This window comes from Geotrypetes seraphini, chromosome 2 (assembly GCF_902459505.1).
Source record: "Geotrypetes seraphini chromosome 2, aGeoSer1.1, whole genome shotgun sequence".
In the NCBI taxonomy this organism is placed as follows: Eukaryota; Metazoa; Chordata; class Amphibia; order Gymnophiona; family Dermophiidae; genus Geotrypetes; species Geotrypetes seraphini.
This window is the reverse complement of record NC_047085.1, coordinates 270,382,957-270,882,707: the sequence shown is the minus strand read 5'-3', so window position 1 is coordinate 270,882,707 and position 499,751 is coordinate 270,382,957. Positions and strand designations below refer to the sequence as shown.

The window sequence follows — 499,751 nt, the reverse complement described above, 5'->3', positions numbered from 1 at the left end:
AATGTGGATTCTTGTACGGGTTGTGAGGAACAGGAGACCTATATTCATCTGTGGTGGGAATGTAGGATGGTACAGGGATTTTGGAAACACATACCGTATTTTTTGCTCCATAAGATGCACTTTTTCCACCCCCGAAAAGGGGGTGCGTCTTATGGAGCGAATACACCTCTGCGCTGCCCCCCCCGGCATTCTGCTGCTGCTGCTGCTGCTGTTAGTGGTCCTATCCTCCCCTCGGCATTCTGCTGCTGCTGCTGCTATTGGTCCCCGTCCCCCCCGCATTCTGCTGCTGCTCTTTGCCCCCCCCGTCAACCTCGTACTTGATCGCTGCCGCAGGAAAGAAAGAGAAGGGTTGGCGATGTGCAATCGAGCCCACAAGTCTTGCCCTGATGTCAACTTCGGCATCGGAGAGAAGATCCGGGCCAGCCAATTGTTGCAGCAGCAGGAGGTTGCGACAGCAGGAGTTGCGTCAGCAGGAATCAGCAGCAGGAGTCAACAACTGCCATGTCAACAGCGGGAGTCGGCAACAGGAGTCAGCCTTTCCCTATCGGTAGCAGGAGTTGGCAGCAGGAGTCAGCCGCTGCCGTGTCATTTTGGTCAGAGAAGCAGGCTTTTTGGTCTTCCGTGGAGGGATTGTCGGGCTCCTGAGATGGCAGTGCTGCAGTTCCTGTGGTGGGGCCTTGAGGATCGTTCCTGTGGCAATTTCAGGTGTGTGTGTTGGGGGGGGGGGAGAGGGTGTAGCTTGGTAGCGGGTGTGCTAGTGGCACTGATGGGGCATGGCTTGAGAGGTGAGCCTCTGGTTATTTGGGGTAGTGGGGTGTTGGTAGGTTGGGGTTTACCAGGGTTTGGTGAAGGGGCTTTTTGTGCTCCTTATGGCGCCTGCTAAAAAGTCTAGTTCCAGGGGAAGGAGGGGTGGTGGAGCTCGGAGGGGTCGTTCTGCAGTGTTGGCAGTGCCTGTTGGCGGACCAGGGAGGAAGAATCAGCATAGCAGGAAGGAAGGCAGGTTTTGTGGAGTTGTAGCAGAAGTGGGCGAGTGGTGGACCAGGGAGGAGGAATCGGCATGGCAAGGAGGAAGGTAGGCAGGCTTCGATGTGGGAGGGAGGAAGGACAAAGGCTGGAAGGCAGTGAGGGAGAAGGGGCAAGAACTCAGGACATAGGAAGGAGGGAAGAAGGGAGGGAGGGAATAGAAAGAGACAATTGTTGGGCTTGAGGAAGTAAGGAAGGAAAGAAAGAACTATCTAGTGCAACCAGAAATCACCAGACTACAAAGGTAAGATTTCAATTTAGTGATCAAAATCTGTCTGCTGCAGTATATTTGTCTTTTTCTAGAGGGCTGGGTTCAGAGGCACAATTTGGTTCAGAATATTTTTTTCTTGGTTTTTCCTCCTCTAAATCTAGGGTGCCTCTTATGGAGCAAAAAATACGGTATTTAATGTTATGTTAGTCATTATGGGGAAACAAGTGGAACCCACAATAGGCATTACATTATTGAACAGGTCAATTATGGGCTTGGAGAAGGAGGGAACTGATGGTGTAGGTTAAGTTTTACTGGTGCTAGGTTAGTCTTAGCATCCACCTGAAGCAACAACGTGTGCTTGACTGGAACTTGGTAATTGATAAATTGGATGCTTGGTATGAGATGTATAGGATAACTGCCATGCAGCGCCATTGTATAGGATACTTTATTAGCACCTGGCAGCGCTTTCAGGAGTGGAGACATTCCTACAATTGATAAGAGGGATACGCAGTTATGATCTCATTCTCTTGATGTTAAGTGAGGAAAGGAGGGGTGGAGGTAGGGGGGTTGTAGTCCTTTACTGTAGTGTCTCGCAAACTTTGCAAAGCCGCAGCACACTAAACTGGTGGCCACGGCTCAAAGGCACCCAGAAGTGCACAGACATCAACGTCAACTTTCACGCATACATGAAGGGCCTCCAGACAGGAGCCTGAGCTGCCAGTGGGGGGTGCTGGAAGAGAAGAGGTGCGGAGAGAAGGAGATTGTAAGCTCTTTTGAGCAGGGACTGTCTATAAATGTCAAAATGTACAGCACTGCGTACGTCTTTCAGTGCTATATAAGTGATAAGTAGTAGTAGTATTAGGTGCTGGTGCCGGCTGACTGCCTACAGGATGTGCCTCTTGCTGTGAGAGGCACATTCTGTTGGCAGCCAGCCGACACTGCCTTATTTTGTTCATGTTCACTGTGTGTTGAAGAAACCCTTGCACTTACTGAGTTGAATATTTTGTATTGTTTATTGTTGCTCTTTTTGATAATAAAAATAAGTTTAAAAATGCAATTGTATTTCTGTGTGTACTTACTCCAGAGATTATATCAAATCTGAACATTATGATCACTATCATCAAGTAACCCCAACACCATTACCTCCTCTACCAGTTCATGCGAACTAGGTCTAGAATTGCTTTACCTCTTGGGTCCTGAACCAGCTGCTCCATAAAGCAGTCTTTGATTTCATTATGACATTTTACCCCCCTAGCATGCCCTAATGTTACATTTACCCAGTTTAAGGGAAGGGTTCTGGGTCAACTATGGGCAGTGTGTAGAAACTGTTGCCCATGGTTTTGTGAAGAAGCAAGTGTGGCTGGAAGGAAGGAAGAAGGAGGCCTACTTGGACATCTTAAAGGCAGGTAACTCACCCTTGGGAGCCCTGCAAGAGATGTCTCTATCCTTGCAAGATCTCTGTGACCCTCAGGCGGGATCTCTGCAGGATCTAAGCAGACCTAGGGGAAACTCCATAGATTCTGTGGGATTCCCATCAGCCCCGTTCTCATGTTCAAGTTTCAACTTTATTAAAAGTTTGTTGTACACGCAATATCAAATACTTCAATGCGTATGACAATTTAAAATTGGGAGACAAAATAAAACAATTTGTACAATTAAACATACAATGTATGTACACAAGTACGTAATTAGCGATGTTGCTCTCCACTCAGGATAAGGGTTCCACCAGTTTCCAGAAGCTTAAAAAAACATTGAGAAGCCAAGCCAGTTTTGGTCTTCCTGGAAGGTGGTCTCAGTTTTGTGACCTCACTCCAGAGAAGATTTAAGGACTGGTAGATTTGTCCTTTGGTCGGACCATACCAACTGACCAGTGAGAAATCTGATCAGGAAGTTTGGCTTCTGTTATTAAGAGCTTTCCATCTTGGAGTGAAGGAGAGAGTGAATCTGTACACAGATGGACTATGTTCTGGAAGCAACTGTTCAAGAGTTTGCCTCTTCCTGGTTTCAACAAAAAGTAAAGTTGGATTTGGTATTGGACTTTACATCCTGTTGTGGTCTGCATTATTCAAGCAGAGAGGAGTGGCTGGTGACTGTTTGCTGTGGGACTTCAGCTGATAAATTGGTCCCAGCTCTGGTCCTAACAAATAAAATTAACTTTGTGTGCCCCTTCCCAGCATCTGGGTAAGCAAGGGGTTACAACAGTATTATTTTTTAATGTTGTATTTGGTAGGGTATCTTCCAAAGATTTCTTAGATTACTTCTTAAGAGCTAATTACTTGCTCTTAGAGATTAGCTAATTATTTTTTTAGCCTATAAATCAGAGATCAGAGGTGAGAGGGAGGGATTTAGTCTAAACTGAAGCTGTGCTTTTTACTATTTTAAAACAATCCCTACAAAATAGCCCCTTGAAATGCTAGCCTGCCTATGCACTCTAACCGAGACTTCCTATGCTAAGAAAAAACCTATGACTTAAGCTCCTTTGCTAAGTGAGCAAAGTACTTTAAATTAAAATAAAGTTCCTGAGCTTACCTATTTAATAATAATAATAAATTTATTTTTGAATACCACAAGCAGTTCAGAGCGGTTTGCAGAGGAAGAGACTGTATACAGACAGCGATGTTACAAAAAAGACTTTCAAATTACATTAGCATGTCAAGATTAGTCAAGATTTATCCGGAAGCATTTCAAAGATACAACAAGACAGGTTTGTAAACAATTTCCCAGCAAAGTCTTACCAGTGAAGATTTCTCTCTCTGGAAGTCCTCTAACAGCACCTCTTATGTGTTTTTTAAAGATAATACAGATAACATAGATCATATGACTCATTCCTCCATCAACTTGATATCTGAAAGCAAAAATTACTCGTATAGGTTAGAAATGTTGTTTCATAAATTATTCTGCTTGCAAGAACTATTTTATTTATCAATGTAGGGGTTGTCTCATAATTAGCTTCTATCTGTTGATATATAAACTATTTGTTTTTATTTTTCCTAGACCATATCAATGTGTTGGCCAACTAATTCTAGATAATCAGGAACTGTTATCAAGATGCCTGAGTCCTGAAAAGCAAGAAGGTTTAACGGTATGGTGCTATGTAAATAGATTTGGGTAAAGATTAGAGAAGCCTTAAGTTTGAAAATAACATAGCATTAATATACGACCTGAGAATGTTTTACCTTGTCATCCTAGTAAACCTTATGGGGGTAATTATATATCAGTATGCCAAAAAAAATGTGCTTATTTTATGAAGATAAAATACGAGGGCTGTTCAAAAAATATCAGACCTTAATTTTTCTTGTGTAAACAAATAAAGCTAGGTAGGTGTGGTTTGGTGCACGTATGTAGGTGACCCTAATGTGCATGCTTGAATTTTTTCCTGCCTACAGAAGCTGTTAGTTGCCGGCAGACCGCCGATGAGTGAGGAAGTGTAATTGAGCGCCATCGGATTTTCTTTTTTGACAAAATGACAGAAAAAGTTGAACAACACTACTGCATTAAATTTTGTGTTAAGCTTGGCAATTTCCAAGTAGAAACAATCCGTAAGATTCAACAGGCCTTCGGGGACGAAACAATGGGCACCACAGATAAAGGAGTGGTACAACCGCTTCGGAGATGGCCGCACATCAGTGGAGAGTGAAGCACATTCTGGTAGGCCCTCAACTTCCAGAAATGAGATCGTCATTGACCAAGTGAGGACCCTGGTGATGCAGGATCGTTGATTCATGATCAGAGAACTTGCAGACGAGGTGAGCATCAGTGTTGGATCCGTTCATTCCATTTTGACTGAGGATTTGGGCTTCAGGAGAATTTCAGCAAAGTTCATTCCAAAGCTGCTAACGATCGAGCAGAAGCAACTCTGTTTGGAGATCGCACAGGACATGCTGGAGACTGTGAACAAAGATCCCAACTTCCTCAACACAGTGATCACTGGCGATGAGTCCTGGGTTTATGGGTACGACCCAGAAACAAAGTTGATAGCATCACAATTGAAGCATTCAACATCCCTGAGGCCAAAAAAAGCAAGGCTGGTCTGCAGCAATGTCATAGTCATGCTGACCGTCTTCTTTGACTCATCACGAGTACGCACCACACGGCACAACCATCACCAGGGGTACTACCAAGAGGTTCTGTATCGCCTTCGTAACGCAGTGAGATGCAAACAGCCAGACCAGAATGCGAAGGACCAGTTGCAAGCAATCTCAAAAGAGGCGTTCCAACGCTGCTTCCAACAGTGGCAGAAACGTTGGAAGAAATGTGTGGCAGCCCAAGGGGACTACTTTGAAGGAGATTAGTATAAGATTGTTGTATCTGAATGCGAGTATTTTTTATAAATAAAGGTCTGATACTTTTTGAACAGCCCTCGTATATTCTATTATAAAATAGCTCCTCAAACTGTCCAGAAAAGTACACAAAAGTGCCACTATATCTTTATAAACTGTTAGGAGACTGTAAATATTGTGTATTTTCTTCTTTTTTTTCACTTTTAGATATATTTAGATTATATATGCAGTTAATAAAAACTGCTTTTTTCAGAAATTACTTGCGAAGAAGTATCACACAGCGAGCTCAGGTCAAATGAGAATAAATATTGGCAAAAAAAAGGTGAGTAGCATTTTGACTATGAAATGGTAATTTTATAATTGTTTGCCTCATCCGGGAGGCCAATTAGGGGCCTATTTTGAAGCAATTTCATAAAGACACATACCTGCTTTATGTGTCTTTATAAAATAGCATATCAAAGCAGCTACTGTAGCATGATAGTCGATATGGATGTACACGTCTGAAGTATGCTTGTAAGTGAATATTTTTTAATCCTTATACACACTTCATGACTCTATCTGTGCTCAAATTATTTTCCTTGTCTGTTACCCCTCCAAAATCAACTGCCAACTGGAACTTTCTTTGTCTTACTTAAAAAGGTATTTCCCTTTTCCTTTCTTCTCATTGTGGGCATCTCCAAGGACCAATTGTTGCCCGACTTGCAGGGGCATCAAGGGCAGGATTAATTCTTCGAGGGCCCCTAGGCACACAAGTACACTGGGCCCCCTAGCTCTGCCCCGCCCACACCCCACACCCGTGCCCCGCCCACATCCTGCCCCCATTTATTTACCTGTTTTATTATTTACTACTTTATTTCCACTCGTATTTCTTTTTTTCTTTTATTATAAAATTCAAAACAAAGAACAAAGATTACCATACCAGTGCCAGTGTACAGTTTTAGTTCTATGCAAGCCCCAAACGTCTCTGAACAAATTCCTTCTTCCTTCCCTTTCCACCAACTTGCCCAGGACTTTAACTCTGAACCCTTTCCATACGTATATAAAAATGTTCAAATGCATTGTAAAGCAGTAATACTATCCAAAACATAAGTTTATATTAATAACCAAGTTTGCAACTCCTCTCAATTGCCTCACTCTGTCATCCAACTTTAACCCATATGTATGTTTAAATGATTTTTATTATTCCAGCAGTAAGAAGCAAATACAAACAGTAGTACCATTCAGGAAATAACATTTTCAACAATATAAGCAGTTCCCCTCCCATCCCCCCCCCTTAACCCATATGTATAAACAACCAAATCTGTAACTCCTCTGGTATGTTCCACTCCATGTATGCTAATTTGTAACAAAACAACAAGGCAAGCAGTCCACCAAAGAATCCAACGTGGAACAAAAGAAGATCAGCAGACAATAAGGAGATTCAAATCACTTTACAAATTAACAAATTAAAAAAAAATGGAAAATAAGATATCATTTTATTGGACTAATACATTTTTAAATTAGGTTTCAGAGGTCAAACCCTCTTTCCTTAGGTCAGTAAAGTATACTGCTGTTACAGTATCCTGTCCTGACCTGAGAAAGGAGAATTTGGCCTCTAAAAGTTAGTCAAAAATGTATTAAAATTAGTCCAATAAAACGATCACCGTATTAACATTTTCTATTTATAAACATTTATCAACACAACTACAATACTACTTTATCCTATAACAAAAAAATTTAAAAATAGAATTTTTTTTTTTTCTACCTTTGTCGTCTTGATTTTCATACAGGCTCTCTATCAGCTGAATTTGGGTATTCCCATTTGCACTAGAGTTCTCCATAGTTTATTGAAATCCACACAGTCAATAGCTTTGCTGTAGTTGATGAAGCAAAGATATAGAGGGTTCTGGTGTTCTTTGCTCTTCTCCAATATTCATCTAATAATGGACTAGGACTCGAGCACAAGTTGATGGGACCTAACAACCTTTGTCTCCCAGTTTCTGCTTTCCTCATCTTGTCATTTTCTTCCTTCCATCCACTGTCTGCCCCTTCCAGAAACTGACTGCCAACCCCCTTCCATCTTTCCATTTCTCCTCCTGCCCTCCCCCTGCCCCGTTGGTCTGGCATCCATCTTCTTCCCTCTGGTCCTCTCATGGTCTGCCATCTCTCTCCTTCCATCTGATATTTCTGTCTCCTTCCCCCCTTTCCCCCCATGCTCTGGCATCTCTCTCTTCTCTATTTTTTTCTTCTGTCTAAATTAAATTCTCTCTTACTATTCAGTCCTCAGTTTCCCTATTTTCACTGTGCCTACCCACAGATTGCCACCCCTTTCCTTCACCCCTCCACTATCTCACTAACTCTCTTCTTCCCCCATCCAGCATATGCCTTTTTCTTTCTCCCCTCCTATCCAGTATGTGTTCTCTTTCTCCACTTCAATTCAGTATCAGCTCTCCCCTCTCAACTGACATCCATCTGTCCTCTTCTCTCTCTCCCTTCTCCCCACTTCCATCATCTGCCCAACTGCCCCTTTCTCTCTCTCTCTCCCACTCCGAGCCTCCACCCCAGGCCCATCTCCCTCCCTTCCCCTCACCTTCACACCACATACATTATTCATTATTCTTTGGAGGGTTGCGGCCTGTAACCCTCTCCACCATCACCTTCTCCTGTTCCTCCGAGGGTTTCCGACCTCTGCTCCTCCACTTCTCCTCCTCAGCTCCTCGGGGTGCTTGCAGCCCACACTCCTCTCCAGCTCCTTCTTCCCCACTGCATCCAGGCCCTGCACCCTCTCTACAGACTTCTCAGAGGAGCTGCAGTTTGTAGTACCCTTCGTACCTCCAGCTACTCATCTTCCTCCTTCCCCACTGTGCCCAATACCTGCAGCAAACACCCCTCCCCGGAACTCCCTCTTCAAGCATCTTGAAGCTGCCCCTCCCACGGCGCTCATCTGCTGCAGAGGCTCCCACTTCCATTCCATAGACAAAGAACGCTCGTACAGCTAGCGGGTAGCAAAATCAGCCACAGCACCTGCAAGCGGTGCTCAGCCCAACGCTTCCCACTGACATGAACTGCCCAGGCGGAAACAGGAAGCTGCGTCAGAGGGGAACTTTGGGCTGAGCATCGCTTGCAGGTGCTGGGGCTGATCTGGCTGTCGATGCTTTGGTGGGGTCCAATCTTGCTGTCATTGGGAGGAGAGCCCGATCTTGCTGTCATCAGGGTGGGGAAGGCCCAATCTTGCTGTCATCAGGGGGGGGAGGCCCGATCTTGCTGTCATCGAGGGGGGCCCAATCTTGCTGTCATCGGGGGGGGGGGAGGCTTGATCTTGCTGTCATCGAGGGGGGCCCGATCTTGCTGTCATCAGGAGGAGGGGGGCCCGATCGTGCTGTCATCAGAGCGGGGGTGGGGAGGCCCGATCTTGCTGTCATGGCCATTAAAAAAAAAATTGGAAAGATGACAGTTAGTGGGCCCCCCTCACAATTTCGGGCCCTAGCCACGTGCCTCCTGGGCCTATCCATTGATCTGGCCCTGGGAGCATTTTATGGTCACATAGCATAGCAAAGAACTTGCTGCCCACATCGGCTTTGGAGCTCTCTCTGATGTCACTTCCTCTCGGATGTCAGAGAAAGTGCCGAAACCAATGTGGCCAGCAAGTTCTTCACTGCTTGCACCGAAGTTAAAAAGGTACAGGGAAGGGGCATGTGCAGGGGAAAGAGTGGGAAGGAGGGGTGGAGAGGAGGAGGGATGTTGGCGCCACGAGGAGGACCACGCCAGGGACAAACCGCACCCTCGCACCCCCCCTTACTATGCCACTGAATGGAAGCAACTACTGCTGGCCTAGGAGTGACACTGAGGATGCTTATCAGAGGAAGAGTTCCTCAGGATAATGTGGGACACTTGCTACCTGGCATGCCATTTGGGTAAAGGAAACCAAAGACAGAGAGAAAATACAGGAAAAGGCAAAAACAAAACTTTTTCCAGAACAAAATCATAGCACTTAATCTTTTCTGCTTTGATTATAATAGGTAGGATATATCCCAGGCCTGTTTTCAAAGCATTGCCACCCTACTTATCGTGATGGATACCAGCATATAAAAAATTATCGAAATGAGCTCCAAAAGATTCATAATGCAGTTGCTTCAAATCAAGGTCTTTCTTCGTGCCTTACTGTTCAGGTAAGGGAAAATATCTATCTACTGTAAAACTCTGAAATGATTGCTTTCCCATTGCATTTTTATTTTAACTGAAAATTGTTATGGCACTTTGTTTAAAGCAGATGGGTTTTTGTTTTTGTGTTGTAGAGACAACTAATCCAGAGTGTTTTAAATTTTGAATGACAATCTTGCATGACCATCCACAAAAATCACACTTTCCACATGGTCTGTGAGCCCAGTGTTAAAGCTCATATACAAGAACCTAGGCAGAGCCATCAAGGGACTCAGAAATCATGTGGAAAGTGTGATTTTTGTGGATGATCATGTCAGAGTGGATGCACTTTTACACTAAGAAGAGGGACCAGTTTCAATTCAATACAATTTATGATCCTAATTTTGTGGTTTATGTTGTCATTTGTACTTGTCAAAAAAATATGTAGGGCATACTGTCAGGAAATAAAGACACATCTAATTGAACATTGCAGCAGGTTTCATACTCAAACAGTGTTAGATCCTATAGTTCAAAATTCTTATAGCCTACCTTGATGTCCCTGAAGGTCTAAGGTGATTGGGGTTTGCTGCTATTTACTGCTGCCCATATTGGCTCTAGTTGCAAAATAATGGCCTCAAACTCTAGCAGTAGTTTCATGGTACTACCTCTAGGAGTTTGCTTTCCATATAAGGGAAATTCAGATAATTTCCAGGACTGCCCATGCTGTGCTCTGGCACTAATCATATATTAAGGATTCTACTCATACTTGAAGATTTCTCTGATAAACAAATAGCTACACATTCTGTCATGGTCACAGCAGATGTAGTGTCTCTTTACACTAATGTGCCCCAAGCAACAGCCATTTCCTTGGTCTGCGAACAGTCTAAACATTTACAGATTTCAGTTGCTAAACAAGTTATGCTATCGGAGTTAGCAGAAATAGTAATATTAAATAACTATTTTAGTTTTGATAATAGACTGTATCTGCAGACCAAGGGAGTGGCTATGGGTGCCACGGTGGCTCCCACGTTGGCCTGTCTTTATATGTCAAACTTTGAAGAACAGTTTGTTTACACTTCCGCTTATTTTAAATATGTCAGCAGTTGGAAGAGTTATATAGATGACGTCTTTTATGTGTGGGCTGGGGGTGAGGACAAGTTGAAGCAGTTTATGAGTGAGCTTAACCACTTTGATACCAATATTCAATTTACCAGCAAAATCGATTACCAACAGATTTCATTTTTGGACATTGAAGTCTATAAACATGGGAATGTCTTCACCACCTTTTACTAAGGTGCGCTAGCATTTTTAGCGCGCGCTGAAAATTAATGCGTGCAAACACGCTAAACAAAAAATACTAACACAAGCTCTATGGAGGTGTTAGCATCTAGCGCGCAGCATTGAAGCGTGCACTAAGCACGCTAGCACACCTTAGTACAAGGAGCCCTAGGACACTTCTTAGATAATAAATAGCTCGCTTCTTATACACAGATGATATTACAATATGCATTCCTTTCTACAAGAAAGAAAACAAGATCAACAAATCAGTAGAGGAAGTCACTTGTCTAATTGCTGCCTGAACTGACAACATGAAACCGAAAATAAATAAAGAAATAAACTAATTATTACTGATAAGCCCACCCAGAATCACCGACGACACTCAAATAACATTGCACAACGTCCCAATGAAATTGGAATCAGAACTGAGAATCCTAGAGGCTATATTTGACTAGAACCTATCCTGAGAGACACAAACATGAACATTAACCATGAAAATATTCACAGCACTATGAAAATGAGATGAATTTGGCATTTAACCAAAGAGAACTTTCAGATCTTGGTTCAGTCACTGGTACTATCTCAACTAGATTATTGCAATGTCTTTTATGTAGGATGCAAAGAAAATATATGGAAAAAACTACTAACCATTCAAAATGTAACAGCCAGACAAACCAGGGGATACACTAAATTTACTGATCATCTACCAATTGTCACTAAACCAGTTTGACCGCTTTTGCAATCGATCGGATTTTCCAACCCGATGCACAAAACTTCTGGCCGTGTGTTTCTCCGAGCAATCACTCATTCTCCAATCTGTGCATGAAAATGAGGGGATTGGTATCGAAATGCCATGCAAATAGGCGAGCGATTGATGGACAAAATGGCTTCTGCCAGCAGAAGAAATAGTGATTGGGTTTATTTACCGATCCAAAAAAGAGCGATTGGTGAAGACCAGTCACTCATGATCCTTGCTGACTCTTCAGTCCTGAAAGTAATAGAATCTGTATCGAAGTTATACTATAAAAACAAATTTAGATATGCAGTGGAACTTATGCATGTGTGTTATATGCTTGTATTATATGCGCATTTGAGTGCATGTGTTTAAAGCGCATATTAAAGGCATGTTTTATGCAGGCCTGTTAGCAGTATACACAATAAAAAATGTAAGAGATGGTGGTGGAATAAGGGGCGCCAACAATTATTTTTTTTCCAAAAGATATCAACAAGTAGGGCCAGCACTGTAACACCCTAATTTATGCTACCCATATTGAACTACAACCTCCCCGCCCCCTTCCCTATGGCTTTGATGGTCATGTGTATATGATGTCGCCAATAAGAAAAAAGTGGTAAACAGAAAACAGGACAGAAAAGTATAAACGCTGCCTCACTGCTCGCTTTTACATCAGCGCTGTCCAACAGTTTTCAATAGCTCCTTCCAACATAAGAAGATAAGAATTGCCACTGCTGGGTCAGACCATCGTACCCAGCAGTCCGCTCATGCGGCGGTCCCTAGGTCAAAGATCAGTGTTCAAAATGAGCCCAGCCTCACCTGTGTACTTTCTAGTTGAGCAGGAACTTGTCCAACTTTGTTTTGAATCCCTGGAGGGTGTTTTCCCCTACGATAGACTCCGGAAGAACGTTACAGTTTTCTACCACTCTCTGGGTTAAGAAGAACTTCCTTACGTTCATACGGAATCTATCACCTTTCAACTTTAGAGTGCCCTCTCGTTCTCCCTACCTTGGAGAGGATGAACAACCTGTCTTTATCTACTAAGTCTATTCCCTTCAGTATCTTGAATGTTTCAATCATGTCCCCTCTCAATCTCCTCTTTTTGAGGGGGAAGAGGACCAGTTTCTCTAATCTCTCGCTGTACGGCATCTCCTCCACCCCTTAACCATTTTAGTCACTCTTCTCTGGACTCTTTCGAGTTGTACTGTGTCCTTCTTCATGTACGGCAACCAGTACTGGACGCAATACTCCAGGTTAGAGAATGACATGGTGACAAAATTCATCACCGTTCCCATCCCCGCGGGAAACCATCTTCATGTCATTCTTTAAGGAGAGAGGGAAGAATAAGAGTATGAATGGCCACAACCACTGACCCACAAGCTTTGCTTTGAAGAATGCTGGTGTAGAAGGACTGAGGTTGAAATAGACACTAGAAAATGACCTGGGATTATTTTCCGCGGTTATCCACGGGGACGGGGACGGTGATGAATTTTGTCACCGTGTCATTCTCTACTCCAGGTGAGGGCGCACCATGGCCCGGTTCAGTGACATGATAACCTTCTCTGATCTGTTCGTGATTCCCTTCTTTATCATTCCTAGCATTCTGTTCATCCTTTTGCTGCCGCCGCACATTGCATAGACAGCTTCATCAATTTGTCAATCAGAACTCCCAAGTCTCTTTCCTGGGAGGTGTCTCCAAGTATCGTCCCGGACATCCTGTATTCGTGCATGAGATTTTTGTTACCGACATGCATCACTTTACACTTATCCACGTTGAACCTCATCTGCCATGTTGATGCCCATTTCTCAAGCCTGATTATGTCACGTTGCAGATCTTCGCAATCACCCTGTGTCTTCACTACTCTGAATAACTTCGTATTGTCCGCAAATTTAATCACCCCACTCGTCATACCAATGCCTAGATCATTTATAAAGATGTTGAAGAGCACGGGTCAAAAAACGAGCCCTGCGGCACCCCACTGGTGACGCTCTTCCAGTCCGAGTATTATCCATTTACCCCCACTCTCTGTTTCCTGTGCTCCAGCCAGTTTTTAATCCACGTGAGTATTTCACCCTCAATTCCATTGTTTGCAATTTTCCGAAGTAGTCGTTCATGTGGAACCTTGTTGAACGCCTTCTGAAAATCCAGATATATGTCGACCGGGTTGCCCTTGGCTATCTGCCTGTTTACTCCCTCAAAGAAGTACAACAAGTTCGTTAAACAAGATCTGCCTTTGCTGAAGCCCGTGTCCATCAAGGTGATCAATAATGCGGTCCTTTATCAATGCATCTACCATCATTCCTAGTACAGAGGTCAGACTCATCGGTCTGTAGTTTCTCAGGTCCCCCTTCGAACCTTTTTTGAAGATCGGCATAACATTTGCCATCTTCCAGTCCTCCGGAATCTTTCCCAATTCGATCGACAGGTTGGCTACTAGTTGAAGCAGTTCTATAGTTCAGTTCCTTGAAGACCCTCAGATGGATGCCATCCGGTCCCGGGGATTTATCACTCTTAAGCCTATCTATCTGCCTGCATACCTCTTCTAGACTGACTGTCAACCCTGTCAGTTTCCCGTCTTTGTTTCCAGCATATAGCCTGATGGATTCCGGTATGCTGTGTATATTCTCTTCGGTAAATACAGACGCTAAAATGTGTTCAGTTTGTCGGCAATTGCTTTGTCCTCCTTTAGCGCTCCCTTTATTCCATGGTCATCCAAGATCCCATCGCTTCCTTTGCGGGTCGTTTCCCCTTAATATATCGAAAGAACGGCTTGAAGTTTTTCGCCTCCTTGGCTATTTTTTCCTTGTCTCTTTTGGCCCCTTTTACCGCCTTATGGCACCTGCATTGATGTTGTTTATGCTTGTTCCAATTTTCATCTATTTTTGACCTTTTCCATTCCTTAAATTAAGTTTTCTTGTCTCTGATCACTTCCTTCACCTCTACAGTGAGCCATGCCGGTTCTTTTTTCTTTTTCCTCTTGGATCCCTTGTTGATACGCGGTATATATAGATTTTGCACCTCATTGACTGTGTCCTTAAAAAGGGACCAAGCTTGTTCTAGCATTTTTACAGTGCTTATCCTCTTCTTAATCTTCTTCCCCATCATGCGTCTCATCTCTTCGTAATTCCCTTTTCGGAAGTTCAGTGCTGTGGCCGTCGTTCTGGACTGATGTTTCGCCTCTGCATTTAGGTCGAATCGGATCATATTGTGATGGCAGTTTCCCAGCGTCCCTTCTACTTCTACACATTGTGCCGGTCCTCGCAATCCATTTAGAATTAAGTCCAGAACTGAATTTCCTCTTGTATTTTCCTTGACAAGTTGTTCCAGGAAGCAATTGCCTACAGCATTCAGGAACTTGGTCTCCCTAGCGCAGCCGGAGGTGCCTAGGTTCCAGTTTATCCCTGGATAGTTGAAGTCACCCATGAAAACTGCGTTGCCTCCCTTGTAGTTGCATTTAATCTCATCCGTCATTTCTCCATGAATTTCTTTGTACTGCCCTGGGGGTCGGTAGTAGATGCCAATCTTCCTTTCCAGTCCATTTGTTGTTGGAATTTTGACCCATAGAGACTCTAACTTATCCATCGTTTGTGGCCAGTGTTCCCTCTAAGGTGAGCGCATAAGCGATCGCTCACTCTTTTCAGTGGCATCGCTCATGCTTTTTCTCATGTCGCTCAAGCGGTGGTGGAGGTGAGAGGAAGCGGTGACGGCGGCCTGCCCTGCTCGCCTTAGTGTTGGTGGCGGTGGAGGTGAGAGGAAGATGCGGTGGCGGCCTGCCCTGCTTGCCTTAGTGTCGGCGGCGGCGGAGGTGAGAGGAAGCAGCGGCGGCGGCAGCCTGTCCTGCTCGCCTTAGTGTCGGCGGTGGCAGAGGTGAGAGGAAGTGGTGGCGGTGGCCTGCCCTGCTCACCTTAGTGTAGGCGGTGGCGGAGGTGAGAGGAAGCGGCGGTGGCGGTCTGCCCTGCTCGCCTTAGTGTATTTTAAGTTGAAAGATGCAGCGGCCACATCTTTCACCTTAAAAATACACTAAGGCAAGGCAAGGAGCAGGGCAGACCGAAGAACAGCACCAGTAAGGCTGTGGACTCGCGCATGTGCACTCCTCACTCCTCCCAATGTTCTCTCTTAAGATTGGGCAGGAGAAATAGTGGCCTCATTGAACAGGGAACCAGTGTGTGGAATGCCCTGTTTCCAAGTTGGCCTGGGAGAGCTGCTGAGTTTGTACAGCATGGCACCACCCCTTGGTGGATTTTAGAAACCAGAGGTAGTTGATTGTGACCCCATAGGAAGCCATTATAGGGACTTGTCACTATAATAACTGAAGATATTTCTGGAGAGGTCTGGTGATATCCAGGCCCAGATGGAATTACAGGGTGTTTACATCTAAGTACCTGATTTTTCTTTGATTAGGGGGTGTGTGGTGATGGAGCCATCTTGCTTTATTGATATATCAAATCTGTGAGTGACACTCTTAGAATAGCATTTGCTCATGTGCTCAGCTTAGAGGGAACATAGGGATTAAGTTACTTTAAATATCAAAGAATTCACTATTTTTAAAGAATTCATGGCCATGTCTAAGCGGTGAGCTGAGGAAAGTTTATGTAACACAGGCAAGAAGAGGTGCTTGGGTTTTAAAACAGAGTGGTTGACTGAATGCTATGTTGAAACGGATTTACCGCATGGCACCGCACAGCACGTGCTACTTGGGGAAATTTTTTATTACTCAGAAACTGATGGTGTTAAGTGCAAAATTTGCATGAAAGCGGAATACAATAGCAACTGGACATCAGGAAAAACGTGGACCAATTGGAAAGTTGATCATTTAAAACGGCATTTGAGCCAAAAATCGCACATTGAAGCAGTCACGAAACTGAAAAACAAAAGCAGAAGTCTGTTGAAAAACATGCTGACAGAATTGAAAGAAGATCGTGAAAACAGAAAAGAATTAATTAATCGGCAACAAGCAACTCCTAATGAGGTAAAGATACTCATCGATAACGTTTTACTTGCTGTTAATATAAATTCTTCAATGCTATCGGTGCAGGCAATTCATGACCATGTTGCGAAATATGTAAAGATACCAGAAAGCTGGTTAAGCAAAAACTATGCTTTTGAATTTGTTGAGTGTATAAATTCAACCATTAGGTCGGAAATATTATTGGAGATTAAAAATGCAGCTTACCATACCTTGATAGTGGACGAATCAACTGATATTTCAGTTTCCAAAATGTTAGTTCTGTACATGAAATTTAGAAATGGCAATAATTCAGTCCATAAAACTGTATTCGCTGGAATTTTTAAATTAACAGCTTGTGATAACTTGTCAATCCTTGGAGCCATTCAGAAATTTTATGCAGACAACGAATTAGATTAGAACAAGATGGTTATGTTTACCTCTGATGGAGCCTCAGTTATGCTAGGCAAGCAGAGAGGGGTAGCAGCATTTCTTCGCCAGTTAATTCCACATTTGTCTGAACAACACTGTGTGGCACACAGAGAGGATTTGGGAATAGATGATGCATGGAAAGACATACCATTGATGAAGGAGATAGAAACTCTGCTGAGAACTGTTTACACAGTTTTCTGCAGATCATCTGTCAAGAAGGATAAATTTGAGGCCTTGGCCAAAGCTGCTGAAGCAGAAGTGATTGTATTCAGACCACTCAACAAAGTTCGGTGGTTATCCAGGCATTTTGCTGTCAATGCTTTGATTTTGAACTGTGATATTTTAGTGGAATAGTGTAGAAAACAGGTTGATGAGAATAATGACCCGGTCCATAAATACTGCCTAGAGAAACTACAGAATCCAGAACACCATGTTGCAATTACAATATTGAATGATGTATTATCAGAATTAAGCGACTTGTGTAAACTTTTTCAAAGAAGTTTGCTGTCTACTGTGGAAGCCTTTCAGTTTACAAAGGCAAAAATAAAGAAACTCAGATCACAGTATCTTGGAGAGAAACCTCACTACACCAAAAATGCCAGCCATTTGCTTTCGTCATTTCAGCACCCAGTGAACACAAAGTCAATAATTAAGTTCATTCAGCAGACATGTGAACATTTGGATAATAGATTTCCAGATGAGGAATTACAAGATTGGATAGTATTTGACAAAGAATGTTTTTCAGCAGCTGTGAACTTAGAGGATTATACATTTGGTCTTGAGCAGATGAAGAGGCTTGGAAACCGATACCATGTTCTTCTGGAAAAAGACAACGAAGCATTCCAGAAAGAACTTTGTAAGCAGTTTCCAGAATTTAAATTAATTGTTAATGAGAAATTACAAACTGGAGCAGTTAAGACATTTGCAGATCTAGTTGCATTCACAAAACAGCAGGATCAACATTAAGACTTATTTTTGCTTCTGGATATCTACGGTACATTCCAGGCTTCAAGTGCTGACTGTGAAAGAGGATTCAGTTTGATGAACAACATAAAGACAAAACACAGAAATAGACTAGATGTTGAGCATCTGGACAATTTATTGAGAATAAAGCTCTTTTTAAATTCTGGACAAACTGTAAATGCTGAAAAGGTCTACAATCTTTGGAAAACTGAAAAGAATCGAAGAGAATATTTGTGAAGATTGAAGAACTGATGATATTACGTAATTAAAAGAACTTTAAGTAAATTGTTATTCTTCTAAGTTTTGAGTATTTAACCCTCCCACAATCTCACGGGCAGTCGGACATTTGTTTCAAGTTTCCAAGTTTCAAGTTTATTGAGATTTTGATTTAAACACAATATCAAATATTTTCAATGTGTATAACAAAAATAAATTTGAGGAAATAAATAAAACCATTTGAACAATAAACATACAAACATATATCCATAGATGATTAAAAATACATAAGGAGTACAAGGATAAACTACATTTGTTTAAAAATGCGTCCTCCGCGCCTACTCATAAATTTGTGGAGTATATAACTTGTCGCTCATTCATATTTTTTTTTGCACACACCTCATCAATCCTTAGAGGGAACATTGGTTGTGGCGTGTTCTCTCTTATCCATCGGTTGTGGCAGGAACTCCGAGAATGCTATCCTCTGTGTTCTGGTCTTCAGCTTCCTTCCTAGCATCCGGAACTGGTCCTTCAGTACTTCTCTGTTGTAGTTCCTGTTGCTCACATTCTTCGTCCCCACATGGATCACCACCGTTGTATCTTCTTCTTCCACACTGTCGATAATCCTGTCAATGCGGCTCACTATGTCTTCTATCTTGGCTCCCGGTAGGCAGGTCACCAGCCGATCCATTTCTTCCTCCCGCTATGTGGCTGTCGACTTGTCTGATGATGGAGTTCTCTACGATGATTGCTGTCATCTCTATCTTCTCTTGATTCTTCAGCTGCAGGTCCGTGTCCCTGGTGTACGTCCATCTCTCCAGCCGTACATCCGTGTACTTTGTTCTCGCTGCTGTGTCACCCATTCCTTCGTGGTGGTTGTCCGTCGGGTAATCCACACTCTCTGCAGGTGTATCTCGGCAGTTCCACTGTTGCTGGTGATTTTCTACGGCCTCCCTGTACGCCTCCTCTATGAACTTCTGCAGCTCTTGGACTTCTTCCTTGATGGTGTTCTCTGTCTCAATGTTCTCTGTATCTCTATCTTCCTCCTCCACTGCTTGGAGTTCTTTGCATCTCTACGTCTCCGCATCTCTGTCTTCCTCCTCCATTGCTTGAAGTGCCTGCAGTTCCAGTATTCTGCCCTCCAGGAGTCTGCCTCATTTCTTGAGGTTCTCCGCATCGAGCGCATACGTAAGACCGCCTCCCAGAGGGGAGGTAGTCATACATATGGCAGACCGAGTAGAAAACTGGGTAGCTCAACATCCTGCTTCTGTCTGTTGCTTCCATTGCTGCCTGCTTGCCAGTCTGCTGTGGATGTCTTCTGTGTCTGCTGGCTGTGTCCTCTGAGTCTGCCTGGCTGTGTGCCCTCTGCGCCTGCTGTGTCCTCTGTGCCTGCCTGGTGGTGTGTCCTCTGTCCCTGCTTGGTTGTGTGTCCTCTGTGCCTGCTTTCCTGTTTGGTTGTGTGTTCTCTATACCTGCCGAGGCTGCTTGGTTGTGTGTCCTCTGTGCCTGCTGTGGTCTCCTTCTGATTCTCCTTTAGCGGTGGCTCGTCCCTTCTGAAGGCCCTTCACAAAGGTGCTCTCGCTAAGGCGAGCGCCTTTAACGCTCACCTTCGACTTGCGCCGAACGGCTGATCACCGTTGGCTCCTCCCCTTTTGAGTCGGAGTCCGGAGATGATGTTGGGGGGTGGGTGGAGCTAACTCTCGCCGCCTCCCCTAGCTCTCTCCATTTTCTCCGCTTCTCTCTGTGCTTACTCCCCCTCTTCTGCCTCTCTACTTTGCCTGCTTTCTTCCTCTGCTTGTCGCCTCTCTCCTTCCTCTGCTCTCTGCTTCTCCTGCTCATCTGCCCGAGCCTGTAGATTGCCATTGGCGCTTTCTCTGGTGGATGACATCGGGGGTGGGCAGAGCTAACTCTCACCGCCTCCCCTAGCTCTCTCTCTGTCCGCTTCTCTCTGTGCTTACTCCCCCTCTTCTGCCTCTCTCCTTCGCCTGCTTCCTTCCTCTGCTAGCTGCCTCTCTCCTTCCTCTACTCTCTGCTTCTGTTGCTCGTCTTCCCGAGCCTGTAGATTGCCATTGGGTCCTCCCCTTTTGAGTCGGACCCCTTCAAACTCCTTTCGACAGCTCCTTAGAACAGCTCTGTCCAGCAACTTTGAACAGCTACTTCGAACTACTCCCAACAGAAGGGAAATCTTTACCAGCATTCATTATATTTCTGGCATTCCTTATATTGCATTTTACAACAACAATGCTTTGCAGCCAACGATTTTGACGTACGCCAATGATGTGCGCATATGATGCGTACAAATAAAGCATGCCTATGACTGACATAAAATAGGTTCATGCGAACATTGCAGTATGAACCAACAGGAATATTCTGCGCATGTGTTTAAATTGTTCTCACAGTGATCAATCGGATACGATTAAGACAAGCTTCCGCTCAAATCATTTGCATGACAACTTGGTTGTGCATTGATTGCTTGTCCACAATCAGCCAGATAATTGGCCAACAGCGATCCTGTAGGTATTAGTGATTAATTTTAGTGCATCCAGGCCAAAGTGACACCTCTGTACTTCGAACTACAATGGCTCTCCTTTGAAGCAAGGTGTATTTTTAAACTATGTACACTGATCTTTTTAATCTTTCATGCTGAAACACCAGATTACATGTTGAATGTAATCAAAATATCACCCAAAAACAAATACAACCTGATCAGCAACCATATGAGAATAAGATTTCCAAATCCTAGAGGAATCAAATGCAAAACTATTCACTCTACAACCTTCCCATACCTGGCAAGGAAATAGTGGAATTCCTTATCAGCACAATTAAGGAATACCCCTCCTACCAAAACTTTTGTAAAGGCCTCAAATTTTATTTGGAAAATATCTTACTCCCCCCCCCAAAAAAAAAAACCAAAAACATGCTATGGGAATCCAAACAAGACACAAATTACCTCTCTTATCTCGATAGATGGCCAAGTTCCCTACAAACCAGGAAAGTGACACCCATACCAGAACCCATTATATCAAGACTACAACACCAGATATAATCACTTTCCAAACCATATGCCATAATCATACTCCCACATGAACACAAATAAAGATATCTGTGTCATGAACCCTAATGAAATAATGTAATCCCCTGGATATGGCCAGGCTTTTCGAAACTGTAAATTGCATTGGACTCCTGGGGCATATTAGCAATCCATTAATACTAATGTAATTAAGATATAGAAAAGATTAGATTTACAGATACTGAAGGTATGCAGAACTCTGGTAGCATTTCAGTACATTTTGTATTTGAATCTGCTGAGAATTGTTGAGATCATGTGGAATATAAGTATTTTAAATTAAGTAAATAAAATGTTTTGTGGGATCTGCTTGGACTACTTCACTACTGTAAGTTTTGTTCTATATTTCCAAATTATTGTGCTTAGGTATGGATGATAATGAAAACTGTTTTTACTTGAAATTTTAATATTGGAATGTTTGTTAATAAAGATTAAAAACCCTCATCCCTGTTGCAGATGTGAAATGCTGTATGATAAACAGGAATCATTGGCTGCTATACTTATGTTCCTTTTCTAGAAAGTGGATGTACCCCTTTCACAAAGGAAATCTCCAAGAGGGTTGTCTCAGGAAGAAACAAAATCACTATCAGGTTAGTAGCATACACTTCAGTTGTGTCATAAGTGCCAGTGTCTGAAAACTCCTGAAGGTCTTTTTGAAGGGATCTTTAAGTGGTGATTGATTATATGGAACAGCTCCACTGGGGGACATTAAGCTGCTACTGTCCTAATAGATAAATACAGTAATTTTTAATAGCTCTTTTAATTGCTAAATTGTAGGATGCTAATAGGCCGGGAAGGGGGGGGGGGTGGAGTGGATTGCCTGTTGTGAATTGGGAGGAGGGACAGAAGGGAGCATTGGACTTTGTCAGGAGGTGGGAAGGAGAGGGATAGACTTTGCCAGGGCATGAAAGGGGGGAAATATGACTTCTTTTATGCAGATCCTAGCCAATATTCAGCCAGGACCTGTACTTCTCCAGTTGGAAAAACATGGCTTTTTGGGCACCTTTCAATTTGGCTTTAGGGCCAAACACAGTGCATTTGTATTGCATTTAAGATCCTATTTGGCAGTTTTGCCACTTTGATTCCTTTAGACCGGAATGTTCATAGATCTCATCTTGCCAGAAGTTCTCAAAAATGAAAACTTACATTTCCCTCTCTCAGTGGTAAAAACAGAACCTTTAAGAGATTTAGTTATTCTTTTGCTTTTAAATTAATCAAATTCTGGAATGCTTTACTGCTTACATTAAGAAGTTTAGGCTCTTTTGCTTTATTCTGGAAAGTTCTGAAAACTTTTTTGTTTGCTAAACATTTTGGAAATTAACTATTTCAATCTACTTTTCCTTGTCAAACTTATGTATTATGTTTTACATTATTGTTAACTGAGGCGAGCTCCTCTAGGTTGATGACTTGGTCTATAAAACTAAGTTTTAATTTAGTTTAGTTTCATTATAACTATAAGTTAGGTTGTGAGACTGCTGGGACAGAGGGAAAATACTTAAGAGTAACTGATTACTATTCAATGTATTGTAAGCCCTTTTGGGCAAATCTGTTCATGAAAAGGCAGTTAATAAATCTAAATAAATAATAAATAATTTTTTGAAATATTACAAGGCTTTAGTCTTCCGAGCTTTATTCAAATAAAGAAAAAGATGGGTTGGAATTTTTAAAGTTAATTCAAGGGCCAAAAATTCCCGAGCATATAAAAAGTGATCTTGATGTACCTATATCGCTTAAGGAACTCCAGATAGCAATGAAATCCCTCCGAGTTGGATCTGCTCTGGGTAGTGATGGATTCACTGTGGAGTTTTACAAATCATTTCAAATTACACTTTTACCTCATCTTCTAAATTTATATCAATCACAACTGACTAAGGGTTGTATTTTAGGTACTATGGCAGAATCTTTAACCATTGTTTTGCCGAAGCCAAATAAAGATCCCATGTTGGTTTCAAACTACAGGCCTATTTCTTTAATCAATGTAGATAGAAAATTTCTGGCTAAGCTATTGGCTTTAAGATTAGCCGAGGCTCTCCCTTATATGATTGGTATGCACCAAAAGTGGTTCGTTGCTCAGAGACATTCCTCAAATAATACCAGATTATCTTTACATATGTTAAATTTAGCGAAAACAATGGACAATCCGGCCTTCTCTGTTTCATTAGACGCAAAAAAGGCCTTTGATCATGTGGAATGGACTTTCATGTATCAAGTAATGGATTGGTTTGGTATAGGATCCAGATTTATTCAAATGATTCAAACCTTGTACTGTTCCCCCTTCTGCCAGGCTATATATTATGATACATTTTCTAAATGTCTTTGTCTGGGAAGGGGAGTTAGACAAGGATGTTCCTTGTCTCCTTTGCTTTTTGATATTGCTCTGGAACCCTTGTTATTGGCTATATGGCAGGCAAAAGAGATACAGGGGATTCCTTATGCAGGTCGGGAATATAAGATCTCTGCTTATGCAGATGATATCTTGCTTCATTTGAAAAATCCTGAATCCACCATTCTGCATTTACTGGAATTGATAGACTGATTTGGTAAATTCTCTGGATACAAAATAAATTGGAGCAAATCGGAGGTTCTTCCACGAAATGTGCATTGTACGTAAGGACTATTTGATTCATTCCCTTTCCTTTGGAAGGAAGAAGGTATAAAATATTTAGGTACCATGGTTCAGAAAACATTGGAAGACACAGTAAATGAAAAATCTATATTGCTGAAAGTCAAAGAAATGTGTGAGCATTGGAACCCATTACATCTTTCTTGGTGGGGTTAGAGTCCAAACTAAAAATGATGATTTTGCCTGTAGTTTGTTACCAAATGAGCATGTTGCCAATTTATTTTCAGGGGTCCTTCTATAAAAAATTGAATGGTATTCTCAGGAAATTTATTTGGCTGGGTAAAACTGCTCGAATTGCTTTAGTATCCTTACAAAAAACAATTGCGAAGGGTGGGGTAAATCTTCCCAATTTTTATAGATATCATCAAGCTTTTATAATGCATCAGGGTATGTATTGGATCCTTCCTGAGCTCATGGAACATCTCCCTGATTGGCCTTACTTAGAATGGCAACTCCTGTCCCCACTGCGATTGTGTCACATTTTAAGTATCAAGTTACCAAGGATTTATAAGGACAATAGAATTTTATTATCTACTTAGCAGACATTAAAATTTATTAATAACATAATACCTATTCCAATTCATCAATCCACATGTCAGTCCTTATGGTTAAACTCTAAGATTCAAATTGGCAAGTCTAAGATCCTCTGGAAGCACTGGCTGCAGGCGGGCAATCGCACATTGAATGATGTGTTATCAGACGGGAAGATGTTTGACTTTTCATGACTGCAACAATCATTTGGTATTTCAAAGTCTCAAGCATTTAAGTGGTTGCAGTTGAAGCAGGCCATTCAGAAGGGGTTCCCTGATTGGCACAATTTAAAAACTCAGTATAGCTTGCCGTGCTTGTGTTTCCAGACAGATTTGCTATGGCATCAGGCAACCAAGTGGTATAAATTAATATCTGAACATCTGAATATAAAATCAAAATCTAGTCTAAGAGACATTTGGAGCATTGAGACAAAGCAGCAAATTTCTGCTACTCAATGGCCACGGATTTGGACTTGGAGGATGAGATGTACAGCATCAGCATCTATGAGACAAACCTGGTTAGTTTTGTTATATAGAATTTTTTGGACCCCTGTTCAGTTGCAAAGGGTAGATAGTTCTAAGTCTAATAGATGCTGGCATTGTCATCTGGATATAGGGACACTGGATCATCTGCTCTTCTTTTGTCCCCTGATTCTTAAATTTTGGCAATCCATTTGAGGTCAAATCAATAGGATATTGGAAGTTCCATTGGCATTGACATATGATGCAGTGCTGTTTGGTACGTTATTAATGCCCAAGAGTCCAATAACGTCACATAACAATAAATTATTTCTCATCATGACCAGACTTGCCATATAGCTTATTATGAAAAACTGGAAAAATTGGGACAGGTTAAACTATAGTTTTTGGTGGGAAACATTGTGCCAAACTTACAAGTTTGAATGTATGAGTTCAATGCATTTGGGACATTATAAGAAGTTCAAGGAAATTTGGGACCCATTAACAAAATTTTGTAAGAATTGATTATTAGTTTTGCCCTTTGATTTAGAGAATGACACAGTGGCGGTTACCTGCGGGTAACCCGCCGAAACGGGGAATAAAAAATAGTGGCCTCTGTGGGGACGGGGACAAGGCCATTCACCGCCCTGTGGAGCGGTGAATGGACTTGTCTCCACAGTGAGGCAATCAAGGATTGCGCGGTCCCCACCCGACCATCTCCCTCCCTCCACCTCACCTTTGAATTGAAGAGCACTGTTCCTCAACCTCCGGTCTGCGTGAAAAAAAAAAAAAAAAAGCCTCTCCTTTTCCTCTGCTCTCAGTTGCTAAAGCCGACAGGAAGTCTTTCCGACGTCAATTCTGACGTCGGAGAGGATGTTCTGGGCCAGCCAATCGCTGCCTGGCTGGCCCAGAACGTCCTCTCCGACTTCAGAATTGAGTCGGAAAGAAGACTTCCGGCTTTTTAGCATCTGCAGCATGGCGGTAAGAGAAGGGGAGGGAGGCTTTTTTTTTTTTTGAGCGGCAGGAAAGCAGCAGGCTGGCTTTGGCTAGGGAGGGAGAAAGGTAGGCAGGCAGGCAGGCTTCGGGGGTGGGACAAAGTGTGGAAGGCAGTGAGAGGGACATGGGAAGGAGGCACTAGGGGCACTAAAGACAGAAAGGGGTAATAAGGACATGGGAAGAAGGTACTGGGGCACTAAAGACATGAGAAGGAGGCACTGGGGACACTAAAGACAGGAAGGGGCACTAAGGACATGGGAAGGAGGCACTGGGGCACTAAAGACATGGGAAGGAGGCACTGGGGGCACTAAAGACAGGAAGGGGCACTAAGGACATGGGAAGGAGGCACTGGGGGCACTAAAGACATGAGAAAGGCACTCGTGGGCACTAAGGACATAGGAAGGAAAGAGGGAGGGAATAGAAAGGGACAATTCTTGGGCCTGAGTGCAGAAAGAAAGAAATGAAAGAAAAGATACACAGATAGAAGGAAACGCAACCAGAGACTCATGAAATCAATCACCAGACAGCAAAGGTAGGAAAAATGATTTTATTTTCAATTTAGTGATCAAAATGTGTCAGTTTTGAGAATTTATAACTGCTGTCTATATTTTGCACTATATTTGTCTATTTTTCTATAGTTACTGGTGACTGAGCTTGCGGAGATGGGCCGGAAACAGGGTTTTAAAATTTTAGTCCTAGTAGTTTGCCGGTCCACAAAATAATTCTTTTATTTCTGCCGGTCCACGGGTGTGAAAAGGTTGAAAAACACTGATGTAGAGTATGCCGGCTTTCTTTTTCGCCCAGCCGCATACGCAGCTTGTCGAGTTGATCAATCTTCTCCTCTCTTGCAACTTCGTGTTTCCGGTTGCGTCAGAGGAGAATATTGAACAAATGAGCAGCCGCATGTGCGGCTGGGCGAAAAAGAAAGCCAGTATACTCTACAATACATCTAAGGTGAGGTGGAGGGAGGGAGATGGCGGAACGCTGCAATCGGTCGGGTGTCTGCTGTTTTTGTATCACTGCCTGCCTGCGCTCACGTTCCAGATCCTCCTGCATTTTTAGTGTGCACAATTGACCTGATTTGAGCTATATGGGGACACGCCATTGCAAGGGAGGACAAGTCAATTGATTTATTTTATGTTCTGTTTTTACTACAGGGCAGAGGCACTGAAACAGATTCTCAGTGCAGTAGTAGTAGTAGTGGCAGGACTCTCTTCTGTCTTCATGGTGTTTCGCAGTACTGAGGCTTATATGGATGCTGCGGGGACGGTGACGGGGCGGTGAATGGGATGGCGGTGATGGGGCGATGCAGAGGATGGTGGACCGGTGACGGGGAAAGATTTTTTCCCCTTGTCATTCTCTACTTTGATTCTGCACATCCAGGATGGGTGAATGGGGGGGGGGGGGTATGTAATTAATTTATAATTTGATTGCAAGGTTGTTTATCATGATCATTTGCATTATATTAAGGGGTCCTTTTATCAAGCTGTGGTAGGGGTCTAACATGCGGAATACCGCATGTTAAACCGCCTGCCACACTAGACGCTAATGCCTGCATTGAGCAGGTGTTAGTTTTTTAGCTGGCCGCGGGGGTTAACGCGTGATGAAATGTCCGACGCGCTAACCCAACTAACGTGGCTTGATAAAAGGAGCCCTAAGTGGTGGGGATGGGGAGGGGGTTATGTATTTATTTTATCATTTGAAGGAATTGAGTGCTGTCTATTGTGTTAATTGATTGATAATATGATGCACTTTGTGCTGGTTTTAAAATGAAGAAAGATTTTAAAAAATAAATAAATAAAATCTGTGTGTGATGAAATGCGTGCAGGTTTTGATAGTGGGAAAAAGGTTTTGTTGTCTCTTGATGTTGCTGCAGCTTTTGATAAAATTAACCCTACTGTATTGCTTGACTGGTTGAGATCACTTGGTATTTCTGGTAAAGGTGCATGCGCAGTTCAAATCCTTCTTAAGTGAACATTGTTTTCAGGTTTTTGGTAGGAACTCAAATCTGACTGGTTGGGATTGGATTCTTCTTTATCAACTTTATTGTTCAATCTCTTTATCTCCCCAGTATAGAAGTTGTCAGGTTTAGGAGTCAGCTATTGATTATATATTGACAACTTTCAGATTTTCTTTCCTGTTCCTGATAAAATTGAAAAGGGATTTTAATGATGGAATCATACATCATAAGAACATAAGAATTGCCGCTGCTGGGTCAGACCAGTGGTCCATCGTGCCCAGCAGTCCGCTCATGTGGTGCCCTAACTTAGACTAGCCCTACCTGCGTATGTTCTGGTTCAGCAGGAACTTGTCTAATTTTGTCTTGAATCCCTGGAGGGTGTTCTCCCCTATGACAGACTCCGGAAAAACATTCCAGTTTTCTACCACTCTCTGGGTGATGAAGAACTTCCCTATGTTCGTACGGAATCTATCCCCTTTCAATTTTAGAGAGTGTCCTCTCGTTCTCCCTACCTTGGAGAGGGTGAACAACCTGTCCTTATCTATTAAGTCTATTCTCTTCAGTATCTTGAATGTTTCGATTATGTCCCCTCTCAATCTCCTCTGTTGGAGGAAGAAGAGGCCCAGTTTCTCTAATCCTTCGCTGTACAGCAACACCTCCAGCCCCTTAACCATCTTAGTTGCTCTTCTCTGGACCTTTTCAAGTAGTACCGTGTCCTTCTTCATGTATGCCGACCAGTTCTGGACGCAGTACTGCAGGTGAGGGTGCACCATAGGCCGGTACAGTGGCATGATAACCTTGTCCGATCTGTTCGTGATCCCCTTCTTTTATCATTCCTAGCATTCTGTTCGCCCTTTTCGCCGCCACACATTGCGCATACGGCTTCATCGACTTGTCAATCAGAACTCCCAAGTCTCTTTCCTGGGAGGTGTCTCCAAGTACCGCCCCGCATGAGATTTTTGTTACCTACATGCATCACTTTACACTTATCCACGTTGAACCTCATCTGCCATGTTGATGCCCATTCCTCGAGCCTGATTATGTCACGTTGCAGATCTTCGCAATCCCCCTGTATCTTCACTACTCTGAATAACTTCGTATCATCCACAAATTTAATCACCTCACTTGTCGTACCAATATCCAGATCATTTATAAAGATGTTGAAGAGCACGGGTGCAAGCACCGAGCCCTGCGGCACCCCACTGGTGAATTTAATCGAATCGAAAAATTTTTCCCTGAATCAGGCAGCACTAGTGTATAGTACTTGCCAATGAACAAAAAGAGCAGCCCTCTATTGATTATTTTTTTAAAGACATTGTCTTCATCATATGTTTATGATCATGTGTTTATTACAGGAAAACAAGAGAAAAGCAGTAGCCTGAAGGAGACACTTTCAAATTTCCTGGAGACAGAACCAGATGATCCTGAAGAAAGAGAGCAATTGAGGTACTGATATCAGTTTATTAATATTGTTTTATAGGATTATTGTTTTGCAGATTTTTGCCACAATCACTTTGCCTATGGTGCTCATTTTCAGAGCATATGGACATAAAAAAAGGGCCAGATAGGTGATTTTCTGCCAAATCTGCCCATATTGCAATAATCAAACACGCTGAAAAAATATCCAAGTGGACAAGCAATATAGAAAAAGATGTATTAAGCAAAGGCACTTCAGAGTCATGTCATGGACAGCATTATGGAATAGATATTTTCTAACTATAACAGATAACAGAGTGACGTCCTGGGGTGGAAAGGAAAATGTCCTAATTTAGACCTGCTAAGTGAAGCCACAGTCTTTCTTTGGACCCATTTGTGCTTTTGCTGAGTTGGAGAGTGGAGAGGTGGAGTTGGTTGCAACGTAAAAGAGAGTGGAGATTGTTGAGAGATCTGTTTACTGTTTTTATCTAGCCCAGTTTGAAACCTTTGTCCCTCTACATTTTCTGCCTTGTCTCTCCTCTATTTCACTTCCTAAACCTCTTCATTATATCTGTTAGCATCCACCCACCCCCACCCCATGCTGTCTCTCAGGCCCTTTCCCCCTTTTAGGGTTACTATATTTTGAGCGGTAAAGCCCCGGACACATAGCCCTGCCCCACCAAACCCCATTCCGCACTTAGCCCCACCCCCACAAAGCCTCCTCTCATCTTCCCTGACAAGCTCCGGCCGTGTCTGGAGAGCCTGGAGCATGCACGGATGTATGTGACATCAACTATACATGCTTAGAGACCTCATTTAAAATATTGTGTACAATTCTGGAGGCCGCACCTTCAAAAAGATATAAAAAGTGGAGTCAGTCCAGAGGAAGGCTACTAAAATGGTATGTGGTCTTCATCATAAGGCGTATAGGGACAGACTTAAAGATCTCAATCTGTATACTTTGGAGGAAAGACGGGAGAGGAGATATGATAGAGACATTTAAATAACTGTGTAATGTAAATGCGTATGAGTCGAGTTTCTTTCATTTGAAAGGAAACTCTGCAATGAGAGGGCATAGGATGAAGTTAAGATGTGATAGGCTCCGGAGTAATCTATGGAAATACTTTTTTACAGAAAGGGTGGTAGATGCATGGAACAGTCTCCCAGAAGAGGTGGTGGAGACAGAGACTGTGTCAGAATTCAAAAGGGCCTGAGACAGGCACGTGGGATCTATTGGCAAGAGAAAGAGATAATGGTTACTGCGGATGGGCAGACTAGATGGGCTATTTGGCCTTTATCTGCCATCATGTTTCTATGTTTCCAGATGCATCTGGAGCTTGTTGGGGCTTTCTAAATCCTGGACAAACTACCAGGTTTTGGAAAGTCTATTCGGGCACCTGGACAGTCCTCTAAAAAGAGGACATGTCTGGGTTTTCTCGGACATCTTGTAACCTATGCCCCTTGCTCTGTCCCTTGCCCAAACTCCTAATTCCTCCTTTGTATCCCCTTACCTACTTCCACTGTTTCTCTCCTTGTGCCTCTGTCCTATGCATTTATATTTGTCCAGTTCCAGTTTGTTTCTTGTGTGTAGGTGCTGTGCGACTGAATGCTGTGTGCTGTTGCAGGTGGGGGTAGGGGTACCAGATTTTACTTTAGTAAAATCCAGACCCCCCTAGACCTGCCCACCTAGGCCCACCCAGTTCCACCTATCCCCGTCACATTATGTCCAAGTCCCGCCCCCAATCCCACCCTAGCCCTGTCCCTGCTGTCTGCTCTCATCAGGCAGGAGGGCATCCTGCCTGACGTGATTTAGAGGGAAGCTTTTCAAAACCTGGACAAATTTCTGGGTTTTGAAAAGCCATCCGGAGGAAGACATGTCCAGGGAAATCCGGATGTATGGTAACCCCAGGTGGCCAGGGGGGAGGGAGGGTGTCAGTGTCTCACTAGGTTGTGCTGAGCTCTGCAGTAGATGGAGGTATGCACTGTGGTGTTAATGGGGTTAGTATGTTACATCTGTGATAGTGGGACACATGTTCAAAAAGCATGGATCTGCTGAATACTCTTGTGCTTAGGGCTTTGCTGATGTGTCATACCAGATACCGCTTTGATAGGGCTGCCATACAGCACCTCTGTCAGCAGCTAGAGTCCTACCTCCAAGCTAGGACACACAGTCATAATCCAGTGCCAGTGCACCTTAAGATTACAGCTTCCTTCACCAATCTTGCCAGTGATACTTCTCATTGCTGACAGTCTCTAAAGATCTCAAGCAGCTCACCCTTTCTGTTTGTCCAAGTTCCTTGATGCCTTCCTCACCTACACCTCACAGTTCATCTCTTTTCCCAGCACTGTCCAGGCCCACCAGAACAACATGACCTAGTTTACTCCATAGACTGCTTCCCCTTGCACACATATGGCCATCAGACCACACTTCCCCTCCTCTCTCCCCCACCCCCGGGCACAGGAGGACATTTATAGGAATAGAAACCCTATCACTCCATGAAAATGCAGGTGGTGTGTGATGCCTGTGTGTGTGCTTGGTATCCAGGGTTCTGCCACATTGCATATACACTATATCACTCAAGAATTTGTCATCACTTGACTGAATTTAAATTACTGGTGGCTGGCTCCTAGGTGAGCTTGGTGTCTCCTTCTCCTCACCCTCCAAAGGTGCAAGCCAAATACAGACACACTTCCAATGACAGTGAGTGCTACTTGTATTTCCCAGCAAAATGTGACAAACTCACCAGCACTCCACCTTCTCCTCCCCCCCAACACTTTCCTACCTGGCCAACATCATTACCTCCCCCTGACACACCCACCCCCCAAACCAACCTATATCCGTACTACCCCACCACCCACCCCCTCCATCACTACCACCATGCCACCACAGTAATATGCCTCACAGCACACTCTCTGGCCTTCATGCTTCAACCATCTTTCCCCCTCTCCAACCCTGCTTCTGACCAGCCCTCTTGTCCCAACTTGTGGCCCCAGTAGAAGGTCTAGCCCTCTCTAACAGCCTTGGGGAACACTCACAGGCATCAAAGACATCAAGGCAGCCAGCTGCTTCTGCTGCCTTGGCAATATTTGACCATCTGCTTCTGCCCCTTCTGCTGCCAGTTACCACACCTAGGATTGAACTGTACATTGCTCATGTGGGCCCAGTCTTAATCTGGACACACTTGGCCTGCCACCCATGTGACCAGGGCGACCACATTTGGCTCATGGACCCATATTGCTTGTTGTAGGGGCCACTTCCAAGCTTCCTGGCTGGTAAGAACATAAGAATAGCCATACTGGGTTAGACCAGTGGTCTATCTAGCCCAGTTTCCTGTTCCACAGTGGCCAATCCAGGTCACAAGTACCTGGCAAAACCCCAAATAGTAGCAGCTTTTTGGCATCTGTTGGTTGTGTGGCGGGTGGTGCTTGATGACTGCTGTCCCCCTGATGGCAGGTAGGGTTGAGGGGGCCCACTAGATAGACCATGTGGGGCCATTGCAGTTAGCCTGGAAGTTCTTCCAGAGACCAACAAACTTCATCAAAAGTGCATGATATCCATCTTCTCCTGGGAGTTTTGCTGCATTTCCCATAGTCTGCACTGTTGTGCCTCCATGATGCACTCCTGCAGCTGCACATCCTAGAAGAGTATCTCTAACGTCTCATGGAAATAGTTCAGGATTTTGGAGATCAGATTGAAAACCTGCCATCTGTGGTAGGATGCTCCCCTCCATGACTCCCATTGCTCTTCTTCGGGCTTCTTACCCTTGCCATTATTATCCTCAAACTATTGGGGTTGGGGGAGAGAGAGGTTCTTAGGGTAACTCCTGCTGCTCTTCCTTCCCTGCAGAGGTCTCCTGGCCTGTCGGCTCTTATATCTCTGGGGATGTAGTAGTGCTCTTAGCTGCCACCTCTGCTGCTCTTCCACCTGCAGGTTGGACTGGCTCCTGGGACCTGCATCTGCCTCAGAGTCTGAGTTTGGACCTGCAAGGAAAGTAAGAACACATGTCCCAGTTGCTAGAGTCACCATGTTAGGCTGTCACACCCTTCCAGGACACTTCTAAGTGCCCTCTGCTCTTACAGATGATGAAGACTGCTGCAGTCTGCCAGTACCCTTTCTGTATCCTCACTGTCTACCTCAAAACCATGCACTGTCTACCTCAAAACCACATATCGGAATAGAAATCCCGAATGTAATGTAATGTAATGTAATATCCAGGTGGGTAAAGAATACAGAACAGTGAAAATGCTCAGCAATGTCAGGGTGCAGTGCAGGCCAAAAATGCCAAAAAGAGTTCTGGTGCACATGGCATACAAGAATTGATGAATGGGTTAACTTCCCTTGCCACAAGCTGTACAGAAGGAATCATACACTTTTTCTTCAGTTCTGCCTCTTTCCTCAGTGGGCTCTTCAATTTTTCCCTCTGCACAAGAGCTGGAAGGTGTCTTTTTGATCTGCTCTGAGAAGTTTTATTATTTTCGGGTTTTGTATCTGAAATCTGAGGCTTACAGTACAGAATGACACGGGGACAAATTTGTCCTTGTCCCCAAAGGGACTCAATTTCCCTGTCCCATCCCCACGAGTTTTGTTCCTGTCCCTGTCCCTGTTCCATTCCTGTAAGCTCTGCCTTAACCGCACAAGCCTTGAACACTTATGATTTTAAAGTGTTTGAGGCTTACAGGAATGGGGCAGGGACAGGAAAAGAACTCGCCGGAACGAGATGGGATGGGAAAATGAGTTTCCACGGGGATGGTGAAAAATTTGTCCCCGTGTCATTCTCTAGCTTACAGTGCTCAAGAGGTCCCCCAGTAGACACAGACCCCCTGAGTAGCAGTCTGCAGTTAATAAGGCAACCTGTGAAGGAATCTGTCTAGCCAACCTACACTAAAAACTTAAGGAGCTCAGGGACTGTTTCCTGGAAGCAAGGCTCACACCCTGATTTAGCAGGCATTTGAGCCAGGCTATTTGGCCCTGCAGCGGTCCAGGAGGACTTTGAGGGTGCTGACTGTGTTTTCCTTCCCCCATTGCTGCGCGCGGGTCTGTGGGGGTCTGAGGTCTCAGTCAGGCTTTGGCCTGACTGGCAACCCAAAGATTGCAGCATCCTAGACTGGGGATATCCTTGTTTGGAGCAGTGGTCTTCTTCATTATTCAGCTGCATTATTCAGTGCATTATTCAGCTGCATTATTCAGTGTGAACTAAAGCAGGCAACAACACCATGTAGTACAGCACAGTGAATACCGGCTATCGTAGCCTATGGGGAAATCAGGAAGGGGGGAATGATCTCAGGATTGGAGTTTTAGTGGTTTATGGGGCTGAATTATATTGGTCTGTGCTGCCATTTTTCCAGGCCATTTTTTGGGGCCAAAACGCTGCTGTGGCAGCCATCTTGGATTTCCCAATTTTGATTAAAAAGCCTCTATCTGCCTTTAAACCCTCGATTATGCTTAAAATCAATTATTATGGACTCCTCAGACCCTTCTGCCCCTATATCATGCCATATTTGCGCTGGATGATTGGCTGAGGAGCATCCATGACACTGTGCCATGTGTTGTGGGGCACATGAGAGGATGGGGACCTTGGGCTTAGCCTCCTCTGGTACCTCTAGGGCTGGAGACATGAATGGGCTTGTTTTTCAGAAAGAAAATCCCTTCCAGAGACCTTGGAGAGTGATTTGGCAAAATGCAGATGAGTGGATGGACTCTATTGGAATTTTGGTCAGCAAATTGAGACTTGCTCTCTATTCTCCAAGCACTTATAGGGTTTTGGGCTAACTGAACTCCTTATAAGAGATATTGTTAGGATAGTATATACAGGGTATTGAATCAGTGGGTAGGAACTCGTGAGAAAGATTTATCCGAGTTCACCAGAGTTCAAATTCGCTAAATGCACAAGCGTACCCAGCAGACGTTACCCATTCACACTTTCAATTAAACCCTTAATAAAGTTGCTAGAAAACAGAAACTTATCTCAATTCTGGAAACCGCTGTTTTTTGCATTCATACTTGGTGCCAGCTAATTGCCCTACAGAGCCCCGTTTCGTAGCCTTTGTCAGCCTTTGTCAGCCTTTGTCAGGGGCAACCTCAGGGGCATCTCCCGATGTCGTGTAACTTCCAAAGCTGGTGCAGTTACACTACAAATAAAAGCGAGAGTATTTAAATCTTATGGAGCACTCCCCAGCCCCTCACTTCAGCTGTTGCTGATTCTCCTAATCCTAGTGGACTGCCCTTTTGATGCGATAGGTTTTTTATCCAATCATCGTCCAAGCCTTACAACAGAGGGAAGCCCCATGGGCTGACGTAAATCAAAGATCCATGGGGAGGAGACAAGGCAACGTTCTAATTTCAAAAAGTAGCATTGAAATTAGAATGTTGCCTTGTCTCCTCCCCGTGGATCTTTGATTTACGTCAGCCCATGGAGCTTCCCTCTGTTGTAAGGCTTGGACGATGTCATTTAGAAGCATTATTGAACCATTTTTAATTTCTCTAAATACGTTATATAGACACCAGGGTTTTGGGCTATGGCTAGTTTTTAAACAAACACAGTTAAAAAGAAAATAGATAAAAAGTTTTTTGTATTATAAATTATAGATTTTTAGATTAGCCCACAGGGTGTTTAAAGTGATGTGAGTGGGTAACGTCTGCTGGGCACACTTGTGCATTTAGCGGTATTGAACCCTGGTGAACTTGGATAAATCTTTCTCAAGAGTTCCTACCCACTGATTCAAAACCCTATATATAATATCCTAACACTATCTCTTATAAGTGCTTGGAGAATAGAGAGCAGGTCTCAATTTGTTGTTCTAAGTCTTTTTGACTCCTCTCATCTGGAGTAAGCTTACATTGGAATTTTGGTCAGCACCATCTGCTCCACTGCAGTCATCTGGGTGAAGTTGACCTCTCAACATTGGCTTTGACATCCTGCTTCAGCTTCTGCCACTTGTGAGCACAAGTCTTCCAATCTCTATCGACATGGAAGACCCACTTGTATCCCATGACATGAAAGCAGCCACTCAAGTGGAGAAGGCTTCATCTAAAGCACGGCAGATGATAGGTTGTATCAAGAGAAGCTTCGTCAACAGGAAACCTGAAGTCATGATGCCATTGTACAGAGCCATGGTGAGACCTCATCTGGAGTACTGTGTGCAATTCTGGAGGCCACATTACCGTAAGGATGTGCTCAGAATGGAGTCTGTTCAGCGGATGGCCACCAGGATGATCTCGGGGCTAAAGGGTCTCCCGTACGAGGAAAGACTGAGCAAATTGCAGCTCTACACTCTTGAAGAGCGTAGGGAGAGGGGAGACATGATTGAGACATTTAAGTACATCACGGGACGGGTCGAGGTGGAAGAGGATATCTTTCTTCTCAGGGGACTCTCGACCACAAGAGGACATCCGCTCAAACTCAGGGGAGGGAAGTTTCGTGGAGACGCAAGGAAGTACTTCTTCACGGAGAGAGTGATCGAGCATTGGAACAAGCTTCCAGTGCAGGTGGTCGAGGCACGCAGCATCCCAGACTTCAAGAACAAATGGGATACCCATGTGGGATCCCTACGGGGTCATGCCAAGGGATAGAGTCACTAGGACTTAAATGAGCGGGTCAGTAGAGTGACAGTATAATTACAATTATAGTTAAGGGGTCAGAAGACTTAAGAGGGTGGGTAAATAGTGTGGGCAGACTTGATGGGCTATATGGCCCTTATCTGCCGTCATCTTTCTATGTTTCTATGTTTCTATGTTTCATGTACTGACAAAATATATCTTTACTGTAACCCACTTGCATCCCATGTACTGACTAAATGTATCTTTATTGTAAACCGTTTCTATCCCATGTACTGTCAAATGTATCTTTATTGTAAACCGCTTCGAACTTCACGGTATAGCGGTATATAAGAAATAAATTATTATTATTATTGCCAGCCACTCTTTTGCCTGGTACAGGCTCCAAATCACTGGCATGTAGGAACAAAAAGTTTCTCATGATGTGCCACTACCTCCTTCACAAGGTGTTCCACTTCTCCTGGACTAACGTTTCCCTTCCTAATGAGACCATCCTTGCTGGCTGCTATAATGACAGTGGGATGTAGACTTTGAAAATAGGGAAAGGGATTTTTATACCACCTTTTTGTAGTTTTACAACCACATTCAAAGCGGTTTATATACAGGTACTTCAAGCATTTTCCCTATCTGTCCAAGTGGGCTCACAGTATGTCTAAATTACCTGGGTGGAGGATTAAATGATTTGCCCAGGGTCACAAGGAGCAGCGTGAGGTTTGAACCCACAGCCACAGTCATAGTCACTACACCACACTCTCCTCTTTATAGGGCATTTTGGGCATGTCAACTGTGGATATTTAGATGTTATGAATATGAACGTTTTTAATTTGAAAACTGACCAAGCATATGGGCATGTGGGGGAGAATGATGTCTATATTAAGCAATTTGAGCACTGTGTTCGAGCCTCTTAATGTTGCAAATGGGAAAATGGCTTGTCCTGATACTGGAGCTTCAGTATCTGTGAAGCCAACTCATTTGCTCTCCATCCTGTGCCCTGGTCTGTATCTCATATTTCTCCTTCTTCACCTTTACCCTACAACCCATGCAGTCAATGTATAGAGAAACAATACCACACAGAAGTATTTGTAGCTGGGCATAAAAAAGGTAGCAGAGCAAACAGTGGGAACGGACAATAAACAATCCACAAGAACCAGCGGGATAAATTCAAGACTGGTTTATTTAATTCCAGTAAGTACAGTAATGCAAGTCCATATTACTATATGTCCTGAAATGAAATAAACCAGTCTTGAATTTATCCTGCTGGCTCTTGTGGATCTTTCATTGTCTGTTCCCACTGTTTTTTCTACTGCTTAGCACCCGTGGGTTCCTGTCCTGTTCCTGTTGGACTTTTGGTGATGTTCAGAAAAAGGTAGGCCACAGAATCTGAGGAGGAGAATCAGACCAACACATAGGAGGAAATTTCACAGTCATGCCAGAGCAATATCTAGAGTGACAGGGAGGTTACTGTAGCTCCGTAAATTAATTTAGAGCACCAGTAACAGTTGTGCTGCAGAACTCAATGAAAGATAGTGCCATTAAAAGGATAGTGGAGAAAGTTGGCCTTATGCCTTTTAACATAAATGAATGGTGCAAATGGAGTTTATGGAGTGGGAGGATAATTTTCCTGAGAGGAAAGGACATGAACTGGGAGCCGGTGGAATGAGAAAGAAGTGCCTGGAAAAGGATTTTGTGAGTAGTGTATTAGTTTAAGGTTATAGTTATTTACTACTCTCCAGTAGTGCTGCCCGATTCACCGATTCACTTTGGTGAATCGATTTGTTTCCTTAAAAAATCGGACTCCTCCGGGTCTCCATAAGCAACAGCAGCGATGAACAGGCTGCTCCTGGCTCGCCCACCAGGGCATTCACTCTGTGGTGTCACTGATGACATAACTGACAGGCTGGCCATATGCAGCCTGTTTACCACTGCTGATTTAGGTGGCCTAAATATTGCAGTCTCACGGAGGAGGAGGGGGTTGGGGTCGATCAGGAAGTGCTGAATAGGAATGGGAGGGAGAGATGAAAAATTTCTGCACAGGGGGATGGAGGGAGGAATGGAATTCTCTTTTCACCTGCCAAATCAGCATCAAATGTTGTTGCGGCAATTCCCACTTGCTTCCTGCCACTGACCCAGAAATCTCTCTGCGGCAGAGGGAAGACTTCTGGGTTAGCGGCAGGCAGCATGTGAGAGTCACTGCTGATACTGTGACCTGAAGAAGCAAACCTTGGAGTACAGGGAAGGAAATCTGACGGCACAGGGGGAAGGAAGAGATACGAGGAAGAAAATCTGATAGCACAGGGGGAAAGGAGGGGAGTGTGAGAAGAAGGAAAGATGGGGGAGTAGAGGGAGACATGCTTGGTGAGGGGAGAAGATGAAATTGCAAATAATGGAGGGGGAGGAAGGAAGAGATGGTGCATGGAGGGGTATAAAGAGATTTGGATAGAGATTTGATACAGGGCACAAGGAAGGGAGAGAGAGAGGTGTTGGACATTGGGGTGGATGAAAGGGAGAGAGAGATACACAGGAGGTGGAAGGGGAGAAGGAGAGAGATGTTGGATCCAGGAGCAGAATGAAGTGATGGAGCGATGCCTGGAAATGGGAGTAAGGGAAGAGAGTGGGAGAAATGCTGGACCATGGGGGAGAGTGCAGCAGGGAAGAGATAGGGATATGTCAGGCTAGGAGGGTGGGGTGGAGATGCTGGGCTATAAGGGTGGAGGAAGGAAGATGTTGAGAATGGTAGAACCCCGAGGAGGAGGAGAGGGTGGTAAGGAAACAGATAAGAGGATAGATATAACAGAGGGTAGAAATATGGTAAACATTGAAGATGAAAGGGAATGGAGGGCTGAGGAAGAAATGAGATGGGGAATGGGAGAGAAGATGGAAATTTGATAGGTAGCTGAAAAGTGAAAAAAAGGAGAAGAGTAAGAAAGAGACAGCAAAGAGCTAAACAGAAATGATTAATATGTCTGAGGCAGGTGTAGTGAGGGAATAGACAGGAGAGAGTAGAAGAGAGAAATGGATAGCAGCCACTTGAAGGAGAATTAGCAGACGACAGGAAAGCAGAAAAAAGAAACTGGAACCAACATGATGGAAAAATAAAACATCCAAACAACACAGGTGGAAGAAAAACATTTTATTTTAACTGTTTTAAATGAAATATGGATAATAATTAGCAAAATATTGTTTAAATTTTGACAAATAAACTTGCATTTTTAGTGTTGAAACATTTTATTAATTTTCCAAGAAATAAAACAGCAAATACTAAACATGATATAACCAAGTACAACATTCCCCCCCAACCTGTCCTTCCCCAATCACTTCTTACCCCAAGGTTGCATCCTAGCTCCAGCAAGCCTAAAACAACATGAGGCTCGGAGATCTGTGTTCTGATAATCCCTGAACCCACACTCCACAACAAGACATAAGCATCCCGGTAGTCACCCCACCTTCCACCACAAAACCCCCTTATGGTCAGAAGCAATCCCCCCCACCCCCTCCCCCGTCTCCAAACTAACACCCCCAAATCAAGAGAAGCCCAACCCAAGAGAGAACATGGTTCCCAAAACTAACTACAGTATGCTCACTCCTACACTTACCACTCCCCCTGACAAAAACCCACCCCAAGCTCAACCCCCCATACCTAAAACTCACCAGTCGCAGACTACAGCACTCTCAGGGTATTCAAAATAAGACTATGGCCTTTAGGATGTAACTGATGCAAATATGGACCCCAAATTTGCAAATATCGCTGACCCCCCTTTATGGGATCCCCGTGCAACCCTCGCTTCCCAGCAGGCCAATTGATGTACATCAGCCCGCCAATGCCAATACCCTGGGGGCTCACTCAGAGTCCAATATTTCATAATACATTTCCGAGCCACCAACCCCAGCTTGCGACACAACGATCGACGTACCCCCTCCCCATAGTCCCAAATCCAGCACCAATTGCTCCGGTGTGCTGGCCAAGGCCAGATGAAGCCCTTGCTGCATAAACTGGAGAATCTCCCGCCAAAACGATTGAATAAGACTACATCACCAAAACATATGTCCAAAGGTCCCCACCTCCTTCCCACATTTCAGACACAAAGGCGTAGCACCACCCCCGCAATAAAAATACTGTGTAGGTGTGAAATACGCCCTATACAGCACCCTATAATAGCATTCCTGTAGGGTAGCCCAACGGGTCAAGGAGAGAACTCCCTGTAGTTGGGTCAAAAGATCCCAATGGTGTCAGGTCAAAACCGCGGAAGACAAAGGCGCGCACCAACAACTGAGCACAGCGCGGAGGTGCACGCTGAAGAAAATAACTTTTTAGGGGCTCCGACGGGGGAGTGTTGGGGGGGAACCCCCCACTTTACTTTATACAGATCGCGCCGCGTTGTGGGGGCATTGTGGGGGGTTTGGGGGGTTGTAACCCCCCACATTTTACTGAAAACTTTACTTTTTCCCTAAAAACAGGGAAAAAGTTAAGTTTACAGTATAATGAGGGGGGTTACAACCCCCAAACCACCCACAACGCCGCCGCGATCTGTTTTAAGTAAAGTGGGGGGGGCTCCCCAACAAAACCCCCCGTCGGAGCCCCTAAAAACTGTCATTTTCTTCGGCGTGCGCCTCCATCTTGTGCTCAGTTGTCGGTGCGCACTTTTGTCTTCCGCGGTTTTGTCTATGAACTGATCCCAATACTGCAAAGGCACAGATAATTCCCTCTCCCAGCCCTGCCGGTAAAGGCCCACCTCCTTACTGGGTTCTACCCGTCCCAACCCCTTGTAAATCATGGACACCGAGATCTCCTCCTCCGTGTCCTCCCCCCAAAAAACATGCAAATGAGACCCCATATGACTAGCCAACTGCCCAGAGTCTAAGGTGGCCCAAAAATGCTTAAGCTGACAATACGCAAAAGTATTACCCCATTTACGTTCCACCCGAGTTTGCAAATCCTCAAACGCTACAAGCTCCCCCTCCAAAGTCATCACATGCTCCAACTGCTAGACCCCCCTCTCTCTCCCAGTTGGCAAAAGCTGCGTTATCAGTCCCCGGGGGAAAGGGGGAATACCCGTGCAATGGAATCTGATCAGTAATCGCTGGGTCCCCATCTAAATTACGTACCAACCATGTCCACACCTCCTTCAGAGAGCTCACCAACAGACTACAACGGAGCCCGTCAGGGAGCGCTCTACACGGCAAATGCAATAGCAACAATATATGGGCAGGTGAATAATATGTCCATCTGCACCGGTGTAAATTTAGTCGACCCCAGCAACCAATCTCGTAAATGCCTCAACAGGCACGCATAATTATACCATTGTAGATTGGGCAACCCCAGACTCCCTTCTCCACAACACCCGTGTAAACGGGCTACAGGCATTTTAGGCTTTTTATTCGCCCATATAAACCTAGAGAACATACCCTGCACACGACCCAGATCCCTACGAGAGAGGCGTAGTGGAAGAGTCTGAAGCATATAAAGCCACTTGGGCAAAATCATCATTTGAAGCAACTGAATCCGTCCCATCAACAACAAGGGTAATAAATGCCAGCTCTGCAATGCCCGTCTCGTATCATGCATCATACGCAGCACATTCAATTTATACAATGCCGCCACATCCATAGATATCTGTACCCCAAGATATTGGAAAGAACCTGTAGCCCATCTCAAGGGAAAATGAGGCCCCCATCCATCTCGCACCTCCTCCGAGGACACCAGCACCTCCAACTTATTCAAATTAAGCCGCAACCCCGCATACTCCCCGTATTCCTTCAGTAATTCCAACAAAGCTGGCAGCGAATGTTCAGGTTCCACAATATGAACTAACAGATCATCTGCATAAGCTGCTATTGATGCTGCCCCACCTGAAACCCCGCTATTGTCCAAATAACGTACACATCTTGAATAAGCGGATCTAAGGTCAACGCACAAAGGAGCGGCGACAGTGGACAACCCTGCTGGGTCCCACAAAAGATAGGGAAGAGGCCCGACTCCATGCCATTCACTAAAATACGCGCCTGAGGAAAGGAATACAGTGCTCACAAAACTGAAACAAAAAAACCCCCAAACCCATAGGCCTGCAAAGTCTCAAACATGAAATCCCACCGAACCCGGTCAAAGGCCTTTTCTGCATCAAAGCTGATTAAAAGGGACCTCTGTTGCCGGAAAGCCTTCAACTCCAATGATAGCAATAATTTACGCATATTCCAGGCAATCGACCTACCTTTTACAAAACCTACTTGAGCTTCATGCAAAAGCCCAGGCAATACCCCGGCCAATCGATTCGCCAAAATTTTAGCTAACAGTTTAACTTCTGCATTTAACAACGAGATAGGTTGATAAGCCTCCAGTTCCGTATGATCTCGCCAAGTGAGTACCAAAATACACGCTATATTGAGAGTCTCTGGCATTGCTTCTGCCTGAATCATCACATTAAACGCTTGGGCAAGGGGATCCACAATCCCCGCCCCAAGAATCTTATAAAACTCATTCCGAAAGCCATCTTCTCCTGGGGCCTTCAACAGTGGACTCCGCACAATAGCCGCATACACCTCTTCCGGGGTAACCAAAGCCTCCAATTTTGCCCTCTCCTGCGAATTAACACAAGGATGATGGACAGTTTGAAGATATAAAGCTCCACTCAGCCCCCATTCCCCTGGGCTCGCATACAACCGTCGATAATACTGTTGAAAAATGTCACAAATGCCCTAGTCCGAATGGACCCACTGCCCATGTGAATTCCACAAAACAACAATCGTCCGCGATCCCCAAGCCGGGGCCACCAAGCGAGCCAGCAATTTCCCACCTTTCTGGCCATGATGATAAAGGTGATATTTATAATATGCCATAGATTTGTGTGCCTGTTGATGTAACAACTCATTCAAGGCGATCTGAATCTCCAAATACCGGGCCCTTTCCACCGCCACATGGGTACTGCCAAAAAGACGGCGCGCTTGCCTCAGATCCCTATCCAAGCGCAAAATCTCACGGTCTCGTGTCCTGTGCACGTGGCTAGCATAATTAATGATAGCCCCTCGCAGCACCGCTTTGGCAGCCTCCAAAAAAAGCACCGGATGGTCCCTATGCATCTCATTATAAAGGACATAGTTTTTCCATTGTTCATGCAACATCTCTTGAAATTTAACGTCCTTATACAGGTAAACTGGAAACACCCAGCACCTTCTAGACTAGGCAGGTCCCCCCGGCTAACTGCATCCAAACCCAAGCATGATCAGATATAACTGCCGTACCAATCTCCGTCCTAGGAACCGAGCCAAACAAGGAATTAGACACTAAAAGGTAATCGATGCACGACTGTGTATTATGAGCCCGAGATTGGTGTGTATAATCTCTCTCCACCAGATGTAATACTCGCCACTCATCAACCAGATCAAGCAATTGTCCCATATTCTGCAACCCGCGAGCCCCCGGAGTCCGTCCCAAACTTACCCTCCGGAGCAATCAAGTGAGGGGTCCCAAACTGCATTAAAATCCCCACCCACTATCATTGGGGTCCCTTGATAGGTCAGTAATGCAGCCACCATCTGTTTCTGAAAGAGGGTGTCATAAACAACCAAGAATTATCGTTCATTTAGCCAACATCCCCGACAAATAACAAAACGCCCTCCATCATCTCTATCCAATACTTCTAAATTAGTCACCACCCCCTTCCGAAACAAAATGACCACCCCCTTCTTATTCACCCCATCTGCAGCTACATAATCCCCGACCCACCATTTCTTAAGTTTACTATGTTCCATAGCATTTAAATGAGTTTCTTGCAACAGAGCCACATCTACTTTATGCCGCTGCAAGTGCTGTAATATTTTTGATCGTTTGACTGGTGAGTTTATATCCCCCACTTTCCACTACACTATCTTAAGCATAGCCGTCCACAACCTGCCATGCATAAATCATCACTACCCCAAACCCGAACGCAGCAGCCCAGCCTCTAGCCACATTCCCCTCCAAAGCAACCATGCCCCCCTAGATCAAACCACTCAAACCCTCCAAAAACTGCAACCCCCCTCTCCCCTACCCCAATTCCCTGTCCCACCCTCCCAATCCCCCTTACTTCCCCTCCCATCTACCCTATCCAACCCCATAGCCGGCCAAGATCGACTAAACAAGGAAGGCCCACCAATGGCAAGGCCGCAATAGAACACGCACCCAAAAATACCCATGCATACTATCCCAGTCTCCCCCACACCCACACACTCTAGCGCACTCCCAACAACTCACCACCCCCCCACACAAGCAAACTCCCCTACCCCCACTCCTCCCCACAACCATCCATCTACCCCAGCATACTTCCCCGAGAGCTCTAAACCACTCTCCTTAACAAACAATAAAAGCATAAAACCAGCAACAAGTCTGAACTGCAGCATCATGGCGGACGTCCAATCTCCGACTCAGGAGGCATCCTCTTTGGCTTGCCCTGCGACTGCACTCTCTGCCATCTCGAACTCCGCTCACTAGCAGGGCACTCACCAGGTTCACTGCTCACATCACCCAACAATTCTTTCAAAGCACTCCACGCCTCCGCAATGGTTTTAACTCTCTTGTGCACCGACCCAATGTTCATCAACATTGCAAAAGGAAATTGCCAGCGATATTTACAACCAGCCTGCCGCAGATAACGAGTGACTCCCTGAAAGTCTCTCCGCTTTTTCAGAGTCAAAGCTGCCAAATCTTGATAGACCGCAATAGGCAGCCCATTCCAAGTATAGTCACTGTGGCGACGCACTGTCTGCAAAATAGCTTCCTTCACTCCATACGAAGTCAGACAGAAGACTATGTCTCTGGGAAGAGTCCCCTGCACCCGGCCCAAGGCTCGATGGCTCGTTAGATAGTCACTCCAAAATCTCCAGTCGTCCCACCCTGAGCCAAGCGCACCAAATCCTCACAAATATCTTACGTCACTTTCCAAATGTCTTTATAAGGTTCTTCCTCAGGGACTCCCCGCAACCGCAAATTACATCTGTGTGTGTGATTCTCAATGTCCTCCAATTTTTCCCAAATGGCTGCCCCGTCCTTCTGCAAGGCCGCCACATCACCCTGCGTATTAACGAGGTACTCAGCCACCGAATTCACTTGAGTCTCCAGTGCCTCCTTCTTGTGCACAACCTCCTGCAATTCTTGTTTGATGTCCAGGACTGCCTGCTTAATATCCGTGCGGATCAAGAGAATATCCACCCTTAGGGTCTCTATCAGTTCAGCCAGCCCTCCCACTTCCAAAGGGTCGTGCTCCCCCTCGATCTCTCTGGCCCCCGGCCCGATGCTTCCACGCCTCGCTCTGCACCCAGAGCCGCCGCCATCTTGGATGCGCCAGGAGGAAGCGAGGCCTTATCAAGTCCTGGACCTGCTTTGCCACCCGCGCACTTAACCTTGTCCAACTTGCAATGGGTGGACGCTGCCATTGTTCACCACTGCAACCGTGATGCTGGGGGAAAAAACTGCCGCCGATTATACCACCAATCCGCTAATATGCACTGCGGCCCCGACGGAGCTTCAGCCGATTGCGCCCTTCCACATCGGTGATGTCATTTCCTCACAAACTTGCATTTTTTCTAATTATGTGTATAGAATTTTGAATTTTTTGCACAGAATTCTGCCAGGAGTACAGAAAGAGGTAGAAAGGGATGAGAAGGAGAAATCTTGCATATTGTGGAGGGGAGGGAGACATGCATAGTTAAGAGAGAGAGAAAAATGTTGGACATAGAGTGGAGGGCAGGCAGATATGGTGTATGGGGAGAGAGAAAGAAATGTTGCACATGATAATGGAGTGGAGGAAGGGAGAGATGCTATGTGAAGGAGAATAGAGAGGTTTGACCCAGGGCACAAGGCAGGGAGAGTGAGAGAGATGGTAGACAGTGGAAAAGAAAAAGAAATGTTGGATATGGCAGTGGAAGGGAAGGTGCAGAGTGTGACCAGTCAGGCTCCGTGCCTGCCTTGGTCCCTGTGTTTTTCCTAGTGTCCACCGGGGAGCCAGAGAGAGAGAAGCCCAGGTGAGAGCAGGCTCAGTTAGAGCAGGGTATGGCTCCCCTCTTGAAAAGCCAGTGGATGTTAGCAAGCTGCTAGGCAGGTTAGGGAGAAAGCTCAGGGTTCTCCCTAAAGAAGAGCTTTCTGCCTCAAGCACGGGTAATACCTGTGATCCAATGGAAGTGGAAGAAGCTGAACCCACTTCAGAGTTGCTGGAAGTAGACCAAGAGATGCCAATGGAGTTGCAAGGAGAGCTGGTCCCTGAGGATTTATGTGCAACCCCTGAGCCAATGGAAGTAGGCTTGGCTTCTATTTGCAAAGACTGAGCAAAGAACTGTGGGTTTTTTTCTTCTGTTTGCTGTTCTGCTGAGATTGGGGTTTTTTGGTTTTTTTTTATCCTCAGTCAGTTGCATGGACTTCCTGAACTGTGGGTGTGTTTTTCTATTTTGATTATCTACACAGTTTGTTAAGCTGGGAGTGCTTTTGTGAGGAGAAGTTTGCCAACAACCGGGAAGGATTTTGTAAGCTGTTTTTTAAGCTTTCTGTCAGGCAAACTTGAGGCACTCCCCTAGACCCAGCAGTGCTATAAGATAAGCTGGAGGCTTTGCTAGTTAAGACTGATTGAATATTAGAGTATCATAGCTAGGAACTGAACTTTCTTGAAACCTGCTAGGAGCAGGCTTTGAAATCCTTATTGCAAGAAGCTCTGTAGAGTATGGAATCACAGAGAAGATTATTGGCATTTGTGAGGAGAAATCCTGAACTCATCCAGAGTTTTCCCTTTTGGGGATTTTCTTTGTGTTTTGAAGTTACATTGATTTTGGGGTTTTGCCATTCTGTTTTCATTCTGACATTAAATTTTCTTTGGGAACCGAACCTGGAATTGTGTGCATTGGTTCTGTTTTTGTTTTACTCATATTAATGCAGTTCCTGCAGGGTGAATCCATACTGGATCACACGCCGGTGCAATTTGAGCTGTAGCCACAAGGGGCACAGAGGAGGCCCATTGGAAGGCTCTGGTGCCAGCTACAAGAGATGAAAGATAAATGGTGAGCGCAGAGAAAGAAGAAAATGTCAAATGGGCAGGAGACTCTGCTGAGCAAGTTAACAGAAGACAAACAGAAACCAGAATTGTTTGATTTTCTAGGCATAGAACAGCAATTGCACATCCCATACCACCAACAGACAGCAGGGCAAGTAGAAAGAATTAACCAATCTATTAAGGCCCATCTCAGCCCTATGCTATATCTGACTGGAAAAAACTGGGATCAGATATTCCCTTTGGTCAGAGCTAATGTTTGTAAGTCCACAGGTTTTGTACCTTTTGAAGCCTTGTTGAGAAGACCAATGCCACGGTGGGAAAATCTGCTGTATCCTTTTCTTCCAGAGGACCAGACAGTAATTCTTGCCAATGATTGGATGAAATCCCTGCTAGGACATCAAAAGAAATACAGGCCACTGTGATGGCTGACACAGAAAAGTCTAGGGATTATTTCAGGAAGTACATGCAAAAGGTTCTGATTTAAGGCCCCTCAAGGGCTGTTGAACCCCAGACCTAACCTGCCTTCTGGAATAGTAAAGTGGGAGGGCCCGTACTTAGTAACTGACTCCCTAGACCCAAGCCTGTACAAATTTTAATGCCAGACAACCAGCAGTGTTGGAAACACATTGCTCAGTTGAATCTGTTTATCAGTTTCTGTTTTCAGAAATCACTTGAAGACAGACAGCATGGACAACTGTTTTCTGAAGAAAAGTGAAGAGATACCATTCTTGATCAGGGTAAAGTCAGCACATTGACTTTTCCATGCCCCTGTGACAGAATGCAGAACCCTTTCCTCCCCCCTCTTGTCAGCCGTTCTGAAGCAGGGATAATATCAGCACACTGATATTATTAGGCCCCTGTGAAAGAATGCAGAATCTTTCTCTCTCCCCCTTCCTTGGTACAAATTAACCTTTATCTTATTTAAGTAGTCCTTATATGGAAAAGGACTTCAGCAAACAGACATGGACTACGTGCAGAAACACAGACATTGAATATGTGTAGAAACACAGGCATTGCCTACGTGCAGAGTTGAGGGTGACATGATGTAAATGCATGTGACTTTGTATCCACCAATCATTAGAGATGTACACAGGGGAGTTACTATGATGTCATTAGCATAGAAGCATAAGGGGGCTCGAAGCTTGCCGTGGCAACGCCTCCGCCTGACTCGTATCCTGTGTGTGCTGTTTGTGTGTTTCATCCCTACAAGTGCTACAAGTGGCACCTCGAACAGGGGACCTTCGCCCTGCTTGCTCCGTCTGACAATAAGACTTGGTGCACCTCATCCTCCGGGATTCTATCGAGTAAGTATGGGAAATTCCCTGTCAGATTTACAGCGTGCTCATGTGAAAGAATTGAAGTATATTCTGAGACATACAGATTGAGAGATGTATCTGATTCGCAGTTAAAATGTTTAGTACAGGAGATAGGAGAGCACTGCCCCTGGTATCCAGAAGAGGGACCCCTAAAATTAGAAGATTGGATAGTTTTGTATGCTGAGCCTAGAGCATCAGCAGCCATCTTAATGGTATAGCAGAAGTGTAAATGTGCCTTGGAGAAGGTAGGGACAGAGGCATCCTCCAAGGTGTCAACTGTCTCATTAACCATTCCCCCCTGACTATTCCAGTCAGAACATATATCCCAAAATCATACCTCCCGCACAGTTACCTCCAGCTCCTTTAAGTGCAAAAAAGAAAGAAACATTAGCGTCCCCTTTAAGTGCGTTTCAAGCAATGATAAAAAAGGTCAGAGAGGAAGGGCAATTGGAAGCAGAGGATATGAAAGATTTAATTCAAGCCTACCCAGTCACATATGCCCAAGATCCTAATGGGCCAGGACAGATAGCTAATTATCAACCATTATCCTTTGCAATGTTGTGAGAAATGCGTAAATCTATTTCTGAGACAGGTTTACGAAGTAATTTCACAGCTGGGTTATTTGAAACCTTGACTGGGGCACATACCTTAATACCACAAGATTGGAAAGACATTAGCCACTCGAGCAGCAAGACTGGACAACCAAATCTCCAACCTTCTGATGACCACCCCAGACTATAGGACTTTCAGAAAAGAAATAAAAACCATACTTTTCAAGAAATTCCTGAAGCAGCAATAACATCACGACCTCTTAGTAACTCTAAAACTGACATTAGATCTACCCATTACCGCACTAATAATAACAAAAAAACCTCCACTATGACCACCTTTTAATTCTTTTACAAACCACCTCACCCACAACAACACGTTAAATGTTTATAAGATCTACAACTTACCTCTCTAGCTAATCATTGTAACTCTGCTTTTTTAAATTAACCTTTTGTAATCCGCCTTGAACCGCAAGGTAATGGCGGAATAGAAATCCCTAATGTAATGTAATGTAATGTAATGTAATTATGCACATGGTATTGACTACATGTTAATATGTTATGTGGCATAGTGAATATCAAAGGGAAGCTCAATGGAGAGCTTTACAGTCTGGAGGGCTTTATATCCCAGATCAGTTATATGGAACAGGAAATTTCTCCACTATTTCCCAACAATGTGTACTTCCAACAGAAACACTGACGAAAGGAAGTCAGTGTGCATTCCGAGCATATCATAAAGTATCAGCCTTAGGAACACCAGTTAAAAGTTATGCTAGCACCAAACAGGGAGCTATTGAGCCTTATATTGATTTTATAAACAGGTTGCAGGAAGCAATACAGAGATAATATTGAGGCTCAAAATGATTTAATGATGAAATTAGCCAAAGACAATGCTAATTTAGATTGTTGTAAAGCATTACAAGGTTAAGGAAACAGGGCATATATTACCTTAGCAGATATGCTGCAAGCCTGTGCTGATATTGGCACTCAAATGTATCAAATGAGCCTTTTGGCTGCTGCAGTACAAAAAAGTTCAACTCCAAAAGGCAATTGTTATGGCTGTGGGAAACCAGGACATTTCAAATGAAATTGCAAGGCAAATATTAATAAACCGCCCGTATTGAACAGAGGGCGACCCCCTAGTATTTGTCCAAAATGTAAGAAGGGATATCATTGGGCTAACCAATGTCGTTCAGAAACAGCAGGACACAACCCTTCGGGAAACTTCCCATTGGGCAGGTCTCTTGCCCTGGTACAAAAAGAGACTACAGTAACATACCCCTTGAAATTTCAAGTGCAAAGCCAACTATGTTAAATTCAAAATCTGAAACATCTCAAAGTGCGGACATAGATTTATATATTTAAGCAGAACAGGAATTGAAAATAGCAGGAGAAATCTATCGATTGGAATCTCAGCTTTCGGGACCTTTACCTCCTAACTCTGTAGGGTTGGTATTACCCAGATCTTCTGCTGCTCTAAAGGGTATATTTATAATTCCTGGAGTGATAGATGCTGATTACAAAGAAAATATAAAGATACAAATTTGGACTAACATGCCACAAACTGTGTGTTTAGGAGAATCTTTTGCACAATTAATTTTGTTGTCATTCATCTTACCTGCAGGAGGAAAAGAGGTGATTTGTGAGAATCAAGGATTTGGTTCTACTACAAAGCAAGTATATTCTCTTACACAAATAATAGGTAATAGTCATCCTTTGGTGAATGTAAACATTTTATTTCAAGGGTTATTAGATATGGGAGCTGATGTCACTGTGATAGCTCTGAATCAATGGCCATCAGAATGGCCCATTGATCAGGTAAAGCAAGTGTGGGGAATTGGGAGAAAGCAGGAAGCGAAGCAAAGTAAATATTGGCTGACAATCACGGTAGAAGGAACAAAGCAGACAGCCACTGTCAGACCCTATATCTTACTAGTTCATCTAAATCTCTGGGGGAGGGATTTGTTATCACAATTCAACAATTTGCTGCACCTACAATAATGAATCATACAGCCTTGCCCTTAATGTGGCTCACTGAAACTCCACAATGGGTGGAGCAATGGCCATTAACATAGCCAAAGTTAGAAGCTTTACATCAATTAGTTCAAGAACAATTGAATGCTAAACATATAGAGACTACGACAAGCCCTTGGAATTCTCCAGTGTTTGTAATAAAGAAAAAAAATCAAGTAAATGGCGATTATTACATGATCTTAGGAAAATAAATGAATGCATTCATCCAATGGGCCCTTTACAATGTGGAACCCCCAATCCTAACATAATCCCGATAAATTGGGAGGTTTTGGTAATAGACCTTAAAGATTGTTTTTTTTACCATTCCTCTACATCTAGATGTTAAAGAAAAATTTGTGTTCACTGTGTCTGTTCTTAATCATAGTCGGCCAACTCAGAGGAATCAATTGACGGTCTTGCCACAAGGGATGTTAAACAGTCCCACTCTGTGTCAGATATATGTTTCTTAAGCATTGCAAATTTTCAGAGCAAATACTTCCGAAGCCTTAATATATCATTAAATGGATGACATTTTAATAGCAGCACCAAAAATAAAAACAGAATGGATTTCTGAGTTGACCACACATTTAAAGCATTATGGATTGTGCATTGCACCTGAAAAAATTCAGAAACAGTATCCTTATATCTATTTGGGTCACAAATTACTACAATCGTATGCAGCTCCAACCATCATTACTTTAAAACTTAATTCTACAATCACGTATGTTGAACTGCAACAAATCCTGGGCATTTTTAATTGGGTACACCCCTATTTTAATATACCTACTGATTTTCTCAGCTCATTATTTTATCTTTTGACTAGAGGCAAACAACCTGCAAATTTGATCTATATAACACCAAACATTCAAAAAGTGATAGCGATTATTAACCAGCATTTATTTATCCACTTTCTTTATTAATCCTCCCACAGAAACGCCAACCTATTGCGGTTCTAGGCCAGCTAACCCCAAATAATCGTTTACATATAGTGGAATGGATCTATTTACCACATACATCCCCTAAGAATATCAGCTCTCCTCAATACATGTATAGTTCACTAATATGTAAGGCAAGAAATAGAGCCTTAAACATTTTGGGATTAGACTTGGTATCTATCACCGTTCCCATTTCACAAGATCAATGGGAATTTCTTTTTAAATATAATGATGAATTGCAAATCGCATTAACAAATTACATCGGTCATATTTGTCATCATTATCCTAAAGATAAACGATTAATTCTAGTTGCAGAAAGCATTTTGGATTTTCATTCTGCACTAAGCTTAAAACCTATAATTGATGCTCTTACTGTCTATACAGATGGCAGCAAGACACGCAGAGTCATGCACTAGACTAAAATTAATCTTGGGTCTTATTCACTCCCCCGCAACAATCCGCTCAAAGATCAGAAGTAGCCGCTGTTATTCTTCCACTGCAAACCTTTTCCCATTGTCCATTGAACCTGATCACAGACAGTCTGTACGTTCGTAATTTAATTTACCATCTTCCTGGTGCCTACATCACCCGTCAATTGATGACAACTTGCTATCATTGTTTCTTGAATTATGCTTTTTATTGTTGACACGTAAACACTCTCAGCGTGTTTCATATTCGTAGCCATCAAAATCTTCCTGGAGTCATTTCTACAGGAAATAATATCGCAGACGCTGCAACCAAGAAAGTCTATGCACAATTTGCTACCCCCTTAGATAGTCATGCATTCTTCCACCAAAATGCTAAAGCCCTGGTAAAAATGTTTAAAATTCCCTTAAATAAAGCTACAACTATAGTTCAATCTTGCCCACAATGCTCACAGCTTCATTCGGCTGCTGAGTACGGTGTAAACCCCAGGGGACTTGCAGTAAATCAAGCGTGGCAAATGGATGTCACACAATATCCCCCTTTTGGGAAATGGAAATATCTACACGTTACTATTGACACCTATTCTGGCTATCTTTGGGTGACGTCACAAACTGGAGAAACAACTAATCAAGTAATTAATCATATGTTCCAATGTATTGCTGTTATGGGAAAACCAAAAACTTTAAAAACAGATAATGGTTCTGCATATTCTTCCAATGCTTTTTCTGAGTTTTGCTTACAATGGGATATCCAGCTGATTCACGGTTTGCCTTACAATTCTACAGGACAAGCCCTTGTAGAACGTGCAAATCGTACATTAAAATCTTATTTATTAAATAGAAACCAGTGAAATATGCTGTTCCTAACTTGAGACAGGTTCAAATGTCTTTATCCATTGTTTTATTCACTATTAACCATTTGAACTATTTTTCATAGTACTCTGCACATGATAAACACCATCAAAAGGCAGTTCTATCACCACAACCTCTGGTTAAATATAAACTGTCTCCTAATTCTGTCTGGCATGGACCTGCTCCCTTAATAACCTGGGGGAGGGGCTATGCCACTGTTTTAATTCCTACAGGTCCTGTTTGGGTGCCGAGCAGACACATCTGACCTGCACGAGCCATTGCTGACACGCCTCCTGTTCCTATCTCAGAAACTACAGAAGCAGAAAGAAATGTCATGGCACAAGCATCTGCAGAACCCCATTCCTGAGTTTGATTTCATCTTACGACGACCACAGCAAGTTCCCATACCACAGCAAGACGACCAGAAAAGAAAGCATTATTCCAAGACTGATCCTGTGACTTGGGGACACATTAAAAGCTTAAGTGACCAAGCCATTCTCACAGTGAAACAAAATGAAAAAGAAATGACACCTGAAAACTTTACTGCTGCTATTTTTGCACAATTGGCTTATAACTCTTTAATGATTGTTATTTGCTTGTTAACTTTTCTTAGTCTTTCTTTACCTTCTGCTGGGGAATCATGGGAGCAAAGAATGCAATATAACATTTGGGAAAAAGCAGATATTTCAGGAAATGACTATTTCTGCTTACAGCAGAGCATTGATGCACACACTTTGTTAGATTCTTGTCTAATTCCAGTGTGTAAAGCACCAGGAGGAATAGGAGATATTTTCCAATTAACCAATTTTATGACTGAAGATTAAATACCATATACCATGTTTACCTCATGGGGAAAAGTAGCCAGAAAATTACCCTGGGATGCCATAACCTTTTATACCCCCATTGTAGCTAATCATAAGAATCTGTCATGTGCTAGGGTAAAAAATTGCACTAGAAATTGCATTAACAGTGGACTAGCTTTGTGGAACTGTTCGTATTTTGTAAAATTTCATATATTAATGCTCACCTTGTCCTTCCTTCAGGATGGTTTTGGACATGTGGAAAGCGATACTGGAATTACATTCCAGCTAACTTAACACACAACACACAATGCTGCCTTAATAGATTAGTAGCAGCCTTGGTAAATAAAAAGCAACTGATTAATCCCAGGATTACCAAAGAAAAACGCTCTGTCTCTATAACTTCTGATAGTTATATCTTAAATGACCGGTGTGACAGTAATATCGACTTGCTATCAAAAGCGATTAACTTGTCCTATTGATCAGTTTCTCCTCAACAATGGATTTCCTGTCCTATTAATTTTCTTTCTTCCACCCCTCTTAAAGTCAATCAATTTGTACCTTTGCTTAATCTTTTGTAAACCGCATAGAACTTCACGGTACTGCGGTATATAAACTGTTATTATTATTACAAGCAGAATATGTCTCTTTGGCAATTTCTTTAGTTGGTGTACCTGGGTTAGTTTTATATAATCATAAAACTTTAGCTCGATTGGCTTGTGCATTAGCGAAAAACTTCAATCATACCTCACACGTACTTAGCTTGTTAGATCAAGTACAAGATGAAATACGGACAGCTGTGTTAGACAACAGAGCAGCCATAGATTATCTCTTATTATTACATCATCATGGTTGCAAAACCATTAAAAATATATGCTGTTTTAATCTAACCGATAACAGCAACAGTATAAAAGCACAAATTCAGCAACTACATGAATTGGCCTCTAATATGCATCAAGATATCTTACCACAGTGGTGGAATGCTTTATGGTCCTGGTTACCATCTGGCCAATGGATCTGGGTCCTTTTACAGTATCTACTCATTGGAATAGGTCTTTTGATCGCTTTCTGTTGTTTTGTTCAATGCCTGCCTTCTTTGTTTACCTTATGCATAAGTCCATGTCATGGTCGATACCGCAATTTATCCCGATCAAATTTGCCTTACATCTATAAGGCTCTTAAAAATAACAAGGAAAGAGGGAATGAAGAGACGCCATTCTAAATCAGGGTAAAGTCAGCACACTGACTTTTCCAAGCACCTGTGACAGAATGCGGAATCCTTTCCTCCCCCCTCTTGTCAGCCGTTCTGAAGCAGGGATAATATCAGCACACTGATATTACTAGGCCCCTGTGAAAGAATGCAGAATCTTTCCCTCTCCCTCTTCCTTGGTACAAATTAACCCTTATCTTATTTAAGTAGTCCTTATATGGAAAATGACTTCAGCAAACAGACATGGACTACATGCAGAAACACAGGCATTGAAAACGTGTAGAAACACAGGCATTGCCTACGTGCAGAGTTGAGGGTGACACGATGTAAATGCATGTGATTTTGTATCCACCAATCATTAGAGATGTACACAGGGGAGTTACTATGATGTCATTAGCATAGAAACATAATAAAAGGGGCTCGAAGCTTGCCACGGCAATGCCTCCACCTGACTCGTATCCTGTGTGTGCTGAGTGTGTTTCATCCCTACAAGTGCTACAGAAAAGTCACTAGGGAATGGTAACTACAGTATATTATTTACTCCTATTGTATATCTGGGTCCTATCTACAGGACAGGTGTGTAATAGTTATGTAAATAAATATTACCGTATTTTCTCGCATATAACGCGCGCGTTATACGTGGTTTTTACAAACCGCGCATACCCTTGCGTGTTATACGCGTGAGCGCGTTGTACAAAAATTTTTTTACATAGTTTCCCCCCCCGACGCCCGATTCATCACCCGGAAGGAGCGCTCGCACTCCCACCCCGAAGGACCGCTCGCACCCCCACCCGAAGAACCGCTCGCAACCCCACAGCCTCCCCCCCTCCCCCATGGAGAAGCTGTCTACCTTGTTTCCGGATGCCAGCCCAGCTGCTTCCTCTGCCGGCGTCCTGCCCCTTCTCAGAGCCCTGTGCTGCGCTGCTTCCTCTTCAGGCGGTCCCACCCTTTCTCTGACCCTAACCCTAACCCTAAGGCGCGCTAGCTGATTTAGTGCATGCTAAATATTAGTGCGCACTAAACGCTAATGCGCCTATTCTATGAACGCATTAGTGTTTAGCACGTGCTAAATTGGCTAGCGCACCTTAATAAAAGAGGGGGTATATTGGGGGGGGGAGATTACTTCTCACTCAGCTGGATCCTAGCATTTCTTGCTTGATTTATCATGGGAATATATCTGTTTGTTTACAGAGTTTGCTGCCTTTCCTGCCCTTGCTTTTTTGTGTTGTGTATGTGCTGGTTACCTCAATAAAGATATTATTAAAAAAAAAAAAAGAATTATCCCCTTAGTGCAAAGGGCAGATTTTACATATGCTAATGATTATTCAAGATGCCTTTAATAAAAATAAATAAAAACAGAAATACAACAAAAGAAAGGATAGTAAAGTGTTATATTTTTTGTTGGACTACATAAATTATTCACACATTTTTGAAGCTAAAACCTGCTTCTTCAGGTCAAGATATGAGGAAAAGATGACAATATCAAAATATATGTGGTATAAATGAGACATGAAAAACATTCAAATGACAGTTTCAAAGGAAAGGTAGAGGTTGGGATGGGAAGGAGGAGGAGTGAGAAACAAGGAAAAATGGATGAGTAAATCAGAAAGTGACAAAAGCACCTATTACTACTACTGTTTTATTTCTATAGCACTAGTAGATGCACATAGCACTGTACATTAAACATGCTTGAAAGAGCTTACAATCGAAACTATGACAGACACACAGGACACAGGGTGGCTCAATATATGATGCTCATGAAGGAACATACAAAGGGATGAGGAGGTAGGGAGGGTAGGGACTACAGAAGGAATGAGAAACAGATTTATAGTGTATTACAAGTTGGAAGTGTTAGGACCTAGATGCAGTTTGGAAAAAGTTGGGTTTTGAGCCTGGATTTGAATACCATCAGAGATGAAGCCTGGCGTACTGATTCTACCACTCCTGTTTCTCACCCCTCCCCATCCAACCCCTTTCCTAACATAGTAATATAGTAAATGACGGCAGAAATAAACCCTCACAGTCCATCCAGTTTGCCCAACAAGGTGGTCAGAGCTGTGCCCGCCACTCTGTGCAGGTCCCAGTCACCCATGTTCAAGTTCCAGTTATGAAGTCACCACCATGCCAACTATTTAGGCAGCCAAACATGATGGGGATGATTTGTGCTTATAACCATGACTCCAAGTACTGCTGACAATATTCAACTTACCAGTCAAGATGCTTTCCCTTCCGCCTAAGCTGCATAGCACCCCCCCATGTGAAGTATGTGACATTAATTTAAGAGCCTCTTCTATCAAACATATATATATATATGTATGATTTACGTGAATCATGCAATTTTTTTTTTCATTAGCCACTGTCAAAACACATGCCACAAGATGCACTTTTAGCAGTGCTGATTTTTGTGGCCAAAAGCTGACGCCGTTCTTGAAGAATGGCTTGGTGATTTTTAAGAATCCACAGGAGTACTCATTTCAATGTTGAAGAGCCCATTTACATGGCAGTGTCGGAGACTGCTAGAAAGTGCACTAAAGACTGTGATAAGCTGTTTTGATAATCCACCGCTAAAATGTGTGCAGGCTAAACCATCGGAAACCAGTTTAGCGACCGTGTTAATGTTTTGAGAATCTGACCCTCAGTCTCTTGCCATTTACAAGACACAAACTGTAGAAATCTTCCTGGCATCAGCCTTAGTTCTCCTATGCTGGATTTAGCTAATTTTCTTTCAGTCTCTTGCTATTTGCTGGAAGCAGACCATAGAAGTATGTCCGGTGTAGCCACTGTTCCCCCATGCTGGATTTGGCTAATCTACTTTCAGTTTCATGCTATTTGTGGGGCACAGGCTGTAGAAGTCTGTTCAGCATCAGCCTTAGTACTCCGTGCTGGATTTATGTAATCTTCTTTCAGTCTCTTGCCATTTGTGAGACACAGATCGTAGAAGTCTGTCAGGCATCAGCCTCTGTTCCCAGTACTCCTGCCCATGATAACACCTCAACAGCCATATTGTATTTCCATCCTCTTTCTATTAAGGCATCCCCTGTGCCAAGCGTTTTTTAAATTCTCTCACCGTTTTTCAATTCTAACTCCGCTCTTAGAACTGTCATTGGAAAGCTTTTCATATCTCAATTATACATATTTTGACATTGTCATCTTTTGCCCATATCCAATCTGAAGAAGATTCTACCTTTGAATTCTTGTAAAAATATATTTAGTTCAATAAAAATTGTATTACCATATTTTTTCTTTTGTTTTATATCTGATTTATTTGTATTTCGTATTACTTTGAAATCCATTAAAATCCAGCAATGGAACCCTCTTCTGTATTGCTGACCTAAATTAAATTAAATTGAGTTCTCAGAATAAGCAATGTAGCTAAATAGATTTATGAAATAATGACTCATTCCATTACAGTGGTTTAAAATGGCCACAGTTGATCAGTTTTCCTTATTGCATAGTTCATAAGGTATGTATAAGCCCTATAAAGACTACTGCAATAAATATATGTATATATTTTTTTATTTTTTTGCTTTTTCTCTTTTAGAATCTATCACAGAAATCATGAATATATCTTAGAGAAACTTCAAGTCATTTTTATGCTACTTTGTGGGATAACGAGTATGAAAGCCGTGGACCTGAAAACTTTGGTGAGTTTCAATCTCTCCGGCTGTCAACCAACAACACCCCCCTCCAGCAACAGGAGAGATGCCAACTTTCTCCCGCTGCCAAGAAACCTATGTCGCCGATGAACAACCTCCACCCCCCCAGAGACGGCTGCAACACCCCCCATAGCGGAGAGATTCCCACACTCTCCCACTACAAAAAAATCCCGGCCACATACCTTCCCCACAGCGGGAGAGATGCCCACTCTCCCCCACTTGCAAGTGATCCCCCGCCATAGAACATGTTCCCCCCACCTCCAATGCCCCCTGCCCCTTACCTCCAAATAGATGCACGGAGTCCAGATTTCCTCCTCCCAGTTGGCCTGGTTAACGAAAATGGGCCTTCCCCTCCCCGGTGCATCAAGAGATGCACTGGGAAGGGTCCTAAGGCTCTGATTGGCTCGGACACCCCATAGGGGGGACCTTAGGCATCCAGGCCAATCAGAGCCTTTAGGCCTCTTCCCGGTGCATCTGGAGAGGGGCCTGAGGCTCTGATTGGCCCAAGTTTTTTAAGGCCCCTTAGGAGGGGCCTTATACAACCTGGGCCAATCTGACCCTTAGGCACCTCCTTGGTGCATCCCAAGATGCACCGGGGAGGGGAAGGCCCATATTCGATGATGCAGGCCAGCTGGGAGGAGGGAGTGCATAGTTTTTATAGTCTATAGTTGTATTAAAATTTGATATAATTGCCTATTCATAGGTTTCTAGTCAAATTTCAAAAATAAAAATTGGGATTAGCGCCCAAGAAAAGGATCTGGGTATCATCGTAGACAATACGATGATACCTTCCGCCCAATGTGCAGTGGCGGCGACCAAAAAAGTAAACAGGATGCTAAGAATTATTAAAAAGGAGATGGTTAAAAAGACTAAGAATGTTATAATGCTCCTGTATCGCTCCATGGTGCGACCTCATCTGGAGTATTGCGTTCAATTCTGGTCTCCTTATCTCAAGAAAGATATAGTGGCACTAGAAAAGGTTCAAAGAAGAGTAACCAAGATGGTAAAGGGGATGGAACTCCTTTTGTATGAGCAAAGACTAAAACAATTAGGGTTCTTCAGCTTGGAAAAGAGACGGCTTAGGGGAGATATGATTGAAGTCTAAAAAATCATGGGTGGAGTAGAATGGGTACAAGTAGATTGATTTTTCACTCTGTCAAAAATTACAAAGACTAGGGTGCACGCAAAGTTACAGGGAAATACTTTTTTTTTAAAAAAAAATAAAGCAGTTTATTAAATGACAAAGTACAACCAACAAAACAGCTGATACAACATTTTCAGAATACAAAACACAGTACCAGCAAACCACCAGAACATGTGGAGAAAGGCAGAGTCCAGGTTGGGTTCTTATACCCAGACTCGGCCAGATCCCACCCCTCCATCCCCATCCCACCCTTAACCCACTGGCAGTGTAGGTACCACTGGCTTCCTCAGCCGGTTGAGTACTCGGCTTTTAATCAAAGGGGGGTAAAGTATCCAAATAAGGTGTCCAAACGGACAAGAAGAGCTTACTACGAGAATGAGAAAACCGAGCTGACAAGGATTCCCATACCATCAAAAGATGGAATTTGTTGCACCAAAACCAAATGGTGGGTGGGGAGTCCTGGAGCCAATGATTTAAAATACATTTCTTACCTATGATATAGCCCTTGCAGAGAAGTAAAGAATCACCAGCAGAGAGTCCACTCAGAAAACCCTTAGCTAAAAAGAGAATCCCCTCAACCTGAGATGGAAGGGTCTGTAAATAACAGCGGACCTCCGACCAGAAGGCAGCAATAACTGTACAAGACCAGCGACCATGTGCTAGAGAATTATCAACACGGTGGCATTTTAAACATGTAGAGGTAGAAGCACATCCAAAATGATAAGCCTGCTTCTGAGAAATATAACCCCGATGAAGGACCCGAAATTGACATTCCTGAAGCTCAGCACTTTGCACCACCCAAGGAATTTGCTGCACCAAAGGAGAGAAGGATGCTACCCTAGTGCAGCAGCCCAAGTCCACAGAGACGAAAGCTGAGAATAGTCCCTCCTTGGCTGCAGAGCCACCAGCCGGCAATGATATTGAGACACCAAGAACCAATCCCAGACATCATCAAAAATGAAATCCTGCAAAGTAATCAAAAAAACATGCTCTAAGGACTCCCTTGGCAGAGTAGCAATGTAATAATAATAATAATAAATAATAACTTTATTTTTGTATACCGCCATACCCCGAAGAGTTCTAGGCAGTTCACATTAGTTAGACAAAGATTACAAGTGGTTACATATCAAATTTAACAAATGGTTACAAGTGGTAACATATCAAATTGAACATAGCGTTGCAAACAGTAAGGAGGGAGTAGTTACAAGAGGTTACATATCAAAATGATCGTAGGGTTGCGAACAGCAAGGAGAGAAGTAGAGGGGAGAGGAAGGGGAGGGGGAGGGGCATTAAGGGACTTGGTTTCGAAATAGGTGAGTTTTGAGCAGTTTTCTAAAGTCGAGGTAGTTGTAGGCCTTGAGGGCCATTTGGGCTAGCCAAGGGTTTATTTTGGCGGCTTGGAAGACGTAGGTTTAGTCGAGGAATTTTTTTGAGTGGCATAGTTTTAGGGAGGGGAAGGTGAAGAGAGAGCTGCTGGTACACAAAGTGATCCAAAGCACTCGGGGACCAGGACACCTGGAGAGCTGGGAAATGAGAAGGACTCCCATCCGCCTGAAAGAAATGCCCCAGATTGCGGAGCCCCTTCTTCGCCCATCGTTTAAAAACAACATTATCCTGACCTGAGCAAAAGGCCACATTATCTACTGGCAGTAAAACTGAGCTAGAAGGCGAATGGCCCCAAAACCGCAGCACACACCGCCAAGCCCTGCGCAGCAGGTGAACCAAACAGCTATGTACCCCAGGACCCAACCGCTGATTCCCATCCCAGTGTAAGAGATAAAGTAAGGCCCAGGGGAAAAAATAATTGGCCTCCAAGGCAACATCTGTGTATTGAGAGCTAGCAAAAAGCCAGTCTCTCAGATGATGGAATAAACAGGCCAAATTATAAAGATGAACCAAGGGAAGCCCCAAGCCACCTGTAGACCAGGATCCATAAAGAAAAGTACTGTTCATCTTCCCCCTTCTTGCCCCCCAACAGAAGGAGAGAATCAATCTCTTAAGACGAGCCAGGTCTTTTTTCAAAAGAAACAAGGGAAATGTTTGTAACAGATATAACCACTTAGGAAAGACAACCATCCGGAATAGATGAAAACGACCCATCAACGAAAGAGGAAGATTCACCCAGCGACGCAGAAGTCTCCCAGTTTCAGTCAACAAACGAACTACATTCTAGCGATATAAGGCCCTAACATCTACAGACAGCTGAATACCTAGGTAACTAAAAGAGCGTTCTGCCCATCGTAAGGGGAATCCAGGTCCCCAGCCCTCTACAGGGAAATACTTTTAAAACCAATAGAAGTAAATTTTTTTTCACTCAGAGAATAGTTAAGCTCTGGAACGCGTTGCCAGAGAATGTGGTAAGAGCGGATAGCGTAGCTGGTTTTAAGAAAGGTTTGGACAAGTTCCTGGAGGAAAAGTCCATAGTCTGTTATTGAGAAAGACATGGGGCAAGTCACTGCTTGCCCTGTATTGGTAGCATGGAATGTTGCTACTCCTTGGGTTTTGGCCAGGTACTGGTGACCTGGATTGGCCACCTTGAGAAAGGGCTACTGGGCTTGATGGACCATTGGTCTGACTGAGTAAGGCTATTCTTATGTTCACATTGTTTTGGGGTTTATTTGACATACTGGAACCCTGGGGTAGGCGGGGAGGAACTACATATGCTAAAAGAAAAGAGAACAATCAAGGTAAAAGACAAAAGGGAGGGTTTGTTTAAGAAGAACTGAGACTGACTTTATGACTCTTGTGGAGATTAATGATCAGGTACAAAGTTACATCGAGAAGGCATCTTTGAAGAGATGGCTTTTAAGTTTTCCTTTGAAACGATCTGGTATTTTTTCTTTTCTTTGGAGGTAAGAAGGAGGGGACGTCAGAGGCGGGGGAGTGGGGGTGCACGGTCGGGATTTCTTGGCAGCAGGAGTATATGGACATCTTTCCTGCTGCAGAAGGGACTGTTGGTTGGTGGGGTGTCGCTGCTGTTCTATGGGGGGGAGGGAGTTGCTTGCGCCGCTGCAGTGGAGGGGTGTTGTGATGCAGCAGGAGAGAATGGATATCTCTCCCGATGCATCACAATACAGGCTTTCTAGCAGCCTCTGACACTGCCTGGTACCACTGGACCAGTCGCTTATTTTTGTCATCAAAAGCCAACTCCACTTTTAGAAAATGGTTCGACATTTTTAAAGAATCCACCAGAGGGCTCATTTCAATGTTGAAGAGCCCATTTGCATGTCATTGTTGGAGACTGCTAGAAAGCTCGCTATTGACAGAGATAATCCATTTTGATAATGCATACAGGCGTAGGTAAACAGTTAAGTGACGGCATTAAAGTTTTGAGAATCTGGCCCTTAGATGCCTATCCAAGGCCCATGTGATATATCAGATGGAACAAATAAAATATCTGACTGGCATAAATGGTGGTGCCATAAATGCAGCAGTTGAGAACTGTTCTATAAAGTTGCTGCTCCCTTTGCATCTGTGCACGAGAAGTTAGGTGTGCTATTTATAGAATAGGGGCTTAAGTCTGTTAAGCATGTGACAGCAAATTAGTGCTTATTAATACTAATTATTGTTATTTATCACCAATTTAGTGTTAATTAGTTAATTATGCTACACGCTCAACTGGCCCTACCCTATAATCACATGCCTAACTCTGGGCGCCATTTATAGAATGTGGGAGAATGTTTTATTTCTTACATTTTCACATTAGACGCCCCTAGCACTTCCTCTTAGGCATTACTAGGTGTCCTAAGAGTTCGGTGCCAAACTCTTAAATTACTTAAATTTTAATTTTTGATTGACTAAAAACCAGTGTTGTCAATTACCACGCTGATTAAGCCAATTAAAAAATTAAGTTCTGTGTGGATCCTGAACTTAGGTGTCACTAAGCAGCTGCAATTAAGGTATCCAGTGGTTGCCTAATGTAGGTGTTATTTAGAGAATTTGGGGGCAAGGGCCTACACGCTAACCCTGTAATAATCATTTAGCACACAGTAATGCATCACACACTAACTAATTAGTGCTCTTATGCCCACTCACCACTTCCTAAACACCCCCTTGGAGAAAATTGAGAAAAATGTTTTTAGTGTGTGGTGTACGCATGCAACAGACATATTTACCATGGGATAGCAGTATATGTGCCACGGTAAGCGCACACGAGCACTTACCACAGTTTAGTAAAAGGACCCCTTGGAGATGCAACGGAGAGTACAAAGTCTTAATATTTCCAAATTAGAGATAAGGCTTTATTATATTAGAAGATGGAATATTCGAAAACCAGGCTAGAAATATAGAAACATGATGGCAGATAAAGGCCAAATGGCCCATCCAGTCTGCCCATCTACAGCATCCACTATCTCCTCCGCTCCCTAAGAGATCCCACGTGCCTGTCTCACGATTTCTTGAATTCAGACACAGTCTCTGTCTCCACTACCTCTGCCGGGACATTGTTCCACGCATCTACCACCCTTTCTGTAAAAAAATATTTCCTTAGATTGCTCCTGAGCCTATCACCTCTTGACCTCATTTTATGCCCTCTAACTCATATTTCCATTCAAATGAAAGATTTGCCTCGTGTATTTATACCATATAGGTATTTAAATATTTCTATTATATCTCCCCTCTCTCGCTATTCCTTCAAAGTATACATATTGAGATCTTTACGTATGTCTCCGTACACCTTGTGACGTAGACCACCAACCATTTTAGTAGCCTTCCTCTGGACTGATTCCATCCTGTTTATATCTTTTTGAAAGTATGATCTCAAGTGTGGACTCAAATAATGACTCTGCTAATCCCTTTTTGTTTCATTGCAGAAGCCACTATCACAAGAACAAGTGAAAATTTTTACTAAGGATATTCTCATTGGGAAAAAGAGTATGTACGTACCACATGTGCTATGTGAAAGATGTTTTTTGGAGTCATTACTTTTTTTTAACTGTGCATTGCTTTGTCAGGTTCAAAGGAGACAATTCTATAAAATGAAACCTAAATGTACACTTTCAAAGGGGTATGCGTAGCACCAGTTCTATAAGGGCAGTAAAGCGTGCCTAACCCATTATAGAATAGCAGTGCAAAACCACTTTAGAATGCCAAAACGTGGGTGTGACAGCTTACACAAGGCGAATGACAGGCATAAGCTGGTGCTTCTAAGTGTGCTCTGCAATGAGCACATCTGTTTCTATTCTATAAGATACACTCATAACTAGGAAGAATACCATGCTCAGCCCAACAATACAGCTCATTTGCTGATAGATGTCATGCAACTATCACACCAAGGTTCTATGAATAGCACCTAGCATAAATTATGCGCATAAATGTCAATTTGTGACATTTAGGTGCATAAGCATGACTATTCTATAAATTAATGTGTGCAATTGGTGCCTAAATTTATATGCCCTGTAAAGAATTGCTCTTTCAATCTGTAGCAGTGCTGTTGTTCAACTGCCTAAGCATTTTCATCAACATTGTCTTGTGTCCTTCAATAATATGTAATACTTGCCCATTCTCACATTAGAAATTTAAACAAAACAGGGTGTAGCTGAGTTGGCCCTCCTCAGAATCCCAGAGGTTTCGTTTTGATGATGTGCATATACAATATGAATTTGACACAAATAGCTGAAATATAAACTCAGAGTAAGAGAATTATGTAATCAGGAAACAATGACCTAATGCAAGGAGCAAAATGCGAACTTGTAAGAAATAAAATATTTTCCCTAATTCTATAAATGGCGCCCAGAGTTAGGCGTGCAATTGGACATGCAATTATAGAGTAGGGCCAGTTGAGCGTGTAGCATAATTAACTAATTAACATTACACTGCCAACAAATAACAATAATTGGTATTAATAATCACTAATCTACTGTCACATGCTTAACAGACTTAGGGCTAGATTCACTAAGCAAATCGATCGTGTACTGATCAGTTTGCAAGTCCTTTGCGACCCGATTTCCCTCTGACCCGATTCACTAACCTGTCTACCGATCTGATCCCGATCCGTGCATGCAAATGAGGGGAATCGGCATGCAAAGCAGGAAGGACGTGATTCACTAAACTTTCTTCTGGCACACCGACTGGCTGGACAATCAAAAAACCAGTGACTGGTGAGGACCAGTCGCTTGTACTAAAACCCTGCTCTCTGCCCCGATTCTCCTGCTCTGGCCACCCTGCTGCCTGCTCTCTGCCCTGACTCGCCTGCCCTTCCGCGCAGTGCAAGCCTAAGGTTTTAACCTTCTTTAAGCCCGCAGATAAAAACCATGGGCTGCAGGGAAGGGTGACAAAGAGCAGGTGAGTCAGGGCCAGTGAAAAAAAGTAAAAAAAACAAACAGATAGCAAAGTAGATGGCTTGTGCATGCATTGGGATCACTACCTAGTGATCCGTGTCGGCGGATGGGGGCATGCCTCCGATCGCCCCATTAGAATATTCTTGTTTGTAGAATTGATAGGCCCTGCCCAGATCAGACACGAATCGGTCATGATTGGGCAAGTTAGTGAATCTAGCCCAACCCCTGTTCTATACTGTAAATAGCACACCTAACTTCTCATGCACAGATGCAAAGGGGGCAACAGCTTTATAGAACAGTGCTCAACTGCAGCATTTAGGCATTACCATTTATGCCAGTCAGATATTTTATTTATTCCATTTGATATATCACATGGGCCTTGGATAGGCATCTAAGTGGTTTAAAGGTTGATTATAATCATAACATAAAGGGAAGGGCAGGAAGTGAAAAAAAAACAGGAAAGGAAACGGATTATGAGGTTGGTGTGAAATATTACATTACATTTGAGATTTCTATTCTGCCATTACCTTGCGGTTCAAGGTGGAAATATTCTGAAAAAAGGTGTGTTTTTAGAAGATGCTTGAAAGAGGCATTTGCAGATTGATTCCTAATATAAAGTGGCACATCATTCTAAAGTTTTGGACCCAGGTAACAGAAGGGAGTGTCACAGAAGATAATGAGGTAGAGAGAGAAGAGTGAAGGGAGTTTGAGCAGGTTTTGGTCAGCAGAACGGCAGCAACGGAGAGGTGTATATGGAATGAGTATTTTACTTAAATAGGAGGGTGCAAAGAGTAAGTGTGACTTATAAACCAGCAAAATGATTTTGTATTTGATACAGGCGATAATTGGAAGCCAGTGTACATACTGAAATAAAGGGGTGGTGACATGATCGAAGCAGTGACAGTTATGAAGGAGCTTAACAGCTGTGCACTGAATTCATTGAAGACATTTGAGCGTGTTGCTCTAGATTGTACCATGTGAATTCTTTTATATTTTTGAATGACAAATGTGCATAGAGAACAAATGCACATATTTACCCCAGAAATAGGATATGATAGATAACTTTAATATGATGCCAGCAAAATCAGCTTACACATGTCCAGGGGTCCAAACAGCTTTTCAAAACCTGGCACTTTGTCTGGGTTTTGAAAAGCTTCTTTGAAATCACATCGGGCTGGAGGGCATCTGCACATGCGCAGATGCCCTCTTGACCACTGAGAGCAGGGAGCGGGACGGGGATGGGTGGAACTGGGGGGGGGGGAGCAGGTCTATGGGGTCCGGATTTTAATAAAGAAAAATCTGATAACCCTACTCACACAGCTTCTGGATGGTATTCATGGCAGTCTCTAACCTCCCTTGCATGGGGAGGGGATAACAAAGGGTCTGGCCTGCAGAGATTTTTGACTATATCTCCACCGTGTACAGAGATGAAATATCAGGAAAAAAAGGCAAAGAAAAAAGAGAAAAAAACTCAAAAGAAGTTCCTACTTTGCCCAGCTGAGGTAAGACACGACCTGACTAGGATGACCAATCAAATATGTACACGAGCAGAGCCCGGCCAAGGTAACATCTCTACAGAAAAATGTTTCGCTCCCTCAGTTATTAACTAATAGGGGAGGGTGAAGGTCTCTGGTTGTGTCAGGGGGATTCAGAGACAGAGCAGTGTAAACATAGGCATGTCAGATAGGAAAAACAGATGTAAATATGAAAACAGGAAGTAGGCAGGACCCGGCAGAGAGGAAGGCCTGAAGCCGGCAACAGCAGCGAATTGTAAAAGCTGCTACTGCCTGAAGAAGGTAATGGCGCCAGGCCTTGGAGCATCAAGGCAGACCGCTTCTCCCCCCTCCCAGCTGAACCCCCGCGGACCCTCCTATCTCTCCCCCCCAAGTGAACCTTTCCGACCCTCCCAGTGAGAGCAGCAAACCTCCCTCCAGTAGCGTTAGCTGCTTCACAGCTTTCTCCTGCCAGTGAAGCGTCACTGATGACGTCATCAGTGACGCGGCAGAGAGATGAGAAAGCCATGAAGCAGCCAACGCTACTGGAGGGAGGTTTGCTGCTTTCACTGGGAGGGTGGGAGCACGATAGGGACCGGGCCGGCTGTGCACCCCCTCTAAGGCTGCACCCGGGGCGGAACACCCCCCTCCTCCCGCCCACCCCTTGGTACGCCACTGTTAGGATGGGCTTAGGACTTGGATGCTTGTCAGGCGTAATCAAACCTTTAACAAAAGATCCTGGGCTTTTTTTAGATGTTTGGAGCTAGACCTGTTTTAAAAGCGTCTAAATGCTAAAAAGGTGCCCAAACGAACCAGATGACCACTGGAGGGATTATGGCATGATTCCCTCACCCCCTTTTTCTCCATGTGGTTACTGACCCCCATCCCACTACCCAAAGATGTTAAAAAAGCAATACATTCTAGCCTGTATTACAAGGAGGGGGGGTTGCTGAAAAGTTCTCAGCCCAAGCAGCTTCAGATGTTAACATAGATATTTGAGCCCAGAGAGCAGAGGTTACAGCAGTGAATTTCACATTAAAAGTTCCAGGTACAGATGTTACCATATCTTGCTTATATTGTATGGTGAGCCCTCAAAAACCTACTGTACCTACATTAAGATGACACCTATAGGCATAACTATTCCAAATATTAAAAGATCTAACTAACACCATACCCTATTTGACCACTAACAATAACTCCTCCCCTTCAGCCTCCCTCCTAGCTGAACACTTCAAGAATAAAATTACAAACACCAGAGCTACTCTCATTAGTAACCCAACCCACCTATTCGAAGTCACAATACTCCCCACAGAAAATGAATCTTGTGCTGCAGACAATCTTGGTCCCAATTCCCTAAGATACATTGGACCGAATTCAACAAACTCTACAATAAGTACAGCCACGCATCATGTGAACTCAACCACTGCCCGCCATATCTCCTGTCATCAGCGAGCACTAAGTTCCGTACCTTATTCCTACACTGGATACAAACCATGCTCACAGATGGCATTTTCCCGAATGACCTCAGCGAAATTATCATCACCCCAATCTTAAAAAACCCAAAAGGACCAACAGACCTCTCATCCAACTACAGACCAATAGCCTCAATACCTCTATATATCAAACTAACAGAAGGATTAGTAGCCAAATTCCTCACCAACTATCTCGAGGACCATAACTTACTCCATCTCACGCAATCCGGCTTCAGAACTAACTTCAGCACAGAGACACTACTAGGCTCCCTTATCGACACAGCAAGGCAACACCTCAGCATTGGGAAAAAAATGCTGCTCATACAGTTGGACCTGACGGCGGCATTTGACCTGGTAGACCATAACATCCTACTGCAAATCTTGGACTCAATAGGCATCTCAGATAAAGTATACTCATGGTTTGAAGGTTTCTTAAAATCCAGAACATACAAAGTAAAATCAGACAAAGAAAAATCCAAACCTTGGTCCAACCCCTGCGGCGTTCCACAAGGGTCCCCACTGTCCCCTACTCTCTTCAACCTATATACAGCCTCTCTTGGTGTTTACCTGAACAAACAAGGCCTATCCTCTTATAGCTATGCTGATGACATCACCATCCTCATTCCTTTCGACCAACCAATGCTCTTAATGTCAGACACACTACACAGAACTCTAGCTACAGTTACGACTTCGTTGGAAGACCACAAACTGAAACTCAACCCAGACAAAACTAAATTCATCCTCCTAGAAAATAACAAAATCCCAATCAACTCTTTCAACTACCCTTTGCAAACCACCCTAAAACTTCTAGGTATGACTATTGACAGAGGCTGCACCATGCAACCACAAATTAACAAAATAATACAGAAATCTTTCGCAGTTATGAGAAACCTTAGACAAGTCCGCAAATTCTTCGAAAAAACACAATTTCAGCTCCTAGTACAATCTCTAATCCTAAGTATCCTAGACTATTGCAACATCCTCTACCTCCCCTGCAATAATGATTAAACAACTACAGACAATTCAGAATACAGCTCTGAGACTCGTCTATTCATTGAAAAAATATGATCACATTACTGAGGCATTCATCAATTCTCATTGGCTTCCAATCCAGGAAATAATACAATTTAAATTCTACTGTATACTATTTAAAACTATAAATGGAGACAGCCCAACCTACCTAAACGACCGCCTCATCCAAACCACCTCTACCAGGCATAGAAAAACACATACCCCATTCACTTACCCCCCAATCAAAGAAGTAAAACGGAAAAAATTATACAACGGACTTCTGGCCACTCAGGCAGCGAAGATAGACAACCAAGTCTCCAACCTATTGACAACAACCCCAGACTACAAGATGTTCAGAAAGGAAATAAAAACTATACTCTTCAAGAAATCCCTTAATAAAGCTTAATACCATGATAAAGCTTAACCCCCCTCTTACCATCCCCTCCCTAACCCCAGATCCTACTTTTCCCTCTCTTGGAAACCTTCTCTGATCTAACGTTGTAACCCTTCTTCCGTAACTCTTTTTGTAATCCGCTTTGAACCGAAAGGTAATGACGGAATAGAAATCTGTAATGTAATGTAATAAGGGCTATTGTGGTGTACAAGTGGGTGTAATAAGTTTTGGGTGGGTTTTGGAGGGCTCATCATACAATATAAGCAAGACATAGTGACATCTGTACCTGGGTCTTTTAGTGTGAAATTCACTACAGTACCTCTTAGAAGAGCTCCTCAGCTGTCTGAACAGTTTACTAAGAATGCAGGCTGCCTAAAGGAAATCTTTTGTGCATTTTTCATGTGGACTTATTTATATTCAAGAATGGCCAAAAAAAATAGACGTACTAAGGACCAAAATGTCTACATAGGTAATTAAAACAAAACAAAAAACATTTTGTTGTTTTGAGAATGGACATTATCTCTACTGGATTTCTGGACATCTTTCCCAAAACGTCCAAGCTCAGACTAAAATGTCCTATCAAAAATGCCCATCCAAGTGTATAGAGAGATACCAGCATACAGCGAAATGCAATAATCGACATGTTGCAAAACAAGTGACAGGAGCAAGAGGCACAAAAGGGAGGGTGAAAGAAAAGGGCATGCAGAACGGATACAGTAGAGAGTGAAAAAAGAGGAGTGAACCATAGCATCTACCTAGGGCTTGAAGGAAAATTACAAGTCAAAGATGACTCCTAGGAGCTTGATGTTGCCCCTCTAGGGCAGCAAGAGGTCATCAATAGAGATAGAAGAAGGAGGTAAGGCATGAGAAAGCATAAAGAGATTAGATTCATGCTTTGCAGGGCTGAGAAAGAGAAGGTTGACCAGAGACTGAAGAAAGACAGGAACTGAGATGAACTATGGAAGACTGAATTAAAGACAGGGCAGAAATTTTGGATATCATCTGCATAGCCAAAAGGGATGCATACATAATCTTGTATGACAGTGAATAGGGGGAACAAAAATATTGAAAAGGGTGGGGGCAGGAATAGAACTCTAGGGAATGCTGGTGAAGAAGGAGAATTGAGTGACTGACAAGGTAAAAGACTGAGGAGAGATCCAAAGAGACTATAACAGTGGAGTGATATTGGCTGAGTATGAATGGAATCGTAGAGGGCTAGTAATAGGCTTTTGGTGCTATGAAGAGGATGGAAACCAGCCTGACAGGGGTGAAGAGTATTAGTGTTTTCAATATGCTGGACTAGCTGAGATAGGATGAGTTTCTTAAGAATCTTAGAGAAAAAAAGGGAGGTTAGAGATGGGATGGAAACTAGAGGGAAGAGAAGGGTCAAGGATCATGGCATAAGTGGCTGTACCTAAGTTTTGGCATGTAACTGTATACTTATGCTAGTATTCTATAACAGATTTGGCGCAAAACTCTGCCATTATAGAATACTAGCTAGTGTCCAGTTTTTTGGCACCTATACTGTATATATTGAATTTACCTTATAACCAAAGCAAGGAAACTTATAAATAAGATCAAAAGAAGACATAATGGAACCCAAATTATCCCCCCCTTTTACTAAACTGCGATAGCAGTTATTAGTGCAGGGAGCAGCACTGAATGCTCTGCGCTGCTCCTGACGCTCATAGAGTTCCTATGAGCTTCAGGCTCCCTGTGCTAATAACCACTATCATGGTTTAGTAAAAAAAAGGGGTTGGGGGTTATATAAACAACTAAATATTTTGAACAATTAGAAATTTTCATACTTTTTCCTCCGAGCATGTACAGAAATGTCTTTACATTTAGAAACAGATTCCCTAATGTGTGTTCTTAAGTCAGACATGGGCAACTCCAGTCCTCGAGGGCTTTCAGGATTTTCAGGATTTCCCCAATGAATATGCATTGAAAACAGTGCATGCAAATAGATCTCATGCATATTCATTGGGGAAATCCTGAAAACCTGATTGGATTCCAGCCCTCGAGGACCGGAGTTGCCCATGTTTGTGTTAAGTCCTCATTAATGTGAGCTATCAAACGTTATTAAATGAAGGTCCCATAATTAGCACTGGAGTCTACATCAGGGGTGTCAAAGTCCCTCCTCGAGGGCCGCAATCCAGTCAGGTTGTCAGGATTTCTCCAATGAGTATGCATGAGATCTATTTGCATGCACTGCTTTCATTATATGCTAATAGATCGCATACATATTCATTGGAGAAATCCTGAAAACTCAACTGGATTGTGGCCCTCGAGGAGGGACTTTGACACCCCTGGTCTACATGCATAAATTGCATTTTAACATGCCTTAATATAGAATCATGCAGATTAATACATAAAAACAGATTAGTAAATCAAGCCCCTAGTTTGGAATTTAAAGCTTTTAAAGCTCATTTTGGTCAGTTGTTTATACTTCTTCTTTTTTCCCCATTCTTTTTTAAGTTGTTATTTTGTTCCGCCACCTTCATATATCAAGAAGACATCTCACTATTCAGAAGGACCAGCCCTTGAAGACCTGCAATTTATTACCCCAGAAAATACATGGGAATCTCTGCTTAATGAAAAAGCTCTATGTTTTCGAAAATCAGGTAGAGTATATGCATCTTAAGAATTCCTGCAAAGCAAACATTCAGCAGCACTATTCATATGTGTCTTATAAGTCTCTACTTAGTGCTGTATAATTTCTTTGAAATCACAGTATTACCCTTTCAACAGATCAATTCTCAAAGTAAGTGGTCATTTGATATCTGCAGTTGACTCCGCAGTCACTTCATCAACATCTAAATTTGGATTCTCCATTGAGGAAAGGCTTCATTTTCAAGGTCTAAGGCACTTTCTGTTATTTCTGCTATTTTGATGTTAGTTAAAAAGTCAGTGCTCTAGGTGGTCCTCCAACATAAAACTTTGCTGAAGTACTTTTTGAACATGAATTGTTTAACAGGATGAGGGTGAAGAATTATGGTTGTTATGTTAATCAACTTGGCTATGTGGAAAGCCTGTCACAATGCACCGGGAAGGGGCAGGTCTGTCATTCAGATGAAGGCGGGCCTGCTGGCCAGACGGAGGAAGCATCCGGCCGGCCAACTACTAAAGGTAGGAGGGGGTTCTGGTGGACTGGGGTGTGTGGTCCGGCTGGGCTAGGTTGTGGTGGTGGTGGGGCTCCGACTGGGCTGGGGGGGTTGGTTTGGCTAGACTGGGGGGTTGGCGGCCTACCTTCGTGGGGGTGGGGGGTGTCCAGCAGAAGGGACGGGCATCCCTCACTTATACAGTAAATGAATAGAGGATAACTCTTCAAAGCTTGCCATAGATATATTGGGCCCAATATTCAGCACTATTTAGCCAGCCAGCTAAATAGCACATAGTCGGCTATCTGGTCATATTCAGCAGGCGAGAGGTGGCTATCTCCTGCTGAATAGCCAACTCGGCGGATTGTCTGGTGACTGGCTATAGTTGGTCACTGCCAATATTCAGCGGCTTGCCGGCTAAGTTCATTAGCCAGATAGAACTGCCTAAAAGGGTGGTCTGTCTTTGGTCATTGAGATTTAGCCATCAAGCCTCTGAATATTGGCTAGCTGGCAATGTCTTGGCTAGCCAAAAATAGACTGCAAATTCAATGCTAGTCGCCTGATATGGCGCCTGCATTGAATTTCCAGTTTATCCCAGGACCAGCAGGTAGCATATTCTCACAGATGGGTGATATCATCCAAGAAGCCCGGTACAGACATTGCAAAAGTGTACTGTCACTTTAACTTCCTATAAGTTTCAAGCCTGCCGGTATTTCACATGTGTGAACATAAGAACATAAGAATTGCCATTACTGGATCAGACCAGTGGTCCATCCTGCCCAGCAGTCCGCTCATGCGGTGGCCCCCAGTGCCTTCCCGCCTAACGCTGGCTTGAGGGACCATCAGTTCTTAGTTTTCCACAGAGTGAAGATGTGTGTCATTGGAGTTTCTCCAGTGGTGCTACTTTTTTCCCTTTTTGTGCCTTCCCATATTGATTTTCTTCATTATTTTCTTTTTCTTTGATATTACTTTATTTTCTCATTCAAAAAATTTTTACTTTTCTGTTTTTGGGACTTTAGCCCTCCTTCAGCCGGGTTTCCGGTCAATGGCATCGACTCTTTTTTGGTCCCAAATCTACTCGACCTTCAGAGGAAAAATTGATTCCTTCGATCTCACATCGGTGGTTTTTCCCTCTATGTTGAAGCCTTGGCCCGACTTTAAGAGTTTTCCAGGCCTCTCTCCCACTTACTACTCCAAAGTCTCAAAAAGGTCCTAAATAGATCCAAAGAAGCCTTTTTTTAACAGCTCTCTTTTCAAGCAAATATATGCAAATTAAATATGCAGTTCACAGGTTGCTGATAAAACTACTGTATCTTTAAAGCTAAGCCTCTGCAACAGGGGTGCCCACACGTTTTGGGCTTGTGAGCTACTTTTAAAATGACCAAGTCAAAATGATCTACCAACAATAAAATTAAAAAAAACACAAAGCAGAGAAAATGTTAATTATCATTTTTTTCAAAGAGGTCAAGGCAGATGACTTTATACAATGTCACCTCAGTAACAACTATACAAAAATAGACAAATATACCCCCTCCTTTTTTACTAAACCACGATAGTGTTTTTTAGCAGGGAGCTGCGCTGAATGCCCTGCTCATAGGCTCTCTGCGCTAAAAGCTGCTATTGCGGGTGATATGGTTCAGTTGCAACGCCGGTTCCCTTTTAAATGGGCGGCCAAATGTATCAAATATCTAGGGATTAATATTACTTCTAGTCCTCAGTCTTTCTATAATTTGAATTTCCCGACTTTGCTTAAATCCCTGTGGACAGATCTTGATAAATGGGAGGCCTCTATCTCTTGGTTTGAACGCATCCAGAGTGTGAAGATGATGGTATTACCAAAACTTTTATATCTTTTTCAAGCCTTGCCAATTCCACTCTTGGATGTCTTTTTTCGCAGGCTCTCTAGGAAATTGTTTCAGTATATTTGGAAAAGTAAGCCTCCGTGGGTTCAAAGGAGTGTGTTATATCAATTCCGGGACCATGGTGGGATGGGTGTTTCTTGTTTGAAGCGCTACTATGTAGCAGCCCAATTGAAGGCATTTCTGACTTGGTGTAAAGTTCGCTCTAAAAGTTGGGTCTAGATCGAACACCCGATATTGCTGATGACCTTTGTGTTGGGCTTCCCTGGCTATCTTTTCTGGAGGTCCTGGCTTTGCTGAGAGGTTCTAACCCCTTTCCTTCTCTTACCTTCAACATTTTGAGCCTGTACTCGGCCTCTGAGAAAACTCTTTCAATTCTCAGCAGACCTCCATTCTTCAGCAAGAACTCTCGGACCTTCTGTATCTGATTTCTATTGACCAGACCTCAACAGCAGGGGGGCCAGGGGGTCCTACTCCAAATGTTTCCTCACCAAAGAACATAAGAACATAAGCAATGCCTCTGCTGGGTCAGACCTGAGGTCCATCATGCCCAGAAGTCCGCTCACGCGGCGGCCCAACAGGTCCAGGACCTGTGCAGTAATCCTCTATTTATACCCTTCTATCCCCTTTTCCAGCAGGAAATTGTCCAATCCTTTCTTAAACCCCAGTACTGTACTCTGCCCTATTACGCCCTCTGGAAGCGCATTCCAGTTGTCCACCACTCGTTGGGTAAAGAAGAACTTCCTAGCATTCGTTTTGAATCTGTCCCCTTTCAACTTTTCTTGTTCTTTTATTTTTAGAAAGTTTGAAGAATCTGTCCCTCTCTATTCTCTCTATGCCCTTCATGATCTTATAAGTCTCTATCATATCCCCTCTAAGTCTCCTCTTCTCCAGGGAAAAGAGACCCAGTTTCTCCAATCTCTCAGCGTATGAAAGGTTTTCCATCCCTTTTATCAGACGTGTCGCTCTCCTCTGAACCCTCTCGAGTAACGCCATATCCTTCTTAAGGTACGGTGACCAATATTGGACGCAGTATTCCAGATGCGGGCGCACCATCGCCCGATACAACAGCAGGATAACTTCTTTTGTCCTGGTTGTAATATCCTTCTTGATTATATCTAGCATTCTATTTGCTTTCTTAGCAGCCGCTGCGCACTGTGCTGTCGGCTTCATTGTCATGTCCACCATTACCCCCAAGTCCCTTTCTTGGGTACTCTCATTCAATAACATCCCTCCCATCGTATAGTTGTACCTTGGGTTTCTGCTTCCCACATGCAATACTTTACATTTCTCAACATTGAACTTCATCTGCCATCTCGCCGCACATTCCCCCAGTTTGTTCAAGTCCCTTTGCAATTCTTCGCATTCCTCTTTAGTTCCAGCTCCACTAAATATTTTTGTATCGTCCGCAAATTTTATTATCTCACACTTAGTCCCTGTTTCTAGATCATTTATGAATGTATTAAATAGCAGTGGCCCGAGCACCGAGCCCTGCGGAACACCACTCGTGACCTTCATCCAGTCCGAGTAGCGGCCCTTCACCCCTACCCTCTGTTTCCTACCTGCCAACCAGTTTCTGATCCATCTATGTACATCTCCATCCACCCCATGATTCTTCAGTTTCCGGAGTAGACGTTCGTGAGGCACCTTGTCAAAGGCTTTTTGGAAATCAAGGTATATGATGTCTATGGGGTCTCCCCTGTCCATCCTTTTGTTAATTCCTTCGAAGAAGTGCAATAAGTTAGTTAGGCACGATCTCCCCCTGCAGAAACCATGTTGGCTTGTTTTCAGAAGTTCGTTTCTTTCCAAATGTTCATCGATGTTTTCTTTTATCAGTGCTTCCGCCATTTTCCCTGGAACCGAGGTCAGACTCACCGGTCTGTAGTTTCCCGGGTCACCTCTTGATCCCTTTTTAAAGATGGGCGTGACGTTGGCTATCTTCCAATCCTCCGGGATCATGCCTGTTTTCAAGGATAGGTTGCAAATTTGCTGCAGTAGTTCCGCTATCTCCTCCTTTAATTCCTTCAAAACCCTTGGATGGATTCCATCCGGACCAGGGGATTTGTCAGTTTTAAGTTTTTCTATCTGCTTGTGTACATCATCAAGGCTCACTTCCATGGATGTTAATTTTTCTGCTTGATTTCCATTGAAGATTTGCTCAGGTTCCGATATGTTGGTTGTGTCTTCGTTTGTAAATACAGACGAAAAGAACATGTTAAGTCTTTCCGCGACTTCTTTCTCCTCCTTCACCGCTCCCTTCCTGTCTCCTTTGTCCAGCGGTCCCACCTCCTCCCTAGCTGGCTGTTTCCCTTTAACATATCTGAAGAACGGTTTGAAATTTTGTGCTAGCCTCTCTTCGTACTCTCTTTTGGATTTTCGAACCACACTGTGACATTCTTTTTGATACTTCCTGTGCTCTTTCCAGTTCTCCTCAGTTTTGTCCTTCTTCCATTTCCTGAATGAATTTTTCTTATTGGCTATCGCTTCCTTCACTATTTTAGTCATCCATACCGGGTCTTTTGTTCGACTCTTTTTGCACCCCTTTCTGAATCTGGGGATGTACAGATTTTGCGCCTCGCTCACCGTGTCCTTGAAAAAAGACCAGGCATGTTCTACCGTTTGCCATTTCCTAATTTTCTTCCTTACCATTTCCCTCATTGCTTTATAGTTTCCTTTCCTGAAGTTGAAAGTTGTCGCTATGGTTCTCTTTCCGTTCGGTATTCCTACTTCAACCTTGAACTTGATCATATTATGATCGCTGTTTCCCAATGGTCCCACTACTTCCACTTCCTTTGCAGGTCCCATTAGCCCATTTAGGATTAGATCCAAAGTGGCATTTCCTCTCGTCGGTTCTCTAACAAGCTGCTCCATGAAGCAATCTTTATAGCCTCCAGGAATTCTGTCTCCCTAGCGCATCTTGAGCTTCCAAGACTCCAGTCTATCCCAGGGTAGTTGAAGTCTCCCATAACAACTGTGTAACCTCTTTTGCATTCTTGCATCATCTCAGCTTCCATTTCTTTATCAATATCTCTGGTTTGCCCAGGTGGACGATAGTATAGGCCCATCTTTATTTCATGCCCTTTCCTACCCGGTATTTTAACCCATAGCGATTCCAGTTTGTTGGTCGTCTCCGCTGTGTCCATTCTTGTCGATTGTATGCTTTCTTTTACGTATAGGGCTATTCCTCCTTCTTTCTGTCCTGACCTGTCCTGGCGATAGAGCTTGTATCCCGGCAGTGCTGAATCCCATTTGTTTTCCTCATTCCACCACGTTTCAGAGATTCCAATGATGTCTATGTCCTCTGCATTGGCCACGGCTTCTAGTTCCTCCATTTTGTTTCTTAGGCTCCTTGCATTAGCATATATGCAATTTAGATCCTGGCATTTTGTCGTCCTCATTTCCTTTCCCTGTGCTTCGGTCTTTGGTCTTTTCTCTTTTGCTACAATCTTTCTAACCTCCACTTCTGGGTTAGTTGACTCCTGTAATTTGTCCCTTGTTTCTTCCCAGCCTTTTTTCCCCTTAGTATCTTCATGGGATACCGTCTTCCGAATTGTTGACGCTAGGTCGACTGTTGGCTTTCCCCTTCCTCTTAGTTTAAAGCCTGTTCTATTCCTCTCTTGACGTTGTTTGCTAGAAGTCTTGTTCCCGCCGCGCTCAGGTGCAGTCCATCTCTCCTGTAGAGCTTGCTCTTGCCCCAGAATGTTGTCCAGTTCCTCACGAAGTGGAACCCTTCTTCCTTACACCATCTCCTCATCCACGCATTTATTGATTGTAGTTCCTCCTGCCTTTTCACATCTGCCCTTGGTACCGGTAGGATCTCTGAGAACGCTATCTTCTGGGTCCTCATCTTCAGCTTCCTTCCTAGAATCTTGAACTGTTCTATCAGCGTGCCTCTTCTGTAGTCTCTCCTGCTGACATCATTCGACCCGATGTGGATCATTACTGCGGTCTCTTCCGTCTCCGCTGAAAGACTGAAAGACTGTGCCCATTCCTTGATCTTCAAGCCCTTATCAAATTCTTCATCCAATGAAAGTTTCACATACTACTCCTTGGCACTTTCTATCTCAGATTAGAAGACAACAGTTGATTTTTCTCTCTGAATCTCAAGAAAGACTACACACATATACCCAATCTTCTGGTTCACAGGTAGTACCTCAGATCCCAGATATGAACATATTATATTCAGTATGAGGTGCTACCCTCAAAAACACCCAAAGTATTCCCACTCCTACCACTTCTACTAGTCATCAATCAGCCAAGGGCGTGCAGACCCTTCTCCTCTGGTCAAGAGGTGATGTCAGTTTCTTCTTTGAAGCTAACAGATCAATGGAATACTCTAAGAGTTATCGTCATCACATTTCTTCAGTCACGCAAGTAATGTCTTCCTTCATCTCCATTCTGTTAAATCTACTCAAGCTGTGGATCTCCATCTCTTTTTTTTTTTTTTTAATTTCTTCTTAGCTATTTCTGGGCAAGAATCCAAAGCTTTACCCGGTACTGTGCTTGGGTTCCAACTGCCAAAATCTCTGTTAAGACTTACTCCAGCCCATCTACACCCTCCCAGTCATCAATTGCAACCTTATGCAATTATGTTCCAGTCTGCACTCTCCTCATCGTTTGGATTCCACTGAATTTCTTCCAGCCTGGACAACCCAGTTCCTACATTTGTTCCCTTATATCCCTGTAATATGGAACACCTTATTCACATTTCAGCAGGATTAAATCACCATGATTCTCATGGCTTCACAGTAACCGAGGCAACCCTCATTACATTTACTTTATCAATTCAATGTCAGAGAGCCCATTCCTCTTCAAACATTTCAATTGCTTGAACTCAGAGTGTAAGATCCCTTCTGCCTACCAATCTACAGTATAGGCACTTTACAGCCTCGTTCTTTTGCGTGATACCTCCCATCTCTCTATTCCAGTGTTGACCACCACAACTTCTTGATCAACTCTCCTCATGATAATTCTACCGCATCATGTGGACACAGTGTACCTACTTGTATCGCCTAAAGGACTGGACTTTAAATTTATATTCAATATAGTCGGTGCATTACCTTTTTTTTCTCTCTCTCATACTAAAAAAGAAAAAACCTCAGAATTCGAAGAGTCAACAATCAACAACACTTCAATCCGTGCTTATCTTACCTCTATCAGTGCCCTACAAGTACCTTTCAACACCATATTTCAAGTCTTAAGTGACATATAAGTACATTTGGGCACCAACCATCTGGAAACATGTACATTGCTTTCTCATTTCATGAAGGGCCTCATGATGTCAAAGCCTCTAATCCAACCTCCTACAGTTGTTTCACATCCACAGGTAATCTTCGAATGTTGAAGTCTCTAAGGCACATTATGTAGCCAGTAGTCTTTGCCTATTGAATCCCTTCTATGCACAGATACAGTAGATTCTGATCTCTAATACATAATCCACTATACTCAGCATTTCCTTGAGATACAGTTGTTCTTACTCATCTCATCTTCTTCCTAGAGATAATCTCCAATTTTAATTTCTACCACTCTATGGAAGTACTGAACTTCTCCAGACCACATTGTTTCCCTAGGACAACTGTACTTCACTTAGACTGTAATCCTGACTTGGCTTGCCACCTATATTCAACTATGCTTTTCCAAACTACAACTCATCTGTTATTGTCCTACAATACCAACAGATCACCTTCAGTGATCAAGAATTTTATATCTCCATTCTCGACGAACTGCATAACATACTGCTCAGGTTGGGTTGCCACTGATTAGTAGTCCTCCAAAGTCTGAAATAACAGCAGTAGCAGCCTTACTTCCAGGAAAGAGACTTGGGAGTTCTGATCGACAAGTCGATAAAGCCGACTACACAATGTGCGGCGGTGGCGAAAAGGGCAAACAGAATGATAGGAACGATAAAGAAGGGGATCACGAACAGATAGGAGAAGGTTATCATGCCGCTGTACCAGACTATGGTGCGCCCTCACCTGGAGTACTGCATCCAGCACTGGTCGCCGTACATGAAGAAGGACACGGTACTACTCAAAAGGATCCAGAGAAGAGTGACTAAAATGGTTAAGGGGCTGGAGGAGTTGCCGTATAGTGAGAGATTAGAGAAACTGGGCCTCTTCTCCCTTGAAAAGAGGAGACTGAGAGGGGACATGATGAAAACATTCAAGATACTGAAGAGAATAAACTTAGTAAATAAAGAGAGGTTGTTCACCTTCTCCAAGGTAGGGAGAACGAGAGGGTACTCTCTAAAGTTGAAAGGGGATAGATTCCGTACAAACGTAAGGAAATTCTTCTTCACCCAGAGAGTGGTAGAAAACTAGAATGCTCTTTCGGAGTCTGTTATAGGGGAAAACACCCTCCAGGGATTCAAGACAAAGTTGGACAAGTTCCTGCTAAACTGGAATGTACGCTGGTGAGGCTGGACTCATTTACAGCACTGGTCTTTGACCTAAGGCCGCCGCGTGAGTGGATTTCTGGGCACGATGGACCACTGGTCTGACCCAGCAGTGGCAATTCTTATGTTCTGAAGGTAATTTGCCAATAATCTTCCCTCTTTATTCGAGTTTCCAAAGTACAGAGCCTGCTGAGAAAACAAATCTTTCCTAGCCAATTGTGAGGAAATCTCATATTTATATTTAGCTTTCAATAGGGCATTTAAAGTTTCCTGATTCCACTTTGAGGCCAATTGTGACTCTAAAGTCAAAATATTTTGTTCCATATTTGAGAATTCTAATTTTAGCAATTTCATAATAAGCGCCGAATACGAAATTATTTGCCCTCTCATTGTGGTTTTGAAAGCATCCCAAATTGTGCCCAAAGAAATTTCCTCCAAGGTGCTGAACTGAATATACTCATTCATTTTCATTTGAATTTCCTCTAGAAAGTTTGAATCTGCAAGCAATGTATTATTAAATCTCCAAACAGGTCTAGTAGAATCTGCTTCATTAAACTGATATTCAATTAAAATGCCAGCATGATCCGTCAAAAGGATTGGATCTATGTTAGCCTTTGTAACCTGTTGAGTTAAATTATCTGAAACAAAAATGTAATCAATTCTTGAAAACGATTGATGAACATGAGAACAAAAAGAAAATTCACGAGCATTAAAATGAAAAAGCCTCCATATATCTTTCAACCCACATGACTGAACAAAATTGTCAAGACCTAATGATTTCAGATGTTTTCTAATAATGGATCCATGACAGCATTGAAATCTCAGGCTACAATCAAATTAGATGTAGCCAGTGATAGAATTAACTGTTGGAGGTTTTTTTTTTAAAGAACTCCGCCTGATATCCAACTATCAATCGATGACATTTCATTCTCTTCTAGATGTTCTTTCTTCAATATCCCTAGTCTAACGGAAATTGAATCCATCATTAAAACTATTAATATAAAAGGCTCTAAAACCGAGTCTATTCCTCCTTTTCTTCTAAAACGCTATTTTCGCATTTTTGGCCCTACAATACATACTTTAGTTAGTGAAAGTTTAATGCAAGGCATCATGCCAAATGACTGGAAACACTCGATTATTCACCCCATTTTAAAAAATCAAAAAATTAGTGCTGGAGATTGTTCAAATTATAGACCTATAGCCAATATTCCATTCCTAGCAAAATTAACTGAGAAAGTGGTGTTTAATCAGATTTCCGACTTCATAGAAAAAACTAACATTCTTCACCCTAATCAGACTGGCTTTAGACAATATCATTCCACTGAGCATTCCTTAATCGGCATGACCACATCTATCCATTACTTCTTGGATCATCATCAGTCAGTTCTTCTAGTTTCTCTAGACCTCTCGGCGGCTTTTGACACGATCGATCATGATTTATTAATAGATAGACTTCAATCAATAGGCATCACAGACCAAGTCTTATCTTGGTTTCAATCTTATTTCTCGAATCGTTCCTCAGCTGTCTTCTTCAATAATACAATTTCTGATATCTTCTCTACTACGCATGGTGTACCTCAAGGTTCTATATTATCTCCACTCTTATTTAATATATTTCTAGCACCTCTGTTGACTTTATGTCAATCAATCGGCTTCAATACATTCGCTATGCCGACGACATACAACTTCTGCATCCTATAGACTCTAATAACTCCTCTGACATAACTCTAATCAATACAAAACTCGAAAAAATACACCACTGGTTAAACAATAACTGACTTGCATTAAACATCAATAAATCTAATGTATTGCTCTTCCCCTGGAAAGATAATCCTAAACTTATCTCACCAATCTCTATTAATGGTCTCCCTTTACAAGTTGTACAAAAAACCAAAATACTCGGAGTAATTCTCGATCACAAACTTTCCTTCCATGACCACATTAGTAGCGTCATTAAGTCTTCATTCTTTAGACTTAGACAAATACGCTCTATCTCTCAATTATTTAACACTGACTCTTTGAAAATACTCATCCATTCTCTCGTTATATCGAAATTAGATTATTGCAACACATTGTTTAAGGGTATAGCACAAAAGGAAATCAAACGTTTACAGATCATACAAAATACAGCTATCAGACTTATCTCTAAAGCTAATAAATTTGATCATATAACGCCTCTTCTTAAGGAAGCCCATTGGCTCCCAGTGGCCCACAGAATAATTTACAAACTTTGCTTACTCACATTTAAATCCCTTCTATTTAAAACTCCGGCTTTTATTCATAAATTATTAATCCCTTATTCCTCTAATAGAACTTTAAGATCAGATGAACAGCACTTATTAACAATTCCCTCGCTAAAAATAATCAATACACGTTAGCAGTATATCTTCTCAGTCACAGCTCCCCAAACCTGGAATTCTCTCCCCAATTATCTACGTGAAGAACTCAATTTAGAAAAATTTAAAAGTAAAACTTTCTTATTTAACGACGCCTTTGTTATTTAATACTATTTGGTCTCATTTAATATATTTTTACAAGTCTTCGAACCAATCTATTCTCTTCTCTATAACATTTTTTCAATTATCCCTACTCTTATCCCATCCATATGTGTTTTCCTTTATTTGTTTCCCACTCTGCTTAAATATATTGTAATTTCTCCCCCTACTTATCCCAATGTTTCCAGTTCATCTCGTAACTGTCTATGTCTCGTTTGTCTTTAATTATTTTTAAAACTTCTTATATATTGTAATTTTAATCATGTGTAAATCGCTTTGAAACCGATAAAGCGATCAATCAAATATATATTAAACTTGAAACTTGAACTTGATTAGAATTAGGAGCATAAATATTAAGAAGCTTCAGGGCATTTTTTCCTGAACTCATATCAATTTGAAGCCATCTGCCCATAGGGTCAGCTTAAGGATTACCAAATACAGCAGAGCATGTCTTATTAACTAGGATAGCCACCCCAGCTTTCTTTCCCACTGCAGGTATAGGATAGTCACCCCAGCCTTCTTTCCCACTGCAGGTGTAAAAAAAATCAATGTTTTACCTACCCACCTTCTAATTTCACAGATTCGCTTGATGATAAGTGCGTTTCTTGTAAAAAATAAACATCAGCCTGTTGCTGCTTCAAAAATTAAGTATTTTTTTCCACTTTACAGGATGGTTGAGACCATTAACTTTGAGAGAATAAATTTTTAAAGGCATCTTATTTGTTTTACAAGTAGAACTAAGCAAGCACCCTTCAACTCATAAATAATTCCATTAAATAACCCCCTATACACATCCAGGACCCCAAACCATCTATATCCCACCCAATTCCACCCTAATGAATAATTCAAGTGAATTTGGATGCGCATCCAATAGACTCGCAAACCTCCCTCCACCTTGCAACTTATAAAATCCCATCCATCACTTTTTTCTAATAGATTTATTCAAATTATAAGATCACCACAAATTACCCTGTATTCAATTACAATAAATAGGAATACCTAAGGAAAACTAATATAGCAAATTAAATAATTAAATGTCATTAAACATTAAAATATTACATATTACAGCTCTATGTCAGTAGGCCCCTATCATTAACATAAGGATTACCCATAAGAACTTGCAAATGTTTATATTTCCCAATCCATCCTATTAATAAACAAATCAATTATTACCAGTGAACCCAATTTCAAATTGTTTAAGAATTTGAAGAAGTACAAAACCAGACTTGGATCTCAAGTTTTAGAAGACTTATATTCCAAACACAGGCACCTCTGTTCTTCCCGTCATCTGCCAGTAATCCTTCATCTAAAACATGTTCTTTAAACTTCATACTTCTCTGGTAGTCAATGTATCCACAAGAGATAGAGAGAAAGTAAATTAAAGTAACTCCAGTATGTTGAAATAAATAGAAGAAAGCTGTTGCAGCACTTGTAAACTCTTGAGATTATCATAAAATTTACCCAGAAGAACTTGCAACTCGAAGACAATAAAACTAACAGTAAGTACTGATGAAATCCAATATAATATGTCAGAAAATATGTAAATAGGTTAAATCATGTTGTTTGAATGTTAAATAGTTTATTTTGTCTTAGCCTGGAACTATTCAGTAAAAATATCTGCAACTTTTCAAATGTGTCACATTCTGCCATTAATTACCATGGTGTTATCCCAGAACTATATATTTGAATAAAAACTGATTGCCTTAGCTCTCAAGATGCCTCTTTTGCTGTACTGATTGTAGTTTGAGGAGAGGTATTTGTCCTTTTTCTTTGGTGCTATCCCAGAACTGTCATACCTTATCTGTAGTCTCTAGCCAGGTTCTTTGGTATGTGCACCCTCTTAAATTTTCTCCAAGGCTATTTTTTTTTTAATGGTGCAAAGGAGTCCTCATGGAATTCTCTCATATACGTCTTTATGAGTACCTTGTTTCTCCTTGGATCCTCTAGGCCAGGGGTGGGCAACAAGTGTCGCAATCCAGTCGGGTTTTCAGGATTTCCCCAATGAATATTGTGACCAGGCAGACACGATGCCTGCCAGGGTCCCTGGTAGTTCAGGAAAAAAAGTAAAAATGAAAACCCGAGGTGGAATCAGGAAGGTCCATGTAAATCCTGAGACTGATAATTTAGCCTGTGACCACCAGAGGGAGCCTGATTTATGTGATGAAGAATTGGGTGATTCATCCCCAAGCTACCACCGGAGGAGCTCAAGAGGCCCCTGGAACAATGCTGAGTCACCTAGAGTAGGGTGTTGCCCCAGAGTACTTAAGCCAGCAGTGGAGAACAGACAAGCAGGCAGGGTAGGGAGAAGGTTGAAACCTTTCCTCCCTAGGGAGTCCCCTGGGCCAAGCAGGAGCAACCATCCTATTCCTATGGAGCTGGTAGAGGCTGGACAAGCTGAGGAGCTGCTATTTCCAGAAGAACAGCCCATGGAATGTGAGGAAAGTCTGTCTGAGTATGCTCCTGATCTTTCTGAGGCCATGCAGGTTGACTGGGCCTCAAGCTGCAAACAGTGAGTGTTTTCAGCTGTTTGCTTGAAGAAACTGTTTGCTGGAGTTGAATCTTTTTTTTTGATGCTTTTCTTTTGTTTTTGTGAAGCTGATAGTGTCTAGTTTTGGAGAGGTTTGCTGATACCTGGGTGGGAATTTTGTAGGCTATTTAATAGCTAATCTAAAGCAAACCTGAGACACTCTCCATTGCCTGGCAGAGTATTGTATGGCTGCCAGAGGCTTCACTTCGAAGCAATAAGAATAGGGTATCCAGTGCCTTAAAACCCTATTGTGTTTTTTTTTTTTTTGTTGAACTGAATATCCTGCTTAGGAGCAGGCTGATTTGAATGCTGAGGTGAGCACAAACCTCAGAGGTGTGAAAAAGGAAAAACACTTTGGACTTTATATTTGAACTGTTTATTGCTCTTACTTTTTGAGATTGGACTGTTTGAAGTTTGATGGTCTACTTACCTGTTCTGTGGGCCTCATAATTATCCTGACTTTTATGTTTGGAAAGAATAAAGCTGAGGCATTTTGATTTATTACCTTTTTTTGAGACATTGTGATTTTTTGTTTTCTAATTGGTGTCAGTCCAAGCCTGCAGGGTGACTCCAGTCCGGGTCACACGCTAGTGCTGTTCTTTGAGGTAACCACTTGGAGCGCTGTTGAGCCCTAGTCTAGGCTACAGCAAGGTTACAATATGCATGAGATCCATTTGCATACAATGGAAGGCAGTGCATGCAAATAGATCTCATGCATAGTCATTGGGGAAATCCTGAAAACCCGACTAGACTGCGGCCCTCGTTGCCTACCCCAGCTCTAGGCCCATAGCAGTATAACAGATCCATAACACTATATTGCTATGGATGCCCTGGCTGAGTTTTTCAACAACAAAATCTCCAATCTGAGATCCACCCTATCGGTCGTTACAACCAACCATCTGAACTACCCAGTTGCTCAACTCAAAGACGAACCTAAGGCAGATTTGATCTGGAACAATTTTACCATCCCTACCTGGCAACAATTCTGCAAGCATTACTCAAAATACGCCGATTCCTACTGCAAATTAGACTGTTGCCTAAATGTAATGAAAGTAGCCCCGGTCACCTTCAAAGCCAAGTTACACACTTGGCTCTCTTCCCTTCTATGGTCAGGTACTTTTCCTGAGGCCCTAGGCCTGATCCTCATCACTCCAATTATAAAAAATCCCAAAGAATCTATCAAGCTAACTTCAAATTACAGACCCATTGCGAACAGTCCCTTCTTTGCAAAGCTGATGGAAGGATTGGTCAACCAGGATTTAGTAACCTATCTGGATAAATTCAGCATTCTAAATGAGAACTAGTCAGGTTTTTGTTCTGGGTACAGCACTGAAACTGTTATTGCCTCACTGCTAGATTCCCTCCATAGTCTATTTAGCCAGGGCACAAGCACTCTAGTCCTGCAATTTGATTTAAATAATGCCTTCGACTTAGTAGATCATGCTATTCTTATGGACTGTCTGGAGTTAATCGGTCTCTCTGGTAATGTGTTAAAATGGTTCCAGGGTTTTTTGAGTAAACGATCATACCAAGTTTACAGTGACAACACTCACTCCTTCAACTGGGTAAACTCATGTGGGGTCCCCTCACTGTTCAATATCTACCTGGCCGCACTGGGGAATCTACTACAAAGTTTAAAAATCAAATTCTACATCTATGCAGAAGACATCACCATAGTCTTTCCACTAACAATCCTAATCCCCGAGATGAAAAATCACCTGGCATCTATCTTAAAGCAAATCAAACTATGGATGACTGATTTCAAACTGAAACTCAATTCAGAGAAAACCAAATTCTTCCTGGCGAGTCCGAACGACAAAAGATTCATCAATTTCCTTGAATGGTCAAGTCTTTCCCATTACAGATTCCATAAAAATTCTGGGAGTGACTCTGGACCGCTACCTTACCCTTGAAGCTCACACAGATTCACTGGTCAGAAAAGGCTTCTCAACATTATGGAAACTAAGAACCATCAGGAAGTACTTCAATGCAACCTCATTACGATTACTGGTGCAATACTCCATTCTAAGCTTATTCGACTACTGTAACATCATTTATCTGGGGTCTTTCAAAAAAACCATCCAAAGACTCTGAATCAACCAAAAATTCAGCAATCCGATTGATCTTTGAGTTAAAAAAATGGGAACACATAACTCCCTACTACCAAAAACTCCACTGGCTGCCCCTGGAAGCAAGAATTCTGTTCAAATTTGCCTGTCTCTGTTTCAAATCTACTCTTGGTTCAGTCCCCACGTACTTGGTTCCCCATTTTAACTTAGATTGCCCATCCAAACCCACATGCAGAGTACATCTGTTCAACCATCCAACACTAAAGGCCTGTGGTTACAAAAGATACCTGAACAGAACACTTGCCTTCCAAGCAGGTCAACTGAATGACTGCCTATATAATATTATCATGCACTCCTCTTCCTACCTAAGTTTCAGAAAATTTGTAAAAACAAACTTGTTTAACCGATTTGTAATCTAAGACCTCTTAAGCCTTATCTCTTCAACTTTAACTGAATTGTTTCCCAAGATCTCTCATGCCTTACCTCTGTATCCTACTCACCTGTATTTTCATGACTTTACATTGTACCTATATTCGCTGATTGTCCAGCCCTTCTTTGTTTTATTCATATATACCGCCTCAAACTACCATGGCTTTGGCGGTATATATGAATAAAATTATTGTTATTATTATAACTTACACCCTTCTTGGCTAGCCCCAGATCTAGGGGATGAACACTCAGGAAATCATAGTACAAATTTAAAAATTGATAAATTCAGTAGCAAAGATCTTGGATGTTATGGAGCCATAGGTTCTTCTACATTGTTGGCTGTCCTGATTAATCATATGAACAAAAACTGTTCTGGTAATGGCTGTAGTAAACATCTACGTGGATGTGCATACTATCACATATTAGCCATAATCCATAGCTACCAGAGCGATTCAAGAAAACTATGTTTCCTGTGCCACTGTGTTCCATGGTCACTGTGTTAAGTATACTGTGACACACTTATACCCTGCTCTGACCGGCAGGGGTATAGTTGTGTTGAATATTGACCTGTCAGAGTGGCCTCCTCAGGTAGGAGGAAGGCTTTTCAGGTTAGAACAGACTAGGCTCCTGCTTAGTCTGCCAGGCCACACTGAGATAACCTTGGCCCAAAAAGGAGGAGACACAATCTTAAGTCAGTTCAAAAACTTGTTCATTAACTTTATTAATGTGTCAGAGTTGTCAGAATGGCTTACAGCTGGCATATGGCATATAATGGCAATTCCCTGGACTTGCCTTGGTTTGCATACAGTCCTTTTCACCAGGGTAACAGAAACACAAAAATGCCATCAAAGTAAATCCACAAAATCATGTGAAATAAACTTCCTAACAAAACCAGGATCCTAAAGTAGTAACAGTCACTTCAGGTTTCAACCTTCAGCTAACCTGGCTGAGGAAGGGTTAGAGTCCAGAGCTGCCTGCTAAACTCATTAGGAGCAGCTGCGTTTCTCAGTTCACGGAGCACAATAGGACAGTAGATAAGCTGCTGAGATATACTAAAGCTTGCATACAGTCAATTCACACCTATCCCAGATACAGTTCTCTTGAACAAACACTGACCTCCGTGCAGCCTTCACAGTGGAACGGAAAGGCTTTACTGATATCTTGCTAATCACCATCAGCTGAGGCTTGGGTTACGGGAGCCAGCACAAGCACAGCCTAGCTACACTCCCTTCAGTAACCAACCTCCATTTCAGCAGGGAAATTGTCAGTTTCCACAAATGGCTCAGAGATCTCCATGGCTTCTGTCCTGTCAGCAGCAGCTGGAGTTGAGCATAAGCAGTCCTCAGCCATTTCTATGTCCTCCCCAACATGGGATTGAGGAGAGAGACTTCTCTCCTGCTCTGTCTCCTTGCGCTGCTGTAGGTCCTGCCCTGCCCGAGGCTCCTCAGCTTCTGCCCGGTCTCTGCTCTCTCTCCTGTGATTCCACGCCCTGTTCTTATCCCAGTTAAAGCCCCACCCCTCTCTCCTAGGAGTCAGGGGGTTGGGCAGAAGATCCCTAGGGAAATCATACAGCTTCCTCCTAGGTGGGAAATGTGTGTACCTTGCAGGATTGGGACTCCATTTCTCAATAAGAGTCCCCACAGGCTTTCTGAAGTACCTATCCTGAGACAGCGCTCTCTGCTGGATATTCTTATGTTCTTCTCTCTCCTGCTCTACCTCACTGTCTGAGGGGTAGTCAGCCATTTCCAAACTTTTACCTTTAATCTGATCAGCCCTTCTGACCAGGGACCGTGTGCTGCTTTTATCCCTTATAGGGACAAAGCTGGCTACAGGTTTGTCACAATACCCACTCATAGCCAACCATGAACCATCACGTAATCATAAATATTGGCATTGCAATGTGATATTTCTCAAACTAAAATCTCCACATCTTTAAAAAAAAACATTCTGTCATTAATGTGGTATCACATGATACTAAAACTGACTCAGAGGAACTTAACCCCTTTGTAGTCTAGGTATTATTCTCAAATTTACTGTAATCCCACTTAGTATCAGAGGGTTACAAATTTAATAAGTTCCCCAAAATTTCTGAACTATTCCAAGGTACTATTATAATTGGTGCTACATTAGCAGCAAGTGGAATGGGAATACAAATATGAGCAGTAATGTTTTAATTGCATAGCTGTATAAAGAGTACCCTCAACCATTAGGTTATGATCCAAAATCTGAACAGATCTGGCAACCTTTAATGTGTGACTCTCATTTTTGTACACTCCTTTAATCTCTGAAGATAGTAGAATAACTACCAAACAAAAGTTTATTCACTATACATATTATTTACAAGTTTATTAAAAATTTGATTGTTTATCATGAATTCTAAACGATGTACAATTAAAATAAGGGGAATACCTGTAGTCATTTAAAAAACCCAGATAAAATGACAAGGACAATAACAGATATACTGGAATGCTGGGAAAAGGGTGAACTACAATGTTATGAGGAAAGAAACATAACAAGGAAGGGACGGGGGAGGGGGAAGAAAATGTAAGATATTTGGAAGTCAAAGTTCAAGGCAGGAGAAAGTTAAAAAGTGAGAGTTTGACAGTTAAATGGACTTAAGACTCAAACATGTCTTTGAATAGAAAATTTTAAGGGCTCCTTTGAACTTATTGCAAATACAGAAATGCTAAGCGGATATAGTGATGTTTTACAAAGATAATCATAGAAGATTTTGTAGTGAGTAATTTTTCAAGTTTTGTGGTTATATTGTAAGTCACTTTCATGAATAAGCCCCCAGATGTAGATTCCCATCATGCTTTCATTATAATGACCTTGGTAGCAGCATTCTAAGTCCAGCATATCTTGGTGGAAGCACTCACCTTACTTCTCTGAGTATGCTCCCTGTTCTTGAATGTCTGAAGATGAGCATCAAGGACATGGACTTTGAAAGACATCGTACAGCCCATTTTACTGTGATTCTTCACTAAATTCTCAACCAGCTCCATATAGTTTTCTGCCTTGTAATTGCCCAGGAAGCCCTGAACCACTATGACAATGCTGTTCCAAGCTGCTTTCTCCTTCCTAGTTAGCTTCTTGAGAAATTTCTTGCACTCCAGGATCTCTTTATCTGTGGTCTGATGAAGACATCAGCTTTGACCTTTGCCTCAGACAGATTAGGGAAGATGTTTTGAAGGTACTTGAAGGCTGCTGACTCCTTATCTAGAGTTGTGACAAATTGTTTCATTAGGCCCAATTTGATGTGCAGTGGTGGCATCAGTACCTTCCGAGAGTCCACCAGTGGTTCCCATTTGATGTTGTTTCTCCCCCACAGAGAATTCAATCTGCTGTGGCAAGTCCCACCTTTGGCAGTGCACCTTTGTGTTCCTGCTGTCCCAAAGGCAGGGATAGCAGGGAAACTTAGTAAAATCGCCTTGGAGATCCATTAGGCATGCCACCATTTTGAAGTCTCCAATGACTGTACTCTTCATACTTCAAGGTGCCTAGTAAGATCTTGATGCTATTGTAATCCTCTTTGAGGTGCACTGAATGAACCAGTGGAAGAGATGAGTACTTATTCCCATTATAGAGTAGCACAGCTTTTATGCTCCTGGATGAGCTGTCAATGAAGAGACGTTGCTCTTTCAGGATATAGGCATTCCAATTGCCACAAAGAGACTGGTCACATTGTGGCAGAAGCAGAGCCCATTTTGATGGGTGAAGAAGGTGGAAAACGCGTGGTGGCACTTCCTGTGATCTGTGATTTGCACACTTTCATCTAAGTTCCACTGCTTGAGCCTAGATGTCAAAAGTTCGATATTGGACTTGGTGAGACCAAGATCTCTGATCAAGTTGTTGATGTCTTTTTAGTTTGGATAATATGGGTTTCTCTCAACATTGGCTCCACCATTGATATTGTAAACTGGATCTACAATGTCTCCCTCACTCTCTGACTTGCTGCTCTTTTTTGAAGACAGCTACTCTCTATCTCTGTGGGAGTGGATATGGGGAGCTCAGGGCAATGGATGAAGAAATGTCTGGATAAGTGATTGCAAACGCATGCTTGCCAGTTCGACGTTTGGAAGGGTCCATGCAGAAGTAGCAGTTGCTTAAGTGGTCAGTGGGTTCCCACCAAATTCTTGGGAATAGTAAACTTCATGGCTCTTTTCACCTCTGTACCATCCTGTAGAAGAACAAAATGAAATTGTGGTAATGAAAACAATACATTTATTTCACCTATGACTAATGTATACGAGATTCTCACAACATATTTCATATATTTTCAAATAACATTGAAATGTTTACAATTTAAATATTTTTTTCAAAATTAAACATTCTAAAATTTTATAGCTGAAAATTTTACCATTTTATTATATAGTGTTATCTTGTTTTTGGGGTTTTAAAATTGTATGCTAGTAGTTTTATGATGTTTTAGTTTTGTTCTGCTAGAATATATTATGTAAGGGCCCCTTTTACAAAGCCACGTTAGGAAGTCCAGGTGCGATGCAGCTCATAGGAATTGAAAGGGCTGCATCTCATTTGCCATTTAGGACTTGCTTTGTAAAAAGTACCCTATTATATTATTGAATTTGATTTTATTATGATTTTTTTTGTTATCTTGATAATTGTGCTATAACTTTGGATATGCTATAACTTTGGATATGTGTACTAAACATCATGCATGATTATTTTTAGAAATGCAGAAACATGATATGTATTTAAATAATACTTGCTAAATTTTACTAACCCCCCCCCCTCCTTTTATGAAGCCGCGTTAGCACTTTTTATTGCTGGTCACGGCAGTAAAAGCTCCGACGCTCAAAGAATTCCTATGAGTGATGAAACTTTTACCCCTGCAGTTGGCGATAAAAAACATTAAAGCGGCTTCATAAAAGGGGGGGGGTAATCATTTGATATTATAGCAGACCCTCTACAACAAACTGTCTTCTCTTCCTAAAGAAATCCCTCCATTTTGCTATAGTAGCCAAAAACTAGCAATTAGTTATGAAGAGGAACCACTTAATATTCTTGACTGTTTTACAATTTTACTTTATCAGTTATGTAATATCTTGTAAATTGTATTTATGATCCTGCAATAATGATGTCATTTGTTTGTGTACAGATTCAAAGTCTAAACCTTCCCGATCATTGGGGTAAGTTACTGTATATATTGGTCATATTTTTCATATACAATTTAAAATTATAAATTGAGTGTAGTTGATGGTGAAGGCAGGCAAAGACAATGATCGGCCAAGGAACAAAGTACTCAAGTAGAAGTGTAGAGAACAGTATGAGTAAGGTTAACATATTTGTGAAGACAAAAAAGAGGATACATGACGCTGCCCCACCCCCCACCTTTCACTCATTTCCTTAGTTTCCCTTCCCATTCTTTATATCCTTTTACCTGCACCGACTTCCTGTTCCTGCATAGGCAGGACCTGTGGAGAGGTGGCTTCCTGGGCATGTCGATGGCAGCAGGCTCACCTTATTGCTGCTGCTATGCTGCCTGAAGATTCAATGCAGTGGCCAGGGAAGAGATAGGTGGGGGAGTTGGGAGAACTGACTAAACTCGGACAGACTCCCCCTGTCTAAAAAACCCATCCAGACACCCAGACAGTACTCTGTAAAGACATACTATGGTAACCCTAAATATGAGTAGAAATGTTAGAAATGCTCACAAGCATACACCTGTATTAATGCAAGACACCCCAATGAAGTAGCAAATGAGTTTATTATTGTGCTTCTTGCAGGAAGGGTGTCCAACAAAGGGAGGCACACCCTTCCCTTTTTCAGCATCAGCTTATATATTTTCTGAACATCATTTTCCTGTCCATCAAATCCTGTCCACTTGTCTGATTGGGGAAGACAAAAGTGGCTCATAACTATCCCCTCAATCCAAGTACCCCATGTGCTAAGGACCCCCTACTCCTGTTTATAGTTTTCCTTACATTCTACAAGACATGGGTCAGCATGCCCCCCCATTTCAACAGCCCTGGTGCCCAGAGGCTCAACTCCCCTATCTTTGTTCTGCAGGCTTCACCTCCTCCATTCTGTCCACTATCAGCAACTTGCTGACTTATAGTTCAACTGCCAGTGTTATCCTTGGTTCCCCCTTTTTCATGTTACAGTATATTAAAAAGTAAAGAAAACATATTTTATTCTATTCAAGCTCTTAAGACTACAGATGCATCCTACCTTTATAATCCACTAAGCATATACAAGTTTGTTACCTCTGATTACCTTAATCCCCTAACCAATGAATCACCATATAAATCGACACTTTTCAGCAAGTTAGCCCTAACATATTCTGGCAATATATATCCATATAATGCCGGTAACCATATAAAATCTACAAGTCCCTGTTCCTGACATTACCCTATGTGCACCCATTAAGGTATCAATGAGTTTGTGTATGTGTGTGTTATGTTATCTATTCCCTAAATTATGTGTTAATACCTTTTTCTAACTGTCTATATATTATTACATCCTGCAATAATTAACACCATGCAACTGTTTGATAAATAATATATGAGTATGTATACTCTTTTATATTATAAAGTTATTTCTTGTTATATTTCTCACAGAAAGATACAATGGGGAATTAGAGGTTAAAATTTTGTGTCTCTTAGTGAGTACTTTAAAATGTATCCTATACTCCAATGGGAGCCAATGATGCTGTTTCAGAAGTGGGGGAGACATGATCATGGCAGCTAACTTGGCAAAGGACCCTAATTGCAAGATTTTGCACACTTTGAAGTCTTCAGAGAAGAGATTATGGTAGACCAATATAAGTGACACTACAATAATCAAGTCTAGATGTGACATGTGCCAACAGAAAAGAGATTTATGATGATTTGTCCAAAACAGACTATATAGATAGGAATTACCTGAGAGCATGAAAACATAATTTTACTTTGACACTTACATGGGGCTCAAAAGACATAGATTTGCAATCCAAAATGACCCAAGGTATCTGAATTTAGTAACCATGGTTAGGGGAGATCTTTTCAAAAGAGGCCCCAAAATTAGAGCAATTATCTAGCAGCCTACAGATAGATGATGTGACATTGAATACAAGGAGGTTGTCTAAAAGCCAATCTGATTACAAGCAGTGGTGTACATAGGGTATGTGATACCCGGGGTCAATCATTTTTTAACACCCCCCCAAACAAAATATTTTTAGTAATTTTATTTATTTATTTTTATAGCCTATCCTCCCCAGAGAGCTCAGAACAGGTTACAGTTTAATATTCACAATGTAACGATATAACATTACATAGGATTACAACCTCTCCCATGCCTGTGCTATGGTGTAAACCAGGGGTGTCCAACCTTATGGCTTCCCTGGGCCGCATTGGCCGAAAAAAATGTTTCTGGGGCCGCAACAAACGCGCAAATGCTGCAGCAAGACAGAGGAAGGAGCTGGCAAGACAGTAAACACCCGGGAGCAGCAGAGAAAAACACTGCATCACCCTCGACCAGGGCCGCACAAAATATTTCATGGGGCCGCATGCGGCCCTCGGGTTGGACACCCCTGGTGTAAACAAAATAAGCAAACAAAAAAAAGACTTTACCTCTCTCTGTTAAGTTCTAGCTCACGCTTGCTGTCTAACACCAGCTCTGGCAATATACACATTTCAAATCTGACATATTGTAATCACAAAATAGAAAATAAAATTACTTTTTCTACCTTTTGTTGTCTGGCACTTTATTATTCAAATCATGTTGGTCCTAGGATCTGGTTTCTATTTGTCTTCTGTTAACTCGCTCGCCATGGTCTCCTGCCCATTTGACATTTTCTTCTTTCTCCGTGCTCACCATTCATCTTCCATCTCTGTATCTTCCCTTCAATTGCCATATCCAACACTTCTGTTTCTTTCCCAGTGTCTACCATCTTTCTCAGGTCTTATGCCCTGGGTCAAACCTCTCTATTCCTCTCCATGCAGTATCTCTCCCTTCCTCCCCTCCATTATCATGTGCAACATTTTGTTCTCTCTCCCCATGCACCATCTTTCCCTGCCCTCCACACTATATACATTTCTCCTTCTCTCTTCTACATGCATGTCTCCCTCCCCTCCACAATATGCAGAATTTCTCCCTCTCTCCCTTTTCTACCTCTTAGTTGCATATCTCTTTCTTTTCTCCAGTCTATGTCCAACAGTTCTTCCTCTATCCTCCCTCCCATCCCCCTGTGCAGTACCACTGGACCCGACTGAACCTCCCCACCCACCCATTAGATTTGACATTCCTTCAAGCCTCCAATGAAAGCAGTACCGGTGTCAGTGGCCGACAGCACCAAACAGGCTGTTTGCGGCCTACTATGCTAGAGCTTCTCTCTGCTGCATCATCAGCGAAGCAGCAGAGGGAAGGCCCTAGTGGCCGAGCCACAAGAAGCCTGGCCAGAGTTCTGCCTCCACCAGCTGGCCATCGCCACTGCTGCTGCTGCTGCTTTAGAAGGCAGGCCTGGAGGTAAGTGAGTTCTCACTTTGTCGGCATCCTTAACTCACTGCTCTGCTGGCGTCGAGCCTTCCTCTCTGCTGGTCCTGCCTACATCCTGCTTCCATGAAGGCAGGACCCAGCAGAGAGGAAAACCCGATGCCTGCAGAGCAGCGAAGTTTCTGGACCATGACTCCAACCCTGGGAATACCACCTCATGGTCTGCAGCTGAGGCGGACCATCCTCCTCCCCCCCTCCCCCCTTTGGTACACCATTGATTGCATGCCAGAGATATCAGGAACATCAGGATCCATATAGTGAACAATAAGGATATCATCAGCATAGAAATGGGCTGAGAGTCCTAGTTATTGAAGGAGAAGTGTTAATAGACTTAAAAAATGTTAAAGAATATTAGTACAAGAACAGAGTCCTGCAGTAGGAAAGAAGGAGAGCCTGAAATGAAGATTTAGCAGTCAAGACTGAATGTTCTGTCTGTCAATAAAGAAGTAAACCAGAATGGCTTACTTCTTTTTTGACAGAAGTAGCAGAATGATGTGTAAATCAATTGAAAATAGGAAAGGAACTCCATAAAATATAGGACAGAGATCAACAATCATACATCACAAGGGGGAGGGACATATACTTGGGCAAAGTATGGAAAGGATATGGATGGGGCTCCCACTTAATGTGCATAACGTACAGAACATTGTACAGTACACACATCCCTGCCCCATTTACATAACAAACATTTATGCCAGGTCTATGGGTGATGTAACTGTGGACTTATGGTGATGTAACTGTGGACACCGATACTGTGTTACGCTAGTATTTTATAATGGAATCTGGGCAAAAGCTGTTAACTTTGAGGCACCTAAATGAAGGCACACAGTTGTAGAATTACCTCCTTTGTGTCTAAAATGCAAGCTTTTGTGGTTTTTTTTTTTTTTTTTTAAGATCTGGAAGATCACTAACTGCAAATGCTAGAAGAATAAGGATGGCATTAAAGGACTCTGAATTTAAAGCTGATGATCTGCCCCCGTGGCTTGCATTTCTGTGGGATCAGTATGGTGAGTTGCGTGTTACTCAGTTTTAAGTTAACCCAAAACAGATAACCTGCTGTTGTAGCATCTTCTCGTAGCTCCTGAAAATGTAACAGAAGCAATTTAACCTATGAGTATCTCTCCCTTAATTTGGAACATCAGCGAAAAAACAAGCAGTCCTGAAAAATAATAATCACAAACAAAAGTATATGAGTATAAAGTGGGGGAGGGTCCTCAGACTTTACAACATGTAAATAGGGGTAGAACACACACCCTGTGCAACAGAGTTGTCACTCAATAAACCCACAAGGGTAGATATTGTGAAACATCCCTGGACCCTTCCCGTAGTATAAGTGAGTCAAAAAATGAGTGATTTTAAGCAAAATAAATGTGTTCCAAAATCAGGATTGCATTAAATCGCTGCTGATCAATCAGAGAAAGTAAGTATCCAAAGTAAGCGTCCAAAGTAAGTATCAACGCAAAAAACAGTGTATACAGATTTATAACACTGCTTGAAGAAGCCAAAAATATAAACACAGCACTTATCTTGGGAAATTAAAAATCAAAGCCTATCAACTGCTTCGCATGCTTTTTAAAGTCCAGAAGCAATTCAAACATTTGCTCTGCTGGTATTTGCATGAGCCAAATTTGCATGCTTCCCACCTCCATTATATGCAGATCTCTCTCATGCATATTCATTAGGGATATCTTGAAAACCTAACTGGCTGGGGGTCCCCCAAACCACTGCTCTAGTTAAACAAAAGTAAATTCATTTAGCAGGATCCATACTCACTCCCACTTTATCACAGCATTATGATGAATGGCTGTCAGTTTTTTCATGCAATAAACGTAACACAACTTAAATCTCCAGAGTGACAAGGAAGGGACTCCCATGTTCTTCCAACGGGTGGCCAATGTCAATTTAGCTGCATTCAGACACATTGCACTAACTCCCCCTTTTACAAAGCTGTGTTAGGCTTTTTTATTGCCAGCTACGGTGGTATTAGCTCCAACGGTCATAGAATTCCTATAAGCATCGGAGCTAATACTGTCGTGGCCAGCGATAAAAAAAAAGCCTAATGCAGCTTTGTAAAAGGGGGGGGGGAAGGTAATTTTGTTTGGGCTTTTTAAAACCTGGAATTTCTCTATTAAATAAAACAATCTCAGGATCTCATGAAACTGACTACCTTGTAAGCCTTTTTATTTGATTTTGCATACTCTTCCATAAAGCTCTGCACGCAGTTGAAAAGGTCTAATTAGGACTGAAATAATAAGAATTCACATACTTACTATGGGTCATTTTCAAGTTTGCTTGCCTTTGCTTCAAAACCATGACAGGTTCATCCCCAACCTAACTGTCTCACCAATTCGAATTCCTAGGCACAACTAATACATGCAGTACCTACTTATTTGCTTTTCTGTCCCTAAAGGGCTGCACCTACAAGAGATTCCTCGACAAAACACTATATTTCCAAGCAGGCAAATGGAACAAATGTCTAACCAACTTCATCTCAAACATACTCTTGTACCAAATGTTTAGAAAGTCAATAAAAACCTATCTATTTGACAAATTTCTCTGACCCCACCTCAACCTGATGCACTCCCAATATACATCCAGATAAACCTGTCTAAACTTAACAAAGTTCGTTGTAATGTTGCTGTCTGTATACAGTCTCTTCCCTTGTAAACCGCTTAGAACTGTTTGTGGTATGGCGGTATATACAAATAAAGTTATTATTATTAATATGGAGGAAAAAATATTTCAGAAACCTTCAAAATAGATTTCACTTCTTGTCTGCTTCTTATAAGTTTCACTTGTCTATCTTCGGTCTTCTAGTACCTATTTAGGCTTTAGAAGTCATTTGAAAACATATTTGTTCACCAAAAACATAGGAAACTATAAGTCATTCTATTCAATTGTTACAACTTTCTCTTTTGTAAACTGCATAGAGCTTCACGGTCCTGCGGTATATAAGTAGAATGTTATGTTATGTTTGCATGCTTGAGGAAGCCTAACGGAATGGTGAAATGGGCTGCATTGAATTTTAAAAAGTTTCAAGTTTCAAGTTTTATTAAGAATTTGTTATCCCGCCTTTTTAAATTACAAAGCGGCTTTACAGTTTATTAAAAACAGAAAACAGGGCATACAGACATACTAAAATTAGTAACTAATTTTTATCCAATAAAGACATCTACAAAGTCTCGCATATCAAACTCACATGAGAGGAAAAAGGTTAGAACTACAATAAACAGAAAGAAAAGAACAGTTAAAGGGGAAAAAAAACAGAAGGTAAGAGGTAAAAATTTAACCTGTATTGCTATAATTGCCACAAAAGCTGGGCTAAAAATCAATTTAAATGTCCTTAAAAGGACAATCATAATGCAAATGTATCGTTAAAAAGCATTGCTTTTAAGCTGGTTTTGAATTTATCTAATGTGCAGATCTGTTGTAAGTATGCCAGTACTGAATTCCAGAGCAGTAACAGAGAAAATATTATTGCACATAATATTGATAATTTTTAGCAATGGAGTTGTTAGCAAATTTTGATTTGATGACAAGAGAGTACATTGTGAGATTAGGGATACTAGAAATCTATTGATGAATTCCAGCTGTTCTGTTTGTCTAGTTTTGAAGGTTAGCAGCATTATTTTATAGGTGATGAGATGGGGAATAGGCAGCCAGAGTGCTTTTACCATCAGAGGCATAACATGGTCAATTTTTTTTGTGAATAATTTTGACGGCGGTGTTCTGGATAATCTGAAGATGTTGAATTTCCTTTTTTGTAATTCCCTTAAATAGGGCATTGCCATAATCTAGGCAAGAGATTACTAAAGAATGAGTGAGAATGTTAAGCAAGGATTGGTCTAGATATTTTGCAAGAGAACGAATCATGCGGAGACGGTGAAAGCATTTCCTTACGACTGAACTGATGTGATTATGGAATGTAAGTTTCTCATATAGAGTAATCCCCAAAAGCTTCATAGTTTTATATGACTGAACTGGGATAGACCTAAATTCAATGGGTGAGAGTAGCGATTGACCATACCTGAGTGGGAAGACCATGGATTTGGACTTGTTTACATTAAGAGAGAGCATATTAGTGTAGAGCCAGTCACTTATTTTTTCTAATTTTTTATTGATAGTAAGAATATCATCAATGTTAGTGAGATCAATTGGGTGTGTTAATTGTATGTTGTAGGCATATGCAAAGACGGTGAAGCCGACAGACTGCCCAAGGGACCAGGAAAATATTGAAAAAAAATTAAATTATGCAATAACCCGAAGAGAGCTAGCGAAATGCAACATTGCTTGTTGGATAGTTTGTCCATACACAGTGCACTGCTCGGCCTTTAGTCGAGTGGCAGCCACGAGATCAGATACATGGACGCTCCATTGCAAGATTGCACCATCGTAGAACAATGTGCAGTAGTGTGCTTTCTTTGGGCAGAGGGAGTGAAATGTGTAGAAATTCACCATTGGATATTGACTCAGTATGGAGCATCATGAATCAATGAAAGATTTATGAGTGGGTAAAAAAGTTTAAAGCAAGAACAGGTGTAACCACAAAAGGTCGTTCTGGTCGTCCATCAACATCGCACATTCACAAGGCAGATGCCTTGATTAGAGAAGACTGACGAATAACGGTGTCTCAATTGGCTGCAAATTTGGATATCAGCTATGTATCTGGTTTTGCCATAATACATGATGATTTGGGATACAGAAAAATTTGTGTACAATGGGCTCTCAAACAACTTACTGATCTGCATAACAGTGTGTGGCAGTTGTGACCCAATTCCTGAGACCATATGAAGATCCAAGTATTCTGGAAAGAATTGTCATCGGCGATGAGACATGGGTGCATCACTGCAAACCGGAGAGCAAAAGACAAAGCATGATGAAGTAAAGGAAGCAATGCTTACCTGGGTTCAGGAACAGCTAAAAATCTTCTTCTTTGCAGGAATTCAGAAGCTAGTTGAATGATACAACAAATGTGTCATCTTGCATGGGGATTATGTGGAAAATGATCTATTCAATTGTTCAATTACTTCTATTAAAGCCTTTAAATGTATTTTGCCTTTACTTGTGATTTACCTTCATATTTTGTACCTGAGGCAATAGAGAGTTAAAATAAGCCTATATTATAATACAATGTTCAGCCTTGATATATACTCTTCATACAGACATGCATATATAAACTTTTCTTATGTTATGAGAGAGTTAAAATGTTAAATATTTTAAAATATTAACACTATTTTCTTTTTTAAAAATGTGTTTGATTGTAGATGTGTCTGATATGTCTGGAGGCAGGTAAGACTATATGAATGATTTATAAAGTGAAATTTTTCCCAACAAATGGTTTAAGCAAATTTGTAGCAATGTAAACTGGAAAACATCAAACTAATATTTAATATTTTATGAAGTCAATAAAACATAAATATCTATTTACTGGTGATTATTTAACCTGCAGCAGTTTGTGCTTTTTCAAAACATTGACAAAACCCTGGATATTCAATGCCAGAACATATCTGGGCACCCTCCTGCTGGAGATCTTTGGGGGGGGGGGCGTTGGGGAGGGGTTGGGTACCCTCCTGCCGTGATCGTTAGGGGGGCGGGTTCTGTCAGTAGGAAGGGTTGAGCACCTTCCTGCCGGCGATTGTGGATTTTGTCGGCAGGAGGGGTTGGGCACCCTCCTGCCGCTTTTGTTGGGTGGGGGGGGTTGGGGAGGGGTGACTTGCAGCCATAGCTGCGGCCGCTATACTAATCGCGGCAGGGAGATCCTTGCCTTGTCTACTTACCATGTAGGCCAGCATTTTGCTAGCCTACATTGTAAGCGTCTCCAGCTCTGCTAGGGAGACGCGTAGGGCCGCCTAGGTTCACTTAAGGCTACTGCCTAGCCTTAGGTGAGCTTAGGCAGGCTTGTGGGCCTCTCTAGGCTCCCTAGAGGCGTCTTCAATATAGGCAGCCTGCCTGGGGAGCATTTTTTTTTTTTTTTTTTTTTAGAAAACATGCCTCCTGATTGGCTGATTGGACAGCTGTAGGATACCTACAGCTGCCTACAATCGAGAGCACTTTGTAGAATCAGGGCCTGAATGTCTGTATCTGACCGGATAAGTTTTAGCCACCTGAGCTTACTCAATATCAGTTAAGACCTGCATAAGGGGATCATTCTTTCACCCTCTGTCCCTAATTCTGATTCCCCCCTCTTGCCCTCTCCAACAAGCTCTGACTCAACAAGATCTTCTCCTTCCCCCCTATCAAGAGAGGTTTTCTCCCCAGTAAAGGCCCTGCCCCCAGTCCAACCTCCAAGAGTAGCCCCTTTCCCACATCCAAGCAGGCTCCCCCCTCCAGTCCTAGCTGGAAATCTGTAGTGGGCATGTAGGTTTTTGGGGCATGAGCAAACCCCAGTTGCTCTTACCCCTGATGACTGTGAATGCAATATAGGCACCATGACCTCTAACCTAGACTATGCAAAAGACAGAATGGAATTGTCCGAACCAGAATGATGTGCACTAATGAAAGTGTCCTCCAACTCATCTGATAATACAAAAGCCTTTATTCATCCAATAACACAAAAGTTCATCCAACAACTCAATGACTCGACATATACATGTTTCATCCAACGGGCCTGCCTCAGGATTCTTAATAGCCTCCAATGCCAATGGGAATTGACGTGGTGTCAACTCACAAAGGTGTTGCCAAACTTCAACAGAAACAATTAAGGAATGAACAAGCAGAAAATACTTGTGACGATTGCTTGGAAACAAAGCAAGGTTACCGGTGTTGGAGGCTCTTAAGACTCCTGAGGCAGGCCCGTTGGCCAAAATATGTACATGTCGAGTCAGTGAGTCATTGGATGAACTTTTATGTTATTGGATGAATAAGGGCTTTTATACTATCAGATGAGTTGGAGAACACTTTCATTAGTGCACATCAAAGGGCAGACAAATGCTGGGTTGCATCAGAAGGAGCTTCATCAGCCGAAAGCCGGAAGTCATACTACCGTTATACACATCCATGGTGAGACCTCACCTGGAGAACTGTGTTCAATTTTGGAGGCCACATTATCAAAAAGATGTGAAGAGGATGGAGTCGATACAGAGAATGGCCATTAGGATGATCTCAGGACTTAAAGACATCCCATATGAAGAACGCCTAACCAGACTGCGCTTATATTCTCTCGAGGAACGCAGAGAAAGGGGGGACATGATAGAAACATTTAAATACATCATGGGTCACATCAAAGTGGAGGAGGAAATCTTTTTTCTGAAGGGCCCCACGGCGACAAGAGGGTATCCACTAAAACATAAGGGAGGAAGATTTCATGGTGACACCAGGAAATACTTTTTCACCTAATGGGTGATTGATCAATGGAATGATCTTCCCCGCCAGGTGGTCGAGGCCAGTAGCGTGCTCGACTTCAAGAGTCGATGGGACAAACAGGTGGGAGTACTGCTCAAACAATAGATACTCCAGGGAAGAAGGGTTCTTGAGTAGGCAGACTATTTGGGAGGGAAGTTTCTTGAGTGGGCAGACTTGTTGGGCCGTGAGCCCTTTTCTGCCGTCATATTCTATGTTTTTATGTTTCTATCATTCTGGTTCGGACTATTCCATTCTGTATTTTGCATATTTATATTTGTGGTTTTGTTTTCCCCTGTTTTGGTCTTCTAACCTAGACTCACAGGATCAGCCCATTTAAATTGTTTTGAAGATTGACTCCTTAATTCCTCAAATTTCCAAAGCCAAGTAAGTTACATTAAGTTAAAATTGGTATGTCCCTTTCTGGTATGCCAGATTTAAGGGCCTTATTTGCTAGCCTGCTTTTAGTTATGAGTCCTTGTATTAATGTAGGTCTGTAAACAAGTAAGGCCCTAAATTGTATTTGAGGGAATGGAAAGTTAAATAGCCTGACTAATGTCACAAGAAGCATTGGTGAAATTTGAAGGCTAGTTTCCTTGGCTGACAGCCCACTGCTTGAACCAGTAGACTACTAATTCACATCTTTCCTGCTTTTCACCTTTCTCATTATGTCTTGCCATACCTTGGTGAGCCCATGCAAGGTCACCATACTTACAGTAGAAAAAAGGCATTATGTTTATTTATTTAGCATACAAAGGCAGCATCTACAGACATCAGGAGTGTTTCTGGCTGTTGCAAGATAGCAGTGCCTACTGACCAGTTAATAGAGATCTGACATATGCTCTAGACTAGAGAGTTGCGCGGGGACAGAAATCAAACCCGTCCCCACCCGTCCCTGGAAGAATCAAACCCGTCCCCACCTGTCCCCGCTGGAATCAAATCCGTCCCCACCATCCCTATAAACTTCAGAAGTAGTTATTTCATTTAATTATACTACTGAATTAAAGGCTCTGGTAGAGACCCATTTATATATAAGCAAAGACACTTTATTAATTTGGAAATGTTAATTGGGAAGAATACATACTTTGTAAATGGGTTCTACCAGAGCCTCCAATGTAAATATAAAATATAAATACTCAGCTGATGAGGACCCTCAAGCTGTCAGCTGAGGACTTCCTCTGCAGTTGTCCGGGTGTCCCTTTTGCCAAGATTGGCAGGCAGCAGTAGCGTCCGAGACACAGATGCTGGCACCTCAGTGGCTCATGGATGCTGCGCTTGGTGGAGGGGAGTTCTGTCTGTCTTTAGAGGAGGTCCTCTGCTGGCGGAGCTTGAGGATCCCCAGCCACAGCAAGGGCCAGCAATTACTTCAATACTGTAGAAATAAAACCAGAAATGCATTTCCTTTTCTTTTGAACACAATACAAAGACATCTGCTATATACATTTCCCAAAGCTAATATATTTTAGTCAATAAATTCCGTTTTTTACCTTTGGAAACTTATTTTTCCATCAAGTTGGTCCCAGGTTATTTTTCACGCTATCCCATATTCTGTAAATTCTTCTGTTACTGTCCATTGGTTCCTCCTACCATAGTCCAGCATTTATCTCTTTCTCATCTTTCGCCCCTGCCCACCAGCCCCATGCCTGACATTTCTCCTGTTCTATCACCACTCTCCAGCACTATGCCACATCTCTCCCTCCTTTCCCTTCACCACTATGTCCAAAATTCCTCTCTCTTGCTTCCCTTCCAATCTGTCCCACTGTTCCCTTTCCACTACATTTCTCCCTCTCATTTTTCTCTTCCCTTTCATCTGTAACTCATTCCCTCCCTATGACCAAAAATTATCTTCTTTCTTCCATTCCTTGTGTACACGACCATCTCTTTCCCTCTCACTGACAAACCCACGCCTAATTCTCCCTTTCTATTCCCTCCCCCACCTCAGCATCTCTTTCCCTCCCTTCCTTTCTCCCAAGTTCATGCCTTATGTGTCCCAAAACGCACTCCCTCTTCAACCCCTCCCTTCTGTGTCCTGTGCTGGCCTCCCACATTCGAGTCCAGATAACAGTAGGGGTTGGAGGCAGCTCGAGCCGAGAGGCTCGTCTTCTTTTCCTGCCAGCAGCATGCCACACGTAGCTGACCCTGAAGTCTTCCCCCGTTGTCTGAGGGAAGGCTTCGCATCAGTCACATGCAGCGAAACTTGGGATCACCAAAGTTGAAACTTCAAAAACTGTTTCTGGGTCAGACCATATTCTAAAACTGTGCAATCAATGCACAGCACAGCTATCAGTAACTTATTTCTTTGGTTCTTGATGTATAGAAATTCTACCCAACCCCATATGGAGCAGCATTGAGTGAGCGGAATTTCATACTGAAGGAGAGAGCAGAGAGGTAGATTTGAGGAGGTGGAGCGCTCCTTCTCTGTACTAGCACTTTGCTTTCTCCTCAATCATAATACTCTACCCACTCAATGCAATTTCTAAGTTAGGCAGCCCTGGGCAATTAGCCGTGTTTGCTGTGTTGTAACTAGGCCCCTATGTCCAAGCCTTGTGAAATCAGAAAATATTCATTTGAAGGCTCTCTCAATGTTTATGCCCCCTTTTCTAGTAGTAACAGCAGCCGACTCCGTGAAGGAAGTGACATTAAAAACCTGCACGGCAGAGGGCTTTTCAAGAGGTTTCTTTTCCATTGCATCACATGCTACTCTGATTGATGCATTCTATGGGGGGGGGGGGGTTCAGGGTTCTACTCCCGGTCCCTGCCCTTTTATCTGCTGCCGGAACTTTCAAACTGCTACGTTAAGACAAAATCTGTACAGGTCGGCAAGTCGCAGAGCTTAGCAGTGTCCACATTCGGCCCTGCAAGCGACTGATGCGAAGCCTTTCCTCTAACGTCGGAGGAAGACTTCCAGGTAAGTTAGCGTTGCTGCAGGAAGGAAAAAAAGAAGAAGAGCCTCTCGGCTCGAGCTGCCTCCAACCCCGCGGGATCCCTGAGACTACGAGGGGCATCCCCACGGGATCCCCGTGACCCAAGGAGGGAACCTGCGAGATTCCCGTCGTCCCTGTTCCTGTGCAACTCTCTACTCTAAACCAGTGTTCTTCAACCTTTTGACACCTATGGACCGGCGGAAATAAAATAATTATTTTATGGACCGGCAGTTGAAGAACACTGCTCTAAAGTTTAACTCGCTCTGAGTATTTCTGTTGGGTATTGTTGCTGTGACAGTTAGGTTGAGTGATTGTTGAGAGGAGATGATAGAAGATGAATCCTCAATTGTCCTGTAAATGAAGCTACATGACTCCCAAGTTTTACTACTATTCTTTGGATACTACCTACAGGAGTTTGCAGGGGAACTGATAAGTGGGATTTATAAAATATGTGCATAATATCCAGGACATCATCACTTTTCTCTATTGTATAAAAATGCATTGTATCTTATCCACTGTAACTAACTGATCAACAATTCTTTCAAACCTCATTGCTACCACCTTTTCAAACACTAGTGCCAAAAGATTAAACAGATATGGCAACCTCAGCCCATGAAGGGGGTTTGTTATTATTTTAGATTTAGCCTAGAAGATAAGACTGCGTGCATCAGAAAACAGAGAGCCATTTTCCATGATTTACAGAACTCTATGAACAAGAGCACATACCAAACTATGAGGGAGAAGAAACGGTAAGAAACAATATACATCATAAAAATTTTTTTAAAGTATGTGTATAAAATAGCCTTGTAGCACAGTATATGATGACAAATAAAGACCTGTGTAGACCATTTAGTCTGCCCAGCAGCAATTTGTCACACTTTCATTAGGCATGCATAGAAATTCTCCACATGAAACTTGCTACCCACTCCTCCTTCCCCCTTCCTCCATATCCCTCATCAGCTTTTCAAAATAGTGCCACTACTTGCATGTTACCTTCATCCCATATATTGAATGGAATCATAGCACTGCTGTTTTAGGTAGTAATTGCTATTCTGTGCATGATATTTCAGTCTTCATTTCTATCTTCTTGCTGCTAGCGAACTTATCCGTCCAATATGCAGCCCTATTTAGCCATCCGGGAACGTCTCCCAACTGGCTAAATAGTGCTAAACCGGCTAACCACTGATATTTATTTAATTAATTCATTTTCTATCCCATTCTCTCCCAAAGAGCTCAGTACAGGTTACCATACATAATATACAGTTAACAGGTTACAATTTGCCATAGTACAGTACAAATTTTTTGATACAAGTTTTATTCTAATTCGATACATACTAGGAATCTAATGCCAATATGCATAATATACAGTTTACAAGATAAATTTGACATAGGGCTCCTTTTACTAAGCTGCGCTAGCGGTTTTAGCGCATACTTAGCGAACGCTACAATGCCATGCACACTAGATGCTAACGCCTCCATAGAACTGGCATTAGTTTTTCCGCTTAGCGCGGGGGTTAGCGCGCGCTAATCTTCAGCGCGCACTAAAAACGCTACCGCAGCTTAGTAAAAGGAGTCCATAGTTTCAGTGCAAGATTTATCAATATAAGTTTTTATCCTATGTGCCACATACCGAGGATCTAGTACCAATATACATTAATATTTCTTTGTAATCCATTGGCCTTAGGCAGGGGAGTTAGATGAAGAGGTATGCTTTTATTGCTTTTCTAAAGTTGAGGGGTTCTTTAAGGAATCTGATCTGCAGGGGCAGTCGATTACAGTGGCTTGGTATGAAGTGGAAATAGGACATCGTTTGGCGGTTTGCAGTTGAAGGGCATGACCAGGAGGTGTTTTGAGGCATGTTTCATTCTGAGAGTGGAGAGAACTGTTCGGCACATATGGAGGAAGCTTAGCCATCATGTAGCTCAGCACCATGTCATGTAAGGGTTTGAACACTAGCATCAGGCTTTTGAAGACACAACATTTGGCTAGGGACAGCCAGTGAGACAGGGTCATGGGCATGGAGGTATTTTAGAAGTCTAATTGCTGCATTTTGTTACCGCTGGAGATGTACGTTCTTTGCCATGAGACCATTGAATAGGGTGTTGCAGTAGTCCATGCAGGAGAGGACTAAGGCATAGAGTAATTGGGTGAAGTCAGACTCGGACTCCTTATTTTATGGAGTTGTCGCAGGTAGTAAAATGAGGAAGATACCATCTGAGAGATATGGTTGGAAAGCGATAGGTTATAGTCAAGGAGTATTCCTAGGCTGCATACTTAGTATGATAGTCGAGTCTCAGCACAGCAAGGGATGGGCGCGGTTTCAGTTTTCTTTGTGGATCCAAAGGAGTTCTGTTTTGGAGGGAACATCCAGTTTTTGATTTCTGAGAGGCATTTTAGGATTTTTGTGTTCTGGGCATCATGGGTTTCTCCTAGTGGTATGTATGGTTGGATGCGCAAAACACAGGGGAAACAAATCCACAGAAGACAGAATAATAAAAACGAGTGGAATTGTCCAATAATAAAAGGTGCAATAAATAAAGATGTCTTTCAACTCATCTGGACAAACAGGTAATCCTTTATTCTTCCAAAAATACTCGACCCGACATGTACATGTTTCGGCCCTACGGCCTGCGTCAGGAGTCTTGAGAATCTTTGGGTATAAAGTAACCACGAGTATGGACCACTCTAAAGTGCTGTATATATCAAAACGTATATATCAAAACACCTGTGCAGTAAGCTTTCAGACGACGACGTTTTGATATATACAGCACTTTAGAGTGGTCCATACTCGTGGTTACTTTATACCCAAAGATTCTCAAGACTCCTGACGCAGGCCGTAGGGCCGAAACATGTACATGTCGGGTCGAGTATTTTTGGAAGAATAAAGGATTACCTGTTTGTCCAGATGAGTTGAAAGACATCTTTATTTATTGCACCTTTTATTATTGGACAATTTCACTCATTTTTATTATTATGTATGGTTGGATGTCATTCGCGAAGGAATGAATCTGTGTTTGGTATTTGTGGGCTATATCTAGGACTGATATAATGTAGAGATTGAATAATAGGGGAGATAGCAGAGTTCCCCCCGGAACACCATATTTGATTGGTTTTGATAGCGTATCATTGAACATTACGCTTTGGGATCTATTATTCATGAAGGAGGCGAATCATAGCAGCGTCTTAGATTCCAATTTCAGAGAGCCGCACAATGAGGAGATGATGATCAATAGTGTCGAAAGCTGCTCTGAGATCCAGCAGCACCAGAAGAACATCATTGCCCTTATCCATGAATTTCCAGCAGTTGTCGATGATGTTGAGAAGAACGGTTTCAGTACTGTGGAATTTCCTGAATCTCGACTGGAAGGTGAAGGGCTCTTTGTTTGTCAATGAAGTAGTGTAATTTGTTTAATACTGTTTTTTCCAGGATCTTGGAGATGAAGGTAGGTTGGAGACAGGTCTAAAGTTGCCAGGCACATTAGAGTTGAGCGTAGGTTTTTTCAAGATTGGTCTGATGGACTTCCAGTTTGCGAGCACTATTCCTGTTTGTAAAGAGGTGATGAGAGGAAGGATGAAGTCTACAAAGGCATCTTTCACAACCACTAAGAGGTGTGGCAGACAGGGGTCCTGGTTGGAGACAGAAGGGAGACAGTTTCAAAGTGAGTTAAGTTTCCAGTTGTAGTTTTAATTATCTTGTCTGTAGCGCACTGGAGTCAAGGTGAGACCGTATTTTGTCTATTTTGTCTGCAAAGTAGTCTGAGAGCATTTTGCTGTTGAGATTAGTGTTAAAGTATTGGTTGTCTCCTTGTGATGTTGTGAATATCTTTTTTTTTTTAGTTTACAAAGGATTTTTGATCTATTGGGGGTCTTTAATAGTTGTTGGGAATAGTATATCCTTTTAGCCTCTAGGATGGTATTTTTATATTCTTCATGCAGTTTCTTCCATTTGGACCTGTCACTGTTAAGCCTGGATTTGAACCATTTCCTTTCTGCTTTCATTAGTTCTCTTTTCTTGGTTCTTAAGTCTTTGGTAAACCAAGGGGAGGAGTATTTACGGGGATAGTATTTGATCTCTTGTTTGGGGCTAGCCCTTCGTATAGGGTTTTTACCTTAGTATGCCATTCCACGGCAGCCTTGCCAACAGATTCAGAATTGGGTTTTAATATTCCCACTAGGTTAGAAAGGCCTGTGGTATTTAGTGGGAAATAGCCAGCTATCTCCTGCTGAATATTCCGGTCACTGGCTATGTCACATGACTTAGCTGGTCAGTGCCAATATTCATTGGCTGATTGGCTAAGTCTAGCAGCTAGATAGTTTTGCCTAAAAAGCAGGTTTATCTTTGGCCACTATGACTTAGCCAGCTACACACCTCACCATATTCACAGCCACTGTAACTACATAGTTCCACATTCATATGAGTAACATCTTGCCCAGTTACTCAGCAAACAGCAAAACTCACCTTTATGGAATACTTAGAGCATGTACATTTGCTTTAGAGTTGTTGCCAGAAAATGTAGTAACAGCAGTTAGCATGTCTGGGTTTAAAAAAGGTTTGAACAAGTTCCTGGAGGAAAGTCCATAAACTGCTATTAAGGTAGACATGGAAAAAGCCACTACTTATCCCTGAGGTCAGTAGCATAGTATTTTGCTACTCTTTAGGATTCTGCCAGGTACTTGTGGCCTGGATTGGCTACTGTTGGAAGCAGAATACTAGAATAGATACACCATCATCCTGACCCAGTATGGCTATTCTTTTATTCTTATGAGCTGGTGAAACTTCAGATGCACTGACCTGCAACAATTCCTACTTTTATGACCTATCTAAATTTGAGCCATAGATACACTAATCTGGTTTAACACCACCTTCTCAATCACTTCAGTCCTCGTGAATTTTTGGGTTCTTTCTTCCTTGAATAATGACTGGACTGTGGTGATTTTCAGTGGAGTTGGAATTTTGCCAGAAGTAAGAGGCACATTGACTAGCACTGTAAGAGCTAGTTTGATTTCCTCACTCAACTGTCTTACAGTCAAAAATGTGCAGAAACTGTATAAAGATGTAGTGGAATTTAAATTGTTTAATAAGGAACATATATTTGCCTCTGCAGCTATCTCAAAAGGTGGGCCAGGAGTTATTGACATCTGACTGTATTAATAGCAGGAGGCAGACAACTTGTGAACTATCTGACAAATTTTCAATCCTAACATCAAAGAAATGGAGAAAGTATTCTTCCAAAGGCCTGACCATTGACTGCAGGCTTCTTTGAGCTGGCATAAAGCCTCATTGATCTTAGGATGAAAATAGGTGATTTGACATGCTTGCTTGAATTCGAGCAATCACAAATTGTAAGCTTCAAAATCATCATTAGAATTAGATTTTCTCCATAAAATCTCTGACTGCCTCAATTCATATACCCTTATTTCTCCACTATGAAATGACACACACAAATCAATTGATATATGTCCTTCCTATCTCTATATCTTAGCCCTATATTTCTTGTGATATTTTCAATTTATTTTCTGTCCAGTCTCTCACTCTTTTCTGCATCATAAAGCCTCACTTTTCTGTGGCACACAAACTGAGTCAGTGCCTAGCCCCTTTGTCCCTGAGTTCTGTGGATGTTCTTTGCTTCTTTCCGTCACTGAATCTGATATTTTCATCTCTTTCCCCTCTGAATCTTATTTCTTCCCAACACAAGTGCTTTTTCCTCTGAAATTTTAGAGAGATATGGCAAGAAAATGGTGCTGGGCTGATTCATGATGGTATCATCATCTTTGGGATTTTGAAAAAGTGAGGTTGAAATACTGTAGATTTGTTTGGCTGCTTATCAAAAAAATCTCAGCGTGGTAAGTGACTTCTTCTTCCTTGTCCCTTATCAAGGTGGCTCTACTCTGTCTGGCTATTGGGCTCACTGGAGATCAGACATATGACCTTCAAAGAGCAGAGGCTGAAGCCTTATAACTGAAATCACAGGAGCTGTACAGTAAAGGTAGAAACCAATAAATAGTTATCTTTGGGCAGCAGAAGGTGAGATATGCCCCATGGAGAAGTCAATTGTCCCAGCATTTGATGTGTCCTTAATTAGCAATACAATTGCTGGTCTTATGGGCTTCTTCAGAGATATTTTCTGCCTGATATTTAGTAGTACTTGGCTGACCGAGATTGACTCCCAGTTGGATAATTATATATTCAGTGGAAGATAGCTGGCTATCTCCCACTGAATATCCCATTCAGTGGATTGGCCAGCGCTGGCTAGATTGTGCAACATAGCCGGTCACCACCAATATTCATCGACTTGCTGGCTAAGGGGCTAATAATCAAAAAATATAAACATCCCCAAAAACGTCCTAAATCGACACTTGGATATCCTAATCGCCAAGATGTCCAAATTCTGATAATTGAAACCACCTTTCTGGACATCTAGCGAGGTGTCCCAGATGGACATGGTGGAGGCGTGTTATGGGTGGGCTTTGGGTGTGCCTACGGGTGGGTTAGACTTGGATGTCATGCAATGATAATTGAATGTTTTATAAGACGTCCTGGACGGAACTTAGACATTTGGAACTAGACTTGTTTTAGAAGCATCTAAGTGCCACAAAGGTGCCCGAACTGGCCAAATGACCACTGCATGCATCAAGGTAAGACAGGATCTTACACATTCCCTCACTGAACCCAATGCGCGTTTGCTCAACATTTTGCTGTATCTGGCCATCAAAAACATTTTGCATTGCTGGAAGGACTTATCCAAAGTGGAATTCATTGTATGGTTGAATACAGTATGTTTAACTACCAAATTTGAAAGTGTTATTGTGGAAAAACATCATTCTACTAGATCATTCCTTAGAATATGGAGCCTTGTTCAATCTTATTGTGCTTTGGACCGTTGACATTTAGTATTTCAGAGTGTATTGTGTAAGTTTCTTCTCCTTAGCTTAATTTAAGCTATTAGCTATTCTGTGATGCTCGTTGGGAATTCTCTTCCACGCTTAGCATGCATATATTTTGCTGTAAATGTATGTACTGGTCTTGCCATATATTTGACATGAGATAACTGGTTGTATTGTCTCATACTCATTATTCTTTTTTTGTATGCCATTCATGGTTTATACAGCTGGATTGTTTCATGTCCTAGTTAATATGTGTATACTTTGTTTATCTAATATAATAAAATGATAAGCCGTGCATGCGCACTAAAAAAATGTGTTCCCTGATCCCGTCTCGGAAACACGACTGCGCATGCGCGGGTTTTACGTCACCACTTGCTCGCGGCGGCTTTCAAATAAAAAAAAAATTACACAGCTGCGGCGGCCTTCCTCAACCCCGCCTCTCACTGTGAATGGTACCGGCTCCTCTCTCGTACTGCACCAGGATCGAGAGAGGAGCTGCAGCGCTGGCTTTCAACTTAAAACAAACAAACAAAAAAACCAACTGGAGATCGCCGCTCTCACAAGGCTCCCACTGTGCAAACCCCCCCCAACTGGAGATCGCCGCTCTCACCCGGCTCCCACTGTACAACCCCCCCCCAACTGGAGATCGCCGCTCTCACCCGGCTCCCACTGTGCAAACCCCCCCCCAACTGGAGATCACCGCTCTCACCTGGCTCCCACTGTGCAAACCCCCCCCCCCATGGGAGGATGCGCCGCAGCAAAGTGCTGCTCAAGTACTGGAGGGGGAGAGACATATCGCTTCTGCACCGGTACAAACATCCCTCCAGCATTGGCAGTCGCTGCACGTTAAACAGGCTGCTTCAGGCTTTCTTCTGCAGTTGAGTCCCTCTGCCGCGTCACCGATGACGTCATCAATGACGCAACAGATAGACTCAACGGCAGAAGAAAGCCAAAGCAGCCTGTTTAGCATGCTGCGGTTGCCAACGCTGGAGGGAGGTTTGATCTTAAAGTCATCTTGCTGGGAGGGTCGCAGAGTCAGCGGGGGTTGGACTGGGAGGGGAGAGAAGCGTCTGCCTCGGGTGCTTCAGGCAGCAGCAGCGTTTACAATTCACTGCTGTTGCCAGCTTCAGGCCTTCCTCTCTGGACGGTCCTGCCTACTTCCTGTTTTCATGAAGACAGGACCCGCCAAAGAGGAAGACCTGAAGCCAGCAACAGCAATAAATTGTGAATGCTGCTGCTGCCCAATGAAGTAGTTAAATGAGGAAAGGGAGCAGAGGGGGAGAGAATGGCTTGGAGGGAAGGAGGAAGGTATGCCAGACCAAGGCAAAAGGAAGGAGGAGATGGAGAGAGAGAGAGAGATGGAAAGAGAAAAGAGGGCAGTGAATGGAAGGGGCAACATAGAGGGTGAATAGTATTCTAGCACCCGTTAATGTAACGGGCTTAAAGACTAGTTTACATTATAAAACTAATAAAATATTTGAACAGGAAACACCCCCTCCCATGCTCCCCCAGTGCTCACTGATCCCTTTCCACCACATAAAAATGAGAACAAAAAGGTATATACCTGTCTTTAAAACAGCAGCATCTGGTAAGTGGAAGCCTAGTAGAGCTGCACACACAGGTGTCTTAAGTAGCCTGGTGGATGGGTTAGTGAACTGTAGAGAGGAAGACTCAGGCCCATAAGCCACTCTAACCACTACATTTATGATAGAAAGTGAGCCCACCCAAACCCTACTATACTGCCATATAGATGCCACCTGCAGCCATAAGTACTATTGGGGTGGTACAGGTATAGTAGGTTTTGGAGGGCTCACCATAAATTATAAGGGAGTTATGGTGAGATCTGGCACCCTTTATGTGAAGTTCACAGCAGTGCCCTCTAAAGTGTCCCATTGCTCTGTTGGGATGTCTGTGTGGCCAGTCCATTACTATACTGGCCTATCCCACATCTAAATGGTCTGCATTTGGACATTTTCAACATGGATGTTTTTCTGATCGAAAATGAGGTATAAAGATAGATGTTCTGGTAGCCTAGATGTCCTGGTAGTCAAGACATCTAAGTAAATGATTTTCAAATATATATATACTGTATATATATATTTGGATGTCCAGCAGTTTGCCATTCGAAAATGGCTGTTTCTGTTCCTCCAACTTTGGATGTCCAACTGGAAATGTCCAAGTTGGACCTAGATGTTTCTTTCTGATAATGTCCTTCTAAGTAGCAGCCAGATAGATCTGCCTAAAATGCAGGTCTATCTTTGGCTGTTAGGACTTAGCCAGCCAGAGAATGAATATCAGCTTGACCATCTAGATTTGTGGTCTTGAAACTTAATTCGGCATTTCAATGCCGGTGGCTGGATATGATCCAGGCATTGAATATCCACATTCACTGCTGACCATGGAAGATAGCTGAGCCCTTTATTCCTTCCTCTGCCCAGAAGATAACTACCGTATTTTTCACTCCATAAGACACACTTGACCATAAGATGAACCCTAGATTTAGAGGAGGAAAACAAGAAAAAAAAAAAATTCTGAATCAAATTCTCCCTGCCAGGCTCTGCACCCAACCCCACATTCCTTGCCAGGCTCTGTATCCTATCCTCCCCCCCTTCTAGTGGTCTAGTGGTAGGCCAGGACAGGGTACAGGGTGGGCAGGGACAGAGTACAGAGCAGCCAGACCTAGTGGCCTAGTGACAGGCAGGCAAGCAGGCCCCATACCCCCTTGTACCCCCCAGTACCTTAAATCATCCCCCATATACCCCCAGTACCTTTTTTAATCATCCCCCCTTTAATCATACTCCCCCCCTTGTACCTTTAATCATACCCCCCCCCGGACCTTTTTTTTTTTCAAACCCCATAACTTTTTTAATTCTTCCCTCCCTTGATGGCTCTGTACTATTTTCGGGCAGCAGGTGCACGAGTCAGGAGCGCGGAGGTCAGGACCAAGCTTTTCACGCTCCCACGCTCCTGACTCATGTACCTGCTGCCCGGAAATAGTACAGAGCCGTCGAGGGAGGGATTAACGCTGGACCACCAGGCTTGAAAAAGGTACGGCGGCAGCAACGACAGTAGTGGTGAAGGCGGCCGGGGGGGAAGGGTTGTTTTAAAAAGGTGGTCCGGTGGCAGTGTTTATAAAGGTGCTGTGGTGTGGGGAGTGTTTTGCAACTGTATGGGGGGGGGATGGCTGGTGTGGCTGGTGAGTTGGGGGGGGTTGAAGCTGTACAGGAGATACAAATTTTGCATCTTCGCTTCATAAGATGCACCGAGATTTTCACCCTCTTTTTGGGTGGAAAAAAAGTGTGTCTTATGGAGCGAAAAATATGGTATTTACTGGCTTCTCCTTTGACAGTTCAGTGCCTGAGACTTTGCCTGTAAGTCTTTAGCCTCTGTTTCCAAGAGTCATGGATTTGATCCCTGGTAAGCATTGCTGTGGCTAAACAAAGATAAGTAATATTTTTCTCTTCGCATACCAACTGACCAGGAACGGCTTCTGGCTAACCAGATAGCACATAGCTGGCTATCTGCTGATATTCAGTTCAATATTCAGTGTGAAATAGGTAGCTATCAGGAGCATAATCAAAATACTAAAATGTCCAAAAAACTACCTAAGTCAGCACTTGGATATCTTAATTGCAGGGACATCCAAGTGCTAAAAATCAAAACTTTTTTCCTGGATATCTAGCAAGACATTTCACCTGCTGTGTGGCCAGAGTTCAAGGGTCATGTTAAGAGATGTGTTATGGGTGTGCTAGACTTGGACAGCTTGCGAGAATAATCAAGCCTTATTCAAAACGTCCTGAACAGACCTTAGACATTCAGAGCTAGATTTATTTATTTTTAGTTTTTAAATACCACTTATAACCTAAATGGTTCACATTCAGATACTCATGCATTTTTCCCTATCTGTCCTGATGGGCTCACACTCTACCTAAGGTACCTTAGACTGTGGCACTTAGACGCTTCTATAATAAAGGTAACCAAACTAACCAGATGACCACTGGATACATGAAGGTTTGATGCCCCACACTCCCCCAATGCTCACTGACCCCTCCCACCCTCCAAAAATCTGAATGAAGGAGCACATACCTATCTCTAGAACAGCAACAATTGGTATGGAAAAGCCTAGTAGAGCATCACACAAGTGTTTTAAGTAACCTATATGTATGGTGTTAAGTATGAGCCCACCAAAACACTACTATACTGCCATATAGGTGCCACTTGCAGCCATAAGGGCTATTAGGGTGGCAGACAAGTGGGTATATTAGGGTTTGATAGAGTTTTGGCAGGCTCAGCATAAATTATAAGTGGTATATGGTGAGATGTATATCTGGCACCCTTTATGTGAAGTTCGTAGCAGTGCCCTCTAAGGTCCCCCACTGCTCTGCTGGCATGTCTATGTGGATGGTCTATTAGAATGCTGGCCTATCGCTTTTCTAAATGGTGCTTATTTGGATGTTTCTAACTTGGATCATCCTAGCGGTCTAAATGTTTTAGCAGCCAAGAAGTCCAAGTAGGCGATTTAAAAAAATAAAATAAAATCTAATAAAAACATTTATATTCTGCTTCTCCAATTAGGTATAGGCGGATTACAATAATAATACGCCTATAAATGTTAACTTTAATGGTGTTTTATACTGGATTCAAAACAGTTTCCAAAAGGATCACAAAAATTTACAAAAGAATAAGAACAAAGATTAGCTTATAGATATCATGGATTAAGAGAGGCTCATATTTCAAAGAAGTAAGTTTTCAGCAATTTGCAAAATACCCCCCCCCCACCCTTTTAAAAAACCCCACAATAATGGGTTTTAGTGCAGGCCGGTGCGCTAAATGCTCTGTGCTGCTCCCGATGCTCATAGGAACTCTATGAGTGTTGAGAACAGTGCAGAGCATTCAGCGTGCTAGCCTGCGATAAAAACCACTATTTCGGTTTTGTTAAAGGGGGGGGGGGAAGTAATAAATAGGTATAGTCTGTTAGAAGATCATTCCAGATTTTAGCTCCTCAGTATTGAAAGGCATGTTCATGATGTCTTTTATATTTGACATATCTGAATGTAGGATATAACAAAGACTTTGCTCCTATTAAGTCTCAAAAAACCTGTGTTGTAGTAAATAACAGCTTTCACTTACTGATGATGAACTTTGGTCAGCCAGTGCCTTGAAAATAATGCAAGCAAATTTGAATTTGGTCCTGTATTGTACCAGTAACCAGTGCTACTCACGCAATTTAGGGGTTATTCTGTTGAATCTTTTTAGCCCACTAATCATTCTGGCTGCCATATTTTGCAAAAGCTGTATTTTGTTCTGAAGCAGGGTCATGCACTTGGGCTGCGGAAATCCAGGAGAACAGTGTAGCATAGGAGGCAAAGAATTTCTGTGCACAGATGAGCAGAACTTGGGGTGATTGTGTCACGTAGAAAAGGCACCATTAAGCCAGGAAGATGCTTGGGTGCATAAGGAGAGGAATGGCCAGTAGGAAAAGGGAAGCGATAATTAGAAAACAAAGGATGTAAATTAAAGAACTAAGGCCAGTATTGGACAGACCTGCATGGTCTGTGTTCCTTATATGGTGATTCGGTGTAGGATGGGCTGGGGTCGGCATCAATGTGAACTCCACTAATATGGAACATGTTACTGGCCAGACTTTAGGGTAGATATCCTGCAAACAACGGGATGGTTGGATAGGCAGGAGTGAGCTTGGACTGCAACTTCATCATTTGGAACCTAGGACAATACCATTCTTTATGGCCTACGGACCAGAAATATCAAAGAGACAGGTTAATCTAATCATGTATTTTTTTTTTATTTATTTAGATTTTTATCCCATCCTCCCAGTAGCTCAGAACGGTTTACAAGTAAACATTCACAATGGAGTGAATTGGACATGGGTATAACTTATGGGCAGACTGGATGAACCGTTCAGGTCTTTAACTGCCGTAATGTACTATGCTACTATTCAATTATACAGAGAACTCAGATAACACTACAGATGCTGGTTAAAGCAAACTTAGTACAGAATACCATTAATAGAATGGAATAGAAATTGTTCTATATACTCAGCTTTGAGAGTCTAAAGCAATTGTTGCTGGATCTGTCCTGTTTGTTTATCATATAGAAATGTTTTTAGTTTCCTTCTGAATTTTAGGTAGCAGGTTTCCTTTCTATTGTCTTGTAGCATGTTGTTCCATTTTTTTTATGGCAACATAGGTAAACAACGAATTGAAGATGCATTTCTACTTGGTTCCTTTGGGTAAAGGGAGGATCATCTGCAATCTGTTGGTGATTCAGGGTGATGTGAAGTAGAGCTTTGAGAACAATTGGATTAACTCCTCTGATGAGTAATTGTGAATGTGAAATATAATGCATGATGCTTTGAAGGAGATCCAAGAGGTCATGGGTAACCAATGAAGCTTGTGGTAGTACTCCATTACAGAGTCAAATTTCTTAAACCTGAATATCAGTCTAATCACTGTATTGTGGTTGGGTTGTAGTCTGTATAGTTGTTTGGCACTTAGACCTGCTTATATTGCTAATGACTATTGTACAGTGCTGCATACACCCTGTAGTGCTTTAGAAATGCTTAATAGTAGTAGTAGTTGGGAGAGACTGAGCATTTGAACTAATATAGCAAAATGGCATTCATAGAAGGGTATGATCAGACACAGTCATTTCATGCTGAAGATGTTTTTTTTCCAAAGATTTGAGATTTGTGGAGCATATGAAAGAGTAGAGTCTAGGATAATAACCAGGATTTTGGATGAGTTTTACACAGTGAGAGTGATTCTAGACAGTGAGATGAAAGAGTTAGGGACCAATTGTTGGGCGATGTGGAACCAGAGTAAATTAATCTTGGCAGTGTTTAGCTTGAGTTTGTTATTGTTGGCCCAGATAGAAATTTTGCTTATTCCTTCTGAGATTTTTTTTTCTGAGATGTTCGGGGCAGTTGGATCAATTTGTATTAGTAGGAAGATGTCATCTGCATAGGTTAGGAGTTGTTCTCTGTTTATGAATTTGATTTCTGCATGACAGTTCATGAAAAAGTTGAATAAGACTGGGGATGGGGGGGGGAACCCTGAGGTACATACAGCACAGAAAGATTTCCAGCTTTTGGAGAAGGTGTTGTCTTTCTACACAATGTACGGTATTCTCTATTGGTTAGGATGGAGTTAAACCAATCAAGTACTGATCCTCCTATTCCGATTGCACTAAGTTTCAACAATAGGAGGTTATGGGCCATGGAATCAAAGGCTGCTGAGATGTCGAATTGTAGTAGGATTGCTTGTTTTCCTTTGCCTTGAGATTACCCGATATTGGTTGATAATGTGAGAAGTAGTAATTTGGTGCCATGTTGGGCCCTGAATCTGTATTGTGTTGGATGTAGGCAAGAGTGTTCAATATATTTATTCAGTTATTTGCAAACTACATTACTACAGTTTCAAATAAATTAGTCAATATAGAGATTCCTGCAAATGGTCTATAGTTGGAAGGAATAGATAAGTCTGCACTCTGGGTTTTGGGAATAGGAGTTACGGCTATGTGGCCCATTTTGTGTGGTAAGTTGCCATCATGGAGCAAGGTGTTGAGATATCTGGTTAGCTACTGATTAATGGAGTCTGGTGCAATTGCTAATAGTTTATTGGGGAACATGTCAAGGGTACTGCTACATGCGGATAGTTTAATGAGGTGTGTAGTGACTTCTGTTGCATTTAAAGGGGTGAATTTATTCCAAATTCGGCCTGCAGGACAATAGTCATCAATAGTGGGTTTGCATGGTAGGTCAATCTTGAAGATGCTAGCTGTCTGCTCTATCTCTTCTTGAATTTTCTTTATTTTATCTAAGAAAGAATCTAATTCTTGAGTGTTTGGTAAGGAGGTGGTGCTTGATAGGCCTGATGCAGGGGGTGTTGTTAGTGTTCGCATTATATGAAAGAGTTTCTTGGAATAAAGATTGCCATTTTCAATTTCTGTCACAGCACTTTTTTTTGTTTCTGCTACATGGTACTTATAGGTATTAATTGCTGTCTTCCATTATAGTCTGTGTTGTGGGGATTGACTTTTTTGCTATTGTTTTTCGAGTTGTCTGCAAGCCTGGTTTTCTGTTTTAAGTAATACCATGGTATGTGTTTAGTAGAATGTGTAGTGCGATATCTCAGGGGAACAATGGAGTCTAGAGCTTGTGTTATGGAAGTATTACAGTGGTCAATTATGTTTGTATTGCAATCAGTGTTTTGGGGCAGCTGTTCAGTGACCTTGCACCAGAATAGGCTAGGATCTATCTATCTGGTGAGAATTTGTTTTGGTTCATATACCTTTAAACAAACTGACCCCTCCTTTTACAAAGCCGCGCTGTGGAGGGTAGGCTAGATGGGCCATTTTCCCTTTATCTGCCATTATATTTCTATGGTGGTATTCTTGGAGGTGCTTTCCATGTAGAGATCAATGTTGAAGGTAAGCAGAAAGTGATCTGTCCAGGAAACTGTATGAGTTTTATGAACTCAGAAGCTGCTGAACATTCTTGAGACTCTAGTGGTAGATTTATGTCTCCTAGAATGATTATTCTGCTAAATTGGCAAGTAAGGCTTAAGACAATTTCTTGTAGTTTATTGCTAGCTTCCAGCCATGGGCCCAGTGGCCTGTATAGGAGTAATAAACCTACGTATAGTGCTGGAAAGATGATCTGTTTCATCTAGAAGCTTGCATGTCATGTATTCAAGATCAGGTTGAATGTCTGAATCTAGTAAGAAAATGTGGGAAAGGCTTTTGTACATAAATCAAGGCTAGTCCTCCACCTCTTTTGACTTGTCTTGGCTTATGTCATATACTTTACTATTACTACTTATCATTTCTTTTTTGAAATAATTTTTATTGGTAAAGCAGCCAGCACAATAATATACACAGAAGTCAAGCTACAGGAGGAGTCATCTACAAGGTAAGCAATCCGGTAAGAGTAATAATAAGAAGGGAAACAACAACAACAGAGTAACAGGATAACAGCAAATACCAGCCCTTAGAAGAGCGTAGATGCCCTCACACCCCCTCCCAGGGGCCAAAATTTCCGACAACATAGGGCATAGAAGCTACAAATGAAAATACCCTCCCGAAGACTAACCAAGGCTGCAATAACATTTTAAATTACTAACCCCAGGCCCCACATACACACCCTATCATCCAACAAACAACACCCTCAGAAACACAACACATTAGCCACACTGCACACCCACCAAGCACTCTCTAGACACCCACCATCCATACTGGCTTCAGAGCAGACTAACAGCACTAGCCCAGCTGCCCCATAGAGCAAGTCAAGATGGGGTAACAGGTATTGCTTTCTCAGCCTCTGTCTGAAATGCTCGCCACAAAGAAGCATATAGCTTTATGTAACTGGTCAGAGAGAATGGTAGATCTGTAGCTCAAACTGGGCAACCTCCTGCATTTTTGTTATCCACCGGGGGAAGGAAGCCGGGGTAGTGTCTACCCAATGTTGTAGCAAGAGCTTTTTCACCAACAATAGCGCTATATATATGAACTTCCTGTGCGGGAAAGCAAACCCTCCCCTCAAGGCGCTCCTTCTGATCCCCTAAAAGCAGTAATCCATAATCCCAAGGTACCTATATCTCAACCAGTATATCTAGAAAGGGGAGGATTTGAAGCCAAACAGCAGTATGAGGACATTCCAAAAACATATGTACCAAAGTACTCGGTGCCTGCTGACAATGGGAGCATATTTTATCCGCCCATAGACCCATAATTTTTCCCCGGGCTCTGGAAATGTAAGCACGATGCAAGATTTTAAATTGCATTTCCCAAAAATCAGTAGAGCCAACTAAAAGAGAAAGGATTAGGAAAAAGGTCCAAAAATTTAAGTCTGGTATATTCAACTGCTAGGTCCTGAGACCACAGAGCAACCACTCTAGCGAGGTAAGGAATGGGAAGAGCAGTCTTAAGGACCCGGTACCACGTAGCTAAAGTATTCACCTGGGAGGGTAGCGACTGTAGATGGACATCCAGCTTACCCAAAGACCCCTGTTCTCCTCACCTCCGTTCCAAGGAAGAATAGTAATGTCTGGCCTGCAAATATGCCCAGAAGTATGTAGCTGGGAGCTCCCAACAGGATTGCATCTGTGAAAAGGAAGGGAAAGCCCCCCCTCAGAGAGATGTCTCAGACTGACAAAGCCCCGCAACTCCCATAGCCGAAACCCGGAGGCGCCCATCCCCGGAGGAAAGTCCACATTTCCCACCAAAGGCAGGAATGGAGAAGCATGTGGAGAGTGATGCTGGTACCTCCTCCACCATTACCATGCTTGGTGAAAAGGAATCAGGAATTGGAACCGGGATCCCACCCCCGGAAGAGCCCTGGGCTGCACATTGTCACCACCTGAGCTTTCGCCAAGCGGTTTAGGCAGCCTGGTAGTGACATATGAGTTAAACTCTGGCGTGAGCCCCTTTGAAGTAGGGAAACCTTTCAAGTAGGACACCCCTAGGTTATTACCTAGCACAGCTGGTGTGTGTTCCTTTATAGAAAATCCATTAGTCAGAATGGCTTCAGTGAAAATTATAAGCTTTATTAGGCCACTGGCCTCAGCAACACAATGCAATCCCGGTTCCACCGGTGGCATGAACTTTATAAACTAGAAAAAGAATTCTTCAAACCAAAATATAATTCATTCTGCTCTGGGCTTTATCAAAATGAATCACAGTCTTAACATTCCTCTTCACCAGAGTCTTATAATTGGGTAGGCTAACTGCTATCAGAGTCAAAAGTTCCTTCCGCTTTAATAATGTCCAGCTGGTAATGGCTAACTGGAAAATACTCAATAAGCTGGAACTGTATTTACCAAGCAACAATGGAGCAGTCATCTAGTCAGCATTTGGTTTAAACTTTAAAGGCAGGCATGACTAATTGTCTTTCACATGTTGCTATAGTAATCAGCTAACAGCTGTAAGCATGCACGGAGGTTTGGTAACAAGAAATCAAAGCAATTCCAGGCTGTCTTTCTGCACAGCGTTTGTTTTAGCTAAGCTAAGGTTTGTACAGAGAAACATATAGGCTCTTGTGCTTTACCCAGCTATGTCATCAGGAAGCAAACTTGGCAGTTTCCAATATAACTCCTGCCATAACACTTTCCCCATTCATCAGCGAGACAGCACAGAAACAGTAAGGTAAAAGAATCTTTCCCTTTGGACTCACAGTTCTTATGCTATCTCCATTTGTTCAGGCTGGGTTTCAAATGGAGCACTACTCTCCTCAATCACCATAGGCTCAGGAATACAGGATACTGCAGGAGAGTTCACCATCTGCTCCTCCCTTATGTCCCAATTGGACTCAGCAAACTGTCCTGGCTGCTTCCAGGAAAGAACAGCCTCACGCTGGGCTCCCTGCTTCTGCACTGCTCCTGCCTCGAAAGCTCCCCTGGTTCCTTCCTCCTTCCTCTTTAGCTCTCTACAGAGCCTCACTTTAAGCTGAAGAAAGAAACCACTCCCCTGTAGCTGCAGAGGGGGGGGGGAGGGTTTCCTTCCCTCTGCTTGTAATGTTTCTCATAGGGAAAACCGCTTGCCTGCCTTCTGCCTCCCAGGCACTAGATAATGAGAGAGCAGAGATTTCTGCTTTTGCTTAAACACTACCTTAGGTAAAGCAAAGCTTTCTTGTTCTGTCTCCATGTCTTCCTCACTGCTTACAGGGTAGTCATCTGACTTACTTTCTTGGGCACTGACCTGGTCAACCCTTCTGCACTGGGGTTTGTATGTTTTACTATATTTCCCTGTGATAAACCTCAGGGATGCAGTAGGTTTGTCACAACATGCAATAAAGAGACGAATGAATGAGAGGCGCACCACACATCCATCCAACCCTATGGAGAAAATTTAGAGTAGCCCGTAATACCCTCATGCACAAAGCGCATCAGCAAAGCCACATTGTACATCCGAATATCCGGGAGGTTCAACCCACCCAGTCATGTATCCAAACTCAAGATAGCGAGACTAATTTGGGCTGCCTTGTGACGCCAAAGGAAGGATATAAGAATGGATTTAAAGGCTCATTCATCATTATTGGTAATCCATAAGGGGACCGTTTGCAATGGATAGAGAAGCTTTGATAATAAAACCATCTTGAATAAAGCTGCGCGGCCCCATAAGGATAGTGGCAGATTCCTCCATTTTGCACAAAGTGTACGAATAGCCTCTATATGATATAGAACAGAGGTGTCCAACCTGTGGCCCGAGGGCTGCATGCGGCCCCGTGAAGTATTTTGTGCGGCCCCAGTCAAGGGCGATGCAGTGATTTTCTCTGCTGCCTCCGGGTGTTTACCATCTTGCCGGGTCCCTCCTCTGTCTTGCTGCAGTGTTTGCGCAGCCCCAGAAACATTTTTTCGGCCAATGCGGCCCAGGTTGGACACCCCTGCTGTAGAACATTGTATTGATACAGGATAGTAGGGTTGCTACTCAGGTAGATCCCCAAATATCACATCGGCTTCCGGACTGGTGGTATGAGAAGATCATCATGCCATTGCTTGTGCCTACTCGAGGCTAAGGGTAATAATTCGGATTTGGCACAATTAACGCGGAGGCCAGAGATAGTCCCAAAGTCCCGTATGATAGTAAGCGCCACCGGTAAGCATTCTTGGGAGTTTTCTAGATATAATAGAATATCGTCAGCGAACAGGTTAATACGGCTTTCCCAAATTCCTACTTTTATATCCAAATAGGATCCGAACGGATCCGAACCACCAAAGGCAGAAGATAACGGGCAACCCTGTCTGGTGTCCCGCTCCAAGGGGAATGATGGGGTAAGGTGACCATTAACAAGACGTTTTACTTGAGAAAAATATAAACTCTGCACCCACTCCAAAAAGGTACCATCCAGCCCATATTGTCCCATTACCCAATAGAGATAAGACCAGGAAATGCTATTGAATGCCTTTTCCATGTCCAGGCCCACAATAGCAGCCTTGTTGGTTCCCCCTCTCCTAGAATAGATAGCCATCAGAGCTTTGGTCAAATTCATAGAGGCGTACCTCCCAGAAATGAAGCCCACCTGGTCTTCATGGATGAGGAAATGTAAAAAGGCATTCAGGCGTTTGGCAAGTATAGCCGCCAGTAGTTTTGCATCTTGATTAAGGAGCGATATAGGTCTGTATGATCCTACCTTGGCAGGGTCCTTACCCGGCTTGGGGAGAAGAACAACCTGAGCCATATTATAGCAGTCTAAGAGTGCAGAAGGAGAAATGAGATTGGAGAGAATCTTATAATAGTTGGGCCTGCAGCCATCGGTCCAGGGGATTTGGTTAACTTAAGTCCCTTGATACGCTGCTCCACTTCCTGGCAGGTGAGGGGAGCATTCATGACCTTACCTGTTCTGCCGGGAACTTAGGGAGTAATATGTCCTGAAAGAACGCATCCCAGTTGGTATCGGCTTAAGGCCTGTGGGCATACAGGTCATGGTAATAGTTCACAAATTGCTGATGGATCTGGTCGGTCTTCGTATAAGTATGGCCCTGGGGATCTGTGATAGATGTAATCACCTGGCGTTTATGACGGATCTGGCGTGCCAACAAATTACCCGCCTTCCCCCTATCTATGAAGTGTATAGCGATGAAAGTAAAGCTCCCGCTTTGCTCGTTTGGTTAAAATAGCATAAACCTGTTGCCTAAGAGCACGTACTCGCAGCCTATCAGCAGCCGTCAAAGTTCCCTGGTGGCGTCTCCGCATCAGCTGCAGTTCGCTGGACAATGCTATCAATTCCGTTTCCTGAGTCTTCTACTTGCCCGAGACATACGCAATAATAAAGCATAAAGATCGCCTTTTATGCCTTCCAAAAAAGACCTGGATCAAAATCAGGGGCATAATTAGAGCTACAATAATCCAACCACTGTTCAATCAAATATTTATGAAAAGCAAGATCTTTGTACAAATAACCCGGGAAGTGCCAAGTGCGCTCAGAAGGCTTGGCTGCTATCTGGAGGGAGAGCACCATAGGCGAGTGATCAGACAAGGGGACCTCCAAGATCTCCACTGCATCCACTATAAACAGCATAGAAGGAGACAGCAAGAAGTAATCCAAGCGAGTGTAGAGATTATGTGGGTTAGAGAAGAAAGCTTAAGTGCGTTCCGTGGGGTGAAATAATCTCCAAATGTCCATGAGCCCAAGTTGAGTAGTCAGAAAATTAACCCCTTTGCCATGATGGTCACCAGGGAACCTTTTCGTGGGGGGGGGGGGGGGGGGGGGGGAAACAGGAAACAGTCCTGTGACGGGTTCACCGTGATATTAAGATCCCCTCCCAGGACTATTTGGTAGCCCAGGTGCTGTGCCAGTCTTGACAACACTCCCGAGAAAAAACGATGACTATAGATATTAGGGACATACAGACTACACAGCAATAATTTATGGCTCCAGAGCTCCCCAAGTACCATAACATACCTTATCCTGAAAAAATTTGTGCAGCTGGAATGGAAGTTGTTTATGGACCAAAATTGCCACCCCCCTTTGGCAAGTGCTATAGGAGGAATAATACACCTTCCCGACTCAGTCCCGTTTCAATTTCTCATGTTCTACTGTCGAGAGGTGGGTCTCCTATAAAAAGGCAATATCAAAATGCTCCTTGCAGAACCAAGTCAATACCTTCTTTTGCTTAATTGGGGAATGTAGACCGCCCAAATTCAATGTAGACATTTTCAATTTAACCAAATTCTATCTGCCCATCCAGAAAGTAGATGTAAAGCATTACCCTAAAAAGAAAGGGACAGGAACCCTCCAGCCAAGTCCCTCCCCCCCAGACACACAAGGGAATGTCCTCTCCAAGAGTGCCAAAGAAAAGCTCGGCAGGTGCCCTCTACAAGAAGTTCCAGCAGGCTCACTATACCCCACTGCTCTCAAGCCACCAGTCATTCATCCCCATGCACACCGCACCTGACTCAGGCCCCCCCTCCCGCTCCCGGCCCAGTCACCCTCCCAATCTACCCCATCAAAATCTGAAAACAATAAGAACCCCGAGCCCCACCCCTCCACCCCCACCCTCCATGAATGAACCAAGTGCAAGCAAGATGTCACAAATGATGTGTCTGTCCCTTGGAGGAAGATCTCTCAGGAGAAACAATGAGAGAGGTAGGCCTCCCCGCTGAGCCAGGCATAACCCCCCAGGAAGAAAGTCTCCCCATCCAGAAAGATGAGTGCAGAAATACCACAGACCTCCTCAGATGCTGTGATGCAGAAAAGTCACATGAACAAAGGCTAGCTGAAGAGGGCCGGGGACTGCTAGCTGAAGTGGGGTCAAGAAGGGAGGTCTCCGCTTAGCACCCTCCGAGAACATCAGCTAAGGCAGCCGAGAGCACAAGAAGAACGTCCCACAGAGACATCCGGAGGCAGAGGCATCCATATAGGCTCCAGACTGAAAGCCGTCCAATCTCAAACATCCCAAAGCCCCCTGAAGAGGAATGCCTTTCACTGCACAGGCAGCTTATCCAGAAATGAGCGAAGATCCACTGGGGTGTCCAAGATAATGGTCCCATTGCTGTGGCTGATACGGACTTTGGCTGGATATTGGAGGGCAAACTTAATGCCCCTGGTATGCAACTGGGTACAATCTAGGGCTCTGTGACGCTCCAAAAGCTTGGCGGAGAAATCCTGAAAGATCAGGATAATTATACCCTGGTAGTCCAGTGTCCTGGTTTGCCGATAGGCCTCCAAAATTTTTGCCTTTGCCACGTAATTTAAAACATGGGCAATCACCAGCCGTGGTCGAGCACCGTCGGCATGCGGGGCCCCGATGCGATGGGCCAGCTCCACATGTACTGGACCCAGAACTGCTGCTAGACCCAGGGTTTGTGGCAGCCATGTAGCCATCAGGTTCCCTAACTCTGCGTCCTGAACAGACTCAGGCAGACCAATGAGCCTTAGATTATTGCGGCAGCTACGAGGTGATGCGCTGGTCCGCAGCCTCTGTCCGGTCCTCTTGCGCCGAGATCCGTTCCTCCGCCTATTGAATGCACGCAGTGTACCCGACAATACTGTCCTTTACCTCTTCCAACACAGTGTGGAGTTTAGAAAACTTTTCATCGAGCAGTGTGGAGAGATGATGGAGGGAGACCTGTGGGCTGCTGGCTGCCGCGCTGGAGGTCACCATATTGGAAATCTTTGCAGGCTTATCTTTCCCAGGCCGTGCTGATTTTATGGGCATAACTATCAAAAGAAGCCAGTGCGCTCAGCAGAGAAGTCCCTGGTCGGAAGCAAGAACTAACTGTGAACCGGAGGTACTATTTATTTAGTTATTATGGCTGACAAGCACGGTGTAGGGGGCTTAAGTTTGAAGGAAGAGCGGAGCTCGAGCAAGAGACGTCTGGGCAGAGCGCTGCCATCACGTGACCCGCTCTATTTATCATTTCTATAGCACTGCAAAACCAGCGCTGTACATTTAACAAAGATTGGGAAACTTTGGGCTGTTTGTTTCTTTTAGCTATGTTTCTTTATTTTTTTTCTTTGAGTACGGTAATTCTTTTATTATTTGTAGCTTGTTGGCTAATGATCTTGTGCAGGTTACTGGGGTATTTTTTCTTGGTTTGTTAGTTTGAATAGCAATGATAATTGGGAGTAAGTTTATGTTTATTGAAAGCTTCTATACCGCTACTAATGACTGGGTAGCCAATTCAGAGTGGTCCACATAAGCTTTCATAAGTTGTCTTGTTTTCCTGTATTCAGTGGTCTATGTTTCTTATTGGGGGGGGGGGGAGGTTTGAGTTGTGTAAAGTGGATATATGACTGGAAATTGGAATGGAGGGCAGTATATTTAACAAAAACTGTCTTGGGGATGGGCAAGTTAATCTTTGTTTTTATTTCCTTTGATTGGTCCAGTGAATTTAGATAGTGTGGAAGGTCATGTGTAGGGTTTTATCTAGGTTTGTTAGACCAAATAGAAAGATTATTATTAAATAATAATAATCTTAAATAATCTCGACTGGCCAACGAAAACTTAGAAATTCAATGCTGATCACCAGATATGGTGCAAAGCATTGAATTTCTGGTTTTGCTCCCAACTGCAGAAAATAGCCAGCTGTCTCCTGTATGAATATTGGGTGAACAGATTATGATGGTGCTGAAATCAAATAGATTTTTGGGTCATTCACACATTCCTTTTCAAAGCCATGTTGCCGAGCAGTGTAAGCTAAATGCTGAGCTAACCATTCTATTCCTTGGGCGGTTCATCATTTAGCTTGTGCTGCTCGGCAAAAGGGCTTTGTAAAAGGAGGGGTAAGATTGTTTAAAAGTATATGAACAAAAATGCACGCCCATATTGTGAAGTAAATAGGTGATCTCATGTGCTTATAATTAGAGAATGACACGGGGACAAATTTTTTCCCCATCTCCGTGGGACTCATTTTCCGGTCCCATCCCCGCAAGTTCTTTTCCTGTCCCTGCCCCATTCCTGCAATCTCTGTCCTCATATGATTTTAAAGTGTGTGGGGCTTGTGCATAAGTGTTCGAGGCTTGTGCGGTTAAGGCAGAGCTTGCGGGAATGGGGCAGGGACAGGGACAGTGACAAAACTCGCAGGGACAGGATGTGGAAATTGAATTCCTGTGGGGACAGGGACAAATTTGTCTCCATGTCATTCTCTACTTATAATATCTATCCAAGACAGTGGCGTACCAAGGGGGGGGGGGGGCGGGAGGGGCGGTCCGCCCCGGGTACCAAGCCCTGAGGGGGTGCTCCCGATCCGGTCCAGTTCCCCCCCCCCCTGCGCCGGGTGTCGCGTCTGGAAACAGCCTGCAGCAAGATCGCAATGCCAGAGATCTTTGCCTGCTTCGACTGTTTCCTCCGCCACGGTCCTGCCCCTCCTCTGATGTCAGAGGAGGGGCGGGACCGCGGCGGAGGAAACAGCCGAAGCAGGCAAAGATCTCTGGCATCGCGCGATCTTGTTGCAGGCTGTTTCCCCAGGGCAGTAGCGTACCAAGGGGGGCGAGGGGGGGGGTCCATCCCGTGTGCCGCCTTAGGGGGGGGGGTGCACAGCTGGCCCGGTCCCTATCGCGCTCCTACCCTCCCAGCGAAAGCAGCATCGGCGCCATTATCGAAAAAGGTAATGGCGCCAGGCCTTGGAGCACCAAGGCAGACCGCTTCTCCCCCCTCCCAGCCGAAACCCCGCTGACCATCCTATCTCTCCTCCCCCAAGTGAACCTTTCCGACCCTCCCAGCGAAAGCAGCAAACCTCCCTCCAGTAGCGTCGGCTTTCTCCTCCCTCTGCCGCATCACTGATGACGTCATCAGTAACGCGGCAGAGGGAGGAGAAAGCCGCGAAGGAGGTTTGCTGCTCTCGCTGGGAAGGTCGGAAAGGTTCACGGGGGGGGGGGAGATAGGAGGGTCAGCGGGGGTTCGGCTGGGAGGGGGGAGAAGCGGTCTGCGTCGGTGCTCCATTACCTTCTTCGGGCAGCAGCAGCGTTTACAATTCGCTGCTGTTGCCGGCTTCAGGCCTTGTTCTCTGCCTGGTCCTGCCTACTTCCAGTTTTCATGAAGACAGGACCCGACAGAGAGGAAGGCCTGAAGCGGGCAACAGCAGTGAATTGTGAATGCTGCTGCTGCCCGATGAAGTTCAGGACATCGGGGAAGGAGCAGGAAGAAATCGGCTGCTGGCTTGGGGGTGAGGGTAGGGAAAGAATCGTGGAAGTGGAGAAATCGGCACGATGGCTTTGTGCGGGCTAGGGGGAGAGAGAAAGAAAGGAAAAAATAAAGAGGGGGGCCAGGGGGAGAGAGAAAGAAAGGCAGAAAGAAAGAGGGGGACCAAGGGGAGAGAAAGAAAGGCAGAAATAAAGAGGGGGTCAAGGGGGAGAGAAAGAAAGGCAGAAAGAAAGAGGAGGGCCAGGGGGAGAGAGAAAGAAAGGCAGAAAGAAAGAGGGGGACCAAGGGGAGAGAAAGAAAGGCAGAAATAAAGAGGGGGGCCAGGAGGAGAGAGAAAGAAAGGCAGAAATAAAGAGGGGAGCCAGGGGGAGAGAGAAAGAAGAAGGACCAGAAGAAGGACCAGAGACTCATGAAATCACCAGACAAAAAAGTAGGAAAAATGATTTTATTTTCAACTTAGTGATCAAAATGTGTCCGTTTTGAAAATTTATATCTGCTGTCTATATTTTGCACTATGGCCCCCTTTTACTAAACCGCAATAGAGTTTTTTAGCGCAGGGAGCCTATGAGCGTCGAGAGCAGCGTGGGGCATTCAGCGCAGCTCCCTATGCTAAAAACCGCTATCGCAGTTTAGTAAAAAGGGAGGGGGAATATTTGTCTATTTTTGTATAGTTGTTACTGAGGTGACATTGCATAAAGTCATCTGCCTTGACCTCTTTGAAAACCCGCGGAATATAAATGATAATTAACATTTTCTCTGCGTACAGCGTGCTTTGTGTTTTTAAAATTTTATTGTTGGTAGATCATTTTGACTTGGCCACAAAGGTAAGGGGGAGGGAGGGAGGGGAACTGCTGAAAGACATCTAGTAATCCTTGCAGGCTTGACTGCAGGGAATTATTTTTGTAAAATCATGTTTTGTTATGTGACTGGCATTATCTAGACTTTAATTTCTATGAATGAATAGAATGAAAATGATATAAAATTACTTGCTTGTTTTTATGTGCGTGCGCTGAAGGAAAGTGGAGAGAGAGTGGGCTGAGGATGCTAAACTAAACTAAACTAAACTAAACCTTAAGTTTGTATACCGCATCATCTCCACAGAAGTAGAGCTCGACTCGGTTTACAGGAATTACAAAAGAAAGGAGTTACAATGGGAAGAAGAGGAGCTTGGCAATAAGGGGAGAGAGAAGGGATTAAGTGTAGAGGAGAGGGAGGGAGTGGTTACATTTTGGAGAAATGAAGCTAAAAAACCCATTTTTTCAAGGTTGCTTTTAACTCCTAACCCCCACTTGCTTGTAAAGCATCCATGCCTGAGAAACTCCCTAACTCTCTACTTGTCCTTTTTGTCTTAGATTATAAACTCTACTGAACAGACTGTCTCTTGAGTGTTGTAATGCACAGCAAGAGAGTGGGGAGAAGACGCTGATTTATAAATTGACAATTGTACAGAATATTGTTTCTTTTTATACTTTAATATAAACAATTCAAGGCTTGTGTGGATGGAATCAGGTGGTTTGCGGGGATGGGGACCGAGCTTACGGGGATTAGTCCAATAAAATGGTATTTTTTTATTTCTCATTATTTGTTTTATTTTTATTTGTTAATTTATAAAGTGGTGATTGTTATGTATCAGGTTTTTCAAATTTACATCTACTGTCTTTATATTTTGCACTGTATTAGAGGACATGTGTTACTGTTTTTTGTGGTGTTGCATTGTATCCAGGGTCTGGTTTCTTGGCGGATCAGTTTAACTTTTGTCTACATATTTCTATTTTTAGTTTGTGATTATTCCATTTTGGGCGAGGGTGTATCTCTGTTCTGTGTGTTCTGAAAAAGACATAGTTTTCAGTTGGCATTGACTACAGGACCAATTGACTGTGCGGGATCTGGCTTGTTTAGTTTTACAATGTATGTGTTGGTGTTCTAGTGCTCACTGCAATGTTTAAGATGCAGCCTTTTCCTAGGTACACTCTTGTGGTGCGATATGTAGATTGGTACTAAAAATCATATTTTTCATATAGATGGGGGGGGGGGTGTCAAAAAATGATGGGCCCCGGGTGCCACATACCCTAGGTACGCCACTGATCCAAGACACTAGAGTATAAAATTGGAAGTAAAAACTGTCCTGGGTTAACAATGCTGGCTTGCATTCAAAAGTAAGAATAGAAATAAAAAAAGAAATAAAACATAATATAGCAAGAAAATTAAGGTGATGTCTTTATTGGACAGATTCTGCCTTCCAAAGCTTGTCAAAATCTATTAAGTTGCTTACTTTCTTTTCTTTTGTTTTATTTCTATTTATTTACACTTGCAAATAGTCATGCAGTATTAGTAGTAGGAGATATATATCTACACAGTATAGACAGTCAAAAATGGACAGACTGAATGGGCTACCTGGTCTTTCTCTGCCATAATTTACTATATTATAAAGCAAAGTTCAGGATTTAATGGGAAGTTTTTAAAAATCTAAGCCATTTATAACTTAACTCAGATCCCTCATTTGCCTAGTTCAGATCATTCTGAACCAGTTCAGAAGCAAATTAGCTTTTTTTTTTTTAAAATATCTTTATTCATTTTAAAACCAAAAAAAAGTGCAACACATTATACATACATTTTATACTTTAACAGCACTTAAATTCTATCAAATTATATTTTATGACAAATACATATACCATCCCCCTCCAATTTGAATCTTGGAGTTCAGCCAAAGGCACTGACAGGTAGATTTATGAATCGGAATAGGGCAAATCTGCATTTTAATATAAGCTGTTCAATGATAGGTACTATCTTTCAATACGTTCCCTAGTGTGAATCTCCCACTACTCACATACATTCAAATCTGTTAGATTTTTCAAATAATTCAGTATCAAACAGATCAAAGGGACAGGTACCTTTATCCCTAAAATTTCAAGTCAAATATTTCTAAATCCAGACCTTGATTTGAACCAGCTAATACCCCTACTTCATATTATATGGTAAGTTTGTTTGTAAGACAATATTTGTGAACAGCCATATTGTAAAGCTAATGACATCAGTTTTTCAACTTTCATGAGAATCTAAAGATTTAAATTATTTCTCTTTTCTTTAGATATGAAACCGGCAGAATGAAAGTTCTACTAGAATCAATAAACCTGCGGCCTAACACACATAAAAATTCTTTTTTGTCTTCTCTGAAAAACATAACTAAATCACAGAAGCCATTGGAAAATCCCCCTCTATGGTAAATAATTTTTGCAGAGCTATCAAATTTCAGTCCATGAAAGCAGCAAACAGGTTTGGGTTTCAACATACTTCTAAGATACAAATTTTGGGCCCAAACACCTGGAGCAAATTCAATAAACAGCATCCCGATTGTAGGCGGTCTACTGCTGCTTAACCAGCTAATTGGGATGCACGTAAAAAAAAAATCCCAAGGCAGGCCGTCTACATTGTAGGTGCGTCTGGGAACTTAGAGAGACACATAGGCCTGCTTAAGCTCACCTAAGGCTAGGCATGTGTGTGGCTTCACCCAGAAGTGGCCTTAGGCGACCTTAGGCATGCCTAGGTGGCTCTATGCTCCTCCCTAGGTCTGCTGTAGGTGCCTAAAATGTAGGACAGCATTTTGTTGGCTTACATTTCAAGCAGACGTGGCTGCTGAGCTTATCGCAGCAAGAGATCTCCCTGCCGTGATAAGTTTAGCAGCTACAGCAACCCGTCCCCTCCCCCCGTGAAGACTACCGGCAGGAGGGATGCCCAATCCCTCCTGCTGGAAACACCCTCCCGAACATCGCCAGCAGGAGGGATGCCCAGTCCCTCCTGCCGGAACCCTGGAAACTATATCCTCCTGAACATCGCCGGCAGGAGGGATGCCAGACACCCCCTGCTGGACACCCCTCCTACCCCAGAATCTTAGGCCACTTCTAGTGCATCCCAGAATGCACTGTGAGAGGGGCCTAAGGGATCTTGACAAATGGAATCTTAGGCGATTCTCAGTGCATCCCAGAATGCAATGCGAGAGGGGCCTAAGATTCCGGTTCACCCAGGTGACCTAGGTGATAAGGTTTCTTATTGGGGTGGAGGTGGGGGGGGGTTGTGTTGTGTAAAATGAAAATATAACTAGGAAATTGGAATGGAGGGCAGTATATCTAACAAAAACTGTCGAATTAACCTTTGTTTTGATTTCCTACGGAACCTGCAGCGACCCCCCCCCCCCCCCCCAAATGATTGCGGCACGAGGGATGCCAAGTCTCTCCTGCCCAGCACCTGCTTGATAGTTCTCCAGCAGGAGAGATACCCAGTCTCTCCTGCCAGATCCCCCTGAACGATCGCGGCAGAAAGAACATATTTCTTTTTATCTTAGTTTTCATCATGCTCTGAAAACATTTTATTTTTCAAAGTACTATGTTACTGATAATAAAGTACTGTTTTATCATGTTGATTCCTTTTTTATTTTTTTTTTTAATATTGAAGCTTCTGCTTTAAGCATAAATCTCATTATTCATACATTGGTTAGAAACTAAAATTAGGGATTGGGCAACTAACAAATTTAGGCCCTCTTTTACTAAGCCACGGTAGAGGTTTCTACTGTGGCCCCGAGCACTATATGCTCCGTCACTGCTCTAACACTCATAGAATTCCCATGAGCGTTGGAGCATTTAGTGTTTTGGGCTGTGGTAGAAACCTCTACCACGGCTTAGTAAAAGCGAGGGTTAGAGAATAATGATCATATATGCAGTAAACAATGGGTTAGTATGCTGCAATATTCTTTCTTCTCAATATGTTTTATATAATTAGTTTGTAGCCATGCATTTGTACTTTTTTTTCTGGTTGATCTGACTTCAGTTTTAACAGCAACTAAAAGTATCATAAGTGGCTGTGTACAGTACTGGCCACAGTGTATAATGTTTCTATATAAATACTATGGGCCTGACATTCCAAGCAAGTTGCAAACACATTACTTGCTTGTGTGTGTATTTTGGGCACTTACCATCTACTATCTCTCTCTTTTAGAGGTCCTATGTACATGTCCCACACTTTCTTAAATTCAGATGCAGTCTCCACTGGGAGGCCATTCAATGCAATCCCTACCCTTTCCTTAAATAAGTATTCCTTACATTAGTCCTGGACCATAGTGAGGATGAAAGGCAACCCTCCCCCGCCCTTTTCTCTGCCTTCCCCACACCCATCTGCTCCTTCCCCACCCCCTCCTGCTGCATGCATACCCCTTCCCTTCCCCCGTACCTCTTTAACATTCCCACGCAAGCAGCATCCCCAACCGGCTGTTTGGGCCAGCATTGGCTCTTCCTCTGATGCGTGGGTCCAGCAATTGTTTTTTGTAAAGATACTAAAGCAATTCGAGCTGCTTTACCCAGCCAAATAAATTTGGTAAGTATACTATTTATTTTTTTTTAAAAGGACCCCTGAAAATACACTGGCAACATACCCATTTGGTAGCAAACCACAGGCAAAATCATCATATTAACCATTTGAACTCTCCCCCATCAAGACAGATGTAAAGGATTCCATTGCTCACATAATTCTGTAACCTTCAGCAATAAAGTTCTTTCATTTACTTTCATCATCTCTTCCAGCATTTTATGAATCCAAATACCTAAATATTTTATACCCTCTTCCTTCCAAAGAAAGGGGAATGAATCAAATAATCCTTTTGGACAATGTACATTTAGCAGAAGAACCTCTGATTTACTCCAATTTATTTTATACCCTGAAAATTTCCCAAATCTATCAATCAAATCTAGTAAATGTGGAATGGTAGTTTCAGGATTCCTCAAATGAAGCAAAATATCATCTGCATATGCAGAGACTTTATATTCCCACCCTGCATAAGGAATACCCTGAATCTCCTTTGCCTGCTGAATAGCCAATAACAAGGGTTCAAAAAAAAAAAAAAATACCAAACAGCAAAGGAGATAGTTGACACCCCTGTCTAACTTCCCTCTCCAGACAGAAATGTTCCAAAAAAGTATTATTGATGTATAATCTGGCAGAAGGGGAACTATACAAGGTTTGAATCATTTGTACAAATCCGGAACCAATACCAAACCAATCCATTGCTTGATACATAAAGGTCCACTTTACACGATCAAAGGCCTTCTCTGCATCCAAGGATACAGGGAAGGCCGGATCTTCCATGGCTTTTGTTAAATTTAACATATGTAAAGCCAGTCTAGTGTTTGAGGAATGTCTATGAGCAACGAACCCCGTTTGGTGCATACCAATAATATAAGGGAGAGCCTTGGCCAAGCGTAAAGCCAATAATTTAACCAGAAGTTTTCCATCTACATTTATCATAGAAATAGGCCTGTAATTTGAAACCAACGTAAGATCTTTATTTGGCTTCAGCAAAACTATCTGGAAGGAAGTGAAGTTTTTTGTCAATCCAAATCACTGATTTTTTTCTGCTTAGCAGCCTCAAAAATCTGCATTGCATGCTTAAAATGCAGTACTTTAATTAGCATTTGTCTTGGCCCCTTCTGATTGCTCTGGATCCTAAAAGGCACCCTGTGTGCTCTCTCAATTTCAAATGGCTCCATGAAATGAAGGGATAAAACTTCAGGTATGAGAGAGGTAAGGAATGCCACAGGATTTTTCCCTTCCATGCCCTCCGGGATTCCTAAAATCCGGACATTATCTCATCTACTTCTGTTTTCCATCTCCACCAGATCAGCAGACATCTGTACAACAAGTTTATAATCCAAACTGCTCTGACAAGCTACCTCCTCCACTGCCACAATACTCTGTTCCAATTGTTCAACCCGAGCATTGCTCACTGCCATTTGGTGGGACAGGTTAGCAACCTCAGTTTGAAGACCACTTAATTTTGAAGTAGTCTCCTTCAGCAGTTCTTTTATTATCTGGAGATCAGCTATTACTTGCTCCATAAGTTCATTGGATTCCTTAGGTAAAGGAGTCTTAGAAGGTGTAGGGGGGATCAGCTTTCAGTCTTTTGGTATTTCCCCCTGTAGTAAAAGCAGCATCCACCTTATTTTGCTTTCTTGAAGCCATACCTAAGATTTAATAAAGCAATACTTCAAAAAAATAAAAAATAAAAAAGAGAAAAAGGTTGTATTTTAATCCTCCAGAATGTTTGAGTGTGTTAGGCAGGGAAGAGCAGTGAGACTATGCAGCCATCTTCACTCGTGGCCAAGCTCCGCCCCCAAATTGTCAAATTTTAACCATAGAATAGGAGGTGGCACTAGAGAAGGGCAAAGGCAGAACCAGCACTTATATATTTAGCAGAGATATTCATTTGTAAATGGATATGTAATGAGGCTCATAATCAAAACTTTAAAATCTCCAAAAACCAGCCTAAGTCAGCACTTGGATATCCTAATAGCAGGGACGTCCAAGTGCCGATAATCAAAACCAACTTTCTAGATATGCAGCAGCACTTCTAAGCTGTTGTGTGTCCAGAGCTCAAAGGGGCATGTTGGGAGGTGTGTTAGGGGTAGGAATCGAGCGGGCTTAAACCTGGATATACTGCAGTGATAATCAAAGCTTTCCTAGTGGAAATTTAGACGCAACTAAAACAGGTCTAATTGCCAGCGTCTAAGTGTCCCAAAGCTGTTCAAACTGACCAGATGACCACTGGAGGGATTAAGGCATTATCCCCCCTACTCCCCCAGTGGTCACTGACCCCCATCCAACCACCCAGAGATGGAAAAAACAGCACATTGAGGGCTTGCCATCAGCTGTTCACGGCAGAGGAATCACCATCAACTGAGCTAGATTTGGAGATTGCTGCTGGCTCAGCTGCTGGTGATTCCTCTGCTGCGATCAGACAAGGTAGTTGGGTACATCTACAAAACTTGCTTTTGTGTGTTTTTCATGGGGATGTTTTTATTTTTGAAAATGGCCAAAAAAGATAGATGTTCTAAGGACCAAAACTTATACCTAGTTCATTTTCAAAAATAAAAGATAGATGTCTGGCAGCTTTGAAAATGGACATTTTTTTCTCCTGGGTTTGTGGACGTCCTGCCCAAAACATTCAACTTCAGACTTACATCCTATCGAAAATGCCCCTTTAAGTGTTTAAAATTAGGTCTTCTAAACAGCAGTCATGACTTTAAATATACCGTATAGGCACTGGCAAGGTTGTTGGTCAGATGTATATTCAGTGGTTCTTGTTAATTGAATAGGGCCACTGACTGTATGTATAAAGTGCTTGTGCTGGCACGTAACATTATAAACTGGTTTAGGCAGCTGAATATCAAACCCTACGTCTAAGACCTGAGATTGTGTGTGTAGCAAATATAAAAACATGAAAGTATTAGTAAAACAAAATCAGAGTTGCTTCTGTGTTGTGTGTGTGGTTTTTTTTTGTTTTTATTTTAGGTTTACAGAATTGGAGAACAAATGCTTGGATTTTCTAGGGGATGTAGACGATGAGATCAACAATCAATTGCAAAAAGTGAAATACTTTCACAGGATGACACCTTATTCTTTGCTATTTGCTAAGGTATTCTCATTTTGTAATCATTTCAATTTTCTATCAATAGTAAGTCTATTCTTATGTTCTTATTTAGCATAAAATAAATAGTAACTTCATTTATGATATATTAACTATTTGAAGTGAAATAATCTTATATTGACCCTAAGTTATACATTTAATTGAAAATGAACTATGAGAAACATGATAGATCTACATTTGGGATCTGCTATGTGTTTCTGCCCTGGACTTGCCAATATTAGAAAGAGGATGTTGGGCTCGATAGACTGTGGTCTGATTGAGAATGACTTTTTAAATGTTAAAATTATTGGTCTTGTCTGTGTGCTTTGAACACAACTTTTCTCGAAGCAAAAGGAAATATTAGTTCTGTAGGGTCATAGCACAGGCATAAGACAGATCTGTTTATTGCTGGCAGCTCCAGTTTCCAAGATTAACACACAGATCTAGGTCTACCTCACTCATATTCTGCAATTATGGAGCTTCCTTCCTTCCTTCCTTTCTTGACTTTTTATAGTGCAGGTCATTGGTTGACACTTTCCCAGTAGAAAGTGAGTCATCAGAAAAGAGTCCCCAGACTTCCTAGCAGCTGTCAAATAACCGTTCCTAATGAATTAGTGAAGGGAACTAGAGAACCAAACAAGTGCAAGGCTGTGAGGAGGTGCCAGCAACAACATGATATCCCTGCTGTGAATTTGGCTGCTGGCGACCCTGTTTCTTCTATTCGTTCTCCCATGGATTCTACATATGGTACCTAGATTTGTGTGCTCAATTATTTCAAGCACATATGAACACTAAACCATCTATGGATACAATTTAACTTTATTTAAGGATTCTTCAAGTGAAAGTGTCTCATAATTTAAACCTGATGAGACACAATTCTGCTATGAAGACAACCACGTCAATGTGCATCAGATCTGCAAAATGTTATAAAACCTTGTCTGATTTTAAGAAAAACTAAAATTATATTGTTTTGATGTTGCCTAAGGCCAACATACAATCTATTCACTGCAAAACACTATCCACAAACTTGTGGAGAAGCATACTCAGAATCTTACCATACCATAGCAGCACTAACTCCCAGAACTCAGAGCAGCAACCTTATCAGTAAAACTACAGCACTGTAAATATGTATTGCACTGGCCCCTGAATCACCAATACATCACCTAGTGAGAAAACAGAACAAACGGGACTTACTACAGATTACTACAGAAATTATACAGATTTTCAATAAAAATGAAACAAGGAATCACAGATAGAGATATGAAAGCAAAAACTTCTCAGTCCCTTTGGTTGAACCCCAAGATTCAGATTGGCAGGTTTAAGGTCATCTGGAAACACTGGATGAAGGCAGGCATGCGTACTTCAGATGGAAAGCTGCTTGAGTTTTCATGAATGCAACAAAAATTTGACATTCCTAAATCTCAAAGTTATAGGTCGTTGCAGTTGAAGCAGGCCATTCAGGAGGGGTTCCCTGACTGGAAAAATCTTAAAAATCAGTATAGTTTGCCATTCCTGTGCTTTCAGGTGGATTTCCTGGGTCACCAGGCCACTCTGTGGTATAAATTAATATCTGGATTTTTGAATAAGAAACCAAAAACCGGTCTTCGTGACATTTGGAGCATTGAGATAAAGCATCAGATTACTGCGTCTCAATGGCCACAAATCTGGACTTGGAGGATGAGATGTAAGGTATCTACATCTATGAGACAAACTTGGGGTTTTTTGTTACATAGAGTAGTTTGGACCCTGGTTCGGATACAGAAATTAGATAGTTCCAAGTCTAATAGGTGTTGCCAATGTCATCTCGAATCTGGCTGTGTGACTGAGGGCTCTCTCAAAAAATTCACATATATTCTTTAGCATTGACTTTAGTTGGAGCGGTATTAACTTTCTCCTCTCTACAGGTGGTCTCTCCCTCTTTTCTCAGTTATCATCTTGGGGCTTGGGAGATTTTCTTGTTTGTACTTTATTTCTTCTCCCATTTTTCGGGTTTGTTAGTTTTCAGTTGATAGTGTACCCATGAATTTACCGGAATGGCAACGTACACTCTGTTGCACTGCAGACCAGGTGTCTTCATACTCCAAACGTAGTTCCTTGTTAGATAATGGACAGTCTATTACATCTCTGGGAATGTCCCAGAATAAGCAGACCTGGGTTAACCTTCAACGTTGCCTCATTCGCTTGGAGTTACACAGTATGTCACTGGTGGAATATCTGAAACACCAATATATCCCCAGGGGCTTACGTATCCAGAAAGTTCCTGGGTTGTTTACTGACAGAGAACCTTTCTTATGTAAATGGGCATCTATATTAAACAAATGTTCGATTGACTTGATGATGCTCATTGTAGATACCATCCAAGAAGTTTCTCAAGAAGTATCCACACAAGCAGAGAAAATTCATGAGGATATACGTAAGGAGCCCGAGACGTTCCAATCTTTACAAGAGAGCTTACCTATTATCCAACAATCATTAGAACAATTCAGAACAAAAACTCGTGCATCTAAGATTAAGAAATTTCACCGCGATGACGATGACTATGCTAAAGGCAACATTTATTCGTGGTTAGCTTTTAAAGAAACAGGATAGAAAACACTACCTACACATACACTAACTGACTTAGACACAGCTTCCAGCAGTGGTACAGAAGACACTAGTGTCAGATCTAGATCTTCAGTTTTTTTACCCCGGGGGGGGCGGGGCGGTCGACGGAGATCCAGGGGAGGCAAGCAAAGGGGAACAAACAGAGGACAGTATGCCAACGTGGACCAACAAATGCGTCCACAAACCAGATCATCAGGTCTGGCCAATCCATAGTTACCAACTTGTCTGGGATTCCTTTATCTCCTGAACAATTGAGGGTATTAAACAGAGGCCTTTCTTTTGTTCCTTCCTCCCGCTATGACCCTTTTACCACTCGTTGCAATATTGAACGTTTCATCAGATCCCTTCAAATTAAATTATTTTTCCACAACCAATATGGTACTGGGGATTCTTCCATATTTCGAGCTCCCTCTACGTGGCAACCCCCGGGTCCCCTTGATCCTGCTCTCCATACGTTTCGAGAACTAGTGCTGAGGGATTTAAATACCCTTGAACAATCCCTCCAACAGAGATCTAGGAGTCCCCGGAGATATTCTAATATGTCTGCCTCCGAGTATAGAGCTCTCACGGAACTAGGCAATGACACTCAACGAGTCTTTAAACTGGCCGACAAGGGGGGCTCGATAGTGGTTTTGAACAACTACCAATATGTAGCGGAAATCAATAAACAGCTATTTGATTCCCGTTTCTATTCAGTCCTTACGGGGATCCCACCGATGCTTTGGTTAGTACCATAGCCACTATAGTAGATTCTGCCTTCACTGATGGCCAGCTTACTAAAGCTGAGACCAAATATTTGAAATTGCCTTTCCCCCACCGTCCGACCTTTTACATCATCCCCAAAATCCATAAAAACACTCTATCCCCTCCCGGGAGACCAATAGTATCGTTGAGAGGGAAGGTTTTGGAACCTCTCTCTAAGTTCATTGACTGGTTCTTAAAACCTTTGGTTATCAATGCTAGATCTTATCTTAAAGACACTACACATTTTTTGTCCATTATTGGTCAATTTACTGATATACAAGACTCCTACATTCTGGTTACCTTGGATCTGGAATCTTTATATTCTAACATCCCGCAATCAGCAGCTTTTGAATTGATCTCCAGGATCTTCATGCAGGAAGTTCAACATGAACACATTAGAGCTGATTTTCTCATTCAGCTTGCCCAGTTGGTTCTGTACCATAACTATTTCCAATTCGACCAACAATTTTTTCTCCAAACCCATGGAGTCGCCATGGGTACTGCTGCAGCCCCAAGCATTGCAAATTTGTACGTATCCTCCTTCGAGGAACGGTTTTTGTATTCATCCATTTGGTATCGGTACATTAAAACATGGCTCAGATTCATCGATGACGTGTTCTGTATCTGGACGGGCCCTCGTGAACTGTTATCTCACTTTTTGGATTGGCTTAATACCTTAGACCCAAATTTGAGATTTACAATGTCTCATGATTTCAACAAAATTCCTTTCTTGGACGTGTGGGTACAAAAAAATGACAACACATTGACCACTACCCTATATAGAAAATCAGTTGAAGTCAATAATTATCTGAATTACACCAGTTGTCACCCCACCAAACTCAAGCAGTCACTACCCATCAATTTTTACGAGCCCGCAGAATTTGCACGGATCTGGGCGAGTTTCGCAGGCAAGCCCGAATTTTGTACACCCGCTTCAGAGAGCACGGGTACCCCCACAGGGTCCTTTCTCAAGCTTATAACAGAGCCCTGTATGCCAACAGGGCCCTGTTACTTTCAAAGGCTCCCCCTTGTGAAGACACTAAAACTATTTGTGTGTTAACGTTTTCAGATCATGCTTCCGAGGTGGCCCGGAGCATTAGGACTCACTGGCACATTCTCCAGCTCCATTCTGGTTTTCAGGACTTGCCTTGTTTTGCTTATTCTCGCTCTAAGAACATTGCTGATCATGTGATTCATTCTAGATATACCTCTGATCGCATGACCAGTCACCGTGTAGGACAACACGGCAAATGCGGTGATTGTTGTGACATATGTGCTATTACGATCGAGGGCACTGTGTGGGAACATCCTGTGACTCATAAAGCGTATACCCACAAATCGATCACTTCGTGTACCTCCAAGTGGGTCATATATGTCATTGTTTGTCCGTGCCACATGTTATATGTGGGACGTACCCAAAGAGCCATCAGAACTCGTCTTATCGAACACCGCAGCCGGATCAACACTAAATCCATGAGTTCTCCTATTGTGCCACATTGTATACAATTAAACCACACTTTTCAGGACTTACGTTGGGTCGTCATTGAGCAGATTTACGAAGATTATCAGGGGGACAAATTATCTCTGCTCCAACGCAGAGAACAGTATTGGATTTATGAACTCCAAACTTTGACCCCCCCACAGGACACAATGAATATATTGAGTGGCAGCATACTTTTTGAACAGTTTTGTGCCAGCAGTTTAGCCTTTTTAGCATTTAGTTTTTGTTTTCATTTTTATATTCTGATTTGTTCTTTTTGGAATTTTGTTTTGGCAACGGGCAGGTTAATTCTTTTTCCTGCTCGCAGCTGTTCTAGTCACGTGATGCGTCAACTCAGTGACGTATCCTGGTCTGCAGTTTAAATCGGAGGCGTCCGCTCCGGTTCAAGCGCCATTTTCTTCTATTGCCAACTTGCCGTAGCCTGATGACTTTGAGGCTTCTGCTTAGCGTCAGCCGTTCCTGAAGAAGGGGGTGTCTACCCCCGAAATGGAGTCCCGTAGGACGTTTGGTGACTTGCTGGCTGCATTTTTTCAGAGAAGCTAAGTACCTTCTTTTGGCTGTATATGGTCGAAATTGGACACTTGAACTTGTTTGTGAGCCCCCCTGGAACAGGGGTAGAGACTACCTGTAGCGAGTGTTTTTCATTTTGTTTACACTCTCTAGCACTTTTGTGTTATTTATCACTAAAAATTTATAGAGAGCCCGGGGATGTTTCACAGTTGACACCTTTCTGGGTGTAAGCCAGTGGCAGTCGTTATCTCTGGGGATCCGGAGGAAGGCTGTGTGACTGAGGGCTCTCTCAAAAAATTCACATATATTCTTTAGCATTGACTTTAGTTGGAGTGGTCTCTCCCTCTTTTCTCAGTTATCATCTTGGGACTTGGGAGATTTTCTTGTTTGTACTTTATTTCTTCTCCCATTTTTCAGGTTTGTTAGTTTTCATCTCGAATCTGGGACATTAGATCATTTATTATTTTATTGTCCCTTGATACTTCAGTTTTGGAATCAGGTAAACAAAGTAATGGAAAATCCAGTGGCACTAACATATGACACTGTGCTATTTGGCACTATGATAAGAGCTAAAAGCCAAATATCATCTCACAATAATAAACTTCTCTTTATTATGACAGGGGTTGCCATACAGGAATTGGAAAAAATGGGATAGACTGAACTATACCTTTTGGTGGGAGTCTCTGTCACGTTTTTAAATGGAACGTAATATGGCTATACATCAGGGACATTATAAGAAGTTTCTGAAGATTTGGGAGCCATTGACAAAATTTAGCAAAGAGTGATTGGTGATTTTGCCATACACATCCAGGGTGGGTTGGAGGGTTTTTTTGGGATTTTTTTCAATTTCTCAATTTGAGTGTGCTTTTTGAATATAATTATGGGGGAGGGGGGTTGATATATCTATTTGTCATAAATTACAATTGTTTTTTTTTTTTTTGTAAACTCATTTTTATTGAGCAAAAAGGATACATCATATCATACAGTATGGCAAACAAGAAAAATACAGAACCAATAACAGTCAAAGCACGAACGGGAAATACGTTCCTCTGTACGCAGTACAAAGGGTACAAAAAGGTTCATTGTGTGATGACATAACTGTAAAGCATAATTGCAAGGTAATGTCCAAGTGCAGCCAACCAGGCATTATATAGTGAGCAGATATAAGACTTATCAACAACACGTGCTATTGTTGTAAAAAAGAGTGATAAGACTGTAATCCATAATGCTCAGTGATTATATGATATACAATTTGCAAGGGGCTTCAGAGAACCCCCAACCCCCCTAACAGCCTTTCACACTCACTCACACAAACACTCATACACCATGCACACTCGAGTCAATTCAGGCAGGCAATGAAGAAAAAAGGCTATAGATGAATTGGAATGACTTGAAATAGGATGCGATGTCAAAAGATCAAAGCAGTGAGTAAGTCAATGATAACGAACGATGAAGAGAGAAATATGAAAAAGAAGAGTAAAAGTAAGGAAAGAACGTGAAGGAGAGATAAAAGAAGAATAGAAAGATAGAAAGATAGTAGAAAAGGAAAAGCAGAGCCAAGGGTAATCTGCTCGAAGTGTAGATGACGAGTAGGGCCAGAAAGTCATCTCCATCAAGTCCAACTGTTCTAACAGTTTTCCAGGAATCTGTCCCACAGAGCACTGTATTCTTTCCAATGGTCCTGAGCACGCGCAGAGTAAGTTTGAATTTCATAAAGACCCAGGACCTTCATGCGAGTCGTCCAGAGCGAGTAAACCGGAGCCTCAGAGGATGCCCAATGCTGCAGAATGATCTGTTTTCCCAGCATAATCGCGTGAAGGACAAATTTCTGGGAGGAAGTGCTGAGCTGCTGATTTGACAGGTCCTGCACGTCCCCCAGCAGTAATGCAGCCGGGTTCCAAATCAGGGTGCAGCCAAGGGTGGAATCAAGATTGGCACGGACAGAGTCCCAGAAGGAGAGTGTAGGACAGAGAAAGAAAGAATGCAGATAGGTTCCAGGGGAGAGCTTGCATTTGACACATAGGTCATCTTTCCAGAGTTTCATAACAAAACCTTTGTGACAGGAGAGATATGCAAGGTGCAAAATTTTAAATTGTGTTTCCCTCAGCGAGACATTTTTAAGAAAAGCGTAGGTATTTTGGAAGAAACTCTGCAGATCCTGGAGGGAAACTTCCATTCCCACGTCCCGGCCCCACTCAACCGCTATAGATTGGAGGCATAATTCCCCCTGAAAATCTCGTCCCTCCTTATACCAGGTAGAAATCTTGTTTTTGTGAGGAGGAGTAAGTAAAGCTTTCTCGTCAAGGGTACCACAAACCCATGACGCAGAAGGGACAGTAGAGAAGGAGGAAAAGTAATGTTTGATTTGGATGTAAAGGTAAACCTGTGTGGCGGGGAGCCCCCAGTGGGTGCACATGAGGGAGAAAGAGGGGAAGTTACCACCCCCCAAATGCAACAAGTTAAGTATAGTGGTATCGCGTTCAGAGTGTTCCCTCAAGCCCGGCAGACCCCGAAGTCCGGGTACAAATCCCGGGTTGCCCAGTAAAGATAAGAAGGGGGACGGATTAGGCACCCTGTGTTGTAGACGACGCCACCACGACCACGCTTTGCGAAAGGCGCGTAGAAAATCTAAGGTAGGGGAGCACATCTGAGCTGTCGGACCCGAGCTCCCATGAATAAATGATACAAAGGATATAGGGGAGCAACAAGAAGTCAGGAGGCCCGGCGGTGAGTATTTACGATGGGAAGTCAACTGTTCATGAATCCACCGAAATAAAGCTGCCACATTGTAAAGGCGAATATCTGGCAGGCCAAGGCCTCCCTGCTCTTTGCTTCGTATTAATTTATGGAATCCGATGCGAGCCCTCCTATCCTGCCAGATGAATTTACGAATTATGAAGTTATAGTGGCGCTCATCCTCCCGACTGACCCAGAAAGGTACAGTTTGAAGTGCGTATAGAAGTTTGGGGAAGAGAACCATCTTGACCAAGGCTATTCGGCCCATCAGAGACAGGGGGAGGGAGCGCCACCGGTGACAAAGAGATTTAATCTTCCCAATAGTCGCTGAAATATTAGATTCATAAAGGGTTCTCGGGTCTTTATATAGGAGAATCCCCAAGTACTTCAGTTTCCCGGGCGCAATGCCAACCCCTAGGTGTTCAGACCAGGCAGTGTCCGGTGACTCGTCGAGGAGAAGGGCCTCAGTTTTATCATAGTTAATTTTCAATCCCGTGAAAGAACCAAAAGAGTTTATAATTTGCATTAGATGGGGGAGATGTATATCCGCATGATCTACATATAGCAGCATATCATCAGTGAACATACTGATACGGAATTCCGACCCCCCCACCCCCAGGCCCCGCAGAGTGGTGTCTTGACGGATGCGGATAGCAAGGGGCTCAAGAGAGAGAAGAAAAAGCAGAGGTGACAGTGGACAACCCTGCCGTGTACCGCGGCCAAGAGTAAAAGTGTCCGATATCCCTCCATTGATCAACAGTTGTGATTTGGGTGAAGAGTAGAGAGCGGATACCCAATTTACGAAATCCCCAGAGATGCCATACTTCGCTAGTACCCAGAAAAGGTGGCGCCATGAGACCATATCAAATGCTTTTTCTACATCTAAACTGGTGATCAATGCCCTGCTCTGAGCCCGAGAGGGCGTTTGGAGGACTGCCAAAACCTTAAGCAGGTTCATAGAGGCATGTCTTCCGGGAACAAAACCCACCTGGTCTTCGTGGATCAGTTCCGGTAGCAGCACATTCAACCGTGTCGCCAAAATTCCAGCCAGAATTTTGATGTCTTGATTCAGAAGCGAGATTGGTCGATATGAGCCTAGCTGGTCCGTGGGTCTCCCCGGTTTCGGTAAAATAATTATATGGGCAGTATTATGCGTGTTTCCCGGGGGAGTGTCTGAACGAAGTCCCATAAAGTAGTCCTGAAGGGCACACAGAGCGGGGGGCGGTAAGAGTTTATAAAACTCCGGTCCAAATCCGTCCGGGCCCGGAGTCTTAGCCAACTTCAACCGGCGAATAGCTGATTGCAATTCCTCTCCACTAATTGGCCGACAAAGAAGAAGATTTTGAGATTCAGAGATGGTAGGCATGCACAGGTTCGAAAAGAAGGTATCCCGGGTCTGATCGTCAGAAGGCTGCTCGGCATATAGCTGCTGATAAAATTGTACGAATTGGTCCGTAATCTCCTGCTGTTTGGTATACAGGGTACCCTTCTTATCCTTAATTTGTGTGATAACATGCCGGGTGCGAGGTGGCCGGATTAAGTTTGCAAGTAGTTTACCAGTTTTGTTGCCCCACGCATGCAATTTGTATTTGTAAAAGTATATGCTCTTGGTAGCCCTGTGAGAGAGAATGTAATTGATTTGACGCTTAACAGTGTGAAGTCGGTCCTTCAGTTCCTGTGTAAGGTGTTTTATATGGGAACGCCTCAGATCTTGTAACTCGGTAGTTAATTTCAATAGGTCCCCATCCCTCTTTTTCTTAGCAGCCGCAGAGTAAGCGAGCACGTGGCCTCTCATAACGGCTTTGGCGGCCTCCCAATACATTACCGAACTGACATCACCTACACTATTTGTGGCAAGGAAGTCCTCCCATTTTCTCTCTAAGTAGGGTTTAAAATTAGGATCAGAGTACAGATGAGGAGACATCCGCCAAATTCTGCCCGGTGAAGCAGAAGAGAACTGGAAGGTGGTTCCCAGAAGGGCATGGTCCGATACTAGTGGAGCGGCCATAGCGGCCTTAGACAACTTCGGGAATAGCCCCACAGACACAAGTATATAATCAATTCTAGTATATACGTTGTGAGGATGGGAAAAGAATGAGAAATCACTATTATCTGGGTTCAGGGTCCGCCATGCATCCAATAATCCCAGTTCTCTAAGGAGGAAGGGTATACCTCTATCATAATGGCCTTTGGTAGCAGCTTTAGCGGGTTTGCGATCCACCAGGGGCTCCGCCACCACATTAAAGTCACCCCCCAGAATCATCTGATGAGAAGAATAAGGCGCTAAAAGTCCCACTATTGTAGAGAAGAATGCATGAGAGTAAATATTTGGGGCATAAATAGAACCTAACACTAAAGGGACTCCCCACAGCTCTCCAATCAGAAATAGGTATCTGCCCTCCGGGTCAGTAATCTCCTTATGAGTAGTAAAGGGAATTTTTTTATGAATCAAAATCGCCACCCCTCTCTTCCGGGAGGAGTAGGCGGAGAATCCCACCTGTCCCACCCAGTCCCTGCGAAGTTTAAGATGCTCAGTAGGTGACAGGTGAGTCTCTTGAATGAGTGCTATATCACAATGCTCTTTTTTCAGGTAAGATAAGATTTTTGTACGTTTCACCGGGGAATGGAACCCATCCACATTCAAAGAATTGACAGAAAGATTAGCCATAGAAAAAGACATTAGAGTTAAATAGCAGAAAACAAGTACCATAATCGCCAGATACAGAGCAGGGGGCGTCCCAGCCAAATCCCCCCAACCCTGCATCCGCGAGATGCATGCATCCATCCCATATCCAAAGCTGCCATACCAAAATCAACTCCTCACGCCACTGCCTCACAAGAAAAGCACAATCATTCAATCCACAAACATTCCCCCACACACTCACATCCCCCCCAATCCCCCCAATTCCCTTTTCTTTCTCCATCCCCCCCTCCCCAGACTAATTAGTCTACCCCTGCACAACATTATAGCATAGAAAAAAGAACAACATCAGCTCCGGGCCGCCCCATAGCATTCAAATAGTATCGGTGTAAAGGAGGAAAAATCCCCAAGAGATGAAGGAGATGTTGCAGTCAGTGCAGCCAGAAATATATATCATAACATGCAGCAGATGAAAATATAGAGGAAACAACCAGAAATTCCACTATATTCAAGAATTATCTAGAATAGAATGCATGATGAAAAACAACAGCAGTAACCAAACTAAGGCTGAACAGTAACCAATAAGGGGTACCCCCTGAGGGTACACAGTAAACAGTAGGTGGTGGGAAGTACCAGGGTGTAAGATTGTCGTAAACGCAGATGAACAACAGATAAGATCCGTCAAGAAGTGAAGAAAAAAAAAAAACTGTTCTGTGGAAGGATAGTAAATCCCACACCAGCGAGTTTCAGGCCAGAACCCTGCGCCCCAGGATCCTTTCCATATGGACTTAGGGCAAGATCAGGCCATCCATATACCTCTCGGGTGTAGGAACAGCAAAGGAGTCAAGTTCAGCAGGTTCCTGCCCCAGCCAGTCAGCCACTCCTGGAAAGTCCCATTCTGAAGGCAGTTTTTAAATAAGATGGTCCAGTGTTTGTGGTGTGTCCAAAAAGATCAAACCCAGTTCACTAAGTATGGTCATATTTAACATCGGAAACTTATGCATAGTAACAGCTGCAAAGAAACACACAGCAAAAACCAGTATCAGAAAAAAGGCCCGTAAAGAGGTATGCTTCCCAAACAAGGACACCTGTGGAGGGTTCCCGGCCCCCACCAATCTGGCCGATAGGGCAGGCAGGGCTCCCCGGACACCCCCCCCCCCCCCCCCGACTCTTCTTATAACCATCAGGTAATGTAATACAGTTAGTACATGGTAACGAGTCGAGTCAAGGGTCAGCAGAGCCTAAGCAGCGCTCCCAGCAAACATCAAATCAGAAATAACAATCCCAGACAAAAGTCCAGTACCAAGAGCTGTGAGCAAGTAAGCATGCCATATGGTCAGTCACCCGCCCCGGGTACATCCAGGAGGGGGGGGAAGTGTCTGGATAAATTGCTCCATGGCTTGAGGAGTATCCAAATAGGTGACCTTATTATTGTAGAAAATCCTGGCACGCGCCGGATACAGGAGAGTGACCTTGACATGGCGCTTGTAAAGTTCGTTGCAAAAGGGAGCCATGGCCCGGCGTTGGTAAGACACGTGGGGAGAGAAATCCTGGAACAGTAGGATTTTTTGTCCCTCAAATTGTAACTCAGTGCCTTTGCGATATGCAAACAGGATCCTCTCTTTCACTGCAAAGTTCAGAAACCGGGCGATCACAGGCCTCGGGCGTAGCTCACCTTCTTTGCGAGTTCCCACACGGTGTGCTCGTTCAATCAGCACTGGGGTCATAGGCGCCTGAATATCAAAAACCGTTGGTAGCCATGTTTCAAGACGGGCTCGCAAATCCACATCTCTCACCGAGGACGGAATTCCAATGAAGCGCAGATTGTTTCTGCGGCCTCGATTCTCCTGGTCCTCAGCACGTTCTTTTAATGTAGAGGTGGATGTCTCCAGGGAGCGCAGCCGCTCCTTAAAATTGTCCGTGCGTGCCTCTTGCTGCGCTATGCGATCCTCCGCTCGCTGCATTCGATTGGACTGAGATTCCAATCGCTCCCTCATTTCTTCCATAAAAGATTGTATTTTTGCAAGCTTGTCATCCATTACAAGCGTGAGGGATCGCGTAAGCTCCTTTACTGCGGCCTCCTGCAGCGTAAACATAGGTGCCGCGTGTTGTTCCGCCATCTTTGGTATCGGCACGTGCGATTTGGCCTTAGCTCCCCTCTGGGATCTAGTCGGCATACCCTGGAACGGCGCCTCAGAAAGCAGCTCGGATACTCCTCCCAGGGTAGAGAAGGCTTTAAGGGCAGAAATCGGCAGGCTGCACGTGGTTTTTAGGGCTCAAAGCAGGTTTTTATGCCGGGGCAGCCCGGAGCTGAGGAGAGGCACGTCCTTTCAGGTCTCCAGCATCACATGACCCCCTACAATTGTAATTGTATTTAAGTGCTTTTATAGAGTTATATGACTATTATATTTTGCACTTACTGATGGCTTAAAAATGAATAAAGATATTTTTTTTAAAAAGAAATAGGGATGTTGTTTTATTGTCCTTTAATACTTAATTTTTGGAAATCGATATGGGGAAAGATTAATACCATATTGGAGTCATCGATTCTGTTGACTTATGTAGTCATATGTGGGACGTTATTAAATCTTAAACTGCTCCTTATTATGACTGGGACAGCCATGCAGATGATCACTCGCGATTGGAAAAATTATGATCGCCTTAATTTTCCTTTCTGGTGGGCAAATTTTTGCTTATGCTATAGGTATGAAAAGATGAATGCTGATATGTTAGGGCGTAGTAATGCATTTAAATTGGTGTGGGGCCCCTTGAAGTCTTTTATTACTTCATCATAATTGCCTCTTATTTTAACTTTTAGTGAATTTCTATACACATCCAGGGTAGGGTGGGAAGTTGGTTGGGGAGGGTTATTTCTTGGTTGTATTCTTTGTTTATATATACATGCATAAGTAATAGTAGGGGGGGTTATTCTTTATGTAATTTTATTGATTGAAAATAAGTGCTTACTGTTATGGCTACTGGATGTAATGTGTTCTGCACATTTTACTGATTTGAAAATTAATAAAGATTAATTAAAAAAAAAAAAAAGTTTAATGTACGTTAAATATTTAACATGTTAATCGCTTTATTAACACATTAACACTCCCCCCTTTTATGAAGCTGTTAGGCTTTTTTATCACTAGCCGTGGAAGTATTAGCTCTGATACTCATAGAATTCTTATGAGTATCAGAGCTAATACTGCTATGGCAGGCAATAAAACTACCTAATTCGGCTTCATAAAAGTGGGCCTAAATGTGCAACCCTAATACTTTCATATGAGGCAACTGTTTTTCTAATTTACTATGGGTAAGATCTGGGGGGGGGGGTTCTCTTATCCACATTTTGGGCAAAGAGAGACCACCTAAACTAACTACAAATCTACAATAGAAAACAATTTAAGAAAAGATTCAAAGCAGCTGCCTGAACCTCAATTCTTTAACCTATATCAGCAATAGTTTGGTGACTGTGCTTCATATTTCAGGACTCAAGGAGCATACGTCTTTAAGATCTTCTAACATCAGATCCTATTGTCTGACTGGAATTGTTGGGATGTTCATATCTTGTCTCTATCTCTGTTTTTTATCTTTTCTATCTTTACCATTTTAATTATTATTTTCTCTGGTACTTTAGTTAGATTGTGAGCCTTCGGGACAGTTAGAGAACTTCCAAGTACCTATCTTTATTTATTTTTATTTTATTGTATCTTTAATGCATCTTTATTGTAAACCGCTTTGAACCTCACAGAATAGCAGTATATAAGAAATAAAATAAAATAAAATTAAATTAAATTAACCCTCATTTTTTTTTCTCTTTACAACAGGAAAAGTTATGCCTCCTTACTATGTCACTTTCAGTGCTTAAACTCCTAAGACCTGTTGTGCAAGATGCTTTAATTTTTATTATGGAAGACATTCTTCAGCAACCCTCAGAGCAGCTGAAAAATTGGTACAAATATCGAAAGTTACCGTTTATAGCATTAATATGAAGATTAATCATGCTTTTACCTCATTTTGAACTTGATAATCATGTTAGTTTACCAGGACTGAGCTTCTCTTTGGTGAAGAAATAAAACTGCATGTCAAAAACAATCAGTGAATGAACTGTCTTCTTGCATTATAAAATACCATGTTTTGATAAAGCAGTGTTATTTTAATCCAGGACTTAGGAATGTGCATTCATTAGTGCATTAGTGCATTTGTTTTGTTAATATTCCTTTAAAAAATTCTAGCGCATGTTAAATTGATAGTCATTTCCAAAACTTTTTTTCAAACACATAAAGATGCCTATTCTTTCATTTATAGGGGCAAAATGAGAACTCTTCACTTAAGGACATGCATACAAAATATCTTTGCTATTTTGTTAGGTACATACACATGAAAAACGTACGCTTAAAGGTTCTGAGCTTATGGACTTTCAAAGCATAAGGCTATATACAGTAAACTCTCAGTTATCTGACACCCATGGGGATTAGAGGATGCCGGATAACTGTAGTTTCTGGTTGCTTGAGAGTTACTATAAACATAGATTTGTCTCCCTTCCCATCTCACTTTATCATCCCTCCACCCCCACTTGTAGGTTCAGCACCTGTTCTTCCCTTCTTTTTGGGTTACTTTCTTTCCCCCACTTTTTCCCCCCACTTATGGGTCCAGCATCCATCCATACATCCACCCTCCCCTGCACCCTGCTGGACCCTCCCCCCACTTCTGGTCCACCTCCCTCCATCTGTCCTTCCTCCCTCTGCATGGGTATGGACTCCTGGACCTCCCTCAATTACCGAAGCAGCAGCAGCAGAGGCAGCGCTAAAAACATGCTGGTCACAACCAGCCCTAGCAAGGCCTTTCCTCTGCTGCTTCAGAAATGATGCCGGAGCTGGTTATGACCAGCCTGTTTTTAGCGCTGCCTCTGCTGACTGGCTGCTGCTACTTCAGTAAGTGAGGGAGGGGGTATTCATGGCTCATGATCACTGTTGCTGCTTTGGGGCTGAAGGGAGGGAGGGGGGGTTCACAGCTCAGGACCGCTGTTGCTGCTTCAGGGCTGGTGGAAGGGGGGGAATCATGGCTCAGGACTGCTGCCTCTGCTGCTGCTTCGGGGCTGGAGAGAGGAGAGGGGGATTTGCAGCTCAGGACCGCTAACGCTGCTGCTTTGGGGATGATTTTTTGTTTGCCGGTTGGGTGAGAGTGCCGGTTGCTTGAATACCTGTTAATCAGGATTCTACTACACTTCTCCCTCCGTATTCATGAGGGATGCAGGCAGAACATAGCCGTGAATACCGAAAAACCGCAAATAACTTTTTGCATGTTATTTGCGGTTTTTTGAGTAAAATAGACCTGAAAAAATTAATAAACCGTGAATAACCCAACCTGCGATTTGCTCTATACAACACAGGGAGCAGCTATTTCCTTTAGGAACCACCGGGAGCAGCGAATTCCAATGTGCAACGCCGGGTTCAGTGATGAAAATTAGGGGGCGGAGTCAGCAGCTGAAAAATTGCGAATAAGTAAATCTGCAGATACAGAAACCGCGGATACGGAGGAAGAAGTATATACATGAAAGGCTACTTCTTATTTTGATTTTAGAAAACTGTTAAAGACCCATCTGTTTGATAGGTTGACACCTTAATACGTTCCGTGTTTTTACAAAAAATCTCATGTTATAACTGATCCATTACAATTCTATTTGCTTATTTTACCTCCTATGTTATTCCTAATTATATTGTATGTATTAACTTTCCTTGTTGTAAACTGCTTCAAACTTTTTGGTATAGTGGTATATAAAAAATAAACTATTATTATTATTATTAATTCTATAACCTGGTGCCAATATATATGAGTGGACGTGTAGCCTAATGGTTAGTGCAATGGTCTGAGACCTTAGGGAACTGCAGTTCCTTGTGTCTCTGGACAAGTTACTCAACCCTCCATCACCCTGTATATCAGCGGTCTCAAACACACGGCCTGCGGGCCGCATGTGGCTCTCCAGGTGCTATTTTGCGGCCCGCGGTCTGAACGCGATCAAAACAGAATTTCTCTTCCCCCTTCCCTTCCTTTTGGAGCAGCAGCATGTCTGGCCGGCTCAGTCGATCGTTCCGTTCAAACCCGTGGGTTGGCAGCTCCTCGCGCTATCCACTCCTACATCGGAAGCCTCTCTGACATCACAACATCAGAGAGGCTTCAGACGCAGGCACGGATCTCGCGAGGAGCCGCCACCCGCGGCTTTGAACGGAACGATCAACTGAGCCGGCCAGACACGTTGCTGCTCCACAAGGAAGAGAACAGAAGGGAAGGGGAAAGAGAAATGCTTCTGCTGCATAGGAAAGGGGGACCCTAGGGAAATGCTGCTGCTGCTGCTGCTGTTGCTGCTGCTGTACAGGGAAAGGGAGAGGGGGGAAAGGGGAAGAGAAATGCTTCTGCTGCACAGGATAGGGGGAAGGGAAATGCTGCTTCTGTTGCTGCTGCACCCAATTGGGGAAAGAGAGGGAAGGAAGGAGAAGGAAGACAAGGGAGAAGAGAACAAGAGAAGCCAAGTTCATGGGAGGGAGGGAAGAAAAGGAGATATCAGACCATGGAGGGGGAGGGAGAGATGCCAGGGCATGGGGGAAGGGAAGGAGACAGATGCCAGACCAGGGGAAAGGAAGGAAGGAGGGAGGGAGAGAAAGGAAGGAAAGAGATGCCAGACCATGGAAATAGGACAGAAGAATAGAGAGATAGGAAGGGAAGGGAAGACATGGAAACGTAGATTTTGAAAGAAAGCAGAAAAATTGAACATTAAGTTAATGCCAAAGATGGATGCAAGGCAGAAAGTGAAGACGGAGAGAAAAACAGTCAAAGGACAAGAAGGCCCTGGAAACATAGTTGAAAGCACAGAAAACTAAAGTCACCAACCAACAAAGGTAGGGAAAATGATTTTATTTTCAATATAGTGATTGAAATGTGTCAGTTTTGAGAAAGAAAAGATATTAAACTTTAAATGTGAGGGCTGCAGAAAAAATAGAGTACTTGGAGGGCCGCAGAAAAAATAGTTAATGTTTTATTAAAGAAATGACAATTTTGCATAAGGTAAAACTCTTTATAGTTTATATATCTTTCCTTTTAACTGTTAAAGGAATGTTTTATAAACTATAAAGAGTTTTACCTCATGCAAAATTGTCATTTCTTTAATAAGGCATTAACTATTTTTTCTGCGGCCCTCCAAGTACGTACAAATCCAAAATGTGGCCCCGCAAAGGGTTTGAGTTTGAGACCACTGCTGTATATAATATGTAAACCGCTTTGATTGTAATCACAGAAAGACAGTATCAAGTTGAATGCAAATCCCATCCCCTTTCTCTTTATAATTAGAATGCTAGCATTTACATGTACATACAGTACATGTGTTAAGCCAGGGGTAGGGAACTCTGGTCCTTGAGACCCGTATTCCAGTCAGGTTTTCAGGATTTCCCCAATGAATTTGCATGAGATCTATTTGCATTCACTGCTTTCAATGCATATTCATTGGGGAAATCCTGAAAACCCGACTGGAAAACAGCTCTCGAGGACCTGAGTTCCCTACCCCTGTGTTAAGCAGTAGCAAGGTGCTGAGATGCTAATCTGCAAATTCCTACTTAATGTACAAAGGCCTAAATTTTATATATAAACACTTATCACCTGATAGTATAACTTTCTATCAGCTTTGTTGCATCCCTTAGTCTATTGATATTATATGGGATCCTCAGCGCCACCACTCAGAGCTCAAATAGATTTCATAGCTCTAAGCTTTATGTGCCAGCTCCTCATTGGTTCCCTTTATTTAATATCAATCTCATACGCTTATATTTGCTTTTGTAATATTATGTTTTTATATAAATGTTTTTTAGTAATAATAAATTATTTAAGTACTTAGCTTTGACTTGTGGTCTCTGGCTAGGGGAAACATAACACCGACATGTTTCGCTCCTTGAGCTTTATCAAGGCTTTACCCCTATAGTTTTCACCGCCAAACCTGCGACCACTCTATCCTGCAGGATATCTATCACTCCTTTTGAGATCCACACATTAGAATTTATCACTTTATAGAATACACTTAAGAGAGTTGTGCATATACATTCTTGTTTTTTATAAATCTTTATTGATTTTCAAAACTTAGACAATGCAATACAATTATCTGAACATAAATATTTCATAAAATGCATTATTAAACATATAATTTATACATAAAACAATCATTTTCTCCCCCCCTTCTTCCCAGATTTAATACAAGAAGTCAAATTATGTAATTATAATATTACTAGTGTTTAAGCCAGTTACATTAACAGGTACTAGAGTAGATGTCTGTCTATCTTTTTTTTTTCTTTGTCTCTCTCTCTCTCCGTGTACGCTATCTGTCATTCTTTCTGTCTGTGTCTCTCCCTGGCCCCCCTGTCTGTCTTTCTTTCTGTCTCTGTCTCCCTGGCCCCCTGCCTGCCTATATTTCTCTGTTGTGCCATGCCTGCCTTGTCTCTCTGTGACCCCCTTCCTCTGTCCTTAGTGTTCCATCTTATGTCTTTAGTGCCCTCAGTGCCTCCTTCCTATGTCCTTAGTGTCCCATCCTATGTCCTTAGTGACCTCAGTGCCTCCTTCCTATGTCCTTAGTGCCCTCAGTGCCTCCTATGTGCTTAGTGCCCTCAGTGCTACCTTCCTATGTCCTTAGTGCCCCCAGTGCCTCCTTCCTGTCCTTAGTGTCCCATCCTATGTCCTTAATGCCCCTTCCTATGTCCTTAGTGCCTTCAGTGCCTCCTATGTCCTCAGTGCCCCCAGTGCCACCTTCCTTTATCCTTAGTGTCCCAAATTCTTTATCGCTTCACCGCACCCTCTTGACACCAAAACCCCACTAGACATCAACAAACATAACTACCCCATACAGCCCACCATTAAAATACTGGGTGTAACTCTGGACCAATGCCTCACCATGAAAGATCAGGTGGACTCCCTAATCAAAAAGAGTTTTTTCACCCTCTGGAAACTTAAATCCATTAAAGCATACTTTGATAACTCTGCCTTCAGAATCTTGGTACAATCCCTCATATTAAGTCAACTCGACTACTGTAACATCGTCTACTTAGCAATCCCCCAAAATAATATGCGACGATTACAACTAATGCAAAACACTGCAGTCAGACTAATCTTCGGTCTAAAGAAGTTCGATCACGTGATGCCATATTTCAAACAGCTACACTGGTTGCCGATGGAAGCTCGTGTAAAGTTTAAATTCGCCTGCCTCTGTTTTAAAGTTTTCTACGGTCTAACCCCTAAATACATCACTGACCTATTCTCCTTCTCAGCCAACAAACACAAGAGAAGTTCCCACTCGCACTTCGTTTCTCCCCCGGTTAGAGGATGCAAACTAAAAAAACACCATGAGCATCTTCTCTCACATCAGGCTGCTCTATGGGGTAAAGACCTAGAACAACTCCTATTGCCCACCACTTATGAGGTATTCAGGAAACGCCTCAAAACCCACCTATTCCTGAAATACCTAGACAGTTGACCCACTTCCCTCTTTCCCCTCCCTTGCCCTTTCTCCCCATTGTTCCCCACATCCCTTAAGTTAATTCAACTTGTACGTCAACTCAACTTGTACTCCACTAATCTTTTGTAAACCGCATAGAACTTAACGGTATTGCGGTATATAAACTGTTATTATTATTATTATTATCCTATGCCCCAGTGCCTCCTTCCTGTCCTTAGTGTCCCATCCTTAGTCCTTAGTTCCTTCAGTGCGTCCTTCCTATGTCCTTAGTGCCCTCAGTGCCTCCTATGTCCTTAATGCCCTCAGTGCCTCCTATGTCCTTAGTGCCCCCAGTGCCACCTTCCTATGTCCTTAGTGCCTCCTATGTCTTTAGTGACCTCAGTACCCCCCCACCCCCAAAGCCAGCCAGCCTGCCTTCCTCCCTCCCTCCCCCCCTGTACAGTAGAACCTATCATTTATCTATCCCTCCCTCCCATCCCCCTGTGCAGTAGAACCCTTGAAAGCAGCATGTTTCGATCTCCCACCCCCGCCACTACCGCCGAAGTGCAGCCGACCCTACTTACCCTCCCATCCGACCCTCCCACCGCGAGACGACCAGAAACCTCCCAGCTCAAGCAGCGGCCACAGCACTCTAAATACGCTGCTTCGCGGCCTTCTACTGCCCGCGATTCCCTCTGCTGCGTCACTGGCAGAGCAAATCAGGGCAGGAGAAGGCCGCGAAGCAGCATGTTTAGAGTGCTGCAGTCGCTGCTAGAGTCAAGAGGTTTGTCGGGACCGTGGGAAGGGAAGGGGGGCGGCGGCAAGGGACTAAGAAATGGCCGGATGGGCACTTTAGGCCACCCTTAGCCGAGGATCGGGCTACCCCTCAGCATGGCCACTGCGCCTTGAGGTCCCGCATAGGACCGGACACTCGGGAGAGCAGCATGCCGGAGGCAAGAGACTTACAGAGGTGATGGGGATGCTGACCGCTCGCGATCCCTCTCCTCCGAGACCCCCCCACCCCGCTGCCGCAGCATTCCAGAAGAACGGAGCAGGCTTGTGGAGGCGATCGGCGGCTGGCTGCGGTCCCGGCTGGAGTCCTGGTGACGTAGTAAACGTGCATGCGCACTCTCACCGGCACATCCCGACAGATCAGATCTCAGGGAACACGTGACGAGAGTGCACATGCGCGCTTAGCATATTATTATTAAAGATAATCAAGTAATTTTAATAATCTAAATACCTTTCCCACCCCACACCCTCCCCTGGATGTGTAAGGAAGTCCACCAACCACAAAAAAATAAATAGATAAATATATTACAATTATTATGATGTTACAAATATAGTCAATGGGCTCCACACTTTATTAAAAGTACTGCTAAACCCCAAACACTCTGCATTCATTTTCTCATATTTATACGTGGTACAAACATTTGTCCACCAAAATGTATAATTTAGTCTGTCATACCTTTTCCAATTGTGTGTAATCAATTGGATAGCTACTCCTGTCATTATCATAAAAAGATGACATTTATATTTATCCAAAGAAGGCTTGACATGTAAAAGCGTACCACAAATTATGGCTATATATGTGCATATACATTCTAATTAGTGCCAATTAGTCCAGATAATTGCTTGTTAGTAGCCAATTATTGGTGATGGCTGGCTTGATAAACAATTAAGTTGTGCACACATAAGATGGTCTCCCACTTATGCAGTAACTTCCTGAATACTGTAAGTTACATATGTCACTGTTGCATTTACACAACCACAGGTATTCCAGATCTATGGCTAGTGTTAACTATGGGCATCTAAATAATAGACATGCCTGGCCTGATATTCAGACAGTGGGATGCAGCCTGGTTACGTCCCTTGGTTGGCAGCAAACCTGGAACCTGGAAATTCAGTGCTGAGGCCATATCTGGCCACCAGCATTGAACTTCTGGGCTACATTCAGCTATGTTTGACATAGATGGTCAAGCCAATTTTCATCGGCTAGCCAGCTAAGTCATAGCAGCCAAAAATAAGCCTTTTTTTTAGGCTGGTCTATTTGGCTGCTAGACTTAGCCGGTCAGCCAATGAATATTAATACAGATTGGCTATGCTGTGCAACATATCCGGTGACTGGGATATTCAGCAGGAGAGAACCGGCTATCCTCCACTGAATATCAACAGACAGCCATCTTAGCGCTGTTACAGAATAGGCTCTTATTCCAAGACAAGCAGGCAGCCTATTCTCACATATGGGTGACATCATCCACGGAGCCTGGATGAGGACAGCCTCGCAAGCATATTTGCTTATAGAAAACTTCAGAAGTTTTGAGTCAGCCGCACCGCGCATGCACGAGTGCCTTCCCGCCCATCACAGGGCGAGTCTCCTTAGTTCTCAGTTTTCCATAGAGCCAAGAAGTCTGTCTTTGATGCTCTGCGCTGAACTTTGTTCACTTCGTGCCTTCTCTTCACCGCGGTTTGTGTTCTTTTTCATCGCAAATCGCTGTGTTCTTTTCTTTATTTTTTGTTTAAAAAAAAGCAAAAACCAGAGACTTTATTTTTATTTTTTCTTCATCGACTGACTTGCAGGGCAGGCCGCTTGGCTGCAGCCTGCGGGCTTTGACTTCGCAGCGGCTATCTTCCCTTCTATGTCCCAACCAGTAACAGGCTTCAAGAAGTGTAGCCAGTGCCAGTGTGTGATTTCCCTCATGGACCTACACTGCTGGTGTCTCAAGTGCCTCGGGCCTGACCATAGTCCAAAGTCGTGCGAGTGCTGTGCTACTCTTCAACCTCGAGCCCTTAAACATCGTCGGATTATAGTGGAAAAACTCTTCAGGATGGACTCTTCAGCTACACCCTCAACCTCGACTTCTGACTCGGTTCAACCTTCCACCAAGAGTCCTGCTTCCACAAATCTGACCTCGAGTCTCATTAGACCTTCCTAGTTTGGATCGTCTTTGGCCTCGAGTACACCTGCTTTATCTTCCCCTGAGCTTCCCTCGGGTCAGATACCTAAGCAGAAGGTTCCGGTGGTAGTCCTCAAGATCTCCAAAACCTCCAAGTCGAAGCATATCTCCACTGCCAACTTGGAGCCTTTAGCCTCAGCAAGTGGTCCAGTTTCAGACTCAGATCCACAATTGCAGGCTTCTCTCCAAACCATGTTGGAGCAGCAATTTGTTCAGTTACTGATCAAATATGGTTCTGCCTCGACTCTGCCTCCTGCAGTCCAGCCTGGACAATCAGCAGTCTCCCGTGAGGTCGAGTCCCTGCTTGTGCCTCAAGCTGAATCTACACACTCTATGCAAGGAGTCGAGTCTTTGCGAGTGTCTGGTCTGGAATCTACACACTCTATGTAAGGAATCGAGTCTTTGTGAGTGTCTCAATTGGAATCTTCAAACTCTAATCAAGGAGTCAAGTCTTTGCGAGTGTCTCGACAGGAATCCTCACACTCCAAACAAGGAGTTGAGTCTTTGGGAGTGCTTCAGGATTCATCAATCCAAACTACTGAGTTTCGATCTACAGCTTCTAGCCCTCTTCATTCACCAACAGCATTGCCTATTTCCATACATAAGGCGAAGTTTCCTCTATCCTACTCGAGACCTGCTTCCAGGCACCATTCTCGTCGTCGATTGAGGCCCTCATTGAGACATCCATCGAGACGCAGGTCTTCTTCTAAAGAACAGCCTTCCTCGTATAGGCCTCATTCCAGACCTTCCAGCTCTTCGAGGCCTCCAACTCCTCGATCGAATTCACTGCTTCCAGACTCCGAGGAATCAACTGCTTCCAATGCCTCCTCCAAGTCTCCATATTCTTTGGATTATCAGTACTCCAGAGAGGCTTCGCCTTCGTTCTCTACTCAAGGTGCCTTGAGGTCATTGAGCCCTTCTCAATGCCGGGCCCTGGAGGATCAGCAGTCTTTTTCTTCCTTTCTTCATCAGATGGCTGACGACCTGGACATTAAATTGGACGCTGGTTCCAAATACTCTAAGGAGTATTTAGAGGAAATGCATCTGACTCAATCTCCTACAGAGTCACTTAAACTCCCTCTTAACCGGCTTGTCTCAAACTTTCAAACGAAATCTGGAGACTTTCTTTGCTATACCTGCTGTTCCAGGCAAGTTGGACTCGAGGTATAGAACTCTACATTGCAAAGGGTTTGAGAATTCACAGTTATCTCACCAATCCCTCCTTGTGGAACCCTCCTTGAAGAGAACCCATCCTTCCAGGGTCTATGCCACAGTTCCTCCTGGAAGAGAGGGTAAGACCATGGACAAGTTTGGACGTCGTCTTTATCAGAATTGTATGATGTCCTCCAGAGTCCTCAACTATAATTTTGTCTTCACTACTTATCTTAAGTTCCTGTTTGATATTCTTTCAAGCTTCCTGAAAAACCTGGATCAACATAGACATTTTGAGTTTCAAGAAGTTACTGCTATTTTGTCACAACTCAGATTACATCTGCTACAGTCATCTTATGATGCCTTTGAACTTTCTTCTAGGGTCACTGCTTTCTCAGTTGCGATGTGCCACCTGGCCTGGCTTCGCACCATAGATATGGACCCTAATCTTCAGGACTGTCTGGCTAATATTCCTTGTGAGGGCAATGACCTCTTTGATGAATCCATAGAGGCTGCCACCAAGAAATTATCTGAGCATGAAAAATCTTTTGCTTCAGTTGTCAGACCAAAGCCAAAGCCAGCTCTCTTCCAATCTCTCCAGAGGTTTACTATTTTAGATGCCCCCTCATCAGAAGGTCCTCATAACAGATTCCTCGACCTACACTTGGGGGTGATCACCTCGATGGTCTCCGTACTCAGGGCCACTGGTCCAGCACGGATTGTCAATGTCACATCAATCTGTTGGAACTCAGAGCGATCATCAATGCTCTCAAAGCTTTTCAACATCTTCTTCACGACCAGGTAGCCCGCATCATGACGGACAACCAAGTCTCCGTGTACTGTGTCAACAAGCAGGGGGGAATGGGTTCTCTCTCCCTTTGTCAAGAAGCTCTGAAGGTTTGGGACTGGGCAGTCCTCCACAACATCTTCCTGAAAGCTGTTTACATCCAAGGGGTGAAAAACTGTTGGGCAGACAAATTGAGTCGTCTTCTGTAACCTCACGAATGGATGCTCAATTCCTCGCCTCTTCATTACATTTTTTCTCAGTGGGAAACTCCTCAGATAGATCTCTTTGTATCTCCCCACAACCACAAACTGCCTCAGTTCTGCTCCAGGATATATTCTCATTGAATCGAGGTAGATGCTTTTCTATTGGAATGGACAAATCTCTTCCTGTATGCATTTCCTTCATTCCCTCTCATTCTCAAGACTAGTCAAGTTGAAGAATGATCATACCACCATGATTCTGATAGCTCCTGGGTGGCCGAGACAACCTTGGTACTCCCTTCTACTTCAACTCAGCAGCAGGGAGCCATACCTTCTACCAGTTTTTCCGTCTCTGTGTACACAGAGTCAAGGGTCTCTAATTCATCCCAACCTGTACTCTCTGCAACTGACAGCTTAGTATCTCTCAACATAACTCCTCTTCAGTTTTCTCAACCTGTATGAGACATTTTAGAGGCTTCTAGAAAGCCTGCCACTAGACAATGCTACCACCAAAAATGGACTAGATTTTCTACATGGTGCATCTCTCATGATAAAGAGCCTCAAGATTCATCCTTATCTTCTGTTCTGGATTATCTTTTGCATTTATCCACCTCTGGCCTCAAGTCTACATCCATCCGAGTCCATCTCAGTGCAATTGCTGCTTTTTATCCATCTATTGAAGGAAAACCCCTTTCTGCTCATCCGGTGGTTTCCAGATTTATGAAAGGACTTTTCAATGTTAAACCTCCTCTCAAACCACCTCCAGTGGTTTGGGATCTCAGTTTTATTCAGTTAATGAAGCCTCCATTTGAACCAATGTCTACGGCTCATCTGAAATATCTCACTAGGAAAGTGGTGTTTCTCATTGCCCTCACATCTGCTCGAAGAATCAGTGAGCTACAAACTTTAGTTGCTGATCCACCTTTCACTGTTTTCCAGTATGACAAGGTGGTCCTACGTACTCATTCTAAATTCTTACCTAAAGTGGTTTCAGAATTTCATCTCAATCAATTTATTGTACTTCCAGTGTTTTTTACAAAGCCTCATTCTCATCCTGAGAATCAGCTCATTATACTCTGGACTGTAAATGTGCTTTGGCCTTCTACTTGGAACGCACCAAACCACACAGATCTGATCCTCAACTTTTTGTCTCCTTTGATCCAAACAAGTTGGGACATCCAATTTCTAAGTACACCATCTCCAACTGGATGGCTCCTTGTATCTCTTTCTGCTATGCCCAGGCTTGACTGCATCTAAGAGTTGAGTCACAGCCCACAAAGTCAGAGCCATGGCGGCTTCAGTAGCTTTTCTCAGATCCACTCCTATTGATTAAATCTTCAAAGCTGCCACCTGATCTTCGGTTCATACTTTCACCTCTCATTATTGTCTGGATGTTTTTTCCAGATGGGATGGCCATTTTGGCCAGAGAGTATTACAAAATTTATTCTCCTAAGTTGCCAATGCTCCCACCGCCCCATTCTGATTAGCTTGGAGGTTATCCATATGCAGGGCCGGATTACCCAAGAGGCCAACTAGGTATGTGCCTAGGGCCCAAAATAGTCAGGGGGGCCCGCTGAAGGATGACATACCAGACAGCAATGGGCCCCCCTCTTCCCTACCTGCATGGCAACAGGCCCCCAACCGACAACAACAACGCCGGGCCCCCCTAGCAATGGGCCCCCACCCGATGAAAACAATGTCGACCTCCCCCGGCATCGATGGACGGCAATGCAGCCAATGAAGCTCGAAGAAGGTCCCATGATGACTGAGTCTGCTGGAAGAAGTAAGTGACGTCGAAGGGGAATGGACTGGCATTGGTTTCTGTGGATGCTGGGTGGGGGCCTGTTACCGTTGCTGTGTGGAAAGGGTGATGGAGGGAAAGAAAGGGGGCTAATATTGATGGAATTGGTGTGCGGGAAAATAAGGCTTTTAAATATTTAAATGTGCTCATTAGCTCTTCAGCAAGGTGCCACAACAGCAGTACGTCGCTGGAAAGGTGCTTGAATTTTAATCATAACACATTGCATGGAGCAAGGAATCTTGCTTCTACTGGAGTGGCAAATGTTATGGCTCTACAAAAGCCGTTTAACAGTAGACCACTTATTTGAAAAGGTCAGTTCATGGCTCCAACATAGTCTGTGTTTCGCTAATCTACATCGGGAAGCCAGAAGGATAAGCTTTTTATGTTGATTTTTCTTTTGATCAGTATACCATCCTGACCAATCATAGTAAGAGTTTTCACTCCTGAGCAGCATACAACTTTGACCAATCGCAGTAAGAGAGGTGGGTCTTCATGCTCCCCGTGGTTATTGACATCAGCTAGGCTGCTTCTTTTTTGCAGCCTCTGTTTGGTGCCGTTCCCCAGGGCTTCTTTTTTCAACATCAAGTGTGTAGGTCAAAGGACTCAGGTAACCTGCCTGGCAGCCAGACTAAAACAATGTTTAAATACATGGTTGTTATATATTTATAATGAATTTTGTTTCTTAACTAGGAGCACAATTTTTATAGCATGTTTTTGTTCTTCTTAGGCACTGCACACTGCAAATAAAATCAACATAAAAAGCTTATTCTTCTGGCTTCCTGATGTAGCTTAGTGAAACACAGACTGTTTTGGAGCCATGGCATGAACTGACCTTTTCAGATAAGTGGTCTACAGTTAAATAGCTTTTGTAGAGCCATAACATTTGCCACTCCAGTAGAAGCAAGATTCCTTGCTCCATGCAATGTGTTATGATTAAAATTCAAGCACCTTTCCAGCGATGTTGTACCGCTTTTGTGGCACCTTGCTGAAGAGCTTATGAGCACATTTTAATATTTAAAAGCCTTTAAATGTTACATGATGATATTATTTGAGAAACTTACCCAGTATTGATGAGACGGGGGTCTTTTGTGTTTTGTTCTATTTTGAAAGATGAATGTAGGGCAGAAAGTAAAGGAGAGAACACCAGCAAATGGATAAGAAGGCCATGGAAACACAAGAACACAGACAGAAAGAAGTGCAACCAGAGACTGGGAAATGATGATTAGATTACCAGACAACATAGGTAGAGAATATGATTTTATTTTCAATTTACTGATTCAACTGTGTCAGTTTTGAGAATGTATATCTGCTGTCTATATTTTGTACTGTTCAGGAAGAAATTAATTTCTTTCTATTTCTCAGGTGTTATAATGTCCCATTTTCAGGGATAGCGTCCCGAAGCTGTCCGTGGGGACAACGGGACAGGCGATCGCTTCCCCTCCCTCTAGCACCGAACCCGAAGCCTGCCCCCCCCCCCCGGACCGGCCCCCACTGCTGCTGCTGCCTACTGCCGCTTCAAACACCCCCCCCCTGGTTTTGAATGCGACATTGGACCGGCAGGCTTAACTGCCCTGTTCTCACTTCCTCTAACGCCGGCCCTGCAGCTCCAGACTTCCCCACACCTGCTTCCCACTCCCAGATCGCTATTATTTTAAATGTTATGGTAGCTGCAGCGCTGTATCCATCAGAGGAGACTTCTAACCTCGGCCTGCCCCGGAACTCTTCCTGCAGCAGCCACCTGCCTAGGCGGGAACAAGAAGCTGCTGTGGCAAGCTACAGGTAGACGCAGTGAAAGAGGGAAATTGACTGAATAGTAAAAAAGAGTTTAGGCAGAGGCAGAAAATAAATTGAGAAGGAAGACCAGGGAAGGGGAGAAGACAGATACCAGACCTGGGAGGAGGAAAAGAGGAAGGAGGCAGATACTAGATCTGAGGGGAAAAAAGGAGGAGAGAGATATGCTAAAATCTGCTGGGAGGGAGAAAGGAAAGAAGGAGAGAAAGAGGCAGATAAGGGGGGTTGTAAGCAGATTAGAAAGACTACAGAGAGAAAGGTCTGTATGAAAGGGGAAAGACAGGAATCAGATGCAGGACTATGGGAGATTCAGACAGAGAGGGAGAGAGAGGGAGTCCTGGAACAAAGGTACAAAGGAGAACTGACACTGGATCTGGGGAGGGTAATAGAGGGAAAAGAGAGAGAGACCTGGACCCAAAGGGGATGGGGCTGGATTGTGAAAGAAATGTTAGATGCAAAAGAAAGAAAAATTGGATGCCCAGTCAGAAGGAAGTGCAACCAAGAGACTCATGAAATCACCAGACAGCAAAGGTAGGAAAAATGATTTTATTTTCAATTTAGTGATCAAAATGTGTCTGTTTTGAGAATTTATATCTGCTGTCTATATTTTGCACTATATTTGTCTATTTTTCTATAGATACTGAGGTGACATTGTATAATTTAAAGTAATCTGCCTAGACATCTTTGAAAAAACCCTGAAACTCGTAAATGATAATTAACATTTTCTCTGCATACAGTGTGCTTTGTGTTTTTTATATATTTTATGTTTATCACTATGAATTAATAAGATATTGTGCGTACATGAGAATGAATGGAAGAAATTGGGGGTGGGGCTGAGACGAGGCTAGGATGGGGCTGGGGGTGGGGCTAGGGTGGGATTGGGGGCGGGACTGAATAATAATAGATGTCCCGTTTTGATGAAAAAAATAAATGGTCACATTATTCATTCCGTCTGTTAGTGCAGTCATCCGTTTTAAGTATTCTTGATCATTGTAATGTTATTTATTTGGGTGCTTTTAAGAAAATTTTAAGAAAATTGAGAGTGGTTTAAAACACCGCAGTTCGATTGATCTTTGGATTGAAAAAATGGGAGCATATTACACCATATTATTTGAAACTCCACTGGCTGACGATTGAGGCCAGAGTTTTGTTTAAGTTTGCCTGCATTTGCTACAAATCAATTCTGGGTTTGTCACCTGGATACCTTGTTACTCATTTTTCTTTAAACCACCCAAATAAGGTCACATGCAGAGTTTGTCTGTTTACATTTCCTTCGGCTAAATTATGTTGTTATAAAAGATTTCTGAATGATTGGTTCGGTAAAATTATGCTAGGATCCTCTTCTTATCTTGATTTTAGAAAACTATTGAAGACCCAATTGTTTGAAAAATTAATATCCTAACTGGTTGTTTCATTTAATAAATCTATGCTTCCGTCATGCAATGTATCTTCTTTTAAATTGTATTTTTACTGTATGGTCAGTTCTTATTTGTTGTAATCTGCTTAGAATCATTCTTTTAAATTGCATTTTTCTTTTAAATCATATTTTATACTGTAGGACCAATTCTTATTTATTGTATTTTGTTTTGAATTGTTTTTTCCTTTTAAAATTACTCTCCACTGTATGACTTGTTCTTATTTGTTGTAAACCGCCTAGAACCATTTTTTGGTTAGGCGGTATATAAAAATAAAATTATTATTATTATTAATCCCTCAGTGGTTGCTGTTCCCCTCTTTCTTCCCTGAAAGTGAAACTGAGAGGATACTGAGAGCCGCTGCTGGGTCAGACCAGTGGTCCATCGTGTCCAGCAGTCCGCTCATGCGGCGGCCCTCTGGTCAAAGACCAGCACCCTAACTGAGACTAGCCCTACCTGCGTACGTTCAGCAGGAACTTGTCTTGAATCCCTGGAGGGTGTTTTCCCCTATCTGCAACGTGACATAATTAGGCTCGAGGAATGGACATCAACATGGCAGATGAGGTTCAACATGGATAAGTATAAAGTGATGCATGTCGGTAACAAAAATCTCATGCAGATCTTCACAATCCCCTGTGTCTTCACTACTCTGAATAACTTCGTATCATCCGCAAATTTAATCACCTCACTTGTCGGATCAATGTCCAGATCATTTATAAAGATGTTGAAGAGCACGGGTCCAAGCACTGAGCCCTGCGGGACCCCACTGAGGACGCTCTTCCAGTCCGAGTATTGTCTATTTACCCCCACTCTCTGTTTCCTATGTTCTAGCCAGTTTTTAATCCACGTGAGTATTTCGTCACCCTCGATTCCATGGCTTGCAATTTTCCAAAGTGGTCATTCATGCGGAACCTTGTCAAATGCCTTCTGAAAATCCAGATATACAATGTCGACCGGGTCACCCTTGTCTATCTGTCTGTTTACTCCCTCAAACAAGTGTAGCAAGTTCATCAAACACTATCTGCCTTTGCTAAAACCATGCTGACTGATCCTCATCAGCCCTTGTCCGTCAAGGTGATCAATGATGCGATCCTTTATCAGCGACTCTACCATCTTTCCCGATATCAAGGTCAGACTCACCAGTCTGTAGTTTCCCAGATCTCCCCTCGAACCTTTCTTGAAGATCGGCGTAACATTCGCCACCTTCCAGTCTTCTGGAATCTTTCCCGATTTGATTGACAGATTGGCTATTAGCTGAAGCAGTTCAGCTATAGTCCCTTTCAGTTCCTTGATGACCCTCAGATGGATGCCATCCGGTCCCGGGGATTTGTCACTCTTAAGCCTATCAATCTGCTTGCATACCTCTTCTAGACTGACAGTCAATCCTGTCAGCTTTCCGTCTTTGTTTCCAGCATATAGCCTGATGGGTTCCGGTATGCTGTGTACATCTTCTTTGGTAAATACAGATGCAAAAAAAATGTGTTCAGTTTGTTGGCGATTGCTTTGTCCTCCTTTAGCACTCCCTTTATTCCATGGTCATCCAATGGTCCAACCGCTTCCTTTGTGGGTCATTTCCCCTTAATATATCGAAAGAACGGCTTGATGTTCTTCGCCTCCTTAGCTATTTTTTCCTTGTAGTCTCTTTTGGCCCCTTTTACCGCCTTATGGCATCTGCGTTGATGTTGTTTGTGCTTGTTCCAGTTTTCATCCGTTTTTGACTTTTTCCATTCCTTAAATGAGGTTTTCTTGTCTCTGATTGCTTCCTTCACCTCTACAGTGAGCCACGCCGGTTCTTTGTTCTTTTCCTCTTTGATCCCTTGTTGATACGCGGTATATATAGATTTTGCACCTCGGTGACTGTGTTCTTAAAAAGGGACCAAGCTTGCTCTAGTGCAGCGATGGCGAACCTATGGCACGCGTGCCAGCTGTGGCACGCGAAGGCCTTGCAGCTGGCACGCGGGAAGGTCCTCAATAGAGAGCTGCACGGGTCGCGGGGATCCCGTGGGGACGCCTCCGAGGGTCGCGGGGTTCCTGCGGTGCTGGATGTACTAAGTCGCGCGGCTTTTCTCCCTACCTGCTCTGCTTGCAGCACAGAGCCGAACGGAAGTCTTCCCGATGTCAGCGCTGATGTCGGAGGGGAGGGAGGGCTTAAACAAAGCCCTCCCTCCCTCCCTCCGACATCAGCGCTGACGTCGGGAAGACTTCCGTTCAGCTCTGTGCTGCAGGCAGGGTAGGTAAGGAGGAGTAGCCTTGCGGCTCGAGTGGCTACCAAGGGACGGGGGCGGTCCGCCCCGCCCCGCCCCGCCCCGTGTGCAGCACAGCCGGCCAGGTCCCCTTACTTTTGTGGAGCTAACCCGACCAACCGACAACAGCCCTGGTCCGACAAACCTCCCTGCCCTTAACCGCGAATCTAAATTGCCTTCTTACAGCAGCTGTAAGAAGGAAATTTAGATTCGCGGTTAAGGGCAGGGAGGTTTGTCAGACCGGGGCTGTTGTCGGTCTGTCGGTCGCGGAAGCGCCACAAAAGTAAGGGGACCTGGCCGGCTGTGCTGCACATGGGGCGGGAGAGAAGGAGGGGGGAGAAGGACGCTGAAAGCACTGGGGAAGACAAAGGGGTGAAGAAGGACGCTGAAAGGCCATGGGGAAGACGGGGTGGGGGGGAAGGACACTGAAAGCATTTGTGGAAGACAGAAGGGGAGAAGGACGCTGACAGGACATGGGGAAGATGGGGGGAGAAGGATGCTGAAAGCACATGGGGAAGACAAAGGGGAGGAGAAGGACGCTGAAAGGACATGGGGAAGATGGGGGGTGGGGTGGGGAAGGACGCTGAAAGGCCATGGGGAAGACGGGGGGGTGGAGAAGGATGCTGAAAGGCCATGGGGAAGACAGAGGGGGGAGAAGGACGCTGACAGGACATGGGGAAGATGGGGGGGGGAGAAGGACGCTGAAAGGAAATGGGGAAGAGAGAGTGGGGAGAAGACGCTGGCAGGGAAGAAGACAGAGATGCCAGACTATGGGGGGAGTGGAGGGAAGAAGATGGGTGCCAGACCAATTTGGAAGGGGGGAGAAAGGGAGAGGCACAGTAACAGAGCAAATGGAAGACGCAAAAGGAAGAGAAACAGTGGATGGAAGGAACTGAATGAGAACATGAGGAAAGCAGAAACCAGGCAACAAAGGTAGGAAAAAAATTCTATTTCTTTTTTTCTTTTTTTTTTGCTTCAGGATAAAGTAGTATATTAGTTGTGTTGATAAAAATTTATAAACAAAAGAGGCTCTGGTAGAAACCCATTTACAAAGTGTGTATTCTTCCCAATTAATATTTCCAAATTAATAAAGTCTTTTTGCTTATTTGTAAATGGGTTTCTACCAGAGCCTTTAATTCAGTAGCATAATTAAATGAAATAACTATTTCTGAAGTTTATAGGGACGGGCGGGGACGGAGGGGATTCCTCACGGGGACGGGTGGGGACGGAGGACATTCCTCACGGGGACGGGTGGGGACGGAGGGATTCCTCACGGGGATGGATGGGATTCCTCACGGGGACGGGTGGGGACAGGTGAGACTTTGGCGGGGACGGGTGGGATTTCTTTCCCCGCGCAACTCTCTAGTCCGCAATTAAGATATGCGGCGCGGCGGGAGGCGAGTGTGCCGGTGTCTGCTTTGCAGCTCACCTGGCAACAGGGCCGGACTGGCCATTGGGAGGACCGGGCATTGTCCCGGTGGGCCGCGGCCCATCCTCCTGTGCTGGCTGTAGTCCTATGAGTGGATGTTTAGCCTGCCTGTCTTCCCCTTAGTATCCTATGAGCCAGGCAGTGTGTGAGGGGGAAGTGGGGGGAGGAAGAGAAGCTTCACACCGAGTCTGTCACAGGAACTCAGTGAGGCTGTAGTGTGACTCCACATGTGACATCTGTAATCAGGAACAGTTCCTAGTGCTCCCATGCTAGAGAGGTGAGGATATGGGGGGAAGTGTGTCTAATAATGTGCTCCTCTGTAAAAACCTCTGTATCTTCCATGGGGGACATGCTAAATTCGAGGAAATAAAAAAGCTGCTTATGATGATTGCATAGAGAAGTTCAGTAAGCTGAGAGGAGGGCTGGGCTCTCTGTGAACAACCAATCCTCTGTGAACTAATCCTCTGCGCTGTACCTTATGGAAAACTCAATATAGCAAAAAACAGTAAAGTGTATATGTGGCCCTTCACAGTGCTTTTGTAAACATCATAATAAAATAACAAAGGCTCCAATAATGAAAAATAAAAGTCCTTTTCCCATACACTCAGGTTGCACAAGTCCGGTTTTCACCCGGACAGTATATTTTTTGACCAAAACGGATGTCTACAATTAGTAAAATTCCCCAATCACATATTTTTTTATGGGGACGGATTTGTATATAGCAGTTCATTAGATTTTTTTTATTATACAAATTTTATCTTTTTGTAGACTTGAAGTCTTGAACAAAGAAAATGAGTACAGCAAAAAAAGCAAAAACAGATAGTGGAAGACCTTTCCAAGAGGCCTGGACAGAGTACATATGGAGTGATTGAACGCAGTGGGAAAGCATTGTGTATTATGTGTAATGAAAGTGTTGTGTCTCGCACATCAAGTGTCAATCGTCACTTTGAGACCAACCATAACAGTGTTGCTGAACTTGGTTTAGCTCAAAGAAAAGAGTTCTTTGTAGGAAACTTAAAGAAATATCACTCCCAGTCTCTTAGTTTTAGCAACTATCTTTCAAAAACTAATCATCTTACAGTTGCCAGCTTTCAAATTTCACTGTGCATGGCAAAACATGGTAAGCCCCTCTCTGATGGAGATTTTATCAAAAAAGCAATTTTGGCTGGGAGTAATTCACTCTTCCATGATTTCCAAAACAAGGATAAAATTGTGCAGCGTATCTCTGAGATGCCGCTAAGCAGAAATACTGCAAAAGATAGCGTTCTGCGAATGGCTGCTGTTGTTAGTCAACAGCTTACTTGTGACTTACAAAAAGCACCCTTCTACTCCATGTGCTTGGATGAAAGTACAGATATTACTAACCATGCAAGACTAGCGCTCATTTTGCGTTATGCTACTGGTGACATCATGAGAGAAGAGCTGGTAAAACTGCTGTCTTTGCCTGGAAGAACACAAGGGATAGATATCCACAATGCTGTGATGGAGGCTTTTTCATCACTAGACATAAGTCCAGAAAAAGTACTAGCGATGGAGCACCTAGCATGGTGGGGACAATATCAGGATTCATTCATTTCTTTGCTAAGGAAGCAAAACATCCACTGATTCAATTTCACTGCATAATACATCAAGAGGCTCTCTGCGCCAAAGAAAGCAGCAAAAAACTTGACGATGTCCTCAAAGTAACAAAAATGGTGAACTTCATCATGGCGTGTGCTCTTAATTTTTGACAATTTCAAGCCCTTCTTGATGAGGTTCAGGCACAATATAACACTTTACTGAAGTACAATAATGTCCGGTGGCTGAGCAGAGGACGAGTGTTAGAGAGATTTGTGGCCTGCTTGGAAGAAGTTAGGCTATTTATGAACGAAAAGGGGGAAGACTATCCTCAACTCACCAACTTGGCCTGGCTTACCAACCTCATGTTCTTTACAGATTTTACTAACCACTTTAATGTACTAAACAAAAAATTACAAGGCATGGGAAAAACAGCAGAAAGCATGTTTAGTGACATCAAAGCTTTTGAGAGAAAATTGCATGTTTTTGAAAAAGACCTTGAAAGTGGACAGCTAAAATATTTTCCCAACCTAAAAATACATTTGGATAATTCTACAACATTTGTGGACAGTCATAAAAAACACCAGGAAATCCACAAAGCATATTCCACCATTGTAGCCGAAGCAAAGGAGAATTTTAGTAAAAGATTTTCTCAGTTCCGTAAGATGGAGACAACCCTTTCATTTATAACTTCCCCAGAAAAGTCCACATTTGAAGATCTTGATCTTTCCTGCTTACAGTGGTTGGATATTCAAAATTTGGAAATGGAGCTACTGGAATTTCAAGAAAGCTATCTGGAAAAGTAAATTCAATGACCTGCGTGCGGCTCTTGAACGTATTGAGTGTGAAAGGGTGACAAATGAAATCACTGCTAGCAGTTCTGAAAATGAAATCCTAAAAGCGTGGAATTCTCTGCCAGACAATTTTAAGTCCATGAAAGCACTTAGGATTGCTCTTCTTACTTTGTTTGGGTCATCCTATGCTTGTGAGCAGCTGTTTTCGGCTTTGAATCATATAAAATCTGATGCTAGAAACAGATTAACGGATGACATGAGTGCTGCATGTGTTGCTCTGAAATTAACGCACTATGAGCCAAGGATTGACAAGTTATCAGCATGCATGCAACAACAAAAATCACATTAATTTTTTTCAGAGCATGCCCAATGCATATGTTTACATGAAGCAGTGTTTTCAGTTTGCAGTTAAGACACTTTCTAAGTTATTTAAATATTATTTAAAGATGTTATTTAAAAAAGGGACTTTACATGGCCCTGTTGTATTCCAATCTGGAATTTCCAATAAAAACGGTTGGTTTAATTGAAAGCTCTTTTGTTTTCTTTACATCATATTATTAGAAATGTAATGATTTAACTATTTTCTAATTTGATTGTAAATTTTACAAAAAAACATGTGTAGACTCTTTGGGAATGCACACCGAGTCTTGACACAGTTAACAGTTTTAAGAAGTTTATCTTTTTTTTTACTCAGGATACATTTGACATGTTATGTGAATAATACATTTAAAATATATTGTGTAACTGAATCAAATTCTTCCTAAATTCATTAAATTGAATGAAATCATTAAAACATTATAAATTGCCAATAAATTGAAATGAAAACCAAAGGATTGTGAATCAAATTGATTCTCTGACAATACAAAGATTCCAACCTTTAAAAATGATGTTACATAGTTCAGGCAACTTTATAAAGAGTTTTTAGATACTAAAATCTTGTTATTAAGGTTTAATTGACGTGCTGGCACTTTGAGGAAATTCTTTGGTTTTGTGCGGCAGTTTGGGCACTCGGGTTCAAAAAGGTTAGCCATCACTGCTCTAGTGTTTTTACAGTGCTTATCCTCTTCTTAATCTTCTTCCCTACCATGAGTCTCATCCCTTCGTAATTCCATTTTCGGAAGTTCAATGCCGTGGCTGTTGTTTTGGACTGATATTTCTTCCCTGCGTCCAGATCGAAGCGGATCATATTGTGACGCTGTTTCCCAGCGTCCCTTCTACTTCTACATTTTGTGCTGGTCCTCACAGGCCATTTAGAATGAAATCCAGAATTACATTTCCTCTTTGACAGATTCAGGTATTATAGGCATTCTTAGAGCAGGAAGGAAGTCTGATGTAGACTTTAGACCAGTGTCCAGCAAACTTTCTCAAACCGTGGCACACTAAAGTAGTGACCATGGCTCGAGGCACCTGGAAGTGCGTGGATATCGCCATGATGACATCACATGCTTGTGTGACATCATGTCGATGTCCGCGTGTGTGTGAAGGCCCTCCAGGCAGACCTTGAGATGCCAGTGGGGAATTCCAGAAGGGAAGAGGGCCAGAGAGAAGGATAGGTGCTGGTGCACACTGATTGCCTTCAGGATGTGCCTCTCGCCACGAGAGGCATGTCCTATAGGCAGTCAGCTGGTGCTGACGCTTCTCCTCCTCCCCAGTGTTCCACGGCACACCTGAAATCTCAGAAGGCACACCAGTGTGCCTTGGCACACAGTTTGAGATACACTGCTTTAGACTGAGGGATCCAGGTTCAAATCCCACTTTGGATCTGTACAAAATACCTATTGTACCTAAATATATAAGCCATTTGCTAGCCTGAAGGCTATTGAAGTAGTGTACATTCAGGTATTGTAGGCATTTTTCTGTTCCTGGAGGGTTCACAATTACAAAATAAATGAGTTAAAGTGGAATTTGAAACTATATCCCTTGGTTAACCACTAGGCTGTCCCTCTGCTCTGCAAAGATGTCCTCTAAGAATGTTGCCAGACAGATGTCGATATGTATGCTTTCTTTGCTGTACATATATTGGACATCTCAGATTGTAAAATGGCTGTTCATGTTGGATATCCTCAGCACACGGACATCCATCTCACGTACTCTGAACAGGAAATCCTGATGAATTTCCTGCTGGAAAATACATGTGAGATGGACATCTGTTTTGCACTTTTTGAACTGGATGTCTCTATTCAGACTTGGGCATCCTTTCAAAAATGCCCCTCTGTGTCTCATACAGCAATAAATATTAATTTCTATTTTTGTTTGAAATGAAAATTGTGTTTATGCCCCAAATACCTGGCATTAGAGTTGACCAAAAGTACGTCACAGTTTGTCATAGATATTCACTCCCTTTATAATTAAGACTGAAGATTTTTTTGATTGGTGCTAGCAAATATAATAATACAGTTTCAGCTCATTAAGTGTCAGTAGTAGTAGTAGTACAAATTACAATAATCCTATTTAAATCTTTTAATCCAGATAAGCAGATTTCTAGAGGCCTGTTCTGTAGCAAGGTCTGAAGACTACAACAAGCTGTTGAAAAAGAAATTATCACTGGAACAATTCTTTAAGAATGATAAAATTAAGTCTTTGACATTGATTCAAGTTCTGAAAATTTTATGGATTTGAGTCTCATTGACGAGAAACAAGCATTGTGCAGTATGTTAATATCCTAAACTTTACTCAATTTATTTTCTTGTCTTTCTGATTAGTTAAGAAAAGTAAATCCTAGAAAGAGGGGTGAGGGAGGGAAATGAGACTTTTAGGGAAGATTTTCAAAGACTCCCCAACTATAAGGGTAAAATCAGGGGTTATGCAGAAGGTAGAGTAGCTAAATTCACCTATGTGCACATAGTCATATTTTCACAAAAACAAAAACCAAACACCCTTTTAGCTGTAATAAGGAACACAATATCTTGAGGCATAACTTGGTTAGGAGAGAAATTCATATAAATAGCAATATTTTATGATTCCAAAAAGAGTTAGTTATTGCCTTCTTTAAATTGCTTTACAAGAAAAGCACAGTTATTTATCGTAACAGTTGTTATCCAGGGACAGCAGGCAGCTATTCACACATATGGGTGACATCATCAACTGAAGAAGGCCTGGTGGCGCAAATGGCGCAGAAGCGTTAGCAGAGCATGACAGAGACCTTCCTAGTCCTGATCAGAGGGTCTTATATGCATGCAAACACATTTAAAACTTTGAAAAAGTCAGGATGATAAACAAAAGACCAGGAAACCGATATATAGCATAGGAAAAGGGGAATTCACTATTTATGTGAGGTGTTAGGGGAAGCAAGACAATAGAGGGAATCAGATAATGTGTAACATACTTCTAGAGGGATTAGCGACTATCTTGTTTTAATGACTTCTTCTTGTTTTCTGTCTTTCTGTCTCTCTTTGTCCTCTCTGTGTCTTTGTGCAGTTTTCCCACCTTGAGCCAGGAATGAAATATTAGTGCTGCTTATGGATGTGTGATGGGATCCCATGAGTGATTATGTGTACGAATGTATATTAAACATGAGAATTGGTTTTGAAAAACATTTTATATATTTTAAACCTAAAGAAACTTTAAGGGAGCCTAAGAGGCAACATCTGGAAATAGTCAGAGCCAGAGACACTGTACCAGTCTTTGAGAGGTCCAAAGCAGGAAAGGTCAGCTAGTTTGACCTCCAGCATAGGAAGGAGGGAGAGTAGGTCTCTTCTGCTTCACAGACACAAACTTATCAGCAGATGCTGAAAACAGTTTGTCTGTTAAAGCCAGCCTGCATTTCTGTTTGATTTAAGTTTTGAGAATGACAAAAAGTGTGTTGGGTATGGTATAATGTTTTATGCATAAAAAAAATATGATTTGCGAAACTTTTTTCCTTTTTTTTTTTTTCAAATTTTTATTCATTTTCAAAATTACATAAAGTGTAAGTACATATTCAATCAGATAATCAATGCAAATTTCACTTTCATTCTATCTTTGGTTAATTACATAACTTCTTACCCCTCCCCCTCCCATCCCTCCCTACCACATAACTAATAATTATATAAATACACATCAATACCACAATCCCCACCCTACCCTTTTAAACTGATATATTTAAGGGAAACGTATCCAGTTACTCTGTACAATATCTTGTCAATGGTTTCCACACATCCTGAAACTTCTTAAAATATCCTCTGTGCAATGCAATGAATCTTTCCATTTTATAGATGTGACATAAAGAATTCCACCAAAAGGTGTAATTCAATCTCCTCCAATCCTTCCAATTGTATGTAATTTGCTGAATGGCAACACCAGTCATTATTAGCAGTAATTTATTATTATTTGCAGAAATTTGACTTTTTGCTCTCATTTAAATACCAAATATCACAGTATCATAGGATAATGCCACTGGGTTATCTAATAAATTATTAATTTGGTCCCAAATTGATTTCCAAAAATTCATAATATATGGGCAATGAAACAATAAATGATCTAAAGTTCCTGCTTCCAAATTACAATGCCAACATCTATTAGACAAAGAATTATCTAATTTTTGTTACCTAACGGGGGTCCATAACGCTCTATGTAACAGAAAGAACCAAGTTTGTCTCATAGATGCTGACACCGTACATTTCATCCTCCAAGACCAAATTCGTGGCCATTGAGATGCAGTAATTTCATGCTTAATCTCAATGCTCCAAATATCTCTTAAACCATTTTTTAATTTCTTTTTATTAAATCCGCCTAACACTTTATACCACTGGGCGGCCTGGTGACCCAAGAAGTCTGTCTGAAAACATAGAAATTCCAAACTGTGATGTTTATTAAGGTTTTTCCAATCAGGGAACCCCGCCTGAATGGCATGCTTCAGTTGCATCCATCTAAAATTTTCTGATTTATTAAGACCAAATTTGTTTTGCAACTGTGAAAATTCAAGCATGGTACCATTAGAAATAACGTCATCCAATATTCGTATTCCTGCTATCATCCAATGCTTCCAGACTAGTCTCTCCCCGCCAATTTGGATCTTGGAGTTAACCCATATAGACTGTTTTGTAGATTTATGAATTGGAATAGATGTTAAATTGCTTACATATCGCAATGTTTTCCATATATCAAACTTTTTTCCTATGTTAAAAGGAACTTCTTTGTTCAAACCTAAGGCCAGCCTCTGTTAGCTGATTGGTTAACAAGTGGATAGAAGATATATATTGGTGAACAACGAAGTATAGGTTGGGATTCTTTGCTAAAAATGCCAGATTTTGGCATCTGTAAAGACCCCCAATGACGCAAATAACCTTTTGATAGATATTTTTGATAATTAATAAACCCAATAATGTTTTGATAATTAATAAACCCAATAATGTTTTGGAAACATTTGCGTCATTTGCCATTATTTCTATACACTTTGCACACCTAGGAGCAAACCTGGCTGCTCACCACAGAGCCTGGATGCGGACAGCCTCGCAAGCAGACTTGCTTGTAGAAACTCAGAAGTTTCGAGTCTGCCATACCGCCCAGCAAAGGGCGAGTATCCTCAGTTCAGATAGCTAGCAGAGAAGCCAACCAGGGGAGGTGGGTGGGTTGTGAGAATAGCTGCCTGCTGTCCCTGGATAACACCTGTTACGGTAAGTAACTGTGCTTTATCCCAGGACAAGCAGGCAGCCTATTCTCACATATGGGTGACCTCCAAGCTAACCAGTGTTAGCAACTTAGGAGAATAAATTTTGTAATACTCTCTGGCCAAAATGGCCATCTCATCTGGATAAAACATCCAGACAATAATGAGAAGTGAAAGCATGAACCGAGGACAGCTTTGCAAATTTTCTCAATAGGAGTGGATCTGAGGAAATCTACTGAAGCCACCATGGCTCTGACTTTATGGGCTGTGACTCGACTCTGTAGATTCAGTCAAACCTGGGCATAGCATATACAAGCAGCTATCCAGTTGGAGATGGTACGCTTAGAAATTGGATGTCCAAACTTGTTTGGATCGAAGGAGACAAAAAGTTGAGGAACAGATCCTTCCCTGATTATTGACAGCACCCAGAGGTCAGATGGGGAGAAGGGAGGACAGAGGCAGAACGATGGAGGTTATACTTTGTTTGAGACAGTCAAAAAGGCTGTGCAGCCTTAGGAGCAGCAGAAGGCTGAGGTTTCTGTTGCTTCTGCTGCTGTTTTTTCTTGGGGGGTGCTCGATTGTAAGAAGCCGCCTTTGGGGGATAACGCCTCTGGAAGGATGGAAGAGGTCAAGAAGCTTTTGCAGGAGCCAGCTTGGGCTTTGGTCAGACAATTTAAGCAAAAGATTTTTCATGCTCAGACAACTTCTTGGTGGCAATCTCTATGGATTCATCAAAGAGGTCATTGCCCTCACAAGGAATGTTAGCCAGACGGTCCTGGAGATTGGGGGTCCATTTCAATGGTGTGAAGCCAGGCCAGGCGGCGCATTGCTACTGAGAAAGCAGTGACCCTGGAAGAAAGTTCAAAGGCATCATAAGATGACTGGAGAAGATGTAACCTGAGTTGCGCCAAGGTAGCAGTGACCTGTTGAAACTCTGAATGTCTATGTTGAAACTCAGGAACTTAAAATAAGTAGTGAAGATAAAATTATAGTTGAGGACTCTGGAAGCCATCATGGAATTCTGATGAGGGCAACGGCCAAACTTGTCCATGGTCTTACTCTCTCTTCTAGGAGGTACTGTGGCATAGACTCTGGAAGGATGGGTCCTCTTCAATGAGGATTCCACAAGGATGGATTGGTGAGATAGTTGTGAATTCTCAAAACCCTTGCAATGTAGAGTTCTATACCTCGATTCCAATTTGCCTGGAACAGCAGGTATAGCATAAGGAGTCTCTAGATTTCGTTTGAAAGTTTGAGACAGAAACCTGTCAAGAGGAACATGAGTGACTCTGCAGGAGGTTGAGGCAGATGCATTTCTTCTAAATACTCCTTAGAGTATTTAAAACCAGCGTCCAATTTAAGATCCAGGTCGTCAGCCATTTGATGAAGGGAGGAGGAAAAGGACAATTGATCTGCCAGAGCATGGCCTCAAGAAGGGCTCAATGACCTCAAGAAGGGCTCAATGACCTCAAGGCACCTCGAGTGGAGAACGAAAGCAAAGCCTCTCTGGAGTATTGGTAACCCAAGGAATTGATAGACTTGGAGGAGGCGTTGGAAGCAGTTGAGTCCTCGGGGTCTGCAATTGGTGACCTCGATCGAGGAGTTAGAGGCATTGAAGAGCTGGAAGACCTGGACTGAGGCCTGGACGAGGAAGGCTTTTCTCTGGAAGAAGACCTGCACCTCGATGGATGCCTCAATGAGGGCCTCGATTGATGACGAGAGTGCTGCCTGGAAGTAGGTCTTGGGTAAGATCGAGGAGACTTCGCCCTATGTCTGGAAATGAGCAGTGCCGCTAGTGAATGAATAGGGCTAGAAGTTGTAGATCGAAATCCCATAGACTCGGATCGAGGAATCTCGAAGGACTCCCAAAGACTCGGCTCCTTGTATGTAGTACGAGGATTCCAATTGAGACACTCGCAAAGACTCGACTCCTTGCATAGAGTGTATAGACTCAGCTCGAGGCACATGCAGGGATTCAACCTCATGTGAGACTGCTGATGATTGCCCAGGCTGGACTGCAGGAAGCAGAGTCGAGGCAGGACTGTATTTGCTCAGTAACTGAACAAATTGCTGCTCTAACATGGTCTGGAGAGAAGCCTGCAATTGTGGATCCGAGTCAAACTGGACCACTTGCTGAGGCTAAAGGCTCCGAGGTGGTAGTAGAAGCATGCTTCAACTTGGAGGATTAATGCTTGGATATTTTAAGAACCACTGCAGGAACCTTCTGCTTAGGTATCTGACCTGAGGGAAGCTCAGGGGAAGATAAGGGAGGTGTACTCGAGGCCAAAGACGATCCAAACGAGGAAGGTCTGATGAGACTCGAGGTCGAAGTTGTGGAAACAGGAGGATACCCCGTTGAAGTCTTGACCAAGTCAGAAGTCGAGGTTGAGTGTGTAGCTGAAGAGTCCATCCTGAACAGCTTTTCCACTTGAATTTGATGACGTTTAAGTGCTCGAGGTTGAAGAGTAGCACAGTGCACGCACGACCTCGGACTATGGTTCGGCCCGAGACAGTGAAGACACCAGCGGTGTGTGTCCATGAGGGAAATTGCACATTGGCACTGGCCACACTTCATGAAGCCCGTGACTGGCTGGGATATAGAAGGGAAGATAGCCGCTACGAGGTCGATTCCCGCCAGCTGCGGGCGTGCGACCTATCCCGCCAGTCAGTCGACAAAAATAAAACTTTAACTTTTTTTTTTTTTAAAGAAAAGAACAGAACACAGTGATAAGAAAATAAAACTCAAACCGCGGTGAAGACAAAGCGAATGAAGTTCAGCGCAGAGCATCAAAGACAGATTTCTCGGCTCTGCGGAAAACTGAGAAGACTCGCCCAGTGCTGGGCGGGAAGGCACTTGCGCATGCGCGGTGCGGCAGACTCAAAATTTCTGAGTTTCTACAAGCAAGTCTGCTTGCGAGGCTCTGTGGATGACGTCGCCCATGTGTGAGAATAGGCTGCCTGCTTATCCTGGGATAACAGAATATTATTCCTGCCATATTTATAATCTTAATGTATATTTTCTTCAAACCGCTTAGAACCTAACGGATATAGCGGTATATAAGAAATAAATTACATTACATTATTATAGTTTTACTATTGTTCTTTTATACGTCATTGATAAACTAACATAATATTGATCAAACAAATCTAAGGGACATAATGGCACCAATTTTCAAAGCATATGGCTATCTATGTACATGAAATATCTAAAGACGGATTTTTCAACACCTAGACAGGGAACATCCAAGTGAGCGAGCCATCCCCAAAAAAGACGTTCTAGAATGGGCATTCTGGGGGGTGTCATGGGCAGTATCATGATCTGGATGTCTGAATGCAATAATGTATAGTGGACCAATATCCAGGGCCAGAAATGAGAACGTCCATCCCTAGACCCAATGATATAGCTGGAGAAGTTGGCGCTCAGAGCGGTAGCACCTGGCATCGTGCCATGCACTCCCCTGCTCTTTCCCACCACTTGAGCATTCCTGCCTCTGCATAACTCTTGAAATGTTCGCTGATGTGAGCATCTTCCACCTGCTGATGAGGCCGTCCTCAGCTCCCTTCTGTCATCAAGTCCTGATCCCACAACCAGGAAGTGACGTCAGATGGGAGCCAAGAATGGCCCGATCAACAGGTGGAAGATTCTGCTTGTACTAGTAAACATTTCAAGTACATTGGGGGGGGGGGGGGGGGGGGGGACAGAGGAGGAGGAGAGGTGCCGGTGCCCTTGCAAAGATGGCACTTAGAGCAGTTCGCCCGCCACACCCTTACTAAGCCACTGCCTAGATCTAATATAAAACAAACAAGTGAAGCTGTGACCTGTCTTTTATGACCCATTTGAGTTGCTGATGAAAAAATGAGCGTGGATGGATGGATTGTAGTTTGCTTGCTGTCTCTCTGTGCCCCAGTATGAACTGCTTGGATCCCACATATTGAGTATTTATTTATTTGGATTTATTTACCACCTTTTTCATGAAAAGATGTACCCAAAGTGATTAAAGTTTATGTTTATTTAAGATTTGATATACCGTTCCTGCATTTTACTGACCTAAGTGGTTTACAATGTATCAAACTAAAATGAAATTAGGTACTTGAGAAAAACTACCCTATCTGAACTGAAGGCTCACAATCTAGCTACAATACCTGATTAAAATAAAAATATGTAATACATTTCCAAGATCAAAAATCAAAGAAATAGAAATAATGAAAGAAGATTAAAAAAAATAAAAAATAAAATAAAACAAATTTAAGAGATAGAAAAGTCTCTGAGGTAGCTTGATAGTAAGTTCAGTCTGCAGAACCAGGTCAACCGGCCGCCACTAAAGAAGCATAGAAACATAGAATATGACGGCAGAAAAGGGCCCATGGCCCAACAAGTCTGCCCACTCAGATAACCCTCCCCTCTAAGTTCTTCTTTGAAGTGAGCCCATGTGTTGATCCCATTTGATCTTAGTCAGTCACGTAACTGACCTCGACTACCTGAAGTGGAAGAAGTACTTCCTAGTGTCACTATGGAATTTCCCGCCCCTAATTTTTAACAGATGCCCTCTTGTAGGGCTTGTAAGGAAGAAGATATCTTCTTCCACCTCAATACGGCCAGTAACGTATTTGAACGTCTCTATCATGTCACCCCTCTGCGTTCCTCGAGAGAGTAAAGGTGCAACTTACCTAGTCGTTCTTCATAAGGGACATCCTTAAGCCCTGAGACCATCTTGGTGGCCAATCGTTGAACCGATTCCAATCTTAGCACATCCTTCCGGTAGTGTGGCCTCCAAAATTGTACACAGTATTCCAGATGTGGTCTCACCATAGACCTGTACAGCGGCATTACCACCTCGGGCTTTCGACTGACAAAGCTTCTCCGGATGCAACCCAGCAATCTACTTGATTGGCTGCCTTCATATCTTCACTAATGATTACTCCCAGGTCCCGTTCTGCCACAGTTCTGGTTAAGGTCTCACCCTTCAGAGTGTAGGTTCTGCATGGATTTCTGCTACCGAGGTGCATAATTTACACTTCTTGGCATTAAAATTCAGCTGCCAAGTAGTAGACCAGTGCTCTAGAAAAAGTATGTCCTGTGTCATAGCTTTGGGCATGGTATCTCTGCCCTCTATGTTGCATAATTTAGCATCATCGGCAAATAATGCAATTTTACCCCGAAGTCCCTGAGGCAGATCTTGTATGAAGATATTAAATAGGATTGGACCCAGGACCGAGCCATGGGGTACTCCACTGTGCACTTCTGACTTTTCAGAGGGAGTATCGTTTACCACCACCCTCTGATATCTGCCACTGAGCCAGCCTTAACCCATGCAGTTAATATTTCTCCTATTCCCAACGAACTCATCTTGTTCAAAAGTCTACGGTGTGGGACGCTATCAAAGGCCTTGCTGAAGTCCAGATACAACACATCTAGGGACTCTCCTTTATCTAGTTCTTTTGTTACCCCGTCAAAGAAGCTGATCAAGTTGGATTGGCAGGATCTCCCCTTTGTAAATCCATGCTGGTGTTGATCCCTCAGTCTCTCATCATCCAGAACCATGTCTAATTTATGTTTAATCAATGTTTCCATAAACTTGCACACTATTGACGTGAGACTTACCAGTCTGTAATTCGCAGTCTCTAACCTGCATCCCTTTTTGTGGAGCGGAATGAGGTTAGCTGTTTTCCAGTCTAATGGAACTTTTCCCATGCTCAGAGAAAGATTGAAGAGTGCAGCTAATGGCTCTGCCAGGACATCTTTCAATTCCCTAAGCACTCTGGGGTGCAAATTATCTGGTCCCATGGCTTTATACACTTTGAGCCTTGACAATTCTTGGTAGATGCTGCTGGTGGAAAATTCAAAATTCCTGAACGGGTCTTCTGAGCTCTCTCTTGTTTGCAGCTGTGGGCCAGATCCTGGTACCTCATAGGTAAATACCGAGCAGAAGTATTTGTTTAGTAGTTCGGCTTTAGCGGAGTCCGATTCTACAAAGTTACCATCGGATTTCCTTAGGCGCACTAACCCGTCTGTATTCCTCTTTCTATCACTAACATACCTGAAGAAGGATTTATCCCCTTTTTTAATATTCCTAGCTAAATCCTCTTCCATCCTGAGTATGGCGTATCTGACCGCTGTTTTGACAGTTCTAGATTTTTCTAGATAAGCTTCTTTGTCTTCTGGTCGTTGTGATCGTTGGTAGGATACAAATGCTCTTTTCTTCTGTTTTATGAGTTCTGAGATCTCCGCAGAGAACCATTGGGATTTGTTATTTCTTCGCCGTGTACTCACGGTCCTTATGAAGAGGTTGGTTGCTTCCTGTAGGATAGATTTCAGAGTTGACCACATGACCTCCACATCATCTGTTGTGTCATGAGTTTGCAGCGCCTCATAGACAAAACTTCCCATGTTCTCGAAGTCAGTTCCCTTAAAGTTAAGGACCTTCGTTGACGTGTTCGACCTCGTGGATCCCTTCCTGAGGTGAAACCACACCATTTTGTGGTCACTGGAGGCCAACACCTCACCTACCAAACTAAACTAAACCTTAAGTTTATATACCGCATCATCTCCACAGAAGTGGTGCTCGACACGGTTTACAGGAATTAATAAAGAAAGGAACTCCAATGGAAAGAAGAAGGGCTTGGTAAAAAGGAAGGAAAGAGGGGACTTAGTATAATGGAGAGGGAGGGAGTAGTTACATTTTGGAGAAAAGCCAAGTTTTCAAATGTTTTCTGAAGCATTGGAGGGAGGTCGAACTCCGAAGATGGGCAGTAAAGCTGTTCCACAGCTCGGTGATCCTGAAGAGGATTACAGAAACCTCTGTGACGCTATCTCCATTGGTGAGTATCAGGTCGAGAATCCCCTGATCCCTGGTGGGCTCCAGAACCATCTGTTTGAGTCGTGTCCCCCATATAGATGTTAGTAGCCTTCTGCTGCTGCTGGTCGTGGCTGAAACTTTGTTCCAGTTTATATCTGGCATGTTGAAATCCCCTAACAGAACAGTGTCTCCACGCAGAGTGAAGGTCTCAATGTCTTCAATTAATTCTTTGTCTATGTCATCCTGTTGTTTAGGAGGCCTGTATACAATGCCCAGATACAGGCATTTGCCACTTCCCCTGGCAAGGTTCACCCAGAGGGACTCCACTGTATACCTGACACCTGTGATTCTGGTAACTTTGATTTCTTCCTTGATATATAGTGCTACCCCTCCTCCGTTTTTGCCTTCTCTGTCTCGGCAGAGTAAGTTATAACCTGGTATAGCCGTATCCCATCCATGGGAATCCGTGAACCAAGTTTCAGATATTGCCACCACATCTAGGTCAGCACTCCTCATTTCCGTCTCTAATTCCAATATTTTATTGCCTATATCTGACACCTGTGATTCTGGTAACTTTGATTTCTTCCTTGATTCCATACTTCGTGTATGCCTGGTCTGCGCGGAGATTTTCCCACTTGACTCAGTATGCCCTTTATTTCCCTGTTTGAGTTAGTTTGTCCCTTTCGAATTGGTCTGTCCCCTGCGGTACTGACTGCGGCGTAAGTACTTACCTCAGACTCAGTAATGGAATATTTACTTACCATATACTTACCATACCAGGATGGTTACTTACCTTACTAGAATGAGAAAGGGTTCCCTCCCCCAACTCACCCAGTTTAAAGCCCTTATGAGCAGGTGAGCCAGTCGTCTACCGAAGACATTCTTCCCTCTTCTGGTTAGGTGGAGCCCATCCGATCCCTGTAGTCCCTGTAGTGCCTCTCCGTGGTCCAGGAAGCCGAAGTTCATCTCCCTGCACCATCCTTGTAGCCATTCGTTTGTCTTCTGGATGCGATTTTCCCTTGCCTCTCACTGGTAGGATGGAGGAGAAGACCACCTGTGCTCCCATTTGCTTCAGCTTCTCACCCAGGGCTCTAAAGTCTTCAGATATCTTCTCCAGGGTGTTCCTGGTAGTGTCGTTCGTCCCGACATGGATGAGAAACATAAGATAGTAGTCTCCCTAGGCTTGTGTTCACATCCCTGATTCTGACTCCTGGCAGACAATAAACCTCTCTTGATAGTAGATCCGGTCTGCATATTGGTCCAGCCGTGCCCCGCAGCAGGGAGTCCCCAAATGACTACCACTCTGCGCTTCTTCTGAGGGAGCTGGTCCATTGTCCCTGGAGCCTGAGTCATCTTCTGAAAATCCTCTTGAAAGTTGTCCTGAAAGTCGCTGACTGGTTCTATCTGTAGAAGCTGTAACCTGTTCTTTAGGGTGATCTGTGGGGTTGATGCGAAGTTTCTCTTTTTGCTTAAAGTAGGGATAGGACTTTTGTATTTGCTTGTAGAGGTGACCAGTTGCCAGGAGTCGACGTCTCCAGCCTCTTCTTGTACCCCAGCTGTTACTTCCAACGTTGCGGATCTGGTCGGTCTGGGTGTCTCAAAGGTGGTCATGTTTCCTTGCACATGTTCAGAGACTTGGGACAGCTCCTGGATGATGTCATCGATGTATGCCTCATCTTCCCTGATGCTTCTGAGACGCAGGACCAGGTACTCTTTAAGTATTTTCCCTATCTGTTCCAGCACGCTCACAATCTAACTGTGGTACCTGGGGCAATATAGGGTAAAGTGACTTGCTCAGAGTCACAGGGAACAGGCTGGGATTGAACTCACAAATTTAGGGTGCTGAGGCAGCAGCTCTAGCCACTAGGCCACTCCTCTCTTCCTGTATCTCCTTGAACCTGTTGCCCATACCTGCTCCCCCCCTGAATCCACACCCATCCCCTGCTATATATTAGGTCTCATCTCCCCTTGGTGTGTCCTTCCCCTACCAACCCCTCACTGTCCCCAACCTAACACAAAACCCAATGTAGTTCCTGATCGCCCTATACTGTGTTTCTCCTTGTGCATGTGTGTTTATACAGTTCCTGTTTTTCAATGTGCAAGTGTCCAGGTGCTGACTGGTTGTGCAGAGTGTGCTGGTGCTGGGTGAGAGTCTAAACAAGTGATGTTTTGTCCTGCAATATGTAGCGGTGCATACAGTGATGTTAGTGGGTTGTGCCGGTGGTGGTGAGACAGCTGCAAATAAGCAAAACATGTGATGCATGCCTTGCTGGATGTGGCTGAGTCGGGAGAGGAGAGCTAGGAAGGGCACCCCATCAAAGAATATTCAGGCCAAGGACCCAGTTCCTGGATCTTATTAATGAAGGATGCTTTACAAAGTTCTGTCTGATAGGCCTGTCATACATTTATTTTTTATCAAAAGGGGGGCATCTATTGTCAGTCCTGCCCCCAATCCTGCTCTAGCCCCGCCCCAATCCTGCCCTAACCCTGCCCGCAATCCCGCCCCAATTTCTTCCATTCATTTTTTCATGTACACATAATATCTTATTAATTCATAATGGTAACCATAAAATTTAAAAAAACTACAAAGCACACTATACACAGAGAAAATGTTAATTATCATTTATATTTGGAGGGTTTCAAAGATGTCAAGGCAGATGACTTTATATTTTGCACTATATTTGTCTATTTTTCTATAGTTACAGAGGTGACATTGCATATTTTAGTCAGTAAATATAAATTCTCAAAACTGACACATTTTGATCACTAAATTGAAAATAAAATCATTTTTCCTACCTTTGCTGTCTGGTGATTTCATGTGTCTCTGGTTACGTTTCTTTCTGACTGTGTATCCTTTCTTTCATTTCTTTCTTTCTGCACTCAGGCCCAACAATTGTCCCTTTCTATTCCCTCCCTCCTTCCTTCCTATGTCCTTAGTGCCCCTTCCTGTGTCCTTAGTGCCCCCAATGCCTCCTTCCTATGTCCTTAGTGCCCCTTCCTATGTCCTTAGTGACCCCAGTGCCTCCTTCCTATGTCTTGCCTTCCAGCCTTTGTCCCACCCCCTCCCCCGAAGCCAGCCTGCCTGCCTACCTCCTTCCCTCCCTCAAGTGCCTGTTTCAACCCCCTCCCCCCATGTACCGCCACTGCCTGCCAGCCTTCTTCCTTCCCTGCCTGCGCGCCAATTCAAAACCTGGTCCGCCGCCGCTACTTCTTGCCGCCTTCCCGACTTCAATTCTGAGGTTGGAGAGGAAGTTCCAGGCCAGCCAATCGCTGCATGGCTGGCCCAGAACTTCCTCTCCGATGTCAGAATTGACGTTGTGAAGAAGGCAAGAATGCGCTGTACACCGCTCTAACCAAAAAGAGTTTGCATCAGCTGCAACAAGTTCAGAATGCTGCAACACAACTGATTGAAGGCTGCACGTGACATGACCACATCACACCCTTCCTGCAAAAACTACATTGGCTACCACTACCTTACAATGCCTTACGGTACCTTACAATGCTAAATTTAAATCTGCTGATTTTGAGTTTACTTCATTGATTGTATTTGTTAATATTTGGACTTTTTACTACTGTAATGTTAACAAAACTATAAACTTTATGTTGGATTGTACTTGCTGTACACCTCCTTCCGTGACTCTCTTCATAAAGACAGTTAATAAATCCCAATAAAAATCCCCAATAAATATGCATTATTGCATTTAGAAGCCTTTTTATAGAATAGAGCATAGCTGGAATTTTAACATTATTACCTGCATATGCACAAATATATGCTGAGGAAAGACTAAAGAGGTTAGGGCTCTTCAGCTTGGAAAAGAGACAGCTGAGGGGAGATATGATTGAAGTTTACAAAATCCTGAGTGGAGTAAAATGGGTACAAGTGGATTGATTTTTCACTCCATGGAAAATTACAAAGACTAGGAGACACTCGAAGTTACAGGGAAATACCAATTGGAGGAAATTTTTTTTCACTCAGAGAATAGTTAAGCTCTGGAACACGTTGCCAGAGGATATGGTAAGAGCAGATAGTGTAGCTGGTTTTAAGAAAGGTTTAGATAAGTTCCTGGAGGAAAAGACCATAGTCTGTTGTTGTTCACGCTGCCGGTGGGGGGGGGGGGGGGATGAGGGGTGCAACCCCGCACATTATAGAGATAATGGAACTTTTCCTGAAAAAAATCAGAAAAAGTTCAATTTTCTCTATAATGGAGGGTTCCAACCCCCCAACCTCCCCCCCCCAACAGCAGCACGAACACTATGCAGTAAAGTGGGGGGGTTCCCATTCCCACCCCAAATCCCCCATCGGAGCTCTTTAAAAATTAGTTTTTCTGCGGCGCGCTTCTTTCTTGCGCCGAATTGTCAGCGCTGGATTGTCGGCGTACTGGTGTCTCGTGCGCCACTGACTTTGAACCAAAATTTTAATCATCTAGACACGTATTTTAGAATTACCCTGTATATGCTGACATATAGCTAGGGAGCAGGCACTGCCCTTTTGTTGGATGGCTACGTGGGGCAGGCGCAAGTACAGCTTTTTCAGCTTCCTCTTCAAGAAGCAGAAGTTAGATAGGGCAGGAATACCACAACAGCTGAGATCCCACTGATGAATACGGATATGGACAGACATTACCAGTATAAATTATATAAAACATGAATGTATATATCTATCAATCAGAAGATCTAAGATTTTGAAAGAGGAAGGGATAATGAACACTCGGGTTGAAGTTCTTTAGCTACTACTTTCATATTCTCTGTTTCTATTTCTGAGTTAAACTGTTTTGTTTATACCGTATTTTTTGCGCCATAAAACGCACCTGACCATAAGCCGCACCTTAGATTTAGAGGAGGAAAACAAGAAAAAAAACCATTCTGAACCAAATTGTTCACCCAGCCCCCTCACTACCTGCCAGGCTCTGCACTCAACCTCACACTCCTTGCCAGGCTCTGCACCCTGTCCCCCCTCCCTGCCAGGCTCTGTACCCTACCCTACGACCCTGCCCTATAGAAAAGTTGACTCCTTTGTTTGTAATCACTGCAACTTGGACTCCAGAAGGATCACAGATGGACTTTAAAAAAAATTCTATTTATCTTAGAAAATCTCTCCCATTAAAGCCACAGTGGCTTTAATTTATCTATATAATAAAACCCTAGCCGCGCATGCGCACTCTTAACTGCCTGCTTCCATGATCTGTAGGTCTGTGGCCGCAGGAGTGAGCATGCGCGAGTCCCCAGCCTTCTTCCCAGCACCTACCTACACTGCCAACAGGACTGGCCGCCAGCGCTGGACTCTCCACAATATTCGGCTCCTCTCACCAGTCGCACCAGCGTCGAATAAGGCTTCTGACGAAGGCTTCCGATGCTGACATCGAGAGGAGCCACGGCGACACCTTGCGGGAAGGGAAGTGCCGAAAAACTACTCCAGCCGCTATGTTCTTCGCGGTCCCGACTCCAGCAGCGTGTGCAGCACTCTACACACGCTGCTTCAGGGCCTTCTACTGTCCTGATTTGCTCTGCCTCGTCTCTGATGATGTCATCAGGGACGTGCCAGAGTAAATCAGGGCAATAGAAGGCCCCGAAACAGTGTGTGTAGAGTGCTGCACACGCTGCTGGAATCGGCAGATTTGTCGGGACTGCAGGAAGGGAAGGGAAGGGGGGGTAAGGGAAATGCTACTGCTGCACAGGGAAGTGGTGTGGGGGGAGGGAATGCTGCTGCTGTGGCTGCTGCACAGGGAAGTGTGGGAGGGGGGGAAATGCTGCTGCACAGGGACATGGAGAGGGAAGGAATGCTGCTGTGGCTGCTGCACAGGGAAGTAGGGGGAAAAGAAAGACAGACAGCTAGCACCCGTTAATGTAACGGGCTAAAATACTAGTATAATAAATAAAAGAATCACGCTCTCCCTTTGATATAGCGCACTGTATTGCTATTATTCTTAGGGTAAAGCTATATCCCACTTTCCCTTCCCCTCACCAGCTCTCTGACTGGGAAAATTAATAGCATACACAGATGACTGAAAGCATAATATAGGTTTATTCATACAATTTTATAATAATGAAATCATGCAGTAAGGAATCAATAATTTGTTACCATATATATTGCATCATCACTCCGATATCGGGGGACTAGCGAAACATCGGAGGCAGCGCATTCATCTCATATCAGCATCACACGGCTCTTCAGCAGTGGAGAAGTCCCGATTCCACTGAGTTCTGCCTGTCTTTTTATGCCCAGATTATGGTCAGGATCCGGTTTGTATACGTGTTCAAACATGAACATGTCACAAACAAGTTATTATGGTCAGGATCCGGTTTATGTATTGTGCTCAAACATGAGCATATAGGCACTCTTTTACTCAAAGTATTATGGTCAGGATCCGGTTTGTCTATGTGCTCAAACATGAACATATCACAAGTTCACTAACCATTTATGCACATCCTGTCTTTCCCCCCCCCCTTCTCTCGATTGAATCATCCATATCCTGTCTTGACTAAATCTGGCTCGCCAGGTGCAAGTTATCTTTCTGAACTCTAGTTCCCCTTTTAAAAAAAGAAAGTTGTTATTTGGTATTAGGATCCTTTTAGTAGAAGATGGTTTCTTAAACAGCCATTGTTACTAAAAACAACTCTCATATCATATATATCCCATACGTATCACACGCACTCAAGCCATCACAAAAGCGAAGTTCAGGGGAGGAGGGCTTCCCTCTTTTTGAGCTCTTTTATGCAACTTGCAGCTGTTTTAATTTCTAGTCACCTCATTCTTTCGGTTCACGTGCATCGCCTGTCATTTCATTTGACTAATGCACCACCAGAAAACATCTCCTCAAGGTAATCAAAGTTAAGCAGAGCGACAACAAACAAAAACCCTGGTAGCACCTCCCAAAGACAAAAGACGAACAGGGTAGGCATGAGGGAGAAAAGGGAACAGAACGCGCTTTATCCATGTTGGACATCAGAGCTGCAACCCTGCCTGCGGACTGGGGAGGGGATGAGCCCCTGGATACAGCATTGCACGTACCCAGTTCCGTTGCCCATGCTGGAGGAGAGAGAAAGGGGAACTTCAGCACAGGGATGCGAGAAGCGGCTTCGGAATGCCCCTGCTCTCCTCACACACCACGTACGGGAGAAAGAAAAAAAGTTGACTCTGCCGGCACTTGCAAATGGCACACAAAAAGTCACCTCGCTTAGGAAGGAAATGAGCCACTCCACTTCTGGCCGCTGGTGCTCCACGCCTCCACTCCGGCCCAGCAACTCCTGGACCACGATGGGGAGAAGGAGTAAACTGTTATATTTGCTCCATAAGGCACACCCACTTTTCCACCCTCTTTTTGGGGGTGGAAAAAAGTGCATCTTATGGAGCAAAAAATACGATATGTTGTATATTTCTACAATTTCAAACTTTTTAAAGCAGGCATAATATCTTAGAGAAAATAGGATTCTTTATAAACCAGAATAAGAATTTAATGGGTAACCAAAACAACTTTCATTGGTTACACCTGTTCTTCCTGCTTTAAACCTTTTTACCCAACATAAACCCATTCATGGTGCTATCTGTACCGAGTTAATATCTGATAGTGAATTTCCACAGGTTTCACGCCCTCCACCCAAAGAAAGTGCACTACTGCATGTTATTCTTCGATGGTGCAATCATGCAATGGAGCATCCATGTTTCAGTAGTTATCAGCCTTACATTGCTGAATGCTAGCTGTCAGCAGTTTATTTATTTATTTTAGGTATTTATATACCACCTATCAAAGTTATCTAAGCAGTATACAATCAGATAATCATTTTCCCTATCTGTCCCGATAGACTCACAATCTATCTAACGTATCTGGGGCAATGGAAGATTCAGTGACTTGCCCAAGGTCACAAGGAGCAGCATGTGATTTGAACCCTCAACCACTGGGTGCTGAGGCTATTGCTCTAACCACTATGCCACTCCTTTCTGTTGGCTTAACCAATGTTAGCAAAAGGCATATGGGATATTATATTACATAGATTGATCCTGGGCATGTCAATGCAGATAGACCTAAGGCTTCTGACCATTCAGCATTAGAATGCCACTAAATTACAAGTACTTGAAATTAACAAAGAACCTTGGCAATGTGCTGGGAGGATCTAAAGTTTCAACAGGTAAAGAATGGCTCCAGCTGCATGCTTTAAAAGACAGGTAGTTATTGCCAATTAAGAGCCATTGTTTCTGACAGAAGCCAGGTGTCACAGAAAGATGCTGGAAACTACCAGAAACTCAAGTCTATGAGGGACAGGCTTAGCCCGTTTATCTCTCTCTTTCAAACCTCACACACTTCCACTCAACCAGACACACACATCATTCAGATAAAACCTCTTGCCTGCCCTTTCTACCCCCCTTCTTTCTATCTTCAGCTTCTACACACACACACAAATCCTTCCCCTCTCTCTCTCTCTCTGGGCCTTCTCTTGACTCTTGGCTCTGCTTGCCTCCTTTCTCCCTCACTTTTCCCCTATCTCACTACCAGGCACACACACACATTCATGCAGGTAAACCACAGTCTCTCTCTATTCTGGAAAAGCCAAACACACAGAAGCAGCCCTCTTACAAAATATCTTTCTGTATATTAGTAACAAGCATATGTATGGTATATGTTTTATTCTAAGCATTGCATCTCTGCAATATTAAGCTTATTTCTACAAATGTTTTATGCAACCACTCTTGGTTATCATTGTCGTTAATTTACTTCCTACTGCACCGCTTTAAGGGAATTGAACCCAGGACCCCTAGCACACCCACAAAAGACTAGCCAAAATACACACATTTTAAACAGAAAAGATTATATTTTGGGGCCTCATCTCTTGCAGTAGTGTTGCACATGAGCTTCCAAGGCATCACAAGTCCCTTCTCAAGATCAAAAGAAAGTATTGTCCTAAAACCTAGATTTGTCTCTATTTATAAGTTCATAATTCTCAAACTTCCAATGTAGGTAGATTTTTGGTTTCTGTGATTTCTAGCTAGCTTATCCTTTTTGTTGTTACCTAGCAAATGATAATCAGAGAGCTTAAGCCACAGGAAAAAAAAAGTAGATTTAATGAGTAACTTGTTATTAAGAACACCATGTATTCTTCAAGATTAGATGTGATCACAATGGCTTGGGGAATTCTTTGTGCTTCTATATGAGGGTATACAGTATATAATGTGCTCAGAAAAGCAGGAGCCCATGTAGCAGCGTATCACAGTTTTATCAAGCTTATTCTTAACAAGAAAAAAAGAAAAAGCTAAATAAACTTACAGGTAAGGCAAGTTTGTATTTATTTGAATGAGGTTGAAAATAAAACCAAGACTTTGTTTAATGGATCTTTAGAATGTGGAATTATCAGTAGATAAACTGCTAAATATATTTGGGAATAAAGCATGCTCTTCACTAAGACACATGGGTACCTAGAAACACTTATCCAAATTTAGGAATATTTATGCTTCTAAATTATATAGGAGGGTAAATCAAAAAGTAAAGGCAATTGAACATATCACTTTTCCACATAGTTCCCATGCAAGATGACGCATTTGTTGTATCGTTCAACTAGCTCCTGCAGAGAAGTTTATCAGCTGCTCCCAAAGCCAGGTGAGCACTGCTTCTTTTACTTAATCATGCTTTGTCTCTGGGTTGTAGTGATGCACCCATGTCTTATCGCCAGTGACAATTCTCTCCAGAATATTTAGATCTTCTTCATACCCTCTCAGGAACTGAGTCACAACCTCCACATGCTGTTGCTTGTGCAGATCAGTAAGATATTTGGGAACCCAATGTGTGCAGACTTTCCTATATCCCAAGTCATCATGCATTATGGTAAATGCAGATCCATAGCTGATATCCAAATTTGCAGCCAATTGAGACACCATTATCTGTCGGTCTTCTCTAATCAAGGCATCCACCCTGTCAATGTACTCTTGTGTGCGCGATGTTGGTGGGTGACCAGAACAACCTTCATCGATTAAACCTGTTTTTCCCCACTTTTAAACATTTTTACCCACTCAAAAACCCATTCATGGTGCTATGTCTATATTGAGTCAATATCTGATTGTGAATTTCTACAGGTTTCACTCCCTCTGCCCAAAGAAAGTGCACTACTGCACGTTATTCTTCAATGGTGCAATCTTGCAATGGAGCGTCCATGTTTCTGATCTCATGGCTACATGACTAAAGGCCAAGCACTGCACTTTGCGTGGACAATCTATCCAACTCTCAATGTACGAATGTATATGTTGCATTTCTCTAGCTCTTCTCTGGTTATCGCAATCTTTAACAATTGCCTTTAATTTTTGATTCGCCCTCGTATTTGCCTGAGGCTACTTATTTCATATTTGAAAGCATTTTTGAAAATTATCCAAAAGTTTTTGTTTGTGTGTGTGGGGCGGGGGGCTGTATTGTGTTTTATGTCACCTGTTTCAAGATATATTTCAATTGCAACCACAGCCAAAAGAGGCAATTTAGAAACTTTCACTGGCTGCTATAGCTGGGAACATACAATATGTAGGCGAGCCAGGACTACATTTTTATCCAGTAGATTTAATAGCATAAACATAGCTGGCAGAAAAATTTAACACTGTTTTTCAGGGTCATCCATATTATCACAATAAGGGGCCCTTTTTACTAAGCTGCAATAAGCTCTAATGCATGCTTACTGCAGGTTAAAATCCGCTATTGCAGGACTTGTTAATCAGCGCAGCTGCATTGCTATGCATTAACCGATTAGCACATGGTTAGTGTGGGAGCTCTTACTGCCTATATAATGGGTAGCAGTAAGGGCTGCTGTGGTGGTGGCTATGTGTTAATTGAGGAATTGCTATGTGGCTATTAATAATTATAGGAAATGCGGCCATTTTACAGCCACAATAAAAATGGCATCAACATAGGATAACCATATGACTTCAGAAAAAGGAGGACAGATTGAGACATCCGGGTTTTACTTCCATTGCTTTCAATGGAAGTAAAACCCGGATGTCACAATCTGTCCTCCTTTTTCTGGAACCATATGGTAACCCTACATCAGCATGAGGGAAAGCCCTGCACTACTGATAACGCAGGCCACTTTTTAACACAGCTTAGTACAAGGGCCCCTATAGGACAGCAGATAAAGACCTGCACCACCCATCCAAACAAGAAAAAGGCCATTGTTTTCTGTTTAACAGGCTTGTCCAGAACATTGTAAAGCGGCATTGTCAGCTGCCATGCAGTAATCTGTTCAGGGGCTTCTATTACTATTTATTTATTATTTCTATAGTGCTGAGAGGCGTACGCAGCGCTGTACATTTTAATAAACAATAGACAGTCCCTGCTCAGAAGAGCTTACAATGTAATTTAGACAGGACATTTCAGGGTTAGGGAGATTATGGTAGAGGATTTGGCTTTCTTTCATTTTCACAAAGAACTTATATTTAATGTGTACTCTGTGACGTAGGAAGGGGGGCGGTCCAACCTAGTTGCCATCTTGGTAAGGACACAGGCACTTGTCCTCCTCTCTAACCCCGCTCATTCCCCGCTCCCCCCCCCCCCCCCCACTGCCGCGTGTGCATACTGCTTCCTTTCCCCCTTACCTCTGTAATGTTCCTGGGGTGAGCAGCAACCCCGAACCTGCTGTCACGCCAGCATCAGCTCTTCCTGGACCCATGCCTAGGAAGTGACATCAGAGGAAGAGCCAACGCTGGAGCGATAGCAACTTGAGGGTTGCTGCTTGCGCTAGGAACATTACAGAGGTACAGGGGAAGGGAAGTGATGCGCGTACCCGCGTGGCAGAAGGGGGCAGGGAAGGAGCATGTGAAGATTGTGGGGCAGAGAAGAAGGTGGGGGAAGGGCACCACTGCCCTCGCTACACCACTGTGTCTACTTATGTTTAACAAAACAAGAATAAAAATGAATAGACAACATTTTCTTCATTCATACCCTCCAAAGTCTTTTTTCCCTTTCCCCCTTCTCATCTCATGGTAACTGAAAATCCCAAACCTACCTCTTTCTTCTTGAGGTGATGGGACCAAGAGAAAAAGCGTCCTAACATGCTGTTACACAAAGACTTTCAAAATCATGTACCTAGATCCCTTTCTCAGCTGTAAAATGTTGCTTCCAATGCTTCTTTACTGCAGCATCTTTGGACAACTCTACTGTGGTAGAACAAAATGCACACTATCCTGCAAAGAATTCAGGTCCAATAGAACTCTGTGGTTTGGGTAATTGGATAAGCTTGTATAATTATCTCCTAAGACTATTGTAGAACAATCAATAATAGTATTAAAATACTTGACATAAAATATCAAAGAAAAAGGAGGCAGATTTCAAGAGAGAAACAAGTTGTTGCCCATGGTAGTGTCCTGCAAACATTTTATTGCTCCTGCACGCTAACAGAGCAAATGGTTTTCTGTAGCACACTTAAATTTCTGCCAGAAATTGATTTTATCTTCATTTTTATTTAAATTATTTATTTCATTAATTTATTTTTTTTCTGGTTGCTTGAGTTCCAGTTAACAGAGAGTCTACATTCTATTTCTGTTCTTAGATACAATGCTCAAGAAAGGCTTAAAAAAATAAAGTTTCTTAGAAAGACAGGTCTTTGCAAATAAAGACTATTTAAAAACCTCTGCCATGAATTTTCTCGATTCACTCATGGGGAAAAATGTTGAAAATAATTAATATTTTCTTTCAGGCTTATTAGAGTTGAAAATGAGAGCAAATCAAGAATCACTGAACCACTCAGCTTACAACTGTACAACAAGCCCACGAGAATATAAGGTCCCTCAAATAACTCATGAAGACTGCCTCTTGATTGGCTCACCAGTGTCTCAGATTTTCTCCAATCTCTACTATGTTATTAGTTGTCTGGGCATTTTGGCTAACTTGATCAAACTAATCTGTATAGCAAGAGATGGCCCAACCTGGACTACCAGAAACATTTCTATGGTGAACCTTGCCTTCTCCCATCTCTTGTTTCTAGCATGCTTCCCATTCTGGGGTCTCTACCTGAGCCGAGGGTATGACTGGCAACTGGGGAGAGAAGCATGCATTAGCATGAACTTCATCATTGCTCTTGGTCATGGTGGTAGCACTCTTTTTGTTTGTATCATCTGCGTTGACCAGATGGTTTCCATTTATTTTCCAATGACTTCTGTCAAACACAGAAAACTTAAGTGTGGTAAATTAATAGCCTTGGTAGCATGGGTGCTGAGTGGTGGTGTCGCAGCATTCAACCTTGTGTACACAATGTATTCAGGTTACAAGCATAGTAAGCATTACTGTGGGACCTTATTCATTACCTCTTTTACTGATCTTGCATCAATTCGCTCCTTATTATTGTTTTCTAGCACTAACCTTGTGCTCCCAGTGCTGATAGTGATACCCAGCTATGCCAAGATACTGGCCTATCTAGCTCTGCAGCACTCCAGAGAAACCAGATTGCCAATGGATATAAAAAAAGCTCTCAAGGTAGACATAGGATTAGTAACTGTGTTTCTAATTGGCTGTTTCTCTACCAGTGTATTTTTGTCCATAGGCTGCATTTTATATGTGACCTCTCCAGGATGTCAAAATGAATGCGCATGGGCAAATATCACCAACAGTTTGCACGAAAGTGCAAAATTGTTGAACATTTGCTATGCTGCGATGTGTCCCTTGCTGTATTTGCCATTCTTTAAGCTGACCAGGTGTAGCAGCTTCTGCCAGAGGCCAGCAGTTAAAATCTGCTTATGTGACTGCTCAGGGAACCCAACTGAAGAGGTCCCAGCAGTTCAGCTTGTTTATATTTCCTGCACGCTTGATGATGTATAAGGCTTTGTTCAGGCTGTACTTACTGTACCAGATACCTGTTGTCTTTGAAGTTGTGCCTTTAAGTCGCTCTTCAGTTCAAGTACAAGCAAGTTAAAGAGTCCAGAAATTGTGGATTGTGAAATCTAAGATCACCCTGCTGACTGCAAGTTATAGTGAACGTCATGTGCAGGTTAGTGACATCAGAACCTGAAAGGCAAAAGGTTAAAAAAAAAAAGCAAAAATTGCAACTAGTTTTGAGTACATTATTTGCTCTCTACTCATGCACAAGTGACCAGTGAAATCCTTTACTTTCATAGATGTACCAGATATTGTAAATAGCAGTGTTTTTACCTGATCAGTTCAGGCCACTTAGGACTACAAAACCTGTAAAAGAGTTGATGCTGTATGAAATCATAACAACGTACGTAGATAATCGGTTAACACAAAGCAGAGTCCAAAAAATAAAAAAATAAAACCGATGTGAATCCTTGTCATTTTTGTTTTGCTGTTTTTATCTACAGTATTTGTATGCACAAATAGTTTGGGGTTCATAATCAAAACTTAAAACACATCTAAAAACCCACCCAAATCGGCACTTGGACAACCTAAAAGACAGGTCGTCCAAGTGCCAATAGTCAAACCAACTTTCTGGATGTGCCGCAGGACTTTTTATGCCTCTGAATACTGCTATAAGTAATGTGTGCAGCAATCCTTTGTACTGTTATACTGTCACTCGTGTTCTCCAAAAACAGTACTTCACAGCATGTTTACTTATAGCTTTTTACTTATTCATTGGTCTTCAGAAGTGCCAGTATTAGCCAATTGATTTGAGTGGCCAAATACTATGTGGCACTAGCCTCCTCATCAGACCGTTGTGTTTTATAGAAAGTGCTTTAGTGCATTAGTGCTTCAATACTTCAGTAAATAAATAATTAATCTTTCAACTTATCTTTTTTTCTTTTTCTGAGTTTTCCCTTTGTCCGTAATTATCAGGAAAGGACCTGTCATTCGGACATGTTTCCCCCGAAGGCTGTCTCAAGAAAAAGTCCCCTGCAATAAAATACATTAATTAAACTCAGTATAAAATATCAATTTAGTAAAAACCTCTCTAAAAACATCTTTAAAGAAAGGGGTCCCTCCCAACCAACAAACCTTTTAGTAGTTGAATAGTTACCCCTTCTACTTTAGCTCCACACAATCCCGATCATTGGCAATTTTGTGACAAAGATGGCCGAGGCATTTTTTGCTCCTCTTTTTAAACCTCCCTCCTTTTTGACATCAGAGCAGCAGTAGCAAATCAGATAAGAGACATCCATTCTATTTCCTGGTTTAGACCTCCTGGGTATACCATATTCAACCTAAAAATTCAGTTTTGTTCACAGCAATTTAGCTTGCCTTCATAGTTACCTCCCTCCTACCCTTCTTTGACATGATCTATCACTCGCCATTGGATGTCTTGTAAACTATGATGTTTATCCTGCCAGTGTTGTAAAAGTGGTGCTTCCAGGACACTATTCATAATGCGAGATTTATGTTCATTTAGTCCCCCCCTCTCCTTCCTGTTTACCAAGCCCTCCTTCCTTCCATTGGAGTTCCTTTCTTTGTTTTTAATTCCTGTAAATCGTGTCGAGCTCCACTTCTGTGGAGATGACGCGGTATATAAACTTAAGGTTTAGTTTAGTTTAGTTTAGTTTAACATGTGAAATGTGGAAACTGCCAGTGATGCACTAATACAATTGAAGGTGGGGAATGTAAACCCCGGGAAGGGAGATTATAATCCGTTCAAGAAGTAGGACAACATGTAAATCTTGCAATGTAGTATATATAGCATTATATGTCCACTAGTCTTATAGCCCGTTACATTAACGGGTGCTAGAATATATGTGTGTGTGTCTGTCTTTATTTCTTTCTCTCTCTCTCCTTAGCCGCTTTCTTTCTGTCTTTCCTTTTCCTTGGCTGTCCATCACCACCCCTTGCCTGCTCCCCCTGTCCATTCTCCCTTCCTTTTACCTCCCTGTGTCCACCACCACCCCTTCACTGCTCTCCTTATGCAGCAGCAGCCCTTCTCCCTTTGTTTTACCTCCCCCCTGTCCAGCAGCACCTCTTTCCTTCTCCCCTTGTCCAACATTAGGCCTCCGTTCCTTTTTCTTCAGCCCCCCTGTCCATCAGCACCTCTTTCCTTCTCCCCCTGTCCAGCAGTAGGCGACCCTTCCTTTAGCTCCCCCCCCTCCTTCTTATCCCTATGATACACTTACTTTACTCTGCCCCTGATCAGAGGTTCCCGACAGCCGCCCAGTTGCACCCATTGGAAAAGTTACCTCTGCCGCATCCCGCACCCCTCCTGACGCGACTCCCGCTGTCTTTCTTTCTGTCTGTCTCTGTCCCTGGTCCCCTTAGTCTTTCTGTGTATCTCCCTGCCCCTGTGTCTTTCTTCTTTTCTTTCTATCTCCCTTCCTCCCTCTGTCTGTCTGTCCAAAGCAGCATTCCCTCCCCCTCCATTTCCCTCCCCCCCACACCAGTTCCCTGTGCACCTGCCCCTGTGTCTTTCTTCTTTTCTTTCTGTCTCCCTTCCTCTCTCTGTCTGTCCAAAGCAGCATTCCCTCCCCTTCCATTTCTCTCCCCCCACACCAGTTCCCTGTGCACCTGCCCCTGTGTCTTTCTTTTCTTTCTGTCTCCCTTCCTCCCTCTGTCTGTCTGTGCAAAGCAGCATTCCCTCTCCCTCCATTTCTCTCCCCCCACACCAGTACCCTGTGCACCTGCCCCTGTGTATTTCTTCTTTTCTTTCTGTCTCCCTTCCTCTCTCTGTCTGTCTGTCCAAAGCAGCATTCCCTCCCCCTCCATTTCCCTCCCCCCACACCAGTTCCCTGTGCAGCAGCATTAGCGTTTCCTCTACCCCCCTTTCCCTTCCTGTGGTCCCGACTACAAACGCGGTCCCGAGTCCTTTGCCGCCCCTCCCCCCATTCCCTTCCCGTGGGCCCGACTACACATGGCAATTCAAGCAGCGTGTGCAGCAGTCTTCACACGCTGCTTCGGGTCCTTCTACTGGCCTGATTTACTCTAGCACGTCCCTGATGACATCATCAGAGACGCGGCAGAGCAAATCAGGGCAGTAGAAGGACCCGAAGCAGCGTGTGAAGACTGCTGCATACGCTGCTTGAATCGCCGGGTAGGTAGTCGGGCCTGCGGGAAGGGAAGGGGGGGGGGCGGCAAAGGACTCGGGTCAGTTTAAGAGCCGGGGCGGAAAGTTGTTGGGCTCCTCGGTGGGGGCGATGAGCGGCCGCAATCCCTCTCCTCCGAGACTCCCCCCCGCCTGCTCGCTCGCCCGCACGCTGGCCCGCTGGAGGTAACAGAGAATCGGCAGCTGGCTGCGGTCCCGGCTTGTGGAGGCATCAGCGGCTGTGACGTAAGCGCGCATGCACACTCCTACCTAAGGTGCCCTACATACTCACGGAAAACGGACGCAGACCGCAGATGGGAGTGCGCATGCGCAGCCTAGCATTTATTATATTAGATGCGGTCTGATATATATTGGAAGAACTAAAAGACCAGTCCATGTCAGACTAAATGAACATAAATCTTGCATTATGAATAGTGTCCTGGAAGCACCACTTTTACAACTCTGGCAGGATAAACATCATAGTTTACAAGACATCCAATAGCGAGTGATAGATCATGTCAAAGAAGGGTAGGAGGGAGGTAACTATGAAGGCAAGATAAATTGCTATGAACAAAACTGAATTTTTAGGTTGAATATGGTATACCCAGGAGGTCTAAACCAGGAAATAGAATGGATGTCTCTTATCTGATTTGCTACTGCTGCTCTGATGTCAGAAAGGAGGGAGGTTTAAAAAGAGGAGCAAAAAATGCCTATCTTTGTCACAAAATTGCCAATGATCGGGATTGTTGTGGAGCTAAAGTAGAAGGGGTAACTATTCAACTACTAAAAGGTTTGTTGGTTGGGAGGGACCCCTTTCTTTAAAGATGTTTTAGAGAGGTTTTTACTAAATTGATATTTTATACTGAGTATTAATGAATGTATTTTATTGCAGGGGACTTTTTTCTTGATACAGCCTTCGAGCGAAACATGTCCGAATGGTCCTTTCCTGATAATTACTGACAAAGGGAAAACTCAGAAAAAGAAAAAAAGATAAGTTGAAAGATTAATTATTTATTTACTGAAGTATTGAAGCACTAATGCACTAAAGCACTTTCTATAAAACACAACGGTCTGATGAGGAGGCTAGTGCCACATAGTATTTGGCCACTCAAATCAATTGGCTAATACTGGCACTTCTGAAGACCAATGAATAAGTAAAAAGCTATAAGTAAACATGCTGTGAAGTACTGTTTTTGGAGAACATGTCTGAATACTGCTATGCACCCAGACCTGAAAGGGGCATATCTGGAGGAGTGGTTAGGAAAATATGGGCGGGATGGGGGCTGACTTATGACTTAGTCGTCCTGCAGGGGATAATCTATTGTTTTACTACACATCCTGGATGAAACTTAAACATTGTGAGTTAGTCTAGTGTTTATCAACACGCAGTATGCATAGCCTTAGGCCTCCTGTCAGGGGCTCGCAACCTGGCTGCTGCCAGGGATTCCTCCCTGCCTGCCTCCGTGTCTGCGCGCCCTCTGCACCACGCGTCCCCACCCAAAGCTGACCCTGCCACTTTGCCGAGCCGACACGCTTCATCCCCCCCAGCAGCTCCATGCAGGAGTGGGCCATGGCATGTACAGCGAGTCACTGCAAGCGCCCAGCTCACAAGCCTCGGAGAGAAAGTTTTGGACCAGCCAGGCAGTGATAGGCTGGCCCGAAACTTCTCTCAATCAGAATTAACATCGGGGGGAAGGTGGAAGGCTTGTGGGCTGGCCGCATGCAGCGTGTGAGTCTCTGCATGCACCTTGGCCCATCCCTGCACAGAGTTGCTGCTGGGGGGCATGGAGTGTGTCGGCTCTGGCGATTTAGCAGGGTCGGCTTCGGGGGTAGGGGGTGGTGCAGCGGGGAGGCAGACAGGGTGTTAGGCAGGGATCCCCAGCGGTGCCTGTGGCTTTTGTGGATGGGTCAGCTTTGGGGGAGGGGGCACAAATTTGGGACAAAGGAGGGAGGGAATAGAAATGGAGAATTGATGGGCATGAGTGTGTGAGTGAGAGATGGTGCACATGGGGAAAGGAAGAGAGGAAAATTGGGCATAGAGAAGAATGAGGTAAAGATGCATGGGGAATAGAAAGATGAGAGGGAGAAATGTTGGATATGGTGGTGGAGAGGGCAGATTGAAGGGGATATAAGGGGGAGGAATGTTGGACATAGTGATGGAGGGAGAAATGTGGCATTATGCTGGAGAGGGGTGATAGAAGGAGAAATAGGCATGGGGCTGGTGAGTGGTGGTGAAAAATGCTGCACATGATCCAGGGGATGAGAGAAGGAGAAATGTTGGATGTGGCAGTAGAGGGGGTAGGAAATATGCCTGGATCTATCACGACTGATGGACAGTGAGAGAGAGGGAGACATATTGCCAATAGAGGTGGAGGAGAAAGGAAGAAAAGTTGGACTCATGGAGGGACAGAGAGAGAGAGATATTGGTAGGGACGGGAATGGGGTCCAGAGGAGAGGAAGCGTGAGGAGGTAGAAAGAAAGAAATATTGGAAATGCAACCAGAGACTCATGAAATCACCAGACAAGAAAGGTAGGAAAAAGAATTTTATTTTATTTTCAATTTAGTGATCAAAATGTGTCAGTTTTGTGAATTTATATCTATATTTTGCACTATATTTGTCTATTTTTCTATAGTTATTACTGACTGACCTCTTTGAAACCCCCCAAATATAATTGATAATTAACATTTTCTGTGCATACAGTGTGCTTTTTTATAGTTCCAGTAATTTTATTGATTTTATAAACAATAGAGTTACAGAAAAGTAAGATAAGCTTCCGAAAACTACGGAAGAAATCGAAAGAGAAGGACACCAGCAAGTATATCACATTGCATAACAATGGAGGGTGGGTTATAAAGAATAATCAATAATACCATACAGCAGGTAAATAGGAATACATCAACTATCAATAATGAGCATGAATATAAAAGAGATACGAAATATAAAATGATGTGTGACATGTGCATACTATGTCAAAAATAAACATGTCTGATTATAGTCATATGAAGTCAATCATATAGTTATCAAATTGGCAAATACAGCAATCAAATTAGTGCTCATAATAAACATATTGAAGATCACCATGAGTAAGACAAAAAGATCACGTAAGTGTACAGTCAAAGGTCCATACCACAAAAGTCCAGCATAATTGACCAAGTTTTAGTATAGGAAAGCGAAGCGTTACCCGTATTCGTGAAGCTGAATCTCGCCACACTTCCGATATTTCTGATATTACAGCCTTGACGAACCTGCGTAACCTTAGACTCCAATACAATTCTTTGTTGAGCTCATCTGCTGCTAAATCGGTGTTCGCCCAATCTTCTACTTACTATGCGGACAATAATAAACCAGGTCATTTACTTGCGAATTACCTTAAAAAATCCCAAGGTAAATCCACAATATCTTCTATCAAAGACGCAAATGATCAATTCCTCACGGACCCTACTGGCATTTCTTCCGCCTTTTATGATTTTTATCAGCATCTATATTCCTCTGAAACCTCTCCCTCTGGTGCCCATCTCAAATCGTTTCTATCTTTCCCTCACCCTTCTTTATCACCATTAGAGTCTACTTCACTTATCTCTGACTTTACTACCCAAGAAATTACAGATGCCATTAATTCCATGTCCCCTAATAAATCTCTGGGACCGGACGGCCTTACTGTTGAATTCTACAAAGCCTTTCTCCCTACCCTACTACCTTTCATCTTATCGTTTTTTCAGTCTCTCTGTGTTCAGGGCCGCTCCACAGGCTCTTTTACAGAAGCTACATTCATTGTTTTCCCCAAACCAGGTAAGGATCCTTCCGATGTTAAAAACTACCGTCCCATCTCCCTAATCAATGTCGATGCAAAACTTTTTGCCAAAATTCTTGCTTCTCGATTACAGGTTGTTCTTCCTTCTCTCATCTCATCTGATCAATCAGGCTTTCTGAACAATAGGTATTCCTCCAATAACACCCGCTTACTTTCTCACATTATACAACATGCCTCATCTCACTCCGACCGCCTACTGATCCTAGCCCTTGATGCTGAAAAAGCATTTGATCGTCTCGAATGGCATTTTCTTTTTCATATCCTTCGTTGGTATGGTTTTCCCGAATCTTTTATATCTATGATTGAAGTTCTCTACTCCCACTCAACGACTCGGATCATGATCAATGGAAATCTTTCTAAACCTTTCTTTCCATCCCTTGGTACGAGACAGGGATGTCCTCTTTCCCCATTACTTTTTAATCTCGCCCTAGAACCACTCTTAGCTGCCTTTAGATTTGATTCTAGGATTGAAGGGTTTCAATCAGACCCCTTCTCAGTAAAACTTTCGGCGTATGCCGACGATATTCTTCTATATGTCACGCCTGAATCCCTAATATACGTACTTGAACAAATTAATCACTATTCTACCATCTCTGGATATAAATTAAACGTCACTAAATCTGAAATTCTTCCGCTTAACTGTATTGACGTTCAATCTGAATCTTCTAAATACGGGTTTATATGGTCCCCTACTAAGATTAAATATCTAGGCTTATATTTTGGATCCTCGCTTGACTCCACCTTAAGACTCAATTCTGACTTTATCTTTTCTATTATTCGTTCTTGCACTTCCAGATGGTCCCCTTTGAATCTATCCTGGTGGGGCAGACTTTCTACCATAAAAATGATGATCACGCCCAAGATCAATTATATACTAAGCATGCTCCCTTGCCTCTTCCCCCATTCTATATACTCAAGAATTGAACACCTTCTCTCGTCATTCCTTTGGCAAAACAAACAACCTCGCATAGCATTGTGTAAATTGAAGTGTTCTAAACTAGAAGGCGGAGTCAACTTTCCCAGTTTTCGGGAATATCACTATGCTTTCTTGTTATCTCAAGGCTCCATTTGGCTGACTCATTGCTCCTCAAACACTATACCCGTATGGCTGTCATTAGAACACTCGATTGTAGACCCCTACATTCTACAGCATGCTCCTGCCATTCCTCTTCCTCCACTAGCCAAACAAAATCCAATTTTGCTTAACACATGGCAGGCGCTTCATCGCATAGACTCTCTTTCAGAGAAAAAACTGGGTGAATCGATACTAGCTCCGATTTGGCACAATCCCAAACTAAAGATTGATAATGCAGTTGTGGCCTGGAAAACCTGGCATCGTCAGGGAATGTGGAATTTATCACATCTTATCATAAACGACAATTGGATTACCTTCTCCGATATTATGGCAAAATTTAATATCCCCACTTCTCAATACTTTAGATGGGTACAACTACACCATTGTCTTACTACGAAACTTTCTTCTCCTTCTTCTCTTCATACTAACTCTGACTTACACTCCAAGATTTTTGCCTTTTCAGCCTCCAGGGGTCAATCTTCCAATTGGTATAAACTTATTCAATCTAAATGTTTTCCTGCACTCCCAATTTCCAAAACCAAATGGAATCAGATGTTGAAGTCTCCTATCACTGATGGAGTCTGGACTACTATGTGGACCAAACTCTTTAAATCCCTTCACTCTGCCTCTCATAGACAAACAGCAATCTTCCTTTACCATCGAGCCTTCTGGACTCCCACCAAAACAGCTAAAGTCATGAGATCCTCGGACAATCTATGCTGGACCTGCAAGTCCTTTGAAGGATCCTTACGTCATATGCTATATGATTGCCCCCATTTGCAGATCTTCTGGACATCTATCTGGCAGATGATTACCAAAATTTTTTCTCTTAATGACCCCTTATCTTTTGATATCATAATTCAGGGATCCCTAGCTCTTTCCACACCTCTCTCTATGTATCATGACCGCCTTCTAACCCTTTTGTTATTTCTTGCTTTTCAAATAATATTACAAAATTGGAAAGACTTTACAAAAATTGACTTCAACCAATGGTGGAATTCTGTATGTCTCCATAATAAATATGAACGCCACATGGCGGATCGTTGTAACGCTTCGCTTTCCTATACAGTGTGCTTTTTTAATTTTGTGGTTACCATTATGTATTGCGAGAACTGATGGTTGCCAACCAGGAAGGGCGCGAGGCGAGGCTTGATATCGTAAACAGTGCTCCTGCCCTGCACAGCGTGTTTGGAGGAAGTAGGCACGGCCGTCCAGGAAGATTACCGGTGAGGAAGGTATTTAAGGAGAGGATGATGTATAGGCCTCCCCATTGTATAGGCTGATGTAGGTTTTAAAACCCTTATATAAGCCACAGCTAGTAACATGGGGTGGCTTATCTAAGAGTTTTAAAACCTACATCGGCTTTTCCTGCGGCCTATACATGGGGGCGGCCTATACATGGGGAAATACGGTAATAAGATTATATAGTGTGTATATAAAAAATGGATGGAAGAAATTGCGTTACAATTAGTACTATTTGGGGGTGGAGTCAGGGGTGGAGCTTGGACTGGAGTACTCGGTTAGTATTTGTTAGGCTTAGGAGGTACTTGGCTCGAAGAAGTTGAGAAACACTGAATTAGATGATGTAAAAACAGGTATAAGTGCAAAAAGGTGTCCAAGGTGACCAGATAACCTTGCAGAAATAAAGTAAAGACCCCTACACACACTCCCCCAGTGTTCACTGACACCCTCACACAGATCAGAATAAAATAGTACATACCTGTCTCCAGAATATCAGCACCTGGTATAGGAAAGCCTAGTAGAGCTGCACACAGGTGTCTTAAATAGCCTGGGGGGTGGGCTAGTGAACCATAGAGAGGAGTACCCAGGCCCATAAGCCACTAACTACTACTTTTATGATGGAACATGTGCGCCCACCAAAACCCTACTCTACTGCCATAAGGGCTATTAGGGTTGTAGACAGGTGGGTATAGTGGGTTTGGGGGGGCTTACCATAACCTATATGTAAGTTCTGATGAGATGTTTATATGGTTTGTGAAGTTCACAGCAGTGCACTGTAAGGTGCCCCACTGCTCTGTTGCCATGTCTGTGTGGCGTCTAGCGCCATACGCCCAAATCGGACTTACCGTATTTTTCACTCCATAAGATGCACTTTTTTTCCACCCAAAGGGGTGGAAATGCTGGTGCGTCTTATGCAGCGAAGATACAAATTTTACCCCCCCCCCCCCGTACCTTATTAAAACACCCTCCCATCCTCCTCCTCCCATCAAACCAGTACCTGAGTCCACCCACCACCAAATCACAACTTCTCTCCCTCGCAAGCATCCCGCATTTGCCGGAAACAGGAAGCTGTGTCAAAAGAGGGTGGGACTTGTGGGCGATCTTCAGTGTGAAACCAGAGATGGGAACAGTTTCTACGGTGCTCATGTACGAGTGCAAGAGCCTCTCTGTGAGCACCTACGTACCCAGTGGCTGGTGGCGGAAGAACGGCGGGCCAGAGCCTTCGGAGGATGGTGGCAGAAGAGCAGTGGCCCAGAGCCTTTGGGGGATGGTAGCACTCGATGGTCAGGGAGTACCGGCAGGAAGTCTGGGAGCTGCTTGCTCTGGAGGCTCTGGCGGTAAAAGAGAAGTCTGGACGCTGAGACCTCGGCTTGTTTCCCAAATTCACTCCACTTCCCGATGGCTCTGCCGCTTATCTTGCTTCTGGTGCCAAACGAGTTGCGATCGCTGGTAGGGACATTTTCCCTGTGCAGTGCCTGTGGCACTTCAAGGGGCTCCTGCTGAGTCTGTCGGACATTAACTGAAATGTGACCAGACCAGACAGGCGCTTATTCCTGGGGCATAGAATGAGCTCAGTCTGTTTTGTGTTTGCTTCAGCTGCTGGTCTTCTGGTGCTTGGAACTGCTTTTCAGCAATTCCAGCCCCGAGAAAACTTCCCTTAGTTCAGATGGCTTTTGCATGTGCTGAAGTTCAGTGTTTCCAAAAATTTGCACAAACCCCCCACCCCCCCTGTGAAATAAGACAGCAGTTAAAAGTCTAATTCCTAGAAGAGGGACCAGAAATGGGGGAGGTGAACAAAAAAATTCTGCATCCTGTCCCCCTCCTTGCCAGGATCTGTACCCTGTCCCGGCCTACCACTAGACCACCAGAGGGGGTCAAGATACAGAGCCTGGCACGAAGGGGGGACAGGGAGTAGAATGTTTTTTTTCTTGTTTTCCTCCTCTAAATCTAGGGTGCGTCTTATGGTTAGGTGTATCTTATGGAGCAGAAAAATATGGTATATGTATGTTTTGATTATGCCCCACCACATGTATTTTCTCTGTGCATTTTTTCAAAGCAAAAGTATACAGTACACAATTTTATTTTGACAATTACCCCAGAGAGGTTATGCAGGCAAATTTCATAGATCAATTGCCCCTATGCATGTGCTTAACTGCTAACATCTCCTCCTAAGGAACACAAGTGGAGGGAAACATACAGCCTGTATGTGCATAAATTTGCCAGAAAGGCAACTTTAAAAGACATTGTTTTATCTATGGAAGTCTTAAAATTGTCCTCTCTATAATTTATTCTCTCTTGTTCACCTCCTACCCCCAAGCATCCTCACTCCAGATTCTTACCCTTCATCTTCTCCCTATCCTCTGTCCAGGATCTCCTGCTTACCCCCACCTCATTCTCCTATATCTCTTATTCATCTATCCCTTACATCCTTTCCTTTGTTTATTATTCTACATTCCCCTAATTCTAAATTTCCCCTATCATAGTAACATAGTAGATGACAGAAGATAAAGCCTGAATGGTCCATCCAGTCTGCCCAACCTGATTCAATTTTTAAATTTTTTCTTCTGTACTTGATTTCAAGATATGAAATGAATAGATTTTTTTTAAAAAATTTCTTGTTAGCTATTTCTGGGTAAGAATTCAAAGTTCTACCCGGTACTGTGCTTGGGTTCCAACTGCCGAAATCTCCGTCAAAACCTACTCCAGCCCATCTACATCCTCTCAGCCATTGAAGCCCTCTCCAGCCCATCCTCCCCCAAACAGCCATATACAGACACAGACTGTGCAAGTCTTCCCAGTACTATCCCCAGCATTCTTTCCTGTGCCTTTTAACCTTCCATCCTCAACATCCTTTCCCTTTCCTCTTACCCACTCATCCCCAGGATCTTCTTCCCTTACTTTTTCCTCCCTCCGGCAGTATTTCCTTCTTACCTTCAGTAGCTGCCTTCTCCCTTTCCAAGCTGCTGCATCTTCATTCTCCCTACCTACACTGGCTAAATAGCTCAGTGATGGAGCCTTTGCTGGGCTCTACAGTGCATTCAAAACTCAAAGGGCAGAACTTCCTTTATACTGGTTTTCAAACACTGAGATTGGTATACAGGAAGGGCTAGCCTTGGGGTTTGGAGCATATACTTTGGCTAGTCTTTGTGGAGTCCAATGGGTGCTGTGGGAAACGAAATATATATGGATTGGAGAGTGGATGAAGATCTGATATTTTTGAAAATTTGTGACCAGATTTTGGTCCGTGCATTATGATCAAAATTTAGGTCTAAGTCATTATTCCAATGTAATTTAAGGAGTTGTGTGCTTTGAATGTTGTAGATATTTATACCACTTGGAAGCGATGCCTTTGCCACTGGAAAACTTCTTACTCAAATTGACAAGATCAGAAATATATGTTTGACTGTCATTTTGCTTTGAATCTTAAATTTATCATATTTCCATAAAGGTGTTAATAAGGAATTGGACCGTGTATTATGGACCGTGTATTATTCAAAATATTGTCCATGCTGGTGATTGCTAACATTGTTGAAGTAATGATGGGATTAGTTTTACATTCATTTGCTGATATTAAAATAGGTACTTTGCATATGAGTGGCATATATTTTAGCATCCATATTAATGATAATGATCTATAGATCTGGACTTTTTGTGGAATTGTTCCAGGTTTAGGGATAACTATTAGTGCTGCTTTAGTAAATTAACCAGAGGCTAGGACTGATTGAGATAAGAAATTTAAATATGTGGTATTAGAGAATTTTGAAAAGATCTGTAAAATTCTACTATAAAGCCAACTGGGCTGGGTGATTTTATTTATGACCATCCTTCTAATTGTTTGTCTTTATCATCCTGTTCGTATGGGGTAAGTTGAATCCTTAGTATATCACATTGAAGCTTGTCTTCAGGAATTTCAGCCATATATAATTGCCCTCCTTTCTCTCATGCTCCATTCATCTTTTGACTGGTTGTGTCTTCCATGTATTTAATTCCTACCCAAGAACTGTAGAGATATTGTCATATAACAGAAATCAAAGGAAGGTACTCTGCAGACCAATGCACAAGATGCAGGCAAGGTTTATTTAGAACAGATTGTTGCGTACATTTTTACTGCAGATTTGTTGGATTTTCATTTTGTCCTTGAGATATTGTCATAGAACATATGTAGTTCTGTATAAGACTAGCATTTGTAGCTGGTAAGATGATAGCCATTCTAGGTTAACAATTCTAAATTCTTTGTAAGACTCCATGGCATGGTTCCTAAAGTATAAAGAAGGGGAAAGCTTGTTGCGTATGTTCCTAGTTCATTGTTTTGTCATTCTTTTTGCAATACATCTTGATATTGTTTTATTTGTTTAATGTATTTATGCCTATATGCTTGATTCATATTTCTCTGTTTTAAATGTTCATTTTCCTGTAAGACCTTGTTCACATATACTCTTGATTGGTTCAGTTTTATATGTTTTATTTCTGCTATTTTATTATATTTTAAACATTATGCATTTACTTGAAAGTTTTATATTATGCATGGACTTGAAATTTTGTATGTATGTCTATGCTCTGTCCATTTTTGCACATTTTTATTATGTTTATCCATATGTTTATTATTATTACAGTTTGGTTGTTTTATGACATCTCATTTGTACCAATTATTATTAGTAACTCCACTTATTTCTTTCAGTTTCAATTTGTAAATCCTGATATCTTGTGATTTTTTCCAGTTTTTTGTTCTCAAATTCGACTATCAAAAGGTATTGACATTTCAACAATATGCACAATGATTGAACAAAAGAGAACTCCTAGATTTTATCATCTAATTGTATTGCTTAACAGCATAATTAAGCAAATTTGGGTAATTCTACACAAATCTATCTCATGAATATTCATTTTGGATATTTTTAAACCCTGACTTGCTAGGTGTGTCCCAAGACTGGGTGGAGAACCACTGAGAGAGTATCTTTACAACAAGCTAAACATTGTGGTATATGAAATTATGTTTTACCAAATTTATGACACAAACGTGTAATGATTGCATGGGGAGAAACATTTTTTTGTAAATTCTTTATTCATTTTCAAACTTTACAATCAGTGTGACAATATGTCCAAACAAATTAACAATAAATATATCACTTAATAATCATCAATGGTACAAATAATATGCTCTTATCTCCCACCCTTCTCACTCTTTCCTGTCATAAAACCAAATACCTTGTACAATATGTAATAATAAAATTATCCCCCCCTCCCCCCTCTCACAATTGAACTTGTAAATTTAAGGGAAAAAATGTAATCTAATCAGAACAATATTTTGTTAATGGCTCCCATATATCTTGAAATTTTCTGAAACATCCCCACTGTATTGCAATAAATCTCTCCATTTTATAAACATGACATAAGGAATTCCACCAGAAATTGTAATTTAGTCTACTCCTTCTTCCAATTATATGTAATTTGTTGAATGGCAACTCCAGTCATTATAAGTAATAATTTATTATTATTTGTAGAAATCTGACTTTTTGCTCTCATTGCCATCCCAAATAGCACAGTATCATATGATAATGCCACTGGGTTGTCTAATAAACAATTTGGTCCCAAATTGATTTCTAAAAATTCATAATAAATGGACAATAGAATAATAAATGGTCTAAAGTCCCTGCTTCAAGATGACAGTGCCAACATCTATTAGACTTAGAGCTATCCAATTTTTGTAACCGAACATGGGTCCTAAATGCTCTATGTAACAGAAAAAACCAAGTTTGTCTCATAGATGCCAACATTGTACATCTCATCCTTCAAGTTCAAATTTGTAGCCATTGAGACGCAGTAATTTGATGCCTAATCTCAATGCTCCAAATGTCTCTCAGACCAGTGTTTGGTTTCTTTTTAATAAATCCAGTCAGCAATTTATACAACTGGGCGGCGTGGTGACCCACCTGAAAGCATAAGAACTCCATACTAAATTGATTATTAAGGTTTTTCCAGTCAAGGAACCCCGCCTGAATGGCATGCTTCAGTTGCAACCATCTAAAACTTTCTGATTTATTAAGGCCATATTTATGTTGCAACTGTGAAAATTCAAGCATTTTACCATTAGAGATAACATCATCTAATAAACGTACTCCTGCTATCATCCAATGCTTCCAGACAAGCCTTTCTCCGCCAATATGAATCTTTGAGTTCAGCCATATAGATTGTTTTGTAGATTTGTGAATTGGAATAGTTGTTAAATTACTTACATAACGCAATGTTTTCCATGTATCTGCTAATATTCTGTTATCTTTACTATAACTAGGCATTTTGATACTGAGCACATGACAAAGGCGTAATGGAGACATGAGTTGCCATTCCAACCACAACCAATCTGGAAGTTTTTCCATGAGCTCTGGGAGGACCCAATACATACCCTGGCGCAAAATATAGGCTTGATGATATCTATAAAAATTGGGAAAATTTACCCCTCCCTCTGAAATTGACTTTTGTAAAGATACCATAGCCACTCAAGGAGTTTTACCCAGCTAAATAAATTTTATAAGAATGCTATTTAATTTTTTATAAAAGGACCCTTGAAAATAAACCGGCAACGTACCCAACTGATAACAAACTACAGGCAAAATCGTCATTTTGATTTTGAGGCGATTTACAGCAAGAGACGCTGGACAATCAGCAAAGAGGTTACAATCAAAGTCAGCAATACAATCTTACATAATAAAGAAGGTGAAAGCTATAGAGTTCTTAGGGTTACTGGATTGAATAAGCAGTGCTGAGTAGATTCTTAGTTAACAAATCGATTGAACAGACTCGTTTTTAATAGTTTTCTAAAATTGAAGTAGGATGAGGAGAGCGTAAAAACGTTACTAAGCCAGTCGTTCCATTTGCCTGCCTGGAAGGCAAGAGTTTTGTCTAAGAATCTTTTGTAGTGGCAGGTTTTTATTGTCGGATAGGTGAACAGATGTATTCTTCATATGGGCCTAAGATAACTTGCCAGATTGAAGTGGGAAACCAGATAGGTAGGGACCAGACCAAATATTGATTTATAACATAGACAAGCAAACTTAAACAGGATTCACGCCTCTAGAGGCAGCCAATGGAGTCTTTAATAGTAGGGGCTTATGTGTTCCCAATTTTTAAGCCTAAAGATCAGACAAACTGCCGAATTTTGAATGACTCTTAGTCTTAGAATGTTTTTTTTTGAAGGAACCCAAGTAAATAATGTTGCAGTAATCGAGCAAGCTCAGGATGGAAGATTGAACCGGTAAGCGGAAGGATGGTGCATCAAAGTATTTTCTGATGGTTCTGAGTTTCCATAGAACCGAGAAGCATTTTTTGACTAGTATGTCTGTGTGAGCATTTAGAATGAGGTGGCAGTCCAGGGTGACTCCCAGGATTTTAATGGAGTGGTCAATAGGGAAGTTCTAACCATTCAAGGAGATCAAAGAGTCTTTGATTTTGTCGTTAGGGCTTGCCAGGAAAAATTTAGTTTTGTTGGTGTTGAGCTTCAATTTGAAATCGGTCATCCATCATTCGATTTCCTTTAGAATGGATGATAGAAGAATCGGAGGTCAGAGTCTCGGAGGTCAGAGTAGTAAGGGGAATAACAATGGTGATATCGTCAGCATAGATATAAAATTTAACCTTTAAGCTTTGTAGTAAGTTTCCCAATGAGGCAAGGTAGATGTTGAACAATGTGGGGGAAAGAGGAGAGCCCTGCAGGACTCCGCAAGAGTTAACTCAATTAAAGGATTTTTTATTAATAATAATAATAATAATAATTTTATTTTGTATACCGCAGTACCAGAATAGTTCAAAGCGGTTTACATGACAAGAGACTGTACATTGACAGCGAAGTTACAAATAAGTCAAACAATCAATATAGCTTAGCAAGTCGGGAGAAGGCAAGAAGGAGATAGCGAGGTATAAACAAGTCAATCAGCGTAACTTTGACTTGATATGACCGTTTGTTCAAAAAACTCTGAAACCATTTTAATACATTACCTGAAAGACCAATTGACTCCAGACAGGCAATTAGAATAGCATGGTCAACTAGATCAAAGGCACTACTTAGGTCTAGTTGCAAAATAAGAGCACTTGTACCCTGACTGAATAAGGTATGGAGGAAGTCTAGTAGTGATGCCATGACAGTTTCGGTGCTGAATCCAGAACGAAAACCAGACTGATTGTCATGTAATATGCTAAATTTGTCCAGATACATTACTAGATCCTGGTTGACCAGTCCTTCCATTAGCTTGACGAATAGGGGAGTACTCGTAATTGGTCTGTAATTAGATGTCAGTTTGGTAGATTCTCTAGGGTTTTTTACAATTGGGGTGATTAAGATCTGGCCTAGATCCTCAGGGAAAGTATCGGTTAGTAAGAGAGAGGAGAGCCAGTTGTATAGCTTGGCTTTGAAAGAGATTGGAGCGACTTTCATAATGTTTGGGGGGCAGCTGTTTAATCTGCATTAGGAAATGGCATATTTCGCGTAGTATTTGGAGAATTGTTGCCAGAATGGTGTAGTGAAGTTATTCCAGGCCATATCTACCCTAGGGTCATCTTTGTGTTGGGCAACCGGGTAGTTCAAATGGTTGGTTGGCTAGTTTGGATCTCAAATTGATGATTTTGTTGTTGAAAAATTCAGCCAGATCATCTGCAGATGGAGGGGAATCAAGGGTAGGACAGGATAAGGCCTGTATGTCATAGAGATTGTTGACTAGTTTAAAGAGATTTGTACTGTTGGTGTTTGGCAATCCAATTTTTTGGGCGTAGAAGGTTGAGCGTTTCTTTAATATTAGTTTTTGTATTCATTTAATTTTAGTCTCCAATTTGACCTCCTCACGCTGTCTCCTGATTTCAACCATTGTCTTTCGAGTTTCCTTAACTCCCGTTTCATATTTCCTAACTTGGTATTGTACCAGCCATCCAGATTCTTGTTTCTTATTTTTCTTAGTTTAGTGGGGGCCATTTTGTTTAGTATTTGCGTACTCATGTTGGTCCAAGAGTCAGCCGAGAAGGAGTCTGAGTCTGGGCTAGAAGATAAGTCATAGTGTGACCAGAATTCAATTGGGTTCACCATACCTCTGCTAGCTACCATTTGTTTAGGTCTTTTTGTCACCATGGGTTTGGATGGGGAGCGTCTTACTTGCCAGCAGAATTTGAAACTGCATAAACGGTGGTCTGACCATAGATAGTCAGTCCATATGGCTTGGTTCCAGTAAATCTTGGGATTGGCTGGTTCTTTGGTGGAAAAAGTGACAAGATCTAGCTGGTGGCCTTTTTGATGGGTCTTTTCTGGAGGTGGCACAAAGAAATCAAGTGAAGAAATGAAGGAAATTAGATCTTTGGAGTCACCCTGCTCTGTGTGCTCTAGGTGAATGTTTAGATCACCTGTCAGTAGGTTGTGTGGGCCTAGTGTAGAATTTGTAAGGAGGAATTCATAGAAGATGTCTTTGGCTGCTGGCCATTTCTTGGGAGGAATGTAGAATAAGGTGATTATTAGAGCATCTTCTAACTGATCTGACCAGAGTTTACAGGACATGATTTTGAGGTCCGCTGAGGAGTTTGAGGCTAGGATTGTGGACTTGAAAGATTCTTTTAGGATGATAGCTAATCCTCCCCCTTTGCCTCTGCTTTTAGGTAGAGATAAAATTTAAAATCCAGGAGGCAGGCAGACGCGTATAATAATGTCTTTATCTGCGACCAACCAAGTTTCCGTTAGAAGAACAAAATCGGGGTTGGTTTCTTCCAGCCAGTCTTTGACCAGCTGAGACTTATTCCTAATTGAACGCATATTTAAGTAGAAACCGTGAAGAGTGTGATGATAAGGAGCATTGGTGGTTACAGAGTAAGTAATCTTTCTCAGTTTCCACTGTCTTTTACAGAAGGGTCTGCTGGGTTTTTGTGAAGGGGGTACGACCGGGATTTGGAAGGGGCCCCATTCAGAGCATTCGTATAGAGACGGATTATCAGCTCTAAGATGGTGTGAGTTGGCTGGGCGAGATCTTGTGAGTACTGGGATAGGGATAGCAAAGAATGCAGCAACTGACCTGCTTTTGTAGCAGATCCAATAGACCACGAGGGCCCAAATCAAATAATTAGTTAAGAGAGCCATCTTATATCCAAGAGACTGAAAGGCTTGAGAGAAGAGCTAGTGGAATAAATCATGCAGGGAATGGTGGGAATTGACTGGAGTAATCATGCAGCTATTTTAAGTGGAAAAGTCATGCTAAAGGTTTAGCTGGAGTAGTCGTGCAAATACTTATCAGATTTTTTTCCCAGTCCATGGGCCTTCCAGGGCAGAAATAGAGGTTTCTCAATCAGGCGCAGGTTGTTGGGAAGAGCTTGTAGAGGTGAGTGGAAGTTCTCCATAGCAGTCCCCAAGTTGAAGGGGGGAGGAGGTGGCGGCGGAATAGTGTCTTTCGTCCGTTGTTTGGATGTGCCAGGCTACAGGAGGTGGGAAGCTGTGGAGTAAGGGAGCTTGGCTAAGCTCTGCTCAGTCACTTCGCAAAGGCGCGCGCTAAGGCACGCGCCTTTGCCGTGCGCCTTAGCTGGCGCGCCAAACGGCTAAGCACCGTTCCCTCCTCCGAATTTGAATGCTCCCAGCAAGGGAGGGGCGGAGCAAGCTCGTATGCCCTGATGGGAGGAGTGGGCCGCTGCAAAACTCCTTGCAGGAGCCAGCCCGATCGTCGGTGGACTTGGAGGGGGGGCCACTGTAAAGCTCTGAGCAGGAGCTGGCTCGTGGGATGACGGTGGGTCTGCCGAGGAGGGCCGTTCCCTCCTCCGAACTTGAATGCTCCCGGCAAGGGAGGAGCGGAGCAAGCTCGCACGCCCTGATGGGAGGAGTGGGCCGCTGCAAAACTCCATGCAGGAGCCGGCTCGATTGTCGGTGGACTTGGAGGGGGAGCCGATGTAAAGCTCCGTGCAGGAGCTGGCTCGTGGGACGACGGTGGGTAAAGATGTAAAGGATTCCATTGCTCACACATTCCTGTTATCTTCTTAGTAAAGATTTTTCATTTATTTTCATTGTTTCTTCCAGTGTATTTTTTTTTTTTGTAAATAATTTTTATTGAGAAAGCAGCCAACAGCAATACAAGACTCAGAGCCAGTAGCCCTGTAACAAGCGATAAACAAAAGTTCCAGAACAAGATAGCACGCCCACGAAGGCGGCAGACACAAACTACCAATAAACAATAGGAACAAAGATTCAAGGGCAAACAGGTACACTCCCAGAAAAAAGAAAAGAAGAGTATATCAGCAAAGCCCGGACACTAGAAGCAAGAGTCTCCCAGCAGTGAAAGCAAAGGAAAGAAAAAACTTCCCGTGGGACAGTAAGCCATAGCCGCAATAAACATTTAACTTATCGACCCCAGAACAGCCACACCACACAACCAAACCACTAGCATGCACCACCCAAACAGACCATACCATACTAAGCGCAACACACAGGAAACCCATACAACACCCCACACAACCCCAGTCATACCAATCCATACAGACCATCCATGCAAACCAGCCCGAGAGAGGGGGGCCAGATAAGGACCTATCCAAGGGCAAAGGAGGAGGGGTTATAATTGGCTATATAAAATTACAATTGGAGAAGCCAGAACACAAACCAGATAAGACAAATATGGGATAATATATTGACCTAAATATATGTTTTGTGCTGAAGTCACTGGAAACAGGAGTAGGCCTTCTCTTAGGTCACTAGAATATATAAGCTCTGTTGAACACCAGAGAAGATATACACAGGCTGTAGTCTAGTTTTATCAAGTTTCAAGTTTATTAGGATTTTATATACTGCCTATCAAGGTTATCTAAGCGGTTTTACAATCAGGTACTCAAGCATTTTCCCTATCTGTCCCGGTGGGCTCAAAATTTATCTAACGTACCTGGGGCTATGGAGGACTGAGTGATTTGCCCAGGGTCACAAGGAGTAGCGCGGGGTTTGATCCCACAACCCCAGGGTGCTGAGGCTGTAGTTCCATTGTTTCAATGTGTGCCCAGTCTGGTCTCCAAAGACCTGTGTGGCAGATAATGCTTGGCTTTTGACCTGGTTGCTATAGAGATGGACTTTTCTTCTTACTACAGAGATTACATTCCAGGGGAGGGGGTTCCCTCTCCTTTTTGCAAGGTAAAGTTAGAAATGCTAATTGGATATACAAAATGATGAATTAAATTTTAGTAAACTAATATCGTAGGGACTTTCATATTTAATTACCTCTAAAAACTGTACTGGAGGATGCATATAGGAAAATGTAGGGTTTGTGGGAGTGGATTGGCCACTCCCCTTTTTTCTTTCACTGAGACACAGGATTTTCAGTGCATGCTCTTAAATGACTCAGTAACATGGGAGCAGTGGTTTGACTTAAAGAGAAATGATTTAGAGCTGTGTGAATGGATAATTTTTCCTCTGTAAGTATATTATATTGTAATACTTTATCCTGGTTTCTTCTGTACCTTTTCTTTATTAGATAAGCTAGTATTAAAATGTAACTTTTAGGAATCCTTGTGTGAGGGGGACAGACACTCCCCCAATATGCATACAAGCGCCTTATATGGTATTAAGTATTCATGACCAATTATATGCATGCAGTAAAATGTCGTCATGTATTAGGTATATTTAAGTGAACCTAGCAGAACGGAATTTTGAGGGCATTAAGTCAAGGAAGTTGCATTTCCACTCTCTGACTTGTAATGTTCCTCCATTGTACAAATGAATGCCTTATGAAACAGGACTGTCTGTAAACTTTGAATAAAAAATATTTGTTGGGAAATATTTATACAATTATCATCATTTCAGTGCACCTATGAGCAGGGTAGAACTAAAACTCTGCTCAAGTTGTCATTTCTTTAATATGACATTAACTATTTTTTTCTGTGGCCCTCCAAGTACCTACAAATCCAAAATGTGGTCCTGCAAAGGGTTTGTGTTTGAGACCGCTGCTCTACACGGATGGGAAAAAGGGGCAATGTCTGGAAAGCAGTATTTACTAATGTTTGAATTATGAAAACAGATTCTGGATCTAGATAGCTGTGATTGAAGATGGGTTGGATATAGTGGTGATCACAGAGACCCATGACTGGGATGTAGTTATACTGGGCTATAATCTGTTCAGGAAGAAAAGGAGGGTGAGCAGTGTCATATGTTAAAGATCTTATTAAAGCTACACAATTGCAGGATCTGCAGGGCAAGGAAGAGGCAGGGCAGGATTCTTCGAGGGCCCCTAGGCACACAAATACACTGGGCCCCCTATCCCTGCCCATGCCCCACCCGTGCCCTGCCTCGCTCCCAAGGAAGAGACTAGTTAATCTAATCATGTATTTGGTATAACTTATGGGCAGACTGGATGGACCGTTCAGGTCTTTATCTGCCGTCATTTACTATCTTACTATATTAAATACGACGTCCCCATCCACCAGCCCGTCTGCATCCAGCGTTCCCTAGACAGGAGGATCACCTACCTGCTTGCAGCTCCCACCCTTCCCAGATCCCATGACACATTCCCTGGCAGAGCCTCACTTACCTGCAGCTCGCCTCGATCTCCAGGCTGTAACCAGCCAAAGACACCACTGCAAGATTCACTTTAAAATCTAGTGTTCCCCAGAGCAGCCCGCGGAACTGCGCCCTGTGCCAATTCCAGCCACCGCCCCCTTCTCGCTGCTGCCACTTAATGGTATTACTATTTATTATTTTTAATTAGTAGCACAGAGAGAGAGAGGGGAGATGCCGATGTCACAAGTGTGTCATTTTTTTTCCAAGGGAAAAAGCAAAACCTCAGCACAATGGCGTATCCAGGATATGGGACACCCGGGACCCATAATTTTTTTGACACCACCCCTATCTGTATGAAAAACATGATTTTTAGAAACAATTCACGTCGCACAAGAGTGTACCTAGAAAAACTGCAGTGACCAGTACAACATCAATACACCCATTGTAAAAATCAACAAGCCAGACTAGTACAGATCAATCCTACACAGTCAATCCTAACTGAAAACCATGTCTTTCGAACACACAGAACACAGAAAACGCCTAGTATGGAATATGTAATCACAAACTAACCTCTCCCCCTTTTACAAAATTGTAGTGTGGTTTTTAGCCTCGGTGGTAACAGCTCAGATGCTCATAGAATTCTGAGTGTTGGAGCTGTTACCACCACAGCCAGCAGTAAAAAATGCTCTACGGTTTTGCAAAAGTGGGGATAAAACAGAAATATGTAGACAAAGGTTAAATTGAACCACCTGCAAAAAATGCAACACCACAGAAACAACGATGCATCTCCCCTAAAGCAAAAAAATAAAAACATTTTGTCTTCTCTGGTTTCTGCTTTCCTCATCTTTTTGTCACTCTTTTCATTTCATCCACTGTCATAAGAACATAAGAAATGCCTCCGCTGGGTCAGACCTGAGGTCCATCGCGCCCAGCAGTCCACTCACGCGGCGGCCCATCAGGTCCAGGACCTGTGCAGTAATATTTTATCTATACCCCTCTATCCCCTTTTCCAGCAGGAAATTGTCCAATCCTTTCTTAAACCCCAGTACCGTTCGCTGCCCTATAACGTCCTCTGGAAGCGCATTCCAGGTGTCCACTACACGTTGGGTAAAGAAGAACTTCCTAGCATTCGTTTTGAATCTGTCCCCTTTCAACTTTTCCGAATGCCCTCTTGTTTTTTTATGTTCTGAAAGTTTGAAGAATCTGTCCCTCTCTACTCTCTCTATGCCCTTCATGATCTTGTAAGTCTCTATCATATCCCCTCTAAGTCTTCTCTTCTCCAGGGAAAAGAGACCCAGTTTCTCCAATCTCTCAGCGTATGAAAGGTTTTCCATCCCCTTAATCAGTCGTGTCGCTCTCCTCTGAACTCTCTCGAGTAACACCATATCCTTCTTAAGGTATGGTGACCAATACTGGACGCAGTACTCAAGATGCGGACGCACCATTGCCCGGTACAGCGGCAGGATAACTTCTTTCGTTCTTGTTGTAATACCCTTCTTGATTATCCCCAGCATTTTATTCGCTCTCTTGGCGGCCGTTGCGCACTGTGCCGTCGGCTTCATTGTCATGTCCACCATTACCCCCAAGTCCCTTTCTTGGGTACTCTCATTCAATAACATCCCTCCCATCGTATAGCTGTGCCTCGGGTTTCTGATTCCCACATGCAATACTTTACATTTCTCAACATTGAACTTCATCTGCCATCTCTCTGCCCATTCCCCCAATTTGTCCAAGTCCCTTTGCAATTTTTCACAGTCCTCCTTTGTCCGAGCTCCACTAAATAGTTTGGTGTCGTCCGCAAATTTTATTATCTCACTCTTTGTTCCTGTTTCTAGATCATTTATGAATATATTAAATAGCAGCGGCCCGAGCACTGAGCCCTGCGGAACACCACTCATGACCTTCCTCCAGTCTGAGTAGTGTCCCTTCACCCCTACCCTCTGTTTCCTACCCGCTAACCAGTTTCTGATCCATCTATGCACGTCTCCGTCCACCCCATGGTTCTTCAGTTTCCGGAGTAGACGTTCATGAGGCACCTTGTCAAAGGCTTTCTGGAAATCTAGGTATATGATGTCTATGGGGTCTCCTTTGTCCATCTGTTTGTTAATTCCCTCGAAGAAGTGCAATAAGTTGGTCAGACACGATCTCCCCCTGCAGAAACCATGTTGGCTGGTTGTCAGAAGTTCGTGTTTTTCAAAATGTTCATCAATTTTTTCTTTTATTAGTGCTTCCACCATTTTCCCCGGAACAGAGGTCAGACTCACCGGTCTGTAGTTTCCCAGGTCTCCTCTTGATCCCTTTTTAAAGACAGGCGTAACGTTGGATATCTTCCAATCCTCCGGAATCACACCTGTTTTCAGAGATAGGTTGCAAATTTGCTGTAGTAGTTCCGCTATTTCCTCCTTTAGTTCCTTCAGCACCCTTGGATGGATTCCATCCGGACCCGGGGATTTGTCAGTTTTTTAGTTTTTCTATCTGTCTGCGCACATCATCAAGGCTCACTTCTATGGATGTTAACTTTTGTGCTTGATTTCCATTGAAGAATTGCTCAGGTTCCGGTATGTTGGTTGTGTCTTCGTTTGTGAATACAGATGAAAAGAACATGTTAAGTCTTTCTGCGACCTCTTTCTCTTCCTTCACCGCTCCCTTCCTGTCTCCGTCATCCAGTGGTCCCACCTCCTCCCTAGCCGGCTGTTTCCCTTTAACATATCTAAAGAACGGTTTTGAAATTTCGTGCTTCCCTGGCTAGTCCTCTCTTCATACTCTCTTTTGGCTTTTCGAACCACACGGTGACATTCTTTTTGATACTTCCTGTGCTCTCTCCAGTTTACCTCAGTTTTGTCCCTTTTCCATTTTCTGAATGAATTTTTCTTATTGCTTATCGCTTCCTTCACTATTTTAGTTATCCACGCCGGGTCTTTTATTCGACTCTTGTTGCACCCTTTTCTGAATCTGGGGATATATAGATTTTGCGCCTCGCTCACCGTGTCCTTGAAAAAGGACCAGGCATGTTCTACCGTCTGCCATTTTTGGGAAGTGTTCCTAAGTTTCTTCTTTACCATTCCCTTCTTTGCTTCGTAGTTACCCTTCCTGAAGTTAAAAGTTGTCGCTATGGTTCTCTTTCCTTTCAGTATTCCTACTTCCATCTTGAACTTGATCATATTATGATCGCTGTTTCCCAACGGTCCCACTACTTCCACTTCCTTTGCAGGTCCCCTTAGCCCATTTAGGATTAGATCCAGAGTGGCATTTCCTCTTGTCGGTTCTCTAACAAGCTGTTCCATGAAGCAATCTTGTACAGCCTCCAGAAATTCTGTCTCCCTAGCGCATCTTGAGCTTCCGAGACTCCAGTCTATCCCAGGATAGTTGAAGTTTCCCATAATAACCCTGTTACTGCCTTTGCATTCTCGCTTCATCTCGGCTTCAATTTCTTCATCGATGTCTCCGGTTTGTCCGGGTGGACGATAGTATAGCCCTATCTTTATTTCAGGCCATTTCCTTCCTGGTATTTTAACCCATAGTGATTCTAGCTTGTCCATTCTTGTCGATTGTATGCTTTCTTTTATGTATAGTGCTATTCCACCGCCTTTCTGTCCTGACCTGTCCTGGCGATAGAGCTTGAACCCCGGCAGTGCTGTATCCCATTTGCTTTCCTCATTCCACCATGTTTCAGAGATTCCAATGATGTCTATGTCCTCCGCAATGATCATGGCTTCTAATTCCCCCATTTTGTTTCTTAGGCTCCTTGCATTAGTATATATGCAATTTAGCTCCTGGAATTTTGTTGCCTTTAATTCCTTTCCCTGTGCTTCGGTCTTTAGATTCTTCTCTTTGGCTACAATCTTTCTAACCTTCTCTTCTTGGTTAGTCGACTCCTGTAATTTGTCCATTGTTTCTTCCCAGCCTTTTTTCCCCTCAGTATCTTCATGGGATACCTTTTTCCGAAACATCGACGCTTGGTCGACTGTCGGCTTTCCCCTTCTTCTTAGTTTAAAGCCTGTTCTATTCCTCTCTTGACATTGTTTGCTAGAAGTCTAGTTCCCGCTGTGCTCAGGTGCAATCCATCTCTCCTGTAGAGCTTGCTCTTGCCCCAGAACGTCGTCCAGTTCCTCACGAAGTGGAATCCTTCTTCCTCACACCATCTCCTCATCCACGCATTTATTGATTGTAGTTCATCCTGCCTTTTCACATCTGCCCTCGGTACCGGTAGGATCTCTGAGAATGCTATCTTCTGGGTCCTCATCTTCAGCTTCCTTCCTAGAATCTTGAACTGTTCTATCAGCGAACTTCTTTTGTAGTCTCTCCTGCTGACATCATTCGTCCCAATGTGGATCATTACTGCGGTCTCTTCCGTCTCCGCACCTTCCAGGATCTTTCCAATTTTGTCCACGATGTCCTTGGTTCTCGCTCCTGGGAGGCAGGTCACCAGTCAGTCCTCCCTCCCTCCTGCTATGTGGCTGTCCACATGCCTCAGGATCGAGTCCCCCACTAGGATCGCTGATTTTCCCTTCTTCAATGTTCGCTTCGGTCTCAGGTCAATGTCCTCGGTGTGCTTTGCTCTCTCTTCTTCTGGGCATCGACTGGTCAATTTCTCTTTGTGGGTGTCTTCTTTGAGGTCTTCTGCTTCTTGTTCTCCCTTTGATATAGGTGTAGCTTCTTCTATCATCTGAAGCTCGTTCTCTTCCACCCTCCTCTTGTATGCTTCTTCAATGAATTTCTCAAGTTCCCTGACTTCCTCCTCGATGTGTCTCTCGCTCGTGAAATCTTCAGCTGTCCTGACTGGGTCTTCCGTGGTGTAAAGTCCTTCTAGTTCCTTTATCTTGTCCTCTAGTCGCTTGACTTCCTTCTTCAAGCTTTCCAGTTCCTGACACCGACCGCATACATATGACTGTCTCCCTGAGGGGAGGTAGTCATACATATGACAGTCGGTGCAGAACACTGGAAAGCTCATCTTCTGGTTTCCCTCTGCTTCCATAGTCGTTCCTACTTTAAGATAACACTTAAGATTACGTGCTCCTTGTGTGCCTGCTTTCTTCAGCGCTTTCTTCTTGTGTGTGCTGCCTTCGCTCTACCTTACCTTACCGTTGTTTGTGTGTGTCGTTCCTTCTGCGCCTGCTTCTTCCGTACCTTTCAGTCTTTCCCTGGTGTTCCTGGGTGTAGTAACTTGGCCCTTCTTGAGGCCCTTCGCAAAGGCGCTCTCCCTAAGGCGAGCGCCTTTGCCGCGCGCCTTCGCTGGGCGCCGAACGGCTGGGTGCCGTTGGCTCCTCCCCCTTTAAGGGTTAGTCCGGCGCTGCCTCTGACGCGGGGGGGTGGGGCGGAGCGAACTCTCGTCGCTTCCTCGAGCCTGGTTCCTGCTGTTACTGCCTCCTTTCTTCAGGTGCTCAGCACCGACGCTGTCTTCCTCCCCACTGAGCAGTGAAACGCTGCCTTTCTCCTCACTGCTCCTCTTCTCCTCTCTTCGGCACCGCACCTCTCTGTCTACCCTCTTTCTGCCCCTTCTATATGGCATCTTCTCTCCCTTCACCCCATTGGTCTGGCATCCATTTTCTTCCCTTCCCTGGCATCTCTTCCCTCTCCTCTCCTCTCCTCCCTTTCCTCTTCCACACCCCCAAGGTCTGGCATTTCACTCTCTCCTCTCCCTTCCCCCCACTTCCATAAGCATCTGCCCCCTTTCTTTCCCTCCAACCCAATTCCCTCCAGTATCTTTCCCCCTTATGTCCCCCAATCTACTGATCAAAACAACAGACATTAAAGTATTCCGAAAAGAAATCAAAACTCATCTTTTCAAAAAACACTTCCCATCATTCTAACCTCACTATAGCACTAGAATATACTCTCATGAATACCACCACCACAGCAACACCAAGTCAATTCATCAAACCTTTTCCCCACTACATAGTCAGAAACCTATACAAGAAATCACCATCTGTAACCAGAAAACGGCTTCCTTCAACATTGGATAACTCACTACTGTATCCCGAATGTATTATAATTCATCACAGAAACTTATTATATACTTACTCTTTGTTTTGTAATTCTCTTGGAAATGTCCAGACTATCAATTGTAACCTGCTATATACATGATTCTTTGTATTGTAACGCACCTGGAAATATCCAGACTACTAATTTGTAATCCGCTTAGAACCGCAAGGCACAAGCGGAATAGAAATCACTAATGTAATGTAATGTAATGTCTCTCTCCCCTTTCCCTACACACCAATTCCATCAGCATCTCCTTCTACCACCCTTCCATACCACCCTGCCCCCTTTTTCTCCCTCCACCACCCTTCCATGCTCCTTTCTCTCTCTCTCCAAACAAATGCAAGGTCCCGTGCTGCCGGCTCTGCTCTCTGATCTCCTTGGCAAAAGGCAACCTGAAATCAGAAATCATTAGAACAGCTGGAGGCATGGACAGCAACGCGGTCGACTCTGCTCCAGGAAGGCCCCGCAATGACTGAGTCTGCCGGTGCATCCCCTTCCGACGTCACGTACTTACTCCGGAAGAAGTGATGTCGGAAGGAGATGGACCGGCAAACGCAGTCATCGCGGGACCTTCCTGGAGCAGAGCCGGCCGTATTGCCGTTGATGTCAGGGGAGGGGCCGTCACCGTTGATGTCGCCGGGGGGGCCGTTTTCGTTTGAAAAAAAATTGCAAGGTGAGTTGACTTGTTACCTTCCTTTAGTGGCGCCCCCTGACAGTTTTGGGTCCTAGGCACTTGCCTCCTGGGCCTACCCATTAATCCGGCCCTGGGAAGAGGCACTGCGGATCAATTTGGAAAGAGGGAATGGTAAATATAATTACATTAATGAGAGATATGATAGAGACATTTAAATAACTAAGTGGCATAAATGTGAATGAGTCAAGTCTCTTTCATTTGAAAGGAAGCTCTGGAATGAGAGGGCACAGGATGAAGTTAAGAGGTGATAGGCTCAGGACTAATCTAAGGAAATACTTTTTTACAGAAATGCTGATAGATGCATGGAACAGTCTCCTGGAAGACGTGGTGGAGATAGAGACTGTGTCTGAATTAAAGAAAGCGTGGGATAGGCACATGGGATCTCTTAAAGGAAGAGATAATGGTTACTACGGATGGGCAGACTGGAATGGACTTTTGGGCCCTGATTCTGCAAAGTGCTTCCGATTGTAGGCAGCTGTATGCATCTTACAGCTGTCTAATCAGCCAATCAGGAGGCACTTTTCCTAAAAAAAAAAAAAAAAAGCTCCCCAGGCAGGCCGCCTATATTAAAGGCGCCTCCAGGGAGTCCAGAGAGGCCCACAAGCCCATCTAATTCTAGGCGGTAGCCTTAAGCGAACCTAGGCGGCACTATGCGTCTCCCTAGCACAGGGGTGTCCAATGCCGGTCCTCGAGGGCCGCAGTCCAGTCGGGTTTTCAGGATTTCCCCAATGAATATGCATGAGATCTATTTGCATGCACTGCTTTCAATGCATATTCATTGGGGAAATCCTGAAAACCCGAATGGACTGCGGCCCTCGAGGACCGACATTGGACACCCCTGCCCTAGCAGAACGGGAGACGCTTACAATGTAGGCTAGCAAAATGCTAGCCCACATGGTAAGTAGACACGGCTGCTATACCTAATCATGGCAAGGATCTCCCTGCCGTGATTAGTATAGCAGTCGCGGCTATGGCCGCAAGTCTCCCCTCCCCCCAGCGATCGTGGCAGGAGGATGCCCAACCCCTCCTACCGACCCCCCTCCCAATGGCCCTCCCATGGGAGATTTCACTCTAGGAAGAGATTTTTCCTCAGACGTGTCACAAACCTCAATAGAGGAAATGGAGAAGTCAGCATCTGAATCAAACTGAAGATGCAGACTTCTCCATGCGGTTGTGAAGATGAATTGTGATGATGTCTGTGTTTGCACCGATACCCATCAGATGATGAAGTCGAAGCTGAAGTTGGGGACCGTAGACATTTAGAAGCATGGTCAGGAGGATGCTTCTTTTTGGACGAAATCAGTGTGGAAGACTTGGTATGTTTAGAAGCATGATGAGAAGAGTGATGTTTCTTACATGGGATCAGTGTCAGAGACCTGTGACATTGGGAAGTATCTGCAAGAGAATGGTGTTTCCTCTTGGAAGAACATTTGCTGGAATGAGAAGGCGATGATCGACGATGCCTTGATGAATTTAAATGACAAGAAGATGCTGTGCAGGATTGATGAGATGATCGGTGTTATGAGGTGCTTCGATGAGATACCGAAGAGCCAGACCTCACAGTGTCAAGCTCAGGCTGAGCCGGTACCAGAGCAGTCAGTGCAGAGGTCATAAGGTGAAACGTCACCAAATTCTAAGCGGAAAAGCGCATCCAGCTTTCCCCAAAAAGACAGCACCGGTACCGTCGGCTTTTCTGCTGGTACCAAAGGTGCCTCGGCTCGCCTCGGAGAGGGTGACTCCGATAAAGATGCAACTTTCGATGGAAAAGAAGCGAGTCATAAGAGAGGTTATCACTTGGCCGGCATGATTGGACTCGATGCCATAGTGGTCTGCGACACAGACCGGGAAGCTGGTGGCTTCTTAACAGGCTTACCAGAGGGAGCGATGTCCTCCGACACCAGTGTTGGTTTTGATGGCTGGGAAGTTTTATCGACGTTCCTGCTGGTGCCAAATAACTTTTCATGCTTTAATTTGTGGCTTTTGATGGTATATTTCTGAAGCAATGAACAACATGAACAGGACTCAACACGATGTTCCAGGCCCAGACACTACAGACACCAACAATGTGGGTCGGTGAGAGATATGGGCTATTGACACCTGCTACACTTCTTATAACCCATCAACGGATGGGACATCGATGGGAAGAGCACCTCAGGCAAATCAAACTCAATGACTGAGATGGACATGTGACACTCTGCTCTCTAGACTAGCCCACAAGCAAGTTTCTTTCCTGTTCCTGTTCCTCCTTCTACTGTTATGATTCCCTTATTCCCCCTCCTACTGGTATTAACGATCCCCAATCTCTCCCCAAGTCACTGAATCCCTTAACCACTCACCACTCACTCTTTAAACCCATTGCCTCTCCCTTCCTCTTATCCTCTTCTTCACTCTCTAAAGATCCAACACTTTCTCCCTCTCATTCGATCATCCACGCTCTCCCTGCTTGAACCTCACCCACATCACAGCAGCGGGTGCCCCCTCACTTCTCCTACCCTCACCAATACCACCTTCACCTCTTTTAGCTCTCTGCCTGCAAGAGGAAAAAAAATAAACCCCGCTTTATTATTTTTTTTTAAAGAAAGAAAAAAGGGAGAAAAGAAAATACACAAGAGCGGGAAGGCAACAAGGCAAAATTGAATGACATTTACAACTTAGCTCCATGGAAAACTGAGGAGTCACAAGCCTAGGTCGGGCAGGAAGGCACTCTCGCAAGTGTGGTGCAGTCAGTCATGAACTTTTTAAAATTCTTAATGTGGCAATACACTTTTTAAGCTGTCTGTACCAGGGCTCCAAGGATTATGTCACCCACATGTGAGAATATGCTGTCTGCTTGATTCGGATAATGGATGTTTCCTGTCTTAAAGGTTGAGGGTGCTGAAACCAGATAGATGCAGCCCTTGCTGGGGTCAGAATTGCAGGATCCTGACAGATCCTGCTGGATCATGGATATCCTGCAAATCCTGCGCATCCTGGCATATCCTGTGCTTTTGATAGGGAAAGAGTGCATGGAATGGATGTTTCCTGCCTTATAGGTAGTTGAGGGTGCTGAAACCAGATAGATGCAGCCCTTCCTGGGGTCAGAACTGCAGGATCCAGACAGGTCCTGCTGGATCCTGGATATCCTGCAAATCCTGAAACATCCTGCCATATCCTGTGCTTTTGATATGGAATGGATGTTTCCTGCCTTATAGGTGGTTGAGGGTGCTGAAACCAGATAGATGCAGCGCTTCCTGGGGTCAGAATTGCAGGATCCTGGTAGGTCCTGTGCTTTTGATTAGGAATACTTTGTATGCTATTTTTATTTCTTCTTTCTGGAACATATTGATTGTATTTTATGCCTCTTTCAGTCCCCCACAATCACTCCCTGCAGCAGCTTCCACTATTTAGCTCTGCAATTTGCACCAACTGGGTTGATTGATTTTCTGTCATTCTGCAGGAAGCCCCCTGCCCTTTTGCTGACATCATTGTCTTCTGCCAAACCCACCTACAGAAGAAAGAAATTCCCCACTGAAAGACAGCCTGTTGCTGTCATTAAAAAATGAGCATTCCATTCTTAAGGTGGTCTGCCCTACATCCTGGAGATCCTAAGAATCCTGCAAATCCTGGTTTTTTACCTTGTTCCCAGAAATGTGCATGCACTCTAGCTCTTTTTTTGAACTGTTGAGCATGGCCGAAGGGGGGGGGGTCAGTTTGGAAAGCCAAGGAAACGAGGAGAGGATATCGCCCAGTGGATTTAGAAAAAGGTAGCACCGTATTTTATCGTGAAGGTTTATCCACTTTCTACGGTTATTATTTTTCTTCTCAATCGCCGAACTGGGCAATGCGAAGGCAACTAGTTTGCCCCGCATCGCGCGCCGTCCAGGCACTGCAAGGCGAGGGGCGGGTCAGGCCGGAAGTGGAAACCGATCACCTCTGGTCGCGCGCTGTCTGAATGCTGTTAGGTGCTTCTGGCTCTGTGTCACAGTGGGACGGCTCATCTGCCCGCTTAGATCGTGGCTACGCTGTGATTTTCAGCCTCCAACTGCCGTCCTCTGCGTTCAGGGAGAACGTGAAAGAGTGGGAGATCGGGCGCGCGGGGATCTGAATTGCAGCCGCAATATGAGCAGTAAGAGGAAGCGGCAGGACGACTTTCAGAAAGTGAAGCTGAGAGTGGGCAGGAAAAAGCCTAGACCGGATAATGCCACGGATATCGGCTTCCGAACAAAGGGGATCCACGTGCCCGAGCAGCTGGAGGAGGGGGAGGGAAGTCTGCTTGCCGGCTCCAGGAAACTCAACATTAAGGTAAAGAGCTGATAACCTGCTCTGCCCTATCTACCCACAAGGCCACACGGCCCCGGTCCTCTCAGTCTATGCTGCTTCCTACTATGAGACCTTCCCTCAAGTTTTGCAACTGCTGTGGGGTGTCCGGTCCTATTCCTTACAAAAATAACAAATGGAAATTAAAACAAAATTTAATTGTAAAAGTACATAGAATCCAGTGCATGAAAACAAGATAGATAATTTTTTTAAACTTCATTTTTTTAATTTCTTATTTGTCCCTGAAAATTATCCTGTTTACTAAACATTTTGGAAATTAAGTCATTATGCTTATTTTACTGTTAACTGAGTCGAGCTCCTTTTGGTTAAAGACCCGGTCTATAAAACTAAGTTTTAGGGCTCCTTTTACAAAGGCGAGCTATTGCTGGTTATTGTGCACTGTTGAGCAGTTTACCTGCTTGTAATGGCTGATGTATATAAATAGGGTTTCTGTGCTGCAGTTAATTTCCACCATAGGTATGCACAGTAGGGTTGTTAAAAAAAAAAGTCTATTATGTCTGGCAACCGTTAATTATGCCAAATAAGCCTTTTGGTGACTATTATTATCTAGAGGTTGTTCAACGATTTTTAATTTAATACATAAAATACAAGTACAGAACTTGTATTAATTTTCCATCTAAACCTGAATTGTGAGCAAAATGCACATGGGAAATTTAAATAAGCAAAAGGTAAAACACAGATTTTCTGGATCCTCTGGATTTTCACAGATCCTCTATCAATTTTAAGATTTTACTGTTTCCTGACTCTGTTATGAAGACGTGGACTAAGGATATATTTTTAATTTTCTTTTTTATTACTTCAGATGTCAGTAAGGCTGTGTATAAGTTTCCTACATTCTCCTGCAATTCCAATCCTTCAATGTCCACCTTAAAAGCCTTCTCCTCTCACGGTGAGCCCCTGTATGATGTCCTCACAGGGAGTGTGACTCCTGGCACCAGTATTCATTTTAAAAGCTTTCCCCTACCCCTTAAACTCCACCCTCACCCTGGCTGACATCTGATGTTAAGTTCCCTGGATCTGCTTTCGTTTAGTGCTTCCCCCCCATGCACCCTGAAAGTTTTTGTTCTTTCTTTCAACAGTCCCTTGGCATTGTGTCTGTTCTGTATGCACACCTGTTACTTGGGTCTGACCTCTCTCCTGCCGATCAACACCCCCCCTTGCTGTGAGATCAGGCAGCTTGCAGCTGGGACCTTCCCTCTGCTGCATCACTTCCTGATGTGGCAGAGAGAAGGCCCCGGTAGGGCCAGCTGCGAGCAGCCTGTTCACAGCGCTGTCTCTCTTCTGCTGCTACTGCAGCTCTGGGAAGCCTGCTGGTATATCGGATCTCACGGTGTGCGTGTGTGTGTTAGGGGGAGAGGCCAGATCCGCAGGGGGAATGAATGCAAGACCACAATTTAGGGGGGCAGGAGGAAACATGGATGCTAGGCCTGTGGGGGGGGGGAGGAGGAGAGGACATGAATCCTAGACTGCAAGTTGGGGGGGGGGTAGAAGAGGGGATATGGATGCTGGACTGCAAGTAGGGGGAAGGCAGGGGCATGATGCTAAACCTGCGGGGAGAGGACATGGACCAGTAAGTAGAGGGGAAACAAGATGAGAAGGAAACCCAGGCCAGAAAGGGGATAATAAGGAATGCTTGATTGTAGAAAGAAAGAGAGAGATGCCAGATCATGGGGATTAGGGAAAACATTCAGAGTGCAAGTGACAGAGGTGGTGAGGGGACGGGATACAAGACCCACAAGGGGGGTTGGGGGATAGTAGAGAGAGTGATCAAGACCAGGGAAGGGAGGAAGAGATTCTTAGACAGTCAAGAGATGGAGAGAGAGGTGCCAGAGCACTGGTCTTTGACCTGGGGGCTGCCGTGTGAGCAGACTGCTGGGCACAATTGACCATGGTCTGACCCAGCAGTGGCAATTCTTATGTTCTTATCACATCCCAGATTGCACTGTGAGTCAGGTCTAACATTACAGTTGGCCCAGGTGCCTGGGCCAATCAGGGCCTTAACCCCCCCCCCCTCCATTGCATACCACATTGCACCGGGAAGGTGATGACCCATCATTTTGGTGAAGGCGGGCTTGCTGGTCAGAGGCTAGAAGGGTCCAGCCAGCCAACTACAAAGGTAGGGGTGTTTTGGGTGGTTTGGGGGGTGTTTGGCTGGGCTGGGGGAGGGTCTGGTGGCCTACCTTGGTGAGGAGGTGGGATTGTCCAGCAGGCGGGACTAGGCATCCCTCCTGCCGTCGGAGGGATTGGGCATCCCTGCTGCTGGCGAAGGTTACAGGTGATTTGCGGCGGTTTGTGCAGGAGGGATTGGGTATCCCTCCTGCTGGCGAAGGTTGTGGGGGGCTTTGCGGCATTTCATGCAGGAGGAATTGGGCATACTTCCTACCACGATCGTTGCGGGGGGTGGGGGAAATGATTCACAATTCTCTAACTGGTGCTTATGGTTTTAGGCAAAGGACTAGTCTTATTTAGGGCATTTGGGACCTAGGTGAATTTTTGTTCAGGAATAGGGCTTAAAGATAGACGTGGTCTGGGCAATTAAACGCCTGAAAATACAGGTAGGCCATTTAAAAAAAAAAAACAACAAACCACACACACTACATTTTGTACTTTTGTTTCGAGAATGGACATTTCCCTGCTGTCTACTTTGTTTGCCTAGCACCTTAGACTAAAAAGGGATTTAGACTCTAGTTTGTGTTCCCTATCGAAGCAGCTGCCATCCTCTAAGGCAGGGGTAGGAAACTCCGGTCCTCGAGAGCCGTATTTCAGTTGGTTTTTCAGGATTTCCCCAATGAATATGCATGAGATCTATTTGCATGCACTGCTTTCATGGACATGGGGAGATGTAGGCCTGGATGGGAGTATAAGAACAGACACACAAAGGGGAACGCTTTATGGGGGTGGTATATGGATACAGTCTGGGGAAATGCCAGACACATGATGGTATATGGACACACAAGGTGGTTAGACATGAAGGAGAAGAGAAACACAGAAGAGAGATGTCGGACTTGGGAGGGGGGGAGGGACACAGGATTGAAATTGGGCACGGAGGGGATAGGGCCACAAAATAGTGTTGATGATGAATGCACAGGTGAAATATTAGAAAGGGATGTATAGGAGACATTGAAGAGAGATGCTTGCTGAACATGGGGAAAAAACATACACAGAGATGGAAAACGAATGGTGAGCATGGAGAAAGAAGACATGTCAAATGGTCAGGAGACCCTGGCAAGTGAATTGAAAGTAGACAGATGAAAACAGAAACCAGAGCCTGAGACCAATGTGACGTGAAGAATAAAATGACCAGACAACAAAAGGTAGAAAATAAATATTTTCTATTTTGTGATTTAGAATATATCAGATTTGAAATATGTATCCTGCTAGACATAACTGGGGACTAGAGAATGACATGGGGAAAATTTTTCCCCGTCCCCGCAGGAACTCGATTTCCCCCATCCCCATGAGTTTTGTTGCTATCCCTGCACCAAATGAAACGGGGATAAATTTTTCCCCATCCCCGCAGGAACTACATCCCTGTCCTCGTCTCCATGAGTTTTGTTGCTATCCCTGTACCGTTCCTGTAAGCTCTGTCTTAACTGCACAAGTCTTGAATACTTATGATTTTAAAGTGTTTGAGGCTTGTGTAGAAGAGGATGGAACTTGCAGGAATTGGACAGGAAAAGAACTCTCCGGGATGGGAAAATGAGTTCCTGCAGGGACAGGAAAAAATTTGTCCCTTTGTCATTCTCTACTGGGGACTGCAAAGCCCAGGCTGTGCTTCTTTAGCTTCCATCTGTCTTAGGGCTGTCTCTGAACAGGGGGTAGTTGCTCTAGTTGCACTCCCCTAACTCTATTCCTACAATGTGTGACTGAAGTATTCTGTTAGTTTGATTTTTCTATATAGCATTCAGTAGTACCAGTTTGACTTCAGTTTTCTCAATAGTGGAGGGGATATGTGGGAGGAGAGATGAGACAGGGGTTTTGTTGATCCTTGCTCTGTATTTGTGATTTATAAAATGACAATTGTACAGAATATTGTTTCTTTTTGTACTTTAAAATAAATTCAGTATAAAATCATAACTATTTGAGGCTTGTGCGGATGGGATCAGATGGTTTGCGAAGACGGACATTCTTTTTTTCCACATCATTCTCTACTACTAACCATGTGCTTATTCCCACAATGTACCAGGAAAGGGCAGACCCGCCATTCGTGAGAAGGCGGGCCATCCAGCTGGAGGTAGGAAGGATGCCTCCAGCCGGCCAACATTTTAAGGTTGGGGGGTCCGGAGGAGGTGGAGGGGGGTCCGGGGATTGCCCGTGATGTTTGGGAGGTGTGGCGGTTCTGGCAGGAGGGACTGGGCATCCCTCTTGCCGTCGATGGGGGGGGGGGTTACTGTTAGGAGGGACAGGGCATCCCTCCTGCCGGTAGTCTTTGCGGGATGCCAGTTAGATATGGATGCTGGTTAGAGAATTGGTATTGGTATATTAGGCGAGCTTAAGTGTCTGTCTTTGAGGACAGACACGATTCTCTATAGCAGTGGTTCCCAACCCTGTCCTGGAGGAACACCAGGCCAATTGGGTTTTCAGGCTAGCCCTAATGAATATGCATGAAGCAAATTTGCATGCCTATCACTTCCATCATATGCAAATCTCTCTCATGCATATTCATTAGGGCTAGCCTGAAAACCCGATTGGCCTGGTGTTCCTCCAGGACAGGGTTGGGAATCACTGCTCTATAGGACGCCCATGTGCAATTCTCTAAAGCCGCTTAGGCGGCTTCTGAGACTGGGTGTCTTATACAGAATTCAGCCCTTCAAGTCCAAAAATTGGTGCTTGCATTCAGAACAATGTTCAACTAGTGGTTCAGTGATTCTATTTCTCTTTAAGTTCCATTTTGTGGTTGAGCATCCTGGTTTTAAACAGTCTAGAACAGTGTTTCTCAACCTTTTCAAGCCAAGTACCCCTTAAGCCTAACAAATACCAACCGAGTATCCCCGCCCAAGCTCCACTCCTGGCCTGCCCAAGCTCTGCCCCGACTCCACCCCCATAATAATAGTACTAATTGTAATGCAATTTCTTCCATCCGTTTTTCATATACAGTGTTCCCCCGGTCATTCGCGGAATTCTCCGACCGGGATTTCCTTTGCTAAAGTCAGGCTTCACCAATCAGGAGCTGCGTGTCAAAGCAGCTCCTGATTGGTGAAGCCTGACTTTAGTGTAGGAAGAGGCGGTTGGAACATACCACGAGTGATTTCCTATTTAGTATCTATTGCTCTAGTATCTTTACAAAAGCCAATCATGGAGGGTGGGGTAAATTTTCCTAATTTTTATAGATATCATCAATTCTATATTATGCATCAAGGTATGTATAGGATCCTCCCAGAGCTCATGGAAGAGTTTCTAGACTGGTTGACGTTGGAATGGCAACTCATGTTTCCTCTGAGATTAAGCCATGTTCTCAGTATCAAAATGCCTAGGTTATATAAAGAAAATAGAATATTAGAAGATACATGGAAAACGTTAAGATATGTTAATAACTTAACACCTATTTCAATACTTAAATCAAAGTATCAGACCCTATGACTAAACTCCAAGATTCAAATTGACGGATTTAAGGTTATCTGGAAATATTGGATGAAGGCAGGTATACGTACGTTAGATGATGTTATTTCTAATGGTAAGCTGCTTGATTTTTCACAATTGCAACACAAATACGGTCTTAATAAATCGCAAAATTATAAGTGGTTGCAATTGAAGCAGGCCATTCAGGTAGGGTTCCCTGAATGGAAAAATCTTAGTGATCAATATAGTTTGCTGTTTTTGTGTTTTCAGATGGATTTTCTGGGATACCAGGCTGCTCAGTGGTACAAATTGATATCTGGATTTATGAAAAAAAAAACCAAAAACGGGTCTTCGGGACATTTGGAGCATTGAGTTTAAGCATCAAATTACTGCGTCTCAATGGTTACAAATTTGGTCTTGGAGGATGAGATGTACAGTGTCTGCATCTATGAGACAAACTTGATTTTTTCTATTACATAGAGCATTTTGTATCCTGGTTCGTTTAAAGAAGTTAGATAGCTCTAAATCTAATAGATGCTGGCACTGTCATCTCGAAGCTGGGATATTAGATCATTTGTTCTATTGTCCATTGATTCTTGCTTTTTGGAAATCAATATGGAGTCAAATAAATTGTATGTTGGAAAATCCAGTGGCATTATCGTATGATACTGTGCTGCTTGGCATGTCAATGAGGGCTAAGAGCCAAATATCATCTAAGAATAACAGGCTTCTACTTATTATGACAGGGGTTGCCATACAACAGATTACGAGTAATTGGAAAAACTTAATTACAGTTTCTGGTGGAACTCTTTATGTCACATTTATAAAATGGAGAGGACAATAGCCACACAGCAGGGGAATTTTAGAAAATTTCAGGAGGTTTGGGAGCCATTAACAAAATATTGTAATGATTGAATATTATTTTTTCCCCTTAAAAATGCACATCCAGGATGGGGGGAGGGGGAAGGTTTTTTTGATTTGAACATTAAATAAGGTATATAAGAATGGGGTTTATGGTAGGTTTTCTGGAATTTAAAGAATGTAATTGATTAAGGGGGAGGGGGATAAGAACATAAGTAATGCCTCTGCTGGGTCAGACCAGAGTTCCATCATGCCTAGCAGTCCGCTCACGCGGCGGCCCATCAGGTCCAGGACCTATATAGTAATCCTCTATCTATACCCTTCTATCCCCTTTTCCTTCAGGAAATCATCCAATCCCTTCTTGAACCCCAAAACCGTACCCTGTCCTATCACGCCCTCTGGAAGCGCATTCCAGGTGTCCACCACCCTCTGGGTGAAGAAGAATTTCCTAGCATTGGTTTTGAATCTGTCCCCTTTTAATTTTTCTGAATGCCCTCTCGTTCTTGTAGTCTTCGAAAGTTTGACGAATCTGTCCCTCTCCACTTTCTCTATGCCCTTCATGATCTTGTAAGTCCAAAAACAGAACTAATCAAAGACTGGCTGATAAAAGATGATCTAGGATGCCTCTTCCTTACAGAAACCTGGCTCACATCTGATACAGACCCACACATTATAGAACTCTGCCCTAACGGATACAAAATTGAACTAATATGCCGAGCTAATAGAAGAGGAGGAGGGCTAGCAATCATAGTAAAAAACAACTTCAACATCAAAGTACTAGCCAAGCACTCCACCCCTCATTCAGACCTTCTAGCCTGCCAACTTTCTGACTCCACCCTTACAGGAAATCTAAACTGCCTTCTATGCTATATCACCCCAGGAAAATGGAATACCACCAAACAAGATCTAGAAGAGTTCATCCTCCAGAACTCTCTTTCCTCTACAAATAATCTGATCCTTGGTGATTTAAACCTCCACCTAGAAGACCACACCTCCAAACAAGTAGTAGATATTCTATCATACCTCAATACCCTATCGTACCAGATCCTCAATCCTGAACCAACACACGAAAAAGGTCATCAACTCGACATTGCAGCATACTCATCCCTAAACCTCAATACACAAAACATCCAAATAACCAACGGCGCTTGGCAACCCACCCTATGGTCGGACCACTATAAATACAATTTCACCATCAAATGGCAGCAAAACAAAAATATACCCACTCCTCCCAAAACAAGCTTTATGACCAGACAGAAAATCGACCCCAACACATTCTGGAGCGCAGTGGACCCAGCATTAGTTTCCAGTAACCCTAGTGAATTCATAAACACCTGGCGGTCTCTCAGCGAATCGACCTTGAATAAACTAGCACCACTAAAAGCAAAAAATAAAATATGTAGACAATCAGACAAATGGTTTGACATCGAACTCCTACAACTAAAAAGGAAATGTAGACAACTAGAAAGGGCATGGTTAAAACAGAAACAAGATAACACTAAAACAGAATGGAAAATCCAAATCAAGCAATACAAAATCAAACTGAAGGAAAAACGTAAAGACTATTACTCCAACCTCATAGGCACCGACAACCCAGACACAAAAAAACTTTTCAACCTAGTAAAAACCCTTACCGACACCAAACCATGTCTAGCCACCCAGGGAAACCTAACACCTACAGCCTCGCAACTAGCAGACCACTTCAAAAATAAAATCATCTCAATCAGAACAACATTCAATAACTCACAAAACAACATAGACGAGATTCTAATAAAACCCTTAACAGATGAGTCCATATCAGCAGACAGATCCTGGACCGACTTCCCACAATCCAGTGGTCTGATCTGGACAGGCTATACAGAAAATATTGCAAATCCTCATGTGATCTGAACAACTGCCCACCATACCTACTAGCAACAGCGTCCACCAACTTCAGAGCTAGCTACATATTATGGCTGCAAACAACACTCAGGGAAGGCCAGTTCCCACCTGACCTTGGTGAAATCATAGTTACGCCTATACTGAAAGACCCCAAAGGTCTAATAGACAGCCCATCGAACTACAGACCAATCGCTTCAATCCCAACATACGTCAAAATAATAGAAGGGCTAGTAGCAAAACAACTGTCCATGTACCTAGATGCCCACAACATCCTACATCCATCCCAATCCGGATTCAGAACCAACCACAGTACAGAAACTCTTCTGGTATCTTTACTAGACATAGCTCGAAGACACCTCAGCCAAGGACACAGACTGCTAATCATCCAATTTGATCTCTCGGCTGCATTCGATCTGGTGGACCATTCCATACTTCTCCAGATACTAGACGCAATTGGAATTTCAGGAAAAGTTCACAATTGGTTCCAAGGCTTCCTTAAAACTAGAACATATAGAGTCAAATGAAAAGACATTCTATCAGAACCATGGACCAATCCATGCGGAGTGCCACAAGGCTCTCCCCTCTCTCCCACACTCTTCAACCTATTCATAGCTTCCCTAGGCACCACCCTGGACACCCTAAATATTACCTCCTTCAGCTATGCGGACGACATAACCATCCTCCTTCCTTTCGACATCCACAATCCAACCTCCAAAGGACGCCTGAAAACAACACTAGAAACAGTAGAAAAATGGATGACAAATCATAAGTTGAAGCTGAACCCAGACAAAACCAAATTCCTAATGCTAGAGAAGGACAAAAAACCATCCCTAACAGAACTGGAAGTAAACTCAATCAAGTACCCAATACAAAGCTCCCTCAAAATCCTGGGTATACATCTAGACAGATGCTGCACAATGCAAACACAAATTCAAAAAATCACCCAAAAAGCATTCTTCACAATGCGAAATCTAAGAAAAATCAGAAAATTTTTTAATAAAGACCAATTCCGGATCATTGTCCAATCTCTTGTGCTGAGCATTGTAGACTACTGCAATAGCCTTTACTTACCTTGCCCTATCAACACAATAAAAAAACTGCAGACCATCCAGAACACAGCCCTCAGACTCATATACTCACTCAGCAAACATGACCACATTACTAATGCATACTTAGAATCGCACTGGCTACCAATAAGAGCAAGAATACAATTCAAACTCTACTGTCTCATTTTCAAAGTAACCCACGGCACGGCACCTAGTTACCTAAACAACCGCTTCCACTACTACCTCTCACCCAGAAGAAGGAGAACGCAGAACATCTTCACCTTCCCACCTCTCAACGGAACTCGTCGTAAGAAACTTTACGACAACCTCCTAGGGACACAGGCAGCTAAAATCGACTCTGACATCTCAGAATTACTGATCAAAACAACAGACATAAAAGATTTCCGTAAAGAAATAAAAACACTATTGTTCAAAAAATATCTCCCATCACTCTAACCTCCTCCCAACGAGTTCCCAATCAACACCTTCAGAAACACCCACCTATAGTATCTCCTTGTCTGTGATTTAGAAGGTACTGTAACCCTTCTACACTACACCTGATCTAACTTGATTCAATCGATATATAATATCTCCTGTGATATGTATTATCTTCTGTGACATGTACTATCCTCTGTGTTATGTACCATTCTGTTAAATTATTGTATCATAATTCTACTGTTCCTGAAATCTACTCTTATCCTGTAATGTAATTCTACTGGAATTGCCCAGACATCTTCTATATTGTAATCCGCCTAGAACCGCAAGGCACAGGCTGAATAGAAATCCCTAATGTAATGTAATGTAATCATATCCCCTCTAAGTCTCTGCTTCTCCAGAGAAAAGAGCCCCAGTTTCTCCAATCTTTCAGCATATGAAAGGATTTCCAAACCCTTTATCAAGCATGTCACTCTTTTCTGAACCCTCTCGAGTATCGCTATATCCTTCAGTGTTCTCCCCAGCGCCTTTCAGCCGGGCTCCCCGCCCGGCTAGATTAGGTGAGCGCCCGGCTGTCATCTTGGCTGCAAATTCGCCTCCGCCTGACCTTTTTTTTTTTTTTTAAGCGCCAAAAAAAGGGTTTTTAGCTTTACTTTTTTAAACAATTTTCCTACTGCTGGTCGATTTTTACAGTCGCAGTTGGAGGCAGGGGCTGCAGGCTCATTATGACCCAGTGCACAAACAGGAAGAACCCCGACGTCGTGTTTACTTTTGTTCTGCAGCTTATCGCACAAGACGCTCCTGCACAAAGCGAAACCAATCGGAAAGAGGAGAGGCGGAAGCTTGCAGCTGCGTGCTTCAGTAACTGCTGCTGGCTAACGGAGGGAGAAGGTACCGAAGAGAAATGAAGTAGGTCCGAGAAATAGATTTGCTACAGGCTAAGGCAGGAGATAGGGCAGGGAGGAAAACTTACAATTTGGTGTTCTTGCTTGCTTCGGGTCTTCCTCGCTGCCGGGTCCTGCCTACTTTCTGTTTTCATGAAGGCAGGGCCCAGCAGCGATGAAGGCCCGAAGCAAGGAAGAGCTCCAAGTTGTAAGCTTACCTCCGTCGCTGACCTATCTCCTGCCTTAGCCTGTAGCGAATCTGCCGACCGAGGCGGGGGGGGGGGGGGAGAAGAGATGGGGGAGAGAAATGCTGTTACTGCTGCACCCAATTAGGGGGGAGAGAAATGCTGCTGCTGCACCCAATGGGGGGGGGGAGAGGAAGACCAGGGAAAGGAGAGGAGAGGAAAGAGATGCCAAGACCATAGGAGGGAGGGAAAAGAAAGGAGATACCAGACTATTGGGGGGGGGGAGAAGGAGACAGATGCCAGACCAGGGGAAAGGAAGGAAGGAGGGAGAGAAAGGAAGGAGTGGAGATTACAAGATAATGGAGGGGGTAGGGGATAGGAGTGAAATGCCAGGGCATGGGGGAGGGGAGGGAAGGGAAACTAAGGAGACAAATGCCAGACCAGAGGGAAAGGAAAGAAAGGTGCCAGAGCAAGGAAGCAGAGGGAGACATAGGAGAGGAGAGAGATTCTAGGGCTTGAGGGGAGGGATGGGAAGAGAAATGCTGCTGCAACATCCAATTGGGGAGGGGGGGAGGCAGAGAAGTGCTGCTGCAGCACACAATTGGGGAGAGAGAGGGGAGAAGGAAGGCCAGGGAAGGGAGAGGAGAGGAAAGAGATGCCAAGACCATAGGAGGGAGGGAAAGGAAAGGAGCTACCATACCAAGGAGGGGGGAGAGATGTCAGGGCATATGGGGGGAGGGGGAGGAGACAGATGCCAGACCAGGTGAAAGGAAGGAGAAGAGATGCCAGATAATGGAGTGGAAGGAGAGGAGAGAGATGCCAGGGCATGGGGGGAGAGAAGGGGATAGAGGTGCCAGAGCATAGGGGAAGTGGTGGAGACAAAAAAAATGGAGAGGGGGGTGAAGCTGAAATGGAGAGAAAGGGCACAGGAGTACAAAGGCACAAAGTGCAAAGGTCACAGAGTACAAAGGAGAGAAAGGGCAAAGGATATACAGTTTATTGGGACATAGAAAGAGGGAAGATGCCATATGGAACAGAGAGAGGGCGGACACTGGATGGAAAGGGCAGAGAGGGTGGACAGTGGATGCAAGGGGGAGAGAGAGAGAGGGCAGAGGTTGGGTGGAAGGGGCAAAGAGAGAGGACAGATGTTGCATGGAAGGGAGCGAGGACAACTGCTGAATAGAAAGAAGAGAGTGAAGAGAAGATGATTAAAGCAGAAACGACAAAAGGTGGAAAAAAATTTGTTGTTGCTTTATGTAGAATCAAGTAGTATTGTAACTGTATTGATTAAAGTTTATCAATAGAAAATGGAAATAAGGCAGTTTTTTGGGGACTAAACCCCTTTCCTCAGGTCAGGACAGGATACCATAACAGCAGTATACTGTACTGTCTTGAAGAAAGATTTGGCCTCTGAAAGCTAATTACTACTAATTGAAAAATGGATTAGTCCAATAAAATTGTATTTTCTTATTTCTCTCTTCCCTGTTTTATTTATATTTGTTAATTTGTAAAGTGGTGATTGTTATGTAGCAGTTTTTTCAAATTTACATCTACTGTCTTTATATTTTGCACAGTATTAGGGTACGTGTCACTGTTTCTGTGGTGTTGCATTGTATGCAGAGTCTGGTTTATTGGCGTTTCAGTTTAACTTTTGTCTACATATTTCTATTTTTAGTTTGTGATTATTCCATATTAGGCGAGGGTGTATCTCTGTTCTGTGTGTATGAAAAGCACATGACTTTCTGTTAGCAATGACTGTACAGGATCAATTGACTGTGCAGGATCTGTCTTGTTTAGTTTTACAATGCATGTGTTGGTGTTCTAGTGCTCACTGCAGTGTTTAAGATGCTGCCTTTTCCTAGGTGCACCCTTGTTGTGTAACTCATGGATTATTACTAAAAATAACTTTTTTTTATATAGAGGAGGGGGTTATTAAAAAATGATCAGCACTGGCTGTCATATATACTAGGTACCAGTGCTCCCTCTAAGCGGGCGGGTGGTGTGAGCAAAATTTTTTCCCCGTGCGCTAAAAATATCAGGCGCCAGCGCCAACTCGCCCGATTCTCCTCTCGCCGCGGCCTGCCATCTCCGTACGCCGTGCGCTGTGACGTGACATTGTGCGCTGCGAGGCAATATTTTGTGCGCCAGCGCAGCTTAGAGGGAACACTGCTAGGTACGCCACTGGATTTAATGATCCTATGCTAACTTTACTGTTGATGTAGGTGTTGTCCCCCCCACACACTATAATGAATTAAATTAAAGCTGTATTAACATCAAACAGCTTTCAAATGACATTATAAGCAAATAAAAATAAAATATTTTTAATACATTGCTAATTATTACCTGAATTTTTACCTAGCTCTCACTTTGATTTTTATCTGCTACTTTTTTATTTTGCTGTAGTGCGATCACACAGGTCTCCTTCAAATTATGTGGAAGAGGTTTGGAAGTGGGGATCGCATCTATTTCATATCCTCAGTGAGACCTCAGGAAGGAATATAGTGATCAAAATATTATTAGAGGTGCTGTAGAGATGTTTCTTGTATGACTGGATGAGCTATATTTATCTTTTTTTTTTAGTTGTTTAAATTCATGCAGAAATAAATGGCTAGATTGAACCTAATGATTTCATTAACGCATTTCCCTTTTTTAAATCTGTATACCAGCGGTCTCAAACACGCGGCTGCGGGCCACATGCGGCCCCCCAGGGACTATTTTGCGGCCCGCAATCTGTCCTTGCCTAAAGCAGGGGTCCCCAATCTGCTTCCCTTCCCCACTGCCCTCCCCCAAGCCACTGCAATCGGGGAACAGGTCAGCGCCCGAGGTCTTAGCTCTCCCTACATATCTTCCCCAGCTCGGAGCTGACCAATTCTCGCCACCCAACGTTCAATTCTAATGTTGGGGAAGAAGTTCTGGGCCAGCCAATTGCTGCCTGGCTGGCCTGGAAGTTCCTCCCCGACGTTAGAATTGACATCGGGTGGCGTGAATTGGTTGGCCTGCGCTGTGGAAGATATGCAGGGAGAGTTAAGACCTCGGCACTGGCCTGTTCCCCAATTGTGGTGGCGGCAGCTTGTTCCCCGATTGCGGTGGTGGCGGCCTGTTCCCTGATTGTGGCAGCGGCAGCTTGTTCCCCGATTGCGGCGGTGGTGGCCTGTTACCTGATTGCGGCGATGGTGCGTCCGCATCTGGAATATTGCGTTCAATATTGGTCGCCGTACCTCAAGAAGGACATGGCGGTACTCGAGAGAGTCCAAAGGAGAGCAACGAAACTGGTAAGAGGGCTGGAACACTGCCCATATGCCGAGAGGTTGGATAGGCTGGGGCTCTTCTCTCTGGAAAAAAGGAGGCTCAGGGGTGATATGATAGAGACCTTCAAGATCATGAGGGGCATAGAGAGGGTGGATAGGGACAGATTCTTCAGGCTGAAGTGGACAACAGGTACGAGGGGGCATTCAGAGAAACTGAAGGGAGATAGGTTCAAAACGAATGCAAGGAAGTTTTTTTTCACCCAAAGGGTCGTGGACACTTGGAATGCGCTACCGGAGGACGTGATTGGGCAGAGTACGATACAAGGATTCAAACAGAGACTGGACGGATTCCTGAGGGATAAAGGGATCGTGGGATACTGAGAAAGCTAACCAGAAAATAAGTATAGAAACCCGACCAGGTCGTGCATGTGCAAGACCGGAGGGCTAGGACTTTGATGGTAAGATAGGACTCAATAGGAAACCAAGGTGGCATGGGGGCACCTTCTGGTGATTTGGACAGGTCGTGACCTGTTTGGGCCGCCGCGGGAGCGGACTGCTGGGCAGGATGGACCTATGGTCTGACCCGGCGGAGGCACTGCTTATGTTCTTATGTTCTTATGTGACGGCCTGTTCCCCAATGGTGGTGGCTTGGGGGGGGGGACAGAGAGACAGAAAGAAAGAAGGGAAACGGGACACATACAGAAAGGGGCATGGAGAGAGAAAGGGCGGGCATGGAGAGAGAAAGGGCGGGCATGGAGAAAGAAAGAAAGGGGACACGGAGAGAGAGAGAGAGAGAGAGAAAGACAGACATATAGAAAGAATGGGGGCATGGATAGAAAGAGAAAAAGAAGGGGGCAGGGTGAAAGAAATAAAAAGTTGGGGGAGGGAAGGAGACAGATGCCAGACCAGGGGAAAGGAAGGAAGGAGGGATGGAGAGAAAGGAAAGAAAGAGATGCAGACCATGGAAATAGGGACAGAAGAAGAGAGAGATAGAAGGGAAGACATGGAAACATAGATTTTGAAAAGAAAGCAGAAAAATTGAATATTAAGTTAATGCCAAAGATGGATGCAAGGCAGAAAGTGAAGACGGAGAGAAAAACAGTCAAAGGACAAGAAGATCCTGGAAACATAGTTAAATGGACAGAAAAATAAAGTCGATGCACAAAAGGGAGAAAGAAAGTCCAACGTAGTCTGTAGTAAACAACAGCAACCAGAAAACAACGAATAGACTGCAGATAATGTACAAGATGCAGGCGTTGTTTATTAGTAAATGCAGTAACATATACAACCTTATAGCCAACCAAGGGACCCGACACGGTCCGTGTTTCGGATAACACGCCTTCCTCAGGGGTCCATGGTGGTTAAGGTATAAAGCAAACTGCATAAAAGATAACAAACACACGCCAATCACGATCAAATGGCATTGTGTAAGACTTGCTTGACCCCATTTGATCGTGATTGGCGTGTGTTTGTTATCTTTTATGCAGTTTGCTTTATACCTTAACCATCATGGACCCGTGAGGAAGGCGTGTTATCCGAAACACGGACCGTGTCGGGTCCCTTGGTTGGCTATAAGGTTGTATGTTACTGCATTTACTAATAAACAACGCCTGCATCTTTATACATTATCTGCAGTCTGTTCGTTGTTTTCAGAAAAATAAAGTCACCAGACAACAAAGGTAAGGAAAATGATTTTATTTTCATTATAGTGATTGAAATGTGTCAGTTTTGAGAAAGGAAAGATATTAAACTTTAAATGTGAGGGCTGCAGAAAAAATAAGGTACTTGGAGGACCACAGAAAAAATAGTTAATGACAACTTTGCATGAGGTAAAACTCTTTATAGTTTATAAATCTTTCCTTTAACTGTTAAAGGAAAGATTTATAAACTATAAAGAGTTTTACCTCATGCAAAGTTGTAATTTCTTTAATAAGACATTGTTCCGCCACTAATTTCTGACAAGTGAGATGATCAGTGACACTCAGGAAAACACACAGACAATATCAAACATAAACAATAACACTTTAATATATATATATATATATAAGAATAAATTAGCATCACCGTATCTCACGTAAACCCTCCCTTCACCATTCGGAATCCCTCAATGGATAGGCGAGTAGGACACAGGAGTCTGCCCCTTTAGACCTGACGTCTTGGATAGCCGGCTAGGATTCTAATTCTATGGGCTGAGTTTTTCTCTTTTATAGAGAAAAACTGCTGCCCTCTTAGTAAGACAGTTGGTACTGGTCCTTTGTTATTTGTTTTGACAACACATAGTTCAAGAAGGTCAGATACTGGTTTGGTTTCCCTGTCCTCTTTGATGCTACCCAGGAGGTATTCAGAATGTCATAAGGAGGTGTTGAAGTAAACCGGCTTCTCATCTGGTTTCGCTCTTTCTTTGATGTGATGTAGGTCAAGAAGGTAAACAGACTTGTGGATTTATGTCGGTAGCATGCTGAATTTCAGTTACCCCCCTGGCCAGTTCCTTTGTTTGGATAACATTCAGGTCCCATCTGGCGTTAATGAGGTGTTTCAGGGACTGGTCTTGCTCTTTTGTTCTCTGTTTTGATAACACCCAGGTCTGTCCTTACTGATGTTATTTGGGCGGTACGCAGGCAACTGAAGTCAGGATCTATTGTCTCTTTGATGCTATCAAGAAGGTGTTACAGAGGCCATTTGTCTTTACTATCCTTTTGGTGTGGTCAAGGTAACACTAAGGTCAGGAGTTCAGGTAAGCAGACTTTAGGATACATATCATTAATATTCTGAACATGTCAGTAAGTAATATGCTGAACATGTCAGTAATATGCTGAGGTCACGTATTATACTGAGTCCATTTACCCCCTGGGCATAAGGGCATAACATTCCACCCTTGGATCCTTAAGTCTGCTCCCATAAAAAGTCCTCCTAATAAAGGGAGAGGGTGTCTGTTTGTATACACAATCGTTTGTATAACATAAGGATATCTAATCAAAATTATAGAGTAAACACCTTTTATGCCATATCACTGCCTCTAGTAATAGCCTCCCACTCATGGAGTGCAGTGGTAGCTTCAATATGATCTGCCACAGAATGCAAGTTATTATTTCAAAATTCAGTTGCTCACTGCAACACATTAACATTCTGTAAAAATACTGAAAAGGGAGCTTGACTAGCAGGAATTACAAGTTCAACAGTACTAAGGACACGTTGTTTCATTTCAAAATTTACACCATTTTCTATCTAAGGGTACAGAATGTGATGTGGTTTTTAAATCAATGCGATAAAGTTAATTCTTTGTGATATCATTAACGACATGTAACATTAACTGATCATATCGTAGCGTTAGTTCATAATTATGTACAGCATTTGGCACCCATTCACCTTCCCATCTAAATACATCTGCTACTCTGGAGCCAAAATATGCTTGTTTGCCAGCCAGTATTTCAGAAACAATAGTATTTATTAAGCAAAGGTAAAATGGGAAAATTATTTTTCCCTTCATAAATTATTTCCTTATGTGCTAAACTTGGTATTCTTTCATTCCCTAATATTTCTTGCTAATTAGGCCTTTCACTTGAAAGTATCACGTATCGGGAATCATGAAAATTAATAATCTTATTAATATTATATTTGTGCTCTTACTCATGGCATACATTTAGGGTAGCTTCATATTCACCATCGATCACCGCAGTTATCTGGTATCCCGTTTTTCTTAGTAGCTTTGGTTAGGGTCTGGCTATGCTCCAGTTTCAATAGGCTTGCTATGCCACTCACATGCCTTCACTCATGTAAGTCACGTGCACTACCCCCAGAGACCAGCCCTAATGTGAAGTGGCAGGATATAGGCTCACTTCTATTCCCAAGTCGGTGCCACATAATAGCCTCATGGCACGGCACTGTCTTCTCGATCTGGTGAAATTTTCTCTTAACCCAGCATGTTAGCCAAATCATCAGAATGAGAGAGCAGAGCTGACCAATTTTATCACAAAAGGATGAAAGTCTATATGGTATAACATTTCCCAGTACGTGATTTTTCAAGGAAAATATTTCCTCATGACTGTTTAGCTTCAATGCTTTAGTTACATTAAACCCCCCTAGTGGTAAAAGAGAGTATAAGAAAAAAAGGAGAAAAACCACTTTATGTACAGAAGGTGATAACATGTGACACAATACTTGTGTTTAAGGTAGTATTTGTGTGAGATAAGAGAAACAACACTAATGCACTTAAAGGTATTCTGTAGGACATTCAGAAAATACTCCTTTTTATGTTCTGGACATAATTATAATTATTATGTCATTTAAGAGAGACCATACACACGTACAGAATGTGATAACATTTGACACAATACTTGTGTGTAAGGTAGTATTTGTGTGAGATAAGAGAAACAACACTAATGCACTTAAAGGTATTCTGTAGGACATTCAAAAAATATACTTTTTTATGTTCTGGATATAATTATTATGTCATTTAAGATAGACCATACACACGTACAGAATGTGATACCAAAATAACTTATGTCAGAGATGTGCACTGCACTGTTTATACCTGGTAAGTTAAATAAAGAGAGACTATTTTTTATTTTATTTAGCAAATATCAAATACCAATGAACACCATTTTACCAGGTATAAAGCTTTCTAATTATTTCTCTTCAGATATCCTTTTATAATATAACCCCTAACTAAATTATCATTGGGCTGTATAGAAACATAGAAAGATGACGGCAGAAAAGGGCCAAGGCCCATCAAGTCTGCCCACTCTATAGACCCTTTGCCCTTAAGATTAGCCAATGTTTTGCCCTGACCCACGTAGGGATCCCACATGGGCGTCCCATTTATTCCTAAAATCTGGCACGCTGCTGGCCTCGATTACCTTTGAGCCATAGCATAAAATCATTGTGAGCATGGTTTTCATAAGATGCTTTCTGGTATGTAGGGGAATCTTTTTTGGAAAGGGATATGGTACCATTTGGACTAATAGAAGGGGTGGAATAAACTCTGGAAATGGCCAATGTGCAATGTTGGGGTACCCCATAAGCTAAAACAGACAACATATAACAGAAACAGACAAACACAGAGCTCCGGCATGCTTTCTTCCATCAGTAATGATTCAGGGTTGAATTTAATCTGTAAATAAGCACGGTTTGCGGAAGTTTCGCCCCCCACATTTCGCCCCCAGCAATTCGCCCCCCACATTTCGCCCCCAGGTACATTTCGCCCCCACACATTTCGCCCCCCGGATGTTTCGCCCCCACACATTTCGCCCCTGAGTGTCAGACTATTCCTCTCGCAGGCGATTTCTTTGCCGACACGACGGCAGGCTACAAATTCAAAGTGCACAGCTGGCTGTTCTCACTGCCTCTAATGTCGGCGATCGGCGTGGGCAATCTGATCATCGACCTGGACGCCGACCTGGAGAAGGACCGACAGAAATTTGAGATGAGCCACTCGGGCGTGAGCGCCAAGGAGGGCGGCGGGGCCGAGGGCCTGAAATTCGCGGCCAACGGGGTGGGCCAGGCCAAGAGCGCCGCCAAGGCGCAGGGCGGCCGCGGCTCCAAGAGGGAGAGGGAGGCCGCGGCCAAAGCCAGGAAGGAGAGCGGCAAACACGACCTGGGGCCCGCGGCCGCGGGGCCACACCTGTTCGGCTACGGGAGCGCCAAGGGCCCCTATCAGTGCGGCAGCCTGGCCGGGGACGTGGCGGCCCAGAGCCTGACCGAGCCGCAGGGGCTAATGGGGAACTGTATCTTAGCCAAAAAGGAAGAGGAGGACGAGGAGGAGGAGAGCCACCGGCGCATCAAGAAGCTGAAAGCGGACAAGGTAGGAGCGAGCTGGTCCCCTCCCCCTCCCAGACCTGTAGAGCCTGCAACCTTTAGCCCCGGCTCTTGTGGCTTTCTTTTTCAAATTATGTGCTTTTCTTTTCTTTTTTTTAAGGTGGTTGTTAGCTGTAAATGGAGGCTTTCCTTTGCCTTTTCCTACTCTAATTGCAGCCTATCAGGGGAAGGAGGGGGGGGGGGGTTACTTTATTTGTTTATGCATGCTTTTTTAATTCACTGCTATGTGCATAAAGTACCGGCAATTTCACCCCTCCCTTAGCTTTTTATAAGAAGAGATTTAACGGCCGGACCCCCCTCCAGCCCCCACTCCCCCCCCCCCCACTAGAACCCGCCGAATCAGTTCAAATACTGTAACGTTCCGGGGAGGGGGAGGGGTGCTCAGCAGCTTTGCCTTTACTTTTCGCATAGCAGAAGGGGGAGGGCTTGATATATGTGGCCCTGAATAAAGATCTAATGTCGGCCCTGCAGCTCCGGACTTCCCCACACCTGCTCTCCCCCCTCCCCCCGATCGCTATTATTTTAAATGTTATGGCAGCCGCGGCGCTGTATCCATCGGAGGAGACTTCTAACCTCGGCCTGCCCCAGAACTCTTCCTGCAGCCACCACCCGCCTAGGCAGGAACATGAAGTTGCTGTTGCAGGAAGAGTTCCGGGGCAGGCCGAGGTTAGAAGTCTCCTCCGATGGATACAGCGCCGCGGCTGCCATAACATTTAAATAATAGGGGGGGGGGGGGAAGAGCAGGTGTGGGGAAGTCCGGAGCTGCAGGGCCGACATTAGAGGCAGTGAGAACAGCCAGCTGTGCACTTTGAATTTGTAGCCTGCCGTCGTGTCGGCAAAGAAATCGCCTGCGAGAGGAATAGTCTGACACTCAGGGGCGAAATGTGTGGGGGCGAAATGTGGGGGGCGAAATGTGCGGGGGCAAAATGTGTCTGGGGGCGAAATGTGGGGGGCGAAATGTGAGGGGCGAATTGCTGGGGGCGAAATGTGGGGGGCGAACCTTCCGGATCCCAATAAGCACACTATTAATCAAAAGAGTCACAAACAAATGTGGTATCCATTGGATTCCCACTATCAGGTCACATTGCTGGAAGCATTTTAAATGTGGCACAGTGAAATTGGTTCTCCGGACCATGTCTAGATAATAAGCTTCTAAAAGAAAGAGAGATAGAAATTTAAGTTAATTGCTCTATATAGTTTAACTGGTCTTCTTTTCTATTTTCTTCCATTTCAAAGTTCTGTCACACAATCATAAAAATTCAAGCAGGGACGCTTTAATCTATAAAACATATAAGAGAGGTTTACGTGCAGGTACAGTGGTTCACAATGTTAGTGTTTGAGGTAAAAGACACATTTGCAAAATTACTTGGAGTGCAACTTCCTTATACTATCTAACAAAACTTTATACATTATAAAGGTCACTTAGCAATATTTCTACTTTTTTATTGTCCAACCAACCCCATATGTTACCCCAGATGTGAAATATGTTGCCTCCAAAATCCAAAAAGGCCCAAGTCTGTTTTTAACTTTGGGGAGAAGGGAAGTTTAGCTTTCTCTATCACCTCTCGGCATCTGTAAGTATTTTTTGTGGTAGTTTGGTATATGTATATTGCCTCCCTTGCCAAGTGGATGTAAATTGTTCTGGACATTGCTCCACTATAGGGATAGTAAAAATGCATTGGTTCATGTTTCCATCGGAAAGCTGTCATGTTAACCCTTTTTGGATATCTGGCAAGGAATCCCATAGATTAATCTCAAATTGGTAATTGTCCAATTTTAAAATTTGTAAAATTTTTTCTTCCTGCTTGTATAATTTTCCCCCCAATCCTGATATTTATATTCCTACACCCCAGCGTCCACTACAGCTTGTACCTGTTGCTCCCCAGGTTTCTACTAAATATTTATCTCTACCTGCGGACACTGTTCTAATTTGGTCCAAGCTAACACTGAGGCTTGGTATTCACATCATTGATCCTCCCACCACTTCCACCCTTTTAAATCAGGATAAAGAGTGGAAGCAGTTTCCTCAGGAGGAGCAGTTGGCACTGGCACATCCTCACTCTTGCTTACTTGGGCTTGAGACATAGATTTCTTTCCTAATCCTCTACTTTTGTACATTTTCCATAAAGTCCCGGTATCTTTCCCATCTATTTCTTCCCTCTTTACCCCATCTTTTATTAATGCCAAAAACATATCCCTTCGGGATACTCGATTAGCCCTGTTTGAATTGGATTGTCCTTCCCTCTTTTTATCAAAAGTAGTTTGAGGTCCCCAGTCTCCCAGATCTCCTAACTGTCGGACCGCTTCCAAGACTTCCAAAATAGACCTGTCTGTTTGATTGATCAACAGAGTCATAATTACCTGTTTGTATGCCGGTGCAGCATACCTGATAATTTTATTTCTCATGGATACAGTAAAAGGTAATGACATATATGTGTCAGCGTGACCTATTACTAAAGCTACCTTCATAGCCTCTTCCTTAATTCTCATTTGTGCATCTTTCAATGTATACCAAACTTTATCATTGGAAGGCCAGTCAGATTCAAGGGGATATCGCCTCGTGACACCCCTACTAATTATCTCTAATAAAGACCTTTGGGCATTTTTTGCAGGATAAGGATCCTCCCGCAACGCATGTTGCATTGCTACTTCTTGACTAATTTGAACAAATTTAGGGGCATCTGTGGCATCTAACATAATCCCTGCTGCGCCCAGCTCCTGCACCCGAACTACCCACTGTATTAGTGGTTCCTCAGGCTGCTGTGTAAAGCGTGCCATCATATCCATGATTTCATTTGGAGTAACATCCTCCCTAACATTATCTCTAGTTAGATTTTCTCCTGTTTGCATATTTCCCTGTAATCTTTGTCTCCTCACAGGCTCTGCTTCTAAACTTTCTGCCTGTTCTCCTTTAACACATATATCCTCCTCACTGTTATTATTATTTGAATCCCAAATATTCCCATCCCGTTTGTTTGGATTCCAATCATTCGGCAGATGATAAATTAAGATTTTAACTTTTCTGTAACTCACTTTCCACCTCCGTTTCTTGTATTTATATCGTGCATATCGCATAGCTGACTTTTCTGTTACATTTTGATAGGTTTCTACCTTATCCATTAACAACTTATTCTGACATTGTAGCATTGTAATGGCATGCTGTTGTTTATTCTTTTTCTTTTCCAGCTCTTCTAATTTCAATTGTAATTCCTGTTTAGCTTCATGCAAATTCCTCCAGTCTGACAAAATCATCCTTCCTTGTCTAGAAATTACTTCTTGCTCTTCTCCTTTTGAGATTTTCACCTTTTGTAAGGAGGCACATAATTCATGTGGATCCCCACTTCCAAAATTATAGGATTCACACAATCCTGCTTCTACAGACCACTCAGTGGCCATTAATTTTCCCATAATTTCATTCCCATTTGGAATGGAGGGATTGGGAGCCTGCTCCTCCACCCTTTGTTTTCTAGTTAGTTTTCCTGACCACATGATTACCCCACTTCCTGGTACCAATTTGTTCCGCCACTAATTTCTGACAAGTGAGATGATCAGTGACACTCAGGAAAACACACAGACAATATCAAACATAAACAATAACACTTTAATATATATATATATATAAGAATAAATTAGCATCACCGTATCTCACGTAAACCCTCCCTTCACCATTCGGAATCCCTCAATGGATAGGCGAGTAGGACACAGGAGTCTGCCCCTTTAGACCTGACGTCTTGGATAGCCGGCTAGGATTCTAATTCTATGGGCTGAGTTTTTCTCTTTTATAGAGAAAAACTGCTGCCCTCTTAGTAAGACAGTTGGTACTGGTCCTTTGTTATTTGTTTTGACAACACATAGTTCAAGAAGGTCAGATACTGGTTTGGTTTCCCTGTCCTCTTTGATGCTACCCAGGAGGTATTCAGAATGTCATAAGGAGGTGTTGAAGTAAACCGGCTTCTCATCTGGTTTCGCTCTTTCTTTGATGTGATGTAGGTCAAGAAGGTAAACAGACTTGTGGATTTATGTCGGTAGCATGCTGAATTTCAGTTACCCCCCTGGCCAGTTCCTTTGTTTGGATAACATTCAGGTCCCATCTGGCGTTAATGAGGTGTTTCAGGGACTGGTCTTGCTCTTTTGTTCTCTGTTTTGATAACACCCAGGTCTGTCCTTACTGATGTTATTTGGGCGGTACGCAGGCAACTGAAGTCAGGATCTATTGTCTCTTTGATGCTATCAAGAAGGTGTTACAGAGGCCATTTGTCTTTACTATCCTTTTGGTGTGGTCAAGGTAACACTAAGGTCAGGAGTTCAGGTAAGCAGACTTTAGGATACATATCATTAATATTCTGAACATGTCAGTAAGTAATATGCTGAACATGTCAGTAATATGCTGAGGTCACGTATTATACTGAGTCCATTTACCCCCTGGGCATAAGGGCATAACAGACATTAACTATTTTTTCTGTGGCCCTCCAAGTACCTACAAATCCAAAATGTGGCCCCACTAAGGGTTTGAGTTTGAGACCAATGCTCTATACCATTTGAAAGAGGGCGAATATCTAATTATTCACTTCTAGAATTGGATACTTCTTAAATTTAGTAAAAATATTCTGGCACAAGTGTCAAACCTTAAAAAAAGGAAGCAATAGTGAACATTGGAAAATAATAATTAATAAAAATAGTACACATTTAGGGCTCCTTTTACAAAGGTGCGCTAGTGTTTTTAGCGCACACACCGGATTAGCTATGCTATCTGAAAAACTACCGCCTGCTTAAGAGGCGGTAGTGGCTACATGCGCGGCAATTTAGCGCACGCTATTCCGCGCATTAAGGTGCTAACGCATCTTTGTAAAAGGAGCCCTTAATTTTCCCCACCATCAAATTTCCCTGTCTCACCCACCCCACCCAGCTATTTTTTCATGCCACCCGGCTGGAAAAAATTTCTGGGGAGAACACTGTCCTTCTTTAGGTACGGTGACCAATATTGGACGCAGTACTCCAGATGCGGGTGCACCATCGCCCGATCCAACGGCAGGATAACTTCTTTTGTTCTGGTTGTAATACCCTTCTTGATTATACCTAGCATTCTATTTGCTTTCTTAGCGGCCGCTGCGCACTGTGCCAATGGCTTCATTGTCTTGTCCACTATTACCCCCAAGTCCCTTTCTTGGGTACTCTCACTCAATGACAGCCCTCCCATCGTGTAGCTATACCTCGGGTTTCTGTTTCCTGCATGTAAGACTTTATACTTCTCTACATTAAACTTCATTTGCCATCTCCCCTAGTTTGTTCAGGTCCCTTTGTAGATCTTTGCAGTCTTCTATAGTCCTAGCCCCATTAAATAGTTTGGTGTCGTCTGCGAATTTTATTACTTCGCACTTCGTCCCTATTTCTAGATCATTTATAAATACATTGAATAGCAGCAATCCAAGCACCAATCCCTGCAGAACACCAGTCGTGACCCTCCTCCAGTTCGAGTAGTGGCCCTTCACTCCTACCCGCCAACCAATTCCTGATCCATCTGTGTAAGTCTCCTTCCACCCCATGGTTCTTCAGTTTCCAAAGTAGGCGTTTATGGGGTACCTTGTCAAAGGCTTTTTGGAAGTTTACATTACATTACGGATTTCTATTCCGCCTATACCTTGCAGTTCAAGTTTAAGTATACGATGTCTATGTGGTCCCCTTTGTCCATCCGTTTGTTAATTCCTTCGAAGAAGTGCAATAAGTTCGTCAGGCACGATCTTCCCTTGCAGAAGCCAAGTTGTCTTGTTATCATAAGTTTATTCCTTTCTAGATGCTCCTCGATGCTATCTTTTATCAGTGTTTCTGCCATTTTCCCCGGGACCGAGGTCAGACTTACCGGTCTGTAGTTCCCCGGGTCACCTCTCGATCCCTTGGTTATCTTCCAATCCTCCGGGATCACGCCTGTTTTCAGGGATAGATTACAGACTTGCTGTAGTAGTTCCGCTATTTCCTCCTTTAGTTCTTTCAGTACCCTAGGGTGGATTCCGTCCGGGCCCGGTGATTTGTCAGTTTTTAAATGTTTCTGTGTACGTCTTCGAGGCTTACTTCCCATGGATGTTAATTTTTCTGCTTGGTCTCCTTTGAAGATTTGTTCAGGTTCCGGTATATTAGATGTGTCCTCTTTTGTAAATACTGATGAAAAGAACATGTTTAATCTTTCCGCCACTTCTTTCTCCTCCTTCACCACTCCCTTCCTATCTCCATCATCCAGCGGTCCCATCTCCTCTCTAGCCGGCTGCTTCCCTTTAACATATCTGAAGAACGGTTTGAAATTTCGTGCTTCCCTAGCTAGCCTCTCTTCATATTCTCTTTTTGCTTTTCTAACCACGAGGTGACATTCTTTTTGATACTTCCTGTGTTCTTTCCAGTTCTCCTCGGTTTTGCCCTTTTTCCATTTCTTGAATGACTTCTTATCCTCTATCGCTTTCTTCACTTCTTTAGTTATCCATGCCGGGTCTTTTGTTTGGCTCTTTTTGCACAGAATATTAAGTGTTGTATTTGAGTTTAAAATGCTATAAATGCTGTTAAACTTAACATAGTAACATAGTAGATGATGGCAGATAAAGACCCAAATGGTCCATCCAGTCTGCCCAACCTGATTCAATTTAAATTTTTTTTTTAATTTTTCTTCTTAGCTATTTCTGGGAAAGAATCCAAAGCTCTACCCGGTACTGTGCTTGGGTTCCTACTGCCGAAATCTCCGTTAAAACCTACTCCAGCCCATCTACACCCTCCCAGCCATTGAAGCCCTCCTTAGCCCATCCTCCACCAAATGACCATAAACAGACAAAGACCGTGCAAGTCTGCCCAGTACTGGCCTTAGTTCAATTTTTAATATTATTTTCTGATTCTAGATCCTCTGTGTTCATCCCACGCTTCTTTAAACTCAGTCACAGTTTTACTCTCCACCACATCTTTCAGGAGCGATTTCCAGGCATCCACCACCCTCTCCGTAAAGTAGAATTTCCTAACATTGCCTTTGAATCTACCACCCTTCAACCTCAAATTATGTCCTCTGGTTTTACCATTTTCCTTTCTCTGGAAAAGATTATGTTCTACGTTAATACCCTTCAAGTATTTGAATGTCTGAATCATATCTCCCCTGTCTTTCCTTTCCTCTAGGGTATACATATTCAGGGCTTCCAGTCTCTCCTCATACGTCTTCTGGCGCAAGCCTCCTATCATTTTCATCGCCCTCCTCTGGACCGCTTCAAGTCTTATGTCTTTCGCCAAATACGGTCTCCAAAACTGAACACAATACTCCAAGTGGGGCCTTACCAATGACCTGTACAGGGGCATCAACACCTTCCTTCTACTGGCTACGCCTCTCTTTATACAGCCCAGCATCCTTCTGGCAGCAGCCACTGCCTTGTCACACTGTTTTTTTGCCTTTAGATCTTCGGACACTATCACCCCAAGGTCCCTCTCCCCGTCCGTGCATATCAGCTTCTCTCCTCCTAGCATATACGGTTCCTTCCTATTTATACTTATTGTAAGTTTTTAAAAAAATTAATAAAGAATTGGAAAAAAAAAGATTTCTTTTTTTTTTTTTTTAGTTCAATGTTTTTTATTAATGTTTGTGAAAAGTTACAGTCCAAGTACAGGTCCAAATACACGTTTAAAATACATGTTCAAAATCAGGACATCAAGTCTAAAGCACTTAATATAGTACAACTTCAATTGCAATTAACTATAGTCGTGTCAAAACTTTTTAAGAAGTTCATAATACTTGAACCGCCAATAAGAGAACAAGAAGGAAAGAGAGAAAAGGAGGGAAGAAAAAGGAAAGAAAAGAATGGAGGAAGGAAGACAAGAAGAGGAAGAAGGAGACAGGAGTGTCTATGAAACAGAACGAACATAAAAATCTAAGAATTTCCAGGGAGAATTACATCGTACCATGTTCATGGAAAAGCGAGCAATGTTTTTCTTCTCATATGCATATGATTCATATTTATGGTACATGCTCAAAGAATTCCACCAAAAAGTATAGTCCAATAAGGAAGAGGATTTCCAGTTTTTTAAGATATGCATAATGGCAGTCACAAACATAGTATCTATGAGTTTGGGAGGACAGTTTGACAAAGTAAAACATGGGTGTTGAGAACGAAGAATAATAATGTCTAAGGAAATTTCATCCGAGCAGTTGGTGATACGTTTTATAGTGACCCAAATGCGAGCCCAGAAGGATCGAACTGGAGTACAGTGGAAAAGCATATGATCCAAGGTTCCGGTCTCTTTCATACAGTTCCAGCATACAGAGTCTTGTTTGAGGTTAGCCTTCCACATCCTAAAAGGAGTCCATACTGCATTCCACATGACGAAGAACATTGACTGTGAAACTCTGGAGGACAGGAGAGGACGGTTTGTCGAAGACCAAAAGAGATCCCAGTCAACATCCGTAAGAGGGGTCGTTAGCATGGATTCCCAGTGTTTCATAGAATTGGAAGAAAAAATAAAGGAATTGTCTCTTAGTATGCTGTAAAATAAGGAGATTGCTTTACCGTTTAGTATAGCCAGTGAAGACCAGTGGCGTATAGTGTGGATGGATGATTCAAAGTCAAATCGTAGAGACAAAGAAGACAACGCTCCAGTGAGAATAAGCCATTGAGAAGCTGTAGAGTGGGGTAGCGAGTAAGTGGAGCAGAGTATGTTAAAGGGAACAATGGAGGATTGATTAATTATTTGATGAGGAAACCACAACCCAGACCTCTGCCAACGTTTCCATGAGATTGATTTTCCATTATGTTGGAGTTTGGGATTATTCCAGATACACATGAATGGACTGTCTTTAATTGAAATTTCTGCGATTGCATCTAATAGATGAAGGGCATGCTGCGTTGCACTCAACAGAGAGTATCCCCTCAAATTTCGAGGAACAGGTATAGTTGCCAAACAGGAAACATGTAATGGTGTACAGAGAAAGCGCTCCATTTCAAACCAGGTTGGAGGATCTTGGGGACAAGGGTCAGTGATCCAATATGCTCCGTATTTGGCCAATGATGCTACATAATAAAAATAAAAATCAGGTAGGTTTAAACCGCCATGTATTCTGGAGGCTTTTAATTTAGTGAGTGCAATACGGGGCTTTTTCTTATTCCAAACAAATTCAGAAATTTTTTTATCTAGCCATTGAAAAAATGTCTTCCTACATAAAGATGGGAGCATCGAAAGGGTGTAATTTATCTGTGGGGCGAGAGTCATTTTGATGGAAGCAATCCTGCCCCACCAAGACAAATAGAGTGGGGACCATCGGGATGTCGTGTTCAAAACTAAATTTTTAATTTTAGTCAGGTTGAGATCTTGAGCATAAATTGGATCTTTATGTATTAAGACACCCAGGTACTTCACAGCCCCACGTGACCAAGGGAAGGGGAATTGAGCGAGATCCGATGGAGAGATATGATCGTTAAGAGGGAAGATTTCTGATTTTTCCCAATTAACTGAGTATCCAGAGAGCAGGGAGTATTGAGAGACAATGTCAACAAGAGCAGGAAGGGAATTAGTAGGGTCTCGGATGAAGAGGAGAACATCATCGGCATAGGCCGCTAACTTGACGTGACGAGAGGAAGTGGAGATGCCTTTAATTAAGGGACATTGACGAATGGCCGAAAGGAGTGGTTCTAGAGCTAAATTAAATAATAGGGGAGAAAGTGGGCATCCTTGACGAGTACCTCTATGAAGTGGAAACTTATTAGAAAGAGAATTGTTGATTAGAATGCGAGCTGTGGGTTGTCGGTACAAGGTTTCAATCCATGACGTGAAGGAGGTACCAAAATTGTACCACTTCATGATTCGAAAGAGAAAAGGCCATTCGACGCGGTCGAAGGCCTTTTCAGCATCAATAGCAAGGCCAATTACAGGATCCGGGAGGGTTTTAGCGTGGGCATTAATGTGGTGAAAAAGACGTAAATTATCACCGATAAATCTCTGCTTAATAAATCCTACTTGATCCTTATGGATTAGAGAAGGGATCGCTTTATTAAGTCTCAGGGAAAGGAGTTTTGCCATAATTTTATAATCTAAGTTAAGAAGAGAGATGGGGCGAAAATTTTTAACCAAAGTGGGATCCCTGTCAGGTTTGGGAATAACCACAATAGTGGCCTCGGTAAAATTAAATTGTTTTTCTGGGGTAGAATGAAGAAATTCGTAATAAGTATGCAGATAAGGGGCCAGGAGAGTCCGAAATTGTTTAAAGAATTCATTAGTGAAGCCATCTGGGCCTGGTGCTTTGCCGTTAGGCAGAGATAAAATTGCTGCTTCTATTTCAGGTATAGTAATAGGAGAGTCTAATTCCAATTTTACAGATTCTGATAAAGATGGGTGAACCAAGGGAGCTAGGAAAGAATCTATCTCAGAGTCAGAGACTAAGTGTTCGGATTTATACAAAGTGGTATAGAATTGTTCAAATTGAGAGGAAATCAGAGATTTAGTCTTAACCATCAGCCCCGATGAGTCTTGAACAGCTGTAATATGCAAGCGTTTAGATTTAGTTTTAAGATATCTGGCCAGTGGACGACCCATCAAATTGTCTCCTAAGTAGTGGCCCGAGGTTGAAATAAAAATGTCTCTCCTAGCGTTATGGGACATCAAGGTGTTATATTCATATTTAAGGTTTTGGATACGCTGATGCATGGCCGGATCATATAAGTGATCAGACATATGTTGTAATTCTAACATTTTAATAGAGGATTCCAATTCCTTCTCTTTCTGCATGGATTTTTTCTTTTTCCAGGATGAAATTTTGATTAATTCACCTCTAAGGGTAGCTTTGTACGCCTCCCAAACAATGGCAGGACAAACCTCAGGATCTTTAGAGTTAAGTTCAAAGAATTCGGTGATAATTGATTTTATTTTTTCAGCTATTTCCGTATCTAAAAGTAAAGTGTTATTCAGTCTCCAAGAAGGAGAATCTTTGCGGGGTGCCGAGAGAAGTAGATGTAGAGAAATGGGTGCATGATCTGTGAGAGAGATCGGGTGAATAATGGTGTTTGTGAGGTCATGAGTTAGAGAGGAGGATAGAAGAAAAAAGTCTATTCTTGTATATGTATTATGCGGCGGTGAAAAATGAGAATACTCCCTACCCTTCGGATTGAGCAATCGCCAGGGGTCCACTAGCGAATAGGTGTCTTTAAGGGCCTGTAGGGCTGCGAAGGACCTGGATTTTGAAGGTTTACAGGACGAAGATCTATCGGTATAAACATCCTGAACTTGATTAAAGTCGCCCCCTAGTATTAAGGAGCAGGATGCATGTCCCATCAACTCCATCTGAAGATCTTGAAAAAATTCCGGATGATCTAAAACTGGAGCATAAATATTAAGAAATACAAAATCCACCGAGTGCAACGCAGCATGAATCAAACACCATCTGCCCTCTATATCAGTTTTAGAGGAGTGAATAGTAGGAGAAAGTTTATCATTAAGAAATATTGACACTCCATTTTTTTTACGCTGAGTGGCAGGTGAGTATATATGAGTGGAGTATCCTTTAATTTGGAATTTCATAGCGGCAGCAGGTGTGAGGTGGGTCTCCTGTAGAAATATAACATCAGGGTGTTTACTGGAAACGTAATTGGTTATCTTTTTTCTTTTAATAGGGTGGTTCAAACCATTCACATTAAAAGAAAAAACATGTAGGTCAGTCATAGGTCACAAAATGTAATATTATAATACAGAAGAGACTATCCATGCTCAGAAGAAGCACAAATTCAGCATAATAATAATGAAAAAAATAAAGGACACTCCTGTCAGAAAATAGAAAAGGGAAAAACAGAGAAAGAAAAGAGAAAAAAGAGAGACAGCTAGAAATATCAGCATGTAATGCAGTCAAAATGGACTCCATTGCCATGCGTACAATATAACAATTCAAGGGTGCACCTATGGGCACAGGGAACTAGCACAGATGAGACAACTAGCAAACCTCCCACCCATATATTATCAGAAACATGAAAAAGATGTGCCTGTCAAAGAAACAGGTAAATACACTTGTAACTGTGAAGGGGAAAAAACAAATTAACCAGCAGCAGCCTTCCTCTTCAGCGCATTTTCAAAGAATCAAGGAAAGCAACTAAATCATCCGGCTCAGTATATGAAGTGGTGTGATTGTTGTAGGTGACTTTCATTCTGGCCGGGTACATCAGTCCGTATTTGGCACCTATGTCTTTAAGCTCCTGGCGGTGAGATAAAAAAGCCTTTCTTTTTAATGCTGTAGTTTTAGCCAGATCAGGCACAATGAAGAGCTTCTTGCCCTGGTAAAGCAGTTGGGGTTTGGCTTTTGCAGCTGTGAGAATCTGTAGAGTATGTTGAAATCTAAGCAGTTTGGCCACTATGGGACGAGGAGCAGTAGCATGTGCAGAGAGATGGGAGGGCACGCGGTGAGCACGTTCAATTTCCAGTGCTGGAGAGAAGGTTAGACCTAGCATTTTAGGCAGGAAATCAGACAGGAAGATAATCATATCAGAGCCCTCTGTCGATTCCGGTAGTCCAATAATCCTCAGATTGGATCTCCTGCTGCGATTAGAAAGGTCCTCAATATCTCTTTGCAGGTTGGTAATCAGTTTTGCATGCGTATTTACCATGGCTTGTGTAGACTGCAAATTCGCCGTTTGTTCTTCCAGGGCATCAAGACGGTGGCGCGCATCTACAAACTGGGAATTCAGCGCTTCTATCTCCCCTCTAATCAGTTTAGTTTCTTCAACCTGCTCCTGCACAATCGATCGGATTGATCGTGTTTCTCGAAGGAGCAGGTCAAGTGTAGCCTCCTCTCCCTTGGGCGCCATTTTCTCCGGCGTGCTCGGCGTGCTCGGATCGGGCTTAGGCCTTTTCCCCCCGAGGGGCGCGGGTGCGGCAGACTCCGATTTTGTTGGTTTCGGAGGCGACATTCTGTTCCCGGGTAAAGGCAGTGCTGGTATTCGCTGCGGATTTAATTTTTATTTCCCCAAAAAGGCACTTTTTTAATATAATCGGGTGCGGTGTGGAGGAGCCGTTAACACATGCGTGCTCTCCCCGTGGAAGTTAGGCTCCGCCCCCCCTGGAAAAAAAAAAAAAAGATTTCTATTCTGCCTTTACCTTGCGGTTTAAGGCGGATTACAAAAGAGATATAGAAGGTGGGTTACAAAGATCTCTGGTCATTTCTAGAGTGAGTAAAGAGTAGATCAGGTTGATTTGGGGGGGGTCAGGAAGAAGATGGGAGGAAGGAAGGTACTTTTAGTGTTAAGACTTTTTCAGGGATTTCTTGAAGAGTATAGTCTTTATTTCTTTTCTGAACATCTTGTAGTCTGGGGTAGTTATCAGTAGATTGGAGATTTGATTATCTAGTTTTGCTGTTTGAGTGGCTAGGAGGCTGTCATATAGTTTTTTCCATTTAACTTCTTTGATTGGAGGGTGTGTGAATGGGGTGTGAGTTTTTCTATGCCTGGTTGAGGTAGTTTGGTATGAGGCGGTTGTTCAGGGCTGTCTCCATTTATAGTTTTGAATAGTATACAGTAGAATTTAAATAGCATTCTCTCTGGAATTGGAAGCCAATGTGAGTTGAGGTATGCCTCTGTAATGTGGTCGTATTTCCTCAATGAGTAGATGAGTCTCAGGGCTGTGTTTTGAATTGTTTGTAGTTGTTTTGTCATTGTTACAGGGCAGGGGAGGTAGAGGATGTTGCAATAGTCTAGTAGATCTAGGATTAGAGATTGTACTATGAGCTAGAATTATGTTCTTTCGAAGAATTTTCGGACTTGTCTTAGGTTTCTGTATTGTTTTATTTATTTGTGGTTGCATAGTGCAGCATCTGTCTATCGTCATTCCTAGTAGTTTTAGGGTGGCTTGAATGGGGTAGTTGATTGAGTTTATTTCTATATTGGTTATGGTTGGAACTTTGTTATTTTCGAGGAGGATGAATTTTGTTTTGTCTGGGTTCAGTTTCAGTTTATGATTTTCCATCCAGGTCCCTACTGATTCTAGTGTTTGGTGTAGTGTGTGTCATAGAGAGCTTAGGTTGATCAAAAGATATAAGAATAGTAATGTCGTCTGCATAGCTATAAGAAGTTAGGCCAAGTTTGTCCAGGTATGCACTGAGTGAGGCTATATAGAGATTGAAGAGGGTGGGGGATAGTGGGGATCCTTGAGGTACGCCGCAGGGGTTGGACCAAGGGTCTGATTTTTCTTTACTGATTTTACTCTGTATGTTCAGGATTTTAGTAAACCTTCAAATCATGAGTATACTTTATCTGAGATACTTATTGTGTCCAGAATTTGCAGTAGGATACTATCAAGTTTATCAAGTTTATCAAGTTTATTATGCAATTTGATTAATCGCCTATTCTACATTCTAGGCGATATACAATCAATAATGAATAAATAAAAACATGGGGTAGTTATTACATAGACAAATAAAATTACATAATTACAAAAACTTACAATCATGAAACATTAGGGAAATGATATTTAAAGGGTTACATTATGTATCAAATTTTATATTTCAGGATTACAACAATAGGGAGGGGATAAAAACATAAATAAAAATGTAGAAGATAAGAAAGATTATAAAGTTGTATATTAATTAAAAACATCATTGAATATTAATTAAAAGCATCATTGAATAAGAAACTTTTAAGCTTAGTCTTAAAATTAACTAAGTTCTTTTCTTCTCTAATATAAATAGGAAGATTATTCCAGGATTGTGGTGCAGTCACTGAAAATATAGTAAGCCGTCTAGTGTTTATAACTTTCAATGATGGAATAGCCAATAGATGTTGGTCCTGAGATCTAAGAGTTCTTGAAGTTGTATAGGGAATTAGAACTCTAAAAATAAAAGCTGGGGTTTGGGACATTATTGATTTGAACGTAAGCAAACAAATTTTATATTGAATACGATGTACCACGGGAAGCCAGTGTGACTCTTTAAGTAAAGGAGTGACGTGGTCGAATTTCTTAGCTTTATAAATTATTTTTATGGAAGCGTTCTGTATGATTTGAAGGCGTCTGATTTCTTTTTGAGATATTCCCATGAACAATGCATTGCAATAATCTAATTTGGAAATGATAAGGGAATGTATTAGGATATTTAAAGATTTTTCGCATAAGAATTTTGCAACAGATCGAATTTGGCGTAATCTAAAAAAGGTAGATTTGACCACATTGCTTATATGATCGTGGTATGATAATTTAGTGTCGAATGTTATACCTAGGATCTTAATATTTTGGTGAATCAGCAGAGGAGTATGATTAATAGAAATCGGGATAATTGGTTTACTACAGTCTTTCCAAGGAAAAAGCATAACCTTGGTTTACTATGGTTTACCAGGTCGAATGCTGCGGTCAGGTCCAGTTGTATGAGCAGCATTTTTTTTCCTGTGCTGAGGTGTTGTCTTGATGTGTCCATAAGGGAGCCTAGTAATGTCTCTGTGCTGAAGTTGGTTCTGAAGCCAGATTGTGTAGGGTGGAGAATGTTGTGGTCTTTCAGATAGTTAGTGAGGAGTTTGGCTACTAGTCCTTCTTTTAGTTTGACATATAGTGGTATTGAGGCAATGGGTCTGTAGTTGGATGGTTGATCTGTTGGTCCCTTTGGGCCTTCTAGGATCGGAGTGATGATTTCGCTGAGGTCAGTTGGAAAAAGGCCATCTGTGAGCGTGGTTGGTATCTATTGTAGGAGTAAAGCACAGAATTTTGTGCTGGAGGTTGTTAGGAGATATGGTGGGTATTGGTTGAGGTAACAGGATGGTGATAAAATGCTGTATTTTCGTCCATCTGCTGGATTATTAAAATCATTGGCTTGAATTGTAATGGCACAAATATTGCAGGATAAGCACCTAAAAAAGCCTTTAGGAAGGGAAGAATGTACTTTATCACCCAAAAAAGAAGGGCTTAATATGTCCTTAAGATTTTTCTCACAAGAATATGCAATTCTTACTTCAGTATCTTTGAAGACAGGATGGGTCTTGACTATACTCCAATTTTTCTTAATATTTGCAGCCTGTGTACCTGTACCGTCATACTTAAGCACACATGTCATTAAGTCTTCCTTGTCTTTTATCCTGTTGTTGATTAAATAATAACTCCTTGTTGCAATAATGTGCCTTTTTGTATGCTTGTCATATTATTGATTTGTTCTCTAATTTCTTGGCTTGGTCTTTAAAATCTGATAGTTTAGTACAGTGGTGCCAAATTCTTATAAATTGAGAAAATTAGATTGTAAGCTCTTCTGACCAGGGACTGTCTATTGAATGTTAAATGTACAGTGCTGCGTACTCCTTTCACCACTAAAGAAATAACTAGTAGTAGTAAGATACTAGATGTTAGGAAAGTTCTCTTATTACCTCGAGTTGATGAATGATTTTCGTCTCTCAGATCATCTTTTTGTACTTTCCAGTCTGTTGACTGGGAAGACCTGCTTCAAAGGCTTTTGTTTCAGATAGCTTTGCATGGCGATTTTGTTTGTGTTCATTGGCTGTGGTAAATAGCTGCTTATCTCTTTGAGGATGCATTCCACTAAGAGTGTGGCTTCTTCATGGGCAGAGTCCCGGGAAGTACTGTCCAAGGAGATATGTAGGTCAGCTACATGGTCCACCCTCTATACTTTCATGAAGTTTTACAGAGTGGATGGGGCAGCACAAAGGAATGCTACATTTGGATCCTTGGTACAGCAGGCTCATCTACCCCACCCTAGACTAAGGGGACTTTGGGTATATCCCATTGGTCAAGACTGATGTACCCTTTGCACAAAATGAAAGATTAGATTCTTACCTTGATAATCTTTCTGGTAGAAGGATATATCAGTCTTGAGGGCCTGCCCTGTTAGATTGCTTGCTCCCTGACTCAGATGGATAAGGGTCTCCAAAGGTTGGGATCTTCTCCTATCAGACATCTGAAGAGTAAAGAGACCTCTCTAGTATTAAAAAGCAAGTGAGAGTATGATAGCTCCACATATGTTGGTGCTGGTTGCACTGAGGTAGGTGGCTTATTTGTTCCACCTTGTTTTTTGTACTGTTTTCTATTGATATTGTTTAACAATAATTGTTGCAGAGCAGAAGTGAGTTCTTGGGGATGTATCCTGTACCCCTCCTTCTTATTTTTCCTCTTAGATACACTGAGGAACTGCAGCACATCCTACTGAGGAAGGAGGCGGAGCTGAAAAAGGTAGATGAAGCCAAGTACCCCCTAAGCCTAACAAATACCAACTGAGTACCCCAGTCCAAGCTCCGCCTCTGATCTCACCCCCATAATAGCACTAATTGTAAAGCTATTTCTTCCATCTATTTTTCATATACACACAATATAATCTTATAATACATAATGGTAACCACAAAATTTAAAAAAATACAAAGCACACTGTATGCAGAAAAAATGTTAATTATAATTTATATTCAAGGTTTTTTTCCAAAAAGGTCAAGGCAGATGACTTTGAAACATGCAATCAGTAACAACTATAGAAAAATAGGCAAATATAGAGCAAAATATAGACAGTAGATATAAATTCACAAAACTGACCCATTTTGATCACTAAATTGAAAATAAAATTATTTTTCCTACCTTTGTTGTCTGGTGATTTCATGAGTCTCTGGTTGCATTTCCTTCTGACTGTGCAACCAATATTTCTTTTGTTCTATCTCCTGCACCATTCCTCTCCTCTGGACCCCATTTCCTTCCCCATCCAACCTCTCTCTCTCTCTCTCTGTCCCTCTATGAATCCAGCTTTTTTTCATATCTCCTCCACACCTATTGGCAATATGTCTGTCTGTCTGTCCGTCTATCTGTCTCTCTGTGTCTGTCTCTCTCTCACTCTCACACTCTCTCTCACACTATCATACTCTCTCTCACACTCTCTGTCTTGAGAGATCCAGGCATCTATCCACCCCCTCTACTGCCACATACAACATTTCTCCCTCTCTCATCCCCCGGATCATCTGCAGCATTTTTTTATCACAGCCCACCAGCCCCATGCCCATTTCTCCTTCTATCACCTTTCTCCAGCACAATGCCACATTTTGTCCTCCATTACTATGTTCAACATTCCTCCCCCTTGCATCACCTTCAATATGCCCTCTCCACCACCATATCCAACATTTCTCCCTCTCATCCTTCTATTCCCCATGCATCTCTACCTCACTCCTCTCTCTCTGTGCCCAATTTTCCTTACTTCCTTTGCTCATGTGCACCATCTTTTACTCACACTCATGCCCAGCAATTCTCCCTTTCTATTCCCTCCTTTCTGTGTCCCATGTTCAAGCCCTTTCCTTTCCTTCTGTGTCGAGTTCATGCCCATCTCCCCTCCTCATCCCTGCCTTCCAGCTTTGTCCCAAAATTAAGTTGCACGCCTGGGATCCCTGCCTGCCCCACCACCCGCATGCCCCCTCAGAAACCACAGGTGCTGCCGGGGATCCCTGCCCCCTGCTGAAGCCGCTTCCAGGGATCCCTCCTTGTCTGCCCGTCGCACCACTCTCACCCCCAAAGCTGACCCTCTTACTTTGTTGGAACTGGACTCACTCCATCCTCACCCAGCAGCAACTTCGTGCAGGGACAGCGCATGTAGTGATTCACATACTGCATGTGGCTGGCCCACAAGCCTTCCCTCTGACTCAGTTCTGATGTCAGAAGGTTCTGGGTCAGCTACGCAGTGTGTGAGTCGCTGCCTGCGTCCCTGCACGGAGTGCTGCTGGGAGAGGAGGGAGCCAGTTCGACTCCAACGAAGTAACAGGGTCTGCTTCTGGGGTGGGGGCTGGTACAGCGGGCAGGAAGGGAGGGATCTCCGGCAGCAGCTTCAGCAGGGGGCAGTCGGCAGAGAGGGATCCATGGTGGCCAGGCCGCGTAACCCAAATATGCGGCCCGCGTACCGTACTGCATGTTGAGAAACACTCTACACCAGGAGTGTCAAAGTCCCTCGTCGAGGGCCGCAATCCAGTCGAGTTTTCAGGATTTCCCCAATGAATATGCATGAAATCTATTTGCATGCACTGCTTTCATTGTATACTAATAGATCTCACGCATATTCATTGAGGAAATCCTGAAAATCTGACTGGATTGCGGCCCTTGAGGAAAGACTTTGACACCCCTGCTCTACACAACTCGGAGTTAGAGAGAAAAATAATCCATTGGTCAAGACCAGTGGTCTCAAACTCGCGGCCCACCAGATACTATTATTAAGACTTAGCCAAAAGGAAAGATTTATAAACTATAAAGAGTTTTACCTCAGTTGTCATTTCTTTAATAAGACATTAACTCTTTTTTCTGAGGCCCTCCAAGTCCAAAATGTGGCCCTGCAAAGGGTTTGCGTTTGAGACCACTGGTCAAGACTGATGTACCCTTCTACCAGAAGAAGATTATTGATGTTAGAACCTAATCTTTCCTTTTTAGATTTTTTATTGCTGCCTTGTATTTCATTTTTTTTAAAATTTTAAGCATGGGTCCTTTATCTTCCTGTCTCTCTCTGATAAGAGAAATGGGAAAGTTAATGAAAGCTACTTATCTACCCTCAGGCATGGTAGATCCTTCACAGCTCTGATTTTTTCCTGTGCAGAAACATAATTTTTTTGTATAAAATTCCCTCATTATAAGGTCTTCTACCACTAAAGCAGTTTCCCATGCACCTTCCTGATGACCTCCATCCCATTCCCATAGCAAATGCATACACCTCATCCACTTTTCTCCAGCCCCCACCCCCACTCCATCCATCTTTTTCTATGTTAAGAATATAAGACTAGCCTTACTGGGTCAGACCAATGGTCCATCTAGCCCAGTAGCCCATCCTCATGGTGGCCAATCCAGGTCACCAGTACCTGGCAAAATCCCAAAGAGTAGCAGCATTCCATGCCACTGATCCAGGGCAAGCAGTGTTTTTTTAATATATGAGAACATACCAGTAAATATTTGGTTTCTCTATAACATTTTTACATTTCTTTACTTAAATGTTTGGCTGAATAAAGATATTCTTAAGGGACTTAAGTATAGAGAGGAAGGAATGCTAGTGGCTCCAAGTTGACTGCAAGTACAGTTATAACCACCACTGGTCAAAGTAAAGATAGTGTAAAAAAATGCTTCGTTAATCTAAAGTTGTGCATCTTTATTTTTCTTTTATTTCTGTCTATTAGCGTATTTCCAGTAAGGGTTGTCATAATATTTCATAAATGCTAATCTGTGTTAGATGGAGATCACAGTCAGCTTTCATCAATAAACTGGTTTAGAAGCTTTCATCTTGCTAAAAAACATAAGCTTTAGTCATAAAATTCCACTGTATTTGCTGGTTCTTAGAAAGCAGTTCTAAATATTTAGAATACCTGTTACAGTATAGGCAATTAAATTGAAATGAAAAGGACAAATGTTTGTCTTTCTCTTTTTTTAAATTTATTTTTAATTTTAATTTTAGGATCTCTTATCACAGATGCATCACCACAGTCCTGGAGTGAAACAGAATGCTCTTATTGGTCTCAAGGAGCTACTATCCTACTGCCCCTCGGTGATAGATGTGCACCTTTCTACTATAGTGAGTGAGGTGGCTGCTGTGTTTACAGACAAGGATGCTGTTGTAAGATCAGCTGCAGTACACTTTTTACACTGCTTGGCTTCCAAAATACCAGTTGACCAAATAGCTCCATTTTTTCCTTTGGTGAGTGCCCATCTTTCAAGTGCCATGACTCACATCGTTGAAGGGATTCAGGAGGACTCTCTCAAAGTCCTAGATGTTCTGTTGGATAAATACCCAGCTCTTCTCATTGACCGTAGTACTATGCTGCTTAAGAACTTTGTAGAGCTCATCTCTCACCAGCAGCTCTCCAGAAGAGTGAAAAGTGGAGACAAGTTTTCAGCTTGGACCCTCTCTGTTAACCCAAATCGTAATCTCACCTCCCAGCAGTGGAGGTTGAATGTACTAATGAGGCTTAAAAAGCTTCTTCAGCTCCTGTCTTTAGCGTCAGCTGATTTGGAGGGTGATGGGCTCCTTGAGCAGAGAGAGAATACCCAGTCATGCAGGACTGTATTAGATATCATCTGGGAAGAACATGCAAGTGGCCAACAGCAAATTCAGATGTATGAGCATGGTGGCACCAGCCCCTGGGTGACTTCACCATTCAGGTTAAGGTAAGGAATTATTGGCATCTAAAGCTGCAGTGTCTTAATTACTTTTATTTTTAACTTCTGTTAGTAAATGAAGGATATAGCAAAACGTAAAGAATGATTTAAAAAAATAAAAGAAAGGATCATGCATTTGGGCTGTGACAATCCTAAGAGAATGGGCATAAAATGAGTGATTACTTCTGTGCATGTAAGAAAAGAAGAACATGAAGGTGATTTGAATCTGGTGTTCTTAAGGTGGCAGAAGCCAGACGGATACCTGCATATATAGGGAGAGCAATGGCTAGCAGGAAAAAGTTGGTAGAACCTTGGTATAAATTTGTAGTGAGACCTCCTGAGTCAGTCCAGAGGGCAGCTATTTTAGTTTAATATTTTTATTGAGTTTTACAAAGAAGATACATAAAGTAACCATTTCAAAATAATAAAAATGTGCTAAGTGAATAAAGTCAGCAATACCCCTTTGAAATCCCCAGCTTCCCCTTCTCCCAGTTACCACCTGTCAAAACCCAGCAACAAAGACAAATATGGAGGTAGAGTGCACCTAAATGAGAGAGCCAACATAAGAATAGTCAGCAATATAAATACCTTCATTCCTAACTATGTGGAAGTGCAACAACCCCACATTCCCTACCAGCCTCATTTCCTCTCTTACTAATGAAGAATGATCAGATCTTTGTCATAAAGCTTATGGGGATAACCTTAAAAGGCGTAACAGGGGATGTATGGTAGAGAAATATAATTCCTTAGCAACAGCAACAGATGAATCCAGAGACTAGTGGGATACTGCACATCTACCAGCAGATGGAGCTAAAGAACTGACTTAAAGATGCTCCTCTTGGATGGGATTAAAGAATTGCACGGGGACAGATATCCCACCCGTCCCTGTGAGGAATCCCACCCGTCCCTGTGAGGAATCCCACCCGTCCCTGCGAGGAATCTCCTCCAGCCCCGCCCGTCCCTATAAACTTCAGAAATAGTTATTTCACTTAATTATGCTACTGAATTAAAGGCTCTGGTAGAAACCCATTTACAAATAAGCAAAGAGACTTTATTAATTTGGAAATACTAATTGGGAAGAATACATACTTTGTAAACGGGTTTCTACCAGAGCCTCTAATGTAAATATAAAATATAAATACTCAGCTGATGAGAACCCCCAAGGTGTCAGCTGAGGACTTCCTTTGCAGTTGGCCGGGGGTCCCTTTTGCCAAGCTTGGCAGGCAGCAATAGCGTCCCTGAGTCACAGATGCTGGCACCTCAGTGGCTCATGGATGCTGCCAGCAACTGCTGTGCTTGGTGGAGGGGAGTTCTGGCCATCTCTAGAGGAGGTCCTCTGCTGGCGGTGCTTGGGGATCCCCACCAGTCACAGCAAGGGTCAGCAAGTACTTCAACACTGTAGAAATAAAACCAGAAATGCATTTCCTTTTCTTTTGAACACAATACAAAGACATCTACTATATACATTTCCCAAAGCTAACATATTTTAGTCAATAAATTCCGTTTTTTACCTTTGTTGTCTGGAGACTTATTTTTCCATAAAGTTGGTCCCAGTTTCTTTTTTCCGCTTTCCCATCTTCTGTAAATTCTTCTGTTGCTGTCCATTGGTTCCTCCTACCATGGTCTGTAAATTCTTATGTTGCTGTCCATTGGTTCCTCCTACCATGGTCCAGCATTTATCCCTTTCTCATCTTTCGTGCCTGCCCACCAGCCCCATGCCCAACATTTCTCCTTCTATAACCCCTCTCCAGCACCATGCCACATCTCTTCTTCCATTCCCTTCACCACTATGTCCAACATTCCTCCCTCTTGCATCCATTTCAATCTGTCCCACTGTTCCCTTTCCACCACAATATTTCTCCTTCTCATCTGTACCTCACTCCCTCCCTATGACCAAAAATTTTCCTTTCTTCCATTCCCGTGTACACAACCATCTCTTTCCCTCCCTTCCTCTCTCCCAAGTTCATGCCTTCTGTGTCCAAAAATGCATTCCCTTCCCCACCTCAATATCTCTTTCCCTCCCTTCTTCCATCTTCTTTCCCAAGTTCATGCCTTGTGTCCAAAAACGTACTCCCTCCCCCACCTTAGCATCTCTTTCCCAAGTTCATGTCTTGTGTCCAAAACGCACTCCCTCCCCCACCTCTTTCCCTCCCTTCCTCTATCCTTTCTCCCAAGTTCATGCCTTGTGCCAAAAATGCACTCCCTCCCCCCTTTTGTGTTCCGCCTCCCAGCCCTCATCTGCAAGCAAGACTTTGTACTTTTTGCATCGTATTGTTAGTTTTGGAGCATTAAAAGTCGGTGCTTCATTTTGTGCATCACCCAGCAATGTCTGGGCATTGCCCGGCGTGCTCATTTTAATATTAATTAGCTAGTTGTACTGCATTTCCATATTCTCGGATGCCGTTAGAAGGTACGAAAAAGACCACGCAGAGCCATTTTGTGCATTGAAAGCTAAAATTTTTCTACGGTAAACCGGTCAGAACTAGTTTAACATTGAATGTTAAAGGCACGGTAAATTTTGAGCATCAGTGTATGGGTCTGTCTTCTCATCTGTATGCTGGAAAGGAAATCTGTTTAAAATCAACCTGTTAAATCTCCCCCGCCCCCTCAGCAATGCAATGGCTGCGAGCTTTAGGAAAGGGGATGATGGAAACAGAGCTGGTCCAAGGGTAGAGGGCACCCGAGGTGAACCTTCAGCTTTACATGCCTCCCCCTCAACTAACTTTCAGGCCTCCAGTCCGCAAGTCCCCCTGCCCAGATTTTCATAATTAAACTCAACCATCTTGATCACTATAACACACCTAGTAATGTTTTAAAATAAATAAATAATCAACCAGTGCACACATTTATGATATGATTCAAGGGAGCTATAACTATCATACCACTCTTTCACCTGATAGTATGGTTTTCTATCAGCTGCTTTGCATCCCTTTACTCTTAATTTTTTCAGTTTTTCAATTTTTTGGGATCCTCAGCGCCACCACTCAGAGCTCAACAGGATTTCATTGCTCTAAGCTTTACGTGCCAGCTCCTCATCGGGTCCCTTTGTTAATTTCTATCTTATATATTTATAAATTATTTGCTTTTGTACAATTTACTTATTTTGTCAACATTTAAGCATGTACTTAGCTTTTATCTTGTGGTCTCTGGCTAGGGGAAACATCACGCCAACATGTTTCGCTGCTAGAGCTTTATCAAGGCTTTACCCCTATAATAGAACAAAAGCTATCAGTGTTTACTTATCATGGTTTTAGCAGACATTATCAGATAAATCTTTACTGTATTGTCTTGCATTTTTAGCATACCTATCAATTTTACCACCAAACCTGCGACCACTCTGTCCTCAGATATGGCGGCGGCGTTCTTACTAGGGTTTTAAATAGAGCGGAGCCGTGCTCTGCCACGTCTGCATCATTACGCAACATCCGCGTCATCAGGCCACCCGCTAACTATATTTCTGAATGTGAGTAATATTAAATATTACTGTTGAAGAAAAATGCCGTTGGAATGGGGGTTGCTTTGAAGGACACGCAGGACATAAAACTGGAGGCTTTAATGAAGTCGTCGTTTGTGGCAGCCCTGACTTTGCAGGTGGCGGTGTGTAGTTTGTATGCAGTTCGAGCCTGTCTGCAGTGAGTACAGTACATGGTGGACAGACTGGTGGAGGCTGGTTCTGCCCTGCCTCCAGAGTTCCCGGATGTGGAGACGGGTTTGGTGTACTTGGCAGATGCCTTGTATGATGTCAATCGCGCTTCGGCTAAACAGATGGCTCTGGCAGTGGTGTCACGTTAGTCCTTGTGGCTTCACCATTGGGCGGCGGATGCAGCTTCTAAGTTGCGGCTGGTTCACCTTCCATTTAAGGGCCGTTTATTGTTTGGTGAGGATTTGGAGAAGTTGGTTAAGGATTTCAGGGATTCTAAATCCCAGCATTTGCCAAAGGATAAGCCTAAGAGTTCCTTTAAGGCACAGCCGACCTGCCTACATTTTAAAGATACCAAGAGATATAGGCCTGGTAAGCTGTCTTACCCTTCCTCTTATGGGTGAGACAGCTCCCTTCTAAGCTGAAATTTACTCAGAAGGATTCCTTTTTTCTTGCCAAAGCCTCCAACTCTCAGTCATTCTATCCTCAGGCCTCCCATGCTTCCCAATGACGGAGTCTTGGCTCCCTCCATCGATGTGATAGGGGTTGGCTGTCCTTCTTTCTGGTGGAGTGGACCAAGATCACTTCTGACCAGTAGGTCTTAGACATTAATCGAGACGGTTACAAGTTAGAGTTTTCCTATCCCATCGCAGATTCTTTCGTGGTGTTCCTGTGATCAGGCGCTGCCAAAGTGGCGTTGGTACAAAGTACCCTCCAGGTACTTCCGGACATGGGGGCTTTGGTTCTAGTGCCTCAGGAGCAGCGGTGACAGGGGAGATATTCCATTTACTTTGTGGTGCCAAAGAAAGGGGGGTCTGTCTGGCTGGTTCTGGATCTCAAGTGAGTCAATCAATTCTCCCTGTCAGACGCTTCAGGATGGAGACTGTGAGATCAGTGATTGCTGTGGTTCAACTGGGCAAATTTCTTACAGCTCTGGACCTTGAGGAGGCATATTTGCATATTCCTATCTGGCCCCAGCACCAACGGATTCACCCATTCTTAGACGATTGGTTGATCCGGGCTTCTTCCCGTCAAAGTTTGTGGGTTACTCAGAGGGTGATTTCTCTGCTGCAGTTGTTCGGCTGGGTGGTAAACTTTTAGAAAAGTTCCTTATTCCTTCCCAGTCTTTGGTGCATCTGGGAGTCAGATTTGACATGGCTGCCTGAGGACCGGGGCATGAAGTTGCCATCTCAGGTTCGCTTGCTGATCCGGGGGCCACGCCCATGGGTGTGAGATTTTGTCCAGGTTCAGGGCTCTATGGTGGCGGCTCTGGAGGTAGTTCCCTAGGCCCACTTTCATTTGAGGCCTCTTCAGTGATCTCTTCTCTCTCAATGGTTTCCGGTGTCTCAGGATTACAATCGTCACCTTCATTGGACGCCCCAGGCCCTGCGCAGCATAGATTTGTGGTTGGAAAGTGTCATTCTGTTCCAAGGGATGCCCCTTGTGACCCCGGCGTGGCTGATGGATTCTAGTCTCTGGATTCATCTGCTTCTGTTGCTAAGGAAGGACAAATTATGCCTTACCTGTTAATTTTCTTTCCTTTAAACACAGCAAATGAATCCAGAGACCCACCCATTCAGAATTTGGGATTTTTCTGTGGTTGCTTCCCCTTGAGGCTTTTCTTCGCAGTGTTGTTGTGGTTGCTTGTTGGTTGTTGTTGGTCCATGGTTGGACTTTGTTTGGGGAAAGAAGTTTTTTTAAATATATATGCAGTTGTGTGGTTCCTGATGCTTGGGCAAGGAGAGATACTAAATGGCAAGAAGAGGTTCCATCCAAGAGGAGAATCTGCAATTCAGTTCTCTATCTCCACCTGCTGGTAGATGTGTGGTCTCCCACTAGTCTCTGGATTCATCTGTCTAAAAGAAAATTAACAGGTAAGGCATAATTTTCCCTTCTTGTTTGTTTTCCTAGATCACAGTACTGCAAGACTATTACTACAGGTCATGGCTGCAATTTTGAACCTGATACTGGCACAGGCAGGAATGACTGGGGATTGCTTCTGTCCATCCTACCCTAGACCACCAGAGCATTCTTAAGGTGGGGGAGGAGGCAGTGGCATAGCGAGGGTGAGAGGTGCTAGGGGTGGTGGCTCCCCTCCCCTCTTCTCCACTCCCAGCCCCTTCCCAAACCCCCTGCCACACGCTCCCTTTCTCTACCTCTTTAATTTTCCCCGCGCGAGCAGCATCATGAACTTGCTTCCATGTCGGTGTCCGCTCTCCTTCTGATGTCACTTCCTAGGCGCAGGGACCATGAAGTGACGTCAGAGAGAGCTGACACCGACACGGGCAAATTAGTGATGCTGCTCGTGTCGGGAAAATTAAAGAGGTACGGGAGAAGGGATGGGGTGCGAGGCAGGGTGGCTCAGGAAGGAGGATGGATGCCTGAAGTGGACCCTGGATGGACGCCTGGAGTGGACCCTTCCCTCTTACTACACCACTACAGTGTTCTCCTCAGAAATTTTTTCCAGCCAGGTGGCATGAAAAAGTAGCTGGGTGGGGCGGGACGGGGAAATTTGGTGGTGGGGAAAATGAAATGTGCACTATTTTATTAGTTAATTATTATTATTTTCCAATGCTCAATATGACTTCCTTTTTAAAATTTTTTAAAATTTTTTTATAAGATTTCAATTAATTTTCCAAGCATAACATTTTGTACAGAAAGTGTGATCAAAACATAAAAATATACTTAGGATTAATCAAAACCCCAAAGGAAACTCTTTAACCTGAACACACTCAAGTCCTCAATAAAGTGGATCTAAGATTAAGAAAAAGAGTAATTAAATTAAGAATATAATCAATAATAAGTATACTAGTAATCTGCTGCTGAACATAGAGCTAATTTCTAATCGGAAGCAGTTGTTGGTGGTGTTCCCACATTCTCAAGACGCTTTAAGGCAGGGATCTCAAAATCCCTCCTTGAAGGCCGCAATCCAGTCAGGTTTTCAGGATTTCTCCAATGAATATGCATGAGATCTATGTGCATGCACTGCTTTCAATGCATATTCATTGGGGAATTCCTGAAAACCGACTGGATTGCGGCCCTCAAGGAGGGACTTTGAGATCCCTGCTTTAAGGAGAGAAAACTTACTAAATGCATTGGATCCACAAAAACATATTTCATTGAACGATATCTAACAACACACTTGCAAGGGTATCTAAGAAAAAATGTACCCCTTAACTGAGTAACCCCAGGCTTTAAAATCAAAAATTCTCTTCTTCTTTTCTGAGTCTCTCTCGAGACAGGGAATATTTGAATATGGCACCCTAAGAAGTCTTTAGATTTATTCTTGAAGAAAAGTTTAAGGATCCAATCCTTGTCTGGAGCCAAAGCTACAGTCAATAAGAGAGTGGCTGGAATAGCCACTTCTCTTTCAGATTGTTCCAATAAAGCGGAAGCGTCCAAAGGACCTTCCTGTGAGTTACCATCATCTTCTTTATTTTGTGGATCTTGAGATTTAATAGGCAAATAAGCCCGTGTAAAGGGAGGCAGTGAATTTTCCGGGATCTTCAAAATTTCCCAAAAATAGTGTTTTACCATAGCATGAGGAGAAATTGAGTAAATCCTAAGAAAATTGATTAATTGTAAATTATTAATTCGACTATTGTTCTCAAGGGCTTCCAATTTTCTCCTCATCATTAAGTTATCTCTTACAAGTAAATCTTGATTATGTTTAATAGTTGTCAATTCTTTATCAGTCTTTTGAATATCAGATTTTATTAAAGTCATATCTTGGCTCAAGGAGTTAATTTCTTCTTTACGATTTTCCAATTCTTTATTCAAATGTTCAATTTGGAGATTAAAAGAATTCCCCAAATTCGCCACCAAATCCCAAAGAGCTTCAAGGGTGACTTGTGGAGGTTTAACAGGAAAAAAGGAAACTACAGGTGTGCTTAGACATTTCTCTTTCAACTGTTTTACCTCCTTAGAGCCTTGATCCAGATATCCCAACCGTGGGTTCATTCAGGAGGAATAACTCACTCCCAGATATTTCAACTGGCAAGCCCTCCAAAACACTAGCCTCTCGAGATGAGAGCTCTTCCTCTTCGGGTGTACTCTCGTCTCGTGGTGAGTTGGCTCCCAACGACAATGGCTGTAGAGGTGACGTCTTGACGTCGGGACTCAGAGTAACGTCCAGTCCAGGGGTATTCATCATGGCACTACTCTCTGCAGGTGTACTCAGCGGGCCATTCCCCGAGATTTCTTGAGCGTCGGAAGGCACCACCGATGCTTTTTCCCCTTCTCTTCGGAATCTCTAAAGAGAAACAAGAGAGGCAATCACAGGCGTCTGCACAGCAGTCAGACAGAAGCAGCCATCTTGGATCGGATATGACTTCCTTTTTTAAGGTTTGACACTTAGGAGTGTTCCAGTAGCATTTAAGCCATCCTTGAAAAAAAGTAATGCAGATCCTCTTATTCCGAATAACTACTGGCCAGTATCAAACCTTCCATTTCTTTCAAAACTACCGTACTTGAGAAAGTGGTATTAAACCAACTTCAATGTTGAATCAGTAAATGCTTTGCATCCCCGGCAATCTAGTTTTGGTTTAAGACATAGAACAGAGACTAGTTCCTAACTTAGGGCTCCTTATACAAAGCTGCAATAGCAATTCTGCCACAGCAAATGCACTGAAGCCCATAGGAATTGAATGGACTTTGATGCATTTGCCATGGGAGAATCACTACTGTGGCTTTGCAAAAGGGGCCCTTACTGCATGACCTAGACCAATGTAACTCAGCCCAAGCTCTGCCCCTTACCCCACCCCCATTTATAATAGTACTAATTGTAATGCAATTTCTTCCATTCATTTTTCATGTACACACAATATAATCTTAATAATTCACAATGGTAACCACTAAATGTAAAAAAACACAAAGCACACTGTATGCAGAGAAAATGATAATTATTTATATTTGTTTTATTTTTCAAAGAGGTCAAGGCAGATTACTAAAATATGCAATGTCACCTCAGTAGCAACTATAGAAAAATAGACAAACATAGTGCAAAATATAGATAGCAGATTATAAAATCTCAAAACTGACACATTTCAATCACAAAACTGAAAATAAAATCGTTTTTCCTACCTTTGTTGTCTAGTGATTTCATGAGTCTCTGGTTGCACTTCCTTCTGACTGTGCATCCAATATTTCTTTCTGCTTCCTGCACGCTTCCTCTCCTCTGGACCTCATTCCCTTACCCAACCAACATCTCTCTCTGTCCCTCTGAGTCCAACTTTCCTTCCTCGCTCCTCCATCCTTATTGGCAACATGTCTCCCTTTCTCTCCTTCCTCTGTTATGATTTTGCATCTTTGTAATTTTTGATGGAGTGAAAAATCGATCCACCTGTACCCATTCTACACCACTTAGGATTTTGTAGACTTCAATCATAACTCTCTTTAGCCTTCTCTTTTCAAAGCTGAAGAGCCCTAATCTTTTTAGTCTTTCCTCATATGAGAGGAGTTCCATCCCCTTTACCATCTTGGTCGCTCTTCTATGAACTTTTTCTAGTGCAGCTATATCTTTTTTGAGATAAGGAGACCAGAACTGAACACAATACTCAAGGTGAGGTTGCACCATTGAATGATACAGAGGCATTATAACATTCTTAATTTTGTTAACCATCCCTTTTCTAATAATTCTAGCATCCTGTTTGCCGGCTTCAGTGTATTGTCTACGATGACACCCAGATCCTTTTCTTGAGCGCTGATCTCCAAGGTGGTCCCTAGCATCTGATAACTATGATTTGGATTATTCTTCCCAATGTGTATCACTTTGCATTTGTGCACATTGAATTTCATCTGCCGTTTGGACGCCCAGTCTTCCAATTTCCTAAGGTCTTCCTGCAGTTTTTCACTCCAGAACACCTACAAATTAGCCAGTTTTGACATGGGCAGTTAGAAAGGGGTATTCAGCAACACTATCGGGTAGCCCTGCACAAGTGATTCAAATGGCCAGGAGTTCCCAGGCTGTTGAAATCACTTTGAATACTGAGCCCAAATGTGGTTTTTTTTATGTTCTTTGGAGGTGCTTGTTTTAAAGTCACCCTGAAATGTTCTGCTAATCAGTTTTGTGTCTGGTGTGTGTCCTGAAGTAACTGACTCTAAAAATTGTTGATGTAAAAATACACATAGGGGTCAATAGCTTCAGTTCTTTTTTTGGGTTTTTTTTGCTGATTGCTGCCTTTTATGCCCAGATTAAATTCAATGCAGGGCCACTTCGGGTATCGAATTTCTGGGTTTACAGTTAGTTAAACTCTAGGTTAAGTGGGATATTCAGTATTTAACTGACTATGATGAATGGTATAAAGCGACGATTGAGTTTTAAGCACAGTCCCATTGACTATGCCAAGTTAAGTCTTGAATATCAGTACTAGCAAAATGCTCACTCCGGCCCCCCAGAATGTCTCCAACATACCCGGTTTTCAGTGACCCGGAGCTATTTAGGGACAGTGAAATTGCTTTGAATATCTCCCCCCCCCCCCAAGAGACAACCCTCTCTTTGGTGCTTACAATCTTTACAAGACAATGAGCTTTGGAAATGCTTAAAATCACCAAACTTGGCCCCGAATCCCCCCCCCCCCAGGATTTAAAATTTAAAAGTGCATTTTCCTCTTAAAGCATGCAGTAAGGCAGCTCCTCCATGCTTAGGCCCAGTGAACCTTCTCTCTCCCTGCTCATTGACCTTCTCGCGATCTGGATTACATTGCTTCTTACCGCTGGAATGGAAACAGATCCAAGACCGGAGCTTTGGCATCCCTGAAAGGTAATAATAAGAACATAAGAAATGCCTGCACCGGATCAGACCTTGGGTCCATCTAGTCCAGCGATCTGCACACGCGGAGGCCCTGCCAGGCCTACCCTGGCAAATTCCTTAGTTACTCGTATCCCTCAATGTGTCTTTCAAGATGATGTGCATCCAACTTGCTCTTAAATCCTTGAATGGTGGTTTCCTCCACAACCTCTTCCGGGAGAGCGTTCCAGGTATTCACTACTCGCTGTGTGAAACAGAACTTTCTGAAATTTGTCCTGGCCCTGTCCCCCCACAGCTTCAGTCCATGACCTCTTGTTCGAATCACCTTTGACAATGTGAATAAAGTTGTTTCCTGTTCTATTTTGTCGAATCCTTTCAGTATTTTAAAAGTCTCTATCAGATCCCCTCACAGTCTCCTCTTCTTGAAGGTGAATAATTCCTAGTTTTCTGAGGCGATCTTTGTAGCTCAAGTTCTCCATACCTTTTACAAGCTTTGTCGCTCGCCTCTACACCCTCTCCAGAGGGTACGCAGGTGAGGCTGGACTCATTTAGAGCACTGGTTTTTGACCTGGGGCAGCGCATGAGCGGACTGCTGGGCACGATGGACCAATGGTCTGACCCAGCAGTGGCAGTTCTTTTGTTCTTAAGCTCCTGTCCCCAGCCTGCACTCCTTCACAGTGTTTCCGTCCACAGGAATTTGCATCAGAGGGGGAAGGGCAGGGCAGGGGCAGGGCAGCCGCTGGTGGATTGTTTTCAATTGCTGCCGGCGACCCACAGCAAGTTTGGAAAACTGCAGGGGAGGTGAGAAGAGGAAGAGAGGCCCGGGAAGGTGAGAGGAGAGAGAGAGGGAAGTGAAAAATACATGCTCCAAGGTGCCGGGAAGAGGGCAAAAGTGTAGAGCCTGTGCATGAGAGGAGGGCTCTGCACCGACTGAGCTGGCAGGGGGACAGCCGGGCACTCACTTAAATTAGCTGGGCGGAAAACAATTAAAAAAATTTAAATTGAATCAGGTTGGGCAGACTGGATGGACCATTCCGGTCTTTATCTGCTGTCATCTACTATGTTACTAAGAGTGCCCGGCTAAAAGGCACTAGGGAGAACACTGCCACTGGGAGGGGGTCTGAAAGGAGGGGGATGCCCTTGGGGCTTTTCCAGGAGGGTGGGAACTCTTTGGGAAGGGGGTTAGATGACTTATTTTAAGCCATGGCGATCAGCATTAATAGTGTTCATTTTAATCGTTAACATTTGCAATTAATCAACAGCTCTAGAAATGAATCGGGTAAGAGTAAAGTTTGCTGTCCTGTTCCCTAACAAAACTGTAGAGCGATTTTTAGCGCCGGCTGTGGCGGTATCAGTTCTGACGCTCATAGGAATTCTACGAGTGTTGGAGCTGTTGCTGCTGTGACTGGCGGTAAAAGGAGGGTGGGGGGGGGTAAAGATTATTATTTTTTTAAAGGTTATTGATAATCCCCTTCTTTACAAAGCTGCGCTAGCGTTTTTAGTGCCGGCTGTTACCGTGGCAGCCGGCACTAAAAACACTACTGTGGCTTTGTAAAGGAGGGGGAAAGTGACATATAAAACGGTCCTTTCGGCTTTATGTATGTCCTTTCATTTCTTCATTTGCTTGGTGGCCTGAATTAAATTGATGTTAAATTTCCTCTTATGTCCTCTAGTTTTTCGTATTTTGTCAGAAATGCCCATCTTGTCAGAACTAGCCCAAATAATTTTTTAGCATTTCATTACTTTTCATGAATGTTCCAAATAATCAGTTTTATTTTTTGTTCTAGATCCCTGGGTGGTATTGCATGCATTATGGATGAAGGTTTATCTTCAGCTGAAAATTTGAAAGGATTTATTGAGATGATAATTCCTTTATTAATTGAATGCTGGCTTGAAGCTTCTCCTGCACAACTTTCTAGTACAACTCCAGGAAATTCCTTAGAACCAGAATCCCATCAGCTTATGCAGCAAGTGCTGGGTATCATTTGCTTGCTGTGGAGGCTTGCAGAAAGGCAGGACAAAGCACACAAAATGGTAAGAGAATGCAGTGATTTTCTGCCATAGCAGTTCGCTGCTTGGGTGCTATTTCTGTATGGTAGACATGAGAGCAGTCTGACAAGTTAAGGCAATAACCTCACTCCTGGCAGAATTCTGCACAAAAAATTTCAAAATTCTGTGCAATTTCAAAATTCTGCATATACAATTAGCAAATTCTGCAGGTTTATTTGTCAAAATTTAAACAATGTTTTTGCTAATTATTATCCATATTCCATTTAAAATAAAATGTTTTTATTCTACCTTAGTTGTCCGGATGTTTTATTTTTTTTCAACATGTTTGTTCAAGCCTCTCTTTTCTGCTTTCCTGTCATCTACTAACTCTCCTTCAAGCAGCTGCTATTCATTTGTCTTTTTTCCTCTCTGTCTGTTCCCTTACTATACTTGCCTCTAACATATTGATCACTCCTTTTTAGTTCTTTTCTGCCTCTTTCTTAAGCACCTTCTGTTTTTCGCTTTTCAGCTACTTATCAAATTTCCATCTTTCATTCCCCATCTCATTCCTTCCTCAACCCTCCATTCCCTTTCATCTTCAACGAACCCTCCATTATCATACTTCTACCATCTGATATATTTATCCTCTCATCTGTTTCCTTGCCACCCTCTCCTCCCCCTCAGGGTTCTACCATTCTCAGCATCTTCCTTCATCTACCCTTATAGCCCCACTCTGTTCCCTCACTCCCATTTCCAGGCATTGCTCCATCACTCCTTTCTGCACATGGATTCAACATCTCCCTCCACCTCCTATGTATCCTTTCCCTCCCTCCCTTGTGGCTCTTCCTCCCACTGTCATATCCAACCTTTCTGTTTCTTTCCCACTGTCCATCATCGCTTTCTCCACTTGCCTTGTGCCCTGGGTCAAACCTCTCTATCCCCCCTCCATGCACCATCTCTCCTTTCCTCCCATCCATTATCATGTGCAACATTTCACCCTCTCCTCTCACCAAGCATTTCTCACTCCCCTCCCCTTGTACCTGCACCTTTCCTTCCTCTCACACCTCCCCTTCCCCTGTGCCAGCAACTTTACTTCCCCTGGCAACTTTCCTTCCTCCCCTCTCCTGTACATTCTCCCTAGTAAGGCTTGCTTTATTGGGTTGCAATATCTATGGTGATTCTCACATTCTGCCTTCCGCTAACCTGGAAGCCTCCCCTCTGCTATGGGTTAGCGGCAGACAGCGTGTGGGAATCACTGCCGATATTGTGCCGCTGATGCTATCTGAGATTCTTTGCTGGAAAAGAGAGATTCTACATGACTCTGCAGTTCTGTGCAAATTCTGAGTTGCGCATCTCACAGAATTCTGCTAGAAGTAAACTGCTAAACTCAGCACTCTGCTTTACTTGTTATTGGGCAGACTGGATAGACCACGTGGGTCCTATCTGACATCCTATACTAGTTGTGTTAATATGTTATCCCAGAACAATCAGGCAGTATACTCTCACAGATGGGTGATGTCATCCAAGGAGCCCTGGTACAGACAATGCAAAAGTGCACTGTCACATTAAACTTTTTCAAAAGTCTTGAGACTGCCTGTGCCTTCCTGCCAGACGTTGGCTCGCGGTACCATCGGTTCTCAGTTTTCCTCAGAGCTGAACAGCTGTATTTGTGGAGCTACTTCAAAGTGTGTCTCTACTTTTTTTGTGTTTCCCGACTTTATTTTCTTCAGTATTTCATTTTTTTAAAACTTTTATCTTATTCTTTATTTTCCTTTAATTTTTTTCCATTTTCAGTTTTTGGGTCTTCTGGCCCCATGGAGCCTATTTTTATCTGGGCGCATCGACTGTTTTTCGGTATACGATCTTGGACCGCTCAGTCCTTTGACTTTGCATCGGTGGCTTTTTCCTTGATATTCAAGCCTAGTGGTTTTAAACGTTGCACTCTATGCAACAGGACCATCTCAGGCACAATTGGTTCCTCCAGTGTCTGGGCCCTGATCACTGGATACTACTACTACTATTAATTATTTCTGTAGCGCTACCAGACGCACGCAGTGCTGTACAGAGTCACAAAGAGTAAGAAAACAGTCCCTGCTCGAAAGAGCTTACAATCTAAACAGGCAAGACAGACAAACAAGATGTCATGGATACAGTTAAGGGGAATGATTAATCAGCTGGCTGGGTTGGAGGGCAGAGGAGTAGGGTTAAGGATTGAAAGTTTGCTTTTAAACAAGGGAAGGGAAGGGGCCTGATGGACAAACTCGGGTAATTTATTCCAGGCATATGGGGCAGCTAGATGAAAGGAACGAAGTCTGGAATTAGCAGAGGAGGAGAAGGATAACGTTAAGAGTGATTTATTACATTACATTAGTGACTTATATTCCGCCTTTACCTTGCAGTTCTAAGCGGATTACAGTATAAGACAGCTGGACATTTCCAGGAAGTTACAATTTAGGGGATGCTTACAGTTCTAAGCGGGTTATAGTGCAAGATAGCTGGGCTTTTCTAGGAAGTTACAATTGGGGGATGCTTACACAGTAGATGCAGGGAATTGCAATAAAGGGGACGCTTACATAGTGGATGCAGGGGGATTACAGTTTGGGGAAGGTTTAATAGAGGAGGCAGAGGGGAGAAGTTGGGGAAGGGAGGAGAATTGAGGAATACTAGTAGGGAAGAAGAGTATAGGGTTGGTTACTTGTTAGGGTCGGTGGGGAGGTTGTATAGTTTTTTTGAATAGTAGGGTTTTGATTTCTTTTCGGAATGATTTAAAGTCACTTGTTGTTGACAACAAGTTCTCTGGGAGGTGTATAAGGAGAGAGAAGAGAGGAGAGATATTGAGGGACAGTAGAGTGAACACACTTGTAGGTCAGCAATAAGATCATAAACTGTATGCAATGGCAGCTGCAAAAAAGATCCCTGAGGGTTAGACAACACCAGCACAAAATACTTTTCAGTTCGTCATTGGGAACACTGAAGATATTTGCCATCTCTGATTCCGAAGCCCAGAGACCAACATCGGCATTGATGCCCCACTCAACTTCGGCTTCATCTCCTTTGCCTCTATTGGGGACACTTACTAAAAAAGCTAAGAAGTGCAAGCAGCCTTCCCCACTCCGAAGAGCGTTTGAATCTTCTCCGACATCGACTCCATCGACGCACTCCAAGCATCAATGCCTAGTTCTTCCCTGCAGGTGATGTCACCTCAGAGGTGTGCATTGTCATCGAACACCTCGATACCCTTTGACACATACTGTACTGATGTCCTTCAAGGTACTGGTGCCATCAATCCAGGAGCAGATCAGTGAACTAGTGCAGCGGGAGTTGGCTTCTAAGCTGCAAACACAGGTAGCTCATGCCAGTACTGTGACATCACTGGTATTGGCCAAGTTTGCGCATCGCTCCTCAAAGTCCTTGAGGACCAGGTCGTGCACTCCATATTGACATTGGTCAAAAACCAGGACATCCAGACATCAGAGCTCTTCCATTTGACTTCATAACAGCATTGACAATCTAGGAGTGCTTCCAGGTGCACACATCATTGTTGCAGTTGGCGCTCTCTTAATCGATGCACATCCAGGCATTGATCATCGAGACAATCTTCCTCACCACCACCAGGCATCAAAGAGAATGACTCAAGATTTGTCTCATCATACCTACTCTGAGTGCCTGGACATCTTGGCAGAGGAATCATATGGTCTATCTTCTGACCCATCTTCACCATCACCTCCAGAGAGTTTATCTTTCACATGTTTCATTCATTTCCAGTGAAAATGGAGTCAGAGTCTGAATCCGGGGTAAAACTCTTTTAAGGCCCTGGATTTCCAGCAGATTCCCAAAGACTGACCAAAACTGCCCTTTCATAACCTGATGAAAGATACTATGTTTAAAAATTGGAAGGCTCCACTCCTGGCCCCAGTGGCTTCCAGAAAACTGGATTCTCTTTACAGAGTATAATCTTGTCCAGGAGTTGATAAACCTCAATTGCAATCCCTCCTGGTAGAGTTTGCATTTAAGAATTCTAGCAGTTCCAGAGCTTATGTTAGCACTCCTCAAGGAAGAGAAAGAAGAACCTTGGACATGTTTGGAAAACGTCTCTTTCAAAATTCCATGCTTTCCAGCTGCTTATCCCTAAGAACACACTCCCATCTTGATGAAGCTGCACGCCACACATTGTTTTGGCTTATTCCTACCTGGATCGGGCCATGCCTCATAGAACTTGCACTCAGCCATCCCTGTCATTTGATCCTAATAAGCTGGGAACTCCTGTAATAAAAAAAAAACAATCTCTACATGGTTAATAGACTGGTCTGGGCTGCTGCTGGAAGGCTGTGTCACAGCACATGAAGTTAGAACAATGGCAACTTCAGTTTGATAAATTTATTACCTGATTGATGGTTATTATACTGTATCTATGCACTTTTTACTCAATTGTATTTTTTCACTGATTGTCCAGTTCTCTTTTATGTAAACTGCCTAGAACTACTGGTGGTGGTGGTATATAAGAATAAAGTTATTATTATTATTACTAGTCTTATAGCCAGTTACATTAACGGGTGCTAGAATATATGTGTGTGTGTCTCTCTTTCTTTCTTTCTCTCTCTCTCTTTCCTTAGCCGCTTTCTTTCTTTCTGTCTTTCTTTTTCCTTGGCTGTCCATCACCACCCCTTGCCTGCTCCCCCTGTCCATTCTCCCTTCCTTTTACCTCCCCTGTGTCCACCACCACCCCTTCACAGGTCTCCTTATGCAGCAGCAGCCCTTCTCCCTTTGTTTTACCTCCCCCCTGTCCAGCAGCACCTTCCTTCTCCCCCTGTCCAACATTAGGCCTCCGTTCTTTTTTCTTCACCCCCCCCCTGTCCATCAGCACCTCTTTCCTTCTCCCCCTGTCCAGCAGTAGGCGTCCCTTCCTTTTTCTCCCCCCCTCCTCCTTCTTATCCCTATGATACACTTACCTTGCTCTGCCCGTGATCAGAGGCTCCCGACAGCTGCCCAGTTGCACCCATTTGAAAAGTTCCCTCTGCGGCATCCCGCACCCCTCCTGACGTGACTCCCGCTGTCCCGCACCTGCCCCTGTGTCTTCTTCTTGTCTTTCTATGTCCCTTCCTCCGTCTGTCTGTCCAAAGCAGCATTTCCTCCCCCCACACCATTTCCCTGTACACCTGCCCCTGTGTCTTTCTTCTTGTCTTTCTGTCTTCCTTCCTCCCTCTGTCTGTCTGTCCAAAGCAGCATTCCCTCCCCCCACACCAGTTCCCTGTGCCTGCATTAGCGTTTCCTCTACCCTCTTTCCCTTCCCACAGTCGTGACTACAAACGCGGGTCCGAGTCCTTTGTCGCCCTCCCCTTCCCTTCCCTTCCCGCGTGCCCGACTACACATGGCGATTTAAGCAGCGTGTCAGCACTCTTCACACGCTGCTTCGGGCCCTTCTACTGCCCTGATTTGCTCCGGACGTGCCAGAGTAAATCAGGGCAGTAGAAGGGCCCGAAGCAGCGTGTGAAGAGTGCTGACACGCTGCTTAAATCGCCAGTCGGGCCCGCGGTAAGGGAAGGGGGGGGCGGCAAATGAGTCGGGTCCCGGACAGCGGAAAGTTGCTGGGCTCCTCGGTGTGGCCGCGATCCCTCTCCTCCCAGACCCCCCCCCCGGAGGAACGGAGATCGATTTGCCGCCATTTTGAAGATCGATCTGCCCTGCTCCTTGCCTTAGTATATTTTTAAGTTGAAAGACACGGCGGCGGCGGCGGCTCCTCTCAAGATCCCCGACTGCATTGGACTTCCGACGCAGGTGGGGATCCTGAGAGGAGCCGCTGCCTGGTCTTTCAACTTAAAAATATAGTAAGGCAAGGAGCAGGGCAGAGCGAAGAACATTGATTCCCATAAGATCATCCGCCTCGGGGGAGGAGAGAGAGTGTTTCGGTCTGAGATGCTGTACATCTCACGGAAAACGGACCCACGCGATGGAACTGCGCATGCGCGGCCTAGCGTTTTATTATATTAGATTATTATCTATGTTCCACTCCCACTGAGAACATTTGTAACCCAGCAACCTGGTCCTCATTTCAAGCTTTCACCTCCCACTACTATATGGAGAATCATTCCAGACGGGATAGTTGGTTCGGCCAAGCAATTCTACAAAATTTATTCTCTATTTTGATGCCAACTTCCCTCCAGCCCTTGAATAGTAGCTAGTGAGTCCCAGCTGTGAGTATATACTACCTGCTTGTCCTGGGATAAAGTACAGTTATTTACCTATAAAAGGCATTATCCAGGGACAGCAGGCAGATATTCTCACAACCCTCAATCCTCCCCTAGTCGGCTTCTTAGCTTATTTACCGATGTCAGGCAGGAAGGCACCGGCACCTGCGCAGTGTGGGCAGTCTTGACTTTTGAAGAAGTTTAAAGTGACTACACTTTTGCACTGTCCATACTGGGACTCTGTAGATGACATCATCCATCTGTGAGAATATCTGCCTTCTGTCCCTGGATAACACCTGTTACAGATAAGTAACTGTGTGTTTGTGTGTTGTAATTACTTTCAGTGCAGCAAAGTTAGTCGCGCACAAATATCACACTAAAATGAAAGTAAATAGCTGCATTAATTTTTGTGCATTTAATATGGAGCTTTTTATCATCCCTTCCTTACTAGTCTAAACAGTTGGATTTTGTCTCTTTCCAGCCTCTAGACAGAGGTAGAGAATTGAGTTTTCCACTGACATCACCGGTATATATAGATTGCTGCCTCTTGGAATTCTCCAGTTTTTCTCTACCTCTAGGAGATAAAACGGGTTGTTTTGATGATGCGACAAGTACTAGGCTTAGCTCCCCAGGCAGCAGGTTAAGGCCTGTATCTTAACAGCCCCATTCCTGGATCTCGATCTATGGACCTTACTTAGATAGAATGCAGAGTTCAGTCTGCACAGTCCCAAGTCTGCATTTAAGTTTGGCAGCTTGGTGAGGCTTCAGTCTCAGATTCGATGGAAACCTGTCTGTGGGGATTGTGGGTCTCCATCTTCCTTACCACTATCTTCCCCCCTCCCCCTTTGAGTGTCCTTTGGGGGCCTCCCTGCATTACTGGGAGGCATGATTTTACAAGAAAACCCCCTGAAAATTAGGTTTTCTTAGGCCACACACAGAGGAGCTAGGGGGCTTGAAAACCTTGTGAGACCCATGCTATGCTTCTTTGTTGGCAGTGTTTCTAGGTAGGTCAGAGTTGTGATGGGCCTTTTCTGACTGTGGAAAGACCCAGTTAGGTCTGGGGACTCTTCCAGAGGCTGTAGGTCTGAGTTCTACCTCTCCCACTGGATCTGTGGTTCCATCCTGTTTGGTGGAAATAGCAACCATGTTAGCCTCAGCTTCCCTACTATTAAGTTTAGAATAATCGCAACAGGCTACTGTGGTAAAGGGAGGCAGGAACAGAGGGTACCCACAATTGGTTGCTTTTGGGACTTCTGGGGGTTCTATCGATACCCCTGGAGTCCCTGAGTGTGGAATAGTTCAGGTTGTCCTGCTAATGGAGGAGGTCCTGAGGTGTGTATATTTGTTTGAACAGTCTAATTCAGTGGTCTCAAACTCGCGGCCCAGGGGCCGCATGCGGCTTGCCAAGTACTATTTTGAGGCCCTCGGTATTATAAAGAATGATTCTTTATGGAAAACTTGCACCTTAAGTGTCCGGTGGTCGTATCTGCAACCGCCTTCAGCTCTCACCTCCTCCAGCACTGGACACACGCACAAGCTGCACTGCAATGGTTACCTTACGTTCTGGAATGTTGCCTGCCTCACTGCTGTAACCTCACGCAAACGCTTTCCAGCGTCTGTACATGATTGTCCTCTCCACTCCACCTCACAATCACATACAGACACAGGAAAGCATACAGACACAGGAAGCATGTTGCACTGCTTTCAGCTCTGTATAGCTGAAATTATTATTATTAATAATCCTATATAATAAAAAGCTAGCCGCGCATGCGCACTCAGACCTGCGTGATCTGTCTTCCCTGATCCGTATGTACCTGGCCAGAGTGCGTATGCGGCGGCTACACAAAGCGGGAGAAACAGACTCAGGATGGGAGGATGCGCCGCAGCAAAGTGCTGCAAAGGTACTGCAGGGGAAGAGACACATAGAAGACACATATCGCTTCTACACAAACCTCCCTCCAGCGTTGGCAATCGCAGCACGTTAAACAGGCTGGTTCGCGACTTTCTCCTGCAGTTGAGTCCCTCTGCCACGTCACTAATGATGTCATCAATGACGCGACAGATAGACTCAACGGCAGAAGAAAGCCGCGACCCAGCCTGTTTAGCATGCTGCGGCTGGCAACGCTGGAGGGAGGTTTGCTATTAATGTCATCTCGCCGGAAGAGTCGCAAAGTCAGTGGGGGTTGGGCTGGGAGGGGAGAGAACCGTCTGCCTCGGGTGCTTCAGGCAGCAGCAGCGTTTACAATTCGCTGCTGTTGCGGCTTCAGGCCTTCCTCTCTGGCCGGTCCTGCCTACTTCATGAACACAGGACCGGCCAGAGAGGAATACCTGAAGCCAGCAACAGCAATGAATTGTGAATGCTGCTGTTGCCCGATGAAGTAGTTGAAGGAGGAAAGTGAGCACAGGGGAGAGTGGCTTGGAGGGAAGAACAGATGGCAGGGCATGGAGGGAAGGAGGAAGGTATGCCAGACCAAGGGAAAAGGAAAGAGGAGATGGAGAGAGGCCATATGGGACAGAGAGAGAGGGGGCGCACACTGGATGGAAAGAGAAGAGAGGGCAGTGAATGGAAGGGGCAACATAGAGGGTGAACAGTATTCTAGCACCCGTTAATGTAACGGGCTTAATGACTAGTAATAATAATAATAACTTTATTTTTGTATACCGCAGTACCATAACAGTTCAGAGCAGTTAGCAGAGTAAGAGACTGTACATAGACAGCGATGTTACAAACAAGACAATCAGCTTAATTTAGCAATTCGGGAGTAGTCAGGATAAACTATAGTTTATAAATCTTTCTTTAATTGCTTCTAATAATTTCAGATAATCCACATTTTGGATTTATAGGTACTTAATAACAATAATAATAATAATAACTTTATTTTTTCTATACCGCCATAATCTTGCGACTTCTAGGCGGTTCACAGTGAAAAAAGCTGTACAATCAGCGAATTACAGCATACAAATAGGGAAGATGTCACTGAGCGGTCAGTGATTACAGAGTACAAATTAGTAAGAAATATAATATTAATATGTTACAATATAATCTTAACTTGTTACATTGAAGGGGGCTGGATAGCCAGTGAAATTCAGAATACCAATGGTGAAGAAGTCACTGAACAGTCAGTGAATACAGAATACAAATAGTGAAGATATGCAGTATCAACATGTTGAGTAATAGTTGGGGTTTTTTTTTTTTTTTTAAAAAGGGGGGAGTTTTCTGACTAGGAAATAAATCCATTTCTTTAATAAGACATTAACTATTTTTTTCTGCGGCCCTCCAAGTGTCTACAAATCCAAAATGGGGCCCTGCAAAGGGTTTGAGTTTCAGACCACTGGTCTAATTGGTTAATCTAATAATGCTGAAGTGATAGATGGGACTTGAGAGTGGCACAGAGGACCTTATGCTGTTTGGGAATCTATGCAAAAGAATACTAGGAGGCACCAGTTTATATACTGGTGATGCCACTGGAAAATTTAGTTGTCTACCTCCATCTGCTGGACAGAAGAAAGTCAAACAATGATATTCCCATGGAAACATGGTTTACCTCATACCACACCGATACAATTGAACAATCATCCATTAAAAGCTGTAAGTTCCATTAGAATTTTAGGAGTAGTGTTAGATCAGAAACTCTCCTATCATGATCAGATAAGTACAGTAGTCAAAAACTGCTTCTTTAAATTACAAATGATAAGATCACTGACAAAGGTACTAGAACCAGAGTCGCTTAATATCTTAATACATTCTCTTATAATCTCAAAAATAGATGTAACTCTCTCTATATAAATGTATTTTGCAAAAAAAAAAAAATAGATGACTCCAAATTATACAAAATACGGCAGTTAAAATCATCAGAAACTCAAAGAAATATGACCATATTATGCCCTAACTGAGTCTAGCCTTGCCTGCATATGTTCTGCTTCAGCAGGAGCTTGTCTAACTTTGTCTTGAATCCCTGGAGGGTGTTTTCCCCTATAACAGCCTCCGGAAGAGCGTTTGTTTTCCAATACTCTCTGGGTGAAGAAGAACTTCCTTATGTTTGTACGGAATCGATCCCCTTTTAACTTTAGAGAGTGCCTTTTCGTTCTCCCTACCTGTCTTTATCTACTAAATCTATTCCCTTCATTATCTTGAATGTTTCTATCATGTCCCCTCTCAGCCTCCTCTTTTCAAAGAATAGTCCCAGTTTCTCTAATCGTTCATTGTACGACAACTCCTCCACCCCCTTATCCATTTTAGTCGCTCTTCTCTGGTCCCTTGCTTATATTGTATGGTGAGCCCTCAAAAACCTACTGTACCTACATTAAGATGACACCTGCAGGTATAAGGCCTGTTGTGGTGTATAGGTGGGTACAGTAAGTTTTGGGTGGGTTTTTGAGGGCTTTACCATACAATATGAGCAAGATATAGTGACATCTGTACCTGGGACTTTTAATGTGAAATTCACTGCAGTACTTCTTAGAAGAGCCCCTCTGCTGTGCTCAGCTGGTGTGAGGTTACAGCAGTGAGGCGGGCAACGTTCCAGAACAATGGTAACATACCAAGGCCTCAAAATAGGACGCATGTGGCCCCTGGGCCGTGAGATCGAGACCACTGCTCTACAGGTAACAATGGTTATTAAAGTCCAATTAATGCTAGATGCCCTCCTTTTTGAATGAGCAATAGGAAGCAACCTAAAAGTTTGATACATAGGTGGGTTTTTTTCTGGAATGTGAAAATAATATAAAATCCTAAACAGAATGCACACATTCTTGTAAGCTATGAATCATAAGGCAGATGATACCACTTTTGGAAGAGGTATGCTATTATGGTACTTTTGAACTCTGACCTGGAAGCACTCTGAACTAGTCTGCTTTGCAGGGAATTTGTAATGAATATGCTTTTGAGTTGTTCATGTATTATGACTTATGCATTTTTATTTTGGCTATCCTGAAAACCATACCTGTTGGACTGAGTTGTAAAACCACTTCCTTGATTGCAGTAGTGAGTGCATTTCATGTCACAACTGCTTTTCTAATGTGTATTCATTTTTATAACAGGAGTCATGGCTACGAGTGAATTACCTTGATGTTTTTAGACATCGCTTCATGAGTCATTTCCCATACTCTTTACTTGAAACAGTTAAGCACAAAAAGAAGAATTCATGTAGAAGGTATGCTTGGTGCTAGTAAAAATGCTTTATTTTCTTAAAATAACAATACGAGTAAAGAAAAAGTAAATATAAGTTAGTTCACTGTTTTTCAAGCCAGTCCTAGAGTACCCCTTGCCATTCTGTTTTTCAGAATATTCATAATCCTGCATGAGGGTTGTAAGTTATGCTTAAAGTGCATGTAAATCTATCTCATGCATGTTCATTGTGGATATCCTGAAAATTAGATTAGCTTGTGGGATGGTGTGGGGTGTACTCCAGGAATGGCTTGAGAATGGCTTTGTTTCTCAGCAGCCTGAGAACAAGGGAAACCGGGTTTGATTCCCACTGTATCTCCTTTTGACTCTGGACGTCACTTAACCCTCCATTGTCCCCAGGTACAAAATAAGTACTTGCATATAATATGTAAACCACTTTGGTTTTAAAGAGGAAGGAACTTTATATACTGCTTTTTCTGTGTGACCCTCTTCTAGCTTTGTTGTCCTGGGCATCTAGGCAAGTACAAGATCAAGTAGTTTGATATTGCTGTGGCTATGTTTTTTAGACATGTCTCAGTAAAAAGTTTCCAATGTCATTAAGAAGTGTTCCAGGTGTAAAAGGACTATATCTGTAATAGACTTTCTTGTACAATCCCACTTTATTCTGGGACCAGTGGGTTGTTTACCTCCTCCCGCCAGGGATCTGTAAGAAGCCTCAAACATTTGAAGTTTTTACTCCCTCCCTCTCACACCTTACCACTGAGCATGCTCCTCTGAACTTCAGTCTAAATTAGAGAATGACACAGAGAAAAATTTATCACTGTTCCTGCCCCATCCCCGTGAGCTCGTCCCCGTCCCTGCAAACTCAGTCCCCGTCCCCGCCCTGCAAACTGTCAGATCCCATTTGCATAAGCCTCATAGTTATGATTTTATACTGAACTTATTTTATTAAAATATAAAAAGAGACAATATTCCGTACAATTGTCATTTTATAAATACAAATAAAACAGAGCAAGGATCAACAAAACCCTGTCCCCCTCCCTTTCACAAATATCCCCTTCACTATTGTGAAAACTGAACAAACCAAATTAGTACAGAATGCTACATAGAAAAATCAAACTAACAGATGGAGAGCAACTAGGCCACTGCCCCCTGGTCATAGAGAGCCCTAAGCCAGCTGGAAGCTAAAGAAGCACAGCCTTGACTTTGCGGTCCCCAGTTATGTCTAATTTCAGCTCTAGCAGGATACAAATTTCAAATCTGAAATATTCTAATCACAAAATATAAAATAAATTTATTTTTTTTTTCTTTTTGTTGTCTGGTAATTTTATTCTTCAAATCACATTGGTCTCAGGCTTTGGTTTTAGGTTCCTTCTGTCTTCATCGTGGCATGGCTGGCTCCTGAAGGTAAAGTAGGCGCAAGAGGAGCTGGGGAGAAGATGCCGAATCTGACTTGGGTGCAATTTTTTTTACCACAGGAGTAAGACTTTTCACTGCTCCCATGGGGCGGTAAAAGGTCTTGTCCCCATTCCCGCGGGGCGGTGAAAGGTCTTATTCCTCATTCCTGCGGTAAACCAGTTGCACATGTCTCCATTCCTGTGGATTTACTGTGGTGACCCACGGTTTACTGTGGTAAACGGTCCCCGTGTCATTCTCTAGTCTAAATTCCTACAGGCCAGGTTGTAGGAGCTTATCTTTTCTGCTTGTGTTTCTTGTTGTGGTTTTTTTCAGTAATTTCGGTACTTTTCTGTCACGGTTTTGCCCTCGTGCTGTGGTGATTCCCTGCAGGGACATCATTGTGGCGGGATAATTTCAGACTGTTGAAGAATGTCTGCTGGGGGGTTCCCTGCTTGGCAGTAAGCCCCCTGGACAGCCTGCACATCTGATTAGGGTTCTGGGACTTTTCCCTTGGGAACTAGCTCAGCCCAGGTTTGTCTGCTAGTGGATTTAGCGCAGGCTGAGCGGTTCTGTGGAGGTGCAACCGAGATCAGAGCCAGACTGTGTTCCTCAACCGGACGTCTGCGTGGCATGTCCAAGGGTGGCGGAGATCTCCGGCCATGGGAGTCAGGTCGGTGGGACAGTCAGAAGACATGAAATCCAGATTTCTAGTTCCCTGAGGCTCAGGATCTCTTTGTATGCTGTGTTCAGCTTTGTGTGCAGTTTCTATCAGACAGCACATGTAACAGTGAGTAAGTGGCTGACAGCCTGAATCAGCGATTTTTTGGGGGGGGTCTTGAAAAGGGGTTTTGGGCTGGTTTCTCTGGTTGCCCTACCCCTCCCCACTGCTAAAATCCCAAAATCAATCCTAAATTAATCAGCACCCGTGGTGGCCATCATGGATTTTTCCTGATTTTAATTTAAGTATTATTTTTCATACTTCCAAGCTTCATTTTTGCATGAAACTTGGCCTCCCCAGGACAAGATGGGATGGATTCATGCTTTGTTTGTGGTGGATGGCTGTCGAATGTGCAGCTGTGCTCCACGTGCGCTGTGGCCTGCAAGGGTTGCAAGGTTTGCCTGGATGCGGTCCCTTGAAATTGGCATCTGGGGGTCCTGGGGAGTGTGATGGCAGCGTTTTGGTGAAACGCAAGCATAGATATGGCAAAAAAACTTCATTAGTGTCTTCTATCTTGCCAATACCTTTCAGCTCTAGGCGGATTGAGATGCAAGAGTCTGCTCCCGCCGCAGAGGAACTTTTTCCCCTGGATTTTGTGAATATTCTTTATCAGGCATACTTAGTTAAAAAGTCTCTGCCTGTTTTCTTTCCCTCCGGCTTCTGGGTCGGTCACAGGGACTCCTGCTTCGCTGGACAGGGGCTTTCACTTTGTCTTCCTGCAGGGGCTCTGGAGTGTAAGACGGCAGTGCCCGCAGTTGCGGCGGGCACTCTTTAAATTCCTCTGCTTTCGCCAGGTGGTAACCGTAGTGGCTGTGGATCTTGTGGATTTCCACAATCCAGATCCATGTGGGACCTGTGATTTGGGGGCGACCCCACAGTGTGCAGATTTTTCAAGCCTGCACACCTTATGGATTTAATTTCTGAATCTCTGCAGGAATTGAAGCTGCAGTTGGGTCAGCCAGTCACTGCTGAATGTTCGCTCAAGAGTGACCAGAAGCCACAGTCTGCTTCTTTTCCTGATCCTGATGTGATTCGTATCCTTTCAGCTATCTGGGACAATCCGGAAAGTCCCCTGAAAAGCGTTCAAGCCATGGCGAGGCTTTATCCCATGGCGGATGTTTTTAACAAGCGCTTTGTTTCTCTGAAGGTTGATTCCTCAGTGGCGCAGGTCATCAAGGGCACATCTTTTCCCACAGATGGAGGGGTAGTCCTGTTTGACTCGGCTGCGGCTGGTGTCAAAGCAGCGACAGTCTCATCTTTTGTTTCTTGGGTGTGTCATTCCAAGCTGCACCAAAATCCTGACACTATGGTGCTGCATGATTTGGATTTTCTCATCTCTGGAGTGGATTACATGGCTGATGCCTTGTACGACACCTTTAAAGTTTTCACTAAGCTTGGTGTCTATTCTGTTTCAGCTTTCAGAATGTTCTGGATCAGGCAGTTGTCTGGTGATTCATCTTCTAAAGCAACAAGCTCCTATTCGGCCCGGGTCTGGATGACCCATTGTTCAGGATCCAAGGCATTATGTGGGAGCAGGTCCCGCCCTTCCAGGAGTTCAGGATGTTTTAATTTTCGTTCATTTCGGTGTTCTTGTCCGTACTCAGGTTCTTCCTCAGGACGCTTCAGTGGGACTAAATGTCAGCAGACAGCGACAAGACTGCCATAGGCTTCCACTAAGAAACAGTTTTGACGCCAGGCCGCCGTCTCATCCCCGCATGGGGTGTGGGGGTGGGGAAGTTGTCGGCTTTTCTGGTGGAATGGGAGTCCATCACCTCCGACTGCTGGGTTCCGGAGGTTCTCTGCTATAGCCACAAATTGGAGTTTCTCTGTCCTCTGACTGAGTATTTTCTGGATTCCCCTGTGGATCGCCCCGAGAAGGTGGGTTTGGTGCAGACCACGGTCCACAGACTTTTGGATCTTGCGGCAATTGAACCCATGCCAGAGCGAGACTTGAGCTCTGGGAGATATTTGATATACTTCATCATTCCAAAGAAAGGATCAGATGACTGGAGACCGATACTGGACCTCAAGTCAGTCAGTGCAGCCCTGCAAATGCCCGCCTCTGCATGCATAGCTCAGTGATAGCATCAGTGGCACTGGGGGAGTTTCTGGCCTAGATCTGACTGAGGCATATCTCCATATTCCCACTTTCCCAGACCTTGTCTTGGGGCAGCATTTTCAGTTTGCTACTCTCCCCTTTTGATTGGTGAAGGCACCCCAGACCTTCACCAAAGTGATGGTGGTGGTGGTGACCCATCTTCGCTCCCTGGGTGTCCTGATTCACCCTTATCTGGATCACTCATTGATCAGAGCTCCCTCTCTGTCCAAGGGACATCAGGCGGTCAGGCAGGTGGTACAGTTACGTCTGGGCTGTACAGTTGTACAGAATATTCTTTTTATACTTTAATAAAATAAGTTCAATATAAAATCATAACCATTCAAGGCTTGTGGGAATGAGATCAGATGGTTTGCGGGGATAAGGGCGGGGAGGGGGAGACCAATCTCGCAGGGATGGGACAGCGGGGGACCGTGTTTATGGGGATGGGGACAAATTTTAATGCAGAGTACAGTATTCTGAGAGTGACTGTACAGCGCTGAGAATGTCTGGTAGCGCTATAGAAATAATTACCGTATTTTCACACATATAATGCGCGTGTTATACAAGATTTTACAAACTGTGCATAACCTTGCGCGTTATACACATTTTTTTTTACATAGTTCCCCCCCCCCAACGTCCGATTCACCCCCCCCCCCCCGCAGGACCGCTCGCACGCACTCGCACCCCGAAGGACTGCTCGCACGCACTCCCACCCGCACCCCCAGCCTGAAGAACCGCTCGCACCCCCACAGCCTCTGGACCCCCCCCCACCATGTAGAAGCTCCTACCGGTGTCCTGCTGCTTCCTCTTGGTGGCCCCGGCCCTTCTGTGAGCCCTGCGCCTGCACTGCTTCTTCTACCGGCGGTCCCGCCCTTTCTCTGACGTTAAGCCTTCTTGCCCTGCCGACTCCCCGACTCTCTGACACGATCGGGGCAAGAGGGAGCTCAAGCCCTCTTGCCCCAGCCAACCGCAGCACCCCCGACAGATCGGGGCAAGAGGGAGCTCAAGCCCTCTTGCCACCTCGACTCCCCGACACGATTGGGGCAAAAGGGAGCCCAAGCCCTCTTGCCCCGCCGACTCCCCAACTCCCTGACAATATCGCTCCCTCCTGGCTCTGGCGAACCACACCCCGCTAGTTGTTTGGGCCAGGAGGGAGCCCAAGTCCTCCTGGCCCTGGCGACTCACACCCCGCTAGTTGTTCGGGCCAGGAGGGAGCCCAAACCCTCCTGGCCAAGGCGACCCCCTACCCCCACCCCGCACTACATTACGGGCAGGAGGGATCCCAGGCCCTCCTGCCCTCGATGCAAACCCCCCTCCCCCCAACGACCGCCCCCCCCCAAGAACCTCCGACCGCCCCCCCAGCCGACCCGCGACCCCCCTGGCCGACACCCACGACACCCCCACCCCCCTTCCCCGTACCTTTGTGTAGTTGGCCGGACAGACAGGAGCCAAACCCGCCTGTCCGGCAGGCAGCCAACGACGGAATGAGTCCGGATTGGCCCATCCGTCCCAAAGCTCCGCCTACTGGTGGGGCCTAAGGCGCCTGGGCCAATCAGAATAGGCCCGGGAGCCTTAGGTCCCTCCTGGGGGCGTGGTCTTGGGCACATGGTCGGGTTGGGCCCATGTGCCTCAGGCCCCGCCCCCAGGAGGGACCTAAGGCACCCGGGCCTATTCTGATTGGGGGGGTCGCGGGTCAGCTGGGGGGGCGGTCGGAGGTTCTTGGGGGGGCGGTCGTTGGGGGGAGGGGGGTTTGCATCGAGGGCAGGAGGGCCTGGGATCCCTCCTGCCCGTAATGTAGTGCGGGGTGGGGGTAGGGGGTCGCCGTGGCCAGGAGGGTTTGGGCTCCCTCCTGGCCCGAACAACTAGCGGGGGGGGGGGGGGGTGTCGCCAGGGCCAGCAGGACTTGGGCTCCCTCCTGGGCCGATATTGTCGGGGAGTTGGGGAGTCGGCGGGGCAAGAGTGCTTGGGCTCCCTCTTGCCCCGATCGTGTCGGGGGTGCCGCGGTTGGCTGGGGCAAGAGGGCTTGAGCTCCTTCTTGCCCCGATCGTGTCGGGGGTGCCGCGGTTGGCTGGGGCAAGAGGGCTTGAGCTCCTTCTTGCCCCGATCGTGTCGGGGGTGCCGCGGTTGGCTGGGGCAAGAGGGCTTGAGCTCCCTCTTGCCCCGATCGTGTCGGGGAGTCGGCGGGGCAAGAGGGCTTGACGTCAGAGAAAGGGCGGGACTGCCAAGAGGAAGCAGCAGGACACCGGTAGGAGCTTCTACATGATGGAGGGGGGGTCGGGAGGCTGTGGGGGTGCGAGCGGTCCTTCAGGGTGGGGGTGCGGGTGCGTGCGAGCGGTCCTTCGGGGTGGGGGTGTGAGCGGTCCTGCGGGGGGGGGGGTGAATCGGACGTCGGGGGGGGCATCAGGCTTTCAGGGTGGGGACAGGACTTCAAGGGGGAGAGGAGAGTCGGGGCAGGCGAAAGGAGAGTCGGGCAGCACGCGCGGTATATAAAAATTTCTGTACATAAATGTGTGTTTCCCGCGCGCTATACCCGTGTGTGCGTTTTACACGAGTGCGCGTTATCTATGTGAAAATACGGTAATAATAGTAGTAGTAGTAGAGTGGCCCACATTTGACAGCCTCTAGGTCTCAAACCAATAGAGATCAAGCTGAAAACTTTTACATGGTTTATTTGAGGCTATAGGGAACATCCACATAAAATTTCTCGTGCATTAATTGATTATTATTTGTTAAAAATCTTTCAATAAATTAAACTTAGACTAAAGAAAAAAAAAAAACCAAATTCCACAGCTTAATTATACATTGTCTAAACAAATATTTTGTTTCTTAGGAGTATCAAAAGTAGATTTTAATTAATGTTTTAATTAATGTTTCAGTTCTGTTTTCTCTTTCTCTGGCAGCAAGAATGGAGCTGTTCCCCTTAACAACCTGGATCATCTTTTATTGAACCTGACCTTGTGTGATATCATGGTTTCTCTGGCAAATGCTTCCACAGTTCATTTGGATTCTGATTGGCTAGATATGATTAGAAAGTTTGTGACTGAGACCCTTGTGGATGGCTGGAAATTGAACAATAAGCAGTTAAGCCGACTACTTGGAGTAACTTGGAGACTTATGCTTGTACAACAAAACAAAGGTAGGTTTAGAACAGAATAAGTCTGTCTTTCTGATTCCTATTACCAATTTATCCTTTGCTTTTTTTTTCATTTCTTGTGAAAGATTGACAAGAAAGGACAAGAAGAAACTTGAATTATTGCATCTGCTTCTTTGTATAACTGATTTATAACAAAATTCTTCTGTCCTTCATGTCTTTTGTGCTAGAATAACATAAAATAGAGGGAAACTGTGTAGAGTTTATTATCCCAGGACAAGCAGGCAGCATATTCTCACTGATGGGTGATGTCACCGACGGAGCCCCGGTACGGACACTTCAAGAACTTGAAAATGTTCTTGACGCCCGCACCGTGCATGCGCGAGTGCCTTCCCACCCGACGTAGGTGCGCGATCCCTCAATTTCTTAGTTTCCGCGGAGCTAAGAAGTCGTATTTCAACAGCTGTTTAAATTTTTTTCTTTCGCTGCCTTCCCGCTCTCGTGTTTTACTGACTTTTTGTCAGTTTCTTCTTTTATTTCTTTTTTAAGTTACTTCTAGTTTAAAAAAAAAAAAATATCTTTCACTTTGATTTTTTCTTCCTGTTGTCGGTTTGGCCTTGTGAGGCCTTGTGGATCGCCATTTTCTTTTTTCCCCTGTGCATGGTTCTTGTCCTGGGCTGGTTTTTCCTGCCCAGTCTTCCTCCACAAGGTTATTTTGTGGTGGAACTTGTCTTCACCGACATCCTCCGGTTATTTTAGCAATATCGGGACCTCAACCTTGTCAGTTTTTTCTTCCCTTGCGTTTTTCCTCTTCAGCGTATGTTCATGTGTTTTCTCCGGAAGCAATTTCCTGTCGACGCCGCCAGGAATTCGGCACTAGTCGATGTCAGTGATCCGGTACCAGGAATCAAGCACCAGGCGACATCAGTGTTCCGGTACCCAGCATACTTCCGGCACTGCTTCCCCGGTCCATACTGCCTGTGATGCTTCTTCTTTGGTAAGTTGTTTTTTTTTCTTTAGACTTCAGCTTATCCTAGAGGTGAGTCTAATCATACCGACCTTGGTCATTGTAGCAGTGAGTCAAGTCCTGCTGACCTTTTTTCAGTCCTATATCTGGCTCCACTTCGATGTTGATGGCTGTCTTGATATGGGCATGTTCATCTTGGTACCGGTGTCCTTTTCTTTCTGCTTGGCCATGCCACCATTGGTACGATGACACCATTGGTACCGGTCATGGACCATCGGTACCGGTGTCTTTTCCCATCCGCTCTGGTGGTGCTGTGTGCCTTGATACCGGCTTTTTCATCTTGGGAGTGTTGCCCCTTGGTACCGGCGTTGTATCCATTGGTTCCGGTTCTTCTTTTTTGACAGTGTTTCCTTTCATGCACACGATTTCGGTCGACATCGGCATATTTGCACTATTCCTGTGGGTGATGTCAATGTTTCTAATGGGTATCGACCGCCTTGCTTGATGTTGACTTATTGTATCGACGCCATGTTATTGCTGTCAATTCTGATTGATGTCGCAGTCCATATCGACATCCAGGTCGAGGTCGGACTGACATGTTCACCTGTGCTCCAGTTTTGCTTCTCAGCCTTCTTGATACAAATCAGTTTTTTGATTCCGGGGACTTTTTCACTTGAGTCTTCTCTGCTTTTGTTGACTCCTATCCCGTGACACCAGCTGTCGTTGCAGTTACCAGTGTTGATGTTGTATTAATTCCTTGATAATCTTGGTTTTGACTGGTGAAGTGGTGGATGCTTCTTCATCACATGTGCTTTTTCCCCTTGAGTGGGGTTCACAAAGCCTTCTTTTTTGCATGACATGTTGTTTTGTTACAGATCCCTTAGGGAATTTTCTGTAACTGCATTCCTTTGGGAATTGACTTTGTACAGTCATTTCTTTTCCTACGGAATTTCTTTTACTTCCCTTCCTTGATCTCTGTAGGGCCTTTTTTTGACACGCCCTTTGAAGTAGTTAACATGTGTCATTGTTTCCCTCCTAGTGAAGTTCATCCTCACGGTTAGTGTGTAGACTTCTGTCTTTCTGGGCAGAGTGGACAAGGCTAGGGACTGGTTAGCCAAATGGGCTTACTGGATTCCTCTCCTGCCTGAATGGTTTTCCTTGGCATACATTTGTGTTCACGTTCCATATAGCCGCTTTTCAATTTCAGTACCTGTTTTTGCAGATCTGTTTCTTTACAGATCTGGTCTGCATCTGAGGGTCTCTTTTTATCATTACTCAACAGGACAGGTTATTCCATAAGTCTGCTTTGGGGAGGTGTTCCTGGGGCTGTGCTAGAACATGTTTCCTCTCCATTATGGACCTAGTGAGTTTCTCTGGCCGCATCTGTGTAGCAGTTTTCAATTTCATGGCGGCTGTCTTATCAGTTTTTCATGTACTCCTATGAGCCTCTCCTCTTTGAGTTCTCTTCATGTGGAGGCTTTCCCCACTTAATCTTTTCATCTTGTTCTCAGATTCTGTTTTCTTTTGAGAGTCTACGTGGGATCTTAGGCGATCCTTCCTTTTTTCTCCTGCTATTTCTCCTTGCAGGGTTCTCTTCGTTTCCTGGTCTTTCTCTTACTTGTCAAGGCCACTGGCTTATAATGTTTTTTCTGGATCTCTGACCTCTTGGCTCTGTTTCCTGATTTTCCAGGCAGCAGCTACAGGCTCCACTTCATATGGCTTTCGAACTGTGTTCTTCAACCGTTCTCCTTACCAATTTTGGTTTGTTTCCTCCCAGATTCGGGGGTTATCTCCTTGTGCTGGCCACATTCTAGTTTTCTATGTCCTGCACTTCCGGTTTTTTACCCGGTTGTTTTTTCCCTGAGAGATGGTTCAGACGTTTTTCTCACCCATCTCATTTTCTTTACCGTTTCATTTTCAGTACCCGTTTTTCCTGTCTGTGTTTCTTTGGGGTACTTTATGACTCCACTCTTCTGAGAGTGTTTCTTTTTCAGATTGTTTCTTTCTTCCACATGTTTTTTCTTTTTAACAACGGGCATTCTCCTGTTTCTGTTATGCCACGGGTCGATCTACATTATCCCAGGACAAGCAGGCAGGTATTCTCACTAGTGGGTGATGTCATCCGACAGAGCCCCGATACGGATGTCTCACAAGCATGTCTGGCTGAAGAAACTCAGAAGTTTCCAGATGCCCGCACTGCGCACGCGCCAGTGCCTTCCCGCCCAATGGTCCGGGCGTGTCTCCTCAGTTCTTTTCTTTCCGCGGAGCTGAGAAGTCTTTCTTCGTTCCTGCGCTGATTGAACTCCCGTTCTTTTGCCTTCCATAACCGCGGTTTTGAGTTTCTTTTCTCTTTTCGTGTGTTTATTTATTTTATTTCTTTAAAAAAAAAAAAAAATTTCTTCCGGCGACTCGGCCGGGTCGGCCGCGTGGCTCAGGCCCCGCTCCTTCGATCTCGCGGCGGAGCTTTTTCGGCCTATGTCCCGGCCAATCACCGGTTTTAAAAAGTGTAGCAAGTGCCAGCGCGCAATTTTGCTGACGGACCCGCATCGACGCTGCCTGCAGTGTCTTGGTCCAGAACATTTACCGAAATCGGGCGAAATCGTACCGGCCTTGTTCCACACTTACAGCGAGGACGTTTAAGCGTCGCTGTTTTCTGTGGGAGTCGATGTTCAAGATGGAAGCTGGGCAAGATCCTTCAGCTTCGACCTCGGCTGGTGCTTCACCCTCCCATGCGAAGCCCGCCGCCGCTCCCACTGCTTCGGGTCTCCTGAAACCGGCTTCGTTTGTCCCGGTTACGACCCCGTCTTCGGCGCCGGTGCCTTCTGTCCCTCAGGCTCAGGTACTGCCTTCTACTATTCCACCAGTGGTCATCAAGGTGCCGAAAGCTTCGAAGCAAAAGCACTCAGCCACGAAGGAGCGCGAAGACTGTGCTGGAGGACCCCCTTTCGGTACGGATCCCTCCATATCGGCTTCGTTGCGGTTCCTTTTGGAAGCTCAATTTGTCGAGCTCATACAAACCATGGGACCCAGGCTGATTGCCACCATCCAGGGTGACCTCCCGGTTCCGATCCCGGGGGACGGACCGCCCCTCTTCCTCCTCCTCGCCGGTCGACCTCGCTACTTGGCGAGGAGGAGCGACGTATGGCGGCCGGTCCCTCGAGGCGGGCCTCCTTCAGTGATATGCCCCTTTTAGAGCCCATCACGCCCCCGTTCGAAGAGGCCTGGCATACCTCTTAGGGTAATCGAAGCCCTGAGCATCACAAGTCGCAGGAAGAGTTCTTCCGCACTCCCTATCAGGCCTGGGCTGCGTCTCGAGAGGCCTCGAATCTCCCGCCTCTTCGCTCCACGGCCTCGAGTCCCATCTGCTCACTGGAGGCGTCGGGGGACCATGCTAAGCATCGCCATTCTAGATCCCCCTCCAGACACCGGGAGGGGCATCGGTCCAGGCATTCCTCGAGGCACTCCTTGAGGCACTCGGAGGTTTCCCCGCAGAAGAAGCAGCCACGTTTGGGGTACTCTTCATCGGACATGTCTCCTCCGCAGGGACCGGAGTATGAGGAACCATCCACCTCTTATTCTCCTTGTCGCTCCCAGGTCTCTCTGGATCCCGAGGCTTCGACTTCGTCCAGTCCTTCTCGGAGGCCGGTGCTGGCGGACCAATTGTCTTTTTCCTCCTTCCTCAGGCAAATGGCGGATGATCTGGACATTACTTTGGACACCGGTTCGCGGTACTCCAAGGAATACCTCGACACCATGCATTTGCCACATCCTTCTGTGGAGTCTCTTCGCCTACCTCTCCACAAACTTCTCGACCAAACGTTTATGAGCTGTTTTGAGACCCCATACTCCATTCGGCAAGTTAGATGCCCCATACCGCAGGGTCCATCACAAGGGGTTCGAGGGCCCTCAACTTTCCCACCAATCGCTGCTGGTCGAATCGTCCCTCAAGCGGTCTCATCCGTCCCAGGTGTACGCCTCGGTGCCTCCGGGGCGCGAGGGCAGGACCATGGACAAGTTTGGCAGGCGGATATACCAGAACTCGATGATGGCTTCCAGAGTTCTTAATTATACGTTCCATTTTGCTTCTTATTTGGAGTTCTTCCTGCCTGTGCTTCGAAAGTTCACTCCTTACATTGAATCTCAGGCTCGCTTCGAATTTGAGGAAGTTGTTGCTTCGCTGTCCCAGCTGCGCCTTCAATTGATGCAGTCCTCCTATGACGCCTTCGAGCTCTCGGCTCGAGCTGCTGCCTGCTCGGTGGCCATGCGTCGTCTGGCCTGGCTTCGCACCATTGACATGGACCCGAACCTCCAAGACAGGCTGGCCAATGTTCCTTGTGCGGGAGCAGATTTATTTGACGAGTCTATCGAGACTGTGACGAAGAAGCTCTCTGACCATGAGAAGTCCTTTCAGTCTATTCTTCGGCCTAAGCCTAAGCCTCAGCAGTCTCGACCTGCCAGACCGCCCTTGATCTATCAGAGGTGTTACACTCCGAGGCAAGCTCCAGCTGCCAGGCAACCTGCAAAACGACAGCCTCCACAAAAGGCTCCGCAGAAGCCTCAACCGTCTACTGTCCCTAAGGCTACTCAGCATTTTGACTCTCTCTTAGGGAGCATAACCAACTTCGTTCTGCCATCCCCTGTTTTCCCCATTGGAGGTCGTCTCCATCATTTTTTCCATCGATGGACGATTATTACCACCGACCTCTGGGTCCTTACCATCATCAAGGAAGGATACTCTCTGCAATTTCATTGGGTCCCCCCGGACCACCCTCCAAGAGAGTATCCTTCAAACTTGACTCAGACCGCCCTTCTTCAGGAAGCTCAAGCTTTGCTCCGGCTTCGTGCCGTCGAGCCGGTCCCTGTGGACCAGCACAACCGGGGGTTTTACTCCCGGTACTTCCTTGCCCTGAAGAAGACGGGCGACCTGCGGCCCATTCTGGACCTCAGGGTTCTCAACAAGTTCTTGGTCAAAGAGAGATTTTGCATGCTGACCCTAGCTTCTCTCTATCCCCTCCTTGAGCAGAACAACTGGTTATGCTCTCTAGATCTCAAGGAGGCCTACACTCACATTCCCATTCATCCGGCCTCTCGCAAGTTCCTCAGATTTCGGGTGGGACATCTACATCTGCAGTATTGAGTGCTTCCATTCGGCCTATCCTCGTCTCCCAGAGTCTTCACTGGTAGTGGTGGCTGCGGCACTCCGGAACAGGGGTCTTCAGGTATTTCCCTACCTCGACGACTGGCTCATCAAGGCCCCCTCGGCTCCAGAGGTCATCTCGGCGACCCTGGCCACTATTTACTTCCTGCAGAGTTTGGGCTTCGAGATCAACTTCCCCAAGTCTCATCTGAAGCCTGCCCAGTCTCTCCCATTCATCGGAGCAGTCCTGGACACCATTCGACTCAGAGCATTCCTTCCTCCTCAACGCATGGATGCTCTTCTTCATCTCTGCCAGTCTGTGTCTTCTCGCCAGTCCATCTCAGAGAGACACATGATGGTCCTCCTAGGCCACATGGCCTCTACAGTTCATGTGACGCCTTTTGCCAGACTCCATCTCAGAATTCCTCAGTGGACCCTGGCTTCTCAATGGACTCAGGTGTCAGATCCGTTGACTCGGCACATCATAGTCACTCCTGCTCTTCGGCAGTCTCTACTTTGGTGGATGACCTCTTCGAATCTATCCAGAGGTTTGCTGTTTCACACTCCTCCCCACCAGAAGGTTCTCACAACCGATTCATCGACCTATGCCTGGGGAGCTCATCTGGATGGTCTTCGCACTCAGGGATTCTGGACCAGTGCGGACCGACTCCATCAAATCAATCTTTTGGAGCTCAGAGCCATCTTCAATGCTCTCCAAGCTTTTCAACATCTGCTTCACGACATGGTGATTCTCATTCGCACAGACAATCAGGTTGCCATGTATTATGTCAACAAGCAGGGGGGCACGGGCTCAGCCTCCCTCTGCCAGGAAGCTCTCAGAGTCTGGGATTGGGCGGTTTGCCACAATGCCTTCCTCAAAGCTGTCTATATTCAGGGGAAGGACAATGTCTTGGCAGACAACCTAAGTCGTCTTCTCCAGCCTCACGAATGGACACTCCATTCCAAGCCCCTTCATCAGATATTTGCATGGTGGGGGACGCCTCAGATAGACCTCTTTGTGGCTCCCCACAGCTTCAAGCTGCCTCAATTCTGCTCCAGGATCTACACTCCTCATCGTCTCGAAGCAGATGCCTTTCTGCTGGATTGGGGGACTCGCTTTCTGTATGCGTTTCCTCCCTTTCCTCTCATTCAAAAGACTCTGGTCAAGCTGAAGTCCGACCATGCCACCAAGATTCTGATCGTTCCTCGGTGGCCCAGGCAACCTTGGTTCTCCCTTCTACTTCAACTCAGCAGGGAGCCATTCCTTCTTCCAGTGTTTCCTTCACTGCTTACTCAGCATCAGGGATCTCTGCTTCATCCCAACCTGCAGTCTCTCCACCTGACAGCTTGGTTCCTCTCAACGTAACTCCTCACCAGTTTTCCCAGGCGGTGAGGGATGTCTTGGAGGCTTCCAGGAAGCCTGCTACTCGACAATGCTACTCCCAAAAATGGACTAGATTTTCTTCATGGTGTGTTTCCAATTCTAAGGAGCCTCAGCGAGCCTCCCTATCCTCTGTATTGGACTATCTTCTGCACCTGTCTCAGTCTGGTCTCAAGTCTACGTCTATACGAGTCCACCTGAGTGCTATTGCGGCTTTCCATCAGCCTCTACAAGGGAAACCTCTCTCTGCTCATCCTGTGGTTTCCAGGTTTATGAAAGGACTTTTCCATGTCAATCCTCCTCTCAAACCTCCTCCAGTGGTTTGGGATCTCAATGTTGTCCTTTCCCAGCTTATGAAACCTCCTTTTGAGCCTCTCAACAAGGCTCCTCTAAAGTTTCTCACTTGGAAAGTAGTTTTTCTAGTGGCCCTCACGTCTGCTCGCAGGGTCAGTGAGCTTCAGGCGGATCCACCTTTCACAGTATTCCATCATGACAAGGTTGTCCTCCGCACTCATCCCAAATTCCTGCCTAAGGTGGTCTCTAAATTTCATCTCAACCAATCCATTGTACTTCCAGTGTTTTTTCCAAAGCCTCATTCTCATCCTGGAGAATCAGCTCTTCATACTCTGGACTGTAAGCGTGCTTTAGCTTTCTACCTGGAACGCACCAAGCCACACAGAACTGCACCTCAACTTTTCGTCTCCTTTGATCCAAACAAGTTGGGATGACCTGTTTCGAAGCGCACCATCTCCAACTGGATGGCGGCTTGTATCTCTTTCTGCTATGCCCAGGCTGGATTACCCCTTCCCTGTAAGGTCACAGCCCATAAGGTCAGAGCAATGGCGGCCTCTGTAGCCTTCCTCAGATCAACACCGATTGAGGAGATTTGTAAGGCTGCCACTTGGTCCTCGGTTCATACATTCACCTCTCATTATTGTCTGAATACTTTCTCCAGAAGGGATGGACAGTTTGGCCAAACAGTGTTACAAAATTTATTCTCCTAAGTTGCCAACTCTCCCACCATCCCATTGAGGTTAGCTTGGAGGTCACCCACTTAGTGAGAATACCTGCCTGCTTGTCCTGGGATAAAGCAATGTTATTTACCGTAACAGTTGTTATCCAGGGACAGCAGGCAGCTATTCTCACGTCCCACCCACCTCCCCTGGGTTGGCTTCTCTGCTAGCTACCTGAACTGAGGAGACACGCCCGGACCATCGGGCGGGAAGGCACAGGCGCGTGAGCGGTGCGGGCATCTCGAAACTTCTGAGTTTCTTCAAGCAAGACATGCTTGTGAGACGTCTGTATCGGGGCTCTGTCGGATGACATCACCCACTAGTGAGAATAGCTGCCAGCTGTCCCTGGATAACAACTGTTACGGTAAGTAACATTGCTTTCTTGTACTCCTCAGTGGTCTTTTGTTTTCCAGTGGTACCAGGCGAGGGCTTGTCTCTCAAAGCTTGTATATCTTTGATCTCTGCTAGTTTCTACAGAGGTCTCCTTCTTTATTTGTTACCTCCTTGCATGGTCTTCATGCTTGCTGCATCTATTTTCTTTCTGGGGGGTTCCTATGGGCATTCTACAGCCTCGGGGTCTTTTGACTGCTAGGCATCGGTTTATTTTCCCATTTTTTTTCCTAATTTTTCTTATGATATTTTAGGACCTCATGATTTTCAACATCTACTCTGTCCTCAAGTCCTCCTTCCTTGCACAGTCAATTCAGGGGTTTTACACTACATGTTATCTCAGGAGGCCCTGTTTTGTGACCTTGGAGGCAATTGGCCATCTGCTCTTGCTGATATTCATGGGGAGCTGGATTTCCTAGCAGCCAATTTCAGCAGGATTCTTTACTGCTTTTTTTCCAGGATTTTTCTTCGGCTGGCAACGGTTATTTTTCTCCTGGATTGGACGAGCATATTTTTTTATGCATTCCCTTCGCTTCTTTTCCTCTTGAGCTTTTTCATCAAGCTCACGAGAGCTGTTACCACCATGCTGCATGGTGACCCCATCAACATGGGTTCTCCTTTCTTCGTCCACTCAATTTTTAGGGAGCCCTTTCTTCTTCTCCTTTTCCTGCTCGGTTTACTCTGACTCAGGAATTTTTGATTTCTTCCAGTCTTCTTTGGTTTTTTTCTTTGGGCTGTGTCCGTTTCATTTACATCTTTCTCAGCCTGTTTGTTGACTTCTGCCAGGACACCAGCCACTCGCCCTTGTTGATATCAAGAGTAGTTTTCGTTTTCTTTCCTGGTGTATTTTTCTCTCCCTGTTTCCACCTTCCTACCGGTGGTGTTTTTTTTTCTTTGTTTGCTTCTAGTCTCGAGTCTATAGCTCTCAGACTTCTTTTTGATGCTATTGCAAGTTTTCCCTTGATCTGTCAAGGAGCAGCAGTTTTCTGATTTCTCCTCTGGTTCCCAGGATCATGACAGCGGTTTTTCATGTGTGTAACCACACCTCATTCGTTCTTTTGTTCTCTGGACTTTTCCTGTGGATCTTTCCTGCTTGTTGACGCTACCATTTGCAACAGTGACGTCAGCTCCACTTGGATTTATTTCCTGGACAATGGTTTTTCCTTCTGTGTCTCACCTCTTCCAGGGGGATCGGTGAGTTTTCATGCCCGGCTAGCAGCTTCCTCCTTATCAGGCTTTCATCAAGTCAAGATGTTTCTTTGTTCATGTCCACAGTATCTTCTACTGTTTTCATTTCGCTCAGTCAGTTCTTTTGTCTGTGCTGTTTCCTGCACCTCGTTTTTCCTATGAGGAGCCTGGCTTTATATGTTTTGTCCTATAAGTGCTTTTTTGTCCTCCTTGTTACTCATGTTGGATCCGCATTGATTTATCCCAACGTTTTCCTTTGATTCACCTCAGTTGGGATATATCATATTCATGAGAACGTTTTTCTCTTGGCTGATTGCCTCCCTCTTGTTTCTTTTACTCCGACTAGCCTGGTATGGGGATATCGTGTCCCAGTCCCTGAATTCAAGTTCTGGCAGCTTTTGTTGTTTTCCTTATAGTTACATTACTGAGGAACTCTGTACAGCTGCCACCTGGTCCTCAATTCATTCCTTCACTTATCCCAGGACAAGCAGGCAGGTATTCTCACAAGTAGGTGACGTGATCCAACGGAGCCCTGATTCGGATGCCTCACAAGCAGTCTTGCTTGAAGAAACTCGAAGTTTCGAGTCGCCCGCACCGCGCATGCGCGAGTGCCTTCTCGCCCAGCGCAGGGCGTGTCTCCTCAGTTCTTACTTTTCTGCGGAGCTGAGAAGTCCATCTTCGACTCTCTGCGTGAAGTTTCTTCACTTGTGCCTTCTTAAGTCCGCGGTTTTGGGTTAATTTTATCACAATCGCTGATTTTTGTCAGGTTTTGTTGTTTTAAAAAAAAAAAATAAATAAATAAAATTTCTTCCATCCGTTCGACCGGGCAGGCCACGTGGCCGCAGCCCCGCAGGTTCAATCTTGCGGCGGAGCTCTTCCGGCCTATGTCCCGGCCTGCTACTGGTTTTAAAAAGTGTTCCAAGTGCCTGCGCGCGATTTCACTGACGGACCCTCATCGACGCTGTCTTCGGTGTCTTTGGGCCTCAACACCTCCCGAAATCTTGCTGGCCTTGCTCAACACTTACTGCCCGTGCTTTCAAGCGTCGTTGCCTCTTATGGGAGCAGCTTTACAGCATGGAGTCTTCGATGGAGCTTTCATCATCAAAGGGTGCTTCGCCTTCGACCTCATCCAAAGCTCTCCAGTCTTCCACGTCTGCTGCTCTGAGCCTCATCAAACCTGCTTCGTTTGTGCCGGCTCAGCCTTCGACGTCGGCTGCAGTGCCTTCCTCTGTCTCTTCAGGTCAGATAGCGCAGCAGCCCATTCCCCCGGTAGTGATCAAAGTGCCCAAGACTTCTAAGTCCAAGCACTCTCACACTGCCTCGAGGGAGCACGAAGCCCGTGCAGGTGGTCCCGTTGGTGACGCGGATCCATCCTTGCTGGCTTCGTTCCAGACCTTACTTGAGAAGCAATTCATTCAGCTCTTTACCACAATGGGGCCGAAGCTTCTCTCTCAACTCCAGCCTGGGCATGCGGAGGTCTCCCGCGAGGTCGAGCCGCCTCCTGTGCCTCAGCCGTATGCACACTCTCTACAGGGAGCAGAGTCTCTGCGAGTGTCTGGCCTGGCATTGATGCATGCATCGCAAGGAGCAGAGTCTTTTGCCCATGCCTCCATTGGAACCGATTCACTCGATGCAAGGAGTAGAGTCTTTGCGAGTGCCTCCATTGGAACCAATCCACTCGATGCAAGGGCTCGAGTCTTTGCGAGTGCCTCGAGGTTCTTCCAGCCATCCACCTCTGCTTCGATCACCGCTTCCAGCCCCATCCACTCTCTGGGGGCCTCAGTGAAGACCCACTCGCCTCGTCTGTCGAGGCCTGTTTCCAGACATAGCTCGCATCATCGATCGAGACATTCTTCGAGGCATTCATCCAGGCATGCCTCGCCTCATCGGAAGCAGCCTTTTCTTCAGTATTCACCACCGGCTATTTCACCTCCTCCTATGCCGGAGCTTGAGGACACGATGGGATCTTTTTCCCCATCTAGATCCCCGTCCTCATTGGATCCAGAAGCCTCGACATCCTCGAGTCCCTCTCGAGGCACTGCTTTATCTGACCAGCTGTCGTCTTCTTCTTTTCTCCGTCATTGCGCACACTAGAAGCATGCTCGTAAATCAAAATACTCGTATATCAAACCCCCCAAGAACTGGCATTGCTTCCCCCGCTCATGAAAGCCCCTCCCCCGCGATCCGGCATCCCCCCGCTCGCATCGCACCCCCCTGGCTGCAATCTGGCATCCCCCAGGGACCCACCCACCCACCCGATCACATTCCTTACCCCCATTTGGCACCGGCACCAATGTACAGGACATGCCGGTGCCGGTGCCCGAAGAACTGCCTTCTTCTTTGTGCTGGGCCTTGAGCATCTGCGCATGCTCAAGGCCTTCAGATTCCCGTTCTCTCCGAGCGTGGGGAGCATGGTTCCAACACCTATGGGTAGATCAATTTAAATGTTTAAATCATTTTTGTGGGTGGGGTGGGGGAAGAGGGATTCACAGAGGCTTTTGCTGAGGTCAAGGATGTGACTAGGCTGTTGCTAGGGTGGCTGGAGTGGCTTTTGACTGTTTGCTGGGAGTGGATGTCCTTTGGTTTAAAACTGCAGCTGCTGTGGAGGTAGGTGGGTAAGGGAGAAAGGCTGAGCTTCTTTGAGTATCCTTCTTTAGCAGCATTAGCTCCTCCCCCCCCCCCCAATTGTTCCACAGCCACATTCTAAAGCAGAGGTGTCCAACCTTTTGGCTTCCCTGGGCTGCATTGGCTGAAAAAAATGTTTCTGGGGCCGCACAAACTTGCAAACGCTGTAGCAAGACAGAGGAGGAAGCCGGCAAGATGGTAAACACCCAGGGGCAGCAGAGGAAAACTCTTAATCGCCCTCGACTGGGGCTGCACAAAATACTTCACAGGGCTGCAGGTTGGACACCCCTGTTCTAAAGCCTCGCTATATTTCCAAATATACTCTAGATGGGTGGGCAGTGGGGGCAGCAGTAGCCTCTTATCTCCTCCTTTCCTGCCATTATAATAAATAACTTGCTGTGCATCATCTTGGGCTTCTAGCTTTGTGGGCTGGTTCCTAGATCCTAAGAAACTTAGTTGACCCCTGTTCTATAAAATGTGCAAGTACATATTTAGAGTACACAGAAATTTACACCTTCAGAGCATGTGTGAATTTGTACAAGATCATTTGTGTGCTACTGGTGTTGGTTTTAGGTCCTTTTGTTTATAAAGGCATGGGGAGACTTATGTTGCATTGACATGAGAGGTGCCTTTTTGGAATTTTCACAAGAGCATTAGTTACTGCTTGTATAATTTAGGGCTCCTTTTACTAAGCTGCGTTAGGGCTTTAATGCGCAGAATAGTGCGCGCTACATTGCCGCGCACACTAGACCTTAACGCCAGCATTGAGCTGGCGTTAGTTCTCACCGCGTAGCGCGCGGTAATTTCCTGCGTGCGCTTAAAAACGCTAGCACACCTTAGTAAAAGGAGCCCTTAGCTTAAATGCATTGTAGAAAGCATCCATCCATGCTTCAAAAATCTTAGTTTATGCGATATAGAACTATTAGTTCCATACCTAGTGTGGATCTAATTAACTATTAATATTTTATGTATTTAGTGGCATCGGAGAAATTGATCCGAGCAGTTTATGTACTGTACCGGCAGAGGGATCTCGTGTTTCCCATCCGTACTATGCTTCTGAAATTCTTCAGCAGGGCTTATCAAAAAGAAGATTTTTGTCCTCACCTACGAAGGTAATTAAAAAAAAAAAAGTTTTACTTTGATTACATTGTTTTGTTTTATCTTAGTTTTTCTTGATTACATTCGTTTTAAAATTAGCCCTATTTTGTCAACTTACGTAATACACATCTACAAAATATATCCTGAATAGAGATTTATTTTATTTTATTAGATATTTATATACCGCCTATCAAGGTTATCTAAGCAGATTATATTCAGATACTCAAGCATTTTCCCTATCTGTCCCAGTGAGCTCACATTCTGTCTAATGTACCTAGGGCAGGTGGAGGATTGAACGTCTTGCCCAGCGTCACAAGGAGCAGCATGGCATGTAGCTTTAACCACTAAGCCACTCCTTCCTCCAGATGATTACAAGTAGCTTTATGATTGCGGGGACATTAACATCCACCTCGAGCAACCCGATCAACCAGAAATCTTAGATTTTTGGTCACTCCTCACCCAACTAGGCTATGACAAACACCCCCCCATCAAAACCCACCAAAGAGGTCATCAGTTAGACCTGGTGACTCTCTCATCTAAGGATCAGACCAACCCCACTTTCTACTGGAAACAAGGCAACTGGTCAGACTCGCTTTGGTCTGACCACCGTCTATGTACCTTCACCATAGGATGCCAACATAAACCCCCCCAAAACAGCAAAACCAGAACTACCATATCCCACACTACCAGAGGAAAGATTGACCCAATTGAATTTTGGTCCCGTTTTGAAATCAACACCAACCCAACAGAAGAAACGGACCAGCTCATGAGCTCCTGGATCAAGGATAGTACCAACATATTAAACGAGATCGCCCCCATTAAAACACGCAGAATAAGAACCTCAAACAAAGAGGGCTGGTTCGACTCAGAACTGCTGCTATTAAAGAAGGACCTCAGAAAAGCAGAAAGAGTATGGCAAAAATCTGGTACCCTAGAACATAGGCTGGCCTGGAGACTAAAACTAAAAAATTACAAAAACCTCATTAATGAAAAAAGAAAAAACTTCTACTCCCACAAAATTGGTAACATAAAAACCAACAGTAGTAACCTCTTCAAATTGGTTAACGACCTATATAACATCGAGACCTTCACAAACACACAAGAAGAATCCACTTTAACCGCCAACACCCTTGCAGACTTCTTCAACACCAAGATTCAAAAATTAAGATTAACACTACCTACCAGGCCCAACCCACTCGAGTTGTTCCCCATTCTCCTGGACCCGGACATATCGAACCCAGACACAGGAACTAGAACAGACCTAAGTTGGAAACAATTCGCAACAATCGACTGGCATACATTTAATACCTACTACAACAAATACACACACTCCTTCTGCAAACTGGACACATGCCCACCAAACATCATGAAAGCCGCCCCGCCCCACTTCAAAGCAAACATGATGATCTGGGTCAATTCACTTTTATCCACAGGAAACTTCCCGTTAGAGCATGGTCATATTATGATCACCCCAATTATAAAAAATGCGAAAGAACCATCAAACTCCCCTGCTAATTATAGACCAATTGCTAGCATCCCCCTATTTACCAAAATAGCAGAAGGGATGGTAAAGGCGGAACTCGTTGCATATCTTGAAAAATTCAACATCCTAAGCGACAATCAATCAGGTTTCCGCGCAGACCATAGCACTGAAACCATCATAGCCTCCCTTCTCGACCACCTCCACACCCTCTTTAGCCAGGGCTCAAGCGCCCTGATTATACAACTTGATCTGAGCAGTGCCTTCGACCTGGTCGACCACTCCATTCTCCTTGAATGCCTGGCCCACATCGGCATCTCCGACCAGGTCCTCAACTGGTTCCAGGGGTTCCTAAGAAATAGATCCTACACAGTGCTCAAGAACAACTTGTTCTCATATAGTTGGGACAATACCTGCGGGGTCCCCCAGGGCTCCCCCCTGTCACCCACCCTGTTCAATATCTACCTGGCCTCCCTAGGGAACCTTCTACACAACCTCAAACTCAAATCTTTCATTTATGCAGACGACATCACAATAGCCATCCCACTAACCAATTTCTCACAAGAACGACTCAACTACATTACAAACATTCTCAACCAGATCGAACTCTGGATGTTATCTTTTAGACTGAAACTCAATCCCGACAAATCAAAATTCTTCCTAGCCACCCCCAAGGACAAAATCAAGGACACTTCAATTCAACTAAAAGGACAAACTTTCCCCCTCGAGCCCACGCTAAAGATACTGGGAGTCACTCTGGACAAAAATCTATCCTTAGAAAACCACACCGATCTCATGGTCAGGAAAAGCTTCTCCGTACTGTGGAAACTCCGCACCATAAAAAAATACTTTGACGACACCTCTTTTCGCCTACTTGTACAATCCTCCATCCTCAGCATCCTTGACTACTGCAACATCATATACCTCAACGCCACAAAGAAAACCACCATGAGACTAAAAATAATCCAAAATACCGCAGTGCGTCTCATCTTCGGCCTTAAGAAATGGGAACACATCACCCCCTTCTACCACCAACTTCACTGGCTGCCATTTGAATCTAGAGTCCTCTTTAAATTCGCATGCTTCTGCTACAAATCGATAAATGGTTCAGCACCAAGTTACATCAATTCTCACTTTAACCTCTACAACACAAACAAGAAATCCCGTAGAATTCAGTTGTTCGCCTTCCCGTCTCTAAAACTCTGCCACCTTAAAAGATTCCTAGACAAAACCTTCGCCTTCCAAGCAGCAAAGCTCAACCCATGGCTTGCACAAATGATACTCGAGGCCCCCACTTACCTAGGCTTCAGAAAATCACTCAAAACCTACCTATTCGGCAAACAAGACCCCTAACAACCCCCCCCCCGCTTACATTACTACACGCCCCCCCACCCACCCCCGCTCTTCTCCTCCCCTTAATTGCTCCCCTCTCCCCTAGCTCCCCTCCGCCAGTCATCCTCTGTTAAGTTCGATTAACACTGCTTATATCCGATAAACTATTTATATCGGATAAATTATCTTTACATGATAAAATGCTGTAAACCCCGCTTTAACATTTGTTTCTATCTGATAAATTGTGTATTACTGATAAATTGTTTAAAATTGTTCAAACTGTTTGTAAATCTGCGTGTTAACGCAGATACTACTGTAACTGATGTAAACCGCCTAGAACTCTCCGGGTATGGCGGTATATAAGAATAAAATTATTATTATTATTATTATTAAGATTTCAATTTACTAATGAACACTATTTATATGCTTTGAGAACTTTTATGGCCATTGATTTGTGATACTGTATATTTTATTTTGCATATTTTACTCTTATAAGCAAGCCTATAGGTTTTTTTGTTGCAGATAAACACAGCACTTGTATTTTGAATTGTTATAACCACGTACTTACATTTAATTCATGCTTAATCCGTTTGTGGTTCTTTTACCTGGTATGTACTATATGTCTCTCAGTTCCTCTTCGAGCTCATATATTCCTGACACAATTCTTTGGTTTTCATACACAGCTCACTTAAGGCATTTCAGGTTTATTTTAAAAAAATTTATACCGCCTAATCAAACTTCTAGGCGGTGTACATCAATAAAAAGGATTATACAAAATACATTTAAAGTTAAAACAAGGTAACAAAATTAATGAGGAGGGACATCACTAAGGAGTGTTAATACCACATGCAGTAAAAACTAGATGAACACTGACAAAAGTGAAGTGGGATAGAAAGAACTACAATAATGAAAGGAAAGAAAACAAAAAAGGGACAAACATAAGGTAGAGAAAGACTGCAGTAAATGGGTTTTATGTTGTCCTTATAAGGACAGTTATAGTCCAAAAGCGTCAGTAAACAGGAATGTTTTTAGTTTTGATGAAATTTTTGTCATCTGGACTGTTCCGGAGGATACCCTGAGAACATTTCATGATTGGCTTAATACTAGGCACCCAAAACTACAGTTTAACATTTCTTTTCATTCCCATTAGATATCCTTTTTGGATGTGCTTGTAATTAAAAGTGACAACAAATTTGATACTAAGTAGTATTTCGAAAACCCATGGATAGAAATACTCTTTTAGATTTTTCTAGTAATCATCCATTGCCTTTGAAGCAGAGTCTCCCAAAATCACAGATTATTTTTAAGATTTCAAAGGCTGTGCTCTAACATGACAGAATGCTACTCCGCCAACAAAATAGGAATGGAAACCATTAACAACAAAAAATTATTTCTTCTGGTAAGATAGCTAACTACACCCCCCAAACATGGCACTACAGGTCACTCTAACACTCCTACTACAGCCCAAGAACTAGCAGACTTCTTTCTGAACAAGTTCATTCGGAAGTAGCTAGCAAACTACAAGCCCAAACACCTCCTGAACAACCCACTAAAACTAGTAAGGCCGATCTAACTTGGTCCATCTTCACCACCTTTTCTATCTCTTGACATGAAAAAATAAATATGCAAATTATCCAACCGCTGCAGCCCTTTAGACAATTGCCCCCCTTACCTCCTCTGCACTCGAGGAAATCATCACCTGGATCTCCACCCTCCTGAACAAATCCCTAAACCAAGGCCACCCTATCTGAAGAAATGGGAAAAATAGCATTGACCCCGATACCTAAATCCTCAATTACAGATCTCTCCACTCCCTCAAACTACAGGCCCATTGCTGGCATCTCCATTTTCACCAAGCTCCTCAAAACACACATAAGCAAGCAATTAATAATGTACATAGAACAACATTCCTGCCTTCATCAAACAATTCGAATTTGGACAGCAACACAGCACTGAACTTCTCGCCTTAACATTACTAACTAAAATTAAACAACTATTAAGTACAGGCCGGCAGGCCGTACTTCTCCAGTTTGACATAACCGCAGTCTTTGACTCAGATGATCATCACCTGCTCATAACAAAACTTTCAGAGATAGGGATAACAGATACTAATATAAGAACATAAGAAACGCCTTCGCCGGATCAGACCTAGGTCCATCTAGTCCGGCGATCCGCACACGCGGAGGCCCAGTTAGGTGCTCCTTATTGAAGACCCGGATTTCCCGTATCCCCCGATGTGATTTGCAAGAAGGTGTGAATCCAACTTGCGCTTGAAACCCAGAACACCTCCGGGAGAGCATTCCAAGCACCCACCACTCGTTCTGTGAAACAGAACTTTCCTACATTTGTTCTGAACCTGCTGCCGCTCAGTTTCAGGCTATGACCTCTTGTCCGTGTCACATCTGAAAATGTCAGTAAAGCTGCTTCCTAGTCAATTTTATCAAATCCTTTTAATATTTTAAAAGTTTCTATCAAATCTCCTCGCAGTCTTCTCTTTTCGAGGGTGAACAGTCCCAGTTTTCTGAGGCGTTCTTTGTAGCTCAAATTCTCCATACCTCTGACAAATTTGAGTATGGGGACCAGTGTTGGACACAGTATTCTAAGTGTGGTCTGACCATTGCTCTGTAAAGTGGCATTATGACGTCTTCCGATCTACTAATGATCCCCTTCTTAATCATGCCCAACATCCTATTTGCTTTCCTCGCCGCCGCCGCGCATTGAGCCGATGGTTTTAGGGTTCTATCTATCAGTACCCCCAAATCCCTTTCTTGTTCGCATTTGGCTAATGTCACACCCAATATCCTATATTCATGATACTGTTCTTAACTGGTTCATGGACTTCCTCATGAACAGAGAATACACCGTCAAAAAAGATGTCTACTCTTAACAGCTGGAGGGCCTTCTGTGGCGTCCTGCAGGGCTCGCCAGTCTCTCCTATTCTGTTTAACCTGTTCATGAGCTCACTCGGGGACATCCAATTTGAAGATGAGCATAATGTCATACGCTGACGACATCCTATTCCTCATACCAGTGGCAGGAAACCAAGTTGACACTACCAAGAAAATCTCAGAGAACAGAAAAAATTAAAACCTGGGTAACAACCCAAAAACTAAAGCTAAATGCCTCTAAAACCAAAGTCCTCTATTTCCACGGTGCCCAACAAACAGTACCAACAAGCATCACGCTCCAGTCTGGCAACACACTCACAGTAGATAAAACTTCAAAAACTCTAGACTGCATCCTGGACTCCACATTAACTATGGAACCTCAAGTATCCCATCTATAAAAGAAAACCCACTTCACCATGAGACAGTTGAGACTCATCAGGCCATACTACCATCAGCATCATTTTGCCCTCAATGTCCAGATGATGATATTATCCCAACTGGATTACTGTTACTCTGTCTACATGAGAATCAACACACATGCAGCTCATTTAAAATACTAAACTAAACTAAACCTTAAGTTTATATACCGCATCATCTCCACAGAAGTGGAGCTCGACACGGTTTACAGGAATTAATAAAGAAAGGAACTCCAATGGAATGAAGAAGGGCTTGGTAAAAAGGAAGGAAAGAGGGGACTTAGTATAATGGAGAGGGAGGGAGTAGTTACATTTTGGAGAAAAGCCAAGTTTTCAAATGTTTTCTGAAGCGTTGGAGGGAGGTCGAACTCTGAAGATGGGCAGTAAAGCTGTTCTACAGCTCGGTGATCCTGAAGTGGAGGGATGTTCCAAGTTTTCCTGTATGGGATATGCCTTTTAAAGAGGGGAAGGATAGTTTGAATTTTTGAGTGGATCTGGTGGAGTTAGGATTTGAGGAGAGCCAAGATAGTGGAAAGAGGGGAGGAAGGATGCCGTGAAGAGATTTGAAGGCTAGACAGGTGCATTTGTAGTAAACCCTGAGGATGACTGGGAGCCAGTGAAGCTTAGATAGAAGCGGGGAGACATGGTCGAATTTGCTTTTTGCGAAGATTAGTTTAGCTGCGGTGTTCTGAATCCGCTGAAGTCTGAGAAGACTTTTCTTTGTTAGGCTTAAGTAGATGGAGTTGCAGTAATCTAGTCTGGATAGAATAATGGATTGAACGAGGACAGCGAAATGTTGTTGGTGGAAGCAGGATCTGACTTTTCTTAGCATGTGAAGATTGAAAAAGCATTTTTTTTTTACTAGGGAGTTGATGTGGTCGTTGAAGGACAGTGTAGAGTCAATGATGATTCCCAGAATTTTGCTTGAGTGCTCAAGCTGCAGATTGGTGCCAGAGGATAGTGGGATGAGGGTGGGTAGCTGATCTAATTTTGGGCCAAGCCAAAGTAGTTTTGTTTTGGTCTCATTTAGTTTCATTTGAGCGGTGAGAGCCCAGGATTGGAGATTTGTTATACAAGAAGAGATGTTATCAGAGAGGTTGGTGAGGTTAGAGTCAGTCTCGAGGAGGACAAGGATGTCGTCGGCGTAGGTGTAAAGTGTCTCCGAGGTGGATAGTTGGAGGAGTTTCAGGGAGGACATATAAACATTGAAAAGAATTGGGGATAGAGGTGAACCCTGAGGAACTCCGCAGAAACCAACCACTCCCATTTTCAGAAAAAAATGAAAACTCTGCTCTTTGACAATTTAATTTTTTAAGATCCCCATAAGCACCTATTCCTTTGCTTAGTACAATTAGGTTCTCTCCTTCCCCCCTTACTCCTTACTTCCCCTCTTGCCCTATTTACCCTTTTCAAGTTGCCTAGAGCCTGTTTAGGTTTGTGTGACTCACAAATATTAGATTAGATTAGAATACAAGAAATAAAGTTGGGAATTGACTGATTTTCACCAACAGAGGATATCCCCCTAAGGTTCTCCATAGGGCCTACAGAAGAGCCAAATATTTCAATAGAGGCTTATTATTTTCCCAGTAAGATCGATCCTCAGGTGAACCTATTGTTACATGTATTCTACGATACACACCCAAGATTAAAGATATTGTGTATTTGTTGCAACATCACTGGAATGTTTTGAAATGCACTCGATGGTTAAGGATACCTTTTTGAGAATTGTTTTCTCACGTCAACACAACTTGAAAGAACTTTTGAGCCCTTTAGATATTAGACTAACCACCACCTGGGAGAAAAGCAGGGGGTCATTACAAATGCCAGAAGTGTATGATTTGTTCCATTACTACGGAGTTGGATGGTTTTTTTTTATTGATCCATGCACAGGCAAAAGGTTTTGATTATTATACACAACATCTTGCACCACTTTTTTAGTCTATGATGTAATAATGTGTCCGTGTCCAAAACTATATGTTGAACAGACTATCCGCCCATTTAAGATTCACATGATAGAGCATAAGAGCAAATTACAAGTTCCTGTTGTTTTGCATTGTTTGGAATGCAATCATACCTTTATGGATTTGCAATGTAATGTGTTGGATCATGTTCCGAATGATGTCTGTTGTAGGAGATGTTGTTTGTCCCAGCGAGAGTAATGTGAAGAACCAGAAGGTTTGGACCTTAGATTAGAATGGAGTCGATTTTTCAGTGTTTGTACCTTACAGATTTAAACAAGTTTCAAGTTTAAGTTTCAAGTTTATTATGGGACTTGATAAATCGCTTAATCGGATATTCTAAGCGATTTACATTTAAAATTTACAATGTAAAAACGAAGAACAATAACAATGCAATACATTACAATACATACAATTTAAATAATGGCTAAAATACTTTAAATTTAAACATTATTAAACAAAGGGAAAGGAGGGATGAAATACAATTTTAAAGTAAAGAAGAAACATTGAGGGAAAATACAAAAGGGATATAGTTAAAACAGGTTTAACCAAATGAATATAATTTATGAAGTATAAAATTATGTAGAAAAGGCATCTTTAAAAAGAAAAGTTTTTAACTCAGTTTTAAATTTTTCAAGGTCTTTCTCCTCCCGTAAAGTAATAGGGAGGGCGTTCCATGTTTGCGGTGCCGTACAAGAAAAAAATAAATTGTCTCCTTGTATTAATAATTTTTAATGATGGGATCGTTAGCAGATTTTGTTCGCTAGATCGTAAAATTCTCTTTGCAGAATATGGAATAAGCGATCTATATAAAAAAGCAGGGGTCTTGTTAATCAAAGTTTTAAAGATAATTATACATAACTTATAAGTGATTCTGTAATTAACAGGAAGCCAATGAGCCTCTTTGAGAAGTGGTGTTACATGATCAAATTTTTTGGAATTATTTATTAATTTTATTGCTGTATTCTGTATAATTTGTAATCGTTTTATTTCATATTGTGCAATTCCTTTGAATAAAGAGTTGCAGTAATCAAGTTTAGAAATCACCAAAGAGTGAATCAGTATAGTGAGTGATTTAGCACAAAGGAATTTCGAGATGGAACGAATTTTACGTAATCTATAGAAAGTGATTTTCACAATGTTACTGATATGATCATGGAAATTTAATTTATTATCAAAAATTACACCTAAAATTTTTATATTTTTAACTAATTGTAGGGGAACATTATGAATTGAAATTGGATGAACAAGAGAAAAATTCTCTTTCCAAGGAAATAGCATAACATTGGTTTTTTTAATATTGAGAGCCAATCTGTTTTTGTCTATTAATAGATGAAATTTCAACTGTATTATTATTATTTAGCGGGTGTAATAATTGTATATCATCGGCATATGCAAAAACATGAAATCCTACTGATTGGCATAATGTCATTAATGGAGCTAGAAAAATATTAAAAAGTAAGGGTGAGAGAATAGATGAAATTTCTCATTAATAGATGAAATTTCAACTGTATTATTATTATTTAGCGGGTGTAATAATTGTATATCATCGGCATATGCAAAAACATGAAATCCTACTGATTGGCATAATGTCATTAATGGAGCTAGAAAAATATTAAAAAGTAAGGGTGAGAGAATAGATCCTTGTGGAACCCCATGAGAAATCTGAGATGGAAGGGATGAGGAATTATTGAAATTAACTATTGAAGTACGCTCACTAAAATAAGATGTGAACCAAGCTAGAACTTCATCTGTAACCCCAATAGATTGAAGTCTAGCAAGGAGTAATTGGTGATCAATTGTATCAAACGCTGCTGACAGATCAAGAGAAACTAACAGCACCGATTGATGGTGATCTAGGAAATATTGAATTGAAGTTGTCATTCCGAGAAGAGAGTGTTCCGTGTTATGATGTTTTCTAAAACCTGTTTGATTCGGATGTAACACATTAGTTTGTTCTATAAACTCAGATATCTGATTGAAAACAATTTTTTCTGTTAATTTAGCCAAGAATGGAATAGTGGATATTGGTCTATAATTAGAGAGTTCATCTTGGCCTACATTTTTATCCTTAATAATTGGACGGATATATGATTTTTTCCAATTTAGGGGAACCGTATGTTGATTTAAACTCTCTGTAATTAATATATGAATCAGAGGTCCAAAGATTTTAAAATATTGTTTAAGAAGTAATGGTGGTATTAGGTCAGCTTTTGAACTTTTGATATTCAGAGTTTTTAGAACAATTTCTATCTCATTTAAACTAGGCATTTTGAATTTCGAACATTTAGAGGATAGCAAATCTGAATTGGTATCTTCAGAATCACTTATAAGTGAGAGATTTGTAAATGACTTCCTAATATTAATAATTTTCTCTGTAAGGTAGTCAGCAATTTCTTGGGCTGTAGGGACTATGCCAATTTGAATTGGCATCAATTCAAATTGGCATCAATTCCTAAATCTCTTCAACAAATACACCAAAACTAACTGTCTACTTGATGCATGTCCCCCTAAAATCATGACAGTTGCCCCTCTAGAATTTAAAAAGGAACTATTTGAATGGCTAACATCCGCCTTCACAAGCGGAACACTAAACAAAAAATTGGGACACATACTAATCACTCCAATCCCCAAAGATCAGAAAACCTCTTCTGCTCTGACATCCAATTTCAGACCCATAGCAAACATTCCCCTTTTCACAAAGTTACAAGAAGGATTGGTCAACCTTCAACTAGTAAACTACCTGGACAAATTTAACATCCTTAGTGAACACCAATCAGGATTCAGGAAAGGATACAATACAGAAACTGTCTTAGCCTCCCTACTAAACCACCTTTATGATCTCTTTAGCAAAGGCAAAAGCGCACTAATTCTACAATTAGACCTCAGCAGCGCGTTCGACCTGGTAGACCATGAAATCATGCTACTTTGCCTTGAAATAATGGGAATTTCTGGAAAGGCAAAGAAATGGTTCCAAGAATTTCTATCAAACAGATCCTACCGAGTAATCAGCAATGGAAATTATTCCAAACCATGGAAAAACCCATCAGGCGTGCCTCAAGGTTCCCCCCTATCGCCCACACTTTTCAACATCTATATCGCCTCCTTAGGCCACCTCCTACAAAAACTAAACTTAATACACTACATTTACGCAGACGACATATCCATCCTAATCCCCTTAAATGACATTACAAAAGAAATTGTAGACAATCTCTCAAACGTAATGACCGAAATCGATAAATGGACCACCAATTTCAAACTAAAATTAAACGCAGAAAAAACAAAAGTCTTTCTGGCTAGTCCTAATGACAAAATTACGAGAACATCGATAAAAATAAACAATCACGAATACCCAATTTCTAATAACATAAAAATACTTGGTATCACCCTAGACACACACCTAACTATGACCGACCACACAAACTCACTAGTGAAAAAATGTTTTTACACGCTATGGAATCTAAGGACCATAAAAAAATACTTTGACCCAACATCATTCAGGTTGCTGGTACAGGCACTGATCTTATCCATTCTTGACTACTGCAACATCATCTACTTGGGCATCCCACAAAAAACAATAAAAAAACTGAGATTAATACAAAACACCGCCGTTCGACTAATCTTCGGACTAAGAAAAAACGACCACATCAGCCCCTACTATAAAAAGCTGCACTGGCTTCCAATAGAAGCGCGAATACTATTCAAATTTGCTTGCACCTGTTTCAAGCAAGTCTGGGGACTAGCACCTTCATACCTACAAACTCACTTCATCCTACACAACCCCACACGAGCGACCAGAAACAAAAACATATTTGCATACCCAAAGATTACGGGCTGCAGATACAAATCATTCCTGGATAGAACCTTTAAGTTCCAAGCGAACAGACAGCAAGTTTGGCTGAAAAACTACATAAAGGAACCCAACCTGTCTTACAGTGCATTCCGCAAATCGATCAAAACCGCCCTATTCGAAAAATTCACAGACTAAAATCGTCCCCTCCCGCACTAGGACTCCCCTCCCTCTAAACGCCTTTCTTTCTTTCTCAAGATGCCCCTCATGTACTCAGATATTCGCTATCCATAGTACTCCAATTCAAATGGAAGTTCTAAAGAAATACTCAGTTATTCATTACCCATTGAACCCCAATCTGTAACTTTCCCCTCTTCACTATTGTATTATATTTAGACTCATTGTACGATACTGTATTAGACTTATGTATGGTGTTGTCTTTAGACTTATTGTATTGTAGTATATTTAGACTCGTTGTATTATATTGTACTGTGTTGTATACACTCATTGTATTGTATTGTACTGTATTGTATTGTTTTGTCTTGTATTGTATGTTGACTTATTGTATTGTATTGTGACCTTGTTATTCGCTGAATGTCCAGCCTTCTTACAGTGTGAACCGCCTAGAAGTCACCTGACTATGGCGGTATAGAAAAATAAAGTTATTATTATTATTATTATTATTATTATTGGAATCATTTTGTATTTTCTGAGATGTTATTTTGTTAAGAATGTTATAAAGCATTGAAGGATTTTTAGCTTTAAAAATCTTTTCAGAATAGTATTTCATTTTAGTTTGATTAATTTTTGTTTTATAAAATTTCATATGGTCCCTGTATGTCAAGAGATTTTCCTGGGATTTATCCTTCCTCCATCTCCGTTCAATAGATCGTAATTGTTTCTTAAGGAGTAAAAGATCTGTGGTAAACCAAGGATTACTAAATTTCTGAGCAGAAATGATCTTTTTTTGTATTGGAACAAGTTTATTTAAAGTAGTTTGAACGGCATTATTCCATAAGTTGGTTAAATCATCTATTGAAGTAGTAGTTGATTTTGAAAAATCTAGTTGAAACGTTGATTGAAGTGAATCATATGAGAGATCCTTAAAATTCCTGTATGAAATTGTTTGTCGTGTGGAATTAGGTCTGGTAAAAAGGCTAACATATGCTAGTGAAATCAAAAAGTGATCAGACCAGGGAACTGAATGACAACAATTTAAGGAAAAATTGTTCTTTGCCGACGTTGGTATTAACACTGTGTCAATGGTGTGACCTGCTTGATGTGTTGGTTGGGTTATTAATGAATACAGGTCTAATTGATTAATATAGGAAAGAACTGTTTTAGTGAAATTGTTATTTTGGTCATCGAAATGGATGTTGAAATCCCCTAAAATTAAAGGATTTGAAGAAGAACTGCCAAATTCAAACAGTAAAGACATCAGAAAGCTATATTATCAGAATTTATCGGTGGAGGGAGATAAATTAGCAATATATCTGTTCTGGGTTTTGTTTGTATGGTTAAATGTAAAAATTCAATGGGCACAGAGCCTGTAGATTTGTCTACCTGAGTCAATAAGAATTCTCTAAAAATTACAGCTAAACCTCCACCTTTTTTATTAGACCGATGATTATAAAAAAAAGAAAAACCGTCTGGGCAGGCAAATGTAAGATAGGCTTCATCACCTTCTGATAACCAAGTTTCAGTTAGGAATAATATATCTAACGATTGGTCTATGACAAGATCTTTAATGAGATGAAATTTTGTTTTAATTGAACGAATGTTAATTAAACCTATATTTAACGATTGGGGCTTAAGATTTAAAGGTAATTTAGAACTAGAAGAACATGTATTATCTGTAAGGACTGATTTTAAATTTGATGGCAAAACTGAATGAGAATTCATATGAATAGATTTATTTGGAATGGGTCTGTGACCCCAAAAAACCGGAATAGACGAACTATTTTCCATATCTGCAAAGTCAAAAATATGGATATAAGGATTATTTATTTCTGTTTCGAATAGAATGGCACCAAAAAGAAAAGCTATTAAGCAAAGATATGAAATTTTATACTTTTTTGTGTAAATTTTTTATTTTTAAAAGGGAAATTTAGAAAACTCCTTAGTACGCATTGCAGTATCGCATAAAGGAGCGCATTAAGGAGCAGTACCTGCTCCTTAAGCGCGCTCCTTTGGTGCGCGCCGCAAAGTGACTGGTTTTAAGAGTCATGTACCGGAAGTTTGAGGGGTGGAATCAGGAACGCGCCGCCGCTGTGCGGCGGCAGAGAGATCACAAAGGTAACAACTAAAAAATAAAAACACAATGAAGCCTTAACACAGTTAAAAAACAATGAAATCTTAAACCATAAAAACAAATAAGATAAATTTTAAATTAGAGTCAAAAATCATGCAGTAGCTATCAGTGCTTGCTGAGAGTGCTCGGCGTGCGCCGCAAAGTGACTGGTTTTAAGAGTCATGTACCGGAAGTTTGAGGGGTGGAATCAGGAACGCGCCGCCGCACAGCGGCGGCAGAGAGATCACAAAGGTAACAACGGAAGTTTGAGGGGTGGAATCAGGAACGCACCGCCGCTGCGCGGCGGCAGAGAGATCACAAAGGTAACAACTAAAAAATAAAAACACAATGAAGCCTTAATACAGTTAAAAAACAATGAAATCTTAAACCATAAAAACAAATAAGATAAATTTTAAATTAGAGTCAAAAATCATGCAGTAGCTATCAGTGCTTGCTGAGATCAGTGATCCTCGGGAAATGACATCATGAAAATGTCTTTAAAAGGTAGACTTTTGGCCATAGTTGTGAAGAGAGAAGACATCAGTATTGATGTTTGAGAATGCAGGTGTTGGGTTTTTTGGGGGGTTTAACCCTGTATATTCAATATGCATGCCTTAGAATTTTTGCTAATGTGAGTTTTTGTGCAATTTAGGGTGGATCTTCGTACCCACACCCCGAGGCAGCTAAGATTGTGAAAAGTCTGGCCACTGTCAATGTGATTAATTTCCCACTGCAGATGAGTACTGTTTTCTCAGTTTTGAATTGGTTTGCATTGCACAGAACCACCGAAGTTATTGTAGTAAATAGGGAGGCATTTTCCTCCTCACCTTTATTTATCATACCCCCCTTGTACCTTTAAAAACAAACAAACAAACAAACAAAAAATGGTACATTTAAAAATTCTTCCCTCCCTCCACGGCTTCAGACTGCAGAAGGCGCGCGAGTCAGGAGCCCAGAAGTCAGGCGTGAGCTTTCCGTGTTCCCTCCTGGTCCCATGCCATTTTCTGAATGGCTGTCAGCAGTTCTCGCGAGTCCCGAGAGAACTGCTGCCAGCCATTCAGAAAGCAGTGCGGGCCCAAGCGGGAGCGTGTAAAGCTTGGTCCTGACCTCCGCGCTCTTGACTCTTGAGCCATGGAGGGAGCCACTGGACCACCAGGCTTGAAAGAGGTACGGCAGTGAAGGCGGCGGCGATGACGGCGGCGGCGGGGTTTTGTTTAAAAAAAGGTGTGCGGCTACGGTGAGAGGGGAGGTTTACAATTGTACAGGGGCAGCAAGGCAGTATTTAAAAAGCTGGTGCAGCTGAAAGGTGGTGCGGCCGCGGGGGGGTGGTATGTGTTTGCAATTGTATGGGAGGGGAGCGGCGGGCGGTATTTAAAAAGCTAGTAGGAGAGGGGGAGTTTGCAGCCGTGAGGGGGATTCAAATTTTTCAGCTTCGCTTCATAAGCGCACTGAGATTTCCACCCACTTTTGGGTGGGAAAAAAGTGCCTCTTATGGAGCGAAAAATACGGTAGTAGCTTCAGGGCATGCACTCTAGTCGTAGTATTTTTGGAAAGAGTAAATAAGCAATTCACATCTACCCTTTCCACTCCACTTAGTATTTTATAGACCTCTGTCATATCTCCCCTAAGCTGTCTCTTCTCCAAGCTGAAGAGCCCTAGCCTCGTTATCCTTTCCTTATATGGAAGTCATCCCATCCTTTTTAAAATTTTTATCGCCCTCCTCTGTACCTTTTCTAATTCCACAATATCTTTTTTGAGATGCCTCAACCAGAATTGCACATAGTATTCAATGTGTGGCCGTATTATAGAACAATACAGACTAGATGGTCCATATGGTCTTTATATGCCTTCATTTTCTCTCTTTTTCTTTGTTTAAAATGTCCATTCTAAAAGCTCTGTTAAGAATTCAGGGGTTCATGGTTGAAATTTGTTCTACTTAAAAAATATTTGGCTTGAAGTTGAGAAACCCTGATTTAGAGTGTGTCAAAAAGCTGTACTAGCTTCAGTCCTCTGAGCTGAACTCTGTCCAGTTGCATCATCCATCTTGCTTATCCTCTAGGCCAGGGATGGAGCTCGAGGCACCTGAGCCAATCAGGGCCTTAAGGCCGCATTGCAGCACAGGAGGCCTTCAGATTAGGAGAGACTGAGCACCCCTCCTGCTCCCAACTTACAGGTACTGGGGGTGGGGGGTTTACTGGGGTGGGCCAGGTTAATGGTGGTGGGGGGGGGTTCCGACTTCAGGATGGAGTTGGCAACCCTCCTGCCATAGTTTTGAGAGGGGTTGGTGAGGCGTTCCGACAGCAGGAGGGAGTCTGCATCCCTCCTGCCGTATTTTTCAGCGAGGGTGTTCGGCGGGGGGGAGGACCATGCAGCCCTCCGGCCATAGGAAGTTCGGTGGGTGGTTGACAGAAGCCCTAACAGCAGTGAAAGGAGGCTGCTTCTCCTATCACTACTGTCAGGGCTCTGCCCTGACTCAATTGCTCACTGAGCGATTGAGTCGGGGAGTTAGATAGTGAATCAATCACTGTTTCAAAATTGGCCTGGAATTGCTTTTTTTAGTGAATCTGGGCCTTAGTCTTAGAAGTATAGGGATACAACCTTTCCAACTCTACGCTGACTCTGTGGTATAAACAAAATAAATAAAGACTTTTCCTCTCTCTTTTAGGTCCTAGTTCACGCTTGCTGTCTAACAACAACTCTGACAGGATACACATTTCAAATCTGACATATTGTAATCACAAAATAGAAAATAAAATTATTTTTTCTACCTTTTGTTGTTTGGTCATTTGGTTTTTCCATCATCTTGGTCCCAGTTTCTCTTTCTGCGTTTTGTCTATCTTCTACTAATTTTCTTTCCAGTGTCTGCTGTCCATTTTTTCTCCTCTTCTCTCTTGTTCCATTCCCTCCTTATGCCTGTCTCCAACATATTGATTTTTCCCATTCAGATTTCTTAACATTTTCTTTTCTTTTTTTGCATCTGTCCACTCAAATCTTGCCCTCTTTCTCACCCTTCTTTTTAAATTTTCAGCTACCTCTCAGTCCCTAGCTCTTTCATTTCCCATCTCACTCCTTTCCCAGCCTATTTCCTTCTATCTACTCCCCATCAGAGGCATACCAAGGGGGGGGCGGTCCACCCCAGGTGTATACCCCCAAGGGGGTGCACAGCTGGCCACCCTCCCTATTCTGCCGCTGCTGCTTTCCTTAACCAACAGCAGTGGCAGTAAACAGGGTGTCTGCGGGTATTCACTCCGGTGGCTCTTCAGCTTCTGGCCGACTCCCCTGCTCGAAGCTGCCGGCATCGGCTCCTCGCGTGATCCGCGGCTGCGTCGGAAGCATTCCCTCTGACATCACGATGTCAGAGAGAAGGCTTCCGATGCAGCTGCGGATCACGCGAGGTGTAGATGCCCACGACTTTGAGCAGGGGAACTGGCCAGAAATGCTGGGCAAGGAAATAGTGTTGCTGCACAGGGAAAGGGGGGAGGGTAGAAATGCTGCACAGGCAAGGGGGGGGTGGAGAAATGCAGCACAGGCAAGGGTGGATGGAGAAATGCTGCACAAGCAAGGGGGGAGACATGCTGCTGCTGCACAGGCAAGGGGGAGGGTGGAGAAATGCTACACAGGGAAGGGGGGAGAAATGCTGCTGCTGCATAGGGAAGGGGGAGTAGAAATGCTGCACAGGCAAGGGGGGGAGAAATGCTGCTGCTGTTGCACAGGCAAGGGGGGAGAAATGCTGCTGCTGCACAGGGAAGGGGGGAGAGAAATGCTGCAGCAGCACCCAATTGGGGAGAGAGAGAAGGAGGGAGAAGGAAGATAAGGGAGAGGAACCAGACATGCCAAGTCCATGGGAGGGAGGGAAAAGAGATACCAGACCATGGAGGGGGAGGAAGAGATGCCATGGCATGGGGGAGGGAAGGGAAGGAGATAGAGATATCACATCATGGTGTGGAGTGGGAAGGAAGGAAGGAAAGGAGAAGAGACAGAGAGAGATGCCAAAGCATAGGGGAGGGGGTAGAGATAGAAAAATGGATAGGGGTGAAGCTGAAATGAATCATGTGCACAGGATATACAGTTTATTGAAGGGACATAGAAAGAGGGAAGATGCCATATGGAAGAGAGAGAGCGTGGACAGTAGATGGAAAGGGCAGAGAGTGGAGAGTAGATGGAAAGGACAGAGAAAGTATGGGCAGAAGATGGAAGGGGTAGATAGAGGGGGGCAGAAGCTGGGTGGAAGGGGCAAAGAGAGGGCAGATGTTGCATGGAAGGGAGAGAGGACAAATGCTGTATAGAAAGAAAAGAGCAAAGAGAAGATGATTAAAGCAGAAACGACAAAAGGTAGAAAGATTTTTTGTTGCTTTACTTAGAATCAAGTAGTATTGTAACTGTATTGATAAAAGTTTATAAATAGGAAATGGAAATAAGGCAATTTTTTGGACTAAACCCCTTTCCTCAGGTCAGGACAGGATACCTTAACAGCAGTATACTGTACTGTTCTGAAGAAAGATTTGGCCTCCGAAAGCTAATTGAAAAATGGATTAGTCCAATAAAATGGTATTTTCTTATTTCTCATTATTTGTTTTATTTTTATTTGTTAATTTGTAAAGTGGTGATTGCTATGTATCAGTTTTTTCAAATTTACATCTACTGTCTTTATATTGTACAGTATTAGGAGACATGTGTCACTGTTTTTGTGGTGTTACATTGTATGCAGAGTCTGGTTTCTTGGTTCAGTTTAACTTTTGTCTACATATTTCTATTTTTAGTTTGTGATTATTCCATATTGGGCGAGGGTGTATCTCTATTCTGTGTGTATGAAAAGGACATAGTTTTCAGTTGGCTTTGACTGCAGGATCAATTGACTGTGCGGGATCTGGCTTGTTTTACAATGTATGTGTTGGTGTTCTAGTGCTCACTGCAGTGTTTAAGATGCTGCCTTTTCCTAGGTACACTCTTGTACAATATGTGGATTATTACTAAAAATCATATTTTTCATATAGATGGGGGAGGGGTTGTCAAAAAATGATGGGCCCCGGGTGTCACATATGCTAGGTATGCCACTGCTCCCCATTACCACATCTCTCCTCTTTCCTCATGATCCAACATTTTACTCCCTCTGTTTTCTGTTGTTCTTCCCTCCCCCATTGAAGCTGAACAATGAGATGGAAGGAAAAAAAAAGAGATGCTGCATCCCTCTCTCCCTTCCACCTCCAGGCTAAATATTTCTCCCTCCCTTCCATCCCCAGATACAACTTCTCTCCCTTTCTCTTCCCAACTGCCCCCCATCCCATCTCTCCCCCGTCTGCCTGCCTGCCTCTCCCCCCAGGTCCATCATTTCTCCCTTTCTCTTCCCAACAGTTCTCCTTTCTCTTTCCCTCTTCATCCACACTACTTTAGGTCCAACCACTCTCCTTTCATTTCTTTCTCGCTTCACAGTTCAGCATGTCTTCCCTTTCGCGCCAGACCCTCTCTCCTCACAGCCCAGCATATGGTCTCTCCCTTGCCGGTCTGATGTCGCCTTCAAACTGAAAAATCTTGCAACCTCGGCAGTGATTCAGCAATGTTGTCCGCGGCTCCTCTTCCCGCTTTCCGTCTGCCGTGGTCTGTCTCCAATGATGTGCAACTTCCTTTTTCCGTCCGGGTGGACCATGGCAGACAGAAAGCAGACAAAATTGTTGAAACATTGCCGAGGCCGGCAGATTTTTCAACATGACGGCGACATTGGACCAGTGCAGGAGGGAAGACATGCTGGGTTGTGAGAAGGGGAAATTCAGGAGCACTACTACGGGCCACATAAAATGGCCAGGCTGGACGGATTCGGCCCACAGGCCTTGTGTTTGACACAAGTGCTCTAGGCATAAAGATAGTGTTGAAACCTAAAGGAAGAGGTCTGAGCTCCAGGTGAATAAGAGTAAAGGCAGGGGAAGCACTAAGGGGTCCTTATACTAAAGTGCGTTAGCTGTTTTAGTGTGTGCTAAATACTAATGCACCCATTATATTCTTTGGATGTGTTAGCGTTTAGCTCATTCTAATATTTACTGCGCTAAAAGGACTAATGTGCCTTTTTAAAAGAGGGGGTAAGTCACAGTCCTGAGATACACCAAATGATAGTGAAGAAAGATCTTCCATATAAAATATTTAAGAATATTCATGTACAGTAAAACCTTGGATTGGAAGTAACTTGGTTTGCAAGTGTTTTGCAAGATAAGCAAAACATTTTATTAAATTTTAACATGATATACAAGCATTGTCTTGCAATTCAAGTACATACAGTATACGCACAGCACAACTGAGCTGATGGTTCTTCTCTCTCTGACTCTGCAAGAGTGTAATAATAATAACTTTATTCTTCTATACCGCCACAATCTTGCGACTTCTAGGTAGTGACTGCAATGTTCTCCCCAGAAATTTTTTCCAGCTGGGTGGCATGAAAAAGTAGCCGGGTGGGGCGGGATGGGGAAATTTGGTGGTAGGGAAAATTAACCCCCTCTTTTACTAAGGTGCGCTAGCGTTTTTAACGCGTGCAAACCCCCGCGCTATGCAGGAAAACTAACGCCAGCTCAATGCTGGCGTTAGCGTCTAGCACGCGGGGCAATTCTGCATATGCTAAGCACACGCTGAAATCACTATCGCAGCTTAGTAAAAAGAGCACTATTTTTATTAGTTAATTATTATTTTCCAATGCTCAATATGACTTCCTTTTTTAAGGTTTGACACTTGTGCCAGAATATTTTTACTAAATTTAAGAAGCATCCAATGCTAGAAGGGAATAATTAGATATTTGCCCTCTTTCAAATGGTATAGAGGTTTAAAAAAGGGAAAAGCGTTAATGAAATTATTAGGTTCAATCTAGCCATTTATTTCTGCATGAATTTAAACAACTAAAAAAAAAGATAAATATAGCTCATCCAGTCATATACGAATGTTCTCTACAGCAGGAGTGCCCATACTTTTTGGACTTGCAAGCTACTTTTAAAATGACCAAGTCAAAATGATATATCAACAATCAAATTTTAAAAAACACAAAGCACAATGAATGCAGAGAAAATGTTAATTATCATTTATATTCCGCAGGTTTTCAAAGAGGTCAAGGCAGATGATTCTATGCAATGTCACCTCAGGAACAGCTATACAAAAATAGACAAATTATACCCCTCCCTTTTTACTAAACCACAATAGCGGATTTTAGCGCAGGGAGATGCGCTGAATGCCCTGCGCTGCTCTCGATGCTCATAGGCTCCCTGCGCTAAAAAACAGTATTGCGGTTTAGTAAAAGGAGGCCATAGTGCAAAATATAGACAGCAGATATAAATTCTCAAAACAGACACATTTTGATCACTAAATTGAAAATAAAATCATTTTTCCTACCTTTTTGTCTGGTGATTTCATGAGTCTCTGGTTGCACTTCCTTCTTCTGACTGTAAATCCAATATTTCTTTCTTTCTGCCACTTCCCTTTTCTTTCTGTCTCTCTTTCTTTCTCTCTCCCCCCTGACTGTCTGTTTCTCTCTCCCCCTGCCCCCTCTTTATTTCTGCCTTTCTTTCTCTCGCTCCCCCTGCCTGTCTTTCTTTCTCTCTCCTTCTGACCACCCAAGCCATCACGCCGATTTCTCCACTTCCCCGATTCTTTCCCTACCCCTAAGCCACCATGCCGATTTCTCCCTGCTGCTTCCCTGAGCTAGGCCAGACACGTACAAGACTTCACCTCTGACGTCAATTCTAACGTCGGAGAGGAAGTTCCAGGCCAGCCAGGCAGCGATTGGCTGGCCCAGAACTACCTCTCCGACGTCAGAATTGACGTTGGAGGTGAAGTCTTGTGAGTCTTCCTTCTCCCCTCTCTCCCCCCCAATTGGGTGCTGCTGCAGCACTTCTCTTCCCCTCTGCTCCCCAATTGGGAGCAACAGCAGCTTTTCTCTTCCCCCTCCCCCCAAAAAATTGGGTGCAGCAGCAACATTTCTCTTCCCTTCCCCCCAAAATGGGTGCAGCAGCAGAATATTTCTCTTCCCCCTCCCCTCCCCTATTCGGTGCAGCAGCAGCATTTCTCTTCCCATCCCTCCCAGCTCACAAACCCGTCAGTAGAGTCACTAGGCAAGTTGTAAGTTTCCCTAAATAAGCTGGGCTGTGCGCCCGGCTAAAAGGCCCTGGGGAAAACACTGGACTGTTCTAAACAAGCAAAGTCTTGCAATACGAGTACATAGAGTATACATGCATCGCATAATCACTACTGAGCTGATGGTTCTTTTCTCTCTGACGCTGCAAGAATGTAGTGACTGTTCTAAACAAGCAGTCTTGCAATACGAGTACATAGAGCAGGGGTGACCAACGCGTCGATCGCGATCGACCGGTAGCTCAGGAAGGCAACGTGAGTCGATCACAGAGCCCATCCCGGGCTCTGTGATAGACTCGTGTTGCCGTCCCGATCTACCGGGCATATCAGCCTTCCTCTCCCCGACGTCAAAGACGCCAACGCTGGGCATTAGGCTGTTTTTGTCATTTCGGGGGGGGGGGGGGGGGGCGTGGTGGTGTGGCGGCGGCAGCAGCAAAAAAGAAAAAGAAATCATCCTGGCCCGGGTCGGTGTCATACTCCGGAACTTCTACCTCTTCCAGCAGCCCTCTCCCTTCTACCTGCTTCCGGCCACACCCCCTGCTCCGCGGCTCTCTTCGGCAACTCAGCAGCAGCGATCGACACAAGCTTCTGACGTCGGGGCCTACCCTCTGCGAGTCCCGCTTGTTTCAACTTCCTTTTTTCCACAAGGCGGGACTCGTAGAGGGAAGGCCTCGATGTCGGCAGCTTGTCTTGATCACCGCTGCTGACGAGTTGCTTAAGAGAGCCGCGGAGCAGGGGGGTTTTGCCAGGTGCAGGTAGAAGGGAGAGGGCCAGATGTAGGACTCGTGGGTGAGGGAGCAGAAGAGAGAGAGAAAGAGAGAGAGGAGGGAAACAAAAGGAAATATTTCATACTGGGCTGGGTCGGAGTGGAGGGAGGGTGGAAAGATTCTGGCTACAGGGTGCATTAACAAAGGAAAAGGGGGGAAAGCTGAAAATGGAGATAGTGACACAAAGAAGAGAAAGAGTAAGCAGGACCTACTGAATAAGGATAGAGATACAGAGGGGACATGAAGAGGAGGTGAAATAGAGATATAGAAGTAATGCTGAAAAAGTGTGTGTGGGGGGGAGATAAAGACATTGAAAGGGCAAATGGTGAACATGGGGTAAAGACAAGGACAGGGGCAAATGAAGATTCTGAAAAAGTGGTGAGATAGGGATATATGTGAGATGGACACAAAGAAGGGTGATGCTGGAAAATAGGTGGAATGGTAATTCTGACAGACACAGAAGGGAAATGCTGGATCAAGGAGAGATGGGGCTCAGGCTAGATGGAATGAGGAGAAATGCCTTGTTGGCCCGGAACTTCCTCTCCTATGTCAAGAATTGACGTCAGGGAGCGGAATGCTGGTCAGCGCGATGCTTCTGCAGGAAAAGCTTGGGACGGCGGTGGCTTGGGGGCTGTTCCCCGATGGCGGTGGCAGCAAACCGAGTGGCTTGGGGGAGGCACAGAGAAAGAAAGAAAGGGGGCAGAAGGGAGACAGAAAGAAGGGGGAACAGGGAGACAGAAAGAAAAAGTTGGGGAAGAGAATGAGGTCTGGAGGAGAGGAAACATACAGTAGGCTGAAAGAAAGGAAGAAAGATTGGATGCACAGTCAGAAGAAGAAAGTGCAACCAGAGACTCATGAAATCACCAAACAGCAAAGGTAGGAAATATGATTTTATTTTCAATTTAATGATCAAAATGTGTCGGTTTTGAGAATTTATATCTGCTGTCTATATTTTGCACTATGGCTCCCTTTTACTAAACCGCAAAAGCGTTTTTTAGAGCAGGGAGCCTATGAGCATTGAGAGCAGCACGAGGCATTCAGCGTAACTCCCTGTGCTAAAACCTACTATTGTGGTTTAGCAAAAAGGGAGGGGGTGTATTTGTCTATTTTTGTATTTTGTTACTGAGGTGACATTGCATAGAGTCATCTGCCGTGACCTCTTTGAAAAAACCCGGAATATGAATAATTAACATTTTCTCTGCCTTTCAGTGTGCTTTGTGTTTTTTTTTAAATTTTATTGTTGGTAGATCATTTTGACTTAGTCATTATAAAAGTAGCTCGCAAGCCCATAAAGTGTGGGCACCCCTGACATAGAGTATACATGCATCGCATAATCACAACTGAGCCGATGGTTCTTTTCTCTCTGATGCTGCAAGAGTTTAGTGGCTGTTCTAAACAAACAGTCTTGAGTACATATAGTATTTTGAATTAAAGTTTTTGGGTTGTGGAATGACTCGTCTGAGTTTCCATTATTTCCTATGGGGAAATTCGCTTTGATATACGAGTGCTTTGGATTACAAGCATGGCTCTGGAATGAATTATGCTCGCAAACCAAGGTTTTACTGTTCTAGGGTGCATGGTAATTTACTTGATGCTGTTTATAGGTAATTTTAAAACAACAATAAAAGTACAAAAATAGCATTATTCAATAAAAATACACTGCATGACAGATGAAATACTGAAATCAAAGTGAGGAAAGATGATGTGATAAAGTAAAAGCCTTTGCCTTCAAATTGTTGCTGGGAATTTTAGTGTGGGCAGACTTTTTAATCTCTAGTGTGCAAACTAGAATCAATGGATCATGAAAGTAGAGGCGAACAGGAAGTTCAAATAGCTTGGACATCAATGAGATAAGCAAAATGGGACAGTAGTTGACAGGGCATGTCCTTTTGGTATGATACATATTGAAGGCAGTTGGAACAATTATAGTGGAGAGTGACAAATGGAGGATGGAACAGATACAATATGACTGCAGGGGGAGTCAAGTAAAAATCAAACCAGTAAAGCAGGAGGAGGGAAAAAGTCAATATCTTACTCTGTGACTTCAGAAAAAGGAGGATATGGTTGCAAGGGGTGATGGAAGGGAGAATGAAATGGGGGAAATAAGGAAATCTGGTGAAGTCAAATCTGGGCAGAATGAGAAGCTAAATGCACATTTACGCTTATTTAATATGCTCAAAATTTAAAGCTTTTGTACATACTTTTGAAAGTAAAAGTTTGAGTGTAAATCCAAACCCTTTCCCTGCTCTGCTGTAGGAGCATTTCTGTTCTCAACATCATCATCTTGTCATCATGTGCCTAGTTTTTCATGTATGTGCTTTGGGCAGTGTTATAGCCAGTTATTTCCATGATTTATGTGTGTAAACAACTTTTAAAATTACTCCATAAGTGTCTCTGATTTCACTGTGAATTAATAATTAGCAATGAAGGTTGCTATGTCTCAGGAGTTCATATTAGGTTGTTCTTTAGGCATTTTGATTGCTTCAAGGCAGGAAACAAGTTATTCAGGTCAAAGAATCCTACTGTTTCTCAAAACTTGTCAAAACATTTGAGACACCTGAAATGTTGAATAAAAATATTATACTATGAGACCATCTTTACACATCCCTCTTAAACAATAAATTTCTACATTAAATAGTTTATTTTCTTTGTTTCAGGAGCAGAAGTAAAGTTTTATCTCGGTGGCTTGGTGGCTTGCCTTTACAACTTGTTCAGTTACGCTGCAGGAACATTGAGCTCTCTGCCCAGTTAATTGAGACGATTCATGCAGCTGCAGCTCGTTCAAACAAGGAATTGCTGAACAGTTTGCAGGCCACTGCTTGTGAAATCTATGGTAAGCAAATTTTTTTTTTCTGTTATGTCAGCTATCTACCATTTATTATTATACTGAAAACATAATTATTAAATCTTATTACTACCTTTTATTTAACTGTACTAAGTTATTTTTGTAAATTATGTGTTTCCTCTTAATGAAGATGAATTTGCTTATTGTCAAATATTGTAATTGTCAAATTAAGATTCTCTGACTTCCCAACTGCTTTAAGCCCAAGTACCCTCTAGATTGAAAAATTTCAACTGAGTACCCCTAAGCTCTGAGCAGCCTAACCAGGCAACATATATAAAAAAAATGCAGGTCACTACAAGTGACATACAGACCAAGGCATATGTGACCTGTTATATTTCAGTCTTACAAACTAAGTGAAACTGAACAATGACACTCAGATGGGGCCTATTTGTAAGAACAGGAGAAAAGGAAGATGTCCTCAAAAGTTGCTATTAGTGACCAATACAGTTTTATCATTTCTCTGGGAAAATGAAACATGAAAAACTGATTGGTCATTATGGGCAAGTTCTCTCACATTCGCACAACCTACCTGCCGTCAGCCACTCTGCCCTTCACTCTCTTACTCATACATCCCTCTTGCCCTCAACCACTCTGCCCTCTCCCTCTCTATCTCTCTCTCACATTCACACATCCTGCTTGCCCTCAACCACTCTGCCCTTCTCTCACACTTGCACATTACACCTGCCCACCTCTTCAAAATTTCACCAACAGTGAGCAGCATCTCCTACTTGCTGCTCCCGCCAGCCTTAGCTCTCCTTCTGACATTACTTCCTGGTCATGATAGTAAGATGCTTGAGCAACTGGGCCTGTGATAGAAGGATGTTGCAGGTTATAGGAGTCAGATCAGAAGAAAAGACTTGTTGCTATATCAAAGGCAGACAAGACACAGTTGATTACATTTAACTTTAGTTCATTTAAATCCAAAAGCAGCTTCTGTAGTTTTTTGTAATCATCAAATTCAGTTGCTAGTTGTCTAAGATGTGTTTAGATTTTACATATTAATGCTAGCATTTTATAGATGCTGTTCCATCTAGTTGGAACAGCCTGTTTAAGGCTAGTCTCAGGCTTTTAGAGAGTGCCACGGGGACAAAGTTTGACCCCATGTCAATGGGATCGATCCCTGTCCCTTCTCTGCGGACTCTCTCCCTGTCCACACCTGCGTTTATCTGTGGATTCCTGACCCTGTGTCATTCCTTATTGCTTAACTCTCTATTGTTTCAGGTACATAAACATAGATTGTGAGCCCACTAGAGACACAGAATGTACCTGTATATAATACTCGTATCTAAACTGATTTGGCTGTACCACAGAAAAACAGTATATTAGGACTATAAACACACATTTTTGTCTACAAATTTTTAGTTTTGTTTTTGGCAGTATCTGTGTTCATGTGTTATAAAGGCCAAATATTCTGTTAACACTGAATGTAGTTTGTAATACTGATCTGTACTATTCTAGCTTGTTTAGTTTTTTTATAGTAGGTATATCGAGCTACTATTCATTTTAGTGTGTTCACTTTAGTGTTTATGATGCTAACTTTCCCTAAGTAGGGCCTTGTTGTAGTGCTATTATAATGAGGTAGAATGCTTTATAGGTTCTGAGTCTCTGGACTGAGAAGAGTGGAAATTCAATCACTTACCATGCTTTGATCTGATGGCAATGTGTTGGAGTGCTTATGTCTGTATGCCTTCAACTACAGGAAAAAATTGGGGTCAGAAGCGATAGATACAGTAGTACAAACCAGGCCAAAGCCTAATGATTAGTGTATTGAACTGGTTTAATTCCTACCACTGAAAACTATGTTAAGATTTAGTGGTATATCAAATTTTAATAAACATAAACATACTGTAGCTCCTTGTAACTCTGGGCCCCCTCCATTGCTAAGAACATAAGAATAGCCTTACTGGGTCAGACCAATGGTCCATCAAGCCCAGTAGCCAGTTCTCACGGTGGCCAATCCAGGTCCCTAGTACCTGGCCAAAACCCAAGGTGTAGCACTATTCCATGCTACCGATCCAGGGCAAGCAGTGGCTTTGCCCATGTCTTTAACAGACTATGGACTTTTTCTTCAGGAACTTATCCAAACCTTTCTTAATACCAGCCTCGCTATCCGCTCTTACTACAAACTCTGGCAATGTGCTCCAGAGCTTATCTATTCTCTGAGTGAAAAAAAAAATTCCTCCTACTGGGGTTGTTTTTTTAAATTCTTTATTCATTTTCAAACTTACTATAAATGTGACAATATGTCCAAACAAATTAACAATAAATATATCACTTAATAATCATCAATGGTACAAATGATATGCTCTTATCTCCCACCCTTCCCACCCTTTCCTATCATATAATCAATACCTTATACAATATGTAATAATAAAATTACCCCTACCTCCCCCCTCACAATTGAACTTGTAAATTTAAGGGAAAAAATGTCATCTAATCAGTACAATACTTTGTTAATGGCTCCCACACATCTTGAAATTTCCTGAAACATCCCCGCTGTATTGCAATAAATCTCTCCATTTTATAAACATGACATAAGGAATTCCAACCTCCTATTGGTTTTAAAAGTATTTCCCTGTAACTTCATCAAGTGTCCCCTAGTTTTGTTATTTTTTGACGGAATGAAAAATCGATCCACTTGTACATATTCTACTTCACTCAGGAATTTGTAGATTTCAATCGTATCTTCCCTCAGCCGTCTCTTTTCCAAGCTGAAGAGCCCTAACCTTTTTATTCTTTTCTCATACGTGAGGCCTTCCATCCCCTTTACCATCTTGGTCGCTCTTCTTTTAACCTTTTCTAGTGCTGCTATATCTTTCTTGAGATAATGAGGCCAGAATTGAACGCAATACACTACTACTACTACTACTACCACTATTAATTATTTCTATAGTGCTAGCAGACGTATGCGGCGCTGTACAGAGTGACAAAGCAAGCATCTTACTTGCTTTTTTGGCTGCTGCCACACATTGGGCAGGTTTCATTGTATTGTCTACAATGACACCTAGATCCTTTTCTTGGGCGCTAATTCCCAAGGTAGACCCTAGCATCTGGTAACTATGATTTGGATTATTCTTCCCAATGTGCATCACTTTGCATTTGTCCACATTAAATTTCATCTGCCACTTGGATGCCCAGTCTTCCAATTTCTTAAGGTCTGCCCGCAATGTTTTACAATTCACATGCATTTTAACAACTTTGAATAGTTTTTAGTGTCATCTGCAAATTTTTTTTTATATAATTATTTATTAATTTTCAAATGACATTACAAGTATTCATTTGTACAGAAAGTAAGTTAGTAAAGATATGACCTATAACAATATAAATCATGAACTATCCAAATAAAATTAAAACAGGAAAAATCTTCCAACCAACTCAACTCAAGTCCTCAAAAAGTGGATCCAAGATTTCTTAAAGCGAGCTAAAGAAATATTATTAGAAGATAAATTACAGACAAACTGAGAAAAGGCAGATATATTAATTATGGAGCTGATAGTTTCTCTTTATTCAATCTGGACATGGCCAGAAAAGCTGTTAGTTGTTGTGGTTCAAAGAAAACATATTTAATTGAACGGTAGCAGATTATACACTTGCACGGATGTCGCAAGTAAAACGTTGCTCCTAGTGAAGTGACTCCAGGTTTCAACAACAAAAATTCTCTTCGCTGTCTTTGAGTTTCTTTAGAAAGATCAGGAAACATTTGTATTTTGCAACCAAGGAACTCTTTCTTTCTGTTTTTAAAGAAAAGTCTCAACAGCCATGTTTTATCCAAAGCGAGAGCTACGGTCAAAATCATTGTTGAAGGTACTACTGTTTCTATTTCTGAAGTTTCCAACAATTCAGATACATTCAATGGTGCTTGATTCGATATATTAACTTGCGTTTGCGCCCCTTCTTTATTTGGCAAGTAATACACTTGAACAAATGGTGGTAAAGTTTCTTCTGAAACCTGTAAAATTTCTATCAGATATCTCCTAAGCATTTCCCTAGGAGTAACCGAAGTCAATCTAGGGAAATTAATTAATCTTAAATTATTATTCCTAGAATTATTTTCAAGTGTCTCAAGTTTCTTCCGTAAATTGATATTATCTTTAATTAGGGACTGCTGAACTTGTTTGGTCATAGATATTTCTTGATCAAGCTTTTGAGTAGTGTTCTTTGAAATAGTCACTTCCGTTGACAAATCTTTGAGCTCTCTAGAATGTTGAATCAATTTCCTTTCAATATGTTGGAAATTGGGACTAATAGCCTTGGTGAAAGTTACAATCAAATCCCACAGTGAATCTAAAGTCATTTGTGCTGGTTTTTCTATAGTAGGAAAGCTGTGCGGAATGCTAAAGTGCTCACTGTCAAGAGAAGAAAAGTTCCCCTGGTTAGGTCCTGGCTGGAATCTTTCACCTCCGGTTACATGGCCTCCCCCAGCTTCTTCTGCAGCTGCTCCCTGAACAGAGAGTACTGCCTCAGTCTCCCATGATGACCCTGCTGCCTCTTGGGGGAGTACTTCCCCCATCTCCGGGGTTTCCTCCACCCCTGGGGAACTGGCCAACCGGGGACACGGAGGTGGAGCTCTCGGGTCGGGGCTCAAGGTGGTCTCGAGCCCTGGAGAGACATCGCCGATCTCGCCCCCATCCGGTGCTCTCAGCGGGCTTCCCGACTCAGGCAGGGCTGCCTCCTGCATCCGCCGCAACATCTCTTCAATCCTGCCGAAGGAGGGCACCTCAGAGCGCCGTGAGGCGCCAACAACATTCCTGCCCCTTCTCTTCGGCATCCTAGGTAGGAAACAAGCCGATTCACAAGAAAAAAGGGGAAAAAAAGAGTGGAGCAGTCAGAAGCGTCGCTCTCAGAGCGTCTGCACCGCGGCCATCTTGGATCCTCATCATCTGCAAATTTAATCACCTCACTCGTCTTTCCAATTTCCAGATTATTTATAAATCAATAGCACCAGTCCCAGTACAGATCTCTGCGGCACTCTACTGTTTACTCTCCTCCATTGAGAAAAAAGACCATTTAACCCTACCCTCTGTCTTTTATCCGATAACCAATTCTTAATTCACAACTCAGTTTTGTCACATATTCCATGACTCTTTAATTTTCTCAGGAGTCTCTTATGGGGAACTTTGTCAAAATTCACCCCTTCTTCTCTAAGCACACTACCCGAACCCTTGTCCAAGCTCTCGTAACCTCACACTTAGATTACTGCAAACTACTCCTAACTGGTATCCCTCAGTGTTGCCTCTCCCCCTTGCAATCTGTGCAAAACTTTGCTGCGCGACTCATTTTCTACCAACTTCGCTACGCTCATGTCACCCCTCTCCTTAAGTCACTTCACTGGCTCCCTATCTGCCATCGTATACAGTTCAAGATCTTATTGCTGACCTAAAAGTGTTCTCGTTCTGCTGCCCCTCAATATCTCTCCTTGCTTCTCTCGCCTTATACACCTCCTCAGATAAGTCACTCTTAACGTTACCCTTCTCCTCCTTTGCCAATTCCAGACTTTGTTCCTTTCATCTAGTTGCCCCCTATGCCTGGAATAAATTACCCGAGTTTGTCTGTCAAGCCCCTTCCCTTCCCTTGTTTAAAAGTAGACTGGAAACCCACCTTTTTGATATAGCTTTCAATCCTTAACCCTACTCCTCTGCCCTCCAATCCAACCAGCTGATTAACCGTTCCCCTTAACTGTATCCATGACATCTTGATTGTCTCTCTTGCCTGTTTAGATTGTAAGCTCTTTCGAGCAGGGACTGTTTTCTTACTCTTTGTGACTCTGTACAGCGCTACGTGTGTCTGGTAGCGCTATAGAAATTATTAATAATAATAGTAATAGTAGATACACTACATTAACTGGCTCACCTTTATCCACATGTTTGTTCACACCTTCAAAGAAGTCAAGCAAATTGGTGAGACAAGATCTCCTAGACATCTGGTTTTCCCCATAATTGCATGCTGCAGAAGGAATCTACTCCAGATTTTTTACTCTGCCTCTGGTATACTTCACTGTGCTGTTTAGCTCCCTCTACAGTTAGTACCTAAGCACCGAGAAGCACATAATATATTTGAAGTAAAGGCACCTGTAGCAAAAGGCAAAACAAATTGTTCTGCTCAAAAGTAACTAAATAGTACTATTAACCGCCAACACAGGCTTCAAAGGAGCTCAGAAACTATTCCCCCAATAAACTGAACATGTATACAAATTCTTTCCAGCCCTCAAGGACTGACGGGCATCCAAGAATCAACTTAGAGAAGCATAAATAGACTGAAACCTGTAAGCAGGCACAGGAAGGATAGGGCGGGAAGTCTCGAATGCCTTACCTGTCTACTGGAAAAGAGCTTACAAGGGTAAGTACATAATCTCTTTTTCCAGTGCAATAGATGACATTCTAGACAGCTGGAATAAGCAGTCCATCAAATAGCTAGGGTAGGCTTGCTGCGTCAGCATTAGGACTGAGGACCTGAAAGCTGAGTCCTGTCTTGCAGCTATATCCACTCTGTAGAACTTGTGAAAAGACCACTTTGCCAACCTGCAAATCTAGATCTAGACAGACCTAGATTCAGCCCATAATGAAGCCACACTCCTGCTAGAATGCACCTTAATGGAAACAGAGGATTGTTTCCCAGAAAGAATCCATCTGGAAATTGTAGCCTTGGAAGCGGGAGTGCCCCACTTAACAGAATGCATCAGCAGAAACAGATGGTCAGAGAGGCAAAATTTATTAGTGACTTCCAGATAACTCAGAAGAACCTTGTGCACATCCAGTTTCTTCAACAGGAGGCCCTGTGTCTTGGAACCTGTCGATCGAAAGGCAGGCAAACATACCTCCTGATTAACATGGAAAGCCAAAACTTCCTTTGGTAGGAAGGAAGGAACCATCCAAAGAGAAACCCCCACCTCTGAAATACAGAGGAAGGGGTCCCTGCAAGACAAAGCCTGTAGTTCTGACACACGACGCAACAAAGTAATGGTGACCAGAAAAACGGTCTTGAGTGTCAAGGCCAAGAGGGAAGCATCTCAAAGGAGCTCAAAAGGAGACTTGGTAAGGCTAGACAATACCAAGTTTTAAGGTCCCAGCAAGGAAAAGAGTGCATAACCGGTGGTCTGACATGAAGAGCTCCCTTCAAGAATCGAATGACATCAGGATGAGATGCCAATAAGGACTGGTGGTCTTGGGATCTAAAACAAGAAAACCTGGTCACTTGGACCCACAGAGAAGCCACAGTAAGACTTTTATCCAAACCAGCTTGAAGACAGGCAAGAATCAACAAGATCAGAGCCACCTGGTTTTGGTCGCACCAATGTTGGGAAGCCTTCCATGCCTTAGCATAAGCCAACACTGAGGACAACTCTTAGACTTGAGAAAAGTATCAACCCTTTGAGCTCAAGAGCAGATCGTGCATGGCAACTGGCCCCTGCGTGAGAAGGTCTGGACCCATTCACAGATTCATTAGATTTGCATACCACAGTATGCGAGGCCAGTCTGGAGCCACCAGAATGATGCAGCCTGGATGAGCTGCGATCCTCCGAATGACTTTGCCAACCATCGGCCAAGGAGGAAAGACATACAGGAATATCTCCTGAGGCCACGGATGCACCAAAGCGTCGAGCCCCTCACTTTCAGGCTCAGATCTTCGACTGAAGAAGCGTTCCGCTTTCTTGTTTTTTGCCGTGGCCATGAGGATTGGAGTAGATTACCTTGATCAAAAAGTCTGTTTACTGTAAAGTGTTTACAAATCTTACATCTTCAGATACTTTATCAGGACAAGGGCAACCAAATGCTGATGATTTAGCATTGTTTCCCCCCTCCCCCAAATCTTAAGAAAATAACTGCTACCAGGTTGTACGCCAGATGATAATTCTTTATTTTCTGTCGGATGGGATTAGAGGGGGCCAGTTGGTAGATAGGTAGTAAGTTTGGAACAAGTTATCTCCTCTCCACAAAATCTTGAATGCTGTCTAGCTAGGACAAGGGTTTTGCTAGTTTAGCTAGCTGTGTGATATTTTAGAGAATTTGGCAGCAAGTTGTAGACAAGGACCTCTATGTTGACTTTAACATTAGTCTTGTAAGAATCATAGAAGTTCTCAAATAGCCAACCAGTAGTGAAACACATTCTAGGCCGGTGGGATAAGCAGTTGGCCAATTTTGATGTGGGATTTGGTCTGAACATGAAATTTTCTCCCTTCTCCCCCCACCCCCCACACTTGTTGTATTTCTCTCTCTCTCTTCTACTCCTAATCCCATCCACGAGCCAGCATCTGTGAGGTGAGAGAGATGCAGGAGTCTTCATCTGGTACGGCTTTAGCAAGGGTGCACCACTGCTTGGTGGGCTCCCAAGGCTATACCACTATTTTGGACATGTTTGGGACTGGTAGGTTGAATATAAATATTGTATGTATGTTTCCAAATTGGAATAATCTCTGCTGGGCAGCCTGGTTGAGCCTGTTCAGTCTCTTATCATTATTTAGTATGTTCTGTTTAAAAAAAGGAATATGTGCATGCTCTTTATTTTGTTCCGTTTGGATCAGGGGTGTCCAACCTGCGGCCCAGCGAGGTATTTCGTGCGGACCAGCTCGAGGGCAATGCAGCGTTTTCCTCTGCAACCCCCAAGTGTTTACTTTCTGGCCGGATCCTTCCTCCGTCTTGCTGCAGTGTTTTTCTGTTCAAAGCCACGGGCAGCAGCTCCCATGCGCCTCCCATGGCTGACAAAGAAGGGGGGAGGGGCATGAACTTAGGACACAGAATGAAGGGAAAGAGGGAGGGGAGCATGAGCCATAGGATGGAAGAATGGAGGGAGTGAGGGAAAGAGATGCTGAGGTGAGAAAGGGAATTGGGTGTCTGAAAGAGGGAAAGAGATGGTGCACATAGAGAGATGAAGAAAGAGAAGAACTGTTGGGCAGAGAGAGGAGGAAGGGAAATAGAGAGAAATATTGGACATGGTGGTGGGAGAGGAGTGAGGTAGAGATGCATGGACATGGAGAGAAGGGGGAGAACATGCTGGGCCAAGGAAGCCTCCTGGACTGTTTTTTTGTTTGGTTTTTTTTAAAGTACAGATTGGGAGGGTATTAAAAGATGTGCCAGAGTAGGCGTGGGGAGAGCCAGAAACAGAGGACTGAGAGAGAGATGGTGGGCAATGGTCTGAAGGGAGAGAAGTTGGACCTGGAGTGGTGGGTGACAAGATAATCGCGTGCCAGACGCCAGCGCGCCGACAATTCGGCGCAAGACAGAAGCGCGCGGGGAAAAAAGTAATTTTTAAAGAGCTCCGACTGGGGGGTGTGTGGGGGGTGAAACCCCCCACATTATAGAAAAACGGAGCTTTTCCCGAAAAAATAAGAAAAAGTTCTGTTTTCGCTATAATGGAGGTTTCCAACCCTCGAGCCCCCCTCCAACAGCAGTGCGAACACTAACCAATAAAGTGTGTGTGGGGGGGGGGTTGCCATCTCAAATCCTCCGTCGGACTTCTTTAAAAATTACTTTTTCCTCCGTGCGCTTCTGTTTTGCGCTGAATTGTCGGCGCTAGATTGTCAGCGAGCTGGCGTCTTGCGCGCCACTGTCTATGAACTGGAATGGTGTGAAGGAAGAAGGAAAGAGATACTTGAAGGGAGAACTGTTGGAAAGAGAAAGGGAGAAATGATGGACCTGGGGGAGGCAGGCAGGCAGGGGGAGAGATGGTATGGGGGGCAGTTGGGAAGAGAAAGGGAGAGAAGTTAGATCTGGGGATGGAAGGGAGGGAGGGAGAAATGTTAGGCCTGTGGATGGAAGGCAGAGAGATGCAGCATTTCTCTTTTTTTTTCCCCCCCTCCATTTCATTGTTCAGCATCAAGAGGGGAGGGAAGAAGAAAAACAGAAAAGAGAGGTAGCAAAGTGTTGGACCATGGGGATAGAGGAGGAGAGAGGCACCCTTGGGAGGGCTTTTTTGGGCTCCTTTTCACAGTATTCCTTTAATGAAGGTATATTATTAGATACGTACATCTTCTATATTAGTGATTGCAAATTTGGGACCTGCTCAACCCTTTTTTTTTTTTTTTTTGCTCATCAGCTAGTGTTAATGTTTTTGCGGCCCCAGAAAAATTTTTTCGTCCAATGCGGCCCAGGGAAGCCAAAAGGTTGGACACCCCTGGTTTAGATAAATCCTTGGGATGTGTTTTGTTCATTTAGTTGAAAGTATGTGTGATATGGAAGCTCAGCTGTACTTAAAGCTGAGCAGAGGAAAACAGTTTTCAGCCTGGTCAGTTTACCCAGTTAATTGGTTTTAAAAAAATGACAATCTTCAAGGTCAATTCAGTGTTTCATATGGCTTATTAGTTTTCCTCTCTGCTTTCCCATCTCATATCTGGTGGTGGTGGAAGATACATTTCCATGTTTTGGAGTTGGTCTTCTGTCGACCCTTTTCAGGTTAAACTTAGCTATGTTGTGACAGTAGTCTCTGACAAGGCTAAGGGCTAAATGGATTTAATCAATGTTCTTTGTGAGAACTTTGTGGCTTCCTTTTATTGAACACTAGTTTTTCCGCTTCTAGAGAAGCACATGTATAATCTTAAAGCGGTGGCAATTTACTGAAGACATTTATTAGACTGGAAAGGCTATCATTTAATTTCATTCTTTTTTTCTCCAGAAGGAAACATTTAACTTTGCATTTTGTGGCTGAGTTAAAACGTAATATCTATCCTAGAATTTTGTTTCATTTTTATCTTATGTTAAGTGCTTACTGCCTTTCCCTTGTTATTTTACTCTTATCTGACAAGAAAAAGAATAAAATTGGGTCCATATCATCTGCTTATCATATAGTATATTTTTAATTTGAAAAACTTGGAACATTGTATAAGAAATCTATTTTCAAGTGTTCTATACAAAAACATGTTATATTTTTTGTTTACATGCAATTGTAACTTTGGTGGTATTAACAGACTAAACAAATTTTTTTAAAATCGTAAATTTTTTGCTGATAAATAGGATTAATCAGATATACAAGTGGGAAACATTGGATGTTGCTGGCATGGAAAACTCTCTTGAGAACTTATGTAAAGTTATGAGCTTGCATAGCATTTCTTGTACACTGCAGTCTTCTTAGCTGCTGTTTTTCTTCACTCTGCAAAACTGATGCAAAAACAAAGCTCTCCTACTATGAAGCTGAAAAGAGACTTTTTAAAGCAGTGACTCTTCAATGGAACTGCCTTTCACCTTAAAGCGCACTGATTTAGTATCCAATGTTGGCTACCAGATACTCATGGCACCTCAAAGGTTTTCAGCTGATAGTGCAGCTGTTTTCTGAATGGTTGTGCAGGCCTGAGGGAAAGATGTCATTTTCAATCCCTTTCAAGGCATATGAAAAATAGATACATGTTAGTACCTGATTGAACTTCTCCAAAATGCAGAACCATGCAGTTGACTCCAGCACAGTTCACTGAATCAGCACTGAAGCCTTGATATAAACTAAACTAAACTAAATCTTGGGTTTATATACCGCATCTTCTCCACAATGTGGAGCTCGACACGGTTTACATGAGTTGGGGAAGAACGAAATTCCAAAGGAATTATAGCAATAAGTATAAAGAGAGGTTAGGGCTTAGAGTACCAGAGAGGGGAAGAAGGTTATATTTTGGAGAATAGCCGAGTTTTCAGATGCTTACGGAATAGTTGAAGGGAACTCAAGTTACGAAGAGGGGAAGTAAGATTATTCCAGAGCTGAGTGATTTTGAAGGGGAGGGAAGACCCTAGTTTACCAACATGGGATATGCCTTTTAAGGAGGGGAAGGATAATTTTAGTTTTTGGGTGGATCTGGAGGAAATTGGATTTGAGGAATTCCAGGATAGTGGAATAAAAGGAGGAAGGATGCCGTGTAGGATCTTGAAGGTTAGACAGGCACATTTAAAGTGAACCCTGGAGATAACAGGAAGCCAGTGGAGCTTGGATAGGAGTGGTGAGACATGGTCAAATTTACTTTTTGAGAAGATAAGCTTAGCCGCGGTGTTCTGGACCAGTTGGAGTCTATGGAGGCTTTTCTTTGTTAGGCTTAAATATAGTTCTGTCTTTACAGTGCAAAACCAACTCGGTGCTCTTCTGTGCTAATAATGTTGTTCCATTACATAATTTTTCTACTTCCTTTGTTCAGAATTCCTCTGTGTAAGAATTGATCCAGCTTCTATCATCATTGTATCCACCACTGACCACTGTAGCCAATGAATAATTGCATTTGCTCCCGCAAAAGATGTTTAAGTTTAAGGAGTATTGCAAGTACAATACTTACCTAATTTCCAGTATCAATAGTGCAGTGGAGAGCAATTTAAGTTGAGACTTTGTGCTAGAATTATATCAGGCACTGATTATTCTCAAAACTTTTATTGTATCTCTCGTGCTGATTTGGAGCCTGAAGCTGCATTCTCATTGCTATCTTCATTTCCAGGCTTTGATATTTGATAGTACAGTCTCAGTTATTCAGTGGATAAGTGAAAAGTCGTATAATACAGAAAACAATGGTAATGCCTCAAACAATACATATGTAACATAGTAACATAGTAAATGACAGCAGATAAAAGACCTGTCTGCCCATTAGTTATACCCATTAAAAATACTTCTCATCTTTGATACTTCTGGATCATAGACTGTAAAGTCCTCCTGGTACTGTTCTTGGTTCCAAATGCTGAAGTTGCCATCGAAGCTCTCTCCAGCCTATCTAACCATCCTGTTTGCAGGATTTCTACTATAAAGTCTGGCTAGTAACATCCTCACATTCCAAGTTAGTGGAGTTCCCATTGATGCCCTCCCCAGCCCATCCCACACCAAATCACCACACATGGGACACAGACCATGCAAGTCTGTCCAGTACCGGCCCTACTTTTTAAATTTACATCCTTTGTTTTCTAATTAGAGATCCTCTATGTTTATCCCACATTTTTTTTGAATTCCATCACCTTTTACCTCTCCACCATTCCACCACTTCCCTCGAGAATTCCTTCAAGATGCATTCCAGGCATCTACCACCCTCTCCGTGAAAAAGAATTTCCTAACATTGCTCCTGAATCTTCCTCTCTGCAACCTCAAATTGTGCCCTCTACTCTTAACATTTTCTCTTCTCTGGAAAAGATTTGGTTCTATATTAATACCTTTCAAGTATTTAAATGTCTGTATCATATCTCCCCTGTCCCTCCTGCTACCGAAGATGGGAGCCTCGAAGGAGCAGGAGGGACCGGGAACCCCTCCTGCTCCAGAAGATGGGAGTCTCGAAGGAGCAGGAGGGACCGGGCACCCCTCCTGCTCCCAACTATTTTAAAGGTACTGGGGTGGGTGGGCCAGGCCTGACCGCCTGGACTGACCAGTGGTGGCCCGGGGGGGTGCGAGGACTAGGAGCAGGAGGGACTGAGCACCCCTCCTGCTCCCAACTTTTTGGGGCCAAAAAGGCCGTGCCGGTCCCGGGGAGGGAGGGCGGGCAAGGGCCGTGCCAATCGAGGGTGGGGGGCCACCCTGCTTGGGGGGCACGTTTGTGTGTGGGGATACTTTTGACAGGCTTGCCTGTATTTTTTAATTTTTTAATTTTTTTTTAATGGGGCAGATATTTTGCGTGTGTAACACACGCAAAATATCTGTGCCATGAAAAAAAATGAATAAAAAAGGCAGGCAAGCCTGTCAAAAAACCTGCAGACCTATCGGTAACTCAGTTACTGACAGGTCTGCAGCAGTCGGATTTGTCAGTAGTAAAACCCGACTCAAAATAGCCAAAGACATTTTTCATAACTGGTTTTCAAGGAATTTGTTCCCACTTTTTTTTGTGTGATTTTCGAACCCGTGGGTTCTTGTCTTGTTGGACTCTTTGCTGTTTATTTTTTATTACCACATAATAAATATATTTATATCACACTAATTTAAATAACATATTACCAAACCACACTCTCTGAACAAATCACACTACACAACTGTTTCTTTATAAAATAGCTCAATGGGAATACCCCATTGAGCCAGAAAACCTGGACTGGAGCCTTTTCAGTTTCAGTTCCTTTCAACACTACATTGTCCCGTTTTTAAAAATAATCACACATTCTCTTGCTGTATTGCAAATTGTTACCACAGTCTCATGTTGCTTAACCACAATGCTTATAGTTTATGCTTTCTGATATCACCATTGGACTCTACAATCATGTTGTTCATATATAATGGCACTAGAAAAGGTTCAAAGAAGAGTGACTAAGATGGTAAAGGGGATGGAACTTCTCTCGTATGAGGAAAGACAAAAACGTTTAGGGCTCTTCAGCTTGGAAAGGAAACGGTTGAGGGGAGATATGATTGAAGTCTACAAAATCCTGAGTGGAGTAGAACGGGTACAAGTGGATCGATTTTTCACTCCGTCAAAAATTAGAAAGACTAGGGGACACTCAATGAAGTTACAGGGAAATACTTTTAAAACCAATAGGAGGATTCAGAGAATAGTTAAGCTCTGGAACGTGTTGCGTTGCCAGAGGATGTTGTAAGAACGGATAGTGTAGCTGGTTTTAAGAAAGGTTTGGACAAGCGGTCCAAAGGAGGGCGACGAAAATGATAGGAGGCTTGCGCCAGAAGACGTATGAGGAGCGATTGGAATATGTATACCCTAGAGGAAAGGAGAGACAGGGGAGATATGATTCAGACGTTCAAATACTTGAAGGGTATTAACGTAGAACAAAACCTTTTCTAGAGAAAGGAAAATGGTAAAACCAGAGGACATAATTTGAGGTTGAGGGGTGGTAGATTCAAAGGCAATGTTAGGAAATTCTACTTTACGGAGAGGGTGGTGGATGCCTGGAATGCGCTCCTGAGAGAGGTGGTGGAGAGTAAAACTGTGACTGAGTTCAAAGAAGCGTGGGATGAACACAGAAGATTTAGAATCAGAAAATAATATTAAAAATTGAACTAAGGCCAGTACTGGGCAGACTTGCACGGTCTGTGTCTGTATATGGCCGTTTGGTGGGGGATTGGATGGAGAAGACTTCAGTGGCTGGGAGGGTGTAGATGGGCTGGAGTAGGTTTTAACAGAGATTTCGGCAGTTGGAACCCAAGCACAGTACCGGGTAGTGCTTTGAATTCTTGCCTAGAAATAGCTAAGAAAAAAATTAAAAAATTTAAATTGAATCAGGTTGGGCAGACTGGATGGACCATTCGGGTCTTTATCTGCTGTCATCTACTATGTTACTAAGTTCCTGGAGGAAAAGTCCATCTGTTATTGAGAAAGACATGGGGGAAGCCACTGCTTGCCCTGTATTGGTAGCATGGAATAGTGTTACACCTTGGGTTTGGGCCAGGTACTAGTGACCTGGATTGGCCACTGTGAGAACGGGCTACTGGGCTTGATGGACCATTGGTCTGACCCAGTAAGGCTATTCTTATGTTCTTAATTCAAAAAAGTTTGGGATGAACACAGAGGATCTCTAATTAGAATATGAATGGTATAAATTGAAGAATTAAAGCCAGTATCAGGCAGAGTTGCATGATCTGTCTCTCATATATGGCAAATCAGTTTAGGATGGGCTTAGGAGTGTTTTGATGGGAGCTACAGCAATTTGGAACATGAGGATGGTGCTGGGCAGATTTTCACAGTCTGAATCCTGCAAACGATGAGATGGTTTGGATAGGAGTGCTCTTTGAAGGCAACTCCAGTAGTTGGAAACTAAGGACAGTACCGGCGGACTTCTAAGGTCTGTGGCCCAGAAATAACAAAGAAAAAAGACACTTTAATTGAATCATGAAATTGTAATGCATGTAATTATAGGGCAGACTGGATGAACCATGAGTAGCAGTCACTTCCTTTTGTTGTTCCACATATGCTAGTTCAACCTCAATTGCCTTGATCCCTTCATTGTAACTGACTTTTTCTATTTTATCTACTTCATGTTCAGCCTTATCTACTCAAGGTGTCTTCATTGGCGCATTATCGATTCCCATTCACCATCGCAATGACATCATTGTCAGTTCTTCTTACTCATCTGCCTGCTTCTATTCTTGTGTGTCATCCTCACAGCCCGGTGTTTCCTGTAACAAAGGAAGATCTTCCTTGGCTGCTCTTTGTTCATTGTCATGTTCTTGATCATTTTCATTCTTGGGAAATAACTTTCTCCTTGATTTTGCTAGGGTTGGAGGTTTGGTTTTCTCTCATGACTGAGCAGTCTAGTAGATAAAATCTTTGATGTTCACTTTCTTTAAAACTTCAATCATTCCTTTCCCTTCATCCAGGTCACAAACAACCATTGTAAGAAGCTTACAGCAATATTTTATCTTTAAAGTTTACAGTGTGCCCTTGTCCTTTGGTTGACAAAATAATGTGACATTGGGAGGCCGAAAAATCACTCTATCAGCACTTCTCAGTTCGTCATCAGGATGAGATGGTGCATTATCTAAGAGAAAGACTGTTTTCCTAGGCATGTTTATCATTTTCAAGAGGTTTTCTAGTAATGGAACAAATTCCTTGAAAAACCAGTTAAGAAAAATGTCTTTGTCCATCTAGGCATTCCTTTTGGTTCCTATAGGACACTGGAAGTGCAGCAGGAGCCATATTTTTTAAAGGTATTAGTTGTTTTTTTTTGTTTTTTTTTACTTTCCAAGAAAAGCCTGTGGTAATTTATGTTCCAGTGCAATAGGAGAGACATTCTAGACCAGTACAGACCACCTGTTGGGGGTATGCGGGCTGGCCACTGCCGCTTCCTCCTTGCCCCACTACCGAAGCCGACCCTTCCACCCGACACGCTCCATTCCCACCCCCCTACCATCACCACAACAGCCATCCGACATGCTCCATTCCCACCTCCCTGTTGCCGCCACTGCAACAATAACGGGCCAGGCGCGTGCAGAGACTGCACGTGGCCAGCCCACAAGCCTTTCCCCTGATGTCAATTCTGATGTCGGAGAGAATAGTTCTGGCCCAGCCAATCCTGGGCCGGAACCTTCTCTGAAATCAGAATTGAAGTTGGGGGAAGGCTTGTGGGTTGGCCATGTGCGGTTTTGACACGTCACCTTGTTACTGAGTCATCTGCCTTGACCTCTGAAAAAAACCTGAATATAAATGATAATTAACATTTTCTCTGCATACAGTATGCTTTGTGTTGTTCTAATTTTGTGGTTACCATTATGTATTAGTAAGATTATATTGTGTGTGTATATGAAAAATGGATGGAAGAAATTGCATTTCAATTAGTATTATTATGGGGGTGGAGTTTGGGTGGGTCTGAGGTGGAGCTTGGGTGGGGTTACTCGGTTGGTATTTGTTAGGCTTAGGGAGTACTTGGCTTGAAAAGGTTGAGAAACACTGTTCTAGACCATAGGGTTATTTCCCATTACACGCATGGTCTGCAGAAGAAATCCATTACAGGTTTTCCACTCTGCCTCTACTGTACTTCACAGGCTAGTTTAGAGCCCTCTAGCAGTCTTCTGTTCTCCCCATTTTATTATTTTAATTCTATGTAGTTTCGTGCCTTTCGCGGGGTTTTTTGCCTTTAAAATGGATCAATCCAATTGGGAGCTCTGCCTGCTCGAGAATTCACAGACTTCGGTCTGTAGCTGACAGGCCGATCCCTTTGAGGTACCTGTTAGCCAGTCTGCTTAGTCTTCCTTGGAGCTCAGGACCATCCCTGACCTAGTCGCACTTCCTGTTAAGCAGGGGGTCGAGCGCAGACGGTGTTCTGCAGCGCTCTGGCTGTGATTTCACCCCTCTGCCCGTCCAGATGCGCATCTGGTGGTCAGCTGGGATGGAGGCATAGTCAGACAGAGGAGTTTGACTAGCAGCCTGACGAGCAGCTTGAGGGATGAATTTCCAGCAGTATGGCAATAAATTCTAAAACCGGCCATTGAAAGGGCTGGAAGCAGCTGCAGGCTCTCTGTGTCTTGTAACTATGAGTACAAAGTGGAGTTGACAGGCTCAAAATCGATCTCTTTTTTTTTTTTTTTAAATATCATGTTTATTAGGACAAGAAACATTGGGACAGCCACCGCCATCTACAATACAAAACAAAGGTAATACTAGTACATAAGAAAACATATCAGAGATCAGGTAGTGCTATACATCGTAACACTGTGCAGAGGCATAAGCACACTGGGTCAGGGGATTGCAGATTAAGTTGATGTAACGCACTCCCACTGAGAGCTTAGAACTAGCTGTGTGAGATAGCGGTACGCCACCCAGCGCCCCTCGCCTATATTTCCAATTAAGAAAAACCTCAACGTCTCGGATCCCCAAACGATCCATTGCTTCCTGCTGATCATTCATACCCCAGACAAATCAGTCAAACCATCAATCACTCCACATTCATCTCCACATATTCACAGACTCACACACTCGCACTCACTATTCAAATACACACGACAAGGGCATAGTGGTATACAAAATGGCAGAACAAACAAATGGAACAAAATACATGATAGAAAGTATAGAAAAGAAGCGTAAACATGAACATCCAGTGCATGAGCCAAACCCACAGAGTATCTAAGCAACCTGGGTTAAGGTCGTCCTCCAGAAGGAGCAATAAATTTTCCAGTGGGCCTGGGGTCGGGAGGCATAAGTGTCCAGTTCAAAGCTTGCCTGCAAGTGCATCCGGGACATCCACATATGATATGTCGGTACCTCCTCAGCTGTCCAATATTTCAGGATGAGTTGTTTGCCCACAAGGATCGCATGCTGCAGGTACTTATGAGCAGGAAAATCTAGGCCCTGCTGTTCGAGATCAGTAACATCTCCCATCAGCAATGCAATGGGGTTCCAAGGCACCGTGCACTTTAGGATGTGTGCTAAACAGAGCTTCACAGAGTCCCAGAAATGCAGTTTGGTACAAGTAAAGAACGAGTGGAGATAATCACCCCTATGAGAGTTACATTTAGAACAGATATCATCACGCCACAGTCCCATATGACAGCCCCGGGCTCTAGTGATATAAGACCGATGCAATATTTTATATTGTGTTTCCTGCAGGCCCGCGGCCTTCACATGCATGTAAAGTGTTTGAAAGAGGAGCCTGAGATCATGTGTTGGAACTGTCATCCCCAACTCAGTAGACCATTCTCCCCCCAGAATGTGGAGACATCCCTCCCCAAAGCTATCTCTCCCCACCTTGTACCAGGTAGATATTTTGTTAGAAGCAGTAGGGGTGGAAAGGAAAACCAGATCCAAAGGGCCATATCTCCAACGATCCCCATGAACACGCACTAAAGAGTGAAAATAGTGATGAATTTGTAAAAAAGTATACATGTGCATGGGTGGGAGTCGCCAAGCCGCCCGCAGTTGTGCAAAGGATGGGAACTCCTCCCCTCCCAACTCCAAGACATCACCCACAGTCGTGTCGCGTGCATTGCGGTCCCCCAGCCCCGCCAGGCCCCCCGTTCCAGGAGCAAAATCGGGGTTACGTAGAAGAGAAAGAAACGGGGACACTGTGGGCAATCGGTTCTGGATAGTACGCCACCAGCGCCACGCCCATTTGAAAGGCAGGAGGAAAGGCAAAATAGCGGGACGCGTCCTCGCTTCCCCCCCCCGCGCCCCATGAAGAAAGGAAGAGAAGGACCAAGACAGACAGCAGTCCTCGAGTAAAGAGGCAGGGGAATATCGGCGCGAAGATACCAATTGCTCATGAATCCATCGAAGGAGCGCTGCAACGTTGTAAATTCGCAGAGCGGGCAGACCTAAGCCCCCTCGGTCTCTGCTCTGGGACAATTTGAGTGAGTTGATACGGGATTTCTTCCCCCTCCACACGAAGGCGCAGATAATGGATTGGTAGGCGCGTTCGTCCGAGCGGGAAATCCAAACAGGTATAGTTTGCAGTGGGTAGAGTAATTTCGGAAACATCACCATTTTAACCAAGGCCACACGCCCTAAGAGCGAGAGAGGCAACGATTGCCATTTAAGACAGAGAGTTTTGATCCTTCCGATGGTGGCAGAGATGTTAGCCTCATAGAACTTGCGCGGGTCACGGTAAAGCATGATGCCGAGATATTTCAATTTTCCGGGGGCGATACCCACGCCAAGGTTTGTGCACCAAGGCTCCGCTGGCGAGCCCCTTAACAGAAGCGCCTCCGTCTTATCGAAATTAATTTTCAATCCCGAGAAGACCCCATAGGCTCGAATTATGGACATCAGAGCAGGCATATTCCTATCTGCATTATTAACATATAAGAGCATGTCATTAGCGAACATACTTATGCGAAATTCATTGTTGCCCACCCTAAGCCCCTCCAACCGAGCATCCTGACGAATGCGAGCTGCCAAAGGTTCAAGCGAGAGAAGGAAAAGTAGGGGCGAAAGGGGGCAGCCCTGACGCGTGCCCCTACCCAATGGGAAGGGGTCAGAAACTCCGCCGTTCACTAAGAGTTGCGATGTGGGGTGATGATACAGAGCCAGCAACCAGGCGATAAAGTCCCCCTGGATCCCGAAGCGGCCAAGCGTTCTAAAGAGATGTGGCCAAGAGACCATGTCGAACGCCTTTTCTACGTCCAAGCTAGTGATGAGCGCTCTGTCAGAGACCGCTCGAGGGTGTTGTAACACTGCGAGTACTCTCAGTAAATTCATGGACGCGTGTCTACCGGGTACGAAGCCGACTTGGTCTTCGTGGATGAGTGTGGGCAAGAATTTATTGAGCCGCGCCGCCAGAATACTAGCCAAAAGTTTCATATCTTGGTTAAGAAGGGAAATTGGTCGGTATGACCCTAGAGCGTCTAGCGGTCGCCCGGGCTTGGGAAGCACAATAACATGTGCTCTATTATGAGAATCACCTGGGGGAGTAAAGCTAAACAGTCCCATAAAGTATTGTTGTAAGGAGGATAAAGCTGGTGGATCTAGTAACTTATAGAATTCCGGCCCAAAGCCATCGGGGCCCGGCGTTTTAGCTAGCTTAAGCTTTTTGATAGCAACCTGCAGTTCCTCTCCCAAGATAGGTTCATTAAGAGCAAGACTTTGGTCCTCCGTCAAGGAGGGGAGACAAAGACCCTGAAAGAACTTATCGCTAGCATCCTCGTCATAGGGTTGTGCTGCGTACAGATCGGAGTAGAATTGCACAAACTGCTCCGTGACAGCTGAATGAGTGACATGCAGGACGCCCCGTTTATCTTTAATGGAAGTAATAGTATGTCGAGTTTTATGCGGGCGCACCAGGTTAGCCAGCAACCTCCCCGTCTTATCTCCCCAGCGGTAAAGTTTGTATTTATAACAGTATATATTGCGTCTGGCTCTTTGCTCCAAGAGGAGATTGATCTTATCTTTAACGTCGCACATGGCCTGTTTAGAGTCATTATCAAGTCGGGAGATGTGAAGAGACCGGAAGCCAGCAAGGTCCCGTGACAGAGCAAGCAGCTCCCCGTCTCTCTTTTTATTCAGGGACGCCGAGTAAGCCAGAACATGTCCACGCATAACCGCCTTAGCCGCCTCCCAATAGACAACGGGGTTCACGTCCGTCACTGAGTTAGTGTTATGGAAGTCATCCCACCTCTTTTGAAAGAATTCACGAAACTCTGCGTCCTTATAGAGGAAAGGGGACATCCGCCAGACCCTTCCCGCGGCTGGGGACCCGAATTGTAAGTCAAGGCTCAGGAGAGCATGGTCCGATACTAATGGTGGCGACATGCTCGCAGCCGACAGGTTCGGAAAGAGAGAAGCAGAAATGAGAAAGTAATCAATGCGTGAGTGAGACGAGTGAGGGTGAGAGTAGAAAGAGAAGTCAAGTTCGGTAGGATGCAGTGTGCGCCAGGAGTCCAACAGTCCCAACTCCTTAATGAGGAAGTGCACCCCCTTGTTGAAATGGCCCCTTGGCACCGGCTTAGCTGGCCTGCGGTCCCACTGTGGGTGTGCTACGAAATTAAAGTCGCCCCCCAGTATAACCGGTTGAGGCAGGAGGGGCGCCAGATGGCCCACCACTGATGTAAAGAAAACATGTGAGTAAGTATTGGGGGCGTAAATGTTGCACAAGACTAAGGGTTTGCCCCAAAGTTCACCCACCAGAATAAGAAACCTCCCATTGGGGTCAGTAATTTGGCTATGCAGATGGAAGGGTATGTTCTTGTGGAGGAGAATAGCCACCCCACATTTCCGAACTGTGAATGAAGCCGAATATACCTGACCCACCCAGCCCCTATGCAGTTTCCCATGTTCCGTAGTGTTGAGATGGGTTTCCTGTAGGAATGCTATGTCAGTGTGTTCACGCTTAAGATATGCTAAAATTTTCGTGCGTTTGATGGGAGAATGTATCCCATCAATATTTAGAGATTTAACATTCAGTTGCACCATTTAACAGAGCAGTGATACATAGAAAATCAAGGAATAGAACCAGAACCAAAGTGGTGGAAGCCGTCCCAGCCAATGCCTACACCCACTCAAAAAATATAGTAATACTTTGCCCTTAAGTATACTTAAGCCCTTTAAGAAAAGACTCATACACACAAACATACATACCCCAGTCATACACCCCGCACATACCCCAGACATACCAGCAAGCATGCATGCATATGGTCCCTGCCAACCCCCCCTCCCGGGTCCCTCCCCATTCCCAATCCCAGCACAGAAAACCATGCTAACCCAAATGTACAAAAAACAAAGTATAAAGTACAACATACAACTCCGGGCCAAGCCCTCATAATATATAACAGAAACAGCAGAAAATGCACATTGATCATGGCTCTCACAGTAGGGGTGTACATACTACAGGGGATAGACAGCAGCAGCCCGCCGGTAGCTCTCCAGCCCCTGCAGTACCCCACGCCACACGGCCTTCAAGCCGAGGGAAAATCAAAGCCTAAGGGCACAATGTACCAGGGTTAGAAAAGGCCAAGGGCGCTGGCTCCTAAAGCAGGACAACAGACTAGCGGTGAAGGGGCACCACTTGGTTCCAGCACCCCAGCGCCCGCCCCACCCCTGCTTCCAGATGGATCTTCTTCACGGTCATGGAAAGAAAAAGAGTGAGTGAGACTCCCTGAGCAACCAGCACCCATTCACACCTCCGCCGGGTTCGCAAAGGCTAAACTCCAGCAAACTAGCGTGCAGCAAGGAGCCAGGTAGGTGAGAGGTCAAAGCGCCCCCACGCCCAGCGCTGGTTCCGCCGAGTCCCCCACATTGAAGCAGTGAAATCCGGAAGGGACTGCAGCAAAAGGAGGGACACTCACTGTTCGTGGAAGATGGTGGGGTGAATCCAGAGAAAAACACCTCTCAGGCACCGCATGGAACATTACACTCTCCCCCCATCGAGAGCCAGTATACTAAAGGTAGAACAGAGGGTAGGTAGTCAGGCGTTCCCAGGTCCCGCTCTCGAAGCGCCGTCAGATCTTGAATAAAGCGCTCAAGCTCGCCTGGGGTGTCAAAATAGTGGATCTTGTTGTTAAAGGACACAAGAGCCCTGGCGGGATACAGCAGGGACACCCGGATGTTCCGCTGGTAAAGGGTGTTGCAGTGAGGCGCCTTGGCCTTGCGCTTGGATGAAACCTGAGGAGAGAAGTCCTGGAAGACTAAGATCTTCTGCCCCTCATATTGGAAACCATTCCCTCGCCGAAAGTGAGCGAGAACCCTTTCCTTTGTGGCAAAATTCAAAAATCGGGCAAGGACTGGTCGGGGCTGCTGTTCATTTTCTCTCCGACTTCCCACACGGTGAGCGCGCTCAATGAGCACTTTCTCCCCCGAGGCGCCCAGCTCCAGGATATCCGGCAACCATTTTTCTAGGCAGGCTCGTAGGTCAACGTCCCGACTAGTGCTGGGCAGACCAATAAATCGTAAATTATTTCTTCGGTTTCTGTTCTCATGGTCATCCAAGCGGTCGAGGCAGGCAGTTTTAGCGGTCTCCAGGACTCGGAGACGTTCTTCAAAGTTCGCTGCGTGGTCTTCCTGCTGGGCCACCCGGTCTTCCACTCTTTGCAGCCTACCTGCATGAGTCTCAAGCGTCTCCCTAAAATCTTCCATGAAAGCTTGTATTTTGGCTAATTTGTCCTCCATAACTAGAGTTAGGGATTTGGTGAGCTCCTGGATCGCTGCTGCTTGAATGGTGAATACAGGCACCTCGTGGCCCTCCGCCATTTTGGGCTCGGCGGTCTTCACCTTCCCCCGCGTGTCCCGCTGCGGTTTCGCTGTCATACCACGTGCAGGACCCGTTAAAAAGGAGCTCCGCTTGCACCCTGCAGCTTCGGGAGGTCAGCGGCGTAAAATTTATAAGTGCCCGACTGCGTGCATGTGCTTGATTGCAGGATTGAAAGCCGCTCGGCCCGGAGCTATGCAGAGGCACGTCCGCTCAGCAACGCGGCATCACGTGACCCCCAAAATCGATCTCTTAAAGGTTAATTTTGAGGGGTTTTGAAGGTTTCCTAGTGTTCCTCTATATTTCTCCACCTGAAATAAATAGTTTTTGTAATTTTTAAAATTTGAGAAATGTCATTTTTAGAGCGTTTTTGGAGTAATTTCGGGTCCGTCAGCAATTTTGATTTTTTAACGATCTTTTTTTCAACTTTTCCCTGCTTCTTTAAAAGTCGAAATTTTGCCAGGAAAACTGCTGGAATGGAGTCCTTAGGGTCTCTTTGTGTGGATTCATACCTGATTTGGGCAAAAATTGTCACATTTGGAGCATTTTGCACCACTTACCATGTGGTGGTGGGGGGGGGGGGATAACTACTGGTTCAGCTTCCCTTACACGTTCGGCTAGCCCGTTGGGGTGGGCACATTAATTTTCGGGGCTTGGTTCTGCGGTTTTGTTGGTCTGCTGCAAGACAGATTCTTCGCAGCCTAAGAAGCCCAAGTATAAGTCATCTAAGGGTGACTCTCTGCCCCAGAGTCCAGATACCTTCTCAGAATTATGAGATTTTGCTTGATTCATATTTTACTTCAGGGGTTCAGCTGCTGGATGCCTTTCTTTTCCCCCTGCTACACATCTCAGTGGCTGAGTGGCCTCGGCGGACTCTGTGCCTCCGTCTTTGCCATCTTTTCCTCCTTCACGGACTGTTCAGGAGTTCCAGAGGCTGGTCCGGACCTTACTGATCCTTTTTGGACAGTGCTGCACTTCCTGGATTTGGGAATCTGGACTAGAGTGCTGGATCCGCGAGTCCCTTTGGGGCTCTGGAACTAGAGATGATCTAGCTGTCAGGCGCTTGTTTAAGTTTGAGGCGCTACCGGATCTAATTGCTGCATCTTTACAGGAGTTGAGCGTGGATACCCAGCCTGCTCCTTTCATTTCTTTAACTTCTCCCTGTCTCTGCAGCATTGTTCGCAATCTGCGACCTTTCCTGGCATCCGGGTGGGTATGAGTTCCTAGTTCCGGAGCAGTTTGACTCTCAGGAGAGTCCTTTATGGAAAACTCGGGCTATGTCCAGCTTGCATCTTCTGGCGCAGGAGTATCCACAGCTTTTGTGGCAGCCCAAGGGAGATTCCCTGATGGCTCAGATGACCCAGCACAACTCTCTCCCTAGTAATGGGACAGTTGTGTTGAAAGCTATGCAAACCAGCCGGGTGGATGTGGTTCTCCGGAAAGTTTTGAACCAGCTGATTTAGCCCTTAGAGCTGTGGTGCCTATGTTGCATGCGCCTGTCTAGCTCAGCTACAAATACCTTTTCCTCAGCTTTTGTGGGCTGGGATGGAAAACATGGCGCATGGCTTCTATGACCTTTTGAAGGGGCTGGCAAAGGTGTCTGCATATTCTAGCTCAGCCTGCCAAATTTTCTGGGTTTGGCAGAGGACTGGTGAATCCACCTCCAAGGCAACTGTGGTGCAGCTACCTTTTCAGGGGCTGTTGTTGTTTGGCAAGGATATGGTTGGCCTCATGAATTTGGCAATGGCCTATCACCCGAAGACTTGGTGGATAGTAGAGCACGGCCCAAGGGTACTGAGCATCCTCCCTTGAATGGCTCCTGCTGAAATTTTCAAGACTACAGGCACGATTCTCCATGTTTTTCACAGAGATTTTCTCATGGTTCCAGGCTCCAGGCATGCTCTGTCTGCCGCCACTCTTCCTGCTTGACCTGCCTGTACGACCCAATGACGCCAGGGAGCCGATGGGTGTTTAGTTCTCGGAATTTTGGCCTGCCTGGCTGCACATTATTAATGTCCAGTGAGTTGTGGAATTTATTCAGTTGGGCTACAAGCTGGATTTGCCTAGCCTGTATCAGACTAGGTTGTGTCTTCTGTCTGGAGCCCAGACACAATGAGCTCATTCTGGGCTGCTGTTCAGCGCTTGATGGATATTCAAGAAGTAGAGCTGGTGCCAAGCTAACATTCAGTTCAAACAGATACTCTGTTTAGTTTATCGTTCCTAAGAAAGGATCAACAGCTTGAAGACCAATTCTGATTTTACAGCACTTCCATCCGGCTCTCAAGCTTCCTCAGTTCAGGATGGAGACCATGTGGTTGATCCTTCAGCAATGTTTCCGGGGGACTTTCTGGCCTCCCTGGATCTTATGGAGGTGAATTTTCACATTCCCATTTTTTCTAGATCACCTCTGTTTTCTGTGGTTTCCTGTGCTGGATCAGCTTTGACAGTTTTCGGCCCTGCTGGCAACCGCACCCTGAACCTTCACCACAGTGATGGCGGTAGTAGCGGATCCTCTGAGGAAGATGGAGTTGCGAGCTCCCCTTGTCTGGCCGCCTGGTTGCTCAGAGCGCCCTTGGAACATGGGAGCACTACCGCAGTATTTGAGGGAAAAAAACAGCATCTGACATGCCCGCAGTTGCTGGAATAGTCGATACTGCATCGAGCCATGTTTACTTGCCTGAGGCTTGAAAGCAGACCCTGGTACGCCGAATTGATGCGCCTCCGGGTAGGACCCAGTCTGCACCTGAGTGCCTACACGGACCTCCTTACTGTAGCCATGGAAGATCTGGGTTGCTTTGCTCTTAAGGCTTGGCTCTTGAGCATGCGGCCTTAGAACATAAAGGCTATTTAGAGCTTGTGATCGCTACTCTTCTCAAATCTAAGAAGTCATTCACAGTGTCCACCTGCGCTAAGGTGTGGAACACTTTCCAACATTGGTGTAACCAGGATCAGTTAGACCCTTTTTCGGCTCCTGTGTTGCGAGTCCTTGCCTTTCTTTAGGCTGGTCTGGATAAGGGTCTCACTGTGGCTTCTTTTTAAGAGTCCAGGTGGCCAGCCTATCTTGTCTCTGATCTCGGGCTAGCCGATCCTCGTTAGCGTCACATCCAGATGTTGCTCGTTTTTTGAAAGGGGCTCTTAGGGTCTGGCCACCCGTTAAGAATCCGTTCCCGACTTGGGACCTTAATGTGGTGTTGTCGGGCCTTGCCAAAGCTCCTTTTGAGCCTCTTCGCAATGCTTCGCTTCTGAATCTTACAATCAAGACTGTTTTTCTGGTCGCCATCACTTCTGCCCATAGGGTGTCTGAGCTGCAGGCATTGTCTTGTAGAGACCCTTTCCTCTGAATTTCAGAGACGAGTTTCACTCCAAACCATTCCTTAGTGGTTCCATAGTAGTTTCGGTGTTCCATGTCAATCAGGAGTTCGCCTGTTTTTCAGCCAACAGGTTCCAAACATCAAGATCGTCTCCTGAAAAGGTTGGATGTGCACAGAGTTCTGCTGTGTTACCTGGAAGTCATCTCTTCACATGTTTGCCAAGTTTTACAGAATAGATGTGGCTGCCAGATGGGACTTGGCTTTTGGGTCCTCAGTCTTGAAGGCCGGTGCTGCAAGCCCACTCTAGCTCTCTGGGAGACTGCTTTTGTACATCCCTATGGTCTAGAATGTCTTACCTATTGCACTGGAAAAAGAGATCATGTACTTACCCTAGTAAGATCTTTTCCAGTAGATAGGTAAGACATTCTAGACTCTCCACCTTGTCCTTGCTGTGTCTGTTTTCAGATTTCACATTTTAGACTTCATTGTCACATTTCAGTCAACTTTGCTGTTACATACTTGTTTCGTGGAGACCGGTCAGCCCTTAGATGCTGGGAATTAGTTGTGCATACGTTCTCCCTGTTCTGGGAGTAGTTCCTGAACTCCTTTGAAACATAGAAACATGATGGCAGATAAAGGCCAAATGGCCCATCTTGCCTGCCCATCCACAGTAACCATTATTACATTACATTAGAGATTTCTATTCCGCCATTACCTTGCGGTTCAAGGCGGATTACAAAAGATTTATGAAGGGGGTTACAATGGAAGAATATTTGTCATTACTAAAGTTGTAAAGAGTAGATCATTGTCATTTCAAGAGTTGTATGGAGTAGAACATTTGTTAGTATTTGAATGGTAAAAAGTATCTTTCTCTCTCCAAGAGATCACACGTGCCTATCCCAGGGTCCTTTTATTTTTTTTGCAGAGAAAAATTTTTTTAAAAAAAATTCTTTATTGATTTTTCAAACTACAAATGCGCAATAAATGATTCACATATTTGCACATTACATAATAAGCACAGCAAAACTTACAAATACTACTGCATAATGAAATTTCCCCACCCTCTCAGCTAATAAAGAAATATAATAAAACCTTCATGAAATTATTCATAAAATCCTTGAATCAATTCCAATTCTATTCCTTTCCCTTACGCCCCTCCCCCAGGATGTGTATGTTTACTTTACTATAAGATTAAAATTAATTATTCCTCTTTACAGTATTTAACCAATGGCTCCCAAACATCCATAAAATTCTTAAAAGATCCCTTTTGTATGGCCATGCAACGTTCCATTTTATAAGTATAATACAGGGATTCCCACCAAAATGTGTAGTTTAACCTAGCCCAGTTTTTCCAATTTCTTAAAATAAGCTGCATGACTGTCCCAGGCCCTTTTGAATTGAGACACAATCTCTGTCTCTACCACCTCTTCTGGGAGACTGTTTCATGCATCTACCACCCTTTCTGTAAAATTTCCTTAGATTACTCCAGAGCCTATCGCCTCTTAACTTCATCCTATGCCCTCTCATTGCAGAGTTTCCTTTCAAATGAAAGAGGCTCGACTCATGCACATTTACATTACATAGGTATTTAAACATCTCTAATCTAATCTTCTATTTGTGTGTCGCTCATACCTATAAAGGCTGAAGGCAGCTTAGAGAGAGGAGAGGAAGGAGGGGATGGGGAGGAGGAGAGGATACAGGAGATTAAGTGTGGAACAGATGGGTTTTCAGTTTTCTCCGGAAGATGGTGTGGTTAGGTTCCGTTCTGGTTGTTTCTGTAAGGTCATTCCATGTTTTTACTCCTAGAAAGGTAAGCATGGAGTGGAAAACTCGTTGGTAGTGAATGTTTTTTGTGGATGGGAGATTTAGTAGCATCCTATTGAGGGTTCTGCGATAAGTAGACCACGCCGTGGAGAAGAGCTGCATGAGTGGAGCAGCTGAGTTTCCATAAAGTATGCGGAGAATAATGCATGATATTTTGAAAGTTATTTGTGAAAGTCTCTCTCATATCTCCCCTCTCCTGCCTTTCCTCCAAAGTACACAGATTGAGATCATAGTAACATAGTAGATGTTGGCAGATAAAGACCCAAATGGTCTATATCAGGGGTGCCCACACTTTATGGGCTTGCGAGCTACTTTTATAATGACTAAGTCAAAATGATCTACCAACAATAAAAAAAAAAAAAAAACACAAAACACACTGAAAGGCAGAGAAAATGTTAATTATTCATATTCCGGGTTTTTTCAAAGAGGTCACGGCAGATGACTCTATGCAATGTCTCCTCAGTAACAAAATACAAAAATAGACATCCCTTTTTACTAAACCACAATAGTAGATTTTAGCACAGGGAGTTACGCTGAATGCCTCGTGCTGCTCTCAATGCTCATAGGCTCCCTGCGCTAAAAAACGCTATTGCGGTTTAATAAAAGAGAGCCATAGTGCAAAATATAGACAGCAGATATAAATTCTCAAAACCGACACATTTTGATCACTAAATTGAAAATACAATCATTTTTCCTACCTTTGCTGTTTGGTGATTTCATGAGTCTCTGGTTGCACTTTCTTCTTCTGACTGTGCATCCAATCTTTCTTCCTTTCTTTCAGCCTCCTGTATGTTTCCTCTCCTCCAGACCTCATTCTCTCCCCCAACTTTTTCTTTCTGTCTCCCTGTTCCCCCTTCTTTCTGTCTCCCTGTCTGCCCCCTTTCTTTCTTTCTTTCTCCGTGCCCTCCCCCAAGCCACTCGGTTTGCTGCCACCGCCATCGGGGAACAGCCCCCAAGCCACTGCCGTCCCAAGCTTTCCCTGCAGAAGCGTCGCGCTGACCAGCATTCCGCTCCCTGACATCAATTCTGACGTAGGAGAGAAAGTTCCGGGCCAACAAGGCATTTCTCCTCATTCCATCCAGCCTGAGCCCCATCTCTCCTTGATCCAGCATTTCCCTTCTGTGTCTGTCAGAATTACCATTCCACCTATTTTCCAGCATCACCCTTCTTTGTGTCTATCTCACCTATATCCCTATCTCACCACTTTTTCAGAATCTTCATTTGTCTCTGTCCTTGTCTTTACCCCATGTTCACCATTTGCCCTTTCAATGTCTTTATCTCCCCCCCCCCACACACTTTTTCAGCATTACTTCTATGTCTCTATTTCACCTCCTCTTCATGTCCCCTCTGTATCTCTATCCTTATTCAGTAGGTCCTGCTTACTCTTTCTCTTCTTTGTGTCACTATCTCCATTTTCAGCTTTCCCCCCTTTTCCTTTGTTAATGCACCCTGTAGCCAGAATCTTTCCACCCTCCCTCCACTCCGGCCCGGCCCAGTATGAAATATTTCCTTTTGTTTCCCTCCCCTCTCTCTTTCTCTCTCTCTTCTGCTCCCTCACCCATGAGTCCTGCATCTGGCCCTCTCCCTTCTACCTGCACCTGGCAAAACCCCCCTGCTCCGCGGCTCTCTTAAGCAACTCGTCAGCAGCGGTGATCAAGACAAGCTGCCGACATCGAGGCCTTCTCTCTACGAGTCCCGCCTTTGTGGAAAAAGGAAGTTGAAACAAGCGGGACTCGCAGAGGGTAGGCCCCGACGTCTTAAGCTTGTGTCGATCGCTGCTGCTGAGTTGCCGAAGAGAGCCGCGGAGCAGGGGGTGTGGCCGGAAGCAGGTAGAAGGGAGAGGGCTGCTGGAAGAGGTAGAAGTTCCGGAGTTTGACACCGACCCGGGCCAGGATGATTTCTTTTTCAGGCTGTTGCTGCTGCCGCCGCCACGCCACCACGCCCCCCCCCCCCCCGAAATGACAAAAACAGCCTAATGCCCGGCGTCGGCGTCTTTGACGTCTGGGAGAGGAAGGCTGATAGGCCCGGTAGATCGGGACGGCAACACGAGTCTATCACAGAGCCCGGGATGGGCTCTGCGATCGACTCACATTGCCTTCCTGAGCTACCGGTCGATCGCGATCGACGCGTTGGGCACCCCTGGTCTATATAATCTGCCCGTTATTATTATTATTATTATAACAAACCCTTTCACAAAAAATACAGTAGGATGTCACAAAAAGTCAGTGCTGCTGAAGTTCCAATAAAGGGAGTTTCAGATAACTGGAGGAAAAAGCCTCAGATTGGAACCCTTCCACCACCACAATGGTGGTCCAAGGTGGTTGGGCGAGCACCTCACTGGCAAAAAACCTCCAGACCGACTCCCAATAAATAATAAACTTAAAGCAGGACTGTGGTGCAAAAGATAGAGGTACACCGATCGACACCGATCGGTACACCGATCGACTAAATTAGATAAGTGGAAATTTATCCTCTATCTTTTGCACCACAGTCCTGCTTTAAGTTTATTATTCATTGGGAGTCGGTCTGGAGGTTTTTTGCCAGTGAGGTGCTCGCCCAACCACCTTGGACCACCATTGTGGTGGTGGAAGGGTTCCAATCTGAGGCTTTTTCCTCCAGTTATCTGAAACTCCCTTTATTGGAACTTCAGCAGCACTGACTTTTTGTGACATCCTACTGTATTTTTTGTGAAAGGGTTTGTTATAACATTATTGATTTTTCACATTTCCGGGTTATTTTTGCTATATAATCTGCCCAACATGATTCAATCTAAAAATCTGTTGTTGTTGTTTTCTTATTCTTAACTATTTCTGGGCAAGAATCCAAAGCTCTGCCTGGTACTATTCTTAGGTTCCAACTACTGAAGTCTCTGTCAAAGCTCACTCCAGTCCAGTGGTCTCAAACTCAAACCCATTACGGGGCCACATTTTGGATTTGTAGGTACTTGGAGGGCCGCAGAAAAAATAGTTAATGTCTTATTAAAGAAATGACAATTTTGCAAGAGGTAAAACTCTTTATAGTTTATAAAACTATGAGTTTTACCTTATGCAAAATTGTCATTTCTTTAATAAGACATTAACTATTTTTTCTGCGGCCCTCCAAGTACTCTATTTTTTCTGCAGCCCTCACATTTAAAGTTTAATATCTTTTCTTTCTCAAAACTGACACATTTCAATCACTATATTGAAAATAAAATCATTTTCCCTACCTTTGTTGGCTGGTGACTTTATTTTTCTGTGCTTTTAACTATGTTTCCAGGGCCTTCTTGTCCTTTGACTGTTTTTCTCTACGTCTTCACTTTCTGCCTTGCATCCATCTTTCAAAAACATATAACTGACCATGTAAATATAGACAAGCCTTTGAAGGATGATCAAGAAATATTTTATAAAATTACTCAGAGATATGAAACTCTGAAAGGAAGGCTACAAGACCTCCCTTGGGTAAAGAGTTTACCTTCCAGTCATTGTTATTCTATGAAAATGTTTTTAATCACAACCTGGAAAGGCTAAAAAGTTCAACTGTTTCAAAAGTTCAAAATAACGGGTTTGTTCTTGTTGTTAATATCATGCAAACGTCACTGTATACTTGATGAAAAAGTCCACTTAGCTGTTAAACAGGAGTGAGGGGGACCCAACGTGGCTCCGTTTTGTTCCCTACTTCAGGGGACCCGATGTAAGCTGGTTCAAATTGAATCCAAGTTAATACTAGTGCTGGAGTAGCATAACTGCGTGACTTGCAAGTCCCCTCTAAGTCCCCTCTGTCTCCTCTTCTCCAGGGACTAGAGCTCCAGTTTCTCCAATCTTTCAGCGTATGAAAGGTTTTCCATACCTTTTATCAAACATGTCGCTCTCTCTGAACCCTCTCGAGTATCGCCATATCCTTCTTAAGGTACGGCGACCAATATTGGACGCAGTACTCCAGATGCGGGCGCACCATCGCCCGATACAACGGCAGGATAACTTCTTTCATTCTGGTTGTAATACCTTTCTTGATTATACCTAGCATTCTATTCGCTTTCTTAGCGGCCACTGTGCCGTTGGCTTCATTGTCTTGTCCACCATTATCACCAAGTCCCTTTCTTGGGTACTCTCATTCAATAACATCCCTCCCATCTTATAGCTGTACCTCGGGTTTCTGCTTCCCACATGTAATACTTTACATTTCTCTATGTTGAACTTCATCTGCCAACTCGTAGCCCACTCCTCTAGTTTGTTCAAGTCCCTTTGTTATTCTTCGCAGTCCTCTTTAGTCTGAGCACTACTAAATGGTTTGGCGTCGTCTGCAAATTTTATTATTTCGCACTTGTCCCTTTTTCTAGATCATTTATAAATATATTAAATAACAGCGGTCCGAGCACTCCAGTCCGAGTAGTGCCCTTCACTCCTACCCTCTGCTTCCTTCCCGCCAACCAATTTCTGACCCATCTATGTACATCTCCTTCCACCCCATGGTTCTTCAGTTTCCGAAGTAGGCGTTCATGGGGTACCTTGTCAAAGGCTTTTTGGAAATCTAAATATACGATGTCTAGGAAGTCCCCTTTGTCCATCCAGACGTCTAATAAATAAGCTGAGTTCCCTCGGGATGGGTCCCAAAGTGACCCATCCCCATACACCTTATGATGAAAACCACATACCATTTTAGTACCTTTCCTCTGGACCGACTCTAAGTCCCAAACGCTGAAAACAAGATCTTTTAGGCGTGGGAAGGACCAGTCATTTACCTAAAACCACGATTCACTACCTTTGCTAGCAGGAGGAATGCCCTTTCACTCCTGCCAGACACTTCCGAATCCCCCTGCAATCTTCGCCAGCAAGAGGGATGCCGGACACCCTCCCACACCAAGTTAGGCCACCTGAGCCCCCCCCCACCCCAGCTAGAACCCCAGCTAGCCCAGCTGGAAACACCCACCCCCGCGCTATCCTACCCGAACCCCTCCCCTCTACCTTTTGTACTTGGCCGGCTGGAGGGACTCTTCTAGCCTCTGGCCGGCAGGCCCACCCTCACCAAAATGGTGGGCCTTCCCCTTCCTGGTGCATTGTAGGATGCACCAGGGAGGGGCCTAAGACCCTGATTGGCCCAGGCGCCTAAGGCCCATCCCATAGGAGGGACCTCAGTCTCCTGGGCCGACCGGAACCTTTTGCCTGACTTCCAGTGCATTCTGGGATGCCCTGGAAGTGGCCTAAGATTCCGATTGGCCAGATCCCTTTTGGCCAACCCCCGGGAGAGCCTAAGGGATCTGGCCATTTGGAATTGGACATACCTCCTGTCAGCAACGTTTGCAGGGTATCACAGCAGGTTCGGGCAGGAGGGATTGGACATCCCTCCTGCCAGTGATCACTGCCGGGGGTGGGGGATACAGGTTGCCTGGGCCGCTGAACTGATCGCAGCAACTTCTCAGCGGCCTGATCCTGTTTTGACTTGATCTAAGTCAAAATGTATAAGTTCCGTTTAGGCAACGTGTTAAACTTTTCAATTATGGCTACCGGACAACTAAGTCTAGGTCAACCCACATCCTGCCCTACCCACTCCTCCAAAAACGCCCCTTTTCGCTCTGGGCACACAGAGGCAGTGAAAAAGCCTAAGTTGGTTTTAAATACATCTAAAAACCCTATTTGATTTATTGGTACTTGGACGATCTGTCTTTTTGATCGTCCAAGTTCTAATTTAAGCCGGTTTTTAGACGTATTTTCTTTTCGATTATGTACATCATATTTTCAAAGTACTTAGACTTACAAAGTTCCATAGTAATCTTAATACATAACTAAATAATGTCTTAAAAATTCACTATAAAACAGTGATTTTCATTGTTTTGTAATTGTTTTTGTTCTTTAGATCCACATGATGGCACTCTAGTCCTGCTGCCTGCAGAGCTACAGAAGCCTTTGGTACATCTTTTGTATTTTGTGCCATGCATTTCTGTGAAGTTACTTCGTTGTCTGCATCACTGCTGTGTGATGGGGATTTTAACAAAAGGCCTGACTGCCACCCTTATTGGGATACTGCATGCAAGGTACTGTAAAATTATTTGGCTTATGAAACTTGAAATATTTTGCCTGTAGTTTGGAGTTCAGATGATTTCAAAGTACATGAGGACTGTCAGTGGGGTTAAGTAGACCATTGGCTAATATGCTCTATTTTTTTGTTGATCATTCTTTCCTTCTATCATGTGAATTCTGGACACAGTAATGTAATTATGCTGAAAAGGAAAGGGATAACTTTGCTGTTTATATGGTCAACAGGATTGAAATAATCCTCTCCCAATCATCTCCCTACTCCCATTCAGTAAACAGACAAGCAAACAAATTGTAGCCATTGTGGAAAGAAACACTATCACCCCCCCCCCCCATGTGTACCTCATATTGGAGACTAATGCTTTACTAATTTAATTTGAAAGCTACTTTCTCTTTAGGTAATGCAGTGCTGTATTTTATTAATTAAAAAACACACAAGCAAACAAAAAAACAAAATAGTACAGTGTTTCCCCGAAAATAAGCCCTAGCATGATTTTCGGGGTAGGTTTTAATATAAGCCCTACTCCTGAAAATAAGCCCGGGAGGGAGGGAGGGAAGGATGGAAGCTGGGCAAAGAGTTCTGCTGCACAAGGGTTGGGATGGGAGGGAAGGAAGGATGGAAGCTTGGCAAAGGATTCTGCTGCATGAGGGATGGGAGGGAAGAAAGGATGGAAGCTGGGCAAGGGTTCTGCTGCATGAGGAATGGGAGGGATGGAGGGATAGAAAGATGCTACAGAGGGAAGGCACAAGGGGATGGGTGAGAGGGGAGGAAAGATGATGCACATGTGGGGGAAAGCAAAGAGGAAGAATTGGGGTGAAAGAGAGGAAGAGAGAGATGATCATGTTCATGAAAAAAATGAGCCCTACCCAAAAATAAGAACTAGTGCCTTGTTTGGGCCCCAAATGAATATAAGACACTGTCTTATTTTCGGGGAAACACAGTAGTAGTATTGTACTTTACATACTTCAAAATATATTTATTTCCCTAGAACTGTCATATATCATAAGCATCCCACTCTCCGTATCTAGAAAGTCATGAGTGTGAGGAAATTATCATTCATGTCCTTGGAAAAAAACAAATTACTTACATGGATGTTCTTCATGGAGCGCAAAATATAACTCCTTACATACCCATCCATTTCACTTTGAGTTTCTCCTAATCTAGTTTTTGCGCTAGAGAGAAAGGCCGGCAGAGAGAAGAGGTGCCGTCATCGGGCAATTGCTTACAGGACATGTCTCTCTTCGCAAGAGGCACATCCAGTGGACAGTCAGTTGGCGCTGGCATCTCTCCTCTTCCCCAGTGTACCACGGCACACCTGAAATCTCAAGAGGCACACAGTTTGTGACACATTGTACTAGTGGAAAAATATACAAATGATTTGGAATACTGCAGCAAGACTGATAAAAGTTTGAAAGCAATGTGACCACATCATACCATTTCAGCAAATATTTCACTGTCTAATGATACAATATAGGGCTAAATTTAAACTCATCCCTGATCTTCAAGGCTCTTGAAGGAAATGGATCAGAGTGCTTGAAGAATAGGATCTCCTTCTCCAAAGTCACAAAGGTCTTCTCAAGAAGTATCTCTAACCACAACCTCGCCAAAGGACATCACACAATGTGACACCTGACTGTGAGCCTTCTCTGGGATAGCCCCCACACTGTGGAATGCACTTCCTGAAAGGCTTTGCTCAATGTAAGACTCCCTGTTTTTACTTCAGGAAACAGGTTGAAAGCTTATCTCTACTCCCAAACTCCCAAGCTTTGAATTGAAGAAGCAATTAACTAGCTGGTCACACATGCAGAAGGACTAACACCAACTACAAATACTACAGCAGGACTTGCTTGTCCACTCCTAGTCTTATTTTCTAACTTTTGTTACTCTATCTTATCTGTGTGTTCCACCTATGCTTACAACCTATGCTGTCTTTTAAGATGTTTTATCTTGTATTATGTTGACAATTTATGTAGCATACTATGCACTCTTATTTGAATATTTGTACTTCTGTAATTATCTATTGCCTGAATTCCACTTTTTGTTGCTGTATACCATTGTGGATGAATTTTTTTTTCCAAAAAGGCAGCAAATAAATTGTAATAAATAATGAAAACAGCAAAAATAACAATGAGAGAACATTTAGTACACATATGTACTTCTCAATATTTCTCCATAAAATAGAATGACTCAATCAGACAGGTGAGCAATGGCATCAATGTGGAGCTATTCTGATCCCAGAAAAACTTAGAAAGCTTTCTTGGCATATGCAGCTCCTTTTTGCCCACTTAAGAGATGGGATTTGTGTGCTTATTTCAATTTTACATGAGCTTTGTATGATTGAATGTATCTTTTTTTTTTTTTTTTTTTTGTAGAGGATTTCCTCAGTTGCCTATTACTTTTCACTAGGAGTTCTAGCACATTTTAAACGTGTCTCTGATTTTAATGTTCCCTGCTGCAGGTCCATTTATTGGTACTTTAGAACTTTGAGTCTAGTGCCAGCCTATTGTTTCCCCCATTTAATTTTATTTTTTGCTATATCCATTTTTTAATGTCAGAGAAGTGGGACAGGACCTTTAAAAAAAGATGCTCTACCTACTGTTGAAGGATGCCCATTATAGGATTCCCAGTCTTCCATGATTCTGTGGTTCCAGGAAGGGCTGCAAAATTTAGTTACTACTCCTCTTTCTACCCTGGGTCTGAACCTGCTGACATGTTGTGAAGTGTGTGCAGCACTATAATTTCCTGTATCGTTCAAAATATGACATTGGACTTTAACAGTAGAAGGGAGGATGTATTCTGAAGTGCTTCAATATTGCTGTCTTCCTCATTTTACAATCAAGGCAGAGGAGGAGAGAAGAATGCTGGAGGCACCTGCCCTTGCTGGAGAATGGCTACTTGTGTAATGCCTGGTAGAAGAATTCTTCCAACAAAAAAAGTATACTGGGAGAAAAAGTATACTGGGAGATCTTTGCCCAATCCTAGCAATGTAATTGCCGTTAATACATTTAGATTAAAATTCTTGTGATAGTTCCTCGGTTTACACAACTCAATTACCAGGTCAAACCTGTAGTATATTATCGAGTTGAAAGCTGTATACCCAACACAACAGGGTTATCTAAGCATGAAACATCCCTGACCTTAAGTGCAAAATGTGACCAAAATAAGTTGCAAAATCACACTCAAAATCAAAGTGCATTTAATCTCTCCAGTATACTGAATGTGCAAGAAATATTGTTACAATATAATCCAAATGAGGTTGGAAGAATTCTTCTACCAGCCATATATTGAGTCATTCTTCCTTATTTGGGGGGGGGGGGGGGGTTAGCCTTACAAACATTCTTTCTTATTGGGGTTTTTTGTGTTTTTTTTTTTTTTTAAAGCCTTACAATTCTTATAATGCAGCATAAGCACATGGCAGTGAGGATGTATGTTGTCACTGGAATAATATTTGGGGCAACAGTGCTCTGGCAATATTTTATTTTAGACCCTGGAGCCTAAGTGGTCTATTTAATTTATCCTCATCCTTCCCCCCCAGCTATATTTAACTGCTCTTAGAGACTGACCTTTCCCTGTGCTCTGATTGAGCAGCAGTGTATCGGTCACTGTGGGGGGGCCTGACTGCTTAGATGCTACACTATTTATTGAGCATGATCGGGGGGGGGGGGGGGGAGGGGAGGCGGGGATCAGTCAAGAGTCACTTGAGTATTAAGGATCCCCTTAGTAAATGAGTACAACTGCCCTTTAATAGCAGTGTACCTGGAGAGGCTAGGCTCAGAAAATTGTGAAATAGAGCCAGATGCAGAACAGGAGCTACAAAACAGATTAGATACAAGAAATTGCTTGATCAAACGGGAATCAGGTCTAAAGACCAGATGAACAGATTTAGAGCTTGTTGATTGTCTCTATTTTGATGTACATTACTGCAAACAGCTTTGATTTTGTCGAGAAGAGCAGTATAGTAAATTTATCAATAAACATGAAGAATAAATCAAACACTTTTGCTGCTGTTATACAATTATTTTAATATCTTACATGCAAAGTATTAGGTAAATTAATACATTCCCATATCATATTTGTGTTTTAGCCAATTATCAAAGATTACGGCATTAAGGCATCCTTAGAAACATAGAAATAGACGGCAGATAAGGGCCACGGCCCATCTAGTCTGCCCACCCTAATGACCCTCCCCTACCTTTGCTTTGTTAATAGATCCCATGTGTCGATCCCATTTGGCCTTAAAGTCGGGTATGCTGCTGGCCTCAATCACCTGCAGTGGAAGACCATTCCAGCGATCAACCACCCTTTCAGTGAAAAATAATTTCCTGGTGTCACCTCATAGTTTCCCGCCCCTGATTTTCCACGGATGCCCTCTTGTTGCCGCAGGTCCCTTGAAAAAGAAGATATCTTCCTCTGCCTCGATGCGGCCCGTGAGATACTTGAACGTCTCTATCATGTCTCCCCTCTCTCTGTGCTCCTCGAGCGAGTATAGCTGTAATTTGTCTAACCGTTCTTCGTACGGGAGATCCTTGAGTCCCGAGGCCATCCGGGTGGCCATTCTCTGAACCGACTCCAGTCTCAGCACATCCTTGCGATAATGTGGCCTCCAGAATTGCACACAGTATTCCAGGTGGGGCCTCACCATGGATCTATACAATGGCATAATGACTTCCGGCTTACGGCTGATGAAACTCCTGCGTATGCAACCTATGATCTGTCTTGCCTTGGATGAAGCCTGCTCCACCTGACTGGCAGTCTTCATGTCCTCACTCAGACGATCACCCCCAAGTCTCGTTCTGTTACCGTTCTTGTTAGGATCTCACCATTAAGGGTATAAGTCTTGCATGGATTTTGGCTGCCTAGGTGCATAACTTTGCATTTTTTGGCATTGAAGCTGAGTTGCCAGTTCCTAGACCAGCGCTCTAGTAGGAGTAGGTCGTGCATCATGTTGTCGGGCATTGAATCTTCGTCCGTTTGGCATTTGCCCACTACATTACTTAGTTTGGCGTCATCGGCGAATAATGTTATTTTACTGCGAAGCTCTTCTGCCAAGTCTCTTATAAAGATGTTGAATAGGATCGGGCCCAAGACCGAGCCTTGTGGCACTCCACTGATCATTTCCGTCATTTCGTAGGGGGTGCCATTCACCACTACCCTTTGAAGCCTACCTCCAAGCCAGTTCCCAACCCATTTCGTCAATGTGTCACCTAATCCTATAGAACTCATCTTGCTCAGCAACCTGCGGTGTGGTACGCTATTGAATGCTTTGCTAAAGTCCAGGTACACAATGTCCAGGGACTCCCCAACATCCAGCTTCCCCGTTACCCATGTTGTGGTCCTTGGTCTTTAAATTTTAAAAAAACAATGTTTTAATGCTTTTTTAACCTGGTGCTTGATTTAGACCAGGGGTCTCAAAGTCCCTCCTTGAGGGCCGCAATCCAGTCGGGTTTTCAGGATTTCCCCAATGAATATGCATGAGATCTATGTGCATGCACTGCTTTCAGTGCATATTCATTGGAGAAATCCTGAAAACCCGACTGGATTGCAGCCCTCAAGGAAGGACTTTGAGATCCCTGATTTAGGCCCTTAGCTCTCTTTATAGCTTTACTACATTGATGGCTCCTTAACTACACAAGTTACTAACTGAAGAACCAGAGCTTTCAAAGCTGTTCCAATGGCTTAATACTGTTCCAAGGGTTTAATACTGATTTTAGCAGTAGGGGGTAAGAGGACAGAATTCGCAGGGATAAGGGGTTAGGGAGAGAGGGCTGTCAAGAAAAATCTTGTCTTGGTTCTAACCATGGTGATAAAGGAAAGACAGCTGTAGTATGGAGAAAAGAGATGGATGTGGGATCCCACTGATGACTTCACATTTTTAGAAGAGCTAAGGGGACAACATGAACAGTAACAGCCAAGTGCCCCTGCATCTGTAAGTAAACTTTGGTCATGACCTTGGCCACTGATTGTATGGCTTTGAACATGGACCATGAGTGTTTTCTGGAAGAAATACCCTGAATTGGATTTTTTCCAAGATGCTGATGTTCAGACGAAGTGTGGACTTTCGAAAGTTGATAAGGAATCCCAGAGACTGTAGAACTATCAACTTTTCTAGAATTAAAACTTGTGAATTTGAGCTTCTAGAAGCCAACCGTCCAGCTATGGAAATAATAAATGGGTTTGCTTAAAACGGGAAAAGTGTTTCTGATGTTACAGTGGGTGATCATCTATCATCCAGTGATCACTGCATAGTACGGTTTAATATTAGGATCGATATAGAGAGGGCTCATTCAAAAGCAAAGGTTCTAGACGTTTAAAAAACTAACTTTGCTCGGATGGGGGTTTACGTCAAGGAATTGTCTGGGTGGGAACATCTGGAAGAAGTGGAAAAGCGGTGGGCAAAACTGAAAGGAGCGATTGTAAGGGCGACAAACCTTTTTGTGAGGCAAGTAAGATGAAAAGAAGGCCGCTTTGGTTCTCAAAAGTAGTAGCTGAAAAGGTAAGGAATAAGAGGTTAGCTTTCATAAACTACAAAAGATCGCAGAAAGAGGAAGTCAGGCAAAAATATCTGGAAAAGTTAAGAGGCTGGTTGTGTAGTCAGGAAAGCAAAGATGCAAATGGAAGAAAAAATAGCTGACACGGTAAAATGTTTTTTAGATATATTAGTGATAGGAAGAAGTGCAAAAGTGGCATTGTGAGACTCAAAGGTGAAGGGGAGGAATATGTAGAAGCTGATAAAGAAAAGGCCGAATTGCGTAACAAATATTTCTGTTCTGTGTTCACGGCTGAAGAACCGGGAGCCGGGACCACAGAAGACAAACATGAATAGGAATGGAGGAGTAATAGACCCTGATCAATTTTTAGAGGGTTGTCTACATGAGGAGCTAGTTAAAATAAAGGTAGACAAAGCGATGGGGCCGGATGGTGTACATCCGAAGGTGCTGAAGTAACTTAGAGAAGTTCTGGTAGCTCTGCTGACTGACCTTTTCAATGAGTCTCTAGAGTCGGGAGTGGTACCAGAGGACTGGAGAAGGGCAGATGTGGTCCGTCTTCATAAAAATGGAAGTAAGGAAGAAGTAGGGAATCATAGGCCGGTACGTCTGACTTCTGTGGTAAGCAAATTAATGGGAACACTTTTAAAACAGAGAATGGTCAAGTTTCTGGAATCCTGTGGATTATAGGAACTGAGGCAACATGGATTCACTAGAGGTAGGTCTTATCAAACAAATCTGATCAATTTCTTTGACTGGGTGACCAGAAAATTGGATAGAGGATGTGCGCTAGATGTGGTGTATTTAGATTTTAGTAAAGCCTTTGACAGTGTTCCACACAGACATCTAATAAATAAACTGAGTGCCCTCGGGATGGGTCCCAAAGTGACGGGCTGGGTCAAGAACTGGTTGAGTGGAAGGTGACAGAGGGTATTGATCAACGGAGATCACTCTGAGGAACGGGACGTTACCAGTAGTGTGCCTCAATGTTCTGTTCTTGGGCCTGTTCTTTTTAACATTTTTATAAATGATATTGCTGAAGGGTTGTCTAGTAAGATTTGCCTCTTTGCAGATGATACCAAAATCTGCAATAGAATAGATGCGCCCGATGGTGTTGAATAACATGAAGAAAGACCTGGCGAAGCTTGAAGAATGTTCTGAAATTTGGCAGCTAAAATTTAATGCTAGGAAATGCAAGGTCTTGCATTTGGGCTGCAAAAACCAGAGGGAACGGTACTGTTTAGGGGGTGAAGAACTTATGTGCACGACGGAAGAGTGGGACTTGGGTGTGATTGTATGTGATGATCTTAAGGTTGCCAAACAGGTTGAAAAGGTGACAGCAGAAGCTAGAAGGATGCTAGGTTGCATAGGGAGAGGTATGGCCAGTAGGAAAAAGGAGGTATTGATGCCTCTGTATAAGACTCTGGTGAGACCTCATTTAGAATATTGTGTACAATTCTGGAGGCCTCACCTTCAAAAAGATATAAAAAGGATGGAGTCGGTCCAGAGGAAGGCTGCTAAAATGGTGTGTGGTCTTTGTGATAAAGCTTATGGGGACAGACTTAAAGAACTGAATTTGCATACTTTGGAGGAAAAGCGGAAGAGGGGAGATATAGTAGTGTCATTTAAATACCTATATAATATAAATTTGCATGAGTCGAGTCTCTTTCATTTGAATGAAAACTCTGCAATGAGAGGGTATAGGATGAAGTTAAGAGGTAATAGGCTCCAGAGTAATCTGAGGAAATACTTTTTTATGGAAAAGGTGATAGATGCGTGGAATAGTCTCCCAGAAGAGGTGGGTCTGGCACCTCTTCCATCCCTCCAGCTCCACTCCACCCACTACATGGGCCCAGCACCTGTTTCCCTCCCCTCCAATCCCCAGACACATCTGAATTGAAGAGGGCCTGAGGGCACGTGGGATCTCTCAGAGAGAGAAAGAGATAATGGTTACTGTGGATGGACAGACTAGATGGGCCATTTGGCCTTTATCTGCCATCATGTTTCTATGTCTTGTGAGGGTATGCAGCTGCCACCATTCTTGCACTCCAGAAGAAAACCTGGGGGCCAAGGAAAAGCTGAAGGAAAGGACTTTGCTCTAAAATTGTTTTGAAGGAAGAGTAAACCTTAAGTATTTGTTAGAAAGGTGAACTGGAATATTTATTTATTCATCATTCAAGTCTGGGTATGCATCCTTTCTCCTTAATTGAACAGATGAAGAATGGAGGGTATGGTGGTCATTCTGAGAGTGTGGTGCATGGTTAGTAATAAATATACACAGCTGATTTGAAATCTCCGCCAGGAGAGCTATCACGTGACTGCTGAAGAGAGTTTCACAGCTGATTTGAAATCTCCGCCAGGCAAGCAGTCACGTGACTGCTGATGAGTAAGCACATTTTAAACTTTGACTATAAATTGCAGGGAGCAAGCAGCATTCATGTCGCAGTGATGTGCATGCATAAGGAGCAGGTCCTGCTCCTTAGGCTTGCTCCTTGAGACGAGCTCCTGGCTCATTACTACAAGGATTTTTTTTTCCATCCTTGAAATTTCTAGAGGCGTTCTGACTGCACCTTTGAGGTAGGTCTTGGGTCGTGGTACGATGTGGCTTAATTTTAATGTTTTATTACCGATCACCATGGGGAGTCAAACAGATCAGGCAATTCCGGTTATTCTAGGCAACAGGTCTATAAAAATAAAGAGAAATATGAGAAGATCTAATCCATCAAATTTGATCCACAACGTTACCACCATAAGTCGAATGAAGATACCATCACTTAAATCCTCACACTGAGGACTACTCAATTATAGAGCATTGAAGGGTAAAACCATGTTTATTAGGAATGATATTATTGTTAAGGTGCTTAAATTGTTATACTTTACTAAAACATGGTTGAGGAGAGGAGAGTTATTTGATCAATATAGTTACGGATGGATATAATTTCTATGTGAAATCAAGGGGCTTACAAAGGAGAGATGGTTTGGTGGTAATCTTTGATGAATCTTTACCTTTATTAGAGATACCGACCACTATGTTATTGTACAAAGAGGTCCTATTAGTAAAACTAAAGTTTAGAATATCTATATACTTAACACTTTTTTTATTGCCCTTCTAATTTGCCCAGTGAAGTTTGGGGCAAGATCTATCTCATATTAACCCACCTTGCAATACAATATTCTAATTTAATTGTTATGGGAGATCTTAATATACACTTTGATTCTACCGATAATGGGCATGCTTCCTTTTCAAGTCATTTCTTCAAGATTATGAGTTTAATCAATGGATCGATCGCCCAGCACACAATGCGGGTCATATTTTGGACTTAATTTTGTCTAGAAGTACCGGAAAATATTAGCCTACATTGTTTTGAGTATCTGGAATTGTCATAGACAGATCATAAACTAATCACATATGATTTATACATTATACAGATTAAAAATCTGATGGAACCTTTGAAGAAGGAAAAAACATAATTCTTTCCAGAAACTTGAAAAAAATTGATCCAAAGACCATTTCTCCAATTGGTACATCTTTACCTCAGAATTTCCCGTTACTTTCTTTGGAACTTCAGGCCCAAATTTGGAATACAATTATCGAAGAAGTAATGGATCATCATGCACCATTCTCTGAATATAAATTACCTAGGTATCATCACTGTAAATGGTATGGTCAGCTGAGAGAATATAAAAAACAATTAAGACATGTAGAGAGAATGTGGAGAACAACTAAAATTAGCAAAAAGAGTTCTATAATAAAAGTGACAATACTAGTAAACAATTGTTACAATTTTTTATTCACTAACCGAAAATTATAATTCAAAATATCAGGACTTTACTCCTTCACCAAACATTTTGGGTGAATTTTTCAAAAACAAAATTAGATCCTTGAGACACTCTATGAATCTTCCCTAAGTAGATAATCTGACGAAATCAGATGAGGAAATGGATAAGTCTGTCCAAGACCTTTCATAATTGCTCATGAACTCAGATATCTAAAATAACAACTAAGATCACAAATGTATGCTCTCTACATGATCCAATTCTGCTCACTTGGATAAAGATGGATCGTCACGGTCTAATACCATTATTATTAATAATGGTTAACCAAAGTTTGGAGATGCGAATATTTCCCGAGGTTTGGAAACATATATAACATCTATACTGAAATCAGAAAAATCAGATCCTTAGACCTTAAAAATTACAGACCAGTGTCAAAACTTTTGTTTATCAAGTAAAATCATAGAACATGTAATTTTAGAACAACTTCACAATTTCATTGAGAAGACTAAGATACTCCATTCGAGACAACCAGGTTTCCGTAAATGTCATAGTATGGAAACATAACAACATAAGAGTTGCCTCCGCTGAGGCAGACCATAGGTCCATCCCGCCCAGCGGTCCGCACCCGCGGCGGCCCATCAGGCCCATTGCCTGAGCAGTGGTCCCTGACTAATTTTATAGCTTTCCATTTAAACCTATCCCTATAATCTACCTCTATTGTTATCTATACCCTTCTATCCCTTTGTCCTCCACGTACCTATCCAAGGCTTCTTTGAAGCCCTGTAGCGTGCTCCTGCTTATCACATCCTCCGGCAGCGCATTCCATGTATCCACCACCCTCTGTGTGAAGAAGAACTTCCTGGCGTTTGTTCTAAACCTCTCCCCTTTCAATTTCTCTGAGTGCCCCCTTGTACTTGTGGTCCCCCTTAATTTGAAAAATCTGTCCCTGTCTATTTTTTCTATACCTTTCATGATCTTGAAGGTTTCTATCATGTCTACTCTAAGTCTCTGCTTTTCCAGGGAGAAGAGCCCCAGCTTTTTCAGTCTGTCAGTATATGAGAGATCCTCCATGCCCTTTATTAGTTTAGTTGCTCTTCTCTGGACTTTCTCAAGTACTGCCATGTCCTTCTTGAGGTACGGTGACCAGTACTGAACACAGTACTCCAGGTGCGGTCGCACCATTGCGCGATACAGTGGCAGGATGACTTCCTTCGTCCTGGTCGTGATACCCTTTTTAATGATACCCAACATTTTGTTTGCTTTCCTTGAGGCTGAGGCGCACTGCTCAGACGCCTTTAATGTTGTGTCCACCATTACTCCCAGGTCTCTTTCAAGGTTGCTCACCCCTAGCGGCGATCCCCCCCATTTTGTAAGTGAACATCGGGTTCTTTTTCCCTATATGCATGACCTTGCATTTCCCTATGTTGAAGCTCATTTGCCACTTTTTGGCCCATTGTTCTAGTGTCGTCAGATCCTTTTGGAGATCTTCGCAGTCCTCCATGTTATTTACCCTGCTATATAGCTTGGTGTCATCCGCAAATTTGATAACCTCACATTTTGTTCCTGCCTCCAGGTCGTTAATGAATATATTGAACAGGAGCGGTCCCAGTACCGACCCCTGCGGAACTCCGCTCGTGACCTATTGCCAGTCTGAGTAATGGCCCTTTACTCCAACCCTCTGTTTCCTGTCCGCCGGCCAGTTTTTGATCCATCGGTGGACCTCCCCTTGTACCCCGTGGTTCCATAGCTTCAGTAGCAGTCTTTCGTGTGGCACCTTGTCGAAGGCTTTTTGGAAGTCAAGGTAAATGATGTCTATGGATTCCCCTTTATCCACCTGGCTGTTTACCCCCTCAAAGAAGTATAATAAGTTTGTGAGGCATGACCTGCCCTTGCAGAAGCCATGCTGACTCGACTTTAGCTGCCCATTTCTTTCGATGTGTTCCCAGATGCTGTCTTTAATCAGCGCTTCCATCATCTTACCCGGGACCGAGGTCAAGCTCACCGGCCTGTAGTTTCCTGGGTCTCCCCTTGAGCTTTTTTGAAGATGGGCGTGACATTTGCTATTTTCCAGTCCTCCGGAATCTCACCAGTTTGTAAGGATAGGTTGCATATTTGTCGAAGTGTCTCAGCTATTTCATTTCTTAGTTCCTTGAGTACCCTTGGGTGAATGCTGTCCGGACCTGGTGATTTGTCGCTCCTTAGCCTGTCTATCTGCCTGAGGACATCCTCCTTGCTCACCTCTAGTTGGACCAGATTTTCATCCTGCTCTCCTTTTACGATCTCCTCGGGTTCCGGAATGTTGGTTGTGTCCTCCCTCGTGAAAACTGACGTAAAGAACTCATTTAACCTGTCGGCTATCTCTTTTTCCTCTTTTACCACTCCCTTTCTGTCCCCATCATCCAAGGGTCCCACTTCCTCCCTCGCTGGTTGCTTCCCCTTAACGTACCTGAAGAAAGATTTGAAGTTTGTTGCTTCCCCCGCCAGTCTCTCTTCATATTCTCTTTTTGCTTTTCTAACCACTCGGTGACACTCCTTTTGGTGTATTTTATGCTCCTTTTGGTTGTCCTCTGTTTTGTCTTTTTTTCCATTTTTTGAATGATGCTTTCTTATCACTTATCGCCTTTTTCACTGCATTTGTTATCCACACTGGGTTTTTTGTTCTATTTTTTTTGCACCCTTTCCTGAACCTGGGAACGCACAGGTTCTGTGCTCCGTGCACTGTGCCCTTGAGTCGGGCCCAGGCTTTTTCTATGGACTCCATCTTCTTTGCGTTGTTTTTGAGTTTCTGTACCACCATTTTCCTCATGGCTTTATAGTTCCCTTTCTTGAAGTTGAGTGCCGTCGTCATAGTTCTTTTCACCTTTAATGGTCCAATTTCTAGCCTGTACTGGATCATGTTGTGATCGCTGTTTTCTAGTGGGGCTAGCACCGCCACCTCCTTAGCGGGTCCCCCTAGTCCGTTGAGGATTAGGTCAAGAGTGGCATCACCCCGTGTTGGTTCCGTGACCAGCTGTTCCATAAAACAGTCCCTCGTGACCTCCAGGAATTTGGTCTCCCTCATACAGTTTGAGTGCCCGATACTCCAGTCTATTCCCGGGTAGTTGAAGTCCTCCATCACCACCACCCTTCCGCTTTTGCATACCTGCCTCAGTTCAGCCTCCAGATCCTGGTCGATTTCTTCCGTTTGTCCAGGTGGGCGATAGTACAGACCCAATTTTATGTCTGCTCCAATTCCTCCTGGTAGCTTAACCCATAGTGATTCCAAGTTGTTTCCATCCTGGTTGAAGGAAACACTTATGACTTGTTTTCTTAGCAAAATGTTGGAAATTCTAGATAATAGGCATCTAGCCTTGGCGATTTCACTTGACAGCAGCATTTGACCTAGTAGATCATGATCTGTTATTTAGTAGATTACATGACATTGGGTTATCTACTACAATGTTAGAATAGTTCAGATCGTACTTACAATATTATACTTTGTTCCGTTTATCTCCCCCTCCTCCCCCTCAGAACAGGAGTTGCCCCTCCTTCCAGATCCCCCTTCGAGCGCCTCGATTCTCGGCGAGAGGGAGAATTAGAAGGCCTTGAGCATGCGCAGATGCATGCTCAAGGCCCGGCAGAGGCAGGAAGTTCTTCAAGTGGCACCGGCACGTCCTGTGGGCTGCGTGCTGGTGCCAGACGGGAGATAAGTTTCAAGTTGTTCGGACGGGAGGTGCCGGTTCGAGGGGTGGGGGTAGGGGGTGCCAGTTCGAGCGGCGGGGCCTTTGCGAGCGGGAAGGAGCGATGCCGGTTCTCTGGGGGGGGGGGGGGTGCTCGCAAATTGAGTCAACACTCGGTTTGCGAGACAAGTTTTGCGAGAATGTTTTACTCATCTTGCAAAACACTCGCAAACCGGGTTACTTGCAAACCAAGGTTTGACTGTAGTACTAATTGTAATGCAATTTCTTCCATTCATTTATTATGTACACACAATATAATCTTATTAACAATATATAATGGTTACCACATAATTAAACTACACAAAGCACACTATACCCAGAGAAAATTTTAATTATCATTTATGTTCTGTTTGGTTTTTTTTTGTTTTTTTTAAAGAGGTCAAGGCAGATAACTAAAATATGTAATAGAAACATGACGGCAGATAAAGGCCAAATGGCCCATCTAGTCTGCCCATCCACAGTAACCATTATCTCTTTCTCTCTTTGAGAGATCCCACATGCCTGTCCCAGGCCCTCATGAATTCAGACACAGTCTTTGTTTCCACCATCTCTTCCGGGAGACTGTTCCACGCATCTACCACCCTTTCCGTAAAAAAGTATTTCCGCAGATTACTCCGGAGCCTATCACCTCTTAACTTCATTCTATGCCCTCTCATTATGGAGCTTCCTTTCAAATGAAAGAGGCTCGACTCATGCGCATTTACATTACGAAGGTATTTAAACGTCTCTATCATATCTCCCCTCTCCCGCCTTTCTTCCAAAGTATACAGATTGAGATCTTTAAGTCTGTCCCCATATGCCTTATTACAAAGACCACACACCATTTTAGTAGCTTTCCTCTAGACCGACTCCATCCTTTTTATATCTTTTTGAAGGTGCGGCCTCCAGAATTGTACACAATATACTAAATGAGGACTCACCAGAGTCTTATACAGGGGCATCAATACCTTATTTTTCCTACTGACCATAACTCTCCCTATGCATCCTTGCATTCTTCTAGCTTTCACCGTCACCTTTTCAACCTGTTTGGCCACCTTAAGATCATCACATACAATCACACCCAAGTCCTGCTCTTCTGTCATGAACATAAGTTCTTCACCCCCTAAACTGTACCGTTCCCTCTGGTTTTTGCAGCCCAAATGCATGACCTTGCATTTCTTAGCATTAAATTTTAGCTGCCAAATTTGTGGACCCCAGTTTTCTTCCTATAGATGTCTGACTTGTAAGCAAACAAATCAGGTTTTTGTACCAGATAATTTCTGATATTATTGGGGGGGGGGGGGGGTTTCTATATGGTTATCAGTGACTGTCGGTCATTTCATTTATTGGTTCCATTTCTTCTAAGCCCATTATATTCAGCAAAATCAGTTAATCGCAGTTCCATTTATTTAGTGGGATGTGTATTTATATTATTTACATAAATTTATTAGCTGCATATCTGGAGGAACCCCCCTCCCCCAACATAGAGTTGTAAAAAGTTAACAAAGTGGCTAAACACATACAAACATAAAGCAGATCATAACCTCTCCTATATTCTACACCAGAGAACTATCATTAGCCCATACCATATGCTTCCATAAATAGCAAAATCTTCATATTCTTATGAATGTGAGAAACAAGATCTTGCTTCTCCCTGAAAGAAATAAGAACATTCCAAAGTTTTTCTAACCGTGTTTATTATTGCTCAGCAAGGTATCCCAAAGTAAGCACGATACCTTATTTGCCCATTATTTTTCTCAACATGTGCCTCCCTTCTCAATGATGACTTGAATGACAGCTCATACCTTATGCCTTCCTAGAAATGGCTGTAGCAGCAGCTCAGGCCTTGCTCATCAGTGTGTATTAAGTAGTAGATAAACATTTCCTTTTTTGCCAGCAATTTCATTCTCCCCTCTGCAGTATGTGTGTGGTTATAGAGGTATCCTGCATATGAATACTATTTCTGCCTTACTTGTATGCAGAGGGTAGGGGGTGCCCGGGGTGATGGTCCTTACCCGCCATCTCCTGCTCCAACCCCTCCTTACTTCTTTGCTCCCGCGCCCTCCCTCCCCACCCCCATACCTCTTTGAACCTTCGCCAGCACGAGCAGCTTCTCTGGTTTGTTGCTTGTGCCGGCATTGGCTTTCCCTCTGATGTCACTTCCTGGTCCCGTGACCTGAAATGGATTTCATAGGCAGCCAGGCTGGCGTGGGCAGCAGGCTAGAGTAGTTGCTCATTCTGGCAAAGATTTTTAAAGATGTATGGGGAAGACAGGGGGAAGAGAGGGTGCGAGTGTTTCATAGGGAGCTGAGAGGTGCCGGCGTCCCCACCAAGATGGCACCCAGGTCAATCCGCCTCCACCCTCCTTTACTACACCATTGCCTGTACAGCCCAGTTTTACACAGACTCACCGTTGGTCTGCTGGAGGAGTTTGGATAAAACCTGGGAATTAGTAAGTGAACATATTGGTTTAAACTGATAATGAAGAAACCTATTTAGTATTTGCAAATATTGATAGACCACTAATTGTAGAGGAACTTCCCCCATGGTGGATAATACAACGTTGAATTCTAAACCTTCTGAGATAAGAAATGTTTTTCTAAGAATGTTCAGATACTATTTTATTTAATATATTGTGGTTAAAAAAAAAGTAGCAACTACTTTTTGCACATAGTTCAGCTAGCATGTGTGTGTAAGTGTATACACATAGCTATAATCATATCTCAGAATATATCTATAAGATACAGATACTCCTTTGCCTATGATGAATTTTGTCAGAAAATTGTTTAATATAAATTTCTATATTCAAATTCACATTTAATAAAATTATAGCTAGAATATTTTAGCTAGTTTTTATTTGCTAGCATTAGACTACCGGAGGTTTTATGTAAAGAAAGAACAAGTTAGTACAATGTTGGGTTATTTTTTATTGTCTCCTGTAGATGGTGCTGTGTTTCTTCTGTTCTAGAGTAGTTCGGCGTGGGCTGAGGTTTTATGTACCAGTGAATTTACTCCAAGCCACCTGCTTATCCGTCAGATGCTTTAAATAGATTTTTATTCGGAAACTACACTTAAATAGCATCATTATCAACATCAGTGGACCATTGTTACAGTTGGGTGATTGATTTTTATTTCTGACAGGGTTCTTTTCTTTGACCCTCCTCTTTCTCAGCCCCTTGTACAGATTTAGCAAGCCAAGCATCGGCATGATTTCTAGTAATCCAGTAAGGATAGAATATTGCAAGCTCCTAATACATAGCTTTAATTTTGAACATAATGAAAATACTAAATAATTTATGAGTGGATATATTTTCTAGTCCTGAAATCCTGCAATTGAAAAAAAACAGATCTTATTCATTTTAAGCTATATATACTTAATAATTTATTTTCCTGTTTCGTCTGCATGATTCTTGATCATTGGGTGGAAGAAATAAATAATGCCAAATTGTGGTGGTATATTGGCTCAGTTGAAACAAATTGGTCTGCATGATTTATTTAATCATTTGTGTAAACTGTCCAAGCGGTAGGATTATTAAATTTATAGGAGCTTGTTTCCCTTCTCTTTTTTTTTTTTTTTTTAAATCTTGTATTGAATATAAATAGGAAAAGCTATAATCAATAATTAGATTGATTATTTAAATGTTATTTTTAACTTTTTTAAGGATTGGGAAGACAAATGTAGAATTTAAATTTCTGGGTGGTTTTATACTCTTCTCATGACTTTATATTCCTCAGTGAAACTACTTTATTCACAAGAAAGTACCCAATAGCATGTTTCAAATGATAAGGCTGAAATGTAAAGCAGCCATTTATCATTGTTTTTAAGGGGTTAATTTCTGGGGGAATAGCCCGGAAATACAGTTTCACCGCTTTTCAAAATCCAGAGCAATGAGAAGTTCAGCTCCAGCTTCTCTCTTCCAGAAAGCCTGCAGGGAAAATGAAGGGGGAGGGGGGAGAGTGAGGTTGGAGAAGAGCAGAGAAAGCTAGCTACTTTTGCTGCCTTTGGAAAAATAAATTGTTACATAAGAGATCTGCATATTCACAGTATTACATAAAATTATGCTTTTATTAGGCAGATGTTAGCACTAAGATATATAGATAGGTGTATATATGTGTATTCTCTTTTATTTCAGTACATGTGTTATACCACCTTTCATACATTACATCAGCATGTTTTAAATTCACAAAAAATAACAACAATTGACAATATAAGAACAGGAGGGAATGCATAGAACAATAAATATTCCTGTGCAATAGGTGAGACATTCTAGACACTTTGGGGCAGATTCGGTAAAGGACGTCTAACTTTAGGCATCTACAATGTGGACATCCATCGACTTAGGCGTCCAAATAAAGTGGATAATAAACCCATTTAATGACTTTAACAAGCAATAATTGGAAGTTAGACATCCAAAGGCTGGATGTGATTCTCAAAATAGGCAGCCACAATTTCGTGGACATCCATCGAAAAAAGATGCGCCTAATGGAATAAACATAAACATAGAAATAGACGGCAGATAAGGGCCACGGCCCATCTAGTCTGCCCACCCCAATGACCCTCCCCTACCTTTCTCTGTGAATAGATCCCATGTGTCGATCCCATTTGGCCTTAAAGTCGGGCATGCTGCTGGCCTCAATCACCTGAAGTGGAAGACTATTCCAGCGATCAACCACCCTTTCAGTGAAAAAGAATTTCCTGGTGTCCTCGTGCAGTTTCCCGCCCCTGATTTTCCACGGATGCCCCCTTGTTGCCGCGGGACCCTTGAAAAATAAGATATCTTCTTCCACCTCGATGCGGCCCGTGAGATACTTGAATGTCTCGATCATGTCACCCCTCTCTCTGCGTTCCTCGAATGAGTACAGCTGCAACTTATCCAGCCGTTCCTCGTACGGGAAATCCTTGAGTCCCGAGACCATCCGGATGGCCATTCTCTGGACCCACTCCAGTCTCAGCACATCCTTACGGTAATGCGGCCTCCAGAATTGCACACAGTATTCCAGGTGGGGCCTCACCATGGATCTATACAATGGCATAATGACTTCAGGCTTACGGCTGACGAAAATCCTGCGTATGCCTTGGATGAAGCTTGCTCCACTTGATTGGCAGTCTTCATGTTCTCACTGACAATCACCCCTAAGTCTTGTTCTGCTTCAGTTCTTGTTAGGATCTCGCCATTAAGGGTATAAGTCTTGCATGGATTTTGGCTGCCCAGGTGCATGACTTTGCATTTTTTGGCATTGAAGCTGAGTTGCCAGGACCTAGACCAGCGCTCCAGTAGGAGTAGGTCGTGCCGGACATTGAATTTATGTCTGTTGTGCTTTTGCCCACTACATTGCTTAGTTTGGCGTCATCAGCGAATAATGTTATTTTACCTCGCAGCCCTTCTGCCAAGTCTCTTATAAAGATGTTGAATAGGATCGGGCCCAGGACCGAGCCCTGCAGCACTCCACTGATTACCTCCGTCATTTCGGAGGGGGTGCCGTTCACCACTACCCTCTGAAGCCTACCTCCAAGCCAGTTCCCAACCCATTTCGTCAATGTGTCGCCCAATCCTATAGAATTCATCTTGCTCAGCATGGGCATGGCTTCAAAATAGATGTCCATTTACAGAATTGCATGGCGCTTAGTGTTCTAATGCTTCTACTTAACGTCTAAAATGTAGATGTTACAAAAGCAGGTCTATTTTTGAGTGTGAGCTGGGCATAGGTAGGCGCGACTTAGGAGTCACTTAAGCATGCCGAAGGCATCTGCAGGACTCCAGTTTGATGATAATAGAAAAAGATGTTTAATAACATAGTAACATAGTAGATGATGGCAGATAAAGACCCAAATGGTCCATCCGGTCTGCCCACCCTGATTTAATTTAAATTTTTTTAAATTTTTTCTTCTTAGCTATTTCTGGGCAAGAATCCAAAGCTCTACCCGGTACTGTGCTTGGGTTCCAACTGCCGAAATCTCTATTAAAACCTACTCCAGCCCATCTAAACCCTCCCAGCCATTGAAGCCCTCTCCAGCCCATCCTCCCCCAAATGGCCATGCAAGTCTGCCCAGTACTGACCTTAGTTGACTATTTAATATTATTTTCTGATTCTAGATCCTTTGTGTTCATCCCACACTTCTTTGAACTCAGTCACCGTTGTCCTCTCCACCACCTCTCTGGGGAGCAAATTCCAGGCATCCACCACCCTCTCCGTAAAGTAGAATTTCCTAACATTACTCTTGAATCTACCACCCCTCAACCTCAAATTATGTCCTCTGGTTTTACCATTTTCCTTTCTCTGTAAAAGATTTTGTTCTACGTTAATACCCTTCAAGTATTTGAACGTCTGAATCATATTTCCCCTGTTCCTCCTTTCCTCTAGGGTATACATATTCAGGGCTTCCAGTCTCTCCTCATACGTCTTCTGGCGCAAGCCTCCTATCATTTTTGTAGCCCTCCTCTGGACTGCTTCAAGTCTTCTTACATCCTTCGCCAGATACGGTCTCCAAAACTGAACACAATACTCCAAGTGGGGCTTCACCAATGACCTGTACAGGGGCATCAACACCTTCTTCTTTCTACTGACTACCCCTCTCTTTATTCAGCCCTGCATCCTTCTGGTAGCAGCCACCGCCTTGTCACACTGTTTTTTCTCCTTTAGATCTTCAGATCTTTGGACACCCCAAGGTCCCTCTCCCCGTCCGTGCATATCAGCTTCTCACCTCCCAGCATATACGGTTCCTTCCAATGATTAATCCCCAAATGCATTACTCTGCATTTCTTTGCATTGAATTTTAGTTGCCAGGTATTAGACCATTCCTCTAAGTTTTGCAGATCCTTTTTCATATTTTCCACTCCCTCTTCGGTGTCTACTCTATTACAAATCTTGGTATCATCTGCAAAAAGGCATACTTTTCCTTCTAACCCTTCAGTAATGTCACTCACAAACATATTGAACATGATCGGCCCCCAGCACCGAACCCTGAGGGACTCCACTACTCACCTTTCCTTCCTCCGAGCGACTTCCATTAACCACCACCCTCTGGCATCTGTTTGACAGCCAGTTTCTAACCCAGTTCACCACTTTGGGTCCTAACTTCAGCCCTTCAAATTTGTTCAACAGCCTCCTATGAGGAACCGTATCAAAGGCTTTGCTGAAATCTAAGTAAATTACATCTAGCATATATCCTCGATCCAGCTCTCTGGTCACCCAATCAAAAAATTCAATCAGGTTTGTTTGGCACGATTTACCTTTTGTAAAGCCATGTTGCCTCGGATCCTGTAACCCATTAGATTCAAGGAAGTACACTATCCTTTCTTTCAGCAACACTTCCATTATTTTTCCAACAACCGAAGTGAGGCTCACCGGCCTGTAGTTTCTCGCTTCATCCCTGTGACCACTTTTGTGAATAGAGACCACATCTGCTCTCCTCCAATCTCCAGGAATCATTCCCGTCTCCAGAGATTTGTTGAACAAGTCTTTAATAGGACCTGCCAGAACCTCTCTGAACTCCCTCAGTATCCTGGGATGGATACCGTGTGGTCCCATCGCTTTATCCACCTTCAGTTTTTCAAGTTACTTTAATTCATTCATTAGTTATTTCTTGTCTGGATTACGGCAATGCCTTATCACGGTATTACCAAAAAAGAGTTAAAACGACTACAGATAAGCCAGAACACACCGTAAAAGTAATCTATAGGCCAAAAAATTTGACCACGTAACTCCTTTTCTGATAAAAGCACATTGGTTTCCCATCCATCACCGTGTCATTTATAAAACTCTATTATTGATTTTTAAAACAAGAAACACTAGACAGCCAGAATTCATTAATAAATTTTTGATACTGTACGCCACATCGCGATTTCTTCGTTGCTCAGAGCAAAATTTTTTAGTAATCCCAGCCTTACTAGAAGAAACACTATTTTTTCAGTAGTTGCTCCGCCCCTCTGGAACTCAGCACCAAATGCTCTTAGAGAGATAACTAATCTTGAGAAATTTAAATCTTTCCTTAAATCATTACTTTTTAAAGATGCCTTTCAAGTGTAAATGTCCTCTTAAGGATATTTATTTAAAAAACAAACAAACCATATGAAACTTTTTATCTTCTACAAGTCCACTTCTATTGGACTTACTTGTTTTTAACCCCACCTTTTTGTTTATACCTTTATATCTTACTTTTCTTTCAGCATTGTAGTTCTCCCCTTCTTTTCCACTCGAACTCGTTTGTCCAGTTGTGTATGTCATTGTTTTTATCTAATCATGTATGTTTATTTTGTTAAAAGTTATGTTAAATTTATATTATATGCTTCTACCCTATTTTAAAATGTATAACCACCTTGAAATAAATGATAAGGTGGTATATCAAAATTTTAATAAACTTGAAACTTAAACTCATAAACACTCTCCTCTCTCGTGTAACTTTGCCAGACAATCTCGGTCCTTCTCCAGGATTTTCTTCTGTGAACACAGAACAGAAGTATTTGTTTAGCACATTTGCTTTTTCCTCTTCACTCTCCACATATCAGTTCCCAGCATCTTTTACTTTAGCAATTCCATTTTTCATCTTCCTCCTTTCACTAATATATAAGAAAAATTTTTTGTCTCCCTTTTTTACATTTTTAGCCATTTGTTCTTCTGCCTGTGCTTTCGCCAGATGTATCTCTCTCTTGGCTTCTTTCAGTTTCGCCCTGTAGTCCTTTCTGCTCTCCTCTTCTTAGGTTATTTTTATATTTCACGAACGCCAACTCTTTTGCCTTTATTTTCTCCACCACTAGTTTGGAGAACCATATCGGCTTCCTTTTTCTCTTGTTTTTATTTATTTTCTTCACATAAAGGTCCATAGCCATTTTTATCGCTCCTTTCAGCTTAGACCACTGTCTTTCCACTTTTCTTAGGTCCTCCCATCCTAACAGCTCTTTCTTCAGGTACTCTCCCATTTCATTAAAGTCCATACATTTGAAATCTAGGACTTTAAGTATCATGCAGCCGCTCTCCACTTTAGCCGTGATATCAAACCAAACTGTTTGATGATTGCTACTTCCTAGGTGAGCACCCACTCGAACATTAGAGATACTCTCTCCATTTGTGAGGAACAGATCCAATATCGCTTTTTTCCTCGTGGGTTCCGTCACCATTTGTCTGAGCAGAACCTTTTGAAAGGCATCCACAATCTCCCTACTTCTTTCTGATTCCGCATTTGGAACATTCCAGTCCGCATCCGACAGGTTGAAATCTCCCAACAGCGGCACCTCCTCTTTCCTTCCAAACTTTTGGATATCCACAATCAGATCCTTATCAATTTGCTGCGATTGAGTCTGAGGTCTATAGACTACACCCATGTAGATAAAAGTTCCATCTTCTCTTTTCAGAGCGATCCATATCGCTTCTTCCTCCTTAAGCAAAGCACATGAAAAAAATATATATATTGCATACTAAACCACACACCCCACCTCCCCAGTACCTTAACAGCTTCTTTTTGGTCTCATAAGAGAGCATGGATTGTGGACTTTGCCATTTACATTTTCACTCTGTCATTTCCAGGATGCAGAGGTAAATTTATTTTTTTACTGAGATGGCTATGATCTCCTGAGGCAGTGTTTCTCAACCTGCGGTACGCGGGCTGTCTGTTGCCTGGGATCTCTCCCTGCCTGCCTCTCCTCCCCTCCACTGAAGTCACCACTGCTGCCAATTCCTCCCTGCCCCATCCTCGAAGCCAATCCTGCCACCTGCCACGCTCCATTCCACTGCAGCAGCAGCAACAACAACAGTGATGGGCCAGGCACATAGAAGCCTCTCCCCCGACATCAATTCTGATGTCGGAGAGAAGGTTCCGGGCCAGAAAATTGCTACCTGGCTGGCCCAGAACCTTCTCTCCGACGTCAGAATTGACGCCAGGGGAAGGCTTGTAGGCTGGCTGAGTGCAGTCACTACATACACCTGGCCCGGTCCTGTTGTTGCTTGAGTGGGGGTGGGAATGTAATGTAATGTAATGTAATTTATTTCTTATATACCGCTACATCCGTTAGGTTCTAAGCGGTTTACAGAAAATATACATTAAGATTAGAAATAAGAAAGGTACTTGAAAAATGGAATGGAGTATGTTGGGTGGCAGGGTTGGCTTCGGAGGTGGGGCAGGGAGGAATCAGCAGCGGCGGCTTCAGTAGGGGAGGCAGACAGGGAGAGAGGAAGAAAAAGTTGGATTCATGGAAGGACAGATGTTGTTTGAGGAATGGAATGAGGTCTGGAGGAGAGGAAGCATACATGAGGCACAAAGAAATATTGGATGCAGAGTCTGAAGGAAGTGCAACCAGAGACTCATGAAATCACCAACAACAAATGTAGGAAAAATGATTTTATTTTCAATTTAGTGATTAAAATGTGTCAGTTTTGAGAATTTATATATGTTGTCTATATTTTGCTCTATATTTCTCTTTTCTTTAGTTGTTACTGATTGCATATTTTAAGGTCAACTGCCTTGACCTCTTTGAAAAGTCTCCAAATTTAAATGATAATTAACATTTTCTCTGTGTACAGTGTGCTTTGTGGTTTTTTTTTTTTAATTTTGTGGTCACCATTATGTATTAATAAAATTATATTGTGTGTATATGAAAAATGGATGGAAGAAATTGCATTACAATTAGTGCTATTATTATGGGAGTTCGGGGCGGAGTTTGGGCGGGGCGGGGCAGAGCTTGGGCTGGTACTCGGTTGGTATTTGTTAGGCTTAGGGGGTACTTGGCTTGAAAAGGTTGAGAAACACTGTCCTAAGGTATTATCTCACAGTGCAGGAACCCCTGCCTAAAAGAAATCTCCTGTGGCTCAGTAGTTAAAGGCACTTCTTCCATCTTCCCAAGGTGGTGGGTTCAAATCCCTTGCATAGTCAGGAACCCCCTAGCACATATTCATATTAGTTTTAGTAACATTTTGCCATCTAGGTGCATATTGATGATATCATGATTGTGCATTAGACATGTCCACTTGCTCTGAACCAAAGCTGTTGTGAGTAGGGATTCTCTTCTTATTTTCTTAGCTTTTTGGGAATGCTGTATATCTTTCATGGCTTTGCTTAAGTAATGCATTATTAAACATCTTTTTCTATTAGGGGTCCTTTTTACCCCCTAAATAGAAGGTTTAGTATGCAACATACAGTATATTTTTTTTCATGTGCTTTGCTTAAGTAACGTATTATTAAATATCTTTCGGCCTTAATATCAAACTGGAGTCCTCTATACACCAAAAAAGAGAAGCCCCATTTACCTACTGTATATGCGGATTCCTCAAGCATGCCTAAGTCGCGTCCACAAACAAGTCGCGTCCAACTAACAAGCCCATCTAGCGCCCAACTCACACTCAAAAGTAGACCTGCTTTTGCAAGGAGAAGTTGTTCCAGCAAAAAATAAAAAATTTAGTAACATAGTAGATGACGGCAGATAAAGACCCAAATGCAATATATATATTTTTTTCATGGTCTTTTGATTGAGGAATATAAAGGCCAAAAGAAGAATTGGACAAGTGTTGAAGGTACAGTACATGTTTAATATTTATCCTAGAGAAATGACTGCTTGTAAATTACATTACATTACATTAGAGATTTCTATTCCGCCTGTGCCTTGCGGTTCTAAATGGATTACAAAATTGGGTGAAAACTGGACATTTCCAGGGAGTTTACATATCAGGTATATAACATATACATAACAATTTTACATAACAATAGCAATACATACAAATTAGGAAGATTATTACATAATATTGAGGGATGGAATATTCTGGTTACAGATGGAGGTTGTTTACATGGTGATAAGGGAAGCAATATTCTGATCCCGGGTGGAGGTTGTATTTTTAGGTTTCTGAGTATGATTTTGGGGAAGGTTTGAAGAATTTGGCTAGGGGATACTATAGGGGTGGTGTTTATGAAGGGGTATGCGTGTGCGTGTAGGTTAGAATGATGGAAGGTGTTTTTTGAATAGAAGAGTTTTGATTTCTTTTCTGAAAAGTTTGATATCTGTTGTTTTGGTCAGCAGTTTGGAGACGGTTGGGTCAATTTTCGCAGCCTGTGTTGCTAGAAAGAAGGTTGTCGTAAAGTTTCTTGCGTCGAGTACCATTGAGAGGTGGGTGTATGAATAGGCTTTGAGTTGTCCTTGTTCTGTGTGTAAGGTTGCGGTATAGACGGTTGTTAAGATAAATTGGTGCATCTCCATGGGTTACTTTGAATAGTAGACAGTAGAATTTGAATTGTGATCTTGCTTTTATCGGAAGCCAGTGAGAGTCTAAGTATGCATTAGTGATGTGGTCAAATTTACTAAGAGAGTAGATGAGTCTGAGGGCTGTGTTCTGAACGGTCTTATCATGCTGTTTGGGCATGATAAGTAGAGGCTGTTGCAGTAGTCTACAATGCTAAGCACCAGGGATTGGACGATGATTCTGTATTGATCTTTGTTGAAGAATTTTCTGATTTTTCTTAGGTTTCGCATGGTGAAATCAAGAGAATATAAGCTTGGCTTTGGAAATGACATGCGGTTTACTATCTGAATGTGTGTGGTGCAGTGGTCAGAGCTATAGCCTTAGCATCCTGACATTGTTGGTTCAAATCCCCCACTGCTCCTTATGACCTTGGGCAACTGGAACAGAAGAGAAATATGATAAAGGAGACAAATTTAAATACCACATAGGATATAAGTGATATATAAATAATCAGACTAGGTTTGGATAAGCAAGGATTTTTGCATAGTTTCACTAGATGTGCCAAGTGTGTTTGATTTGATTGATGTAGGATTATTATTATATAGATTAAGATCTTTGGGATTAAAAGAGACAGTTTATGATTGGTTTCAGTCTTATTGACAAACAGAACCTTGGAAGTTGAGTCCACGTTGGTACAAAGCTCTCTTAAGTAATGCGTCCAATGTAAAAACAAATAAAAGAGACAAAGGATAACCCTAGTAGGTGCCCCTACTGATCGAAAAAGAAGAGGAACAAATGCCATTAACTAACACTGATGCTCAAGGAGCCCGATAAAGCACCCGGATGGCCTCCTGAAAAATCCAGTTATACCATAATGATCCAGCACTGAAAACAGAAAGATTATCTCGGAGAGAGCGAGACCAGAAGGCTTTGAGCATGCACAAATGCTCAAAGCCTAGTCCAGCCCGGCGCAGGAAGAAGGAGGATCTCTCCCGCACCGCACCGCCCAGCCCAGCCCAGCCCAAACCAACGAGGGAGGATCTTCGGGCACTGGCACGTCCTGTGCATTGGTGCTGGTGCCGGTGCCCAATCAGGTAAGAGATGTTTTGCGGTGCTGGGGGGATGTAGGATCGCGGGGGGGGGGGAGGTGACGCGAGCGGGGGCAAGATCTGCCTCAGGGACTTCGGGGGAAAATTGCATTATTTGCCGATGATGCTAAATTGTGCAACATAGTGAGCGGAGATACCATGCCCGACGCTTTCACATAGGACATACTTGTTCTGGAACACTGGTCTACTCTTTGGCAGCTGAATTTCAATGCCAAAAAGTGAAAGATAATGCACCTTGGTGGCAGAAACCCATGCAGAACCTACACTCTGAATGGTGAGACCTTAACCCGAACTGTGGCAGAACGAGACCTGGGAGTAATCATTAATGAAGATATGAAGGCAGCCAATCAGGTGGAGAAAGCCTCATCTAAAGCTAGACAAATGCTGGGTTGCATCCGGAGAAGCTTTGTCAGCCAAAGGCCCGAGGTGGTGATGCCGCTGTACAGGTCCATGGTGAGACCACATCTGGAGTACTGTGTACCGTTTTGGAGGCCACACTATCGGAAGGATGTGCTAAGAATGGAATCGGTTCAACGATTGGCTACCAAGGATATCCCTTATGAAGAACGACTAGGTAAGTTGCACCTTTACTCTCTCGAGGAACGCAGAGAGAGGGGTGACATGATAGAGACGTTCAAATACGTTACTGGCCGCATTGAGGTGGAAGAAGATATCTTCTTCCTTACAGGCCCTACGGCGATAAGGGGGCATCCGCTGAAAATCAGGGGCGGGAGATTCCATGGTGACACTAGGAAGTACTTCTTCACCGAAAGAGTGGTTGACCGTTGGAATAATCTTCCACTTCAGGTAGTTGAGGCCAGTAACGTGGCTGATTTTAAGATCAAATGGGATCAACACGTGGGCTCACTTCAAAGAGGAACTTAGAGGGGTTATTTGAGTGGGCAGACTTGTTGGGCCGTAGGCCCTTTTCTGCCGTCATATTCTATGTTTCTATGGTGGGAGGATGCCGGTTCGCAGGGGGGGGGGGATGCCGGATCAAATTGAAAAAAAAAAGTTGTAAAATGCGGATAAGCGAGCGGAGGGGGAGGATGCCGGTTCGGAGTAAGCGGGAGGAGGTTTTAGCATGCGCAGTATACGCGTGTGCGCACTATATTAAATTTTTTATACATAAATTTGTGTTCCCCGTGCGCTATACCCGTGTGCGCGTTTTACACGGGTGCGCGGTATATGGGTGAAAATACGGTACTCCTAACCTTAGTTGACAATCACGGTAGGGGCAAGCTGTCCAAATAGATGTCACCATCCAACAAATCTGATTGTTTAACATACAAAGACTGGTAATATTTGGAAAAGACCTTATTAATTTCTTTATCTGCAAAATGGCACGAGTGGGAGTTACCTTATCTCATGTTTTGCAGGAGGATGGTACCTTACAATCATGGGCTAGTTTGTGCAGTCGTTGTCATCTATAGTTGAGTGATTTTTTGGCATACAAACAATTACAGCATTATGGCTATTCTTTGGATATTCAAGGGTTGTTGTTTCCTATTGACACCAAAATCCAGGAGTTTGTAGAACCTTTTTTGGAACATGAATTTGGGGTTTCTGGTTTACATAGAGCCCTTCAGAATTTAGTCTTGCCGGTGAGCAGGGATGCATTGCACTCTCGTGGGAGGTGGGAGTGCCAGAGGATTTCCTGGACCTACTTGTTCTGATCAAGTGCATACTGGGGATCTCAGTGAGTGCAGATCTCGGGGAATGTCAATTTCAATTGCTTCACAGGGCATATTTTACGCAGTCAGCCATATACTTCGGGGTATATTGATTTTCCTACTTGCCGGAAGTGCTCCCGACAGGCTTATACATTTTTTCACACATTTTGGTCTTGTCCAAAATACGACAGTTTTGGCACACTGTACTTGCCTATGCAGAGAGCCTTCTGCAGTGCCCCATTCCCTTATCAGTGGTTGGGCTCTTGCTTGATAAATTTAAAGCTTTTTGTCTTCCTAATCTGGGGCATCGCCTCTTTATGAGGAAAGTGGGTATTTTGGGGAAGAAAAAAATTTTGTCAGTATGGGTTGGTGATAAGACTTCTTCTTTTTGGGCATGGTGGAATCGCCTATATGCTTTGTTACTTCTTGAGTTATGTATGACCAAATTAACCCCTAAGCGGAATGAACTTTCTCCAAGTTTGGACTCCATATATTTCCTCTGTCTGTCAAAGCTCTTGGTGGTATTTTGAATACTCTCTGAGGATGAGATATGTCATGTCCTTTTGGACCTGGGTCTTTGACTTCGAGGAAACTTTTTTTTTTTTTTTTTTGCTGTGCTGTTTTGGGAAGGGTGAGAAGGTAATTTTACTTCAGCCATCCTTGGAGAGCTATAAGAGTCAAAGCTACCAGGGACCTGGTTTCTACCCAATGGTGGTGGAGTTACCTTTATACAGTAATTAGATGTTGGTTCTGGAGGTTGTTATCAAGTTGGGTTAATAGTAGAGGATTGTAGGTTGATAAGGTGGGGGGGGGGGAGGTTACTGTGTATGCTTTAGATGGGGGCTATTGGCTGAGTTCACGCAAAATATTTTTCTTGTAGTGTTGTATTTGTCCCCTTTTTTATCCACTGTTCATGGTTTTTTTTTGGGGGGGGGGCTGGAAAGATTGGGTTCTACTTTGGTTATAAAACTGGTGACTTACCTTTTTATTCTTGTTCTGTTGCGTAGTTGTCATCAATAAAAAATTATAATATCATAAATACATTTTCTTTGAACCATCACATCTCATAGCATTTCTGGTGACGAAGCATATAGAGGGGGGCCCCGAGTGAATTCCCCTATTTAATTCTTATTTGTATTAGCGGTTCTTTTAGGTGTTAGGTGATATCTCTTCCTAGTTTTGTCTTCCCTTTCTTTTTTATTCTCCACTTATTGTAATCCTGGATCTAATTACGTGGCCTAAAGGAACGTATACTTAATATCAATGTGTCTGATAAATTCCTTAAATTTTTAAGAATGTATATTTCTTTGTCCAAGTTTTATTTGCTTTTTAAATATTGAAAATTGAGATAAATAAAAAGTTTAACCAAATAATCCATCCACTGTGGACAGCATTAAAGTCTCATGCACACTACGAAAACTGTTTTGAATTGCATTTGACTTAAGTTGTAATTGCACAGAGGGATTGTGTCTGCACATTTAAGACCTGCAAATAGAGTAAGAAAGGCTTAGAGAAGAAGCACCGTAGGGCCTATCAGGAGGTAGGAGGTTGAAAACCTGAGTGATCAGGGTCTGTTTTTCTTTTAAATATCAGTCAAGTCAAATATAAACCAAATGATTTGAGAACAAATTTGGAAATATCAATGACATTTTCTATTTTGATTCAAAATCAGTGCATCTGCACTATACTCACTGAATGATGTTTCTCATTATCACTTTTTGTTCCTTCAGATCACCATTTGCAGGATGGGTGTGTTATGTACAGGACAGCCCAATGAGTGATGTGGACTATTTCAGCTTCTTATTTTCAACTCTTGCAGGTAAAGTATACAAATTTTAATGCAAGACAGATTTTGATTTATCTATTGTTTTCTTGACTCATATTTATGACTTATTCAATATAAACTTGCCTACTTCTAAAGTTATGCAGTATAAACTCTGCAAGTTCAGAGGTTTAACATAGCACTTGAGCAGCCTCGCAAGATTGCCCCTGGAAGTCTTGGCAGCTATTTTGTTGCTAATAGAGCATGGGCATGAGCAAGTAGGATCGCTCCTGCCCCAGCACTGCCACTAGACCACTAGGGAAACAAGGTAGGCCTGGGGTCTTTCCTGTGGGTCCTGGAGGGGGTTATTGGTGCCTGTTCAGGGAGGGAGGGGGAATGATGCCTTTTCTTGTTGGTCACTGAAGATATTATTTTATTAAAAATAAAAGACAAAAATTACCATCTAATTATCCAGATTTTGGATTATCCAGACTACCCTCTGCTGAGGTTAGTCTTGATAATCGGCGTTCCACTGTATATAAAAGTTAAAAATGTTGATTTGGGGTGTCCAGAGAAATAGTCCCTCAAAAAAATCCCGTTGCATTTCTGGGGACAAGGGAATCCATCTCTCCTTCCAACTTTCACTCCACTCTCCTACCCTCTTCCAGTTATGGATATACACAGAACCAACACAAATAACGTATATTATTCAAGGGATTGGAAATTATTCCAGGAGGTATGCGCTATAACCAAATTACTTATGTCAAGAAAAAGAAGAAATAAACAAAACTGACCATGTAATTTCAGCAGAGGCCATAGCCACATATTTTATTGACAAAATCCAAAAAATTTGAGACTCTTTCACAGACAGACTACAGTAACTTCAACTATACTTCTGCCAACTCCAGTAACGCAAATGATACAAATGATTCAATAGATCTTCCCTTCTCTAAATGCTCGTGATTTACACGCCCGACCCTATATGATATTCAAAAATGCCTGAATTCTCTAAACATAAAAGGGACTAGCTCAGAAGTAACACTCCTGAAACGATTCTTTTCAAATTTCGGCCCTTAAATCTTAGACTTGGTCAGAACTAGTTTAGCCTCGGGAACCTTACCCAAAACATGGAAAGAATCAACCATTTACCCAATGATCAAAGACCACAAAATTAGTGTCTATGAAGTTTCAAATTACCGGCCTATAGTTAACATCCCTTTCTTAGCTATAGGCTAAACTCACGGCTTAGCTATAGGCTAAGCTCAAGGAAAAAATCATTTTCCACCAAATCGCAGACTTCATATAAAAAACCAAAGTCTTACATCCTAACCAAACAGGTTTCCGTCAACATCATTCTACAGAACTCTCACTTATAGTCCTGACCACAAAGATACTCTTATCACCTCAATCACCACCAGTCAATTCTTCTTATCTCTTTGGATCTTTCTTCAGCGTTCGACACTATCAACAATAAGCTTCTATTATCAAGTCTTCAATAAATTGGAATTACGGATCAAATCATAGACTGGTTCATTTCTTTCTTCGCAGAAAGGTTATCAAAGATAGTCTTTAACTCAATATCTTCTGAGTCCTTCATGAACAAACATGGCATTCCGCAAGACTTGATCTTATCACCATTACTTTTCAATATCTTTATGGCTCCTCTTTTAACTCTAGGTTAGTCCATTGGTTTCACTATGTTTGTATATGCTGACGATGTTCAATTAATCCATCTGATTGATCTCAATAACCCAGATGAAGTAACAATCATCAATCAGAAACTGGAAAAAGTTAAGTCATGGTTAGACACGAACATGCTATCCTTAAATATCGACAAATCCAAATTAATTATCTTCCCTATTAAAGAAAGATTATCAATACAGGCTCCCCTCAAACTCAAGTCTCTACCAATTAAAGTCGTAACCACTTTAAAGTTGTTAGGAGTTACCCTTGATTGTAAGTTCACCTATCAAGCTCATATCAGTACAGTTGTTCAGAGATGCTTTCACCGACTAAGAATGATCCGCTCTCTCTCCAAATTACTTGAACCCTCTTCTCTAAATACCCTGATCCATTCACTTGTGATCTCTACAAAGGCATAACAAAAAAGAAACAAGGCACCTTCAGAGAGTGTAGAACACAGCGATCCAAATAATTTTTAACGCAAAAAAATACGATCACGTTTCCCCCCTTCTGTTCAAGGCACATTGGCTACTAGTAGAACATAGAATCAGCTATAAAATTCTCTTATTAACATTAACTTTTCTTAGTAACCAGCCCGAATTGATCGTCAAACTCCTTATCTCTTATAGTCCATCTAAAGCTTTTCGCTCCATGACTCAGAATCTCCTCACCATTCCATCCTTAAAATATATTAACACAATGAAATCTAATATTTTCGCAGCTACTGCACCCTCCCTCTGGAATTCCATACCCAATTACTTACGTGAAGAACCATCTTTAAATCAATTCATAACTAAACTAAAAACATTTCCGTTCCGTTATGCTGTTGGACCGTAACTGTCATTGTAAGGACTAATTACCTTGTTTCCATTTTTAGTCTTCCCCTACCTATTGTTTGTCCCTATTTTGTTTTCTTTTTCTCAAAATATTGTAGTTCTTACCCATTTCCCTTTCGTCTATGTTCATCCTTGGATTAAGTTACTTGTATTAACAATCCCTAGTGATGTCTCGTATTGTTAATTTTATAACCTTATTTTACTGCGTTTGTACTTTGTATAAACTTTTATTCCTTATCAACGGTAGCAGATGAATCCAGAGACTAGTGGGATAGCACACATCGACCAGCAGGTGGAGATAGAGAACTGATTAACAGGTGGTCGTCTTGGATGGAACCTTTCCTTCAACTTCAATATGTTCTATCTCCCAGTAGGTCATGGTCGCTATCCTAATAGCTCCTGAATTCTGGCTGTTTATGGTCATCTGATCTGTTGAGAATCCTCTTCAGTGAGAAAGGGGTGTTTGGCTGAACGGTGCCGTCTTTAGAGGTTACATCTGGGCCCCCCCCCAGTTCCTTGCCTCACCCTCCCCTCAGAGCCAGTGAGGGGGATTTGCTCCCTGTATTTCTTCTTTCCCTTACAAAAAAAAAATGGAGCTTTCAATTGGCAGTGGCTGTGTTTTACTTTGTATGCAGGCTACAACTACTACTCTCTGCAAAATTTCCTGTGTGCAGCAGTTTTGTCAGGGTAAGCCTCTTGTTCCTTGGTGCTGTTCTTTGGGTTTTGGTGCTCGTTAGCCGACGGTTCTGGTGTGCGGCGGGTGAGCCATTTTATTTTTCATTTTGGTGGTGCATTATGGCAGTAGAAACTGTTAAACGGTGTTCCCGCTGTAGGAAGCAGAGAACGCCATCAGGTTTGTGCTCTACAGGGTGCGTGGACGCGGCGGGGGAGGAGATAAATATGGCACCAGTTCAGTCGGCACTTTCCCACCCGATAGACGTGAGTTTGTTTTCCCCGGCGCTGTCGGCGAATGCGGCTTCATTGGCAGTTTTAAGGTGCAGTTGCAGAAGGGGGAGCTTTCTCTTCCGTCAGCGGTTTTGCGCATCAGCGAGGTGTCAGATTTAGCGGCGGAGCAAGAGTCTGCTGTGATGGATGGGCAGCGGTCAGACACTTCTGCGGGGCGGAATCAGGCTCTCGCAGCGGGGCTCCAGCCAGCTGACGCGGCAAGGGCTTTGTCTGCTGTGACTGCTCTGACTCAGCATTTGCCATTTTCCCCCGAATTTGTGATGCTTTTGCATCAAGCCTTCCTGTTGCAGAGCGCCCAGCCTGCACTTCAGGGGGCAGCTAATTTAACTGCTTTGCCTCAACTCCTTGTTGCTCCATCGCAGCAGGGTTTGCTAGCCGCGAAACGTCGCAGAGTGGCCCCTATGGATGGAGGGGACGATTCTTTGGATTCCACTTTATCCCTGCCTCTTCCTGAATCTCTAGCTGATAGGGATACCGCAGATTTTGAGTTTGAAGAGACACTAGGTAGGGAGATGGATGATCCCACGATGCTCCGTCTTTTCCGTATTGTCACACTTTATTTCTAAGGCATTACAGGGTTTGAATATATCTCCAGCGGATCAGCAGGCCTCTGGATCTGCTAACCCTCTAATGGCGGGCACGAAGAAACCGCCTAAGACGTTTCCGGTCCATGAAGCTATGACGGAACTTATTTCCGCCCAATGGGACTCGCTTGAGGCAGGTCTCCGTCTGACGAAGGCTATGCGACAGTTATATCCGGTCGCACAGGAGGAGCTGGAGAAATTTAAGCTCCCAAAGGTAGACGCTTTGATGGCCGCGGTTACCAAGAAGACTACTTTGCCGGTTGAGGGAGGTGTTGCGCTCAAGGACTCCCAGGATAGGAAACTGGAATCTACGCTGAAACTTTCCTTTGATGAAGCGGCACTTACCTTGCAGGCTGCTGTGTGTAGTTCATATGTGGCAAGGGCTTGTTTGCAAAGGGCGCAGCGATTGGCAGATGCCATGTTGGAGTCAGGGCTGACTGTTCCCTCTGACTTTCCGGATATGGAATCCGGTTTAGCTTATTTAGTGGATGCTTTGTATGATATTATTTGTGCTTCTGCGAAACAAATTTCTCTTTTGGTTGTTTCTCGCAGATCTTTGTGGCTACGTCATTGGGCTGCGGATGCGGCCTCTAAACTTAGGCTCGTGAGGCTTCCTTTTAAGGGTTGCCTTTTGTTTGGTGAGGATTTAGACAAGTTGATCAAAGATTATCCCAGGACAAGCAGATAGCATATTCTCACACATGGGTGACATCACCGACAGAGCCCCGCAGCGGACAGCCTCGAAAGCAAACTTGCTTGAAGATCTTGATCTTTCGAGTGCTGCATCGCGCATGCGCGCGTGTCTTCCCGCCCGAACTAGGGGGCGCATCTCCTGTGAGGATCCTCAGTTCAACGTTTTCCGCGGAGCTGAGAAGACTTGTTCCTCTGGCTCTGCAACGTTGTGCCTTCTCTTCGCTGCGGCTGGGAATTTTTTTCATGGTCGCTGTGTGCGTTTTCTCGTCTTATTTCTTTTTCGTGTCTTTAAAAAAAAAAAAAAAAATTTTTATTCCTTTCGTTCGTTTTTGTGCCGAGTGCGGAGGCTTGGGGCCTAGGCCCTCTCTCCTTTCTATCTGGTACGGACTTTGTATTTTCTATGTCCCGGCCCTTGACCGGGTTCAAGCATTGTTACCAGTGCTGCAGGACGATCTCTATCACCGACCCTCATAGTCGGTGTATGGTCTGTTTGGGTGACAGTCATCGACCCGAGGATTGTGTACGCTGTCTGACCCTTCAGCCTCGTGCTTTTCTCCGCTGCTGTGACTGGTTCCATCAACTTTTCCCGCTTATGGAGCCGGAGAAAACCTCGGCCTCGGTCGAGGCGCCATCCAAGACCTCGACATCGGGGGCGTCCTCGGGTGCCAAGATCTCACCCTCGACTCCTGTGCCGGCCTCGGCCTCGAAGACCTCCGGGTCCTCGGCCTTGAAGGCCTCGTCGGTCTCGTCCTCGAAGCCTGCGACTGGGGGTAAGTCTCCTGCTTCCTTTTCAGGTACCATCCCCAAGAAGCCTTCAGAGTCTCTGTCCATGCAACCCGGGACTCCAGGTGTGACTCCGTCCTTGAGGCCTTCTGCTAAACGTGCGTCCAAGTCTCGGGAATACTCTCATTCGAGGTCGCCCTCCTTGAAGCGCATGGGGGCACCTACGAGACTGAATCCTTTGGTCTCGGTGCCCATGTTTGAAGATATGCTAAAGTCCATCTTGACTACCCAAATTTCTTCTATTGTGGCTCAGTTGGTTCCGTCCTCGACTTTGCCTCCGGTGGACCAGCCTGAGCAGCAGCCTGAGACCCTTGTGCAGCCTCCCCGGGGCAGGTCTCGCAAGAGGGTTTCTTCCTCGGACTCCTCGCCGGATCCTTCTTCGAGATCCTCTTTGCCTCGTCCGAAGCATCAGTCGAGGCAGTCGAAGCACCTCTCTTCAAGGAGCTCGAAGCATACGGAGGTTTCCTTGAGGCAACCTCCTCGCTCTCAGGTCAGGGTCGCCTCGTCTCCTCTGTCTTCGAGACATTCGAGGTCGAGGACTCCTCCTTCGAGGCGTTTGTTGCGAGACTCGTCTCCACCTTTGTCGAGACATTCCACGCCTCGAACTCCGAGGACGTCGCCATCGAGGAGTCTGAAGAGAAAACATTCCTTTACCCCGCCACAGACTGGGAGTGGGGCTTCTTTGGTGACGGTGCATTTGGCGTCTGAGCCAGTGTCTCAATACTCCCGTGAGGCTTCACCATCCTATTCAGTGGTTCCTCGATCCCGTTCTGCCTCTCCTGAGGAGGCTTCGTCTTCAAAGTCGTCTTCGTTTGCCAAGTTTGTTTTTGACATGGGGTAGGCTCTTCATTTGGACTTGCACTCCGATTCCAAATACACCCCGGAATACTTGGCAGACATGGAACTCTCCCATCCTCCCAAGGAGACTTTGAGGTTGCCCATGACTCCAGTCCTGAAGCAGACTTTTATGAGAAATATGGAGACCCCTTACTCGGTCACGGATATCCCTTCTAAGTTGGAGTCACGATACCGCACGGTCCCGTATAAGGGCTTCGAAAAATCTCAGCTGTCAGTCCTTGGTCGTCGAGTCCTCCCTGAAGAAAGCTCACCTGTCTAAGATTTTGCAACTGTTCCCCCCATGCAGAGAGGGTCGAACCATGGACAAATTTGGCCGTAGGCTGTACCAAAATTCCATGATGGCCAACAGGATCTTAAACTACAATTATGTGTTTACATCCTACTTCAACCATTTCCTAAAGATGCTGCCATCTTTCTATCCGGACCTTCCCAAAGCCCGCCTTTCAGAGTTTAAACAAATCCTTCAAACTCTTTCTCAGTTGCGGATTTTCATGTTGCAGGCATCTTATGATGCTTTTGAGCTTTCCTCCAGGGTGTCGGCTTTTGCGGTCGCCATGCGTCATCTGGCCGACATGGACCCTATCCTCCAGGACCGTCTGGCCAACTTGCCCTGTCAGGGAAATGAGCTCTTCGATGACTCAATTGAAGCTGCTACAAAGTGACTCTCCGAGTATGAGTGCTCTTTTGCTTCTCTGCTCCGGACGAAACCCAAGCCTTCTACTGCTCGGGCTTACAAACAACCGGCTCGTCGTTATCCCATGAATACAACTCCTGCCTTTTCTAGGCCTCCTCGATGTCCTCAACAGCATCAACGTCCTCAGAAGCCTCAGACGCCTGCTGCTGCCAAGCCGGCTCCGTCTTTTTGACGTTCCGGCCTTGAGCATTCCATCCTCCCTGCAGAATTCTCATCTAGCCATTGGAGGTCACCTTTCCCTGTTTTCTTCCAATTGAGAAAGTGTCACATCGGATCTCTGGGTTCTGACTACCATCCGCGAGGGATACTCTCTGCGCCTGCTTCAGGTGCCATCAGATCACCCTCCAAGAGAGTGTCTTTCCAGTTCCTCGCAACTCCCCCTTCTTCTTCAGGAGGCTCAGGCCCTTAGAACATAAGAAGTTGCCTCCACTGAGGCAGACCAGAGGTCCATCTCGCCCAGCGGTCCGCTCCCGCGGCGGCCCATCAGGCCTATTGCCTGAGCAGTGGTCCCTGACTATTTCTATAACCTACCTCTACTCCTATCCCTATAACCTACCTCTACTCCTATCTGTACCCCTCAATCCCTTTGTCCTCTAGGAACCTATCCAAACCTTCTTTGAAGCCCTGTAAAGTGCTCCTGCCTACCACAGCCTCCGGAAGCGCATTCCATGTATCCACCACCCTCTGGTGGATACATGGAACTTCCTAGCGTTTGTTCTAAACCTGTCCCCTTTCAATTTCTCCGAGTGCCCCCTTGTACTTGTGGTTCCCCATAATCTGAAAAATCTGTCCCTGTCTACCTTTTCTATACCCTTCGGGATCTTGAAGGTTTCTATCATGTCTCCTCTAAGTCTCCGCTTCTCCAGGGAGAACAGCCCCAACTTTTTTAATCTGTCAGTATATGAGAGATTTTCCATATCCTTTATCAGCTTAGTTGCTCTTCTCTGGACTCCCTCAAGTACTGCCATGTCCTTCTTGAGGTACGGCGACCAGTACTGGACACAGTATTCCAGATGCGGGCGCACCATTGCATGATACAGTGGCAGGATGACTTCCTTCGTCCTGGTCGTGATACCCTTTTTAATGATACCCAACATTTTGTTTGCTTTCCTTGAGGCTGTGGCGCACTGTGCCGACGCCTTCAATGTTGTGTCTACCATCACTCCCAGGTCTCTTTCAAGGTTACTTACCCCTAGCAGTGATCCCCCCATTTTGTAAGTGAACATCGGGTTCTTTTTCCCTACATGCATGACCTTGCATTTCCCTATTTTGAAGCTCATTTGCCACTTTTTGGCCCACTCTTCCAGTGTCGTCAGATCCTTTTGGAGATCTTCGCAGTCTGCCTTGGTTTTAACCCTGCTGTATAGTTTGGTGTCATCCGCAAATTTAATGACCTCACATTTTGTTCCCGCCTCCAGGTCGTTAATGAATATATTGAACAGGAGCGGTCCCAGCACCAACCCCTGCGGAACTCCGCTCGTGACCCATTGCCAGTCTGAGTAATGGCCCTTTACTCCAACCCTCTGTTTCCTGTCTGCCAGCCAGTTTTTGATCCATCGGTGGATCTCCCCTTGCACCCCGTGGTTCCATAGCTTCTTAAGCAGTCTTTCGTGTGGTACCTTGTCGAAGGCTTTTTGGAAGTCAAGGTAAATGATGTCTATGGATTCCCCTTTATCCACCTGGCTGTTTACCCCCTCAAAGAAGTACAATAAGTTTGTGAGGCATGACCTACCCTTGCAGAAGCCATGCTGACTCGACTTTAGCTGTCCATTGTTTTCGAGTTAGCATGGCTTCTGCAAGGGTAGGTCATGCCTCACAAACATGCAGAGACTATAACTGGTGCAGAATGCGGCGGTCAGGTTGATCTTCGGGTTGAAGAAGTCTGATCACATAACCCCTTCCTACCAACTCCTGCACTGGCTGCCAATGGAGACGCGTGCGAAGTTCAAGCTGGGATGTTTTTGCTTCAAGGTACTATCCGGTTTAGCCCCTAAATATATAGCTGACCTCTTCTCCTTCTTAACCAGTAGACATAAGAGAAGCGTACACCTGAAGTTCGTCTCCCCACCGGTTAGAGGATGTAAATTTAAAAAACACCATCAATACCTCCTCTTATCAAGCAGCATTATGGGGCAAAGATCTGGAAAAACTAATTACATACGCAAATAACTATGGTGAATTTAGGAAACACCTAAAAACATGCCTATTCCTGAAGTACTTGGATAGCTGATCTGCTCAATCGCTCCCATCAATCTCTCCCATCACTATCTCTCATCTCAATCTCTCCCATAACAACTGATCTCTTAAACTGTTAATCACTAATCTCCAACTATGTAATTTCCACATCAGTTTGTAGCAGCTTTCCAATCATTGTAAACCGCATAGAACTTCACGGTACGGTGGTATATAAACTGTTATTATTATTACTATTTTCAAGAACTGGTTGAGTGGAAGGCGACAGGGTAGTGATCAATGGAGATCGCTCTGAGGAAAGGGATGTTGGGTAAGATATACCTCTTTGCAGATGATACCAAAATCTGCAATAGAGTAGACACCCAGGATGGTGTGAATAACATGAGGAAAAACCTGGCGAAACTTGAAGAATGGTCTGAAATTTGGCAGCTAAAATTTAATGCTAAGAAATACAAGGTCTTGCATTTGGGCTGTAAAAACCCAAGGGAATGGTACAGTTTAGGGGGTGAAGAACTTATGTGCACGACAGAAGAGCGGGACTTGGGTGTGATTGTATGTGATGATCTTAAGGTGGCCAAACAGGTTGAAAAGGTGACGATGTAAGCTAGAAGGATGCTAGAGTGCGTAGGGAGGAGTATGGCCAGTAGGAAAAAGGAGGTATTTGTGCACCTGTATAAGACTCTGGTGAGACCTCATTTAGAATATTGTGTACAGTTTTGGAGATCACACCTTCAAAAAGATATAAAAAGGATGGAGGTGGTCCAGAGGAAGGCTACTAAAATGGTACATGGGACAGACTTAAAGATCTCCATCTGTATACTTTGGAGGAAAGGGGAGATATCCATGTTCAGAGACGTTCAGATACCTACCTAAAATAAATGCGCATGAGTTGAGCCTTTCATTTGAGAGGAAGCTCTGGAATGAGAGGGCATAGGATGAAGTTAAGAGGTGATAGGCTCAGGAGTAATCTAAGGAAATTAGTATTTTTAATAGATGCGTGGAACAGTCTCCCCATAGAGGTGTGGAGACAGAGATTGTGTATGATTTCAAGAAAGCCTGGGATAGGTCAAAGTCTTGTGGTCTCATGTCTGGACTGTAGGGAGCATGAGGTAACACCTCCCAGCTGTATTTGTGTAGTTTTTCAATGACATTCCCTATGTGCGGGCGAGCATTGTCGTGAAGAATGAGTGCCCCAACCAAGAGCAACTGAGGTCGGGTTTTGTGCATATTTCTGCATGTTTTTTTGCAAGAAATCACGATAATACACTGCTGTGATCCTTCTTCCACATGGAACTTTGTGATGATGATGATGCCTTCATGATCATAAGCAAAAATCATCATTTGTTTGACTTTTGATTGAGTTCATCAAAATTTTTTGGTCGTGGGGAAGATGGAGCTCTTCACTCGTCATTGAAAAACTACGCAAGTCCGGCTGGGAGGTGTTACCTCATGCTCCCTACAATGTAGACATGAGTCCACCAGACTTCAGCCTTTTTCCAAAGTTGAAACAACGTATGCGTGGAAATCGTTTTGCATCTCTGGAAGAGCATTCTTCCGCCGGTACCCGAGCCATTCGGCAACTGAACAAAGCGGTGTCTTGGATGGGATAATGAAGCTTCCTGGACGGGACTCGGTCATTGCAAAGCAGGGAGACTATATTGGAAGATTGTAAAGAAATACTTGGGAAAGAAAATAAAACATGTAAATCTAAAAAAAAAAAAATAGTGTGCATTATTTATGAAATGACCCTTGTATTACCTCAGACTTGTTTGCACAATTTGATAACTTTATGTAGCATACTGTATATAATTCTTTATAGCATGTATAATTCTTTCTAATATGTTTAACTCTACACAGAATTCTGTGTTAGCAATATGTTGCTTATAACCAGCCTAGAACTCTAATTAATAAGGATTCAGGGGATATAAGACTGTACATAGTATAACAATACTGAAAGTACTGTAAATATAAATTAAAGAATAGGAATAGGGTCTGGTGGACTCATGTCTGGACTGTAGGGAACATGAGGTACTGAATAAAACTCATTGTGCACAAGACTCTCAGGTCAGCACTAAACATCTTTAAGGTTCACTTTCTTTAGCATTTCTTTACATTTTTGCAATGCTGACCCCCATCCAAGTACAAGCACTGAATATCTAGGTATTTGTCAGGGCCTGTTATTTATATGAGTACAGCTGTTATTTAGTGTCATTTACTATGCCATAGTGCCTAAATGGGACATGGTTAGGTCTGCATTATTTGCGCTCTAGAATGCCCAGTAAAGTATCCAAGCATTGATGTTGAATATCTGTGATGCTGTATAACTTCCGACTCCATCCATATGCTGCCCCTGGATTGTCCTGGCATTAACCAAATAGTACTTTGGCAATCAGAGCAGTAATCTTGTTTCTTTTAATGATTTGTCTTTTATTATTGCTGTACATCGCTTAGAAATTTGAATAAGCGGTATAAAATTTTTTTTTAATAAACTTGAAACTATCACTGTCTGATTAAATGCTGTTAAATATCTGCTCTAGGGCCAGCCAGCATGATTTAGCTTCTCCTGACAGTTAAATTATTTTAAGTTTTGATCGTCAAGTACACTAAGAACAGAAGTGAAAGAAATGTTGTATTAGTAATGGTTTATAATCTCTTCACTTGTTTTATGCTATTAATAAGCTTGTTTCCCATACCTAGGTTTTTCAGAAGAGGAGTTGGCTGCGCTTCAGAATAGTAAAAACAGCCCTCATCTTATCCAAACTCAAGTTTCACCTATTGGACTGTTCCTTACTGATCTGGACCAATTTCTTCATCACTGGACTATAACAAAGGTAACTCATTAATACAATTTGTAATTGTACTCCCATAAGTAGAAAAATCTCATAATGTTGTTGTGCTAAGAGCACTGATAACCTTTACCTAGAATTTAGCGTATATTTGGGAGGAATTAGATGTTTAAGAATGAAAGAGCGTGAGCAGCGGTTTACATGCATGAAGTGATAAAATTGATATAGGAATTTTAGCAACCAGTACTTCCCCCGATGAAGGTCTGTTGACTGAAACGCTCATTCATGCACAAGTGGAGCGTCGGGCAGTTGTAATTCAAAAAGCCAGCGTTGGATCAGCAGTTTGCTGTTAGATATTTTTAGTCACATAATGAATTGATAAAAATTATTTTAACCAAATTCATGGATTAGGTTTTAGTACAATATGAAATTAGTAATATCTTTACCCCCCAAATTTTAATGAAATAAAATAAAGATAGATATCAATTATTTAAGGAAAGAGAAGTAGGCTATGGTATAAATGATTATACTCAAACTAACAGAATGTGGACTTGGGATAACATACGTTATGGGAGATCCTATGCACTGAAACCTGTTTATTTTATATGATATACCATCCTCCTAGTTTATTTTTGAGGGTTCATTGTTTGATTACATGCTTTATAGAAACAAAATAAGATCTTAATTTGATGATAAATAAAATTTGAATTGTAAAGTAAAAATTTTTTTACCATTCTAAATGAATTAAAATTATTTCAAGTAATATCCAGTAGCCCTTCTTACTATAGCTATTCGATTTTGGGCGGGATTTTTGTGAAAAGGATCCAGGCTTTGTGTGTTTGAGTTTTCAAAAACCCAAATAGTAGCACATTCCATACTACCGATCCTAGGCTGTGTTCTCCCCTGGGCCTTTTAGCCGGGCGCACCGCCCAGATAATTTAGATGACCGCGTAGCGAATCCTTCTGCTACCGCCGATGCTCCTTCCTGGGCTGACTCTGCTGAAAATTTTGTTTGACTCCTGGTTTGTTTGTTTTTTGCCAGCATGTTTTTACTTGCTTCGGGCCTTCCTTGTTGCCGGGTCCTGCCTACTTTGTTTCCGCGAAGGCAGGACCCAGCAGCGAGAAAGGACCGAAGGAAGTAAAAGCAGTAAATTGTAAGCTTCCCTCCGGGGCTCTATCATGTGCATACCGGCTTCCCTTCTCTTCCCTCCCCCCCACAGGACGCAACTTCCGGTTTCGGAGAGAAGAGAAGGAAATCCGGCATGCACACGATAGAGCCCCGGAGGGAAGCTTACAATTTACTGCTTTTACTTCCTTCGGGCCTTTCTCGCTGCTGGGTCCTGCCTTCACGGAAACAAAGTAGGCAGGACCCGGCAATGAGGAAGGCCCGAAGCAAGTAAAAGCAGCAAGTTGTAAGCTTCCCTCTGTCGCTGACCTATGAAAGATAGGTCAGCGATGGAGGGAAGCTTACAACTTCCTTAGCGACTCTACCGACGGGTTTTTGAGCTGGAAGAGATGGGAACGGAAATGCTGCTACTGTACCGAATAGGGGAGGGGAGGGGGAAGAGAAATATTCTGCTGATGCACCTATTTTGGAGGGAATGGAAGAGAAATGTTGCTGCTGCACCCAATTTTTTTTTTGGGGGGGGGGGGATCGAAAAGCTGGTGCACCCAATGGGGGAGGGGAAGAGAAAAGCTGCTGCTGCACCCAATTGGGGAGGGGGGAGGGGAAGAGAAGTGCTGCTGCACCCAATTGGGGAGAGGGGAGGGGAAGAAAAGTGCTGCAGCAGCACCCAATTGGGGAGGGGGGAGGGGAAGAGAAGTGCTGCTGCTGCACCCAATTAGGGAGGGGGAGGGGGATGAGAAGTGCTGCTGTAGCAGCACCCAATTGGGGAGAGAGAGGGGAGAAGGAAGACCAGGGAAGGGAGAGGAGAGGCAAGAGACACCAAGACTATGGGAGGGAGGAAAAGGAAAGGAGCTACGAGACCATTGGGGGAGGAGATATGACAGCTCACATGGGGGAGGGGGAGGAACGAGATGCCAGGGCATAGGGAGAGAGAAGGGAAGGAGATAGAGATGCCAGACCATGGAGTGGAGTGGGCAGGAAGGAAGGAAAGGAGAAGAGAGAGATGCCAGAGCATAGGGGAGGGGGTGAAGCTGAAATGAATCATGTACAAAGGAGAGAAAGGGCACAGGATATACAGTTTATTGAAGGGACATAGAAAGAGGGAAGATGCCATATGGAACAGAGAAAGGGCGGACACTGGATGGAAAGGGCAGAGAGGGTGGACAGTGGATGCAAGGGGCAGAGAGAGGGTGGACAGTGGATGCAAGGGGCAGAGAGAGGGTGGACAGTAGATGGAAAGGGTAGAGAGAGAGAGGGCAGAGGCTGGGTGGAAAGGGCAAAGAGAGGACAGATGTTACATGGAAAGGAGCGAGGACAAATGTTGAATAGAAAGAAGAGAGCGAAGAGAAGATAATTAAAGCAGAAACGACAAAAGGTAGAAAAAAACATTTTTTTTGTTGCTTTACGTAGAATCAAGTAGTATTGTAACTGTATTAATTAAAGTTTATAAATAGGAACTTGAAATAAGGCAGTTGTTTTGGGACTAAAACCTTTCTTCTGGTCAGGACAGGATACCATAACAGCAGGGGTGCCCAAATGGTTGATTGCGATCGACCAGTAGATCGCAAAGGCAATGTGAGTCGATTGCGTTGCCTTTGCAATCTTTTTCTTCCTGCCTCCCCGAGCCAGGCCAGGTCCATACAAGTGCCAGACTCACAAACACCTCTGACGTCAATACTGACGTCGGAGAGGTAGTTCTGGGCCAGCCAATCGCTGCCTGGCTGGTCTGGAACTTTCTCTCCGATGTTAGAATTGACGTCAGAGGTGAAGTTTTGTGAGTCCGGCGCTTGTACGTGCCTGGCCTAGCTCTCCTAGCAGCAGGGAGAAATCGGCGTGGTGGCTTAGGGGGTAGGGAAAGAATCGGGGAAGTGGAGAAATCGGCAAGATGGCTTGGGGGGACAGGGGGAGAAAGAAACAGGCAGTCAGGTGGAAAGAGAGAGAAAGAAAAGGGAAGTGGCAGAAAGAAAGAAATATTGGATTTACAGTCAGAAGAAGGAAGTGCAACCAGAGGCTCATGAGATCACCAGACAAAAAGGTAGGAAAAATGATTTATTTTTCAATTTAGTGATCAAAATGTGTCTGTTTTGAGAATTTATATCTGCTGTCTATATTTTGCACTATGGCCCCCTTTTACTAATCCGCAATAGTGGTTTTTAGCGCAGGGAGCCTATGAGCATCGATAGCAGTGCAGGGCATTCAGCGCATCTCCCTGCGCTAAAAACCGCTATTGTGGTTTAGTAAAAAGGAGGGGTTATATTTGTCTATTTTTGTATAGTTGTTCCTGAGGTGACATTGCATAAAGTCATCTGCCTTGACCTCTTTGAAAACCGCGGAATATAAATGATAATTAAATTTTTTCTGTGTACAGTGTGCTTTGTGTTTTTTAAAAGTTTATTGTTGGTAAATCATTTTGACTTGGTCATTTTAAAAGTAGCTCGCAAGCCCAAAAAGTGTGGGCTCTCCTGCTGTAGAGCCATTCTTGTTTGACTGGATGAGCTATATTTATCTTTTTTTTTAGTTATTTAAATTTATGCAGAAATAAATGGCTAGATTGAACCTAATGACTTCATTAACGCCTTTCCCTTTTTTTAAACCTCTATATACCATTTGAAAGAAGACAAATATCTAATTATTCCCTTCTAGCATTGGATGCTTCTTAAATTTAGTAAAAATATTCTGGCACAAGTGTCAAATCTTAAAAAAGGAAGTCATATTGAGCATTGGAAAAGAATAATAATTAACTAATAAAAATAGTACACATTTAGGGTTCCTTTTACTAAGTTGCGAAAATGGTTTTAGCGTGTGCTTAGTGCGCGCAGAATTACCACGCGCGCTAGACGCTAATGCCAGCATTGAGCTGGGGTTAGTTTTCCCATGTAGCGTGGGAGTTTGCGCGTGCTAAAAATGTTAGTAAAAGAGGGGGTTAATTTTCCCCACCACCAAATTTCCCCTTCCCGCCCCACCCGGTTACTTTTTTATGCCACCAAGCTGGAAAAAATTTCTGGGAAGAACACTGCTAGGGCAAGCAGTGGCTTCCCCCATCTCTGTTTGCAGCAATAGATTTTAAAGTTTATGGAACAAAAATAGAAAAGCTCTTTGATATCTTGTTTTAAATTGCTCCAGGTGGAATTTTGCAAGTGAAGAATTCATAACCTCAGGACACACAGAATTCTGCACATTCTGTGAAGGCAGTAGAAAAAGTGACCCACTTCACAGCGGGTCATTTCCTCCTCCAGTGCTAGCTTAAACGTGACTGTTTATGTGTACCATTATCTGCAATGCACAGGATTCTGCCAGGAATAAGAAATACATGCTTTTAAGTTCTTAAGATGAATTTTCAGCTGACAACTAACCGTCCAGTATTCAAATTGATTCAACCTGAAAAAAATCGGTAGAGCATGGCTTTGTGTTTTCGAATCATGTTAGGGTCATAAAATGACCAACTGCAAATGTCAAGGGTGCTTGTTCTCTCACGGTTTCTGTAGCTGGCATTGTTCTTGTTGCAGGTTTACGGGTCTCGCTGTGTCTTGTCAGGTAGAAAACAACGTTTCGGCCACCATGCTGTGGTTTTCTTCAGGGTATGCTCTGAAGTCTGCAGTATGACTTTGTAAATAGTGGGTTCACTGATCTGATTGGGAACAGGGCACTCCACCAATATGAATTTTGGCAGGAAAATCAGTTGGTCAGAAATTTGAATTTTGAATTTCTGACCAACTTCAGAGCATACCCTGAAGAAAGCCACAGCATGGTGGCTGAAACGTCGGTTTCTCCCTGACAAAATACAGGAAGACCTGGAAACCTACAACAAGCACAATGCCAGCTGTAGAAGCCCTGAGAGAACATGTAACCCAGCTTCTCGGAGAGAACATCTTTATACCTACAAGAGACTTTTCTATTCTTTAGACTTTCATAAAAAAATTCAAATTTCTGACCAATTGACTTTCCCACCAAAATTCAAATTGGTGAACTGTTCTGTTCCCAATCAGGTCAGTGAACCTACTATTTACAAAGTCACACTGCAGACTTCAGAGCATACCCTGAAGAAAGCCACAGTATATATAGATACTTAATATCAGGGCTAAATACATATGTAGCATAAATACGCAAGAGTCGAGTCTCTTTCAATTGAACGGAAACTCCAGAGTGAGAAGGCATGGGGTGAAGTTAAAAGTTAATACACTCGGGAGTAATCTAAGGAAATACCTTTTTACAGAAAGAGTGATAGATGCATGGAATAGTCTCCCAGTAGAGGTGTAAGATTCGATTCAGGCCTAACAATGAATTTGCAAGTAATTAAGACCATTCAGGTATGCTTGCACAAATGCATTTGTTGCACCGATTGAAACCAATGCTTGCATCATATGATTTTCGAACTGTTGTTCAGGCCATGGTCGTGTTGCGGCTTGATTAGTGCAATGCTCTGTACCTTGGAATAACAAAGGCAAGATGCAGAGCACTGCAGGTTATAAAAATGCAGCAGTACGTCTTATAATGGATTTGTCTAAATATGATCATATTTCATCATTTCTCAAAAAATTACATTGGCTTCCATTCGTCTTCAGAGTCCAATATAAAGCAGTGATGATTTGCCATCAATTTCTGTATGGAAACATCCCAGAATTACTTAAAAGTAATATACTCAGTTATACACCAGAAAGATCTTTGCATTCGGAGAGTTTAACGTTACTGAAGACGTCTGTGAATCCAAGACTTGTTGAGACTGATAAAAGGACTTACTGTTGTGCAGGAGTTAAGTTATGAAACTCCATGGTGGGTCAGATGACATTGCTGTGAAAAGGGTAGGTTTAGAAAACTACTAAAGACGCAGCTATTCTTAGATGCTTTTTTTTAGTTCTGCTAAAATTGATGAATTAACTATGATCTCTACTATCCACATTACGGTATTTTCCTGAGGATTGTATGTATGTTTATTTTATTATATGTCTTTTTTTATTATTATTTATTCATTTTCACATCAAAGAACAAAAACACTTTGATAAAGAAAATTAAATATACATTGAAGAAATTATTATCAAAACACAAGAAAAGGGGTGAAACCTTCACTCCTATTACCAATACCATGATCATAGTCCACATTAGAGTGAGGTGAAGCCATACCCAATCAACGGAAGTTGACTTTAAGAAATCATTCACGGTCATATTAACACATGTCCTTCAGAAATACAGGGTTCTTTTGGTTATTTACATTTAGGCCTGAGTAGCAGAAATTACGGAGGGGTCTGGAGCCTTAATTGCAGCCTTTCCTTTCCCCCCAAAATTGCAATTGTTCTGGTTCATAGAAGATATATTTGTTCGCCTGATAAGTAATATAACATTTACAAGGAAATCTAAGCTGATAGGTTGCTCCCAATCCCCAAACTGACTGACGAAACGTTAGAAATTTCTTACGTCTAGCCTCGTCCACTTTGAAACATCAGGAAAAATAGCAATCTTGTGATCATAAAATTCAACATTTTCAGTTCTATAAAAAAGGCAAAGAACAGCTTCTTTGTCTTGCAAGAAAACAAAGGTCTCAAGCAGAGTAGCTCTCGCTGAAATTTCAACCTGTGAGGATTCCAACATCCCGGTAAGATCCAATTCTCCAGGATGCGTAGATGACTTATCTTTTTCCTCTTTCGGGATGTTAAGATAATACAATTTCTGCAGCGGAGGCATATTAGTCTCTGAAAATTTTAATACCGATGTCAGGAAAAAATGGAAAAGTTCTCTAGGAGATTTTATTCTAGATACAGGAAAATTGAGGAATCTCAAGTTCAAATTCCTATTAGCATTTTCTAAATTTTCTATTTTCCTGATTAATAGATTTTTATCTTTCATCTGAAGATTAGATGCAGCTTTTAATTCTGAGAGTGTTTTCTCTACTTGATCCAGTCTACCTGATTGTAGTTGAATTTTTTCTTCACAGTTTTTAATTTGAATTGCAGTTTGCTGAGTTGAAGTAATAAATTGGGAGCATACCTGATGAAGGCTCTCCATGGCTCCCCACAACGCCTCCATATCTACCACTACTGGCTTAATCAGGGGTTTCAGAGGCCGAATTGGAGAAACTACTCCATTTTCTGGACTCGTTGCTCCCTGAGTGCCTTCTCCTCCCCCTGCCGCTTGCTGGCAACCCGGCAAAGATTGAACCACCTCTGGGGTCAAAGGCAACACCAACGACTCCGACGGAGACTCACTCCCTGACACTTCCCGCTGGGTCGAGGGTCTGCCCGACATCATCCCGGGACTGGGGGGCATTACAGGCCCAAGCGGGCTCAGTGAAAAATCACTGTCTAACTCCAAGGTCTGCCCCTCTCGGAGAGCAGATCTGCCCGATCCAAAAGGGACAGCATAAGCTGTAATAGCTGTCTGACGTGTAACCGAGGAAGTGCTTAGGGGGGAGGGTTCTTGTGTGGGCAGACTTGTTGGGCCGAAGGCCCTTTTTCTGCCGTCATATTCTATGTTTCTATGTTAGGTCTATTTTATTATGTATTTGCTTTTATTTTGCTTTTATTTTAATTTTGTGTATGTAAATTATATAAACCGTTTAGTTTTTAACGGTATATAAATTTTTAAAATAAATAAATAGAGACTGAATTCAAACCTTGAAACAGGCACATGGGGATCTCTTAGGGCAGGGTTGTCTAACTCAATCAAATAAGGGGCCGAAATCTAAAACGCAGGCTCAGTTGCGGGCCAAATTTTTTATTAAGATACTTAGTCTTAGAAGGATTCTTGGTTAGATGGATCATTGGTCTGACCCAGTGTGGCTCTTTTTTCATTCTCATGTTCCTCAGAGAGATCTTCATTGACCACTACCCTTTCATTTTCCACTCAACAAGTTCTTGACCCAGCCCGTCACTTAGGGGCCCATCCCGAGGGCACTCAGTTTATTTATTAGACGTCTGTGTGGATCACTGTCAAAGGCTTTGCTGAAATCTAAATCTAAATACACCACATCTAACACATGCCGTACACCACCAGAGAAATAGAAACAAATGAATTTTTTCCCAAACCGTGCTAAATATAGATAGCAGATGTAAATTTTCAAAACTAACATATTTCAATAACTGAATTGAAAATAAAATCATTTTCCTACTTTTGTTGTCTGGGGATTTTATTTTTTTAATCATCTTTTCCCAGTCTCTGGCTGCACTTCCTTTTGTCTATGCTCTTAACTCTGTTTCCAAGACTTTTTTATCCATATGCTGATTTTCTCTCCTTCACTTTCTGCCCTACATCCATCTTTGGCATTAATCTTTAACATTCAACTTTCTTCCATTTTTCTGTTCCAATTTCCATAGTTCATATATGAGTCTTACTGCTGCATTTTGAACTATTTGTAGATGCGATAGGAACCTTTTAGAGTGAAGAACTACTGATAACAGTAGTCTAGTTGAGATAGGATTAAGGATTGCACTAAGATCACAATGTGATCTGCTTCAATCTGGACGCAGGGATCCAAAATGACAGCCATGGCACTGAACTTCTGAAAAGGGAATTACGAAGGGATGAGACTCATAGTAGGGAAGAAGATTAAAAAGAGGATAAGCACTGTAAAAACGCTAGAACAAGCTTGGTCCCTTTTCAAAGACATGGTTATCGAGGCGCAAATTCTATATATACCGCGTATCAACAAGGGATCCAAGAGGAAAAAGAACAAAGAACCAGCATGGTTCACTGTAAAGGTGAAGGAAGCGATCAGAGACAATAAATTTTCGTTTAAGGAATGGAAAAGGTCAAAAACGGATGAAAACTGGAACAAACACAAACAACATTAATGCAGGTGCCATAGGGCGTTAAAAGAGACTACGAGGAAAAAATAGCCAAGGAGGCGAAAAACTTCAAGTCGTTCTTTCCATATATCAAGGGGAAACAACCCGCGAAGGAAGCGGTGGGACTGTTGGATGACCATGGAATAAAGGGAGCGCTAAAAGAGGACAAAGCAATCGCCGACAAACTGAACATATTTATTGCGTCTGTATTTACCGAAGAAGATTTACACAGTAAACCGGAACCAATCAGGCTATATGCTGGAAACAAAGAAGGAAAGCTGAGAGGATTGACAGTCAGTCTAGAGGAGGTGTGTAGGCAGATTGATAGGCTTAAGAGCAATAAATCCCCGGGACCGGATGGCATCCATCTGAGTGTCATCAAGGAACTGAAAGGGACCATAGCTGAACTGCTTCAACTAATAGCCAATCTTTCGATCAAATCGGGAAAGATTCCGGAAGACTGGAAGGTGGCGAATGTTACGCCGATCTTCAAGGGGAGATCCGGGAAACTACAGACTGGTGAGTCTGACCTCGGTACCAGGTAAGATGGTAGAGGCGCTGATAAAAGGCCACATCATTGATCGCCTTGACGGACAAGGGCTGATGAGGACCAGTCAGCACGGTTTTAGCAAAGGCAGATCATGTTTGACTAACTTGCTGTACTTCTTTGAAGGAGTAAACAGGCAGATAGACAAAGGCGACCCTTCGCCGTTGTGAAGTTGCCGTAGGTAAAAGGGAGGAGAGCTTGCCTGAGAGAGACAGGGGGGAGGTAAAAGTAAGGGAGAAGGGTTACTGCTGGACAGGGGGAACAGGGAAGGGGCGCTGCTGGACAAGGGGGAGGTAAAAATAAGGTAGAAGGGCTACTGCTGGACAGGGAGTAGTGAAGGGGTGCTGCTGGGCAGGGGAGAGGTAAAAATAAGGGAGAAGGGCTACTGCTGGACAGGGGGAGCAGGGAAGGGGTGCTGCTGGACAGGGGGGAGAGACAGAAAGGAAGAGAGAAAGAAATGCCCAAGTCTTCACATCTATTCTAGCACCCATTAATGTAATGGGCTAAAAAACTAGTTGTTAATAATAGCCAGCATTGTCTGCAGGTCTTGCAGTGAAGAAAACTGCTCTAGAAAAAAGGAATCTTGGCTATCTGTGAAACAACAATTGAAGCCAGATTTTCTGCACTTGAGCACTGTTTTTAATTAGGAGCCTGTGTCCCATGTTACTGTAATGATTTGGCTACATGGCATAGGAGGGGCAGGTTCAACATTTGGAGTATCCCAGGTTATTTGATTGAATAACATTAAAGTGCTCTCAAGTTAGTATAGGCCATTTTAATATTGAGCTAGAAGCAAGATAGGGCAAAAACTCTTGGAGGGAAAATAATTATGGGCTCCTTTTACTAAGCTGCAATAGCGGTTTTAGTGCACGCTAAATTGCCCTGCGCGCTAGACGCTAATGCCAGCATTGAGCTGGCGTTAGTTCTAGCCACATAGCGCATGCTAAAATTTTGCATGCGCAAAAAAAGCTATCGCAACTTAGAAAGAGGAGCCCTATATGTATCTTAGTTCAAAGCCTGTGAAGTTTGCTCCTACCTGATCCATTCTATGTGCAGCCCTCTGCTACTTCTGGCATGGTGCATGAGACTCCAGCCTGCAAGGTATAGAGCTAGATAAGTTGATGGGGTTCTCGTCAGCAAGCATTTGATTATGACTGGCCACTTTGCCAGTCATGCAAGCACATTGTGAAAATAGAGGGTCCTGATTTGTGTGGGTATATGTATAGATGTATAGATATATAGATATGCACACACACATATTCAGTGGAAATACTGATTGTTCCCAAGTCTTTGTCCTGAGAGTTAAGCATAAAGGCAGAATGGAGAGCTCATTAAGCAAGGTGTTCATTCTTGCCATTCATTAAAGTTAATTATTCTAGATTGTCCCTGCTGGGGTTTACAAAGATGAGACCCTGAATAATTTGTCACTGCTTAAAGCTAGAAAGAGAAAATTCACTTTCCTTTGCATTTTAACTGGACACGTATGTCAGTAAAGCTACCTTACTCACCCTAATTGAATTGTCTTGTCAGTATCAAATGCAATAACAAATGACAGACATGAACAATGTAATGCTAGTAGTTATAAATTATGCCTGATGAATCGTATGAAATGAGAAATTTTAATCTTTATTTTAATCCTAAATTTTGAAATATTGGGATGCCGATATACATACATGTCTGTTGCCCCTGGTTCATCCGCAAAGGGGTAGAGTGCAGGCTGCTGTGGTTCCGTGAAGGTATGCCAGGATCGGAACCACACCGTATGTCTTCCCTGATTTCCCTGTGGGGTCCTGGTGGTCGTGATCTGAGGTGACAGGGAAGGTGAGGAGGTCAGAAGACCTGAAAAATCCAGTTTAATCAGCCTGCAATACACAGTACAAGCAAGGAGATCAGTACCTTAGGAGCTGTCATTGACTTTCATTGCAGCACATGTCTCTGTGGTGTCTGTGAGTCACAGAGTTTGCTGATTTGGGGGTGTGTGCTCAAATCGGGGTTTTGGGTGGTTTCCCTGCATGCCCTGGTTGGGGGGACCAGGGCATGCAGAGAAACCACCCAAAACCCCTGTAAAATCCTAAAAATACCGTTTTTCACATTTCCCTGCTGTTTTAACGGGCGTTTTTCAGGCAAAATTGGCACCCACGGTGGCCATCTTGGATTTTCTTTAAAGTTTATAAAACTATATTTTTTGAACTTAGAAGCTTTGTTTTTGCTCCAAACTTCACAGATGGACACCTCAGGTGAGAGTAGATAAATAATAGGAAAATTAACAAAACACAAACTTCTAGCTCTTGTTGCATTCTCCATCATTTCTAATTTTAAATGCAAATTGTATGAATCCTTAACTGCTAAACCAGAGACTGCCTGAAGTGATGCAGCCTGTGCCTCAACAGCTGCTAAATGTTTATCCAAAATTAGTACATTTGAGTCCACATTAACTAGTTTCTCCACCACTTCTTAAGAGAATATCTGGCTTTTAGAAATACTGTAGCTGATTTTAACATCTATTCCATACATTAATTTGAGACATTTATTTTTAATAAATGTTCTTCCTGTGTGCTTTGCGTATATTTTGAGGGTGAGGGGAGTTGCACTCTTTGCTCCTTTACAATTTTATAGTATTATATTTTTTTATGAGGGATCCCACCCATGCATGCTCAGTTTCCATGCATGCATGGGGGCAGGAGCAGTTGAGAGAAGGTCGGTGGAGCTAAGGAATCCCCGGAATCCCCACTAGTCATAGCAGCAGATGCTGGTACTACATTATGAGGGGGGTCATGCCTCTGAGGCTCTCTTAGATCTATGGTTGAGCTGGTAAGTAGGGAGAAACTTAAGGGGGTCCGTAAGTAGTAGAGATGTATCTGTTTGGGAGTGTGGATAGGGTAGGAGGCACTTTTTTATGTGCAGGATTTGCAAGGGTACACATTAGAGTCTTGGATTATCCTACGTTTCACTTATCCCACAATGGGTTAGTCCCATTTACATTAGATAATTAGCCTCTGCAGAAGCACATTCCTCTCTCCATTAACCAGTTATTTCCATGTGGATCTGACCTTGTAACTAGATTTTATAACTGTGTGTAGAGAAATTTTTACTATCTGTATTTGTTTTGCTTTGAAGCAGTGTTTTAAATGCCTCTCTAAAGTACAGGTGCTAAGTTTTTCTCATTTCCCATATTTTATATAGACATATATAGATGAAAGATTGGAGGTTGGACTGCAGAAAACAAACACAAATGAGAATGGATATGAAACAGACTGGGATAGATTCTTAGAAGACTGTGAGAAGCTAGCTAAATTAAAAATAGACCAAGTGCTGGGGCTTGATGGGATACATTCAAGCGTACCCAAGGAACTCAGAGAGGTTCTGGCACCGTTATTGTCTCACCTTTAAATGCTTCTTTAGAGTCTGGAGTGGTCTCAGAGGACTGAAGGGCAGATATAGTCCCTTTGCACAAGAGCAGAAGAAAGGAGGAGGTTGGGAATTACAGGCCGGTTAGTCTGACATCTGTAGTGAATAAACTAATGGAAACAATTCTGAAGGGGAGGATAGAAAGTTTTCTAGACTTGAATGGACTGGAAGACCTGAGGAACTATGGTTTTATGAGAGGCAGATCTTGTCAGATACATCTGATTGATTTCTTTGACTGGGTGACCAAACATTTGGATATGGGAGGAGCTTTTAATGTGGTGTACTTGTATTTTAGCAAAGACTTTGACATGGTGCCGCATAGGCATGCCCTTAGTATGGGCCCTAAAGTGGCAGACTGGATTAAAAACTGGTTAAGTGGAAGGAAATAGTGGTAAATGGAGTTTGCTCCGAGGAAAAGGATATTGTTAGTAGAGTGCTGCAGGGATCTGTCCATGGGCTGGTTCTTTTTAACATCTTTGTGAGTGATATTGCGGAAGGACTGTCCAGTAAAGTTTGTCTTTTTGTGGACAATACCAAACTCTGTAATATGGTAGACACACAGGAGGGTGTGATTAACATTAGGCGGGATCTAGCAAGCTTGAAGAATGGTCCGGTAATTGGCAACTAAGGTTTAATGCTAAAAAATGCAGGGTCATGCACTTAGGCTGCAAAAATTCAAAAGAACAGTATAGTTTAGGAGGCAAAGTACTTTTGTCTACGAAAGAAGAGTGGGACTTGAGGGTAATTGTGTCTGATGACCTTAAGGTGACAAAACAGATAGAAAGGTGACTGTCAAAGCCAGGAGGATGCTTGGGTACATAAGAGGAGAACTGGCTGGTAGGAAAAAGGAAGTGATAGTGCCACTGTATAAGTCTCTGGTGAGGCCCCATTTGGAATACTGTGTTCAGTTCTATCGCACTTTCAGAAAGATATACAGTAGAGTCTCGGTTAACTGGGTCTCAGTTAACCAGGACTCTCACACAACCAGCAAAAGAAAATCGCTGGTGTAAAAAAAAAAAAAAAAGTCCCCATAGCACCAGCTGCAGTGTCCTGAGCTGCAAATCCTCCTTCCTGCCCTGAAACATCAGTGTGTTAGTGGTCCTGAGCCGCAAAGCCCTCCCTCAAGCCAAAGCAGGTGGCGATCCTGAGACACAAACTCCCTCTCTCCCTCCCACCTCTCTCTCTTCCTTACATGAAGTACAGCAGTCAACAGGAGGCACAGGCTACTTGTGGACAGCCCTAGCAGGGCTTTTCTCTGATGTGTCACTTCTGATGCATCAGAGGAAAGACTGTGCCAGGGCTGATCAAGAGCAGACTGTTTTGAGGCTGCCTCATGCTGACTTCTGCACTTTGGTTAAAGAAGAGAGAGAGGGAAGGAGTGAGAGAGTTCACGGCTCGGGACCGCTGCCTTCTTCTGCCACTTTGGGGCTTGAAGGAGGAGGGTTTTGTGGCTCCAGGACTGCTGCTGCACTGGTGCTTCCTGGGGGGGGGGGGGGGAATTGAGAGTCAAGTTTTCTAACACACTCTCAATTAACCAGAAAAACAGTCATCCAGTATCCACCAATCCCCGTAGCTTCCAGATAACCGAGATTCTACTGTAAATAGGATGGAGTCAGTTCAGAGGACTGCAACAAAATCGGTTAATGGTCTTCGTCAAAAAGCATACGGGGTCAGATTTATACACCTCAATATGTATACTCTGGAAGAAAGGTGGCAAAGAGGGGATATGATAGAGACATTAAAATATCTCTGTGGCATTAACATACAGGAGGTGAGGCATTTTCAAATGAAGGGAAATCCTGGAATGAGAGGGCATAGGATGAAGTTAAGAGGTAAAAGCTCAGGAATACAGTAATCTAAGGATATTCTTTTTTACAGAAAGGGTGGTAGATGCGTGGCATAGTCTTCCGGTAGAGTTGGTGGAGACAAACTGTGTATGAATTCAATAAAGTATGGGACAGATATGTGGGATCTCTTACGGAGAGAAAGAGTTAGTGGATGCTTTGGATAAACAGACTGGATGGGCCATTTGGCATTTATCTGCCAACATGTTTCTATGTGTACATAAATCTGGTAACTGGGCAAGACTGGTTACTTATCTGTGTAAAAGTATTGCATTTTATATGGTTGAAAGACTTTACTGCAGTGCTGTACCAATGTATCTCTTTTTTTTTAATTGGGATTATTTACAAGAGTGCAAAAATCCCAGGCTTAATACTAGACCTGTAAAAAATTAGAGTGCAAAGAACAGTTGGCTCATTCACGTGGGAACTTAATAGAACCCACAACTAATCAGTCATAATGATTCAATAAGCATTTACAGATGCTGTTATATACTTGCATAAGTTTTGTTAAATTTTATTCATTTGCTTCTTTAAATTCTGCATTTGTTCATGAAATGCTTAGTATACATTTGGAACGTCACACTAAGTTGATAGCAAATATCTGTCCAAAATAACAAACTTCTCTATATAATGACAGGGGTTGCCATACAACTCATTTTGAGGAATTGGAAGAACTGTGATAAGACTAAATTACACTTTCTGGTGGGAATCTCTCTGTTGTACTTTTAAAATGGAACGAACGTTCAATGGCTGTACATCAGGGACGGTATAAGAAATTTATGGATGTTTGGGAACCATTGACTAAGTTCTGTAAGGAATGATTGATTTTATTTTATCGACACTTAAGCATACACATCCAGAGTGGGTGGGAGGGGGGAGGGTTTTGCATTGAAATTTCATTTGGGGAATATATAGAGGTTTCCTATAGGTATATACTTTTTCTGATTATTTGATGGGGTGGTGGGGGGAAATGGTTGTACATTAATGTCTGTAAGTTAATGTGCATTTCGTGTAAACTTATGTATATTGAAATTGTTTGTTTGCACTATGGTAGTTTGGAAATTTAATAAAGATTTACAAAAAAAAAAGGTCTGTCTGTGACTGACTGTAAATGTTGCAGCTGTTAAAAGAATGGGCAGATGGCCAGGAGATTTTGAACGTGTCTGGTCTCAGTTAGCCAGCAACAGATATAGATTTTCAGTGTCCCTCCCCGACGAAGAATACGAAACTCGAGTCGGGGGGACGAGAATTGAGGATCATTTAAATAACCACTATTGGATTTTAAGAATCACTTCATTTGATTTGAACACAGTCACCATTGAGATTTAACCAGCTCCAGATTAACAGCAAATACCACTCCATTCAGATAAGTACTATCATAGTATCTGAATAAGTTGAATTCTATCAGGGAGGGCCGGGGACAGGTGATTGCAATGATGGTCCCCATGTTAAACTCAATGCAGTGACTACACTATTTATTGGGTTACAGGTCTGAGCACATCACCAAAAATATTTAATATATAAGTATGTAAAGATAAGAAAATATAGTTACAATATCTGTGAAACATAGTAGCAGCTGTTAAAAGAACATTTTTCTCATTTCCCATATTATTGCTAGATAAAAGTTGAAGATATGACTAATTCTCTGCTTTTATTTAGTCTATTCTTTCTCTTCTGTGCTCCTCTACATCCCTCTTTGTCCTATACTTTACTGTCATAATTTGTAGTTCTTTATTATCGATTATTGTGAGCTGGTCATTGTCCAGTAAAATGCAGTATACTGAAGTATACATTATAGCCATAAACAACAATTATGAAACTCTGGAGAAAAGTCTTAGTGTGAATTTTGTTTAAATAAGTCAACCAAAAGTTACATATTTGTAATATATTTCAAGTGTACTGCATATACTAAGGCTTAAGCTGACCTTTTAACCATTCATATTTCAAAGTATTCCATTGAATGTGTAGTTTAAATATGATAAATGTTAATCGGATGTAGAATAATGATTTGACTGTGACATTTTAACATGGAAATAAAAATGCCTTGTAAAACTTTCCCTAAGGAACATAAATGATTAAAGATTTGCTAATTTCTGGGTGGTGATTATGTGTTGGATCTTTTTTTCATTTCAATGTCAAGACACATTAGAGTTTCAGTTTTACAGCCAAGATTTAATATTCTTGGATAATCATTTCAAGCCACATTTAATTTATATTAATGAAAATTAAGATTATTATTTCTTCAGAAGCATAAAAAATAGCATTGATAAATCAGCACTATTGTATCTTAGATGAGTCATGGATGTAGCAAATATTTTAAGGCAAAAATTGCAGAACCTGTAACATATTTCACAATACCAGGGTTGTATGTGGATGCATCTCTGTTTTTCCTCCCTCCAATCAGAGATGTCTTAAAAGTGTCAAAGGGCGTAAAGGAGATAAACATGTGGTTGCAGAATACAGCCATGGTACACGTATAAATCTAGAATGGTCTCATAGAGGGTAAAGTATGCTCAAACTGAGTCCAAATAGGCTCATTGTGTGCCTATGCCATACGCTTATAGTAAACATTGCAAGCCCCCCCCCCCCCGGCCATTGAGGCTGGTCATGTAGTGCCTGCAGGGAACTAAATCTACCTGGGATCTGGCAGTAGCAATAAATGAAAACAAAAACTGTGGATTCATTTTTTTGCTACTTCAGCTTATCTGCGGTGTTCTTTACTCACACGTTTAAAGTCAATAGACTATTTTCAGTCCAATTCTTTATATGTGAGTTTGCAAACCATTGGACCCCTGAGGAAGGCATGTGCACCAAAACACGGACCGTGTAGGGTCCAGGTGGATTTTTATCACCATATTTTTTAGCATTGTTCTTTTTTAATTAAATTTTCATGGTTTTATATGTCAGTGTTTAATAAATTATCTCCAGAACATCTGTATACACAGTTTTTGTTTTCATCGGTGGATTTGTTTTCACTGTAGATCATCAGGTCTCCCCATTTTTCTTTATTGTAGTGGCAATAAATGTGCAGCGCTGAACATATAGCAGTGCTATTCAACATAAACATACAGCATCATCCATCCTGGTTCCAAGTTCAGCGGTAAATGTCTAGATCTGCATGTCATATACAGTAGATGGCCTTCATGGCAGTGTCCAGGGCAGCAATGTGCATGTGGGCCAGCTCCCACTTTTGGGACCTGTCACATGTATGTAGAAGATAGGAGGAAGCAAAACCTTTCTGTAACTTTTCTGCAGAATGAGGCATGCCTCTTTGGGGAGGGTAGGTGGCAAGCCCCACAAGCAACAGCAGGAAAGGTTTGGGAGGTGATTTGGAAGATCCTGGTGAGTTAAGAACCTATACATCCACAAGCCCCAAATCCCACCATATCTACGTATGATCATGGCAAGCCACAAAGCTATAAGCTTTGACTGCACATGTACCCTGCTGCAAATATCTGAGGTCACAAAACTGGTAGGGTGGCAAGTATACCATCACTCTGCACACATTCTGGGTAATGCAGCTCCCATGTGCACTAAGAGACCAACTTGTCTATAGCAGATCAAATAAATTCTCAGATTTAAAATAATGGTTTTTTTTAATTACAGCAGTTAAGAACTATATGATAATCTTTGGATTCCTCTAGCTTTTAGGTTATTTCTCAAGTTATTTTGTTACACCATTTAGATTACTATAATTCTTTATATGAAGGTGTTGCTCCAAAACTACAAATAACACTGTAATTCTATTGCAAAAGGCATACGAGTTTTGAACCAGTGAGTTATTCACCTCCAAATTGCGAGATGTGTAGAAGGCGTCAAGTTACATTTTTTGGCTCCACCTCCTGTGTCCTTGGGCTGTGCTATAGCTTCTATAGTTTCTCCTTCTACCCGCAAGTTAAAGGTGTCTTTTTAATCTGTTCTGATTTTGGTTTGTTTTGGATTTTTATCCTGAATTTGAGTCTTCTCAGTGCTTCAGAGGTCTCCAGTGTGCCTGGGACAGAGATACAGACTTTCTTGTTAGAAGTCTGTAGCTGGGAGGGCAACCCTTTTACAGGGCACCTACCTAGCCAGCCTGCACTAATGCTTTTGGAAGGCTCAAGGACTGGTCTCCTTGTAGCAAGGCCTGCTCCTGGTTATTACTAAACTAAACCTTAGGTTTGTATACCACACCATCTCCATAGTTGTGGAGCTCGGCACGGTTTACAGGAATTGTGGTGAGAAAGGAACTCCAAGGAAAGGAGCTTGAGCACAGGTTGTACAACTCTGTATTGGTCCTGAAGGCTCTATCAGAAGCCAGCTGTGTGTCTCCCCCCCCCCCCCCAAAAAAAAAAAAAATGATGTGTGGGGGTCTGGGGCTTCAGGCTTTTTCAGGGTCTGACTGGAAACCCGAAGAAACAAACACTGGGACTGATTTTACATGCTTGTCTGAGGCAGAAATCTTTTCCATTTCCCATCTGTTGTTTCAGCTGATGCAGGCACAGCACCAGCCGACTATAAATACAGTGCCTTGCTGCCTATAGAAGATATTGGGGGGGGGAGTGTCTGTAATTTGTTTCTAGTGCGACAGACACTTTATTCCTGAACCTTCGGGTAGTTAACCCATTGTGAAAATTCTTGTAGAGAGCCTCGTTTGCATTCTTTTGCTCTGCCTCCCATCATTCTGGGCTGTCCTCCAATTCCTCAGTTGTCTCTCTATAAGTGAGATGTCTGTATTTTCTGCTCATATTTATTTTTCAATTAATTTTCAGGTTTTGCTTACCATTTGCAAGGCTGCAGAGGGCCCCGATCTTGGAGCATCTCTGGCTGCGGAAGAGTGTAGATTCTTAAGGTCAAGAGTCTGCTTCCAAGGGGCAAACTGTTTTGCAGTGTACCTACTTGGTCAGCCTATACTAACAGTTTGGGGACTCAGAGACTGATCTGTTGGGAGCATAACTCGCCCCAAGTTCTGTCTGCAGTGGGCTTGAGTGCAGGCTGAGTGGCTCCTTGGTGGGTTTTCCATGACCGGGACAGACTGCTTTCCTCCCCCTCGTTTAGAGCGAGAACCAGAAAGCCTTGAGCATGCGCAGATGCTCAAGGCCAAGCCAAGCAAGAGGGAGGATCTTCGGGCACCGGCATGTCCTGTGCGTTGGTGCTGGTGCCAGATTTGGGTAAGGGATTGTGTTTGGGTGGGTGAGTGGGGGATGCCAGATCGCGGCGGGGGGAGGATGCCGGATCGCGGGGAGTGGGGGGGGGGGACTTGCAAATCGAGTCAACGCTCGGTTTGCGAGGCACAATTTGCGGGAATGTTTTGCTCGTCTTGCAAAACACTCGCAAACCGAGGTTTGACTGTATTTTATTTCTGAAGCCCACTCTATCATATGTTCATTTGCCTTCTTACTACCTCAAATGTGCCAGGGAATCTGGACATCTTGTTTCTTTCCTGTATCCAGCATTAACAAAGATAGAGTACATGACTGTCATGTTGAAGAATCTAGGGGATATCTATAGAACCCCCACACTATTAGTTGATGACTTGTTTGTTTTCACCTGGTAATGTATTTCAAATAGTTAAATTTTTGATTCATATATTATATGTTAATGATATGAGCAGAATCCTCAAAACAAAGAGCGAGAACTGGCGATTGTCGAACACATTTAACAACTATGTACAACAGTATTCAGAAGGGTGTTTCTCTCAGACCAGACAAGATTATGAGATTTCAGACGTTCAAACATCCGGGCTTGTCCCGTTGTCTGGTTTGAGAGAAGCACCCTTCTGAGCAGTGTTGTACACAGTTGTTAAATGTGTTCAACAATCGCCAGTCCTCGTTCTTTGTTTTGAGGATTCAGTTATATTTTGGACTAGGCAGCTTGGTGTACCAAGTTCTTTCCCCTGTTTGCCAATAAATGATATGAGCAGAACAGACATGTTTCTTGGGGAGCATCTCTGTACTCCTCCCTATGCTATTTCCTCTCCAGAACTGACCATCTGCTTTGGTACAAACTGAGGAATTGGAGGACAACCCAGAGGGTAGAGCAAATGAATGCCAATGAGGCTCTCTACAAGAATTCTTGCAAGAAGGGGTTGACTACTCAAAGGTTCAGGAATAAAGTGTCTGTCTTCTAGAAAGAAGATTACCAAGGTAAGAACTTAGTTTTTCATTTTAGGGGTTTCTGGGGCTAGGATTTGTGTCCCCTTTCTCCAAAAACACCATTACTGAAGTTTTTGTGCTTTTATTTAGCCTCCCCAGGCCATTTTTTGGCACCAAAATGCTGTTTTGGCAGCCATCTTGGATTTCCAGATTTAATTTCTAAAGCCTCTTTCTGCCTCAGAACACGATTATGACTAAAATCACTATAGATGAATTCCTCAGTCTGTTTTACCCTGGATTCATGCCAGATTTGTGCTGGATAGTCAGCCAAGGAGAGTCTATGTTCCACATGAGTGGGAGTAGGAGGAGCACTGGGCTTAACTCCCTATGGTCCCTCTAGGGCAATGGCGTCACAGCTGGCTCATCTTTTTTTGGGACAAAGATCCCTGCCAAAGCTTTTAGATTCTGACACAGCTTATTTGGTGCAGTGCTGCTGCGTGGATACCTCTGGGCCCTTGAAGAGTCACGAAGAGCCCATGCAGGTTTCCTTAGGGCAGGGGTGTCCAATGTCGGTCCTCGAGGGCCGCAGTCCAGTCGGGTTTTCAGGATTTCCTCAATGAATATGCATGAGATCTATTTGCATGCACTGCTTTCAATGCATATTCATTGGGGAAATCCTGAAAACCTGACTGGACTGCGGCCCTCGAGGACCAACATTGGACACCCCTGCCTTAGGGCATCATGTTTAGGGCTTTTCCCCTAGTTTGGTTGGTCTTGTTAGAAGACTATATGACTTATCGGGGTTTAGCTGCACCATTTGGGTTCATACCAGCTGTTGCACACAAGGATTTGCCCTCATAGAGCGCAGTGCCACCTCTGGATGTTAACATACAGGAACCAGAGTTCCAGTCAGAGAAAGACCTTGGATGACTGGGAGCCACAATCAATACCTTTATTCTCTCTAAATGGGAGTTAGTTTTATGGCTCCCAACAGAAATTTAGAGGCTCGAGGCGAGCTCAAGCCTCAGGTTCCTGCCTAGCAGCAGCCTCCAAGAATTCCTAATGACACCAGACCAATCACCGAACACCTGCAGATAAGGAGGTTTGTCTGCTTACTCTGAGGCCTGGGTGAAGATTTGCTCAGACCACCGGGTGCTGGACATTATTCGAGAAGGCTGTAAACTTGAAACTCTGTTATTCCCATCTCTAGTTCAGTGATAAATATGTTAAAAAGCAATGGTCTCAGCACAGATCCCTGGGGAATCCAACTATTTACCCTTCTCTATTGAGACTATTGAACATTTAAATCTACTCTGTTTTCTATCTTTCAACCAGTTCTTAATCCATAATAGGACATTACTTCCTATATCATGTCTTTCTAATTTTCTCAGAAGTCTTTCATGCCTTTTGATGGAAGCAGTTATGGGCAGAGTCGGAAAGAATGTGCCAACTCCAACTCTGAATTCTTAATTTGAAGCTGCAACATTATCATATATGGTAAATGTATCATTTTATACTTGCATAGATTTTTTTTGTCCTGAATCTAAAGTACTAGCAATTGTAAGTTAAATTTACCAGTAGTTTAGATCCAGGACAAAATATTTAAAGCTTAATATCAATTAACTTTTTTCCAGGAGTCAAAGGTTTGGTGTAACTGACTCCACAGCTCTGCTGCCCACCTCTCTCTCCTTCCTCCACCTGTTATGGTCCAGCATCTCTCTGTATTCCCTCTCTCTCCTTTACCCCTAGGTCCAGCGTTTCCCTGTCTCCTCACTCCTTCCTCCATCCTTATGTTATCCCAGGACAAGCAGGCAGCATATTCTCATACATAGGTGGCATCACCGACAGAGCCCCAGAATGAATACTTGAAAAGTGAATCGCAACTTTAAGTTTTAGTAAGTTTGCGATCAGCCCGTACCGCGCATGCACGAGTGCCTTCCCACCTGATGTAGGTGTGTGGTCCCTCAGTTTCTTAGTTTCCGTGGAGCTAAGAAGACTCATTTCAACGGCCGTTGAAAATTTTTCTTGCCTTTCCGCTCTCACATCAGTGACTTTTCAGACATTTTCGTGTTCTTTTTCTTTTTTATTTCATTTAGTTTACCTTCGGTAAAAAAAATTTTTTTCTCTCTCGCAGGTTCGGCACGGCAAGGTCTGTTGTACCACCTTGGCCTGCTTTCCAACTGTGGAAATATATGGTTCGCACTAAGTACGACACCTTTGAGCTTACTTCACGTGCAGCAGCCATGTCGGTGGCTATGCAACATTTGGCATGGCTTCGTGTTTCTGAGCTTTGTTAATCATCAAGCTCGGTTGGCCAATGCGCCCTGCCTGGGGGATGAGCTCTTTGGCCCATCTATAGACATAACCACTCAGAAGATTTCTTCCCATGAGACCCGTTGGGACATATTGGTTAAACTGAAAAAGAAGCCTCCGCCTCCTAGAACCTGCTTCATCGTATCAATGCAGGTATACTGCTAAACCTGCTCCTTCTCAGCCTAGGAAACAGAAGTAACAACCACATCAACAACCTAAACAGCAGCAGGCTCAGCAAAAACCTACTCAGCCTTTTTGATATGTTCTTCAGGAGCATAGCCACCATTCCTATTCTCAGTCTTCTGCCACAACCGATCGGAGTTCGGCTTCAGCATTACATCAATCGTTGGGAGCTCATCACCACAGATCTCTGAGTTCTAGACATCATTTGTCGGGGTATACTCTCCATTTTCATACCCTGACTCTGGATCACCCTCCAAGAGAGTCTATTTTGTATCCTGCACAGTCCTCTCTTCTCATTCAGGAGATTCAATCCCTTTTTCTTCTAAATGCTATCAAGGACGTTCCTCTCTCGCAACATCATCAGGGATTCTACTCCTGTTATTTCTTGATTCCCAAGAGGATGGAAGGACTGCGAACCATTCTGGATCTCAGAGATCTCAACAAATTTCTCGTCAAGGAGAAATTCCGAATGCTCTCCCTCGCCCTGCTTTATCCTCTGCTGGATCAGACCGATTAGCTATGCTCTCTGGATCTCAAGAAAGCTTATACTCACATTCCAATACATCAAGCTTCCCAGAAATATCTCCGCTTCCAGGTGAATCAGCATCACTATCAGTACAAAGTCCTTCCATTTAGCCTAGCATCTTTCCCATTAGTCTTCACGAAGTACCTGATTGTAGTGGCTGCATTTCTCTGATCCCACTTTATCTGGATGACTAGTTGATCAAAGCTTCTTTGATTCAGGACATAACTCTGGCAACATCTCAGCCCATTGCCTTTCTTCAAGCTTTGGGATTCAAAGTCATTTTCCCCAAATCCAACTTCATTCCATCTCAATGGCTTCAGTTCATTGGGGCTATTCTAGATACTATTCTCATGAGAGCATTTTTCCCTCCAGATCGGCTCTGTGCTCTCTTCAGCCTGTTCCAACCATCTCTGTGAGGTTATCCTCGGCCATATGGCTTCCATAGTGCACTTGATTCTGCTAGCAAGACTACATCTTCGCACTCCTCAGTGGACTCTTGCTTCCCAGTGGTCTCAAGCGACAGATTGTCTCTCACAGTATATATCTGTCACATCATCTCTTCTGCAGTCACTTCAATGTTATCAACAAAAGTGGACTCGGTTTTCTTCCTGGTGTCTCCTTCATATCACGATCCAACTTCCTTGTTAGTGGAATTGGTGTTGGATTATCTACTTCATCTGTCTGACCCTGGACTCAAATCTACATTATCAAGAGTCCATCTCAATGCTGTTACAGCTTTTCACAAGCCAGTCAACCTTCTCCTGTAGTCTGGGACCTTAATGTAGTTCTTTCCAGGTTAATGAAGCCACTATTTGAACCAATGGCCTCGGCTCATCTCAAGTTTCTTATCTGGAAAGTTGTCTTTCTTATCTTACTCACTTTTGTCAGGAGGGTCAGTAAGTTATAAGCATTGGTGGCAGATCCACCCTTTACAGTTTTTCCCCTTGATAAAGTGGTTCTCCACACACATCCAAAATTTCTACCGAAAGTTGTCAAGGAGTTTCATCTCAATCGGTTGATTGTTCTCCCAGTTTTTTTCCCTAAGCCTCATTCTCATGCTGGAGACACAGCACTGCACACTCTGGACTATAAACGTTCTTTGGCCTATTACATCGACAAGACAAAGCCACATAGAACATCTCCCCAACTTTTCATCTCATTTGATCCCAACAAGTTGGGGCATCCTGTTTCTAAGAGAATGATTTCCAACTGGGTAGCTGCCTGTATATCACTCTGCTATGCTCAGACTGAACTGGCACTGGAGAGTCGTGTCAAAGTTCACAAAGTCTGAGCTATGGCAGCTTCTGTTGCTTTCCTTAGATCTACTTCTATTGAGGAAATCCGTAAAGCTGCCACCTGGTCCTCAGTTCATATCTTCACCTCACATTATTGTCTGGAGTCTTTCTCCAGACGGGATGGGCACTTCGGCCAGTCAGTATTACAAAATTTATTTTCTTGAAGGCCAACACGCCCAACACCCATTCTAGTTAGCTTGGAGGTCACCCATGTGTGAGAATATGCTGCCTGCTTGTCCTGAGATAAAGCAAAGTTACTTACCATAACAGATGTTATCCAGGGACAGCAAGCAGATATTCTTACAATTCACCCCCCCCCCCCCCCGGTTGGCTTCTTAGTTGGCATATCTTTATTGAGGGACCGTGTGCCTACGTCGGGCAGGAAGGCACTCTCGCATGCATGGTGTGGACTGATCGCAAACTTTCTAAAACTTAAAGTTGCGATTCACTTTTCAAGTGTCCATACCAGGGCTCCATCGGTGACGTCACATGTGAGAGAATATCTGCCTGCTGTCCCTGGATAACACATGTTACGATAAGTTCTGTGCTATCCAGCATCTTCCTATCCCCCTCACTCTCTCCTTCACCCATATGGTTCAGCATTTCCCTGCTCCCTCTCTCTTTTACCATTATCGTCTAGCATCTCCCTGTCTTTCCCCCCCCCATCCTATAGTCCAGCATTTCCTTGTCCCCCCCCTCTTTCCCCCACATGGCCAAGCTGTTGTTTGTCCCCTCCTACCACAATCACAAAACACCGCAAACAGTATGTTACTGATGCGGCTGGCACTAATGAAGAGCAGGTTTGCTGGACTGGGGGTACTGAAGGAGGACAGGAAAGTGTTACTGGACTCATAGCAGGTGGGAAAGAGAAAGAAGGGAAAAGAGTGATTATCTTATAAACATTAAAAAAAACTGTTGTGTGTGTCAGCCCTACAACATACCTCCTTGGTGTTTGTGACACACTAGTGTCATGACATACTGGTTGAGAACTGTTGCTCTAGAGATTAATAATTTGTTTGGTATTTTACTGATATGTAGAAGATATCCTATATATGTTTGTTGTTTTTTTTAATGGTGCAAAACAGAGTGATTTTGAAGGGTTGTTTTTGGTTTTGTTTTTTTGTGTTTTTTTTTACAGACCTGAAAGATTAATGTATGCATATGATTTAAAAGCAATTGAAAACCACTTGTACATATAAATTCTCTTTGTGGCCCTTTTACTAAAGTGTGATAAAATGTGGGCTTAGCACATTCTAATGTAGGACTTATTTCATGTGCTAAGCCCAAATTTAATGCAGCACTTTTGTAGAGCTTTTCTTTTCTTGCAGGTTATGTGCTACTATTCCTATTAGTGTGTGTGGGAGTCCCGCTCCCGTGTTCATCTTGTTTATCCAGTTAATTCGCACTAATCATAATGCGCTAGCTGAATAGCACGAGAAGCCTACTCTCCGCCCATGAAATTCCTCATCCTAAAAATACTATTTTAAAATGGGTAACACATGGGTTAACATGTGCAAACAGGCAAAATACTGCAAGACGGGTTAATGTTCAGCAGTAGCTACATTAACTGCATGTTAAGATTCAAACATCCTTTAGTAAAAGGACCCTACATGTGGTTTGAACGTAAATTTAAAAAAGATTTTATTTGTTGTTTTTGGGATTATTGATATTACTATATCCCTGCTGCAGGTGGAATCCTGGCTTTGGTTTTACATCCATATTTATTTTTATCATTATATATTGTAATAATTTTTTAAAACACCCTGATATATAGAGCAGTAGTTCCCAACCCTGTCCTGGAGGATCACCAGGCCAGTCGGGTTTTTGGGATAGCCCTAATGAATATGCATGAGAGAGATTTGCATACAATAGAGGTGACAGGCATGCAAATCTGCCCCATGCATATTCATTAGTTCTATCCCAAAAACCTGGTGGTCCTCCAGGACAGGGTTGGGAACCACTGGTATAGAGGATTAGACAGAGCCCACTTTGCATCCTGTACTTTTTAAAATTCTTATCCTGTTGTTGAAATTATTTATTATTCATTGTCTCTCTTTTCTTTTTTTTAACAGGCAGTATGTTATAACTTATCAACAGTTCCTGCACAGAGTCAGTGTTACGATATCCTCCAGAATGCTATCAGCAAACACTTGGTATGGAAATAGGTACCTTATAATTTTTTTTAAACATAGAAACATGGTAAAATTAAAGCAGATAAAGGCCATATGGCTTGTCCAGTCTGTGTATCTCTTCCTGTCCTCTAGAGATCCTATATACAGTTCTCCCTCCGTATTCACAGGGGTTAGGTGCAGAGCCAGCCCGCGAATAGGGAAAAATCTCAAATAATTTTTTGGGCCTGCTTTGACCCACCCCCGCCTCCCTCCTGCATCCCCGGACCTTACCTGGTGATGTAGCAGTGACACGGGGCAGGAGCAATCTTCCTATGCTCCTGCTCCGTGCAGGCCATCATCAAAATGGCTGCCGTGAGTTCTCATTGTAGTCTCGAGACTACAATGGGCACTCACGGCAGCCATTTTGATGACGGCTTTGCATGGGGCAGGAGCGTAGGACGATCGATCTTGCCCCGCATCACCGCTAGACCACCTGGTAAGGTCCAGGGAGGTTCGGGCAGCCTGCAAAAAGAAGAAGAAAAAAATCGCGAATAATCGAATTCGCAAGTAGGGAAACCGCAAATCCAGAGGGAGAGCTGTTCCTTTCCCAAGCTTTCTTGAATTCAGTTTCCATCTCTACCACCTCCACTGAGAGACCGTTCCACAAATTCACTACCCTTTCCATGAAGAAGTATTTTCTCAGATTACTTCTGGGTCTGTCCCCCTTCATCCTTTAACCCTTATTCCAGAACTTCCTTTCAGTTGAGAGAGATTTACCTCCTGTGCATTTATACCATGGAGGTATTTAAATATCTCTATCGTATCTCCCTTCTGCCTTTTTTCAAAAATTTACATAGTAAAATCTTTGTCCCGACATGTTTTGTGATGAAGATCACTATATCTTTTTGAAGGTGAGATCTCCAGAATTATACACTGTATTCTAAATAATATTTTACCAGAGTCTTATACAAAGGCACCATCACCTCCTTTTACCTTCTGACCATTCTTCATGCTATTCACCCAAGCATCCTTCTACCTTTTGCTGTTGCCTTTTTTTACCTGTTTATTCACCTTAACATAATCACACCCAAATGTGATCACACTCAAGTGTCATTCCTCTTTCATACACAAAAGTTCTTTTCCCTCTAAACTGTACAGTTCCATTGTTTTTTTGCAGCCTAAATGAATGACCCTGCATTTTTTTAGCTGCTCAATTTTGGACCATTTTGGTTCCAACTCTCCAGCCACCCAGTCAAATAAATTAATCAGATTTGTCTGACAAGACCTACCTCTGATGAAACCATGCTGCCTTAGGTCGCAAAATCCATTGGATTCTAGAAATTCACTATTCATTGTTTTCTTTATTTATTCCATTATTTAGCCTGTCTTCCTGATAGTATTCAGAATAGGTTACAAAGTAACATATGTTATTAAATCTGTGGACATCATGATAAAAACAATTAAACAACAAAAATCATTTAAACGGACCTAAAAATAATATATAATAAATCAAAGTAAATTATAAAACAATTTAAAATCATTTCCATTAATTTACTTGCCATAAAAATAAGACTTGCTAGCTTGTAGTTCCCAATCTCTTCCTTACTTCTGCTTTTGTTGGGAGAGACCACATCTACCCTTCTCCAGCCCTCCGGGAACACTCTTTGGAGAAACATTGAAAAAGGTCAACCAATAGAGCAACCAGAACTTCCTTTATGTTCCTTCAGTGCCCTGGATGTTTTCCATTCAGCTTCATCACTTTGTTCATCTTTAGTTTAGCTATCTCCTCAGGAAAACAGTCGAATATACAGAACACAGAAAACACCTTCACCTAGTATGGAATATATAATCACAAACTAACCCCTCTCCCTTTTACAAAACTGTAATGTGTTTTTTAGCCATGGTGATAACAGCTCAGACTCTCATAGAATTCTGAGCATCGGACCTGTTACCACCATGGCCGGTGCTAAAAAATGCTCTACAGTTTTGTAAAAGAGGGGATAAAATAGAAATATGTAGACAAAGGTTAAATTGAACCACCAAGAAGCTGGACTCTGCATACAATGCAACACCACAGAAACAGCGATTCATCTCCCCTAAAGCAAAAAAATAAATAGATAAAAAAATTTTTCTACCTTGTCTTCTCTGGTTTTTGCTTTCCTCATAGTCTTGTCACTCTCTTCCTTTCATCCACTGTCTACCTTCTCTCTGCCCCTTCTACATGGCATCTTTTCTCCTTCCATTTCCCTTCCAGAAACTTTATGCCTCCCCCTTCCATCTATTCCTTCACCCCCATTGGTCTGGCATCCATCTTCTTCCCTCCTCCAATGGTCTGGCATCTCTCTCCTCTTCTTCCCATCCCTCTCCCACATCCCCATGGTCTGGCATTTTACTCTCTCCTCTCCCTTCCTCCCACTTCCATCAGCATCTGCCCCTTTATTTCCCTCCAATCCAATTCCATCCAGTATCCTTCCCACTTATGTCTCTCTCTCCTTTCCCTGCACACCAATTCCATCAGCATCTGCCCCCTTTCTCTCCCTCCACCACCCTTCGATACTCTTCCATACCACCCTGCCCTTTTCTCTCCCTCCACCACCCTTCGATATCACCCTGACCTCCTTTCTCTCCTTCCACCACCCTTCCATATCACCCTGATCCCCTTTTTCTCTCTCCACCACCCTTCTATGCTCCTCTCTCCCTCCAAACCAGCAAAGTCCCACAATGACTGCTTCTGCTGCCTCTGCCTCTGGAAGACGTAAGTGACGTCGGAGGGGGTGGGCCGGCAGACGCAGGGAGTTGTGGCAAGATCCAGCAATGATTGCAGCTGCCGGTCCACCCCTTCTGATATCACTTATGTCTTCCGGAGGCAGACGCAGTCATTGTGGGACCTTCCTGCACTTCAATGCGACTGCTGACTCTACTTCGGAATAAGTACGGCAGCTATGTTGAGGTGCAGGTGCCATTTAAAGCAGCTTGGGAATTTCCGGATCTGGCCTGCTGTGCACTCCCCTAAGGTTGGCACCCAGGGCAGTCCGCATCCCCTGCCCCTGGTACGCCACTATATGAGGAGACAAAAAATAATAAACAGAATGGATAACATGAGAAGTGATCTTTGTAATCTTAATATTGACAAACTGATTTAGACATGTCATACAATTATAACCACAAAAATATGTCATAAAATGTAATTGTAAACTCAAAAGACTCCAGTTGAAAAGCAGACTACAGAAAGGAAACCAGAAAAGATCAAACCCATAGTACTAAGATTCAAACGCTAAAATTGGACATGTCCATTATGAAGAGACATGTAGATCACTGCTAATTATAACGAGTGAGTCTTTAAAATATGAGAGGTAACAGATAGCCAGACCTTGTGGACGGAAGTGATAAATACTGGAGCCAAAACCAGAGCACCATGATGAAACTTGAATAGAAATATATATACCTATTTCTACTTTTGAGTAAAACTGCGATGTGAACATGTCATAGAAAACAATAAATAATGTTTAAACTAAAACCTAAGAACAACAAATTGTAACACCGAACTCAGAATTAATGAAATAAAATGCTAAAAAAAACTAAAATAGGGCATATACATACTTAAAATGACGGCTGGTTACAAACAGTATGTCTAGACTATATAGACCTAAACAGATCAAAAGTAAACGTATGGGAAATGAACAGCTGATAATACAGAGTGTATCTTGAAAACATAATCCGATAGTAGCTCAAAGAGAAGCCGACTGGGTAGATGAAAAGTGAAACCTGGGAAAGATCTAAATTACTGTTCAAATGAGCTTCTATTAAAACCAAAGAATAAAACGGCAGCACTTGGGAAAGTAAAAAAGGGGAGTAAAATGGACTTACTGAAAAGGTCTCTGCGCTGATGAGATAAACTCGTATGCAGAATAAATGTGAACACGCGACAGTGGGGCTGTGATATTTGATCCGTTGAAAGAGGCGTTAGAAAAGTGTTGGCAGTGGATTGGATGCACACTGATAGGGGGAGGGGCATCCAATCCTGCTGCTTTAATAAATAAATAAAGGCTGCTTTAATAAATAAATGAAAATACTGGTAAAAAATTAAATAAAAAACCAAAACCATGATAAAATGCTGAACCTGACCGCAAGTGGTAGTGAAAGTAGGATAAGGCACCCGTAGAACTGTTAGTGCCAGAGCTGCTTAGAATAAAGAATCATGCTGTAAATGAGGAGAAAAAATAAATAATAAAAGAATGAGGTGATAAGGTGTAAAGTGCTGGCTGTGGTAACCACAGCCGATGGCTCCTCACTGCATCACTTGATAAAACTTAGGAGCGATGTTATAGAGAAGTGCTGCTGGGTCCTGCCTTCGTGGAAACAGAAAGTAGACAGGACCCGGCAGCAAGAGCAGGAAATTGTAAGCTTCCGTCCGTCGCTACCCTATCTCCTGCCTTAGCCTGTAGCGAATTGAACCCATGCTCCAGGACTCTAACGGTAACATTGTGCGTGCCGGCTTCCCTTTTCTCCCTCCTCCCCCCCTTGGGACATAACTTCCGGTTTTGGAGGAGAATAAGGGAAGCTGGCGTGCACAGTATTACTGTTAGAGCCCTGGAGCATGGGTTCAAGTCGCTTGCTGACGCTTAAAAAAAAAAAAAAAAAAAAGTCAGGCTGAGGCGGAAGGCGAACATTGAACTTCTGGTGGCGCTTCAGGCTGTGCTGAGTCAGCCCGGGGAATCCCCAAGCTGGTGAGAGGATTTTAAAAAAATGTTTGAGCAGCGTTGGCAGCAACAGGATTCGCGACCGAGATGACAGCCGGGCACTCACCTAAATTAACCTGAGAAAATATTTCATCACTCAGCATGTAATTAAACTCTGGAATTTGTTACCAGAGAATAGTAAAATCAGTTAGCTTAGGGTTTAAAAAGGTTTGGATAATTTCCTAAAAGAGAAGTCCATAGGCCATTGTTGAGATAGTTTGGAGAAATCCATTGCTTATTCCTAGGATAAGCAGCATAAAATCTGTTTTACTAATTGGGACTTGGGTTGACCACTGTTAGAATCAGGATACTGGGCTTGATGGACCTTCATTCTGTCCCAGTATAGTTTCAAGTTTAATTAATTTTAATATACCGACCATCGCTGTGCACCTGGCCGGTTTACAACGCTAAATATAAATTTTTGTAGGGGGGGGGGAAATGTGAATATTAAATAGACAAATTACAAATACGAACATGAGCTTGAGGGTAAGGGGGAGGGGAAGTTAATAATTACATCATTAAAAACAAATTAATTAAAGGGAGGGGGGAGGATAAAACACCATGAATGGGGATTGCTTCTTAAAAGCGGTTCGTGTTTATTTTGTAGACTGTTGGAAAGGAAATATTTAGACGCTATGGTATGCGTCTTGAAATAAGAACGTTTTTAGTTTAGTCTTGAATTTGTTGAGTGAATTTTCGAGGCGGAGTTGAGGTGGCATGGCATTCCATAAAGTTGGAGCTACAATGGAAAAATTAGTTTTTCTAGTGTAGTAGAATTCTTTGATGGAAGGTATGGTCAGTAAATTCTGATCAGCCGATCTAAGGGTCCGGGGAGGACAAAAGGGGATGATCAATTTATCAAGAAAAGATGGGAGACGTGAAAGTTTGAGTTTAAAGACCAGCATTAAAGTTTTATAGGTGATGCGGTGGGTGATGCTCTAAAAATAGCAATAACTCTCTTCTAAGTACTGGCTGACAAAAATGCTATAAATTTTCTATTCTTATTTTATAATTCATCTTATTTGAAAATTGTTTCTTACAAACTATGTTTATGACAAGAAAATGTGTCATGTCTGATATTCTTGCCTCTATTTTGGTATATTTAGCTCTATTCCTAGTCTACCACTGCTCCCTGTGACAGAGACCGATTAATCTCCTAATCAGAAGCCACACTAAATGTAATTTTTCCTTCTATCTATTCCTCGTGTAATATGTTGTACCTTCACCATTTGCTTTCTGTAATTTGCTGATTGTCCAGCCCTCTTCGATATGAACTGCTAGAAGTCATCTGACTATGACGGTATAGAAGAATAAAGTTGTTGTTATTGTAAGAATTGTAATTTCTATAGGGTCTGTTACTGTTATTAATGTACCAAAACAAATACAATTTAATTCAAATTTTAATTTAAGGTCAATTTTAGAAAATGAAAAATAGTGTTTGCTAGTGTTTAGAGTAATGTTCTGTGAGCCAAAGATAAGAACATAAGAATTGCCGCTGCTGGGTCAGACCAGCAGTCTGCTCACGCAGCGGCCCTTAGGTCAAAGATCAGTGTCCTATTTGAGTCTAGCCGTACCTGCGTATGTTCTGGTCCAGCAGGACCTTATCTAACCTTTTCTTTAATCCCTGAAGGGTGCTTTCCCCTATGACAGCCTCTGGAAGAGTGTTCCAGATTTCTACCACTCTCTGGGTGAAGAAGAACTTCCTAACGTTTGTACGGAATCTATCCCCTTTTAACTTTAGTGAGTGCCCTCTCATTCTCTTCACTTCGGAGAGAGTGAACAATCTCTTTCTCTACTAAGTCAATTCCCTTCAATATCTTGAATGTTTCAATCATGTCCCCTCTCAGTCTCCTCTTTTCAAGGGAGAAGAGGCCCAGTTTCTCTAGCCTCTCATTGTACGGCAACTCCTCCAGTCACTTAACCATTTTTGTTCGCTCTTCTCTGGAACCTTTCGAGTAGTACTATGTCCCTTTCATGTACAGCGATCAGTGTTGGATGTAATACTCCAGGTGGGGGGCGCACCATGACCCGGTACAGCGGCATGATAACCTTCTCAGATCTGTTTGTGATCCCTTTCTTAATCATTCCTAGCATTCTGTTAGCCCTTTTCACTGCCGCTGCAAATTGCATGGACGGTTTCATTGACTTGTCTACAAGTACTCCCAGGTCTCTTTCCTTGGGGCTCTCTCCGAGTATAGCAAAGGACATCCTGTATTCGTGCATATGATTTTTGTTACCGACATGCATCACCTTGTACTTATCCAAGTTGAACCTCATTTGCCATTTCGCAGCCCATTCCTCGAGTGTGTTTGTCTCGTTGTAGGTCTTCCCAATGCTTCTGTGTCCTCGCTACTCTGAATAACTTTGTATCGTCTGTACAAATTTAATTACTTCACTCGTCATGCCAATTTCTAGGTCGTTTATAAATATGTTGAAGAGCACAGGCCCGAGCACTGAACCATGCGGCACTCTACTCGTGACACTTTTCCAGTCCGAGTATTGTCCATTTACCCCCACTCTCTTTTTTCTATCTGCCAACCAGTTTTTAATCCACGTGAGTATTTCACCCTCGATTCCATGGCTCGCAATTTTTCGAAGTAGACGTTCATGCAGGATCTGAACGTCTTCTGAAAATCTAGATATACGATGTTGACTGGGTCACCCTTGTCTGTTTTTCACTGGTGGTTTTCCTAACCATGAAAGAATTAGTGTGGGGATGTGATGAAATGCTTGGAGTAAGCCTGGGTTCCTTAACTGCACTCTCTCATCAGCCTACATTAAGAGATACAGAGCTAGCATGCCTAGTTAGGAGGGTGAGGCTCAAGCAAAGACAGTTAAAATCCCTAGAGGGGGAGCAGAATGTAGAGGACCAGAACAGGATAGAAGAATCATCCATGGAGTTCTCAGGAAGGGCTGCAGGTCTAAAGACAAATCCGGGAAAGAAGGACGCTGCCCTTCACTCTGTTAGTTAGAAAATAGAAGACTGTCAAGGTAGGAAGTCTTTTTCTGGAGCGTTTTGCACCTGTGTGTCAAGGCTTAGGGTTAGGCCTAGGTTAGAGTAAAGCTGTCTATAACCTGTTGTATCCTGTCTTGGGGGTTGGACAAGAAACCAATCTTGGAATAACTTTTCACTGACTTTACAAATGACTGTATGTGAAAGACAGCCAGCTTGTGCAGTAAGCAAACTTTAGTGTCTGAGTTGAAGCAATAAATAATTTTTGCTTTACCTTTGTACCTGGGCCAGCTGTTCTATAAAGACTCTGCACCAATGTTTCCTCTTAGCTGTGTGACCACATGGTCACAAACCTTTTTTAAAACTGCCTCATTTCCTAAACATCTAAAAATACTTTTATGAAAGAGATTTTTGGATGATGATTTTATGGCATGGAATGATACTGAAATTCACTTGGAAGAAGTACTGGAAAAGCAGCAGAAGCAGAGCTGTTGATAGGAAACAGAGAGGCAAGCGATACTGATGGTAGTGGGGGGGAGAAGGCAGATGCTGGATGGAAGGGAAGGAAAGAGGGCATACCCTGGATGTAAGGATAGGGGAAAGAAAGAGGAAAGATGCTGGATGGGGGAGAAGATGGGCTATAAAGTTAGTGAGAGACTGGAGAATAAGAGAAAGTAGAATAGGAAAGCAAGGGTGAAGGAAAGAAATGGAAAGCTGTATATAGATATTGTAAAAAGGGAAATCAAAAGACTAAATACATTTATGCAAAGAGATGGAAAAATAAAATGAAGTAAGCTGAAGAGAAGGAGAAAAAAAATGACAGACAGGAAACTCTGGAAAGAGAGGAAAGTAGAAATCAGACAGGACACAATCAGAAAAAGTAAATGGCCAGAGAACAAAGGTAGAAGAATTTTATTTTTAGGTTTGGGTAAAGCAGTGTGGTAGCTGAGTTAATAAATGTTAAATAGAAAATGGAAATAAGGTGATATGTTTTTTATTGAACTAATTTTAATACATTTTTGACTACCTTTCAAAACCAAAAATCTCATTCATCACTTTCTTCCTCAGGTCAGGACAGAAAACCAAAACATCAGTATACCATCCTGACCCAAGGAAGGAGGTTTTGGCCACCTAAAGCTGATTGAAAATATATTTAGTACAATAAAATGGTAGCGATTTGAGTAAATCAGTTTTTTGAAATGTATGTCTGCTGTCTTTATATCTTGACCAGTACAGGGAGACAGCAATAACCACAAACGCTCGCAGTCTAAGCAACAAAGTTCATGATCTGCAAGCCTTGATGTTAGAAGCAAACCTGGATATTGTTGCTATTACAGAGACATGGTTCAGTGACTCTAATGGATGGGATGCAAAAATACCGAGATATAATCTTTTTAAGAAGGACAGAGATGGTCAAAAAGGTGGAGGAGTAGCTCTCTTTGTAAAGATCGGTATCCAAGCGACTGAAATGCAGGGGATCTGGGGAGAGGATCACTCTGAAAAGAGAAGATGAAACTTCTATCTACATGGGTGTAGTCTACAGACCTTCGACTCAATCGCAGCAAATTGATAAAGATCTGATTGCAGATATCCAAAAGTTCAGAAAGAAAGAGGAGGTGCTGCTCTTGGGTGACTTCAATCTTCCGGATGCAGACTAGAAAGTTTCATCTGCGGAATCGGAAAGAAATAGGGAGATTGTGGATGCCTTTCAAGAGACTCTGCTCAGACAAATGGTGACAGAACGCACGAGGGAAAATGCGATACTAGATCTGGTCCTCACAAATGGGGAGAGTATCTCTAATGTTTGAGTGGGTGCTCCCCTGGGAAATAATGATCATCAAATGCTTTGGTTTAATATAACAGCTAAAGTGGAGGGTGGTCATACAAAACTCAAAGTCCTAGATTTCAAACGTAAAATGGGAGCGTACCTGAATTAAGAGCTGTTAGGATGGAAAGACATAAGCAGTGATCTAAGCTGAAAGGAGCAAGAAGAATGGCTACTGAACTTTATGTGAGGAAAATAAACAAAAACAAGAGAAAAAGGAAACCTAAATGGTTCTCTAAACTTATGACAGAGAAAATAAAGGAGTACAGAAAGGACTACTGGGTGAAACTGAAAGAAGAGAGAGAGATACGTCTGGCGCAAGCGGAAGAACAAATGACTAGAAATGTAAAAAAGGGAGACAAATTTTTTTTCAGATATATTAGTGAAAGGAATAAGATGAAAAATCGTATGTATCGATATGTGGAGAGTGATGAGTTAAAATCAAACATGTTAAACAAATACTTCTTCCAGAATTACACACGAGAATGGAGTAGATACCATGCCATTCACAGAAGAAAGTATTTATGAACAACTTGAAAAATTGATGGTAGACAAAGTAATGGGACCGGATGGGATCCATCCCAGGATATTGAGGGAGCTCAGAGAGGTTCTGGCGGGACCTATTAAAGATTTTTTCAACAAATCTTTGGAGAAGGTAGTGGTTCCTGAGGATTAGAGAAGAGCAGATGTGGTCCCTATTCACAAAAGTGGTTGCTTGGAAGCTACAGCCCAGTAAGCTTCCCTTCTGTTATTGGAAAAATAATGGAAGCGTTACTGAAAAAATGGATAGTGAAATTCCTAGAATCAAATGGGTTACAGGATCCAGGCAACATGGTTTTCCTAGAGGTAAAACGTGCTAAACAAATCAGATTTAATTTTTTGATTGGGTGACCAGAGAAATGGATCAAGGCCATATGCTAGATGTAATTTACATTAGATTTCAGCAAAGCCTTTGACACAGTTCCTCATAGAAGGCTATTGAACAAACTTGATGGACTGAAGTTAGGATCCAAAGTGGTGAACTGGATTAGAATCTGGTTGTCGGACATACACCAGGGGGTGGTGGTTAATGGAATTTGCTCAGAGGAGGGAATGGTGAGTAGTGGAGTCCCTCAGGCATCAGTGCTTGGACCGAACCTGTTCAATATGTTTGTAAGTGACATTGCTGAAGGGTTAGTAGTAGAGAATGACACGGTGACGGTTTACCCGCGGCCACCGCATTTAAGCCGCGGGTCACCGCCGAAAACGGGGAAGAAAACTAGCAGTCGCTGCGGTGACGGGGACAAGGCCATTCACCGACCGCGGAAACGGTGAACAGGTTTGTCCCTGCGGGCCAATGTACCCCCTTCTAGGAACCGCTATTTACCTGTGTTTCACCGTGCTCCTCATTTGTCAGATCAACCCCTCCCGACAATCGCAGCAGAAGGGTACCCAACCCCTCCTGCCGGTCCTCCCAATGGCCTCCCCTAAGATCGCCGGCAGGAGGGTACCCAACCCCTCCTGCTGGACCCCCCCCCAACGAACCCTCCCACCCCGGAACCCCCTTAGTCTTACTTTACAAGTTGGACCGGACAGCTCCTCGCTCGTCTGGCCAGCAGGCCTGCCTCCGTCCAAATGAGGCGGGCCCGCCCCTACCCTGCCCAACCCACAGGATCCTAGGGCCTGATTGGTCTAGGCACCTAAAGCCACTCCCGCTATAGGAGGGGCCTTAGGTGCTTGGGCCAATCAGGCCCTAGGATCCTGTGGGTTAGGCAGCGATCACGGCAGGAGGCTAGCTTTGGCGCGGAAGGGAGGGAGGGGAAGCGATCGCCTGTCCTGTTGTCCCCGCACACAGCTTCGAGACGCTGTATCTGAAAACAGGACATTTCGGCGTCCTGAAGCTGTGTTTGGGGACAACGGGATAAGGGATCTAAAAACGGGACATATGGTCACCTTAAGGATGAGTGCCCAAGCTACTCCAGAGCTGTGCTAAAAGGGAAAAAAAATTGTTCTGCCAAAACACTGGTAGAGCTCTCAGAAGTTTTGATAAATCCAGTAGAATCTGGTAAAAATCTAACCATATCTGGGCAGTGGCGTAGCGAGGGTGAGAGGCTCCCAGGAAAGTGGTGCCCCTCCCTCACCCTCTTCTTTGCTCCCCCACTCCTTCATCACCCCTCACCTCACGCACAAGCCCCTTCCTCTGTACCTCTTCAACTTTTCCAGCACAAACATCACCAACTTGCTGCCTGTGTTGGCTCTCCCTTTGACATCACTTCCTAGGCGTGGGACCCGGAAGTGACATCAGAGGGAGAGCCGACGCTAGTGCGAGCAACAGGTTGGAGTTGCTGCTCACACCGTTGGAGAGTATAAGGTACAGTAGGGGAGAATTGAAGGTGCACGTGTGGCAGGGGGAGGAGTGGGAAGGAACAGTTGGCAGAGAGGAAGACAGTTACTGGCATGCCCCTCCCCCTCACATACTACACCGCTGCATCTGGGTCTACAGAGCATTCAGTTCTGTCCTGGGGAGCTCATAGACTTAGGTTTTCAGGATCTTCACAATAAATATACATGGAATGAATCTACATGCATTAGAGACCAAGGGGAACATTCTAGAAGAGGTGCCTAAAGTTAGCGCCTAAATAAATAGTAAATTGGCTGCAATAATGAGGCCCAAGCACCTAAGGCCCCTCCTATAGCGGGAGTGGCTTTAGGTGCCTAGACCAATCAGGCCCTAGGATCCTGTGGGTTGGGCAGGAGAGGGGAGGGGCGGGCCCGCCTCATTTGGACGGAGGCAGGCCTGCTGGCCAGACGAGCGAGGAGCTGTCCGGTCCAACTTGTAAAGTAAGACCAAGGGGTTTCCGGGGTGGGAGGGTTCGTTGGGGGGGGGGGTCCAGCAGGAGGGGTTGGGTACCCTCCTGCCGGCGATCTTAGGGGAGGCCATTGGGAGGACCGGCAGGAGGGGTTGGGTACCCTTCTGCTGCGATTGTCGGGAGGGCCGTTGGGGGGGTCTACAGGAGGGGTTGTAAAGTTTTTGCATTGTAAAGTTTTTGCATTGTAAAGTTTTTGCATTGCTAGCCCCAGGGGTGGTGGAAGATTAGTGATTGAAAAACTGTATGAAAAATAACTATTTTAAATTTAGTGATCAAAATGTTTCAGTTTTGAGAATTTATATTAATTAATTTTTTCTCTGCGTGTTTTGTTTTTGTATAGTTATTAACTAATATTTAACTAAGTTTTAAAGTTTTAAAGAATGTTTCCTTTATACGTAAATAAAGAAAAGTGAATGGGATTGCAGTGGCGGTGACGGGGCGGTGAATGGGGTGGCAGTGGCGGTGACGGGGCGGTGAAGAGGATGGTGAGACGGGGACGGGGCGGTGACGGGGATGGTGAGACGGGGACGGGGCGGTGACGGGGATGGTGAGACGGGGACGGGGACCAATTTTTTCACCGTGTCATTCTCTAGTTAGTAGGAAAGGTTTGCCTTTTTGTGGATGATACCAAGAGTAGACACTGAGGAGGGAGTGGAAAACATCAAAAAGGATCTGCAAAAGTTAGAGGAATGGTCTAATATTCAATGCAAAGAAGTGCAGAGTAATGCATTTGGGGATTAGAAATCATAAGGAGCTCTATGTGATGGGAGGTGAGAGGCTGATATGCACAAATGGGGAGAGGGACCTTGGGGTGATAGTGTCTGATGATGTAAAGACAAAGAAACAGTGTTACAAGGCAATGGCTGTTGTCAGAATGATGCTAGGCTGTATAGAGAGAAGCGTGACCAGTAGAAGAAAGAATGTGTTGATGCCCCTGTACAGGTCAATGGTGAGGCCCCACTTGGAGTATTGTGTTCAATTTTGGAGATTGTGTCTGGCAAAGGACATAAGAAGACTTGAAGCGGTCCAGAGGAAGGTGACAAAAATGGTAGGAGGTTTGCACAAGAAGATGTATGAGGAGAGACTGGAAGCCCTAAATATGTATACCCTAGAGGAAAAGAGGGACAGGGGAGATATGATTCACATGTTCAAATATTTGAAAGGTATTAACATAGAACAAAATATTTTCCAGAGAAAGGAAAATGGTAAAACCAGAGGGTATAATTTGAGGTTGAGGGTTGGTAGACTCGAGTAATGTTAGGAAATCCTTCTTTACAGAGAGGGTGGTTGATGCGTGGAATGTGCTCCTGTGGGAGGTGGTGGAGAAGAAAATGGTGACAGAGTTAAAACAAGCGTGGGATGAACACAGAGGATCTCTAATCAGAAAAAAAATGGATAGTGAAGGAACTAAGGCAGACTTGCATGGTCTGTGTTCTGTATATGGACATTCAGTTGAGGACGGGCTGGGGAGGGCTACGATGGCTGGGATGGGTAAGATGGGCTGGAGTGAGCTTTGACAGAGACTCCAGCATACTACCGGGTAGGGCTCTGGGCTTCTGGCCCAGAAATATCTAAGAAAAAGGACAATTTAAATTAAATGATTAATTTATGGAGCATATATTTATTTGTTCATTTTTATAGCCCATATTCCCCAGAAGTTAAGAACGGGTTAAAATAAAATAAATATATCTAATCTAATCTAATCCTTAGGTTTGTATACCGCATCATCTCCACGTTCATAGAGCTCGACGCGGTTTACAGTAGGAGAAATAGGAAGGAACTACAACATGTTGGGCAGACGGGTCTTTATCTGCCATCATTTACTATATTATATGTTAATATGCACAGACTTGCTTCTTTGACATTCAGTTTAATTTTTGTCTACATATTTCTTTTTTTAGTTTATGGCTGCTTATTCTTTACTGGTTGAGGGTCTATGTCTTCTGCCTATGTGAAAGAGACAGGGTTTTTTGTTAGCATTAACTGTAGCCTTGTTGTGTGACTCATAGAAGTTACTGCTGTTATGGTATGGTACTATTACTCTATAGGTCCTAAGTGACAATTGTAATGTTCGGTAATCATTCACAGTATGCCTGGTACTCTATTTTTGATTTAGATCACACCTTTCTCAATAGTAGCTCATGGTAAATTACATTCAAGTATGGTATATATTTTCTTGTCCCTGGAGGATTTACAATTTTAAGTTTTGTACCTGAGGCAGTTGAAGGTTAAGTGATTTCTGCAAGATCTCAAGGAGCAGCAGTAGGATTTGAATTTTGCTTTCCCTGGTTCTCAGCCTGCTGCTCTAACCATTAAACACAGTACATATTTCCGCCCTTAAGAGATTTATGTTCATTCAACCTCAGTTTAATTGAGCATTAGCTTAATATGTGGATTATTTCTTAAAATTTTACAGTACAGTAAAACCTTGGTTTGCGAGCATAATTCGTTCCAAAAGCATGCTTGTATTCCAAAGCACTCGTATATCAAAGCAAATTTCCCCATAGGAAATCATGGAAACTCAGACGATTCGTTCCACAACCCAAAAACTTTAATACAAAATACTATATGTACTCGTATTGAAAGACCTCACTCATTTAGAACAGTCACTACACTCCTGTAGCGTTGGAGAGAGAACCATCGGCTCAGTTGTGATGATGTGATGCGTGTATACTGTATGTACTCGTATTTCAAGACTTTGCTTGTTTAGAACAGTCACTACACTCTTGCAGCGTCAGAGAGAGAAGAACCATCGGCTCAGTTGTGATGTGTGTATACTATATGTGCTTGTATTGCAAGACATTGCTTGTATATCAAGTTAAAATTTAATAAAATGTTTTGCTTGTCTTGCAAAACACTTGCAAACCAAGTTACTTGCAATCCAAGATTTTACTGTATATTGAATGTGAAAACTTACAGTCAGCCAATGTAACATTTGAAGCTCCAGTGTTATATTTTCGTAGTATTTGTATCCAATTATAAGTGCTGCTGCACTTTGACTAAGTTGCAAGTAGTGGATATAGCGCTCAGAGATATAAAGAGCTGTTATAATCAAGTTTGTGTAATATTAATCCAAAGGCACCAGCAAAAATGGATTGGTAACTATAATCAGACATGCTCTCTTGTGTGTCAGACAAGTCACATAGTAGAGCAGGGGTAGGGAACTCCAGTCCTCGAGAGCCGTATTCCAGTCGGGTTTTCAAGATTTCCCCAATGAATATGCATGAGATCTATTTGCATGCACTGCTTTCAATGCATATTCATTGGGGAAATCCTGAGTGGCTGAGAAAATAAAGGCAAAAGAGTTGACGTTCATGAAATATAAAAAAAACACAAGAAGAGGAGAGCAGAAAGGACTACAGGGTGAAACTGAAAGAAGCCAAGAGAGAGATACGTTTGGCGAAGGCACAGGCGGAAGAACAAATGGCTAAAAATGTAAAAAAAGGAGATAAAATTTTTTTCAGATATATTAGTGAAAGGAGGAAGATTAAAAAATGGAATTGCTAGGCTAAAAGATGCTGGGAACCAATATGTGGAGAGTGATGAGGAGAAAGCAAATGTGCTAAACAAATACTTCTGTTCTGTGTTCACAGAAGAAAATCCTGGAGAAGGACCGAGATTGTCTGGCAAAGTTACACGAGAAAATGGAGTAGATTCTGCGCTGTTCACGGAGGAGGGTGTTTATGAGCAACTTGAAAAACTGAAGGTGGACAAAGCGATGGGACCAGAAGGGTCCATCCCAGGATACTAAGGGAGCTCAGAGAGGTTCTAGCGAGTCCTATTAAAGACTTGTTCAACAAATCTCTGGAGACGGGAGTGATTCCTGGGGATTGGAAGAGAGCGGATGTGGTCCCTATTCATAAAAGTGGTCACAGGGATGAAGCAGGAAACTACAGTTGTTGGAAAAATAATGGAAATGTTGCTGAAAGAAAGGATAGCGTACTTCCTTGAATCTAATGGGTTACAGGATCCGAGGCAACATGGCTTTACAAAAGGTAAATCGTGCCAAACGAACCTGATTGAATTTTTCGATTGGATGACCAGAGAGCTGGATCGAGGACATATGCTAGATGTAATTTACTTGGATTTCAGCAAAGCCTTTGATACAGTTCCTCATAGGAGGCTGTTGAACAAACTTGAAGGGCTGAAGTTAGGACACAAAGTGGTGAACTGGGTCAGAAACTGGCTGTCGGACAGACGCCAGAGGGTGGTGGTTAATGGAAGTCGCTCGAAGGAAGGAAAGGTGACTAGTGGAGTCCCTCAGGGTTCAGTGCTGGGGCCAATCCTGTTCAATATGTTTGTGAGTGACATTGCTGAAGGGTTAGAAGGAAAAGTGTGCCTTTTTGCAGATGATACCAAGATTTGTAACAGAGTAGACACCGAAGAGGGAGTGGAAAATATGAAAAAGGATCTGCAAAAGTTAGAGGAATGGTCTAATGCCTGGCAATTAAAATTCATTGCAAAGAAATGCAGAGTAATGCATTTGGGGATTAATAATAGGAAGGAACCGTATATGCTGGGAGGAGAGAAGCTGATATGCACGGACGGGGAGAGAGACCTTGGGGTGATAGTGTCCAAAGATCTAAAGGCGAAAATACAGTGTGACAAGGCAGTGGCTGCTGCCAGAAGGATGCTGGGCTGTATAAAGAGAGGCATAGTCAGTAGAAGGAAGAAGGTGTTGATGCCCCTGTACAGGTCATTGGTAAGGCCCCACTTGGAGTATTGTGTTCAGTTTTGGAGACCGTATCTGGCGAAAGACGTAAGAAGAGTTGAGGCGGTCCAGAGGAGGGCGACGAAAATGATAGGAGGCTTGAACCAGAAGACGTATGAGGAGAGACTGGAAGCCCTGAATATGTATACCCTAGAGGAAAGGAGAGATAGGGGAGATATGATTCAGACGTTCAAATACTTGAAGGGTATTAACGTAGAACAAAATATTTTCCAGAGAAAGGAAAATAGTAAAACCAGAGGACATAATTTGAGGTTGAGAGGTGGTAGATTCAGGGGCAATGTTAGGAAATTCTACTTTACGGAGAGGGTGGTGGATGCCTGGAATGCGCTCCCGAGAGAGGTGGTGGAGAGTAAAACTGTGACTGAGTTCAAAGAAGCGTGGGATGAACACAGAAGATTTAGAATCAGAAAATAATATTAAATATTGAATTAGGCCAGTACTGGGCAGACTTGCATGGTCTGTGTCTATGTATGGCCGTTTGGTGGAGGATGGGCAGGGGAGGGCTTCAATGGCTGGGAGGGTGTAGATGGGCTGGAGTAAGTCCTAACAGAGATTTTGGCAGTTGGAACCCAAGCACAGTACCGGGTAAAGCTTTGGATTCTTGCCCAGAAATAGCTAAGAAGAAAAAAATTTTAAAAAAAATTTAAATTGAATCAGGTTGGGCAGACTGGATGGACCATTCGGGTCTTTAACTGCCGTCATCTACTATGTTACTATGTTACTGAAACCCCGACTGGAATACGGCTCTCGAGGACCGGAGTTCCCTACCCCTGTAGTAGAGGCGGGGCTCAGTTGTGTCTTTTTGGCAGTGCTCTGGAGTTGGCTTGTTTGTCACATAGAACAAGCTGTACAAAGCTTTCAGGTACAGTAGTTTTTGCACTCAGAGCTGAACTCAGGCTTGTTACTCTGATAATGTGAGTTGGAGATTCAGCTAGCCTCACACAGCAAACTTACTTTGAATGAGCAGCTATTGTGCCAACGGTTGCAGCAAAAGCAAGAACCCTTCCACTGCAGGACCTGTTCAACCCAAATTAATTTATGCTGCATTGCAAGAATGGCAGCAGAGGACAAAGACAGAAGCTACTGGATGGAGGGAGGGGTTATAATATCTGCACTGAACATAGAAAAACCCATTTTTATATATAGATCCTTTCCTGTACAAAAAGGAATTTAAAAAAACAACAAAAAAAACCCCCAATATGTCAGAAAATATTTCAATTCACCCTAATATGTAATCAACTCTGGTAAAAGGTGATTATAATAGTGGATACAAAATGTTGAGAGTAGCTGTTTTTTCACGTCTTGGGCCTATAAGCATTCTGCAGACTTTACATGTATGAACTTCTGTAACTATTTTAATTTTTCACATAAAAGGATGGAGTTTGGACTTTTGCATTACAAATTGTTTGCGCTAACAGAATTGATTAAAACCTCATTTTGATTTCTTGTGTCTTTAGTAACCTTTTCCCAGAGATGATCATATATCTTTAAGAGTGATGAAAAGCTATATTTTTTATTACTATCATAATCAATTTTCTTTTTTAGTCAGGTTGACTCCAAAAAGCTAGTTGACAAATGAGCACAATTTTATAGTTTTAAAATTATAATGGAAATTTAGAGAATGCAATTTCTTAATATAAATGTGTCATTGCTTTTCCAGGGATGACAATTATCACTTTACAGTGGGTGCACATTTGGTGCCCAGATGGCTGTAATACTTGAAATTCCATTAGAACAACATATAAAAATATGTTTTGGATGCAGAAACAAATTGAAAAGTATGCTGCATGCTAGGTTTAATACTTTTTGTGTTGTGAACTGTTGCCTGTCCACTGGCTGCATTAGCTTCTGGGGGGGGGTTGTTTTGCAAAAATAATAAATAAAACAAACATTGCTTATGCAGGTACAGTTAGCGCTCTCAAGGGTAGGTTCAAAGTCTTGACAAACTACTTCAGACTCTCCTGAAAATCAGGCACGTTCAAGAAACCATGATTCTGATAGCCCCTATTGGCTGAGACAAGTGTGGTTCCCCTCTGGAATTTTCCATAAGGAAATAAAACAAAATTCTGTTATTCCTTAACACTGTGCAATCACAGGAACATTGTTGCACCCAGTAAATCCCTTGCTCTGACAGCTTGGCTACCCCAAATCTGCCTGACTGTGTATCACAGGTCATTCTGGATTCCAAGAGAAGACCCATTAGAAGATCTTATAGATTTACAGTAAATGAAAGAGGTAGTAGTGGTTTGCCTTCTGAGTTGACAGAAAGGCCCTAGGCACTTTTTCTGTCCCAACAAATACTGCTTGAATACCTCCTTAATCTTTCAGAGTCAAGTTTACAAATCAACTCCATTAGGACATTTATTTTATTTATTTTGTGACATTTACTGAATTATATCACAAATCGCACAAGGAAACTTGGCATCATTGCAGTATAAAATCTCAGAATATTTTGTATTTAAAAGAGAGATACAGTAACAATAACACAACTGATGACAAGAAACAGAAGAGTGTAGGGAGTATGTCAAAACACAACAATTCAGACATAGAAACAGGGAAACATGAAGGCAGATAAAGACCATCTGGCCTATCCAGTCTTCCCATCCATTCTATCTACTGTCCCTTCCTCGCCCTTCTAGATCCCATGTACTTGTTCCAAGCTTGCTTGAACTAAGATAGTCTTAGTCTCCAACACCTCCACTGGGAATCCATTTTTTCCATGAAGAAATACAATGGAACCCTGCTATAATGCATCCCATATTAACACAAACTTGCATATAGCACAATCATGTGACAGCTCCCCCCTTTTTTCATACAGTTCCTGTGTCAGCATTTCACGTCAATCAAACATGGGGGAAGCCAATGCTTGCCCTGGGATTGGAAGCATGGAATGCTGCTACTATTTGGGTTTTTGCCAAGTTCTTGTGACCTAGATTGGATACTGTGGAAACAGGATACTGAGCTAGATGGACCAGTATGACTATTCTTATGTTTATTGCTATGTCAGCCCCTATGTGAAAATCACTCCAGGCAATGTCTTGCTATGCCACGGTGGCCTACCCCTGCATCTGCTTGAAAATCATTCTGGGCTATGTTGGACTTAATAGCTACTGCAACCCTACTTTCTACACAATAATATTTTATGGACCCCAGTCATATTGTAATTTCTCAGGTAACTCATGAGTCCGTCCCCTATTACCGTACTTTCATCCTATGCCCCCTCATTCCAGAGCTTTCTTTCAATACAAAGAGACACCTCCTGTGCTTTTCTGCCACGGAAGTATTTAAACATTTCTATCATTTCTCACCCGCTCCTGCCTTTCTTTCGGAGTGTACATATTGAGATCTTATACTTTTATAATAAAGATGACTGACCATTTTAGTAATCCAAAACACATTCAGAACATAACTGATGCAAGGGTTATCCAAACATAATCTAAATAAGTGGAGAAAAAGACCTCTGTGTCGCCTAGAATAAAACAATAAACGTATCCAAGAGACAACCTAACTTCAAAGAGAATGTATTTCAAGTTTCAAGTTTATTTAAAAATATCTTATACCGCCTAATCAGACTTCTAGGAGGTATGTATATCAGTAAAAAGGATTATACAAAATACATTTAGAGTTAAAACAAGGTTATAAAATTAATAAGTTCAAAAAAACTTATATCAAAGAGTAAAACAGATTTTAAATCCAGAAAAATACTTATCTTTAGATGTTTAGTCCACTTGACATTCAGCTATTAAACAGGATAGCAAATCGGTATACAGTAGTTGTAAACTTCCACTCTGTGCTCTCATGTGCCCATATTCTTCTCACATGCTGCATGTCTTAATGTGGATCCAAACAGCTTATCGGATTCCCAACAAGGCCCCTGTTTTGCAAATATTTTGCCAAAGGAAGCGCTAAAAACAAAATACTCAAAACCAAAAACTCAAAAAGGAAGAAAATTATCAAGAAAAGCAGAAGATATACTTCAAAATCGAGCTTAATGCTTCAATACTTCCTATACAAAATGGTGCCTCGGCGTCCTGAGAAGTTTATAGTACAAAAAGAATGATAACACTGCAGAATGTTAAAAGACTTGGGCCTGAATTTCTATCTTTATGTGGACGATATACAGTTTTTGATTCCAATTCAGCATTCTATGTTTGAAGCCCTGGGAGTGCTCATAGAACATTTCAGGTGATTCAAGGGTGGTTGTATAGTAATCAGTTGAATGTCTCTAAAACAGAGGTACTTTGTATGGTCGACTGCATAAATTACAAGCATTTCTTTCTGAGGTTATGTTAGGCAATGTATCTGTACCTGTGTTGCAGCAATGCAGATATTTGGGTGTCACATTGGATTCCACCTTATCCTTTAAGGCACAAATAAAAGCAGTAGTTTTGGGTGTATTCTATTGGCTACGTGTTTTATGTAGATTAAGAGATGATCTGTCTGCAGATAATTTTAAAACTACCTTAGTGCTGATGATCAATCCTGTGTTGGATTATTGCAGTGTTTTGTATCTGGGATTACCATAATGTGTTCTTAAGGCCGTGCAGCTTGCTCAAAATGCCACTGCCTGTTTGGTGGCGCATGTTTCACAGTTTGAGCATATTACACCTGCTTTGAAAAACCTGCATTGGCTGCCAATCAGTGCTCATATCAAATGTAAGACACGGTGCTTATTTTTTTAAACTTTTGAATGTTGGTGGTCCTGAGTTGCTGCGGTCGTTGGTGCACTTTTATGTGCCATCATGAAGTTTATGTTCTAAAGATAAGCTTTCTCTTGATGTGCCTTCCCTGTCTGTAGTTAAACTTCTGAGTTGCCGGAGAGTGATGATTTCTGTTCAGGGTCCTATTTGTGGGAACAGGCTGTCCATGGATCTTAGTCAGGCATCATTGGTATTACAGTTTAGAAAACAGTTGGAAACTTGTCTATTTCTGCATGCTTTTTCAATCTGTAGCAGTGAATAATGAGCCAGTCAAGTATAAGCAATGGTTGTCTGTTTCTTGTCAGTTATATTGTTCTGTGTTTGTCATATTGTAATTTGTTTATTGTATTTTTTGAAATATGTGTTGTATGAGAAGGTTGTGATTTGTGGTTTTTATTTGGATGTTCTATTGTACTCCGCATAGAATTGCAGGATATGCGGAATATAAATTTTTTAAATAAGTAAATCCTTATGTCATGTCATAACGTCATGATGAACTGCAGGCACTTCATTCTGATTGTTCGGCATCTTTAAAAGTTATTTCAACAATGCCCGAGCACGCCACTGCTTAAAACTAATATAGTGTCCAATATAGAAAAGCCAAAAAAAAAAATGGCTTCCATTCCAACATAGAATTTAGTCCAGTAGGTTCACAAGTATTTAAAGTAAATATCCATCGGGGTTTCTGCTCATGCACATGTTAAACAGGATTTATGTTCTGTCTTCCTGGTACAAAATGCCAGGAGGTTTGTCCAATATATAACTTGTTACAGAAACACTTATCTACATAAATGACACCCTTAGAGTCACACGTAGTATTACCTTTCCCCCAAAATAGTTTTTGTGTCCCCAGGATTTATAAATGAAATTCCTTCCCAAGTTACAGTACAAATCATACAGCGTCCAACAGGCTAGATTCTTCAGCCAAGCTGCAAAAAAAATATTGGCATTGTCTTTCTGTGCATGAATGCTTTAAAGACAGCAGAGTAATTATAGCATATTCAAGGAATAAGAACTTACAAGAAATCCTATGTCCTACGAGTAAAGGGGCAATTCTATCTATTGAGAAGAATAATGGAAGTGGGAGGGTGGGGCATTATAAGTGTGAACGCTGTATGATTTGTACTATATTGGACACTATATTAGTTATAAGCAGTGGCGTGCTCGGGCATTGTTGAAATAACTTTTAAAGATGCCGAGCAATATGAATGAAGTGCCTGTAGTTTGTCATGGTGTTGTGACATCATTCTTTTTGTACTATAAACCACTCAGGATGCAGAGAGGCCATTTTATATAGGAAGTATTGAAGCGTTAAACTCGATTTTGAGGTACATCTTCTGCTTTTCTTGATAATTTTCTTCCTTTTTGAGTTTTTGGTTTAGAGTACCATATATACTTGAATATAAGTCGATCCAAAAATACGTCGAGACCCCCCTTTCCCCCCCAAAAAGGAGGAAAAATGGTTGACTCGAATATAAGTCAGGCAGCTTAATATTCAAGTGTCCTGCCCTGTCAGGCTCTGTACCCAGCACCGTTTCATCCTCCCCTCCCTTGTCAGGCTCTACACCCAGCACCCTTCCATCCTCCCCTCCCCTGTTAGGCTCTGCCCTCTGTCCCCCCCGCCCTCCCTGCTCTATCTTCCTACCTCTGCCGATCTGGTGGAGGTGCAACGGGTCCTCTGCCAATCATTGGTGGAGGTGCAGCGGGCAGGAGCAAGCTTTCTGAACTCCTGCCCCACTGCTAACCAGCTGCACGGATCCACTTAGTCCATTTCAGCAGCACGAGCAGCAGTGCGATTTGGTGCTGCTTCTCGGCGCTGAGCAGCTTCATTCCTGGATAAATTGAAGAGTTTTGATCGAGAGTATGAGAGATCAAGTGGAGTTTTTTTGATAAAGGATGTGCCTCCTACTTCAAATAAATTCTCTTTGAATCTAGGTTGTCCCATGAATACGTTTATTGTTCTATCCTAGGTGACACTGAGGTCTTTTTCCCCACTTATTTGGATTATGTTTGGATAACCCTTGCATCAGTTATGTTTTGAATATGTTTTGGATTAGTGATATTTCGACATTCAGCTTGTGTGAATATTTTTCTTGACCACTATTTTGTATGAGTTAGAGATGCTTCAAACCATAAGAAGGTTTGCCTACTTAAAAGTAAGTTGAAATAGTTGAAATAATTTAGATCAGATTGAACTGTGGATGCTAGAGAAACAAAGCCCTCTCCCTAAAAAAAAAAAAATGTGTTTCTGGGGAAGACAGTTTCAGTAACTGCAGCACATAGGAGCCAACTCTATAGATATAGTTGGTGCTGAGCATCCCCAATATTAAGGCTGTAAGTTAAATCACAGTTAACTCTGCAATTAATACATTATTAATCACATTGCATTATCTCACATCTCCTCCAATTATCTCTTCTAGTTCCAACCACTATCATTGATGCAATTAGATATCTGTCTCCCACCAATACCACACGTGCTACTGTACTTTAAAAGGGGGTCTTCTGGTGTTCTCTGGCATATTGCACATATGCTGTCTGTGGCCTGGTACAAAGCTGTCCCTCTGACTCCCCCCCCCCCCCCAAGGAAATGATGTTGAAGAAGGTGGGACAGGCCAGAGGGAGTGCTTCAGAGAAGCCTGCTTGTAACATAAATGCAATACTGCTAGTTAGGATAGACTGAGGGGGAGAACAGATGTCGAACCCTGGCTGAGGGGAGGGGAATGAGTGCAGAACTAGAGGGGCTCCTGGTGGAAGCTATGGCTAAGGTGGTGAGCTCCAGCAGCCACTGGAAGAGCTTGATGCTGTTCACCACCATGTTTTTGTTGCTGCTCAAGAGGGTGTAGGGGAGGGAAGTAGAGGTGCTGGACAGTGGGATAGAGAGAGAGAGAGAGAAGAGGGAGATAATGAACTCCAGGAAAGAAAGAGAGATAATGGACCCTGAGGGAAGAGGAGAGAGAAGGAAGGAAGAGAGAGGGAAAGATGTTGGATCTGAGGAAGGGAAGGGGGAGTGGGATTTGAAATGTTTCCAAGTTTGAGGGCTTACTGTCCCACCCATAGTGCAGAAACTGCTGGGCAGCTTACAATCTAATCATGCATAAAAATTTAGAAATAAAGATGGACTTTACACAAGACATGATAGTCACAGGATGGGACAGTTTTGTTATGGGGTTTTTTAAAATTGAAAAACCATGAGATATTGTGGTTTGCTTTTCCGATTTCAAATTTGAAGAATTTATGATGTCCACGGCTCGAAAGCAGGAGTCATTTCACTGGGACTCGTATCCTATACAACTTTATCAAGATTTGGCTGCTACAACACTTAAACGGCAGAGTGATTAATGTACTTGATTGTTGGTGGATAAAGGAATAAAATATAAATGGCAATACCCTTTTGCACTCGCTTTTTACCTAAAGGGGAAGTTACACAGATTGTGCATGTTGGAGGAGGCACAACAGCTGTTTCCAGAACTGACATCTCTGCTGCTTAATTCTACTGGGTCAGCGGAGCGCATATCTTCTTCTGCTTCTTTGCCTTTCAAAGGATCGAGTTGTCAGCGAGTGTCCAGGAGGACGGGGCGCCCAATGTGCCAGGTTTCAGGGACTCGGCTGTGATTATTTTTGGACACTAGTTTGTGACAGCTTTTGGATTTTATATTGTATGCTTTTCCCCTTTGCTGGTGTAAAGATAAAACCAAAAGACTGTGTTCTGGGAGATGATTTATTATTCGCTCTTCACAATAAAAATACAAATAAGAGTCTGAATTTGTAATACACGTATGATTGTCCTGCTGGACCCTACACGGTCTGTGTTTTGGCGAGACCGCCTTCCTCAGGGGTCCTAAAGGGAATTTAGAATATAATGAAATAAAAAAGAAAGATGGATAAAAAGTAAAAATGGCATGAAGGTGACTGTGGCGCCAACCTTATGCATGCAAATTTGATGAAATCATGGTTCTCTAATCATCAATTTTCACTGGCTAGTCTCGGTACCGTCCAGATTTTCTCATTCTCTTTCCTCTAATGTCTGTTGATGTCTTTTGCCACCTTAGACAGCATGAGTCACACTAGGCACTTCTCTAATTCTTCTTATCTAGTGGTCAAGGTCAGTCATCAAATTTGCATTCATAAGGTTGGCACCACAGTCACCTTCAAACCATTTTTATTTTTTATTCATCTTTCTTTTTTATTTCATTATATTCTAAATTTCCTTTAGGACCCCTGAGGAAAGCAGTCTTGCCGAAACATGGACCGTGTAGTGTCCGGCAGGACAATCATAACTGTATTACAAATTCAGACTTTTATTTGTATTTTTTATTGTGAAGAGTGAATAATAAATCATCTTCCAGAATATCCACATCCAGTCTTTTGTTTTTAATATTTATTTCTATGTTAAAAATACATTTGCTTTCACTTTATTTAAAATATTTATTATTCACCTAAAAACCTAGGCAACTTACATTAAAAAATCCATTAAAATTAAACACGCACAAAGAATCATCAATTACAATGATGATAACAAAACTTATTTGGGACCAGGATAGTACAGAAATATTCCAAAATATAGACAGTTTTCATTTCAGTGAAATGCCCGAACAAAAAAGTACCTTGATTTGCTTTACTGCTTTTAAATGGTAATATCAAAATGGTATACAATATAAAATAATTTTCTGGAAAGGAAATGCACAAAAATACCAAAACAAGTCAAAGGAAAGCACACAATGAGCATAAGTGAATAGCAGAACAATATTGGTAGATTTGTTGTGGATTACTACACAGCAATATTCAAAACAATTATTTGTCCAATATGTTCCGTACTTTTCAGTTTTAAATATTAGGAAAGTATCTGTCTTGTTGTATGTCTCTTAACATATAATGTAAATAATTGCCTTCTCTTGCAGGCTGTGCTCTCTGTAATACCTGACAGTACAGCTGGATCTATTGTATATGCCATAAGTAAATTTCAAGACCACTCTGCTCTTCTTAGTGAGGACATACAGAAGTTTCTAGCCTCCTGCTGCATTAGTCTTCTTTATTTGGTGATGACTATAAAGAAGCAGGAGCCAGAACATGTACAAAAAAGGTAATCTTCATTTATCTTCCTTTAAGGTGACTGACAATGTGAAAGATTAGTAGTTTTGATATAAAAATTTTTATATTACAAATTTTGGAATTGTAAAAAGTACAAAAAGTAAAACAAATATACAGTTCTACTTATCTAGGGTTGTTTTATTTTGATGGTTACATTACTGTTTTGAAATAATTTTTTATTTAGTTCTACTTGTTACCAAACTCACAATCAAGGTAAATTACAGATAGGTAAAGTAAGTAGGTCCTTGCCCCATAAGTCTTACAATCTAAGTTAGCACCTTTTGTATTCAATGTTAATGTTTATCTATTATGATTTGTTTATATTCATAATATATATAATAAAATACTTATTGAACTGAGTGTTAACGTTTATATAATTCTGACTGTCCATCCCATTATCTTCCGCTCCACTCTTCAGCTTGAGTTTTCAAGCAAAGTCCTTGGCATCATCATAGACTCCTCTCTCTCCTTCAATGACCACCTCAACTTCTTGGTAAAAAAATGCTTCTTTAGTCTTCATATGCTGAGGAAAGTGAGATCGTACTTTCATCATTCTCACTTCATTGTCCTTGTTCAATCCACCATCCTCTCTAGACTGGATTATTGCAACTCCATCTATTTAAGCCTAACTAAAAAAAAACTCCATAGACTTCAGCTAATCCAGAACGCCGCAGCCAAGCTTATTTTTGCTAAAGGCAAGTTCGAACACGTCTCCCCATTCCTGTCCAAACTTCACTGGCTCCCAGTTCACTCCAGAGTCCTCTTTAAATGTGCCTGTTTAGCTTTCAAGATCCTACATGGCATCCTCCCTCCCGTTATCCCACTCTTCTGGAACTCCTCTAACCCTAATTCCACTAGATCCTCCCAAAAACTGAAACTATCATTCCCCTCTGCAAAAGGTATATCCCGCATAGGAAAACTAGGAACATCCCTCCCCTTTAGAACCACAGAACTCTGGAACAACCTCACATCCCTACTCAGAATTTCAAGCTCCCTCCAATCCTTCTGCAAACACCTGAAAACTTGGCTCTTTTCAAAAATCTAACACCTCCCGCTCTTTGGTACCCTGTCCCTCTTTATCTTCCTAGCTCCTTTTCAACCTAACCCTGTAAACCGTGCCGAGCTCTACGCTTGTGGAGATGGTGCGGTATACATTAGTTTAGTTTAGGGTCAGATTCTTAAAACTCGCCGGTAAAGTCTGGCATGTCAACATAGTGGGGAGTGATTTTTATTTTCTAGGCGATTCACAGTATAATAACATGCAAATTATATGCATGCTATTTTTGTGGAGAATCGCCGGTAAAGAGTGGGAGGAACTGGCACTTGCTCAGAAGAGCAATTGCTAAGCACAGCTCCTCCCTCCTGTTAAAGCTGTACTCCCTACCCCAATCAACTGAGTCGCAGGCCTCCCTGAGTCCTTGAAATTGAAGGATAGCCAGAGAGATGCCTACTCCCTCCAGCCAGCAAGCTCGTTGCTTCAAAATGGCAGACTTTCTCCTTCCCAGTGCATTCTAGAAAGAGACCTAAGGCCCTGATTAGCTCAGGTACCTAAAGCCCCATCCAGATATATCAAGATGAAGCAATAATGTCCATTTTCCAAAACTCATAATCTTTATCTCGGAAACTAAAATTAATAAGAGTTTCAGTACTATGGAGCAGTTGAAAGCCATGTGCAGGTAACCCTTAGAAGATATATAATCAATAAACTGTTGATGCACTATAAATCCCAGCAATTTTGCCTGACATGGAATATTCGCTACTGGACGATAATGCTTGACTTTACTCAGTTCATATTCAGTGCTTTTGGAATTGGTGTCAATACAATATCAGCAAGCTGAACCTCAATAAAGACCTTATTTACAAAACTAGTCAACCCACACAGTATTTTTATTGGAATTGATCTTAATAAGAAAGAAGGACAAGTATCCAAAATATAACGTTTATTCGATAAACTTGATAAAACTTTTAAAATCTATTCCTCTGAGACCAGAACAAAAAATGTACTTATGGCCCCAAAATTCCCCAGTCCACACAACAAACCGACCTTCAGGGTCCTGAATAACTTTTAGGCAAGCAAGCCTTACTTTTGTGAAACAATTGCAACTCTTCTCTGTCTGGCATTATAGGAGGCATAAGCAAGGTCCCCAATCCAGTCTCTGTGCAGTTTTTCATGCTCTTTAGGCGCTAAATGCGTTTCCTGCAAAAGCAGAACATCAATATTCAGTTTCTTACAATACGTGAAGACTTTTGGATCTTTATATGGGGGAATGAAGACCATCTACATTCAGGGAGGTCACTCGAAAATCACCCAGGATCAAAGAGATCAAAACAGGTCAGCCGAATAAATGTGCACCACATAGTGCTGCAGTAAGCCTCCCAGCCGAACCAACACAGCACCCAAAAGAAAAGCAAAGCATTGAAGCGAAAGGTCCCAGAGGAGTAAGCACCCAGTCCCCCCCCCCCCCCAAGCCAACCCTTCCCCTGAACAGGAAACACCTCCTCCCCAACTCCCCTTGCACCTCCCCAGAAACCACAACACTAGGCCCCATCCCCCAGCCATCCACACACCACCCCTCAGCCAGGCAACCCCCAGACACAACAACCCACACCCTAGCACTCACATCCAATCACCCCTAAATCTTTCCCCTCCCCCCACCCCTCCGCAGTCAAATAGAACAGACAAGAATAGAGGTGGAACCCCTGGTATGCTCTCCAACACTATATCAATGTTAAAACACCCAATTCTCCTACAAACCACAACTCATCACACACCATTCACTACTACAACCCACACAGCAGCATAACTAAACACGTGCAGTGTTGCCCGCGCTAGCAGAGCTCAAAAAGGTCAAGTGGGAAAAAGCCCCAACACAACTGCACACAACTATTCAGGTCCATAGGTTAGACATCTATTCACTGCTTACCATTGCCCTGCAAAAAAACTTCAAATAAAGCAGAAATACAAACAGATATGACCCAGGCACAACAGCCCCACTCCCCCGCCAAACAAAAAGTCCACATCAGGGAGATGAGGGCAAATTCTACAGGAAGTGCCTCAGCTCTTCTGGCTTTGTTGCAGTAAAAATATGGTTATGAGTCACCCGGACCTTGGCATGGTATTGTAAGTTGAATTTGATCCCCTTGTTGAAGAGTTGTGAACACAACGGCATCATGCTCCTCCGCTGTTCAGCCATGTGCTGAGAGAAATCTTGGAAGAACAAAATCTGGGAGCCAGAGTAGTCCAGGGTCTGCAATTTTTTATAGAGATCCAAGAGTCTTGCTTTAATGGCATAATTATGAAATTATGCCAGGACTACCCGATGTTTGCACCAGTCTCGTGATCTCGATGGGGGCCCACATGGTGCACCCGTTCAACAACCAAGGACCCAGCAGTACTTGTATAAAGAGAGGCATAGCCAGTAGAAGGAAGGTGTTGATGCCCCTGTACAGGTCATTGGTAAGGCCCCACTTGGAATATTGTGTTCAGTTTTAAACTAAACTAAACCTTAGGTTTGTATACCACATCTTCTCCACAATCGTAGAGCTCGGCATGGTTTACAGGGATAAGATAGAAAGGAACTCCAAAGGAGGGTTATAGGATTAAGTGTAAGGAAGATAAAGGGGGTATTAGGGTACCAGAGAGAGGGGGGGATGTTACATTTTTGAGAAAAGCCAAGTTTTCAGATGTTTGTATACCGCATCTTCCCCACAATCGTAGAGCTCGGCACGGTTTACAGGGTTAAGATAGAAAGGATCTCCAAAGGAGGGTTATAGGATTAAGTGTAAGGAAGATAAAGGGGGTATTAGGGTACCAGAGAGAGGGGGGGGATGTTACATTTTTGAGAAAAGCCAAGTTTTCAGATGTTTTCGGAAGAGTTGGAGGGAGCTCGAGTTTCGGAGAGGGGATGTAAGGTTGTTCCAGAGCTCAGTGATTCTAAAGGGGAGGGATGTCCCTAGTTTTCCAACATGAGATATACCTTTTATAGAAGGGAAGGATAGTTTTAATTTTTGGGAGGATCTGGTGGAATTAGGATTAGAGGAATTCCAAGATAGTGGAATAACGGGAGGAAGAATGCCGTGAAGGATCTTGAAAGTTAGGCAGGCACACTTGAAGTGGACCCTGGAAATTACTGGAAGCCAGTGAAGCTTGGACAGAAGTGGTGAGACGTGATCAAATTTACTTTTTGCGAAAATAAGCTTAGCCACGGCATTCTGTATCTGCTGGAGTCTGTGGAGGCTTTTCTTAGTTAGGCTCAAGTAGATAGAGTTGCAATAGTCTAATCTGGAGAAGATGATGGATTGTACAAGGACGGCAAAGTGTTTTTGATGGAAACAGGATCTCACTTTCCTCAGCATATGAAGGCTAAAGAAGCATTTTTTTTACTAAGGAGTGGAGGTGGTCATTGAAGGATAGTGAGGAGTCCATGATGATGCCCAGAACATTTCTTGAGAACTCAAGCTGAAGTGTGGGGCCAGAGGACAATGGAATGGAGGTGGGTAAATGGTCTAATATTGGACCGAGCCAAAGTAGTTTTGTTTTGGACTCTTTTAGTTTCATATGTACAGTGAGGGCCCAGGATTGGAGGTTCGTTATACATGAGGATATGTTCTCGGGGAGATTAGTGAGGTTCGAGTCAATCTCGAGGAGGACAAGGATGTCATCAGCATAAGAGTAAAGTGTTTCATGGGGGGATAGATGGAGGAGTTTCAGAGAGGACATATAGATATTGAAAAGAATAGGAGATAGAGGTGAGTCTTATGGGACTCCACATGTCGGTTTCCAGGGGGAGGATGAGATGCCATTCATGTTAACGGTGTAAGAACGGGAACGTAAGAATTTTGAGAACCAGTCTAGAACTGTGGAGTTGATGCCTATCTCGGAGAGTTGGAAAACTAGAACATCATGATGGACAACGTCAAAAGCAGCAGAAATTGAAGAATTGAAGAGAAGAATCGAATTGAAGAAGAATAGCGAACTTATTACGAGAATGAAGTTGTTGAACCTTAGAGATTAGTGAGGCCAATAGGGATTTGGTGCTGAAATTGAGTCTGAATCCATATTGGTAAGGGAGAAGGATAGAGAATCTTTCCAAGTAGGATGAAAGTTGGGAAGATATGATAGACTCTAGCATCTTGGTTAGGAGAGGGATATTTGCTATTGGACGATAGCTGGATGGAGTGGAGGGGTCTAGGTCAGATTTTTTCAGTAGTGGGGTCAAAGCAATGTGTCCCATTTCAGAAGAGAATAGGCCCGATAGTAGGGCAGAGTTTATAAGTTTGGTGAGAGATGCGATGGCCTGTGTGGGAATTTTCTCAAATAGGTAGGAGGGGAATGGGTCCAAGGTACAGTTGCAAGTTTTTAGTTTGAGGCAGAGTTTAGAGACCTGCGATTCGGATACGAGCTCAAAGGCAGTCCAGGATCTGTCAGCTGGGATGGGGTTGGAGATAGGTGGGATAGGGATGGAATCGGTGGGCACCAGGGAATTGAAGGAGACAGTAGGCGGGAAAGAGCATCTTAGAGAAGTGACCTTTTCATAGAAGAATTTAGCTAGAACATCGGCTGACGGAGAAGAGGGGAGCAGAGTGGAGTCGTTTTTAGAGGTTAAGGAGCGCCAGATGTTAAACAATGCACTATTCTGGTTGTTGGATCTGGAGATCTTGTCTCCATAGTAGTTCTTCCTAGCTTTTTTTAAATATTATATTGTAGAGCTTAATATTGACCCTCCAGGTCTGTCTATCTGTAGGGGATTTAGATTTTTTCCATATGCGCTCCAAAGCTCGACATTTTTGCTTCAGTTCTCTGTGAAATGGAAGGTACCAGGGGGCCTTACGGGGGTAGGAGATGGATTTAGTGGATAATGGGGCAAGAGAGTGGTAGGTGGATTCAGAGAGGGCGATCCAGTTGTGCTAATAGGTTTCAGAATCTGCGAGCTTGGGAACGGAGGAGAGATGTTTAAGGAAATTGGTCCAGAACAGATCGCTCGTAATTTTTTTGCGGAAGGTAATAGAATTGGGGGAACAGGATGGGGCCCCAAGATGTGACATGAAAATGGGGAGACAGAAAGCCCCTAAGAAATGGTCTGACCAAGGGACGTGTTCCCAACGAGCGTCATCGGCTGAAGTTTTGTAAGAGGTAAGATCAAGGAAACTGATGAAGTCTAGTGTGTGCCCTTTTTCATGGGTTGGAGAGGAAGCAGGGGGGGAAAACCTAGAGAGGAGAGGAAGTTGTTAAATTCAATCGCGTCCTTGCTGGTGATGTCGTCAGGGTGGAGATTAATATCCCCAATGATCAGTAATCTTTGAAATTTAAGGAAGGCGTTTGTTATGGTCTCGAGGACGAGATCAGAGGAATTGATCCAAAGGGTAGGTGGGTGATATAGTAACAAGATACCCAGTGGGTGAGGGCGGAGCTCATCATTGACTGAGGCTAGCAGATATTCTAGTGAGGGGTGGCTGCCCTTTTCAAGGAGCTGGACATCAAAGAAAGATTTGTAGAGGAGTGCCAGGCCGCCTCCTTTTCGGTTAGATCTGGGTGAGAAGAGGCCTTGGTAACCATGGGAACAGAGTTCGTTTTGTATAAATAGGTCGTTTTTAGCAATCCATGATTCCGTGATGCACAAGAATCCAGGGTCAGAATCATCAAGGTCTTTCAGAATTTGAATCTTGTTGCATGCGGATCTGACATTGCAATAAAGTTTCGGGACTGGGGTGAGAGAGTCAGAGGCATGGATGGGAGATTAGCAGGGGCAGGGGCTTTAAGGACGCATGGTTGACTTTTCGTGGATTTTTTTTTGAAAGGGGTGACTTCTGGTGCGCATCAGCGTGGGAATTCTGAGGCCAGGGGAGTCGAGTGGGATAGGAGAGGGAGGTTTCAGGCAGAGGGAAGTGTTGAAAGAAGAGCATAGTAGGAGAAGAAGGAGCCAGAGGGGAGGCTTCATGGTTGGGCTAAGGGAAGCCTTTGAGCTGGGAGACAGGACTAAATTTGGTTCGCATGTAAGTAATCTCAGCAGAGGAGGGGTTTAGTGACAGCTCAGGGAGGGAGCTAGGGCTAAACGTTCTCTAAGAGAAAGTTTAAGTCAGGTGGACAACAAGGTAACTAGTTGAGTATGTAAGACAGGAAGGGGGAGTTAAGCGTCGGGGATGGATTTTTTTTTTTTTGTGAGAGCTGGTCAGAGGTAGAGCCTAGCAGTGAATACAAATTTAGCAACTAGACAGTTTTGGAGACCGTATCTAGCAAAGGACGTAAGAAGACTTGAAGCGGTCCAGAGGAGGGCGACAAAAATGATAGGAGGCTTGCGCCAGAAGACGTATGAAGAGAGACTGGAAGCCCTGAATATATATACCCTGGAGGAAAGGAGGGACAGGGGAAATATGATTCAGACATTCAAATACTTGAAGAGTATTAACGTAGAACAAAATCTTTTCCAGAGAAAGGAAAATGGTAAAACCAGAGGACATAATTTGAGGTTGAGGGGTGATAGATTCAAGAGCAATGTTAGAAATTCTACTTTACGGAGAGGGTGGTGGATGCCTGGAATGCGCTCCCGAGAGAGGTAGTGGAGAGTAAAACTGTGACTGAGTTCAAAGAAGCGTGGGATGAACACAAAGGATCTAGAATCAGAAAATAAGATTAAATATTGAACTAAGGCCAGTACTGGGCAGTTTAAGGAATGATTCAAGGTTCATTAGTATGAACCAAGAATTATTGTCCTTTATATTTCTTGAACTTTATTTTATTAGAAATAGCAAGATATACTCCCCATTAATGTGGGCTTAAAAGGAATTATGTATGTATGATTTGATTATGTATTGTTTTATGTGATTTTCCTTTTTTCTTTTGAATTATTGGATATTGTAATGTATTCAAAATTATAAATAAATACATTTTAAGAAAAAGGGACCAAGCTTGCTCTAGCGTTTTTACAATGCTTATCCTCTTCTTAATCTTCTTCCCTACCTTGAGTCTCATCCCTTCGTAATTCTCTTTTCGGAAGTTCAGTGCCGTGGCTGACATTTTGGACCGATGTTTCTCCCCTGCGTCCAGATCAAAGCGGATCATATTGTGATCACTGCTTCCCAGCGTCCCTTTCTCATATCCCCTTGCCTTTAAAGGGACCAACTGAAAGAGAGTAGGGATTTCTTCTCTAAAGTCCAAGTGCTATTTCCTAGTCACCTTGAACCTTTCAACATACAAAGGGCAACGTAAATTGCAGAACAGCTTCTCCACCCTCTTCAGACCTCCTAACTCCATGGCAGGATCCCTTAGTGACTTGGGCTGTGCTCCCCATCACAATGCACATATCAGTGCCAGCATTTCTGTACACAGGTTGCAAAATTGGCCGCATCATTCTGGTGGCTTCAGATTGGATTCACATACACAGATCTGCTGAGGCTGCTCAAGGGTCTCAGCCTTCAACTGAGCGTCTGTTTGGAACTTATCTTGCAGGTCCAGTATCCATAGAGGATCCAGGTCACTTTGCACTTATGGCATGGCTCTTGAGTGCACAACCTTAGAGTCTAAAGGATATTCTGCCCTGGTTGTTGATACTTTTCTAAAATCTAAGAAGTAGTCTACAGTGTCTGCTTATGCTAAAGTGTGGAAGGCCATCCAACACTGTTGTGCCCAGGTCAAGATGGACCCTTATTCATCTTCGGTCTCGGTAATTCTCGCCTTTCTTTAGGCTAGTTTGGTTAAAGGCCTTACTGTAGCTTCTCTTTCAAGTAGTGGCTGGGCTCTCCTGTTTTAGATCCCGGAAGCATCCGGTCTTTCTTGGCGTCTGGGACCTTACCTTGGTATTGTCTAGCCTTAGTAAGGCTCCTTTTGAGCCCCTTTGGGATGCTGCCCTCTTAGATTTGATGCACAAGAAAGTTTTTCTGATCGCCATTACATTGGTGCATCATGTGTTGGAATTGCGGGGGAGGGGTACGTGATGCACTCGACCTGAGAGGATGCGCTCTGTTCTCTCTCTCTCACCCCAGCAGCTGTGCATCGGCTAATTAATCATTTCTACCTCCCCTCCGGTTCTCATGTGTCGGAATTGCAGGCTTTGTCTTACACGGACTCTTTCCTCTGTATTTCAGAGCCAGGAGTTTCCCTTCAAAAGGTTCCTTCCTTCTTGCTGAAAATGGTTTCAGTTTTCCATGTCAATCAGAAAGTGTGTTTGCCTGCATTTCTCCAACAGATTCCAAGTCACAGGACCGCCTGTTGAAGAAAATGGATGTGCACAGAGTTCTTCTCCATTATTTGGAGGTTACCGACGAGTTTCGTCTCTGACCATTTCGTCTAGGGCCATTTCGTCAGCTTACGTTCTTGCGAGGAAAACAGTCTCCTGTTTCCGTCAAGGCACATTCTACCAGAAGTGTGGCCTCTTCGTGGGCCAAAGCTAAAGCTGTCTCCCCTGAGGTTTGCAGAATGGTCTTCTCTTCACACGTTTGCCTAGTTCTACCGAGTAGACGTGGTGGCAAGACAGGACTCTGCCTCTGGGTCCTCAGTCTTACAGGTCGGCTGCATGTCTCATTTCAATTTCCATCAAAACTTTTAGTGTCATAAACTAGTCACTGGTTTTTGAATATGCTTCTGACAACTAATTTATATGCGACTTCAACAACTTCTGTGATCAGTGGAGTTTTTACTGCCTTTGAAATCCAGTGTCGGGTTCCTTGAAGCAGCCCCCGGGACCCTACTATATTTTTTGAGATAAGTGCATATTCAAAAACTAGTGACTAGTTTATAACACTAAGGGCTCCTTTTACGAAGGTGCGCTAGCGGTTTTAGCACGCAACACGCTAATGCCTCCATAGAGCTTACGTTAGTATTTTTTGTTTAGCGCGAGGGTTAGTGTGCGCTAATCTTCACGCGCAAAAACAGCGCACCTTAGTAAAAGGAGCCCTAAAAGTTTTGATGAAAATTGAAATGAGATATGCAATATAGATGACATTTTAAGAGCAGGGGTGCCCAACAGGTCGATCGCGATCGACTAGTAGCTCGCCAAGGCAAAGTGAGTCGATCATCCAGGACTCCCTTTGCCTTGGCGATCTATCGGGCCGATCAATCTTCCTCTCCCCGACGTCAATTCTGCCGTCGGAGAGGAAGTTTGGGCCAGCCAATCGCTGCCTGGCTGGGAGGAACTTCCTCTCCGACGGCAGAATTGATGTCGGGGAGAGGAAGATTGATCGGCCCGAAGCAGAGAGAGCATGGGGCGGTGTTGGCGTCGGCTTTGGGGCCTGTTATCCGTTGGTGGCGTTTGGGTCCTGTTCCCCGATGGCAGTGGCAGTGGCTTGGAGAAGGGCAGGGAGAAAGAAAGAAAGGGGGCAGGCAGGGAGATAGAAGGAAAGAAGAGAAATAGGAAAAAAAGAAAGGGGGCATGAAGAGAGAGAGAAAGAAAGAAAGGGCAGGGAGAGAGGAAGAAAAAGTTGGGGGAGGGAATGAGGTTTGGAGGAGAGGAAGCATACAGGCTGAAAGAAAGATTGGATGCACAGTGAGAAGAAGAAAGTGCAACCAGAGACTCGTGAAATCACCAGACAAGGTAGGAAAAATGATTTTATTTTAAATTTAGTGATCAAAATGTGTCTGAATTTATCAGTGCTGTCTTTATTTTACAATATGGTCCCCTTTTACTAAACCACAATAGTGGTTTTTAGCGCAGGGAGCCTATGAGCGTCCAGAGCAGCGCTGGGCATTCAGCGCAGCTCCCTGCGCTAAAAACTGCTATTGTGGTTTAGTAAAAAGGGAGGGGGGTGGGTTTTGTCTATTTTTGTATGGTTGTTACTGAGGTGACAGTGCATAGAGTCATCTGCTTTGACCTCTTTGAAAAAACCCCGGCATAGGAATGATAATTAACAATTCTATGCGTACAGTGTGCGTTGTGTTTTTTTAAAATTTTATTGTTGGTAGATCATTTTGACTTGGTCATTTTAAAAGTAGCTCGCGAGTCAAAAAAGTGTGGACACCCCTGTTTAAGAGAGTATTGCAGTGATTGTATGGTGAGATCTTATATATAGGTTTGTCCTGCGTGGTCTCCTTGTCTCTGATCATTAACTTTTATAAGAAGTATATATTGCAACTCACGAGTTCTGTTTAGTCTAGTTTTTCTGGGTTTTTCAAATCAGTGGCATTTCATATTCTCAGATCTCATTGATAAGTGAGTTTTAACTTTACTCATTGTTCATTCTTTGACTGAAGTTATTTATATATAAATATGGGTCAGATGCAGACTTGGAAGCTGTTTCAATTTTTGAATTTTTAAACAAAAGACACATTGTTTGTGATGCTGATATTTAATATGTTAATTCACAATATTGTGTGGTTGAAAGGAGGATTTAAATAATATGTGCAAGCATTTTTGAAGAGCTTTGTTTGAGCGGCCAATTTCAAAAGTAAGCTTAGAAAACTGCTTGTACAGCTTTGTCATATTGAATATTTCCTCCTAAAACATTTAATACTAGCATTGACCTTCTAGTTCAGTATATTTATTTGGGACTGGTTCTGTACAATCTTGTTTTGTCTTATCCTTTTGGTTTTTTTGCACATTCAAATTATTGTATGCCAACATGCATTGTGTGCTGGAGTTCCCATTTTACAGAGTGGATCCTTTCATGCTGTCTATTAAAGTGTTTTATTGCGCATTGTGTTGACATTGTAATGTAACATACTATGTCATACTTTGTAATCTGAATTTGTCTATTGCTTTTGTTTGACATGAGTGAACTTCAAAAAAGTATAAATCCTAATAATAAATGCACAAATACATAATGGACATTGGCACTCCATGGTGCTGGAGCGCATGCTATTACATCAAGCTGATAGTTTGATTTATAAAGATGGGTACTGAAGGGGATAGACGTAGTAGATAGAGACAGGTTGTTCACCCTCTCCAAGGTAGGGAGAATGAGAGGGCACTCTCTAAAGTTAAAAGGGGATAGATTCCGTACAAACGTAAGGAAGTTCTTCTTCACCCAGAGAGTGGTGGAAAACTGGAACACTCTTCCGGAGGCTGTTATAGGGGAAAACACCCTCCAGGGATTCAAGACAAAGTTAGACAAGTTCCTGCTGAACAAGAACGTAAGCAGGTATGGCTAGTCTCAGTTAGGGCACTGGTCTTTGATCTAAGGGCCGCCCCGTGAGCAGACTGCTGGGCATGATGGACCACTGGTCTGACCCAGCAGTGGCAATTCTTATGTTCTTATGTCTTAACCTTTTCCTATCGTAATAAATTTTACGTTACGCTGGTTCCAATCGTAATTATTTTAGCAAAGTTTTGTATTATTCACCGTTATCATTTACGGCTATTGTAAACATAATGTAAATAAGTCATAAGTCTGTAAATTCAAATATTTTGTGTTCCTGGCTCTTTATTAGTATGGGACATACGATGGCAATGACATTTTTGGAATGTCCCGTCATCCGGGACACACGATAGGAAAAGGTTAATATTCTCTTGTAAATACCTGGGTTCCTTCGGCATAATCATTTTCCTGCTTAGGGCTCCTTTTATGAAGGTGTGCTATCGTTTATAGCGCGCGCTAACCCCACGCTACACAAAAAATACTAATGCAAGCTCTATGGAGGCGTAAAAGTGTAGCACGCACAGCAATGTAGCATGCGCTAAGTGCGCACTAAAACTGCTAGCGCACCTTTGTAAAAGGAGCCCTTAGTATAATTTCATTGATTTCACTTTCTTGCAGTTCTGGTTGTTTAGAAGTATTTTTACGCAAGTGAAAACAAGTTGGGCCTGTGTTTCAAATAAAAATCTTTGCGTCCTTTTTTTTGGTCTGCCTTAAATCATAAAATGTATTTACTTGATTTTTGCTTTGTAGGGAAACTCTGTGGGAATCATGTGTTTCATTGCTGTGTGTCCTTCCACGGGTCTTGAAATTGATGTTGCAGAGTTTACAAATGAACAGGATTCTTCAGGAGGAACTACCTGTCTTTGCTGAATTGATTCGTCACTTGTTGCAGCACACACAGCTCAGGAGTCAAATGATAATGAATGCGGTTTTGGTTCAACAAATTGTTCAGGATATTATGGTACAGAGCAGTATTCTCAGTGGGTTTCATGGGCTGATATCTAGCAATCGGAATAATTCCTAGATATTTAAAAGTTAGTGTCACATCAGTCAAGGTTTTACAATTTTATTATCTTAAAAAAATAGTTAAATATCAAAAGTGCTGTCAGGTTTTGTTCTGGCACACCACTGAAAAATAGACAACAGGCTATATTAAAATGTTTCATACTTCCTTTTTTATTATTGGGGCATAATGACATTTTTTATTAATGATGTAACTATTATTATATATGATTTCATGTCAAATAATTTCTTCTATTAGAGAATATTGTAGAAATTATGTTACTGCTTTTAGTTTCACAAACACAAAGCAGTCTGATTTAGAATGATACTTCTTTAATTTGGGGAGCTGATCCCCATGTAGTTTGCACTGCATTCCAAATAGATTCCAAACATTCAGTAGCAAACAAAATAGGAATACTGTTTCATGGTGTATCTTAAATATTCCATTTTAACAGCACTAATAATGACTTAATATTTGACTTTTAAGAGCTATTCATTTGTTTTGCATTTATGTTTTTTGACAATGTGAATCAGCAACCTGCGATTTTGAATGTGATTGAATTTTGTATTTTGTTAGTTTTAGAGACGCAGGTTGTGTTTAATGGATGACAAATTGCTCAGTCTAATTTTTTTTCCTTTTCCTCCTTCCTCAGAACATGAAGACTGGTGAAGTTCAAGAACAGTGGCTGACAGACCTTCATTATTGCTTTAACATCTATCTTACAGCACATCCACAGGGAGCTGCTGCAGTTGGCACACTCTGTTGAAAAGACATTTGTTCATTACAAAATAGAATATGCATGTGCCATAAATTGTTTACTTCCATCTGACTGTGTGGCATGCTAAAAGCAAAGTGCAGGAAAATGTTTACCTTTTAGTTTAAGAGCTTGAAAAAAAAATGTAATCTATACACATTTTTCACACAAATATTAAAGGTTATCTCAGACCATGCTTGTTTGGACTTTTAACATTCTTATTCTTTACCCTTTTCTTTAATAATAAAATTTATAGTGCAATATATCTAATAGTTCTGAATGCTAGTCCTGAATGTTAGGGTTATGCATCTGAACCTGTAAGTTACTTGCAGAATGCTGTCAATAATCTGTGAACTTCACCTCCTTCCCAGGAAGCTGCTCCTGCCCCCTCAGTTTTTTTCTGCAAGCAAGTTGCTCAGAAGTTTTCCTGCTCTGTTCTGCAGTTTTATTATTTTCGGGTATTTTTTTCTTAGTGTTCGATTGGAGGCTTGGGGCCAGAGTTCCCACTTGTTGGGAACACTGCCTAGGAGAAGATGCAGGATTAGCCCTTGGGGACACCTAGCTAGCCAGCCTGCAGCTCATGGGCCATCTGTTGCGCATCTGCTTGCATCCCTGACTTATCAGGAGCTTGAGCACAGGCTGTTTGGCTTGGCCAGGCTTAATAATGGCCAACTGCACAGCCCTCTTCCACTTTGCTTTGTGATGTTCTCCAGGGATTGAGGCTCAGTCCAACACCGATCCGACTGACAGCCTAAAGACCAGATTTGTCCAGTGAATCTGTGAGGCAGATTACTTCTCCCTACAGGGTTAAAGAAAAAGGACAGGACATTGCATTTGCTGGATGGCAAGCGTGCTATCTTCTGGTACCTCGAACTTACCAATGAGTTTCACATATAGGATCACCTTTTTGTTCTGACCAGTCATACTAAGAATGGGAGGTGGCGTCTAAAGCTTCGATTTCCAGATGGATCAAAATGACCATTCCCTCCACATATGTGGGCTGCAGTAAGCAGCCTCTACATACATTGAAAGCATACTCCACCAGAGGAGTTGCTACCTCATGGACAGAGACTCAGGCAGTTTCGCCCAAGGAACTCTGTAGAGCATAATATAAACATAATATAAAAATACTATACTGCATAACCATGGAGTTCAATGTGGTTTACAAAAGATTAAACAAAATATATAGGATCAAAGTGTTAATTAAGTATACATTTTGAAAAGAGATAAGTTTTTAATTTTCTTCTAAGATGAAAATAAGAATGTGACATAAGAAGATGATGAAGAAAGAATTTGTCATAAAAGGCTGCTTGAAAGGAAAGTGTACGATCGTGCTATTTCTTTTACAACCCTTATCAGGTGAAAAAGTGAAAAGTGGGTGAGATCTTTATTTGAGAAGTCAAGCAGAATATGTTAGGCAAGTATGAAGGGACCTGACAGAAGGCAATTTTGTAATATAAACTGCCTAACTTGAAGATCACACGAGCCTCCACAGGTAGCCTGTACAATTCCTGATAGAAGGGGTCACATGGTTAAATTTTTTCAGTCCAAAAATAAGTCTCACCGTGGTGTTTTGAATAAGTCTGGCTGCTAAGTATTAGCTATTAGCAAGGTAAACGATGCTACAATAATCCAATTGACTTGGTAATATTGATTGAACCAAAAATTTAAATGCAGGAGTATTGAAGTATGGTCTGAAGGTGTGCAGTTTCCAAAGTGTGTGATACCCCTTTCGAACTAAGGCATCGATCTGATTTTTCATAGTTAAATTTTGATCCAAGACAATTCCCAAAATTTCCAGCGAGAAGCGAATCCTATATTGAGTGGTATTTATAGTAATGGTAGGTTCAGGAGTTGTCTTTTGAGAAGAAGTTATAAAAAAATTTTGTCTTTTCACTATTTAATTTCAATTTAAATTCTATCATCCAGGACTCCATAGAGTTAAGAACAGTTTCTACAGTGTGGATTATATTAAAAATTGTTGTATTGTAAGGGATGATAATCGTGATATCATCAGCGTAGCTGAAAAGTTTGATTCCTAAATTGCTTAATCTTGAGGCAAGGGAGGAAAGATATACATTGAATAGAATAGAAGAAAGTGGTGAACCTTGGGGAACCCCACAAGGATTCTTCCAAGTGCTGGAGCTGTCATTATTAAACTTTACCTGGTATGAACGGGATTTAAGAAATCCTTGAAACTAGGAATGTACTTTACCTTGGATCCCGAAGATATCCAGGCACTCTAGTAATTTAATATGATCTACCAAGTCAAATGCGCTACTTAAATCAAACTGCAAGATGAGAGCACTTTTACCTTTACTGAGAAAGTTGTTTTAAGTTTCCGTACTGAATTGTGATCTAAAACCTGATTGAGAATCATGTAGTAGTACATGTTATTCTAAGAAATTTGATAGTTGAGCTTGGACCAGGCCCTCCATGATTTTTACAAAAAAAGGAATTGATGCTATTGGTCTGTCGTTGACTGCGGAAGAGGGAGATTCCTTAGGATTTTTAATAATCAAAGTAATGATGATATGACCTTCATCTTATGGGAATTTTCCTTTTTCCAAGGAGTTAGATAGCTAATCAAAAAGTTCCAATTTGAGACTTTGGGGAGCTTTTTCCATGAGAGCTGGAGGACAAGGGTCTAGAACAGTGGTTTTCAACCTTTTTACACCAGTGGACCGGCAGAAATAAAATAATTATTTTGTGGACCGGCAAACCTCTAGGACTAAAATTAAAAAAACCCATTTCTGCCCCATCTCTGCAAGCTCGGTCACCTCAGTAACTATAGAAAAATAGACAAATATAGTACAAAATATAGACAGCAGATATAAATTCTCAAAACTGACACGTTTTGATCACTAAATTGAAAATAAAATCATTTTTCCTACCTTTGCTGTCTGGTGATTTCATGAGTCTGTATATCCTTTCTTTCATTTCTTTATTTCTGTACTCAGGCCCAAGAATTGTCCCTTTCTATTCCCTCTCTCTTTCCTTCCTATGTCTTTAGTGCCCCCAATGCCTCCTTCCCATGTCTTTAGTGCCCCCAGTGCCTCCTTCCCAAGTCCTTAGTGCCCCTTCCTATGTGTTTAGTGCCCCCAGTGCCTCCTTCCCATGTCTTTAGTGCCCCCAGTGCCTCATTCCCATGTCCTTAGTGCCCCAGTGCCTCATTCCCAT

The 499,751-nt window shown here is 43.2% G+C and overlaps 2 protein-coding genes across 2 annotated transcripts; both read left to right on the top strand.

Annotated features, from left to right (window-relative positions):
• Nucleotides 1-355: 355 nt before the first annotated feature.
• On the top strand, nucleotides 356-96,374 carry LOC117354870. The gene is made up of 9 exons (XM_033932834.1): nucleotides 356-705; nucleotides 4,229-4,316; nucleotides 9,513-9,662; nucleotides 21,786-21,858; nucleotides 29,192-29,282; nucleotides 59,454-59,556; nucleotides 65,524-65,588; nucleotides 73,839-73,984; nucleotides 96,265-96,374. The coding sequence occupies exons 1-9, from the start codon at nucleotides 356-358 to the stop codon at nucleotides 96,372-96,374; spliced, it is 1,176 nt and encodes a 391-aa protein (XP_033788725.1).
• Nucleotides 96,375-238,623: 142,249 nt separating this feature from the next.
• Nucleotides 238,624-496,765, top strand: TEX10 (testis expressed 10). Its single transcript, XM_033929656.1, has 14 exons — nucleotides 238,624-239,115; nucleotides 279,433-280,142; nucleotides 292,309-292,555; nucleotides 303,736-303,848; nucleotides 310,938-311,173; nucleotides 324,806-324,941; nucleotides 350,606-350,781; nucleotides 385,742-385,919; nucleotides 416,556-416,644; nucleotides 428,575-428,708; nucleotides 455,824-455,904; nucleotides 482,559-482,740; nucleotides 495,565-495,775; nucleotides 496,470-496,765. The coding sequence occupies exons 1-14, from the start codon at nucleotides 238,933-238,935 to the stop codon at nucleotides 496,581-496,583; spliced, it is 2,790 nt and encodes a 929-aa protein (XP_033785547.1). The 5' UTR covers nucleotides 238,624-238,932; the 3' UTR covers nucleotides 496,584-496,765.
• The last annotated feature ends 2,986 nt before the right edge of the window (nucleotides 496,766-499,751 follow it).

Bases quoted from the DNA above. Each gene is read 5' to 3' on its own strand.
- TEX10 (XM_033929656.1), top strand. From the start codon at position 238,933: ATGAGCAGTAAGAGGAAGCGGCAGGACGACTTTCAGAAAGTGAAGCTG. The intron at 292,556-303,735 runs GTAAGAGAATGC...TTTTTATAACAG, and splicing joins AGGACAAAGCACACAAAATG to GAGTCATGGCTACGAGTGAA. The intron at 350,782-385,741 runs GTAAGCAAATTT...TTTGTTCTTTAG, and splicing joins CACTGCTTGTGAAATCTATG to ATCCACATGATGGCACTCTA.
- LOC117354870 (XM_033932834.1), top strand. From the start codon at position 356: ATGTGCAATCGAGCCCACAAGTCTTGCCCTGATGTCAACTTCGGCATC. The intron at 4,317-9,512 runs GTATGGTGCTAT...TGATTATAATAG, and splicing joins AAAAGCAAGAAGGTTTAACG to GTAGGATATATCCCAGGCCT. The intron at 29,283-59,453 runs GTACTGATATCA...TTTCTCTTTTAG, and splicing joins GAAGAAAGAGAGCAATTGAG to AATCTATCACAGAAATCATG.